The 574,619-nt window shown below is 45.0% G+C and overlaps 12 protein-coding genes, 2 non-coding genes and 1 pseudogene across 48 annotated transcripts; 7 read left to right on the plus strand and 8 right to left on the minus strand.

Moving 5' to 3' along the window:
* Nucleotides 1-63,293: 63,293 nt before the first annotated feature.
* Creb3l1 (cAMP responsive element binding protein 3 like 1) lies at nt 63,294-103,197 on the plus strand. Of its 2 annotated transcripts, none has more exons than XM_021639294.2 (12): nt 63,294-63,850; nt 85,336-85,564; nt 91,585-91,769; nt 93,542-93,620; nt 94,439-94,596; nt 95,203-95,352; nt 95,493-95,551; nt 95,689-95,757; nt 98,977-99,076; nt 99,799-99,925; nt 102,042-102,309; nt 102,513-103,197. In XM_021639294.2, the coding sequence occupies exons 1-12, from the start codon at nt 63,749-63,751 to the stop codon at nt 102,769-102,771; spliced, it is 1,785 nt and encodes a 594-aa protein (XP_021494969.1). In that variant the 5' UTR covers nt 63,294-63,748; the 3' UTR covers nt 102,772-103,197. The 2 variants fall into 2 exon arrangements, with proteins under 2 accessions (XP_021494969.1, XP_021494970.1); XM_021639295.2 differs by having other exon boundaries at nt 63,295-63,850; nt 102,476-102,655.
* Nucleotides 103,198-108,932: 5,735 nt separating this feature from the next.
* Dgkz (diacylglycerol kinase zeta) lies at nt 108,933-150,938 on the plus strand. Of its 11 annotated transcripts, none has more exons than XM_060371651.1 (32): nt 108,933-109,159; nt 139,729-139,837; nt 140,134-140,229; nt 140,486-140,563; nt 141,572-141,628; nt 141,955-142,023; nt 142,811-142,882; nt 142,972-143,088; nt 143,206-143,277; nt 143,552-143,647; nt 143,878-143,960; nt 144,057-144,117; nt 144,204-144,317; nt 144,404-144,544; nt 145,062-145,140; nt 145,291-145,346; nt 145,452-145,514; nt 145,672-145,745; nt 145,828-145,939; nt 146,239-146,438; nt 146,644-146,744; nt 146,845-146,924; nt 147,014-147,083; nt 147,225-147,265; nt 147,869-148,008; nt 148,477-148,587; nt 148,701-148,732; nt 148,995-149,038; nt 149,537-149,657; nt 149,727-149,760; nt 149,951-150,050; nt 150,246-150,938. In XM_060371651.1, exons 1-32 carry the CDS (start codon nt 108,948-108,950, stop codon nt 150,360-150,362), a joined length of 2,952 nt encoding a protein of 983 aa, XP_060227634.1. In that variant the 5' UTR covers nt 108,933-108,947; the 3' UTR covers nt 150,363-150,938. The 11 variants fall into 11 exon arrangements, with proteins under 11 accessions (XP_060227634.1, XP_021494994.1, XP_060227635.1 ...); XM_060371652.1 differs by lacking the exon at nt 108,933-109,159 and adding an exon at nt 118,410-118,600; XM_060371653.1 differs by lacking the exon at nt 108,933-109,159 and adding an exon at nt 120,261-120,671.
* A 134-nt stretch (nt 150,939-151,072) lies between these two features.
* Nucleotides 151,073-153,864, plus strand: Mdk (midkine). 2 transcript variants are annotated; one of them, XM_060371654.1, is made up of 5 exons: nt 151,073-151,790; nt 152,291-152,367; nt 152,521-152,688; nt 152,787-152,948; nt 153,556-153,864. In XM_060371654.1, the coding sequence occupies exons 2-5, from the start codon at nt 152,292-152,294 to the stop codon at nt 153,579-153,581; spliced, it is 432 nt and encodes a 143-aa protein (XP_060227637.1). In that variant the 5' UTR covers nt 151,073-151,790; nt 152,291; the 3' UTR covers nt 153,582-153,864. The 2 variants fall into 2 exon arrangements, with proteins under 2 accessions (XP_060227637.1, XP_021495013.1); XM_021639338.2 differs by lacking the exon at nt 151,073-151,790 and adding an exon at nt 151,929-152,032.
* A 295-nt stretch (nt 153,865-154,159) lies between these two features.
* Chrm4 (cholinergic receptor muscarinic 4) lies at nt 154,160-161,654 on the minus strand. The gene is made up of 2 exons (XM_021639350.2): nt 161,284-161,654; nt 154,160-156,707 (listed from the first exon to the last, which is right to left on the minus strand). Exon 2 carries the CDS (start codon nt 156,434-156,436, stop codon nt 155,000-155,002), a length of 1,437 nt encoding a protein of 478 aa, XP_021495025.1. The 5' UTR covers nt 156,437-156,707; nt 161,284-161,654; the 3' UTR covers nt 154,160-154,999.
* Nucleotides 161,655-164,376: 2,722 nt separating this feature from the next.
* On the minus strand, nt 164,377-359,779 carry Ambra1 (autophagy and beclin 1 regulator 1). Of its 3 annotated transcripts, XM_021639347.2 has the most exons (19): nt 359,647-359,779; nt 321,022-321,275; nt 320,600-320,658; nt 319,845-320,028; nt 318,409-318,581; nt 316,802-316,868; nt 315,095-315,241; nt 313,784-314,820; nt 281,331-281,417; nt 276,321-276,500; nt 262,916-262,996; nt 261,996-262,096; nt 208,362-208,472; nt 199,802-199,990; nt 199,011-199,165; nt 181,454-181,593; nt 172,944-173,036; nt 171,732-171,925; nt 164,377-165,883 (listed from the first exon to the last, which is right to left on the minus strand). In XM_021639347.2, exons 2-19 carry the CDS (start codon nt 321,154-321,156, stop codon nt 165,387-165,389), a joined length of 3,630 nt encoding a protein of 1,209 aa, XP_021495022.1. In that variant the 5' UTR covers nt 321,157-321,275; nt 359,647-359,779; the 3' UTR covers nt 164,377-165,386. The 3 variants fall into 3 exon arrangements, with proteins under 3 accessions (XP_021495022.1, XP_021495023.1, XP_021495024.1); XM_021639348.2 differs by lacking the exon at nt 281,331-281,417; XM_021639349.2 differs by lacking the exons at nt 276,321-276,500; nt 281,331-281,417.
* LOC110549868 (cytochrome c, somatic-like) lies at nt 193,785-195,205 on the plus strand. Its single transcript, XM_060372143.1, is given in 3 exon segments — nt 193,785-193,818; nt 194,882-195,079; nt 195,082-195,205. Coding segments are annotated over 3 exon segments (324 nt in total). The 3' UTR covers nt 195,174-195,205.
* LOC110549878 (mitochondrial intermembrane space import and assembly protein 40-like) lies at nt 224,704-226,088 on the minus strand (annotated as a pseudogene).
* Nucleotides 359,780-372,619: 12,840 nt separating the features above from the next.
* On the minus strand, nt 372,620-388,955 carry Harbi1 (harbinger transposase derived 1). 2 transcript variants are annotated; one of them, XM_021639336.2, is made up of 3 exons: nt 388,828-388,955; nt 386,969-387,760; nt 372,620-376,538 (listed from the first exon to the last, which is right to left on the minus strand). In XM_021639336.2, exons 2-3 carry the CDS (start codon nt 387,636-387,638, stop codon nt 376,159-376,161), a joined length of 1,050 nt encoding a protein of 349 aa, XP_021495011.1. In that variant the 5' UTR covers nt 387,639-387,760; nt 388,828-388,955; the 3' UTR covers nt 372,620-376,158. The 2 variants fall into 2 exon arrangements, with proteins under 2 accessions (XP_021495011.1, XP_060227783.1); XM_060371800.1 differs by having other exon boundaries at nt 388,776-388,895.
* Nucleotides 388,956-389,103: 148 nt separating this feature from the next.
* Atg13 (autophagy related 13) lies at nt 389,104-418,008 on the plus strand. 10 transcript variants are annotated; one of them, XM_060371793.1, is made up of 19 exons: nt 389,104-389,414; nt 389,953-390,059; nt 397,386-397,467; nt 399,247-399,327; nt 399,931-400,050; nt 401,614-401,660; nt 402,530-402,670; nt 406,004-406,044; nt 406,597-406,693; nt 407,037-407,135; nt 407,475-407,565; nt 409,636-409,734; nt 410,396-410,506; nt 410,828-410,964; nt 412,163-412,277; nt 412,646-412,723; nt 413,095-413,211; nt 413,683-413,811; nt 416,069-418,008. In XM_060371793.1, exons 3-19 carry the CDS (start codon nt 397,399-397,401, stop codon nt 416,144-416,146), a joined length of 1,650 nt encoding a protein of 549 aa, XP_060227776.1. In that variant the 5' UTR covers nt 389,104-389,414; nt 389,953-390,059; nt 397,386-397,398; the 3' UTR covers nt 416,147-418,008. The 10 variants fall into 10 exon arrangements, with proteins under 10 accessions (XP_060227776.1, XP_021495004.1, XP_060227777.1 ...); XM_021639329.2 differs by lacking the exon at nt 389,953-390,059; XM_060371794.1 differs by lacking the exon at nt 389,953-390,059 and having other exon boundaries at nt 410,423-410,506.
* Nucleotides 418,009-421,546: 3,538 nt separating this feature from the next.
* Nucleotides 421,547-440,640, minus strand: Arhgap1 (Rho GTPase activating protein 1). Of its 3 annotated transcripts, none has more exons than XM_021639300.2 (13): nt 440,492-440,640; nt 436,398-436,545; nt 436,082-436,177; nt 429,474-429,561; nt 425,449-425,580; nt 425,182-425,268; nt 424,944-425,042; nt 424,527-424,634; nt 424,365-424,441; nt 424,102-424,179; nt 423,566-423,694; nt 423,257-423,360; nt 421,547-423,120 (listed from the first exon to the last, which is right to left on the minus strand). In XM_021639300.2, the coding sequence occupies exons 2-13, from the start codon at nt 436,528-436,530 to the stop codon at nt 422,932-422,934; spliced, it is 1,320 nt and encodes a 439-aa protein (XP_021494975.1). In that variant the 5' UTR covers nt 436,531-436,545; nt 440,492-440,640; the 3' UTR covers nt 421,547-422,931. The 3 variants fall into 3 exon arrangements, with proteins under 3 accessions (XP_021494975.1, XP_021494974.1, XP_021494976.1); XM_021639299.2 differs by having other exon boundaries at nt 436,398-436,569; XM_021639301.2 differs by having other exon boundaries at nt 436,398-436,532; nt 440,492-440,624.
* Nucleotides 440,641-440,685: 45 nt separating this feature from the next.
* Znf408 (zinc finger protein 408) lies at nt 440,686-446,826 on the plus strand. 5 transcript variants are annotated; one of them, XM_060371789.1, is made up of 5 exons: nt 440,686-440,814; nt 441,674-441,948; nt 442,776-442,837; nt 443,104-443,239; nt 444,382-446,826. In XM_060371789.1, the coding sequence occupies exons 2-5, from the start codon at nt 441,705-441,707 to the stop codon at nt 445,878-445,880; spliced, it is 1,941 nt and encodes a 646-aa protein (XP_060227772.1). In that variant the 5' UTR covers nt 440,686-440,814; nt 441,674-441,704; the 3' UTR covers nt 445,881-446,826. The 5 variants fall into 5 exon arrangements, with proteins under 5 accessions (XP_060227772.1, XP_060227771.1, XP_021494971.1 ...); XM_060371788.1 differs by lacking the exon at nt 440,686-440,814 and adding an exon at nt 441,139-441,413; XM_021639296.2 differs by lacking the exon at nt 440,686-440,814 and adding an exon at nt 441,250-441,413 and having other exon boundaries at nt 442,980-443,239.
* A 4,813-nt stretch (nt 446,827-451,639) lies between these two features.
* LOC132649118 (U6 spliceosomal RNA) lies at nt 451,640-451,746 on the minus strand. Its single transcript, XR_009587552.1, has one exon. It is a non-coding gene; the product is annotated as a U6 spliceosomal RNA (small nuclear RNA).
* Nucleotides 451,747-456,262: 4,516 nt separating this feature from the next.
* Nucleotides 456,263-468,069, plus strand: F2 (coagulation factor II, thrombin). 2 transcript variants are annotated; one of them, XM_021639337.2, is made up of 14 exons: nt 456,263-456,403; nt 456,778-456,938; nt 457,532-457,556; nt 457,771-457,821; nt 459,296-459,401; nt 459,502-459,638; nt 461,787-462,104; nt 462,330-462,443; nt 462,523-462,649; nt 463,237-463,404; nt 463,828-464,001; nt 464,211-464,392; nt 467,642-467,712; nt 467,810-468,069. In XM_021639337.2, the coding sequence occupies exons 1-14, from the start codon at nt 456,325-456,327 to the stop codon at nt 467,948-467,950; spliced, it is 1,854 nt and encodes a 617-aa protein (XP_021495012.1). In that variant the 5' UTR covers nt 456,263-456,324; the 3' UTR covers nt 467,951-468,069. The 2 variants fall into 2 exon arrangements, with proteins under 2 accessions (XP_021495012.1, XP_060227775.1); XM_060371792.1 differs by lacking the exons at nt 456,263-456,403; nt 456,778-456,938 and adding an exon at nt 456,954-456,976.
* A 3,944-nt stretch (nt 468,070-472,013) lies between these two features.
* On the minus strand, nt 472,014-566,372 carry Ckap5 (cytoskeleton associated protein 5). 4 transcript variants are annotated; one of them, XM_060371784.1, is made up of 45 exons: nt 566,282-566,370; nt 543,219-543,312; nt 538,255-538,448; nt 536,615-536,821; nt 531,876-532,047; nt 530,961-531,093; nt 529,833-529,933; nt 527,379-527,492; nt 526,287-526,391; nt 522,514-522,603; nt 522,085-522,249; nt 520,941-521,069; nt 519,406-519,588; nt 516,809-516,922; nt 516,458-516,568; nt 514,599-514,691; nt 511,348-511,533; nt 510,845-510,939; nt 508,440-508,497; nt 508,225-508,350; nt 506,706-506,845; nt 506,009-506,183; nt 504,829-504,942; nt 503,323-503,451; nt 498,199-498,393; nt 497,684-497,819; nt 494,917-495,005; nt 491,821-491,946; nt 488,373-488,522; nt 487,722-487,925; nt 487,413-487,548; nt 486,710-486,903; nt 483,638-483,810; nt 483,384-483,407; nt 482,198-482,371; nt 481,848-481,968; nt 478,748-478,927; nt 477,507-477,694; nt 476,848-476,923; nt 476,383-476,571; nt 476,163-476,300; nt 475,651-475,734; nt 475,097-475,256; nt 472,897-473,048; nt 472,014-472,737 (listed from the first exon to the last, which is right to left on the minus strand). In XM_060371784.1, the coding sequence occupies exons 2-45, from the start codon at nt 543,273-543,275 to the stop codon at nt 472,495-472,497; spliced, it is 6,123 nt and encodes a 2,040-aa protein (XP_060227767.1). In that variant the 5' UTR covers nt 543,276-543,312; nt 566,282-566,370; the 3' UTR covers nt 472,014-472,494. The 4 variants fall into 4 exon arrangements, with proteins under 4 accessions (XP_060227767.1, XP_060227769.1, XP_060227768.1 ...); XM_060371786.1 differs by lacking the exon at nt 566,282-566,370 and adding an exon at nt 565,754-565,918; XM_060371785.1 differs by lacking the exon at nt 566,282-566,370 and adding an exon at nt 555,300-555,444.
* Nucleotides 487,075-487,185, minus strand: LOC132649099 (small nucleolar RNA SNORD67). The gene has a single exon (XR_009587533.1). It is a non-coding gene; the product is annotated as a small nucleolar RNA SNORD67 (small nucleolar RNA).
* Nucleotides 566,373-574,619: the final 8,247 nt, after the last annotated feature.

Here is a 574,619-nt window from a genome sequence, read left to right on the forward strand (position 1 = left end):
GTACAAGATTCAAGGGAAGCTTTCACAGATTTTTTTTTTTTTTTTTTTAAAGATTGGTTGTAAGCAAACCCTTAACAGACCCTGATTCAAGACAGGTGTTGCTAGAGACCTTGCCATTTGAGAATGTGAATACTGAATAGAAGAGTTGTTAGACTGTTCAAGGCACGAGCAGCATCGATGGATGAGTGGATAAGGGACGCGACTAATATTGGCTCTCACGAGCATCATGCAATATTGTAGAACAAGCTATAGCCAGAGATCTCAGATATCAAAATGCCTGGTGCTTTAACCGCAGTTGAATTCAGCCATTTACATAGAAATTGTGACCAGGCCACTAAAAGCCTCATCTCAAAATGTTTAGTGAGTTAACTGTGAGAAATACGGTACTTTCTTCTGGAGAAGCAAACAAGCCGTTTCTGGGTTTTTAGGAAAGAATTCCTAGGGTTCCTGGAGTCCCTAACTTTGCAGTAAGAAGTGTCATTATACAAATGCCTGCAGGTTCCGTGCAAGAGAGATCCAAAGCAGCTTCTTGCCAGTGAGGACCCCAGCAGCCTGAGGCCTGCAGCAAAAGCAGGAGCCTTTTTAGACAAGAGTGGTCGAGAGTCACCAGGTTATAGCCACTGATTTGAAAATGTCTCTGTTTATTATTTCTCACTAAACAATTAAAGGCTTAAAACAGGAAAGGGGAAATGAAGAGAGAATTTTTGGTTTCTTTAAAAACTCAGTTAGGGGGGCTGGAGAGATCGCTCAGTGGTTAAGAGCACTGGCTACTCTTCCAGAGGTGCTGAGTTCAATTCCCCGCAATGACATGGTGGCTACAACCATCTATAATGTGATCCGATGCCCTTTCCTGGCATGAAGGTGTACATGCATAGAGCACTCATATACATAAAAATAAATAAAATAAATATTTTGTAAAAAAAAAAAGAACAGTTATGTTATGGGAATATGTTTTTGTTTTAATCCTGGGTGTAAGATGTGGGGCTGCTTCAGAATGTCCACAGCCACTGTGATTTGTCTCATGCTCTGGGAGAGGCATGATTTTTGCCAGCTGCAGATAGTTTACGTTTGGAATTCTGAGGACTCTTGAGAGGACCTGTGGCGGCTGCTGGTTCCTGCTGCTGCTTTTGCTGTTTGTTTGTTGGATGCTGGATTGCTGTTTGGTAGACTGCTGGTCGCCAGTATTCTGACAGTGATGACTGGACTTTCCCCAAGGAACTTGATGCCCCTTATCAGCAGGAAGTAATCTAAAGAGAGCTATGCCCCCTTCCCCCTTCTAACCTTCTTTCTTGACTACCTAGTGATGGGGGGCTGGAAGAGATTGGGGTAGAGAGGGTGGTAGATATAAAAACCTGATAAAGTAGCCAAAAACTCAGGCAATAGGGACATTTGTTGTGTTCCACTCTTCTGGGGACCAAGAGCAGGCTGGAGATGGGCTTGTGAGCTCAGGATAACTTGGCTCCCAGCTGCCATACTCTAGCGGCATGACAGGTGCATGCAACTCCAAACTTCCTGGAGTCTCAATCTCTTCCTCAGAAAAATAGAGCCAGGACAGTATTTACCTCATAGCACTGTGATGGAGACTCAGTGACATGTTGTGTTTGGCATCCGAAGAAGGTTCTCCCTGAGGCTAAGGAAATTCTAAGAACCATTCCTCTCTCCTACTCTTCCCTGGGGAGAGGAGCAGCAGAGATACTGCCAGGTAAACTCTTTGCAAGGTTCTCCCAGGGTCTCTGATCACTTCCTCTTGCAAATCAGTTAATCAGTTAAGCCTACTGTCTTTTTGCAAAATGGTTTCTACTCAGTCACCCATTCCCTCCTGTCAAATGTCTCTGGAAAGGACAAAGGCCTTTCCTTCCCCATTCTATAATCTTAATATGCCTTCCCAAACTCTATAAGCTTCGGGCCTCATGAACCCCAGACTACTCTCGGTCCTGGTGTGAGACTGCAGCCATGTCATGCCTGGCAGTTCTGTCTGCCTCTGGCAGAGGGCAGGCACTCAGGGATTCTGTTATAAATGACAGAATGCTGGGCACACTAGCTTCAGAGGACAAGAGGCCTTGAAATGCCAAACACCCCTTTCAGATTATTTGACTGTTAACACAGAGACATTTCTGGAGTCTACCCTCATTAAGAAAAGAAGAGCAGCTGTCAGGAAGCCCAGGTCCACCCTTTGGCTTGCCATGTCACTGCTCACCATCTGAAGACACCCTTGATTTGTTTGAGTTAAGGACTTACTATGTATCCCTGGCTGGCTTAGAACTTACTACATAGACCAGGCTGGCCTTGCATTCAGAGATCTGCCTGCCTCTGCCTCCTGAATGCTAAGGTTAAAGGTGTATGTGACCATACCCAGATCAGAATCCAACTGACTGACTGACTGATGTGTGTGTTTTATGTATGTTTGGAGGGAGGAGTACACACCTGCATTTATGCATGTGTGTCCATCAAAGGTTAACTTTGGGTGTTGTTCCTCAGGTACCAGGGACCTTGTGTTTTGAGACAGGGTCTGCTCATTGGCCTAGAGCCTGCCAATGACACTAGGGTGGCTAGCTGGTGAGTCCTGGCGCTGCCTGTCCAACACTGGGATTACAAGCTGCCTGCACCAGGACTGCCCTTTCCACCTGGGTTCTGGAATCAAGCTCAGGTCCTTGCTCTCATGGCAAGCACTACTGACCGAGCTGTCTCCCCAGCTCCATCCTAGGGTCTTCCTGATGGTCCACTGTTGCCCAAGTGTGAAGAAAGAACCATGATGGATCAGGATGGCACACATCAGATAGAATTCCCCAACTCTAAAGCCTTATGCTCAGAAATGAGTGTCTTTCTGGGTCATCAGAAAAGCCAGCCTCAGAATCTGGTGATCACCACATTTAAACTGAAAATCTCTTAAAACCCATATCCAGCGTGGTTATGGGTCTCCTCCCTGTGAAAGAGACGATCTGCTCTTAGCTTCAGGGGAGAGCCTTCTCCCCACATGAAGGTAGTTAGGAAACCAGCCTCAACCTTTTATTTCGCAGTCCACTGATGTGGTTCAGAACACCTGAGAGAGGAGTGTGAGGCACTGATGTCCCCAGCTCTGACGGCTGGTGGCCACACATGCTCCAGTCCCTGAAGACTGCCCCACTTCTTTCCGACCCTTTTTCCAGAAAGCCACCCTTTCTTCTCCCTTATCCTCAGGAGAGTTTTAGAAGGATTTCTCAAGCCCGTCAGTCAATTGGCAAGGCCACGCCCAGTCATTTCACAGCTGACAGCTTGTTGAAGGGACACTCCCTCAGAGAGAATGGCCCCTGAGCCCTGGGTCCTTCACGGGTGGTGGTCTCAGACCTTCCTGCCCACCCCGCCATATGAGTCCGTCTTAGAGACACAGGAAAGCCACGTGGTTTTTCTAAGGAAGAATATTGTTGGTTGACTTTTAGATTAGTGTTGGTAGGCGGAGTTTCCAGCCTTAGAATGTTAGCCCACATAGCTCTCTGAAGAGTGACAGGGTCTTGGTATGGGGTTCTTTCTCTTCCAGAAATACCTTTTCCATAACTTTCGGCAACAGCCTCAGCGGTAGACCATGTTGTGCTGTCTTAATTGAGGCCGTTTGTCAAACGCATAATTAAATGTGATTAGAATATGTAGCTTTGTGTGTGTTTAAAAAAAAACAAAAAACAAACCCTTTGTCTGACCACGTGACCTGATTTGGGACTGAGGGGACAGATCCGCAAAGAGGAGAGCACTTTGTCTTCACGTCTGGCAGCCTTTGCTGACGGATTCAATAAACAGGCTAGCATGGAGGATAGCAAAATATTTTTTGTACTATACAGACGCAAGCATTTTTTTCCCCATCATCATTAGCAATGATAATTGAATTGGGGGGAGGGGAGCTTTCCAAATGTCAATTTAATCATGCCTTGCCTTGTGGCCAAGGATTTCCTCTGCTCTTACAGTCAAGGGCAGAGCCTGGCCATGTCCCCTCAGACTCTGCATGACCTAGTTCCTTTGCACCAGCTTCATCTGACCCGACACTGGCCTTCTCGAAGCTTTTCAGTTAAACATTGCCTTCTAGACTCAGGACGTTTGCACATGTCTTTGGTTGGCATGCTGGCTGGTTTTGTGTTAATTTGATCCAAACTAGAGTCATTCTGGAAGAAGGGACCTCAATTTAAGAAATGCCCCAACCCGACTGACCTGTGGGCAGGCCTGTGATGCATTTTCTAGATTGATGACTGATGTTGGAGGGTCTAGCTCACTGTTGGTGGTACCGCCCCTGGACCGGTGGTCTTGCACACTCTAAGAAGGAAGGCTGAGCAAGCTATGAAGAGCACACAAGCAGTAATCCTTGATGGCTTCTGAATCATCAGGTTTTGCCTCTAGCTTCCTGCCTTGACGTCCCTTGACGATAGGCTATGAGCTCTGAGATGAAATCAGTTCTGTCCTTTCCAAGTTGCTCTTGGCCATGGTGTCTGAATCACAGCAATAGAAGCCTAACTAGGGCAGCCTAGAAGCCTTGTCCTCCCACTCTACTCTCCACCTCTTGCTTGGGGAAGCTGCCCCCACAGAAGGCTATCCGTTCGTCAGTCCGTAGGTGCTGAGTTCCTACAATGTGCAGGCAGGACTCACAGTCCGGTATTGTAAGAAAACGAAAAAGAAAGCCCTGCCTCCAGAGAGCTTCCGTTCAGACACGAGAAAAGGACGTGAGCAAGGAGACACACGCCTGCCTGCACAGAATGTGGGCAGTGATAGGTGTCCCGTGCTGAGAAAATGGACGCCAACAAGTAGGAGACAGAAACCAACTTGCTATCTCTTGCCCTGTGCAAAAATCAGCTGAAAGCAGGTGAAAGACCTTCACGCTTGACCTGAAAGTTCGTTATGGATAGGTCTAGGAGAAAATACTTCAAGATCTCAGCATAGAAGGAGACAGTGAGATGGTGGAGAGGGTAAAGGTGCTTGCCACAAAGCCTGACAACCTGAGTTCAATCCCCAGGACCGATGTGGTAGAAACAGAGAACTTACTCTCAAAATGAAAGCTGTCATCTGACCAACCCCCACTGCCTTGGCACTTGTGTGTGTGCGTACATGTACACACACACACACACACACCTATAATAAAGCCTTTTTTTTTTTAATGATCTAGGTATAGGAGAGGATGTTCTTAGTAGGATTCAAATGGCACAGGAAAGGCTAGCAGGGATTGACAAATGGGATCACACCAAGTATAAAGGCGTTGACACTCGCAAAGATTTAAGAACTATATCCTCAGTGAGAAGCAGGAAGGAGAAGGGTGCAGGACAGAAAGAGCAGGGAAGGCACGGCTGAGTACACACGGTGCAGAGGAAAGCTTGGATCTGCTCGTCTGAGGACTCAAATGGAGACCGAGACTGTCTGGATGAGAGTGGGCATGACTGTCAGCCACATCCTATCTCCAGAGGAAAGTGGGAAGCCTGCTCTGTGGGGCTTCACCAGAGCTACCTTGTGGCAGGTGAGCAGAGTGGAGCAAAGCATCATGGGACAATCGTGATTGTAGGTGCATGGAAGCTGGGTTGGGTGAAGAAGAAAGCGAGGCTCTGGATCAGGAGTGATGAGCCAGGAAACTGTGGTGAAGAGCCACAGACGGAAGGCCCCAGCCATACATTGCTAGAGTGAGTAGGAAGATACACAGCCAAGGTGTGACCATGATGGCTGAAATGGACCTTTCAGGGGTACCACGGCTCTTGCTAAGGTGGAGTGAAAAGATGGATGGGCTCAGGAGGGGACCATTGCATTGAGGAGCCAGGTGACAGAGGGCACCTCCTGTGGACCTTAAAATTGTTCTGGAAATGGCAACAGTCAGGAAGGAAGGGAGTCAGGTGACCAAACTGTCAATAAACACCTTAGCAAGAGGAAGAAGGAAAGACACCTCAGTGACATGTTCACAGGATTGTTTCATCGGTTCCAAGTCCGTGCACTTTCTACACCTATAAGGTGGGCTATGTAACTGCAGCTGTCAGCCTTGGCATCTAGAGCAGTGCCTGGCACATAGAAAGTACCTAAAATCCTTGTTGAGTGAGTGAGTGAGTGAATGAATGAATGCTTTTGGAGGAAGAGAGTTGAGGGAGGCAGAAAGCCAATAACTTGCTGCTCCCTGCAGTCCTAAACTTCAGAAATGTTAGTCAATGGTCACTCAGCTAACCCTTGTTCAGCATTTCCGAAGCGCCGGACTCTGAGGCCGGTGCTTTGAGAAGGGGTGAGCCATGAACCGCAGCCTCGAGATTTCAGAAAACAGGAAACCCTGTCAAGAAACCAGAAAACCATGGAAGCAGAGCAGGGGTAGATAGAAATATGAGAAAAACACCCCTGGAGTAGGACTGCCTGGAGGAGAGGGGAAGGCCGTGCGCATGGACAAGGCCTGGAGGGTGACGGCGTCAGCCAGCAAGGCCAGAAGTCGGGCAAAGAGCAGCCTGCACAAGGGTGTGTCGGAGGGGCCAGCTGAGCGAGAGCACGAAGCTGCAATAAGATGTCAGGCTGGAGAGACGCTCAGGGTTTAGGAACGGTCGCCGCTCCCACAGAGGTTCAGAATTTCGTTTTCAGCACACACACAACATGGGAAGCCCACAGCCACGTGGCACGGGTGCAGGGGACCGGCATGCCCTTGTGCAAACATGCGTGCGGACACACATAAACTGAAAATGTAAAATGTCAGCTGGCCTTCCCGCACGCCAACCGGTTTGTGACTCGGGGCTTGCTGTCTGGTTTTGTGTGTCAGGCTGATACAGGCTGGAGTCATCAGAGAGGAAGGAGCCTCAGTTGAGGAACCGCCTCCATGAGATCCAGCTATGAGGCATTTTCTCAGCACTTAGTGCTCAGTGCAGGGAGGGGGTGGCCCTGATGGTGGATGGTTCCATCCCTAGGCTGGTGGTACCAGGTTCTATAGCAACGAAGGCTGAGCAAGCCGGGGGGAAGCAAGAAAGTAAGCAGCACCCCTCCATGGCGTTGGCAGCAGCTCCTGCCTCCAGGTTCCTGCCCTGCTTGAGTTCCTGTCTATGGTCAGGAAGTGTAAGCTGAATTAATCCCTTCCTCTCCAACTTGCTGTTTAGCCACGGAGTTTTGTTGCAACAATAGAAACCCTGACTAAGGGGAGAGGGGAAGGAATAACCTTCTTTACAGTGTTTGGTCCCTGGGGAAGAAGGAAGGTGGACCCTACCTGACACCAAACACAACAATTAATTCAGAATCATAGATCTCCCTGTAAATGCTAAAACTACAAAACTCTCAGGAGACAACATAGGTGCACACCCTCATGGCCCTGGATCAGGCAAATGCCTGTTAAAAATGACTAAGAGATCGGACTGAAAAATAAAAATGCATAAGCTGAACTTCATCAACTTTGAATGTCTGTGCTTCTAAGAGACTAAGAGAGTGATCCAGCGGCCACAGAGGTGTTTTTGGAGGACCCAGAGGTGCACACTTAGAGTCCCAGAACTTCAGAGACGGAGGTGGCAAGATCAGCAGTTCAAAACTAAGACTGGCTATATAGTGGGTTGGTAACCAGCCTGGGCTACACGAAATGCTGTCTTGAAAAAAAAAAAAAAAAAGAAAAGAACAAAAGAAGAAAGAAAGGATGGGCACTCAATTATGCAATTATTCATCTGGTAGCAGAGAGGCATCCAGGATATGTGAAAAACACAGCTCATCAAAACTGAACAAGTAACCTAATTTTAAAATGAGACAAGTTTGGGCCAAAGAGATAGCTCAGCAAGTACTCACTATGCAGGCCTGAGGGTCCAGGTTCAAAGCCTGAAACTTGTGTCATTATCCGGATGAGCAGGCATGCATCTCTAATCCCACCAAAATTACTATAGTGTGTTTTTTTTTTTTTTAAGGTAGATATTAGAAGGTATTGAGAAGGATATGGAGAAACTGGAATCTTTTTGCACCATGAGTAGGAATGTAAGCCAGTGTGGCTGCTTTGGAAAACAGCCTTCCAAAAAGCTGAGCATGGAGTTATCCCACTCTTCGGCAAGCCACTCCTTAAGATAATTGAAAATATATGTGCGTGCCAGGCATGCTAGCACACACCTATAATCCCAGCTTTTAGGAGACCAAGGCAGCAGGAGGCTCACTGTTCCAGGCCAGCCTGGGCTTTGTGGCAAAACCTCGTCTTAAAAAAGAAGGCGAGCCAAACAGTGGTGGCACATGTCTGTAATCCCAGCACTCAGGGAGACAGAGGCAGACAGATCTCCGTGAATTCGAGGCCAGCCTCAAAGCCAATCCAGGACAGCCAAGGCTACACAGGGTCACCCTGTCTTGAAACCAAAACAACAACAAAAAAGAAGGAGGAAGAGGAGGACAAGGAAGAGGAGGACCCAGGATTGGTTTTGCCACACACCTTTAATTCCAGCACTCAGGAGGCAGAGGCAGAGAGATCTCTGAGTTTGAGGTCAGCCTGGTCTACTGAGCATGTTCCAGGACAGCCAGGGCTACACAGAAAAACCCTATCTGGAGGGTGGAGGGAGGTGAGGGGGTGGTGGAGAGGAGGCAGCTATTGCCATGTAAACTGGCAACCTGAGTGAGACCCTAGAGTCCACATAAAAGAGGGAGAGACCCAGTTCTACAAAAGGTGTCCTCTGACCTGCACAGGCATACAATCAAAAAGAAAACACCAGCACATAAACATTTTCACAGAGATACTGGTAGCAGTGTGACTTACAATGGCCCAAAACTGCGGACAACTAGATGTTCCTTAAATGACTAGACCAGGTGTGGTGTGTTCAGCCAACAGAATGCTCGTTACTCAGCAGTAAGAACTGGTCCACGCCATCACAAGAACGAACCTGGAAGACAGACGTTCTGCTACATGAAAGAAGCCAGGCGGAAAGGAAGGACCACGCATCCCTTGATCCTTTGGAAATTCCAGAATAAGGAAATGCATCACAGACTAGAAGACTGGCGATTAACAGGCTGCGGACAGGAAAGTGATTACCAACTGGTAGCAAGTGCAACGCTGTAAATATATGAAACCCCACTAAGTCGTAGATGTGAAAGGGTGGATCTTACGGTATTTGAATTATAGCTCGATCTGTGTGTCGGGAATACGGGGTGTGGTGTGTGTGTGTGTGGTAGGTGAGTGTAGGGTGTGTGTGTGTGTGTGTGTGTGTGTGTGTGTGTGGTAGCTGGGTGTAGGTGTGTGTGTGTGTGTGTGTGTGTGTGTGTGTGTGTGTGATGTGTGTGATGCATTCATGTGCATGCTCGGGTGTAAAAGCCGGTGCTCACGCAAGCAGAGGCCAGGGCAGAATGTCAGGTGTCTTCCTCTGCTGCTCTCTGCAATGCTGCTTGGAAGCACAGTGTCTCACCCCGCATTTCAGCTAGGTTGGAGCGCAGCGAGCTTGCAGATCCCCTTACCACTGGCCCCTTCACTGGGGGTAGAGGGGCATGCAAACTCGGCAGGCTTTTCGTCACTTGGATGCTGTGGAATTGAACTCAGGTCCTCAAGTGCTCTCACCCACTGAGTCACCTCTCAACCTTTAAAATGTCATCTGGGGCCGCTGTGACATTCTGAGGCGTGTGAATCAAGCCCTGAAGACAACAGAGAGCTTCTTAGCAATCGGGAAATCAACACAGACGCCTGGGATGCCGTCACACAGAGCCTGATACGTTATTTCTTTCCGCTCTCGTTGGTGTTTGTGTAAAGACTGTATCTTATTTACAATTTGGTATACCGCTGGGTTGTTTTTATTTTTTTTCCTGTCTTTTACCACAAACTTATTCTAAACATCATTTAAAAATAACTTTCTCATCTAATTATAGTAGTGATTTATTGTAGAAAATTTGGGAAATATAGGAAATTACAAAGAAAGAAGAAAATTAAAATCATCCATAATCCCACTAGCTGGAAGTAATCACTGTGAATGCCTTTCCCGTTGATTTCGCCTTTCTTCTTGTGAGCGAGCACCCTTTTCAGTGGCTGTACAATAGGCACACGGCATCAAATTACTCCCATTGTAATGTAGTTAGGTGATTTCTAATTTTTCCTTATGTAAATAATGATGTAATAAATAAGTTTTTATAAAAGCATGAAGCGTTTTCATAGATGGGTTATTTCCTTAGCTTCTCAGGAATGAAACTGTTGGGCCAAAGACTGAATAGATTTAAGTTCTTAGTGTGCATTCCTGAACTGTATTCTAAAGAAATACAGTTGGAAAGCTCAAACTTCTGATGGTTAGTGTCTGCCTCACCGAAGTCTCTCCAGCACTGAGGATTATACTTCTGTGTTTTTGCTTGTTTGTTTGTTTTCTGAAACAGGGTTTCTCTGTGTACCAGGTGTACACAGAGACTCACTTTGTAGACCAGGCTGGCCTTGAACTCACAGTGAACTGCCTGCCTCTGCCTCCCAAGCATTGGGATTACAGGTGTGAACCACTGTGCCCAGCTTGAAAATTACACATTAAAAAACAAACAAACAAAAAAAAAAACCCTCCTTGTTATTTTTATTTTCTTTCTTTTGTAGTCATTTGTTTATTTTTGTCTTGATTTTGGAGACAAGGTCTTATGTAGCTGGACTACCACTTGTGGCAATGCTCCTGCCTTAATCTCCTGAGTGCTGGGATTGCTAAAGTGTGGCCTCCATGCCTGGCTTTTATTTTTATTCTAAAAGTTTCATAAGCAAAGGAGGGAGAGTGAGTTTTACAGGAGAAAGGGTGAAAGTGAAGTTGTGTTAGTCTGTGGGGAGCAGGCAAAGACAGTGGCTGTAGATTTATACAATTGAATTAAACAAATGCTTCTTTTTGTGGGGTGGAGGAGTTGAGGCATGGCCTTTCTCTACAGCCCTGGCTGTCCTGGAACTCACGAAGATCTGCCTGTCCCTGCCTGGGATTAAAGGTGAGCGCCACTGAGCCTGACTCAGACATTTCTAATGTAAGGTGGCTTTGACTGAAGCAAGTAGGGTAGGGAGGAAAAGAGAAGTGTCCGGGTTTCAGTCTGAAGGTACGCAGTGCAGAGGGTAAGGTCAGGCTTAGAGGAAGCAAGATGCTCTGTTTTCAGCCCGTCACTTTGGGCGCCTGAAGGTACTGGAGGAGACTGGAAATGCAGGTTAGAGTCCCAGGCTGAAGCGTGGAAGGAAAGCTGATCCTGGTGATGGAAGCTGAGGAATGGTCGTGAAGGAGGTCCCTGGGGGGGGGAGGTTGGGAAAGACTCTGGGAGAGGCCTGTACATGTCCTTAAGGCAGAAAGAAGACTGTGGTGACAGCGCAAACAGCCAGGGACCATCAAGGAACTAGAGCCAGGGGAGAAACTCTGGAAATGGGAGTGTGGAGCCCTGGAGACAGGACTCAGCAACTGCTATTGTAGAGGGCCAGGGTTCAACTCCCAGCACCCCCCACCCCCATTCTCACAACCATCCACAATTCCAGTTCCAGGGACTCCAGTGTACCTCTACCCTCTGAGAATATCCACGACATGTAGCATACATGAAAGCAAAACACTCACACACTAAATAAATACAAGTTAAAAAAAAAAAGTGGGGGGGCGGATTTAAGGGAAGAAAGAAAGGAATGGGATGTGAGCAGAGTCCAGAGCTTCCAGAAGCCAAGGAGGCAAAGGCCAAGTGGAGCAGGGCCTCAGGGAAGCCCCTGGGGCAGGAATTCCAGACCTTCCGCTGGGAAGACAGCTAAACCAGGGGTGTGCGGGGAAGAGGCCCCTAGTATGGACTCCAGGACACTCCTCTCTGGTTTTTTCCTTGCTTTCTCATGGCAAAAGCTGGTCCAAATTCTGTTCCCTACTTCCATGAGCACATTTCAGTGCAGAAGGAAAAGGTGAAGAAGCTGGGACTCGCCCTGGGATGAGAGCATCGAACAGAGGCGGGTGAGGGGGCATTTAAAGCCCGCTAGAGTTGGGCGTTGGTGATGCACGCCTGTAATCCCAGCACTCGGAGAAGCAGAGGCAGGAGGATGTCTGTGAGTTTGAGGCCAGCCCGGTCTACAGAGTGAGTCCAGAACAGCCAGGGCTACACAGAGAAACCCTTTCTCAAAGAACAAAACCAAACCAAACCATTAGTGCTTAGGTGTAAGTGTGCACCACCAGTCACCAGACTACAGTGAGTGACAGCAGAAAAGGCGGCTCAAGTGGCGGCTTTTCTTTTCTTCCTTTTCCATTCAAGAAAGAAGTTAAATGTGCACAGTTTAAAAAGCTTTTTTGTAGGGCTGTCAAGTTGGCTCACCAGTAAAAGCACTTGTTGTGCAAGCCTGACGGCCCGAGTTCGAGTCCCAGAGCTCACACAAAGGTGGAAGAAGAAACCCAAGAAGACTCTACAAGATGTCCTTTGACCTCCGCACGCACACTTTTTGATGACTCTCTGCATTTGAGGCTTTGCTTCCTGCCTTTGCCGTGTCTCTGTGTGTGTGACGTGATGGTAGGTGTGAGCCGAGGGTTCCCCCTGAAGTCTCTCGGCCATATCTTCACATGGAGAGTAAACAGCTTCTTGGGCTGTTGGCCCACAGAGTTGGTTTAGGAATGTTACTGACTGACGAATCTCGAAGGGAGGGAGGAATGGCCTAGGGACTTCGAAAGCTTATAGTCGCTACTCTTCCGTCACTGTGACCAAATTACCCTGAACAGTCAGATTCGGAAAAGACAGACAGAGTGTGACTCTCAGATTAGAATGGGTCGGTCCAGGGGGGCTTGACCCCATGTGCTTTGGTGTGAGGTGGTGAGGGGAAGCTACGCACAGCATCATCAACCAGCCAACCAGGAAGCAGAAAGGTACAGGCAAGAACGGGGATGGTGTTCCTGCAGAGGACCTGCTTCCAGGGCAAAGGTTCCACAGCCACAGAGGCCTGTGGGACACAGACCATTCAGTCTGCAGCAAGGCCCCCTCCTCCAAAACCCACACTCCAGTCCTCTGAAACTCGTCCTCAGAAGGCCCATCCGAGCTGGTGGAAGAGGCACCCGGGACTCCTCCCCCACCAGAACACAGGCCTTGAATTTGGGCCTTTGCCACATGCTGCCTCCCCCATCCCCCCTCCTCCATCTGCTCTGTCCATCTGGCCACTTGGAGCCCAGCACTAGGCCAGTCCAACATTTCTCCTGCTCGAAACCAGGCTCCTGCACACAGTAGGTGCTCAGTAAGCAGCTGCTGAATAACTGAATGAGCAACCACTTTAATGGCGATGGAACTAACTCACATCCCTCCTCAACCCTCCAGAAAGTATTCCTGGTGTCTAAGGGTAGCTCCGGAGGGGGGTGTCTGAAGACTTTAATATCTGTTATTGTTCAGGAGCCAGGTATGGGAGTGTACACTTCATGCTTGGGAGGTAGAGGCTGGGATGAGGAGTTCAAGGTCATGCTCGGCTACCCAGTGAGTCTGAGACCTAACACTGTCTCAGATTGGCTGGGGTGGAGAGATGGCTCAGTTGGTGAAGCATTTACCTGGTGAGGTTAAGGGCCTGAGTTCAGTGCCCTATAACCATGAAGAAAGAAAGAAAGAAAGAAAGAAAGAAAGAAAGAAAGAAAGAAAGAAAGAAAGAAAGAAAGAAAGAAAGAAAGAAAGAAAGAAAGAGAAAGAAGGAAGGAAGGAAGGAAGGAAGAAAGAAAGAAAGAAAGAAAGAAAGAAAGAAAGAAAGAAAGAAAGAAAGAAAGAAAGAAAGAAAGAAATCCAGGCCCAATGGCTCAGTGGCAACCCCAGTGTTGACTTGCTGGCCAGTCATAATAGCTGGCTTGGTGACCTTCAAGCTGATGGGAGAGCTTATCTCAAAAAACAAACAAAACAAAACAAAACAAAACAAAAAACCAAGGTGCACAGCACCCGAAGAACAACAGAAGGGTCTTTTGTCTGACTTCATAAGCACCTGCATATGTACAGTTGCCTGCACACACACACGCACACACTCACTCACACACACACACACACACACACACACACACACACTTACACATATACACATAGTCTCTGCCACATAGTGAGTTCCAGGCCAGCATGAGCTACATGAGGGCTTGTCAAAAAAACAACAAAAAGTCAGAGAACACTGAAGACGCACATCCTATTTTGCTTTTTCTTGGCCCCAGAGTGACCGAGATCATGCTGTTGAACATATTTTCTGGTATTTACCTTCTTATCTTGAACCCTGTTTCCTCTTGTCATGTACCAAGCAGCTTTTTAGAAGCACTATCTCAGCTGAGTGGTGGTGGTGCACCCCTTTGATCTCAGCACTTAGGAGGCAGAGACAGGTGGATCTCCTAGTTTAAAGCCAGCCTGGTCTACAGAGCAAGTTCCAGGACAGCCAGAGCTATTCGTAGTGCTATGGTGGGGGGAAAGACTTTGGAAGGGGGTATTGCCTGGCAAAGCCACACTTTTACACTGCTGGGTAGAGGCTGGCGGGAAGGCTCTTGGGAAGCTGAAGATGGCATAGTGTTTAGCTAAGACTAAACTAAACCAAAGTTAACAATTAGCACTTTTTTTGGGGGGTTAAGATTTATTTTCTTTGTAATTTTGCATATATGTGCGTGGGCTCATGTGCGTGTGGCTGCAAGTACCCACAGAGGCCTGGAGAGGGCCCTGGACTCCTGGTGTGGGGTTGCAGGTAGTTGTGAGCGACTTAATGGGGCCCTGAGCATCACACTCCAGTCCTCTGCAAAAACAGTCCTCTTACCGGCTTAGCTACCACAGCTCAGCGCCCTGGGCTGCTGCTGCTGCTGCTGCTTCAGTTTTGTTGTGGGTTTTTGCTTGATATTCTGGATGTCAAACAATCCTTGTCTTAGACTTTGCACTAGCCTCAATTTTCACTCACCAAGGTCATCCATCCATTAGATTTTTGCTCAGAGATCTCTCTCCACCCTCTGTCCTCTTCAGTCTGGACTGGCTCTTCTGCTTTTCCAACCATCCTAAGACTTTTCCTTTGCTTTTTACCTGGTTTGGGGTCCCCTCTCACCCTCTTTCTTGGCTTATTTCAAGAGAGCAGACAGCAAGTCTTTAGAGAAAATGCATGCCTAACCGCTGTTTGCTTGCAGTGTGTCACTGGTAACTGAGCAGTCGGGAGGTACTGACAGTTCAGGGTTGGCCTCGGCTACTCAGTGAGCTCTAGGCCTCCGTCATGGGTTTCTGGGGTTCAACACGACTTCCTTAGATGCTTTTGTGGAGCAGACCCAGGCCATTCTGATCACTGATGCTTTAGGGGGAAATGCCTCCTTTACTTTTGGGGAAGCTCTTAGGATTCTTGTCCTTGAGTTCTGAAACTTCACAATGGCCTACGTGTCCTCTCTTCTTCCTTGTGCTTGGGACTCAGTGGACCCTTTGGTTCTGGGGGAAGGTTTCCATATTCCTTGTTTCAATTTATTTTCATCTCTTTGCCTCTGTTCCCCCCTACTGAAATAAGCTAGAATTATGAGAGTTCTTATTTTACAGTGGGTGGCTGGGAGAAGGCTTTCCGATGAAGCGACATTTGAGCAGAAAGGCAAATATATGTCTTCTCTGAGGAAAAAAAAAAATATTTTTCTTTTGTTCCTTGAATGGTATCTTTTCTTTCTGTCTGTTTTTGTTTTAGTTAGAGTCCCATCTCATGTATTCCAGGCTGGCCTCAAACTCAGTATGTAGCCAAGGATGACCTTAAAGGTCTGATCCTCCTGCTTCCACCACACCTGGTGCTGGAAAGCAGATTTGGAACTTCGGGCATGCTGCCTGGGCACTCTACCCAAGGAGCCACAGCCCAGCCCTGCTCTGTCCATCCTTTTTAGACTCTTCCTCAACACAGAGCTTTGCTCACATGCCTGGTGAGTCCTAGCTGAGCAGTCTCATGGAGAGGGAGATGCCGAAGCTGGGATGCTGGTTGATCCGGGGGAAGCAGAGGGTTTGCCACCTGGTGACCTCACCGGGAGGTTACCTCCCCGGGAGGTGACCGTGTTAGAAGACATGTTGGCTTTTCCACTGAAGAACATCATCCTCAAGGTTTGCTGGGAACTGCCCCACAGAAGAGCTTCTAGTCTCCCTCCAGGGAGCAGAGGGGAGTCTGGTGGGAGGGGACACCACCATGTATGCATTCATTCATTCATTCATTCATTCATTCATTCATCCATTCATCCATTCATCCATTCATCCATTCATCCATTCAGACTTTGGCTTGGTGGCCCTCACTTTGCTGTCAATGGTTCCCTGAAGCCCTCAGGCCCTTCTAGGATTCAGTGAAGACACACTTGTTGCCTTCTAGCATGCAGATCCGCTTTACCCTCTGCAGTTTCTTTCTATCCACATGGCCCAGGCTGATTGTGGAAGGCAAGATGGCTCAGTGAGTAAAGGCAATTTCTACCAAGCCCACAACCTAAGTTGTATCTCCCAGACCCACGTGATGGGTCCAGGACATGACTGTGCCATTCTCTGACCTCTACAAGTGCTGTGCCACATGCTCGGAACCCCAGTTTATAGAAGAGGAAAAACATAATCAAGACAGGTTAAAGAACTCAGAGTGAATTTGCAAGAAAACCAGAAATACCCCCCACATACCACCACACACACAAAAAAAACCCACAATTGTAATATTTACCAGAAATACCTCACATACAAACACACAAATCAAATAATTAAATAATTTTACCAGAAACCACCACCCACACACAAACACACAACTGTAATGTTTTTTTTTAACTTTTATTTTATTTTATTTTTCTTTTCTTTTTTTTTTTTTTAAGTTTCTTGCCTGAGGCAGGAGCAGAACTTCTCTCTTGGGCTTCCAAGCAAACACTTGTTTGCCCTCTGGGGCAGTCTGACCCCATTGCTCTGATCTGGAAAGGAGCCATGACAAAGAACTAGCCATTGTTTCTCTGCAAGACTGGAGTGTACATAGCAAACTAGACAGAGACTGTTCTCTTAGGACAGAGTCAAAGCAACATATCTACCTTCAAATGAACCTCAAGCAAGATTACCAATTAGCACCCAAATGTATTTAAGCAGAAATAAGTTTAATTGTCTAATTAATTTTTCACCAATTAAGTCCATTTTTTTCATGTTGCATTTTTACATTGTGCTGGCAATGAAAGTAATTGGATCCCTTTATAACCGTTTTCCACTTTCTGGTTTCCTAAGTAGTTCAATGCCTCTGTCTGTAGGAGGCATAAATCGCCCCAAACTGGCCACATTGGAACTTACCAAGTTCATAAAGTAATCCTACTTGGAGGGTGAGGGAGTGAGAAGAGACAGACAAGATGCAAATGAGAAGATGTGGGATGATCCAGAAGAAAAGGCACCCGTGGGGACTACCCTAAAATGGTCCCCAAGGAGCTCTGCCACCTGGCATTCTCAGCCTTGTAAGGTCCCCTCTCACTGAGTGGAATCTGGACCTAATGCTCTTCTAATGAGCAGAACACAGAAAAACTGATGGAATGTCGCTTATAAGCATAGACCACATGCCGGGCATTGCCGCACACATTTAATCCCAGCCCTGGGAAGGGAAAGGCAGGCGGATCTAGGCGGAGTTCAAGGCCAGTCTACTGAGTTAGTTCCAGGACAGCCAGGACTATGAAGAGAAACCCTGGCTCAAAAAACCAAACAACAACAACCACAACCGATCACATAAAGATGATTGCATTTTTTAAAAATATTCTTTCTCCTCTCACTGTCCCTCACTCTCTTCATTCCACCCTCATCACACTGTGTGTGTATGTTTGCGTGTGAGTGTGTGTGTGTGTGTATAGGAGTGTGTGGCATCAGTATGGAGGTCAGAGGTCAGCCTAAGATGTAGCTCCTCCCTCGGTCACTGCACACCTTATTTTTTCAGGCAGGATCTCCCACTGGTACTCACTAACTAGGCTAGGCTGGCCGGCCAGTGAGCTCCCAAGATCTGCCCACCTCAACCTCTCCAGAGCTAGGATCACAAGTACCCGCCATCACACCCAGCTTTTGTTGTTTTGAGGCAGGGTCTCTCTACATAGCCCCGGCTGTCTTGGAACTTACTATGCAGACTGGATTGGCCACTCACTCACAGAGATCTTCCTGCCTCTGGCTCCCACATGTGCCACCACACCTGGCTCACACCCAGCTTTTGAATGTGGGTTCAGGAATCAACCCTCCGGCCCTCATGCTTGCGTAGCGAGCACTTTATCCCAAGCCCCAAGTTTCTGAGTTTCTTGCACGCTCACTGAGCCCCTTAGCCTCTTTGGATTATTAGTTTCCTGCTCTGTAGAATGGGTATCCTGAGCAAGCAAAAGAGTTGCTATGGAGATCAGGGGTGGGTTGGGAAGGAGGCCACCTTAGCAGGAGCCTGAGACCCTTGTTTAGGAGGCACCTTAGCAGAAGCCTCAGACCTTCATTTCAATTTTATTATATCTTAAATAAAATAAAAGACTGCTTTTCCATGAACTGATCCGCCACGCTGGGATACCATGCCAGTATTATTAAAGCCAACTTATTTTTCTGATTTATTAGAACATTGTTTAACTCAACATCACTCTTGGATCAACCTTAAATAAACCATATGTCCTTAAGAACTCATGGGTTTTAATTAGTTTCTTAATTAGCATGTGAGAAGTTTGCAAGCCTGTTCACTTCACCATCCAAATCTGAAGAAAAGCACTATATGATCGTCACATGGGAAGCCGGGGCTGAGCCCACAGGCCGCTGAGGTAATGACTCTCAGACAACTGCTCATTAGGAACACCCCCTCCCACCTGCTCCACTACCCTGATTCCCCTGTCCCCTGAATCCTCCCTTTTCAATCTTTCATTCACCCCCCCCACACACACACACACACTGCATTCTCTAACCAAGACCTTCCATTCTAACTCGGGTACCTTTCCTCCCTCGGCTTTCCTGCCACTATGTTAGGCCAAGTTTATCCTTCAAATTCACTCATTAATCAAGTGTCCGTTGACAGAGCCTCTAGAAGCTGAGCTCTGCACACAGATGCCAGGGTTAGTCAGGCCCACAGGCCTCTCACAGACTGCTTCCTTCAGCCTCAAAAAATTCAGCAAGAGCCGGATGAATGGTGAAAAGTGGGCAGTCTCCATCTAAACCTCGATTTTTTTTTCCAAGTACTGTATGTTCTTGGAGGAGTTAGCTCACCTCTCTTTGCTTCCCTTTCCTCACCTGAAAAAGCAGGTGAGTCTCTGCCTTGTAAAGATTATGACAGTTAATATGTTTTAAAATTTTTATTTATGTATATGAGAGTTTTGTCTACAATGAATGTTTGTACACCAGAAGACCGCATCAGATTTAATTATAGACAGTTGTGAGCCGTCCTGTGAATGCTGGGAAATAAACTCAGGACCTCTGTAAGAGCAGCCATCTCTCCAGGCCCAGTCATGGTTCTTAATGCTTAGAACAGCATCTGACACCCCAGATTTCAGTTGCTCTTATATTTAGTCTGTAACTTATCATCTCCAACACCCATCTTCCCCTGGTCTTTCCAACCTGTGCAGGCTAAGGAAGGCAGCCCAGCACAAACTTCTAAAGTATTATGAGGTTTTTGTGACATTTTTTTTTTTAATTTGGAACTCAGTCATTCAGTTCTCAATCACAAACAATGAAGTATCACAATGTTAAAGGTTGGCTATGCCTCACAAGCTGAGGCCATGCTCTAACCTCTCAGGATCTCCGTCTTTTCCCGAGGAACCATTTGACCGTATTATTCCCTGACAAACCCTGCTAGTCTATGCTTTTTACGACACATCCATCTCCTTCTCTCTTCATCTCCCCACATCCCCGTCTTCCCATCTCTGGCCCACTTCTTTGGCTGTCCACTCGACCGTGATCTCCATGGTTCTGATTTCCTGAGCATCTTACCATCCCCTAAACATGCTGCTCTGAGTCTGGCTCCATGTCCAGTAGAGGGGCCCAGGCTGCTTTAGCAGATCTTTGGCAGAGTGCAAGATGGTGGCAAATGTTCCCGCCTGCCTCTTTCAAGCTGTGAGCAGTGGCTATTGAAACGGACAAAAACAGTGCTGGGTGTTGAGCTTGTCCTGTTGGCTGTGGGAGCCCCAGCCATAAGGCAGCTGGTTATCACATGGTTATTGTCAAGAAAGATCTGAATACGGAAAAGATGTCTCAGTGGTCAAGAGCACTGGCTGCTCTTCCAGAGAACCTGGGTTCACTTCCCAGCATGCATGCGGAGGCTAACAAGCACCTGTGACTCCAGTGCCAGGGGATCTGACACCCTCCTCTGGCTTCACTGGGCACCAGCACACAGGCAGTGCACAGACACACATGTAGACAAGATATACATAGGCATTTGAGAAAGAAGATTCTTCTGGTGTGGTGACTCACATCTTTAGTCCCAGCAGAGGACTGTATATCTCCTTAAGTTCCAGAGCAGCCTGCTCTACAGAGCGAATTCAAAGACATCCAGGGCTTTGTAGAGAGACCCTGTCTCCAAAAGATGAAAAGGAAACAAGAATAGAAGGAGTTAGACTTGGTTTTCTCTTGAAGTATAGAACTGTAGAGAGTGTGGTCTTCAGAGGAGTCTTTGTGGAAATCTTTCTCCGTCTATAAATAGGCAATGTCATCTCAGTGTCTTTGGTTGGAAAGTGGGGCTAATACAGTTTCGAGACTTAGATGAGAACACGAATATAAAAATTTCCCACATCACAAGTTTTAGATAAAGATACTCAGATCTGAATCCTCAGAGTCTGGCATCATTCAGAAATAAACACCCATAGCCGAAACATGACTTAGCAGACAAAATGCTCGACAGCAGGCATGAGGACCCAAGCTCCGTCACCAGCTCCCACGGGAAAGTGAGGCACACACACCCATAATCCCAGCCCTGGGAGGTGTGGACACAGGAGGATCACTGGACCACTGGGCATGCAGTGCCGCCAATCAGTGAGCTCTAGGTTCAGTGAGGGAGTCTGTTTCAAAAAATAAGGTGGAAAGGGTTGAAGAAAGACACTGGGAATGAAGACTTCTGGCTTACATATACACACACATGCACACAAAATGAGCGAATGAATGAATACCTTTATAAAAACACATCCTCAATCTCCTAAAAACATGGAGAGTCAGAGACACTTTCATTCTGACATTATTTAAAATAAAAAAATATCTGGAAACTCTGGGCGATGGCAGCCCATACCTTTAATCCCAGCACTATGGAGGCAGAGACAGTAGGATCTCTGAGTTCAAGGCCAGCATGGTCTACATCCAGGGCTACACAGAAAAACAAAAACAAAAACAAAAAGAAATACCTGGAAGCAACATAAATGTCTAATATTAGGCATTAAGTAGATGATGATGTTTATCCTCAAAGCCTGGCACAGTGCTGCCATTAAAAATCATCTCCTAGAAATGCGCTGTTGACACTTTCTAATGTTCTTAATATACACTAGGAGGGAAAAAGCAGGTTTCAAAACAGTGCTATGCACAGAACGATCCTGTTTGTGATAAAAATATAAATGTTTATGTATGCAGAGAAAGATCTGGAAGGACCCAGTGCCTGTTTCTGGGTGGGCGGAATTTGCATGTTTCTTTTCGTTCTTCGTACTTTATATGTATTTTGTGATTTTTCTATAATGAGTATAAATTACTTTTGTAGTAAGGAAAAAAAATTTGTAACTACCAAAAATTGTTTTTCTGATTGTAATGCATTTTCGTTGTAGAAAATTCGCAAAGCCTCAAAAGTATGAAAAAAAAAAAGATAACTGTGCCTCCACTAGAGAGTCTGCTAACATTTCAGTAAAATTCTTTCTAGTGCCTTTTCTAATGCATGCACAAATTTTTAAACTACTCAAGATAAAACTGAACTATAATATTTTGCAAATTTTTTTATTACATTGTGAATATTTTCCAAAGTTATTTCAAACTCTAAATATTAAATCTCTCACAGTGGGCCAGGAAATCAGCTGTCATGGGACAGCAAAATGATGAAAGCACTGAAAAGTTAACAGCCTCCAACACAACACAAAATATTTTTAAAGACTTCCCGAAGCCAGAGAGAGGCCTTCTGTCTCATGGAACAATTTAAAATATTCCCCATTAACAATTTTAACTAAGAATTTGAAATGCCTTTTTCTTACTTGGCCATTGTATTTGACTAAACAAATTCCTTTAAACCACAACTGGCAAACAAGTCTCTTCATTTAGAATTGGTGATGCATTTCTCGGTAGGCATTGAGCATGCCTGGGCAATCTTGCAATCTTGCAAACGGAGAACAATCCAATCTGCAGGTTATTTCCAAATCTAGAGAAAACATTAAGAAACTAGGCATGGTAGCTCATGTCCTTAATCCCAGAACTCAGGAGGTAGAAGCAAGCAGATCTGTGAGTTCAAGGCCAGCATGGTCTACATAGTGAGTTCCGGGACAGCCAACTTTACATAGTGAAGCCCTGTCTCTAAATAAATAAACAAAACAAATAATTAATTAAACTTTAATTAAGGGCACATATCTGAAATTCCAGCTCTCCCAAGAAGGAAAAAGCGGGCAGGAGATTGCCACACATTCAAAGCTAGCCTGGAGCTCAGATTTCAAAAGTAACCAAACATTAAATTTAACAATTCCTGAAGTTAACACGTCAGGTTTTGTAAGCTTTTAGCCAGACATTTCTAATTTTAAATATTTTCCTTTCTATTTGGAATCAGTAACTTTTCCAGCCCTCACTGAGAAAGCGCAAAGCCCGGGGTTCTGTGTTTCTCTAGTTTCCTCCAGAAGGGAGGTGTCTTGCTTGAGGCCTTTGGTAAGCTTGGCAAAAAAAAAAAAAAAAAAAACACAAAAAAAAAACAGAAACTTCTAGGGAAGGGGAAAGCTGATGTATTCAGCACAGTGGGTTTTGGGTTTTTTGTTTGTTTGTTTGTTTTTGTTTTTGTTTTTGTTTTTCCTGAACCAAGTTCAAAACAGAACATACAAGAAGCAGGACAGGAGATTCCTGACCTGGAAAGGTCTTTGTTGTTGTGTTATTGTTTTGTTTTTGAGACAAGATTTCTCTGTGTAGCCCTGGCTGTTCTGGACTCCCTTTGTAGACCAGACTGGCCTCACACTCCCAGAGATCCACCTGCCCCTGCCCCTGCCCCTGCCAGGATTAAGTGTGTGCTACTGTGCTCAGCTTTGGAAAGTTCCTAAAAGTAAAGATGGGGAGACAGAGGGGTGTGAATGGAGAGACAGAAAAAGAAGAGGGAGAGAGGGAGAGAAGGAGAAAGGAAGAAAGGAAAGGAGGGAGGGAAGGAATGAAGGAGGGAGGAAGGGAGGAAGGGAAGGGGTTGAAGGAGGAGGGACAATTCATTGATGCTTTGTTTTATTCCTTGCACTAGGCTAAGGGTTTTCCACATCGCATCACCCAGCACTAAGGCCAGGTATGGTGGAGCACACCTTTAATTCTGGGAGCCAAGGCAGAGGCAGGCGGATCATAACCACCACCACACAGCAGGGCTGGGCCACAGCTGTTCTCTCAGCGGTACCCAGCACCGTGTTAGGTACACAGCGAGCCTCCAAAAACATAACTCACAGCGATAGGAGTCAGAGGGAGGTCACACTGCAAGGCACCTCAGGAAGCAGGCTGAGTTAAAAGCCTGCCAACGGTGGGTGTCTCGGTTGCTTTAATAGCAGAGGGCATGGTGAGCGTGGTCCTAGCAGGTAGGAAGCCATGTGCCTAGAAAAGGTCTGGAGACAGGCAGACAGGTCAAGTCTGGATGCCAGCTCCACCAGCCATCAGCTGTGTGGGCTCTAGTGAACAAACGGCTTTAACTATAAGTCTGGGCTTCCTCCTCGTCAAAGAACTTGAGGGAATTAAATCAGAAAAGGAAGTACAGGGCAGCGGAGTAAGTAGTGAACAATGAGTCACAGCTGACGTTGCTTAGAGACTAAAAGTAAAGCCTGTCTTACGTTGAAAGAAACCCCAATGCCACTTAAAAAAAAATCAAATACAGTTCAAGGCCAACCAGCTGTACATAGAGAGACTCAGTCTCAAAATAATAATAATAATAATAATAATAATCAACTACAGCCAAGGTGGTGCGCATCTTCAAGTCCGGAATTAGGTAGCAGAGGCAGCTCTCTGTAAGGCCAAGGCCAGCCTGGACAACAGAGCAAGACATATTCAGACTTTCCAGGAAAATTATATATATTGCAATGAAGAGGTTGAAAATATTACAGAAGAGGGGTTTTGGTGTTTTGTTTCTTTTTTCCATACTCAAAGGGGGAAAACATCAAATTCAGTAGACTGAATTGAGAATGCATCAGAAGCATTGCACTCTAGAAAAGTGGCGAAGCAGATGCTTTCATGGGCAGATTCTACCTGCGAAGAAAATGCGGAGAAACTCCCAGGCCCTTTTTATGAAGCCAGCATGACACTGCAGGAGACCAAACAGAACACAGTAAACTCTGAGAGATGCTGGAAGACGCCCTCTGCCAAGTCGAGATGCTGGGAGCATCTCTGAGAGACCCAAGCAAAAGGCAGGCAGCAGCTAATGTCATCACCATTTAACTCCTGTCTGGAAGCAGGGATCTCTACGGTGACACTGCAGAAACAGAAACGTGAAAGCAGCCAGGGGTAGTAGTTCATATCTGGGCTTCGTAGTGAGTTCCAGGTCAGCCTGGGCTGCCAACCGAGACCTTCTCTCAAAACAAACAAACGCATGCAAAGCATGTGAACAGAAAAGAGGGAAACTAAATTACCACAGGTGCTGTGACTTTAAACTAACTGAAGATGGTTAGCCGAGAAGTGATTGGTAAAACAATTCACTGTCAATTATCAATAAACTGAGATGATTAGTTGCATGATAGTTATGCCAAAAAAAAAAAAAAAGTACCTTTCTTCAACGCAGTTGGCTACTAGCTAGAAATCTGGTCTCTACGAGCAAGAACACAATAGACGAGCATTGCCTTGTGCTAAGTGTACAGGACAGATGCCACCAGACACTCACGCTGATAGAGCAGTCTAAGGTGCTGAGGTGAAGGTGTGGCCCGGTTTTTTAATAGGACGGCGCACCGCCGGAAACAGGTCAGGTTTCACCAAACATTATATTCATGGTGATTCCAATTCTAAAAATAAATTTAAAAAATAAGGTTCAGTTTTCATTTTTTCCTTCGCGCGTGTGTGTGTGTGTGTGTGTGTGTGTGCGCGCGCGCGCGTGTTTGCCTAGGCATGTGGCTGCTGGTGGTGGTGGAGCACAGCAGTAGAATACTGGTCTAGCAAGTTCAAGGTTGTGGGTTCAAGCCACCAAGGAAAAACTTTCTTAATTTAATGGAAGAAAGTAAAATGTGCTCAGTCTTCAGTGAAGTTTTGCTGTTTCGAGCTTATAAACACTGGCTGTCAGGTCCCTGCTATCCCTGACAGACTGGTGGGTGTCAAGGTTCAGTGGTCTATGACTGGGTGGTTCTCTCTCAGTCTGCCCAGTCTGCCTACCTTGCTGCCGCTTCCTACAATAGGGGCGGAGCCCACATGCTGATGCATGAGATGGTCCTGCACAGTCTCTGTGTCCTCTGGGTCCCTTTCCCAGAAGTCTGTGCGAGAAAAAGTTCAGCCTCCGCCGGGGTTTTTTTTCGGTCTAGTCCATCTTCTCCTGACGTATCTCCCAGGCCTTTCTGGAAAGTGCCTAGGCCAGGAGTCCCGTGGCTAGCTAACTGCTCACTCTGCTGGGCTCATATCACAGTGGGCTCAGTGTAGACGCCTGCTTTCCTCCTGCAGAGGCGAAACCCTGGAGATGGCAGGCCTCCTCGTAAGTCCATTCTCGCCAAAATGCTCGGAAACTGGTCATTCATACAAACTTCAGGCTGCAGGCACAGGGAACCAGCCAACGGCTTGAGTTCCCCTGGTCTGTGGGTGGCTTACAGCTGCCGGTGGTTTGTGGTAGGGAGCTAGCTCCACTCTCCTGGGCCTCGGGTTCTGGCAGAACGGTGAACATGCTTGTCTGTAGCACAGACAGATGTTACTGGGGATAGATGTTACTGCAAGGCCATTTACCTTTGGGAAGCTCTGTTTAAATAAACGCAAACTGCCTTTCATGTCAAGGATCTCAAAGACTTTTCAGTGAGTAATTAGCGAATTTCAAACCATAAAATCCTTGCTCCATAAAAAAGCAAGAGTTATTATCTTCATTTTATAAATAGATTAAATGTCATGCCGTCAATGCAGATGTGGAAACAGATGTAAGAACTCCACTTTTGTCCAGGCTGCAGCCACCTCAAACTGATGCTGGCATCGCTGACAGGCCTCCTTTCTGCTCTCTGACTTCTGGCCAAAGATGTATGATTAGCCTTTATGTTTCCTCTGAGAGGCTTGGATTCTATGTACAGTTCACACACTTTGATATATGTGGAATTTAGAAAAGAAAGGCAGAAAGGATAATATTTGATGCTTTTCAGAGTTCGCATCAGGACCAAGCCTTGTATTGTGGGTCAAAAGCCAATAAAAGGAAAAAAAAGGAAAAAAGAAAAAAAAAAAAACTCGGTCACCACATATTTGGGAGGATCACTTTTATTCTGTCTCTGAAAGAACTTTCTGTTAAAACTAAGGACCACATATCTTTAGTGACCAAAATGATTATTGTGTGGCGACTGAAAGTCACCATTTATTGATAGCTAAGTGCTATTTCATATAATTTCACAAATACGAGGGGGATTTTATTATGTATTTCTTTTGAAGAGTTGTAACTGGACTCAGAGATAGAGGATGACCTGAGAAGAATGGGGGGGGGGGATGCACAGAGAAACCACAAAGCAACTTAAAACCTATTGGCTGCATGCTTATGATTAAAGCACTGTGCTTCAGTAGGCACTGGGGACACAAAGAAATAAAATATCACCAGATCCCTACTCTCAAGAAATTGAGGGGGAAAGCTGGGGAGAGGAGAGATACACGCTAATAATAGTGATGATGATGTCAATTACCAGCACATTTCAGTCAAGTATTTATTGACTTCCTGGTATGATTAAATATTGCAGTTTTTGCAAGGGACAGTCCTCTTCTCGTGGACTTTTTGTCTAACAGGAGAATCAGACATTCATCAAATGATTACATCAATTTAAAAATCGCAATTGAGTGGAATAAAAGACACCAGATGGGCCACAGGATTAGTATCCAGAATATATAAAGAACTCCTACACATAAGACTTGACCAATTTGCACTGTCAAATAAACCAACGGCCAATTTTAAAAAAGAAAGGCAAATGGCCAATAAACAAAGAAAGTATGCTCCCATCTCTCGCACTTGTAAACAAGGAATTGCAAATTAAAACATTGAAATGCCATTTCACACCCATCGGCTCGGCAACAGTTTTAAAGTTTGACATTAACAAGTGTTGAGGATATGGAGCACGGGGGAACTCTCACATAACGGGCATGGAGCTGTGAATTAGTACAACCACTTAAAAAACCCATTGAGCCGTGCCCAGCAAGGCTGCCAGTTTCCATGTCCTGAGCCCAGCAATTTCACACCCAAGCATCTCCTGGAAGTCTGCTTTCATACCCAGGAATGGGATTTAAAAAAAAAAAAAAAAAAAAAAAAAAAGCTATTATAGCATTGTTTCTAACAAAAAAATAAATAAATAAAGTGAAAAATGAGCTAAATATCTTCCAGAAAGAGACTGGAAAATAAAGTGTGCTGAACTCATATAATGGGCCCAACGTCAGCACTGAAAAGTATGATCAAGAAATACATGCATTAACGTGGGTTCATGCTGCCTCTTTAAAAAAGAAAAAAAAAAAAAGCAAGTTACACAATTATATATTCAGCCTGATAGAGTCTCTTCAACGTTTAAAATCTTTTCAGATGGTTCCATAAAGGGTCTACAGGCACCAAGACACGGAGTAAAAACAAAACAAACAAACAAAACAAAACAAACAAAAAAGCATGCATGGGAATGCAGAAGCGCCAGAGCGCTAACGTGATTGCGGTGGGAAGGGACAGGAATCGGATCGGATGCCTCCATCCGGATCCGAACGGGTTGGCGTCCTTTTAAGAAACTCTGGCCTGAATAGGAGGAACCGTTAAGTTTTAACAAAGGAGAGAGAGCATGTGGCATAAACAAGTAGTCTCCGTACGCTTATTTCGGATGGAGTTCTCGCAAGCCTTAGATGTCTTAAATTGGCCTTTGATCTATCCGAGGAGCGTTTGATGGAGTGGAGGCTGCGCCGGGGCGAGGACCGCAGGGAAGGCTCGGCGTGAGCGGGGGGCGGGGCCTAGGCTTGGGGAGGGGACCGAGGACCGGAGGACCGGTGAAAGGCGTTCCGAGTGGAAGGGACCCTAGCTCCGGGGAGACGGGAGCGGGGTGGGGGCGGGGCACAGGCCTCCGGCCACCTAGGAAGGTCGCGTGGCTCCCCCGAGCGTGACAAAATCGGGGCCCAGCAACACCTCGCTCAGCCAGATTAGCAGACGGGGGTGGGGTGGGGAGTGGGGACATCCCGGAGGGGAGGCCGCGGTCCCGAGTGCAGGAGGCCATCGGAGGTGGAGGGCGACCCAGGCGGGGTCTCAACTGGGGACTGGCTCACGAGGTGTCAGAAAATGGCAGCCCCGCGTGCCCGGGGGCTCGGGGAGGGTCGGGGCGCCGGGCCCCTCCCGAGAGGCTGCGGGGGGCTGGCGGGGCAGGACGGAGCCCGTGGAGGGAAACGCGGCGGCAGCCACGGGGCGAGGGCGCGTCCCAGGGCGACAGACAACGGCGGCTCGGCCCGGGGTGGCGGCCGCGGGGAGCGGCACCCGGGACGCGAGCGAGCGGTCCGATCCGGTGTCACCTTCACCGCGCCGGAGAGAGCGGACGGGGCGGGGACGCGTGCGCGCCAGGCCGAGCGGCCCCGCGGGGCGTGCTGCGGGCGCCGCGGGCGAAGGGGCGGGGGGCGGCGGGCGCCAGCGGGAGCCCGAGCTCGGAGCCCCGCGGGGCGCCGCGGCCTGGGCTCCGGGAGGACGGGGAGCGGGGCCGGGGCGCGGCGAGCGCGGCGCCGGGGCGGGGCGGGGCCAGCCGGGCCGGGGCTCGGCTCCTCCCGTCTCCCCGCCGGGCTGCGGTCCAGCGCCGCGGGCGCCCCTCGCAGGGTCGCGAAGCCGCGCGTCTAGGGGACGATGGCTGCGGGTACCACCCGGACACCCCACCCCACCCCGGCGGGCGCAGGCCCTCAGGGCCCCGGCGACGTCACCGAGGCTCTGGCGCGCGCTAGCCCGGGCTGGCGCGGGGCTCCTCCCGGCAGGTCCCGGTCCTCGCAGCCCGCCGCCGCGTCCTTGGCCCTCCTCCCCCCTTCACCCCGGGGAGCCTCGATTTTGCTAATTCGGGAAGGCCGTTTGTCCTTCGGCTACTGACAGCGATGCAGGTTTATGTATAAAATAATAAAGATTAAAAAAAAAAAAAAGATGCCGGGAAAGAAATAGCGAGACTCGAGAAAGAGACTAATAATAACCAGCCCCGCTAGAGCTCCGCTCCCGTGCTCAGCGCTCTTAAGGACAATAATGACGACAACAGCCATAATAGCCACAGTTTATTGAGCCTTGAGCGCTGGCTTTGCCAGCGCAGTGTTAAGCGATTTGCAGGCAACAGCCCTCTGAGGTAAGTACCGTTATGATCCCTATTTTTTTTTTTCCCCCAGAAAACCAGGGCAGAGAGGTTAAGTAACCCGCCCCAGGGCACACAGCTAGCGGAGGTCGAGGCCGGCCTCCCATCCTCCGCTGGCTGTTCTCGCGGAATCCTCCAGCCGACCGGTTAAGGTCGGGAGCGTCCTCTCCGTCTCAGAGATGAGGGGAACCAGGCACGTGGAGATCTAAGTACCTTGCCCAAGGTCACCTCGTCGGACGAGGCAGAAAGCGAACCCAGGGCTCCTCTCTCTGTCCGAAGAACCCTCGATCTCGGCCAGAGGCGATGATGCCACTTCCCAACCGCCTCCGACAGCCCCCGGTGGCGTTTGGGTAGATCCCTGCAGTCTCCGCGCGTCGATGAACCGGGCGTCTCGGAGCAGCGTCCTCGACCCGCCTTCTCCCGGCCTCCAGCCCCAGCCGGGCAGCGCGATCCGCACGGAGCCGGGGCGGAGGCGGCGGAAGGGATCCCGAGTCCCGTTTGACCAGCGGCGGGGCCGGGCTCCGGGTTTGCCCCCCGCGGCCAGCAGAGGGCGCTGCCGCACGCGCATGGAGTTTCACCGCCTTCGGCTCTGCCCGCCGCCCCTTGCCTTCTCCAGGTGCCTTCTCCCCCGCTCCGACCCTCGTCACACACATTTTAGAGCTTCTTTAGACGGAGAGATTGCCGTCCATTCAAGGCTTTCCAGGCCCCAGTGGGCTTGATCTTGTTCTGCCAAGGGGCAAGAACAGAGCTTCCTTTCGGTTAAAAGGCCGAGTTGTTTGCAAATTAAGCTCGGCCTGGGCTGGCCTCCCCTTCTGGTGAGCCAGTGGGTGATGTAAAATGGAGGTAGATCCTCCCCTTGAAATATATAACGAATATGCTTTCCTTTTCCAAAACGGGAGACGGTGGCTAAAGAAGGAGTCGACAGATGAACCGGTCTATTTTCATAATAGCCACCGCCTGTTGGCTGCTCCTTCTCCACCAGGCCCTTTTTAGAGCTTTACTCACTATGGCCTGGACTTTGTGGATCATGATTCCTGTTTGATGGAAAGTCGGAAAACTAATAAATAATGAGACTGGGATTTGATCTAGGAACTCCCTTAAAGCCACATTCCCAATACCCAGAATGCACAAGTGGACACAATTGATCTGAAGATGTGGGCTATAACTCTAAATCTACGAGCGCTTAGCAATACCCTACCTTGGACCTGGGGTCTTGGCCAGCTTTCTGAGCTCCCTTTGGGACACAAATCTCTAAACCAGAAAAATAAAATCTAAAGGTGCCATGAGAGAGTGAGCTGGAGGTCTTTGCTCTAGTCTGGAAGGGCATCCAATGAGGCTCATTTGCTTTCTATGTCTGGGCTCTGAGGAAATAAAGGTGGATCTAGGAAAATCTGAAAAATGCAGAAGGGAAGGGGAAAAACCCTTTCTGTGGTTTTTACTTCAAACTAAGCCTCATCTTGCTATTTGTACTATATTTTTAAATTAACATGGCTCTCCCCACCCTTGAAATTGGCACACAAATAGCAAAAACAGAAGGAAGGCCAGCTAGCAGCTTTAAATGTGGTTCTCAGGAAGGAGGGACCTGACTTAAAAAGGAAATGGGAATTAAATGAGGTGTCTTGAGTGTCTCAGAGACAGACTTTCCACGAGGCATTTAGATCATGGCTCTTAGAACAGGAGTGTTGTCTGGGTCTGGGTTGTGTCTCCTGCCTACAGGGGAGGACGAAGATGAAGAAACTCAGTCTTCATGTTCGAATATACTCACATCTCTCAGCATCCAGGTGTAAGACTTTCAGGAAGACTTTTCCTGCCCCTGGACCTGTCACTCAGACTCCTTCTTTTTCCAGAAGTTTGTTTGAGGATTTCAGTCCAGGTGAGGCTACCAAAGATCACATCACTAGGCCTGGTTATGTAGAATGACTGCCTGGCTATAGCATTACCAGCTGGTGGCTTTTCCAGACGGAAACCCGTGAAAGGATCTCCTGAGACTTGTCACCTAATTGCTGTCTCCATTGCACTATGTCTTTAAGCCAGAAGAATTAGCACTCTCTACTCAACACAAGAGGACTCAGGCTGTCCTCAGCTGCCTCCTGCAAAATAGTGGGCTTCTTTGTCCTTCCGGGTACTGCCCTTCCTTCTGTCAGAGGCTCATTCCACTGATGCTAGGGGTAGAGCAAAGACCCCAGCATGAGCCCAAGGTTCATGGCTCCAACTTTCCTTCCTGGCTCCATGATATTAATAACTTGCTTCCCCAGCTGGCCTCTCGCTCCCATTCCTTTGGCTCATAAGAGCACTGGTACTCAGGCCGAAACAGATTTTTATGAAGCTGTATTTATGAAGCACCTATTACAATGAAAGTCCCAAACCGGCCCAGTGGTCCGCTGCTGACAGAAAAATGCAACTGTTGGCACACATTGGATAAAGCTTACCGGGCCTTCAGTCATTTTAAAAATTGCATCTTGGGATTGAGTCACAATAATCAGGGGAAGAACACGGGGCTTTTGTTAACTCAAGATTATTCAATCCAAATAGGCTTTCGCCATCCACTCCCTAAAAAAGACAGAATACTTAAGGTAAAAGGCCAGTGTTTTTGTTTGCTTGTTTGTTTTCTGGAAAATCCATTAACATTAAATGATCTTTGCCTTGACCTATTTTTAAAAATTAAAAAAAAAGAAAAAGAAAATGAAATGAAGATAAGATTCCATCTGTCCCTGAAAACGGGTTGGTTCCTAATCGGTACTCTAAATATGCTGGGATTGGAGGCAAGGGCTGTGTGCCTGGCAGGGGTCCTACTGAGCTACATCCCCCAGACCCTCGGTGTTCTGAACATTCCACTCCCAGACTGCCCCAACCCTTCTAGAAGCCGCATCATTTCCTTCCCTTTGAAGAAGGCAACAGGACTAGAATCTGGAAAAGTGAGGGAGAAGCAAGAGGAAAATTTTCTGCAGATCACACACACGCTTGAGCTATTTGAGGCAAGGAAGCTATAAAGGCGCCGCCTATGCGTGAGTGTGTGGTCCTGCATTTTCTGTCTGAGGCCCCAGATCTCCGTCACGCTGCGGTATGCCCGAAGGTAGCTGTCTCAGGGAAAGGGCTGTGCCTCCCTACAGACAAGTTTCAAATGGCCAGAGGGCCTCCTTCCTAGCTGAGGGTCGTCCGCACGTTCAGCTGCCCGGGATACAGAGCTGGGAACTCTCCCAGCGCATTCCTGCTGGGAGCTTGCCAAGCCGTTTGGGGAACCGTCTGCAGCGCTTAGTCTGGGGAAATGAGTTTTGCACTTTCACAGAGTGTGAAATTCCTCTGGGGCATTCTTGTACTCGGAAAGAGAAAATCAAACCCAGCTCTTTCCTTTAGGGTCCTTGCCGTTAAGAGAGTAAATCGAATACAGTTCAGCGAGTCCTGCCTGCGGCTGGCCGTGGGTTGGGGGCAGGAGCAAGAGTCCTCGGATATCACCCTCACCCGCAAGCTTGAGATTTCAGGAGCTTGTGTTGCCGGCGTGTGTACACAGGGAGGCACAGCCAACGAGCCTAGGCCACCGAGGAGGAACTCAGAACCTCGCTAGCTTCCTAGAAACATTGGCGGCAGAGGCCACCGCTTGCTGTCTGATGCAACAGTTTGCAACGCGGTTCTGGGAGTGGAGGCCTGCGGTGCGGCACCAGGGCCCGGCCAACGCGCATGCGCCGGGTGCGCCCTGCCCCTCCCCGGGGCGGGAAGCTTTTCTCCAGATGTGCGGAGCGGAGGTGGGAGGAGGAGCCAGAGGCGCGAAGACCTTTGGCAGCTTGCTCCGGCGATCTGAGCTGAATTAGACTTCTCCGGAGGCATTGGATGTCTGACCCAGTGATCCAAAAAATCAGAGCGGCCCGAATCGCCTGAAACGCTCCTGGATAAAGAAGAAGGAAAGAAGGGAAGTGGGTTGATGATACCTCCCTTTCCTAGCTTCCGGATCTCTGATGCTCCCCACCTATCTTGCCCTGAACGTTTTATTTGCGGGAGGGGACGTGCAACATCAATGCGCACACAAACTGCAGCCCTTCAGATATCACGATCGTCTCCCATATCCACATTCCTCCTGTATTATAGATTTTAATTGACTTTTATTTTATTAACTGTTTCTCTAAATTAACTTTAAATCGATTCCCTTTTTTTTTTTATGTATCCTTGCCCTAAGCGATAACATTACAGAAACCACAGCCTGAAAATAAGCTCAGAACTATTCAAATAAAAAATGTTTTTGTGTTAGCTAAAATTGTCTTACCTACCACATTGGGCCACATTGGGGGTGTCTGGAGGTAATAATACTCATTATGCTAAGGTTTCGTCAATGTTTCCAGAACTACTCTAAGCATTGGACACATTATACTGCCTCATTATGTCCTAGGAAGTGAATGTTTTCTACATCTTCACAGAAGAAAAAAAAAGGGGGGGGGGTGAGGCCCAGAGAAGTTAAGCAATTTTCCTGAGATCACAAAGCTAGAGGCAAACTCCACTAGCCTGATTCCAGAGCCTCCCTTCAGAAGCCCAATTCAGGCCTGGAGAGCTGTAGGCTCAGTGGTTAAGAGCACTTGTTGCAAAGGAACCGGTCTGGTTCCCAGCACCCACAGAGATTTACCATCTCCAGCCTGTGTGGTGCACAGACATGAAGGCAAAACACTCATACACATAAAACAACAAAAATAAATCCAAAAGCAAGAAGGACCCAAGGATTTCTCCAAATCCCACTCTTCTTTCTAAGACAAGCTCAAATGTCAGGGTCTGGATGAAGGCTTCCGAAAATCTATTGTCGTGGGGCATACTGGCATAGGAGGGGGAAAGGGAGGGAGGAAGGGAGGATTATCTCAACTAGGGTTCTGTGCTCATTCTGTCAATAGCCTTTGGTTACCTTAACTGAGGACTGGCCATAGCAGAAGATTGGTTATCCACTCCATCATCTCTCCATATAGTTTTATTTATATTATGTGTGTGGGGTGTGTGTGTGTGTGTGTGTGTATCTGTGTACCACTTCTGTGCCCTGAGACCAGAAGAGGGCACCTTATTCCCTGGAACTAGAGTTACAGATAATTGCAAACTCCTGTGTAGCTGCTGGGAATTGAACCCAGGTCTTCTGGAAGATTAGTCAATGTTCTTAATAGCCAGGTTATCTCTCAGGCCCCAGTAATGGTTTCTTCCCACCTTTGGGTGGGGTGGTGAGACAGGGTTTGTCTGTATAGCCTTGGCTGTGCTGGTTGCTTTGTAGACTAGGCTGGCCTTGAACTCACAGAGATCCACCTGCCTCTGCTGCAATTACAGGCTCATGCCTCACCTGGCTTCTTCCCACACTTTTTTTTATTTTTTATTTTATTTTTATTAATTACAGTTTATTCACTTTGTATCCCAGCTGTAGCCCCTTCCCTACCCGCTCCCAATCCCACCCTTCCTCCCTCTTCTCCTATGCCCCTCTGGCCAACCCAGTACTCATTCCCTAGCCTACCTTACCTACAGTGGGGCTTCCTTTCTTTGAGAAGGAGGTGTGCCTTTGGATTCTACCCCTAGCGGGTTCTGACTTTGACACCTGTGTGGATCACGGCAGTTAAAACCACTGCACTGTAATGACCTGCTTCCCCACTTGACCAAATTCTCCTTGAGCACACGGCCTGTACCTGGCTGTACCTCTGTGTTTCCAGTGCCTCTCTCAGAATCTGGGAACAAGGGAAAATGATAGCCATTAAAATCACATGGGCCAGTGAGCAGACGAACCCTGAATAGAGGCCTTCTGTTTCTGTCCAGGATGGAAACGCCTTCCAGAGAGCACAGGAGTACCCTCTGGCCTGTCTAAAGCTCTTTCCCCAGGTACTATGGCTCTCCAAAAAAACCAGTGGGCATCAGCCGCTCACTTGCAGGCCAAGTACTTATGTCTCCTCACCCCCTCAGCCATCAGCCACGGGAAGGGGAAGTCCCAGCCCTTAGAGAGTGGGGAGATGGAGGGCCAGAGACGCCTAGCTGCCACTGGGAGTCCACCTAGGCATTTAAACCGTCTGGAAGTAAACTCCAGAAATAAGCTTTTAACCAGTGCGTAGAACCATTCCCACCCTTTCCCCAGCCTTCTCCCCAGCCCTGCTCTTCTGGAAATCCCATAGGGGTCTCCAGTTAGTCCCCACCTCATCTCTACATACAAATTCCCCTCCATAGTAAAGACTGAGACAAAGTTTTCTATCTTTGCTTCTTGACTTTCCTCTCTGAACCAAAGTAACCCATAAATATATAATTCCTCCAAGAATCCTGTGGTGTGCATGTGTGTGTATGTGTGTGATGTGCAACAGATGTCTGCCTCAGTTGCCCAACTGCTCTCCACTTTCTCTCTCTCTCTTTCTCTCTCTCTTTTTCTTGAGACAGGATCTCTGAATGAATCTGAAGCTTGCCATTTTGACTAGAGTGGCTGCTCAGCAAGCCCCGAGGATCTGCCTGCTCCACCCCCGTACCTGAGGTCACAAATGCATGCTAACACATCCAGATTGTTATGTAGGTGCTGGAGATCCAAGCTCCCATCCTCACAGCTGCACAGCAAGCATTTTACCCTGTGAGCCACCCTCCAGCCCTCTCCTCTCTCCTCTGTTGGCTATGGAATCAGTCAGAATTTCCACTCACCAGCCTGGAAACTGACTGGGTCCCTGAAGGTGTCACACAGGGAAGGAAGTGAACGCCCCAAAGAGATAAGAATGAAAACCTGGTATAGACTGACTTCGTCAACCAGGATCACACTTGGAGAGTATAATGCCAAGCGGTTCATAGTCAGCATATTTAAAACACAGTACAACTCGGGGAAAAGTTTTCAAGAATCTATCAGTCCAATCAATTCCAGGTGCACAATAAAGCTTAAGGTGTGACTACACAGAAACTCTTTTGCAAAGTACATGTGACCAAGAGGGTGGGTTCTGCAGCTAAAAGACCTAGAATCTCGTCCAGTCTCTGACCAATAGCATAGAGGCCCTAGAATACATGTGACATCTCCCTAAGGAGAAGTCTAGGGGCAGGACAGGGGGATGGGAAGAGTCTGGGATAATCATTCTGGGTAATTTAGGTGAGGTCTGCCTCTGTAGCAAAGGTGGATGAGATCTGCCTTCACAGATAGCCACAAGGTCACCAGGTCATTAGCAAAATCCACTTTAAACTTTCTGGAATGGAATTCAAGTATTTGATTTTTATCCCCTCCATTGAGGAGACATCCGTTCGTGGTTAACCGTCCTGGTTCTCTTAGTGCTTCTCAGTTAGTACAAGGTCCTCTGTGCCCCCAACAGGAAACTACATATCCCAGAATGCCATTCTTTCCTGGACTGAGAACAAAAATCCTATGTCAGCCATGTGTCTCCTATTTTGGGGTTGGAAAATTTGGTCACTAGCTTGGATAAAGATTGGTATGCCCATAGACTTAATTCTTCTGGCTCCAGGCAGACATGGATTTCCCAGGCCTCAGAGATCAGGGGAGGGGAAGAGTTATTACAGCAAACAGAACCTTCAGTCCGAAGCATGGCATGAAGACTTGGCATGCATCTTTCGGAAGAGTGAGGACCCCTGTCCAGGAGGCCTAGTTTCTCTCTGCACAGCCCTTACCACGACCACCCCTTCCCTCTCTTCTCGTTCTTTATTCCAGATTCTTCTCTTAACTGTACTATGGCACTACTCCCCTGTCCTCATTCCCCACCCCCATCCCCACCCCCATGCTTTAACCATTTCGTATAAAACCCAGCCCACCAGACTGAGGTTTCCTTCCACCCAAATGTTATTTTCAGAAGGAGCCATTGAGGTTGGTGAGTAATTGCAGCGTTGGGCCTCTGCAAGCCAAGCTGAAAATAATCAGCGAGGCAGATGGGGTGGGAAGAAAGTGGTACCCTTCCACTAAAGAGTGGGAGAAATCCAAACGGGGTGAGTCAGAGTAAGGCAAGCGCCAGGCTGGGCCGGCTGGGCTGATGGCCTGAAGTTCAGTTAAGGGGAAACCGCCCAAGGTGTTGGGCACTTTGACTGAGGCCCAATCCAAGGTGGCTTCTGGCTGCACATCACGAGTGCATATTTCTTGTGACAGCTCCTATGCTTCTGCTCTTAGTTACCTGGGCCATCACAGCCACTAGGCCACGTTAGAATGTAACTGTGTCTGCTGACTTGCCTGTCATGCGATAATATTTTGAGGGGAGCTGGCCTGGCCTGGAGGGATAGTCAGGAGCTCATCTGGTCTCTCCTCTCCTGATGTCAGTAGCATGCACATCACTGTCGTGATGCTCAGTCACGATGATCAGAGATGTCCCCAGGTGGCCAGTGTGTAGACACTTCAAACCCACTCATCCGGTAGGTCAACTCCTATTTCCAAGGGCAGCCTGGATGTCCAAGCCTAGTCTGAGTGTCTACTGTGTTCAAGGCTCTGTCCTCAGTACTGATACTAGAGCAGGAAACAAGGGAGACCTGGCTCCTGCCCTCAGAGAAATGACAGGCTTTCCCGGGACAACAGTCACTCAACAACCTTCCGTGAGAGATGTGGAGAAGAAGGACAAGACTCTAGAAAAGGGTTATGACCTAGATTATGGGAATCAAATGAGACTCTTGGAGAAAATGAAGGCCTAGCCAGCTAGAGATTGTGTGTGTGTGTGTGTGTGTGCATGTGTGTGTTCTGCAGAACACAGGCAGAATATTCAAACTCCTCAAGATACTGCTATACTTTTAAGGAACCCAGAGGAGTCTGCCATGGACCAGGCTCGGGACAGTAGGAAGGCATCTTCTCCTCTCATCCCCCAAATTTGCATTTCCTGTCCTCTTTTTTTTTTCCCCCCTCTGTGTTCCTAGCACAAGCATGTAAACTTAGGATCATATTTAACCACCTTTCAACCACCACCCCCTCGTCCTCATTCAACCCCCTTCAGTCAACCAGTTACCAAGTTGTGTCATTCTACCTCGGGCTAGAATGCAAATGGCCTTGCAGCCTCATTCCCACCAACCCCCTGATGTCATGTGGGCTGTCTCCTTACTCCTTACTGTCTCCTTACTCCTTACTTGTAAAATAGCTTCCCATCAAGTCGTTCTCCTGTCCCTGCCTCAGAGAAAGACAGGCCCGGTCACATCTCTCGTGTCTTAACCCCCAGAGGGCTTTCAAAGGCCCGTTGCACAGCTTGCCTCCTTCCCAGGGCTTTCAGGTGCCCTTCCTTGACCAGTCCCAACAGACCTCTCGCTTGCTGCATTCTGGCTGCAGGGGACTGCTGGCCACACCCTGGGAACCCCCACCCTTCCACAGTTCTCTGCTCTCTGTCTAAATGCCCTTCCCAATCAACCACAAACCAATTAAGACCCAGATGAGGGCTGGAGAGATGGCTCAGAGGTTAAGAGCACTGACTGTTCCTCCAAAGGTCCTGAGTTCAATTCCCAGGAGCCACATGATGGCTCACAACCATCTATAGTGAGATCTGATGCCCTCTTCTGGTGTGTACACACACATGCATGCAGAACACTGTATAAATAATAAGTAGATACATAAATAAAGATCCATAAAAAAACAAGCTCTCCACATTTTTCTACCTCTCTGCAGATACCCTTTCTTAATATTTCTGTCTGTTTTCATTGGACTTTACATTGCTCTTATATGGTTGCTCTGTGACCATTTGTCACATTGGTCCATAGTCAGCTGTTTAAGTCTATCCCTCCCTTCAGAGTCTGTGGACCTCATAGGCTCCCAACTGTGTTGGGTGACTGACTATCCAATGAGCATCCCTCCTTTCAGCTTCCCAAGGGAGCCCAGGAAATGCAAAGCCCAGTGTATAATTGCAAACAGCAGTAAGCGGTTATAAAGATATCCTTGGGCCTCAATAGAAATGGCCCCTTATGCAACTCAAGTGTGGGCTCAGAACCCTTATGAAGAGGTGACAAGGGAACTCAGACCTAAATTAGTGAATGTGCAGCAAAGACCTCCTTGATTCACAAATATTCACTCCCCACCTCCCTTTCTTTAAGAATAAAACCGGAGGGCTAAAGAAATGGCTCAATGGTTAGAGTACTGACTGCTCCTCCAGAAGACCTGGGTTCATTTTCCAGCACCTTCATGGCAGCTTGCAATTGTCTGTGACTCCAGTTCTAGGGAATATGACACCCTCCTCTGGCCTTCTTTGATACAAGGCACACAAAAGGTGTGCGCATGCACACATACACACACACACACACACACACACGCACGCACGCACAAAAAACTCATGCAAATAAAATTAAATTAAAAAAGAATAAAACTGATTTTGACTGAGCAAAGGGCTTTGCTGACAACTACATTTCCCAGGCTCCCTTGCAGCTGAACAAGACCATGAGTCTAAGTTCTCATGAATGTACAGTAAACGTATAGTAAGTGGAAAGTATTGTTTCTAAGCTGTGCCCTCAAAGGGAATGTATGATTTCCTTAACCCTTCTCTTGCTCTTCTCTCAGGTGACAGAAATTGAAGGGGATCTCCTCAGGGCTAGAAAGAGAAACCTTGTGCGGACGCTCAGCCAAGCCTCCGTCAGCCTTGATTGTTTTTATACAAACTCTTACATGAGAAAGACATCTTTTTCTATTTTGTTTGCAGGTCTGTATTCAGAGGCCACTTTTCCAAAACTCTAGAAAACAGCTGCCCTTCCAGGTCTCAGGATTGAGCAGCTGAGCTAACTAGGCCCGTAGACAGAACGACAGTGAGTTGAGAGCTTCTAGGAAGAATGTTCTGGTATTTATGAGAGAGCTTTGAGGAACACCCAGGCCCCTTTCTCTCCCTCCAGACCCCGTTGGGCCTGGAAACAGCTCCCAGCCTGAGGACAGAGCTACACACAGAGGAAGGCAGGGACAAGAGAGCTGCAGTGGGCACAGTCCACGGATGGGCAGCTGTTCTTTTCCTAAGGGAAGTATGGTCATGGGCAGTGGGAGTCTACCCAACAGAAGCTCTGTGGCAGGTGGGAGTGGCCATGGGGACGGAAGGTAGCCACAGGGAGGTCTGGGTCCTAGTCACCTGCTTTGTTGGTCACTTTCATCCCCTGCCTTGTTCTTCTGCTCGACATCTTGGAGGCAAATTTCACACCTCAGAGATTCTTGCCCACTGGCTCCTGAAGAGAATTACCCCACGGAAGGTGCTGGAGGAAGTGGGGAGCAGGATGGCCAGCTGTCTGGTGTTTTCACCAGTCCCCAGCATGTGGGGGGGGTAGCTGACCTCTTTCACGCCAATCACTGAGCTGTGGGGCTAACTCCTCCTCCCTTCGCTTGTGCAGCCCAAGGTGTTAGAGGTGATTTTCACTCCGTTCACAGTCTGCCTGCCCATTCCCCTCATGCCTTACTTCCTTTTCACTTTCCAAACATTTCTTTCATTGAACCTGGACTCTGGCACCCCAGTTGGACCCTGCCTGGCCTAGACTGGAAGGAGAAAGTGGGGGCGGGGCGGGGGTTGCTTCCTACCCCCGCTGGATTTGGGCAGAAACTTACTGGACCAAGTGCCAGGAAAGCACCATACATGAGGGTGACTGGGCCCTCATCCTGCAACTAGGCCACCACAGCACCCCATGGATGCCAACTCAGGCGATCATGCTGGTGGCTGCGGGACTCCACTGTTCTACACATGAGTCTTGGCGATTGGTGACTCTGAAATGCCTTTTTGTCCATTGGGATTTACTGCTACTCATAGTCTCCCAGCCTGAGGGCTCTTTCACATCTGTGACTTCAGAAAATCACATGGCCTCTTGCACTTCAGTGTCTTCATCAAACTATGGAGAAAATTGCCATGCGGATGACTTAAGACAACACTAAGGACATTGTCTGGCATGAATGTGGGACCAGCCACATTTGATGATGATGATGATGATGATGATGAGAGAGATCAGTAGCCTTCCTATGAGGATATTCAGAAAGCATGGACAAGGGAGGAAAAGGAACCCAGTATGTGGTTATCAAGGCTAAAAGTGCCAAGGTTTGGGATCTGTGAGTCTAGATCCACATGGTGGTCTCCTCACTCCAAGGACTAGCACCATTTCTCTGGCACCTCAGACTCAGCTACGTCTTCCTCCACTCTACCATCCCCACTCTTGCTGTCATCATCAGCTGCCACATCCCCATCAGGAGGCTGCTCAGCATCCCAGGGAGGAGAGAGGCTTTGTGGCTCCCCTGCCACTTGAGGCCAAAGCCTGGATCTGAGGCAGGAGGAGACCAGAGGGGATACACCAGCCTCAGGTGCCCTCACCTCACCTCCTGGTGAGTGCAAAATGCACATCACCATATTTAACCCTCTGATCGCTGGATGAGATATGATCCTTTGCCGGCACTGTTTCTGGAAGCATCCAATTTTTAAAAGGCAGCAAGGCTTGGGGATGTTAAGGAATGTATCTAAGGTCACACAACCTGAAGGTGGCAGAAACAGAATTTGAACCAGTCTCATATGATCAAAGATACAGGCTACCCAGGCCTCCATGGGTAGTGTGATTCTCTGCCTGTGCCTCTCTCATGGAGGGTCCATGGGTGCTGGTATTTGAGGCCAGGAGGTGAGGCCCAGTGACGTGCTCTCTAAGCCAGTGCACCTCAGCGAGGCCTGGTCTGTCTTTTGGATGCATGCCAGATGTTAGAAGCAAGGGAGAGGCTTAAAAGGGATGATCCAAAAGGAGGCCGCTTCTGAGGAGGCTCCTTTTGTCACAGGTGCCCACAGGCAGACAGTGAAGGGCTGTGGAAGGTCAGACGGGCCCAGCATTGTGTCTGCTACTCTCAGCCCTTCTCGGTCCTGGGAAATATTTTCCTGGAGAGCAGGCTGTGGACTCTGAAACCCTTGTTCTCCACAAACTCAGGAAAAGACAGACACCCTCAACTGTCTCATCTCCAGACACCCACCTCCTGGAAAGCCTTCTCCAAATGTCCCCAGCCTTGCTGCGGGCTGAGTCTCTCATGACAGCACTGGATGCCATCATCTGGTGTGATATCAGGAGTGCCAGCCCTGGAGTCAGTATCTATCTCTGCCTGGATGACTAGAGCCAGGAGGCCATGGAGAAGTGCCTTCATTGTCCTGAGACTCTGAGACACCCATGGGGCAGTGTCTGATAAAGGTGGCAGAGTCCATCTCTCCCCTCACCCCACCCCCACCTTCCCTGATCATTTGACCACCTTTGGAGGTGGGGGTGCTTCTTCCCAGAATCCTCCCCACATTGTGGCCTTGGTGCTTGCAGGAGACAGTGGTTTCACCATCCTTTGCTTGTGGCCTGCCCAGGACGGACTCCCCTGAGAGCAAAGGGCTCAGAGCCGGAGGCACGGGCCCCACCCTGTGTGTAAACACTAGTTGGGCACCGCCTGACCTCAGGAGGGAAATGCTGGCTGCTCCCTGCCTCTCCCAGCCTGCCACTGAAGTTCCAAAGGACGTGCCAGGCTAAGCCAGTGCCCTGGCCCCAGGCTGCCTCCGTCCTGGAAATAGTCACTAAGAACCAAGCCTCCAGCTAAAGGTGGACGGAAGTTAAAAATTTCTAACCATGGCTGGCTGGGCCTGGTCAGGAGCACCCATGCTGGACTGGCCCCATGAGTTAGGTCTCTCTAATTGAAATAGTTTCAGTGGTCATCTATGCACTGTCATAAGTGGACACTACTTATTTCTTTAAAATACAAACTGTAATTGCATATAATAAAATAGTAATAGTTTCAACTTTGGAGGGTAAAGAATATATTTTATTATCATTTGTGAAGTGTTTTTCTGTACTGTTTAAGTTTCTTTAAGTAAAAATGTTTTTAAATAAATAAGAATAAAGAATAAATAAGGGGGAAGGATATGGATGATTTGTCTAGGACAAGTGGGTCCTTGAGCTCCTCCAACACAAACATAAAATAAGACCAGCATGGTTTGAGTGGGGGTTAGATTCACAAAAGTTGAAGCATATAATGGGAAATATAAAACATACAAGAATCTCTCTTCTAGAAACAGACCACTCATGTATTAATGGACTTTCTTTTGTGTATGTTTATGCCATGTTATTCTTATTGTGTAAGGAAAGAAACCATGAAGCTGGAGAGAGGCCGAGCAGTTACAAAGACTCAGAGCTCTTGCAAAGGCCATGAGTTTGGTCCCAGCACCCACAGCTGGTCCACAGCCACCTGTAACTCCAGTTCCAGGGGATCTAATGCCCTTCTCTGACCTCTTTGGTCTTCTGCATGATCTCAGTGCACATAAACTCTCACAGGCACCCATGAGCACAAATAAATGAATTTGTAAAAGGATTCATGATTGCAGAACCATTTCCCCTTAACAGTATATTTTGAACAGTTTCTGAGGCAATATTTCCTTAAGTGTGCATCTTCTTAGGGATTTTGCCTGTTGCAATCCTAAGGTTCTGATTCTATCATTTATGCATTTATGTGTTTATGTGTTTGTATGCATGCATGCATATATGTATGTACTGAAAATAGAGCCTCACTACAGAGTCCAGACTGACCTTATCTTTCCAAGGACTGGGATGACCAACATACAAGTTTGTGAGTTTTCAGTGTACTTTTGTAGAGAGGTAGGAGCACATGTATGAGCAGGAGTACACGTGGGTGAAAGCAGGAAATGGGGCTCTGGGGTCGTTCCTCAGATGTCTTCTGCAGTGTTTTTCTGATACAGTTTTCTCATTAGAATCTGCGGCTTGGCAATTAGGTTGAGGTGTCCGGGCAGTGAACCCCAGGGATCCAGTGGACACTGCCTTCCCAGTGTTGGGGTTGCGGGCATGCCACCAGGCCTGGCTGTTTATGGAGGAGATGGGGGCTGAGCTCAGGTGGCAGGCATTTTACCAATTGCGCCACCTTTCCAGTCCATCTGATAAGTTATTTTTATGGCTTAAATTCAGGTGGATCGTAGTAAAACCACAGCATATAATACGCATTGTTTTTGTTTTGTTTTCCACTTAGAAAGTAATACACCCTTTACATTTGTTATTAAAAACCAGGAAACAGATAAACAGAACCACCTCTGTAAGCCTTACCTCCAGGAAATACTGTCTGCTGACGTTTTTGGTTTTCAGCATTTCTATCCACTTTTTACATCCATTTTAAAACAGAATTGGGGTCAAGCAAGATGGTTCAACGGGCAAAGTGTCTACTGAGCAAGGCTGGCACCTCCAGTTCTCTTGCCGGGGCTCCCGTAGAGGTGAAAAGAGATAACTGATAGCCTTGACAAGGCCAGACAAGGCCACATTATGAGAATTTGTCTCAAAAATTAAGGCAATATGTACTGTTACTACTACTGTTATTAGAGGCAAATACTTCTGTGAGGGAGAACCCTCAAGAGATCCCAAGCTGTCCCCTGACTGGGCTCTCACCTAAGATCTTGATCTGGAAGTCAGGACAGTGTCTCTTTACTCTCCTTTTCTCCCCACCTGCATGCCTTCGTCTCTTTCTTTATTTCTTTTTTAATTTTGGCAGCATCTCACTATGCAGCCCAGACTGGCTTTGAACTCTCAGTCCTCCTTCTTCAGCCTCCAGAGTGCTGAGAACACGAGCAAATCTCTCCACACCCTGTTCGAACAGCTGCCCGGAAAGCCTGATTAAGGGCTGCATTTCTTCCTGCTGTCCAAATGCACTCCTTCGGCAGCGAGTGCCTGCTTTTCTCATGGAGGGAAAATTACTGGAGTAGACAGGGCCTCACAGGCAGGGCCACCGAAGTGAGACAGTGGAGGGATGTGGAGTGCGACAAACTTGAAGGTGTTTGAAAATCACTCTTCATTTGAATTCCACAAATGCTATCAAGCCCCTACCTTGGGCCACATCCTTTCTAGGCCCTGAGTGTGTCTTAAAGAAGACATGGTCCCCATCCTCAGTTAGCTGTACGACTGTTAGCCTACAGTCCTGAAGCCTGCACTCTAAATCAGAAACCAGATACCAGTGAACTAGCATCTCCTTGGTCAACTTGATGAAGGACACCGGAGGCCATTTTGGGGAAGAAATGCTACTCCAGACCCCTGGAGGACATTTAAGCCAGGCAACCCTGGAAGCTCTACCTGCTGGTTCCATAGTTTGGCCCTCAACTGAGCCTTCAGCAGCCACAAAACAGGGACACAGGTGGGACACGAGGCCTGAACCCGAAGTTCAGCTCCACTCTCGGGCAATCACTTCACCTCTGTTAATCCCAGTCTGCTCATCTGTAAAACACAAGTAATCGTACACGTTCTGCTTGATATTAAACATTAATGTGCTTGAGAGTGTACGGCAAGCCATGTCTGATACATATTGTTGCGACTAAATGAGCTGAAACTCACTCCCTCATTCAAATCGTCACTATGTAAGTAGTTACAGTGAGGCCCTGAAAGTAAGATGTACAGGATATTACATTACATCTGACTTCTGATAGGTCATTGTCACCATCAGGTTCTCTAAGTTATTTGAATTCCAGGCTTCAGGAGCCACGCAGTGTGGCCAACTTTAGAAATGACAACCATAGACTTTGGGGATCCAGAGTGTGGGCCTCATACCCACTCTTGGTGCCTGTCCCAGCATGAAAGATGAATTCCAGTGGTAGGCAGGTTGGACAAAGATGGGCAGTTTCAACTTTCTGCTATTTTTTTTTTTTTTTTTTTTTTGGTGGGGAGGGCTAGTCCAGGCCTGGGCCATATATCCAGCCTTCTACCTCCAGGGTAAGAAAGCTGTGGAGGCCTCAAGGCTGTTGCTGTGAGGTGAGAAGGGATATGCCAGGTCTCTGTTGATAATGACATTTTCAAGTGCTCAGGGATGACTCTGTTGCCATGGAGACACTGAAGGTACCGAACAAGCTGCAGCCTCTCGAGTCATGAGTCAGGTTCCACTTTATGTATTAAAAACAACACCAACGTCCTGACCTACAGAAGACAAAGCGAAGCTCCCAGGGGCAGGTCGAGATGTCCACTGCCAGGGGAGATGAATCAGCTGTGTTACGCACGGTCCTGGGGTCTTCTGACGTCAACTGGTCCCTAGAAACATCCACTGAAACGTGGATGGGTTGGCAGAGTGCAAATGGTAAGCTGGGAAACACAAACAGAAATCGCCCTGCTGAGTGGAACTCGTGTTGCAGGGAGCAGGCCCATTTTCTCAGCTCTGCCCCATGGGGACTCTGCCCTTCCCAGATATAAGAGACCTCAAGACCCCAAAGAAATCATCACAGGCCCCCCAGGTCTGAGCTGGCCCACCCACGTGTGTGACACGATAGGAGTGTCCTCCCCACTCAGGCTGGATCCAGTGATTCTTCTGAAGGGGCAGACTCTCAGAAAAACAGGGTAGGGCACAGAAAGCCTCTCCCAGGGCCTTACTGTTTGGGATGAGCCCTTTCCCCAGAGCTCCTGCAGAGGAAGAAGACAATGAGGACTTCAGCTTCCATGGGCACTTCTAATGACACCCACCTTGCTCATCACCTCCTGGGAAGGACCGTTATAACAGTAACAGCGACACAGGAAGCCTCTTCTTGACTTGGAACGGGTGGCAGAACCCTAGAACTATAGCAGAAAGGACAGAAAACCTGCTCATTTGTCTGGAGTCAGGGCTGGTCCAGAGACTGAGTGGGAGGATTTTATTTCTTCCTTTCCCTCTGATGTTGGGGTGAACTCACGTCCTAATCCAGCTCTGGACTCCACCCACTGCCTTAGACTGCAGACAGACACAGTGATTGAGCCCATGAGTGCTGAAGACAGGAGGGCTGGGTTAAAGCTCTCTTTCTGTCACTTGCATGTAACAAAGTAAAAAGCCATTGTCCCAGCAGGGAGGTTCATCTAAAATACTAATCACAAGCTGGACATAGGGACTCACTCCAGAGGCAGGAGGATTGTCACACGATCTTGTCCAGCCAGGGCTCTAGAGTAAGTCTCAAAAGGCAAGACAAAGCAAAAGCAATGTTCCTTGTGCTGTTGTCCTGAAATCATCACTGCTCAGTGCTCCCATTTGCCTTGGTTGGGGGAGGTACACAGGCTTCTGTTCTGGTTAGGGTTTCTATTGCTGTGATGAAACACCATGACTAAAAAGCAAGTTGTGACAAAAAGGGTTTATTTGGTTTACACTTGCGCATCACTGTCCATCATCAAAGACAGTCAGGACAGGAACTCAGACAGCAGGAACCTGAAGGCAGGAGCTGATGCAGAGACCGTGGAGGGTGCTACTCACTGGCTTGTTCCCTATGGCTTACTCAGCCTACTTCCTTATAGAACCCAGAACCACCAGTCCCCAAGGATGGCACCACCCACAACGGGCTGGGCCTTCTGCCATCACCAATCACTAATTAAGAAAAGGCCCTGTAGGCTTACCTTGATCTTAAGGAACATTTTCTGAATGTTTCCCTCCTCTAGTTTCACGCTGACTAAGAACTAGCCAGTGCAGTTCCCTTAGAGTGGCCCACAAGGTTCCACGAGACCTCTTGGTTGACCGCCCACTCCAGCTCTGTACCTCTGCACCCTCTGCACCTGAGTAAACTTTAGCCATACCTTCGGGGGTGGGGTGGGGTCTGTTTGGCTTTGGTGTGTGTGTGTGTGTGTGTGAGTGTGTGTGTGTGTGTGTGTTTCCTCTTGCTCAGATTACCTTTTCTCTTTTTACCAATTTAATGGGTACCTGCTTATCGTTTAAGACAGTATCAAGAACCTCAGCCCAGGGCTGGAGAAACTGATCAGCGGTTCAAGCACTCAATGTTCTTTAGAGGAAATGAGTTAGATCCCAGGCACTTGCAGGGTGACTCACACTGTCTGTAGCTACAGTCCCAGGGGATCTGATTCCTTCTTCTGGCCAACATGGGCACCAGGCACACACACAGTACATAGACATTCGTGCAAACAAAACACCCATCCACACAAACTAAACAAATAAAAATTTAAGTGTCTTTTTTCAAAGGACCTCAGCCCTCCGAAACTTCCCCTTGAGTGAAGAGCAAACTGAATCTTGCCCTGAACTAGCTGTCTCCCTCCCCAATAAAGATAATTACCTCCAACCATCCAAACAGCTGCAGTTCGTGTTGGAGACCCTTCTCAATTTGTTAGAGTTTTCCATTTCTTCTTTTTCACGCATGTGTGTGTGTGCTTACATGCATATGTATGTGCATGCGTATGACGGCCAGAGGACGACATCGGTACCATTCATCTTCTGTCTCTCATTGGCTTGAGGCTCAACCAATTAGGCTAGGCTGTCTGGCCAGAGAGGCCCAGGACTCTCCCTGCCTCTGCCTCTCCGGTGCTGGGACTCCACGTATGCATTACTACACCTGGCGATTTTACATGGATTTTGAGAATCAAGCTCTGTGTTAGCAAAACAAATGCTTTCCCAGCTAAGCCGTTTGCCTCTAGCTCCCTTCTCTGTTCTTAAGGCGACCGCTGAGTCTGAGTAATCTCTGTGACAGAAAAAAAAAAAAAAAAAAAAGAACAAAGACAAAAATTTCATTTACAGATGAGAAAGCTGAAGGCCAGATAGGAACAAGAGATGTAATTAGAGAAGAGTCCCAGAAGTCTCTCGTTCCACGCTACTTTGGATACAGGGACTGTGGACCATCGTCTACGCACAGATCAATCAATGTGCATAGTCAGATGCTAAGCACTGTGCCGTGTCCTGGGGCATAAAGGAATTCCAGCTCTCAGGAGTCCAGGATGGCAGGCGCAGAGACAATTTCCACGTCGTTCACCACTGTAGAAAGAGCTTGTGGATTCCAGGGCTCCTAAACCACCAAGCGTGGAAGAAGACAACTTGCTATGGTCTAAATGTTTGAGTCCCATCCAACCCCCCATTAAAATTCATAAGTCAAGCTGGTCATGGTACCAACATCCATACTCTCAGAACCAGAGGGATAGAGGCAAGAGGCTCAGGAGTACATTTTCTGGTGCATGGCAAGTTCTAGGTCAACCTCCAGTAATAAGACCCCATCTCAAAAAAGTGCACCCCTCTCCAGATATCACATACAGAATCTTCAAGGTAGAGTTAAGAGGTGGCCATTGGGAGGGGGGTGTGGTCATAATAGTGTTAAGATGAGCTGCTATGAATGAGGCTTGTGCCCCCAGGAGAGGTTTAAGGGAAATCCCTTGTCCCTCGCAGGCACAGTAAGAAGTTAGTGATCTATGAGTCAGAAAACAGACTTTCAAACCAATTGGGTTCTTATTCTTGGATGTGTTGGCTCCAAGAATAAACTTCTATGTTTAGAAGCTACACGGTCTCTGGTAATTTGTTATAGCATCCTAAATGGACTATCTCTATATCTCTGATCCCTCTCAGCAGTCTTCTGAAGTCAATTCCCAGGCCAAGGCAGCTTTGCTGTATGTGTTGTCAAAACAGAACACACACAAGACAGATGGTAGAACCGTACCTTGCTCCTCAGGTTAGGACAGGTGAACACAGGAAATGTCTGAGTCTCCAAGCAGCCAGGCCAACAGCCATGCATGGAATAGGGCCACAAAGTCAGAGCCACCCCTGACATGGCACAGGGCATGGCCTTTGCCCTAGGCCTCACCTGAACCTCACCAGGCCCTACAGCCATATTTGATATTGTTTCTTGTCTCTAACCTAATGTCACAGCAGTTTCTTTGTTTGCATCTCACATCTCGCAGATGAGCGCTGGGGCTGAACTTGCTGTGAAGCTCCGCCCCTTCTGTTTGGAGTGTGAGATCCCATACATCACAGCTGGATCAAGTCAAGCTCCCACTTAGACCGACCAAAGGCTACCACCAGCCCAGAGTCTAACCCATATCCTTAGGAGAGCCTCATCCAGCCCAGCGCTGGCTCCTGTATTCAGCCCATTTCTTCTCTCCATTCCTCCCCATCCCGTCCTCCATGCCCTGGCCTTCTGCTGTGCCTGGATGAAGCAAAGTCCTCAATCTGTCCTTACCCTTCCCTTCCATTTCCTGAATAATATCTAGAATAATATATGGCTTTCTCCCTCCTGCCACTCAGGTCGCCGGTGGCCCCCTCCCTCCTGACTTGCCCTTTGTATATATAATATAACAATCTGGGCATGCTAGCTCACACCTTCAATCCCAGCACTTGAGAGGCAGAAGCAGGTGCATCTCTGAGTCTGAGGCCAGCCTGGTCTGCAGAGTAAGTTCCAGGACAGCCAGGGCTACACAGAGAACCCCTGCCTCAGACATACATGTATACATCCATCTGAAATGATATTCTATGTACATTTTATAGTTTGTTTACACTGTGCCCCTCAACTAAAACATGAGAGCAGAAGCGTGCCCATTTTGCTTACTAAGCTATCCACGAGGCAGAGAAGAGTACGCAGCACATAACAGAAACTCAGCGTGTTCTCGTGACATGAGCGAGTGAGCGACCCTTTTAAGCACAATGGCATTTTAAAAGGCAAGGTAAACTGGGCCTTACCGTGCCTGCCTGTAAATGCACTTGCTTAGGAGTCTAAGGCAGAAGGATCCTGAGTTTGAAGCCAGCCTGGGCTACACAGAAAGACTCCATCTCAAAAAAATAAACAAATGTCAGTGAGATGGCCCAGTGGGTAAAAGCACGTGCCACGTAACACTAAAGACCTAGATTTTATCCCTAGAACACACAAGAAATCTGCGTTTTGTGTAAGAGAAGCAAGCACTCCTCCTGCTGCAGCAAGGTGAAAGGCTGAGACAGGAGAATCTCCCAGAAGCTTCCGGGCCGGCTAGCCTGAAGTACACAGCACAACAGAAACAAGACAAACCCTGCCTCAACCCGGGAAAAGCAGAGTTATCATCTGACCCAAGTGAGTGCCATGGCACGCTCAGGCATGCATGCACACACACACACACACACACACACACACACACACACACACTAATGATAATAATAATAGTAATAATAAAATACAGCTCAGCCTGGTGTTTAAAGCTTAGGTGCTGCGTGACACTGTGAGCTGCCACCACCGTTGCTATTGTTGCCTTGAGTTTGTGCTCACTGTGTCATGAAAAGATAAGTCTAAATGACTGGGCCAGGGCTACAGCATAGTGTTAGAGCACTTGCCTAATAAACACAAGGCCTGGGATCAGTCCTCAGCACTGTGGATGGACGGATGGATGGATGGATGGATGGATACACGACATCATAGGCTCTTCAAGCCCCTACTCTCTAGCCTTTTATTCCACTTTGGGGTTCAAGCAGCAACTCCTCCAACTCCGCCTGAGCTGAGCGACAAGCTTCTGTCCTATCTGACAAGGTCACCCTCAGAGGCTGTCTCTGATGGTCAGGAGACCTCCAGTCCGGGCCTGGGCAAGGGGCTGTGGGCAGATCCCGGACAAGGCTTCAGAAACCCAGTGATTACCCCCCTAGAGCAGGCCCCACATCAAAGCTGCTCTCTGAGGGGCGAGGCCTCTAGATAAATGAAAGATTAAAGAAGACTTGGTCTCCACAGGCCACAGGGAGAGGCAGCCCACAAGTGGCCACAGAGGGGAGGCTCAGACAGCCCCGGCTGGACCCATCTTGGAGGGTACAGTATCTTGGAGTGAGGTATCCAGACTCCTGACCCAGGGAAGAGGAATGAAGAAGAAGTGACTTGCATGGACACGGACTCCCAATATTTTATGTCAGCCTTTCCTTCCAGCCCATAGCTATTCCACAACCCTCTCCCAGTCAGGCAGCAGCCAGGCTCAGTAGCCAGACCCTGGGTCTTTCTTGCAGACATCTTGTTTCGTCACTGGGTTCGGGCATTGGGGGTTGTGCCCTCCAGCACGGGAGCCTGTAATGAGCCCCAGCCTTCCTCCCCAGGGAAGGTCTGTAATTAGCGCAGGAGGCCAGGCTGAGGAAGCTCAGACAATGTCATTTGAACCAGGATGAGACAGGGCTCAATTGCTAGTCTGCACTTTTTTCCCCTGGTGCCATTTCATATACAAAACTCGGGCAAGCTTAACCCTTTCCTGCTTGGGCCTTGGTGCCGATAGTTGAGCTTGACATAGCATCCATTCTCAGGTCTAATCTGCGCAACCCTTGATGTCCCTAGACTACAGTAGGAACTTCCCATACATCCACCAATCAATCTTGCAAGCCTTCACTGAGCTGAAGGTAAGTCTCCCCTCCTGCAAGGAGAGTCCAATCCTGAGAGGTCAAAGATGCATGCTAGAAATCATTGGCAGATGACCCAGTGCAAGAAAGGACAAATCAGATGGTGAGGACTAGTGCATGCAAAGGAGAGAGCTGCACGGAAGCCAACTGTCCAGGAAGGCCCCATAGAGGGTTGGCATGTGGCAAGCACTCTGTAAATTCATCCTGCAGGAGTCATCGTCATGAGACAGAGTCCACTGCAACCTGAGCAGGAGGCTGGAATCACAGGGGAAGAAAAGGTGAAAGAAGCCTGCCCTAGGTGGAGACAGATAGAACAGCCTTCGTGACTGGAAGGCAGAGTACTGCTTCCTCCGTCACGTCCCTGGGGCGTTTCCTCTGAATCCCATCACTCGAGTTCATCTCGCTACAGATTACAACCTGTCTGGTCCCCACTGGAATGCAAAGAGCTATGGTGTCCCCTCATTGCTGCTCTTGGGAGCATCAGTAGTAAGCTGGTCCACAAAAGACACTCAGTATGTGCCCTGAGGCTGTCCCTCCTTGGGCAGAGGGCTTACCTAGCACGTACAAAGCCCGGGGTTTAATCTCAGCCCCATAGAAATCAGCTGGCCCACAGATGCAGGACACAGGGAAAGGAGGTCATCTTTGGCTACACAGGGAGTCTGAGGACAGCCTAGGCTACATGAGACCTGACCTTAAAAAAAAAAAAGTGTTCATTAAATAAAGTCAGGCTTCAATAAAAGAATACACTTCCATAGCCTTTCTTAGAAGGGGTCCAGAGTGTGTCACCAGGACGTTGAAAAATCTGCCTGACAGATTCTAGAAATCGGGTAAGACAAGACCAAGCACCGAGTAAATGTGTGTGTGTGTGTGTGTGTGTGTGTGTGTGTGTGTGTGTGTGTGAACCGAGTCTGCAGAAAGAGAAGCAAAGTGTTCTAAGATATCTAAAAAGATGCTCAACTCAAGAGAAATGTAAGTTTAAAGTATGCTGGACAGGCTAGAGAGATGGGTCAGTGGGTAAAAGCTCTACTAGGAAGACCCAACAGCCCAACTTCAATCCCAAGATTCCACAGTGGATGAGGGACCCAACTCCAGAGGGTTGTCCTCTGACCCCCATGAATGCCATGGCACTGGTGCACCCACAAACACACACACTCACAGATGATAGCAAATTAAATTTAAATTATTATTATTTCATTTCTTATGTGTCTAGGTGTTTGCCTGCATATATGTTCGTGAAGCACGTGGCTTCCTGGTTCCCAAGGAGACCATGTGGTTGCTGGAAATTGAACCCGGGTCCTCTGGAAGAGCAGCCGGTACACTTAGGCACCAATCGGTTTCTCCAAGCCCAAAACAAAAACTTTTTTTAAAAACCACATTGGAGCCAGGTGTGATGGCAAATGCCTTTTAATCCTGGGTTCAAGGCAGGTGGGTCTCTGTGAGTTCAAGGCCAGTACATAGTGAAAACCTGTTTCAAAAACAAAATAAAAACCAAATAACAAAACCAAACAAAAACCATTGGAAAAACCATTCCTAATCTGGAAAAATATAAAAATATAAAATTGTGATGGCTTTCTGTTTGGCGTCTCCATTCTTTGCCACTGGGGGTGTAAACTGTGGTTCAGGGAACCTGAAGAACCTGCACTTACAGGTTGAAAAGTGTTCTAGGAACCTATCCTTTGAACAAGCAGGAGTCAAGCAGGTCTATCACGGCAGCATTGTTTCTTAAAGTGAACAACTGGAAACTTTCCAAATGTCCATCTGCCAGGGACAGGTAAGTATATTATGGTACAGTCACACAATGGAAGGCTGTGCAGCAAGGGAGAAGAATGAGGAAATTCTCTGTGTGCGAATACAGGATCATCTCCAGGACAGACTAAGGAAAAACAGCAAACATGCAGTGTGGATAATACTGCAGGAGAGAGCGAGAGGGGTTCAGAACCACCCGCACACTCACATGCACAGCAAAGAAAGAGGCCCAAAAAAGTAAAAAAACTGAGTATGTGTTAGTGGAAGGGTGAAATCTTTGCAGATAGCTGTAAGGTGCCGGATGGAGATGCGGCAGGCTCCCTTCTTAGTATATCCACTTTCTACCTCTGAGTTACCTAAATTCGTCCATCTGCTTGACAAAATGTAAAAGACAGCCAGGCATGGTGGCGCACACCTTTAATCCTGGCACTCAGGAGGCAAAGGCAGGCAGATCTCTGGGAGTTCGAGGCCAGCCTGGTCTATTTGTTGAGTTTCAGGTCAGCACGGCGTACATAAAGAAAGCCTGTTTCAAAACAAAACAAAACTCAACAGCATTTAAAAGACAACAGAACAAAATAAAATGCCCTAAAGAGGTTAGAGTTCTGCCTGCTCCACCTCACTTGGCTGCCTGTATGTGGTTTTTCCTGCTCTTGTTCCCATCAAGTTTTCTGGAGACTCTGGATTCCAAGAAACAATAATTTCCAGAGCATGGACTAGGAAATCAGACTAAAGATACCGTGTGACTTTAGACAAGATGATGTAGCTCTCTGAGCCTTGGGATAACAGCGTCACCTCAGCGTCTACCTCTATGAGTGCAGTAAAGCACACGTGAGAACACTTACCTGAACTGTTTAACCAGACCCTGGAACACAATGAATCCACCCTGTCTCAGTCCACCCAACTCCAGGTTCGAATTCCTTGCACTGTTGTAGTTAGATTGCTGATGTTTGCATTATTGATTACAGGAGCTCCCTACAGATTCAGGAGATTGAGGCACACAGCCTACACTGGGAGAGTGCTGGAAGACAACAGGGCCACAGTCAAGGGAGGTTTGTACAAATCCTTCTTAAAACAAAAGCCCAAACTCCGCGCTGTACATGCTGATGTCTGAAGGCAGCCCATACTGCAGACCTGGGGCTTATCTGGACAGCTCCCCCAGTGCTCACTGCCCACTGGGGCTGAGTCTCTGCATTGTCCATGGGCTATCAGAGATTGACATTCTGAGGGGTGTGTGAGGAGGCTTCACATAACTGCCCCTCCCATCTGCTCTGCACAGGCTCTCTCCTTGTCTGCTCCTGGAGTCCCCAGGCTGCAGGCTGCCTGCGTGGAGCCAGTCCCTATGAGAAAGGAATTGGCTGGGCATGGTGGTACATGCATAGGATCCTAGCGCTCAAGAGACTGAGGCAGGAGAATGGTGATTTTTGAGGCCAGCTTAAGCTATATACATATCTACCTCTATCTATACATATACATACACATAAACACACAGAGAGAGGGGGGAGGGAGAGAGAGAGAAATAAAGAGAGAGAGAGAAAAGGTCTCACTATGTAGCCCTGGCTGTCATGGAACTCATTATGTAGATCAGGCTGGTCTTGAACTCACAGAGTTCACAGGCCTGCCTCAGCCTCCTGGGTGCTGGAATTAAAGGTGTATGCCACCATGCCTCCTTCACAGCTTTACTTTTCAAATAGACAGAGGGAGTGGGTGGGAGGAGAGAAAGTTATTCCCGTCTCATAAGCACATGGAAGGACTCCCTTGCCAGCCGAGTCCTCTTCTGGCAAGAAAGAGGCTCCAGGTAGTAGGCCTAACAGGATGACTCAATTCTGAGTTGCAGGATGCCCACATGGATACCCCACCTTGATCTTTGTTGCTTTCTTGCAACATTGTCACAGACAAATACATCCATTCCATCCATTGTTTCCTAAAAAACTTGTTGCCTTCAATTCTGTGTTTCTCTAAACTCAGGATGTTTCTCAGAACATCTGGAAAAATAGATTTGACTCTTTATATGTTGTGGTTGGTTGGTTGGTTGGTTGGTTGGTTGGTTGGTTGGTTGGTTGGTTGGGAATTTTGAAGACAGGATCCCAACCTCACTAGATAGACAAGGCTGGCCTTGAACTCCTGATCCTCCTGCCTCTGCTTCCTGAGTGCGTGCATGTACCACCACACCTGACTTGGGAATATATTTCCTTTTATGGTGGGTCTCTGTTGGCTCTACTCAGCTGAAGAGGTTAGGTTTAATCCCTAAAGATGGAGTATGCCCAAGGTCCCTACGGTCTGATGCACAGGGTATCAGACCAAACCTTCACCTGGACCTGCTTATCCGAGGATTCAGTCTCGCAAACATGGCAGGGAGGTAAAAAGCTGCATCTGCCACGGCCCTGGGGCCCTCCCAGCCACTCCAGAAAGACCCCTGATTGCCTGTAACTTGTTCAATCCCAGAAGCTAACAATGCAGTTGGAAAATGACATTAAGATACAATTTCCAGCTCTCCTGTTTAATATCTGGGTGGCCTTGGATAGACATAACCTCCCTTAGCCTCACTTTCTTTATCTACGAAGTAAAAACATTCATGCCTCTGTCTCACTGCTAAGACGCTGGAGAAGTGCTGCAGACTGCAGACGATGGTGTCGGATGGGGGTTGTTGTTCTTTACAGGATTTATTTTTGTTTTCAATTGTTCCTATGTGGGGGTCAGGCATGCATCTGTGTGTGCAGGTTCCTCCGGAGGCCTGGAGAGGCAGTTGGAGCACCTGGAGATGGAGTTACAGGCAGATTTGAGGTGCCCACTGTGGGTCCTCTGCAAGAACGGTCCACGCTCTTAACCACTGAGCTGCCTCTCCAGCCTCAGAGGGAAAATGATACGGAAAAGAGGAGATAATAGTGTCAGAGGACAGCAGAGCATAGTCAGTGGGGTGAAACACACCTCCTTGAGATTCTGCACGGGGAACACCTCAGCAAACTCAGCTCCAGGCTTCCAAGCAGCCGAATCAAGGAAGAGACATCTGGGGCTTCAAACCCCATTTGATTAAACATAGACCCGGGGCTTGGCAGAAAGAAAAAAAAAATCTTGCCTGGGCCTTCCTGAGTTCAGGAAAATTGCAAGGCGGGGATGAATGTTAGAGGAGTGGGAGGAGATACCCCTGGGGGTGGTCATGGCATCTTCTGTGTTCTCTGGGAGTTTACAAAAAGTTAAAACGCTTGACGGTGACCATCAGAGTGTCTGGCATAGAACAAGAGCTTAAAATGTAGCTATTTATTTCTTCCTTCCTCCCTCCTCTGTCTCTCCTCCTCCCTCCTTTCTTCTGCAAACTCTATCTTCTCCCTAGGGCAATGGCTCTCAACCTTCCTCATGCCTTTAATACAGTTTCTTACATTGTGGTGACCCCAATCATAAACGGTTGGTTTTCTTGTTTGTTCGCTACTACTTCATAACTAATTTTGTTGCTGCTGTGTATCATGATGCAAATATCTGTGTTCTCCTATAGCTTTAGGAGACTTCTGTGAAAAGACCATTTGCCCTCCCCCCCACCAAGGGGTCACGACCCACAGCAGTTGAGAATAATAGCCCTTAAAGGCTCTGTGAGACTTTACAAGTAAATGAGGATTCTGATAGTCATTGTTCAGCAGAATAGCTCCTCTGGGCTGGTTCCATGTTATCACCTGCGATTCTATTGGGGGGGGATCCTTGAAGACTTAGCTGTCCCCTAATCTTAGGTCTCAAGAAGCCCACACCCACCCACCAGCCACCTGGGCTTCGCCTCCACCTCGGAGAGGACATAAATCCCCGGATCTCCGAAGCTGTGGCTTCCTCTCATTCCCTACATAGCTCCAGGCTGCTCCCGCCGACCACCACATTCATGGAGCCCAGCCACGTGCAAAAGCACAATTAATATTCCACTCAGTCTCCCCAGCCCTGCTGCATGTTGGGAGAAGATGGAAACCAGATCTGCAGCTGTACACGCTGGCAGGATCATGCGTACAGAGGTGAGAGAGAGAGCTGCCGCTTTCTCCTTCACGGGGTGAGCGAAAGCACACACAGAGGCACGCGTTCACGCACACACATACCTATGCACGCACACATGCACGAAGGCACGCAATTGGCAGAAGCCCCTTGCTTAGGGTTACACCTTCCGATCATGGCTGCTCCTCAGAGATGTGTACACGTGGCAGCACAGCATGAGCCACATGCCAGCTAATCAGAGCACATAGGGCCTCTTGCACACAGGGTCATAGCTGTACTTAGAAGAGAGGGAGATCAAGTTAGCATTGTCTCCATCTAGGAGGGAACCAGGGTCATCCTGTGTGATACATGGACTTTGCAGGGAGACCGTAGCAAGAGCTGGCTTCACCTCCCCTGCTCACAGTCCCTGCTGAGCTGAGTCTCAGCGGCCTAAGATTTTAGCAAAGCCTTTGACCTGAAAGCCTGAGACTGTCTCTCAGTTTCTCTGTAACAAGCCATTTCAGGCTCACCAGAGTTTGGGGAAACTGAGGCCTGACCAGTGTTAGAGCTCACAGACAGAGGCAGGCCTCCAACTTTCCATACTCTTGCCCTTCCTCTTAGACCCACAGTTACTGCTCTGCCAGCCGTAGGTGGGGCAGGATTTCAGGGGAGTGTCCCTTATGGGACAGGAGGAAATAAGCAGCTATGTTGATTTTTCTCTCCACAATTTAGACTTATGAGAGCAAGCAAGGTGGCTGGAAGAATCAGGAGGCCCCAGTGCGTGTCTTTGAGAGATGGAGCCGAGGGGTCCAGGCAATGCAAGTGTCTAGGAAGACAGTGTGTGCAGGTGATTCAGGCCGTGCAGAGGAGGGCCAACTCAGAGCTGGAGACCAAAGAGGAAGTGGGTGGAGCTGTTCCCCAGGCAGCAGGCAGACAGAGGGCCAAGGGGGCGGGCTTGCCTCCAGTCCAAGATGGGACAGTAGGAGCAGAAATCCAGAAGAAAAAAGAGTGAAACCAGTTACCAAGAAAGGGTACTAGACTGGAGGCAAATGTCTCGTTAGTCCCCAAAGAACTTCAGTCTTCAGAGAATTTAAAGAGGGAGACAAAAATCTATCTTATTAAGGCTATTCCCTAAGCAGAGTAATCTGTGACTCACTGGCTGCCCAAGATGCTAAGGCTCTCCCCTAAACGGCTGCCTTTGCCTAGTGAGCAAATGCAGTTCTTCTGGGATGAACGGAAAGGGCCAGGGCTTAACAGTCCCAGTTCTGCCTCTTGAGGCTGGAGCAAGCCAGTCGTGGCCTTAGGTCCTAGTTACTTACAAAAGAGGAAAATAAATTCCCTACAGCCTGTTTTTCTCATCTACAGAGTAGGCATGGTGACGATATCACGCGTCCCTGAATCTAAGGTGCCGTCAGTGGTACGCAAGACCACTGCCTTTAATACGTTAGCAGGGGAACCTACTGTCCCCCACACTGTGACATCATCAGTTACAAGACACACTTGACCTTAGAGGTGTTGGCCTGTGTGAAGAAGCAGGTAAGTCAGAGTCAGGAAACCCCAGAACCTGGCTCACAAGGTTGTCTCGAGAACTGAACCAAGTAACACAGCTGAAATACTTATTGCCTGGCACAAAGTAAATGTCTGGGAAATGTATATAGGCCGTGGTGGAGAGAGGACAGGACACAAGCAAAGGGAGTGGGGAAGGGATGAGTGACAGCCAGAGTTAAAAGTCACCCTCATTTCCTGGCAGGGTGCCACTCCAAAGCTCCAAGTTAAGCCCCCAAAAAGGGGGACAGAGGAAGAACAGCCAGGCAGCCATTCTAGAGAACCACAGAGAACAAAGGGCCCCCATCTGCACCCCGGAAGTCAGCTTGATCTCCAGGATGAATATGTTTTCGTTCCCCAGAAGTTCCTGCTCAAGGGTGCCAAAACCTTTTTCCTTTACGATACAGGCAAACAAGGCGTATTTACTTTGGGTGACCTTCTCACCACCACCCAGGGCTCTGCTAGCCATGAGTAACACCCACCTGCCACCCTCCAGGTAGCTCCTAGTAGGAGTCTAGAAAGCCTGAGTACCTGGTTGGCTGAGGACCAGGCTTGGCTTAGCTGTCTGGGTTCCCAACTCCCCGTTTGGAAGATACTTGTCAAAGAAAGACCCTAGGAGGGATCAGTGCTTCATCCCCCATCTTACACACGTAGAACCTGAGGCTCAGTGAAGGGTAGTGACAGTCCAGACTGTATGAACACACACACACAAATCCCACAATACAACCTGGAAAGAGCCTCACTCTCCGCCTGACCTTCAGTGACCGGGACAGACAGGAGGCTTATCTTTGCCCTTTTCCTCGTGTGCGTCACTGTCACCAACTGTGTAGAGATGCCTTTATGCAGGAGGCTTTGGCTTCACAGCTGGAGCCACAGCTACAGGACAGGCAGCTACACATGTCACCAGGCCCAGCTGAGCTCAGGAGTAGGGAGCTTCTCTGGCACTCACAAGGCCCTGGAGTCCACCCAGGATGAAAGAGATGTGTTTCTGGCCATGCCCCCACTGGACTGTGGCAGTGGGGATGGGGAGAGAGGGGTTGGGGAGGACTTTTGTCAGAACCTGCGTAACCCTTACCAGCGTTTTCATAGACTGGAGCCCCTACTTCTGTGTGACGATGAGAACAAGTTTGTGTCCACCACTGGTTCCACATTCATCATTCCTGTACCACATCCCACTGCCCCACCCCATCAAGCCTTTCTTTCTTTGCTGCTACTCCCATCCCTGGAACACTTTTCCCTCCATTTTGCCCCTGAATGACCTAATGCCATCATTCAGTCTTCAGCTTACGCTGCTCAAAGAGGCCTTCCTTACCCATACAGTCATGCAGAACTGTTTTATTTCTTCATAGTTCCTTGCAATGTCAAATACCTGGGCTAGGGATTTTAGTAGCAGGCCCTCAGTAACGCTTATAGGATATGAGCCTAAGTGGCCAGAAATCCTTATCTTGGCAGGATTCTGCCATCCTACTTATTCCAGGAAGTTATGATTATCCTTTGTACAGGCCCTGCTTGCCTGTTCCCCTTTTTTCTCTCCTCCCCACTTTGCCTCCAGGATTTCTCTTGGGAGGTTTTGCTCCTCAGATTCCACAGGAGGTACCGGAACTAGAAAGCCTCCCCAGGATTCTTTTCAATGGTTTCCTTGGGTGTTCACCTGGACAAGAATAAGGAGAGACAGAGCATTCTAATCCTACTTATCTAAAATATATAATCTTCCCCAATCACTTAAATGGTACCTATGTATCTAATTACAGAGCTGCTTTGCATGGGGTGGGAGGGGGACCCTGGCACAATTTCCAGCCAACTGCAGGCAGAGGGACACTTCTGCCCCTCCTGGGAGCCCACAGGGATTCTGGCTCAGGAGCCGGGACTGCAGACACCTGCTGCCACAGGCTCACGCATAAGAGCCAGTCTTATCCACCCAGATATGGACCATGGCCCTTTTCCTGAGAAGGCTCAGTCTCTATCCGTTAATAACCCTCGACTGGCCCATGACCCCATTTATTTCTATCCATCACTATGGGTAGAACTGAATTCTTTTGTGCTCAGCCTAACTTTTCAGGGCGCCATTGCTGTTGAGCAGGTCTCTAGAACATGGGCTCTGATGCCAGTTTCTCGGGAGCAAACTCCGTAGGAAACCTTGGAGCCAATGGTCATGTGATAAGCTAGAAGGTCCAGAGCTATGTCCTCTGTAAGAATAGGACATGGAAATACGGACAAGCCACTTGGCTACTCTACTCGGCTGGCAAACAGCTTTGGTCTCAGGTGATGATTTTCGGCAATCACTGCAGCTGAGCTGTGATGATATCTCCACTTCTTAAAGGCCATTTAGATCCTGAGCTAAACACTCAAGCAAGGAGGACACACTTAATCCCATGCATCATTCTGGGAAGGAACAGTGGACCCAGCCCTCAAGGGAGTGCCTTTCTGAGCCACTTTCCCTTGTTCTGGTGCGGAGAGATTGTTTATCGGCCCTTTTAAGAGATTAAGTTGTCACAGCAGCCGGGTACTTAAGTAATGAGTCCAAGGGGCCCATGCGTGTCAGGTGACTGGACAGCACTTTGGCTCACCAGTCTCTCATTCTCCAACGTCCAAGAGGCTTAATGGTTGATGAGAAGAAAGGCAGCTCTGCTTGTCTCTTACTGCCTAGGTGGACCCTCTACCTGGGGAAGAGCTGGCTTTGGTGTTTGCTCTGAGGGTTTTGGAGTCCAGTGTGATCACAGCCAAGTCAGCAAACAAGGGTTACAAGACTGGTCCGGCATGCCTGTGTCCTGCGTGTATTCAAGGATGGTTACTGCTCCCCTCTGGGACTTCAGGGAAGGTGTGAGGAAGACAACTTGTAAACGGAGAGCATGGTGATGAAAAATAAAGAAGCTGCAATGGGATGTGGCTCCCGGTAGAGAGGCAGAAGGCCCCAGACCTCAGCTCCAGCGCTCCATGAAGCTGGGTGTGTTGCCAGGCTGTGGGGACCCAGGCCTTTAGTCAGCACTCAGGAGGCAGAGGCAGGCAGATCTCTGTGAGTTCCAGGCCAGCCTGGTCTACAGAGTCTCAAAAAACAAACAAACCAAAAACCATAGTAACAACGAAACAAAATAAAAAACTGGATGTGGTGGTCCAGGGCTATAATCCCAGCCTAGCCTAGGAAATCCTGCCCTGCCCCCCCAAAAGAGAAAGGCGTGTGTGTGTGTGTGTGTGTGTGTGTGTGTGGTGTGTGTGTGTGAAAACCCGCATTGTGACAAGGTATTTTCTGAGTCCTCCTCTGGAAGATCTCTTAACCTTCTTGAGTCATCGCTCCAGACCCAGTGACTATAGCTTGAAACAGAGTTCCCTGGTTTGGTTCAGGGTTTACTATCAAACTAGGGGGGAAAAGAAAACCCGGCCTGGTGGAGCACACACAAGAGGATCTCTGTGAGTTCGAGGCCAACCTGGTCTACACACTGTGTTCCAGGCCAGCTGGGGCTACATAGAGAATCTATTTCAAAAAAGAAAAAGAAAAAGAATGGCAAGAACCTGGTCGTCCGTTTACAGAATCGGGGCTAGAAAAGGTTTCACGAAGCCTACATTTTCCAGATAGTGTTGCCTTCGTCCCTTATTATTTCAGCTTTCAGAGAGCTGAGCCTGCCAAGGAAGCCTAACCGAAACGTGTCCCTTTAAAAGAGAGGAGACGATGCCCCGGCCACGCCCTCTGCTCATTAATATTGAATTATCGTGAATATTGATGTGGAGGCGTGGCGGCCGGGCCAGCTGGGCTCAGCAGCCCGGGGTTCCCAGCTTCAGACCCGGGAAAGTGACAGAGGCCGCGCGGAGGAGGAGACCCGGAGAGTCCGCGGCGACTCGGCAACCGCCCAGCCTCGGGGGGAGCCCTGAGCTCCCCCACCCCCGGTTCTCGCCCGGCCCGGGGGGCTCCTCCAGCCTCGGCCCCACCCCCGGGCTCCCCATGGAAGCCAGCTGCGCCCCGGGAGGAGCAGGAGGAGGAGGAGTCGGCTGAATGCCCACGGTGCGCTCGGCGCCGCTGCCCTGAGGCCCCTCGGCGCCCCCGACCCGCGCCACCCCCGCCGCTCCTCCCCCGGGGCTCGCCGGGACCTGCCCCCCGGGCCGCCTGCCCGCGCCCAGCCGCAGCTCGGTGCGGGGATCGCCGCCGCCCTGGAGTGAGGCGAAGAGCAGCCCAGTGGGGTCCCCGGAACCCGGCGCGATGGACGCCGTCTTGGAGCCCTTCCCGGCCGACAGGCTGTTCCCGGGATCCAGCTTCCTGGACTTGGGAGACCTGAACGAGTCGGATTTCCTCAACAATGCGGTAAGGACCCCAGGGTCTCGGGTCCCCCATTGCCCACAACTCGCACCCGTCTCCGCGGGGCGCCCGGAACCCCGCCGAGACCCGCGGGAGTCAAGGAGGGGGCTCGGCTCGGGGTCTCCCGGATGGACACGTGCGTGGGGCTTAGACCAGGAGCCTGGAGCGTGGCTGCAGCTGTTCGCCCCACGCCACTCCTGGGCACTCACGCCGAGCACACGTTGGCCCTGGCTTCCAGGGGAAGGGGACATGGAGGCGTCGGGGGCCATCCGAACCTCGGACAGGAGCTCAAGGGCCACCAGTCCCCAGCCCACACCCACCCCGCGCGCCACTCTTCGCTGCGGTCTCCTATCCGCTGTCCACCCACCCCAGGGTTCTGGCACCACGTTGGGAGCAAAGTGAAGGGGCTCTTTCCCGTGCCCTCTTTAGGGCCTCGGTGGCTCTGAGGCCGTATCCCCGCTTGGGGGCGCACAGTGGAGCTTTCCCAGGCCACAGGCCCGAAGCTTTGAGGGGGTCAGAGCCAGACCCAGAACACTAAGGACCCTGGCCTCCCCATGGAGTCAGGCCCAGCACCTACCGGGAAGGGAGCTGAGGGTGGCGGGTCGGGGCAGCACCGGTGACATCTCAGGAGATCTGTCTCCTCTCGGTGTGTCTCTTGGACACTGTGCTTCCTGTCCCTTAGCTGTCGGTGGCTCTGCTGACTTTGTCTATCCCCCGTGGCTTCGGTGACTGCCCGCGGGCTATGAGGTGGCCTTCCTTCTCTCTCCTTTACCCTCCTTTTCTAAGGAAACGTGGCTGTCTCTTCTTTCCTTCCTCTCTCATTCACTAGGGCCATGGCAGTGAGAGAGATAGGGAGAGACAGAGACAGAAAGAGACGGACAGACAGAGACTGACTCATCCTGAAGAAATGTGAGCTGTTTGGAGAAGCTTATGGGAACCCACCACCGCCATGGAATGAACCATCCTTGTGCACCCTCTACCCACACTGGCCAGAAGGGCCAAGCACACGGGTCTCCACCTGTTCGCCTCTACCTCCTGTGCTAACAAGAACTTTAGCAGGCAAGGGCCGAGTCCTTGAAGGACGTAGGTGTCCCCTCACTTGAATGTCCCAAGCCGCTCGATTCGTGTCACCGTCAGTCAGGGAGTCATAGGGTGCCAAGGCCTTCTCAAGCAGCATGTCCGGTCTTGCTGTCTGAGGAAGACTTAAATCTTAGTCTTCTACATCAGATCAAGGGAACTAGGAGAGATGCTTTGTTTCAGGAGCAGAGGCCTGTGGCCTCATTCTGCCTCTGTTTCCCTTGTGAGCACGGGCTGTGCCTCTCTTTCCTTCCTGCAGGCCTCCGTTTCTTGATCCATAAGGTGGGGGTGGGGAGGAGCTGGACCACGAAGGTGGTTCTAGATGTTTCCCAGGAGGAAAACAACAGTTTGGCAGGGTCCACTCTGCCTTCTTGGAGCAGATAAAAGATTCTGGTCGGTGGGAAAGAAGTTTGAAGTCCAAAGGTACAGTGCAGGCCCCCTGCAGACCGAGCTGGGCTTTCTTCTCAATGAACTCCGCAGCCTGCCCCGCTCTGCAGCTGCTCCTCTGGGCCATGCTCCAGTGCAGGAAAGGAGCCCTGATAGGCAGTGGGACACCAGGAGGGAAAGCACAGCTGGGGCCCTGGGGCCCTCATCTGGACCAGGGTCAGCTATGGGAGGCGAAAGGGTTTGTAGGAAGAGAGGGCTCCTCTCCTGGCTAGGACCTGGAAATTCTGGGTCTGGCTCTGCTTCTGCCACTAGCTACAGGGGCTGTTCTAGTGACTTAAGTTCTTCAGGCCCTTGATTTGCTTATCAGAAATAGGAAAACGTCTTTCCCTGTAGCAATGTTGGAAGGATTTGGTGGGAAAGGTAACATAATAATGAATGCAGTTTAAGGCCTGGCAAGTAGGAGACCACAGCTGACCTCTGCCAAGCACTGAAAGCAGGGGGGCAGTGAGGAGCACTTATCAGGAATTGGTGTGTCCTTGAGCGAGTCCCGTTCCTTCTCTGGACCTTCCATTTCCATGCCTAACTTCCACAGCAACACCCAAGTCCCTCTTCATTCTGTGAGAGGGTGAGAGAGGGTTTCCAGGGATGAGGATGGGAGGGACATGTCTAACTGGAAGACGAAAAGTTGTGTCTTCACCGTCCTTAAAAGTCCCATTGTGGGCCTCCAAATGTCCCTATTGCACTAAAAGCAAACGAAGGAAGCCAGGTCCTCCTGACCACAGCTGAGAAGACTTGGTCTTGTTAGAGACCGGAACAGAACCCTCGGGGGCTAGCAGGCCAGCAGGCGGCTGGTGCTTGCATTGCCGCCGAGGCCTTCTTCCTGATATTGTGATGCTGTCTGTGCAGCTCTAGGGGCTCCCTTAGAAGAGAACAGCTGTCCTTCCTCCCAGAGGTGTGGGCTTCTCCTCCTCCAGCCTCCCTACCTTCCCACAGCTCCTAAGGGACTGTCCTTGCACTTTCTTGCGTTGTACCCTATGGTCCTGTGTGAGCAAGAGAGCCTGTGGACCCAGATAACTGGAAAGGAAGAACAGAAGGAGAGAGGGTCTGTTCTGTCTTATCTCTCTCCTCTGGCCAGGAGAAAGAGATATCTCTGGTGACTCTCCAGGGAACTGACTCAAGATTCCAGAGAAACCCCAGCTGGGAGATGTGGGGAAGAGGAAGAAGGGGAGCAGGGAGGGGGGTTCTGTTGTCTCAGAGGGGAGCAGCAGGAAGTTGCAAGGATGTTTGCTCAACACACCCATGTACCTCTCAGCAGCTGGGGAGGCCAGGTGTGGGGATGAGGGGACCCCAGGACCAGCCCAGAGGAGGGGCTTAGAGGGAGGTAAGGCTGATCAGCACTCCTGGATTTCCAGCCTGACTTCCCCACTAATGCTAACCAGGAAAGACAAGAGGCCCCCCACCCCCAGCGTTTGGAGGATCTGGGGAGATTAGAGAAGTATGTGTGTGTTTGGATGTGCCTGTGTGGGTGGGCTTTCTGCAGCCCTCTACAGTGTGTGTGTGTGTGTGTGTGTGTGTGTGTGTGTGTGTGTGTGTGTGTAATTCTGACCAAAAGAAGGGCCAAGGCACTGTGGCCTTAGAATGGAACCCACCGGAAAAGAATGAACAAAAAGTCAGTGTGAAAGTAAAATCTCAGCACTCTCATTCAGAAGGGAGGACTCCTCAAAGACGCCACCAAAAGACTGAGTTTGCTTAGTTTAGCTTTTCTCCTTCCCCTACTTTTGAGGAAACACGCTCCTGAAAGCTTCACAGGGGGCTTCATCTGTCTCCTTGATCCCAGTGCCCAACAAAACTCTGTACAAGGTGTAGGTCAGCCATTGACAGAGGCGTGAATGAAATGAAGGAATTCAGTCCAGGTCAGAGTATGTCTGTATGTTTTCTGTGGTGGGGTGTGCAGGTATTCGGGTGTGTGTGGGGAGCAAGAGGACAGTCGCCTCCGAAGCATCATCTTCCTTTTGAGACAGCATGCCTCACTCGCCAGGAGCTCACCAGTTAGGCTAGACTGGCCAGCCAGCCCCAGGCCGCCCCTGTCTCCACCTCTCCAGCACAATTGTGAACCTACCTTTTCACGTGTGTTCTGGGGATCGAACTCAGCTCCTCGGGTTTGGGTGGCCAAGACCTTACTGAATGAGCCGTCTCCCCAGCTCCCTTCCTCTGTATGTTCCAGGGAGAAAAGTGATGGTGCTAAGCTTACCCGCTCCCAGCCATCGGGTCCTGCAGTGGATCTTGTCTCTGGGCCTTACAGAGAGCATCACTATCGTTTCCAAAGAGTGGCTATTACTTTGACTTTGCCATAATCGCCCGAGGCCCCAGCAGGCCCCAAGCTAGGACAGTCTAGGGTTGGCTGACCTGTAGGGAATTTCAACCTGTGGCTCTTGAGCCAAACCTTGAGCCTGGGTCCTCCCCTGTTTCTTCTTTTTCAGGTAGTTCTGGGTCTCTTAGGCCTATATTCATCCACCTTAAACTGCAGTCCTACCTCAGGGCCTTTGCATATGCTAGTCCTACCATTTGAAATGATCTGCCTCAAGTCCTTCTTCTTTAGCTTCCTACTCTGAACTCAGATGCCTTTGGGGGTAGGGGGAGGCTGCTGTTTTCTGCTTCCTTCCTTTGGTTTCTTCATGGCCTGTATCCCAGTTTGCAGCTGTTTTATTGACTTTTTTATATATTTCCTCCATGAAAAAGTTCCATAAAAGCAGAGACCGTATCAATTTTACACGTTGCCATAAACCTAACACAATATTGTGACGCAAAATAGGCACTGGCTTAGTAAAAATTCTACAGTAGTGCAAAATCCAACCTACCGTTTCCAAACTAGGTGACACATGGGGTTAACTTTGTAGAGTCAGTGATACATTTCGGGTGGATGGACCTGTCGCTAACAGCAAGAGAGTGAAGGCTGCTCACCATCCTGAGAAAGGCCCACAGGTAGCTGCTGCCGACCCCCACAGACACAGAGATCTGCATACTATTTGAGATGCATCCTGAACATGAGGCAGAAACTCGGGTTTCTTCACACTGCAGAGGACTTTGCTCTAGTCAAGGATTTACTGTATTTGTGGAGAAAATTCTTTTAAGGTAAAGCAAAGCTGTAAAAAAAGAAAAAAAAAAGGTGATGAGAACAAACTATAGCTGAGTATCCAACAGGCATACAGGAAATTCCAGAGGGGCCCCTGGAGCCTCTGGGTCCTGACCTGGCCAGCCCCGAGTGTGCCGCGGAAGCCCATGGATGCTTCACCTGCCCCTAATCCTCTCGGCATCTGCCAGGCATTCTTTTTTTTTTCCTCACTCATATACATGTACATTCCTTGGATGGATTGGCATTAGAGAGACACATTGGCAGATCCCCGGCTGCAGGAGTGAAGGAGACCCACTCAGGTCTAAATCCCTACCCATGGCTAAATGAGAAATCAGGAAATGGATAGAATGGATACCATGCTCTGCATGGCGCCTCTTTCTAAGAAATTTAGAAGTGACAGACACCTAGACACTGAAGAGCTGGGACTGGATGGATTGGCTGTCTGATGGAGAAGCCACATTGAACTGGAACTTCAGCGTGCTTACTGTATATAGTTGACCAGGGAAGCTGAGTCATCGCGCACACATGAACAGTGAGGCAGACTCAGCTAACCTTGTGGGGGAGCAGTCTTCAGGCTGCAAACAGTTTCTGCACTCACTACCAACACTCCAACCCGAGGAAGGCTGTTCCATCCCTCTGAGAGTCACCTGGGGAAGGCTCCACCACTCCCATGGGGCTGAGGTATTTGAGTCTTTGGCACGGTCGTGCCCAGGTCAACAAAACACATTCACCCAGGATTTCACTTGCTTCCTACACTTGGACACTGGTGGACACCATGATGAAGCAGACCGTTGTAGGAGTCCGGGGACAAATTAGAGGTTCTGCAAGGTTGCTCCAAGGTGGCCTTGCACACACACACACACACACACACACACACACACACACACAATGTCTTCCACACCTGCTGGTGAAGGCTCCATTGAGAAGCATTTCAGGGGGCAGCACCACTGTTGTCTTCTCCCACCTGAGAATCCAATCAGCATCCCCTATCCCTTGTGCAGACAAGAAAAGGAGCTTTAGAGAGGGTGTGTCACTGTCTCGAAGGCAAGGGTGCTCCAGAGACTCTGAGGACAGAGAGAAATAGCTAGAGACTAGCTCCCTTGCACACATTCTTGTTCTGGTTCAGACTTTGCTGTGTATCCAAACATTCTCTCAGCTGCCATCCTTAGGGCACCATGGATACCTGGAGTTTTAGAGACACAGCTGAGCCCCTGGACCAGTCCCTCGATCCCTCTCCTTATGACTGTTTTGGGTGCTGCTCCATAATCCTTTGGGGAACTTGCACCTTTGTTCTCTGGAGGACCCATAGAGGAACCTCCAGACTATGTCCTCTCTGCCTCCACATACCTCCTGCAATCTCTATACCCAGAGCCTCCTGAAGCATCTCTCTCAGGGATCTGGCTTGCCCTTGACCCTCTCTCAAGAAACAATTTCCAGATGTTGGAGAACAGGCTGTTCTTCTGGAAATCTCAGCACTCCAAGGGGCCAGGATGGAGAAGAAAGATTTGGGTGGAGTTGAGTCAAGACTATGAGCATTGCTTTGGCTGGAAGTCTGTGTAACCCCTGTGAGCAGACCCAGGGAAGCCACAGTCAGTGGCAGGACCCTGAGCCAGAAGCAGGAAAAATGTGGAGATGGGAATGTCTGGTTCAAAGCTGGAAGGAGGAGAACATGGATGAGAACCTTGACCCGCATAGGAAGTATGTCATGGGTATTGGTTTCCTTGCAAAGTCAAAGGCCTTGATCTTTGAGATCTGGACATACCATATCATCAGTGAGCTTGACTTGACTCTGAGTTGTGAGCGGATTTCCCTTTGCCGGGCTCAGTCTGCTCCTCCCCCAGCTCTCCAGGGACAGGACACTCAATGATGCTTCCTTGGTCCTTGGCTGTTGGCCCAGAGGCCATTTCACCCTTCACAAAGAGGCTGACACATCCAAGCAGGGATGTGCGCTCCGACATAACAGCTGGACAGCAGCAGCCACTCCCTCCTGCCCCTTCCAAAAGAATAACAAAAATGAAAGCAGCAGAGGCATGAGGCAGGCTCTTAAGGCCCTCCTGGAGAGCCGGGACACAGTTCTCAGGCAGTGACCACAGGGATCTACCAGAAGAATGCCAGACTCAGCCTGCCCCTTGGGGGTTCTGCTCTGCCTGAACCATCCTCATCCCTTAATCACTTCATTTCTCAGCTTGCTGTGTGATCTCAGGAAAAGCCTTTCCCTTTCTCGATCTTAACATCCTCGCTGCAAAATTAGACTAAGGGTTCCCCGAAGCCAGAGGGTCCCTTCGTTAATTTTGACTATTCTCTAGTTATGGCTGTAATGCTTAGAAGATACTTATTTACACTATAGGCAGGCAGGCAGATGAGTGAGTGGTGTTTGCATGGGTGAAGGGAGAGGAGGATAGATGGATGGACGGGTGGGTGGATGGATGACTGAAAGCTTAGAAAACTGAAAACATGGATGGATGTATTAATAAGCTGATGAACTGACTAGAGGGACAGGCGAACTGCTGGATGGATAAGGAGAAGATGGAAAGAAGAAGAAAAAAAGATGACTGAGAGGAAAAAAGGAGAGGGAATGGGTAAGCGGGTGATGGGAGAAGAAATGAGTGCAGAGAAGGGTAGAGTGGAGCAGCAGTAAAAGGAGAAGTAGGTAGATGGATGATGAAAGAAAACACTTTAAAACGTCCAGCTTTGATGCTCCTTCTTTTTAACGTATTTTTTTATTCATCCCCTTATGCGTGCACACAATCATTCAAATATTGAATAATCTTATGTCTCACCTCAGCTTTCCACTTTATCATAATAGTCTGTGTGTGTGCGCGCGTGCATGTGTACACGCACGCTCGAGCACTAAATGCATGCATCTATGCATGTTTGAATTTGTGTGTGCGTACATGTATGAACATGCATGCACATGAGGGCATGTAGAGATCAAAGATTGGTGTGGAATGTCATGCTCGACCTCCCTTCTGCTTTAGTGGCTGAGTCAGGGTCTTCCCCAGATTTCACCAGGCCACCTAGCCAAGCTAGCCGGTTTGCCTCTGGAGTGCCCGGCTGGCCAGCATGCCTGCCTGGCCTTATGTGACTGTTGGGGACCTCACCTCCTGTGGAGTCCAGAGGATAATAAAAATAGCTATCTAGGAATTCACCAGACACCATTAGAAACAGACAGTACTCTGACTATCATGGTCTCCCAAACTGCATGGGTTTGGGTAGAGAGCAAGCGTAGCTCTCACACCCACTCACTGTGGACAGATTCAGACTCCAAAAGCTCTCAGGCAGAGGGCTGATGATGACGCCCAGTCTGTACAGACAGCAGTTCCGAAATCAAGGGCAGAGAGATGGGCAGGCTCTGAACAGCTGGTATATGCCTAAGGTGAGGGTGGGGTGACCATATATGCTGAGTGTCGTCACCAGTAGCCATAGGAACAAGCCCGGCTGTCCTCAGCTGCCAGGGTAGGGGCCTGACTTCTTCACACTTCTCCTCCTCTTCCTCCTTCTCCTTCCTCGTTGGATTTTTTGAGACTAAGTTTTCTCTGTGTAACAGCCCTTGCTGTCCTGGAACTCGATTTGTAGACCAGGCTGGCCTCAAACTCCCAGAGGCCCGCCTGCCTCTGCCTCCACACCCTCCCCGCACCACAGGGCTGGGATTAAGGGTATGCGTCACCACGTCCTGTTCAGACTTCTTTTCTTCATGCCCGAAGTGGGGAAAATGGTCAAAAGAAGGGTTCTCATGAGAACTAAACTAGAATGTCTCTTTCTCTTTTCTTTTCTCCCTCCCTCCCTCCCTCCTCTCTTTCGTGTGTGTGTGTGTGTGTGTGTGTGTGTGTGTGTGTGTGTGTCAGGGTACATGTGAAGGTGTGCAAAGACTCGGTGTCTGTTTCCTGTTTCCACCATGTTGGTTAGGTTACCAGGCTTGCCACCTTTACCGGCTCAGCCCTCTGGCCCTAGACTAGGAATTCTTACAGAGGGCCCTAGCACAGAGCCCGGCACACACTGTGCCTCTGTAGAACACAGTTGCTGTTGCTTTCACTCTGACTGTTGCTGTCACTGTCTGAAAAGTGACACTTTTGGCCACTGCCCTTCGGGAAACAAACCACCCTCTCCAGTTCTGTGTGGAAGCTTTTCTTATATAGTACTGAGAACTGCCCTCAGGCCTTGTTCATGCTAGGCAAGTGCTCTTTTCCTTTTTAACGTTTTAAGACAAAGTCTCTCTAAGGCTTGGCCTTGAACTCACTTTGTAGTCTGGGCAGGCCCTTGAACTTGTGATCCTCCTGCCTCAGCCTCCAGCGTAGTTAGGGTTACAGGCCTGCAACACCAGACCTGGATGGAAGGCCTTTTCTTTGGGTTAAACCCCAAACTTTCCAGCCCTGGGTGACAGGGCTCTGTGTTTCTAGGTATCAGGAGATGGAAAGCCAGGGAAGGAACAGGGCTGGGCCCTGGGTGTAGACTCCATTTTATACCCCGTCCTTTAGTACAGGGGCAGCCGGAACCCGCCTTCCATTCTGTCCATTCTGTCAGCAGCCAAGGACACTGAAGAACACAGGCTCTGGAGTCATGGCTGGGTTCAGCGTGCTTTGGCTAACTGCGAGCAGCACGGAGCTGGGCAGTGTGTCTCTCTTTGTGCTTGGTTTGTAAAGCAAAGGCTCTGATAGGATCTCCTTTGTTTTATGGAGCTTAAAGAGACCCTGAAGGCAAAGAAGCAGAGCAGGAGCCCAGCAAGTACACGTTCGCCATTATTATTACCGTCACCTGTACTGCCAGGAACTTCCCCTGCTCTCTCATGCTTAGGCGTTCCATTTAGAAGGAGACGTGGGTCCCATTGTGCATACAGTTCAAGGCCTGGCACTAACCAGCAGCCAGCAGCTTGCGTGCTGCTGTAGCACAAGAGAAAGAATTTTTGGAGCTGATTGATCCAGGATGGCTTCCTGGAGGAAGCAGCGTGTGAGCTTAGAGGATGAAAGGATCAGGGATGAGAAGATAAAAAGACATTCCAGGCTCAGGGTATAAGCAAAGGAAGTGACCATCTTACAAGCTGGAAAGCGAGGCAGAGCATTACATCTTCCGTGAGATCTGTTATCTCAGACCTTTGTTACCATGCTAGGGAGCTGCAAGGTTTCCCAGCAGCACACAGGGAGCTCTGGCCAGGACAGTGACATGGCCCCGGCAACTTTGACCTGTCTTGGTGCCAGGAGGTCTAGAGTCCGTTAGGGCATCTTAGCTGTCAGCCTATCTGAATGCTCGGGGGCTTTCCTCAGGAGCAGACCCAGCGGTGGGCTTTCCCGAAGCCCAGGGTGGCATGAGACAGCAGTGAACCAGGTCCCTCTCCTCCTCTCTTGAAATCACAGACCCCCACCCCACCCCCGTGACCTGATGTGACCCCTGCTGGGCCAAGAGCACTAGCTCCTAGTTCCTTTGGCTCTTTCATCACAACACGGGACCCGAGGCAACTCCACCCTTGCAGAAGGTTAAGCTGTCTCTTTTTAGAAATGGGGTATCCCCCAAGCCATGCCGTCTCTTGGCCCAGCCTCAGCACTCTAATAGGGTTCCTCTATCCCATCAGACCCCTTCAATGTTAGACAAAGCGAGCCCCTATGAAGCCCGGGGGGCTGGAAGGATCTGAATCCATTCTTGAGCCAAGCCCAGCCTGGCACACCCATCAACCCCTTGGCTCTCCCAGCCCTCAGCTGGGACAAGATGCCCAGAGCTCATCTCCCAGAGTGGACGCCCAGCCCTACCCTCTGCCTCTCCAAAGCCTTCACCCCTCTCTCTCCAGCCCTGCAAATCAGTTCCACATTTGGGGTCTGGCATGTTACATGCTCTCAGAACTCTCCCCTCCCAGACAGCCAGGGCTCCCACAAGGTCAGCCCAGCCCACAGGGGGTCTGTGGAGAAAAAGAACCCTTGCCTTTGACAATCCCTCCAGAAGACCAAGGAGCTGAAGTGTGGTGAGAGGATCAGAGGGATGCCAGGCTCTCCAGAGAAGGATGAGAAAGGGCAGGGGGTGGGGCTGAGGCCTAGCCCAGCAAGCAGATGTGGGGTGAGGGCTGGGGGTAGTGAGGGAAGCTGAGAGGTAGTTCCCAGCTCAGCACATTCCTGAGACATCTGGCTGACTTGGAAGAGCCCCAGCTGGCCTGAGAGTTGCTCTAGTTTCTCTACTCTGATGTCAGGCAGGACCCAGCACTCCCTACCCCTCACAGAGTCTGGAGTCCATGGGACTGAGTTCTGAGGCCCCTGCAACCCAAGTTTCAAGTGCTCAGAGAGCCAAAAAACAAGGTAGAACAGAGGAAAGAAGAGGTGGCCTGACCAGGGCGCTAGGCTGAGGCCATCATGGAAGGCTGAGGACTCATCTGACTGATTCAAGAAAGCCCTTCCTGGGACAAATCTCAGTCCCTCCCTTCTCTTTGATGGGAAAGAAGTGCATAATTTTGCAGAAGGCAGCTTGCCTTGAGTTCTAGGACCCTGGGCCAGTCCACTCCAGCGCTGGCCCTCTATCTCTTCACCCGCCATGGCCGACATCAGATGAGCCCCTTCTGTGTGCCCGACACTGTTGAGAGCGCTTTACAGATGTTGTTTTCATTCCCTTCTCCTAGCAGCCTGGTGCTGTAGATGGAGGCACTGCTTTGTAGCTGAGACTCGGGCTCAGAGAGGTTGAGCGCCCGGCACAGGCTGCACAGCAGACGGAGGTTAGAATCAGACCTGTCTGTCCCTGTTCATAACCCCTGAACTACATCGCCCCCACAATAATAGGAGGGGGCCCTTATGGTGCCTCAAATTATGATTTCTTTTGGCTAGAGCGGTGCTCTTCAAGGACAAGGGTAGGCATGAGTCACACACTGGGTGGGGAAAGGGGGTGGGGCACTGGCTTGGGTGCATCTTCTGGGTTAGGAGTCTCCCCTTGAAAGTCTGGAGGGATCTACCACCCAGGCACTGAGGCCAAAGCCCTATCCCCCGGCAGAACCCAAGGGTCCCACACCTTCCCAGAAGGAAGGGAAGATATAAGGAAAGAAAATGCCACTTGTTCCAAAAATAAAACTCGGGGACAACTCAGACAGGCTGGGCCTTGAGGAAGCCAGAAGCTGAAGAGTGACTGTGCCGAGGAGAGAGAAGAGGCCAGGAGAGCCTCAGCCAGAGCCAAGTGCTAGGCTCCAGCCTAGAGGATCTTCCAGCTGGTCAGGACCCAAAAAAAAAAAAAAAGAGCAGCTCGGGCTAGCTGACCAGCAGGCCCTGTGTGTGCCATAGACCTGGCCTGAGGACTGCTTCTCCATCCCTGAGTGGGGTCTGTGCACCCTACAGAGCTGGTCAGTCTTGGCTTAAACACAAAAAGGCTGTGGGCCAGAACAATGTGAGAAATGGGTATAGCACACCCTCCTCTCCCCAGGGAGGAACCCAGGGAGGGAGTCCAGGCCAGTGGAAACTCTGCCTGGAGCAGGAGCGAGCTGGCAGCGCAGCAGAATTCAGGACTCTCATTCCTGGATGCTCTGCTGCAGGGGAAGGGGCCTCAATCCATTAGCTCGTTGGCACATGCCTTCACCCACCCACTCAGCCAGCCTCCAAAAGCCTGAGTTCTACCTGAGCATAGGTCATTGCCTATACCGGAAAGAACTGAACCCAGCAGGCTGGCTACAGTACCCCATGCCTGGAATTCCCAACTCTGGGTAGACTAAGGCAGGAGGATTAAAGTTTGGAGTCATCTTGGGCTACAAAGCAAAGCTTGGTCTGAAAGGGGCAGGGGGTGGGGGCATGGGGGACAAAATTAGGCACAGCCAGAGGGCAGCACCAATGGAGCATTCCAGGCAACCTTAGGGAATGTAGATTTTACTCCAGCAGCACTTCGGAGTGATGGGTGAATATCGAGCAGGGGAATAACATAGTTGTTTTAGGGTTTTGGAGACCACAGCTCTAGAAGACGATCACACTTCCCAAATATGGACCTGCCTTCCTAAAAGGGGTAGTCACAAGCCAGGCAAGGTAGCACACACCTGTAATCACAGCACTTGGGGAGGCAGAGGCAGGCAGATCTCTGTGAGTTCGAGGCCAGCCTGGTCTACAAAACAAGTCCAGGACAGCCAGAGAGAGACCTTGTCTCAGAAAACAAACAAACAAAAAGGGAGGGTAGTTCCGCCATGTCAGAAAGTCTTTCTAAAGAACGGGAAGCAGGCCTGCTTGCTTGTCTCTCAGTCTGCAGAGCTGACCACAGTAAGCAGTCAGCAAAGGCTGGATGTATGTGTTCATGATGGATAATGGGGGTGACTGCTTGCCTTTATTCTCCAGAGGTACCCAGTGCCAGCTCTAGCTCCTGGTTCTCCGTGTCCTGAGCTGTCCTCAAGGGATCCTCTGGCTGCTGCATTATGGAGCAGCCTCCCCAGCAGCCAGGGCGTGAGCTGCCATCCCTCAGTGGTGCCAGTCACAGCTAATCTGAGCCCTGGGCAGTGTCACTCACTGCCATAGCCTCCTCCTGCCCAGACAGTGCCTGGCGCCTGCCTCAGAGTTGGGCCACAGCACAGGGGTTGCCTGGGAACCTGAGGAACCTGTGGCCTACCCAGGGGAAAGTAGATGGCTAGACCAGCAAGCTGGGGACAGCAGAGGCGGTAGGTGCCCTCTCAGGACCTTGCTTGGCATAGAAGTGGCCTGCAATGGATGCCAGCTCTCCCACTCTCTCTTTCCAGCATATGTCGGTCGACACACACACACAAAGTCTCCAGACAGCTACTCCTCCACTTCCAGCTATGATTGTTCCTAGGACCCTAGGGACCCCCAAATCTTCTCTCACTTGGGCTCACACGGCTCAGTCACCCCAGGACCATGGCTTGGCTCACTCATCTTTTAGGCCCTGACTGTACTTCTTGTGTTGTGTTTTGTTGTTTTGTTTTTGTTAAACATTTTTATTTATTTATTATGTGTACAGCGTTCTGCCTGCATGTACACCTGCACACCAGAAGAGGGCACCAGATCTCATTATAGATGGTTGTGAGCCACCATGTGGTTGCTGGGAATTGAACTCAGGACCTCTGGAAGAGCTGCTCTTAACCTCTGAGCCATCTCTAACCTTGGCTGGCCCCAAACTCACAGAGATCCACTTGCCTCTGCCTCCCAAGTGCTGGGTTTAAAGGCATTCACCACCATACCCTGTCCATGTCTTGGTGGCTTATTGGTCCTGGAGACTGAAGCCAGGGCCTCATGCACACTTGGCAAGTGCTCAGTTCTGAGCCACCTCCCCAGCCCTTTGGTGTCCATCTGGTCTCCTTTGATGAATGTCCTCTTTGGGCTTGTGTCACTGCCTGACAGGGTCTACCTGTGTCAACTGGGGCGCAGGAGGTGGCGGTGTACATATGATGGACGCTGTACAAGACAAATCTCAGCGTATCAGCTGTGGGGTTGCTCTCTGTCTCTCCTTGTGTCCTGTCAGAGAAGTGGGGATCCCCTGGGTGGAAGGTCCCTCGAACCCAGGTCTGTGCTGCAGTACACACGTGCACATGTACACACACACACTCACAGAGGTGATCCCAGCACTCACAGAGGCAGAGACAGGCAGATCTCTGTGAGTTCGAGGCCAGCCTGGTCTACAAAGCGAGTCCAGGACAGCCAAGGCTACACAGAGAAACAAAGCAAAACAAGTTTAATAATGGAAAAACAGGAGAACCCAGCACTACCCGTTCCTTGGTCTGTAGGGAGAAGGGTTGATATTGAGGGTGGTCAGAACAACAGACTCCCTGTAACCCCCACATTTGCCAGGAGGGTTCCAGGAAGCCTTTATCCCTGCTAGGCCCAGGAAGGCTCGACAAGGGAGCTGAGTCTTCCTGCCTGTGACACCTAGGTGCACCACCTGCCCCTGCCTGGGCCTCAGAGCAGAGCCAGGTAGGTCTCCATCTGGGGCCTCCTGAGTTTGTGTCTGTGTCTCTTCCCTTCTGCCAGGCAGCCTAGCTCTAGAAGACACGCTTTTAGTCTTTCAGGACCCCTAAATACCTGGACGGTAATTTAGAGACAAGGGGGTCTGCTGACAACTGGGGATCCAGGAGACCACTTCTCCCAGCACTCTTGATCATGTCCCCCTCACGCAACTCCCACCCACGCGCGACAGGGCAGTGACTCACAGTGGTAGCCTTCGGGCTTGAAGTGGAGGCAATTATCTAGTGGTCACTGGGCAAGTAACCGTCCCGGAATGTATGGGACGGAGTGTCAGGGGACAAGAGGAGTCGGCGGCCCTCCCCGGGAGGAGAAAGAGGGAAACGGGAGAGGATTCCCCTCCCACTTCTTCCCAGAGCTCACTCTCTCAGAAGGAATGTTCACTGGGGATTTCCCCTACCCCTGACCCCATAGCTCAGCCTGGCTGACTTGGGTCTACCCCACCCAGCAAAGGCTGAATCTGTCTGGACTAGAGCGTGGGCAGAAACCAGGGCAGGGATACAGGCGTCAGAGGACCAGGGGTCTGGGGAAAGGGGCGCACAGTGGCTGTACCGCTGTGCCCAGATATTTTCACTGTCTGAGGTGACCCCTGGGAGGTGGGGGGAGGACGTTTAAGGAAAGAGGGACGGAGAGGAACTAGAGTTTATTCTGTACAGCCCTGGGAATGTCCCCTCTCACACCAGGGTCTGGTGCCTTGTGGTCTATCCATGCCCCCCTCCCCCATGGTAAGATTGCTGGAAGAGGGGGAGGGCAGAGCTGGAAGTGAGTTTCTCTCTCTCTCTCTCTCTCTCTCTCTCTCTCTCTCTTCATTCGCCTCTCATCGCGGGTGGCCACGCGACTGATCAGGGTCTCCGGAAGCTGAGGAACTGCCGTCTCAGCTCTAGCTGAGACAGATGGACCACTAACTGTCTGTCCTCCTCCCCCGTCCGGCAAGTTTTTCCAGGTCTAGAACCCTGCTCTGCGCAGCCGCGTTCCAGGCCAGGCGGGCGGTGGCTCGCAGGCTTCTCTCATTGGCCAGGAGCGCCTTTGCTCTCGCCAATGAGCAGGCGGGATTCCTGCGAGGGGCGGGGCGCAGGAGGCCGGCTCGGCCACGTAACTGCTGCGCGGAGCGAGCAGGACCCCCCCACCCACCCCAAAAATCTGAAGGGCGGGCGGCCGAGCCGCGGCGCCAACGCGGGGCGCAGCGGCCGGGTAGGCGGGGTGCCGGCCTGACAGCCGCGGGGCTGGGGGACCCTCCTTCCAGAGAGTGGAACCGGCGCCGGCTGCGCGTGGCGGCCGAGAAGGAGCTGATGTTGGCACTAGCGTAGGAAAAAAATCTTCAAGGAGGAGGGAAATGTCTCTAATGCCTCCTTCTCTGGCTTCCCACCCCCAAAGGCACCCCTGAAGACTGCCCACCCTAACAGAACACGGCCCCCGCCAAACTCTGGCGTGAGACCCTCTGTGAACTTCTGGCCCCCGGCCTTCCTCTCCCCAGCTCCACCCCCAGTTTCCATCAGACAGCCTAAATCTGGTTCTTGTGTGTCTGTGCGAGCTGGAAGAGGGCTGCAGAGCGGGCCAGAGCGACCGGGGCCAGTGCTGGGGAGGTCTGAGGTCCCTAAAGTGAGCTTTGCGGGGATGGAGGGAGGTGAGTACAGAGAACACAGGAGGAACCCCTGGCCTCAGCTCCATCCCAGAGCTGCGGGGAACCCCGCCTGGAATACTGGCAACACGCTGTGTGACTGCGGGTCGACGGCTTGCTATCTCTGGACTTTCGGGTTGAGGGGCGTAGACCGTGAACTTCCTCGGGTTCCTGCTGTCTCAAAGCACAACTGAGCTGCTGCTAGGGGCCAGAAATCAGTCGGAAGTAGGCTGCGGTATTCAGGGAGCAGCTACTGGTGGCAGTGTTCCACGAGAGGCAGATGGATCTAGGTGCGATGTGACACGACCACCAGCCACCCAGCACTCCAGGAACCCTGGGCAAGGAGGACGGAGCGCTGGAGCGTCCTCCACCCCACCCTGCCTGCCCCTTGGCCGCCCTCCTTTTCCACTTGGCTCCCACCGCTCTGGAAGCTTCAGCCTGCTGAGCTTTGGCTGCTGTTTGTAGCAGGTGGGGTGGGGGCGCCTCACAACACACGGCCGACTGAGGCCCCGTAGCAAGATCATTTGGGCATCCCCAAAGGGGGTCCTTCTCGCTGATCTTCCTGCAGCTGCAAACTTCGAGGACCCCTATTCCAGACTGGCTCTCCTCTCCCAGGCCCCCGGGAAGGGGCTTGGCAAACCCTTATCGCCTGCAGAGCAGCTGCTGGAGAAATACCGTGGCCGCTGACTCACCTCTCTTCCAGCTCTGCGCAACCCCCTCCCCTGGGCCCCTCCGCAGCCTTGGAGAGCGCCCCCTACCCCATCCCCGAGTTTGGCTGGGAAGAAGCGCCCCCAGCTGGCCTGGCCTGGTTCTGCCGCGGATGTGGACTTCCCAGTCCTGGCTGGGGAAGTTGGTTGTTGGAAAGGAGGAGCATATGGCCCTAAAGGGTTTCTGTCTGGATTCACGGCTGTTCTAGAGACTAGTTCAGACCCTCAGTTCTTTGTACCGGACCACCTAGGCGCTGCTGAACAGCTAATACGCTTGCTCTGAGCTGCAAGGCCCTGCCCCTGCACCGCTACTGAATGAGTGTCTAGCAGGTGAACAAGGCCTCCAGGAGTGGACAGTCTGGCAGCCGCCAGGCTATTCCCAAACAGGGAGAGGTGTGTAGTGGCTGGCGAAGTCTGGGCAGTAAAAGACCATGGGCACTTTCTGGCTCTGGCTGGCTCTTGGAGCCCCAGATTGTCTACCAACCGAATGCAGAATAGTACCTTTGCTCCCTGAGGAACGGTGTCGCTTAAATGAGATGATGCAGGGGCTGGGGGCGCGGCTCGGCTGCTAAGGGTGGCCTCGGGTCCCAATCCCAGCACTCCGTGGAGGTTAAGAGAGTCAGAAATGCAAGGTCATCGTAGGGTACAGAGGAGGTGGAGAATATATGTAAAGCACTTTGGGAGATTTAAGTAAAACAAAAAAGATAAAATAATGATGATTCCTGGAAGAAAAGAAAGGGGACCCCAGAGTGTACCAATGGGGTCTCTGGACTCGTTTGTCCTGGAATCTCTCATCACACTCGGTCAGAGGGTAAACTCAAACCAACCCCCTCTATAGGTTCCAAGCTCATGCCCAGAGTTCAGGGGCTGCTGCTCTCGTAGTAGTAACTACTAAGTGTTTAGTACTTACTGCCCTCCAAGTGCTGTTCTGAGTGCTTCGAGTACAGCCACTCCTTCTCTCCTCATAAGCAGCACCTCTAACCAACACTTCATCCCCACTTGCTATGGGGTAGGAACTATATTTCCCACTTCTGGGTGAGGAAGCTGAGGTACAGAGACGTTTTTTTGTTTTGTTTTGTTTTGTTTTGTTTTGTTTTGTTTTTTAAAGTCAGCAAGCGGTGAAGCTAAGGGTCGAAGGCAGGTCTGTAGGGTTGCAGACCCCTGCTCGTTCCCTGTTCCTTGAAGACAGCTCATCTGGTGCTAAGCCCCATCCTGAAGCAGAAGGCACTGTGATCCTGCCTCATGGGAGAGGCTCCTAAGAGTTGAGGATGCAGAAAGCCAGTGCCTGTGCTCCTGGAGCCAATCCCAGAGAGCCAGGCCTTTGCATTCACCAGGTGGGAATACAGGGCCTGAAGCAACCCCCACTCAATCTTGTCCAGCTAACCCCCAGGTGCACTCATGAACAGTAGTGACACTGTGTTGCACATTTATGACTCTTCAAGGGGGGAAAAGCACCTACTGTGTGCTGACCCTGGAGTGTTTTTATTAACATATGACCTTTCTTGACTTTTGCCTGTGCGAGGGTCTATCCTAAACTTCCACTTGTTTGGACTAGCTTGATTGCCACAATAGTCTTAGCAAGTGGAAACTGCCCCACTCTTGACAGAGGAAGTTAAAACACGGGTTAACAAGCTTTCCCACAATCACTATCAAAGCTCTTGTCTGTTTATTTCTGAGAAAGGAGATTTGATATCTTTACCAAGTATAGAGATTAACATTTCACCAGGTCCCCCCCCCCTTCGGTGTGTGTGGTGCATTCTGATATTACCTACTTATCTTCTATTTTGCTCTTTGCTAACTTTTTCTTAAATTCTGGTCCTAAATGCCCACATGGACATAGGACCAGCTGATATAACTCAGAGCTCTAAAGCACTGGCTTAGCATACAGAAGGACCCAGATGGAAAGAAAAACCACTTACTCTATGTGGTGGAAGCAGAAAGCTGAATGGTGGCAGCCAGGAGCTGGGACTGGCAGGGAAAACAGGGGCTGGGGAGGGTGGATGGTGGGGACATGGGGACAGTGGCAAAGGACTCGGTTCTAACGTTCGGCAGCACAGTAGGGTGGCTGTGGTTGACAACGATTAATTATATATATCAAAATAGCTAGCAGTCAGCATTTCCAACGCTCCACAAAAGAAGGACACATGTTTAAGGTGATGGATATGCCCCATTAACCCAATCTGGGCATTGTGCATTGGCACATGTAATGAAATGTCAAAGTCTGCCCCATAGATATGTACAATTACTGTGTGTCAGGGGATTTTTTTTTCTAAGTATATTTTTTCAACTTCTGGTCATGACCCACTAAATCGATTTCATAACCCATTTGTGACTCACCAGTTACAGCTTACACAGACTGTGTCAAGAGCTGGCAGGTTTGAGGCCAGGACCCAAACCTCGGTGAGGTGGCTCCACAGCCTGATGTCTTGGGACAAGGAACAGCATGAGCGGGGCACGGAGGATGCCTGTATCTCCAGTACTCAGGAGGCTCAGACAGGAAGTTCATGAGTTCGAAGCCAGCCTGGACTATGTCACAAGACCCTGTCTCAAAAGAAAATCAGGCAGGTGGCCTGGAGAGACGGATTGGCACTTAAGAGCACTTATTTCTCTTGCAGAGGACCCAAGTTCGATTCTCAGTGTGGAGGCTAGCAACCATCTGTAACTCCAGTTCCAGGAGATCCAAAGCCCCTTCTGGTTCCCTCTTCAAAGGCACCAGGCATGCACAGAGTGCATACATAAAAAACAATGAGATAAATTAATTTACACAAAATAAAAACAAAAGCAGGAGGTAGTGGGTTATGGAATGGCTCAGTTACCTCAACCAGGAGGACTTGAGTCCCAAAACTCTAGCTGGGGGTGTTGAAAGAGTGAAAGAATGATAGACACACAGACACCCATACAGTGAAACCGGGAGGGATCCAGTGGGGTTGTGCTACCGCTACTGCCATAACCTGAAACTTCAGAGTATCTGAAACCTCAGAGCATTTATTAGGCACCCGTAGCGGGAGGGGCTAGCTGCTCTGGTCTCCGTGTCAGGTGAACAGTCTCAGCCTGTAAGTACTCAGGAGGAGGGAGCTGAAGTTGCTAGTCTTTGCACACGCTGATCAATAACTCATAAACTCTCATGCTTGGACTCCTGAGGAAAAAACTGTCATTTCTCTTGAGGCTTTGTCAGTTGTCACATGGGTCTGAGGTCTTGAAGTCCTTGATGTGGGCTCTGCCTGTGCAAAAATTCACATTCACTCGAGACTTCGCCCCCTTAGGGCTTTCTCCATTCCCTACTTTTACAGTCAGTAAAAGTTTGTGAGGAGCTGAGTTAGATCCCTTCGGCTCACTGAAAAGAGTCATGGTATCTTGTGCCTATAATCTCAGAATAGGGAGGCAGACACAGGAGCAGACCAGCAGAGTTAACTAGCCTGGCCTGCTCGGTGAGGTCCAGGCCTGTATCATAAGTCCAGGTGGTGGGAAAGGCCGGAGAGATGGCTCCGCAGTTAAGAGCACTGGCTGCTCTTGCAGAGGACCCTGGTTTGGTTCCCAGCACTTTTTCTGTGGGCTTGCAATCATCTGTAACTCAAGTTTCGATGAATCCAATGCCCTCTTCAGACTTCCATCAGGCATACTTAAAGTATACAGACATACATGTAGGCAAACAAACAAACAAAAAACAAGGTAGGTGGAACCATGGGGTTACAAGGTTCCCTGTCCCAGGCAGCAAGGCTTGGGCTCTTGTCATATTGCATTTTCTACCCTCCCCATGTCCTATAGGCATTATTTGTGACTTTTGTCAGTCTGCACCACTCCGTGGTGTATGTGCCTGTGTGTGTGTGTGTGTGTGTGTGTGTGTGTGTGTTTATGGACAACTCAACCTGGTTTCTCGGGTTCCATCCATCTTTATTTTAAAGTAAGATTTGTTTATTTTTATAGAATGTGTATGAGTGTTTTGCTTGCATGTTTGTATATGCTCTGTATGTAAGTCTGGTGCCTATAGAGGTAAGAAGAAGGCATAAGATTCCTGGAACTGGAGCTAAAGATAGTTGTGAGCCACCACGTGGGTGCTGGGAACCAAACCTGGGTCCTCTGCAAGAGCAGCCAGTGGTCTTAACTGCTCAGCCATCTCCCCAGATCCTAATTTTTTAAATGAATAAAAATGTTACAGGGGAGTAAGTTGGTGCAAGTGTTCGGTGAGTAAAGGCACTTGTCTCACATGTCTGGAAGCCTGGTTGGATCCTCCAACCCCACATAAAGATGGAAGGATAAAAACAACTCACAAAATTATCCTCTGACCTCTACACATAAGCTGTGCCAAGCATGTCTACACACACGCACACACGCGCACACACACACACACACACACACACACACACTACAATGATGATGACGATATATATATTGAGATAAGGTCTTTCTACAGACTCCTGGCTGTCCTGCAACTCACTATATAGACTGAGCTGGCTTCAAACTCATAGAGATCCACCTGCCTCTGCCTCCTGAGTGCTGGGGCTAAAGGTGTGCACCACTTGTCCAGCAACAAAAAATTAAAAAAAAAAAAGAAAAGAAACAATCATTGGAGCTGGTGCCGTTGGTCTCGGGAGGGTAGTGGTGTCATGACAGCGGTACTTGTACCCCCTCTCCATGCCACACTGAGGTTCCTCCTCCCTCCCTAGCACTTCCCGGAGCACCTGGACCACTTTGTGGAGAACATGGAGGACTTCTCCAATGACCTGTTCAGCAGTTTCTTTGATGACCCTGTGCTCGATGAGAAGAGCCCTCTGCTGGACATGGAACTGGAGTCCCCTGCTCCAGGCATCCAGGCTGAGCACAGCTATTCCCTGAGTGGGGATTCTGCACCCCAGAGTCCGCTTGTGCCTGTCAAGATGGAGGACACCACCCAAGGTAAGATGTGGAAGGGCCCAGGAGGAAGGAAGCTTCTGGGGACCAGAGGTGGGGGAGGGGAGGCAGGGGAGCATCTACAACCTGAGACTCCCAGATCAGCAGCCCACAATCTCCTTTCAGCAGGGTGCAGCTCCTGGCCTTTTGGGTGTCCCCCCAAATCAAACCCATTTGGCTATTTCTCAAAGGGTGTACCCCGACTTCAGCCAACAAGCAGGTCACAAAGAGTGGCCGTAGACAGCAGTGTCCCTGACAGCCTGTTACAGACGCAGTGTTTGGGAGCTGCTGGAGGTGGCTCAGAGGGGAATGTGCCTGCCACTGAGTGTGGCTCTCCAGCGACCACATAAAAGCTGGGTAGTGGTGGGTCGAAGAACCGTGGGGCAGGTGCATGCAGATGAAGAAACCGAAAGACAGGAGGACCCTAGAAGCTAGCAGGCCAGACAACTCCAGCCGAAACAGGGAACCTCAGGGTCAGTGAGAGACTCTGCCTCAAACAATAATTTGAAGAATGATGGAGCAAGAGTTGCATCATCCACCCACCTCTGCACTCCACAGGCACAAACACACACATATATACATGCCCCTATGTATTCTCCCAGACACATATACCCAGAGAAAATAAAAATAAAAAAAAGAGCCAGGCATGGTGTACACACCTTTCATCCCCAAACTCAGGAGGCAGAGACAGTCATATCTCTGAGTTCGAGGCCAGCCTGGGCTACATACTGAATGCCAAGACAGATAGAGCTACATAGAGAGATGCTGGCTGGGTGGATGGTAGGTCTGAGATCAACTGGGCTACACAGTGAGACCTTGTCTCCAAACACGCAAACTACAAAACAACGAATGGGGGCTGGAGAGATGGCTCCGTGGTTAAGACCACTCACTGCTCTTCCAGAGGACCTGAGTTCCATTCCCAAAACCACATGGTGCGTCACAACCATCTATAATGAGACCTAGTACCCTCCTCTGGTGAGCAGGTGAATATGCAGACAGAGCACTCATAGGTAAATAAATAAATATGTTTTAAAAAATGAAATTCAGTTACACAGACGACTAAGACAGGAAGCTAGAAAGGTCAAGGTCGCCATGTGTTGGTGATGCACGCCTTTAATCCCAGCATTTGGATGGCAGAGACAGGTGGGTCTCCTGGTCTACAGAGCAAGTTCCAGGACAAGCCAGGGCTGCAGAGAGAAACTACGTCTTGAATAACAAAAAAACTGAGGCAAGTAGGATCGTGAGTTCGAGGCCAGGACTGGCCACTAGCAAGTTCCGGGCAACTTTGGGTTACAACATAGACTGTACCCCACAATGACAACAACGAATAAACAAATCTATCATCATAACTATAGACAAACCATAAAGAACCTAAAACCTTGTCATCCTGACATCCTCCGGAAACACTACTCACGAGCCCTGTTTCAGCTTTCGCTCCTGAAGTGGGCCTCAGTGTCACAACCCTCTCTTCCATCTCTCATCATCTGCCTCCAAGCTGCTCCCAAGTGAGACCACACTGCCCACCTCAAAATACCGCCATTCCACCCTTTTCTCTAAGACAGGTAGTCCTTTTTGAGTTTTTGTGGTTGGTTTTCTGTTTGTTTGTTTGTTTGTTTGTTTGGCTGAGTGACCACAGACCTGTCTCTTTTAAAAATTTATTTGTTTCTATTGTCTGTCTGCGGTTGTTTTGCTGACATGTATGTATGTTAGTCACATACATGCAAAACAGGGTGGTAAGTTCCCTGGAACTGGAGTTACAGACTGTTATGAGCCGCTGTGTGGGTGCTAGGAATTGAACCTTGGGTCCTTTGAAAGAGCTGCCGACACTCTTAACCACTGAGTCATTGCTCCACCCCTCGCATCTGTCTCTTAGCCTTGAGAAGCCTCAGTGTCTTCATCTACCTGTGGGGACAGCAGTAAATGTGTGTAGAGCACTCTCTGTGTCCATGGTGCCTTCAGGTTCCCTGTTTCATTTGTACTGCACAATGTCCAGGCGAGGTAGGAATCCTTTTATAATCCCTGTTTCACCCATAAGGAAGACGATTTCAGGAAAACACAGCTGTCTAGTTCACGAAAGCGGATAGATGCAGAATAAAAAGCTACAGTCAGCCCTTTGGTTCTAATCTCCACCCCTGCTGTCTACCAGCCTCCAGGGACAGCAAAGGCTGCTGGCTGGAGAACTCAACAGGATTAGATGTACATCCTGGAATTCCCATCAGCTTATGGGGGGTGACCTTGTATAAAGTCTTTAACCTTTCAGGACTTGCAGTTCCTCAATTATAGGATGAGAATAGGAGCTGGAAAGATGACTCTGCAGTTAAGAGTACATGCTGCTCTTGCAGAAGAACTGAGTTCAGTTCCAGCACCTGACTAGGGCTGTGACTCCAGCTTCAGTTCAGGGAGACCCAGTACCTCTGAGGGTACCTGTACTCACACACACAATACTCACCCACAGACACGTACATAGACATAATTTTTTAATCTAAGGAAAAAGTCCTTTAAAATATATATATATATATAGGCTCTGGGCCTAACAAGATATATATCAACAACCAGTCACTGATTTTTTTGAGTGTACATTAAAGCCTTATTAATTCTATGAGTGGCTAGAACAATAAATGGAATTTGTTCACCTTGCCTTCCAGAGGGCAGTGGCCTTGGGTATAAGTTCTTGATTGTCCTATCTGTTACATGGGAGAGCACAGTACCTTCCTGGAGTCTTTGGTAGCTCATGAGCATTGTGGTCTTAGAGTGTACTGTGCTGCAGAATCTCTCCAAGAATGGAAACTGCTCTTTGTCCTCCCTGCCAAGAAGGAAGAAACACCTTCTGGCATTTTAGGATGCCCCATGGCTTCTGACTGCTGGGCTCCCAGCTGCTCACCAAACTTCAGCAGCTGCTGGGGTCTTGGACCCCAGCCTGGGAAGGGCAGGGCTATGACACGGGCCCTCAAATCCCATGATGGCTAATGATGACAGGTGGATGACAGGATCTCCCCCACCCTGCTGGCTGGCTCAGCAACTCCTCAGCCACCCCAGGTCTATTTTTAAAGCAATTTGTCTGTGGCCCTTTGTGGGGGCAGCTTCCCGGACGCCCACAGCTTGGCCCTGTAATTTGGGAAGACTGTGGGTGTTCCTGGGCCTTAGGGGCTGCCTGTGGCTTAGGGCTGAGTTCTCAGGCTCCAGCAGGGAGGAGCTTGGCCAATAAGGTGAAACCAGGCAGCCACTGACCTCCCTCCACTCCCATAACGGACCTCGGAGTCCCCTCCACACCAGTCCCTGCAAGCTGACCTCCTGGCTCGTGCCTACTACTGCAGCCATGGCCAATAATGCCCGGTGGGGTGGGGCACCCAGTGCCTACCAGTAGAGGACTGAGGCAGGTCAGCCCTGAAGCCTGGGTGAGGCCAAAAGACCCACTACATGACTACACGCTCAGAGGTGGACTCTGCCATGGGGAAACCTAAACATCCCCCCACCTCCATGAGTTCCCATCACTGACTCTTGCAGACTGACCCTTTGAACTTTGTTTCTTATGTCACGTGTGGTGGTCCAGTATGGATAAAGCCTTGGGTTACACACACACACACACACACACACACACCAGCACCAGCATAAACTGGGCACAGTGGCACACACTTGTAATCCTGGTAGTTGGGAGGTGGAGGCAGGAGGATCAAGGTCATCAAGGTCAACCTCAGCTACACAGCAAGTTCAGAGCCAGCCTGGACTACTTGAGACCTCGTCTAAAAACAAAGGAAAAAAAAAAAACCAAAAAAAAAAAAAACCTTTTCCTTCCAAGTTCTTTCTTCTCTGTCCCCACTGCTTGCCTTTGTTCAATCCTCTGCCTCTCTCCCCTGCACCGTTTACAACTCCCTCCAGTACCTCCTGCCGCATCTTCTCAGCCCTCATTCACAGCGGTTCCTTTTATTCCTTTTATATACTTGGGTTTCACAGCTCACATTCACATCTAAACGTGACAAAGCAGCAAGCAACTGAGCGTCTCTTAAGGAGGCTTCGATCTGTGAAACTACTAATCTGAGGCTGGGCACAGATGTCCCTGCCCTTCATACAGTTCTGGGAAATAGGACAACATAAGAGAGGTGTCTTCAACACAGCAGCCTCAGCCATCCACTCCCATGGCCACATTCCAAATCTTAACCACCAGAAGAACTCCAGCTATCAAAACTTTTTTTTTCCAATTTATTATCATTATTATTATCATCATCATTATCATTATTATTAGTGAGGTCAAGATTTGTCCAAACCCCACAAATCTTGTCCTGAGACCAGTGGGGGTAGGAAAGCTCCCTCCCTGCTCTGGGCCTGGGGCTAGGCTTCAGGTTAAACTCTCCTTCCAGCAACACCTGGAATTCCTCTTCATGCAAATGAAGCATTCCCAGCACCTCAGCCCCAGCCAGTGATGTACACTCGCACCCAGAATCCCTATCTACTCCCCAAGGTTTATATAGCCTTTTTCCCACCCCCAAACAGAGCTGACATTTTCAGGGTTTGGACATGTCTTGACTCCCCTCTTGCTCTGGACTGGCTCGCCCCCGATCACATAGCCTTCCTGGCTGCACATCATCATCATCATCATCATGTGTGTAGGATGAAGGTGTATGTGTACACAGATCACCTGTGGAGGTCAGAGGACAACCTTGTGTGGTTTCCAAGGCTCAAACTCTGTCAGGTCACAGCCCTCTCACTGGCAATGGTTTTTTTTTTTCAAGCATGTTTTCAATCACAACGGTAACTGTAAGCTCTCTGCTAGGATACCTCCGCTTTCAGAACTCTCTGGATCTCATTCATCAGAACAGGAGCTCCTGCTTAGCCCTCAGGCCATCTTGGCAGGGGGCTCACAGGTTGGGAAGGGGCTGAAAGGGCCAGGGTTGTCCTTTTTAAGTTAGGAATCCAAGGGCTGCAGAGGTGGCTGGGTGGTTAAGAGCCTGGCTGTTTTGCATTTCCCAGCACCCATCTCAGTGGCCCACGAACACCAGTAGCTCTGGCTTCAGGAGACCCAGTGCCCTCTTCTGCCCTCCTAGACACCTGCACTCACAGGCACACACACCCTCTTAATTGTAACATAATGAAAAGTAAATCTACAGTTATGAATCCTGGTATGGTCAAGCCCTTCTGTGGCTCCTCATCACTCTTGGACAGAGGTGTAGCTCCAGGACAGCTGCCAAGGCTGTGCTACCTGCTAGCCTTTCTGACTCCAGCATCCTTGGTCCTGAGTGCTCTCATGATGCTGAACAGGGTATAACAATAATTGTGTTAACACTAGTTACTAATTGACTTCTTGCCAGGATCTGTGCTAAGTGTTCACAAGCATTATACTTGTCATTCTTAAAATTTCCCTATTAGGTCTGTCCTGTTCATTTCCTTATTCTTTCTTTCCATGTGTGCTTGTCTGTATTCTTGTGTGTGCATATATGTGTTCACATGCATGGGGAGACCAAAGATGGGTATCAGGTGTCTTCCTCAATCATTCCAGCATTATTTTTGAGGCAGGGTCTCTCACTGAACCTGAAGCCCACTGATTGGCTAGTCTGGCTAGCGAGCAAGCCCTGAAGGACTCCTGTGTCCTCCCCTGCATCACTGAACTGATAGACATATGCTGTGGTGCAATCCAAACTAAGGTCCTCGTTCTTGCTCAGCAAGCCGTTCCAGACAGAACCACCCTCTCAACCCCATTTCCTCACTGTAAAGATGAGGAAGCAGAGACTCGGAGAGAATACACGGCTTGCCCTCGGCTTGCCTAAGGTCACATGGGGGGTCAGGAGGGGTCGAGGCGCAGAAGGCGAGCCTGCTCAGCCAGTGTCTGGATACAGCGATGCTCTTGCCTCTTCTGGTTCCAGTCCACCCATCTCACTTCACAGGAGTGCCCCGGCTTTCCTGCCTGCTTCCAGATGGGCACTCTGACATCACTCCCCAGGCCAGGGCATCACCAAGCAGGCAGGAGGAGGTCAGAGCTCTCCGCTCTGGGAGCCCCCTGAACCTGAACCCTTCCCACTTCACCCTCCCCCCAGATGTGGAACACGGAGCCTGGGCACTGGGACACAAACTGTGCTCCATTATGGTGAAGCAGGAGCAGAGCCCGGAGCTGCCTGTCGACCCCCTGGCCGCCTCCTCTGCTATGGCTGCTGCTGCCGCCATGGCCACCCCACCACTGCTGGGCCTCAGCCCCATCTCCAGGCTGCCCATCCCTCACCAGGTGAGCCTAGGGACTATGGACAGGGGTTGAGGGAGGGAGGAAGTGACCCACAGTGTCCCAGACTGTGAACCTCAGGGCTCCATGAACTGGAAATGTTGGGGTCTGCCTCTACACTGACCACTCCTTCACCATCCTCCAGTAGGCACAAGCAGCAGTGTCCTCCAAGCATGCTGGGCCCTCCCTGCAGCAGAGAAAGCTCACAGGGTAACAGGGAGAGATAAGGGTTAGTTTCAAAGTGAAGGCTGTCTGAAAAAGAGATTACCCCAGTGTACTTCCTCTCCTTTTAAGTTTCAGGATTTGGAGAAATGTAAATGCAAAAAAAAAAAAAAAAGGAAAGAAAGAAAAGATGTTGTATTTTAGTTAGACTGTATTTAGATTGATAACCCACACTCATGAAAATCCCTACATCCACTTCTAGAGTGTATAGGTAACAGCTGTAAACCCAAGACCTGCCTGGAGTGAGGCTCAGACCACTGGCTTCTGGGAGAGGCTCTGCTGGGTCAGGTTTGGTTCCTTACTGTGTTCCAGGCTTCTCTTTTTTTTCTCTTCACTTCCTTTGTAAAATAGGTGCAAGCCACGAGGCCTAAAACTCTACAGTTTAAAAAAAAACAAGCAGTAATCCCTAGGCTGGGGGGGGGTGTTGCTGGCCCCCCAGGTCACCTGTTCAAAGTGGATGGACATAAGCAAGAAAGGTGGCCCTTCCCTGCCGGCAGGGCTGACCCTGCCCAGCCAAAGGAAGAAGGGACCGAAGCAGAGAAGGAAATGAAAGATTGTGGGCTTAGTTGAGCCTCAGATCATGCAGATGAGCTTGGCCTGTCAGACGCTAGGATGGAGGATTCCCACTCTAGCCAGAGCAGGGCACAGGAGCCAGTCTGTAACCGTCGGAACCACCACCGGAAGCTGCCGCCACCCACACCCCCTTCCTGTCCCTCATCCGTAGCGCTGATAGGTGAACTGTAGTGCTGACTCTGAACTGGGGTAGCCCAGGGAATGGCCAAGCTCCCAGCCATCCTGCGCTCTCTCCCTGGCTCTCCCTCACCATCCTCTGTTTAGAGCCTCCACATCTCTGCTGTCAGGTAGCAGACCCCGGGGGGGGGGAGGGGGAGACAGTCCCAGGGGTCATGCCCTCCTCACAGAGACCACCACCTACACGTATGTTGGAGTTCACATGTACAAAACCACACATGTTCCTGAAGTCCTATCCAGAACAATCCCTTGGAGGTTTAGTAAATAGGAACACATACTTGTTACGAATGTGACACGCACGGTGTCACCCAGGCCTCACTGAAGCCCTTCGGGTCTTCTCCCTGCTGCAAGCCTCCTGGTGTGAGCCTGACTCCCTGACTCTTGTATCCTAGGATCCACGTCACATTTCAGCTTCTGCAGCTTTCTCTGGGCCTTGGCCAATTAATTCCTCCTGAACTATTGTTCTCATTCATCCAGCAGCTACAGTGGGACTAACATGACATCCCGTGCTCATGGCAACCACATACAAAGCCTTGCTTGGCTTCCATAGTTAGTGGAAGGTCGCGTGGCCCTCTGTTCCTGCAGCTCTGACCCGCACTGTGGAGCCACCATTCTGCTCTTTGGTGTAGCGTGGCCTTTCCGAGTGTGAGAACTCCCCTCTCTGACCTGTCTGGGCTGACCCTAGAACTCCTGAGGCCAGCCATTGTCCAGCTACGCAGGGCAGCTCTCCAGTGTGAGGGAGGGAGGAGGGTGAGTGCACGATGAGGAGAGGGGACAGGAGACGGAGCTGAGTCTCTCTTCCTCAGGCCCCGGGAGAAATGACTCAGCTGCCAGTAATCAAAGCGGAGCCTCCAGAAGTGAGCCAGTTTCTCAAGGTGACACCAGGTGAGTGTGTGCAAGAGAGAGACCTTCCGATCACGGACAGATGGTCGACTTCGTCCAGACCCCCGCTGTCGCTCAGAGCTCCCACTCCTGCCCCAAATGGTCTCACCTTCCCAGTCCTCGCTCCTGATCTATTCCCTCTTCCATCCCTTCCTTATTCACTCTTCAACTGCCATCATTCGATCAACCCTCTCACTGCGCTTGCTGATTCTCCTTTCATCCGCTCACTGACCGAAAGCTACTTTGCATTCCCTGGTCATCTTTTCCTCCATCCATCCATCGCCTACGCCACTATCATCCATTTACCATCTTCCCGCTTAGGCATCCACGCCTCTGTCTTTCCGTCTAGCACCTATCCATTCATCTAGGAGTCCAGCCGTCATTCCACCCAGCCATCCACTCATCCTGTTCCCGCCCATCCTATTACCCTGAAATTGGATCCGTATTTTAGAGTCAGAGAAAGGATATGAGAGGACGCTGGTCAGCCTAAGCTTCGTTGCTCTGGTTTGAGACCTTAGTCCCCTCTGGGCTGACACAGCTTAGAGAACCCGAATCCTGTGACGCCACAAGTGGGGAAGCAGGCGGCCTCGTCAAGACTGCAGCAGCTGAGACAGGCAGTGCTCAGCAGTTGACTTTTTGGGTGCCAGGTGTGTTCTGGCACTGCCGAGGAGCTTCCGAGACTCCAGCTGAGGTCCAGAGCCCATCAGCACATCTCCTGCAGCGACAGGATGCTGGCGCAGCCTGTGTTCAGCTGTTCTGATGTCAGAGCGGAGACGGGGTGCTAACCTAGTTTGACTAACCTAGCCCTCGACTCTTTGCAGAGGACCTCGCACAGATGCCTCCAACACCCCCCAGCAGCCACGGCAGTGACAGTGACGGCTCCCAGAGTCCCCGTTCTCTGCCCCCCTCCAGCCCTGTCCGGCCCATGGCCCGCTCCTCCACGGCCATTTCCACCTCTCCGCTCCTCACTGCCCCTCACGTAAGCAACGAGGGGGGGTGGGCTGACCCCGAAGGTGAGATGATGAATAGGTTCACCCAGTGCCTTGACCAGTGAAGAGGGTCAGGGAGCCCCAAGTCTGACACTTAGCCCATCAGATTCAGGGAGGCGCCTGTTTGCCGGGCAAGAGGGGGAGTTTTTCAGTTCTGCCTCAAGATGAATAGAAATCAAAGGCAGAAAGAAAAGGTTCAAGAAGGCCTAGAAGACACACTGTTAGGAAACTAAGATGAGAGAGAACCTGGCACTTCTGTGCCCTGGTGAGTGACCCGGGCTATCTCCAAGGAGCGCTGTTTGGAGGCAACATGGAAGAGACCCTGAACCCTGGGGAGGGCAGGGAGCCTCCTAATTGAGATTGCGGGGAGGGACGTGAAGGAGCATGCTGTTTAGGGGATGCTGGCCAAATGAGCTCAGAGACTGTGGATTCTAGTGAAGGGGCCTCCTGAAGCCATTCCAAGACATGATACATGTTACTGGACTTAGATCCCACCTCTTCTCCAAGGAGGAGAACCAAAGGGTTCAGAGAATTGAATACACAGATAGTCCCCAGTAATGCTGGATTTTGAACCCAGGGTTGTCTGGTTTCTTCAGAAACTACAGGGGACGTCAGGGCCACTGCTCCTGACAGAAGAGGAGAAGCGGACCTTGATCGCCGAGGGTTACCCCATCCCCACCAAACTCCCCCTCACCAAGGCTGAGGAGAAGGCCTTGAAGCGGGTGCGCAGGAAAATTAAGAACAAGGTAAGGCTGGAGCCACCCCAGGACTATGGGAGCTTTCCACTGAAAGCCGTCTCTGCCCCCTGGTGATGTCCCCTGAGACTGGGACCACCTACCTAGGAAGTGGAAACAGGTAACCCCTGTTTTGGAACTTCCTCCTCTAGATCTCGGCCCAGGAGAGCCGCCGCAAGAAGAAGGAGTATGTGGAATGTCTAGAAAAGAAGTAAGTGTCTCAGAAGGCCAGGACCCCGCTCGCTGCGCTGGCCTCTGCTGGAGCAGCGTGGTGGTGGTAGGCCCTGACTGTGGGGGCCGGTGAGTCGGTGAGGATGTCCTGAGCCTGTGCCTACTTGACTCTTCCAGGGTGGAGACATATACATCAGAGAACAATGAGCTGTGGAAGAAGGTAGAAACCCTGGAGAATGCCAACAGGTGAGTGGTACCCCTGTGTCCCATCTACCCCACTAAAGGCCTCGGCTGGCTCTGGGAGACAGGAGAGCTGAGAGATAACAGATCAGAATGATGCCCCCAAATGTACCCCAGTGTCTGGGAGCCCTCATGTCCTGCCAGTTCCTGGCTTCCTGGCTGTCCTTACCTGCACATAACTCTAGACATTTGACAGGCTGGTAAGATGCCCAAGTAAGACAGCGCAGGGCAGAAACCTCCCAGCTGCGCTGCTCAGCATCAGCATCAGCATCAGCTCTCAACGTGCTGGAAAAGCTCTCTTGCTGGGCATGGTGGCACATGCCTTTAAGCACAGTACTTGGGAGGCAGAGACAAGCAAATCTCTGTGAATTCAAGGCCAGCCTGACCTAGGACCTAGGGAGCTCCAGGACAGCCAGAATTTTGGAGAGAGACCCTGTCTCAAAACAAAACAAAACAAAACAAAACAAAAACAGAAAGAAATAAATGCTTGTTTTCAGACCCAGAGCTACATCTTCTGAATCATTTACTGCAGGGGCAGGGACCCGCTGTCTGTGTAGATTTTATTTTGTGTTGAGAAGGTCCCACACAACCCAGGCTGGCCTCAGACTCGCTACGTAGCCAAGGGGAGCCTTGAACTCCTGATTCCTCTGTCTCTACCTCCTCAGTTGTAGGATTTCTGTTCCTGGCTGCAATCAGTGTTGCTGCGGTTTGTTGTTTTATGTGTGTTGAATGTTTTGCCTGCATGCATGTAAAGCCCACGGAGGCCAGAAGAGGGCGTTGGATTTCCTGAAACTAGAGTTCTAGATGGTGATGAGCTGGCATGTGGATGCTGGGGACGGAGCCCAGATCCTCTGGAAGAGCAGCCAGTGCTCTTAGCCACTGAGCCACCTCTCCAAACCCTTCAGTCAGTGTTTCAGTATGTTCTTCCCGTGGCTGCTAAACTGGCTGGTTTAGACCTCTGCTGCTCACAGCACTTCCCCATCGTGGCCTGAGAACTTGTGAGAAATCAGGAATTTCTGGACTTTCCCAAGATTGCTGGCCCAGAGTCTACGTAGTGTGTGGCACGAGAGCACATGCGCGCACGAAGAGGCCAGAGGTCAACATCCAGGGTCTTCCTTGACTGTTCTCCACCTTACCGTCTGAAAACGGGGTCTGACACTGAGTCTGACACTCACGGGTTGACTGATGAGGCTAGCTCTGTGCCCTTTGTTCCTTGCCCCACCCCCAGCACATCAGGGTTACAGCAGCCATGCCCCAGCCTTTGTTCCTTTTTTTTTTTTTTTTTAAGACAGGGTCTCTCTATTATATAGTTCTGGCTGTTCTGGAACTCACTAAGTAGACCAGGCTGACCACGAACTCATCCACCTGCCTCTGCCTCCTGAGTGCTGGGATTAAAGGTGTGCACCACCATGCCTGGCCTTTTCACACGGGTGCTGGAAATCCAGATTCATTGGGGGGGTAGCCCTGAACCCTCTAAATCATCTTTTCAGATCCCAAACTGCGTTTTAACAAGTATCCTGGATGACTCCATTGCACCGAGTTTGAGAAATGTTAGTGTCAGGAAACCGGTATGCTACCTGGCATGTAGCCCAAAGCCGCAGCTCTGGGCTCTAGGCTCACGCTCCGTTCTGCTGCTGTTTGGGACTCTGCTGTTTCTTGGGAACCTCGCTGGTTTCTCAGTAACCTTGGAGACAGAACTACGATGGCAGCATTTGTCTAACAGAACCGATGTGAGCTTCTGTAAGACACAACAGCCAAAACCAACACGGCATGTGGCATTAGAGAGTGTTCATTGGTTGATTTTGTCTCTTTCACGATACTGTTCTGAATTCTGGATAGTGCCCCGAGCCATGAACCCACAGGTGCTTAATGTTATTTTCCAGGAGTAATTACAATAACCCAAACAGCAGTGTCTGGTAGGATCCTAACACAAGACACGGTCTGTCAGCAATCCTGAGGATTGAACCTAGGACTTTGTACACACCAGGCAAATGCTTTACCCATTATGCTAAGCTCCCCTGTTTTGTTTTTATTTTTTTGTCTGTTTACACTTTTTTTTAAAAGTTTTAAGTTACATTTACTTATTTATTGTGTGTGTGTGTGTGTGTGCAAACTGTGGTGCCCTGTGCAGGTCAGAGGGTTCTCTTCAGCCACGCTGTAGGTACCAGGGACAGACTCAAGCCATGAGGCTTGCTGGCAAGTGCTTTTCCCTGCTGATCACCGTTTTTGAAACGTGTTCTCAGGTAGCTAGGCTGACTGCAAACTCATATCTCTGAGGCTAGCCTTGAACTCCTGACCCTCCTTCCTCCGCCCTCTGAGTGCCTGGTCCAATCCAAGGCTTCTTCCAGGCGTTCACCACCTAGCCCTGCCGAGTGTTCAAATTTTGGAAACAGGACCAGCCCTGAACTTGTACCCAGACAGGCTCCTGTCCCACCTCAGGTCCTTCCTGTGTATTTTTTTCCTTTCCTTCCTCTGACCCAGCTTCCTCTGACCCAGCCAATCACTACCCTGATTGGCTTAAAGAACCCGCGACTCCACCCAATCAGAGTACGAACGGAGCCTTCAAACTTCACCTCGCTACCTCTAGCCCTAAGTATCTCAGAGCTGAAGGGTTATTTCGCCATCTGCTGTCCACTTCAGGAACTGCATGAGCACAGCTGAGTGGAGGAATGCAGCAGCTTTAACTTAACTGTTGACAAGTGTGTGTTAACAAGGATTCCACGCTGGGTAGTACCTACTTCTTGCCCTCAGTTAGCAATGAAGATTGACATGGATGTCCGCAAATAAAGCTAACGTGTTACAGGTGTTGCAATAATTGCAAAAACACCGGTAAAATTAACATAAACAGTAGCTTCTACCCTTTAGTGACTGCACTGTGCCAAATGTCTTTCTTGTGGGTTCAGGGTGCTGTGGGGTGCAAAGGAGGAATGTTGATGTGACTGGTGTTGGGTAAGAAAAAGAAATGCAGCCTTCCCTGAGAAGAGTCGGGAGCCAGTTATGCACCCCCTAAGCTTCTGCAGGGTGACCCAGCTTCCCACCATGCGGCAGGTCCCCAAGCCAGGCTGCAGAGGTGCCAAGCAGGAGGTGACCTTTTATATCCTGTCCTCAATGGCTGCCTAAGCATGGGGGCCCAGCCAGGAGCCGGCCAAGGCTTCTTAGGAAAAGCTGGGATGCAGACATGGCCGCTGTGCCTGAGCCACATGTTGACTCCCGTGCCCTCCTCAGGACCCTGCTCCAGCAGCTGCAGAAACTCCAGACCCTGGTCACCAGCAAGATCTCCAGACCTTACAAGATGGCAGCCACTCAGACTGGCACTTGCCTCATGGTAGGTGCTGCTCTCTAGCACATAGGCCACAGGGGACTGCTCTTCTTGAGGCTCGCTCTCTAGGACAGTGAGCAGAGCCTGAAGGGGCCAGTGACCTGTCCAGGCCGGTTCTAACAGATGTGGGATTGACACCACTGAATGTAGTGAAGCAGGTCCTTGGGAAAGTGGCTTCTCCGTACTGGGGAGTGTGGTTCTTTTTGGCATGGGTGATAAGGAGGCTCCCAGACCCCCAGAGGACACCTAGGATAGGTTCAGCCTCTGTTTGCCTCTTCCGTTAGTCTGTTGCCTCCCATATGAGCACTTGTTGCCTCTGACACTCTGAGGGCGGGGCCTCACTGGAGCTCCCCAGGGACTCTCGACTGAGACCGTGATGTGGTAATATGTCCCTCCGCCTGGTCACAGTCACACCCCTCCCTTCCCCTTTCTTCCCTTCCTGACTTCTCTCCCCAGTGGGTGAGAACCACACAGAAACTCCCCTCTGCTCTCTGATGCTGTCCTCTAGATTGGGCTGAGGGTGGCCTGAGCAGCCTTTGTCTGCTTCCAGGAGAGCAAGAGTCTCCACTTCTAGAAAGCAGCCGGCTGGCGGGGTGGGGAGTGGGGGCTTTGGGGGGAAGGACTGAGCCTCTTGCATTCAGCGGTTTGGGGCGAGGAGAGTTGTGGGTGGCCAATCTTGTAGGCCTGCCCTGCCCCAGATCTGACGGTTGCTCTCTGCCCACTACTAGGTGGCAGCCTTGTGCTTCGTTCTGGTCCTGGGCTCCCTTGTGCCCTGCCTTCCTGCATTCTCTTCCAGCTCAAAGACTGTGAAGGAAGACCCTATCGCAGCTGACAGCGTTTACGCAGCCAGTCAGAGTGAGTGCCTCTTAAACTCTGGCTAGAAGCCAGATTCAAGGGAGGAGCCATATCAGTTGCACTGGCCTTTAACCCCTGCACTCTGGAGGCAGAGGCAGGTGGATCTCTGAGTTGGAGACCAGCCCAGTCTACCCTGGGAGTTCCAGGTCAGCCAGGGCTACATAGTGAGACCCTGTCTCAATAAAGTTTGGAGGGCTGGAGAGATGACTTGGGGGTTAAGTGTACTGGCTGCTCTTCCAGAGGACCCAGGTTTGATTTCTAACCACCCACGTGGTGGCTCACAGCCACCTGTAAGTAACTTCAGCTCCAGGGGGTCAAATGTCATCTTCTCGTCTCCAAAGGCACCAAGCACACAAGTGGTGCATAGATGCACACGCAGGCAAAACATCCATACACATTAAAAATAGAAGTTTGGGGTCAACATCTCATCCCACACTCTCATTTTGCAGATAGAATAACTGAGCCCCAGTGAGGGTCAATGCCCTTTATCTCAGTGTTACTGGTAGACTTGGGACCAGACTGTTAAGTCTGCCTCTCTGAGACCCTTTGGCGTGACGTGGAGAAGGAGGCAGCCTTAGAGGACAGTTGTGTTCTTGCTCTAATTCCCATGTTTGAGGGTGGCGGTGGTTCTAATGCATTAGCCGAGCATGGTGTGTATTTTAGTCCCGGGACAGCAGATGAGTGTCAGTCTTCAGTCACTTCTGATGTGGTAGAGCCTGCCCAGGGCATGTATCTTGGGCTCTCTAGATGTTGGTTTCTGGAACCCACAAGTTGCTCCCCGTGTACAGTGCAGTGGTTCTGGCGCACAGTAGGTGAGCATTCTCCCTGCCTTCTGGAATAGCTCCTGACCAGGGAGAGACAGGGCTAGGGGAGAGCCAGTACAGGGAACAGCTAAGAACAGTGTGGCTTTCAGAGGCAGAGGCCACTTCAGGTAGACTCATGGAAGAACTTCCAAGCAGCCCTTCCTATGCCAGAAGCATGAATCTGGCATGGCCACAGAGAAAGAGGAAACAGTTGAGAGGTCAGAGAGAGGGTAGAGAAGGGAGGAGTATGTGAAGAGGAGGGAGGATGAGCAAGGCACGGAGGGCCTGGAAGGGAGGAAAGGAGCTGGGAGGGGGGCTGAGGGAGGTGGGGATTGGAAGCTACCCTGGGAGTGCTGTTGGGGGGACAGGGAGGGGCGCCAAGTCTATCAAGGCCAGAGGAGAGGAAGCAGACACAGAAGAGGAGGGGTGGTGCTGAGGAAGAGGAGCCAGGGAGGGGGAGGGAGGGCATGAAGGAGAGAGCAGCCCAGGGCAGGGCAGAGTCACGCAGGAGGAAGGAGGTGGCTCATGAGCAGACTGGTTTCCGGACTGCAGTTCCACACAATGCCAGGGCCGCCTTTTCCATAGATTCCCATAGATTAGACCCTGCAGGGGAAGCCGTGGGGCAGGCGCAGACTCCAGAGTCAGGAAGGAGACCCTTGATGATGAACTCTGGGAAGCGGGGGCCCAAAACACATCATTTCCACGGCTTTGGTGAGCTTCAATTTGTTGTAAGCCGAGGGCCTTGCTTGTCTGGCACAGGTGTTCAAGAAACCTCCAGTTTCCTGCCCTTGCTAGTTCTCCGAAGGGTGAACTAGCCTAGAAGAGAAAAAAAAAATTTTTTTTTCCCCTTAAGTGTCCCAGGAAGTAAGAGGCACGGGAGAATTAGAACCCAGCTCTCAGCAGGTCCTCATGGTGTAGGCCTGTGATTCCAGCTCCTTAGGTCGAAACAGAAGGGTATAAGTTTATGGCTTACCCAGGCTACAAAATGAATTAATGGCCAGATTGAGCAACTCGGTGAGAGCTGGGGCGGGGGGGTTTGGGGGAGAACAAAGTGGCTCTATATTCTGGTTATAGTGTATTGGCCTAATATGCAAGAAGCTCTGGGTTCAGTCTTTAGTTCCATAAGGGGGGGGGAAGAAATCCCAGTGTTCACCAAGCAAACCAGTACTGTCTTGTTCACAAGTTCCGTATGAATTAATGGCCTGCGGGAGCTCAGGCCCTGTGCTCGTCAGGCCTAGCGCGCGGATAAGGTTATTGGGGCAGAAGGGGACAACCGAGGAGCAGCCGTGGCTAGTCCTGTTTTTATTTCCCAGTGCCCTCCCGAAGCCTACTGTTCTACGATGACGGAGCAGGCTCGTGGGAGGATGGCCCAGGTGCGCTGCTGCCCTCGGAGCCCCCGGAAGGCTGGGAGCTCAAGCCTGGGGATCCAGCGGAGCCGAGACCCCAGGACCACCTCCGACATGACTATGCAGACAGCACCCACGAGACTAAAAAGTACTTGAGTGACACCTGGCCAGAGGAGACCGATGACAATGGCACCAGCCCCAGCTTCTCCCATCCCGAGGAGTGGTTTCATGACAGGTGAGCAGAGGCCCAGCCCTTTCCTTTCCAGGGTTTCCGACTAGACCACCCTCGGCCACATCTCTCCGGGGGGAGGGTCCCTGGTCTAGACCAGTTCACAGCTGCTGACAGCTGAGCACTGGGTCCCCGAGGGCACACTCACCCCTGGATCCTCTTCTCTCCCCAGGGATGTGGGCCCCAACACCACCATCAAACTCTCCTAGGCCACTCCAAGACCCAGGACACAGGACGGACACCCTGGCACCCGGAAGAGGCGTTCTCTTGTTCACTGACCCAGATCCAGCTCACACCCCTGCCCCGGGGCCCTCTGCCCCAGAAGAAAGGGTCTTCACCCTCCCCAGCACTCCCAGTCCCCGTTGCGGCTGGGTTCCCTCCACGTCCCCAGACATTTGGACTGCTCCCCTGGGCCAACCACTCTGTCCTCACTTCTTCCTCCCACAGCCATCCGTCCTCCTCCGATAACCACTCACTGGACCATCCCATGACCAATGCGACCACTGTCCCTGGCCCCTCATACACAAGCACACAAGCACACATGCACACATGCACACACATACACACACACCCCCACCTCCTACTGTACAGAGACCAAGAACTGAAATTGTTTGTAAATAATGAACCTTATTTTTTATTATTGCCAACCCCCTAAGATATTGTATTTTACAAATCTTCCTCCCGTCACTTCTCCCTTATTTTGTATTTTATGAAGTTAGTGCAGGCTTTGCTACCCCTTGGCCTGGGACAGAGGGACACCCCACCCTCACCTGGCCTCCCTGTGCCGCTGCCCAAGCTGCTGGGCCTTTTTAATTGCCAAACTGCTTTCTCCCCCAGCTCAGCTCACGCTTTAAGAAAGCAAAATTAAAAAAAAAAAAAAAGATTCAGCATCAATCCTGACTCTGTGTCTTCTCTGAGGGGTCTAGGCGTGAGAGGGGGAAGTTTATTTTATATTTTTGTGGGGGGTAAAAAGGGGTGCCTGGTGAGAAGACTTTTGTCTTGCCAGTCACCAAATTTGGACTGGATAACTCAAATACAAAGCCCAGGAGCACATTAAAAAAAATTTTTTTGAAGCAGTGATATACTACTGTAGTCTATGCCAAGATGGGAGACAGAGGGGCTAGAGAGATGACTCAGTGGTTAAGAACACTGTCTATTCTTCCAAAGGACCCGGGTTCAAGTCCCAGCACCCACATGGGAGCTTACAACTGTCTGTAATGCCAATTCCAAGGGATCTGACACCTTCATGCCGATACACATAAAATAAGATGGGCGACAGAGACAGGAGAACCTCCTGGAAGCTCAGCTCACAGGCCAGCAGCCCAAAACAGAGACAAAGAGAGATCCTACCTCAAAAGATGTGAGGCACAAGTCATTGTGGTGCAGCACTGTGGAGGCAGAGGCAGTCAGACCTCTGAGTTCCAGGCCAACCAAAGCCACACAGTGAGACTCTGTCTTGAAAGGAAAAGAAAAACCAGAAGGCTGAAAGGTGTCCTATGATTTCTGCAAGCAGAATGTGAGGGCACACACACCAGGACATGCACAAGAAGACATAGAGGAGGAAGCGGAGGAAGAGGGCAGCCTAAAACCGAAAAATCTAGGGCTACAGAGAAGCTAGGGAAGAGAGGGAAGAGCTGAACATCATGGGGAGACCACGGTGAGGAGGAAGCAGAGTGAAAAAGAGAGAGAGACTGGGATAGAATGAGGAAAAGGTAGAGGAGATGGGAAATGAATGTCTAGAAACAGGTGGTGGTGGCGACGGTGGTGGCGGCAGCCTCAGTGGTGGAGGTGCAAGCCTTTAATAGCAACACTTGGGAGGCGGAGGCAGAGGCAGCTGGATCTCTGAGTTCAAGGCCAGAATGAGCTACAGAGTGAGCTCCAGGACAGTTACAGAGTGAGCTCCAGGACAGTTAGAGGTCATAGAGAAACTCTATCTGGAAAACCAAAGAGAGGGAGAGAGAGATAGAGAGGGAGAGAGAGAAGGAGAGAGAGGAGAGAGAGAGCAGTTTTAAGGCAGAGTGGCCAGAGTGTCAAATGCCGTGGAGATGAGAAGGCAGAGTGAGAAGGTCACAGTGCCCTTGGAAGAAGCTCTGCTGAAAACAGATATGGCAGAAGCTAGATGGAAGTGAGAATGGGAGGGATGGAAGTGAAGGCTGGGGAAGATGGGGGGGTGGACAAGGTTGGGAGCAGTTCAGCTTGTTTGTCACATAATAGGATATTGACTGTAGAAGACAGACAAAAGAAAGAAAACTGGTGGGCGGGAGCCAGAGAACCAGGGGAAGGGTTCACTTGGACCAAAAAGGCCGGGGAGAGAAGGGGCTGGTATTCTATGAATATAAAATGAGGGGTGAAGGAAATTGAGGGAATCCCCAATAAGTGTGAGGCTTGGGCCAGGGCAACAGGGAGTGTTGAAGAGAAGGACATTTTCAGACAGTCCCACAGAATAAGAGGAGTCCCTTCCCTTATAATCTTCGCTCTGTGCTGATGCAGGAACTCAGAGAAGGCATTTCCTGAGAGTGAAGGGCTTGTAATATAGCATTCTCCTATTTGCCACTAGCACTGAGGGCTGTGCATATCCCAGTAGGAGCGGAAATAATCCAAAGAGATCCAATCTGTTCTCTGCAGGGCTGAACCCCAGGGCCATGCACCTGTGCTCAGCTGCTGACCCCTAGAGAAGGGTTCTGGTTTTCTGTTTCTTTGTTTTGAGATGATCTTACTATGTAGCCCTGGCTGACCTAGAACTTATCACCAGGCCAGGTCACTGATAGCTGCCTGTCTCTGCCTCCTGAATGCTGGGATTAGAGCGTACGCCACCTCCCTTGACCAAGAAGGGTATTCTACAGATGAATAAAAATCTCTTTAGGGCTGAAGAGATGGCTCAGCAGTTGAGAAGAGTGTGTACTGCTCTTGCAGAGGGCCCAAGTTTAGTTCCCACCTCTCCTGATTTCCACAGGCTCAGGGGCGCGAGCGTGCGAACCCCCCACCCCACCCCAAACACACACACGGGGGGCGGGGCTGGGCAGTGTTCAAAGAGATAGAGTCACCTGACTGCCCTTCAGCTGAACACCAAAGCTGCGATCTGAACACAGGCCTACTGGCTTTACCCCAGTTTCTATTCCTTCTTCTTCCTCTTTCGATGACCATATGAGAGACTTGACTCTCAGGGTTTCCTGAAGCTTGCTAGTAGTCACCTGGGGTCAGCTGCTTATGCAGGGTCATCCTAGCCTGCGTTAGGATGTAGCGTTAATCCCCTCCCACAAGTCACCTATAGACAGTGCTTCTGTGGGGCCCTGTGTCCCTGCCCCTAAGGGGATGTATCTCCAGCAATGGAGCAACAGTTTCACATTCTGTTGTCAGTCCTGGCAGCTTGCTTTGCCACAGCCCATGTGACAGCTTTTACAATGCCAGTCATCCTGCTCCCACAGCCACAACAAACCCTTTGTTACGGCTCAAAACCAAAGCTCTGAAAACGGTGAATCGCTGAGGGTGAAGCTCTGAGCAGAGATGAGCCAGGCAAGGCTCTAGATCCAGGAGGGCTGGACCTGACCAGAAGGAACACCTGTCTGTCGTAGGCAGCAAGCACCCTGTGTGTCTTTCTGGGATGGAGGCGATAGTCCAGGAAACGGGGCTCCAAATAAGGCGGAGCTGCTTGGTCATCAGAGTGGCTATGTACATGATCTTCTTAATCTACTTAATGTCTCCAAGCCCCAGCGAGCTCCTTTGTAAAGTGGTACCCACCCTCCTGTTTGAGAAGTCGGTGAAAGCTTGCCAGGAAAATGCTTAGCACTGATCCATTATGCAACAGACATCAGTAACTGTTCTCTGAGTACAGGGGTAATGGGTGGGTGGGGACCTGATGAGGGAGAGGCAACCGAAAAGGCTGCAGAAGGTGGTGAGGCTGGTGGGGGAGAGGGCTTCATTTTCCTCTTCTTGGAAAGGAAGCCACGCCATAGTTTAGAGATAATGCAGCCGGCAGCTGGCCCCTAAGTAGGGAGATGCGAGGCTGGTGGAATGAAGCCCAGTTTAAAAAGCCCTAAGTGCGGGAGAGCTCTGCAGGAGAGAGAGCTCAACAAAAAACCCAACCTGGGAATCCAGCAGCCAGGCAGCTGGTGAGTGAATGTCAGACCCACCCAGGACTACCATAATTCATGGTGTAGGAGGCTACTCTGGGCCCAGTTGTTTGGAAATCAAAGCCCTGAAAGGGCAAACTCAAGGACAGCTGGGGTTCAGGGTATGGGCTCCCCATCCCCAGAAGCAGAACCTCTTTAGAACTTGGCTTTGGAGGGAAAGCTCCTATGTGGCCGAGGAAGTTTCTTCCAATTCTTTTCTCCAAAAGAGGCGTGCTGAGGCTCTGAGATGTGGAAAGCAAAATGACAGCAGACCTTTGGAAAGTTACAGAGGAGAGAGAGGAGGGCTGCCACAGCAGTGCACAGGAGGGAAAAGGACATGGGTGCGGGTACCAGAAGGCCTGGATTTAAATCCGAGTGCCCTGCCACTCACCATGAGCTATTTTGAGCAACTAAATCACTGAATGCCATTTCTGAGTCCTCTGCAGCATGGAGGAAGTGATAATATCCACCACTCAGAGATGTGGTTAGGGACAAATGAGATGGACGCCAATGTTAGAGTGTGCAGGGTATGACGGAAGAGACGCCCAAGAAATCTGCTTGGGCCAGCAGGAATGCCTGGCAGCGCCGGCTCTGGAAACGGACTTTGAAGGCCGGCTGTGCAGGCAAAGGGTAACAAAGGCAAAGGCAGAGAGCAGGAGGACTCCAGGCAGAGGGGAGAACCCGGAAGCAGTCCCTTCTCTACCTATGTGAGTCTGGCCCTCCCACTTTCCCACATTCACAGGCATCGGGGAAAGAAAGACAGAGACTACACTGGACACAACTGCCAGAGGACAGGGAAGGCTAGGAGGAAGCCTTTATGGATAGAAAGTTCTTTTGATTGTTTGTTTTGTTGTTGTTGTTTTGGTTTTTTTTTTTTTTTTTCAAGACAGGCTTTCTCTGTGTAGCCCTGGCTGTCCTGGAACTCACTCTGTAGACCAGGCTAGCCTCAAACTCAGAGATCCAGCTGCCTCTGCCTCCCACGTGCTGGGATTAAAGGCACACCAACACCAGGCTGGAAAAGAAAGCTTTGGAAGGAGCCTCCAAATTTAAAATCTGTGATCAGGAGGAAAGTTCAGACGGAGGAGACAACCCGCATGATGCTGTGAAGAAGTGATGCCAATTCCGGAATAAGACACATATGAGGAAGTGGATGGATGGGCTGGATAGTGGGATATGGACCTTGAATACCAGGCTACAGTATAGGCAAAGGAAAGCCACTAAATATTGCACAGCGGTGTGTGTGTGTGTGTGTGTGTGTGTGTGTGTGTGTGTGGTCATGGTCGACTTCACAAAGATAAAGACTGGGCCACAGAAAGACAAATATCTAATATCTGAGGTTCTAATATCTGGTACCCAGGTTCCAAATGAAATGTTCAGTTGGTGAACACCCCCAAGCCCAAGAAGAGATGACGGTACAAAGAGAGGCGCGGATCTAAAAAGACAGGGAAACCCAAGAATGACCCTGTGGAAGCCTCTAGTTCTTCCGTTTGACCCTGGCTCCTCCCTCTCTTAACAGCTTCTTCTGCCCTAGAAGATACTGATGTAGCATTCAGCGTACCCGGAATCCAGCAACCTGGAGGACTCCCAGGGTTGGGAGCTATGGCTTTACACACAACTCAGTTTAGTCCGGCTTGAGGCCTGGTCCTGAGGGCTCTCTAGGCCTGGAGAGATGGTGTTCCCACAATCCCGAGAAGTCCCTGGGGATTGATGTAAACTGTTAGGTTTCCTGAGCTCCTTCCCCAAATCCAGTTTGATCACTAGGTTCCCGCAGTGCCGACAGGGTTAAAGCTGCCTCGTGTCACCGCCCTGTCCCCCCCACCCCTACCCCCACCCCCACCCCGCCCCCTACCTGCCTACCGCGGCAGCGAATGCCTAAGCCGGAAAACGCGGGACAGAAAGGGGCGGGGGGGGGGGGGGGTTAGCATCACTGCGGCTGAGTGACAGGTGGAGCGATGATTGGCAGGTGCCGCGCAGCGGGAACCAGCGTCGGGGCAGAAGCGCAAAGGTGGGCTGACGCGGGGTCCTGCACCCTGGCCTAGAGCCCCCAGCGAGGTTGGTGGCCGCGGCTCGCTGCTCCAGGCTCTCTCTCTCTCCGGGGGCCCCGGGCGGGTCAGGCAGGGCGAGGCGGGGCCCTCCCCTGGTACCCCAAGGCTTGGCCAGCTTTTCCAAGGGGGACCCAGCGCCGGCGGCGGCAGCTACAAGGCTTGGGCTTGACCGGTCCTCGGGCTCTGGCCGTCCGGGGTTCGCCCCGGCAGCGCCCCACGCAGCGTGCGGACCCTTCCAAGGACATAGTCTCCCCAGGGCTCCGGAGCATCCCCGCCGGCCTCTCCCAGGCGCTGCCGCCCCTCACTTCCCGGGCCCCTGTCGTCTGGGCATCGCGACGGACGTGCGGGACACAGCGCCTCTTTGCCCCACTCCCCGCCCGGCGCCGCCGCCCCCGACCCCCCCCCCTTCGGCTCGGACGCGCTCGAGACTCTGAACTTTGGTGGGACCCCCCGCCTGGCCTCGCGGACCGACTCGTAGTTTCGCAGAAGGATGGCCGAGGGGCCGAGGGGAGAAGGACCGCGCGGGGACAGGGCCGCCAGCGGCCGACCGGCGGAGGAGGAGGTGGTGAGGAGGCGCTGCCGGCGCGGCGAGGAGGCCGAGGTCTTCCAGCCCTGGCCCGAGGGCCCCCGGAGTGTGGCTGCTGGAGCCCTGGTGGAAGAGGGATTCCGCCAGATGCATCTCCGAAAGCAGGTGTCCTACAGGTAAGGAGGGACGGAGGGAGCCCGTTCACGACCACCTGCCGCTCTCCCGGCCCTGCTGCAGGGGCTGGGGATTGAGAAGGGGTGCGGGATAGCTCCCCTTCTCGAACTGTGAATACTCCAGTTCACTTAGCGTCTACCTATTGAGTGCCAACTGTGTGCCCTGTTCTAGGAGAATGCCCACCAAGATGTGGTCCCTACCAATCTCTGTGTGATTGGGAGAGCAATGAGAATTCCTCTGGCCTTTCTTCCAGGAGAAGCAGGGGCCCCCTGCACATTCAGCCTCTCTCCTCTGTGCCTTTCTTTGGGCACAGAGGTGCCTTCTGCCACAACAGCTGGAAACCTGCTGCCCAGAAACGAGGAAGGGCGTTCCCACCAAGCCCTGAGTATCACAGCAGGCCCACGCTAGCATCCAGAGCAGCACACCCCCGGCTCCTTTGTTCACCCAACATCTCAATTAATCCATCAACTGCCCACGTAAGACCCCACTTCCCTGCCACCCTGGCTCAAAGGCTCTCCTGGCAGAAACAGCTGAAGCGGGCCCCAGGGGCCACGGTAATGACCTGGAGTGAGAGAGGGTACTGTTTCTCACAAAGATGGTGCCTAGGTGGGAAAGAGGAAGGAGGTGGACAGTCCTTACTTCCCTGTCACATCACAGATGGCAGCCTCGATAGGACCTGCCTCCCCCATCCAGCCCTTGGCACAGAGTGACATTCTTTGGAGGGTCCAGCAGGGACATCCCAGTGTGCATCAGTATCCCTGAAAGCCACTAACCTGATGGGAGGGAACAAGTCTCCTGTCTACGAGCAACCACCTGGGGCTTGGGGGTGTCTGATGCTGCCCCAGTTCTCCTCAGACCTTCTGGGAAGAAGGATCATAAAATTGGCCCAGCCCTGAGAGCTGAAAGGGTCTTAATGGCTACGAAGCCATTAGGCCTCCATCAGCTGACGGAGGATAGAGAGGGAACTTACCCACCATCCTGAAGTGAGATGCTTAGAGGAAATGGGAATAGGTTAGGCTCCCCAAGGGCCCTACCTGCACTCTGGGAATCATGAGTGTGCAAGGCTCCAGTACCAAGGGCTTCCAGAGCCCTGCTAAGAAAAAAAGCATGCTCTGCCCAGGATCTCTAGCTAAGACAGAGGAGCTCCTGAAAGTGACCCTGAGGGAAGAGCGGAACATGCAGAATCCGGGAAGGAATATTATTGATTTGAGAGACAGGGGACCAGGTCAAAGACATTTATGCGGTTTGTTTCTTTGCTGGCTGGGCTCATGATAAAAGCACCCCACCAAGATTTTCCCTAGATGCAAGCCAGGGCAACAGAGCAGCTGCTGCTGGAAAGGAGGCCAGGGTTGGGAGAGGCTTGGAGAACAGGACACAGAGCGTGGTTAGAGGACTGACATAGAAGATACCATGTGTGTGTGAACACGCATAGGCGTTGGAGCGGCAGCTGGAAGGGCGTGGAACTCGCCCATGTAGAGGTTCCTCTACATGCCACATGCCAGGGAGGCCCTGGCCATCAAGGATGCATAGTAACCAAGCTGGGTCTCCTCTTCTAAGAGCAGGGCAGATTATACAGGATATCTCTTCACCTGCTGAGGCCAGCCAAGGGTCTGGTCCTTTCACCAAATGTGGGAAAGGCATAAGGCAAGGAGAGCCCCTGGGTAGAGGCCTGGAAGAGAGGAAACAGCCCTAGGCCCTTTGAGCCTTCTGTGGAGAAGGCAGAGGCAGCAGTGAAACAACCACGTGGGCAATCTTGAGAGGCCTATTGACCTATGTTGCTGCTCCTCAATTCCAGGCTGTCCCAGGGCTCAGGCCCACTGTGGCACTTTTCACATCCTCTGCCTGCCACAGTTCCATAAAGCTCTGGCTCACAGCTAAGCCTCCAGTCCTGCTGTGAGGCGTTGCTAAGAAAAGAAGTTGAAAGCCCTTTGCTGAGAGAAAGGGCTTTCAGGCAAAAGTGCGGGGGCATAGAAATATGAGGGTGGGGAGGGGGGGGTGCAAGCGGAAACAGGACAGAGGCCTGGCTGCTTCTGACGCAAGTGAGGACCACAGGGGCTTTCAGCATGAGTGTAGAAGCTTCTAGGGAGGGGGGGGGGGCGCGCTGCTGAGAAGTAGCTCTGGTCTCCTCCCAGAGCCATCACAGGCTGAGAAACAGAACCACTTAGTTTTTGAGTGGGGTAGGGCCTTGCTTGGGTTAAAAGGGACCTGGTTTCCAATAAATCCCCATCAAGAGCCCTCACGTCTGCGTTTGGATTGGGGAGAAGGTATCCCAAGGGCCAGAAGGAGTCCCAACCAGTTAGGGTTGGGTTCAAGGGACTTTTGGAGTGATGATGCCAGCCAGGAAGACAGAAGGGTATGAGAGGTGCTGGGTTTGTTGCCTGTGGGCCCCCTCCAGTGTTATGCCAGTAGTTGCCAAACCTCGTCACCTGAGTACGTCTTTTAAAATGAGTTTTTAAAAAAGATTTTAAAGTGTGTGTGTGTGTGTGTGTGTGTGTGTGTGTGTAGGATCCTAAAGAGGCCAGAGGAGATCAGATGCTCTGAAATTGGAGTTACAGGTGGTTATGAGCTGCCATATGTGTTCTGGGAACCGAACCTGGGTCCCGTACAAGACCAGGACATGGTCTTAACTGCCGAGCCCTCTCTTCAGCCTCCTAAAATGTATTCTTACAGCTGAAGCTGCAGCTCAGCGACAGAGTGCTTGCCTAGCATGGGTGGGGTCCTAGTTTTCTGGTAAGACACCAAGAAGAAAAAAAAAATAAAAATAAAATGGTTTCTTAAACCCTACCCTTGGGCATCCTGCTGTAGGCTGACCAGAGTTAGAGTCCAAATCAGCAAAACTATCCTGTAATTCTGGTAGTTCAGTCAGTTTGCAAAGCCACTTGTTTCACCTGTGGAGAAGCGAAAGACTGGATAAAAGAGGGTAAAACAGAGATGGTTTGCTGGGTGCGGATGACAGACATGAGTTGTTCCTAAACAGATTCTGCCTTGGCCCCGGAGTTCTGGCCCTGCCTGACATGGACTTACGTGGCTCAGGCTTTTTCCTGGACAGAAGGAGGATCCTGCACAAGGCCAGGCAGTAGATAGTTTAGGCTTTGCAAGTCATTTGCTCCCTTCCCGTCATGGCTACTCAGCCCTGCTAGTGGTACAAAGGCGGCCATAGACCGTGTGCTCCCTCTAAGCTTTACTTATGAACCCTGAACTTTACACTTCATATCGTCTCACTGTCACAAAATATTGTTCTTTTGCTACTTCCTGTTTGGAGAAAATTAAAAACCATTCTTAGCCCACAGGACCCTGCACAACCAGCCAGTGAGCCGGATGAAGCTCAGGAGCCATGACCTGGTAGCCCTGACCCAGTAAACGGGACAGCATAAATGTACGGGAAGCACGCTGAAGCGTGCATCAACCCGGGCTGGCGCGCACAGTGTGGCTCCCGCGCTCCACCGCATGCGCGTGCGCGTGGGCTTGAAGTCTGGCTGTCTCAGCTGGACACCAGCTCTGACCTTTCTGGGCCCGTGAGGTGTTCACCTCTAACCCTGTTTCCTTGTATGGAAAACGGGAACGTTAGTACCCGCTCGGCAGTGTGACCTGAAGAATAACGCAGACCAGGGGCACACAGGTCCTAACTGGAGGGGGCGTAGTGAGCCGCCAGCTAGATCTGCCCCTAGAGTGGACCGACTTAGGGAGGTCCAGGGAGGATGGCGGAAGCTGCCTCTGAGCAAGGTATGGAGGACAGCAAAGCCAACGAACGGAGACTACGAACAGGAACTGAGCATGTCCCAGGCCCCACTGCCCCCCGTATCTCTCCACCCTCCCAGGATGGCTAGTGGCGCCAGTTGTCAGGGAGGGTGCCCCCCGTGGCGGGCACACAGCCGGCGGGGACACAGCTCCTCGAGGGAGGGGCACCTGATCCTACTCTCCCTGCTGCTATTTACCAGAAGCTAAAAATAGCCCTGGAGTGACAGGGAGATGGGGCCGATTTGTAATTTAAATAGCAACAGGATAAAGCAAGAAGCTTGAGAGAGATCACATTCTGTCCCGAATTAAAAATGCAAAAACCGGGGGCAGAGAGCTGAGCTGGAGCAGGGGGAGGGAGGGACCGCTGCCAGAGGGAGCCGGAAGCCGGGGGTCCGTCCATTTTCCTTCCTTGGCAAGAGCTGAGCCTCTAGTCGCAGGTTCACGCAGAAAAGGGAATAAAAGGCCAGAACCCGCGGAGTCCAGAAACGAGAATAGACTCATTCTAGGACATCCTAGAAGCAGCTGGCCGCCCAGACGAGGGTTTCAGCAGACTTCATTTTGGCATAAGGAGTTTGGGATTTGTCCCCAGCAGCTCAAATGCGGGATGGCATAAGCCTTTTGGGTATGTCCAAGGTTGTTAGAATGTGACTGGTTTTTGGGGAGGCCCCCAGGGGTGCTTCTGAAAGTGAGGGCGTCAGAAAGTGTCTCGGTTCTGTCTCAGCCAGTACATTTTCACAACAGGGCCATTCAGAAGAGTCCCTAAGGGCCAGGGCCCAAAGACAAGGGCCAGTGCAGGCTGGGAAACCTTTAGTGGAGAGGAATGGGAAAGAGACTAGGACTCCATTTCAGGCTCCTGAGCTCCACAGATGATTAGGGAAGGCGGTGTGTGCAGAGCAGGGTTGGGGGTCCCTAAAATCCACTGACACATTTATTATGCTTCAGAGAAGTCAAGCAATTTCCTAAAACTCACACAGCAGAAACTTATCTGATCTGTTTTGTTCCAAAGCCCTTCCCCCAACCTTGTGGGCTTCCACGGGCCTAGCCTTTCATTCTGGAGGATCTTTTCTTTGGGCTCCATACTAACTGCTGGTAGCTGGGAGGGGTAATGGGACAGGGCCTGAGGGACTGAAAGGTTTCTCTGAAATCTGGGAGGATTATCGGGTACCAGCCCTTCCTGCCCTAGAGGTTTTGTATAATGAAAACTGGGGGCAAAAGGGAGTCTCTAGAGCAGGTCCCGCTGAACCTTAGAGAGAGCCATCCAAGCTCTCCTCTTCCTTCAGTGTGGGGATTCACATGAAGCCAAAGAGTAGCTTCCAAATGATGGTAGTCTGAAGATCTGCCTTTGACTGCTAAGCTGTATTCCCTGCCCCAGTGGAGAAAAGTCCTGCCTTTTCTGTGTCCGGACCCCTCTCTGTTTATAGCTTTCGTGAAGCCACCTAGGAGGGGTTTCATTTCCCACCTGTCCCCTGCAGCACCTACCTCCTAACACAGGTACACCTGTCCTCTCGGTGAGGCTAGAACCTCCCGAGGGTGTGGCAGGTGTTTGGATCACAGGCTTCACAGATGGCGAGGGACTTAGACTCCTAGCCCTCTAGGTCTCTAGCTGTGGTGATGTGTCGTAGACCCAGCTGCTCTGGAAGCAGAGGCAGGAGGCTCAGTGAATGTGGGTGTTTGGGACAGCGCTGTTCTACGTGGATCAGTTGTATGAAGTAGGTTTGGTGTTGCTAAGGTGGCCTCTAGGGCGTGGGGGGCCACCAGGTGGCATAAGGAAAGGTGAACCCACCCAAAGCAGAAATGGAAATGTGACAGATCACAGCTCTTGTGTCAATCAGAAGACTCCCAGGTCCCAGGACAGAGCGATGGCTCCATCAATAAAATGACTGTCATAGGCAAGCATGAAGAACAGAGCGTGCTGTGAGCCCTCACAGCACTGGGGAGGAGGAGAAAGGGAGAGACCTTAGTTGAATAGCAGGCAACTAAGCTAAGGCCCCAGCCCCAAGAAGCCTGCTTCCCTCTCTCTACTCACTAAACGCTCAGCCCATTTGAGCATCTCTAGGAAACCACTGAGCTCATACTTTGGTACCCAGCACCAAGGCCACAATGAACGACCCAGGGTTCAACCCTCTCGTAGATAAATATGTACAAATCTGATGATACAGGACCATTGGGAACGAAGTGTCCAGTTCTGGATGGGTTGCAGACAGGAGTAGTGTTGATGCTTGTCAGGTGCTTATAAAATACTTGTCCTATGCATGAGTGAAAACCTGAAGATTGGGGAAGGAGATTCCAATGAAACTGCCAAATCTAGAGATCTTGGGTATCATCTGCTTCAAGCTGAGCATGATAGCTCACCCTTTATCCTAGTGCTTGGGAAGCTAATGCTTCAAGCTAATGCTTGAAGGAGGGTTGCTTGAAGTTCTGGGCCAGCCTGGAATACGGAGGAAGTTTGAGGTTACATCGGGCTGAAAAGTGAGACCCCGCCACTCAGTACAGGGTACTGAAGGTACAACTATGTGTGGTAGAACACTGGCATGTAAGAAGACCTAGGTTCAATCCCAGTAACTGCAAAAATACAGACATAAACACCACAAAATAAAACCAAAATAGAACTCATAGAGTCCAGCTTAAGGTTAATAAACAGTGCAGAGTCCCACAGCAAGGACGGAGTATGAGCTAAAGGACTCTTTCCCAGTTCCATTGTTTGGTTTGGGATCTGAAGGATGAAGACTCCAGTTGACCAAATGGAAAGGACCAGCATGCCAGCAAGAGAGTGCATCCAGAAGCACAGACAGAATGATAAATTCAGGGGTCAGGTTCACAACTGAGAACATGAGAAACTAGGGATGATTTGTTGATTGAGCATCTACTACAAAAGCATACACTTTTTGAGGTAATCTGAAAGAATGCCTCCACAGGGAAAGCCTGGACAAAGAGACAAGAAGTTGCGAGAAGTTGGGACACAGGGAACCTGAAGGTCAGACCAAGGAGGCAGGCTTGGCAGGTTTTGAGGGCAGAGGATGTCCAGGTCGTGGGTTGAGTATTTGGTGGCCTGGTACATTTCTCTTCCCCAGCTCCCACTTGCTCATCCAGGCCACAGAAAGTAGAACACTTCATCCTCAAGGGCTTCAACAAAGCCCAGAATAATTTTCTTACCCAGATTCCTCTTCCTGTGTGTACCTGGGTGGATTCTGAGGGGTCCCCAGCTCCCCAATGCTGGCACATGTCCCAGGAACTGCCAAGGGCATCCTTCCCAGTCCTGTACACCTGTCCCTCCCAGTCTCGTCCTCCCGCTGCACCAACCTGGATAGCAGAGCTGGCACAGACAACCTTGTACAGTATGAGCCCAAAGTGGCCGTGCCGGCCCGGGAAGCCTGCCCTGGCTTCCCCTCCAGAAGCACCATTTCCTGCTCTCTGCCTGTCCAGATGGAAAACAAGCCCAGCCCCATTTCCTCTGTTTAACTGCAGAGCTACTTGGAGAATGCCTGGGAGAGGAAGGCTGGGCCTTGCCACAGCCTCCTTTTAGATGGACCTTGGCCTGGTGGGTAAAGTCTCTGATAGGTCACACTGCACAGAGCCCATCTTGAAGGACTCAGAGGTCATGTTCAAGGGACAGCAATTGGAAAAAACGGGGGCGAGCATGACTATGCCCTCAAATCTTAGAAGGGCAACAAGGTATCTTTTTTTTTTTTTTTGCAACAAGGTATCTTAATCCTGGGGTTAGGTGTGTGTGTGCGTGTTTAAACATTTTTCAGGGGTTTAGATTCTTAACCTCAAAAGAAGATCTTAGACAAGTAAGATTAACAGCTCTGTGCCTCTGTTTCCCCACATGAAAGGAGAAAAACAGGACTGGCAAGATGGCTTAGAGAGTAAAGGTACTTGCTGTGTAAGCTTAATGACATGAGTTTTATTTTCAGGACCCACATGCTAGGAGAACCAATTCTCACAAGTAACCCTCTGACTTCCACATGTGTAACATAAGTAAACATACACACACACATACATACCCCAATACACAGGACTAAACATAATTGTGTGTGTATGTGCTGTTTTGTTTTTAAGGCCAGATCTCACTATGTAGCTCTGGCTGGCCTGAAACTTGCTATGGCTGACCTTGAAGAGATCCACCTGCCTCGGCCTCCCAAGTGACCGAACGAAAGGCATGTACCATCATGCCCTGGCTTCAATTTTTCAAAAATTTAAAAAGAGGGAAACAACAAGCTATACCTCATAGGGTCACCGAAGGATTCAATGAGGTAGTTATATATTCGGGATGGTTTCTAGCACAGAAGAAGTGCTTATTAGGCTGAGTGTTGATTATTCAAGGTAATGCTTCAGGTAAGTTATTGAGAGCTACTGCGTTCTAATCACGAGGACAAAAGGGTGAGGCCCAGCACTGCACGGAGTTTTGATGGCAGTGTCTGTAGATTCTGGAGTGCTCATGCTTTGTGGTGAACTGAACTGACACTGTTTCTGTCCTCAAGAAATTCACAGTCTCGCTCGCTGGAGTAACAAACACACACACAACTAAGGAGCTAATTATAAAGCATCATGATTAAAAAGTGCTTGAGAGAGGTTCAGTTTTCTCCTCCCTAAACAGCCTGAAGACGGAGAAGTAAGCATGGCCCTTACTATTGTTTGCTAAACTTTCCTGGCAGCCTTGACCTCCAGGGTGGTCTGGCCTCAGGGGATTTTCCCAGACCCTTCCAGCACCCTCCTGCCTCCCAGTTCTTAAGCTACACTGCCTCTCTCTTGCTTGAAACCTATGCCTTACTGTTCCCTCCATCTACAACGCTGTTCTCTAGATGGTCATAATTCGTTTGGGTCTGTTCGCAAATGTCACCTTCTTGCCCAATTTCCCTGATTGCCACTCTCTTCCCCCTTCATTTTGGCTTCCTCTCTCTCTCTCTCTCTCTCTCTCTCTCTCTCTCTCTGTCAGCACATCTTATTGCTGGACATGCACAGATTGTCTGTTTTTGACTGGCTTCTACTGGGCTGTAGGTTCTGTGAAGGTAGAACTTGCTTGCTTGGGAGAAAATGAACATGAGCTGGTCTCTTCCAGCTCTATCCATTGCCCTTTTCAAAACACCACCACCACGCGTGCCTACGAGATACTGAGAGAGAGAGAGCTAGATACAGATAGGCTTCATACCCTGGAGCCAGTGTGCCTGTAGGAATATCATGAAGGGAGAGACATAAACAGGACCAAGAGGTGAAATTCAGAGAAGTTATTCGGAAAGGAAAGGCATCCTGGAACTGGGGTGCAAATTCCAGCCCAGGCAGGTCTAGTGGCTGCCTGGCAGCTTTCGACTCTTGGGGTTGTCTCTTGACTGCGCGAGGCTGGGCTTGTCCCCACCTGCCCCCTGCACTCCCATGCAGCTCTGTGCCCTTGCCAGCAGTGTTCTGCCCCAGTCAGCGGAAGGCGCCGACAAGCCCTGTGGTCCTAGGCTTGAGCCTCCAGCCGGCCTCTAGCGGCCCCCCCACAAACCCCGGTCAGGAAGTGCGGAAAGAGGAAGAGAGTCGCTGGGCAGGATGAGCGCACTGGGGGCTGGCCACAAAGCAGGGGGAGGCTGCGATGTGGCTGCAGCTCTGGGCCCCGCGAAGGTGCTGGGGACGAAAGAAGCCGAGCTGCCCGGGGCACTGAGGCAGATGTGGCGCTCTCGCTCCTGGGACGTGCCACAGATCCCAGCTGAGGTTCCCCAGACACAGTAGGTACAAGGGTGGCCTGGGGTGGGCAAAGAGACCTCTATTCCTCTATGAACTTTCTGTCTGGTGTGGAAGAATGGAAGAAATGGGTTCACCCATCCATTTTCCATTAGTTCCATGGAGGCATAAGCTAGAGGGGTTTGGGAGTAGCTCTGATGTTTCCAGGCTTGGGGTAATTTGGGAGAAGGCTTTTCTCCAGGATACGAGCTGAGAGAGAACATCCGGGGTTGTTGGGAGGGGAGCCCTCCCAGGACCGTGGTACACTGATGTGATGTGGTGCTGGAGTTTTCTGAACCCAGGTCAAAGCCTGTGGGAACTCAGTGGGATCTTCAGCTGCCCCTCCCCCAGCTTTTCCCGTCGAGCTTGATGATAAGCACCCGAAGACTTCCTCAAAGAAAACATGTGTACCCCAGGAAGCCAAGGTCAGGCCCTCTTCCTATCCAGCCTGCTTTCCATTGCTGGCTGGAGCCCTGGAGCCCAGCTTCTCTGAGGTCTATTAGAACCTCAGCATATGAAAGGGGTGCTTGCTGGGCCTCTGGTTGCTGGCTGTTGCTCAGAATCACAAGCTAGTTCCTGGGTCACAACCCCCTAGCTTTGGCTATTGGTGGCAGGCTCAGCCTGGAAAACAGGCTGCCAGAGCCCCAGAGGAGAGGGTGAAAATGAAGGCCACACAGGATGTGGCTTTCGAGAACGGAGGCATCAGGGTGGCACGCTCTACAGAAGAGATGGCCTCCCTGTCATAGTCCTAAGCGTCAAGAGACCACCTGAGCTGTGGGTCCCCAGACATATGTGACGATGACTTCCGGTTCCAACTGGTCTCCCTTCTAGAGGAGAGCATGTGTCAAACATGAGTATTTCTGAGTGTGTCTGTGAAAGATGAGGTCCTGTTACCCTTGTCCTCGGGGATATCTGTGTGTAGGAGATGGTTTGTTCTATATGGGTGTATATGTGAACGAATGTGGAGGTTGCAACTGTTGTCCCTATGTCTTCTTGAATGTGTAGGAAGTGCATCGCTCATCCTTATGGTATAAGAGCTCAAGAGGACATTGGGCATTGCGCTGGGAAAAATTCCTGGCGTTAGGAGTGGGTGAAGCCATTGCGAAGAGCTGCAGAAGGATGGCATTGTCCGAGAACATCGAAGTTCTTTGTGAGTGTGTGAAGGTCACTGAATGACTTTGGTGTGAGTGTGAGTTTCAGTAAGGATTGAGAGAATTACACGGTGAGGGGCGTGTCTGCTGTGCGCAGGGAGAGCGCTGTGTGATTTTTGTGTGTGGGTGTGCTTATGGATAGCCAAGGGGGTAAGGGGTGGAGAGCACATGAGTGGCTGAGTGGGTGCGAGAGAGCAACACATAACTTGTGGATGCTGGGAGAGAGGTGGTGACGGCCGCCCTCGCGTGTGCATACTTTGATCATGTAGGTTGTTTGGTGGAGGAGGACATGGCGGGGCGGGCCAGGGGAGTCCGGAGAGAATCCTACAACTGCGAATAGCTGGAGTGGCTCAGGCCAGGAAGTCAGCCCCATCCAGGCAGGCTGGCCTCGGAGCTGGGGGCGGTACCCTCGTAAGTCCCGCCCCCAGGCCGCCCCGACGGGCTTGCGAGCCTGAGGCCGGCAGAGGGCGCCGTGGGGGCGAGTGCGGCTGTGCGGCCGAGGGGGCGTGCTCGGCGGCGGGCGGGCAGGCAGAGGCCCGGCCAGCTATGCGGGGTCCTGCGGCCGCGGCTGTCGGCACTTCCTGGAGCGGAGGCCGCTTCCCCGGCACCTGGGAGTGGGGCGCGGGGACGCGCAGCACGGGGCGGGCGGAGCGCGCGCTCGCCATGAGCTCGGCGGGCGGCGCGGAGCGGGCGTGCTGAGCCCCGGCCGCCGGCCCGGCATGGGCGTCTCCCGCGGGCCCGCAGCCGGCCGGGGCTAGGGCCGGATGGAGCCGCGGGACCCCAGCCCCGAGGTCCGGAGCAGCGACTCGGAGTCGGCCTCCGCCTCGTCCAGCGGCTCCGAGCGCGACGCGGGTCCTGAGCCGGACAAGGCGCCGCGGCGCCTGACCAAGCGGCGCTTCCCGGGGCTGCGGCTCTTTGGGCACAGGTGAGCAGGGCGACGGCGGGACAGGGCTGCGGGCATCAGAGCGCTCGGCGCAGGCGGTCCGGGTGGTGCGCGCGCTGGCACGGGCTTGTTGTGCGCTTCGTCCTTAGTGCAGCGACCGGGTCAGGGAGCTCTAACCCTCCCGCCGGGAGACAGTCACCCCAACTCCTTGGCACCAGCAGTCAAGGACCCTGCGACCGGCCACCACTCTTTTTGACAGTCTCCCTCAGCCTCCTGTTACCATCTTGGTGGGGGCGGTCACACCGCCCTTCGTGCTTCTCTGGAGCCTATTTGTCAACTACCTACCAAAGCTTGGCATCTGCTGATTGTGGTCACCGTGATTTGCCATAGCACATGGCTGTTCCCAGGTCACTGATTAAATTACTCAGTGTTTTAAACTTCCTGCGACTGTGGGTGCCTAGCGTTTTGCTCTTAAAGAGCATGAAGATAACCCCTTCTTTCTCCCTCTGCTAGAATCATCACCTCTTCCCCCCCTCGACGGACCTTCTTTCGGCCCTTGCTTTGGAAAGGGACGAAGTGCCCTATAGTTCAGAGCTGGCTGTTCAAGCTTCATCTTGCCCCCTCCACAGGCACTCCGTATTTCACCATATTGTATCTGTGACTGTGGTGAGAAACTGGAGGGAGGGTATGGAAAGACTGAGTGTAGGCACGTGTGCTCATCTGCCTGCCGGAAGAGCTGTGGTGTAAGGTGCCACCTAGGGTCATCCTACCTAGCTCTCTGGTCGGGTCGGTTTCCCATCCGACCTCTGAATTTCTTGGGTGTCTCAAGAGCTTGCAGCCAGTCATCTAAGAACCCTAGAGCTCTGATTGGACTCTGACCTCGGACTCTACCCCAGGGCCTCCCTCTTACTTTTTGTGGCTGTAAAGGCTTGGTTATATTTGGCCCCTTCTGAGCTTTGCCTGTGCCCTTTCCAGGGTAGACTTACGTACTAATAACCTGTGTGGTTTTCCTCTGTTGTGTGGGTGGTGTGCCTGTGGTGCTGATCTATGCCCTCTGCCCTAGCCAGGGCCCTGCTCTTTGCACCTTCATTGTGTTGCTGAGCATACACCACACACAGAGATCTGGCTCCTTGCGCTGGCAGATGGAGCTTTGTGGGCCTATGTGAAGCCACACAGGCTTCAATATCACATAAGACAGGGCATGCAGGAAAGCTCCCGATACTTCTGTTTTGTCACCCACAACCCTGCAAGATAGAGCAGTTTACACCCAGCTCTGCAGGATGTAGCCTCCAGTGTTCACAGGCTCCTGAGGGGGGAGGGAGGGGCGCCCCTGAAGGCTTCCTGTTGCTGCCCATAGGGTAGCAAGTGTTGAGCCTTTCTGACCTGTGGCTAGGCCAGTCTTGAAGAGCGGGTTTGTGGATGCAGGGATGAGCCTTGGACATATTCAACAAGAAGAGCAAGCAGAAGTGATCGGTACTTTTATATAATTCTCTAAAGTAAGAAGGATAGGTTCTATTTTCTCACTTTCGTAAATGAAATAGGCACAGTGTCGGGGAGAGGAACCATTTGCTCAGAGTCACACAACACCTGAGAGGTAGAGACATCATTTGAACTCAGGTTGGTCTGACTCCAAAGTTCACCCTTACTTTCTTTATACCAGGATCCCAAATACAACATCACAGAGGCCCACGGGAGCTTTGAGAAGGCCAGATTCTTAGATCGTACCGTCAGCATGCCTGGCTTTTCAACTCTAGAAGTGAGCCTGGGCCCTTCTCTAGCGCTTCCTAGCTAATTCTGCTTTACAGCAGTTGGAGGGGCACAGGATCACACCACCCTGGGATGGGAGGTGATCTCACAGGACGCTTAGTGAGAAGAAATCAAAGACTGCCTCTAGCAGCATGGATGGCGGTTCGAGGTGCTTTAGACAGTGAAGACCCTGGGAGACCGTGGTGGGGACAGGCTCCTCTGGAAGATTTGGGCAGTCAGGGTTTGTGCCCATCGGCTCCTTTCGCTCCATGTGAAGGCCGGGTGACAGGAGGCGTAGACATTTGAATTCGGCCCCTGCTCTAGGTCCTGTCCTTTTAACTAATGCTGTTCATGTGGTCCTGCCACCCATGCTGGCCACTGGTAACTCTTCAGTGCCCCCACTGAAACCATCCTCCATCTTTTCCCCAGGTCCCATGCTCATTTATCCCAGCTCTTGCTTCTCCATCAGTGTGCACTTTACCACATTGCTTCTTCCACCCCACTCACACCTTAAACCTTGGGGCCAGAAGACAGGGTCACGCATGACAGCCAGCTGAGTACTGACTGCGGGAGCTGTCTTGAACTCTGTATTTGGACCTTGGCTCACTTGCACAGTACATGAATTTAGCAGTGTCTTCGGTGGGCTTGGCAGGAGGCGCTACATGTGTGCCACTCGTGGTCAGGTTACGAAGAACAGTGTCCCTGGTGTCTTCCTTCAGACCTACCTTTGCACCATACAACTGACATCACTGGGTGGGGGCCTGGGGAGCAGTTTGCCATCTCCCTCTTTTTAGTCCAGTGAGACACAGAGCTGAGCTGTGACTTCCTCAGCTTCTAACTCTAACCCACCCTACTTCTTCATGGTGGGATCTATCAGCCTTTCTTAGAGGAAGATGGGGGAGAAGGGATCTGCTATAACCCCAGGTCATCCAGTTCTCCCCAACCCTGGGTGGAGCAGGCTTTCTCTGAACCTAGCTTTAATCAGTCTCCAATGGGAGAACAGTTGTTCAGAACCAGCTCAGGGTCCATGGAGAGGGGACAGACTCACCCTCTGGCCTTTGGCCAGCATCTTGGTCCTGGCAAATCTTGTGGATTAGCTAGTTTTGCACCCCAGGGGCGTCAGAAATTACCTGGCACCACACACATCTCAACAGAAGGTGCTTTGGCTATCCAAGCCCCTGCGAGTCAGAGCGTCTGTTCTGCCATATCTGCCCTTCATTAGTCTCAAAGTCATAAGCTCCCAGAGGGCAGGAGACACACCTGTGGAGCAAGTTTGACACAATGGGTCCCATTTAGAGGCCATGCCACATGGGGCTTCTGAGCATATTCCTGAAGACAAGGCTGGCAGAGGTGCCTGATGAGCAGCATGAGCAGAAACAGCCCCTGTTTGGGGTAGTTTTGCAGTGAATGGGGAGGGACACGTTGAAGGCTGTCTCTCTCTCAGAGGTGAAAACCCCTGCCTGTGGCGCCAGGATGTCTGGGGGCAAAAGGAATCTCTCTGAGTGAATCAATTGTCTTGCCTAGGCTAATGCTGGGAACAGCCCAGGTGGCTGTAGAAGCCCTTGGGTTTCTGCCAGTTTGGGGAAGAAGGGACCTCAGTGCCTGAGCTGGGTACATCTTGCTGTTCGCGCCCTCCACAGCCATGTGCCCAGGTATGGAGCTGGCTCTGGTTGGCCAATGAAGGAAGAATTCTAGTCCCTGTCACATGGACCAGTTTCTGGCTTGCAGGGTAGAGGAGGGAATGTCAGTTCCTGTCATTTTGTCACAGTGGCAAAGCTCAAACCCCAGCATGTGGGTTTGCACTGACCAGGATTTGCACTTAATGCAAGACAGTATGAGAAAGGGTGTCCTTTTAGTCAAGGACAGGGGAAGGACTCCTGCCTCCTGAGCAGAGAAAGCTTAGGCTTTGGGATACCTGGGGCTGAGAATGAGAGCAACAAGCCTGTTTACATCTCCCTGAAAGCCCTTCCAGAATTTTCCATGTTCCCCCAGCAGGGGAGAGGAGACTGATGGTCTGGTCGGCTATCTTTGAAGCTCGGGCTGAGTTGGTCCCTAAAAGAGGGGGTCTCTTCGTCTGCCACAGAAGGCAGGAGGGCTTCAATAGCCTTGAACTTCCCAGGAACCTGCCCTGCAGTATCACTGTGACAGCAGCAGGGGGCCGAGGCTACCGCAGGGAAGGACTGCAGGACAGGAAACTTTCCTTCTGCTCGGACCTGCTGTGGGCGGAGCCACACACCTTTTCTTAGTGAGTTAGCTGAAGACTCTAGCTGCCAGAGTGAAGCCAGTAATAAGGGGTGTGTGTTTCCATATCACTTGGCTCCACCCTTCCCTGTCCCAGTGAGGTAGCCTTGATTCAGCCATGGTCTCACAGCCGGCCAGGGCCATGTTCATTTGTGCCACATCACAGCACCCCAAAGCCTTACCTGCACTCTGAGATCCTCACCCGGCTCTCCCAAACTATCTCCCACTTCCTTCCTACCCTCTGTTAGCTCAGGGAGGGGACACTGTGTACAGGAAGGTGAACACGTGCCTTTAGGCCAGCAGTTCTCAACCTGTGGGTTGAAACCCCATTGGGGCAAACACACCCTTTCACAGGGGTCACCTAAGACCATTGAAAAACATAGATGTTTACATTACGGTTTGTGACAGTAGCAAAATTATGAAGTAGCAGTGAAAATCATTTTATCATTGGGGGTCACCACAACATGAGAGGTCACAGCACTGGGAGGGTGAGAGCCGTTCCTCTAGGTTCATGGCTCCCCTCTTTCTGGAGCTGTTCCTGGTGCTGTTGTCGTCTGCCACTACCTATTTCCTGTGAGGGCCCTAGATGCCCTGAGAGTGTAAGCATCTCATCGGGCCGTAGTGTGGTCCCCCACCCACCCCGCTCCTAGCCCAGAGCCTGGCTGGCACTTATATCCAGAGGCAAAGGCTGGTCCAGAGCATAGATCCTCACCCTTGCCCCTGCCTCAGCGAAGGGTGTGCTGAGAGAGCAGGGCCCAGTGAGAGCAAGAGCTGTGGTCTACAGGAGGGGAGGGTGGATGAGAGAATTGAAAAACACACTCGGCCCGGTGTGGTGGCGCACACCGTAATCTCAGTACTCGTGGGCAGAGGCAGGCTGGTCGCTGTGGGTTTGAGGCCAGCCTGGTCTACAAAGCAAGTCCAGGATAGCTAAGGCTACACAGAGAAACCTTGTTTTGAAAAAAAGAAAAGAATACTCACCCTTGTCTCTCTCCACGCCCCTGTGTCCAGGAGAATGGTACCCAGATCATTCTCTTTCTGGCCGTCAACAGGTACTACAAGCTCATAAGCCAGCCAATTTCATAGACTCATGACAGCAGTGACCTCGGTAGCTTTACTTCCATTTTACAGGCAAAAAAAAAAAAGACCAAGGTTCAGTAAGGTGAAGTTCACTGTAGAACTCAGCCCCCAGATCTTTCCACAGCACCTGGTCATCAACACTTCCCGTGGTATTGTGCCACTCTAACCTGCAGAGCCTCAGGAGCCCGTGGATACTGTCTGGGTTTAGTGAGAGTTCGTACTTCACAAGGAAGCTGCTAGAAGCACAGGAGATGCTCTGCCTCTAGAAAGTGACCCCCAGCGTCCTTCAGCAGGAGCAGGCTGGCTGCAGAGATGCGGGGTGGGCAGCCTGAGGCTGGAAGGCAGCCATCATGGTGCTCAACAGCTGGGTCTGGAGAAGAGGGGTCCGTGTGTGACCTTTTATTAGGTGTCAGGGAAGAATACTCAAAAGGTGGGTTCGGAGGATTCTGTGACAGCCTGGGGTCAGTGTCCTGAGGAAGAAAGTAGGCCCCGCTTGTACCCAGCATCCTCTCCCTCTACTTGCAGAGACCTGCTCCCCCTCCCTTCTGGCGGAGTGCCAATACAGCGCTCCCACAGAGAGGCCTCTCCCCTGCCAGGGCTGAGCACCATCATAGCACATGCCAAAATAGCTGTCTGGGAGCCTGGGCCTGCACCACCCACGCCCCAGCATCTTGCGGGTTAACAGCTTGCCTGTCTCTCCGCCTCCCTTCCCTAGCTTGCTGACATTTTACAGAGAGAGCCGGGGGTGGCTGTGAAAGGGGGCAAGTTGGTTCCTGCTCCTTAGCCCACGCAGACAACCCACTGATACAGCCTGCTGCTGCCCACCCACCTCTGGAAGGCATCCCGTAGGAGAGTCGTGCCGTTTGACCCGGGAGAACAAACTGAGATCTGCTCGCTGTGCCCCAGTGTGGCTCCACGCTGCTGAAACCAGACAGGGGAGACCCAAGACGACACTGGCCAGCTATCCGCCCTCTCACAGCTTTTTTTAGTTTTTTGGGGGTGGGAAAGATGAGGATTGAGACATCTATAGCCCAGACCTGCCTTGAATTCATGGCAATCCTCCTGCCCTGGCCCGATGAGTGTTAAGATTATAGTGAGCTACCCCACCCAGTCCCTCTGGGACTGAGACTCTTGTCCGCTGGTGCTAGGGTCTGTATACAGATCCTCCTGCTTGCACACTGGGCACTTTACCAACTGAGTAAACCCCAGACCCAGACGCTTTTTACTTTGTTTCGAGTGGTACGCCTTACTTGGGTAGAGAGGTATATGTGTGTAATCTTAGCACTTTGCAGGCTGGGGCAGGAGGATACTGAGTTTGAGGTCAGCCCAGAATACATGAATCCTAGACCAGGTTGGACTGTATAGCCAGACCAATTCTCAGGAAAAATAATGATAATATTGGGGTGGGATGTTGGTTTGTTTTGTTTTGATGATCTGGTTTAGTTTGGTTTGGTTTTTGAGGTAGAATCTTAAACTAGAAATGACCCTCCCCCTTAGCCTCCCAAGTGTCCAGATTACAGGCATGACCAGAACCTTTTCAGTTTTCCACAGCAATTGGCTCGTATGCCCAGCTCCCTGAGAGATCCTCTCTACCAGTGCTCTGGCCCGGGCCCGTGTGTCTTGGCTTAGATAGATGTTGCTGTATTGTCTTGCCAAGCAGTAACCCTAATTTTTAGGCCTCTGGAGGTATTTCCTTTCTTGAAACTCATTAAACAGAGGAAATGTTTGCCATGAACACTTTCTCTTTCTAGCCTACAGCAATCCCTGGAGCCCCTGGAGCCCCAGTTATCAGGTGAGGAGGCTGAGGCATCTTAGCCTGAGACTGTCGAGCGGGTCAGAGGCAGAACTCTAAACCTTTCCAAGTTCTGGTAGCCTGGTAGCTGTCTTTGTGCTGGCAGCATTCTGGCTTTAGCAGTAGGAAAAGCCCTGGGTGGCATGCACGGATGCCTGGGGACCAGGTGGGAATCTGGGGGCCGAGAGCTGATTCTGAGTCTTTGATGTACGAGTGGAGGCTTCTTTCTGGGCTGGGAGCCATTGCCCACTCCATGTTCTCTATGGCTTTCTTTACAGAACCTGTTAGAGCGAGCTGGAACCACAAAGTCACAAGGGGAAGGTGGTCAGAGGGTTAGGGGGCTATGGTAGATATTTTCGTACAGGGCCGGAAGGTTCAGAGGATGTGAGAGGTTAAATTCTGCATGGAAGGAGGGAGTCCACCTCCCAGCGGTGGGGAATTGGAACTGGCTGCAGATGAGAAGGTAGGAGCTGAGGTGGCTGAGGTTGGGGGCCTCAGGTGTAACAAAAGGAGCCCCATTTGAGAGCATATTCCTGTAAGGGGTCAGTCTCAGGGCTGCTTGTAAAACACAGGCTTGTCTACCCAGTGCTAGCAGGAGGGTCTCAGGAGCTGGCCAGCCAGCCCGATGCCATCTGCTCTCAGCCTGACCAAGGCTGACGAGGGACCATTCGCTAGCCCTCTCTTCACTCTTCAGGCCATGCTCAACAACTGGAGATGCAATTCCAGTGATACAAGGTCCCAGGTTCTGTGGTCTTGTGGGGGGTGCAGCCCAGCAGGGCAGTGCTGCTGGGCCAGAATAACCGCAAGAGGGCCTGGGAGTGTGGGAGCTACCATCCCCTGTCCCCTGGCCAGGAGAGGATGGGGGGGGCGTGGACGGGGGGATGACACTTTGTAGCAGAGCCAGTGCCTGAGCAAACTCTAACAAGATGGGAGGAGAAAGGAGAGGTTGAGTTCGCTAAGCAGAAGGAGCCCTGGTTTCCATTATAGAGACTGCAGGCACCAAGTGCAGAAGTGCAGAAGCGTTAGCCTGTGCCAGAAACAGCCACAAGTGGCAAACACACACTTGCAAGTGTGGAACTACTGGGTTTTCATTGAAACCCTGCGACTCGCCAGCTGTAGGCCTTGGGCTAGCCACTGAACTGCACTGTGCCTCCCTCGCTCTCATCCGTGCTGTGAGGACAGATAATGGGGATGGGTAGTACCAGCTACTAATTCAATCAAAATTGATAGATAATACTTGCCTGACCTGATAAGCTAGTACTCTCCTGTAATCCCCAGCACTTGGAAAGTAGAGGCAGTAGGATCAGAAGTTCAAGGTCCTCCTGTGCTACATGAGACACTGCCTCAAATAAATAGATAAATAACCATCAATGGCCAAGTGAGGTATGCATTTGTTAGCATAGAAAAACAGAAAAGTGCATGCTGGGCATGGTGGCGCACACCTTTAATTTCAACACTCTGGAGGCAGAGGCAGGAGGATCTCTGAGTTTGAGACCATCCTGGTCTACAAAAAAAGATCCAGGTCAGCCAAGGCTGTTAAGAGAAACCCTGTCTTGAACCACCCCCAGAAGGAAAATGGGCCAGAGAGTTGTCTCAGAGGCTAAAGGTGCTATCTGCCATGCTGATGACCTGAGTTTGACCCCCAGAACCCACATGGTAGGAGAGAGCCAACTCCTGAAATTGTCCTCTGACCTTTACATGTGCGTTATGGCCTAATGATGTATGTGTACCCACACATTTATGTGAGGGTTCATGTGTGTGTGTGTATGTACAAAATAAGTGTTAATAATTCAGAAGAAAAAAAAAATAGGGAAAGCTGTTGGCTGTCAGGCCCGGGTCCTTGCTAGTTGTCGATGGGGAGCAGTCCTGTGGAAGTGAAGGGTCTCAAATGACTCTGGGTCAGCACGGAACTGAAGGAGAAGCTCTAAAGGATTCAGTTGCCATTCATTACTGCTTCTTGGGAGCCTAGCAGGACTGTGAGGTGGATCCAGAACATAAAGGACACTTCTGCAAGGAGTTCAGTTAGGGTCCTGGCCGAGCCCCTAGCTTCCGCAGCCCCTCCTCCTTTACTGTCTTGGTTTTATAAGGAAAGCCACAGAGAATGTAGAGTATGCATGTAATGGCTTCCCAACCCAGAAAGGGGCCTCCAGGTGTCACTCAGCAGATCTCCCAAAGAGGAGAGGAAAGTGGCCACCAAAACAAAAGCTGTTGCCATTCTCATGTGCCCAAACAAAGAGAAGTGGCCTGGGCCTGTGGCCAACCCTTGGTGGGGGACCCAGGAGGAAGCATTTCCCATCCCTGAAGGCCCTGACCCCTCCCCCATGGAATTCCCTGTTCCTTCCTCTTGATCTGATCCACAGTAAACATAGCTCCCTGCCAGCCCTGTTCTTGGACACACTACATCCAGATACACGTGCTAGGACCCAGCCCCCAGGAGCTGGTTGCCTGGTGGAAGAGTAAAGCCTGGAGACCCGAGAGAAAAAGGCATACAGGGTTTCTGTGGCCAGAGAACCAGATGGGTGGTCAACTGGAGTGGGTGGTCAGCTGGCAGCTGTGGGCAGGTAGACTCTAGGTAATAAGTGAGGAGGGTGGAGGTCAGCGTTCCGGGCTGCAGGGACACAGCACTGAAGGTTGTCACCTATATAGTTAGGGTTACAGCTAGGCAGTTAGTACCAGGCTGTGCAAAGTCACTTGGAATCAGTGGGTCTCTGAGTGTGGCACTGCAGATGCTGTGGACAAAGCCATTTTCATAGGAATCATTCAGAGCTGCCATCATGTGTGCCTCTGCTATCAGCAGAGATAGGAAACGTTCATAGCCCGCAAGGCCCCTACTACGTACTAATGTTTCTTTAGGAAAAACAAGTTGAGAGAATTGGGCTGAGGAGATGGCTGAGTTACTAAAATGATAACTTAACATGTCTACAGCCCCAGACTTGATCCACAGCACTGCATAAACCAGGTGTGGTGACATAGCTCTTCTAATCACAGATTCAGAACGTGGCTACATAGGGGCTTTGAGGACAGTCTGCGCTATGTGAAGCTGCCTAAAAGAGAGAAAGAAGAAAGGATTGAGATTTACTAATTCTAAATGCTGGATTCTGTAATCACAGCATTGAAGAGGCTAAGACAGGAGAATAACAGCAGTAAGATACAGACCCTTTTTAGTATTTGTGTGATGAAATGGAGCTTACCTAAGATATTTTTACTGCCAGCCCAACTGTCATGTGCTAAAACTCTCAGCTGAATCTAAGCTGTGTGCTCTGATGCTCTCTCTTTCTCCTTTCTCTCGATCTTTCCTTCCTTTCTTTGCTTTTTCTTCCTTCCTTCCCTTTTTTCTTCCTTTTTATTCTTTTTCTTTCTTTCTTTCTTTCTTTGACAGGGTCTTTATATAGCTTATATAGTTCCTGGCTGACCTGGAACTCACTATGTAGACCAGGCTGGCCTCAAACTCCCAGAGCTCCACCTGCCTCTTCCTCCTGAGTGCTGGGATTAAAGGCACGTGCTACCACCTCCAGCCTGCCCGTGGTTCCTTTTATACTGAGCAGGCGACAGACAAGCTAGTCAGACTTCAGGTGTCTGAGATACATTTTCCAAACATGAATGAGGTGCTCCTTTCACTAGAACACAGTATCAACATTTGTTGCCAACAAGAAACTCTTGACTTTTGAGCAAAACTCGGAATTTTGGAAACTTTGTATCTATCTTCTGGTGGTGGGAGGTGCTTCCCCAGACAGGAAACTGTTGAGTGCTATAGAGACAGCAAAGGTGATGATCTTTTGATGTTCTGTGAGGAAATATGTCAGCCTTTAGAAGATCAGCATAGCTCAGTACCACAGTATTCTCCACTGATCTACACTTGCTGTTACAAAATGTAAGGTGGCCCCATAGCAGTGCAAGCCTGTGTCCCTAGCTGTTCAAGAGGCCGAGGCAATTGTTCACTTGAACTCAGGAGTTCTAGACCAGCCTGAGCTACTTAATGAGACCCTCATCTCAAAAAACAACCAACCCATCAGCCCCCAAAAAGAAAGTTAAAATCTTGCAAGCAGGTTCATTGGTAGGGTTTGTTACCTTGCACTGGCCTTTAAGAAATACCATTTGCCAGACAGACCTGGTGGCACACTCCTTTAATCCCAAACACTCAGGAGGCAGAGGCAGGCAGATCTCTGAATTTGAAGCTGGCTTGCTCTACAGAGTCTAAGATAGTCAGGGCCACACAGAGAAACCCTGTCTCTAAAAAAGAAAAATTCTCTGAATTTGAAGCTAGCTTGCTCTACAGAGTCTAAGATAAAGATAGCCAGGGCCACACAGAGAAACCCTGTCTCCAAAAAAAGAAAAAGAAAGAGTACTTTTGGTATTTTCATGTAATGGCATAGAAGATGAGCCATAATTAATTACCTGGAAACCTGGTGTTCCATTCCTCCCATTTGTTTTGTTGTTGTTGTTTTTTAATTCTTTATTAATTACACTTTATTCACTTTGTATCCCCCCTGTGGTTCCCTCCCTCCTCCCGTCCCAATCCCTCCCTTCCTTCACCCTCTGCAGGCATGCCTCACCCCAAGTCCACTGATAGGGGAGGTCTTCTTTTACTTCCCTCTGATCCTAGTCAATTAGGTCTCATCAAGAGTGGCTGCATTGTCTTCTTCTGTGGCCTGGTAATGCTGCTTCCCCATCAGGGGGAGGTAATTAAAGAGCAGGCCAATCAGTTCATGTCAGAGACAGTCCCTGTTCCTATTACAATGGAACCCACTTGGATATTGAATTGCCATGGGCTACATCTGTGCAAGGGTCTTAGGTTATCTCCATGCATGGTCCTTGGTTGGAGTATGAGTCTCTGGAAAGACCCTTGTACTCAGATTTTTTGGTTCTGTTGCTCTCCTTGTGGAGTGCCTGTCCTCTCCAGATCTTACTGTTTCCCACTTCTTTCATAAGATTCCCTGCACTCTGCCCAAAGGTTGGCCATAAGTCTCAGCATTTGCATTGATAGGCTGTAGGGCAGAGCCTTTCAGAGGTCCTCTGTGTCAGGCTCCTGAGTTCATTCCTCCCATTTGTAACTCCACACAATTTTTCTTCATGTTCCTCCACCAGAGCAGCCATGGTAACTTATGCAGGCACAGAATCTTCAAAGGAACCAGCTGCTGCTAGAAAACCACATTAAGTTTGCAGAAACATAAAGTGGGCCTGCAAGATGGCTTTGCAGGTAAGGGAGCTTGTCTCCAGGTTGGACTATTGCATTTGATACCAGGACCTGCATGGAGGAAAGCAACAGCAGCCCTCATGAATGATGTCCTCTGGCTTCCAGTACACTCTGTAGCGTTTGTACATACACACAAAACAAATAGAATCTCTCTTTTTTTAAGTTAAACAATGCCTTTTTACTGATTTTGCTGTGTTTTATGCAATATCATTCTCTCATCCTTTCTCTTCCTTCCTCTTTCCTTCCTTCCTTCCTTTCCACTAGACAGAGTTTCTGTGTGTAGCCCTGGCTGTCCTGGAACTCACTATGTAGACCAGATTGGTCTTGAACTCAGAGATCCACCTTCCTCTGCTTCCTAAATGATTAATGCTCTCAGATTTAAGTTAGGTTCTATTTGGTTAGATGTTAGGAGCTCTCACTTGCTCCTCAGACAAAATACTTTTAGGAGTTTCAGAAACTATTGCTTTAAGAGTGGACAGTAGAGCCAGGCATGATGGCACCTGCCTGTGATCCCAGCACTCGGAGAGGCAGAGGCAGGCAGATTGCTGTGAGTTGAAAGCCAGCCTAGTCTCCAATGGCTGCACAGAGAAACCTTGTCTCAAAAAGCAAAACAACAACAACAACAAAACCCAAAACAAACAAACAAACAAGTGGACGGTGGTTCTGGGATCAGGAAGTTTGACAGCTGCCATTCCCTCTCAAGCCATGGCAGGCACATGAGCGGGGGAGGGGGGGTTTGTAGGTTGTCACACCAGCTGGTCTGTCCGGCATGAACCCAGGCAGCTCAGGAAGGTCCTGGCCCCCTTAACAGGGCCAGAAGAGGCAGGCTTTGGAGTCTCAGCTCAGCTACTCCTGAGACAGGCGTCCCATGCTCCCAGGAGCCTCGGGTGTGCCATCTGCTCAGTAGGGACAGTGAGCCTCCTGCACAGGGGAATTACCAGCCTCCTGGCTAATAGTGCTGGTGAGAAAAGGCTGTCTAAGTTGTGAAATACTCCATAGATAATTATTTTTTGTGCTTGTTTTCTCTGGAACCAATGCCCAAGCAGCCACCCAAGACCCCATAAAACCTGTCCCATGGACATAGGAGGACAGTAAGTGATTGTCCCCTTTTCAAGGCCACTCCTACCTTTCTGTATATCTTGTTTCCCTTGTCCAGACACAGTAAAGGCTGCCCTGTTCCTGGAGGAGAGTGTATTGGTGATGGCTGTCACTCAGCCTGGCTTGGGATTTGAGAAAGAAGTGCCAGCAGGCCAGGTTCCTATGCCTGTTCGTGTGCACCGCCCACCCTCCCACCCATTGCCTGCCGCCTGCCTGCTGTAGGCCAGGAGCCACCACTGGGAGAGGAAGTGCAGTCGGTTACCAATTGGGCTATTTTCATAACGGCTGTCTCCGGCTTGGGGGAGGAGGGTGGTGAGGGGGAGGGGGCAGAGGCACAGCCACTGCAGCTAGCTCTCCAAACTAGGACCTGCTCAGCAGAGTCCAGCAGCCCGAGCAGACTGGAGCAAGAGCCGAGGCGCCTGGGACCCCAGCCCCCACCTGCTTGTCCACCTCTTGCCTGCTGCCTTGCCTTCCAGATCAGGTCAAAGGGGGGTTCCCCTCTCTTCTTTACCTCCTTCCCCCTCCTGCAGCTGTCTGGGTAGATTTGGGGAGGGTAGATCAGAATAGGCCCAGGCACCACCATCCCGAGATGAGGGCTTTTCCTGCCTGTCCTGCCCCTATCTGAAGGAAAAGGAACAGGGCTTGGTGGGTCCACCAAGCCTAGGCAGACCGTGAAACACTTGGCTGTCGGATCGTTCCCTTGCCCTTCTGCCCTGGCTCACCTGTTGACATGTGTGTCGCCCTTTTTTGTTTGGAGCCGAATCTCTTTAGCGAGGAGGAGACCTGGTGAAGTCCGCACCTTGCCCTACCAGCTCAGGCCGCCTAGATGAGCTGGCTGCCCTCCCAGCTTTTCTCTCTTCCCCCTGACCCTGGGGCTGTGGGAGCCAAGCAACCAGGGCTGGCTTCTGGCAAGCAGTCCCTTCGGCCCGGCAGGCCCTTATTCTGCGACTGCTACAGACTGGTACCCTACCCCAGGCCAGCCTTCAGGAGCAGAGGCCTGGAGGACCCTTCCCTAGCATGAACTAGTCACTGGCAGGATCAAGCTGGTGTTTATGTGAGTTCTTCTGGAGGCAGAGGATTCCCTGAGAACCGGCCTATCACCAGGTGCAGAGGGAGGAACAGACACCCAGGTGGCATGGCTACAGGGCTTTGTTCCTCCTGTGGTGAGTGGTGGCCACCCTGGGCACTCCTGCTTCCTTTTCTGGGTTCCCACCCCCGCTGTGGGCAGAGACAAACCTCAGGAGCTGGCACGACCACAGGCCCTGTGGTTCTACCATGTCCTGGGTCTGCTGAGTATCATCAAGTGCTGTGTGTGCATTGCTGGAACAGAATGTCCTTATGGCAGTCTTTGGAGTTGGTTGGTGTGACCCGTCTTGACCATGGGAAAATAGATTTGGAATGGCTAGTTGATCTGCTGAGGGGTGTGGCCATAGACGCTGGGTCCCAAAGTGCTTGCTTATTTATTTACACATCTGTCTCAGTGGCCCAGGCTGACATTGGCCTGCTGTGTGCTCCAGGCTGATCTTGCCTTCTGCCTCTGCCTCCCAAATGCTGGGGATTACAGGGCTGTGCCACTATACCAGGCTTTCCATAGTGCTTGTTTTTTCCATGTATAGCCAGCAACAAGTGTGAGACTGGCTAAGAGACCCCGAAACACTTCCTAGCTGGTAGACAACTGTCTGAACTCTGCTGTGCCGCTCTGTAGCCTGAGCACATGGCCTGTCTTGCTCATGGCATCCCCACTCTGCCGTAGGCCCTGTCCTTGTCAGCTCCTGGGGCCAGCTGGAGGTTAATGTGGTCCTCTGAGCCATTTTTATGTTGTGTTTGAGTGTGGCTGGCCGCCCCAGACAAGACCAGAAAGCCCAGGGGCAGCAGTTTTGCTGTGCTGTTGGTGTGAGAGCCTTCTGGGCTGTCCCTCATGACTTTTACATGTACTGGGTGGTGTGTGGATGTTTGACAAGGAATGAGGTGAGAAAGGTGCCCATTTAGAGCTGAACCATGGGAAAACTTGAGGCCCAAACAGGGCTTTATTTTTATTTATTTATTTATTTTGCTTGCTTTTTGGTTGTTTGTTTGTTTGTTTGTTTGTTTAAGGTGGGGTCTCACTGTGTAGCCCTGGCTGTCTTGGAACTTGCTTGTAGACTAGGCTGGCCTGACACTCACAGAGATCCCTACCTCTGCTTTTTTTTGTACTTGAATTAAAGGTGTGTACACCATGTGAGCTTTTTATCTTCTTTTGTATTTCTTTTTAAGAAATACACGGTAGCCCATGCTGATCTGGAATTCACTTTGTAGCCTAGGTTGGCTTCAGACTAAAGCAGTCTTCCTGACTGAGCCTCCCAAGTGCTGGGGTAATAGGCCTGAGCTGCCTGGAGAAGAAGCCTCCGCACACATAGGAAGTGAGGAGTCAGGCAGTCTCTGGCCAACAGACCAGTGTTTCTATGGAGATGAGATGAACAGGAAACATGATAGAGTGAGGGGGCAGTGGGAACCCGGTGGTGTTTGGGGGTGGCAATGTCCAGCAGGGGAGCTTGTCATAACATGTCAATCAATCTTAACATTCTTCCTAGACGAACAGGGAAACTGAGGTTCACTGTCCATGGTTATATGCGCTGGCTTGGCCTTGGGCTCCACTGGGAGGCTGCACCCAGGGCAGCTGAGGAAACTTTTACAGGTGTGTCTTGGAGCACCCAGCAGCGGCAGGTTCTATAGTTGGGCACATAGGCCGCCATATGCCCCGACAAAGAAAGGGAAAGGTTGCTTCCTTCTTGTCTCGGCATGCAGCTCTGGGACAGCAGGGAGGTCCCAGCCTTAACCACTGCCCAGAGAGTATAGCAGCACCTCCCCCACACCGACTGTGGCCTTTTGTTTTCTGGGTGACACTAGCATCAGGCGGTGTATGTGTGTCCGGGTGACTAATCTCCTCTAGGCTGGGCAGCTGTCACATTGTGGCCTGAGCGGACTGGTGGGGAAAGCTGACACCACAGGGGAGAGCTAGCAACCTAGTGCCCTGGCGGCAGGCAGCGAGGGCTGCAGGCTCCTCTTCCTGGGACAGAAGGTGGATCCTAATTCAAGTAGCCCTGGGCTGCCTTTGCCGGCCGCTGGCTGTGTGACCCTGGGCATGCTCTTGCCACTTACCTGTGTAATGAAGCTGTTGGTCAGAGGGTTCTGGTAGGATCACGGAGGTGGAGGAGGGCTCACCCAAGGCCTGTCACAGAACAGTGCTCAGTGACTAGGATGGTGTTAATACTATATGGGCCCTTTCTCTAACCTGTCTCACCTCTGTCCCAGGGTCCAAGAGGACCAGGCACTCCATCCATCTCTGGGGACAGAACCAGGGTCCAAAATCTACTCCACACGATATATCTGCCAGTGGGCGTTGTGTATGCCACCATTTGGGCCTCAGTTTCCTCATCAGGCACTCACTTGCCTGCCCTCCCTCTATCTCCCCCTCCCTCCTCTGAGTGTGTGTGTGTGTGTACATAGTGGACCCAGTAAATGTTGGCTGGATGGCACTGGCTTTGGGAGGAACCAGCCCTGTTCTATCAGTGTCTGCTCTGGAACTCCCCTCCTGTCCAGTGTCACTGCTGATGTCCTAGCACAGGTTGCCTCCCTGATTGCAGGAGCTCTGTCCCCTGGGCCCACTTCCTTCTCCACCACGCCCGAGGCGGGCCCTGAAGCTACCTGCCCAACACCCAGGCAAGGACAGATGGAAGATTGAGATCAGGTGCTACAAATGTCAGGTGGAACTACCTGCCAGGCTGTCCTCTCACTGTCCTTCATCCTGCCCACTGCTGGCTGATGGAACCTCACCCCTGCTCTGGGCTTCAGCCAGGCCCTCGGCAGGCAGACATTGTATGTCATCCCGCGGCACTCCACGGCTGCTCTTTGGGCCATCATCCTCAGCTGACTAGGGCTTCCTTCCATTGCTCAGGTGTAGAAGAGGAGTGAGCATAGAAAGCTGATCCCATGCCCCAGGAAGGAGGAAAGATAGAGCAGGCAAGTAGGTAAAAGGAACGGGCCTCTGGGTGCTTGCATGGCCTGGTGCACACCAAGGGTAGAGACCAAGGCCCCTGTGTCTCTCCAGGAGGCGGCATGCGTCATCTCAAGCTTAGACTTGTGAGTCTGAGGACCATGTGATGCACTGGGTCCCTTTGCAGGAGGACTTAAAGGGACTTAAAGGACTTAAAGGGAGGACTTAAAGCACACCTTGGGATAGCCATACTAAGGTGAGGCAGCCACTCGGAACCAGGAAGTTCTTAAAGATGTGTACACATGGCTTCCAGTAGTCAAAAGACTTCTCTTAGCCTAAGCCTCTTACTGCATCCCCCAAGTTAAGACATGAACACTCTGTCCTGGGGGTAGGCATGCCTTTCCAAGTTTTCCAAAGCCTGGTTTCCCAAACCCAAGGTTGGGGTTGAGTGTAAGGATTTTATCAGCACTGAGATCTTTACAAACTACCTAAGTTTATTATTTTTGCTCAGCTGCACTGTATCCCAGGAAAGGACCCCAACTGTTGCATGTTGGGGCAAGAGGAAGGCATATGAGAGAGAAAGGCCTTAAGGCCCTGTAGTCTACCCAGGTAGGGTCTGACTCCCAGATTGTCTTGTTTTCATTTCTGGCAAGGCAGATGAAGCCCTTTAGGGCAGGTCTGTGTTGGTTCTGGTGCTTGGGCATGTGAATCCTTACCTCCTGAAAACTCCTGGGGTAGAATTTAGGGAGTCCTAGCTGAGAACAGTATCTGCCTTCAGTAGCTCTAAGCCTGGGCTCCCCTGCTCTTCCTGGTACCTGCAAGCTCTGACCTCCTCATCCCCAGCACCTAGAGTGTCCCTTCTTTGCTCACAGGATACAGCTGTACTTCATCTTGGCTCAGGTCCTGACATCCCCAGTCTCTATGCCCAACAGCCCCTGGCATGGAGACCTTCTTTAGGAAGCATTTCCAGCGAAAGGCACCCAGTCCTGGAGAGAGGCAGCGGCGGTCCAGTGGCGTGGGGCTGCCCACAGGCAAGGCTCGCCGCCGCTCCCCTGCAGGGCAGGCCTCCTCTTCACTGGCCCAGAGACGCCGCTCCAGTGCACAGCTCCAGGGCTGTCTTCCCAGCTGCGGGTTGAGCACCAGAGGTGCCAGCCGCAGGCGCTCCAGCACTGCGCCCCCTGCCTGCAACCCCCGCTTCGTGGTAGATATGGTGCCCACCCCACAGCCTGCCACTATTGGAGCCCAGCTTCTGGGTGCACCCCTGCTGTTGTCTGGGCTCCTGAGCATGAAGGAGGAGGAGGAAGAAGGGGCCCAGGAGGGAGATGAGGCAGCTGGGGCATCAAGTGATGCCAAGACAGGTACCAGGACAAGGCCCTCCTCACACCAGGGTACCTGGCCATTGCTTCCCGTGGCCCGCTGCCTGCGCCGAGCCTCCTGCCATCTTCTCCCTGCTGATGGTCACACTCTTTGGGGCCTTCATGGGCACTATCGCCGCCTCAGCCAACGGTGGCCATCAGGCCAGAACCCTGGTCTTGGGGGCCGAAGTCAGAGAGCCTTGGGCACTGCAGCAGGCCCCTTGGTACCGGCCTGTGTGCGCCCGCTGTCTCGCAGGCGCCAGGTAGCTCTAAGGCGGAAGTCAGCTGGACCACAGCCCTGGAACACCCTGCTTATGTAGGTATAGCAGCGGTCAGCAGGATGAGGGATGCAGCCTCTATGGGATCTGTCTCAGAATAAGGGCTTTGAAGCTCTGCCTAGCCTAGGGGTAGCCACTTGGAAGCAGTTCTGGACAGTAATGGAAGAAAGGACTAACAGGAGGAACATCTCCTGTGAGAGCTTCAAGGCACTGAGCTTCTGTGGGCTTTTCTATCTTGTACTTTGTGGAAGTCATGGGAGGCAGTTTTTCTGGGTGGTGGGGAAGGAAGTTGAGTCAGCACGCACCCAGCTGGCCCTGGGGCTTCAGCCGTCCTCCTTTCTGTAGGAAAGCCATCACCAAGTCGGGCCTCCAGCACCTGGCACCCCCTCCTCCCACGCCTGGGACCCTGTGTGGTGAATCTGAGCGGCAGATCCGGAGCACTGTGGACTGGAGTGTGAGTATCCGTGTGCTAGGCAGGGCAGGAAGCTAGGACACTCACTACCTAGTGCCAGTCCCTGCTGGGTTCTGATCCTCCTGAGCAATCAGGACCCAGGGCTGTTAGAGAGAAGCCCCCATGTCTGTACAGACTCCTAAAGGGGAAGCAGCAGCCTTTCAGCCAGGTTTAAGGCGTTTGGAGAACAGGAAAGGGAAGCAGATTGTGGTGGGTGTAGCAGGCTTGTCTTGAGAGGTGGGTGATGGTTAGGGTAGGGGCAGCTGGTGAGCGCTGAGCCTTCTTGTCCTATGGTTTAGGAGTCAGCAGCGTATGGGGAGCACCTCTGGTTTGAGACCCACGTGTCCGGTGACTTCTGCTATGTGGGGGAGCAGTACTGTGTAGCGAAGATGCTGGTGAGTTCACTTGGTGGGACGTGCTGCCCCCTGGCGGTGGAGCGAGGTCTAGACCTGCCCGGCAACAGCTGCCTCTGTGGGCACGGCTCTACCCGGGAGCGCTTGCTGGGGGCTGCTCCTGGGTGAGGGGAGAGGGTCTGTCTAATGACAGGTGCTGGACTAGAATCTCCATGCCTAGAAAACGTGTTCTTTGCTCTCCCTGAGATGGCATTTGGGTGGTTGGTGTCTCAGGGCCTCCCCTCCTTCTGTCCTGCAGCAGAAGTCAGTGCCCAGAAGAAAGTGTGCAGCCTGCAAGATCGTGGTGCATACCCCATGCATCGAACAGCTGGAGAAGGTGCGTGTGGCCGCTTGGCTTTTTGTGCCCTCTGCTCGGGACGCTAAATTTCTGATAAACACTCGCGTGTCTCCATGCACACACATGGCACATCGGCTCAGCTCTCCAGGCATGACCTAGCAAGCACAGGTACAAGCATCTGAGTCAAGTGCCTGCACTGAAACCCCTCTTCCCATTGTTAGCTTTCGCACCTTGTTCTTTAGAATGAGCATGGCCTAAAAGTGAGGCTCACTGAATATGCCCTGACGGCACGAATTAACAGGTAACAGGCAGCATGCCATTTTATCGCCTCCAACATTCAGAAGAGGCCGTGTGGACCGGGGACATAGCAATAGCCTTATCCAGTGCCTAGTTCAATCCCCAGATCTAGAAAATGAAAAAATAAAAAAAACTGTCAAACTTCCTGGCACCACAATGCTCAGCTGTGACTGTGCCCATCTGTGTTCCACACTCTCCACCTCTGTAAAGATCTTTCCAAAAGACCATCTTCCAAGCATGTCTGTGGAAGGAAAGGACAGTGCCAGAACAGAGAGGCAGTCAAGACAGAGAAGAGGCCTGGTATGGGAAATGGGAGCTCCTTTGCCTGCAGAAGTCCAGGCCATCATGTGGCAATGTCTTAAAGAGTAGAAATGCCCTGAGCAAGACTGGTTTGGGCCGATTTCTCCAGCCGCTGAATTTACAGTGAGGCTTTCCTGTGACCCTTCTGAGACTGAAGCAAAGAAATGTAGAAATGTATCTCACACTGGGCATAGTGGGGCATGCCTGTAATCCCTGCGCTTAGAAGGCTAGGTGATCTCAAGTTTAAAGCCAGTCTGAGTTATGTACAGAATTCCAGGACAGCCAGAGTGTTTGTTCTCTCTGTCTCTCTCTCTCTGTGTATGTGTGTGTCTCTCTGTGTTTCTCATTTGTGTGTATGTATGTATGAGAGCGAGCGAGCGAGAGAGACTCTAGGTGATCCTGTCCAAAAGAAGGCTCTGACATTTTGGTGGTCACCGCAATGTTTCACAGATCAATTTCCGCTGTAAGCCATCCTTCCGTGAATCAGGCTCCAGGAATGTTCGTGAGGTAAGTGTGCAGGGCAGCAGTGAGGAGCAGGGAGGCCCAGGCTCCTAAGGCATCCCCTGCAGTGCCCAGGGGTGCCACCTGGGGGCTCAGCTTCTAGGCTGGGGTTCTGGGGTCACCCAAAGGGAAAGTCAGCCATCCTGTCTGCAGATAGGTAGGGTTCCACGTTTACATTAAGGGGTTCAACCTTCCCTCCAGGCCATGGAGAAAAGACTACAGTCCCTCTTATCTCACTACAAGGACTACAGGCAGCTTCCTATGGCCTCAGTTCAGGGCTGCAACCTGTCCAGCTCCTCACCCATTCCCATGACCTTTCTCTCCTCCCCCAGCCAACCTTCGTAAGACACCACTGGGTCCACAGGCGACGCCAGGATGGCAAGTGTCGGCACTGTGGGAAGGTAAGGGCCCTGCGTGACGACACTAACTACACGCTGCTTGCCGGTCCTGTGAGCAGTGTGGACGCTGACAACAGCTCCGGAGTGGAGTCTCAGTTTTGCTGTCATTCAGTCAGCCCCCAAGCTGTCCTTGGTCTTTGAGTTAAGGAGGAGGGGGAAGATTATTATCTTCTGATTTGGGGTATCTGGCCTTTGAACTTCCAAGGAACTTTTTGAGAATTCTATTGACTTTTCATTCATTAATTGAGTAGTTACTTAGGGAGTGTTGTGCATGATGTCCTGGGCTAGACAGCAGGCTCCCTGCCTCCTGAGGACAGTGGCTGTGCGCTCTCAGGACATCTTCCCCGCAGAGTAGTGGTGCTGAGAAGTTGTTGCCTGCTTTCTTTGCCTGTCGCCTTTCTCCCTCAGTAGGACAGGGTCTCAAGAATGCAGGGGCTCATTCCTCCATTTTTTTTTCTGTGCCCTACACTCAGTAGCCCCCGATAATGATCTGTGGACAGGACACAGCTGTGATGGTACAGTAAGAAGGCAACACAGAACTTTCATGGGCCCTATCGAGATCTGGGGGCAGGAAGGAAACCCGGGCTAGGCGGATCTCCAGAACACACGCTCAGCACTTTGTAGTCAGCTACAGCGTTCATGGGCTCCTAGCTAAGCCTTCCTGCCCTCGGGGCTTGGTTTATAGCATTTTAGAAATGCGTTTAGTCTTCCTGGGTAAGGAGAGGTGGGCAGCAGCATGGTGGGGCTCTGCCAGGCCACCCTGTGTGCTAGCCACCCTGTCCTCCTTCAGGGCTTCCAGCAGAAGTTCACCTTCCACAGCAAGGAGATCGTGGCCATCAGCTGCTCCTGGTGCAAGCAGGCGGTAAGCGGCCCTGTGAGCCTGTGCTGGGTATCGCTGGGCCCCCAGGCTTCCGCTGGCCCAGCTCAGCTTTGCCCATGGCTGTCTTCTAGTACCACAGCAAGGTGTCCTGCTTCATGCTGCAGCAGATCGAGGAGCCCTGCTCCCTGGGCGTGCATGCAGCTGTGGTCATCCCGCCCACCTGGATCCTGAGGGCCCGGAGGCCCCAGGTGAGCCCTTCCTCCACCCTCAGCCCTCCCTCCATCCTCAGCCCTCCCTCCACCCTCAGCACCTCCTCACGGGGCCGCCAGCCACGCCTTGTCACCACACCCTGCATGCCTTTGCAGAACACCCTCAAGGCCAGCAAGAAGAAGAAGAGAGCATCCTTTAAGAGGAGATCCAGCAAGAAAGGACCTGAGGTTAGAACTGGGAGGAGAGGGCTAGGACCAGGAACTGGGGAGGTGAATCTTCTCTATTCAGGACCTTGGGACCATACAGCCAATTTGAACTGTACTAACTCAGGTTGGGCTGTGGGACTCTGAGGTGGTGGGAGATCAGCCTTCCTGATCCTTGTGAACAGGGTATGAAAGGTCAGATACATGAGGGTGTGCTCTTGTGGCAGGGGATGCTGGGAAGGGTGTAAGCTAGGGTGTCCAGGGCAGGAAAGCACAGTCAAGGCTCTCTGTCTCCCAGGAAGGCCGCTGGAGACCCTTCATCATCAGGCCTACCCCATCCCCCCTCATGAAGCCCCTGCTGGTGTTTGTGAACCCCAAGAGTGGGGGCAACCAGGTAACTTCGAGCTTACCCACGGAGAGCCACAAGCAGGGGGCCGGCTGGCACTAAACCCTCCTCCCCGAGCTTGCTCTCAGCCAGCATTTTGGGCTTCAGCCCCTACCTTGCTTCCCCAGGGACCCTGAGAAGACCCTGTCCCATCTCACCTTTTATTGTAGCTGGCTCCCACAACTGTGACCCCTCTGTGTGCCCCGATACCTGTCCCTATCCTCTCACTGTCCCTGCAGGGCGCTAAGATCATCCAGTCTTTCCTGTGGTATCTGAATCCTCGACAAGTCTTTGACCTGAGCCAGGGAGGACCCAGGGAAGCGTGAGTGCTCTACAGGGTCTTTGGGGGCCCCTAGGAGCTCGCTGGGCTCTGGCTCTGGCACATGTCTCTAACTATTCACATCCTCCCTTGGCCCAGACTGGAAATGTACCGAAAAGTACATAATTTGAGGATTCTGGCTTGCGGGGGTGATGGCACGGTGAGTTCCTGGAGGGGGGCTCATGCCTGCTGCACTGCTCCTCCATCTCAGGCCTGGCTGACCCACTTTGCTCCGCACTCCTCCAGGTTGGCTGGATTCTCTCCACCCTGGACCAGCTGCGCTTAAAACCACCGCCCCCTGTGGCCATCCTGCCCCTGGGCACTGGCAATGACCTGGCCCGAACCCTCAACTGGGGTGGGGTAAGTGCACTTTAGAACAGGGTTGCCAGGCAGGAGAGGTATCCTTTGACCACAGGGAAAGCTCAGTCTCAGCCTCCTTCCACCAGGGTTACACAGATGAGCCTGTGTCAAAGATCCTTTCCCATGTAGAGGAGGGGAATGTGGTACAGCTGGACCGCTGGGACCTCCGAGCTGAGCCCAACCCTGAGGCAGGACCTGAGGAACGAGATGATGGAGCCACCGACCGGGTAGGTCAGCCAGAACTGCTGGGCGTTGGGGGGAGGGGTGTTCATGAGCCTGGAATTCTCAAGCACGTGGCCTGACTCGACATACCTATTTCCTGGTCCTGGAGTTGTGTTGAGTTTCTAGTCCTTCACATTTCAGCTTCTTTCTGTCTCAGGAGAATAACGGTACCCACTAAAAGCTGGTTTCTTAGTCAGCCTCCTGGCACATGCTTGGTGAGGCTCTCCAGGGTGCCAGGCTATGTTCTAAGCAGTGGCAATGCTTGAGTTCCTATTCCTGGACATGGTGCAGTCTATGGCATGTGGGGACACAGTGCTGTAAGGACTCAGCAGGTCCTCCAAGAAGCTGCCCTCCCTTCCCCAGCTGGAAGAGCAGGGCCTCCCAAGCCGTGCTGCAGGGGTAGCTGGTGGAAGCTTTGGCACACTGTTTACTTGACACAAAGGCCTCAAAAAGGAGATGAACTGAAAAGGCGTAGTGGCTGCTAATCACCTCCCTCATGTCTACCCCTTGCCATTTTTCTAGCTGCCCCTGGATGTCTTCAACAACTACTTCAGTCTGGGCTTTGATGCCCACGTCACCCTGGAGTTTCATGAGTCTCGAGGTTAGCATCCTCCTGCTGAGGGAGCCCTGGGATGCCAGGGCAGGCATGGAAGGTTCAGGAGTATCCTAAGGAGGGCCAGACCTAGCTCCTAAGCCCAACCTGGGAAGCAGCAGCAGGTTGACTGATGTCACCACCCTTGTCTCTACCCAGAAGCCAACCCAGAGAAGTTCAACAGCCGCTTTCGGAACAAGATGTTCTATGCTGGGGTAAGTCTGGGGCCAGCCAGCCTCCTGTGTACAGGTCACAGGAGTCATGTGACAGTGGTGGGGGAAGGCCTGTGTCACGAGATGATGACAGCCTCTCTCCCACAGACGGCCTTCTCTGACTTCCTGATGGGCAGCTCCAAGGACTTAGCCAAACACATCCGAGTGGTGGTGAGGAGGGCTGACACTCCCTGAGGGCCCAGAGGGAAGGGCTCACCCAGTACATGGTGGGGGAGGCCCAGTAGAAGGCGTGCCCCTGGTGCAGTGGGGGAGGGGCAGCGGGAGGGGTGCACCTGGTACATGTGTTCCCAACATTCCCTGTGTCCAGTGTGATGGAACGGACCTAACCCCCAAGATTCAGGACCTGAAACCCCAGTGCATCGTTTTTCTGAACATCCCCAGGTGAGAAAGGGAGGCTCCTGTGGGCCCTGCTGGGCCACCCCGCTGAGCGCATGCCGCAGCCCATCTGCTGTCCTCCCCTTAGGTACTGTGCAGGCACCATGCCCTGGGGCCACCCTGGAGAGCACCATGACTTTGAGCCTCAGCGGCATGATGATGGCTACCTCGAGGTCATTGGCTTCACCATGACATCCTTGGTGAGCGAGGGGGCCTCGTCCTGAGCTGTCTCTATCCTTCCCTTCACTGGCCAGCGTAGCCTGGTCACCTCAGCTCCTCTCTCTGGCCTTAGGCTCCGTGTCCTCTGTTCTTCAGCTGGACAGTGACTCTCAACCTCCTTCCCCTTGATGGAGGGAGGGCACTCTGCTTCCCATCTGCGAAGGGAGTCTTCAGGGCCTCTGTCCCTCCATCCCGCCTTCTGTCTGGGGTGCCCTCCCGTGTGTCTCTCTCATCACAGAGTTCGCCCCGCCCGTCTGACCTGAGCACCCTGTGCCCACAGGCAGCGCTGCAGGTGGGTGGGCATGGCGAGCGCCTGACCCAGTGCCGAGAGGTTCTGCTCACCACTGCCAAGGCCATCCCCGTGCAGGTGGACGGCGAGCCCTGCAAGCTCGCAGCGTCACGCATCCGGATCGCCCTGCGCAACCAGGCCACTATGGTGCAGAAGGCCAAGCGCCGGAGTGCCGCCCCACTGCACAGCGAGTAGGTCCCGTGCTAGCCACGACGTCCGGTGGCCTGGAGCCAGGGGCCGCTCTGCCTGAGCTTTGGTTTCCTGACCTGCAGAGGGGGACTCGTAGTCTGGCTGAATGGCTCAGGGAGGGGAGGCACCTGGCCAGGTGCCGACCTGCGGGTTGGTATTCTAGGCGGGACTCGTGCTGAGTTCCCTGTCGTCGTCCCCTCTCTACAGTCAGCAGCCAGTTCCTGAGCAGCTAAGGATCCAGGTGAGCAGGGTCAGTATGCACGACTATGAGGCCCTGCACTACGACAAGGAGCAGCTCAAGGAAGCCTGTGAGTGGCGGCAGGGCGGGGAGGGGACCAGCTGCTGGGCTGCCTGCAGGCATGCAGCACGCCGTGGAGCTAGCAGCTGAAGGACCTCTCTGTCCTCCAGCTGTGCCTCTGGGCACTGTGGTGGTCCCTGGAGACAGCGACCTAGAGCTCTGCCGCGCCCACATCGAGAGACTCCAGCAGGTAACTGGGAGCAGGAAGAGGTGGGGGCGCCCAAGCTTCCTTCCCAGCCCAGCTGTGGCTCATCCTGACCTTTGCTTCTCTCTCAACAGGAGCCTGATGGCGCTGGGGCCAAGTCCCTGACATGCCACCAACTATCCTCCAAGTGGTGTTTCCTGGATGGTGAGTGTGCCTTCAAGAGTCAGTTCTAGGCAGTCCTGGGCTGTCCTGCCAGGCCTCCTTTGGGGAACCTGGGTTGAGCAACAGAAGACTTGGGCTGGGGTAAGGACGGTCCGCATCCTTAGCCAGCCATCTCTTTCATAGCCACCACTGCCAGCCGCTTCTACAGGATCGACAGGGCCCAGGTAAGCCTTGTGGGCCTTCTGCATCCACAAGTTTCTGCACCCCACACACTCAGCTCTGTTGGCAAGCCTCGGGATTAGCCGCACATGCCAAGCATGCTCACCACAGCCTTATGGCCATAATATACTCACATGCCTGTGGCTGTGGCTCACATGCCCCCACCCTCCTGGAACGCACAGGGATGGCGCCAACAGAAAAAGCTGGCATACCCAGAAAAGGCTTTCTAGGTGGGTGGAAGGATGCCTGGAAGCACTGTGCTATCCAGGGAAGCAGAGGAAAATAGCCAGGGGTAGGTCACCTGGCGTGGCAGTGAGGAGTGGTTGTTGGGCTGGTGAAAGCCACACACAGGGACCAGGGACCAGGAGAAGCACATGGAAACAAAGGTGGTTTCCAGTATTCAAAAAGATCATGGAAAATAAGGGGTAGGGAGAAGCGTTACCCTCCTTCCTCGCCATCCCCTTGCTCCCTGATGGTTGTGCTCTGAGTGGGACTTCTCTAGATCTGCTGCCTCTCCTGCTTCCTGCCCCTAAGCCCCACCCCCATCACTGGGAACTAAGGGCCTTGTCTCTGGCACTGACCCTCAGTTCTAACCCCTCCTCCCACAGGAGCACCTCAACTATGTGACGGAGATTGCCCAGGACGAGATTTATATCCTAGACCCTGAGCTGCTGGGGGCATCAGCCCGGCCTGACCTTCCCACCCCTACCTCCCCACTCCCTGCTTCCCCCTGCTCCTTGACACCCGGGTGAGTCGAAGACCCCCCCGCCACTCCCCTGGCTTTAAATCCTGTCTGCTGGCAGGCTTGGAATTTCCACCCTTAGCCACATCATGAGGGCTCAGGAGCACCAGGCTCTGTCCCTCCACTGTGATGCTCCACCATCTGAGCACTCCTCCCCTCCGCATTCTGCTGCTCCAGGCCTGAAAGTGCAGGTCCAAACAGGCCTCTTTCTCAGAAACCCCTCCATTCTGAGCCTCCTGTCCGCTAAGAGCTCTGCTGCCTTCCCTGTTCCTCTCCACAGTGCTTCAGCCCAGGTTCCCTGAGGTCCCGGCCATCCTCTGGACTCCTGCCCTTGCTACCTCACACTTGTCCCTCCTCAGACACCTGTTTTAGCTCGGCGTTTCCCCCTCAGAGGGATCTTTCCCAGGCATGCCGCCTGAAGGCTGGGAAGTGCCCACAGCTGCTTGCTCACACTGCCCCTTTGTGTTTTAACAGCGCTTCCAAGATTTCTCATTCATTGTTTGGCTGGTGTCTGAGCTTGGATGTGAGCCCGACAAGGCCAAAGTCTCATCTATCTAGCTCCCTGCTTGTACCCCACAGTGTGCGGTGCGCAGTAGGCACTCAATAAACTTGAAAAAATGAAGGCCACCATGGTTGGGAGCAGGGAAGGAGGCCAGCTGGGCTGAGCTGGGTCACATCTCACCTTGTTCTGTTTGTAGGTCACTGCAGGGGGATGCCGCACCGCCTCAAGGTGAGCTCTCTTCCCCATGGCCCCAACACATCCTTTACCTGGCCGTATGTGTGAGGCTCAGCGGGGGTCAGGGTTCACATAGCTGGCAAGCATAGCCATCGAGTCCCGCGTGATCACTTTCCTGTACAAGTCCAGCCACTGACAGATGTGCCCCAGCAGGCATCTGCTGTGGCCAGTAGGACATCACCACACACATTGCTCACACACCAACCCATCCCCAGGCCGCTGACCTCAGGGTCTGATGGACAGATATTCTGTGCAGGTGAAGAGCTGATTGAAGCTGCCAAGAGGAATGACTTCTGCAAGGTACTAGTCAGAGCTCTCGGCCCGGCCCGTAGCCTCACCTGGGGAGGTCTTAGATGCTTGTCCTCGTCAGCTGGTCCTCCACCGGGTTGCCCTGGCCAGATGGCTCCTTACTAGGGGCTACTTCACCCATTCTGCCTGTCCCCTGCCCTGGGAAGGCGGCCAGGCTGAAAGGAACTACAAGGCTTGGTTGGCTGTGCATTTGGGGGGAGTCCCTCACCCACAGGATGATGAAAGATTTGTGTCTAATGACACTCCAAAGAGACCCTCAGAAGCCAGGTATGGGGGCACACGTCTTTAATCCCAGCACTCAGGAGGCAGAGGCCAGCCTGCTCTACATAGCGAGTTCTACGACAACCAAGACTTCATAGCCAAACCACAAAAAAAAAAAAAAACCAAAACCAAAAAACCCTCAGCGGTGCCTGGGAGTAACTGTGCCTGGGTCCCAGCTTGCAGAGGGAGGGAAATCCAGCCCTGCTCTGTCCTGCCCATTGTCCTCAGCTCCAGGAGCTACACCGGGCAGGAGGTGACCTCATGCACAGGGACCAGCAGAGCCGAACACTCTTGCATCACGCAGTCAGCACTGGTAGTAAGGAGGTGGTCCGCTATCTGCTGGACAATGGTAAGCTGTGCTCCCGGGCTGGGTGGGAGGAAGGGGGCCTGCCAGGCTTAGTGCCCTTCCCTTCTACAGCGCCACCAGAGATCCTTGATGCTGTGGAGGAGAAGTGAGTATCTGGGACAGAGGCTAGTTCCCCCGAAAACCACCTTCCTTTGATCCTAAGCATTTGGTCACTCAGAGCCCAAGAACCCTTTCTGGCCAGCATGGGGCACCCTCCCCTTCTCCCCAAACCCCTGCCCATTGTAATGGCTGTCGGGAGGACTGGCAGTGTCTAACCGCCCCTCCTCCCTCCCCAGCGGGGAGACCTGTCTGCACCAGGCCGCCTCCCTGGGCCAGCGCACCATCTGCCACTACATTGTGGAAGCTGGGGCCTCCCTCATGAAGACAGACCCCCAGGTGAGTTGCCTGGCAGGGCAAAATCCACCCAGTCCCAAACTCGGGAGCAGGACCAGGAATCTGAAGCTCTTCCAAGCCCGCAGTGCGGCCCTGAGAAACCTGAGCCTCCGGGAACCTTGTGACCTCTGAGGGTACCCTGGCCCCTCAGGCGCCTGCCCTCCCCTAAGGCCTTGGGGCCCTTCCACCGTTCTCCAGGGCGACACTCCCCGGCAGCGAGCTGAGAAGGCTCAAGACACAGAGCTAGCTGCCTACCTGGAAAACAGACAGCATTACCAGATGATCCAGCGAGAGGACCAGGAGACGGCTGTGTAGTTAAGGGGACCATGGATCAACGAGGGACACTACCAGAGGACGAGAGCTCTCCTTGGCCACCTCACTGCCACATTCCTGTCAGGCGGCTATGGGGGGACCCTGCCCAGGGAAGGAGCCCCGTGCCACCCCCTGAGAAGACGCTCAGTAGGGCTGGACTCTCAAGGAGCTGGACTCTGACCTGTCCCTGGTTTCATGGGGCACAGGAAACAGGCTAGGCTGGCAGGGTCCCTTCAGGGGCAGCCTCCCCTTCCCCACAGCAGATGGAAGGGCTGGACGGAGCTCAGCGTCAAGGACTGCTCTCAGCAGGATGTTCGCAAGCCACCTGGTCCTGCGGGCTGGAGGCTTCTGGGTGCCTGCCCCTTCTCTCTTGACCCACCCACCCTGGGCCTCTCAGAATCTCAAGAGCCTGCTGTATTCACTTGCCCGATGCCCTGCTTGGCACCTTCCCCGATGACCCTCCGGAGTCATGTACCCAGTCATTTCATTTCGGACTGTATGGCCTGGGGTGGGGGTGGGCCCCCACGGTGGCTTGTTTACAGCTGGGTGTGACTCAGTAAAGTGAAGTTTTTTTCCTTTCTTGTTTTCTATTTTCTTGTGGTGGTGGCGGTCTCTGATTAGCAACAGTGTATCCTTGGAGTCAGGAATGGCCACGACCGTCTCCGACCTTTAGGGGTCCCTAACTGGGAAGGGTCTGCCCGGTTCCTGACCTCTGCCTAGGGGTTCAGGCTCAGAGGGCTAGGGGCGGAGCTGATTTCCTCCGCTTCCCGCTCCTGCTGGGATGGTAACAATGAAAGTTTAGAGGTAGGGCGGGGGCCGGGCAGGGGTTCTTAGGCCATTGGCCCTGTGCCCCGAGCAGTCCCCGCCCCTTGGCTTGTACTGGGTTCTGGTTGAGGTGAGCGTGAGACCCCAGGGTCAGGGGTGGGCGGTTATCACCTCCAGGGAAGCCAGGTCTGGAACTTCTCAGGCCTGTCAGCTACGAGATTTACCAAACTCAGGCCTGCCCGCTCCCCCTCCCCCCAGCGCCCTTCCCTCCCTCAAACCTGCACTAGAAAAGGGTTCACTCGAGCCTTGCTCACCCTGAGCCAGTTGGGGTCCTGGGTACCCTCCTCCCCGACACATCAGAGTTCCTCTGAGTGAACTGATCAAAACCAAGACGGCGGTGAGCCAGGCCTCGAAGGGAAGGGAGGTGGGTGCAGAGGCCGCCCGGCCTGTGGCACCACGGCGGACTGCAGAGCCCGCGGTGCACCAGCGATGCGGTGACCTGAGAGCTGTCTGGGCTGCGCGAGGGGACAGGAGCCGGGCCCAGACCTGGGAAGGGCCAGGCGGGAGGGGGTAGAGCGCCGAGACTCCAGAACCCGCAAGGGGACCCGAGCCCGGAGTGCGCAGGCAGGACGGAGCCCCAGGGCCCCGGAGCCCCAGAGATCAGAGGTGAGGGGCACCGGCGCGGGAGTCCTGGCTCCGCAAGGGGAGGGAGCGGAGGCGGGGACTAGGGGGTCTGGGGAGGGTGCGGGTTTAAGGGGAGGGGGTGGGGCGGGTCCTCCTATGGGGGAGGGGCGGGGGCCCATGTGACCGGCTCAGACCGGTTCTGGAGACAAAAGGGGCCGCTTGCAGCCTTAGCGGGACAGGCCGTGGCGGGAGGGAGCGAAGCGTCGCGCGCGGGCAGTGAGCGAGTGAGCGCACGCAGCGGTGGTGGCCTCGGTCCCTTCGGGCTGTCGCCCACCGAGGGGGCTGGGGCGGGGGCGGGGGGTGTGCGCGGAGCCCCGGGAGAGCGGCTCTAAGTCCTCCCCCCACCCCCGTCGCCCCCTCGTCGTCGGTCGGACCCTTTGGGGCCTGGGAAGTGGGTCGAGCCCGTCGGGGTGGGAGGTCGCCCCGCGGTCCCCGGCGGGGAGGAGCAGAGGCGGGAACCCTAACCCGGGCTTCTCCCCCAGGATGCAGCACCGAGGCTTCCTTCTCCTCGCCCTCCTCGCCCTCCTGGCGCTCGCGTCCGCGGTGGCCAAGAAGAAAGGTGATGGGCTGGGGCGGGCTCAGAGTGAAAGGCCAGGTGGGGGCGGCCAGGTGGGGGCGGCCAGGTGCGGCCGGCCCACCCGGGGCGCAGGTCCCGCCGGGGGTCCGATGACGGCCAGGCTGCGGCCCTAACTCTGCCCCTTGCGCCCCGCAGACAAGGTGAAGAAAGGCGGCGCGGGGGGCGAGTGCGCGGAGTGGACCTGGGGGCCGTGCACGCCCAGCAGCAAGGACTGCGGCGTGGGTTTCCGCGAGGGCAGCTGCGGGGCCCAGACCCAGCGCGTCCACTGCAGGGTGCCTTGCAACTGGAAGAAGGAGTTTGGAGGTGCGGCGGGGCGCGGGAGGGCTGGAAAGCCGAGGGGGTGGCCTCGGGGAAGCCTGGGCGCCGGACGGTGGCCGCAGCCCTGCCATCTCTCCCCTCAGCCGACTGCAAATACAAGTTCGAGAGCTGGGGGGCGTGTGACGGGAGCACGGGCACCAAGGCCCGCCAGGGCACCCTCAAGAAGGCGCGCTACAATGCCCAGTGCCAGGAGACCATCCGCGTGACCAAGCCCTGCGCCTCCAAGACCAAGTCGAAGACCAAAGGTCAGTGCCTGTGGCTGGGTTGGGGACCGGACCGGAGACTGTGGCATCGCCGCGCCGCGGCCTCGGAGCTGGCAGGGGGCCGGTCCGGGGGGGGGGGCGGCCCTCAGGAGGCGCTGAGCCCTCCCCCTGCCCCAGCAGAAACCAGTCTGGTTGTTGGCTCATCCCATCCCAGCGCCTGGAAAACGGTCTTTGTTACCTGGGGAGGGTGGGGCGGGGTCAGAGTTCACGGTGCCCACAGCGGCTAGGCAGGCCTCTCGGGCAGGGGTCGGTGTGGCCCCTTCCCAGGTGAGGGACTTAGACGTGCTCTGGCCCCAGATGAGACCCAGCTGAAAGCCGGTGGCTCCTGCTTGTCAGAGCAGTGCTTCCGGCCTGAGGCAGTAGGACCGCCGTGAGTTCGCGGCCGCGCATCGGGACTCTGCCTCTTAAAAAGGGGGTGAGGGGGCGAAGAGTTGGGGCAATGAGAAAGGCTTGGCATCACAATGGCTGCCCTTTCCCACCGCGCTCAGGTTGACTGACCAGACACCGCTAGGGGGCAGGATTTCCTCTCCCTCATGGACCTGAGTATGAGTCCCCTAAAGTACTAATGCGTTTCTTTCTTGTTCTGCAGCCAAGAAAGGGAAAGGAAAGGACTGATGTCCGGAGGCCGGTGAACCTTCGGCCCTGCCTGGGGCCTGAAAGGAGCCCTCCTCTCCCACGGGGCCCAAGATAACCACGCACCAGTGCCTTTTCTCTTCCTGTCAATCACTCCCTGCCCCTGCCCCCTCACACCCACACCAAGTGCCCTAAGTGGGGAGGGACAAGGGATTCTGGGACGCTTGAGCCTCCCCACAGAGGGATCTGATTCCCAGCCCCCCTCTGTTCCCCCCCACCCTCATACCTGTTACTAAGAAATGAATAAAATGAACTCACTTTTTTTTTCCAATAAAAGCTTCTCTTTTTTTAATATATAAAAGCCCCTTCCCAGGGAGTTCACCATGGAGCTTTGTTGGGGGGGGGAAGGGGTTGGGGAACTGACGGGAGTTGAGGGTTCTGTAGGAAGTGCTCCCAACAGCTCATGGGAAGAGCAGAACATTTACAAAAATGTCTTCCAGGGCCACCTGGGTGCCATCTCTCCCAGGGACCACAGGGCTGGGGGTAGGGAAGAGAACCTCGGTGACTCAACTCGAACTCTGCCTCACCCCACCAAGAGCCTTTCTTGGTCCGGGCTGCTGCCAGTCTGGAAGGTTCTGGCCGGGGAGAGATGAGGAAGCCTGCACGGATGACCAAGTTCCTCACCATGGCCCTCCTTCCCTCGGGCCCAGAACCTCCCTTCGCCCAGAGAAAGAGGAGAGCGCTGTCCACCTAAATCGTGTGGCCTGGGGTGGGGCGTGGAGGCTCTTGACAATAAGATCACGATTTGACTCAGTCCCCTGGAGTCGGCTCTCGGCCTAGCATGACCCCCCAGTTGCCCCATCCAGTTATGACTTGGCCAGGGAAGGGAGGGAAGCGCCGAGGGCCCTGGGCCCTGCTTCCCACCCAGAGCTGAACAACGAGGACAGGGAAATGCCTCGGCCTGGAGTGGGGCTGGGGGGGCGGGGGAAGGGCCGAGCCTACATGCGGGGTCGGGGTGCAGGGAGGCGGAAAGCACCGATTGCAGGACAGCCGGCACGACGGGGCCCCACCCTTCCAGGCCTGGCTCCTCTGGCTCCTCTCAAGACGCTCCCGGGCTCTCTGCTCCATTCATGCGTCCGCCGGCCTGTGGTCGGCCTCGAGGGGGCAGCTGCCCCCTCCAGCCATTGTCCCCCATCTCTCCGAGGCGAGGTGACCGACGGGGGCCAGGCGGTGCCAGTCCAGACCATGCCCAGGCCGCGCCTCCTGGGCGTCGGCAGAGATCTCTCCCCGCACAGCGATGAGCCCCGTCGTGCCTCGCTAGGAGACCTGTTCCCTTCGTGGCGGATGCGAACTCAGAGCGAGGGGGGGGGGCCGCCTACTCTCTCTTCCGCAGCGGGCGAGCCCTGCGGTCCCCCGGGGCACACTCCTGACACCAGCACCTCCCAGGGCACGCGCGAGGCCTACCTGGCCGTGCCGATGTTCCGGTACTGGCACAGCAGGAGGTGCCGGAAGGTCTTTTTGAAAGTGGCGTTGCAGAGCGCGTAGCAGGCGGGGTTGATGGTGCTGTTGACGTAACAGAGCCAGTAGCCGATGGACCACACCCGGTCCGGGATGCAGCTCTGGCAGAAGGTGTTCACCAGGACCATGACGTTGTAGGGCGTCCAGGTGAGGATGAAGGCCAGCAGGATGGCAAAGATGGTCCGGGTCACCTTGCGCTCCCGGGCCGCCATCTGCCTCTTCTTGCGCACCTGGTTGCGGGCGATGCTGGCGAACTTCCGGGCCACGTTGGCGGCTGGGCGCATGCCGGCTGGCGTGGCGGGGACAATCTCGATGGCCGTCACGCACTCGTTGCCCGTCTGCTTGGTTACGATTTGAATCTTAGACCATTTGGAGGCAGGGTTGAGGGTTCGCGGCTGCAGGGCGGGGGCGGCCAGCGCGGGTGTGGTGGCCTCGGTGGTGGACAGCTCCGTGGGCGGCCGTTCCTTGGTGTTCTGGGTAGCACTGCCCGAGCTGGACTCGTTGGAGGTGTCCTTGTCGGCCACGGGGCGTGGGGGCGGGGGCAGGGCGGGCGGAGGGGCCTCCTCCAGCTTCCCGTTGCGCAGCTCCTCCCGAGAGGCGCCCCCTGGTGGAGGCTTCTTGATGCTGGGCTTCATCAGGGGGCTCTTGAGGAAAGCCAGGGTCTTGGCCTTCTTCTCCTTGGGGCCCTCGGGTCGATGCTTGTGCACTCGGCTGCGGCTGGCCAGCGAGATGTGAATGTACAGCACCGTCATGATGACCACGGGCAGGTAGAAGGCAGCAATGGCTGTGCCGAAGGTCACGGCCGGGTTGGACAAGAACTGGATGAAGCACTGGTTATCCGGCACCGTCCTCTTGCCCACCACAAACTGCCAGAACAGGATGGCAGGGGCCCAGAGCACAAAGGACAGGACCCAGGCGGCTGCGATCATGAGGCCCGCCATCTTGGTGGTGCGGCGGGCGGGGTAGGTGAGGGGTTTGGTGACGCAGAAGTAGCGGTCGAAGCTGATGATGAGGAGGTTCATGACGGACGCGTTGCTCACGACGTAGTCCAGGGCCAGCCACAGGTCACAGACCACCGCACCCAGGGGCCAGTAGCCCTTGATGATGTACAAGGTGTAGAGGTTCATGGAGAAGGCCCCGATGATGAGATCCGCGCAGGCCAGGCTGAACAGGAAGTAGTTGTTGACCGTCTGCAGCTGCCTGTTGACCTTGATGGACAACATCACCAGGATATTACCCACGACCGTCACCAGGCTCAGCGAGCCAGTCACTGTGGCGATGAACACCATCTCCACCGTCTCCAGGTGGTTGTGGGTGGCCGTGACCAGGCGCACAGACTGATTGCCCGCGCTGCCATTGACAGGGGTGAAGTTGGCCATGCTGGGTCCCGGTGGGCGGGGGCTGGGGGAGGAAGGAGACAGGGGAGGAGTGAGTTGTCGAAGAGGACGGGGCTTCAGGCGGAGGGCGACGGCGGCCACTGCGGCGGGAGGGCTTTCATCCAGGAAAACGTCAGGGCGCTCTGCGCCACCGTTCCTCGGTTTGCGCTCACTGAACAGGCACCACCGAGGGCCTCCACCTCTGGCGTTAGCTCGGGGCTGAGCTCACGGAAGTGAATGACACACACGTGGTCCTCATCTCAGAATGGAGAATCTAGTTTGGGGGAGAGAGAAAGATGTGAGTGGGGGAACCGCTGGGCAGAAATCAGGGCGGCAGGAGGGTAAAGGCAGTGAGTCCGAAGATAGAAGGGCTCTCGCTTGCTGGGTGATGACGGGGAGGCCACCACCTTCTGAAGAGCTGTGGCAAATGGCTGACATAGGGCAAAGGCCCAGAGACAGGGATAGAAGCCAGTGTAGATGGAGCCGAGGGAAGCAAGGGGTGGCGTGAGGAGAGGTCCCTGAAGGCGGGCAGCAGAGAAAGTGTTCGTTCATTCGCCCAGTCAGGCATGTCACTCTTCAACCCCTCCTTCTTGGGTGCCCAAGGCTATGCCCATGGTCCGTCGATATGTCCTACCCACATCGTCAGTCCCACGCGCTCATTTCTTTGCTGTCTTCCTTCCTTTCTTTTTCTTTTTTTCACTTTTCCCTCTTTCTTTTCTGAGAGAAGGTCATATAGACCAGGCTGGCCTCAAACTGCCCTCCTCTGGAAGTAAAGGCACGCGCCACCATAGCCAGCCGCTTGGGCATTTCTTAACCAAATATCACCAAGGGAGATGGAGACTTGTTCTCCTGTCCCTACGCTGAAGGAATGATGATGATGACGCGTTAGCAACTAGCACTGACTGTCCACTAAATCCCTGCATTCTGTGTCTGTAGTGTTAGCTTGCTGTAACCTCACAGCAAACCCGAGGCAGATGCTGAGGACACAGGCACAGAGGTGTTACTAAACAGATAATGTTCCATGTTTCCTTGTGGCTGGTGGAGTGCATTGGGGCAGCAGGGAAAGAGGTCCTAGAGCTAAGACATGGGACCTGATGGGTCTAAGGGCTAGGGAGGTCATTCAAGGGAGCAGAGGAGCTGAGGTGGGATTGGGGACACCTGAAGGAGGAAGAGAAAGAGGAAAAGGAATAGTGAGGGGACTCAAGAAGCTCAGTGGACAACACAGGGGCAGCTACGGGCTGTCAGCTCCCAGCAAAGAAACCAAAAGCCTAAAAGACTGAGCAGCTGAGGAAGGGTCTGATTTCCCAAGAACCAAGGCTGGTTCGAGTTCCCGTGTGGAGCCAAAAGACGAGGGATTTACCTCAGAGGGAACCTACAGCCAGCCCCTGAGAGGACGACCCAGCTGAGGCCCAACAAGGCCCCTCCCCTGAGTATGCCTTCCTCCCCACCAGGCTCCCTTCAGCTCTCCTCCTCCCCTTCCTCTCCCATACATGTGAGGGGGGCCCACGCCCAGCATGCTGTGCCAGGGCAGCCGCTCAGCCCAGCCTCCTTCACACCCGCCAACACACAAGCATTCCACATACGCACACAGGCCCCATCTCAGCCACACGCAGGTCGTATACGCAGTTCTGTGCATCTGCGTGCGCTGTGTGTGTGTGTGTGTGTGTGTGTGTGTGTGTGTGTAAGAGGAAGAGACGGTACAGCAGCCTGCTGTGGAAAAAGAGGCACCAAGCCTGTGTTCAAGAGGAGGCCAGCGAGGTCCTGCCGGCTGCGCAGCCCGAGGAGAGCCATCTGCCCTCTGGGAACTAGTTCCCAGTTTACAAAACAGAGGCTCTGGCCCTGCCGAAGCCTTTGACCAGCTAGGGGATCCGGTTAGCGCCCCAGCTCGCCCTCCAAGTGGAAAGGGCACTGGGGGCTGCAGACACACGCCAAACTTGGCTTCAGCGCCCCCAGCCCGGCCTCAGCAGACACAAAACCCTGCCTTCTGGCGTCAAAGCCAAGTTCTCTTGCTCTAAATCCCCGGGTCAAAGGAGGCCAGGAGGAAGGGGGGGCTAAGGATATCTCCAAGGTCACCCAAGGAGTCACACGCAAGAGACAGGCCAGTCCTTCCGAGAGCCTCCGCAGCGACAGTTCAGCTCCAGAACGGAGCCTCGAGCCCAGCCTCTGAGCTGGCGGGGTGGTAGCACCCAGCAGCCAGCCTACCTCTTCCCGGACCCCCGCCGGCAGGGACAGGGGGAAACCAGCAGGGGAGCCGCTAGCACGAACCGAGGAAAGCCTCACTGGAGTCCCTCAGGGCCAGAACACGGGCAGCAAGGAGCAGGATAGGAAGGTGGGGAGGGGGAAGAAGGGGTAACCAAGATGTGAGCGAGAGGAAAACACAGCCTCTCTTCTTTCTTGAGTGTCGGGAGCTTTTCCTCCAGCAGGTTTAACGCCCATGGCAGCCGGAAGCGGCGAGGGCTCCGGGTGGCCTCGTTTTACAGGGCCAAGGGTCCTCATCCAGCAAACCGCGCAGTGCTAACGGACTGGATGAAAGCCATCCAGTCTGGAAGAAAGGGTGGGTCAGGATGAGCACCCATGCCCCCCTCCCTCCCCGCATCTTAGGTGTGGAACCCTCACGGTCCGTTCAGCTCCCTCAACTTGGCTTTGACCTTCTGTCCTCCTGGGACCGAGAAACAGCCTTAGACCCGCGAGCGACCAGCGAATGGTGGGTGGGCTGGGGTCCCCGGGGTCCTGGCCAGATGCGCACTGGGCAACACTCGCTTTTTCTCAACTCGGTCCCAGCTTTCTTTCCGGGCCTCGGCGATCTGGCCTTCAGATGTTCAGACCGCAGGAGCCGCGGGGCTCGGCTTCCCCCTGAACCCGGCCCAGCCGGGATCCGGCCAGGCGGACCGCCGCGGGCCTGGCGTGCACGCTCCGCGCCGCTAGATGGCACTGTCGGCCCCCGGGTGCCGGCTCCGACCCCGAGCCGGAGGCCGCCGCTCACTCACGGGCCCGAGTCCCGGCGCCAACCGCGAAGACAGGGGAGAGTCAGGGGCAGGGAGCCAGGGGAGGGGCGCGACGCCGGCCCCGCGGCCCCCGGGGGCCACAGAGCTTCCTTGGGTTCGGGCAGGGCGTCGAGGACCAAAAACTTTGGGGCGCTGGGATTCCAGCTGCGCCCGTCAAGGAACGCGTAGGCCGGGAGGGCGGGTGCGGGGTGCGTGTATGTGTGTGCATGTGTGTGTGCGTGTGTGCACGCGCGGCTACCGGGGAGCACCACCGGGCCTGGCCACCGGCGCGCCTCCGAGCGCCTGAGCATGCCAGCGCCGTGCGGACACGTGCGTGCGCATGTGTGTGCCTGCCCGAGATTGCCACGGCCCGGCCCTGGCATCTGGCCGGGGGGGCTGCAGCGGCGAACTTCTGTGCCGGGGGCTCAGGCTAGCCCGTCGGCGAACGGCCGGTCCCAGCCGGCGCCCGCGGCGGGAATGACCCGGGGCGGGGTGGGGGTGGGGCTCCCGGCCTGCGGCTGGGGCTAAGGGCTGGGGAAAGGTGGAAATCCGAGCCGCGAGGAAACCCTGGTTTGGGACCGTTTTTTCGGAGCGGCCGGACCACCCGGCCCTCCTGTCTGCGTTCCCTCGAGACCCGGGAGCGCAGGCTCCCGGCCCTGGACTGACTTGTGCGACAGTCGCCCAGACGGGGCGTGAGGGTCACCGGGCTGGGCTCGGGGCACCTCGGGGAGGGCAGAAGCGCCGGGCGGGGAGCCGGGTCGAGGCTTGGGTCCGGAGCGCGTGCTTGTTTCTCCTTCACTTTCCACCCCGCGCCCGCCGGAGAGGCCCTGCCCAGCCCCGCCAGCCCCAGCAGGCGCCGAGAGCGGGCGGTGGGCTCGGGCACCCCTCCGGGACCGCCCCGGGGCTCACCCTGGGGTCGCTCTCCCCGGCGTCTGGGTCCCGGGCGAATGGGCCAAGGCTCTCGGATGCCCCGCCCTCCCGTCAACCCCCAGGGACGCAGCTCCCGTAGCCTGCCTGGGCGTGGGCACCGCGCTTCCCCGGGTCCTCCGGCCCCTTCCTCTGCCGGGGGGCGAGCCGGGGAAGGGGTGCTCTGGGCGCCCGTGGGGTGGCCCGTGGGCCGGGGGTTCGATCATTAGTCGATCACTTAGGGGAGCCGCGGCCCCCGGATCTTCCGTCCCCGAGGCGGCCAGAAGCCTCGGTCGTTCGGGAGAGGGGAGAGGGGTGCAGGATGGCAGGCCAAGTCGCGGCGCCCCACACTCCCTCGGCCAGCCGGGAGGAGGGGGCCCGGGGCCCGGGCTTCCTCGGGTGGCTAAAGGCGAGGGCTAGTCCCGGAGGAGGGGAAGGGTGGCGGGAGAGGACAGGGGTGCCTTCCGTCGGGGCTCAAGGTCGCGGACAGAGGACTCCACCGGCGAGGGCGTGCGGGCGCTCCGGGGGGCCGAGGAGGGCAGGGAGGGCAGGGAGCTGAGCGGGAAAAGGGGCGCTTCGGGGCCGCCGCCCCCGGCGCCCAGCAGGGCAGGCGGCCGAGGGAGTGAGGGTGTGCGGGTCCTGACCCGACGGCAGCCTGCCTCGGGGTGGGGGCCGCGGGCGCGTGCTCTCCCGCCCCCCGGCCTCTGAGCGCCCCCCGATCTCCAGGGGTTCCACCTGGAGGAGCCTTGCAGGGACGCGGGACCCCGCTTCCAGGGGGGGGGTCCCTCCCGCCCCGGCTCGCTCTCCGCCTCTTCCGCCCCGCGCTTGCGCCCTCGAGGGGGTTTGGAAGCCCGTTCCAGCCGGACCCAGCTCCGGGGACCCTCGGAGCGTCCCGGGGAGCCCCGCGTCCCCGTCCTGCCCGGGAGCCCCCCGCCCCCGCGCGGCCGCGGAGTTACTCACCCGCCGCTTCGGTCCCGCTTCCGCTGGCGCCGGACAGACGGCGGGCCAGGCCGGGAGGCCCCGGGGGTCCGCGGGGTGGCCGCCGGGCGGCGGGCCGGGGGCGGGGACGGGGTGCCGAGGGGCGGCCCCTGCTTCGCCTGCGGCTCCCGGCGCTGTGGCTCCGACTCGCGCTCACGCTCGCACTTTTCCCCGAGCCGCGTGATGTCACAGGGAAGCAGCCAATCGTGGTGGGGACGCACCGCCCGCCCGGGGCCGGTCACCCAGCGGCGACGCGCTCGGGGGGTCACCACCTGGAGCCCCGGACACCCTGGCCGCGCGCACCCTTCCCGGGGGACGGCCGGCGCCTCCGAACTCCGGCGCCGCGGGCACGGCCCACCGTCTCTGGCGGGGATTAGCCGCGGGCGCAGTCCTCCGGGGGGTGGGGTAGGGGCTGTCCGCGTTGTCATGGGGACAAGGCGCCCCCTCGCGGGCTGGGGAGGAACCAGGCGGCCAAGTCTGGCGACGCGCCCCACCTCCGCCCTAAACCACGCACTCCGGACCCCGAAGTGTGTTCGCGCTTCTCGGTGGCTGTAGCCCTTTTGTTGTCCCGCTCACGGTTTAAGCAAACGGCGGTTTTGAGGGTTTGGCCCCAACAGGAGAGGGTGCGCGGCCGGGCGGATTCGGCCGACGTGGTTCTGTCGGGGCAGAGAGCTGCCTGTCGTAGGCCGGGCAGCCGAAGGGCTGTTGCCGTCGGGGCCTGGCAAGAGAGGACGTGCACTATCCCCGAGGCCGAAGAAAACGAGAGCCTCCCACAGCCGCAGCACAGAGATGTTCACCGCTGCCTGCGAGGGGAGGCCAGGTGCCCAAGGTCACCTGGGACAGAGCAGACCCCGAGCGCGGGCCGGCTCTCCCAGACCTCCGGCGGCAGTACCAGGCTAGGCCTGAAGTAGGCGGGTTCAGCACCTCGGACAGAGCCACCGGGGCCTTGGCCGGCCGAGCTTGCTCTCCTTGATCTGGGCCAGCCAGGGTTGGACTCTGAGCACAAAGCTTCTCGAGTGTCAACAGCTGATTAAGCTGAAGCCTGCCGACTCCTTTTCTTGGAAAAACTGCCTGAGTCCCGCCTCTCCTTTACCTACGAGGAGTCCCTAGGGGGTGTGGTGGCTGTGGCGGTACAAACAGAGCACCGAGGGACCTTTCAATAGAGAATGGGTGGGGAGCTGAGCCCGTGAGAGAGGGCTCCTAGAGCAGGCTTCTCCACGCCCAGGAGGAACCCGAGGTCAGCTCTGGTCAGACTCTGGCTAGAATTGGATAGGTGGACTAGTTCAAGAAGCCATCTTTCCTTCCATGGGTGCTTTGCTCTCCCATGAGCCTCATAAGCTGAAAAAACTGTTCTCCCCCCATTTCACAGATGAAAGGCTCAGTTGACTCATGACATAGATCTTCCATTTTAATATATCTTCTCCCTGGGGTCAGGAGCGGGATGCTCCCAGGACACTGTTGTGTGTATGGGAGAGGCCAGAATGTTAGTCACATAAGGGCACAGGGCATCCAGGCTTGCTAAGGACAGGAGGTTCCAGAATATAGAAATGCCTTCAACCACAGGCAAAACTAATCCAGTCTGCGAGACTGGGGCCTGCACCTCACCCACCTCAGAGCGCACAGATGAACGCTGGAAAGCTGAACTGCAACTAGTCTAGTCTCTCTGCTCTCTCTGGTCTAACTGGATCTCCGAAACTTTCCGCTTATTTCTTAATGGATGGCCAGTCTTGGCCCTGCTGATAGCACATAGCTGTGACCACTGAGGAGGCTTTCTCTAGGTATGGGCTTCCTAAGGAAAGGGACTGCTGTGGAGACAAGGTGTGGCTGGTTTACCCTGGGCCAACCAGTAGAGGTGGGTGAGGCATGCCCACATCTGGACCTCTATGCTCACATCCTTGTTCCCAACCAACCAGGGAGCATGTCCAGATCCCATCCAGTTTCCCGTCCGCCTTGACTTCTGTGTTGAGACGGTGCCTGCTGTGCGTGCCTTGGCTGTTAATTATGTGATCTGAGGCAACTGAAGTCATCACTCCAGGGTTTGTGGAGGGGTAGATGGAGCACCCTCATCGTGTTGTTTACACTCAAGAAATTCAGTCTCTACCGTCACGCCACGGTATTCTTTTTCCTGTTTGTAGTAGCAGTAGGGAGGAAAGAGTAGGCTTTGCAGTGGGTGTCCTTCCACCCTTTCATAGTTAACTCAATTTTCCCTTCAAGAAAGGCCAGTCTCAAGATGTTTGTGCTCTGTGGGTTGCAACGGTTTGAAACTATGGGACTCAAAGTAAACTGAGGCAGTCTCATAGTGCACTCCTGCAAAGATTAGGCCACTGCAAGGGAAAGCGAAGCTCAGAAAGGCAGACGCCTTGTCCAAAGTCACACAGCTGCTGGATGTCCGCTGACAAAGTTCACTGGCAGGGCACTCTGCAGTGGGCTGCAGATACAGTTCACTGCACCTCAGTTTTGTCACTGCTTGCCCACTTTTGGTCTCGTCTCTGTTGTGACAGAACCTTAATTCTCACTGTCCTACCTCCACCTCCTTCCAGACGACTGCCAGTGCCCTACCCGTGGTAGTCCAGGTTGCTGACAAGTATCCCAGTGTTACTCAGGTTGTCTATTACTCCTCTTTAAGGCCTCTCTTACCCTCTACACTGGCTTGGCACATGAAGAAGCAAAGACCCATGGCTGGGGCAGGTCTGCCACCCAACAATGGCTCCTTCAAGGGTACTTACAGAACAAGCCCACAGTCCCCTCCCAGCCACCCAGAACTTGCTACAGTGGCCTCCATGACTGGAGAGAGTCTAGCTTTTGGTTACCCAATTGTCACTCCAATTGTCCTGGGTAGGAAGCCATCAGGATGACCCCCTCCATCTTTCTGAACTAGCCAGCTGCCCCAATCTGCATCAGGTCCTAGGAAGCAGACCTCAACCAGCTGACTTAGGCTAATGGGCCAGAGAGCACTCCTTTACTAGGTCCACTGAAATGCCCAGGAAAGCCAGGCCACCCAGTTTGATGCCCTCCACACCCAACTCCGAAACCCTTCTCCCTCCTCCCCTTTCCACAGAAACAAGCAGGAGCCTGTTGAGGGGCATGTCATCATTTTAATGATGTAGATCTTTGGTGTCTCCCTCATTAGCAGTAGACTATCCCCTCTCCTCCCACCAAAATGTTTCTATGATGAGTGACAAACAGAAAGGAAATCACATTTTCATACTAAAAACAAAATGATTAGAGCCTTGATTTCTCCACTAAAAACTACACATACAGTTCAGGGTTCCACATGCAACACCTCAAATCACAGACCAAGACCTCACATTCTGACCTGGAATCTCCTCCCTCCAACCTTGGACTGGCTTTGGCCTAGGCTTAGGTAATACTGACACCCATAGGTGCTGCATGGAGGGCCTTGGGGAGGGGGAGCTCGGTGGACACGCTGGGGGCGGGCCAGCCTACACCCCCCTCCTGAGGACCTGTCCACCATGTGTACTGACTCCATCCTGTGGCAGGCAAGCAGGCTGCTTCCTTCACTCCAGGTCTCCTCACTTGTGAGTGTAGGAAGTCCCCACATGGAAGCTGGGTCTGACTTTTATGTCTCTGTGGGCCGAGAGGATAAAGAGAGGCTGGGACTCTGGAAGGTTCAGAGACAGAGCAATTGGGGGAGGGGGTAGGCTGCTCCTCTGCTCCTGGTGGTTCTGTCCCGAGTGGTGGACAGGGAAGAACTGTCCCACTGTTGTGTCCAGGATGGTGTGGTAGATCTGGAAGACTGGGGACCCTGCCCGGGGCTGAGCCCCCTAGGCCAGTGATCCTAGGAGAAAGGGGGGAGCCATGGCAGAGACTACCACTTGCTTCTTCATTCACACCAACCCAACAATGTGGCTCTTCTGGGCTCCAGATCCTGGAGGGGTCTTGTACCCTAGGCCAGCCTTGCCCCTTGGACTGCCCCTTACCCAGTGGCTCCATGCCCCACCCTCTCATTATTCCTGTTCCTCGATGCAGGCATCAGCTCTTCTGTGTATACAGTTCCCAGCCAGCTGTGAGGTCCAGCTTCTGCTCAGCAGCTTGAGGGGAGGTACCAGTGTCTGGTTTTGTCTCTACCGGTTCCGTGGCTCCCCACTAGGGCCTGCAGCTTCCCCCTGGCTGCTGCTATCACCCTCAGGAAGGTGACTGCTATTGGTCACATTGCAGTGCATGGTTGGTCCCTCATTGCTGGCAAGGGCGACTGGAATGGGGACAGGAGAGGAAGAGGGCAAGGCTGTCTGGGGTGGTTCCCTCCCAGAGGTACTAGGCTGGTCCCAGGAGGCTGTCTGGGGACTTAGACCTCTCTCTGGCAGTTGCCCAGGTTCTGAGAGCAGTCCCCTCGAGGTGGAGGGCTGGGGCGAGGAGGTACGAGCAGCCCCTGACTCTGTGCCTGTCTGGGAGCTGCGGTGAATACGGTGGCTAACGATGATGTTGTTGCCAAAGCCACCCATGGAGGCCATGGTGGTGCTCTGTTCTCGCTGTACCACAGCTGTCATTCCACCCTCAGCCATTAGCCTCTGGATCCGACTGAGGGCATCTTCCCCACTGCCACCATATTCTGAGCCCTCGCCTGGAAGGAACAAAGCAGAGGAAGGTAGTTAGTGGCTGGTCTGCGCCTGAGCCAAGCAGCAGGAGCTAGTAGATGTTGGGAGATTCTAGGCAAAAAACAGGAGTAAGATTCCACCATTGTGAAAAGTGAAGTCCTACAAGAAGAACAAGTTGAGCCCCAAGGACTACTGTTCATACCTCTCACTGGGGAGGGTATGGCCAGGCAATGCAACTGTTTAGAGGCAGAGCTGGCTTTAGTTAACCCTTTGAGCCCCTTTCAGAGTGCAGGTTGCTTTGAAGAGAGGCAGAGGGAGAGGACCAAACCACTTGTTTTGTCTATTCTCTCCCTCCCCGGGGTGACTTCCACGCCTGGTCCTGAAATGCAACATGCCACCTAGTCTTTGGGGTGAAACAAGCACCCTGCAGGGTGTGGTTTCAAGGCAGTCTGCCATGCTTTTTCGCAACATTGTCTTCCTTCAGTTTGCCCTGTTTTTGTTATCTTCTAAAAGCCTGGGAGGGAGTTGAGTTTAACCGCTCCCTAGAAGTTCTGTCTCCTCTCCTCTCCCTTTACCCATAGTTCTGCATGCATTATCCCCTAGTTACTGCTCTCCCTGGGCTGCATGCCTGATAACATATTTCCCCAGAGAAAACCAACTGCCAACCTAGGCTTGTGACTCCAACCTGAAGCTCTAGGTAGGGAGAGCATGGGTCTATTCCCCCATGAGACCTGGACATTCCCTGAAAGAACAAACATGATTTTGGGTCAAATCATAGCTCTGTTGTTCATTTGGTGGCTGGCTAGACTTGGCCAAGACCCTTAGCATTTGCATAGTGTTGGAGAGGAAAACACTAGTCCAGACAGCTGGCACCTAGGGCAGCAGAGGCAATTATACCCCACGCCTTCCCTACTCCTCACCAAACTGAGCAGCTACAGTCAAGGATCCCACCTGCCAAGCCAGGCATAGCTCCACCAATGTGCTGGTTTGTTTCCTTTGGCTGTGCTGCCCAGTTTGGGATTCTTCGGTTTTGGGGTACTCATCGATGAGTTATTTATGTCAAGCTTACTTGTCAATATCTATTTACAAGGTTTTCTTTGTCCTCTTCCCTGAGTCTTTTCTGTGCTTGCTTATTTGAGGCAGACTTCCAGGCCAGCCACCTTCATAATGTCATGACTTAGCTCTAAGGCCCCACCTCTCTTGCACGGAAGCTGGCAGGTACCTGCTCGTATCTTCCTCTATGTCTTGATCAATTCCCTCAGTACTAAGCACTGAGGACTATGCCTGGGCTTTGGCTTTTATCCAGCTCGCTTTTCCTGAGGTCCCCAAGAAACTGCTCTTTAACTCCCAGGACAGCTGCCCACCCCTACTTTGCCCCGAACAGGTAAGCTTCAGCTCTGCACTGGGAAGACAAAAAACCTGAAGGGCTCTGAGTCCCAAGAGCTAAGCCTTCACACAGCAGGACAGGGCAAAAGGGAAGGCCTCAGTGATACCTCTATCTGTGAACTGCCCTTGGGGACCTTCCTATGCTCCAGACAATTTCCACTGCTTCCCAAACGCTCTCCGAGAAACTCTCTTGCTCCTTGGGGATCTGCAGTTGGCTGGCCTGGGGCTTATGGGCATTGAACCCATCATGTCAACCGTGTCTGTTCAACTCCCAGAACTTCACAGTGGTTATTTCCAGGGAGGAAAAGCTACCTTAGATCCCAAAGTTGCTACACAGCTCAGTCCCAGAGCGCCCTGTGGCCAGCACTCAAGTATGAGCCTCAGTCTTCTTCTGCTGTCTGTCCACAGCTCGCCCCCACCCATAACAGATTCCCTTTTCTCTTTCCAGCCTATCTCCATGCTGTTGTCATTACGGTTCTGTTTTTCTGTTTTCTTTTTTGTTTTTTTTCCAGACAGGATTTCTTGGTGTAGCCCTGCTGTCCTGGAACTCACTCCACAGACCATGCTAGCCTCTAACTCGGAGATCTTCCTGCCTCTGCCTCGACAGTGCTGGGATTAAAGGCGTGTGCCACCACCGCCAGGCTACTATTAACTCTTAGTTAACTGAGCTCTGGTTAAGTCTACATCTTGCTCAATGCTCAGCAGCTTCAGGGCTCTCAAAAGTCTCTTTGACAGCTGAGGACCTTCTGACTAGTCCTTTGTCATTTTCTTGACCATGCCTCTTGACCTATCCAGTGCACACAACAGTCTCTACTAAAGCTGACCCAGCTCTGCTCTCTGCTTGTGCATACTGAGACACTCTACAAGCTCTCACTCATCAAGTCAACTCAGGTTCAAGGATCAGTATAAATTCCACATCTTTCACCCAAGAGTAGAGGCTATAACAGTTGGCATTCTGACTCAGTTACTAGTGACTACAATACCTCTTGCTGCTGGACCTTCCGGAGGCCTCACCATCTCTGGGCAGCGTAACACATGGTCTGGGATGAAATGTTGATTTGCCAAATACATGTAAGGATGACTAAAAACGGGTCCCTATGCTGCATACAGGGCTCCCTACCAAGGAGACTCTGAAAACTGGCTCTTACTCTCCTTATGGAGGAATCTTTCTATGTCCATTTCCCTTATGGACTTGTCCTTTGAGGGATGAGACATAATGGTTTCATTATGTGATCCATGTGATTCTGTTTCTAAAATCTTTGGGTTAACAGTATCTCACACAATGTAAGACAAAGTGCACGCTAAAAAATACTGGGTGGGAGATGGAGAGATGTACAGAGGACTGGCTTCTGGGGCTGAGTGTGAACATAAGCTAAGGCTAAGAGCCACTAGAGGCAGCTGCCAGTCTCAAGAGAAAAGAAATACTAAAACCCAATGGATATGAATTCAAGAGCAATGGTGACCACAGCGGGTAACTCTCTGCCTCCTCCCCTGTAGCTAAAGTATTTCTTTTTGAGCTTAAGAAACAGAAGATGGGTTTAGTGCTGTTGGCAGACTGTTTCCTTGGCAAGTTCTAAGGTACGTTTTGAACACAGAAGACAGGTGGGATCAGCAACTTTCCATAATGCTTTTCAACTGTATTTAATTCTGGGGGTTTTATTCCCTAGTAAAGAAAAAGGAACTAGAAACTGTGTACCCCCAACCAGTCCCCATTTGTGTGTCTCTGTGTGTATGTGTGTATACACATATGTGCACACATGTGCTGTGTTCTAGCTCTTCCATAATGGTCCCTGTTTTTCCCTGGCTTGGGGTCTGAACTGTGGCTGCTGTTCTAACTACTGTTTTCACCATATCAGAAAGAGGCCCAAGGATGAGAGGCAGAGCCATGGAGTTCTCCACGAAGTAGGGAGACGAGGCCTCCCTTGGTTCTACTCCTTTGTTCTACACACTTCCTGCATGCCAGGCATGTACTGTACCAGTGTGGGGAGCAACAGTGAGCTCCTGTCATTTCTAAGCTGCCCCCTAGATAGGACAGCTTGTGGCAAGGTCACACTCAAGTCCTACAGCAGCTCATAGGTCTCAATTAGAGCCTGACAAGCACAAGCACAAATGAACAAACGTCCCTGTGGAGAGCTTCTCAAAGTCTTAGATGCGTTGAATGGATTTTAGTTGTTTATAGGGGTGGGAGTGCAGGCGACTAAACCAGACCTTACACATGTGCTCTGCCACTGAGCTACACTCCTAAACCCTCAGATTTTTAGAAAAAGAAAATGGAAGCATATTCGTTAAACTGGGAAACAAGAGTCTTTGCTTTTGTTGGGCTTAAAAGGCTGGCTACACAATTACCACAACCAGACCTGGTTAACTAACAAATATAGGCCCTAGTAGGGGGTGTGTAAAGCCAAGCCCAGAAGGGCTAACCTCAAAGAGCCTTCTCCAATGCATGTTCCTGGAGACCTGGCTACCAGTTCGGTCAACTCCAGGAGGGAGGAGCTGCTGTGCCTGACTCTGGATGACGGAAGTGTAGGCAAGAAGAACACTGACAACTGGCTCCCCAGCAAGCATCAGAGCCATGGGATAAGCTCCATGGGTACAAGGTTCCAGAAGAGACACTTAGTGACCAATTTCTCACCACAGCCCCCTGCAACCCATACTTCCCTTTCCTGTTTATTTTTGAAAGGGGCTACTATTCATGGAAAAGATGGATGGGAGGTCCAGAGCTCTGAGAGAAGTTTGCAGGGCCAAAAACAGAAGCATGGGGTTTTCCCTCCCCACGCTGCCAGGACTCCTGCTGCTCCTGCCTGGCAGGCTTCTCGGCCAGCATCTCCACCATTACCTGCTCTGCTTTAAGGAAGCCAGGGATGGGGAGGGGCCAAGAAATGAGGGTCTAGTCCCCAAGGCTTGAAAAAGATAGCTTCTACCCTTCTACCTACCCTAGGCCCCCAACTCCCAAACAAGAAGAAATAAAGTTTAGTCCAGAAACAGCAAGGCAAAGACAAAAGATTCCTTGGGAGGTGAGACACCAGAGGGTACACATCTCAGCAGCAAATCCTACTCACAGAGCCACTGCTGCACTTCACCTCTGGGACAGAGACACCCCTCCACCTGGGAATCCTATCAGCACTCCTACTCATACAGGCAGCCTCAGTTCTCGGCATGTGCCAGGATTTCCTCAAATGAACACCTGCCTCTGTCTGCATGTCATAGTTTCTAACTCGGTGCTTTTGCACATGCTGAAATGCCCCTGCCAGCCCATTCTAACTGAAGCTCATCCCAAGGACTCAGCTTAGGTCCACTTCCTCTGGAATGTTTCCCAGACCCCACAGGTAAGTCCTGACTCTTACTCGACCCTCCCAAGATCCCTGTCACACTGAAGTTGTCAGCTGCTTAGGTGTTAGCTGTTTAATGTCACTGAACTCCAAGCTCTAAGGGGAAAGATGGAGGCTCACTCTTAAGAATCTCTTCCTTGTAGGTAAACCTCCGTAACATTTGCCTCATCCGGTCCTCTTAGAGGCTACTGCCCCTGCTGAGAGAACTTTCTGGCTCTGCTGAAGTAGTGGTTTCCTAAGCACTTAGGACCCAGGCCTCTAAGACTCACAGACTCCAGGGTGGCTCAGAGTCTTGCAAAAATGGGCTTGGAGATGGCTGAATGAGACTTCATCTGTCTCCCCCTAACTGAGCCTCAAAGCTGCAGCTGGCTGGTTCAGCTAATACTGCCAGCTGCTCATATCCCCAGCAAGGGGTTTCTACTCCACAAAGAGCCTTGGGCCTCAGATGTGGAAGATGGGCTAGGCTGCAGACCAAAAAGGGATTTAACTTTGAACATTTCAGTTCATGGCAGGGAAAAGGAAAGTGCCCCGTGGAGAGCTGCAGTGTAGAAAGCCATTCCCTGGAGGCAACATAAGCAAATTTGTTACTCTTGGCCTGATGCACATCAGGGCTTCTCCTTCCATGGTCTTTCAAGCAAATGGCTCGACAAGACCTAGAAAAAGTCTGTTTAGATACTGCCTTGTTTGGAGGTAGGAGCAGCAAGGGGGCTGGAGGTAGGAGGTAAGGAGAGTGAGAACAGCCTGCTTAACACAGCTGCTGATGGGTTCCAAAGTGGCTTGAGCCCTACCACTGGGAAGTGCTAATTGGTTCTTAAATGTGTGAGGCCAGCAGAGAGCCATGGCTGGGGCTGGCAGGGTCATACCTGAAGTAGGTGAAAGGAAGGACTGCTGGTATGCCAGCCATATAAAGAGCATCAAAACACTGTCTCAAAAGGAGCACTAAGAACCTCACTTGCAGCAGTACCAATATGCCATGCTAGCTGGGGGGAGATAAGCTAGGGGACAGCTACCTGACTTGGCTCTGGAAAGAGCACTCCCCCTCTTTCCGTGCACACTCTGGTAAACAGCCTGGATCCTCCAGGAGCACATGTCTAACTCTCCCTGAGAACGCAGATGATTTCCTGTCAAATGTCCCCTGCTAGCTGTTCAAGGCTCTTACCTTCACCAGGACCTGAGGATGCTGTACCTGCTTCCTCTTCCTCCCTCTCAGTCTGTGTTTCGGCATTCTGCAACTGGAGGGCCAGAGTCTGCGTGCCCTGAGACGTCACAGAGGTGGTAGGGTTCCGAGGCTGTAACCCAATTGCATTCATCAAGCCCATGTCTCTGTCTGTCCTCCACGTGGCTCTGCTGGTTCTAAAGTGAAAAAGAGACTGAAGTCAGGAAGAACTTGGGATGCGGTCCCTTACAGAACTCTTGGATTCCATACGAGTTCCAGGCCTGCAGCCTAAGAAGGGAAAGCCATGATACTACAAATACATCCTTATGGCAGCTATGAAAAAAGCCTTTTAGGTTGGGAGCACAGCTACCTATAAGTAAGGCCAGGGTCCAAGGCTAGTGCTCGCCTTTCTTTGGCTATTTCTTAGACAAAGATTTTGAGTCTAGGACAGGTAGCAAAGCTGAGTCCCAGACTTCTGAGACTCACCAAATACTCACTTTTAGCTTCTTCTGTGATTATTGCTGTAGCTGGCCCTGCAATCCCTACAGGAAGCAGGACCTGCCTTAAGTCTCCCACTGAACCAGCATTTTGTTTTTACAATGTCCCAGGTTTCACCAGTGGATTAAGTGAAAATGATAATCAGTGTCAGATTCCTATTCTCAGTGGACCCCAGGCTACAGCCATTAGCAGCTTGGTCCCTGTGGCCTAGTCATCTGATAGCGATACCTCACTCCCCAATTCCCTGTGGGCAAATGAGCAGATTTCATGGAGCAGCATTTTCTCCTGGGCCCTTTATTCCCATTCCAAGTGTTCCCAGACACCATGGCCAGAATGAGAGAAGGCCTGTGCTCTATAATGAGATGATAAGGGCAAGGATTTTGTCTTCTTTTGTAATTACTGGATATATGTATCTATGTATGGGTGTGGGCATGTGAGTGCAGATGGGAGTGCCCACAGAGACCAGAGGCATCAGGTCTCCCTGAACCTGCAACTATAGGTGTTTTGTGAGCTGCCTGATAGAGGTGCTGGAAACCAAACTCAGGTCCTCTGTAAAAGCAGCATGCACTCCCAACTACTGAGCAATCTCTTTAGCCACAGTTTTCTTGCGACTGTATGCAAAAGCCTAAGACAGTAACAGATCAATGAAAGCTGCTTTGGTTGAGCAAAGACCCAGAGACCCTCAAACACAGGACAACTCCTTTGACTTTAGCTTACCCAGGCCGCTCGCTGCTCCTGCTGTTTGAGTGGACAGTGAAGACCGTCTCATTTAGCTGGTCCCAGTAGTACTCAATACCAGAGTTTAAGGCCCTGAAGATCCATTGGGAAAGGTGAGAAATAAAAGGTGAGGGGTATTAGAGAGGTGGTTAAGAATTCTTGACAAGTCCTGGGCTTGGGGACTTTGGTGGGGTGGTCCATCCAGAAAGGAGACCACGTCCAGAAAGCTCCCCCATTAAAGTGCTCAAGATCGGAGCACCTCAGATATCCTGAATATCCCAAATGCCTTCAATAGGTTTCTCCTTGGAGCAAAGAGGCAATAAATAACACCAATACCAGATATGAGGCAGGTTCCAAGTATCCTTCAGAAACACAATGGTACAGAGAGTGAATAAGAGACTTACTGGAGAGCATGTGCCATAGCCAGCTGCCAGAAGAGATCACTCAGTTCTCAAAAGCAGACGTGTGTGCCTGAGTCTTTTCCTATTGCCAAGGGGCCAATGAGGAAGAATGGAGGTACCTCCACAATCTTATCTGCCTGGAGTGGAATGGCCATGCCACTTTCTTTTCTAGACCTAGAGCCTACTTGACCAGAGTCAGCAAGACAGGCAAGCTGTCTTGCTTGCTGCTGAGTTCTCTGGGCTGCCAAGTCTTATCAGGCAGTTTCTCCCCATGCCAGAGGGAAGCAGTGACCACTCATCTCTCTACACTGACTTGTCACCAAAAGCTACAATCCTACATGAAAATATAGGACTAAAGAGAACTGCTGCTGGGGATTCAGTACTGACAAAGTGCCTCTCTAGCATGGATAAGGCCCCAGGACACATCACCACAAACAGACTGCCTTGCATAGCAAGATCCCTCCCTAGCCAGGCAGAATGGTAAATACCTATATTGCTAGCAACTTGGTAAATAGAGGTAAAAGGATCAAGAATTCAAGGCTAGCCTAGACTACATGGGTTTCCAGTGCTAAGAGAAGAATGTGGACATGAGTTACCACTTCTAACCAAGAAGCCATCTACAATGATACCTGCTTGCAAAGAAAAAATTGATTTTCTCCAATGAAGTTTCACTGGGTATTACTGACCACACTTCAGGGTCGTGCCTCATGCCAGGAGTAGTGGGCCAACACTAAACAAACTCAATTGCATTCTTGTAGACGTTTTTCTCACCTTGCTTTGTTTGGGCATAATTTTATCTTATTGGTCTTTTGCTTGTATATTCTGGTTTCCATTTATGTGGTTTTATGTGTATGTGTTTACTGTTTTTTCTTTCTTTTTTTTAGGAGAGAAAAAGAAAAGGCATGACGTTGATGGAGTTAGATGAGTTGAGAGGATCTGGGAAGAGTTGGCAGAAAGGAAAAGTGTGATCAGAATATATTGTATAAATCTTCATTCCCGTCAGGCAGTGGTGGCATATGCTTTTAATCCTAGCACTCAGGAGGCAGAGGCAGGTGGATCTCTTAAGTTTTAGGACAGCCTGCTTTACAGAGTGAGTTCCAGGACAGCCAGGATCACACAGAGAAACCCTGTGTCAAAAGAACAAAACAGATAATAATAATAACAACAAACAAAACAAAATAATTTTCAATTAAAAAGGGAAATAAAAAGAACAGCAACTGAGCCATCTCTCCAAGCCCTCCTAAGACAAAACAAGCACTTCATATTTATTAAATACTTATTTAGTACAGTGTGTGTGTTTCACATGGTACGGTAGGCATGTTAAGGTCTGAGGATAATGTGTGGGGAGTTGGTTCTCTCCTTCTATCATATGACTCCTATGGCATGGAGTCAGGTATCTTCACCCACTGATCCATATAACCAACTAAACAACAGTTTTTGCATTTACTAATTAGATCTAGTAACAGCTTAAGTGATATCTAAAACATCTCACAGTGCTCCAGAACAAGTAAGAAAATCAAGTTCTTGAAGAGCTTGGGCTTAAAGAGCTCTGTTCTTTCAACTTTATATTTTTAGCTCCAACACCACTGTTTAGGAGGTAGACATGGGTAAGGGAGGCTTCAGGATGGGTTCTAACCTGATAGAACTATGGTCTTATAAGAAGAGAGAGACAGAGACACAGAGACAGGGAGAGAGAGAGAGAGAGAGAGAGAGAGAGAGAGAGAGAGAGAGACACTCAGAAACACAGTGATGGCATGGTGAGATGGTAGGCATCTATACTCAAGGAAGTTAATCTTCTCAGAAAACCTCTACTTTGCTCTTGACATTCCAGGCTCCAAAACTGTAAGAAAATGAACACGTGTTGTTTAAGCCACCAGGTCTGTGTGTTTTGCTAAGGCAGACTAAGTAGAATATGACATACTCAAGTATGTCAGTTTGCAACCTGGGGCCTGCACCATCACCCTCCTTTGACAACAGAACATCCCCAGGGAACAAATGATGAAAGAAGCCAGAAGAAGGAGGGTTTGGGCAAGGTTATGAGGGGCTTCTTTTCTAATCCTGATGAGTCAACAGAGGCCTAGATGAGAGAGAACTGCAATGGGAGGTTGGGCTGCCTGTGTAGAAGGCAGCACAGATCTAGTTGTACAGAGCCTATCATTCCGGGTAGAGGTTTCTCTTTCTCTTTATTCAGACCCCTCTTCACAGAGTTTATTTCTGTGGGATCTAAAGGCTACTGGAGGGCAAAGGTGAGAGGTACCCTTGTATTAGGGAAAGGCAAATGGCCAGACGTAAACTGCAGAGCCTAAAACAGCACTTTTTGGTGAGCAAATCCTGGCTGCATTATGTCTATGTGAAGCCAACTGCCAAGAAGCCTTTGATTTACAAACTTGTCAAGATTTATTGACAGGCTGCAATACCATGTGGGGCCTTGCCAAATCCCTCCTCTGTAATTCCTGTTACTCAGGGCTAGTTAGTGACAACAAACTGTTCACATCAACCTACAACAAACCACATGCCGTGTGACCAAGAACCTTCTTCCTAGCTCAGAAAGGAACCTTTAGAAGAACCAGTCTGTTCTGGGACCATCAACATGACACCAGATGCCAAGGACTCCCACAAAATATTCCAATTAGGCAGCACGTGTTGTTCCTTTAAAGCCCGGGACTGGGCTACTTATAACAGGAATCACAGCTGGGTGTGTGATTACAGGTACAAACCTATAATCCTAGAATTTGGGAGGCCAACACTTGAGTTTGAGATCTGCCTATACTGCTCTGTTTCTGTGGCTAGTGAGCCTGACAATGACAAAGCAAGTTTTGGACTTGTTTCCAAATCTGGGTCCTGTACTAACGGATCAGAGTTGAAGACACCCTTCTCTGGTGACTAAATGTCACTGATTCTGCCTTTAAGTTAAAAGAATGGTTTTCAGCCAGCTCTTTCTTTCTAGGGACTGGGTAAGGATAACTGAGTCACTGTTTGTTCTAGGTTCTTCCTTGGAGCTGGACAAACATACAGAGGGATAAAGACTGAGAAGGTCAACAAGGCCAGTGTTTGAAATGGACTTCTCCACAGCACCCGACTCTCTTTAGCAGCCTCTCTAAGCTGTGCTTCTGGGTGTGGCTCAATCAGTCTCGCTGCTGGGGCCCTCCTGGGCATCTTGAGTAGAGGGAAGAGCCAGCTTTCCCTTCCCAGTGGTCCATGTTCTGCCCACACAATCTGTGGCTCTTAATTTCCCAACTTCTTGAAAATACTCTGAATCTGTTAGTCTCAGGGCTGTCTCTCAGGACTATTTCCAGGAAGACTGGCATTTATCTGTACCATCTCTATGGTGAGGGAAAGAGCTGGCACCTGGCCCTCCTGGCTAGCATGAAGGATAGAGTCTCTGTGGCAGTTCTGGCTCCATTTTTCATTCCAAATTTGCCTTTGCCCTCTTTAGCTAATAATACTTGATTATAATTACCATTTACACTGGTAGCTCCTTCTGAGGGACAGAGCTGAGGCTTTGTAAAGAGTGCCATCCTTGGCCAAGGTTCCAGGTGCTCCACACTCAGGCTCCTTCTCTTCTGCCAAGCTCTATCCTGCCTGAGCTACTCTGGAAGCGGTGGTCTAGTAACACCGCCCCCCACCCTCATTCACAAGGAGAATTCATGAAACCAGTGGTCCTTTACACCCACCCTTAGCTGTGCTGGAATGCACTTTGTAGACCAGGCTGACCTCGAATTCACAAAAATCTGTCTGCCTCTGCTGAGTGCTGGGATTAAGTGTGCATTACCATACCCAGCTTCAATTTTAGTTCATAAGTTACTTGGAAAGTGGGGGTGTATCAGTTGAAGAGTGGGAGTCATCAGTGGTGTTGGCTGGGCCAGAAATCAGCAGAAGCACAACAGCACCAGCTTGGAAGTAGTGAGGTACACCACCTTACCAGGAAGGAAGAAGGGGATTACTGAGTTATCAGCCACCATGCTGTGACAGCTTCATACAGGTCCTCAAGAAACAATCTTTTCACTTGTCCTAAGAGCTCTTTCCCAGGGCAGGATAGGGTATTCTTTAAAGCTTTTGTCTACTGTCAAGCAGAACTTTACAACCACTAAGAGATACCCAAGGAACTTGTTCCCAGTCTTTGTGCTTGGCAAGAGTGCTGAGACTGAGACAATGGAAAAGAATCAAGAGCAGCATTGACAGCAGAAAATGCAACACAGCTGCCTGTGCCTGGACAAAGGCAGACAACCACCTGTTTTGGAGAGGGCTGCAATCTTGGCCCAGCTGGTGGGCTGGATTCTGTGCCCTTGGGAATGGGTGTGCCAAGGAACTGCGTCACACAGGGACAGACAGCAAGCCTTACCCAGCTGCCTATGAAACAGACCGGCACTCTGAGCTCCTACTTCTCTATTTATTTGATTTTAGTCTAGGCAAGAGGCCTATCATGGATGTCAACACTGTCTTATTCTCCTATTTTCTAATGCACCAGTCACCTGACTCACCAAATAGGACCGAGAGTCTTAAGGAGTCATAAAAAGCATAGGTGTGTCCCTATGGTATATTTTTAAGCAGGAGAGTATACGTTGCTTTCTTAAATTTTTTTTTTTTTTATGTGTGCACGTGAAATTCATTTGAAGTCAAAAGGACAACTTCAGGGAACTGATTCTCTCCTTCTACCATACGAGTCCTGAGACTAAACTCAGGCCATCAGCCTTGGGAAGCTTCAAGGTAGCTTCAAACTTAAGACAAGATAGCATCAAACTGAAAACAATCCTCTTGCTTCATCCACCTGGGTGCTAGGACTATAGACATGCACTACTATACCTAGTTTTGGAGGGATTTTTGATGGGAAAAGGGTTAAATATTATTTATAGGGAAGAGATCTGGAGTGGAAAATTCAGAGACCCAATTCTAACAGTGATCTGTAGAGAGGCTGTAGAAAAGTGATAACCTTCTTACTTTGCCTGAAGTAAAAATAAAAGATATGAAGGTGGCTGAGCTTAGTAAGCCCAGCATAGCAGAAAGAGCCTGTGATGGGGAATTTGAGGGAGTCTAGACTACAGTATGTGTCAAGGTCAACAGGCCTTGACTGTATAATGAGATCTAGGGGAAACTTTGAAAAACTTAAGTCCAAGTCTCATCCATGCCAAATTTATACGAGACCCTAAATTTCCTGTCTTAAGGCCACAAGATTCCAAGAAATCAGAATAAATAGCAGAATCAAAATTGGTGGTCTAAGCTACCTCCACTTAGCCTGGGAGAGGGCTGTCCAATGGTCCAATGTCCATTTTATTTAGGGAAGAGGCTTGAGCGCCTAGGAGCCCAAGATGGTTTAGGCTCACTGAGACTCTGGGATGCTGAAGACAACATATGGGGAGGAGAGAGAAAATAGAGGCCAAAGCCACCTTCATGTTTGGCTGAGGAGTCTGTGACTCACATCAAATACGTGGGCTAGGGTTTGAGACATGACATCTGGGAGGTGGGGTGACAACAAACTGGGTTAGAGTGCCTCTGGGAGGGTAGATCACTTTGAAAGGAAGAGGGCTAAGGACAAAGGTAAGTGGTGGGAGCCATAGATAAAACCAGACTATGGAAGACAGAGGTCTCTGGAAAATAGGGAAAGAAAGGCCTATAAACTATAGTGTTGGTATAAATAAAATTATAGTCTGGAATCTTATACCAATTTTGGAAAAAATGTCTACTAGGGTTTTCTTAGGAGTTTCTAAGGAAGAGAAATAAGATAACCAGCTTCATATGGTTTGGGGAAAAAGAAGTATTTGAGAACTCACACAGATCCTAGATCAGAGAGAGCACAAAGTAAGAGCAAAAGGTCTGGACTAAAAATGGCTCAAAAGAGTTAGGCTATGCTTTTAGAAAGACACAAGGAAGTTGTGAGAGAGGCTTCCTGTACACAGAAACTTAGGACCAAGTAGCTGCCGGAACAAGGTTCTCGCCCTGCTCCAAGAGCAGCTTCACTGGGTCAGACTTAAACAGCAGCAGTTTTTGGGGAGGGTGGAACAAAGGTACTGCTGGTTCTAATGAAGCAAGTTTTCTCTCCCTGGTGCCACTGTCCTAACTCAGCTGAGGGCTGACAGGCTCAATCACCAGTCAGTCACCCACCAGACTACAAAAACTGATCCAAACACCACAGCCCTATCAAAGCACAAAGGCAGTGTGGAAAGTGGGGTGTGTCAGTTGCAGAGTGCTTGCCTAGCAAATTTATGTACAAAGCCCTGGATTTAATCCCTAGTACAACACACACTAGGTGTGATGGTACATGACTATAATCCCAGCACCTGAAAGATGGAGGCAGGAGAATCAGAAGTTCAAGATCCTCCTTGGTGACACAGAAATTCTGAGGCTATCCTGGAATACCTAAGATCTTGTCTCCAAAGAATAAAATAAAGAGAAATACAGGTAACACGGGTATTCCCAAAGGCCAGCAACTTTGCACTCTGGTTTGTGCGGCACTCTAGAAGACTGCACCAGGTGAAGAACAGCATCAGGGCAGCCTGGAGACAGAAGTGGCATTTAGTCAGCTGGAACCCCACAGTGTCCCCTGCAGCAATCAGCCTGCTCTGCAGTGAAGCAGGGCTTCACACTCCCCATCTGGCTGGGCCTAGAAACCGACAATAAATGAGGCTGATTCCAGGGTCTTGAGTAGGTGCCTGGAGAGACTTCTATCCTCTAAAAAGCCAGAGCAAGAAAAAAGGGTGTCATTAGGTCAGCCATGCTCCTGCTTCCCTTTCCTCCATGCTTCAGAGCCAGGTAATTAGCACTGTGACTTTACATGGAGCTTTTCAATCTGCTTTCACTCAAATGAGCTTGAGCTTCTAGTAAAAAGGAGCAAAGCAGGAACAGAAACAGTCCGTTGGAGATCAGTAGCCTGACCAATTGGTTTTATTTATTTATCTTATGCGTATGTTTTAAAATTTTATTTCATTACATATAATTGTATCAAAATACCATTACATTTTATAATTTTATAAGAAAACAAAATAATAAAGTATATTATTTTATTTGTATGTTTGTCTGAAAATGTATGTATATACATGTGTATCCTTGTATCCATGAGGTTTAGAAGAGGGAATAAAATCCTCTGGAACTAGAGTTACAAATGGTTGTGAACCTCCATGCAAGTACTGAGAACCTAACCTACTGAACCATCTCTCCATTCCCAATTTTATTTATTTGCTTGCTTGCTTGTTTTTGTTTTTTCTTTGTTTTTTTTTTTAGGTTTTCAAGATAAGCTTTCTCTGTGTAACAGCCTTAGCCATGCTGGAATGCACTTTGTAGACCAGGTTGGCCTTGAATTCACAAAAATCGGTCTGCCTCTGCTGAGTGCTGGGATTAAGTGTGCATTACCATGCCCAGCTTCAATTTTAGTTCATAAGTTACTGTCTGTTGCATTTATATAAACATAAGACCACTTGTTGATTTAAAAAAAAAAAAAGTTTTTAAAAAAGACCTTTGATATCCATTCTTTTGCATGAGGGGACTTTACTTTATTAGGAAACCAGATAATAAGAAACAACAAAGGAAAATACAACACTGTCTAGATTCAAGAAAGCAATCACTGAAGTGTCTGTTTTTCTTGTTTTTGGCAGTGCCAGAGAGTGAACATAAGACCTTACATATCCTAGCCTCGACCACTGACCCACATTCTCAGCTCTCTGCTACTTTGAAATTGGATCTCACTATGTAACCCATGCTAGACTTGAACTCATGATCCTCCTGCTTCATCTTCCAAAGTAGCTGGGATTATACAGGTCCCATACCACACCTAGTTAAGAAATTAGTCTTTGGACAGCATTTGGAATGAAGAGCTAACTCTACCTTGAGAGAAGAAGGTCCTTTAAGCAGCTTGGGAAGTTGTGGTGCAGGGAGCAACATGAAAATACAGAGGATGCTCCCCCTTTTTTGAAACAGGGTCTCCTTATGTAGTCCAGGCTTGTTTTGAACTTCATCCTTCTGCTCATCTCCTTCATGTACTACCTCCAATACTTCTCTAGCAGGATGTGGATTGTCTGTTTAAAAGGCCCTACCTGGCTGGCCATGCCTACAAGTGAGTAATACTTCGTCTAGGCCTCTGTTCAGATAGTGTCCATACCCGCTCCTTGAGCAACTCACTCTGGTCGGCAGATCACCAGGTCTCCTTTGTTGGTGCCATAGGCCAAACCAAGCCCTGGCTCAGGTAGCCAACGGGCAGAGTTGATGCTGACATGTCTCCGCTGGTCAGCAGGCATGGGGTAAAGGACGTTGAAAACTCTCTGTGTGAGGCAGAGAAGAGAATAGGAAAAGAAACAACTTGTTACCAAAAATAACAAAATCCAAGGAGGATCAAGTTAACCACAAGGAAGGAAGGAGACTTTAGGCTAGGAATAGGCTGACTTTCAACTCAGATCTGAGACCCTGGGGAAAGAGGAGTGGAGCCCTGTTACTTCCCAGAGCGCTGGGTGTCTTTTAGGAGCACACTTCCATTCTCAGCCTCTTAGCACTCCTCACCTCTTTGCTCTGACCAGAAAAAGTCTACCCACAGCCCACCACACTGGAAAAGAATGGCCACAACTTTCCTCTGACCAGCATAACCAGCGAAAGGCAACCTGGGCTGGTAGTATTGTTACTATGGAAACCCCGGATCTCTCACAGCAATAGGGAATTGGAGGTGATAGGGGGGCGGGAGGGGGTGATAACATCAGAGAACATTCTTAATTCATCTAATTAAAAGCACTGTTAAACTGCTATTGTTAAGGAAATCCAAAAGGTATATTCAGATGTGGGGAGCAAGGCAGAGGGGAACTTTCAAACTTGCCTTCTGGCTTATATAAACCACCATTAGATGGATCTCCTTTTTCAAAAGCAAAACTTTCCCTTTCAGTGACATTAGTTGTCTTCCCAAGCTACTCTGTCCTGAGGGCGACCTGGCTGCATCTAGAGTTTGGGTTGAATCAAGGAAATCCAGCCACAAGGTCTCTGACATTGACCTGAGAATCATTTCAAAAGCACCTTTGGTCAGAGATTGGGGCAGGGAGGAAAGAAATGAAAGAGAGGAACATTTGCTTGGACTTAACTTTGAACCCTGATGTGACTACATAACAACATGTCTAGAGCTCTGCTTAAAAATCTCCCTTTTCTGAGGAGAAGGAGAAGTGGAAAAGAAGAAGGTGAGAGGGTGGGAATAGGAGAGGAGAGAGAGGGCTAGAATAGGGATGTAAAGTGAAGAAAGAAAGCAAGAGAGAAGAAAAAGAAAGAAGTAGAAAGAAAGCAAAAGAAGAAAGAAAGAAAGAAAGAAAGAAAGAAAGAAAGAAAGAAAGAAAGAAAGGAAGGAAGGAAGGAAGGAAGGAAGGAAGGAAGGAAGGAAGGAAGGAAGAAAGAAAGGAAGAAAGAAAGGAAGAAAGAGAGAGAGAGAAAGAAAGAAAGAAACCTCCAACATTCAAGTCTGGGGACACAGCAATTGGTAGAGTGCTTGCCTAAGCATGCATGAAGAAACCCTGAGTCTGAGCTTCAGCACCACAGCAACTTGGCCTGGTGATACACATCTGAAATCCCAGCACTTAGGAGGTGGACACAGGATAACCAGTCATCTTTGGCTACAGAAAATTAAAAACCAGCCTGGGCTATGTGACATTACCTTAAAAAACAAAAACAAACAAGCAAAAAAAGCTGAGATATAATGTACTCAATAGCTGAGCACTCCTCTAGCATGCCAAAGCCCTAGGTTTCATACTGAGTACTGCAAATGGCAGGGGAGTGGGGGACACAGGATCAGCCAACCAGCCCCAACACCAAAGTATGTGCATTCAAATAACTAGGGAAATTTAAGAAATAAGGGACATAAAAATTGTCTGGCATGTATAAGCTTATAAATGGTAGCTGCTGATACTGTTGCCAGGAACCTACATCTAGGATCTTTAAAAGAACAGGAGTTCAGACTCATGTCTTTGGTTTCTTCTCATTTCTTCCTGCTTCTGTTCTAGCCTCCCTGGTTTTTAAACTGTAAAATAGGGATGAACTTTCTCTCCCTTTACATTTTAGGGATGACAGAGGCAGGACAGCTGAGAGTATGGTTCAGAAAGAATGCACATATATGAAATTTAGGATAGTTTGATAATTTAAAACATCATCATCACCACCACCACCATCATCATCATCATCATTGAGACAGGGTTTTGTCTTTGAATTTTTTGCATTCAATGATCATTTCACACGAGCCATATCTAATTGGTTAATTCTCTCTCTCTCTCTCTCTCTCTCTCTCTGTTCAAGACAGGGCTTCTCTGTGCAGCCTTGGTTGTTCTAGAGGCACTCTGTAGTCCAGGCTGGCCTCGAACTCATAGAGATCCATCTGCCTTTGCTTCCCAGAGTGCTGGGAATATAGGCATGTGCCACCGTGCCTGGCTCTTCTTTTCCTTTTAGTTTTTCAAGACTGGATTTCTCTGGGTAGCTCTGGCTCTCCTGGAACTCAATCTGTAGACCAGGCTAGCCTTGAACTCAGAGATTCACCTGCTACTGCCTCCAGGGTGTTGGGATTAAAGGTGTATGGTATCACACCTGGCTGATAATTATTTTTTTGATTATTCTAATAAGAGACTAAAAGGGGAAAGAGAATTAATATGGTTGAAATATTGTATGAACACTTAAAAATAAAAAATTAAATTAATTTATTTTTATTTTATATACATTGATGTTTGAATGCATGTATGTTTATGTTTATGTGAGGATGTCAGATTGCCCTGGAACAGGAGTTACAGACAGTTGGGAGCTGCCATGTGGGTGCTGGGAATTGAACTCGGGTCTTCTGGAAGTGCAGTCAGTGCTCTTAACCACTGAGCCATCTCTCCATCCCCAAAAATAAAGTTTAAGAGACTAAAGAAAAAAAGTAACTTTGTTACGTTTTTGGTTTTTTTTTTTTTACTCATTGGAGTGGGTATAGTGGTGCATGCTTGTAAGCCTAGCTCTTGAGGCTGGGCAAGAGGACCCCAGGTCTGAGGTCATCTTAGGCTACATGATGTGTGACCTGCCCCAATGTTCCACTCCAATGAAGTTAAAAAAAAAAAAATCATATGAAGGGTCTCCTCTATAATCTGCTCAAACTAAGAAGTCTTGGATTTGAGAATACGGGACTAGAAAGGCCTTCACCAAGACATATTTCATATTACTGTCATAGAGAGGATCCTGATATCAGTAACTTTTTAGGTGTGACACTGAGAAATGTGTCCAGCAGCTACTGGCACTCTTCCAGGACAGTTTTGCCATGGTCCTGTAGTTGAATGTGCCTTTACCAGCACAGAACTGGCTTTGCCTTGAGTCCTAACTGTGCTTGTTCTATTAAGAAACTCCTGGCCTGGCATGACTAGGCATATCTGGGATCCTAGCACTTGGAAGTTGAGGTAGGAGGATCAGAAATTCAAGGCCATCCTAGACAAATTGAAGCTCTATTTCAAAAACAAAACAAACAAACAAAATCAAGGTCCACTGAGATGGCTTAGCCGGCAGAGGTGCTTACACACAGGCCTGACACCAGGATTTGAGCTCATATCCCAGAAGGTGTCAGGAGACAAGTGACTCCTGAGCTGTCCTCTGACCTGGATGTGTGCAGTGGAATAAGTAGACATGTACACACACACACATACACACACACGCCAAATAGCCAAATCAAAACAACAATAAAAAACCTCCCTATTCTGGGCTGTTGAGATGGCTCGGTGGTTAAGATCATTGGCTGCTTTCCTAGAGGACCTGGGTTCAATTCCTAGCATCCACATGGTGGCTCACAACCATATGTAACTCCAGTCCCAGTGGCTCCAACCTCTCCTGGTCTCTTTGGGCACAAACATGCATGTGGTATACAGTCATATATGCAGACACATTATATACCCATACACATTAAGTAAATTATCTATCTATCTATCTAAATATTAAAATATTTTAAGCCTTCCCCTGAGACACAACTCAAAGAATTAGCCAGGGCTCACAAAATTTTCTACCTAAAAAAACAGCTCAATGACATCAAGCACAGTGGCATATACTGTAATCCCAGTGCTTAAAAGACAGAAGTAGGATGACTGCTCTAAGTCAGAGGCTAACCTGGAATATACATAAGATCCTATCTCAAAAAAAGAAAGAAAAAAAAAAAAAGAAAGAAAGAAAGAAAAGGAGGAGGAAAAAGGTCCAGTGGAATTTATGAACTTCAGTTCTAATCATCGAGAACATGGCTGCCTAGCCTGGCTTAACCTCATACAGACATAGGAGCCTTGAGCACATTCCGAGCTGCTGATGAACACTCACACACCTTGCTGATGACTAGCACAGGCGGCACTATCATTTCTTTGTTCCTAACCAAGAGTTTTGCTTTAAATAAAGAAATATGGGGGGCTGGAGAGATGGCTCAGTGGTTAAGAGCTCTGACTGCTCTTCCAGAGTTCAATTCCCAGCAACCACATGGTGGCTCACAGCCATCTATACCTTCTACTGCTCTCTTCTGGCATTAAGGTATACATAAAGATAGAACATTCGAAATAAATAAATAAAATCTTAAAAAAAAAAAAAGAAATATGGGGAGTGGGGACATGGCTTGGTGGTCAAGAGTGCCTACTATTCTTGGAGAGGACCTAAGTTTAGTTCCTAACACCCATATCAGATGGCTCACAATTGCCTGTAACACCAGCTCCGGGGGATTGACATCTCTAGCCTCACAAGTCCATGTACTCCTATGTGGACAGCTGCACACAGGCATACACACTTACACATAATCAAAAATAAAAGCATAATTTCTCTTTTTAAATTATTTAATTTAATGTGCACTGGTGTGAGGGTGCCAGATCCCCTAGAACTGGAGTTACAGAGATTTTTGAGCTGCCATGTGGGTGCTGGGAATTGAATCCAGGTCCTCAGGAAGAGCAGCCAGTGCTCTTAACCACTGAGCCACTTCTCCAGCCCCAAGCAAAATCTTAAAACACACAAAAATCCCCAAGATAATGTTGTCCTTTCTAATTTACAGGCTCCATGGTAGATGCAATGCAGCAGACACACTAACAGGACAGCTTGGTTGTGATTACACAACTATGGCTAAGACCTTTTAATCTGTTTAAGGAGGGATGAGTGTTAGTCTCAATGAGTTGAATGCGTGAGGAAGCATTGGGAGTCAGGCTTGTGTAGCTCTGTAGAGGCTTCATGACAGAATTTCCCTAAAAGCACAATGACTTATAATTTTAGGGAATGGAGAAGGGCCAACAAAGGCCTTGGAAGAAGTTGAAAATGCTAAGGCTTTTGAAAACCAGACAATTAAGGATTACCTGAAATTTTTTAATAGGAACCGCAAAGAATTAAAACAAGACAAACCTCTCCTAGAAAATTTCCAGACCAGAAAAAGCATCAGGTAAACCTACTGTATGTTGCAAGTTTACCTTTTATTGTCTGTCACTGCAGCGGGGGGTTAAACAAATACTGTCAATTTCCTTCATACAATAGCAACTTGCTTTGGGGACAAAATTGGCCAAAAGGCAAATATGACAGGTGAACCTGGCTTAGGACAGACAGAACTTTGGATAGAGGGACTGCAATGGAACTAGAAATTAAAGGTTGAGACTCTCAGGCCTTGCTAAACAGTTCGGAACTAGCATGGCTCTAAGAGTCATGGGAACATAGATTTGTCCTCTGAATCTGGCCTATCTCCCCCAAGTCTAAGTCCTTAAGCAGAGGTGAAGGGGAGCTCTAGGGTCCTGCCACCTGCAACATTTAGAGATTAGGCTAACTCCTAATTTGTGGCAGGAGGCCAGAAGAACGTCCCATGAGCACAGCAGTCTACAGTGTTCTGATAAACTCTTGCTTTTTCACTGTACTGCAGCATGAGTGTGAGTAGAAGGGAGATGAGTACAAGACTGCCAGAGGGAAACAGATGCCTGGAACATGGAGGATTCTTGGGTCCTATCAGACATTTGTGCAACCAAAAGGCCCTTCAAGCAATGAAAATCCAACAAAATCTGAAAAATTTGAGAGTTTTCCTCCCCTTTCCCTGGCCAAAGCTAAAGTTCTCTCAGTACACCTCATGAGAAGAAATAAGTCTCATAAGTAGTAAGCCCTGGAGATGAGAACATTATCTGGGCAACAATTTCCCCAGTATTGACATATATTAGGCAGCTCCAGCTACTCTCAAACCATGTGTGAGCTCAGCCATAGTCTGCTAAACCACAGACCAGGTTGGCTATGGGACTCTTCCAAGACTGTAGTGGAGAGTGGATCTGTGAACCAAGTCCATCTGCACAGATGGGCATCTGATTTGGTGTACATAAGGGACAGCTTTGCCTCAGTTAAGGTTCAAAGAAAGGTCTCCTTAACACTGTTCAAGTGTTCTGAAATTCTTCAGAGGATGTGAAAGGTCAAGCTAGTAGTCTGTCAACCTCCATGACCACATGGCAAAAGTGACTTTCCAGGAGGTACACAACATAATTTGTGGGCACTGGAAGAGAACTACAAAAAACTGGAAATGCTGTGCAAGGCTGCACACAAAACTGAACTGATTCATGTCTGAAAAGTCCTGGTTTCACCTGCTTTAGCTGTAGCTAATGCCCTGGAACAAGAGAGATGCTTAACAGCACACCTCTACTCCTGAAGTACAGCATTCTGATTTTGTCTATTATCTATAAAGGAAATGAGACTCAATATGCTGGAAGGAACAGATTTTAGCACCCATACAGTCTCAGCGCATCAACTGGGAATGGGTCAGGTCACCAAATCTTTATAGTTCTAAGGGAGTAGAAGATGATTATGATTCCTCCACTTCTAGGGTCCAACACAAGTCCTGTATCACCTGCTTATCCATTCCTCAAACTTCCGTAGAGTTCAGTAAAGTTCAGGGAGAATATAGAAAAGAATGAAAGGTCAGTGGAAAACCTTTAAAATTCTGAGAAAGCTGGGCATGGTGGTACATAACTACAATCCTAGCATTACAGAGGTAGAAGCTGGAGGATTCCAAGTTTGAGGCTTGCTGGAGCTACATTCCAGAGAAACCTAGGCTCTATAAAAGCCTGTCCCCAAACACAAGAAAAACATGCTAGCCTTTAACAAGGGCCCTTCCTTTCTACTACATGTCAACAAACAAACAAACAAACAAACACAACAACAAAAACCCTCAAACCGTTAAGCTCAGCAACAAACTGCATTGCTCAGAGCCAGCCAGGTAAGAAGCTGAAAAAACCCTGTAGTTCTTTTAAGTACACCATCTGCTGAACTGGGACCATGTAGTGATGGCTGGAGGTCTAGAGCAGCTGGTGGGTGTGCCTCACCTTAGCACAACTGAAGCGGTTCAAGAAAGGAGAAATGGAGGAGAGAAGGGCCCTTGGCGGAGGTGAAAGGCACACCATGGTGCTGAGAGGAAGAAAGGGCTATAAAGATGGAAAACCTGCTAGAAAGCATAGGAAGTTTTAAGTTTTTATGAGAAGGTGATTAGAAGAAAATCAATTCTCTAGGAAGATGAGAAAGATTAGTGAAAAGCAGATGACAAAAAACAAGAAACAGCTGTCCTTTCCATTGAATAGATGGGGCGCCTTTATCAAAGGCCAAGAAACACATATCCTAGGGCAGGCAGGGGAAAGCATATTATATTTTATTTTTTGAGACAAGCCTGACCGAGGCCTGAATCCCCCCTGCTTCAACTTCTGAGATGCTAGATCACAGGCATGTATCACCAGGCCTAACTTTAGTTTTCTTTCTTTTTGTGGTGCTAGGACCTAATGTATAACTCTACAGATGCTAGGCAAGTGTTCAACCACTAAGATTACATGGCCAGAATCCAATCTAAGAAGTTTGAATCACATTTGTTATCCTCAAGGCCTGCATGTTTACTTTTGTGTGCTAAAGATAAAACCCAGGGTCTTGTGAATACTAGGCAAACACTCTACCACTTAGCTACACCCAACACTCTTAGTGTGAATTAAAATTGTTTTAAACGTGTGTGTGTGTGTGCGCGCATCCATGTATGCCATGGCACACAAATATATGTCAGAGGCCAGCTTTTGGGAGTCAGATCTCCTTTTTCATGTGTATTCTAGAGATTGAACTCAGGTCATTAGGTTTGGTGCCAAACCTACTCAATAAACTATTTTGCTGGCTCAAGTCTTTTTTTTTTTTAAACACATGCACACACTATATATATATATATATATATATATATATATATATATATATATTTATATAGTGTGTGTGTGTGTGTGTACCCTCAGAGGAGAGGGTGTTGGATCTCTCAGAACTGAATTTATAGGTAGTTGTGAACCAACTGACATGGGTACTAGGAATTAAACTCAGGTCTTCCTGAAGAGCAGCAAGTGCTCTTCTTAACTGTTGAGCCATCTCTCTAGTGCCCCCCTTTAAAATTTATCTTGTTACTTATTTGTGTGTGTGTGTGTGTGTGTGTCTGTATCTTTGTGCTCTAGAAGGCTAGAAGACATCAGATCCCCCTGGAACTAGAGCCACACGTGGTTGTGAGCAATATGGTGATCCCAGTACTTGGGAAGCTGAAACAGAAGGTTTGAGAGTTCAAGGCCAGCCTAGGCTGCATTGTAAGATGGTCTCAACAACAACCCCTGCCACTAAACAAAAACTGGAGCAGCAGCAGTAAAGCATTAAACTGGGAAGCACCAGAGGCTATATTCCTAGACCCAACAAGTAAGTGGACCTTGACAGAAGAAAATAAATAAATAAATAAATAAATAGATATTTTAAATTTAATTCAGAGAGTGGAGGGTGAAGGAGGAAAGTGATGGAGACACACCAAAAGACCCCCTCTCATATTCCTGAATGTATACTGAAACCTTGACTCAGTTCTTCTCACATGGAACACCAAGGCTACCTATCCCACCTATTTCTTTAAAAACACCCCTGGCCACTGATCCTTCCTCAGATGCAAGAGCCACTCTGCAGTCTCACAGAATAATTTCTGCCCCTCTTATTTATAATGTAGGTCCAATGTGAACTTATATTTTTTCCTTTATTTTTTGTTAGAAAACACTTCTTAAAGAATTATTTATTTTTGTATACATTTGGTGTTTGGCATACACATATATGTTTGGGAGGATGTTGGATCCACTGGAATTTGAGTTACAAACCAAACATGTGGGTGCTGGGAATTGAACTAGGGTCCTCTGGAAGAACAGCCAATGTTCTTAAACACTGAGCTATCTCTCCAGCTCCTACAAAACACTCTTCGATCTTGGTTTCAGGGACAGTTTCCAAACTGCTATCTAGTCTCACTGCAGGTGGTAGTGAGAACATATCCAGCCTTCCCTTTCAGTACTGTTGATTGAGCCCCAGGGCTGCTGGCATGCTAGGTAAGTACTCTGCTACTGAACCACACCCCCAACCTAATACACTCTTAATTCAGAGCTCCCTGGGTCCCAAGGGTTTCAGTTTAATACTTCTAGGAGGTGCATAAAACAATTTTCTTTCATGCAAAGACTAGAATGTCGTACAGACTCCATTCTCCTAAAAGACACTGTGGGGGGTGTGTGGGGAATCTTCAGAGCTGTGACTGTCATGGAAAAATTCTCCTGAACAGCTTTGACGGCAGTTCTAATGTTATTTTTAATTTTGTATCTTGTTCCCCCCCCTCCTCTGACAAATCACATCAGAGACAATCTCTGACTTTTAACTTGCCCCTCCCCCTTTCTGCAATGTTCTGAAGAGAGGGACTTTTTGAGGACAGGCGCTTTGTGCTACATCGCAGAAGTCAACTTTAAGATAATTGCAGCGGAAGTGGCTTTTAATCAACTGACAGGCAGCTTTAAGGAAATTAATGAGGACAGAATCTTGGGAAGGAGTAAATCATTTTTGACAACAAAACTGTCTCGCTTCTGTCCCAATCTTCCCTTGAAGAAGTGGTACCCTTCCAAGATACAAAAATAAAGTGTCTGTAATTTTGGTATTTGCTCCCCACACAAGGCCAGATCTGCTTCCCCAAGATTAAGAAATAGTTCAGAGGCCAGCATACAGCACTCGAGAGGCAGGCAGATCTTCATGAGTTCAAGGCCAGCCTGGTCTACAAAGTGAGTTTGGGACAGCCAGAGCTACACAGAGAAAGCCTGTCTCAAAAACCAAAATAAATATATAAATAAAAGTAGGATGGTTCAGAGGAGCCCATATATGAGCAGGTATATAAATTCTGGCCAGAACTAATGGCATTAGACACCTACCCAGATCCAGGATCTAAGCTACAATGGAAATTACAAAAAACAAACAAACAAACAAAAAAACTGAGCACTCTGCCCAACATGTCTTTCCAATTGTTCGTCTTTTTGTTGATAATTGTTTTGCTTTTTGAGTAAGGATTTGTATCTACAGCTTAGGTTTGTCTTACATTCATTTAAAAATGTTTTTTTACAGGTGTGTGTGTGTGTGTGTGTGTGTGAGAGAGAGAGAGAGAGAGAGAGAGAGAGAGAGAGAGAGAGAGAGAGTATATATGTGGAGGTCTGAGGGCACCTTTTGGGAGTCAGTTCTGTCCTTCTCCTATGTGGATTCCCAGGGATTGAATTAAGGGAAAGGCTTAGTGGCAGGTGCCTTTGCCTGTTGAGCTATCTCACAGCCCTGACCTTGAACCACTGATCTTCCTAACTCTGCTTCTCAAGTATTGGGTTCAGGTGTGTACCATTCCTGGCTCAGTTATAGTCCTTAAGCTTTTCATCTGACTTTTCAAGTCACTAACATTAGGATAATGGTTAGCATGACACAGAAAGTTTAGGATACGGAATACCCATCAATTTCTCAGTTATTTGGAAATATCTGAAAGATAGTTAATAAGAGGTTAATAGAAGTAAACCAGATGAGAGTTCACTTCTTAACAGCAGAACTCATAAAACCAAAAAGGGAAAGAGCCTTGAGGTGCAGCTCAGCATTGATTGCTTACTTTGTATGTGCAGGCTCTTGAGCCCTAGTATCACAGACAAATAAAAAACACAACACTTTCTAGTCTAGAGCTGGGGACATAGGCCAGTGGTAATGTATTTGCCTAATAGAAGGCCTTGGGTGTAATAACACAAACAAACAAACATTCTAGTATATCTTCTACATTGCTCGCCTGTCTGAGCAACACTCAATTCTTAAATACAGCTTTACTACATAAAAAAATAATAATAATCAATAGATGAACTGATATTCCAACCAAGTCAAATGATGGTATTCTTTTAAACATTTTAAAATTTTATTTTTATGTACATATTCACGTTACATCCCAATCGTCGCCCATCCACCCTCTCTCCTCCTGGTCCCAACCTCTCGCCCTCTCTCCCTATCCCCGCTTCCCTTCTCCTCAGAAAAGGTGAGGCTCCCCACCAACCTAGTCCAGCATGTCAAGTCAAATCAGGACTGAGTTCATCCTCCTCCACTGAGGCCAGGCCAGACAGCCCCATTAGGGGAAAGTGATCAAAAAGCTGCCAACACAGTCCATGTCATAGACAGCACCAGCTCAGCTTACTAGGGGACACACATGAAGATAGACCTGCCTATTGGTTATATATGTGTAGGGGGCCTAAAATGATCGTATTGTTGTCATCTCCTCGAGAGAGAGAGAGAGAGAGAGAGAGAGAGAGAGAGAGAGAGAGAGAGAGAAAGGGGGGTGGTATGTGAGCTTCAAGCTCCTAGAGCCTCTACTGTGCTGAGGATCATTTTCCAGTTCTTTTCCTCGTGGTGCTGAGGATGGAATGTGTTCTTGCACATGCTACAAAAGCACTCTACTACTGAGCTCCAACCCTAAACCATTTGTTTGCCTATAATCTCCATCTGTTGTGGAGGGATGGTCCATGCCTTGGGGAAAAGAGCATGACATGTTAGCTCCCATTTAGAAGACACTAATCCTTAATTCTTAGTTTCTAGTTGCAAATGCCCAGCACACCCCTTATCCTTGAGCGTTCTGCCCCAGCCCTAACTTCATCCTCTTTCCCTAAGTAACATAGGGCTTACATGACACAAACTGGAACAATTTGGTATATGACTATTTCTGGCTTCATTAGTAATTTTGTTATTATGCTTTCACTTGGTTACAACCAAAGTTATTATAATGTGCAAGTTGCCACTATTTTAGAAAATTAATTGCAGTTTTCTGTTACAATATTGTGCCTTGTTCCAATTAGAAAATGAAAGCTGAGAGAGAACACAGGCAGTTTAGTGTTTTGGGAATTCAGCAAAACTTCAGCACAGCAGTCTCTAAAAGCCTAACTTAAAACAAAACAGAAATTAACAAAAAGCCCTCACTGGTTCTAGTGAAAGGGAATCAAACATCAAAGATGTGTGAGTCATAGGGAGCAGCAACTCCTGCTTCGGGGTTCTCTCTAGTGGACAGAGAAGGGGACAGAGAAAACAGAGCCTGGGACCATTCTTCCTGCTCTGTCAATTATCAGAATATATGGAGCCTCAGAAAGCAGAGAGGGGGAAGACTAGAAGGATCCTACCTCCTAGAAATAAGGACAAAACTGAAATGACTCAACATGAAGCAGCAAAGACTTCAAGAGGTACAGACAATTAAGAGAGAGACCTGGAAAGCCCCAACTCAAAAAAGATGGTTAAGCACAAGCACCCAAAAGGCTGAGTGTGGGCCATGATGTGAACTGCTCTGCTCTATCATGCCCTCCTACCATGATGAACCAACTGATGACAGCTCCAAGACCAGGCTGTACTGGGTGGTGATATAGTTAAGAACAGTACTGGTCTTTAGCAGCTCTATCCTAAAAGATGTGCGTGCGTGCATGCATGCATGCATATATATATATATACACACACACACACACACACACATATATATATATCTCACAAATGTTTTTATATATTTACACATGTATGTAGTATATAAACATCTCAAGATATAATGAAAATAAAATTATTGTCTTCTAAAATCTCAAGGAAAAGGGCAGAGAGACTTTAATCCCAGCACTTGGGAAATAAAGACAGGCAGACCACTGTAAACTCAAGGTCAGCTTGGCTTTCATAGTGAGATCCTGGAGAGATCTGGTGAGTTTTGGTGGAAACAAAATACAAACAGAACTAAAATTAGCAAAGGATCAAAGCAAGACACATCTCAAAATCATGACGGTATCAGTAAATCTGATATTGAGTCTCTGCCTTGATTAATACTAAAGGCAAAATCCTAAAGTGAGAGTGATAGACATTAAACCAGCAGTTCACAAATCCAAAGGCAAAACAATGGTTGTATTGGGGCTTATTTTAAATTCTAAAATTCTCTATTTTTTTTAATATGTATGAGTATTCTGCCTGCAGGTAGGTACAGGTATCACCTACATGCATGCCAGGTGCCCTCAGAGGTCAGGAGAAGGCACCAGATTCCCTAGAACTGGAGTTACTGATGGTTGTGAGCCTCCATATGGGTGTTTGGGAACCAAACCTGGTCCTCTGCAAAAGCAGTCAGTGCTCTTAAACACTGAGCTATCTCTCCAGCATGGGAAACTTGTTTTAAAAATACAGATACTGAGCTAGATATTGAGATGTTGTTCTTCAGGATGTAATATTTGTGGTGTAGATCAGCCTGGAGCAAACTTAAAAATGGGTGATGTTGAGAAGGCAAGAAGATTTTTGTTCAGAAGTGTGCCCAGTGCCACACTGTGGAAAAGGCAGGCAAGCATAAGACTGGGCCCGATCTCCATGGTCTTTCTGGGCAGAAGACAGGTCAGGCCGCTGGATTCTCCTACACAGATGCCAACAAGAATAAAGGTATTACTTGGGGAGAGAATACCCTGGAGTATTTGTAGAATCCCAAAAGTGCATCCCTGGAACTAAAATGATCTTCAATGGAATTAAGAAAGGAGAAAGGGCAGACCTAATAGCTTATCTTAAGAAGGTTACCAATGAGTAATTCCACTGCCTTATTTATTACAAAACAAATGTCTCGTGGCTTTTAATGTATACCATAATTTAATTCATACATCAAAACTCAGATCATGAATGGCTAACAATGTTTTTGTTGGACAGTCCCGATTTGAGTAAAACTGGCTTGTAGCAAAGTGGATATTATCTTTCTTAAAATAACAACAAAAAAATACAGATACTCTACCATTGTTCTACCTTTTAAATACTTATTCTGTGGAGACAAGGCTCCTAACAGACCAGGGTGGCCTCAACCTCAGTCCTGTTTCAGCCTCTAAGTAGCTGGGATTACTAAAACCCATTCCTGTAACTGTAAGACTAAAGTGAATCTGTGTTTAAGAGGAGCCCCTGTTCCACAGCAACTGCAAGTCCAGTGTTGAGAGTCACTGATCCAGAGGTCTGAAGAACTCTTAGAATCAGCATACCAGCTAACAGCAATTAGCAATTCATTTACAGAAGAGATTTCATATGGAATCCTGTAAGAGATCATCTCCTGGGAGAGACTTAGTGGGAGTTAAAATAAATCAATAACCCAGAGGACTTTCCCCTGGGAATGTCTGTTGGCACAACAAGTTTATCTTTGAATATTATCATAGTGAATCCAAGAAGTAATTTCAAAGATGGGGGATACAGGGTAGAGAAACTCTAAGCTCCTTCTCCACACAAGCATGTTTCAAGGGCAGATAGAGAAGCACCTATGCTAATCAATGCACACACACACACACACACACACAGAGAGAGACAGACAGACAGACAGACAGACAGACAGACAGACAAGAAACACAGGCAGAGATTCTTCAGTCCCACTCAGCAAAATTCCAGTACTTTAAAACTAAAAGAGGGAATGCCAGGTTGCAAAGCATGTATGAAGTTCAATGCCTAGCAACACACATGAACATGCATGCATGCCTGCACATAAGGTGTGGCCTCCCAGGGACATCTCCTACATGCTTTGGTTCTTTGAATTTAGGATCAAGATAGACTGAGCAAAACCTTGTTGAGACACCTTAATTCTCTTGGTAAAAGGAATACTTCCTAAATGAGATTTTTCCAGTTTTCTCACCTAATGACAGATGGCACTTACTGAGAATCAAAAACCCTCATTATGGGTAGGGGAGCATGCTCAGAAACAGCTGCTTGTATGAGGCACACAGCTGGCTAGTTGCCATGAGCCTCTCAGCAAGACAGCAGTGGACCAACTACATCATAATGTCTTCCCAGCAGAATCCTCCAACCAAATCCCTGAAGCTTTGGCCTCACATGACAAAGGACACCTTAGCTTTTGCTTGTAGCTATCAGATTTTGGCCAGGCATTTTTGGTTCCTTATGAGAAGGATGGAGAGCTGGCAAGCTTTATCTAGGAACCAGACAAGAGGCCTGGCTTTCGAAAAGTAGCTGGAGATGTCTATCAGCATTTACTGCAATAAAATCCATATATATATATTACAATTAGTTACAAGAGCTGTTAGGACCAGGATGTAGGTGGTGAGAGGCAGACACCAGGTGCTTTTACCGTCTGCTTAAGATCAGCCAGAGAAGAACAGTACACCAAAACTCTCCTTCCACCCTCAGATATCTAGTTAAGAAAACAGGCTTCCTGAACTATCGTGGTCTTCTCATTCTCACCCAAAAGAACTCAAGTATGAGGACTCTCCTGTCCTGATAGCAAAAGCAGAGTGCTTTGCTGCTACACTTTTCAGAGGTTTTCAAGGATGTCACTGGTTCTGATAATTACCTCCTAAAAATGATAAGAGATATTCTCTTGAGAGTCTCTGTAATTCACTTAAGTTTCTACTGTGTATCGGGTTTTCTACTAGGTACTTGGACTTTATAATGAGAAAACAGACATGTCTCTCGTCTCTGAAGGACCTAAAGTCCAGAATACAAAAACAACTGCAGGTTTGTGAGACAAGTATTAGCCTAATGGCATGTACTAAGTAAAGTAGCCAGTCTATAAAGGAAGTTGCCAAAAAAAGAGGGCAAACTTGAGGACAGCTGGAGATGTGGAGGAAAACATCCCAGGTGTTAAGATGTCCTGGCAAGAAAGAGACTTAGCAGGTTCAGGGAGTTTGAAACAGTTCAGTACAATCAGCTGAAAGACATTATATTTAAGATATCAGAGGAAGAGGAGGCCAGCAAAGGAAAGACTATCCCAGGCACACCTTTCCATCACTTGGCATGTTGTGGTCTCATCTCTAATTTTTTTCTTGACAACAAATGCTTCCTACTCAAAGCATTCAACAAGCCCCTATAAGCACAGTACTAAATGAAGGGTCTGGGAGACTATGTTTTGTTTGTTTTTCTTTCTTTGAATTAATCTATTTTTTATTAATTATAATTTATTCACTTTGTATCCCAGTTGTAGCCCCTCCCTCTTCTCCTCCCATGCCCGTCCCCAGTCCACTGATATGGGAGGTCCTCCTCCCTTTCTATTTGACCCTAGTCTATCAGGTCTCATCAGGAGTGGCTGCATTGTCTTCCTCTATGGCTTGGTGAGGCTGCTCCCCCCTTAAGGGTAGGTGATCAAATAGCCAGACACTGAGCTCATGTCAGAGACAAACCCCTGTTCCCCTTGCTAGGAACCCACTTGGACACTGAGCTGCCATGGGCTACATCTGTGCAGGGGTTCTAGGTTATCTCCATGCATGGTCCTTGTTTTTTTTGTTTTGTTTTATTTTGGTTTGGTTTGGTTTTTCAAGGCAGGGTTTCTCTGTGTAGCTGTGGCTGTCCTAGACTCACTGTGTAGACCAGGTTGGCTTCAAACTCACAGAGATCCACCTGCTTCTGCATTCCTAAGTGCTGAGATTACAGGCATGTGCCATGGTACCCAGCTAGGACTATAGTCTTATGGAACTTATACTGAACCCAGCTGGGCTAGATTAACCATATACAGTACACAGCTAAAGAGAACAAAACAAACAACCACAGAATGCACCAAACTATAAATGGCACACACTACACAAAGTACTAAGGAATTAATTCACCAGTTCTTAGATAGGAACAGAGCTTAAACACTAATTAGAGAAGTGTTCAAATGCTTGATTCCCCATGACAAAACCCTAGCCAAATAAGCCCCTATAGGATGAGGAAGCTCAGTCAGTCACACTAGTCTGGCTGAGTCCAGAAGGCAATTAACTACACTCTACCCAAAAGGCTTTCACAGCCATATAACAGAGGCATGCTTTAGACAAGAGTGGGTCCTAAATGGAATTTAGGTTCTGTTACTAAAATGGATGCGACAATTCAGAGCAAAGAAGCTGCCTAAAGTCCTCTTGTTCCATCATGACTATGATTTAATAGCATACAATCACGTTTTTAGCTTGCTTCCTCAATACTAAACCAAAACAAGAACTTTATTTAAAAACATAAAACATTTACTGAAAGCCAGGCATGATGGTGCATGCCTTTAATCCCGGCACTTGGGAAGCAGAGGTAGGTGGATCTCTGAGTTCCAGGACAACCAGGAATAGTACACAAGAAACCCTGTCTCAAAAAATCTAGATAGATAGATAGATAGATAGATAGATAGATAGATAGATAGATAGATAGATAGAATTTTACTGAGTCCTTTGCATAGCTCTGCATTAGAGGCTCACACTGAAGTTAGGAATTATTAAGCCTCTGGGTAACCCAGTTCATCATCCTGGGTATGAGAAAGTTCCTGACTTCCAATAGTTCTGATCTTCTAAAAGTGAGGTATCCTGGTCATGGGTCACCTGGACTAGAGCACTTCTGTAGGATCATGACAGTACTGGTCCTGACTAGAAGATCATAACATATTCCCTCATCACTCTGTCAAGTTCAGGAGAGACATAATGGCACTTACCCTCATGGAGGTCTCGCCACCGTGGGCCTGTTGTAGTCTGAAGACCTGGGCTACCATGTGCTCTGTGGAGGGGTGCAGCAGGATCCTTCGTGAAGCTAAGCCCACCATTACGTATCGGCCCATTGGGGACAGGCTTACAGAAATGGCATTAGGACCTGAGGGCCAACAGAAAAAAGTCACATTTCCCAGAATCCTTGCCGTTCCATGGAAACAACTTCCATGCAGTCCCTTCTGCTTTTCTCCAACTTTCCTAGTTTTGACTCTGTTCAGATCCTCTAGGGTTGCAGTGGGCAGTAGAAAGAGAAGACGGAATACCAGCTGTAGTTCTCAGAACTTTACAAGACTGCAAGGATACTCTAAGCACTGTTCTGATATATTTTTTCATTTAGGCATTACACATGTTTTTCATTATTAAATAATCTTGCATAAGAACAGTTTTAAAGCTACTTGTATTTCATGCTATCATTGTACAGCCATTTATTTAAGCTACATGTTACAAAAACCTTGAGGTAAAAATGTGATGTTTTCCTATATTAAAAAACAAAACAAAACCACAGTGTAAAACTCTTGTATGTAAATCTTTGTAGTTTTCTGATTATTTCTTTAGATTCGTCTGTACTGCTAAAGCCAGGACTCCTCTACAGCACTTTTTCCCTGGCCTATGCCTCAGTGAAGGCAGAGATAGCTCATGACCATTACTCTCACCCACATACTCCATGCCTCACCTAGGAATGCCTATGCCAAGGCATCAGCATCAACTCTGTCATTAGGTTGGGCTTCCTATCCCTTACCAAATCGCTTAGTGTAGAGCATTTCCCCCAAGTTATGGGGGGCCAGGGAATACACTGCCAGGATGCCTTCATCAGGAAAGCCCCTCTGGCTGCTCGGGATGAAAGCTGCCAGGAGCTGGCCATCTGCAGAAATGTCACAGCTGGCATCATTGTAGATCTTGCAGTTCTGTACCAGAACATTCACGGAGGCTGCATTGGACAAAGAAAAGAAGGGAAGAAAGTTTAAACACCATGCTGTTAGAAATTCTAAGACCAAAATGTTTTGGGGCCTAAAGGTGTGAAAACTGCCTCATTTAAATTAAAATGTTGGGAAGCAGGAAACAGGAGAGGCAGGAAGGATCTGCGCACTTAGTAGGAACTATAGGACAGTCCATTACCACCGCAGCCACCATATGAGTCTTAGTTCATACTTGATTAGATAAAGAAAAAGTCACTAACAAATGCCCTGGAGAGCCACTCACTGCTGTTACGGTTCAAAGTATGAAACCAAGATAGATGAAAATGTAAACCCACTGACTCTAAAATAAAGGAGACACAGGTAGAGTGTGTCTCCTCAGAACCTGCTATGTGATCTCAAGAAGAAAGTCATTGGAGAAACTTGTGTCTATCTCTCCAGAAACACTAATACTGACTCCACACAGAGGAGAAAGAGAAACAAAGCCCAGCCTGGACCAGACAGTAGGAATTCTGTGCACTTCTCAGCACACTCTGTGCCTCTTCTATACCATGAAGCAAAGGCCCCAGGTAGTCCTGATCTACATCTAACAGTTACCATGAATAAAGCACTGGGCTGGCTAGGCAGTAGACTGGACCTACTGAGGAAACAAAGTTGAAGGCTGAGGCTAGAGATGGTTGGAGATCATGCTCTGCCTGAAGGGACTAATGAGAGGCTGGCAAGCACAGGAGTGGGCCTCTACATCTAGTTTTGGTTTGCATTTGAACCCTCTGTGTTTGCGCTGTGGGATTCCCTGCCAAGGGAAAGTGATTTATCCTTGATGTGAGGCTGGAACAAAAGGGCCCACCTGCCACCCACACAGGCAGAACAGTAGGACACATGCAAACGGGTCAAGTTCCTGAGCTTTGTTTCACTTAGTTCCACTCCATATAAACTTGTTCACTTATTTGAAAGAGATGTCCACTGTCAGAGGCATTAAAGTTAAAAAATAAAAGCAAAACCAAGCCAAGCTTAGCTGCTGGCATCAGATTCTAGGTAATATATTCCAGTAAGCCAAAATACAGGGCTGAAATGGTAAGGGCAAGTTTCCCTAGAAAACCAGCCAAGGAAAACAAAACAAAAAGGTGGTTTTAAAGTCTTATGGGCCTGGAGATTGAAGAGTGATTTGTAAAATTGTATTTGTTCCCCTTTTGCTATATGTTGTTAACAAAGCTACAGAGAGGTAACAGAGTAGATAAAGAATGACATCACAATACCATTGATTAGGCTGTTGTGCCAATCCCTGGGGGCTGACACCTACAGCACCATTACACATAAAACTGAGGACAGTTCTGTTTGCTAACTAATAAAATAATGATATCCAAATACTACTGCTATCACCATTAGGCCTCTGCTGCTCAACTCCCAACCCACCATCTGTTCCAGCCTGCATGGTTAGATCCAGCTTGTTAGCATGGGACCGTCTGCTCCTGATACTATGGACTGCTTTCAACAACTACCCTTTTACCTGTACTAAATGTCCCCAACTTGCATGATAGCTCAACTGTCTTGTTGGGACAGAGATCTAGCCTGTATATATCAGTATTATTTTGGTTAAAAACAGAAGTCTATAATGAACTGAACCTGCAAACACTGGCCTGTAATCCCAGCTACTCAAAAGGCTGAGACAGATGGATGGCAAATTCAAGGTCTACAGAGTTCATGGCCAGCCTGGACAACTAGTGAGACCTAAATATAGAAAGTAACAAAGGGGGCTGTATAATAATTTCCTGTATAGAAACAGAAATAGTCAGTTATAATGGTCAGTGGTCACTAATTCATGTGCAGATTCCCCTCAAAAAAGCTGAAATTTCAATGAGTTAATAAACACAAGGACAGTTCTTGGACCTCTGCTACTTTTCTTGGTCAGAGAAAAGTACTATTCTAAAGGTAAAGACCAACTCATCCCTTTCTGGATTCAACAACAAGGTAAGTAGATAGGAAGAAAGATGTGAGTGGAATCCAGGCTGTCACTGGCAGCTCACAGCACTGGAGAACGGTGTTGATGCTCCATATCTCACTCTGCCATGCAACTCAGATCAGCAACACCTGAAGAATGCTGGGCAGAGTCTGAGAGTGTGCGTTTCCAGCCCCAGGTGTCTCAAATGCGGCAAGTCTGAGAACTCAGCAGCTGGCTGCTCCTTAATGATGAAACATATGGAAAAGGATGATAGGACAGCTAGCTTAAGAACTAAGGATATAACACAATGGGAGAATGCTTGCATGTATTAGGCTCTGAATTCAATACTGGTATGGAAAGAAAATAAGCCAAACTAAAACTGCTTAAGAGGTTCAGGGGAAGCTGAACACAGCAGTGTACATCTGTAATGACTGCACTGAGGTCAGGGGGTACATAGAAGGATTGCAGCAAGTTTGAGGCTATCCTAATCTACACAGCATGTTCCATGCCAGCCAGGGTTACAAAGGGGCTCACAAAAGTAACCAACCAATCAACCAACCAGCCAAACAAACAGCTAATCAAAAAGCAAACACAAGCAAACACCCAAGAAGTTCAAGGGCACCTTCAAGTAGGGGAAAAAAAAAAAGCAAAAAAAAACAAAACCATGCAGGAGATAGCAGGAAGACTCTGTTTTTAGACTCTGCCATATAATATTGTTGCAATTAGAAATTATTTCCAAGTGAAAATGCGTTAGAAGAGAACAGGAAGGGCTAGAAATACTGGTGCCTAGAGAAGCAGATGGCTCTGCTTTCCTATCAAATCCGTAAATTATAAACAAACACCTTGTACAAAGATCCATGGGTAGCCCGTTGCTGTCCAGATGAGGCCATGGGAATGATTCGGAGCTGCAGTACTTTACAAATATATCACACCCAGATTTGGAAAACTGAGGAGTGCTGAAATCAGAAGCAAAATTCCCTTGTCTTTTCTCTGAGTCGCTCTGATTATTGCAGAAGATCAGAGCTCCAGATGATAAAAACATGTCTTACAGGTATCAGTCAGCCATGTCCCCTCTAGTATCTGCCCTATACTACTCATCCACTGGCTCTTAGGCCTCTCCTGCCAGGATGCCTTGGTGATCAAAGCCATTCACCAAGAGTTTCCTATCAAAGGTCAGAGGGAGCCAGGTGTAGTAGTGTACGCCTTTAAACCCAGTACTTGAGAGGCTGAGGTCAGATCTGAACTCAGAGTTCAAACCTAGCCTGGTCTACAGTGATACAGTGAGTTCCAGGACAGTCAGATCATAGAGACTTTGTCTCAAAAAAGAAGTAGAAGAAAGAAAAAAAAAAAAAAGGCACAAAAAAAATCCCCAGAATGTAGTTAGCCTTTTTTCTCCCTCTTCTTCCTTGTTGTTCATGAAAACCATAAAAATTCTAGCGCTGATGGCTAAGTGGCAAAGAACACTTGCTGTTCTTCTAGAGGGCACGGATTCAGTTCTCAGCACCCCAAATATCAGACAGCTCACAACCTCTTGGAACTCTAGCTCCAGGAGATCAAACATCTTTTGGCCTCTTTAGGCATCTGAACACATAGAACATACACATATATAGACACTCACACATAAATAAGTATCTATATGAGGTGAAACTTTATTCACAAAGTTCTAAGCATCTAAAACAGGTAAGAATTCATTAACTCTCTTAATCTCAAGTGAGAAAAACAAGTAGCAAGAATCATTAACCTAGCTAGGCAGTGGTGCCACACGCCTTTGATCCCAGTACTCAGGAGGCAGTGGCAGGTGGATTTTTGAGTTTGAGGACCACCTGGTCTACAGAGTGAGTTCCAGGACAGCCAGGGCTACACAGAGAAACCCTGTCTCAAACAAAAGAAAACCCACCAAACAAACAAAAAGATAAATAAAAACAAAGGTCATTGGTGTCCAGGCAGGGGCACAGCTTCTAAAACCTGAAGCTAGCCTCTAATAGGAGGCAAATGATTTTGAAAAAATTAATCTACAGCATCACAGAGTTCCAATTCACTGAGTAAATCCATCAAGAGTAAAGGCCACGATTACAACTATACATGAATATAGTTAAAAGAGTTACAAATAATAAATAGGAACATGCTGAGTGTTATGGCTTACTCCTTTAATCCCAGGACTTGGGAGGAAGAGGTAGGCAGACCTCTCTGAGTTCGAGGCCAGCATGATGTACACAGAGAGTTCCAGGACATCCAGGGTACATATTAATGACCCCCTCCCTGGCCCACCAAAAAAAAAAAAAAAAAAAAAAAAGGTTGACTTTAATGTCCATATTGAAAGCATAGTAGCTGGTCATCTGGACCTAAGTTTCCTAGTGAATCAAAGATTTAAATGTGTAAAAGTAAAATATAAAAGTAGAAAACGATCTTAATGATGACACAAAGCCTAGGAACCATAAAAGGAAAGGTGTATAATTCTGACTTAAAATAAGTTCTATGACAAAAATAACCTTCAACAAAGTCAAAAGACAAATGACAAGAAACTCCTATTACAGGTTAATTTTCCAATTTATAAGGAACTTCTGCAGAATTACTAAGGGAAAAAACAGTAAGATGCAGAGAAAGAGGTAAAGCACATGGCCTCAAAGACAAGGGGGCACCATTAAGGATGTAGAAAAACATAGGCGCTCATGCAGTAGTCTTTACCCTCTCAAAGTCACAAATGCTGAACATTTGGTAACACATTCCTTTAGCAAGTGTCTGTAAGATCAAGCACTCTAAAAGATTATGGAGGGGAGGGGTGCAGCAAGCATGGTGGCTCACACCTGTAATCCCAAGCATTCAAAGAGGCAAAGGCAAGAAGACTGCTCTGAATTCAAAGTCAGTTTTGGTACAATAAGAACTTGTTTGAAAAAACGAAAAGGAACAAACCAACCCTATATATGAGATTATTAGCTGGCACAATTATATAGAGGGTGATAAGGCAAAGTTACATATGCACTGCACTTTTCTTCCCTGCAGCTGTACTTCAAAGTAGCCATTTTATTGATATGCCTGTGCAAAAGACAATCTAGCAGTTTGCAGAGCAAGACTGTGGACTCCAAAATCCTTCAACAGGACACTGGTTACAATGAATTGCTAGGTAGCTATTTCTTCAGAGGAGAAAGGGTGCAGGGCAGGGAAGGAGGAGGAGTGGCAGCTGTGGGGGCTGCCTGCACCAGCAGCAAGAGCAGCTGCAGCTGCCAAAGGGAGTGATAGCTCATGCCTATAATCTCAGCACTCCAGGAAGCAGAGGCAAGAAGACTGCTGCAAGCTCCCAGCTAACCTGAGATACAGAGGAAGACCCTATCTCTAAACAAGCCAAGAGGAAGTAGAGACTGGTCAGTGGACAAGGACGCTTGCCCTGAAAGCATGAGAACCTGAGTTTAAATCCCCAGCACCCAAGCAGTAAGTTGGTAACAAAAAGGAGAAAAGGGAGAAAAGCATACTGTAACCACAGCACAGAGGACAGGCAGATCCTGAGAGCCTTCTGACTAGGCAGAAATAGTGACCTGTCTCAAGGGAGTAAGAGGAAAAGCAATAGAGGAAGACTAGTGACAACTTGCTCAGGCCTCTGCATGTGCACACATGGGTGTATATAATACACACACACACACACACTTTTTGCAACAATATGGAAGATACTGAGATACACTGTATAGAAAGAGAAGGGAAGAGTATTATAGATAGCATGTTGTCACTTAGCTCACATAAAAGGTGGAAAGCAGTATTTTTTAATTTGTTTACAACTACACACAGTATCTTTTAAGACATGTAGGAACTGAAACTGATGCTGGTTACCTACTGTAAGGAGTCACAGGCAGAAGGTGTGGTGTTACAAAACTTCTTACTGTTTACTCTTTACGTAAGCTTTGAGTAGTGACTATATTATCTAATTTAAATAACAGTAAAATAAGCAAAGTAAAAAAATCAAAATAGCTGTAAATAAACTATGGTCAATAAGTTGTAAGTCAGAAATCTACAGATGAACTTGAGTTTTCAATAAGGGAAGGGCAAACTGCCAAGGACTCTTAGAATTGAAGAACAGATTAGTGTACCAGCCAACAAGATGGCTCAGTGGGTAAAAGCATTTTGCCTCAAAAGCATGATAACCTGAATTATAACCTGAACCCTCAGAATTCACCATGGGAAAAGAGAATTGATTCCCGAAAGATGTCTTCTGACTTCTGGGTTGTGCTGTGGCATGTACATACCTGTAATGTGTGCATGTGCGCATACATACACACAGAGTAATAAATAAAACAAAAATAAAAAAAAAGATTTTTAGATATGTGACTTATCGGCACTTAGAATAAAATGTATGGTTGCTACTTAAGATTCACTAAGAACAAAACATGAAAAGTTAACCTCATTTATCTTGTCTGGAAGGAATACTAAGACTGGCATATCATGAAATGATATCTTTAAATAATTAAAATATTTTTTCTGTATCTACAAGCTCTTACAACACTTTACATGACACAGAAAACATAAGGGCTTCCAAAGGCATAGTGTGAATGCCTGTAGCCCAAACATTTGAGGCAAGGGCAGGGGAATGACCACCGCAAGGATAGCCTGTACTACACAGAGCTACTCTCTTTAATGCTTATTTAAAAGATTTGTTTTTACTTTTTATTTTTTTTTATATGTGTGTATTTCCTTTCTTTTGGCGTGTGTGTGTGTGTGTGTGTGTGTGTGTGTGTGTTTCTCAAGACAGGGTTTCTATAGCCATGGCTTTCCTGGAACTTGTTCTGTAGATCAGGCTGGCCTTGAACTCATGCCTGCTTCTGCTGAGATTGAGGCGTGTTCACGCCTCAATGTACATTTTGTATGACTGTAGGTGTGAATGCCCTCAGAGGCCAGAAGAGGGCATCAGATCCCACGGAGCGGGAGCTGTGAATTTTCCATGGTACAAGAAACTGAACTCAAGTCCTCTGGAAAATTACCAAGTGCTTTTAACTGCTGAGCCATCTCCCCAGACCCTGTCATTAACAGGGAAGAACTTTAGATGTGAAGCCCAAAGTACTAATAATTAATGTCCCAAAACTGATACAAGCAAAGTCCAAAAACAGAAGGCTTAATGCAATTTCCTGATTAAGTCACTATTTTTGCTAGAAATCTGAAGGAAGACTGAAAAAGAATGTTTTTCAGATTAGCAGATGATCCCTAAGACTGGAAAAGAAGGACAAATCAAAGTTGATGAAGATAACCCAGGCGCAGTAGGGTAGCCTATGATCCCAGCACTTTGGGAGACAGAGGCAGGTGGATCTCTGTAAGTTCAAGGCCAGCCTGGTCTACAATGTGAGTCCAAGACAGACAAAGCTACGCAAAGAAACCCTGTCTCAAGCTCTCCCACCCCCCCCCCAAAAAAAAGTTCATAAAGGCAGGAACCAGAATTACAATGATAGGAAGATAATACAAGCTAGCCTTAATTTTCAAAAGAGCCAAGCCACACACATACAAAATGGCTGAATACAAAATACAAAATGGCTGAATTCTGGCTTACCAACAATTATCAAGGAATTTTAAGTTACTGTAAATGCAACAGTAACTTCAGAAAAAGCTGTTGGAATCTGTACCAAACATCACTGTATTCTATATTAGCTCAGATCATGAATTTTCTAAGTTGTTGTACATCATCCCACTCCCAAAGTTAAAGGGGAAGAAAAACAGATTAGAATCACATTAGAAAAAGAATTTATGGACATCTGATCTGAAAGGCAAGATGCAGTGGTACTTGCAGATTACCAGAAGACTATTTAAAAGGCAGTGACAGATTATATGGAGATGGAGATGCGGCAGCAGCAGCAAAGGACCAACAGGATGAAGTGACATTAAAAGAAGAAATGGTGGCGGCCTGGTATGAGAAAGAACTTTCTGGGAGAATTTAACTCTGATGTTGAGCCTATCACCAGAGGCAAACATGCAGGGGCTGATGACCACTTCTCAGGAATGAGTGACTGTCCTTCCTTAGGCAAAGTAAATGTTTACAATGCTCAACAATGGGTTCATGGATTTCTTTAAAAGAAAATTTATCTACCAGTCACACATTTTGTAAAACAGGTATTAACCATAGCACTCATCTGGTTAGTTGAGACCAGAATTTACCATCAAGATTTACTACAATCTTTTCGCAAGGATAAGAGATGTAGCTCATAAATTCAATATTACATTCCTCCCCCCGCCCCCGTTCTTTTACTCTCTATGAACTTCTCCACAAATTCCTCAGGAGAGATTCTGGACATTTCCCCTGGACTATTTTCTGAACTGCTTAACTGGAAGCTGAGGATAAGCTGTAGAAAGAGTTTGTGGCTATCAACAACTCAATGAGAGATGGACAATCCATGTTTTGGTGTTTTTGATTTTTTAAAGTTCTCTCTCACTAGAAATATGGTACCCATCACCACTCCAGCTTTACACTGACTCACCATTACTGATTTCTGGAAGATCAAACTTGGTGAAGTCCCACCACTGGAGTCGGTAGGTAGTATTGGCAATGTTACTGGCCACTGCAGACTGTCCATCTCCAATCACCGCCCCTGGTGACAGAGACGACAAGAAGAGCACATTAGATCACATGCATCCTTTCTCTGTTTGTTTCCACTGCAGAATGAACAGAACACAGAAATTAGTGGAGGAAGGGGGAAACCACAACTAAAGCTCAAGGAAGCTGGAGAAATCTGCAGAGCAACGAAAAACTAGACACAGCCTTTCACAAGAGACACTCTATGTGGACATGGAGCCCCATTCATAAGTCCTTCCCATTATTACTCATATGTGTTGGGTCCTGAATATACATTGTTTAAGGCTGTGTGCATCATCTGCAGAGACAGATGACTCTTCATACAAATGTGGGCAAAGAAATTTGAAAACAAAGAGAAGACTCCATGAACACATAAAGACGAGATGGATTTCAGTTCTGGGTGTCTCTGTAGCAAGCAGTGCTCTTTAGGAGACAAGGTTCCTGTTTTGTTAATGACCTTTTTCCTAATAAGACATCTCAAATAGAGGCTTCCTCCAGAGAAGAGGCAGTCAGCACACGGTGAATGGAGAGAGGCAGTAAAGAAAAAATGAGGTAATATTTGTTAATCTCTTTTGAAACACTTGCATATAACACAGCAAAAATTTATGAGCCTACCTTTGTATCATGATAATATTTTTATTAAGGCAATTTTTTTTTATAATTCTCCCCTCCAAGAACTTCCCTGAATTCCAGATTCACTTGTAATATTTCAGTTTAATTTTCCCTGAGATATACACTTCAGTATGACATTTTTTCCTTGGTAACTAATTAAATAAAAAATTGATTTTTTTTAAAACAGGATGACACTTTAATTTGCAGTTGTATTTCATTTACATGAACATGTCATTTTCTCCTCCTCCTTTAGAGGTACATTTCATACACAACCACCCTTTTGATCAGACAGAACCAAACCTTCTTAGGAGAATAGAAGATCCCTGTGCGTAAGACTGGTGAGGTGGTATTCTCGGCTGTAGATCTTCTCAGTAATGACCAGCCCTGGGACAATGCAGTTTTATGCCAGGATTTACCAGCATCACCTAGCCTTTGCCCTCTAAATATCACTGCAAAAACATCTCTATTTGTTTTAGGGAGCTATATTTATTACTCTGCCTCTAGATTTCTCTTCTCTTTCCTCAAATGATCAAGAGAGAAACTACCCTCTATATAACCATGAAGTAAAGGAAACATTTTCCCCCCTTTAGTCAGGGGCTGCAGGCCACTGTACCACAAAGATAATAAATAGAAGTTGAAAAATACTATTGTAAATAGCCTTAAAATATTTTTTTAAAGTCTCAAATCAAACAGTTCCAAACAGTTGTGGTCTACCCCAAAACATGATAAACACAGCATTTGCAGGTGTTATCAATGTGGCCGCTGACTTCAAGCCCCTACTGATGATTCCACGATACATATACTATTTATATGGGGTGAATATTTACCTCTCCTTTAACAAAGAAAATAACCCTTCAATAATTGTATCTGGGAGCTGGTGAAACGGTTCACCAGCTAAGCTACTTGCTGCCAGGGCCAAAAACTTGAGTATCTGAATGTGGGGGTAAGAGGGAAAATACAGAGAGAAACAGGTAAAACTAAGGGGCATTTGAGGGCTCATATGGAAACCTCGTACAGAAGAAGCTTATTAAAACAAATGACATTGAATCACCAAATAATAGGAAGACAAAGACCCAACTAGACATCTCCAGCCACCAAATGAAACCTTTAGTGCTGGGAATGAATTACATCTAATCGAGTTGTTGGCCAAAGTGGCCCAATGGAAACCCTAAACAACCCAGGCTCTTGCTAAAGCTATTTTTTGCTCTCCACAAACTGAAGATAAGGTCCTATTGCTGAAGACAACACCTATGTAACTCAAAGAATATGGAGAAGTTAAGCTGGTGCCTACCTAGAGCCTTCACCCCTACTGAACAGTGTTCATAGCACTGGAAGGTACTCTGCATACTACCAGTAGAAAGGTAAACACAAGTTGATCTACAATTGTGACCTGTCTATGAGATACACTGTTGCAATAGTAGCACAGAAGTTGTGGGACTAACCAACCACTATCTGATTGGATTGAAGGCCCATTCCATGAGATGGAACCAAACACTGCTCATTTGGCCAAGAACCTGAGACTAGACGAGCCATAGACCTAGAAGAAAACCAAACACTACTGCTCTGTAAAAAGGAACATAGCAATAAAATGACTCCCAGTGACTTTCTGCTATTCTTACACATCAGTATCTTGCTCAGCCATTATCAGAGAAGGTTCCTTCTGCAGTAAACGGGAACAACAGAGACCACAGATGGACAATGTGCAAAGAGTGAGAAACTTTGGAATACCCAGTCCTAAATAGGACTTTTCTATCAAAGCCCTCCCCTCAGGGTTGAGGTAACCCTGAGGAAGAACATGTAGAAAATATTGTTAAGAGCCAGTGGGGATAAAAGGCACACACACAAAAGGCCTTCTAGACATATCAGGACTAATGCACACATCAACTTAGAGATACTGTGACATCATGTCTAGGCCCCAAAGATCTAAGCCAGATGGGGTACCAGCACTAAAAAGAGCAGTGTTCATGAGTCCCCATCCTGAACCCAGAAGCTATCAACTTCCAATTGATAACTTCTTGCAAGGAACAAAATAATTTTCTCCAAAGGGAGTCTCACTGGGTATATAAACTATAGTAAAGGGTAGACCAAATGTCTTGCAGTTAATGGTCAACATAAAACAAACTCAATGGTATTTTGGTTTCGTAGGTGTTTTTTTGTTTGTTTGTTTTATAATGCTTTGTGTGGGCATTTTTCTGCCTTACAGGTATCTGCTTGTATATTATGGTTTCCAATTTTGTGTTTTCAAGGGATTTCTGTTTATATGAATGTGAATCTTGACATTTCTGTATTTCTTGTGCTTATTCTTTGGTTTTCCCCCACCCCATTTGTTTGTTTTGTCTTATTTTGGGTTGTTTTTATTTTATTTTGGATACCTGTTTGTTTTCTACTAAGAGAGAGAAAGAAAGGCATGGATTAGGGAGATGAAGAGGAGTTGGGAGAAGGGAACCATGATCAGAATCTATTATATATATATATATATATATATATATATATATATATATATATATAACTAATTTCAGTAAAAACATCTAAATGTGGGAATTTTGCTGATTATTAGGTCAAGAAGAGGCTCAGATGGCAATAGAATTTCCTTCTTTTCTTTTCCTTTCTGAAAGATTTTTGAGAGTTTTATTTCCTGACTCTAGAATCCCATGAAATAGAAGTCTGCAGTATTTTCGTATTTGGTTATGAGCCTACCCTTTAACAGTTGAGCCATCTAGTCTCTAGCACAAGATTTTTTTAAAAGAATCAGGCTCAGATTTTCTTGGACTCATTAATGATGTAAGTCATTTAAACCATTTCAGTTAGAAGGTCTACCACTTCCCTGGAAGGAATCACTCTTCAATTTGATGTAGGCTCCATTCCACTGAGCTTCCAAATTATTCCCCAGGCTTGTACATCTATTATCTAGATCACTGACTTCTCCTTTAACAGCTAGTCTCAAACTGCTTTAGTTCCTTACCATTTCTTCTAACTTATTAGAAAAAAAAAAAAAATAGCTAACCCCAAACAGAAGGATGTAAATTAGTTTTCTTCATGTTTGATGAATTAAATCCTAACTGCAAAGAGAGAGTGAAAAAAACAAAGTATATTCTGGGGGGAAGGATTAGAGCTACAACCAGGAAAAGAGTTCAGAAATCCACATGCTGGCTTTGTAACTGGGAACACAATGATTTCAGTTGTGGCCCCAACGCCAGAGGCATCCTGTACAGCCTATGCTTCTGAAACAGCTGTGTAATAAATACACATGTAGGGTGGTTCTGTGAAGAGACTAGGGAGGGGTTCTCTGCCAATGGTACCAGAGCACTGCATAGAAACAGAGCTTGGCATCAGAGAGTCAATTTTCAGTACCATGTAAACACAGATTAGGGAGTGAAAGATGCCAGCAACAGATTAGAATATAGTCACCAGGTTCTCTTTGCAAGGACTGCTGGCCAACTGAGCCCGTCTCTTGGAAACATCAGGAAGAAAAAGTACTGTCCTGTTTTACAAAAAAACAAAAAACCCACCCACCATTTAGCAGCTCTGGCTGAAGGTGCAGGAAATGTGCCAGGGCTAGTTAGCTAATGGACTGAGCCCTAGAATATTTACAGAGATGGCATTCAGCCTTAGAAGCCAAATCCTAAAGACAGCTAAGGGATTTCTAAAGCTTAAAGGTTTTCACATACAGTAAACTAGACTCAGTATTCCCTTCCTAAAATATTAATAGTCATTCATTCATTCATTCATTCATTTTTGGAGACATTGTCTCACTATGTAGCTCTGGCTGTCTTGGAACTTACTATATAAACCAGGCTGGCCTCCAATTCACAGAAATCTGCCTGCCTCTGCCTCCCAAGTGCTAGGATTAAAGGTGTGCACCTCCATTCCTGGCTTTATTTTTTTACTTTTTAAAAAAATTAGTTAATTTTTGCCAGGAGTGATGCCGCATGCCTTTAATCCTAGGACTTGGGAGGCTGAGGCAGGCAGATCTCTGTGAGTTGGTCTGAATAGTAAATTCTAGGACAGCCAAAATTACATAGAAAGGCCCTGTCTCAAAATACACACACACATCCATGCACCAGGGTATGAGTCTTAGCAGATGCTAAGACTCATAACCAAACTTTGGTCAGAGTGCAGGGAATCTTATGGAAGAAAGGGGAGATAAAAAGACCTGGAGGGGACAGGAGCTCCACAAAGAGTCCAACAGAACCAAAACATCTGGGCCCAGAGGGACCTGGAGAGACTGATGCTCCAACCAAGGACCATGCATACAGAGGACCTAAAACCCCTGCTCAGATATAGCCCATAAGCAGCACAGTCTCTATGTGGGTCTCTTAGTAAGAGGAACAGGGGCTGTCTCTAACATGGACTCAGTGACTGGCCCTTTGATCACCTCTGGTGGGTGGGGTGCAGCCTTGCCAAGGCAAAGAGGAAGATGATACAGCCAGTTCTGATGAGTCCTGATAGGCTAGGGTCAGATAGTAGGGGAGGAGGACCTTTCCTATCAATGGATTAGGGGAGGGGCATATCCGAAGAAGAGTGAAACTGGGAGGAGATAAGGGAGGGGGCTATAGCTGGGAATGTGACTAAATTGTACAAAGTGAAAAAATTGTAATCAATAATAATTTAAATATAACAATAATAATTTTAAATATAACAAAATCCCGTAAAACACCTTTTAAAGTCCACACACACACACACACACACATACACACAAAGCCGTCTATTTTTACTTCGTGTGTATGCCTATTTGTCTTGGTGTATATATGTGTACCATGTGTGCCTGGTGCCTGAGAGGTCAGAAAAGGGTGTCAGGCACTTTGGAAATGGAATTCTAAGTTGCCATGGGGTGCTGGGAACTGAATCTGGGTTCTCTGGAAGAGCAGCCAGTATTTATCACTGTTGAGTCATGTCTACAGACCTAGACCAGTATTCCTTAACATCCATACTTAGTTTATTCAAAGAACAGCAAAGAGACTTGTGTAGTGAAGAATATTTGGAAGCATGTCTGGCTTCCATCCATGAATACTGTGACCTCTCCACAGCTATGAAAACCAAAGAAAACTTCTCCAGACATCACCAAATATTTCCTACTGATAAAAGCCATCTCTAGCTGGGAAACTCTATGTCAACTATATTGTAATTCCAAGACAAGTAACCTTAAATCTATTTGAGCTGGTCATGATCACATATACCTATTATAGCAGTTGGGAGACTAGTATATATAACAATAACTCATGTTGCAGGCCAGTCTGGCTATATAGCAAGACCTCATCTCAACCAACCAACCCCCCCCCCCAGAAAGAAAAAAGGTATTAGAATATTTGCTGCTCCCAGGTGCAGTGGCGCAGGCCTGTAATCCCAGCACTCTTGAAAGCAGAGGCAGGCAGATCTCTGTGAGTTTGAAGCTAGCTTGGTCTATAAAGCAAGCCCAGGACAGCCAAGGCTACACAGAGAAACCCTGTTTTGGGCGGGGGGGGGAGGGGGGAGGAAGAAAAGGAAGGAAGGAAGGAAGGAAGGAAGGAAGGAAGGAAGGAAGGAAGGAAGGAAGGAAGGAAGGAAGGGGAAAGGGAAAAGGAAGGAAAGGGAAGGGGAAGAAGGGGAAGGGGAAGAAAGGAAAGGAAAGGAAAATGTGCTGCTAAAGGCACTCAACCTGACTGTGGCATTGATCATGTAAGGTATCAGGTCCAAAGGAAATTCCAATTCAACTTACAAAAGGCAGTCAAAACATCCAGAAATGAGATCAATCTGTCCTACAGGAAGATTTCTGGGTGTTAGATAAAAGTCAGTATTCCTCAGGAATTTATGAAGTCAGTTTTCTACCTAAAGGAGTTATTTCCCTTACCTCTGGCAGAAAGAACATATGGCTCCCCGTGGCACTATCACCATATCAAAGGGCATGCTGGCCTCCAGCCTCCTTCAGTATCACAAGGACTTGTTACACATTTCAAAGTCCATGTCCTTCTCACCTCCTCCCCTATGCTGAACTCCCTCTAGCTTCCTTTGCCCTAGCTACTCTTTCTCTGCTCTGGATTCTTCCAGATGCCTCTGGATGTTCTTTCTCTCATATCTGCAATAAAAACCTTCCCTTTAACTATGGATTGACTTCCCCAATACCATGTCACTTTATATAAAAGGAAATTAATAAAAGGTACAAAATGATTTAGATACTTCTTAGCAAACCTCGGTTTTCTATTTCTACCTTAGATTGGAGCTGGCTTGAAGTAGGATCTTACAGTTTGTTGTTGTTTTTAATCATGGTTTCAAAAAACACAGGTGAGTCAAATGGACCTGATTGTGACATCTCCTGCTAGTGTGTACTTGTATGACTTTTTGTAAATTAATCATTTGAATCTGGGTTTCCTTATCTGTAAAAACAAAACAAACAAACAAAAAAAAAGGATGTACTAGCTTAGCACGGTGATGCATGCCTGTTTGCCTGTAATTCCAGCACTCATGTTATAGAAGTAATATGCCTTCTCATTGAGAAATAACTCCACACACTCACAAATGAAAAGCTCTTTACTAAGCACCTGGCTAGATGTGGCTAACAGTGCAAAAACAGTTCCCAATACAAGATTTTACTAATTTATGTACATCTTCAGCTTACGTATTATACACAAACACTGTCATCTTTAAATCTCCTTCAGGTCCTGGCCATAGCTTACACTTCAAACAATTTTTAAAAAGAGCCCGGAAACTGAAAGTTTGGCCTCTTGGACAGATTGGTAAGAGCACAGGGACTTTAATGGAAGACCAGGACATCATGATGGTTGTGACCATATGCCACCCCCATGAGCTGCCCGGGAGAGCTGTCTTTTGCTGTGGGAAGGGAATGGGGTTTAATGTTTGGTCAGCCCTAGTGAATAATATACTTAGTCTAAACTCCACGCGCCTGTTAGAGCACCCCTAGCTTGGGTACTTTGCTGATGGCGCTCCCTTGACTAGACCCTGCTTGTGCAACTGAATACCCCTGCGCCAATCCATTAACAAACCCTCTGAAACATCAAGTCTCTTACGTCCAGTTTCTTCCATATCAATTCAGAAGGCACAAGCAGGAGGCTCAAAAATTTGAGGCCAGCCTGGTTAAATTGTGAGAACCTATCTCAAAATAAAAATTAAGAAAACAAACAACAAACCCTCTTAAAGTTAAACAATAAGAAAATCAAGCTAAGGTAGTGGTGGCACTTGGAAGCAGAAAAAAAAAACAAAGGGGGGGGGAAGCCAACAACCTGGTTTTTAAAATGAGCAAAAGACCTGAAATAAATGAACATGAAAAAAGCTCCAGCCCAGCCATTACAGTAGCAAATTTAAATAACAAGGAAAAACCATCTCCCAGGTATCATCTCTGCATATTTCTAAAGCAGTGATAACTCCAAATGCTGGCAAGACCTGAGTAACATTCCCTGCTGGTGGTAATGCAAATGGCATATCTACTTTAGAAGACAGTTTGACAGTCTCCTGGAAAACTGAACATATTCTTATCATATAAATTGTGACAAAGCAAGACAGTGCAGTAGCTCCTCCATCTTTTAATAGGGTTTCTCTGTGTAGCCTTGGTTGCCCTGGACTCACTTTTGTAGAGCAGGCTGGCTTTAAATTCAGAGATCTGTCTGCCTCTGCCTCCCCGAGTGCTGGGATTACAGGCATGCACCATTGTGCCTAGCTTCCATCTTGTATTCTTGCTGAGGCCATTTCAGGCTTGGCTAGAATTTGATCTCCTTGCTGGAGAATCCCATGGAAAATTACCCAACTCTATACTAGGTATTAGAGGTCAAGATGTAAACTGCCTGCTTGTACAAACCTCCCCCTGCAGCTGCCAAGTGAAATAGTAAGATGTACTTTTTGCTTTTAGAAGCCAGTTATTCTAAATGCTTAGGTTCTAATGCTAAACTTGTTCCACTCTCCCCAGTACCTGGGTGTGGTCTTGTTTGTTTTTTATTTTCAGAGACAAAAGCCTGTAACAGCCCTGCCAGTCCTGGACTCACTTTGTAGACCAGGCTGGCCTTGAACTCACAGAGATCCACCTGCTTCTTCCTCCCAAGTGCTGTGCCTAGAAACTAAATCTGATGAGCATCCCATAATAGATCCAGCACTCCTGCTCTTTTGTATCTATTCAAATAAGTGGAAAACTTATTTCCACACAAAAACTTACACACTGACATGTATAACATTTTATTCACAACTTGGGCTAGCCAACATGTCCTTCAATAAAGGTGTGGACCATCTGTGGGAAACAATAACAAGAAACCATTTAATAGCATTTTTAATAGCAAATGCTATTAAAAAATGTACTGCCATGCCACCCTAGATCTCTTTGAGTTCAAGGTCATACTTGGTGTGCTTCAGGCCCAGGACAAACAGCTCCAGATTCTCCCAGCATTCCTTAGTCCCTATCTGCTGCTGGGGATTGCTGGCAAACCCCACACTCTTCCCTGAACTTTTCAGGGCAGGGGCTTCCCTTCCTCCTCACTATGTAAATCCAGACATTTTGGAGCTCTTACTTTTTCCATTCTCTCTCTCTCATCCCTTTGCATGGTGACCGAAAGCTGCTTCCAATGAACCTACATTTATATACTCTAACTTGCTTTACATGAGCAGTCCAATGTTTTGTTGTTTTTTTTTTTTTTAATTATAGAAAAAGGGAGGAATGTTAGTGTATTGGAAGCCTGCTTTTGGGTTGCCTAGTAACCTATGTCATCATGTGTCGCCCACCAGGTGTGTGGCAGACGCAGTTCAGCTGCGCCTGCACAAGCTATAAAAGGACCAACTTGCTACTTGCTCTCTCTGCCTCACTTTGTTTGGGGGGGGGGGTGTACCATGTCTCTCTCTTTCCTTTTCCTCTCTATCTCTCTACCTCCATCCAATAAATCTCTTTCATATAATATCTGTTGTGTTTGTGGCATCATTTAAAAATAAATAATAACATACTTATCTACAATGTTAGTTCCATATCAGTTTAACTACATATCTAGAGCCTGCCTGGGTGATGAGGGTGGGAGGGCGGAATCATTAACATACTGTGAAAGGACAGAATAAATATGTGTGTTGTTAGTGAAATAAGTCCAAAGGCTGAAGAAAGAGCACATGACTCCAAGTAAAAATAGAATATTCCTAATCTGAAATGCAAAAACTAGAGTGGTAAAATTACATGTATGCAACTATGCTCAGCTTCAAAAATCTGAAAAATTTCTTTTCTTTTCAATTTCCTAAGTCAATCTGTACCTTGCACAGCACAGGTGCTGAAGAGATGGCTAAGCAGTTAAATTTGCAGGCTGCTCTTTCAGAAGACAGGAGTTCAATTCCTAAGCTTATAATCTCCAGTAACTCCAGCTCAGAGAATTCAATGGCCCTGCTATGGCTTCCACAGACACTTAAATAAATCTTTTTTAAAAAATGACAATATACAGTGTCGGATAGTAGAACATTCTAAATTCTTAATATTTAGATTAGGGATGCTCACTCAACAAAGTCTAGGGGTTCAGACATCATAGTCACAACAGTCACTGTATAAGCCTATAGATCTGAAAGCCCAGATGCACCTCTGGCTTGTTTGTCTCAAGACTCAGCTATTCTTGCTTAGAAAAAAAAGAATTTGGACCCTTTTGCCAAAACAGCTTCTTAGTCTATCTCCAAAATCTGTTCTAGGGTAACAGGGAAATGAAGAGTATGATTCAACAGTTCAGTAAGACTACGGAACAATGGGAATCATTAGCAAATCTATCAGAAAAGCTAATTTGGGGAGGGTATAAAAGGGCAAGCTGCAAAGAAGGAAACGTTTAAATTACATTTCAGTCCTACAAAATCTGTTTCATTGAAGATTGCATAATTTAGGATGGCCATGTGTTGCTGTTGGGAAAATAGAATAAGAATGGGGCTGGGGTGCAGCTAAGAAGCATAACTTAGAGGCAGAATACTTGTCTACCAAGCACAAGGCCCTAGGTTCCATCCCCAACAGTAAGGAAAGAAAAAAGAAGAAAAAAAATGGGGCTGGTGATGCAAGCACAGCACAGAATTACAGAGTTTAGACTCAACATGCTAAGAGATTAGTAAAGCTGAGCCTAGAAAGCCCAGAGAAGATCCAAGTGAACAAACAGAACAAAGTTTCATGATTCTTCTTAGAAAGCCATGTATTGTAGAATCCCATTTACATGAAATTCCTGGAACAAGCAAAGCTATAAAAATGAAATGCACATTAATGGTTGCTGAGCTACAAGGAAGTAAAGAAGGGGAAAGAAAGGGGAAGTGCCTAAGGGTTGTTTTGATGATAAAAATGTCTGGAACTATAAAGATAGTAGAAATGGTTGTTTTACTCTATTAAGAACCATTGACTTACATACTTAAAATAGGTGAATTTTATTGCAGCAAGGCTATTTTTAAGAACTAGATGAACCCAGGGAGTTAGTGTTATGCCTTTAATCCCAGCATTTGAGAAGCAGAGGCAGGTGGATCTCAGTCAATTTTAGCTGGCCTGGTCTATGAGTTCCAGGTCAGCCAGACTACAAAAACAAAACAAGCTGAGGTAAGAGAACCATGAGTTCAAGGTCATCCTGGGCTATATGTAAAGATCCAGACTAGACTGTGCATTCAACATATATTTCAGCCTTTTAAATGTATTATTATTATTATTATTATTATTATTATTATTATTGGGGGGGAACAGGGTTTCTCTGTATAGTTCTGGCATCCTGGAACTAACTCTGTTGACCAGGCTGACCTCGAACTCAAGAGACCTGCCCGCCTCTGCTTTTGCACAACCAATTTTTTTAAAGGTAGCCTATTTTCCATACCTATTTGAATACTTAATAGCATAGAACATTGGTAATATCTTTTTCCTTTCATTTGTATACTGCCTTGTTGTATTTTTCTCTTTCTTATTTTGAAATTTAAAAAATATATATAATTAAATTTATTTTATTTTTTTATTTTGTGGGTGTCCTGTGTGTGCATGTACACTTTAGTGCTAGAGACAGGGGGGCCAAAGACATCAGACACCTGAATCTGGTATTACAGCAGTTTGAGGTACCCCAACACAGGTATTGAGAAATCCAACTTGGGTCCTCTAGGCTTTCAAGATCTTAAGTACTGAGTCCAGTCCCTGAGATTATTTATTTTACTTTTGGGGGAAGGGTTCTGTTATGTAGTCTAGGCTGGTTTTGAACTTACACTCCTTGCTCAACCCCAGGAGGGTTGGATTTATAGGCATGTCATCACCAGATCCATGTGGATCATTTCTCATTATTATTTTTTATTTTTTATTTTTTGAAAGAGCCGAGGCAGGCCTCAAACTTGCTATGTAGCTAAGGCCTTTAAGTCCTGATATTCCTCTGTCTGCTTCTCTTGATATTTCTTTTACTGGATATAGCTTACCTGGTGTTAAGTACATTTTTATATATTGTGCTATTTTGTGCTTTATAGTAAACAAACAAACTGCTATAATAAGTAAGTAAATAAACAAATAAATGTCTGCTTATGAAAAGAAAACTGGCGATAAAAACCTTCCTTCCTCTCTAATAAACACTGAATGGCATCAGAGGAAGAGCTCTTATGGCTTGGATATGAAAGTCCCCTGCAAGCTATATGCTGAAGGCTGAACTCCCAGCTGGTAGATCCAATCATCAAAGATTGATTGGATCATGAGCACTCTGCCCTAACTAATGGATTAATCCACTGAAGGCTTCATATTTTGATGGCATATTGGTAGGTGGTAAAAACTAGGAGAGGGGTCATCCCTGGGAGCCTGCTTTGGACAGGCATAGTTTGTGCCTGTGTCTTCTGCTGCTTTCTACATTCTGTCAGCCACAATGTAGGGAGCCTTTTCTGTAACACACCTACCCCCATGATATTCTGCCTTGCCACAGTCCAAAGCAACACAGCTAACTGACCTTGGGCTGGAACAATGATCCAAAACAAACTTTTTCTCAAAGCTATGGAAAAATCTGACTAACACATGTCTTTACTTAAGCTTTATTTAAATACAGTCTTTAAATCTGTCCAAACAAAAGAACGCCACTATGCACTCAGGCACACTCTGTCACCATTTAACAAAGATCAATACCTGAATTAATAATTTCATATGTACCATAAAAAATGTTCTGGGGATTTGTTTCACAGCCCTGTGAATATACTTTAACATACAACTGTTTTACATTATGTACTTTTAATTGTTTTTTATATATTTTTTATGTTATAAACCTGAAAGAGTTCCTAATAACAAACAAAACTTCCTCCATGGTAAATGCCACAAGTTCCCCTAGTTCCCTAGTTCTCACTCATGGTTGTGACAATAAAGAAAACAGCCAAACATGTATATACACATTTGTTTAGAATTATAGTTTTACGAAGATATGATTCATAGAAACACATACTATTTAAATAATACAAGTCAATGGTTGATAATATATTCACAGCATCAAATCAATTTTGCAATCATCATTGCCATCTCTGATCTCAACACATTTTCATCTTCCCCAAGTTGCACTCATTAGTAGGCAGACCTCTCCATTCTTCCCTTTTTTATTTTAGAGAAAATACATGGCATGGAAACCTAGCAGTCATAAAAGTGTTTGAGATAAAACAGAATAATTTCCTTTGGAAGAAAAAAGTCAACTTTCAAAAACCAATTCTGCAAATATTACCTATAGTTATAACTAAGCCTGAGGCCAACACAAAAACAAGAGAAATGCTAGGGGATATCGTTTTCAGTAAAACCTCAAAAAGGCAACACGAGTCTTTACAACTCTAGCATGGACAATGTTCTAAGTTAGGTTTTTAGCCTATATATTGGGTGTAGGCTGCTTAACAACGAACTATTCAACTGGTTGCTTATCTGATGTTGAGATCAATCATTACACAATATACATGGAAAGGGTAAATATTCTGTTAAGTACATACTTTAATAACCTACATGTACTTCTCTGCCCCAAAGTGGCTGAACACTTAATGTGACTACTCTAAACCAAAGCTCCAGCTCTGAAGAACAGGGCCACACTAGTCCACACCTACACTGTGGACCTGAGGAAGAGAATGAAGAAAGGTATCAAATGTGGCCAATAAAACAAACAATAGTATAAGGGCTCAATGTGGAAATGAGTGAGGCCTAGAATGCTGATAGTTGCAAGAAAAAGAAAAGAAAAAGCTACTGAATATTTCTACATACCACAGTTTCACTCTCAAGACAATGAAGTGTGGTTTAAAAGAGGATCAACAGAAGAAAGAAAAATGAACCCGTTGTTCATAGCAGCAGACATTTCCAGTGTCAGCATGTGATAGTTAATCTCATTGTCAAGAGACTCCAAGCACACCTTGGAAAAATTATCTCCTTTAGTTTAGTCTCTGAAAATGCCTGTGAGAAGATTATCAAGATTAGGTTAGGTGAGGTGGGACCATCAACCTTAACTGTGGGTGGCGGCATCATCCCATCTTTAGGGTCCTGGACTAAACAAACAAACAAACAAATAACAACAACCCTCCCCCCAAATTCCAGCACAAGCACTCATCATTCCAGTTCCTGACTGTGGATGCAATGCCTCAAACTCCTGCTGCCTTGACTTTCTAGCCATGAACTATCTTCTTAAATGATCATTTGAATTAGGTTAAGTTGCTTTTGTCAGAGTATTTCATCCCAGCAATAAGAAATATACTGAATTCAGAGTGCAATCAGTACCAAGAATCTGGTATGGGCTTAAAAAAATCATAGTAAAATAGAACACAATGTATAACATTTTCATGTTACAATGCTGTAAAACAATCTCCAGAACATTTTTATTTTGTACATATAAAATTCTGCACCAACCTTTACAACCATTACTTGACTTTCTGTTTCTGTTTAGCTAACTTACTGATGTAGAATCATAGAGTACCTGCATTGGCTTTTTAGTGTACACCTTGAAAGAGATACGTAAGTAGAGAACATGCATAAAAAACTATTTGCAGACATGGCATAAAATTGTCTGCTAAAAATAAAAAGATAGACCCAGAGATGGTAGCGCAGATCTTTGACCCCAGCACACAGGAGGCAGAGGCAGGTGGATCTCTGTGGAGGCTAACCTGGTCTACAGAGTGAGTTCCAGGACAACTAAGGCTACATGGGAAACCCTGCCTGGGGGGTGTTTGGGGTGGGGGACATAAAAACAAAACAAAACAAAAAAACCTGCAAGGTACTTAGGTCTGACTGAAAATCCAAACTCTAGAAGCTTTCTTTGCATGAGCACTCTTTCCCACCCCAGCTCATGCTATCCTAACTTGTGATCTACTGAAAGCCTGAGGGCAATGACTATGATTCTTAACTGTGAGATTCAATCACATTGCTCTGAAAGCACCAGTGTCACCTGGAGTTCAACAATGTGCTTCCACCCTAAAGAAAGAGAATGAGCACTTCTTTTTGGGTCTTGACTCCTCATCTCTTTGAAACACAGGCCTAATTTTGGCTATTGGCAGGGCAACTAGCAGTTCCCAGGTCTCTGAGGTCTGAGGTCAAACTAAGGCCCATTTTCATCACCACTTAGTAGCCCTACTTTCTTTGTTATACATGTCCTAAAGGAAACAATTACTTGCACTTGTACTAATGATGTAATTGGGGCAAGTAATTATGAAAGTAGAATATCCATTTTGAAAGAAATGAAGATCATTACCTTTCTTCCACCCACAAACATTATTTAAGACAAAAACAAATAAGCTCATAAGAACACATGCTACTGAAAGATTATTAGGAACAGCATCCTGAAAACCCACAGCATTTAAGGAAAATGGGGGAGGGGAGCCTCAAAAATCTCCAAATAAAAACACTTAGCAATCACTCCTACCAAGCAGTCTTCCTCAAAGACTACCTCTGATAGAAGATATGAAGGTGAATAAATGATTAAGAATTATCCTACTACCTTCCTCTCTTTACTTATACAGCATTTCCAGCCTGGCATCCCTTATATTTAGGTCCCAGGAAGGATACTGGCTTGGGGGCTGATAGAGCAAAACCGAAAAAGCCACCAACCTCTCATCATGCCTCAGCAGCACAAGGATGGACAAAGAGACAGGAGGCTTAAGAAAGAGAGCGAGAAAGGTGAAAGAAAGATAATGAATGTCTCACTGACTCACTGAATAGCTCTCACCAATCATTTGTCTTCAACTCTGGAGACTCCTGCAGCTTTTATTATTTGGGGCAAGCACAAGTGAGTGGAATAGGACCAGAGGGTCTTGGGCTTGTCAGCAGCGGGAGGCAAACAACCTTTATTGTTGCAAAGAGGATGCAGATTTCAAAAGCCTAAAATTTGCAATGAGGGGAAATGGAAATGTGCTGAACGTGGGTTTGACTGGCAGCTTTCCTCATCTGTCGATCACAGGGTAATAAACACAGGGAGATGGCAGAAATGAAGATAAATGCTTTCAGTAGCACCAGTCCCCACCCTCCCCTCCTCTTCCACCCCCACTCAGCACATGACAAGAGAATTAAAGCACGGAAAAGAAAAAAAAAAAAAGGCAGTTTCTTAACCAACTCTTTTGTTAAAACTTTCCTTACAGGCCACCTACACATGAATTACTGCTCTATGAGCCTACATTCTCATTAGGGGCCCAGCTTCTAGAGGTGAAAGCTCTTGTCAAGTGAGCACCTGTACATGTCAGGGTACAGCATACACAGCCAAGTCAGCCAGGGCCAGCATGTAAGAAACCAGTCAGAGAGGACAGACCCCAAACATCTAAGCTTTTCTAACCTGAGTCTCCAAGGATAACATGGTGTCACTTTATATTGTCCCATTACCCAGGGGCCGAAAAAGCTCAGCAACAGGCCCAACAAAGAGGTCTTGGAGCCTGGAAGTCAAAGATGCTGTCAGGTCAGAATGATGGATTCAGATACTACTCACCCTCGCTTAGCAGCTTCATATGGGGATGAACAAAACCTTTTTGTTTGTCCCTGCCCCCCAAATTGTTTATTTTTAATTGATTATTTCATTCAGACATTCCTCTGTTGGCTTCTGCTCTGGAAGTGGCTAGGTCCCCACCTCAATATCAGATCTGAGTGAACATGGGCCCCAAACCAGGACTTTTGGAACAGCAAAACAATAAATGACAAACTCAGCCTCTCCTTTCTCTTAGAAGAGACTGGGAGTCACAGGGTACAACCCCTGGAACCTGGACTGCAAACACAGACACTTGGCTGTCAGGAGCGAGGCAGCAGCTCCCTGCACTCCAGCCCTAGTACCTGACCATCAGCCTCTTGCCATAGGAATGGACCCACTCTTGAAGGACTTCTGGTATCTACTTACTTAATTTCCCGAAGAGGTGTAAAGTCTATCAAAAGGGATACAATGGATCCGAATAAATCAGATTTCTCACAATAAGCTTTCCTGAGTAACAGCTTTTGGTTGCCAAGAAGTCTCAGCACATTATTTTAAAGTGGCATAATCCAGGGCAGTCACAGAGTCCATCCAGCAGTAGCCTAACGTTCAAGGACAGGTTTATGGAGGACACAGGTGCACACAGCCCCTTTTCTTCAGTGTATATGGCAAGCACCCAGAAACCCTGAAAATTATAATGCTCAAAGGGAAAGAACTTCCACAGAGGTGACCGAAAGGCATTGTGCAGAAAGTCCCATGGCAAGCTGCAGCCAGGGCCTGTGGCCTTCTGGAACTTGACCCCTGCTCTTAGGCTGCAAGAGGCCTTAAAGTTGCCTGCTTCTTCCACTTTGTCCACTGGCTTTGGCTTTGCCACCATCTCCTCCTCGACATCAAAATAGAGGTCCCAGTATTTCTGCATGCACTCCTGCATGGCTCAAAACTGGTCTATAAAGTCTGATCCCTTCATTTCCTCTGCTGTAGTGGAAGCAGGAAAAGGCAGACTTGAACTGCTCGCCACAGGGGCTGCTGGCCATTCCCCCAAGACATGGGCAATTCCAGTTATTATCTCCATTGGGCAGAATCAACCTTTGCTCCTCATAGGGATCATTGGGGTCATCAGCCACCAGCTCTGCACCGCTAGGAGTTTCGTGGTCTTCTTTGGTCACAAATATGATCCGATCCTTCCTTTCCTGCCGTCAGTACGACATGGTGCTTCCCAATGCTCAAAGCTCTCAGAGGTAGGTGGTGTGGCCATAGCCAATACACCTTCATGCTGTAAACTCCCTCTTCCTCTCCCCTGGCCTGACAGGCAGCAATGAGGCCCACATGGACCAGGCCCTCCAGGCCAGCCTGCCATGGGCCTGCCTCCGCATCTCCAAGGCACCAGTGCATTGAGAATAGCCCTGGCTATCCTGAAACTGGCTTTGTAGACCAAGCTAGTCTCAAATTCACAGAGAACCGCCTGCCTGTGCCTCCCAGGTACTGGGATTCAAGGTGTATGACATGTCCAGCTAGGAAAACTTTTAATAGGCCATGAACTCACAAGTGTTCCACAGCTTGGTCCAAAAGGAATATCATTCTGGGCCATGTGATACTGAGACCAATGTGACCCCACTGGCATGGTGGTTTGAAAGAATGGCCCCATAGGATTGTATATTTAAATTCTTAGTCATTAGGAAATGTAATTCTGACAAAATTAGAAGGATTAGGTGGCATGGCCTTGTTGAAAGGGGTACCACCTTGTTGGAATTAGAGGAAAAGCATCACTTTCAGATTTTAAAGGCCCAGGCCAGGCCCAGTCTCTGTCCCCCCCTGCCTGTTGCCTGTAGATCAGGATGTAGCTCTCAGCTACTGCTCCAGCAACATTCATTCCACCATGCCCACCATGTTCCCCACCAGGATGATAATGGTCTAAGACTTTAAAACTATACACAAGCCTTCAATTACATGCTTTCTTTTATAAGAGTTGCCTTGGTCATGATGTCTCTTCACAGCAATAGAACACTGACTAAGACAAAATGGCGCTTTTTGTTTGTTTGTTTGTTTATTTCTTTTAATATAAAACCAAAAGGCTGGCAACTTCTAATGCAAGAGAGGTAGCATGTGCTAAGATGATAGCCAGGATCAGAAATGCATGCTTGGGATTCCAGCACTATGGAAATGGAGGCAGGATGAGCAGGAAGGAGTTTAAGGTTAATCTCAGGCACATATTAAATTCTATGAGTGCATATTAAATTCTTCTTAAAACAAACAAACAAACAAACAAAAAACCTCAAAAAAACAAAGATTACTTCAAATTCTGCAAAAAACTACATATTAATTCTGCTGAGTAGGCCTGACAGAAATACTCGTGGTCAGAAACTTTATAGACATCCAAGACACTCTGCCTACTGCATCAGCCAGTATTTTCCTTCAGATCCCAGAGCAGAAAATTACATGCCACACTATTATTCTAAAGTGTAGGGATCCATGAGAAAATCTGGAGCATAAATGAGAACAAGGTGAGTGGATCAGTTTTGCCACAGGCTGCTCACACTTGAACCAGAACCACATATATATTTTGGATTTTGAGAGAACAGTACTTCATTTGAAATAGTTTCTAATTACAACCCACTGTTCAGTAGTCCTCAATACCAGGCACAATGGAAAAGCTTAGCAAGCCATTTCGTGATACAGCCAAAAAAAGGCCCCCTCAAAATCAACAGGCTCCATCAGCCTCTCTCTCCAGTCTTAAAACCCAAATAATGCTGAGCATAGACCTGTAAACCCAACATTTGGGTGGTAGGGCAGGGGGATTATTATCAGTCTGAGGCCAGGCTGGCATACATATTGAGTACCAGGCCAGCCAGGGATATACAAGAACTGTTCTCAGTAAACCCAAAAGGGGTCTAAGAAGATGGTTTGGTGAATAAAGTGCCTGCTGCACTCATGTAAAAGCTACTGCTGTAGTAGGTAAAAAGTGTTGGACTACAGAAGATTTATTATCAGCCTCAGCATTATCAAGGTGGTATTATCTAATCCGCTATCACAAATAAGACACAAACACCCTTTAGATTTATAACTGCCTTATTTACCTTGGGCCGGGCGGATATTTTACTTACCTGCCTCACCTACAATATCCTCACCATCCATCTCCCAGCCTCCATCTAATGCCATACACCTTAATCCTCCTCAACTGGACTACCTTTCATCCAAAATCCCCATGGTACTTGGTTGTAGTCTTCATCTGGGCCTTTTCACGACATTATTGGAGTCCTTTCTCTTGGCCCACGTGATTTTTTTTCTCCACACTACGCCATCATGGCTCCTCCTTCCTCCTCTGTTCCCTTCCATCTGTCTCCTGTGATTCTGTCCTCTCCAAACCTGGGAACCTTAGCCACGCCTACCCCATTCTGCCCTGCCCAGGTATAGGACATTTAATTAGCCAATCATGTACGTCTACACAACACAGATAGCTGTACCCAGATCTTGAGGGCTAGTAACATGCATCAGACCAACCTCCAACAAGCTACACATGTCAGCACATGCCTATCACCACAGTGCAGACAGGCAGATCCCAGGTGATCAAAGGCCCGCCTGCCAGTCTAGAGGAAATGATAACCTCCATGCTCAGTGAAAGGTCCTGGAATCGTCGTTAACAGTTCTTGAAAAATAAAATTTGTGGCTGACTTCTAGTTACACACACACAAAACAAATCCCCAAAAGCTAAGACTCAAGAAAAAAAAACCAAAAGCAAACTAAGACAAAAGAATATAAAATAAAACAAAAACAAAGTAACTCAACAAAAACAAGAAACAAACAAAATAACAACAACAAACCCCCACGTCTTTCCAGAAGTGTCCTGAATCCTATCGGTTATTTTCACTTCTGTTGGGTTTCCTGACTATCACCAATCATATAGCTGGAGATCAAGTGATTCTTTGTTCAGTCAGTCATCAATTTTTCAGTTGTCATTGTATCACTGCTTCTTATTGAAATGGAGAACTACTTGAGAAAAGGGGTCAATTTCTCCTCTAGTTTTAAATATCACATAGCTGCGTGTGGTGGTGTACTTTTAGCCTCAAATGACTAACGCATATTCCACTGATATAATGAGTTGAAGGACTAGAGAAAAATGCTTTACTCCTAGGATCAGAAAGAAACTCAATCTCTGTAAGGAAAATCAGAATGTTACCCTGGGATGCCCTCATGTGTTTAAGAAATTAAAGGGCTCGTGTTATCTAGGGTGAAGGATGACCTTGAACTACTAATGATCCAGCCACCATCTGCCAAGTGCTAGGATGATAGGCATTATAGGCTGTGCTATTATGCTTAGCTTTACATAAATATAATAAATAATAACTTTATTTTTGAGACAGGGTTTCTCTGTGTAGCCTTGGCTGTCCTGGACTCAATTTGTAGACCAGGATGACCTCAATCTCACAGTGATCTGCCTGCCTCTGACTCCCTTAGTGCTGAGATTAAAGGCATGTGCCACCACTCCCAGCTTTACATAAATATATCTTAAAGAAAACAGCAGTTGTAATGTGTCCTTCAGATTTTTGTCTCCTTGCCAGTGCTGACAGGATGGCCTCACAAAACTATGAGCAAGTACTGCCTGCAAAGAAACTGAGTGCAGCAGTGGTGGCCAGGGACAAAAGGCTATTCAACAGGAGCTGTTGGCCTTCATGATGTCTGGTGACAAAGACTTTTCTGCTTTCCCTGAGTCAGACAATCTTTTCAAATAGGTAAAGACCATCAGTGGAACAGCTGTATGACATCATTATAAGTTAATGAGGTGGAGAGGCATATATCTTTGATCCCAGAACTTGGGAGGCAGAGACACAAGGATATCTGTAAGTTGGAGACCAGACTGTTCTACATATCAAGTTCCAGGCCAGCTACAGCTACATCATGAGACTCGGTCTCAAAACAAAATAAAAAACTGGAGCTTGAGAGATGGATCAGTGAATAAGAGTAATGTTGGCCCTTCCAGGTTTGGTTCCCAGTAAAACATGGTGGCTGTAACTCCAACCATCCTAAACTCCAATTCTAAGGGATATGACATACTTTTCTGGCTTCTTGGGGCACCAGGAAGCATGTAGGACACATACATACATGCAGAAAAAAAATGTCCACACATAAATCTGCCTGGGCATCTTCAAAAACAAGTGATCCACCTATATGACTTTCTGTTCTCCATCCTGTTAGAAGAACCCAACATTGACAACTGTTTGAACACAAGCTGCCAAGCTCTGGAAAAGTCCCACAGCTTTCAGAAAGTACTTGCTGGGGCAGAAGAGATGGCTCAAAAGTTAAGAGCACTGTCTGCTCTTCCAGCGGTCCTGAGTTCAATTCCCAGCCAACCACATGGTGGCTCACAACCATCTATATGTGATGCCCTCTTCTGGAATGCAGTTATACATGCAGATAGAGCATTCATTAAATAAATAAATAAATAAATAGATAGATAGATAGATAGATAGATAGATAGATAAACAAACAAACAAACAAACAAACAAATAAATAAATATTTAAGGAAAGGTTAAAAAGTACTTGCAGAAAGCCTGCTAAAAAAAGGTAGGGAAGGGAGCACTAGATAGCTCAGTGAGATTTGTGGCCAAGCCTGATAACCCTGAGTTCAATCCCCGGGACACATTTGGTGGAGATAATCAGTTCCCACGAGTTGTCCTCTGACCTCCACACATTCTTTATGGCCTGTGTATGTATCTTCCCTCCACACTAAAAAGAAACAAATGTAGTTAGAACCAGAGGAAGAGGAGGGGAAGTAGCAGCAGCTGCCCTTGCTGAGCTCTAGGCAAACCCACCAGGCTGTCCAGCTCCTCCTTAGGCCACTTTTACAGCATTTCCTTAAATTCGTCCTTTCCTTGCTGTCTGTAAGGGACCCTGTTCCTTGAGCAGTAGTATTTGTGTTTTGTTTCTATTTTTTAAATTAAATCCATGTACTGCATAGTACATTAATATACTTGGGTAGTCTTTTGCAGTTAAAAAAAAAATCTATCCAAAAAACAAACAAAACCCACAGAAAATGCTACCTTATTAACATTTTAAGTTATAAATGATGAATTGCAACCATTCAAATAAATGATAGGAGTTGCCTTTTTGTGAAGTGAGAAAACTAATTAAGGGAGTCCAATGAACTTCAAGTTTATCTGAAATTTATTTAGTTATTTACTTATTTAACTTGTCAAATAGAAAAAGTATGGTGGTACAACGTATAATCTTAGAGAGAGCAGATCAATTCTAGGCTAGCCTAGGCTACACAGCAGGAGCCTGAAAGGGGGAGGAGAACATTAAGGTTAAAAAAACATATATGTATTTTCTATTTGGGGTTTTGTTTGTTTGTTTGATAGATTTTTTTCAAACTACAAAAGACAACCCAAATTTATTAATTTAATATATAGTACATGGATTTAATTTAAAAGAACAGAAATGAAACAAAAATACTACAGCTCAAGGAACAGGGTCCTTTACAGACATCAAAGAAAGAACAAATTTAAGGAAATGCTATAAAGAAAGTCTCAACTTGTTGAGGTAAGTAGGACAAATTGCTAATAAGTGGTGCTCAAATGTTTGTTCAGTAAGTTTGCACAGGTACTTTTTTTTGTTTGTTTGTTGTTTGGCAGCAGTGGAAATTAAACCCTGAGCCTTTGAGCAAATTTCTTACATTTTAAGAATTTCTCACAAAAGAAAGAAGCAATAAGCAACTGGGAACAAAGTGAAGAACCTTTACAGTCTGTGGGGGTGGTAGTAATCAGCTAGAGTGAAGTATTTTGGGATATGGAGTCTCACTAAATTCCCAAGCAGGCAGAAAGGCTACATTCTATTTACTTTGAATTCCTCACAAAAAGATTGCATGCACTGAAACACATCTTTAGTCTCGAGGTATCACGATTATGCCACGTGAAGCTTGAACTACTGTCTTGGTACGCTGTGAATGGCACGCTGTCACACGAGCTTTGTATGACACAAAACCGGGGGATATATGGCCATGGGATTCACATTTTAAACTAGAAACTGTCTGATCGACCAGATCATGCAATAGACATGCCAGGTCAGATGTTCTCCTGACATCTTACCTTGAAGACAAGAAAGGCTTATTTTAAATGTCACATTAGATAAATGTTGAAGAAAGGCTGGTGGCAAGTTTCTAGCTTTCAAAAGAGACATTTCACAAAAGAAGGCAAAAGGAAAAGATGTATTTTTGGTGCCTTTTTTCCTACTAGGGCTGTTTATGAGTGACACTCAGAAAACATGACTGGCTATAAAGTCAGGGATCCCTGTAGATCATGGTGGGATGGCATTTGCCTTTCCAAGGCCACATATGTTAGTAGTCACACACATACACACAAAAGCTGGAAATATGCAGACTTCTCTTAAAGTAAATGGAACACCATAAAGAAATCTTATAATTAATTCTAAATTACAGGCCCCTCCTCCAAAAAACTACCTTTTTCTTGGTACTACCTATTTCTATCTATTTCTTTGTACTCTCCTTACTCTTTCAACGTCAAATGGGTTATTAATATTTATTTATTATACTATGTCATTTAAAGACAGGGTCTTCACTATGTAGCCCTGGATGGTCTGGAAGTTGCTACACAGACCAAGTCAGCCACTTGGAATAATCCTCCTGCCTAAGCCTCCCCCGGCCTTATGTGCTGGGTTTATAGGTGTGCCACTGTATCCAACTGCAAGATTGATCTATTTTGTTATTTTTTAGATGTATTTACTTAATTTTATGTGTATGACTGTTTCACCTGTGTATCCGTATGCACACCACATGAGGCCTAGTATCCACAGATGTCAAAAAAGGGTTTTGGATTCCCTAGTTGTGCACTACAATGTAGGCGTAGGGAACTTAATCTGGGTTCTCTGAATGAGGAACAAGAACTGCTGAGCCATCTCTACAGCCCAAAGATTTTTGTTGTTGTTTTGTTTTGTTTTTGTTTTTTGAGACAGGGTTTCTCTGTGTCCAGGCTGACCTGGACTCACTTTGTAGACCAGGCAGGCCCCAAACTCGCCATGATCCACCTGCCTTTACTTCCCTGAGTGCTGAAATTAAAGTTGTGTGCCACCACACCCAGCTAAGATTGGTTATTTTTAAAAGGAGAATTTTGACAGTATCAACTCATTTACTCAAAAAACTTTAAATGGCTCTGTATTGCCTAAGATGAGGCAGACTCCTTGTCTGCTATTCAGAGTCCTCAACAATCTCCCTGTAACCTGCCTTCCTGTCACTCACATTTAGTAAATATGGCTTAAGCATATCTCTACATTATATTTTGTTCACACTAATCCTACCATGGATTCTACCCTCTATCCCCTAGTAAATGCCTAGTAAAATTCCTTGTCCCTTAGCTCCTGTTTAAGGACTCTTTAGCTGCCTTTTCTAAGAAATCTTTTCTAGTATCACTACTCTGTCACTATCTTCTCTTTGGAAGCCTTACTTTATACTTTCAATACAGAATGGATTGTTTTTATTGATTCTTTACACAAGGAAGGAGGGAAGGAAGGAAGGAGGGAGGGAGGGAGGGAGGGAGGGAGGGAGAAAGGAGAAGGAAGGGAGGGAGGGAGGGAGGAAAGGAGGGAGGGAGGGAGGAGGGAAGGAGGGAGGGAGGGAGGGAGGAGGGAAGGAAGGAAGGAAGGAGGGAGGGAGGGAGGAGGGAAGGAGGGAGGGAGGGAGGGAGGAGGGAAGGAAGGAAGGAAGGAGGGAGGGAGGGAGGAGGGAAGGAGGGAGGGAGGGAGGAGGGAAGGAGGGAGAAAGGAGAAAAGGAAAGAAATAAAAATAAAGAAAGAAGGAAAAAAGAAGGAAAGAGAAGTTAAGCGTGATGATATATGCTTGTAATCCCACCTGAGGCAGGGATTGTCATAAATTCAAGGGTAGCCTAGACTGCCTTCCAACAAGTAAGACCTTATTGGAAAGGAGGGTGGGAGGGAAGAGAGAGAAAAGGGAAAAAATTGATAGTTTCATACAGGGGAAACATTTCAAGAATTAACTGCAGCCAAAACAAAGCTGGGGTGGGCAATTCCTGCTGCAAGTTGGTAAAATGTGAACGTTTCCTCCTATGGTCTGTGGAGGATCCATGCTGAGAGCAGGCCTTCTCTTTTGTTAGTCTTGGCAGTGGCTTTTTGCCTCAAGGCCAACAGGATTAGCACTGCCATTTCATGCTCTGAAAAGTCAGAAAGGGAAAGATGGGGAGCTTTTCATTCTAGGAAATGCCTAGTAGTCAGATAGTTCTGTTCCTGATAAGCAGGGATGCTGAGGTTAAAAAGCAAAATTTCCAACAATGGTTAATGAAAGGTTTGGAAACAATGTACAGAATTAGGCAATGGGATCAACTCCAAGAAGAGAAGAGCAGGTGCCAGAGCAAAATCGCAGCAGAGAATCAGTACTAGACGTTTTCATGCATTCAAAATTTTCTATGTATTTAAACGTTCTCAAGAGGCCCTATGAGCTCAGACTGGATGCACAATTAGGAATGCAGGGTTAGCCTCTTAGCACAAAATACTCACAAACAGGATCCTCTATGAAAGTAACAAGGAATTGGAAAGAAAAGCTTTACCATGAAGTTGAGCAGTTGCTATACTCTCTTCATTTCAACAATTAACTGTAAACGTTTTTTTTTTAAGAGATAAACTTAATTGTAATTTAACATCTAAGACATGAAGTTCCCAGATTTCAAGTGAGGTTTTGAGCTGTGGGTCTATAAACAAACTCCAGAAGGTCAAAATAAATCATTGCAGAAGCAAATATACTATTCACCTGTGTTTGTGATGATAGTTAACGAGGCAGTGATATCTTCGGGTCTTATAGACAAAGAACTATTTCTCCCGGGGCTAGTGTCCAGAGACATGTCTTTAATATACAAAGCAACCAATAGAGAACCCTCACCCCAGAGCAAGGTATGGATAACTAGCAACCACTCCTATACATACTTCAGAGTCCAAAATTATTGAAATTAATCTAATCCTAAACTTTACTTAGCCTACTGACTCTACCTCAGTCATTCCTTCCTTTGATAATCTATGTTTTCCTTTTATCTCCTTTTGGCCTCCTGGTATTTTTCCAGGTGTCTCTGTGTTTTGTCCTATGTGGCACCCTTCTTTTTTTCCCTTGGAACTCCCTCTTTTGGTAAACAAACTGTTTTTGTTTTTTTAGTGGGAAGAATCTCCTTACTTGTTGTCCTTACCATACTTGAATAAAAATAAAAATAAAAATATGGTGACTCACATACATATCCATATTCCCTCTAGCCCTTGTCATTAATGCCCAAGGTCCAAATTATGTCAACTAGGGCTCCCACTCAGGAGACAAACATACATCACAAATGTCTTCTCTACAAAGCCAAGTGGTTATTCAGAGAGTGCAAGGGGAAACAGTGGAAGACTATGGAGGTCATAGGGTGGATTGCTTGCTGACACCTCATTCTCCTGGCGGGATAAACGAAGAACACCCCTAGTTCTCTATAGTAGTGATGGTATAGTAGTATTTCTCTGAAATAATAAATATTTCTGAAACGCATACTTCTAATTTTATTTAAATATCCACTTTGCAAGACTTTGCACATGTTATGTTATGCACTTTGCACATGTTATGTTCTATAAAAACAACTGGTACACTGAGCCAACCACTAAAGTATTATCAGCAAAGAGATGAAGCCTTGGCCTTCAACCTTACTATGGCTGACAAAGATAGAGATTTGGAATCTAAACCAAAGGACAAAGTCTTGAAACATGCCCAGAATAAAGAATTAGTGATCACAAAACAAAGCTTTTTTTTTTTTGACAGCTGAGTGAGAACTGAATATTAAACAGATATTCATCAAACACAGATCTGTGGAAGATGTCTATAAAATGGTAATAAGATGTGTTCCTTGCTTGTTGGAGATGAAAACCCAGTTAGGGAGATAAGACTTCCATTAAAAACATTATACACAAGAAAGGAAACATGAGTGTTTAAATGAAGAGACAGACAACCAGAGCCACAGATGTTTTGAATGGAGTCTTATGAGCACAGAGGGCTTATAAGAAAGACAAAGAAAATGTAGTGAGAAAGAAAGAGCACTGGGGCTTAGAAAGAAAGGGATGGCTTAGTAAAGAAAGTGGCTAGGATGTAGCTCAATGGTCCCTGTAACTGCACTAACTAGAGACACCCCCTTGTTTTCTAGTGGTAATATGAGCCATGGATGTTAACACTAACTCTTGCTGCTACATAGCCACAGACTCAAAACAGTGATGCCCTCAGTGGCAGCTTGGGCTGGGACCTCAGCATGGCCTGAGGGGATGTCTCTGGTTAGTGCAGTTACAGGAACCACGTGGATATCCGGGGGCTGTGCATAACTGGCTTCGCAGCTCACTGTATGCATCACTCTGGAGCGCTGGCCCCATCTCTCTCACTGCTGGGCCCAGTGCCTCACCCAGGCAGCACAGTGGAGCTGGTCCTGGCGGCAGCAGTGGCAGTAGTGGTGGCAGCAGCGTGCGCCTGTGGGTATGTATGTGCATGTGCCGGCCCCAAGGGCATGAGTGTGGGAGAGCTGATCCTGTCACTTGTCTGCCATGGGTGACACAGGTGTAGAGGTGATGTCTCTCCTGCCCTTTGCCACCACTGGCAGTCAGGAAATTCAGGAGAGCTAGGCCTACCCCTCACCAGCTGCAGCCCTTAGGAGAGCAGCCCTGCACCTTGCCTGGACAGCATAACAGAGCTGACCCTAGTGGTGGGAATTAAGGATCACAGGTGAGCTAGCCAGGAAGGCAAGAGCACCAGGGAGCTGACTCCGCCACTTGTCTGCTGTGAGATGGCATCAACATGGGGGAGATGCCCTTTGCCCCCTTGTCCCTCACCATCTGAGGTAGTCAGGAGAGCTGACCCTGGGTTCATGAGAATGGCTGAGCTGGCCCTGCCCCTCACTGTCTGCAGCACTTAAGAGAGCAGGCCTTGAATGTCACCTGAGCAGCACAGTAGAGCTGGCCCTAGTAGAGAGGGTGCTGGTGAACCAGCCCTGAAAGAGAGTACTGGAGAGTGCTGGCCTCACAACTTCTATGACATGATGTGGCATGGGTATGTGGGTAATGCCCCTTGCTCCTCACCATCTGTGGCATTCAGGAGAACTGGCCCTGAGGTCATGGGAGCGGTAGCTGGCCCTGTCCCTCACCCAATGCAAAACTCGGGAGAGTGTGCTCTGCACTTCACCTGGGCAGCACAGTAGAGCTGGCTCTGGTGGAGGGCACACTGTTAAACCAGACTCGAAGATGAGAGCCACCATTTGTCTGGCATGAGTTGGCATGAGTGCAGAAGTGATGCCCTTCTCCCCCCCCAACATACCCCCATAGCTGGAAGAGCTAACCCTGAAGTCATGGGAACAGGAGAGCTAGCCCTGCCCCCTCACTGGCTGTAGCAGCTGGGAGAGCATGCCCTGCACTTTGCCTGGGCAAAATAGTGGAGCTGGCCTTGATGGTGAAGGTATGGGTAAGCCAGCCCCACCCAGGCTGTACCACTTGGGAGAGTGGGGCCCCCGAACCCTCACTGGACAGCACAAAGGAACTGGCCCTAGAGGTGCAGGTGTGGGCGAGCTGGTCCTGAGGCCATGAGAGAAGGAGAACTACTGACCCTACCTTCTGCCCATGGGGGAACTGGGTAGACTAGCCAGGGCAGTACTGGAAAGCTTGCTCTGGTGGTGCAGATAACGGAGAGCCAGTGGACTAACCAGCTCAGCTACCACCCAGGCCCAGATCCGGGGCTTTGAACTGGCTCATCCCAAAATCTGTATCATCTAAGAATGGTTGGAATTCGTGAAAGGGCCACTCCTGCTATGACTCACTGCAATGAACATTTGCAACTGAAGATGTATGGACAGAGGGATATAGTGTGGGACACACTGTGACATACTACAGTTTTCTAAGATACGATGTTTTCTATACTTTGTTTTTGTTGTAGTTTGTCTGAATGTTTTATTTTGGGAGGGCAGATTATAAGGGCCAAAGGCAGACATGAGGGGATAGGGAGATACGGGAGACTGAGGGGCATAAATCAATAAAGTTTTTTAAAAAACCTAACAGTTTTAGTAATCTGGTTTCTCTAGGGTTGTTCATACCTTTTACTTTCTTGCCTATGATATTAACATGGCTGTACAGTGTTGAGTCTTTGGGGAAGAATTTTCCTTCCCTAATAAATTGATTAATTCAACCGAAAAAAGAGGTGGAGTACAGCCAAGGAACACCTGACATCAACATCTGGTTTCCGCATGTACTTGTATGAATGTATACACACACACACACACACACACACACACACACACACACCCTCCACCCCCACCCACTCACACAGAGAACACAAATGGGCCTGGGTAATCAGGTCTATAATCTTTCAGAAGGTTGAGGCAGGAGGATCACAAGTTCAAGGGCCTGCCAAGGTTAGAGAATAAGTTCAGACCAGCCTGGGAAACTTGGTGAGTTCTTGTCTCCAAAAAACAAACAAAAAACAAAACCTTTTAAAAGGGTTGCAGTTTTTGTTGTTGTTTTTTTCATCTTGACAAAAAGACTGGCCTGCAGGCAAACCTGGGGACATTTAAAAACAGTATTTTTGTCTTATCTGTACGGGTATTTTGCCCACATGTGTATTTCTAAACCATGTGCCTGAAGAGACCAGAAGAGGGCGTTGGATCCTCTGGAACTGGAGTTCCAACAGTTGCTAGGCGCCACGTGGGTGCTGGGAATGTAGCATAGGTCCTCGGGAAGAGCTTGCAATGCTCTTCACCAATGAGCCATCTTTCCAGCGCTGACACCCCCACACTTTTATTTTCCTGTGGGTCATTTTCTTGAATGACTATTGATGTGGGAGGCCCAACTCACTTGTGGGCCCTGCTATCTCTGGGCAAGTGGTCCTGCTTGGTTGTAGAAGAAAGCAGGCTAAACAAGTCAAGAGGAGCAAGCCTGTAAGCAACATTCCTCCACGGCCTCGGCTTTAGTCCCTGCCTCCAGGTTCTTACCTTGAGTTCCTGGCCTGACTGCCTTCAATGATGGTGTGTGATAGAGAAGCATAGGCTGCTTTTGGTCATGGTGTTTTAGCACAGCGATAGAAACTCTTAAAGCAGTGGGAATATAGCTCAGTGGTGAAGTAACTGCTGCGTATGTGAGAGGCCCTGTGTAGTGGAAATTTTAAGATATGTAATATGTTTTTGTGATAATCCCAAGTGTGGGATGCCAGAATCCACAGCTGATAACAGCCTCTTGACAAGATGATCTTTTTCAGCTGGTAACAGCCTCGTGAGAGTGCAAGTGATCCTTGTCAGCTGGAAAGTGCCTCGTGCAGAGACGGTGATTTATGCCAGCTGAAAAGCATCCTGGTTTGGACTCTGAGAAGGTATAAATAGGAGCCCAGGGAAAGAGTGCACTCCCAGATGCTCCTAGAGAGAAACGCTTTGAAGAACACTTCAAGGAGGTTGCTGCTGCCCCTGCTGCTGCTGCCACTGCCTGTCCTTGTTGCTGCTTTTGCTATTGCTGTATTGCTGTTTGCTGGACTGTTGGAATCCTGACAACGAAGAGTGGAAATTGCCTCCAAGGAACTACGTCTAAAGAGGTCTACATCTCCTGTCCCTTCTTTCTCTCCTACCTAGCTAGGGGTGGTAGGGTTAGAAGGGAGCATTCAGAGAGGCTTAAGGTACCACAAATAAAGTAGGTTTTAAAAATCAAAGCCTATAGTCCTACAGCCTATAGCTCAATGTTCAAGATCACCCCAACCCAAACAGTATTACAAAAACAATCCAGGGGCCAGAAGTATTGAATCCTAGCACTCTGGAGGCTAAGGCAGGAGGTTCAAGAGCTACAGGTTAGCCTGGGATACAAAGTGAGATCTTGTCTCAAAAAGAAAAAAACAAAACAAACAAACAAACATAAAGAAAACAAGGCTAAAAAGACCTAAACTGATCATATGTGTAACAGGAAATGGAAATCCTTTGAGGTTTTATTAAGTAAAAGAATTACACAGTGGACAATGTTTAGTTTTTGTTATTTAGAAACATGACTTCCCTATAGACTGGGCTGGCCTGGATCTCTCAGAGACCCCCTTCAGATTACAGGCATGCACTACCATACCTGGCTTAACTTTCTTTTTTTTTCTTCCAGAGCCCAACCAACCTTGCCCTAAGTCAAAACACCACAAACACATAACTTTAAAAAGTATTCTAAGATCAGTAAAATCAAATACTAGCTTAAAAGCCCCATGGTCCACTGATCCTCAATTTCTAATCCCTATACACAATTTATTTTCAAATCCTTTCAATTTTTAGGTTTTTAAGATAAGATCTTATATAGAGCAGCTTGATCTTGAGCCCCTGATCTGTCTACCTCCACTTCCCAGGTATGCTGAGATTACAGCTGTACTGCTACCACACCTTACTCTGTAGCCCAGGCTGGCACCAAACCTGTGTCAATACTTCCGGCTCTCCTCAAAGTTATTCATGCCCCAAGGGAGTCTAACACTGTTCAGATGCTCCTCAACAACTCCTTTATTAAACTCACCTGAAGCTGTCTCTTAATATCAAGAAGTCCCTGTCACTTGGCACTCCAGCTTGCTTGTCTCAGTAGCTCAGGCACCACAAACAACCTGAATTAGAGTATGTAGGTAGTAGCTACTTTGATTCCTTCTGGCTTCAGAAAAATAGTTTTTCAAAGGAAGGCAGAGAACTTTTGCAGTTGTTCTTAATCTGGAAGGAATATGGAAGTAAGAATATACTCTCACCTGTCAAGTAGACAGAGATTAAATGACTCCCTTAGAGCCAGAATGAGGACAAACTGGCTGTCAACTTCTAGTTCATTTACCAAACACAAGAGCAGCAGTTCTAAATCCTTTTTTTTTTCTGTGCTCATGACATATAATTGGATACTATATTTCTTGGCAATTGATCAAACGAGAGGAAAATATATAAAACAATAATAAAGTCAGAAATAATAAAACCACAACCATCATTATGGTGAGACAAGGCCCCACAGTTGCTGTGTGGTGTCATCTGGCAGTGTGTTACTGAGCAGAACTGTTTTTCCTGTTCTGGCACTCACAGGCAAGCTTCTCTTATGCTCTAGTAAACACAAGCTTGCTCTGTGGGGCCTCTTATCATTTAAGCCTTCCAATTTTATATTCTACTCTAGGATATACTCTATGAATCCTTCAACTTCAAAGTCAATCTAATACTATATGTCTTAGTCAATGCTCCACTGCTGTGAAGAGACATCATGACCAAGGCAACTCTTACAAAAGAAACATTTAATTGGGGGCTTGCTTACAGTTTCAAAAATTTAGTCCATTATAATCATGGCGGGGAAACAAAGCAGGAGTATGGCAAGCACTCATGGTATTGTAGCAGCAGTTCAGAGCTATATCCTCATCCACAGGCAACAGGCAGAAAGAGACAGAGACTTGGCCTGGTATGGGCTTTTGAAACATCAGAGCCCACCACAGTGACATACTTCCTCCAACAAGGCCACACCTATTCCAAACAAGGCCACATCTCAAAATCCTCAAATATTACCAATCCCTTAGTGATGACTAAGCATTCAAATATATGAGCCTATGAGGATCATTCTTTTTCAAATCACCACACTGCAGTAAATTTTATAAAATTGCAGAGATCAAGTCTGGTGGCAGGCTGTGTGAAAATTTAATGATAAAACCCCCTTTTTGGCAGTACTGAAAGCAAGGCAAGCACTCTATCACTAAGCTTCAGTCACAGCCCTAGAAACTTATTATTGTGTACACTGACAAGATTAAGTGATATTAAAGGATATTAGATCCCTTAAAACTGGAGTTACAGAGAGTTGTGAGCAGCCCGTAGGTGCTATAGGAATTGAACCCAGTGTTCTGCCTGCATTTGTGCCTGTAGGCAAGAAGAGGACACCAGATGTCATTATATATGGTTGTATGGTTGCTGGGAATTGAACTTAGGACCTTTAGAAGAACAGCCAGTGCTCTAAACTTCTGAGCCATCTCTCCAGCCCCTCTTAACTTTTTTTTTTTTATGTGATGAGTAACATTGTGATAGGTTATACAAGATGTCACCTTGCCCTTAAGAAAGAAAAGCCCCCTCGACTCTGAGGATAACTTGTATTTAGTAGTTAATACTTCTTAATGCAACATCACGAGAGAATAAGCAATTGGTAGGCATACCAAGGGCACTCATTAAAGACCACGGCCTCCTGTCTCATGTCAGAATGACAGCCTCTGTGATAGCCAGGAAGGCACTGACCTCATCTCAGGAAACCAAAGCTGGAGTCTGTTTAAATCTGGTCTGGATGGTAGGAATTTCAAGTGTGATTAAGAGACAAGAGGAGCCAGGAGTGATGGTTTATGCATATAATTCCAGCACTTAAGAGGTCAGGCAAGAGGACTGTTGTGGTTCAAGGGCAAAATGGGCTACAGAATAAGGGCTTGTCTCAGGAAAAAAAAAAAAAAAAAGATCAGAAATTAAGAAGAGAGGAAAAAGGGAGAGAGAATGTGGCAAAAGGCAGGCAAGAATAAGAATAAAAAACAAACCAAACTAGAAAAGTAGTATGTTGAATTTCTCTGAAGGGATGAGTATACCATTGATATCTTTGAGTAAACCCTGTCATAAAAACAAAGTTGGGGACATTATGAGAGTGATATAAAGATCAGGGATAAGGTATCAGACAGATCCTGGACTTCTGAGTACAGAATAACAATAATAATTAAGCTCCTAAAAAGACAGAAAAACTAATTCCACCTGAAAATTTTCTTAAAATATACATAAAGGGCTGGAGAGATGACTGAGGACCTTCATTCAGTTCCCAGCACCCACATGAGACAGCTCACAACTGCTTTGTATTCTGGCACCCAAGAATCCAATGCCCACCTCTGGCCTATGTGGGTATTTTCATACTTAAGCATTCACACACACACACATTTAAACAAATATACACATCTGGATGTGATGCTTCATGCCTGCAGTCTCAGAAGGAACTGAGGAGGTACTGCCTGTAGCTATTCAGGAGGTCAAGGCAGGAAGATTATTTGAACAACAACTTGAATGTGACCCTAACTCATTTTTATTTGCATTACTTTTTTAAAAAGACTTATTTATTTATTTATTTATTTATTTATTTATTTATTTATGTGTGTAATGTTCTGCCTGCACATACACTTGCACGCCAGAAGAGGGTGCTAGATCTCACTATAGATGGTTGTTAGCCACCATGTGGTTGCTGGGAATTGAACTCAGAATCTCTGGAAGAGAAGCCAGGGCTCTTAACCTGTGAGCTCTCTCTCCAGCCCTATTTATATTACTTTTGTTGTTTGTTATTTTAGTTTTTCTGAAACAAAGTCTCATGAAGTCCAGGCTGGCTTTCTGTCTCTACCCTCCAAGTGCTGGTATGTGATACCAAATCTGGTTTTATTTTTAGATTTTGAGACAGGGTGACTCAAACTCTCATCATCTCATCATCTCAGCCTCCAAAGTGCTAGTATCACTTGGCAATGGTGGTATATATGAATTACTACATGTAGCTGGTTTTTGTTTTTATAAGGGGAGGAAACTGTAGATATGGCTCAGTAGCTAAGTGTACTTTCTGTCTTACAGAAGGCCTGGGTTTGGTTCCTACTAGCCAAAATGGCAGCTCACAACCATCTACAATTCCTGTTCCAATGGATCTGGCATCCTTTTCTGGCCTCCTGGGCACTGCATGCACTCAAAACATAGGAAGACAAAACACTTATACACATAAAAATATATAAATAAAAATTATTTTAAAAGTACCTATAGTAATTCAATTATGTTCTAATGTACTTATCACATGAACACTTTGCCACATGGTGGTGACACACACCTTTAATCCCAGGGGTCAGGAGGCAGAGGCAGGCGGATCTATGAGTTTGAGACCTGCCTGGTCTACAAAGCAAAGCAAGTTCCAGAACAGCCAGATCCACAGAGAGAAACACTGTTTTGATAAACCAAAACTAAAAGAAATAAAATTTCTTTTTTGTTTTCTTTAGTTCTCTTTGAGGTAGGCTTTCGTGTGGCCCAAGCTGACTTAAAACTTTCTATGTAGTTAAAGACAACCTTAAACTGTGGATCCTTCTGCCTCTATCTCTCAAGGAAGGCCTGGGATTATAGGTATATAACATCAATACAACTAGTACATGAGAAAAATATTTCCCAATGGCTTCAGAAGGAAGCAAACAAAGAATTGCTTGAAGGTACATATTGCTATGCACATCTGAAATAAAAATAGAGACCATGCTGTCTAATGCACAACAAGGATCCAGACTAGAAGTATTCACTGGTACTCACTCTAGAGAGTTATCTCAATTGCTGATCAGGCCCAAGGAGAGAACTACTGTACTCCTAGCCCGTATCGGCAAAAGCCCTAGGTTCAATTACAAGAAAGGGAGGAGCAAAGTGTCATGTAGAGAAATGAAAAGTTTAAAAATCAGCTTAAGAAACTCTGGAGAGATAGCTCAGCAGTTAAGAGCATTAACAGCTCTTCCAGAGGACATAGGCTCAAATCCTAGCACCCACATGGCAGCTCACAACTGTCTGGAACTCCAGTTCTAGGGGATCTGACACCCTCACACAGACATACATGCAGATACAAGCAGGCAAAACAAAACAAAAACCAAAAACCAAAAATCAAGCCGGGCCATGAAACTCTTTCTTAAATAAAAAAAAAAAAAAAAGAAGAAGAAGAAGAAGAAAAAGAAGAAGCTCCATAGATGTCTGTAAGAGGATGACAATAACTCTATTATATTTCCTTAGGACCAAACTGAGCTCTTGTAGAATAGATAAAGGAGAAAATTGATATGGCAGATTGAATACTTTCATTTATTCTGAGACAAGATCTCACTATATAGCACTGGTTGGCCAGGCTGGCCTACAACTCACAGAAATCTCTGTCTCTGCCTCCTGAGTGCTAGATTAAATTATTTTAAGTGGAGAGGAAAAAAGAAAGGAAAGATGGGTGGTAGAGATGGAGAAAGATAAGGAGGATGGATTGATTTCTGGTCCTTTTTAATAAACAAGTAACTTCAAACCCTATCCAGGTTATCTGTGAATCTGCTTTCAGAGCTCAGTGTTATATAATTTTGACTACAAAGCATTGATCATGATTAACAAAAAAATTTTGTACTGAGTTTCTTACAAAAAAATTTTGTACTGAGTTTCTTACAAAAAAATAGAGTATTTTCTTGATATTTCCTGATGCTCACCATTTAAAAACATCAAAGCCAGGGGGCTGGGGAAATGGTTCATTCAGCAAATTACTTGATATGTATGCATGAGGACACACTGACCTGGATTACAGATTATAGAGGGCAGACAGAACTCTGGCTAGCTAGCCTAGCCAAATTAGTGAGTTCCAAGTTTACCACTGAAGTCTGTTTGAACAGACTGAGACTGAGACTCATCTATGGGAGTGTGAGGAAAGGTTGGTCTACACAGTGAGTTCCAAGGCAACTAGGGCTACACGGTAAGACCCTGTCTTCAAAAAATAAAATAAAAGTAGAGAGCCATTTTCAACTCCTGGCCTCCACACATGCCGTGCACCCCCATACACATCATCTCCCACAAAAGAACATCAAAACACAAGTGAAATATTCAATAGTTTAATGTCCAGGTCTTCCTTTGAAAAGGGAGCAGACTTTATATGCCTTTGAGGAGTTAAACAGCCCTCAATCTTACCTATATTAGCTGGTAATATCCTTTGATGGAGTCTATTTCTCTATATACAAATTCTCCTCCTATGACAGATTGCCCAATGAAGGAACCAAAAAAAGGGAAAAATCTAATAGAAGCCATGAAGATAACTGAATTTAGAAAGCTTAACCTCAAATTCTAGCCTTTTCTTAGCAGCAGGCTCCCAAGGCCACTGCTGGCTTAAATGTGTTTTAGTTACACACACATTGTGACTCTCACAAAATTTTAAACTGCCACAAAGTCACTTAAAGCCAATACTACTTAGCTCTTGATACAAGAATTTTGTGATTTTTGCTTTATGATTTTCCTTTCACTCTAAGGTCTCAGGGTTTGAGAAAGGAGGAATAAGGAACTGTGCCATTCAAAATAAGGAAAGCAAGTCAGGTCTAGTGATACAGGCCTCTAATCTCATCTACTACGAAGGCAAACTGATAGAGGAGGATCACAAATCAAGACTGGCCTGGAAAACTTTTTAAGACCCAGAGTCTCAAACATAAAAAGTAGAAATGGGGCCAGGAATATAGCTTACCTCCCATGCACAGGGCCCCAGGTTCAATCCCCAGTACCTGCCCTAAGTAGTACTAGCACCTGCAATTAAAAGCCAGAGGTTCCAAGGCCAGTCTTGTTATTTATATTGTGAGGCCAATTTGAGCTTTTTGAGACCCTGCCTTAAAATATCAGACAGGGTAAAGAAAGCAGACAACTTTAAATAAAGTCTAGGGGGCTGGGGGTATGGCTCAGCGGTTAAGAGCACTGGCTGCTCTTCCAGACATCCTGAGTTCAATTCCCAGCAACCACATGGTGGCTCCCAACCATCTATAATGAAATCTGGTGCCCTCTTCTGGCATGCACGCACATATGCAGGCAGAACATTGTAAACATAATAAATAAATCTTTAAATCAATTAATCAATCAATGGATAAAATAAAGTCTAAACTCAGGATTAGTTGTTGGAGTTTTTTGCTGTTTTGTTCATTAGGAATTTTAAACTCTACAACTTTCTTCCAGGCCCAGAAAAGAGCCCTATCCATCTCTATATTGACATTAGTCATTTTTCATCATACTAAGAACAAAAAGGAAAGGGTAGGCGCTCCATTTAAACCTGAAAAACATATTAGTAACGCTAACCAAACCTACAACATGTAGTACCTAGAAATGATGATGGAGAGCAAATAAAGAACACGAGTTGAGGCAGGAAAAAAAGAGCAAGTCAGTCTTTCCATCTGAGCTATCACCCACATGCTATGGCCAATTGTGGTTACTTCAACAACCCAGTGGCAGCTCAGGAAATGTATCAATGAGTCTTGCTTGGCAGCTGCATGGGTGAGGCAGAGATGTTAGGAGATTTGCTGTGAAGCTGCCAACAGAGCAAGTACACCATTTTTCACTCAGATTGACTATCCCTGGGGGGTGGTGTGGTATTGGATCATAGCACTGGGGAGATATCTGCAGAGCCCCACAGCAATCCTTGGGCTTGGGACTGCTCCTAACACACAAAGCCTTAAAATTCTTTCTAGGTAAAGAATAAGATAAAGACAAGAATAGCTTAAAACTTCTTCACAGTAGATGCTTCTAAACTGTTCCTATAGCCCCTTCACATGAAAGTAAAGAAACTAATTATTTGAGATTATTTCAGATTTATAATCATATTTTTAGTTTTAATTAATTTACCTAATAAACAATATAACATTTGCCACTTCTATCCCAGTTATTTCAGAGGAGTCAATGAAAATACTTAAACCAGAAACTATTTTGTGCCTTTTTTTTTATTAGCTCTCAGTGAGCTCCACTGGCAGCTGTATGTATGTATGAGTTCTGCCTTAAGAAAGATCCAGTTTAAATTGTTTAAATACTGAGACCTGTGAGAAAAAGAAGACTCACAGGGCACTGAGAGAAGAAAGGCAGGACACTAGTCATCTCCTCACTGTTGACTCTCCTGTTATCAGGCAAAGAGATAAGGTCTAAGTTTCTTAGAGGGAGACTCTGCTTTTTTAGATTACAGTGCATATGTTTCCGTTTTTGGCACTACTCATCTCTCTGGAGAATGGAATCTACATTTCCGCCATTCCAGGCTAAGCTGAACATGCTGCTTCTTTCACTTTCTAAGAGTACACTTCAAGCTGTAGCAGTGGCCCCGTTCTGCCTCACCATCCTATCCTAAGTCTTGGCTAAGTTCTGAGGCAAGGCAAAGAGATGTTTATCAAGCACACTAGTCCATGTAGTGTCATGAAGCTCACGTGAAAGCCAGTTTAAAATCTGTATCCTGGCTACACTATTTAGAATGCAACTGCAAGTGCACACTCCAGGGCTTATTACCAAAAGCAATGGCTGCCTCTCATCAGCCTAGGAGATGGCGCCACATGAACACAAGCGATGTTCTAAATAAATGACTTGGTAAGCTCTGCTTTGTCTCTCTGTGACTTGAGGCTCAAACCACACATTCAATTTTGGAGCCCATAAAGCAGCTTTTAACTACCACCATCAAAAAAGCCAAGTAGACTATTAAGTCCTACACAGGTGAAGACATGAATTCTAGCTTCTCCAACCACTGCTAAAAAAGCAGCATATAAATCAGGAATGCTGGCACACACTTATAAACCCAGCATTTGAGAGGCTGAGGCAAAAGGAGTTTGAGTGTGACCCAGGCTGTAAATACTGTGACCTAATCTGAGAAAACACCTTCTCCAAAAAGAAAGCATCACAAACTATACAAAGGTTCCTTGCCATATTTTCCAGGAACTTTTCTTCTAATTTGCTTCTGCTAAAGGAGCTGTGGATTATAAATGAGACCGTGAATACAGGTTCACTTACAGACAATTTAGTAAGTGCTCCCAGTTAATTCTGTCAGTCTTCCTCCTACACAGAAATACATGTGGCCCCAAGGGGCCCAACCACCCACAGAGCTCTTTTGCATATCTTTTTACCCTCCAGCACACAGAAGTAGAGGGCTATAACCTAGCAAATACTAAGGGGAAAAGAAAAGATAGTTTTTCTGATATTCTATGTCTGGAAAACCAGAGCTACTTTCTTATTGGAATGTCATTTCTAAATTAAATTTTTTTTCTGAATTAAAAAAATCTTTCATGCATATTTCAAATCTACACAGCTATATTTCCCCATATGCAGAGCTTTCCCTCAGTATGTGTAAGGAAACATACAAAATTAATTGTTCATCATGAACTACCAGGCTGCTTTACATTCCTAAACCTACTTGGGTTAGCATATTACAAGCCCTCACAACACAAGCTTTTTCTAGTCTCTATGGCTTTAGACAGTGGCCATTCCAGTACACCTGGAAACACAAGGAACTAGGTGTATTGGTAAATGTCTCCCATTGGCACATAATCCCAACACACAGAAGATTGAAGCAACAGGATTTTCACAAGCTCACGGCTATTCTAGGCTACCTAGTGAGTACTATGATAGCCAGGACTATGCCAAGATCCTGTCTTAACAAAACAAAACATGAAAAACACACTATAGCACAAGACAAAAGGAGAGGCACACTGTATACTGGGGCGTGACCTAGCTTGCCTTTAGAATGTGCTTAGAATGACAAGACCCTGTACAGGATCAATCAAGAGGCTCGTTCACTGATGGACAGAAAAGGCCAGCCCTCCTGCCAAATCCCAGACATGCACGTGAAGGCAACTTCACTGTGTGTAAGTTTTCTACAGCTGCCATAACAATTACCAAGACCTTCCCTGCTTAAACAGCACAAATTTATTATCTTTCTGTAGGTCCAAAGTTCAATGAGGGCCCCAAGGCGTTGGCAGGTCTGTCTGTCTTTCTAGGTGCCATATGAATAATTCTGTTCCTTATACATGTAAGAAACCGAGGTTTCTGATTCTTTTCTATCATATCTTTCAGCTACTGTACAGCTGAAAGCTAGAGTTCTTTGACTAACGATTCTGCATTCTACTTCCAATAGTTCACAAGAATGAGACTACTCAGATAATCCAGGACAACTCCTGTGATTGGCACCCAGATGGTGACTCCCAACCATATATAACTCCAATTCTAGGGAATCTGATGCTTTCTCCTGACCTTCTTAGGCACTGCACATACATAATGCACATGCATATATGCAAGCAAAGCACACACATTTTAAAAATATATTTTTAAAAAGATTAAAAGGAAGAAGTATCTTTTGACAGAGCACAAGCTGCTGATGGGAGAGGAAAAAAAAAATCACTGCTACCCATCATCTCTCCCCTGTGCACAATGACCAGTGGAGGTATGACTAAAACAGGGGTCTCTGATCTTCCATTAGTCAAACACATGTTTTTAAGCAGGCACTCTCTCAAAATTGCTGCTACTTAGAGGTATGGAAAACTTTAGTGCAGGAAAACACCAATAGCAAGCTAATGTCCTCTTGGCTCTTTTGGCTGACTTCCCTGCGCCTGGGTCTTGACTATTAATTGAATGCTATTCAGATTCCATCTCAAAAACAAATGAGGATGGAGACCAGAGGCCTGACTTCCCCAGACTGATAAGAGCAGCACAGTGCAATTATACCCGAATAGCTTTGTTTTGGAATGTAATCACCGCCTCAGCCTTCTTCCCAATGGGATGGCAACAGTGTAATTACCTCTTCAGGATTCATTGTTTGGGAATGTAATTCTCATACAGGCCTTCTTTCTAGGGTAAAGAATCTACAAGAACAATCTGTAGCTACAAGGATGTAAGAATTTGTAGCCCTCTCTTCACAGCAGAGGAGTCCAGCAAATTATTTTTGTTTTCTTAAAGCCTGAGTATATATTTAAGCCTGTTTTCCTACACATAAAAAAAGCCACTCACACAAACAGCACATCTGTTAGCAAAGTGCCAATCTAGAGCTGACTCCTTGAGTTCCAGTTCTAGCTCTCTCAAGTTTCTCTCCAGTTTTCTCTATAAAAACACCAGTAATAATAGTACATCATAGAAATGTGAAGATCACTATGCTCAGGAATGCTCAAAATAGTATTTGACAGAGTAAATGGTCTTAGAATGTATATGTATGTCTGAAACAGGATCTCATGTAGTCCAGGCAGTCTCAAATGCAGTATGTATACTGACTGTGGTCTTGAATTTCCGGCCCTCCTGACCTACCACCCAAGTCCTGGAGTTACCACTGTGTGCCACCACGCCCAGGTTTATGTGGTGCTGGGGATCAAAACAAAGATTTGATATTTGCTAAGCCAAGTACTCTACCAACTGACCCACATCGCCAACTCCTGTTTGTTTAAAAAGCATATTTGAAGCTAGATGTGTTAGTATACTTATATTCCCAAAACCTGAGAAACAGGCAGGAAGACAAGTTTGAGGCCAGCCTAGGCTACAACACAGCCTTCTTAAACAAACAAACAAATTTGAGATATAATATACCATAACTAACAAATTTGGAAATATGATTTTATACTAGTCATAAACAAATCTATGTCTGAGTCACTAACTTTCCTATATTCATAACCCCTGTCAGCTCGTCATAATGGGCAATGTTTTTAGTTAATTTCAATGCTACTACAAAACTGTCAGACTCAGTCAGAGTGAACTGCCACTCTAACAAGCAGGAGTGACTATGCATATTCCCATTTTTCTTTTCATGTTATTAGTCCAAGAGAAACTACTAATACAGGGTTGTAAAATCTTGCTGTGGAGAAGCCAGCAAATATCATAAAGCAACCGTTTGATTATAATACGGCAGATTGTAGAGACAGTGCACCTTTTTAGCCATTTTTGTTTATGAAAAATAAATGTTATATTTTCCTCAAAGATCTATTTTGCAACCCATTTCTACCTGAAGATTTGAATTTTCTAACTATAGTCTAGCTTTCTCTCTGTCCCTTTGTAGCCAAAACCAGTTAAATCCTCTACTATGGGAAACTGTTTTGATTTGTTACTGCGGGGGGGGGGGGGGGAGGGGGGAGAATAACAGTGGAGGGGTAAAGATCTATTGTAACAGCCCTGACCCACAAAAGTAAAAATCCTGAGTTTGTTTCCAGGTAGCTCTGAAGAATTCAGTCCCACAGCTCAAGACAAAGAAGTGGAGGCAGAGGCAGACAGACCTCTAGGAGTTCAAGGCTGGCCTTGGAGTCCAGGAGAGCCAAGGCTATACAAAGAAACCCTGTCTGTTGGGGGTGGGGGTGGGGAAGGAGAAAAGGAAGTGAGGCTGGGCCCCTCCTGCATGGCATGCAGCTGTAGTGGCTTGGATTTATGGTAAAATGGAGACTTACTTCCACCACCCTTTAAAAAGAAACTATTGGAGGGGCAGGCATATTGGTATTATTCCAGTAAATGGTCATGCTGTCAAAGTACCTTCTGAACATGTAGTTTATACCTATAGACTGGTATTGCTCCCAACCTCCATCAGATAAATCCTCCCTTCCTCCATGGGTAGTAGTAACTGCAGGGACTCATAACTGGTCAAAGTGCTAAGAATAAGAGACAATGAGGGCCCAGCTATGGATGGGTCATCCATATTGACTTCTCCCCATCCTAAGCTAAGAAAATATTGTGGAAGAATAGATGAAAAGAACGTAAGAACGTAAGAACTAGTGGGGCACAGTGCTTCGAACCTGTAATCCCAGCACACTGGGAGGTAGGGGCAGGTAGATCTCTGAGTCTTGAAAAACAAAAACAAAACCAAAACAAACCAACAAAGAACTGGAGGACGACGATGATAACTGTAAAATGCTTTCTGGATGTGACACAGCTCACAGTGGCTGTGGATGCCTGGACAAGATCAAGCCAGCAAAAATTCCAGCAATGATAAAGTATAAGCTCTTAAGGCCCCACCCCTAGATGAGGGAAAAAGAGTCACCTTTCTTTGGGAATATGGCCAATGCCCCAGTGGACAGCTCCACAACCTTACCCATATGATATGCACTAACTGGAGTCAGTGGGATGATCATAATAATAAAACAGGATGCCAGGAGGGAAACAGGTTGGTAAAAGATGGTAGATAAGATCAAAATACATTATATAAAATTTTTTTTTAAATCTAAACAAAATATACTGTATACATGTGTGAAATTCTTAAAGAATAAAAATACTATTTTTTTTCTTTTGATTTTTAGAGACAGGGTTTCTCTATGTAGCCCTGGATGTCCTGGACTTACTATGTAGACTAGGCTGGCCTCAAACTCACAGAGATCCTCCTCCCTCTGCTCCCTGATTAGTCGGATTAAAAGGCTATGCCACCACTGCGTGGCAAAAAATAAAATAAAAATACTATTCTAAAGAGAGTGTCTTTACAGGATGAAAGATATGGTTATACGTTATAATGAAGCAGCTCTGGAGTGACAATAGGGAACCAAAAGAAATATCCCCCAAAGTCAAAAAGTCCTTGATCAGTCACCTATAGTTTTCTCTTTCCACATTAAGGCTTTTGCCAAAATATCCATTCTGGCTGTTACAGGTGAGGTCAGAAGGATGAAGGGATGATCCTTGTGGATCAGCAGGTGTTAATAACACTTACAGATTGTCTTTACTTCGGTATAGAGAATAAGAGATGCTGCCTGCCAGCTCCCGTGGCATTTCCAGCCAGCATGAAATAAAATGATTTTCATGTTCTAGAAAACATGAAAAGGTAAATAAAAACATAATGTGAGCCTGAGGTTAAAAAAAAAAAAAAAAAAAAAAGAGCCGGTAGGGGGCTGGTGATAGCTCAGCAGGTAAAGGCACTTGATATTCAAGCCAGATGACCTGAGTTTGATCCCCAGAACCAAAGTAAAGGCTGAAGAAGAATCAACTCTATAACATTTCTCTTTATCCTCCACAGGTGTGCTATGGTATATGCACCACCCCATCACAAACACAATAATAGCAACAGATTTTCATTTTTAAAGAAGTGCTGAAGGGGGTGGTCTACATGGATTGTTACCTTCCAGCATGTACACTCATCACTTAGATAAAAATGGATAGAGAAATAAGACAGCAAAGAGGGCTGTTCCAAGCCCTTCCTGGATTCAGAATGGATTTCTGCTCACAAAGAAAGTTTAAAGATTAAAAAAGAAAACAAAGAAATGAAGACTACACCTGCCTCCATCAGAAATATGGCTTTGACCTCATACTTGGCTTTATTCTCCTAATATCCTCTGAGCATATTTCTAGATAATTGGATTATTTAGGGGATGCAAACATGTCAAAGCATATACAAATCATATCATAAACAAAGAAGTAAAAGACTCTGGAATTAGAGTGGAACATTTCAGGTTATAGGACATCCTCAGCAAACACAATTTAAATGAACAGTAGTTCTAAGAAGTAAAGGTCTGAGTTAGGATTTCTACTGCGGCGATAAAGCACCAAGATCGTAAGTAACTCAGGGTGGAAAGGGTTTATTCTGCTTACACTTCCACATCATCAAAGGAAGTTAGGGCAGAAATCTGAAGGCAGGAACTGTTTCAGAGGCGATGGAGGAACCCTGCTTACTGACTTGCTTTCCATGGCTTGTTCAGAACTTTCTTAGAGCACCCAGGATCATCAGCTAAGGGGTGGTGGCACCATCCACAAAGATCTGGTTCCTCCCCCAGCAATCACTCATTAGGAAAATGCCCTGCAGGACGGTCTCAAACCCACTAAATAGCTAAGGATTATCTTGAATTTATAATCATCCTGCCTCAACCTGGAACTACAGGTGTTTGGCTGCACCCAGCTCTCTCAAAGCTTCTGCCTTCCTCAGCTATGGTAGTCTTCCAAAGTCTTGCCAAGGGCTTTCTCTCTTTTGTTACTATCAGAGAGTACAAACTCAACTTGGAGCTGTAGCTCAGCTAACCTACCTGGATTGAGAGGGCCCAAAACAAACAAACAAAACCCTCAAAAACCAACACAGAAAACCAAAATCAAGGTCATTCCCTGAGGGCATTTAATTTAAATCAAGGTCATCTCCCTGAGGGCATTTAATTCTTTTATAATGCCCAAGTGCCTTGAAAACAGCTAAGCAATAAGCATTTATAAGGAGCTGTGTATCTCAAAATGACAGTACAAAAGGACTCAAGGATAAAGCAGTAGTGGGGAAAGATTAAAAACTCAAAAAATAAAAAAGTCTCAAATATATTAAAAGGACAGCAAGTTAATATTTTCCCCTAGAAAAGCCTGAAGGAGTACAGGGACACAGCATAAACGGAAGACATGTTCTCAATAAGCACACCTCTCACTGGTGTTCTAAGAAGACTTAAGGAAGGAGAGCTGCTAAAAAGAGTACTTGACTGTGTAAAAAGTTCTGCCTGGTGCCGGCCAGGAGCTGGGACTGCTCAGGGAGTGATACATTTACTATTTCCCAGGCAACCAAGCCAGCCTTTTATCGCTCTCACTTTCATCAATGGAGCAGAAGGAAAGGTAATTGGGTTAATTATTAAAGTAGCACTAGTTAGTACCACCACCACTAATTGTCCATTTATCTGGGTTTATAAACAGCCATCCTAATTGATGTTGAGTTGGAATGTGTTACTCACTTTACTTGCCTGGCTACAGTGTCTCAAAGGTTCACAGAGCAGAGAGAGAAAGAATGAAAAATCAGTACTTACTTTTATTTGTACCTACTACCAAGATGGCCCATCTATTATTTATTTATAAATAATATATATTATATAGTATATAGTATATAGTATATATTTATTATCACTTACCTTTCCCAGATTTGACAATTCAAGTACAGAGCTGGTACACAATGAATGATAAAGCAATTTGTTGTACTTGACAAGGACTGCTCTCGGGTTGTCAAATTAGGATAATCCCTAAAAATCAGAAAGCTTGAGGCCCCAAATATCTACTGATGTTGATGGAACTAGGCTAGAAAGACACTGACAGAAACTCCCTATGTACCAGACAAAGGGAAGACATGTAAGAGAGAACACTGGTGCTTTATAGGACACAGGAAGAATACCAGTGTTGGGAATATAATTTCCACAAGTCCAGCACTTGAGCACGCTGAGGCAGGGCTACAAGCATAAGGCCAGGCTGAGCTCCACAGTGAGACCCTGTCTCAATGAACAAAAATAATCAAATGAGATTGGTGTTTGGAATGGAGCTAGAAAAAAATTAACAAGGAAAGGCAAATTATTGTAAAGAGAAAGCTCTGTCTTATCCAAACTAGTCAACAAACAGAAGGATGCTTGGAAAATAATATTACATAAAGCAATTAAGTTGTGTTTATATCATCTCTGGATTTAACATATATGCCAATAACAACACAACAGAGGGAAAAGGAACAACAAACAAAGCTATGGAGGGCCATGTTTACCTATCCTACCAGAATCAAGTCTATATAAATATTAAGTAAATTCTAAAAAAATAGTCTTTGAAAATCAGTAAATCCCTGAAAATGGCATGGTAGATGATAACATGCAATATGAAGTCATAGAAGTCAGAGCAAAAAACAAAACAAAAAAACCACACACACTGAAGACAAGAAAACCAACACCCAAATGGCTGACAAAAATCCATAATAACTCTAAATTTGAGTTAATTAAATAATCCAAAGACAGAGACTGTCTGACTCAAAGAAAAACAAGATATGGACCAGTGAGAAGGCTTAGCAAGTAAAAGCACTCACTATGAGACTCTGACAGTCCTAGTGCGGTTCCCAGAACCCACGGTGAAGGCAAAGAAGCAGATCACAAAGCTGCCCCCTTACACAGGGAGTACACTAGCTGCACTAGACCGTGCCATGCACATCCACACTCGCATCTACATATCCTGTATATACTCACAAATAAGTACATTTTAAACTAAGATGCAACTCTATGACTTCTTTTGGTTAAAAAGAAATCTAAGTAAAAGCCAGCCCTCGTGGGCATGGGAGGCTGAGGCAGGAGGTGCACTGCGGGTTCAAGGCTAACCTAGGTTAGAGAGGGAGTTCTAGGACAGCCTGAACTACAAAGTGAAACTATGTCAAACAAACATACAAAAACAACTAAGTTGAAAATGAAGGATGAAAAAATATATCATGCAATCAGAACCACACAAGAGTTGGACTAGCTATACAAATATAAAAAGTCTCTAGAACAAAAATATTAGTAAAGAAATTTTAATGACAATATGAAAAACACTATATATAATTAAAAAGCAACAAAACTGAAGGGAGAAATACACAATTCAGCAATAATAATTTGTTTTACTATCATCTTGACAATGGATAGAACAAGGATACACAAAACATCAACACTATTAATCAAGCATTCATACAACTTCAACACCAACAGAATACACATTCTGCTGAAGCACATTTTCTGGATTAGCCCATAAGCTAAGCAAAACAAAAACAAAACAGGATACAAAAAATTTAAAATAACTGAAGTCATACATAGAATGTTCTTAAGCCACACCAAAATGAAATAATAATTTTTTAAAAAAGGGAAAGAAAACAGTCATAAGTATGAGGAAAAGAAACAATGCATCCCTCAATGACCAAAGCAGTGGTCCTCAATCTTCCTAATGCTGCAGCCCTTTAACGCAGTTCCTCATTTTGTGGTGACTCCAACCATAAAATTATTTCGCTAATTAATCACTGTAATTTTGCTACTGTTATGAGTCAGAATGTAAATATCTGTGTAAATTTCTGATGGTCTTAGTGACCCCTGTGAAAAGGTTGTTCAATCCTCCGCCCAAGGGGTCATGACTCACAAGTTGAGAACCACTGGACTAGAGTGCCAAGAAAGAAGCAATGATCACTAGGCACAAGGCCATCTCTAATCTGGGACACTTGATCAGATCCCAATGACCCGTGGAGTAAGAACAAGAAAAACCTGACACTTCCCATTGATTTTAATCAAAATAGTGAATTAAGTATATCAGGCTCACATCTGCCAGGAACAGATGCTCATTAGGATGAAAGTCAAGAAGATTATGCAGGGCAGATAACATACCCTACATTACTCAGGCCCTATCTTTGGAAGATTTTTGCTCTTCAAGTAATTAACAGGAAGCTGTCCCATGCCAGGATTTCTCATTTCACTTCTCTGAGGCCTCAAACACATCGAAACCTATTATAAGCTTAAGAACATTTGGGGAGATACTCCCTATCTGAACTCAAGTAAAATGGCTCAGAAGAGAGAAGAGTTAAGCAGATCAGCTTTAAACTCCCAAATATATTTCTCATGGTGCTATGCTGGGCAAAACCTCTCTGCTGGGGAGAAATGCTAACACCAACACTGACTTCACAGTGTGGAACCATCATTTACAGAGACAGTGTACGGGAGCGCACTAAGGACTGCACACAGTGTGCAGCTTCATTCAGTCCTGTCTGCTGAAAAGACTTTCTAGACTGCTACATGCCCCACCCCATGTACATGTTAGAGAAGCCACAGCACTCAAGTGTATGCATCCTTCTTTAAATACGGGTCCAAAATCTGTACTGCCATGAGCTGACAGATGGCTGGAGACCAGCAGAAACCTACAGAATTGTGGAGACTGCAAACAAAAAGATAAAAGAGAAGAGATGAAGATTAACAAACTGATGCTTGCAATTGATACTTGGTTGCAAGAACTTCATTTTTCTATGAATACTCCCAGGCTCTGGTGTGAGAACATAAATTGAAAGGATCTTAATTTTCCATCAATCTCCTTTTATTGACGTTTCAGAATAGCTCTGCTGCTAGCCCACTGGAGACTCATTTGCCACTACAGTAATGACCACAACGTCTAAAACTGCAATTGTGTGCTTGCTTTGTCCCTCTATATCTGCCAAATTTGCATACTTCCCCTTTGCAAAAACCCACTTATATCATACAGAGATTCTACAGTTATGTTTGGAACCAAGAACTGAGTAGCACTTTAAGGTATGATCTACCATCAAGACTCCAAGACAGAGGAGGGCAGGGATTCTGTCTTTTTGTTTGAGGCTAGCCTGTTGAAGGGTATTTGGTAACACTGTGATCCCTGAGATTGTGTACTTGAAAAACCTGTTTCTAGTTGTGATGTGGGTCAACCCTAGCACATACCTTTAATCCAAGAACATTCTGTTTATTGTAAACAGGTGCTTGTGGTTAGGCTCAGCCCTAGCACACACCTTTAACCCAAAAGCTTTCTGTAAGCAAGAATTAAATAAAGCCAATGATAGGTCAAGAGACAGAGCAAGCAACCAGTTGATAGGAAGTGAACATAAGCAAACACAGGAAGAAGGGACAGTGAGTTGAAGGGTATTTATGACAGCCATGGAGAAGGTGAAGGGTTTTTTCCTTCTGGTGCTTTCTCTGCCTTTCTGAGCTTTCACTCCTGCATCTGGCTGCTGAGTCTTTATTGGTAAAATCATGCAACTGGGACTTTGTTTTTAAAAACAACACTAGCCCAGAACACTGACTAGACAGTAACAACTACAGAACAAGTATTTGCAAAATGTAACTGTTCTGGGATCCGTAACAAGATTGTGCCAATCTTGTTCCAATCATATAAAGGAAAGTAGCTTTACACAAAAATTGGGAATGTTTACTGTTAAAAAGACCAATTTCTCTTGGACTCTGATAGTCATTAGTCATATTAGAACACCTCAATTTACACTATCACAAGTAAACTTAATAAAAAGCAAAACATCTATATCCAGGAGAATAAGAAGGTTCAGAGAAAAAGCTACTCTTACATAGTAAGATTTCCCTCAGCAAGCACCACTCAATATAAAGCTTTGGTCATGCCTAAGAACCATTTAAAACAGAAAAAGTGATTAAAAAAAATTCTTTAGGTTAGGAAAAGCTTCCTGAAATCCCTTTCTGTCTTCTACTTTAACATCTTAGAAAAGGAAATCTATGTTGATGCCTTTTAAATTGAGGTCTTTTTAAATAACTGTGGGGCAGTAGACTAGGAAATGGTATGGAGGGTTAAGTCTTAAGTTCACTGCCTGGGTTCAGACCCTGGCTCCTCTACTCTCTAGCTATATAGCTAAGGCCTGTCCAGAGGCACCAATATTTTCTCCACTGTTCATTATACAATTCCAGTTGTCTCAGAACAAGTTAAGGACTGAAACATCTTTACTAACGTATTTAAAATGCTTCCTAGCACTTAGTAAATAAGAACACTTGGGGTTTTGCTGCTGTTACTATTAATGCTACAATTTTCTCAAGAAAAACTGACGTAACTGTTAACAGAATATGGAGGGACATCCAAATATCTACACACAATAACTGCTTCACAGGAAATCCCAACAGGCATGCCAACATTGATATTGAGAAAATGAATATTAATGATGAATAGAAAAAATTACTAACTCAGGCATGAGGTTCTAGAAGTCTAAGTTTTCTTCTCTTGGTAGAATTTACCATCATTTGATTGATACATTTTCTCAGTAGATGTCATACTACAAAATGTTAGAACATACTCCGTATAGTCAAAGGCATCTGTAAGGACAATCATGCCTGTAGGTGTCAGGTCACTGGTCAGAAAGTAGAAATGAAAAGTAAAGAAACAGAATCATTGGAGCAAAGGAAGAAAAGAAATAAACAACATAAGTGTTATTAAAATAAAAAAAAAGCTTGATGTCAAGGAAACAGATTTTGCTGGCAGCAGAAGAGCAAGATGTGGAGTGGTGGAGACAGATGTCTGGAACAAAGAAGGGGGCAGAGGAGCTCTTTGGTTTCACTACCTGGCAGCAAGTGGTTACCTTTCACAAGCCTTCAGGCAAGCCACATGCAAGGAGAGGCACAGATCCACTGTTTAACAACTAAGGCCAGAGCCCTCTTCTAACAGCTATCTGGAGATTGGAATAATCAGCTCACCTGCCAGGTCAGGGCCAATCAAGTCCAAGTGTCTGGCAGAGAAACTCCTGAGGACTGTCAAATTCTAGGTCAAGGGGAAAACCAGATTCCATGGCCTGCTAGCTGTCACAACAGCACTGTAAAAATACTAAAAAAAGCTGGGCATGGTGGTTTGGGCCTTTATTCCCAGCCTTGGAAGGCAGAAGTAGGCAGATCTTTGAGTTCAAGGCAAACCTGGTCTCTACTCTAAGCCAGTCGAAGATAAATAGTGAGGCTTTGTCTCAAAACAAAACAAAATATATGGATTTGGGGTACACACCTTTTTTTTTTTTTTTTAAAGATTTTACTTTTGCTGCATGTGTGCCTGCACACCAGAAGACAACACCAGATCTCATTGCAAATGGTTGGGAGCCACCATATGGTTGCTGGGACTTGAACTCAGGACCTCTGGAAGAACAGCCAGTGCTCTTAACCTCTGAGCCATCTCTCCAGCTCCCCATACCTTTTATAACTTTCATCTCAGCACATGGGAGTCTGAGGCCAGCCTGGTCTACACAGCAAATTCCAGACCTGAGGTACATAGTGAGACTATGTTGCATTACAAAAAAAAAAAAAAAAAAAAAAAAAAAGGAATGAGAGAGAGGGTGAGAGAGAATGACAGAGAGAGAAAGAGAGAGATATATAGAGAGAGACAGAGAGTTCCTGAAACAAAGCTAATAGCATGAAACATTTGTCACAGCTTGCCATCTTTGTACCTGTTGCCTTTCTGCTTTTAACCATCACATAGCCCAGGTTTTCCAAAACAGAATGTCATTTAAAATTTTCTAATAAAGACCCTTAAAAGCAGTGGTAGTGAATGCCTTTAATCCTAGCACTTGGGAGGCAGAGGCAGGCAGATCTGAGTTCGAGGCCAGCCTGGTCTACAGAGTGAGCTTCAGGACAGCCAAAGCTACATACAGAAACCCTGTCTTGAAAAACAAACAATCAAACAAAGACCCTTTTATATCATTTTGTATCTTTTCAGACATAATTTTGTAAGTTGGCAGTAAAAGTGATGGAAAGGGGGCAGAGAATGTAATGAGGAAACAATCTTCATCACAAAAAAATGGGTTTTTGCTTTGCTCCCTTTTCTAGAGACTGTCCAGAAGGAGCTGTATAGAACATGTCCTAGAACTTGGTCACATCACGCTTCAAAGCCCTAAAACACGGGTCACGTAAGCAAGTCACTTATCATAAACCACCTCAGCAGTGTTTGCCCAGCCTATTTTCTACCATGTGGAGTTCTGAGCTGCCTCCACAAGATTCTTCCCTCCTCCTTCCTCATACTGCCTGGAATCTCCGTGCACTGGCAGAAGCAAAGGGGTAGAGAGGTGTGCATCAAGCTATTAATTAAAATCACAGGACCTAGCTCATGAACATCTTACCAACCGAACCATGAACAAGATACCTTTATCATCCAATTAAAGCATAGCCAAGATTTAATTACCTATATTAAGAAACAAATGGTTTTAATTTTTTTCCTTCCTTCCCTCCTTTCTCCTCCCCCCCTCAAACAAAAAGGCCTGAAGGAACTAGAACTAGGCAAAAGAAACAGTTTCTCAACCCTACTGACTCTTGCCTAGAAATAAGAAACTGCATACAGGACCCAAAAGACTTTCAGCCAATGCTAAAAGACTATCATATCAATACAGGGGAAAGTTTTAGCTTCCTGCCTTTCATAATTTCAAAATCCAAAGAAATGTTTCCTTACCTGCCAGAACCCTGTTAACAGAAGAATGAGTAGCCAATCCAGGCTGTCCACGTTCATGAAAAATCCCAGCATAAGGTAAATACTCAGGCAGCAAAAAACGCCTGTAAGAAGGAATCACATGTGAAAAGCCAACTAAAGACTACCAACAACAAAGATAAAGTCTCACAATCGCTGGCGAAGTAAGGCTGGGCACAAGGGTGTACAGCTATGATCCTAACACATGGGAGGCTAAGGCCAGAGTGGGGCCTAAAACATAAATTATAACAAAATATAGCATAAGTGACACACTAACCTAAAAATCCATGGAAGCTCAGAGAGGAAACTCAAAAAGAAAGCTCAAAAAATTCACAAGATTTGTCCTTTTATAAATTTGTAACGTCTTATTGCCCATCTTCTAAAGTAAAGCTAGTCAGGCCTGGTGCATGCCTTTATCCCTAGCATTCAGCACATGGAGGCAGCACTTGGGAGGCAGGGGCAGGCAGATCTATGAATTCCAGGCCAGCCTGGTTTACATAATAAATTTCATAATAAATTATTTACATAATTATTTACATAATAAATCAGAGCTACATAGTGAGTCTCTGCCACAAGACTTCTACCTTTGAACAGTATGCTCTTAGTGCTATTTTTCTATTTCTATGTACTATGGCTAATTATCTCCCATCAAATGTTTAGATGGCAGGACTAGAATATAGGCTTGCTAGAAAACAATTCCATATATGGCTAATCCAAAAGGCCAGAGGTTAAACTCTAAAGGGTCTGGGTAATGTGGCTCAGCAGCAAAGTGCTTCTCTAACATGTGCCAAGGCCCTGGATTTTATCTAGTTCCAGCACTAGAAAGCCAAGTACAAGCAACCAAACAAAAATACAATGCGAGGCTTTCGTCAAAGATCCTTCAATACTTACAACACAGCTCTTACCTTGGGACAAAGCGTCCAAGTGACGGTGCAGACATTCGAGCATTGCGGGGAGCTCGGTGCCTAGATCTGTCACCATTGTCCCTGGAGAAAGCAGAGAGACTACGCATAAGACAGTTACTAAAGCAGAATCACTCACCTGCTACCCAAAATAAGCATCTTTAAACTAAAATCCTACACTCTGGAGAGGCGCCCAAGGTAAGTAGTCATCTGTTGGCTAACTAATCCAGCAACCGAAAACCAGCTCTGAAAGAAGATTCTCTTGAGTCAATGTGGTCTTTGACCCCTGTAGAATCTAAAAGTAGAGCCAAATCTAAATCGCAGGGCCTGGAAAGGCTATGTTAAGAATGTTATTTTCTGCCAGACGTGGTGGCGCATGCCTGTAAACACAGCACTCGATATGCAGAGGCAGGTGGATTTCTGTGAGTTCGAGACCAGCCTAGTCTACAAACCAAGTACAGGACATCTAAGGCTTCACAGAGAAACCCTGTCTCAAAAAACAAACAACAAAAAAAGTGTCTTTTTTTTTTTTTCTTTCATTTTTGAGACAGAGTCTCTCTAGGTAGTCTTGGCTGTCCTGGAACTCACTATGTAGACCAGGGTGGCCTTGAACTCACAGAGATCTACCTGCCTCCGCATCCCGAGCACTGGAACTAAAAAGCATGCACAACCACACCCAGCCCAAAAATGTCTTTTTCTTCATTAGCTGCCCTTGGCAGAAAGAGAGACTGACAGGGAGAGATGGAGGTTGGGGAGCTAGAGATGTAGCTCACAGGCACAGCCCTGGCCCGCCTGACATATGCAAGGCCTCGGGTTCATTCCTTAGTATCACCAAAAAGACAAGTAGGCAGAAGACTGAAATAAGAAAAAATCCTCAGTTCCTTCTTTGAAAAGCTGAAAATTGGACAGTGATGAAAAATATTAGAAAATGCACTCCTAAACCAAGTCATCTGAGTAAAAAAAAAAAAAAAAAACAAACCAAAGTATTATGGATTATTAACCACCATTTATTAAGTGCCTGTTCAGTTCAATGTTGTTAATGTCATCTTACTTAATCTCTCTATCTATCCCATGAGGTACTATTAGTCTGATTTTACTTAAGGAAACTAAGAATCAGACAGGCAAGTCCAAGGTCACAGGCTAGAATGTAGTTGAGGATTCAAGGAAGAACTGACTTAAGCTTTGCATCTTTCCATTGCGTTTCACTGCTTCCTACAAGAAAAGAGGAAAGGAACTTCACGTGGCTGAAGTTTCCAACACATCAAAGAAACAATAAGCCAAAGGGCACTGGCTGGACGGAGCAGTTAATTAGCTGCTTAAACAACTCCAGGAAATAAATGAACCTCTGAGAGCCTGATTTGGGACATCTGAATTCTCTCTTTGGATTACCTTCAAATCAGTGAGATAATCTTCAAACTAGCCCTGGAACCAAAGTTAAATACTCTGGCTTTTAAGTGGCCCACTGGGAGCTGTATCAGTCAGAAATAAAAGCCTTTAAAGGTTTTGTATTATGTAGAACAGGCTGCTGAGCATTAAGAGCAATCAATGCCAAGGCTATTGGAAGCTGATCCATCAGAAATCAGTATTTGGGTCATGCCCAACCTGCCCAACCCCAAAATATACTATTTTTTTTCCTAAGATATTGTATTTTGTTGACTTGAAACTCTGGGGATAAAAGGAAGGATAAGGAAAAGGACATAAGATTATATAGGTAGTAAAAAGGGAAGTAGGGATAAAAATAATTTAGAAGAGGGTTGGGGGTCTGGAAAGATGGTTCCCTAGATAAAATGTCTGTCATGTAAGCATGAAGACTGGAGTTCAGATCCCTAGAACTCATATAAAAGCTGAGCTGGCATGGAGCAGCTAGGACTATGGAGGCAGACAAGGCAAGCTGGCTGGCTAGCTAAGTTATCCTGAATTGAGGAGCTCTGAGTTCATCAAGAGACCTTGCCTTAACAATAAAGTGAAAGAGCAAGCGAGGAAAATACTCAACATCAACTTCAAGCCAAGTATACAAACACTTACTGTCCAATGCATGTCCACATCCACATAGATACATAATACATATGTACACACAGATACATACAATACACACAAATATGCACGTATGCATCCACATGCATCAGAAGCTGCTAACCTATAAAATGAAATTATTGCAGATGTTCTCACATGCACACAAAGAAGTTGAATATTAAATAAGATAGTTCTCAAACTTATATATATGTTTATGTTTCAAATATATAATTTTGGTTGTGATGAGTTAAAGTACCAATAATTTAAAAGTACTACTAAAGTCATGATAGCATGTGCATTTATCAACAAAGATAACCAATTATCATGAAAGGAGTTAGAAAATATTAAAGCCAGGTGTAATGGTGCATGTCTTTAATCCCAGCATTCAGGAGGCAGAGACCTGTGAATTCAAGACCACCTGGTCTACAAAGGAATACAGGAGAGCCAGGGCTGTTACTTAGAGGAACTCTGTCTCGAAAAACCAAAAGAAAACATTTTGAGGTTAAAAAGTGTCCTATGGAAAAAACACAGAGAGGGCCCCAAGCCTTAGAAAGAATGAAAACAAAGAGAGAAAGCAACATGACAGGGCAGGTTCAGTCCCAGGGCTCTGGCCTGAGATGCTCTGCCTAGAAAGCCCCTGTGGAACTGACCCACGTTCCTCCAAGTCCATAGATCCATTCCTTTCTGGTAACATGGGATACTACCTGATATTAGCAGATATGAAGGGTAGGGCACTAGACACTACTGGTGAGGTGCCAATGCTTTTCAAGACAACATAATGAGAAGACAAGGATGATAAGTGACAACAGTGAGCGGAGAATTGACTCCTATGTTACATATCACAAACCTTTTTGCTATTTTAAAACTCTTCCAGAGGAAGGTTCAATTCAAAAGGTTCCAGGGTTCAATTCCCAGCACCCACATGGCAGCTTACAACTGTCTATAATTCCAGTTCCAGGAGATCCTACACTCCCCACAGACATGCAGGCAGGCAAAACACCAATAAGTGCTCAAAAAAGAAAAATAAGTTATTTTTGAAAAGGGGGCTAAAATAGTAATTTCATGTTGTATATGTAAGTTCTATCACACACACACACACACACACACACACACACACACACACATACACCAATTAAATAAAAAGAGAAGATAGGCTGAAATGCAGCCACAGGTAATAAGCTTTAAAATATTTAGAGAGTCCTAAAACATGATATATAAAGGAAAATAAAAATAAGATCGAGTCAGGTATGGTGCCACAGATACAGTGATCTTAGCACTTAGGAGGCTGAAGTAGGAGGACTGGAAAGTTTGAAACCAGCCTGGGCTGCACAGTGAGCCCAATCACTAAAGAGAGACAGAGAGACAAAGACAGACAGTAGGCATAGCGAGCTCAGATACAAACAAATTCTCAAATGGATGGCACCATAAAACAACAAGTGACTGGAGAGGTCCATGCAAATTTTCATCTTAGCATCTTGGCTACGGATGGGTAAGCAGGAGCTGAATAGCATCTCAACATCATGCAGATAAGCCTCTGAACTCAAACTGTTAGGACTCCAGAAAAAAAAAAAAAAAAAAAAAGGACAGGAACCAGAACAATTAGGGATATATAAAACGTGGGAAACACACAAATGAGATGTTGTTTAAGGAAAAAAACCCAACAAAATCCTCTAGGAGGAAACAGTACAACAGACAAAGCAGTTCAAATGTTTACCAAGGAAAAACCTTGAAAATGAGAATGTGTCAAGTTAAATTGATCAGAATGTCCAAAAGCCAAATTAGGTGACAAGAGGGGAAAATAATTTTAATACAGCACACAAAAATCACAGACAAAGGCACAGCTCCAAATTAACTCAAGGTAAGAAGAATAACTGATTTTACCACCTAGAAAGAAGGTTTGGCGATAACTGGACATAGGAAAACAAATTTCACTGCACGAGAGTTTGGGGGGAAAAGATAATGATAACAGTTCCAGAAAAAGACCAAAGAAATTAGAAGCACTTAAAATAATAACATATTCAGAAGACTAGGAGCCTGCCTTTCACTTCACCACTAACATAGGTCGACAGAAAGCAAGCTGCATGAGTTAGAAGGCAGTAAAATAAGTAAAAAAGAGACTGAATTACGATGTCAGATGAGCAGATACACAGTTGGTTGACCTTAGTAACAGTGACAAGTGCTAAATACTGGGTTCTAACATAATATAGCCAACAACCTTTTAAGGGAAAGAAGTGAAGAAAAGGGTATGCAAATATGCTAGTACTGACTCTCTACCAAGGAGTACTTTTTAAGGGAACACCAGAGAAATCTTCATCAGTTTTAACAGCCAGAGGCTGCCTTTAAGCCAGCAGGACAGAAACTGGCTGTGCTATTAATGGCTTTCCAGTTGCTGAACTCTGTGCATCTTTGATTAACTCTCAGAGGGGTATTTGTGGGGTGGGAGGGAACTAAAATTTTGTTTCAAATAACTTTATAAAGAAAAAAACATCCTTCAAAAAAGCTTTTAAGACAAGTGTTGAATGAGAGACAAAACATCTCCAGGACAATGAAGAGATACAGCAGCAATTCTGCTAAATGTCCAAGATTAATAGCCTCAGAGAAAGACCATAAATTAAAAGAATAAAAATTACACCAACAGACTATTGTCTGAGCCCTGACCAGACAGTCAGGTTGTCATTGTTCCTCAGTGACAAACAGCTCTGACATGAGCTTTGAGGAATGACTCTTTTGCATCAAAACGCTCAAAAGGCCATTGTTTTCCCGACAGTACAGTTGATTTTGCTAAAGATTAAAAAACAAAAACAAAAAACAAAAAACACCTGTCTGAAAACAAATAACATGTTTACCTTTACTTCTGTTTCTATTCCTCTCCAAACAACAAAGGGCCTAGTTTGCATGCCTGTCTGTGAATGCACAGTGATCTTGGTCAAGTCCTTTCCTTATTAGCTATTAAAAACTGAGGCTCAGCCTCTATTTCCAGAGACTACACTTATATCAGTTTTAAATTTTTGTCCCAGCTGACATCCTTTGTAAGAAACCTAACAACGTAGGTCTTCCGGAACAGCAAAGCCTTAATTTTTCTCCAAGGAATAGTAAAATGAGATAATTATCATTTACAAATTCTTGCCCTCTCTTATTCTACCTCCTAATCTCATTTGCCTATATTATGCAAATTTATATTCATATTGTGCACTTTCTGATAAAACAAACATATAAATCTAAGTGGTAATGTCTTCCTCCCTGTACCTCCTAGCTGTTTAAATCTTTTCCTTCTATATTTCCCCATTTTCAGCCCAGGTACAATCTAGATATATTCTACTTTCCTTTTCTTCATTTCTTTTTCTCTATTACCCAAAATAAACATTCATATGTACTTTATTTGCTCAAGAAGAGCAGGATTTCTAAAGCTTCCAAGCAATGTTACACATTTCTAAGCAACAGGTCATAATCCTTGGTAAAGAAGTAGTATTTATATAGGTAGATATTTTATAAGCATATCAAGGCTTGACAAGTACCAGATAACTTCTCCTCTTCCTCTTCAGGAAGTCCCCTTGCTTTCTGAGAATTTCATTTTTCTCTCTTTTCTGAGTATAAAAGAAAATCTTCTAAGGCAGTTAGCAGCAAGAGAGATCCAAGGTCCTTAGAGCTAAAAGAAGTGCCAGTGTTATCCAATTTCCTTTGCCATCAGACACCAGACCAGAGGAACAGGACTTGTTCTCAAACTGGTTCTTCTGCATCAGTACATTTGCCAAAGAGTTGGCTGTCTAAAGTAAACACTGAATAATGGCTGGCTCCAATACACACAAAGTCCAAAGTTCCCAGTTGGATGTTCCAAGGTTTCCACAGCACAGGCTTAATCAAGAACAGAGCCCAGACAAGAGAGCTAGCAGGCAATGATAAAAAGATTCCAATTCTAAGCAATGCTGTTGTAAGGATCACTTGTTAACTTAAAAAAAAAAAACTTCAAAATCGTCTCCAGTAATGGTAATCAAAGACTGAGGAAACATTTTATAAGGAGAAGTAGGTGAGATGGCTATCTTCTCAAAGACATCCATAAATAGGCCTAAATCTTGGAAAACATCAAGGAAGCTTGTATAGTGACCTACACTTGTAATGCCCCTACTCAGGAGGTTGAGGAAGGTGGATCATCTGAACCCAGAAGTTCAGGTCCAGCCTCTGAAACACACACACACAAAAACCCCTCCTCAAAAAACAACAACAAAATTTGACACCTAGCTAGGCATGGTGGTGAACACCTTTAATCCCAGCACTCCAGAGGCAGAAGCAGGTCTATTTCTGTCAGTTCAAGACCAGCCTGACTGCATAATTAGTTCCGTCATTTAAGGCTATATAATAAGCCTTTGGTTTTTTGTTTGTTTGTTGTTTTTAAAAAAGCATCTATGAAGAAAACACTAAGAACTTTAAAAACAAATACTTAAAATCCAATGTTCAAAATATCATCACTTACACTATAGCCATCACTGCCGAACTGGTTATTTTACATCAGTTGACTTGTCACATTAAATTAACTTAACCAGGGTTGTCTGAGTTAGCTTCTTAAAGCACATGCTTAATAATGGGTGCCTTTCATAAACATAAAGTCAAAACTTTCTGGCAGACATCACAAGCTCATTACAGTTCTCAGTTTTCTTATTTTTCTCATATCACCAACACCCTACAGCTCTAGTGAGGGATCTATTCAGGCTCTGAATAAACCCTATAAATCTGTCTCTGAGCTTTTGCTTGTTATTCTCTTTATCTAGCATATCCTTCCCTACATCCATCCTTCTCACAGATTCATCTTTCCAAGCCCAGGGGCTGGGGAGATGGATACTGGGTAAGAACTGCTATGAAAGACTGAGTTTGAATACCCAGAACCCACGTAAAAACTAGATATAGTAGGAGCCTGTCTATAATTCCAGCATACCTCTCTAGGGAGATAAGCAGAGACAAGAGAATACTCAGAAGCTCAAGACTCACCTAAGCTAGTCAAACAACAGTGAAGAAAACAGACCTATTGTCAGGTAAGGTAGAAAATGAAATCTAATATATCCATGCAGCGGGATACAGCTCTTCCCCACCCAGACACCAACCCCAGTCAATTTAAAAATAAGCACAACAAAAGTAGCCCTGCTCAGTCTTCAAACCATGGAATTTCCCATTTCTCCAAAATCTGTTCTTCCTTTCTGCAAAGCTGGCCTAACACTTTCATGGTAAGTTTCACAGCCTCTTTTACAGACATATTTCTATTTGTTGTATTGTATGTGTGGGAGGGGTATTTTACCTGCACACATGCATGTGCACTATGTGCATGCAGAGCCCAAGGAGGCCAGAGAGGGCACTGGATCACCTGGTACTGGAGTTATAGACAGCTGTGAGCTGCCATGTGGGTTCTGAGAACTATGCCAGGGTCCTCTGGAAGATCAGCTAGTGCTCTTAACTGCTGAGCCATCTCTCCAAACCCTTTTCACATACTTATATAAAAATCTGACCATTTTATTCTATAACTAAAGTGTTTTAATGTCACCCTCTTAACAGAATGAAGCTCATCTTCTTACATGGCATAATACTCTAAGATCTGCACTTCTGACTCGCAAAGCTCATCTTTTTACATAGATTTGAATTTTACAATGACTAATCTAGTTACACCTATCAAGAAAAGTCAACTGTCAAAACAACTATGCATCTACTTTTTTTTTTTTCTCCTAAGTGCAACTACAGAAAGACCCTATTTTTAAGACTGATGTCTGTCTACAGATGTAGCTTAGTGGCAGAACACCTGCCTAGCAGTCTACAAAGAGAACAAAATCTGGGTGGTTTGTTTTGTTTTGTTTTTTGAGACAGGATTTCTTTGTGTAGCCCTGGCTGTCCTGGAACGCATTCTGCCCTGGAACCAGGCTGGCCTCAAACTCATACAGATCTGACTGCTTCTGCCTCCCAAGTGCTGGAATTAAAAGTATGTACTATCACCTCCCAGCCTGAACAACATTTTTATAGTGTTGTTTCTCTTATACTTCTAAAGTTTGTGAAAGAAACAAAGACAACTCCATTTCAAAATGATACAGCCATCTCTCTCTGAAGATTACAGATGACAAAAGCTGTCCCTCCCCTTCTTAGTTATGTATTTGTTATGAACTTGTTAACAGAGATAAGCCAAGAACTCCTACAGAAATCCTGGAACTTCCCGGCTCAAAAGAAATGAGCTAGTACTGCTGAGGACATGTGGCTTCCATTGATGGAATTCCTACCCAGGAATTGAAGTAAATGTAGGAGTCACCTGAAATGAGAAGCATTACATACCTGGTTTTTAGCATACTTCGTTTGCCATAAGGCAAACTAAATCTCAATTATGTCAGAAGGGCAGAGGAAGAATAGTAAATTGTACACTAATGGTCAACAACGTTTCCTATGCCATGTCCAGTCAGATGTCAGAGCTGATAGCCTTTGGAACTCTTCTTAGCTTTACCAAACACAAGATCTGTTAAGAACATCCCCATCACACGATGCCTAGCAAGGGGACCAGAGAAAAGAGCTTGGACAGGTGTTGGAGTGCCCCAGATACTTGAGAAGCTTGGGTGGGGACATGACATAAGCACAAGAGTTCGAGGCCAACTCTGGAAATATATCAAGACCCTGTCTCCAAAACAAAATACAGCTGGAGAGTTGGCTCAAAGGTTAAGAGTACTTGTCTTCTCTTGCAGAAGACCTGCGTTTGATTCCCAATACTCACAATGGCACAATGGTTACACTCACAATGGTTACACTTTCTGTAACTCCAATCCAATCCCCTCTTCTGACCAGGAACGCACGTGGCACACATGCAGGCTAAACACTCATATGTATAAAACAATAAAATAAATAAATCTCTTAAAAGTATCTCTTAAAAAATAGCTCGGCATGGTAGTGCACACACCTATAACGTCAGCACTCAAAAGGCTACAGTAGGAGAATCAAGAATTACAAGCGAACTTGGGGTACATAGTGAGACTATCTAAAAATAATAATAAAAGAGCCATTCAAAATCAGATGGCAAGCAAGAGGCCCTAGGTTTAATTCCTACTACTGCTTCTGCTCACCCCTCTAAAAAAAAAGTAAGGAAGGAAGGGAGAGAGGGATAAAACAAAGATGAAAGGAAGGAGAGAGAAATGGAGAGACAGAAGAATGATTCCTGGATTCCACAGTGGAATAAAGAAGAGAACTACTTCTGTCTCTCCCTTCCATCCTTCTTTTTGTTGTTGCTGTTGTTTTGTAGCCCTGGCTATCTTGGAAGTTTCTCTGTGGACCAGGCTAGCCCTGCCTCTGCATCCTGAGCACTGGGATTAAAGTTATGTGCCACCACTGTCCACCTCCTCTTTCTTTCTAATAATATTTTTTAATTAAAAAAATAAAGAGTGGCTAGAACACACACTTATTTCTTTTGGAGGCCTTAGCAACTGCTAGAACAAAGCACTTTTTTGGACTTTTTATAAGAGCCATCTGCCCTTTATCTAAAGGGACAGTAAAAATTAAAATAGGTGTTGTGCTATACTTATATAACATCTACATTTAAGTAGTCTGAGCTCTAACACAGGCAGACAGTAATGTCCATGTGCAGGCACAGCTTTACCCTGCTTGTGAACATGTTATGCAGACAGCTGGCTGGGGTCTTCAGAAGAAACCTGCTGACTGCAGGCTTCTGGATGTCCTGCTTGTACATTTCGATAAATAATTCAATCCTTACAACAGACAGAAATGAATGGCAGGAGAAGTTGCTTGTTTAGGATTGGTCACCAATCCAGACTACATAAGAATAGAAAGCTTTAACCTTATCAACTTCCAGGGTGTCTTCCTGGAAGATATATCTGAAAGGTCTTATTCCACAACAAGCACATGAAAGGACCCAAATACGATTGTATATCACTGTTATAGAATTTCAGATCTGAAGATAATAAATATACTTATTCCTGTTCTCTAATCTGAGACATCTCTGATATGGTAATATCCTCAGTCAGGGAATATCAGATAAGACGATTTATTAACCCTCTTGTTTAGTCATTATAAAGAGTAAATAAGAATTTAAACTATTATTTATTTATAAAAGATATGTCAATATTCTACATGTGTATGCAAAGTACAGATACTTCAGCAATTGCCACATATATACAGATAAAAGTGGACACTTTGGCATACACAGTATAAATACAGTTTGTTAACAACTAACTATACCTGTGAAAAATACATGATAGCAGCTAATATTTTTATTCAGTTGATGAGAGAGAAACAAAACAGACATGATCTGATTTTCTGGGGCCTTTTTATTTCCACAAGAAAACTGCTCAAGAACAGTACAAGGAATCTCTGACTTAGAAAAAGGGAGAGTGGAGAGGCTGAGGTGAGGCCTCATAGACAGGATTGTGATGTGCTGAGACGATTGGAAACCCAGTAGAACAGTGTTTCTTAATGGTGTCCTGTCAGGCAGATTCCAAACCACATAAACCTTACCTGCTTCTCTATACTAAAAGAATTATAAGTTATGACTATAACCACCCACCCCCCAATACACATACATCTTTTCTGAGGGCTGAAGAGATGGCTCAGCAGTTAAGAGCACTCGTTGCTCTTCTAGGGAACCCAGGTTAAGTCCTAAGCACCCATGTGGCAGCTCACAATTGTCTGTAATTCCAGTACTAGGAGACCTGACACCTTTATCTGGTCTCTGAGTGCACAAGGCACCACAGTGGGTACATAAACATACAAGCAAAACTCTCATACACATAAGTTAACCACCCTGTGCCTGGCAGTGGTGGTATATGCCTTTAATCCCAGCACTCAAGAGGCATAGACAAGTAGCTAGATCTCCGAGTTTGAGGACAGCAGGGTCTATAGAAGAAGTTCCAGAACAGCAGGACTACACAGAGAAACCCTATCTTATAAAGCCAAAAACAAACAAACAACATCCTTTCTAGTCATCAAAGCTAAGGAAAACGATTATGGAAGATAGATCAGACCATGCTGCTACATTCCCTAAGGAGAGGGGAGAAAGCTCCCCTTTCTCTCACTTCTCTTCTGAGCACTAGAGATTAAAAGGAGCAACTACAACCAGTACTCAGCTTATAGGACCATAAGGAGGACAGAGGAGATAGAAAAAGAAGAAACAGATGGCAAGCTAATATCAACTTCTTTCTCTAGAAGACTTGGACTACTCATGTTAAGGTAACTGATTTATAGCTGCTATCAAGAGCAAGATTATGGTTTAACCCATCTTCCTCCAAAAGGCAAACATCTGGGGAGGGACTTAGAGGTGAAGCATTAGAAAAATGAGCCAATGGCTAATAAAGACACCAAGGAAAACACACTGGTAGGCTGATGAAGGAAAAGTAACAAAGACAATGTAAAACGAGGTCATGCTGAAGCCCAGGGAGATGATGAGAGCGCAGGTGGGCTGGGGGAGCAAACACCGAAGGCAGTCTGACAGAGGAAAATCGAGGGGGAAGGAAGGGGAGAGCGAGGAGGTGGCAGCAGAAGAAAGGGAAGGTAAAATGAGAACAGAACATTTTAAACTAACCCAGAACTCCATTGTGAAGGACAAGTCACGAGGCAGAGTACAGCTGAAAGGCATGATCCCCACATCACACCACTGGTAAGAGATAATTTCAACTTCTAAGCAAGCATGGAAAGAGGCTAGGCAAGCCAGAGTCCTGACTCCCAAAGCACTAAAGAAGAACTGAACTAAACTCACCCAGGTTTTTCAGCAGTATTGCAATGCCAGCAACCTCAGTATATGTGTTTCTCTCTTCTCTATGCCTCCTCGACTCCTCACTGTGTATGTGTTTGTGTGTGTATGTCCACGCACACATGCGAGTGCATGTATGCTTGTGTTTGTTTGTATGTTTGCAGTGCTGGGGAAACCAACACAGGACCTCACATGCTAAGCTGGTGAATTACAAGCCAAGCCCATCTTAAACTGCTTCCCTGAATAAACCCTAGAGCTAGAAAAATTATTACATCTCCAGTAAACAACATGTCATTATAGGCATCTGTCTGGCTCCTTTTAGTACTGATGCAACCATCTAGCCTAGGAGGACAGACAGAGAAAAGAGCAGACTGAGGATCAGAGAGGTGCTGGGCTCTTCTTCAGTGATTACTCACAGGAGCACCACACTCCTGTTCCATCTGCCACAGACCATGCTAACCCTGTATTCTCTGAACATTTAACTCTTCAGACCAATATATGTTCTTCCTTTTGCATCCCTGGATTCAAATGTTCATGTATTCACCATAAGCATCAGAAAGGCAAGCCAGCACAAAGGTTGTTCCACTTCATCTTCATCCTTTCTGGCAAAGAGATCAAACATACCCTATAGCTCTGTTACAGGATAGCTTGTTGGAAACTATCCATGAAGTCAACGAGAGGGAGAGGGTCGGGGGATAAGAAAGAACTCTTAAGATCCCAGATCTATTAAGGCGTGGGAAGAAGGGCAGAGCAGACTGCCATACTCCAGTAATGCTATCAAAAAAAGAAGAGGAAAATGCTTCTTTTTCTTTCGCATGTTAAAGAATGGCAAAATGCAAAAATCAAAACAAAAGCCAAATGCCTAATTTAATATAAGCCAAGGAAACTCAGTTTCAGGCTGGGAGCACAACAAACGGTTAGAAGGTCAGGAAGAGAATGTCTGAGAGGCAAAACTCAGCAGTAGGGTTGTAAAGCATGGAGCTAGAGCTTGAGGCTGATCCTGCTCTTTGGCCTCATCCCTACTCTACTCAACAACAACAGTAACAACAAAACAAAAGAAAGAAAAAAGAGAAGAGGAGGAAGAAGAGGCAGTGGCATCATCTGCAGCTGTAAAGTGGTAGTAGCATCATGGAGTCATTCCTCAACCCACTACATTAATCTGACAGGCGGGGCCAGGAATAGGAAGACTAAGTTGAGGCAAGAGAGTTAGACCTCAAGGAATCAGTTTATTCAGATTACTGAGATAGAAGAGTCACTTTAAGGGAATCTACTCTCTAAAACGAAACCCAAATCATCACATCTACTCTGGTTAAAAGGATAAGCACCAAGCCTCCTGCTTCCTCTGTCCTGTGAAGACAGCCCAAGAAAAGCATTTCCACTATACATGCCACAAGGAGATACAAATGTGTCTAGGAGAGCAGCAGCCAACCTCTTCCTTGGGTCTGGCCTGAGACCCAAAGGGCTGTCTCTTCCCAACGGCTCTGACAAATCAACATACAAGTTCCAGAATTGGGAGTATTCTGGATACTTGAGCTCTCTGCTCCTCATCCCAGCTTGCTACTCATAAATAACAACTTCAGGGTTGGAGGCAAGAATGCTCACCACTACAAAAAGCAGTGGCCAACTTGGAAGCACTCTCAGTCTGGGAGAAAGAAGGTGGAAGCAAACTGAGAATATACTTACTCAAAGTCCTCAAATTCCAAGTCGGTTCCCTCTACTGATGGACCCTGGTTGTCTGAGGAAGAAGAGGAGGTGGAAGAACGAAGTCGATTCTGTTGATAGCGCATGGAGCGCTGGCGAATACTGTCTCTCCGTGAGAGATACTGGATCATCCTCTGGGCGTAGTATGCAGCAGGAGATAATCTGAGAGAGACAGAGATGGACAAACACAAACTAGCACTAATGTGGGGAATACTGTGAGAAGACAGCAAAGACAGCTTTCCCATGGCATCTCCCTGTTGAGACAAACTCCGGATACTAGAAAAATACAGGCCGTTTAACTCACCCGGAGGTTTGTGCTGAGGAATATGTGTACCAAACAACCCTTGAGCTTCTGATCTGAGAAAAGGCAAATAGGCCGTGTAATCAGAAGAGTGGCCCCTTCCCAAGAAGATTAGCACCAGGCCTTTCTTCTTTCGTAGGCTCTTATGGAGCCTGGCTGTTTCTCAGGGGCTTCTTAAATAGCTCTTCCTTGCTCTCCATCCATACACAAACTTTAAGAAATCAAAGAGAACTTAGGAATCAAGTCTGGTCATTTTACAGATGAGAAAACAGGCCAGAAAATAGTAACACTTAGATGATCAACAAAGATACCCACAGGTATCCTCTTTACAAGGACTTCTTTCTTCAACAAACACACACAGCTACAGCTTTTACCTAGCTCCTTATAATCATCTCTTTGAAACTTGTTTCTCCCTCCCTCACAGATTAATCATAGATATTTGTGCATGGAAAAGAATTCAGGATAGGGCCCGAGAGTCACTGTGTACTTGGGAGAACAAATAAACCTAATATAAAAAAGAATTTTCAATTCATAGAATTACAGCAACGGAGGATACATCTTCCAGGCTAGGGTTCCAATGAGCCATCTGTCTAGCCTCCTGCTGCAACCAAAGACCTGTCTTGAAGCTTTCTGACAATTTCTAATATATAACACAACTCTACAGAGTCCTTCCCCTTCTTAGTTTTTCTCCGTCTTTACAACACTGTTCCATAATAAGGCCATAAACTGAGAACATGTGAGAACAACAGAAAAATGTCATATATGATAATGTCAAGTGATCACTAAGCCAACTGAAAGACTTAAAGTTTGAAGAATACACAATGATCCGAGTTCACTAGGAAATTATATCACACAGAAATGCAGAAGAATACAAATGTATACATGAGAAAGTTTATTTGCAACACCACTGTCACTAGGAAAAACCTGAGAAACAACCCAGAAGCCCAGCAACAAATTTAGTAAATTATTTCCACATAGAGAAACACTATGAGGCCATTAAAAAGAAAAAATTGGATGGGCACAGGACACATGTCTATAATCTAAGCACTAGGGGGCTAGAGGCAGGTAGATCAGGAGTTCAAGGTCAGTTTCAACTACATGAGTTTGAAGCTAGTGTGAGAGATGCAAGAGCCTGCCTTAAAATTTTAAGTGTGTGTGTGGGGGGTGTATCTCCATCTATTCATAAGGAAACTCTTCTAAAAGAAAATTTTAAAGCAGAGAAAGGGTTACAGAGTGATAGATATATATTCTATTATGTACATAAAAATATTTCTGTATTTAAGAAAAAAGCTGAATTCATAAACCTGGTGTTACAAACCTGGAGTCACAAACCTGGGGGATTTTATATTTTTATAATGTTTGGATATTAAAAAGGGGAAAGTGTGTTCTGTTTTCCTTTTATTGAGAATATTAAACGGATTGAGAATGACAAGAAAGTATTTATTGCTCTGCATACTGGTATGACTGTAATCACAGCTACTCAAGAGGCTAAAGGACTATGGCTGGAAAACTTGTAAATTTAAGGCTAATTGGGCAATTTATATTAGTAAGACAGTCACCACCACCCCAAAATTGCAAACATCTTGCAGTATGACTTCTAGCACCTTTGAAATTTTATTCTCAGCAATTCTACCTTCCTAGGCTAAAAGAGGTCTTGTAGTCAACTGCAATGGGTTCCAAGGCTGTCATCAAAGTTTTCTTTTGGACCAGTCATCAATATTCCCAAGGAGCTGGTTGGTAATCATGGGAACTCAGAAGTTTCTGGGTTAAAAATAATATGCTACACCGAGCATGCCAAATCCAAATGACCTTTGTACAGTAGGTGGCACAGAACATACAGAAGCAGAAGCTTAGACCAAAGTTAAAACAAACAACAGATCAACTCTTTCCCAAAGCCTCAGTTCATGGTATTTTCATTATTCCTTTGGGCACCTGTTCAATCATTCAATCACTGAATACCAAAATATGGACAGAGGCAGTGCTTTTGTGTTGTCCTTATTGTTACCCAATATACCAAAAAAATTCCAGCAGAAATCAAACATGGATTAAATTCAAAGAAATCAGACCAGAGAAGAAAATACAAAGCAGGAGAGAAATTTTAAGAAAACTGATCTGGATGAGAACATAAGTGACAGTAAGTGCACCTATTTCTCAGGTTATGGGAAGTCAGAAATAACAGAAAAATGTATTGTTATTGATAATGGTGGTAGAAACAATGTTGTTGCTGTAATAATGAACAAAGACTACTTTGTATAGAGATGTTAGTATTGTATAACCGCTAGTTGTTTATTTTCATTATAGGAATTTCCTAAACCATGAAACTACATTACCAGTAGTAACAAATAAGTAAAGGAGGAGAGATTTCTGACATCATAGTTTAACCCTCTTATGTATGCAGGGGGAAGCTAAGTTTCTGCATGCTTTAGAAAATGTCTCACAAAAGCCTTGACCTATCCATATAATACAGGACACAACTAAGAGGTCAAAGAAATGAAGCAACACCTGACGAGATGCTAACAAATACCCCCCTAATGAGGAGCTGGCGTGCCATCCACCAGCCATCAAGTATTCCAGGTCAACACCTTAAGTGTTTAAGAAGCCTTGTTTCTTAACCTTTTCAGTAGTGAAGAAGTCAGAGCAGGGATAAAGACATGGCATGAAAGAACAACATCCGTAATCTCTGCACTCTGAGGCAGAGGCAGGCAGAGCACAAGTTTGAGACCAGCCTCTACTGACTGCACAGTGAGCTGTGCACCTCTGTCAGGCCAGTGTGTTCATTCGGCCCTGTCTCAAAAATCAATCACTGAAGTTTCACAGTCTAAAATTTCTGAGGATGAGAAGCCTACTGGTGTCTGAAAAGAAATGTTTTCTTTTCTTTCTTCTTTTCTCTGCTCTCCTCTCCTTTCCCTCTCCTCCTTCTCCCTCTCCTCTCTCCCCTCCCATTCCCTCCCTCTCTCCCCTCCTCTCCCCTCTCCTCCCCTCTCCCTCTCCTCTCCTCTCTTCTCTTTTCCTCTTCTCTTTTCTTTTCTTTTGACGCACACAGTCTCTCTATGTAGCCCTAGCACCTCAAACTCATAGAGATATGCCTGCCTCTGCTTCCCAATTGCTTCAGGCTGATATGGCTAGCCTGAAAAGAAACTGTTTTGTGTCAAGAAGTTGTGTTGAGTGTTTTAAGGCTCTTGGAAATGTGAACTTTTCCCTTTTGTTAAGGGCTTATACTTTTCCAACATAATTAGAGACTAATGTAAATGCCCTTGCTTCAATCACCATCTGCACTGCCTACCTATTTTTAAAGTCCTCATCTCTACTGTCTGGATCCTTAGATTTGCTACTTCTAGGACATGGGAAAGAAAATAAGAGGGCCATGGAAATTTTTTTTCATGACTATCCTGGGGAGAATGAGCATTATAGCAACAACAAAACCACTTAATATCCCTAGAGTAAGAGTAAGTTGGTCTAAAGGTGTTTCCAGGTGGACAGGAAAGCCTTAGAGCTCATTTAGTTTTATCTGACCTATAGTGCTGGCTTGCCAAGCCCACCACTGTAAATTATCCTTTTCCTTGCAACATTGTCTGACACTACAAATAACAGTCTAGTTATCCCTTTTCAAATCTCTAACGAGTCACCAAATCTAGCCATGACACTGACCTGGGGCTATTCTCTACAGATAAATGTAATGCAACAACTCAACACCAAACCAGCCTTGATTTTGTTATCAGTACCATCATCAGCACTACAAAATTCAGCCCTTCTTCTTATGTCCCTTAAGCACATAAGAAAAAAATGTTTTTTCTTCCCCCCCCCAACTTTTAAGAATTTCAGGGCTCTGGAAATAAGTATTTGGCTGGGTGAATAAGGGAGCTTGCTGTAAAAGCGAAAGGACCTGAGTTCGATTCTCCAGCACTCATGTAAAAGCTGGACACAGTCTGGGTATCTATGACCCCCAGCACTGCAAGGTGAAGACAGATCCCAGGTATATCTAGATACAATCGCAAACTTTTAGTTCAGTAAGAAATGCTGTCTCAAAATATTAATGATGATGATAATCACAACAACATGAACAACAGAGGAAGACTCCAAAATCTTCATCTGGCCTCTGCATATGCCCACACCACACACATATGCATAGTACACACACACACACACACACACACACACACACACACACACGCATGCATGCAGGTCTTCAATTACCTTTCAATGTCTTCTAAAACAGTATAAAGCAAGCACTTCAGTAAAACGACAACTTATTTCATTCAAATACTCTTCCTTCATCTCTTCTTTTGGACACTATCCAAAAACTAGCTTGATTTTTACTCTTTTGATATTCTTTTTTTTTTTTTATTTTTAAGTATTTTCCCTACAAGTAAAGTGTTCAAAACTTTGGCTCTCCTTTTGGTTGATAAGCAACAGCCTCTTGAGCAGCAGGAAAGAACACCTATGCCCTCCACAGGTAACCAACCCCTCTAGTGCTCCACTGACAGACCGTGAATTCCAAAGGACAAGAGCTCAGAGATGCCATTCACTTACCTGCAACAACTCCCAATCATCTGAAACACCTGCCTCAACACTGAAACTGAAGAGTAAAAGAGCACCAGGACCAGAGAGGCACAGGTGGGGATTCCCACAACTCGGCAACTCCAAGGGCCGCCCCTCCCCCCTCCTAGTGCCATTTCTCACTTTGGCCTTACCTCGCTGGGTCTGGGTAAATTGGGTGCTCTCTGGATCCTGCTCCATCATAACGGGATAATGAAATGAGGGAAGACTCCAGCAGCCTCCTAGCAGAGATTAAAAAGATGGCAATAATCCCTGTCAATTACCAACTCAGAGGTCAATCATAAGGGAAATGGGGGAGAGGTAATAACATCCCCCTTTGCAGCCAGCTAGCACCTATTATCTGGGGTCTTACCCTTTCAAAGCTCTAACTATTTAGAAACACTAATAAACGAAGAGCTACAGAGCTCCCTCCCATACTGGCTGTGACCATTGTATTATGCTGAATACTGTTCTTCTGTGAGACACAAGCAATTGCATCAGAAACATGATCTTATCCTTCTTTACAGCACTTCAGCAAATAGGCTAGAAGCAACATGAGAGGAAAATGAGGAATACAGAGAGATCACACATTTATCGTGGCGATCAGCTCCTGTACACCATCACAGTCCACAGATCCTCATCTACTCCTGCTCTAGCCACACCCTTTTTCTGAGAAAGATAATACTAGAGTTTCTTAATAACTGGCAAAAACCTTTCCTTTTATCATCCAGCCCCATCATAAATTCAACTAATGATAGTAGTACACATTTTATTAGGCAGGTTTTTTGGGTATCAGGCCTCAGCACACCCATGAGATGTTAAGAATTACTACAGACACAAGAACACAGGGACTAGAGATTTAAGTACATAGGCCCACGATACACAACTATAAGGATTCCCATGAAGGCCTACCTAAACTCCCAAATGCTTCCAATCTCTGGGTTGTCCTATACAGCCTTCTAGAGGCTAGGTAGGAAACAAGTGCCTACTACATGTAGCCATGGTGAGCAATACTAAACAGGAAGATTAGGATTCTAGCACTCAGCTACAGCCTATTAACACCAAGCTACACAAGCTGGGCTCAGTATTGCTGCCTTGTCTGAGTTTGTAAAGTCAGAAAGCTAGACTTCTGCATGAAATTTCATGGTTACGTTTTAGGAAACTTAAATACAGCAAAGGTTATTTAAGTAAAACACATCCGATAAACACGTGTGCTTCAGGGGCTTCCTGGTCGACCATGTTACTTCCCAGTTCCTGTGTACCTGGCAGCCAGTCAAACTACAGAGAACACATCTCAAAGGAAGTGGTCTCAGAAAAAAAAAAGTGCATACTGTTCCTCTCCAGAAGCATCTTGCCTGGCTCTTCCAGGAGCAGGTCTCCGGCTCCCTGCCAGATTCTTCCTTAAACAGATCTGCAGGATAAGAACAGCAGCTACCCTTCTTTTCCAATTGAGTTAAGAAAATTCAGTGTTATTAAAACCAGCTGGCTTTAAGTATAATCATGGGCAGTCACTATCCCAGCTACCGGCTCATCTCCAGTCACAGCCAAAGCAGAAACAACTGACACCCGTCACCTTTGCTTTACCTTTCCTGCCTGTGACAACCAACCATTAAAATATGTTTTCTACTGAGACAGAGCCCACACGGCCAAACTTCAAACAAGCCTAGCACTCAACAGAAAGAATACAATATACCCAATGGAGAAGAAAAGAAGGTAGCAATGATATACCTTCTGTCTAGTATATCATTGTTTGCAATAGAAGAAACATTATATTTCATTATTCTAAAACAAACTTTTTTTCACATTCCAATGTATCACAGATTAATTGGCATGTTTCTTTCTTCCCTAACAACATAACAAAAATACTGGCATGTCTTTCAAATACAAAATGTTTGTGATAGATAGGGAAAGTCCGAAGTATTAATACATAAAATAAACCAAAAAAAAAAAAGCCAGTTTTTGAGAAGACTGTTGTACAGGCCATTTACGTTCTCTTTTTAAAACCTTAAAACCTTATTTCTTAACTGACACATACAGACACAAAATGGTACAGACTAGCAGAGTACTATGTGGCGTTACAGTGCATAGATTCACTGAATCATGTTTAAGTCAGGTGAAACATGCCTATGTCCTCAAATATTTTATCATTTATATTAAAAATGTCAAAAACCTTTTCCGTTTTCTTAAAATATACAGCATATCATTTGTTATTATAATCACACACACCCCTGCAACAGTACATGTTTTGTTGTTGTCGTTGTTGTTGAAGACAGGGCCTGTAGTCCATGCTAGTCCAGAATGAGAAAATTTCCTGCCTCTGCCCACAAAATACTGGTATTATTGACATGAGTCACAAAGCCCACCAAAAATGTTCTGTTCTGAGCTGTAGCTTAAAACCCATTGGCTAACCTATATCATCTATATGGTGTTAATAAAATCATTCTCTGAGACCAAGATAAGAGTTAAAGAATGAAAGCAGGAGCAGCTGCCCGCTTTCAAAACCCTGGAAGATAGGCTGGTGGTAGCGGCAGCGCACACATTTGATCCTACCACTTGGGAGGCAGAGGCAGGCGGATCTCTGTAAGTTCGAGGCCAGACTGGTCTACAGAGTAAGTGCCAGGACAGCCAAGGCTACCTTGGTTGAGAAACCCTGTCTTGAAAAACAAAACAAAACAAAACAAACAACAACAACAACAACAAAAAAAAAAAAACTAAACTAAACCCTGGAAGCTTATTCAATCCAATTCTAAAGTGCTCTGCAGGTGGTATTGAGTGTCCCTGAGCTCTGGCTGTTACTCTAACCCTAACACAGAAGGCTTTCAGAGAGAACCTGCTTCAGGGCTTCTGTGCAGAAAACGAGCCTGATAAGTTAGGAAACAAATATTGCCCATCACAAACTATGTCAAGGCAGTGACAGATTTCAGAAAGACAAGGCTTATCAGGGAGGGATGCTAAAAGAAGATTCCTGAACTGAAATAGTCTGGATTAGACAACCTCAATTTTAGTGACTCCATTTGATATGTTGCATGCTCCAGTTCCCATCCTAACTTTCTATTTTAATCAGGAAGACTTCTTGAAATCAGAATAGCATCAAAATGTTAAGCTTTGTCTCTGGGGAGTCCTTGATTGGGCGTCTCTTGGAACATGCATCCCTTATGCCTACTCACTCCAGAATCCTTGTGTACCAACAGACAATGCAATGGAACTGGCAAGTCAATATCGTGTGTGTGTGTGTGTGTGTGTGTGTGTGTGTGTGCGCGCCCGCGCATGTGCACACACATGTACATATACAAGACAGACATATATGAGAGAAAGAGATTTTTAACTGCTAATAAATGAAATCAAGAGTACCAATCCAGACAAGCAATGTTTCTCCACATACACAATCATTGATGAGACAAATTCTCTTCAAGGAATAAAAATAGGCCTCTCCAGTTGATGTGGTTTCAAGAATGAACTGGAGTTATGAGATTAAGTACACATTATCACTACCATGCCTAGGATCCTCAAAGCATGTTCCTTCCTAGTACCAACTGTTTGCAGGGAGAAGGAATGGAGAATGTCATGAGTAAACGGACTAGCGTGGTACACATAAATATGACTTGATTTAATGCTCTATCATGCAATTTGATAATATGAAATCAGGAGGAGCTGAAAGAAGAGTCAAATTTGTTCATGCTTGAAGTTTTCGTTTCTTTCTGACCTAGAATCTCAATTTAGAAATATTTTAGAGAGTCACCAAAACTCAGACAAACAAGCTCAGACAAGCAAGCAAGCAAGCAAACAAACAAACAAACAAAACACACTTTTCTCTAACAGCTTACTTAATTCCCTACACCAGTCCTGTCTCAATAAAGTACAAGGGCTATGCTACTTTAAATTGATAGAGACCAGAAAGAAAATACTGTAACTTGTGCTTTATGTGTAGCCATGTGTATAAGATACACAAGGACTACTTAAAAGCCTTTCACCAATAACAGCATATTTTTTAAAAGCCTAAAGGCACCTACTCTATAAACTAATTTGAGACTATTACATATTTTTAAAAATAACCACAAATATAAAAATAAGCAACCATAAAAGAATAATCTTATTCAAAATGTATGCAAAAGATAGAACAAAAGAGAATGATACAGCAGATGTGGCAAAATGCAGACATTTAAGGAATGTGGGTAAAGAGCATTTGAGAATTCTTTGTATTGTTTTTGCAACTTTTCTGCAAACTGAAATTATTTTAAAATTAGAAAAAGCCAGGCATGGTGCCTGGCACCTGGGATTCCCTGCCACTGTAAGGCAGGAGCAAGATGATTTCTATGAACAGCCTGGGCTTCAGTGTGTGAAACCCTGTCAAATAAATAAATTAAATTAAAACCTACACATAGTTGTTCATACTTGTAGTCTCAGCAGTTAAGAGGCCAAGGCAGGAGGACTGCTGCTGAATTCAATGACAGCAGATTGAGACCCTTTCTCAAAAAAACAGAAAACAGACAAGCAAGGTGGTATATGCCTTTAATCCCAGCACTCAGGAGGTAAAGGTATGAGGAGGATCTTTGTGCATTTAAAGCCATCCTGATCTACATAGCTCCATGACGGCCAAAACTACATAGAAAGACCCTGTCTCGAAAAAACAACAACAAAACAAAGAATCCAAACCCCCCAAAACAAACAGAAAATCCTAAGATATGAGCATGGTGGTACATACTTAACAATTCCAGCATCCAGAAGATGAAATTAAAAGGATCAGGAGTTCAAGACCCATCATAGCTACAGAATGAGTCCAAGACCAGCCTGGCATATATGAGACTCTGTCTCAGAGACTCTGTCTCAAACTAAAACAACAAATTAACATATTCAATATTCAAGGGTGTTAGCATGTAACTCAGACAAGATGGCTAGAAGTAAAAGCACTTACCATCAAGCCTGGAAACCTGAGTTCAATCCCCAAGACCCCCAAGACATGGGTGGATGAACAAAACTGACAAATTGTCCTCTAACCTCCACATATGTGAAGTGACGTATCTGTGTGCATGTACATAACACACATAACTATAATAAAAATTAAATCCAATATAGAAACGTCTTTTGGATTTTTAGAAATTTTAGAAAAATGTAAAAGGAAAAGACTAAAAGAGGTAGCATTTTCAAAATGTAACTCTATGCAAAGCATCCTTACACACAAAAAAGTAAAATACATGTGCTGCATGCAGAAGCCAGAAGACAACATCAGATCCCCTGGAACTAGAGTTTCAGACAGTTGTTAGGCAACATGTAGGTGCTGGTATATGAACCAGCGACTCTGAAAAAGCAGCTAATGCTCTTAATTGCTAAGCCACCTCTCCAGCCCCTATGTCTATGTTTTTATGTATGCATGTATGTATGTATGTATGTATATGGGATATAGAAATGAGTGCAAGTGCCCATAAAAGCCAAAAGAGGACATCGAATCCCCTGAAGCTGAGGTTTAGGCCCTTATGAGCTATACAACAAGGGTGCTGGGAATAGAATTTAGGTCCTCTATCAGTGCAGTATATGTTCTTAATCACTGAGGCATCTCTGCAGCCCCTAAAAAAATTTGTTGTTGTTGTTTTGTTTTTTGAGAGTGAAAAAATGTAACCTCTCTCTATGTAACCCTGGCTGTCCTCCAACTCACGGAGATCTACTTGTCTCTGCAGCATGCATCACCATGTCTAACTTAAAAAAAGATTTCTTTAAAACAGCAAATTGTTATAGTGTTCTAAAACATTTCTGATAAACTCCAGACCCTGAGTTGGGCTTTTTAAATAAAAGTTTTATCCTAAATATATATATTTATGCTTTACCATATTATACATGTAGTATATATAAAAATCTGTGAAAAAAAAATTCTGTGGCTGTTTTGGAGGTAGGTACCAAGGCAGAGTTGAATGGTGCTAAGATAAACAAAGCCTAAAATATTTTCTACCTTTAAAGAAACCCTTTGAAGAAAAGGCATTTCTGTTTCTGTTCCAAACTATTTGGTTACATAAAATTCCTTAAAAGACAGCCTAGCAAGGTAAGTCTAGCTACTCCTTTGGTTACTATAGGACAATCAAAAGCAAGAGAGCAGCCTGGGCGATACAGCAAGATCTTGGGGGTAGGGTGGGCACATGGCTGAATGATATGACTCACTGTGTTGAGGGGAAGGGAGGGCGTGATGTTGACTATGTGGATAAGCTGACTTTGGTTGATTTCTAGTACAACACCGAAATAATAGAAGATTATTAAGCTACCCACAGAAAACAAGTCAACAGGTGCACAATTCAAGTTGTAAAATTCCTAACATTTTATATGAATGTTCTCTCTGATTAATATTAAGAATATTTTTAAGAGGTACTCTATTTCATGTGTATGTTTTGATAACAAGAAAGAAAACAGTAGAAGAAGCTGGGTAGAAAAACAAAACAACAACACAGACTTAAAAAATAAATAACCAAAAAGCTATTTACTAGTCATAGGCAAACTTTGTTAAACAAATATACTATGCACATTTTGCTGGGCAATGGTGGCACATGCCTTTAATCCCAGCACTCAGAAGGCAGAGGCAGGTGGATCTCTGTGACTTCAATGCCAGCATGGCCTACATAAAAAATTCTAGGACAGTCAAGGCTACATGCCGAAACCCTGTCAAAAATAAAAACAAAACAGTGAAAGAAAACTCTGGGAGGCAGGGGGAAAGAATGTGGTCAAGGAACATGAGACAGATTATCCAAAAGAAAAAAAGAACCTTCAGGTGGATCTGGTAGCACATTCCTAAAATCCCAGCAATTGGAAGGTAGAAACAGGAAGATCACCTTCCACTTAGTATGAGTTAGAGGCCAGCCTGGGCTACAAGAGACCCCATCTCAAAAATAAAAGAATAAATCAAAACAATAAGCTTTCACTTTAAATTTAATAGATACTGGGATTTGGGCAGAAGAAAGTCTGGGTAGTACTCTAGTAAAAATACCCAAGCCAGTGACAACATCTCTTTACTAAACAATTATACCCTAAAGACCCTAGTTGTCAGAAAACCAATATGCTAAAGCAACAAACACGCTGAGACTTTCTCCAACCAGTGCATACATCAAGTGTCATAGCTATGGAGCTCCTGCTGACAGAAGAGCTCATATCAGGAGCTGAGAGTCCACTGGTGCCCCATGCCTTAAGAGATAACTCCCTTGACTTCTCCGTGTGACATCTATGGTTTAAATTGAGGAGCCAGGCTGGAGGATGGCTCAGTAGTTAGGACCACTGAGTTCTTCCAGAGGTCCTCAGTTCAATTCCCAGCAACCACATAGTGGCTCACAATCACCTACAATGTGATATAATGCCCTCTTCTGGCGTGCAGGTATATATGCAGATAGAGCACTCATATACATAAAAATAAATAAATATTTAAAATCAGGAGCCAAATGCAAGCCTCTTAGGCCCAGTAAATCAAATGTAAACACTGTAGCTTGCAATGAAATTCTCTTTCCTTTTGGATATTCCGAAGTTTTCAAACTTGTGATATCAGAACTCCTTCAAAACCATTGGGCCACTATACAACTTTCATTTATAAGGGACCTAACAATATTTACTTAACCTAATTTCAAATTACAAATGGCAAGAGCACATACACATGATTAGTGATCAGTTATATAATCTTATTACATGCCAGGTGGTCTAGGAAACCCCACTGTACCTCTGTGAAAAAATGAAGTAAAAAGGCAAAGGACATCTCACAATTGAGAAAAACCTTTAGACTTCTGGAGGTCCAGATCATACTTTGAAAGAACCCCTGTTCTAGATAAACTATACAATGCTGCCCATAAAAATCCTTCAAAACTCACATACCTAGCTCCTCCAGCTAGAAGTTCACCCTCTCTCTTTTTTTTTTCCATAATTTTATTTTTCTCATTAGTTACATTTTGTTAATTCTGTATCCCAGCTGTATCCGTCATTCCCTCCCCAATCCCACCCTCCCTCCCTCATCTCCTCCCTGCCCCTTTCCAAGTCCACTAATAGGGGAGGACCTCCTCCCCTTTCATATGACTCCCTTTTGTCAGGTATTTTCAAGACTGGCTGCAAAGTCCTCCTGAAGTTCACCCTCTTAATACTCCACAGTATTTGGTTCCTCTCTTAAGAGACAGAGATCTCCTGAGGCTGGACATGGTGATTGCACACTTTTCATCCCACTTGAGAGACTGAAGTGGAGACAGGTAAATTTCTGTGACATAATAGCCTGGTCTACATGGTAAGCAAGCTCCAGGCCAGCCAAGACTACATAAACAGACCATCTTTTAAAAAAAGAAAAAGACCTTCTCCCTGAGGTTATTTATAAACATGTCTGTGTCTGCTTTTAGACTTACAAGCTACATAAAAGCTGGTATTGGTTCCAAGTCATCTTTTTATCTCCATCAAAATTCACATCCTAATTAACATGTAATAGGAGACAAATAAATATCCAAGCCCATGAATCAGCAGGTAGTCTAACTAGACTGGGAAGAATAAGAAAGGAAGCATATCTGATTGTTATTTACTGAGCCCATGAGTCTCAGGCAAGGACTGAGATGTCGAAAAATGCACATTAAAACAAAATAGTCCTAAAGGAAGGAGGTTTTCAGAAACTGCTTACATCACCCTTTATCCTTTTGGTCACTTAAGCCACTCAGGTTAAAGTGCTGACATAGCTGTCCTAATAAATATAGTAAGTCTGGACCATTGGAGGCTCATTAAATCATAAAGTCAGAGGCTGGCTTCTTGCCTAGGAAATGACCATTGATGCTCCTAGTCTACATGTTCCCAAGAGACCTCATAAGGAAAGAGGGCAATGTTTGGAGGGAATAAAGGGGCAGTAGGTCAAAGAAACTCAGATCTAATGTTGCTTGCTAGATTTCTTACTCTTTCCCTGCAAGCTCCAGATCTCTGTCTCAGCGCATGCCCAGGATGGGAGATGACAAGTCCTTATTCTTTGTAAAAAATAATTGTGTGTTCTGAAATGACACCTCTATTATGATTTCCAAGTTGACATCTCTGATTTAAAACAGAGGCATCAAAGCCTCCCTACTTCACACACTAGCAATTATCATTTATGTTCCCTGACGATAGGTACCATCTGATCACTGTAGGGCCTCATAGTTCTAATGGTGCACTCAGAGCACATGGTGAAGTTGCCAACAGAACCTGACTGACAAATCCTGTGTCTGCTGGTAGGTGGACCAAAACAGGTCCACAGCTAAAAAAGGTACCAGAGGTAGGGGTGGTATGGGTGGGTGGGGGGCAACCAGACATAATACAGAGGGAGCTCATAATGTCTGTGATAGAAATTAGCTTGATTTTACTATGACGGAGCATAAACAATCCAGGTGACCCAAAACAATGCCTTTTACACGAAAAGGACAAAAACATCTTTACCAAACAGTAATGTATTCTGCAATACCTCTGGGCAGGGAGCAACAGATGGTGAAACATCATAGCAAAGGTAATCTAGCAACAAAAGTGAAAAGAATGGAAACCAAAATTGTACCTAATATGCAATCATGATCTAGATAAAGTCTTGTCTAAAAAGTCAGCCAGACCCCTTTGGGAACATCTGACCCTCAACTCTTGATAGCAGGCTATTTTTCATAACTTTGTTAAAAATCCTCCACATATTATAATATAGTTATGAAGCTTCAATGTATAATTAAAAAGTCACTTTTATCTGCATGTAACTCAAAAACCTAAAAAACCAGCATAGAAGATATTTACATGCCTCTTGGTATTGGCTCTATCAATATGTTCTTTGTGGAATTAATAGGCATTAAGGTACATTTTTAGGATTTATCTGAAAAAAGTTAATAAAGTGGTCTGGGTTAACTTTACTCAGATAAAGTTTATTATATCACATATAATAAACATATGATAGAATGTTTCTGGGAAACTGGGAAAGTCTGTTCACAGACGCCAGACCTGTTTTGAAATCAGAAATTTAGAAGAGACTTTTTCAGTAGATGCTACCTAACAGGAGACCTGTGGAAAAAAAACAAAACAAAACAAAACCTATACACAGCTAATTCTATAGACTCACATGCATATCCCACAAGCTGCATTTGGAATGTACCTCAATATCGAGGCAACAAATACACAGAGAGAGGAAGCAGTGCATCCTAACACATTCCCCTAAAATCAAGAAGTAATTTACAGAATTCCACAATTCTGACTACTGGGTTAACTTTATTCAGATAAATCCCAAAAATCTACCTCAAAACCAACTAATCTACACAGACCATGTTGACAGAACTAACACCAGAAACATGTAACTATCTTCTAAGCTGGTTTTTCACACCTTTACTCCTAAAATGAAGATTTTTAAAATGCCTGACTAAGGGGCTGGAGAAATGGCTCACTGATTGCTCACTGAAAAGCACTAATTGCTTTTCCAGGGGTCCTGAGTTCAATTCCCAATATCCACGTGGTAGTTAACAACCATCTATAATGGGATCCAATATCCTCTTCTGGCCTCCATTAGTACCAGGTATGCACACAGTACACAGTACACACACGTACTTGAAGGCAAAACACCATCTACATTAAATAAATTATACAACTTTTTTTTCCAAGTAACACGCTTTGACCTTCACATACTAAAAGCACTATATATTAAGAAGTAAAATCTTATGGCCCAAACCAGAAAGGCAGAGAGGAAGTAAATGGAGCTTTTATAAGAAAATGTAGAAAAAGGAAAGCAGAGGAAGCTGGGCTTTATCAACCATCAAGAGGCAGTTTTTCAGTTCTTCATGTCTGAAGTCTATAGAAATGGACAAGAGGGCAAAGGCTTGCAGCTGGGTCTCAAGAGTCCACGGTTAAGTCCTTGAGCTAACACAGAGCTGGGAGCACAATTTCTCTATTGAGGTTAGTTCTGACTGCATCTCTTGGTAACACTTGACTTTTCTGGGGATGTGCCACTGCCCCTTCTACTCCGTTCTTGATTAGCAACTACCCTGAGTCTTTCTGGACTCAGCATCTGAGAATCCACTGGAATAATTTCTCTTTCATTCCCCTCTGTCTAGACAACATGAGACTGTCATAAGCGACAGCCAAAGTACAATTAGTAGAGACACTGCAATTTCCACTCTCCTCCTCCACTCCCCAAAAGAACTGCACATTAACGTCCTCCAGCATGTCAATCATACTACCCTGATGAAGGTTAACTCTGTGGAATCTGGAAGCCATCTCAATTCCAGTTTGCTAAAAAGTTTGTAGCAGCCCCCCCCCCCCCATAATTAGAACATGTAAATTGCTTTCTTTTTACTAGCACTAATGGCTATAATTGGAGTGATCTGAATGTCTACTAAATGGATACCTGTGTTAAAAAAAAAAAAAACCTCATAAATACCACTTTATCCAGCTGCATTTTATTTAAGAAACCACAAACAAAAGGGAAAAGACAAGGAAGGGAGTGGCAAAGACAGACCATCAGAACCTGTAACTATGTAAGAGGATACTTTGAAGGCATGGCCAGTTCCTTTCACAACGCCTCGTTAAGACAGCAGACAGATCAAAAGGACCCCCAGTCATGAAATACTTTATCAGTGTTTTCTGGAGGAGGGTTCCCCAGGGGACACTTGATGATTTCTGGAGACATTTTTGGTAGTTGCAACTGGTTTGGGGGAGTGTTACTTATGCAACAGCAGAAATACTACTAAACACCCTTCAAAGCATGAGACAGCCTCCCACAATGAAGGATTATCTAACCCAAATGGCAAGAGTGCTGTTGTTGCTAAACCTCCTTGACATACTTCAATGGTCTGAATCTAAGCAACAGAAACTCCAAAACAAAATGAACAAAAATGAAAAGCAGTCTGGGACATGATTTTCAGAATCAGGCAGGTAGCAGATTAAGCTCCACCCTGAATCATCATCTCTTAGGCTATTCAACCTTGAATTTATTCTCAGTTCCCACATTTGATGAGAAATCCCCATCTCATAAATTTTTATGATGAACACATGTAAGGCTGGGAATGTAGCTCAGAGATAGAGTGTGGTTGAGTCTAGCATGATCGGGGCCCTGGGTTTGATATCCAGCATAAAATAAACAAACAATATTAAGTAAGCAGTCACTATGTAGTCCAAAAATCAGCCAATTTTTTTTCTTCCCTAGAATATAACTACTATTTACCAGGAATATAAAACACACTGTCCATTCAAATCATATCTAAAAGGTGTCAGAAAGGTATTTTGAAGATTAATACTATAAAAGTTAAAAGATAGGTACATAAAACCTGAGAGTCACATGTACCATATCCAAAAATACCTTATAAAAGCAGTCCATCCAACCATTAATAAACGCTCTCAGTACCAAGTTCTTGCCACTGGTTACATATCAATATGGTCCAGAGTATCCTAAAATGCTCAGGACCACAAATGGTTCTAATTTTGAAGGTTTTCAGATTTAGGAATGTCTGCATAGACTTAATGAGTTGAAGAATCTCACATCTAAGCCAGGCATTGTAGCACATTCCCTTAATCGCAGAATTTGGGAGGCAGAGGCAGGCAGGTCTCTGAATTCAAGCCCAGGCTACAGGGGGATTTCCAGTACAGCCAGGGCTACAGAGAGAAATCCCCCACCTCACCCCCCTAAACCCTCAAATGTAAATTATGAAACTTTTGTTTTCATTGTTTTTTTTTTTCTGAGACACAAATTCCCTAGGTAGTTCAGGCTGACCTATGACCCACAATCCTCCAGAGACACATTAAGCAAGCAAGTGTGGGGCCACATGCGTACCTCTAACCACAGAAAAACTACAAAGAAGACTGCTGACCAGAGCCACCGGCCCAGAGAAGGCACTTCAGAGCATCTGAAAGTGGCCCAAAACTCAGGATAAAATGTACACTGCTAGGAGATTTGAGGTGCTAGTGAGATGTGAGATGCATAAAGTAGTATACAGAGCTACATATAAGAAAGCATGTGTGAGAAAGGCCCCCATGTGTGAGAAAGGCTCCCTGATCTTTTATAAAGCCTGGTTATTTGAACTATAAACTTTCCTCCTGCTCCAGTGGTAAGTATGCTGTTTTCTAATAAACTGTCTTTCCTTTTGCTACTATTCACCTGTCTCTATTCAAATCCTGTTCTAAGACAGCTAGGAACCTATTCAAAGGTGCTTGTCAAACCACTAAAGCTGCTGATAAATAATATCCTAAATAATCAGGGTTCAATGCAATCCTATCAAAATCGCAACTCCATGTTCTTTCTTTTAGAAACAAACAAAAAGGTCTTAAAATTCTATAGACTTTAAAGTACCCTAAATCGTCAAAATAAGAAGAACAAAGCTGGTCTCACATTTCTTGATTTCAAAACATACTGCAAAGCTACTATAATCAAGGCAGTACAGAAGAAATTTATGTAAAAACACATTTAGACCAACAGAATAGGATAGAGAAAACAAAAGTAAGTATGGAATAAGTGTAAAAAGGTAAAATGACCCCTAACAAGAGTGCCATGACTACATAATAGTGCTAGAAAAACTGCACATCCAAATGCAAATGAGCAAAGATGAGCCCTGACCTTACATCATCTAGAAAAATAACTTAAAATGGGTTCGACTAAATTTAACAACTAAAACTATGAAATTCCTAAAAGAAAAACTTCACAACACTGGAAGACCTGATAATTTGTTATATATGACATCAAAAGCACAAACAACAAAGCAAAAATATACAAAAGGTATTGTTAAGAGAACAGACAGGTTCAGATATCCATCCTCAATAAATAATTAACAGTGTAAAGCAGGGAAAAGAGATTTATTCAGCATCCCCACAATGAAAGAAAAAACAAAAAGGCCAGTGACCCTCACCCTAGTCTAGTAGTTCTCAACTTGTGGGTTGTAACTCATTTGGGGGTCCAAGGACCCTTTCACAGGTCATGTAAGGCTTTTGGAAAACACAAATAGTTATGATTCAGAACAGAAAGAAAATTGCAGTTATGAAGTAGCAACAAAAATAATTTTATGGTCGGGGGTCACCACAACATGAGGAACTGTATTAAAGGGTTGCAGTATTAGGAAGGTTGAGAACCACCGCCCTGGTCTATATTTGTGATCCTGACAATGCTACACAAAGTGCTATTAGCAACTAAGGAAACCTAGAAGCAGAAGTGGTCTTCCTAAGGAAGAGCACACCAACTAGTTTTCCAGCGCCAAATAGCCCTGATAACATACATACATAAAAGTAACATTACGTGGACTGAGTTATATTTAGAATACACACACACACACACACACACATACACACACACTCATGCAATAATAATTAGTGGAAAAAAGAGGCCATGAATTTAAAGGAAAGTAGGGAAGGTTATATGGGAGGATTTGGGGTAAGGAGAGGGAGAAATGTAATTATATTATGATCTCAAAAATATATGGCAGGTTCATATAACAGATTTTAAAAATAAAAAAAGTTTTAAAAAGAAGTGGTAAGGGAGACAGTTCAAGGGATAAAGTACTTGCCATATAAACATGGACCTGAATTTGATTTACCAGAGGCCATTTTGTTTTAGTTTTTGTTTTTTTTTTAAGCTGTACATGATAGTGTGCGCATTTAATCCCTGAGTTGGCGTGGTCAGGACAAAAAGATCACTGAGGCTTGTCTAGCTGACTCTAGGTCTAGGTTCAGTGAGACATTCCATCTCAGAAGTTAAGAACATTCTCAATACATCGTACAAAACAGACAAACCTTGAAGATATGTTAACTGAAATAAGCCAAGCCCAAAAGCCAATTACTACACTTATAAGAACTATATTAGCTACTAGGCATGGTGATACAGGCCTACAATCCCAGGTAAAGATGCTAAAGTAAGAGGATTAGTTCAAGGCCAGCTTTGGCTACAAAGACCATGATCTCAAAAAGGGACATCTTGGAGCTGCAGTGTAGCACACTGGTAGAGTACTTGTCTAGCATGTACGATTCCCTCCATAGGTTCAACCTTCACCACTGAAAAACAATGTATGTTTGTGTATAACCTAATCAGACTCACAAAACCCAAGAAGAATAGTTGTTGCCAGGAACGCCTTGAGTATAGAATTTCAATCATGCAAGATGAAACACTTCTCAAGATTACTGAACAAGCCAGGCCTGATGGTTCAGGAATCTGATACCAGCTACTCAGAAAGGGCTAAAAAAAAAAAAAAAAAGATTACAAGTTCAAGGACAGCTTAGAAAACTTCAAGAGACACTGCTTCAAAAATAAAGAGCTGGGGCTAGTGAGGTGACTTAGCAGGTAAAGGAGATGAGCCCAACAACCTGAGTTAGATCCCTGTGATGGAAGGAGGAACTAATTCCCAAAGTTGTCTTCTGACTTCCAGATATGCCCCAAAATGGCACTCTTGACCCACTCAAATTAAATAAATGTAATTAAAAAATGTTAATAATCAGGAGGTAGTAATGAACACCTTTACTCCCAGCACTGGGAGGCAGAGAGGTAGGTGGGTCTCTGAATTTGAGGCCAGCCTGGTGCTGATATTCAAAGTGAGCTCCAGGACAGCTAGGCTGCACAGTAAAACCCTGATCCCAAAAAACGGAAAGAAAGAAAAAGAAAAAAAAAGAAAGGAAGGAAGGGGGAGGGAGGGAGAGGGAAAAAGAGAAAGAGAGAAAGAAAGAAAGAAAGAAAGAAAGAAAGAAAGAAAGAAAGAAAGAAAAAAGAAAGAAAAAGTTGGTTTAAAAAAAATGCAGCTTAGGTGTGGTGGTGAACATTTTTAATCCTAGCACTTCCAGAGGAAAGCAGATCTGAGTTCTAGGCCAGCCTGCTCTACAAAATGGTTCCAAGACAACTAACCAGAGCTATACAGAGAAACCCTGTCTCAAAAACAAACAAACAAACACATAAAAGAATAAAAAGAGCTGGAGAGATAGCTAAGTGGTTAGTTAAAGGCACTGGCTTTTCATCCAGATTACCCAGACTCAATTCTTAGCACCCACATGGTGGCTAACAACTACTTATAGCTCCAGTTTCAGGGGATTCTAGCGAAACATACATATATGTACAAACATATACTCAAGCAAAAAAAAAAAAAATAAAACAAAAAAACATACATATAAAATAAAAATAAATTAAAAAAATAAAACAAGGGTCAGGGATACAGCTTAGTGTTAGAGTGCAGAGTATATGTAAGGCTTTGGCTTCAATCCCCAGCACCGTCTTAACCAATCAAAGATACACTATATAGCAAAGTGCATGTGGTTAATATTGTACTATTTATTTGAAAATTTGTTGAGGTTAATCTATGTCACATATAGGCGGGGGGGGGGGGTTCTATCTGCGACCAGAATAAAGAAAAAATGATGACAAGACACCTTACCAGGAAAAGTGAATAAAAAGGACAGCAGAGAAGGCAACTGCAGAAGCTGGGGTACCTATGTGAACATGTATAAGAGAAAAAGAAGAGAGGAGAAAGATTCATGCTCACACCTTTTGATGCAGCAAAGGGAAAGGGCATGGTGTCAACAAGCTCAACTATCAAAGACAAGGTCATAATTTCAGTCTTAGAGTCCTTTATTAATACAATTTTCTACTTTTGATCTCACTTGATTTTAATTTCCTGGAAGGTAACAACCAAATAATATGCCCAATCCCTCTGTCAAGGGTGATCTACTCATACAGAGAGAAAGGTTTTATGTAGTCCACTCACATAGTTAAAAAGAAGGTAGCTCTCATTCTGCACAACTTCACAAAATGGAGAACTGCTCACTCAAGTGAGCCCCAGCCAGCAAATCAGCTTGGAACCCCCCTTCCTTTTCCTCTGGAAACAGAGGAGGAGTTTGTTAATTGTTGCTATTAAAAAATCAGGCAGCTTCTTAGGTGAGAGGGCTGTCAGCATGTCAGCCTACAGCCAGCAGGGAAGCCTCTACGGCTCAATTAGGGAGGACAGATCTGGTAGGAGCAAGGGTACTAATGGCCAATGCCTCCTTCTGGAAGAACTACATGGCAAAGCACATAGAAAATGCTACACTACCCTAACCATCAACACAATGCAATGATGCATAAAACTGAGTTTATGTGGGAACTGTGAAGTCAGCCTAGTATGGATTAAGGCAAGAAAGTTCATGGCAAACCAGGAAGAGTAGTGCCCATTTGTAAATCCAGCATTGGAAGGTATAAGCAAGAAAATGAAGGTTATCCTCAGCTATGCCGGAGCTTGAAGCTACATGGAAGTGTCAGAGAGAGAGAGACAGAGAGAGAGAGAGAGAGAGAGAGAGAGAGAGAGAGAGAGAGAGAGAGAAAGGCAGGCAGGCTACACTTTTCCCCAGTACCCCTGTACTCCCAGATTTAGGGGGAGGAGGTAGGAAAGAAGGCCAGGGCAGGCATGCCTGCAGTACTAGCACTGAGGAGACAGAGGTTTGAGGACCCTGTATTCTACACAGGGAGTTCAAAGCAAGCCTTGACTCTACACAAGAATCTGACTCAAAAAAAAGAAGAATCTATGTCTTGACTTGAGGAAAAACTATTAAACTCCTGCTGATTATTAGGTGGGAATGCATATTACTATTTCCATATTTTACAGGTTTTTTTTCTTCCAACAAATTCCAGAAATCTAGATTTATGTGGGAAAATGAAAAAGAGCCAAATCCACCTTAAAGACTATTTGTCATCTCCAGATTAATTTAACAGGCTCATTCCATGAAGCAGTATCTGTTCAAACAAACATCATCAGGAAAAAGCAAAAGGGCTAGAGAGATTGCTCAAGAGTTAGGACATTACTGCTCTTACAAAGAACCATAGTTAAGTTCCCACTACCTACCTCAGGCCGTTCATAACCATGTGTCTCCTGTTTCAGGGAACTTGGCACCTCTGGATTCCACAGGCGCATGTGCGCAACCACACCAACAAAATATTTTTTTAAGGAAGTGAAACTCAGCCAAGATGATGGTGGCATATGCCTTTAATCTCAGCACTGAGGAGGTAAAGGTAGGCATATCTCTGTAAGTTTGAGGCCATATGGTCTACAGAGTGAGTTCTAGGACAGCCAGGGCTACAGAGAAAAACCCTATCTCAAAAAAAAAAAAAAAATCAAAAACAAAAAACAAAAAAAGAAGTGAAACTAGAAAAACCTGGAGAGGACAGGAGCTCCACAAGGAGACCAACAAAACCAAAAAACCTGAGCCCAGGAAGGCCTGCAGAGACAGATACTCCAACCAAGGACCATGCATGGAGAGGACCTAGACCCTCTGCTCAGATGAAGCCCATAGGTTGCTCAGTTTCCAAGTGGGTTCCCTAGTAAGGGGAGCAGGGGCTGTCTCTGACATGAACTCAGTGGCTGGATCTTTGATCACCTCCCTCTGGGGGGGGGGGGAAGGCAGCTTTTCCAGGCCACAGAGGAAGATGATGCAGCCAGCCCTGATGAGACTTGATAGGCTAGGGTCAGATAGAAGGTGAGAAGATCCTCCCCTATCAGGGGACTTCAGGGAGGGACATCTGGGGAAAGAGGGAGGGTGGGTAGAACTGAGGAGACAAGGGGGGCCTACAGCCAGGATACAAAGTCAATAAATTGTAATACATAATCAAAAATAATTAATTAATTAATTAAAAATAAAGAGGAAGTAAAACTAAGATGTCCTGGAAAACACACACACACACACACACACACACACACACACACACACACACACGTGCACGGGGGCAAGGAAAATCCAGAAGGGGAAACTATTGCATATCTCTACTGGGCTGAGACCCACACAATAAGCAAAATATATTATGCAAACAGAATCCCCTATACCTGGTGTTATTGTCTTGAAACACACTCCAATGTATCCTTTAGAAAATTTCTCTGAATAGATAGTAAGTAGAGAGGAGGACCAAAGGGGATAAGGATGAATACATGGGCAGTTTCTCTCAGTGTATTTACAGCACACATACAGATTTCACCATAGTCTCCTTGGAGCTCCAATTTCTTGAGCTGACAGACCGATTACATCTTTTCACCGTTTGGTGTGTACACAAAACACATGGCTTGCTCTACCCCATTCAGCCTCAGAGAAGCAAGAGGGATAATTTAGCTCAACCAGACCAGGTGCTAATTTGACCTTCATCTCGGGAAGGGTTGCCTGTCAGGCACACTGCCTGGAAGACCTAGGGGCTCATCCCTTTCCAAGCTGCCTCATGGACGCAAAATCCCCAAAACAGACTAAGTGAGGCTGGATAATGTAAGAAACAAGAAATTGTCAATCACTTATACCTGCTTTTCTTTCTTTTTTGTTTGTTTGTTTGTTTATTGAGACAGGGTTTCTCTGTGTAGCACTAGTTGTCCTGGAACTCACTCTGTAGACCAAGCTGGCCTTGATATCCACCTGCCTCTGCCTCCCGTGCTGGGACTAAAGGTGTGAATGGGCCACCAAGCCTGGCCCTTAAGCCTGCTCCTAACCACTAGAAGAGGAGGTGCTGAGGATGTACCCAGGGGGTAGAAGTACTAGGAAGCCTAAAGTAGGATCTTTTAGCCTAGAAGACACAGAGACCCTGTTACAACTCTCTCTCTCTCTCTCTCTCTCTCTCTCTCCCTCACACACACACACACACACACATACACACACACACACACAAAACAGACACAAACAGACCCTGTCATACCACACAAACATACAACAAAACAAAACAAAACAAAACAGAAAATAAAATTCTTAAAACCTACAAAGCCAGAATATTTACCTTGTCAATGTTTATCTTGTCCTGTACAGAAAGTCTGCCAGCCTCAATGTAAAAGAAAAGATCAGGCCTAGAATTCAGACTGATTGGAAGATAGAGATATAGTTTGATGGCAGAGCATCTGCTTAGCAAATAGGATCCTGGTCTCAACTGCCAGCATTAATCTACCATTAAGCTGTTCATACTGGCATGTACCTATAAGCCTAAAATTCAGGAGAGTAAGTTAGAAGGAGGACAACCTGGCTATTTTTTTTCTCAAAATGCTAAACAAACAAACAAACAAACAAACCTCAAAGTAGGTGAAGAGAAACAGTTAAGAAAGATAACATCAAACTGTAGCTCTTTTCTACCTGTTCTTACATTCATATTACCAAAGAGCAATGGGTTGCTAAACTAATCTGGCTGACACCTCAAATATCTAAGTCCACTGTCATAGAATTAGCTAACAGCTGCCTGAATGTTCCTAGTCATTTCATAAGACACAAAGAACATGAGATCTGAATGTCAGAGATGCTAGGCTTTTCTTGTATGAGCATGTGAATAAAGAAAATACATAACACCTGTATTTAGGATCAATAATAGTCTCTCTCAACCTAAGAGGTTCCTGAAAATCCAATGATGGGAGAATTTACTACTGTGAAACTTCAGACTGTGGGGCAAAAGCAGAATTAGGTATACTGATTTTTAAAACCGATATTCAATAAAATAAAACAGGAAATAGGGAATATTTTATGCCATCTTAAATTAGTAATAATAAACACTCTACAATTAATTTTCATTTACCATTAACAGTTCTACTTATTGTCCCTGACAATTCTGATTCCACAAATTCATTTTCTGGAAATATATGCATGAACATACAAAAATACCCCAAGAAAGAAACAGAAACCATCCACATAACATCAACATGGGACAATACACTATGGCTAGAATACTGTGCTACTATTAAACATATCAAACATGGAAACACGCCCAATACAGTATGAGAAGTAAAAAAATTGAAAAACAGACCATGCATGATCTCATTTTCACAAATCAAAGGAAAAACTATGTTTTTCTGAATAGAGGATAATTAGTATTACACACAAATTGTTCACAGTGGTTATCTTTCAGCACTGGCTTCTCAGAGAACTTCACTTTCTACAACATAACACACTTCTGAAATGTTTCAATTTTTACCAACTAAATCTACATTAGTTCTGCAAGCAACAGAACCCAGGCATTTCCATTTATGAAGCTTTGTTCTGTATAAATTTTCCAGGCCCTCCCTTCTGCATATTTATAATAATACATCTTCTGATTTGGGGATTGTGGGGGAGCACTGTTGAAGATGATTGATTCTCTCATTCATCCATTCAGCTGCCCTTCCTACACACATCCAAAACCTTTTTCTTTTTCTTTTCCCTCTCCTCACTCCAGTATTGGGGATTAAACTCAAGGCTTTGGCTTTGCACATGCTTGGCAAGTACCCTACAACAATTCTATTCTGACAGTTGGTGGCTCTTGCCTACTGACTTTCACCAGCCTTAAGACACAAAATAATCTCTAAGTATGTGAGCAGCATAATTTAAATTACCGCACTCTTGGGTCTTTTTAAACAAGATCTTTAGGGCTATGATAAAATGTTTGTTTAACATGTGGAGGTGGGGTAGCTTCAATCCTCAGCACCACCCAACAGTAACAATGATGATGTCAGATCTTTTGATACATACAATCATTCCAATCTGATGACTTATCACAAGCAGGTAAAAGTCTTAGAGCCTATACAACATCCCTGTCACCTCTCCAACATTATGTCCTGTTGAATAAGGGGAGACCTCAGGTATGCTGAACTTGTGCATTTCCTTATAATGCCCCTACTCCCAATGTTGACTTCCCTGAGGACACTGCTCAAATGTTACCCTACCATACTTCTAATTGCCCTATTTTAAATTTCAACCACCCCCACATATCCTACATCTTTTTATGTGGATCCCTTTTCTCCATAGAACTTGTCACCATCTAGCATTCTAAATACTTTTGTTTATTTCTCCCATTAGAATAAGAACTCTATACTGATACTTTTTTGTTTGTTTGGTTGGTTGGTTGTTTGGTTTCTCTTTGCAGCCTTGGCTGTCCTTGACTCACTTTGTAGACCAGGTTGGTCTCAAACTCACAGAGATCTATCTGCTTCTGTTTCCCCAAGCACTGGGATTACAGGCATGCAACACGGGGCCTGGTTTCTATGCTGATACTTAAAGAGTACTAAACATTATATTTAATTAAGTATATATTAACCAAATAAAATGGCCTTAACACTTTGAACACACCTGATCTCATTAGTTAGCTGAATGCATGGGTAAGTGAATACACCAATCACAGAGTACCTTGCAAAGTTACATAGGAGAGGCAGCCCTTGTTGGGACTTCCTCAGTTCCTTCCTCCAAGGCCAGGGTTTAGATTTCTTTGGCTTCCCTTTGTGTCTCATAAACTATACTGCTTAACTGTACCATAGATTTTGTTTCTTTTCTATTTTCTAAAGCCTGGTTCTCATTTATTTCTCCAGAAAAACAAACAAACAAACAAACAAACAAAACAAGTCATCATTTGTCCACTGCAAATGAAATTTTCTTGGTTGACCATTCTTCTCTATTCTTTGTCCCAATATGCCAAGCTTCTGAATAATAATTCAAAAGTTTATTGTATTTTAAGTAGCAAAGACCAAAATTTCACCAGTTGTTTTAGAAGTAACCAGCCAACCATGTGCATTCTTAGAGATTAAGCAAAATTTTTATATTAAGACTCTGAATACTCGTAAGAAAATAATAATAGAATCATCTCAAAATTTAAAAGATAATCAGGTGAACTGGCACGATGACTCAGCCAGTAAAGACACCTGCTATCAGGGCTGACAACTTGAGCTCAATCCCTGGGACTCACATAGTAGACAGAGGATAGACATGACTCCCACAAGTTGTCCTCTTACCTCCGAGCACCCCACGGCATGTGCATGTCTCACCCAAATAAACAAATAAATTTGTTTTGTTTTAAAGATGGGTCATGGGTACACAGTGTATACTAAACGCAGGAAGAGATCACAGGTTCTATCTCCAACACTACAAAAAGAAAAATTATATAATGATGCTCAGAACCTCTTCCTGTCAAAAAATATGTACTTTCTCAAAACCTGAATAACCTATGTCTGATCAAATTCAGAATTTTTCTGAAAACTAAAAGAAAAAGAAAATAGGAAACAATTATTCACACTTGAACTTTATCAACTATGTCTTTAATGAGACCACAAATACAACTCCCACAATGAGCTGCTCCAAGCAAAGTTGGACTCTAGCCATTTTTAGCAACATCTGTCTGTTTTGAGACAGAGTTTCACCTAGTCCAAGATGACCATCAAAGGATGACATTGATCTTCCTGTTTCTATCTTGCAAGCGCTGGGATCACAAGCATGTGCGGCCACATCTGGTTTATTCAATGGTGGGAATACAACCCAGGGCTTTATGTATGCTAAGCAAGTAGTCTACCAATTGAGTTATATCTCTAGCTGTTCACAGAGATTTCTTTAAGCAGAAAAAAATTCCAACAGCACTATCCAGCGCAGATAATAGTATCACTGAGATGCTAAATGCCATGATCAAAGAATGCCCTCAGTCATCAGTGGGCAATCAATGTGACCAGCATCTGGCCAGATGCCAGACACTTTTTACAGACTTCAGTACAACCAGTTCATAACTAGGAACTTAGCACCACAGTGAAACAGAGAGACAAGTTCAGGTCATCTGGGAGCAATACAGAAAGTGTATCTTTAAGTAATGCCAATTCATTTATTCAACATACATTTAACTGAACCAAGGATTCACTGTTAGATGAAAAGATATGAACTGAACATGCTGGCATACATCAATAATCTCAGCACTTAAGAGATAGTGGAAGCAGGATCCTGAATTCAAGGACAGCCGTAAGCTATTTTGAGGCCAAAGTGGGGCACCTAAGACTCTGTCTCAAAAAATAAGGTGTATGATATAATGGATCTTTTTATCTTTTCTATTAAAAAGGACAAGCAAGATTAATACTTGACACTAAATTATAACAAATGCAAGTTGAGTACACATAATCTGACACAACTCTTACGGAGGCTATGGCTACAACAGTGAGTTTAAGGATAGCTTAAGCAAAATATCAAGAACATCTCAAAACTTAACCCTCTTTCTAAACATGCCTAATGATCCAAGTTCAAAGCTTGAAACTCACATAAGTACAGAAGGAAAAAGACTCTAACAAATTTGTTCTCTGACCTCCAAAAACTCATTATGGCATGTGCCCCTGCATGAATGCATGTACACATAATAACATAAAAATAATTTTAATTATAATTAATTTACAAAAAGGCTAGAGATGAAGCTCAGTAGTTGAGTGCCTGCCTAGTACACTCAAGCTCCTGGGTTCAAACACTAGTATCACACACACACACACACACACACACACACAGTAACACAATTTTAATTCTCTTACTCAATTCAACTAATATTTACAAAGTAGCCAGGTGGTGGTGGCACACACCTTTAGCCCCAGGACTCAGGAGGCAGATGCAGGCGGATCTCTATGAATTCGAAGATAGCCTGGTCTATAAAGCAAGTTCCAGGACAACAAGGATCCTATCTTGGAAAAGGAAAAAAGGGAAGGAAGGAATGAAGGCAGGAATGAAAGAAGGGAGAGAGAGAGGGAGGGAAATAAGAAAAGGAAGGAAGGAAAGAGACAAAGAAAGGAAGGAGAGAGAGAGAGAGAGAGAGAGAGAGAGAAAGGAAGAGAGAAAAAATTTTTACCAAGTGACTACTGAGTAGTATACAAGGCATTCACACATAATTACTATTTTTAGTGGGCGTGTGACAGAGAGGTAATCATATAAACCCATATCTTCATCATGTGCCTCTAATTCTAGCACTGGATGGATCTCAGGAACTTGGCCAGCCAGCCAGTCTAGCCAATTGGTGAGTTCTGCTTTAGTCAGACCTTGTGTGAAAAAGTAAGGCAAAAGCTGGATGTTGACAGCATAGGCCTTTCATCTTAGCATTCCTGAGACAGAGGAAGGTGGATCTCTAGGAGTTTGAGTAAGCCTGATCGACAGTAAGTTCTAGGCCAGGCAAGACGGTTTAGAAAGACCTAGCTAAAAAAACGTAAATGAATAAGGTAGAAAGTGACAGAAAAACTAACCCAATGTTGACTTCTAAAACACACACACACACACACACACACACACACACACACACACACACGAAAACAAAAGGTAAAAAATCATTTCCTGTCATCAGTGAAATAAGTAAGTACTATTTCCTAAATAGCAAAAAGAGGATTATCTGGGGGCAGTTAGGGAAGATTTCTCAAAGGAAAGACGCGCGCGCGCGCGCGCGCGTGTGTGTGTGTGTGTGTGTGTGTGTGTGATGTATGTGCGTGGCAGAGCCTGTGTACTATGGTGAACATGTGGTGGGGGTCAGAGGATAGCTTTCGAAAGCCAATTCTTTTTCTTCCTCTGTGCATTCTGAGGACTGAACTCAGGTCATTAGGTTTACACAGCTTTTACCTGCTGTATCTCACCAGCTTTGTACTAGGTTTTGAATAACCAGTGGAGTATATTTTCCATCCAATGAAGCTGTCTGTCTGTTAAGAGTCTGAAAGTAACTGTAATTAATATAAAAAAAAAGTTAATTTAAAAAAAGTCTGAAAGTGAAATGCCTTCAACGGACCCTTGTATGTGAATAGTTGGTCCCTAGCTAGTGACACTATTTGGAACCTTCTAGACATGGATTCAATCTGGCTGACCTAGGACCTTATGAGTTAAGACACTGCTCCAGCTCTGGTCCAAGTTCTCTGCTTCCTGATGGATACCATATAATAACCAGCTGCTGCAAACTTTATAACACCATAGGATGTGGCCTGCTGCTATTTCTTCCCCACCATGAGGAACTGATTCCCCAAACCATGAAACCAAAACAAAGTTTTCCTCCTTTAAGCTGTTTCTGTCAGTCATTTGGGAACAGTGACAAGACCAGTGAGGTCAATGACACGAGGGGGGGGGGGGAGACACACAATGTGTACTCACCTAATTCACCTAATTTCAAGGATACTTTCACCCTCTTGTAGACTTATAACTAGCTCAAATATCCACTTACTTCCCTTCATATATAGTGTTTGGGGTTAAGGTTCTATGGAAAAATCCATGTGACTAACTGAAGCTGAGTGGCTCACAGAACATCAAGGGGCTTCAGCCTGCAAACTCCAAAGCTACCTCTTACAAGTCTAAGAACCCTGAAACTCCGATGAGGGCACCTAACTCTAGCCTTTGATGTTTTGGACTAAATCTCAATGCTAAGGCCACCACTACACTTCCTGGGCTTTATGCATCATCAGAGAAAAGTAAAGATCAAAAGCATCAGTTCTCACAACACAACCATTTATTTTTAAGACAGGGTCTTAAATAAAGTGAAGAAGCTAGGGATGCAGCTCAGTGGTAGAGTGTTTACCCACCAGTCCCTAAGCCCTGGATTTGATCCCAGCACCATATAAACTGGGACTGATGGCACACACCTATAATATAAGCACTTGGAGAGGTACAGGAAGATCAGAAATTCAAGATCCTCCTGATATATCAAGAGTTTAAGGCCAGCCTGAGCTATGTGAGATCCTATTTATAAACAAATAAGTTGGGGAAAGAATGTCCTTTTCAGGATCTTAAAGTCAAACCTCACCTCTGCTCTTAGTATCTCTTTGCTTAGTATGCACGAGACCCCAGGATAAATCCCTAGTGTTGAAAGGAAAGAAACAAGGGAGGTTGAATTAAAAATTCTGTGTTTCTTCTAATTTCAAAAATACCATTTCAGAGAGTCATGATGACACATGCTTTTAATTCCAGTATTCAAGAGGCAGAGACATATGAATCTCTGTAAGTTCCAGGCCAGCCTGGCCAGCTTAGCAAGTTCCAGGTCCAGCCAGAGCTAAATAGTGAGACTCTGTCTCAAAAACAAAATATAAAATAAACGGCATTTCAAAAGTCAAAAGTCCTCACAATGCCCTGATCTTCTGGATGAAAAGATGCTTCTGACAGTGAGACAAAAGACTCGCCACACGAGGTGTAAAAGTAGAACCAGGCTACAAAAACAGCCTGCCCTCCTCTGCCCACAAGAGAAAGGAGGATCCCTATGAGTTGACTACTCCACTCAGTAGCACAGAGCTCTACTGGAATACAGATGTGCTTAGTAATACATCTGCACACATAGCAATTATCACTGTAGCACCAAGAGAGCAAAACGTATCTCCATAGCCCATCCCTTACTAGGAGGTCAAAGAACAAAACCTCTACCTTCAAATACAATCATCTTTTATGAACTCCATGCACTTAGTAACAATAGCCACCTATAAAAATGGGCTTTGTTGTAAGATTCTACCTCCTACACAAAACATAAGAATACCATTTTCTTCCCTGCCAGCCAAGCCCAGCAGCAGCAGCAGCCCAACAGTGACATCTGCTGGAAAATACAAGCATGAACTGGCTCACCAGGTAGACCTTTAGAAGGTAGTTTAAATGAAGAGTTTAGTTAGCATGGATTATATTTTTAATTTACACCAGAATACAGCCATTCAGTTTGTAAGTAATGGCCCACTATGATAGTGCACACTTAAAATATCTCACAATATGCCTCATTTCTGAGCCAGCTGTCAGTCCTCATAGTATACTATATTCTGACTCATTTAAAAATGATTCCATAAGTAGTATCAATACCAACGAAAATTAGTATTATCAATAAGTAGTATCAATCAAAATGAGAATTATGCATTATTTGTTTATATCTTAAAAGAAAAAAGCAATCTGTCACAAGATGACAAGACTATCCACTGTGTGTGCGCAGTGCTGGGGTAGAGCCTCACGCATACTATGCAGGTTCCTGTCTACTGCTCAACGGCACTCTCAGACATACAGTGCACATTTTCAAAGCTTCAACATCATGGAAGTCAAAACACAAGTTACTTCTTAATCACTAGAAGAAAAGAAAATATTAAAACAAATGATCCTGATCAAACCCTTAAGAGTTTCTAGGGTTGTAAAAGCCTACTCAAAAAATGAGTAGCCAATGACCAGGAAGATGACTCAGTGGGTAAAAGTGCTTGCTACCAATCCTGAGAACCTGAGTCATTCCCAGGACCAACATGGCAGAAGGAGAGAACCAACTCCCAAACATTGTACTCTGACTTCCACACATGTAGCACATGTGCACCCACACACACAACAATAAATAAATATAATAAAGATTATTAAGCCAGGCATTTTAGCACATGCCTATAATCCCAGCACTCAAGAGGCTGAGGCAGAAGAAATTTTCTCAAGTTCCAGACCCGCCTGGTCTTCAAAGAAAGCCCATGTCTCAAAAACATTTTTTTTCAAAAGAGGGCTACCAATGTTAATGTCAAGATGGCTCAATGGGAGCCAGTCGCAGTGGCACACGCGTGTAATCCCTGCACTCAGAGTGGCAAAGCCAAGTGGATCTTTGTGAATTCAAGGCCAGGCTGGTCTACAAAGTGCATGACAGCCAAGGCTACACAGAAAAACCCTGTCTTGAAAAACCAAAACTCAGGCTAGAGAGATGGCTTAGAGGTTAAGAACAATAGCTTTTCTTCCAAAGGTCCTGAGTTCATTTCCCAGCAGCCATATGGTGGCTCATAACCATCTATAGTGACATCTGGTGTCTTCTTCCGGTGTTCAGGCAGAATGCTTATAAAGAATAAATAAATCTTTAAAAATTAAAAATAAAATAAAAAAGGATGGCTCAACGGGTAACAGTACTTTCTGTAGCCTGAGTTCGATCCCTGGCACCGATATGAAGGTGGAAAGAAAATGGACTCCATAGAGTTGTCCCCTGACTTCCACACGTGCACTCCAGTATTCACACGCTATGTTTAAATTTTAAGAAATTATAGTATTTTATGCGTTGCAATATGGTAGTAACTAGTCACATCTTTCTACATATAGTGTAAGTAATAAAAATTAAAATTAGTTCCTCAGATACCAACAGCCACATTTCAGTTACTCAGTAGTCATATGTACTCATTTTGCAAGCACAGATACAGAACATTTTCATCAACACAGAAAGTTTCACTGTGTAGCTTTGTTCTAGAAATAATGAAGTAATTACAGACAAAAATACAGACTATCTCGTCTGGGGTAGTGAACACAGATATAGATAAAAGAAGGGAAAACAAAAACAAAACAGAAAAGCAACTAGCTGACCACTTATTTTTTTCAAAAAATAATTTATTTATTTTTATTTCATGTGCATTGGTATATTGATGTTTTGCCTATATGTATGTATGTCTGTCTATGTGAGGGCGTCAGATCCTCTTGAAACTGGGTTACAGACAGTTGTGAGTTGCCATGTAAGTGCTGGAGATTGAACCTGGATCCTCTGGAAGAGAAGCTAGAGCTCTTAACCGCTGAGCATCTCTCCAGCCCCCCATTGATGGTTTTTTAATATGAAGTGATATACACACACATCGATTTATTATTCTTATTATTTTTACATTAAAAAATTATGAGAAAAATTAATAAATAGAAGTATTTCATTGAAAACTAAGGTTATCAGAACAGTAAGATTCTGTCTCAAGAAAAAAAAACCAAAAATATTTAAATTTAAAAATGAAATAAATGAGTCAATTAAAAAACAAAAACAAAAAAAAAAACTATGGTTCATCAGGATGGAGAGATGGCTCACTGACTAAAAGGCACTTGACACTGAGCCTGATGACCTACCTGAGTTTGATGCCCTAGGCCCCACAGGTAGAAAGTATCCTTTGCCTCTGACCTCCCTATGATAACATACATATGAACACACCATATACACATAAGTGAATGAAATAAAAACTTAAAAATGAGAGGAGCTGGAGAGACGGCTTAGCAATTAAGAGCATCTGTTCTCGCCCAGGACCCAGGTTAGATTCCTAGTACCCATATAGCAGCTCACAATCATCTCCAGGTCCAGGTGATCTCATATTCTCTTCTAGTGTCCATGAGAACCAGGCACACACAGAGTGCACATACACACATGCAGGCAAAACTCACACACCTATATAATTAAGTAAATAATCTAAAAGAAGAATGATACAACTGAGCAATTATCATATTAAGAACTGTGCCATGCACTGACAGCTGGACAAAGCTTTAGTAATGCAGAACAGAGTTTAAGTCTTCACTGTGGCCTACTAAGTGATACTTTTTTCGTTTCTGTTGTTTTTGAGTGTGTGCTATATGCATATGTACATGCATGTGTCCATATCTAGAAGCCAGAAGAAAGCACATTGAAAGTCCTGCTCTACTACTTTCTACCTTATTCCTTTGAAACAGGTTTCTTACTGGACCAGGAACTCATCATTTCGGCTATGCTGGTCAGCAAGGTTCCTAAAATTACAGTGAGGTTAGAAGCACAGGTGCCACTTGTAGCTATTTATGTGAGTACTTGGAATTTGAATGTAAGTCCTTCCTTATAGTCTCATATGTGTTCTGAGCCACAATGCCATCTCTCAAGCTCCCATCCTCAAGCACATTTAACAAGAAATTCTGACTGTTCTAAGGGACTCATTTTTAACTGCAAAATAAGAAATTTAATGCCTGTCTTACACGCTGTTGCAGAAATCAAAAATTATGTCACCCAGCATGTCCTACCCCCTGCTTCCAATTACCTCAAATGAAGAGTATGGGACCTTACATAGTAGGCCCTTATTAAGTGGTATCTCTAATGCTCTGCATTAGAGTAGGGGTTTATTTTAAGCCATCTGGGAATTACTCGGTAAAACAGCACATGACGAAGTACTGTTAAAGATGGACAACCACTGACCAAAGTTTGCTCAGTTATTTTGAAGGCTGGAAATGATCAGCTTCTAACATCAGCAAATTGAAGACAGCCCTCTCCTAACTGCCTTTTATAAGTTCTGAGTACCAACAGCATGCCAGGCATTGTGCTAGCTGCCTTCTTGCCTCTCAGGACGAACAGAATCCCAGACTCCTGATGTGGGACCCTTAAGCAAAGGTAGGAATTCCAAGCTAGAAATCCAGAGCTGTTCTCCAAGAAATGGCCTCATTCACTCAGGCACAGAAACATTATTACTTTGTCTATCTCTAATATCCAGCCAGACTCCCTGTCCCCACTGTTCTGCATGTATCATATAATTTATTTTTCTCCTTCAGAATGTTTTATTACCCTAAAAAAAGGAAGGGGGGCCTTTTCTTCCCCAAGCATTACCAATCTTCTATTACTAGACATTATAGATTCTTTTTTGGTAATAGTTCCCTTTCATTAAAATTATAATAATTTTTTCATTTTGTTTTGTTTTTGCTTAGATTCCACTTAGCATCAGTAGCACACAAAGAAGCACCAGATTGAAGATGGTGTGAAGTCTAAGCAGGTTAAAGGTATTTGCCACCATGCCTGATGTTGATGACCTGATGACTCCAGGATCTACGTGGAGTAAGAAGATAGCCAATTCCTGAGCTGCCCTATGACCTCATACATGTGTCATGGCACCCTAATGTATACACAGCACCTTAATGTACACAATAAATTTAGATGTAATTTTTTAAAGTAGTACCAGATCATCTACACTTGTGATAGATTTTATGTAAATATGTCTTGCCTCCACAGTAATACTGCATACTCCAGTGGGCACAGTGCCTAGCACAGTGCTGGAAAAACCATAACCATTCCACTAGTGTTTATTGACTACATGACTGACTAAAGCATCCTCCAAAAATAACAAGTACATGATGTGCACAATCCATATTCCCACCCTTCTTAGCTTATGTCAGAAAAAATTCACTTGCTTCAGCACAGGATATAATGTTGAACAATATGTCTGGTTCTAATATTCTGGGATTGGTGATTACACTAAATTTGACCTTTACATAATCACAGAAAGAAGTCCTTTTTTAAATCAGGATAGATGTGCACATAGCCATTCATGGAACATGTGGTGGGTAATTTATTACTCCTACTCGATTTCTTTCATGAGAGCTGTCTGGGATGCCAATCCATGTATGGAGAGGCCTTCCTTCTATGAATTCTTTTTCCCTACCCCAAGGTAAATGGCCATCTGGAATGTTCATTCAAAGAATTTTGGATGTGGAAGTATATTTGTAAGGCTTTGAGTTCAATCTCCATAAACATCAAAATCAAAACAAAACAAAAACAAAAACAAAAACAAAACAAAACGAAAAAACCTAAATGAGCCAATAAAGTGCTATCCAAAACCATAAATCTGGTAAATTTATGCACGCCTTTAATCTCCAGAAGCAGAGACAGACTGATCTGTATGAATTTAGGCCAGCTTAGTCTACAAAGTGAGCTCCAGGACAGCCAGGGATACACAGAGAACCCCTGTCTCTAAGAACCAAAAAAACAGTTTCCTTGACGTACACATATTCAAACATGAATTCTTCAGCTCCTTATCGAACTGAAGTTGTTCAAAACAATACAGTCAAAGAACAGGTAGAACAAAATGCTAAACAAAATATCCCTCACACTCTGGGTCTTTTTTAAATCATCCACTATAAATAGTCCTCTGGGACATACTTTTCTCTCAACAACTACCCTATACCTATAATATTTCAAGGCAAAAATAATAATAATGATAATTCTATCTCCTCATGCCTGTCTACCCAATCTCCCATTTCCCTTTCAAGGCTAAAGCCAGACAGAGCCTTGGGCTTAGACTAAAATAAACTAGTACAACAGTTGACTCATACCACTAGGCCTGATCTTATCTCTGCCTCCAAAGCAAGATTTCCCAAGATGATGGAAGGAGATCAGAGCCAGATGCATGGGTCTCAGACACACATGTCAGATAAAGCACACCATCACTAGGACTGCAGGGCAATGGATATAAGGAGAGGCAGGAAGCTAGAACAGAGGACAGCAGCTGCTTACCTTCTGAGGGAGTCTTCCTCAGAGCTTTCTTCAGGCATATCTTGATGTAAGGCCTCCTGTGATACAGTTCCAGATCTGCTGGACTGGGTATAAATTCGTTCCCAGTGGCCTGTCTCCTGGTTAAAGGCCACCCCCACAGTCCTCTCCTCTTGTGAACTAGCAGAGCTGCTCAACTCCAGCCTGCTGGAGCTAGGCGTTTGGCTGTCAGTCCTCTCAAGGGGTGGCAACTGGTTGCTACTCGGTGGCATGCCCTCAAAGGTAGTGGAGACGTGCCAGGAAGAGCTAGCCTCACCGGATGAGTAGTTAGGTGTGGTTCTTTCCCAACGCAGGGTATCATTGTTGAAGGTCAGAAGATTGTGGCAAGCACGGCAGCGATTAAGGTGGCCCCGAGACAGGTTGGAGTTGTTCTCACTGCTGTGAGGGGTGGGCTGATGGGAAGGACCTGGCCTCTCAGATTCAATGTTATTGTTGAGTATTTCCTGGGCCTGTTGGGTCTGGGGAGCTTCCCCACTCAGGCTCTGATCCAGCTCCTGCAGCCTGTCATACTCCAAAAAGAAGCGTCTCAGGTCACATTGAAGCTCATGGCGAATACTGCCCGAGTTGTTTTGGCTGGAACCAGTCCCTCCATCTGATTCAGTTGCCAACCCTGATGATGGAAAACCCCTCCCTTCTGTGGCTGACGTGTACACAGATGCCTGAGAGCCGCCTTCCTGCTGTCTCAGCACAGACAGCAAACTCACTGAGGAGGCACTGGTCCTGGGCGGGGGCATAGATTCTACCTCAGAGCGTGAGTTCAGAGTGAGTACTGTCCGGGTCCACTCAGAACCTGTAAGTCCAGGCGCAAGTTCTCTGTGATACCTAGAAGGATGGCTAGACAAAGGGCCCCCCAAAGAGCGACGGGTAGGACCCAGACTGAGGTTGCGGAGCGTGTTGCCCGCAGTGCTGCTCTGGACTGTACTGAAGGCCGACGGCCGATTCAGGAGGCCCTGGTCCTGCTGCGTTGACGAAGCCTGCTCCGGGGGATGGAAGGGCTCGGTCTGTACAAAAGAAAAGGAAGGGGTAGTAGCTCTGGCAGAAGCAGGGGGGACACTGTCCTGGTGTGGCAAGAGGGAAGGAACTCGAGTGCCAGCACAGCGGCTGCAAAGGCACAGGATCCCAGGGTGCTGGCAGCACTCAACTGTGGTGGGGTAACTGACCCGCTGTCGGAGCCTGATGTAAGCGGAAGTCCGGGGACGCTCCGTGGAGGGCTGAGGGGGAGGCGGTGGGGGTGAGGGGGGTAGCAGAATCTTGTACTGTGCTTTGCTCTCCCACCTGGATGCCAGAGGAGCGGGAGGACAGCATGTGCAGGAAATTGTGGAGGAGAGGTGTCCGGCGAACTGGCTGTGATTGCAGGAGGGCACGCTGGCGGTAGTGAGATAATTCTGTCCCATCTATTGGGATTTCTGGCTCGTCATCACCCTGCAACATGGACCAGAAGGAGGAGAGGATAGAGAATGACAGTTAAGTAGAACCTCCAAACAAATCAAGAGAAACAAAACTGACTGATAATTATCCAAGGAGAACCACCTCCACAGATAAGCAAAAACTCTCTTTCCATAAGGTACTGAAAACTAACTGGCTTCAGATTCAAAACCATCATATGGTATTAAATTATTCATTTCCAATTGGCAACATATCTGAATGAGTACAGCTGGCAAAACAACTATTTTATAAAAAGCATCTCTGTGACATAGACGGCAATAAGGGGAAACAAAATGTCAACCATCCAGAAGCATATGAGTGACAAGCTAGATGAACCCAAAAGTTATTTCCTTTTATATTTTTTAAGATTTTTTTTTTTTTAATATCTGAATGTTTTTGCCTGCATGTACTTACGTGCACCAAATACATGTCTGGTGCCCGTGGAGGTCAGAAGAAAGTATCAGATACCATAGAACTGGAGTTACAGATGGTTGTGAACTACTACAAGAGTGCGGGTACTCAAACCAGGGTCCTCTGCAAAATCAGCACTGTGTTCTTAACTGCTGAGGCATTTCTCTAGCCTCTGGCTACTTCTACTACTACTACTACTTCTTCTTCTTCTTCTTCTTCTTCTTCTTCTTCTTCTTCTTCTTCTTCTTCTTCTTACTACTACTACTACTTCTTCTTCTTCTTCTTCTTCTTCTTCTTCTTCTTCTTCTTACTACTACTACTACTACTTCTTCTTCTTCTTCTTCTTCTTCTTCTTCCTCCTCCTCCTCCTCCTCCTCCTCCTCCTCCTCCTCCTCCTCTTCTTCTTCTTTTTTTTTTTTATAAGATTTATTGGTAGGAGCCAGAGAGATGGCTCAGAGGTTAAAACACTTGTTGCGTTTGCAGAAGACCTACATTTGGTTCCCAGCATCCACATGGTGGTTCACAATTGGCTGTAACTCCAGTTCCAAAAGCTCGAATGTCCTCTTTTGGCTCCTATGGTCACTGCGTACAAACGTTACACAGACACACATTTGGGCAAAATAACCACACATATTTAAACAAATTATGGCTTGTTTGTGTATACACATGGGTCTCTGTGTAGGTGTATGCCACACCACACTGATCCAGATGCTGGGAACAGGACAGAAAAGGGCATTGGATCACTTGAAACTAGAGTTATGGGCAGTTGCAAGCAACCCAACATGGGGACTAAAAACAGAACTCTTCAATAGCAGTACACTGCTTTTAACAGCTGAGTCCTTTCTCCAGCTCTGACAATGTTTGTTTCTCATGACATAGTCAAAAGGGTTAGAAAACTGACTCGCCTGTCAAAATTATGTCTGTAACTTTTTACGATATCATCAGAAATTGATTAAAATCTTGATCGAAAAGAACTCCTGGAGTATTAAGAATTAAAACATATCAGAATTCTATTTTAATAGTAATGCATTGCTATAATGCATAACATATATATAATAATAATAAAGAATAGTATGATCAGAATTAGAGCACTAGTTTAGAATATAACTCACAGTTCAGATGGAGTTGGAACTGCTGGCCCCTTACCTGCTGATTAGAAGGGTTAACAATGGCTGTAAGTAAGTAGTGCCCAAGTGGATCAAATCTCACCAGACTGAAATCAAAAAAGAGTAAGGCAGAGACAACAAAAGCCATGTTAGCTGAGTATGGAAACTGTCAGACTACCCACTTCATGCTTTCAAAACTCTTTCTTTACTCCCCTACCCCTGCCCTTCTGGAGATAGTCTACCTATGTAGCCTAAGTCATATTCAAACTCACAGATGTTCCTGCCTTAGAGTCCTGAATGCTGGGGTATCTAAGTGAACCACCACACCTATCCCGCCTTAAAATAAGGCTTCACTGTTGTTTCCTAATGTAAAGAAATACATATCAAGAAAAATATTTCACTTTCTTTTTTTGAGACAGGGTCTTATATAATCCAAGCTAGTTTGTGAGTCAACACATAGTTATAGACGGCCTTGAACTTTTGATCTTCCTTCCTCTACCAACCCAGTCTGGGATCACAGGTGTGTACTAACACACTCACTTTATGTGGTGCTGGGGAGCAAACTCTAAGGTTCATTCATGCAAGACAAGCCACCAACTTGAGGTACATCCTCAGGCCATGATTTAAATTTTGAAAGACACCCAGGCTTGCATCCCAGTAAGCAGCTACATTAAGTATGTATCATCTGTTCAACATGTAAGACTTTAAGTGGTAAATCAGAATGCTGCCACACAGATTCAGGTCTCTCTTCACACAGCTGCTACACTGGCAACAAAGTATGCACTCAGTCAGTGACAACAAAGTTAAGTATTAAGCTACATGGCTAGAAGCAATAATACCTCCAGCCTAATTTAGGCAGTGTATGTCTTGTTTTTGTAGTCCTGAGAACTTAATCCAAGGTCATATATGTAATAGGCAAGAACTGCACAATCTCCCTACATCCCCAGCTCAATTGTGATTTCTGGTATTTTGGAGTTTTTGTGTTGTTTTGTTTTTAAGACAGGGTCTCACTATGTAATTCTGCCTGTCCTGGAACTCGATATAAAGACCAGGCTGGCCTCAAACTCAGAGAGATCTACCTGCCTCTGCCTCCCAAGTGCTGGGATTAAAGATATGTGCTACTACACCTATCCTGGTATTTTGTTTTTTGAGACAGGGACTTGCTAACTATTTCAGGAAGGTCTCAGACTCATGTAGCCCAGGCTGGCCATGAACTCATGATCTGCCTACCTTAAATACCAGAATCTTGACGTGCATTTTGATCTCAGCCACCAAGTATATTTTTATCTCAAAGGCTAAATAAATATAATTAGCAGATCTGATATAGGTTTATATCTCTATTTGCAATTTGCACCAATCTATCTAAAAAATAACCATTTACTTTTGAGAAGCTTCCCAAAGTATAAACCCAAGCACAGACTAAGATTCTACCTACTGACCCTGATCCGCAGAGACCACAAGACAAGTTCCATACACAAAATGAACTGCTTCTGAGCTAATCAGCCACAGTAGTAACAAATGACTGTGAAGAAGACCAATGACTGCCTTAAGTAGGGCTAACAACCTGTCTCCTGAAATGACAGCAGCTGTAAATACTCTATCATGTCAGTCTGATGCCTGACATAGTTGATGGAGCACAGCACTCACCGGACACGCTCCATCTCACTAGCTGTCTTCACCACAGCAAAGGGCTCCCGTCGACTCCAATCCCAGAAGTGGATCTCATTTGCAGTGGCAATCAGCAGGAGCTGAGCCGTAGGGTGGAATGCCAAGGAGGCTATGGCATTGTTGCTATCTGTGAACCAGCTTTCACTGCCACCCTGTAAATGAACCAACCCCAAATATTCTCAGATTACAAACTGCCAATGGACTGGAGAGTCCATGTCAAGAAAATTACACTAAAGAGCTAAGTATAATTATTCATACCTATAATCCCAACACTTGGAAAATGAAGAGAAGATTGCCAGGAATTTGAGGCCAGCCTGTTCTACACAGTGACACCCTGTCTCCAAAGAAAGAAAGAGAGAAAAGAAAGAAAGGAAGGAAGGAAAGAAGGAAGGAAGGAGGAATAAAGAGAAAGAAAAGGAGAGAAAAAAGAAAAAAGTTCTATGTGGAATTACATAGCTCAGTAGTAGAGCACATGTTTTACATATATGAAGCTCTGGGTTTTATCCTTAGTATCTCCACTTACAGTTGCTTTCTTTATCACAGCATCGTGGTACGTGTCTTTTATCACAGCACTCAGGAGGCAGAGGCATGTGGATCTGGTAGCCTGGTACCAGAGGGCAGCCTGGTCTACAAAGTAAGTTCCAGGCCAGTCAGGGTTGCATAGCAAGACTCTGTCTCTAAATAAATTTCCATTTAAGATAAAATGAGTTCTTGCAGGGCTTACCTTAAACATGTCCTCTATAAAATAATGTATAAGAACAGTAATCTAGCAGGGTCAATAATTTAGAAGACAAACATTACTGTCTCCAAATCAATTACAAAGCCTCCACTCAGTTCCTGTTTCTGATACCTGTGAAAATTCCAGCCGGGTGCAAACATAGTACAAAGCAACCCCCTAGTCAGTCATCAAGACAAGCAGCATCTTGCTTTGATGATCATGAGCAGAGTACTCTAAGATAACGGAAGTCCATACTGAACTCATTTTAAAGCTTCCGCCTGAGCAGGTGGAAGAAAGTTTAATATGTTTACTTTATGATGAATAAGTATGAACTAGAGTGTCCATCCTTCAAGTGAGCAATGACTACCAGATACTAAGATTAAGTCCTAAGAAAGTAGGTTGTTTCTAAACCAGAATTAAGAATCCAGTGGCAGGGCTAAAGAGATGGCTTAGCTGTTAAGAGTACTGACTGCCCTTCAGAGGACCCAGGTTCCCAGCACCCACAAGGCAGCTCACAACTGTCTATAACTCCAAGATCTGACAGCCTCACACAGACACACATGCAGGCTAAACACCAATGTGCATAAAATAAAATAAATACATTATTCAAAAGAGAGAGGTAGAGAGAATCCAGTGGCAAATAAGTATCTCTGTTTGGAAAAGCAAAGGGAAAAGAGCAGCGTAAGAAAATACTTACATGTAAATCCCAAATCCTAACTTCCCCGTCCAGACAGCCGGAAGCAATGAGGCCTGAGATAGTGGGGTGAAAGGTGACACACCATGGGGTACGGCGGTGTCCAATCAGAGAGTGGACACACTTGCCAGTCTTCACCTCTGTGATATAGATGTTATGGTTCACATGCGTGGATGCCAACAGAGTCCTGGGAAAGCAAAATTTAGGGATAATTAAAAAACACGTAGAAGCAAAACAAATTTTACCAGCATTAGCCAACAAAAACTGAGACTATTCCTTATCTACGACTGAAAGAAATTAAGGTATGTCTGACAGGAAGTTTATCTACACACAACAAAATTTTCTGATTTTTAAAGCCTTTTAGTTTCTCCACACTGTCCTCAAATGACACATACTGCCTTCAGAAAGTAATCTGTTCATATCAAAAACCCACCATGCCACTTCTGGCCTTTATCAATCAAGCAAAGAAATGTTATTGAAAACCTAGACGAGTTTTGAACCTTGACTTTCACCATTTTCTTTACAATTCTTATTATTCTTCTGGTTGGCATTATCTGCTTACTTTCTTTCCCTTTCTAATATTTTATATACATACACACACACAGATACACACACACCCCATATAGACCTTCATATATTCATTCAGTGCTTCAGAGAATCTCTAGGGATTAGCCTGAACGATCAAGCTAAGCCAAGAGTACAGGAAAGCCATGTCATCACAAATCACAAATCTTAAGCTACAGCTAAGTATTAGGTACCTGTCTGGGCTGAAGGCCAGTAAGAAGGTCGAGCGTGGACTATCGGGAAGTTCTACTCTCTGAGAGAGAATAAATAAACAAATAAACAGACAAATAAATATGCACACATATACATACTTAAGCAAGACTTATAAAGTAGGGCTTACTCTGACTCTAAAGCACAGAAGCCATTCTAGATTAGTATCACAATACACACTTAAAAATCTGAAGACAATGATCAAGTTATAAATTAAGAAAAATCTAAATTCAGAAAAAAAAATTTAAAGTCTTATCTTTCATATTATAAGCCAATTTACCAAACTAGTTCTATAAAGTCTCACAGAGAAGATAAATTACATCCCCACTCTCCACCATTAATCTGCTCTAAGGTGACACTTCACTGGCATCCCCACAAATCCTACATCAAAACCCTGTTTTCTTACCTTGCCCTCCCACTTCATCCATCGAGTCTTATCTTCCACCAGCTCCTGCAGAAGCCGCTGAGCACCCATGGCACGAGTGCCCCGCTCTCGGCCCCAGAGGATCCGTACAGCATTCTTTTCTGGGACAACCTTCATGGTGCTCAGGAGCCACTTTCGCACCAGGGACCAGAACTGAAGGAGCAAGTAATAGCTCCACACAAAGAAGTGGCTAAAATGAGGCCATGCAGGTCCTTGACAGCTGTCCTCATGGAAATCTAAGGAATGAAGAATAATGCCAAATAATGCCTATTCTGCACCCAAGAGGTTTCCATTGTAAATACAATTCTAGCTCAAAAGAGAAAGTGTTCTTTTCTTGTTTTACTATAGTTTCCCAAAAAAGGTATTTCTTCCAAAATTTTTCTTTCAAAAATCTTTTATCTTGTCATATTCCTTCTATAACTCTACTCATGAAAAACTGGACTTCTGGACAATTATTCAGTTTTCATTCTTTCATAAGGCAGAAAAAAAACTTTGCTCTTAATAAAAATGCCTTTAAAATTTTTCCTTGAAAACAAAATGTGAAGCTATAGGTATAGCCTACTGGTACAGACCCTGGGCTCAATCCCTAGCATACACACACAAAATAAACAGCTAAGGAGATGGCTCAGTGGGTAAAGAGCTTCCCGCCCAAGCTTGAGTTCAGACCCCTAGAGCCCATATAAAAAGCCCATGTAAAAGGTACTGTAGTATACTATCTGTATCCTATCACTGGGAAGTGGAGACAAGTAGATTACTGGAATTCACTGGCTGCCTAGCCTAGTAAAACCAGTATGCTTCAGATTCAGTGAGAATCTCTGTCTCAAAAAATGAGGTGAAGAACAATTGAAGAAGATACCTAGCAACCACCTCTGGCTTCCACACTTATACACTGAGGTGGTTTGAATGAGAATAGGCCCCACAAGCTCATGTATTTGAATGCATGGTCCCTAGACAGTGGAACTATTTTGGGAAGGATTAGAAGCTGTGGGCTTGTTGAGGAAGATGTGAAGTCAAAAGTCAATCGAAGACCCAAGTGTGTGCATGCGCACTCGCTCTTGCTCCCCCCCCCTCTCTCTGCTTCATGCTTGTCAATTACATGTAAATTTTAGCTACTGCTTCAACACCATGCCTGACTGTCTGGTGCTATGCTCTCCACCATGATGGTCATGGACTCACCCTCTAAAACTGAAAAAGCCCTTAGCTTTTATAAGTTGCCTTGATCATGGTGTCTCTTCACCGCAATAGAAAAGCAACTAGACAAGCATGAACATGTACAGATACATATACCACCACACACAAAAAAATAATCCTAACTAGACTGGGATGTAGCTCAGAGTTAGATCTTCTGTTTAGCATGCTTAAGACCCTGCATCCAATTTCTAGCACTCCAAAAAGTATCAGTAGTATTTTTAAATACTTTGAAAAGTCAGGACACAGTGGCTTAGACAAAAATTACACAGAAGGGTTGTAAATGGGATGGGGGGGTTGGTGTATGGCTCAAGAGTAGGACACTTGCCTAGTATTTCTAAGGCTTTTGGTTTTGTCCTTAGCAGTGAAAAGAAAGAGTGAAAGCACGGAGGAAAGGAAGGCTATAGATTAAAAAATACAATGGTTGTTTTCAAATGGTAGCTTAAGGTAACTTTTTTTTTAAGACAAAATTCATATAGCACAGGCTGCCCTCAAACTGTAGCTTGAATTTCTGACCCTCCTACCTCCACCTTCCTAGGGCTGAGATTACAAATCTGTCTGCACACCCAGTTTGTGTGGTGCTGGGGACTGAATCCAGGGCTTCATCTATGCTAGGCAAGCATTCTACCAAACCGAGTTAGAGGCCCAGCTCTGTGACTTGATAATTTTAACAGGTGGTTTTCGACTTCAGTGTTAAGGACAGGGTTTATATAGCCCACACTGGCTTCAAACTCTTGTTCCTAGTGTCTCTGCCTCCAAATATTGGGGTTTTGGATATAAGGCACTATGCATGGCTTCTTCCAGCTTTTTAAATTCAAAAGTAGAAAGTAACTGTCAGAGTGGGCCATGGTTATACAAATCTATAACCATAGCACTTGTGAGGCTAAGACAAGAAGACTGAGGCTTTCAAGCCATCCCAGGCTACCGGACAAGTTCTAAGACATCCTAAGCTGCAGAACAAAAAATGAAAGGAGAGGAAGCTGGCAAGATGGCTAAGTGGATAAAGGTACTTGCCACAGAGACCTGAGTTTGATCCCCATAACTATAAAGACAGAAGGAAAGAATCAACACCACAAAGTTATTCTTTGACTTCCATACATATACATGTACAAAATAAAATATTTTTTTCGTTTTTTGTTTGTTTTTTTTTAAATAAAATCTTTTAATTAAAATAAAACAAGGGGACAGTAACTGAGAGTCAAACAAAAACTGTCTCCTTCCCTTTCTCAAAAGGCTGCAATCTACAAAGCACATAACCAGACGCAGCCAAATACAGACATAGGGAAAAATATTTATAGCTTGTGCTAAAGGAGTTCTCTTCCTGGAGCATTAAAATGGATAAGGTCAGAAAGATTTCACAGTAATGCAAGCCCCAAGTTCCCAGGCCCACACTGTAGGTTCCCTACAAAGTGCTTAAACACAAGCGTTGCTTCGTTTGGACATTGGGGCTTTAACTCAGGACTGAGTTTGCTTGGCAAGTACTGTACCACCATGACACACACACAGCTTCTGATCACCAACTCTTAAACCACAGAAATATGTACACAGGAAGAATGTCAAGCAGGAAAACCTCCAGAGTAGGCTGCAGCTTAATAACAGAAGGAAATAATCTTTGTGGTGATTTGTACAACTCAGAAACAAAATTTTAGGTGTGAACCTGCTCCAGGATTCCCTTCATTCAAACTAACAAATAGCTCAAGTATTTCCTACCTTTTACTACTAATTCAGAAGGAACGAGAGAAACAGTTACTGTGAGCTCACCTTGTACTAAACTAGTTCACTCTGTACTAAAACTGTAATTCTTTTATCTAATAGAGAGACCTTCAAAAAAAAAAAAACTGTGAAAATCCTTTGACCTAACAAGACACCATAAAGTACATTTAAAACATTACAATCTCACAATAAATGGTAGAAACCACAGCAGCAGTCCTGGTGGGGGGTGCACCAAGCCACAGGACAACCTGCAGGAGTCAGTTCTCTCTTCCCACCATGTGGGTTCCAGGATTGAACTTAAAGTCATTAGGCAGCAAGCACCTTTACCCCTTGAGCAACTTCACTGGTCTAGCCCCATTCTTTAAAAAAAATAAAATAAAAATAAAACTTCATTTCTGGCCTCCTGTAACTCAAAAGGAAAAACAAAGTACAGTTTACAAATGTTATATCATTCAAGGAACTGTGATACAACCTTTAGTTCCTACAAGAAAAATAAAAATAAAAAAAAGAAAGTTTCTACAAATACGATCATCAAGACAACTACAAAAACTAAACATCAAGATTATCAAAAAGGCCAGGCAGCAGTGGTGCATACCTTCAAACCCAGCACTCAGGAGGCAGAAACAGGTGGATCTCTGAATTCCAGGACAGCTTGGTTTATAGGACAGCCAGGGCTACAAAGAAAAACCCTATCTCAAAAACAAAACAAAACAAAAAACAAATTACCAAAAAGCATGTCTGTCAATTTCCAGGGACCTAAAACTCAGGAGTTCAAGCCAGTAAAAATCTGACTGACTGGTGGGCAAACTTAGAGGCACCAAAACAACTGCATCTCTCTCTCTCTCTTTTTTTTTTCCCCCTGGGGAAATATATTTACTATTGCTTAAAAGAAAATGGATCTTCCGTTGGTTTGTGTTGGGCTTCAGACCCAGGAGGGACAAGCAGTTGAGGTGTCTTTTGAACCAAAGCAGACCTGACCACCAGGTTCTCCCAGCATCCCCCAGTCCCTACCTTGATCTCTACCTGCACATACTCCACCCTCTACCCTGAACTCTCCAGCCCAGAAGCACGGGGCTGGGTGTGGGGGAAGCCTTCCCCTCCCCAGAGGCTCTTCACTATATAATCCAGACATTTTGGTTTCTTCCTCTCTCCTCTCTCTCTGCTGCATACTTTCTCTTCCCTAGATTTTCTGTCTCCCCCTGCATGGCGGCTACCCTGGCCCTTGAGACAGGTAAATCCACCACAGCTGCTCCCAATAAACATGCATTTCAATTCTTGAATTAGCTTGCCTTGAATTAGCTCATTTCATCAGCAGAGATAACTTATCACTAATATGTAATTACATTTAACTACTCTATACAGAAATCATCTAAAGTATGCCAAAACGCACTAAGAACTAAGAGTTATGGTTCTTCTTGCACTCTGATCATCGATGCTAACAATTTTGTTCCACTCCCTAGAGTTAAGGTTTTGGGTGGCTGGGGGGCAGGAGGTACTAGCTCTCAAGAGGCAGAGGCAGGTGGATCTCTGTGAATTTGAGGCCAGCCTGGTCTATAGAGAGGGTTCCAAGAAAGCCAGGGATAAAAGAAAGAAACCCTGTCTCAAACAAACAAACAAGAGATCAACCTAGCTGACATATCTAATTTTAAACCAGCCAGAGTTACACAATGAGATCCTGTTTCAAACCAACCAACACAGAGAAGAAAGAAGAAGGAGGAGGAGGAGGAGGAGACGAAGGACGACAAGGAGGAGGAGGGTAAGTCCCTCACTCCTTTGAAACTCAGGGTCCTCCTTTTCTACTTTTATACGATTATTGTAAGGCTCCAATGAGTAAAGAGCTGTGGGCAGTGTTAGAATTCACTGGTGTTACTGTTTTCATTATTAGTGACTTCTCCTGAGTTCACTATGATTCCCCTTCCCAAACAATAAGGCCAATTAAACCCACAGGTGCCACAATTCCTCAAAGTAGCAGATTTCTAAGAAACATTTCCAAGGCAGTTACCAGACAACAAAGTAAAACATACTCAGGGAACAAATAAAATGCCTGGTGTGGTCAAAATAATAAAATGCAATTGGGGTTATCTCCACATCCGTAAGATAAGGCAAACAGAATTGAAGAGTGTAACATGACAGTAAAGAATATGTACACAGCATGCTCAAAGAACCAGGTTCAAGCCACAGCATCAAAACAAATCACAAAAAGCAATGACCTAACAACTGTATCTACACCCTAACTAATAATTTAGACAACACACACCTTTCTTTAAAAACAAGAAAGAAAGAGAGAGAGAGAGAGAGGGAGGGAGGGAGGGAGGGAGGGAGGGAGGGAGGGAGGGAGGAAGGAAAGATTTAGTAGCCAGGTGTGGCGGTTGCATCCCTTTAATACCAGAACTTGGGAGGCAGAGGTGGACAGTTCCAAGACAGCCAAGGCTACAGCATCTCAAAAAAGACCTTGTCTTGAATATATATATATATATATAAAATTTGATTTTAAAGTATGTCTTTGTATGCGTGCAGAGTGTGCACACAAGTGTAGTTGCCAGCAGACTCCTGAAAAGGACATCAAATCCTCTGGAGGTAGAGTTTGTTTAAAGATGGAGCAGGAGGTGTTGGGTCATCCTACACAGGTGCCCTAAACTGAGACCAGGCCATGCAAAAGTATTATTTTCCCTTAACTGCTGAGCCATCTGACCAGTTGGCCTTCTCTTACAGCATTTGGACAATATGATTCAAAAAAATAAGTCCTCTTTAGTTGTTTGCAAACACCACCCTCTCCAACTCCCTATGTAGCCAAGAATGACCCTGAACTTCTGATCCTCCTGCCTCCACTTTCCCAATGCACCAGCACACCCAGTTTTCAATGCAATGAGTCAAACCTAGGGCAGGATTCATTTATGTTAGGCAGCCACTTTAACAACTGAACTGCATGCACACCCAGCCCCTACTTAGCTGTTAAGAGAGTTGAATTTCCTCATTTATTTAACTGTTATGTGCCTGCCACCAGAATGTGTCCACAAAGACAAAAAGGTAAAAATAAAATCAGCCATGAAGTACTGGCATATATTCAGTAGTATACAGGTTTTAACCCAAAGATTTACCTCTTTGGGAAAAAATAATAATCATTATCCTGGGGCTAGTGAGATGGCTCAGCAGATAGTGGCACGACTGCCAAGTCTGACAATCTGAGTTCAACCCCTAGGACACACAACAGGAGAGAACCAACTCACAAAAGCTGTCCTCTAACCTCTACAAGTGTGCTGTGGCATTCACCTGTGCATGCATACAACCCACAAAATAAATTTAAAAATAAGTGTAATAAAAATTATAAATCTAGGCTAGAGAGATAATGGTTCAGTGCTTAAGAATATCAGCTGCTCTTCCAGAGGACCTAGGTTCAATTACTAGCACCACATGGCAGCTCACAACTGTCTACAACTCCAGTTCCAGGTGAATCCAATGTCCTTTTCCTGTCCTCCTCAGGCACAATACACAAAAGATTCACAGACATACACAAAGGCAAAATATGTACACACATATAATTTAATTTTTATAAATAAGTAATTAAAACCCTAGACCAGGCATGATGATTCACAATTTGCTGAACTTCAGTCCTTGAGATGGAGGAAGGAAGGGAGGAAGGGAGGAAGGGAGAAAGTGAGGAAGGAAGGAAGGAAGGAAGGAAGGAAGGAAGGAAGGGAGGGAGGGAGGGAGGGAGGGAGGGAGGGAGGGAGGGAGGGAGGCAGGCAGGCAGGCAGGCAGGCAGGCAGGCAGGCAGGCAGGCAGGCAGGCAGGCAGGCAGGCCAAGCAGTGGTGGTGCACACCTTTAATCCCAGCACTCTGGGAGGCTGAAGCCTCTGAATTTGAGGCCAGCCTGCTGTGCAAAACAAGTTCCAGGAAGGCCAGGACCACACAGAGAAACCCTGTCTCCAAACATAATAAATGAGAAAGCGAGAGAAAGAGAGAGACTGAAAGAAAAGAAAAAGGGTGCACAGATGACTCCACTGTTAAGAGCATCTGCTGTTTCCATAGAATCCATGTTCAATTCCCAGCACCCACAGGGGCTTTTCACAATTGCCTATAATTCGAGCTCTAGGGCAGTAGTTTTCAACCTTCCTAATGCTGCAACCCTTTAATACCTACCGTTCATCATGTTGTGGTGACCTCCAACCATAAAATTATTGTGTTGCTACTTCATAATTGTAATTTTGCTACTGTTATAAATCATAATGTAAATATATGTGTTTTCTGATGGTCTTAGGCGACTCCTGTGAAAGGGTCATTCCATGCCCTCACAAAGGAATCTCAACCCACAGCTTGAAAACCACTGCTCCAGGACACTGTCTGGCGTGTATGCATGCATGCACACACACACACACACACACACACACACACTCACTCTCTCTCTCTCTCTCTCTCACACACACACAGATACATACAAATACATATACACACATATTCTCTCACATAGATACATACAAATAATAATAAAATAATAATAAATCTTTTTTTTAAATCTTAGGCTGGTTATATAGATCAGTGGTACAGTAAATGTGTAGATTGATGTCCAGCACCATCAAAAGAAAAAGAAAGATAAATTTAAATTTTTCTTTAAATAAACCTAAGATCACTTGCATAACTAGAGTTTTCCCAAACAACTGGAAAATTAACTACAAAATGTCAAGCCTTTAATTAGAGTCCAAAAAGTGGCCTAGTACTTTACAGAAATGTCACATGGGTGCAGTTTCTACACATGAGTTTTTCTATAATTGGAAGCTTTGTTTTCAACAACATGACCTTACTCTAGGGCACACTACAGGACAATTCAAATGACACCAAAATCTAAAAAGCAAGCACCAAATGACTGGTAACTACACACGCCTCCACACAGCTCTTACCAGTCTTTCACACTAGACTGAACTTAGGGGAAGACAGAATTTTGGGCAACACACCACAAATCAGAACAACAAACAAGTAACAAATTGTGAAAGCAAGTTCATCCAGAAACAGAAAAACTGTTATCATGAACTGCATTTCCACTCCGTGAGACTACTAAAAGATATTTTAGGGCATGACAAAGCGCTATCTGTGACTGAATCTAGATGTAGAAGTTGTAAGTAGTGTTTACTTTTTTAGTCATAACTTCTAAGCTGGAGACAGAATAATAGAGTCATGTAGATAGTGGTTGATTAAGTCCCAGTTCCAGCACTGAGGGTGTGGGCAGCTCAATGAATTAAATTTTCCTGTTCTGCATAAAGCCAAGAAGTTCTGTGTTCCTTACTCAGCACTGAAAAAGAGGGTGGGGGATGGGATGTGGCACAATCATGTAATTCTATGGTACTTGGGAGTAGAATCCGAAGAATCAGGAGTTCAAAGCCATCCTCAGCTACAACAATGAGGTTGAGATGAGCCTGTGTTACAACACCCTGTCTCAGTAAACTAGCCCAACTCCATTTCTCCATCATTTATTTCCTCCTCACCATGCAGCCCAGACTAGTCTCTGACTTGCAATCCTCAACCTCAGTTTCACCAGTGTGCAAGTGTGAATGCATACCACCACACCCTATTCCATCATTTTCTTAGCATACGAAAGTTTCTTGATTTCTCAGAATAATTACTTAAGAATTACTTCCCTATACCTCAGTTTCCTCATCCATAAAAGTATAAGTATTAGCAGTAGTCTACATTATAGTTATCATCAGGGTTATCATCAGGGTTGAAAGAGTTACCATGTAAAGACTATTCATCATTATATACTTCTGATGTTTGCAGTAGCGCAATAGCCCCTTAATGTAATGAAGAATATAACAAAATAATTTTAGACCACAAGGCTCCATAAAGAAAATTAATTTTAAAACAAATTCTAGACTAGGTATGGTATCCCATAGCTGCCATCCTAGCACTCTGGGGAAAGAGGCCACAAGCTAGATGGGCTGGGCTACACAGTGAGTTCCTGGCCAGCCTGGGCTATAGAATGAAACTCTATTTCAAAACAAATCAAACAAACAAACAAAACCATAACAGCCAGGTGTAGTGGCATTTGCCTTTGATTCAGCATTTGGGGGGCCAGAGGAAGGGGACCTCTGTGACTTCCAGGACAGACAGACCAACAGAGGCAAATAAATAAAAAATAAAACAGGCTTCTCTGAGTTCTTACACACACATTAAAAAAGAATGTTAACTCCTCCTACCTTTAAGATTATTTATTTGTTTGTTTGTTTGTTTGAGGGGTAGGCATGCACCCACATATGTAAATATAAAGCTGTTAGCAGGCTTGCCCTGAAACTCATTCTCACCCTTTCTCTAAAGAGCCTTCCCCAAACACAGCTCCTTACAGACCTCTACTGCCCAGCTTCCCTGGACCCTAACTCACAAAGCATGACTTTCTCTTCTCCGCTTCCCTCTTGAAAGCTGCAGATATAGACAGCTGGTCTCCCCTGTTAATAACATGTCTCCCACATGGTCTAGTGATTAGGTTCCTGGATTCACCCAGTTGGGCTAGGTTCAATTGCCAACATCAAAACAAAACTTTTGCTGGGTGTGTTTGCACACATCTAATCTCAGCACTCACTCAAGAGGCAGAGGTGAGGAGAATTTGAGACCAACCTGGTCTACACATCAAGTTTCTGGCTAGAGGGATCAAACTAATAAAACAGCCCTTGAGGGGTTGAAAGATGGTTGAAAGTCATTAAAAGCCCTAGCTCCCTGCTCCCACATGGCAGCTCACAATTATCTCTAACTCCAACTCCAGGAGATCCAATGGTTTCTTCTGACTTTCACAGGCACCAGACATGATTGTAGTGCCCACAGACAGACAGGCAAAAACCTTCATACACATAAAATAACTTTTAAGTTGTCCTCAAACACCAAATAAATGAATAAACAAAATTCTAAAAAAAAACTTTTTTTAAAAGTGCCCACAGTAGTACTCTCAAGACCATTTCAGTGGGCTGGAGAGATGGCTCAGAAGTTAAGAGCACTGACTGTTGTTCTTCTTCCAAAGGTCCTGAGTTCAATTCCCAGCAACCACATGATGGCTCATAACCATCCATAATGAGATCTGGTGCCCTCTACTGGTCTGCTGGCACACATGCAGGCAGAGTACCGTATACATAATAAATAAATAAATCTTTTTCAGATTTAAACATTTTACCACTGTCATGGTTTTTTTTTATTTTTGACAAATTAAAACTATGAGGTAATAGTTAAAATAATAGCTGACATTTTTATAGTGCCAGGCTCTGATCTTAGCACTTTGTATAACATTTTTTGGAAGTAAGACCTCCCTGTGTAGCTCAGGTTAGCCATCAGGTTATAGTCCTCCTGGCTCAGTGTCTCACAAAGAAACTCCTTAATAATCTTCATAGTCCCACCCAAACATAAAATGCAAAGAGTCATTCCTAGAGCGGAAGATTCAGAATTTGAACCCAAAAAAGCTGATGAGTAACTGTCTTTAAAAAAAAAATTTTTTTTTAACCCAGGCAGACTTACACCAGAGTCTACATCCCTAACTACCACAGGCAAAGTCACCTATAACTGTTCCTGAATTTGTGTGCTAGCCTCACATATATTAGACTAATCATGTTCCACCTACTTTATGCTTTATCAACTGCAAATCTATAGACTTTATATTGTTAGTGTTCATTTATTTCCTCAGAGGTCATGAAAAAATAAGGCTCAGCTTGGCAAAGCGCCTGCCATGCAGTTTGAGGACCTGAGTTAGCCACTTTTAAAAGTGCATGGCAGTATAAACTGGTATTCCCAGCACTGGTGGGGGAGGCAGGGGGAAAGGGGCAGAGACTAGCTCATCTACTCCACTTGGTGACTTCCAGGTTTAATGGGTAACCCTACCTCAGGAAAGTGATGGAGGAAGACAGCCAACATTTTACCCTGGTCTCCATACAAACAAGTGCATGCTCTACACACACACACACACACACACACACACACACACACACCGAAAACAGCAATACGAAAAAGAGCAGACAAAAGTACATAGTTTTTCAGAGAAAAGAGAAGTAAAAACATTTCACCATGCTGGGCAGGGCAGTGGTGCATACCTTTGATCCCAGCACTTGGGAGGCAGAGTCAGGCAGACCTCTAAGTTCCAAGCCAGCCTGGTCTAAAAAGTGAGTTCCAGGACAGCAAAGGTTACACAGAGAAACCTTGTCTCAGAAAAAAAAAAAATTTTTTTTCACCAAAAATTAATCTGCCTTTAACTCTGAAAGCTCTTAGGTTCAACAGGGAATATTGAATTTATCATACGATCCTACTACCAACCCCATAAAAATGAGAGTAACTGCCTATCAGGAAGTAGAAATAAATACCACAGTGAATTAACTTTCCCCTGACAAAGGATAGAGAACATAAACCTCGTATATGCATGTGTATGTATATACATATATGCTATTAAGCAAACTGTCAAATCAATACCGCTTTTTGCCAACCACAAATGGCATATATACACCTGAGAAAAAGAAAATTATAAAAGCTTTATATATACTCTTATCCTCATCCCCATATGACAGACACTGGTGGACCACCTGGATTCAAAGATTCTCTACAACTATCTTCATTTGCCTGTGAAAAGGTCTCTTCAGCACAGTACTCTGGAGGCAGAGGTAGGTGGCTCTCTATGAGTTTGAGGCCACCCTGGTCTACAGTGATTCCAGGACTGCCAGGGCTACATAGAGAAGCCCTGTCTCAAAAAAAAAAAAAAAAAAAAAAAAGCATTAACAATTCCTCACCATTCCCCATCTCTTCCCATGGCAATTAAAAAAAAAAAATCCAGTGTTCTATACTTAATCATGGGTCTATAAAATCTCAGCGTGCACACGCACACACACACACACACACACAAATACAAATAAGGGATACTCTATGAAAAGGAAGAAAATGACTACCAAAGTGTCAAAAAAAAAATGCATGCAATCCTCTTGGATGTTCTGGCCTCGGCCAGCCACCAGCCAGGTATTAAATTGAATGACTCTCAAAAGATACCAAAAGGACAAAGATCTGTCTAGGCCAGATCAGCACTGCCCACTCTTCAACCCATGTATCTTGAGAAGTAATAACTCACTATAAGCCATATATTTTGAGGTTCTCTACAGAGTAAAAGGTAACTAAACACTACCTATCCCACATCCAATGCTAACAAATAACAAGGGTTTTCTACAGAAAGTCTATTGTCTGTTCAAACTCTAAAAAGAAATTTCCTAAAAATAGGAAAATGCATTAAAGTAACCAGGGTTAATGCAAATTTAATTTTTCTTTCTATCAGGTAATAATCCCTTGTTAAGATTCATTCTGAGTTTTTCTTTGGGAAGGGGATTGTTTTGTTTTTTCCGAGATTGCACACACCTGCAATCCTATCTCAGGAGATTGAGGAATATTATTAGTTACCCAGTTTGACTATATAATGAGACCTTGACATTACACAAGAAAGAGGGCTAGATGACCCAGCAGTAAAGAGTACTGCTCTCGCAGAGAACCCAAACTGGTTCCCAGCACCCACAGAGGGGGAGCTTTCAACCATCTCTAATCCCAGCTCCTGGTAACTAGATTCCTCTGGCCTCCGTGGGCACCTGTACTTATATGCAGGGAACACACACAAACACACACACACAATTCAGGAGGGAAAAAATCTTTAAAGAAAACTGAGGGATAACAAGATGGGTGAGCAAACGAAGGTGCTTGCTGCCAAGATAAATGTTCGAAGAAGAGAAAGAATTCCTTAAAGTTATCCTCTGACTTCACATGTGTTCCACAGCACATGACCATACCCCCATAAATGAGCATAATAAAAACATTATCAAACTATTTTTTTGAGACCAGCTCTCACTGTGAAGTTCTGTCTCTGGAACTCACCATGCAGAACTCCAACTCACAGAGATCCTCCTGCCTCTGCCTTCCTCCCAAGTGCTGGGATTAAAGGCACCAGCAAACCCAGTCTAATAATAAAACAAACAAAAAAGCCAAAAGCACAGCAACATTTATACTGAATTATACCAATCTAATTCACTAATGCAGCTAAACAAAGTAGGAGGTAATACTGAATCAAGAACCTGGCACTAGCTGGGTGGCACATGCCTTTAATCCCAGCACTTAGAAAACAGTGGCAGGTGTATCTTTGAGTTCCAAACCAGCCTGGTCTACAGAGAGAGTTCCAGGACAACCAGGGCTACAAAGAAAAGTCCTGGCTTACAAAACAAAAAGCAAAAGCAAAACAAAACAAAAAGAACCTGGCACTAGACTGAGTGTTGTGGAGCACATTTTTAATTCCAGCACTTGAAAGGCAGTCAGGTGGGTGATCTCTGTGAATTCAAGGATCTTCTGGTCAACACAGGGAACTCTAGAACTATAAAATGAGACCATGTCTCCTAACAAAAAAACCTGGCGGTTGGGATAGAGTACAGCGCGAAGCAGGTGGGTGGCTGGCATGTGCACAATCCAGAGTTCCATCCCAGAAAACTCACAAGGATGGAATTGGCACAAACCAAGTATGGTGGCCCACACCTATAATCCCAGCACTCATGAGTCTGAGGCAGGAGAATTTTAAATTAAAGACTAGCTTGAGCTACAAAGCTACAATTGTCTCAAAAAAGGGTGGTATGGATAAAAAGCTGGTGATACAGCTCAGGGTGCTTGCCTCCGCAGCAGTGCAAGGAAGGAAGCAATGGAAAGGTAGAAGGAGAGAGGAGGGAAAGAAAACAGTATAGGGGAGGGGGAGTGTACACGGTGGGGAAGGAAAGAGAAAAGGGAAAAGAGAAGCACCTAGTACAAAGGTGGCTAGCCAAAGCCAAAAGCCAAAAAAAAATGTAGCAATCTCTTTTTTTGTTCTAATCCAACCCTCACCCACCGTGTTTTACATATAAACTCAGTCCAGGTTATATTCCAAGTGATCTAACCACTCCCGGAAGGCACTGACTACACTGTAGTCTGCCTCAGGTTGTGCTTACTAGAGCCTCTCCTTAAAGTCTACTCACAATGATAGCTCCTAATTATGAAACACAGGAAAGCTTGGGCTCAAAACTGGAAATAGAAAGCCATAAGATCCAAATTTGAGACTGACGATTTTCCTTACTCCCACTTACCTCAGAAAAATGAAGAAAAAAAATTAACTGGAACTTTTATCTGAAAGTATTCTGGGGAAATTGTACTGAGAACAGAAGAACTTCTGAAAACTAGCAGGAGAGTAAGGAAGGGTAAAGCCACTAAACTGAGAAACTAAAGCTTGATTTTTTGGAAGCTGGAAGCTGTCAAAAAGTAAAAGAAAATAAACCTATCCTTAAGTAAACAAAAATGGGAAGGGGTTTTTCTATTTGCAAGCAAAGAGAAAAAAAAGCGGCCCCTGATGGAGGAATATCAGAGACAAAGAGCTTATCCTCAGTCACAGGGCCTGAAAACAGCTACCTCAGACACACCTAATGTCTTCAGCAACAACACACCTTTCATCCATTGACAGGCAGCAGGATGAAGTACGGCCCACTGCAAATCATGAAAGATTATGTCTTTCCATCTTCTGCTAACCATAGGTAAGCAGAGTTCTTAGGCTGGCCCACAGTCCAACTCTCCTTGGAGTACCATACAACCTCCAATTCTTAGAAACCCCTGAAGCTAAAGCAACAGCATTGTAAAAAGCTTTGACAACTTGAACCCAGGAATTTTTACCAGCCATAGAACACAGGTGGTTACTAAACAGACAAATAAGAAAACAAAGCCTGGAAGAAGTTAAGAAATTCATCTAGGTTCACCACATGAGTCAGCAGCCAGAGCAAGATTTGAATTCAGGCTTAGCCTTCAGACAGTATCAGAGGCAGACATCCAAGCCTTGGCCCAACAGATACTGAGTTCAGTGTTCTTCAATCTTAGAGTCACCCCAGGTCAGGTTCTTGGCTGTACAGAATAGGGAAAGAAAAAATTTCCCTTAAGGCTTCAGGAAAGAAGTCAAAATGCAGAGCTCTTAGGCTAAAAGAACCAAATGCCTTGCCAATCATTTCTTAGCCAGGCAAAACAAGGCACTGCATTTAAGAACCTAGTCATTTTAGCTCTGACAAGAAGCAGAATTCTTCTTGCCCAGCATTTCAAGTTAAGAATACTTGGGACAGACACTATGGTTCATCTGGTAAATGCACTTGCTGTCAAGCCTGAATTGAACCACCAGAAGCACATGGTAGAAGAGAACTGCTCCTGCAAGTTGTCTTCTGACCTCTACCCACACATGTACACACATGAACCCAAATCAATAAATAAATGTAACAAAACAATGTTCAAGGAAAAGGGAGACTGCAAAAGCCAGTAGCCAATGGATATTTACTGAACATAGACTATGTACTCAGCACTATTCTAGGCACTGAAGACACGACAAGAAAAACATTGCTATCTTTAAGAAGCTTGTGTGACAACTGGTAATACTAAGTATTAACAGCTTCAAGCACAATCTAGGAAGAACTATATGGGGAAATGGGGGAGGGATCACTCACAGTCTTTCAATATAGGGTAGCTGAAGGAGACCTCTGAGATGACAGGTAAATTTAAATGGGCAACTTGAAATAAAAGCATAAAAATTTACTGTAATAACTAGGCATGGTGTGAGGAGGCAGAGGCAGGCAGACTGCTGTGCAAGGCAGCCTGGTCTACAAAGTGAGTCTAGGACAGCCAAGGCTACAGTATCTTTAAAAAAAACCCTGTCTTTAAAAAAAAAAAAAGGAATACTATAAGAAAGAAGAAAAAAATACCAACTGTCCTTGACAGTATGTTTGAGGGGACAGTAAAAAACACAATTGATGACAAAAAGAGACAAATGGGCACTAGAATATCATTCCAAGACTTGAATTTTTGGGTTGGGGAGGTTTTTCTGAAGAGAAGAGGAGGGGCAAGGGAGAAGACAGTATGAGGGTGTGACCAGGAGGAGAGAAGGGAAGGACTGTGATTGGGGTGTAAAGTGAATAAACAAATTTAATTTAAAAAAGATTTGGGGTGCTGGAGAGATGGCTCAGAGGTTAAGAACCTTTGATTATTCTTCTGAAAGTCCTGAGTTCAATTTCCAGCAACCACATGGTGGCTCACAACCATCAATAGTGAGATCTGGTGCCCTCTTCCAGTGTGCTATATAAATAAACCTTAAAAAAAAAAAACAATGTGGATTTTATTAGCGTAATAAGTTACTATTAAAGGATTTTAGCCAAAGAAATAACAATATAATATAAACTGGGACAAGGACACTTTCAAGACTTCTGCAAGTCTTGAAGAGGATCCCTCTATGCCTCTTTAATGAAATTAGCCTGTTGACACAAAATGGGAACATAAAATACGTATTATTTTAGGAGAAAATTGCAAGACAGGCCTGGTGTTGTGGTATATGCCTACAATCTTAGAACTTGGGACACAAACGCAAAAGGATTGCTGCAAAAGATCAAGACCAACCTGAAATACACGGAGTTCCAGATCAGCCTGAACTATAGTGTGACCCTGTCTCAAAAAAACAAACGATGTACTGGAGAGCTGGCTCAGTGGTTGCTGTTCTAAAGAACCCAGGTTTAATTCCCAGCACCCACACGGCAGCTCACAAAAGTTTCTAACTCTTAGTTCCAGGAGTCTAATGCCCTCTTTTAGCCTGTCTAGTGCAATACATGCAGGAAAAATGTCCATCCACGTAAAAAAATAAAAGACTAAAAATACCACCACACTGGGCATGGTCTCTCACATCTTTAATCCCAACCCTCAGAAGACAGAGGTAGGTGAATGTCTATGAATTTAAGGCCTGCCTGGTCTACATTGGGAATTCCAGGCCAGACAAAGCTACATAGTAAAACCCTGCATCAACAAATAATAAACAAACAAATAAATAAAATGTGGTTGGCATGATGATGCATACCTTTAATTCTCAGCACTTGTGAGACAAAAGCAGGGGGATCTCTTTTGAGTTCCCGGCCAGGCTGGTTTATACAATGAAGCCCTGTCCTACAATCAATCAAAAAAAAAAAAAAAAAAAAAAAAAAAAAAAAAAAAACAAAGTTTATCTCCATCTCTGTAAATTTCCTCCCTAGCCATTCCTAAATTACAGACAAACTTGGCTCAATGTGAAGTCACATTGAGTGCCTATGATCAAACAGCCAATAAATGTTCAAGCTGAAGATCAAAGCTGCAGTATCAGTTTTCTTCCTTTCTCTGGTCTTTCTTTCCATTGATCACATGTCAACAGAAGGGGTTTTAATAGTTTGACACAAGCCTATATTACATAGGCTTAGAAAGAGAGACAGATACATGCTGACTGCAACTGAACTTACTTTCACTTATCCTAGTTTTAGAGGACCGCATCACTATGTAGGAAACACTACTGCAGAAGACAGGAAACAGAGAGCTTCAAACAAAGGCTTTTCAGTCTAGAGAAGAGACCACAACTATGTTACACCGAAACTTTTAACTGCCTACTGAACAATAGCAACTTCCCTTAAGGAAGTACTAAGTACTGTGGTTTGAAGCTTCCTGCTACTCTCCCAGAGCAAAAGGACAGTCTCTGGCGTTAGCTTCCTTCTAGCTGTGCTGGTTTCAGTTCTATAGCAGTTTCAGTTTTGTAAGACTACACCTTCCCCTTCTTCATCCCTGACGCCCCGTATGAAGCACTGCACTTGACATCCTCAGTCAGATGGACAAGAAGGCAGGCTCATGCCTTCAGGAAGCTCCACTCCAAAACAATGCTGACATTTTGGGACTTCTGGCAAAGGAAATTCTTGAGCACAAATGGTTAAATCATGGGTGTGTAAGAGTTGTATGTGACTTGCGCACACACACAAAATCACCCATTGTAACATGTGTTCAGCTGTGAAACACAAACCAAGCTCTTTTAATTCTTTGTATGGGTTCCTTTACACTACTGCTTCTTTAAGTCCAATAATAACAAGCAGAATGAAGTTCAAATTCGCTCGTTTCATCAATAGTAAGTGTTCTCTTGAATAAATAATCAGCACCCTTGGGCTTCTTTTTTCTTTCTTTTTTGTTTTGTCCTGGTTGTTTTTGTAATGCTGGGAATTAAAACCACATGTGTGTTTAGACAAGCATTTACCACTGAGCTACCTCCACAGAGCACACAGCAGTTTAAACACTAACTTCATCAGCAGGGCAAGGTGGTGGATGGCTGGAATCCCAGCACTCAGGGAGGCAGAGGCAGGCAGATCTCAAGGCCAGCCTGATCTACAAAGTGAGTCCAGGACAGCCAAGGTTACACAGAGAAACCCTGTCTTGAAACAAAACAAAACAAAAAAGACTAACTCATCAAAAACAAACATGCTAGCACCTAATAAGGGTTATACATGAAAGATAAAACACTATATTTGTTTGTTTGTTTGTTTGTTTGAGGCAGGATTTTCTTTATTCTTTAGGACAGGATGGGCTGGGTTAGAACTTGTATTACTATTACTTCAGCTTCTAAGTGCTGGGATTTCAGGTATATGACACTGCCCAACTAAGACTGCCTATTCTAGATATGGTGGAAGCTCGAAGCAGCTTTTAAGTATTTATGAGGAAAATATTAAAAATCTTTTAAAATTGTCATTAAGTCCCAGGTACGGTGGCACACACCTTTTAATCCCAGCACTCAGAAGCAGGTGGATCTTTGTGAGTTTAAGGTCAATCAATCTACATAGCAAGCTACATAGTAAGACTGGCCAATGCTACATAGTAAGACCCTGTACTCACACTCACATGCGCATGCGCGCACATACATACATACACACACATACACATACACACACACACACATACACATACACACACATACACACACACACACACACACGGCATTAATGACTGGTGAGATAACTCAAAAGTGTTCCTATGGAGACATGACAACCTGAACTTGATCCCAAGAACCAGAACCCACAGTAAGAGGAGAGAAACCACTCCAGAAAGCTGTTCTCTGATCTCCACACATGGACAGACCTTGACTGCCCCCACAAATACACTAAATAAATATATGTAAAGTGCACCAGGATGCAAAAGAAAATAATCTCTGCACTTTCCATCAGTCCACACTGAATTGAGGAGTACATAAGAACAAATAACAGCTGGTGAGATAGCTCAGCTGGTGAAGGTACTCTGCCACCAAGCCTGAGGACCTCCTCTCTTTTATCCTTGAAACTGACATGGTGGAAGGAGAGACATGACCCCAGAAAGCTGTCCTCCAACCTCAATTTTAATGTTATGGTTTGTGAGCCCTGACCCACATTCATACACATATAAATAAATATAATTAATGTTTAAAATAAACAGTAAAATAGAATGAAGTAAGTAAGTAAAAGCTGTCATTAGAACATCGCAAACATTTTTCTAATAGCCGTGATCTTGGGGTGAGGGGTGTACTGGAATGTAGGAGCTTTCTATATTACCTTAGACTTCTACAGCCACAGGAAGGTAGGCACTATCATCTCTCTGTGACCTCTACGTTTAGAAAAGTATTCCCAGGAGCTAGACTAGAATTTAAAATTAGTGTCTATGCTCTTCCTACAATAGTTTATTCCCTGAGGACAGACCTGTGATTCAATTCACTTGAAACTTGAACATAATCCAAACATCTTTTCAATCTTTAGGGTAAAATTTAGCCTGGTAATTGTGTTATTTCACAATCTTTTCAATATTTAGGTTGGTCTAAGCAGTCTTCCTTTATAACTCCTCACATCAGAAGTCTTCCATACCATCTTTAAAAAGTAGCAAAATCAGCTGGGCTGTGGTGATGTGCGCCTTTAATCCCAGTCTGGTCTACAAGGTGAGTCCAGGACAGCAGAGAAACCCTGGGGGGTGGGGGGGAAGGAGAAGAAAACATCCTTTTCCAAATAAAGTTTTATACAGAACAGGTTAAACAGCCTGAAAGAATAAAGGTCCTCCTAATTCTTAGATGTCCCAGAAATGCTCTGAAAAGCGCTGATTTAAACAGAAGCAGAAGCTTTACTTCTCCATTGCAACTCTACCACTATGGTCTGAGGTTTATTTTGGTTTTTTTGTTTTGTTTTGTTTTTTGTTTTTTTATTAAGATTTATTTCTTTATTTTACATATCAGTGCTCTATTTGCATGTACATCTGCACGACAGAAGAGGGCACCAGATCTTCTTAAAGATGGTTGTGAGCCACCATGTGGTTGCTGGGAATTGAACTCAGGACCTCTGGAAAGCAGACAGTGCTCTTAACCTCTGAGCCATCTCTCCAGCCCATTTGTTTTGTTTTAAAGACAAGGTCCCACTATGTGACCTTGGCTGTCCTTGAACTTGCTACACGACAGGCTGGCTTCAAACTCAGAAATCCACCTGCCTCTGCCTCCTAAGTGCTAGGATTAAAGGTGTACATCACCATAACCACCCTGTGCTCTAATTTTTGACAAGAAAGCATGTTTTTTATCATATTCTTTTTTTTTAAAGATTTACATATTTTATGTATGAGTGCTCTATCTGCATGTGCACCTGCATGCCAGAAGAGGGCATCAGATCCCAATATAGATGATTGTGAGCCCCCATGTAGTTGTCAGGACCTCTGGAAGAGCAGATAGTGCTCTTAACCTCTGAGCCATCTCTCCAGCCCCACTTTATCATATTCTTTACAATGGAGATAATACTATTTTATATATTTGTGACCAGCACTACATGGAAGAAAAAAATATATAAGGTCTGGGCAACATACTGATAATCCCAAAACTCAGCTGATTTAGAAAGATTATAAGCTAGAGGCAATCCTGAGCTCCATCTCAGATCCTTTCTCAAAATAGTAACAACTTTGGTCTATTACTAATAGACCAAATACTAATACTAATAATGTATTTCCATCTGTATACATATAGGCCTAAATAATTTAGGCCTGTATACATAGGCTTAAATAATTTTGGTTTGGTTTTGTTTTCAAGACCCTGGCTGTCCTAGAACTCAGTCTGTAGACTACCTGCCTCTGCCTCCCAAGTGCTATTTTTTTTTCCAATTCATATAGTTCAGATTGGCCTTGAATTCTGATCGTCCTACCTCCATCTCCAGAGTACTGGGATTATAGGCAAGTATCACCTGCCTGGTTTGTACAATGCTTGGGAATCAAAATCAGGACTTCATGCAAACTAGAGAAACACTCCATTAACTGAGCTACACTGTCAGGCTCTCAACTAATTTGTGTGCATTAGGGGAGTGAGAAGGGGGCTTGTTCACATGTATACCAGAGGTAAACTCTGGGTATCTTTTTCCTCTCTACCTTATTTTTTGAGGTAGTGTCTCAAGGAAGATAAAACTCTTTGATTCTGCTGACTGGCTGGCCAATAAGCTTCAAGGATCCATATGTCTCTGCCCCTCCAGAACTGCGTTACTGATACACACAGCTGCACCTGGCTTTTACATGGGTGCAAGAGACCCAAATTCAGGTCCTTGTGCTTACACACAGCAGGCACTTTACCAACTGAGCCATGTGACCAACCTCTCTAGCAATTTTTTCAAGAAAGAGTCTATCTATCCCTAGTAAGGCTGTGGAACAAGATTATCCCAACACTTGATAGAAAAAAGTTTCAAATCACATTTTATAGAAGCTGCAGATGGCTTTGATCTCTGTTGTTTAGGAGGGTGACAACAATTCATATATAGCAGAAAGTCTCCTTTGATAAAGAACATAGCAGCTAGCAAGGTGGCTCAATGACTAAAGGCACCTGCCACCAACCCTGACAACCTGAGTTTCAACCCCAAAATCCATATCAAAGAACTGACTTCTGAAAGTTGTCCTCTCACCCCTACAAGTTGGCCATGGCATGCATGCAAATCCCATTTAATAAATATAAAAAGAAAAAAAATTTAAGATAAGGATGAGTGTTCATGGCTCATAAAAGATATGGGAGAAAAGATTCAGAATACCAATACTATATTTCACAGGCTTGACCAACTAACTATGTATTCTTTTCCTTTCTTTTTCTTAAGACAGGGTCTCATAGCCCAGGCTAGCCTCCAACATACCATGTAGGTAAGACTGGCCTTTAATTCCTGATCCTCCTGCCTCCATCTCCTGTTGGTATCACAGACACGCCCAACCACCCCTGGTTCAATTCACCTACTCTTTTTTTGTGTGTGATTGGGGGCTGAGGGGTTCATGTCCATGTGGAGGCCAATGTCACATGTCTTTCTAACAGCTCTTCATTTTGACTTTTTAAAAATTTGTTTATGTATATGAATGTTTTACCTATATGTATGTGCATGACATGTATGCATGGTGTCCAAGGAGGTCCAAAGAGGGCACCAGATTCCCTGGAACTGGAGTTCTAGTACAGATGGCTGTGAGCTAAATACAGGTGTTGGGAACCAAACTCAGATCCTCTGCAAGAGCAACAAGTGGCCTTAAGCACTGAGCCATTGCTCTAGCACCCTCTTCATTTTAGCTTTTGAGACAAGGTCTTTCACAAAACCTAGAGTATCACAATGTGGTTTCACTGGCTGGCCAGCAAGCTCCAGGAATGCTCCCGTCTCCCCACTCCCCAACCTACCCCAGAACTGAGGTTAAAGGCACAGGCCCTCACCTAGCTTTACATTAGCACTGAGAAGCTCAACTTGGGTTCTCATGCATGTACAGCAGTTTCTTCACCAATGGAGCAATCTCCATAGGCCCCAATTAATACACACACTATTATTTCTTCAGAACAATGAAAATATATTCATTAAAATGGTAAAGATATTGTTTTGGTTAATTATCAAGTAATTCTGTCTTGAGTTTACTAGGGATCTGTGAATCCTATCTTCCCAGGCTCCTCATTTCTAAACAAGTCTGTACCTACAGCATCCCAAAAAGGTGGCTATTAAATGTTTAGGGAAGATATTTTTGCAATCACCCTTCCTTGGTAATTGTCCAGTATCTTGCTGTCAGGAAGTTCTAACAAGTAATCCATATCCCTTCTGTTGCCAATTAAAACATATTCCCTCTTGTCCTGTTCTCCCTGGAAAGAGAACATCTGCTTAATATCTAAATGATATCCCTTCAAGAGATTATGAAATATAGGAAGTCCATTTCATACAGCTTCATGCAAATGCAATATGACTTTATATGGGTCACCATAGACAAAGAATATGATTAAATGAGTCTTAAATTCTTAATTCTATGACTGCCTGACACTAAGGATGATTGGAAGTTAAAACCACACAGATGCTGTGTTCCAATTATCCCATCAGTAAAATGCAAATAGTTAAAACCAGAATGCTAGAAGAACCATTCCTCAAAAAGCACTATATACAAGAGATTCCGGTTGTGATGGAAGCGGTAGAAGGAAGATCAGAGTCATCCTTTATATAGAGAATCCAAGGACAGCTGCTGAGGTTACCTGAGACTCTGTCTAATATTTTTAAAAATTTTATGAACATTGATTTGATTTGAAGTCTCAATTTAGTCCCATCCAACAACTCTGAAACCACACACTCTACAGAAGGTATAGATATTGGTTTTGATCTCTGATTTAAGAAAAGAATCATTCTGAGACTAGAAAGATGGCTTAGCAGTTAAGAGTACTGTCTACTCTTCCAAAGCACCTGGGTTCAATTCCCAGCACCCACATGACAACTCACAACCTGTCCAACACCTTCTGGGATCTGTGAGCACCAGGTACACAAGTGGTACACAGACATATATACAGGCTATAGGGACAATAGGATAAAAGGGGAGATTACTGAATCTACTATTGGAATAAAAAGCAACTACAAGTCATATTTTACACTGGTATGAAATTTAGTATAGTGATAGAAACTTAAAATTATTTCTGCAACAAACGTAGTGTATATGTCTCAACTCAGGTTTAAGGTATTGTACTTATGTAACTCATTTAAAAACGTAAAGTTCTTTTCCTAAGAATATCTTTTCCTCCTGTAGACGTTAAACAGATGACATAGACAATAGTTAAGCAGATAGTAGACAACTAGAAACAAACGTGTGTCTATTCAGATATACTTAAGTAGGTGGATGTCAAAAACCTCAGAGGTCTACAGAATATGGCAGGGAAAAAAAAAGTTAAAAAGAAATGAGAAAAAATAGTAGTAGGTGCAGTGGTGGTGGTGGGTAGTGGTGCACACCTTTAATCCCAGTACCTGGGAGACACAGATAGGCAGAGCTCTGTAAATTTAAGGCCAGCCTGGTCTTACACTGTAAGATCCAGGACAGCCAAGGCTACAGAGAAACCCTGTCTTAAAAACAAAACAGAACAAAAAAAAAAAAGTATTAATAATATAAGGCTTTTTCTTTTTTTGTTGTTTTTTGTTTTTGTTTGTTTGTTTCAAGATAGTATTTCTGTGTAGCCTTGGCTGTCCTGGACTCACTTTGTAGACCAGGCTGGCTTCAAATTCAGAGATCTACCTACCTTTATCTTCCTAAGTGCTGGGATTACAGGTGTGCAACACGGAGCCTGGCAATATAAGGTTTTTCTAACAGAGACCTATTTTCCTCTGAAGATGATGGGAACTGAAGAACCTTCACCTGGAGTTTGCTTTAAATGTAGCAAAGCTAGCCACTAGGCAAAAGACTTCTCCTTGCTTCTACTGCTGACAGCACGCTGTCCAAACTACAAACAGGACACTGCAAAGTCAGCTGTCCAACCGTGCTGAGACAAGGTAGGATGGTCCTTCAAAATTCCAGCTTCACAGATAAGTCTGTCAGATATCTGGGCCTTTTGGCTGAAGACTGGATACCCCAACAATACAGACAAATCTTGGGTAACTGTGCAGAGAGCCAGCAGACTATGTCATTTCTTTTAGAATCTGCTTGCTCTCAACTTCCTATTTACTCAGGTTATATTTATTCTTCTTAGGTTTCTGATATGGTTGAAGATAGAGTGTTATAGTATTACAGTTTTCCTTATTAAAGATTAGAAATGCAGAGCCGGGCACGGTGGTGCATGCCTGTAATCCCAGAATTCAGGGAGGCAGAGACAGGGGATCTCTGTGAATTCGAGGCCAGCCTGATCTACAGGACAGCACAGCCAAGACTACACAGAGAAACCCTGTCTCAAAAGACTAAAAGAAAAAAAAAAAGATTAGAAATGCAAATTGTACAAGTTAGAAGATGTGAAAGCTTGAGTAGAGGATAGAGAAGTACTTTCTCCAAAATTACCAAACACAACATTGTGAATGTAATTCTTACGTGACAGTTTAAAAACTGTTCAGTGTATATAGCTTATTGCTGTTAAAGAAAAAGCCACTTACTGGACTAAAAGAGGGTGTTGGAGTGCACCGTGTGAAGGTGTGTCTCCGCCCTCACACGCCTAAGGCACTTGGACTGGATTTAATAAAAATCTGATGGCCGACAGCTGAGCAGGAAGTGGAAGACAGGACTTTCTGGTAGAAAGGAGTAACGAGAAAGAGATGACAAGAGAGAATAATTAGAGATTTGAAGAGAAGATTCAGTGAGGTTGTGGTGGTGAACACAAGCCGAGAAACAGACCAGGTCATGGCAGGATGTAAATTAGTCTGATTAGAGGAGCTGAGAGGTAGCAGTAAAGGCCTAAGCTTTTAAAATATACAAGAGTCTTCCTTTCCTTACTTATATAGCTGGCAGCCCCTGTAAAGCCCAGCTACAACAGGCTATAAAGGAATTTTAATCCAGCACACCTTTATTCCCTCTGGCAGACAAGCCCTTCGTACATACCTTTAATCCCAAACAATGCTATCTAATTAAGGGAGCAGACAAAGTGACTAATCACAAAGTTTTGACAGAAGGAGTCAGGATAGGATATGCCCAACTCTCCTGAGAACAGACAGGAAAAAGAAGATACTTAAGAAAGCAGTACAGGGCTGCAGAATTGGCTCAGAGGTTAAGAACAGTCGCTGTTCTTCCAAAGGTCCTGAGTTCAATCCCCAGCAACCACATGGTAGATCAAAAGCATCTAGAGTAAGAGCTAGTGTGCAGGCAAAATGGTGTATAAATAATAAATAAATCTTAAGAAAAAAAAGAAAGCAGTGCAGGGAAAGAAGATGGGTATGGGTGTGTATGGGTATGTGTGGGTGTATATGTGTCCAGTTTACTGAGACAGCTGTATAGAAACAGGGTGAAAAGAGAACAAGCTAGACACAGGTGAAAACAGAAGGAGCCAGAGAATGAGAAGAAGCCAAAAGATTAGAACATACTGCCAAAGTTAGCATGAGGCCAAGCAGAGCAAACTCAGTGAGAAGCTGAGAGAAGCCAATTTGAATCAGTCAGCTTGGAGAGGAGTTTGAGCCAGAACAGCTGAATTGAACCAGCCAGCCAGAGTTCAGAAGGGAGCTAGAAAGGGTGAGCTTACTCAGCAATAAGTCCCAAGAGGCTGAAAACATTCTAGGCCTAGATTAGGTTGTATGAAGGCTAGAAGCTTTCAGGACTAGGCCTAGGCTTACCAGACGGAGGTAGTAATCGTCTGAAACAACATTGCACGGGGAATAAAAGTTATATTTACAGAGGCAAAAAACCTACACACATAATTTTTTTTTTTTTTAATTTAAAGACTTATTTTGCTTTTTAAGACAAGATTTCTCTTTGTTGTCTGGTTTGGCCTCCAACTTACAGAGATCCTACTGACTCCATTTTCCAAGTCCTGGATTGCAGGCATGAGCAACCACACCTGACTTTATGAAAATCAAAAAGTGTTTTGTTTTAGTTCTGAAGCAGGGCTTGCTATGTAGCCCTAGCATGTCTAGTATTTGCTATATAGCACAGGCCAGCTTTAAATCCATGGTAAGCCTACTGCCTTAGTCTCCCAAGTACTGAAATTGATAGGCATGCACAATTACAGTCAGCAAGAAATTTTAACAGTAAAACAAATGCCATAAGACTCTTAGGCATATACCTAAATAACTGAGATTATATCATGAACATCCATATTCACAGCAGCACTAATTACACAAAGATGAAAAGAGTTCAACTGCTCATAAAGGGATAGACTGATCATGATAAGCATATAATGGAATGTTATTCAGCTATTAAAAGGAATAAAATACTAACATGGTACTCCTATAGCTAAATAAACTAAAAACAATATACTAAGTCAAAGAAACCAAACACAAATGTTGCATATTACATGATACCGTTTATATGAAATAAACAGAATAAGCCAGAATGATAGAGCACACTTGTAATCTCAGCACTTGAGAGATAGAAGCAAGAGGATCAGAAATTCCAGGTCATCCTCTGCTATGTATTGAGTTTGAAACCCACCTAGACTATTTAATACTCTATCTCAAAAAGAATTAAAAATAATACAGGTGGTTGTAGCCCACATCTTTAATCTCAGCACCTGGGAGGCAAAGGCAGGCAGATGGCTCTCTATAAAGTCAAGGCCAGCCTGGTCTGTAGAGTGAGTTCTAGGATAGCCAAGGCTACACAGAGAATCCTTGTCTCAAAAAAAAAAAAAAAAGTTAAAAAGAAATGAGAAAAAGTAGTAGTAGGTGCAGTGGTGGTGGTGGGTAGTGGTGCACACCTTTAATCCCAGTACCTGGGAGACACAGATAGGCAGAGCTCTGTAAATTTAAGGCCAGCCTGGTCTTACACTGTAAGATCCAGGACAGCCAAGGCTACAGAGAAACCCTGTCTTAAAAACAAAACAGAACAAAAAAAAAAAAAAAAGAAGAAGAAGAAGAAAAGACTAGTAATGTGTACCTATAATCTCAGAATTTAGAGGCTGAGCCGAAAGATTTGAGGGCAGCCTTGACTACATACCAAGATCCTGTCTCAAAAAAAAAAAAAAAAAAAAAAAAAAAAAAAAACAGGCATGGTGGTGCACAACTATAATCCCAACACTCAGGGAGGCAGAGGCAGGTGGATCTCTGTGAGTTCAAGACCAGCCTGTTCTACAAAGCAAGTCCAGGACAACCAGGCTACCCAGAGAAACCCTGCCTCAAAAAACCTGGGGAGAGGAAACTAAATTAAGTCAGTAAGTAAAAAGGAATGTTAGGAGAACTAGATGCCAGGTACAATGGCAACACCTGTGGTCTTAGCACTCAGGAGGAAAGGTGATCCCAGGCTGGAGAAAAAGTGAAATGAGAGAGACAGACAGACACAGAGAATGACAGAGAGAAGAGAAACAAAACAGTAAGGAAAAAAAATAAAGTTAAAGAATAAAATTAAGGGGCTGGAGGGATGGCTCAGAGGTTAAGAGCACTGGCTGTTCTTCTAAAGGTCCTGAGTTCAATTTTGAGCATCCACATGGTGGCTCACAAACACCTATAATGAGATCTGGTGCCCTCTTCTGGCATGCAGGCAGAACACTGTATACTAAATAAATAAATAAATCTTAAAAATAAGAATAATAATAATGAACTTAAAGGTTCAGGACATACTGGGCAGCAAGATGAAAAAGCCAAAGATAGCAAAGGTTCAAAGAACACAGAATAGAAAAACCTTAATCATCCAAGGCCAGTGTTTAAAGATCATGAGAATCATTTCTCTAACCATCTGACAGAAATTCTCCTACCCCAGCCACCTCCTCCTTTATAACCTTCTAGGAAGCCACCAAAGACAGTCAAGAAGAGAAAAGTGAAATCAGCATTGCTTTTTATGTGAAGACTGAGTACAATCAAAACATGAAGACCATCTCCATTTCCTCCCTTCCCCTTCCTTTAACCCACTTCCATCTGGCTCCTGACCCTGCAATCCTCCACCATTGTTGTTGCTATAGCCATTAAAGATCTGTGTTGCTTAATCCAACAAAATACAACTAATCCTGTCTTTTTTGAAATGGGCTGCTCTCTGCTTTCATAATAACAGCCTCTTAGGTTTTCTTAGTTTCCTCGGGACTCAGTCCTGCACTCCCCTCACCGTGCTCTATTCTTTTTCTAGGTAATCTCATTCATTTCCTGAGTGAAATCTAAATACCATTCCATTCAGACTAACTTCCAGTACCACTTTCTGCCTCAGCCTGAAGACTTCTTACTCAAAGTCTCCACGTGTGCTTCACCAGCATCTCATATTTAGTGTGCCCCTCAATTCATTAAACACAGCTCTTCTTTCTGTTGCCATCTGAAAAGTGGCACCTTCATCTACGCAGATGCCAGAGGAGAAACCTGAGCTTATACCTGACACCTCCCTCCTCCCACACGTCCAGTCCATCATCAAGTTTTGTGTCCTGACTCTCAAAAGCGTACTGACTCTACTTCCCTCCATCTCTACTGCCTACAGCCTAATCTAAACTAGCATTAGCTTTTGCCTGGGCTACTAAATTGCTTCCCAACTATGCTTCCCCTATTTCTTTCTTTCTAAACCACACCTCATATGGAACAGGCATAATGTTTTAAAAGCATATATTAGGTCATGACATTCATTCAAAATCAGGTTATGACAGTATATACCTGTGGCCTGAAACCAAAGCCAAAAAAAACAAAACAAACAAAAAAAAAAAAACACTTGAGTGAGTCTAGGCATTTGGGAAAGCCTAGACAACATGCTAACACACTGCAAACAAACAAAGCCAGTCATGGTAGCACATGCTTTTAATCCCAGCGCTCTAAGGGCAGAGGCAGGCAGATCTCTGAGTTTGAGACCAGCCTGATCTACAGAGTGAGTTCCAGGACAGCCAGATCTACACAAAGAAACCCTGTTTCAAAAAAAAAAAAAAGAGAAAAAGAAAAAGAAAAAGGAAAAGAAAGAAAGAAAGAAAGAAAGAAAGAAAGAAAGAAAGAAAGAAAGAAAGAAAGAAAACCAAAAGGAGGGAATTTGGGGGCTCTGTCAGAGAGAGCCTGAATTCAATCCCAGCATCCACATGACAGCTCACAACCATCTATACTGTAGTCCCATGTGATGCCAGGCCATGCTATGGTATGCAGACATACATGCAGATAAAATGTCCATTTATATATAATACATAAATAAAAAATTAAGAAAAAAAGCCAGGCGTGGTAGCACATCCCTTTAATCCCAATGCTCTGAAGGCAGAGGCAGGAGGATCTCTGTGAGTTGGAGGCCAATCTGGTCTACAAGAAGAGTTCTAGGACATTCAGGCAACACAGAGAAACATTGTCTCAAAGGAGGAAAATAAAAATAAAAATAAAACATTTCATACCTAAGAAACGTTTATGAATTCAATATTATGGTATCCTTACCACTTACACAGGTGGACATTCAACATGTCAATGGTTAAAAAATACTGTCATAGAGGTCAGCCCTATCTACAAAGCAAGTTCCAGGACAGCCAGGGCTACACAGAGAGACCCTGTCTTGAAAAACAAAACAGAACATTTACATAAACTGAGAAGTGGTGACACAACTTAATCCCAGCAGAGGAAAAAAAAAAATCTCTGAGTTCCAGGCTATCCTGGTTACAGAATGAGTTCTGGACAGCCAGGACTACACAGAGAAACCCTGTCTCAAAACAAACAAACAAACTTGTTACTGAATATTGGATCCCATTGTGAAGCCTGAGATTATGAATTGTAAAAACCTGTTTCTTGTTTGGTGTGACTCGGCCCTCCCACTCACCTTTAATCCAAGAGCTTTCTGAAAAGATTAAAGTTAACCCTAGGTCAAGAAGCGGAGCAAACAACCATCTGACAGGGATTAAACAGAAAGGAGGGACACTGAGTTGAACAGTATTTAAGACAGGGTGGAGAGAAGGAAAGGGAGCAGAAGCTTTTTCCTTTTGGGATGAAAGCTGGGTAAGAAGGGATTTTTCCTTCTGGGATGTCAGCTGAGTGCTTTCTCTGCCTCTCTGAGCTAGTAGGCTTCCACCCCTTCATCTGCTTCTGAATCTTCCTTGGTAAAATCAAATGTTTGGGATTGTGTTTTTAAAAATAACAGAAACGCTCATAATCATTAAAGTTTTGTTGTTGTTGTTTGGTTCTTTAATGACAGAGTAGATTATCAAACAGACTTAGAAAAACATAAAGCTCAAAATGACTGAAATAACCAACAATTTATAACAGCATAAAGGAATAAAATAGAAAACTAACTCTATTAATAGGATTCTTATTTGGTAGCAATGTGTAACAAATACATTCATTATTAGAGTTTATCTGAGTTGATTCGGTAGCTCTGATTCTCCCCTAAATATTTTTTCATTCATTTAATCACCGTCTAAATTCTTCAACTTGAATTAGTTCAAATAGCAAAATTCAAATGCTTGCTTAGATGTTTTCTACCTGAATCTTCTATTCTAAAATAGCTCTGGCCTATTTTGCTACAATGTTCACAAAAATTTGTCATCCCTCTTATATTTGGAACTGTGTTTCTAATACTGTTGCTTTCTAGGCTTCCCTCAACCAGTAAAGACTCATCCTTTGATTAACTGAAGGGTACTGGGAGAAGGAGGCAGCAGATCCACAGTTGTACTTCCCTGTTAAAGTTTTCTCAAAAGCTCCAACACTTCAAACCAAGCATCACTACTATTTCCTGCTGCTGCTGCTATTCTTGCTCCTCTTCTGACAGACTCTCACTATGTAACCCTGGCTGGCCTGGAACTCACAGAGATCTGCTTGCCTTTGCCTTCCAGGTACTGGGATTAAATGCATGTGCCACCATGCCTGGCCTATCTGTTCTTCTGAAGAACACATATAATCTTTAATTGATGTACTAATGATGGTACCCACTGGCACATATCAAGCTATTGGAAGTATTCTAAACAATAATTCTCACAACTGTGTGTACGTATGTGTATGTATATGTGTGCGTGGTACATTTATAATAAGCTTTAAAAGCACTATAGCTGAGCAGATATTCATCTACTCTAACTCATCTATGCTAGTCTGGAGTACTTCCCAACCATGTGCCCTTCACATGTCCTCTAGGCTCTGGCTGCCTCTGCTCCATCTTTGTACTCATGTCAATTCCCTCATGGCCCAGTGACCCACAACTGTGTATTTTAACAGGTGAAGAAACTGGGAGGTTAAGTAACTTGCCTTAAAAGCTAGTTAGTAGTGGTTCTGGAATTTATAACTAGGCAACCTAGTTACAGAAGTGGTAACAGCATGATACTAAGAGTTTGGCTTGAATGTGCTGGCACACATAAGCACTTGTGAGGCTAAGGCTGGAAAATCACAAGTTCAAAGTTTGTTTGGGCTACACGAGACACCATGACTCAGAAGTGGGGAAAAAAGGTTTGGAAGAAGTATTTGATTTCTTTTAATAGAACAGAACCTCATGTAGCCTAGGCTAGCCTGAAACTTGCATATGTATCTAAAGACAACCTTGAACTCCTGATCCTCCTGCTGCTAGCATCTAAGTGCTAAGCTCACAATCATGTACCACTATACTTGGTACTGGCAAGAGATTTTCCCTGGTCAGCTAAGACTGAAATTCTCCAGTTTGCTTCTCAAATCAAACACCCATATGCCCTACAGCCATGGAGAACCCACACTTTATGCAGCAGAGCAAAACAAACAAAAGCACCAAAATTTCCTCAGTATGTTTTAAAAAGAGAAACACAATTTCAATAACCAACAGTAAAAACAATCTTTGAAAAATGATTGTAATTGTTTGGCAGAAAGAGCCCAAACAAGACAGTGGTATTATTTTATACACATGCAACAATGGCCTAAATTCTCCTTCTCAATGTTGGAAGTCTACTAAATCTATTCCGTAACCTAAGACTACATTTTTCAACTTATCCTCTGGTATGAAAGCACCTACAGGCAAGTATTCTCCACTTGTGTTCACTGAATTCAACCTCTAGAGAATATGTAACTGGAAAAAAACTAATAAATGAAGCAAATTAAATTTAAGTCATAGCAGAAGTAAAAAGCGAAAGTTACAGTCAAGAATGCCAACATCAAACCCAGTGTATCACACAAACAGTACAAGTGTCTTAACTGAAATTTTCTATTGTAGCCAGGCATGGTGGGGCAGCCTGTAATCCTAGCACTTGGGATGCTGAGGTGGCTTAGACCACACAGTTAAGACCTATCTCAGAAAAAGGGGGTGGAGCATTTGTTCATTGTGAGGCAGGAAAAGAACTTACGGAATTATGATGTGGTGACTGCAGACATATTATGGATGCCATAAAAGGAACACCTAGTGCCTACCTCACTCCTTCATCTCCTTATCAGTCTATTTTCCTCAGAGCACTGTTTCAGCCTAAATTCCCACCCTTACCAGATTCCTAGTCAATAATACTCTTCACTGGCATAAACTTCACAAGGGTAGGCACACTCCTATCAACTTCTGTATGACTGATCCAATACATCCAATGAACTTTGAAAAATATTTCCAAAACACAGCAAAGTCTGAAAGGTAAAAAATAGCTTGATGAGGGGCCAGGGATACAGCTCTTGCCTAGCAAGCACAAAGCCCTGATTTGATCTCCAGCACGACATAAGCCAGGTGTGTGTGTGTTCTTGTTTATAATCCCAGTACTCAGAAGGTAGAAATAAGTGAATCAGGAATTCAAGGACTTCATGGGCTACAAAATACCAGTCTCAAAATGCAAAAACAAAAGAAGTTTATCTAGAGAAGTAGCTTATCAATTCTAAGAACAAAAGAGACAAAGAAGTCAGAAAGTAGGTAACCTTTATTTACCAACAACACAGACCAAGACTAACCCAAGGAGAAACAGGAGGTGCCCAAGCAAGTCTGCAATGTCCAAATCTTTCACTAGCAGTTCCAAAGACATCTGCTGCCTTCCTGGGAAGGCAAGAATTACAGCACTGAATCACCAATGTTCTCTCTACACACACAATGAGGAGGTCATCCTGGGCTGGCCTGTGTGTGCCACAAGGCTACTTCAGTCTACTAAATGGCATCTAAGATTGCTGCTCTAGGATAGCATAAAAGTAACGTTTTAAAAATTATTTATTTCTTTGAGGTTTGTTTTTTGGTTGTTTGGTTGGTTTTTCTTGGGGGGGGGGGTTCTTTTTGAGATAGAGTTTCTCCATGTAACAGCCCTGGCTGTCCTGAAACTTATGTTGTAGAATAGGCTGGCCTCGAACTCAGAGAGATCTGCCTGCCTTTGCCTCCCAAGGGCTGAGATTAAAGGTATGTGCCACCAGCCCAGCTTTTTTTTTTTTTAAGCACTTTCACACACATACACTTTTACTAAACAAAAATATTACAATAGAGTCAACTGTTGCACTCTGGTACAGCCTAAAGCCTTGATCCACACAAGATGTTTCAAAGCTTTACTCAAACTATCTGGATCCAGAGCTGGCGAGATCTGGCCCAACAATTAAGATCACTTGCTACTCTTGCAAAGGACACAAGTCCAATTCCCAGCATAACACATGGTGACTCATACCCATCCTTAATCCCAGTTTCAGAGGATCCCAACATCCTTTTCCGCACTCGCAGGGCTCCAGACTATGATGTAGTATACATACATTCAGACAGGCGAAACACTCACACACACACAATAAATAAATCTGAAAAAAAAAAAAAAAAAAGACAGCCTGAAACCATACTTTAGTCAGACGGGCCAGAGATTTTGGGTAAAAGAAGAGTTAGCAGCACACATGACCAGGTCTGGATTTTTACATATGAGTGCCAAGGACTCAAACTCTCAGACCCTCTGTGCTGGAGCAACAAGTACTCTTACACACTGAACCACCTCCCAGCCACTAATTTTAACTTCTTGAAAGAAAAGACAGTTCTGGTCTACACTGGGTAGTCTTTTGTCAGCTTGACACGCTACAGTTATCTGGGAAAAGGAACTTCCACTGAGAAAAAGTCTCCATCAGACTGTCCTGTAAGGAAGCCTGTGGATTATTTCCTTAATGAATGGTAACTGAAGTGGGAAGGCCCTGCCCACTGTGGGCAGCAGCATACTGAGAAGTAGCATAAAGCAGGCTGAGAAAGCCATGAGAAGGAAGCCAGTAAGCAGCACTCCTTCAAGGCCTCAGCTTCCAGACCTGCCTCCAGGTTCCTGCCCTGAGTTCCTGCCCTAACTTATTTCAATCATAGACTATTATATGGAAGCATAAGCTAAAATAAACCCTTTCCTCCCCAAATTGCTTTTGGTCATTGTGTTTCATCCCAGCAAAAGAAATCCTAACTAAGACATGGTCTCTCTGGTCTCATCAGCAGAAGGAACATCCCTGTTTGGACATCATAAGAAGAAGAAATGCACACTGTGCCACTGTGGCTCTAAGACCTTCAGCCTTCAGAAGTCAACTTGTTGCAAATGTAGCCAAGCCCAAGTGTAACTGAATGCTGACATGATACACTCAGGACTAGGTGAATATGGCACCAAAAAAGTGTCTATTGCAGATTGAGACAGGGACTTCATGAAGGAATAATACCTGAACCCAAGAGGGAGGCGGCATCCAGTTCCAAACATGTACGTCTTCCCACATGCACACTGGGAAAGCAACACTCCCTCCCCTGAACCACCACTGCTCTACGTACAGTGGGAAGCTCATCCTGGGCTAGCTCAGTCACAAAAAAGGAAATCATTTCAAAAGCTCAAAGCAAGAGGCTAAAGAGAAAATATAAATTAAGATCCCCAAAATAAACAAAAAAAAAAAGAAAACTAAGTTACCCAAAGCATAGGGGCAGGCTGTTCTAGGGCACATTAGGGCTAGCAGAGACCATGACAAGAAACTGAAAGCACTGAGCTTATGAAGAACTAGAGAAAGAAACAAGGATGATGATGACTAAAAACACTTCAGTTTGTTGTACTATGGGGTTGGTTTGGTTTTAGTTTTGGTATGCTAAACCATGGTACAAAATATTTATATCCTATTCCAAAGCAAGAAGACTATCAAGGCTGAGACCTATCTTTTTTTAAAGTCCTTGATATGTTGATAAGTTAACACTTTTTTCCTAATTTCTTTAAAAGAAAGATGAGAAGAAATAAATTATTGCATTAAACTGTCATCATTGATGATGATACTGAATGAAGTCCATAAAAGTTTAGATTTAGCAGTAATACAGCAGGATAAAAAAAAATCACCAAAAGTTCCTGTAATTTCCCTCACACTCACTGAAAATATATTACAAATTATACAGTATAAAAACATAAACTTTTGCTCTTTTAGTAAAAAAAAAATAAGCAGTTTATTTCAGTAACTCTGGTCCAGTCCACAATAAAAAAACCAATCAGAGGCTTTCATCATTTTTGTTTGTTGTTACTTGAGACAGTATCAGGATATAACTCAGGCTGCCCTACAACAGTATTGTAGACTAGACCACTCTAGAATTCACAATCCTCCTGCCTCGGTCTCTGAGTATTAGAATTTAAGATATGTACAGCCACACCTGTTTGAAGCTTATATTTCTTAATTATCCTCAAGAACCATTTTACCAAAATACAGAATAATGCAGTCATAATGTGAACATTTCTGAGACGTCAGGAGACAGCTCAATTAGATGTTGGAAGATCCCAAGATTTAGCATCAAGTAGTGGTTCACCCTGGTAATCCCGGCACTTGACAGTAGAGGCAGCTACACAGTAAATTTGAGGCTAGTCTGGGATAGAAGGGACCCTGCCTCGGAAAAATGGAACAAGTGAGTGGTGGCAGCCTACTCCTTTAGTCCCGTTAGCACTTGGAGGCGGAGGCAGGCAGGTCTCTATGAATTCAAAGCCAGTTTGGTCTATAGAGTCCCAGGACAGCAAGGGCTGTTACAGAGAGAAACCCTGTCTCAAAAAAGACCTAAAAATAAATAAAATAAAACAACAATAAACAAACAAAAAAGCAGGCAAGAATTAATCAAGTAAAACTTGTATAAACGTCTCTAGAAGAGGAGAGAAGCTTAAAAGTCAATTCTGTGACCTCACCCACTCCCCTATCTGCCTCAATTCAACTTAAATCTCTGCCAGTTATTTCTTACAGAAACACTGCAAATTGTTTCTAAACACTTTTCTTTATGACATACATAGCAATCTCCATTTCCTATTTGTCATTCCTTAGTAGTCATTATAAGACACCACTTACAACTATAAATTCCATGCAGGATCTATCAAGTATCAGTGGACAATGTTACTTCTGTCTCTACATGCTTTGCTTTGGTATGTATTTTTCCATAAGGTTGTTTCAAAAAATATATAATTTTAGCTTAATTACCCAATCTAGCATCTACACTCTTACAAAAAGTACTAAGGTTCTGGAAACTAAGAAACTGCTCTCAATCAAAGGACTTGATTTTCATGGACCAAGGAAATGGCTCAGAAGCTAAAAGGGGATTACTGGCAAGCCAGACAACCTAAACTCACTTGGGAATTATGTGGTTGAAGAAGAGAACTGACTTGTGAAAACTGTTCTCTGATATCCACATGCATGGCATGGCCTATGTGCAGACAGGCACACAATAAATAAATAAACAAGTAAATAACCTTCATTTAAATCTTGCCACTCTCAAGGCTAGGGGTGTAGCTCCGTGGCAGAGCACAGGCAGGAGGCCTTGGGTTGAAAATTCCCAAAAACAAAAGGAAAGGAAAGAATAACAAATCTCACTAACCTTACACACACTTTAAAAAAAAAAAAAAATCAGAGAAACAATGTAAAATTATATCAGCTTTCCAAAATTCATAAAAAGTATCCTAAAACCGTGTAGAAAGAGAATTTCATAACCTGTACTCCCTTAAAGTCATTCTCTTACTAATTCTACATACTGTGGAAGCTTAACCCACCTACAATGACCTCCAAGACATTTTTTTTTCTACAAAGAATGGCAGATTAGGATCATGACACTTGATTCAATGAAAATGAAATGAACAAAAACTCTTAGGCCTTAATGTCTCCAAGACAGGAAAGAAAAGAGAAACAGTGAAATTCACAAGATTCATCTTCAATTTAATTGTTTGAATAATTTATACAGACTTTTTTAAACTCTTGAATAAAATGACTAAATCACTAACCAAATTAAAAAAAAAAACTGTTTCAAAAGAGACTCCTTGCTCCTTGGATTCCCTTTGGATACCTCAAAAAAAAAAAAAAAAAAAAAAAAAAAAGACATTCACAAGACTAGAACCTGAATTCAAAATCTTAACCATTCCACCCAGCACTAGGCTCTTAACACCACAGGGTAAAGAGTTTCAGAGAAGGCTGAAGAGCAGAATCAGTATCAATCAAAAAGAAAGTGGAAGTGAGCAAAATTATTTATGAGAAAGCAAAAACAGACTGTCATTGCTTTTGCTAAAATGGTACAAACTTCGAAAAAAAAAATACAGTCAAAAACATCACTTGTTCCCTCAACTTCTGAAGCTACCAATGACACATTCTATGTTTCTAAGAGAGGTTCCAAGAGACCAAATGAGAAATCACTACGTAAAAAGTGACCAGTAAAATGAGAGAAAGAGAAGAGTAAACCGTTAAGGACAGAAACAACACATTTATCTGTCGGGGTCGAAGGGAAAGTCATGTCCCACAACTCAGCCTCAGTTTCCTACCCCAAAAAGGCTAGAACGTGACATTTCGTTCAAACGAGCTGGAGGGCCTTGTTTCACAAGCGTCCAACGACCCCAAGGGCCCCCTCGGGGGCGACTCAGTAGGGGTCCCCGGTGCAACTGAGGCGTGACACACGGGGCCCTGAATTGGGGGGAAAGGAGGGAGGGAGTAATGTCCACGGGAGTCAAGCTCCCACACTCCAGGCGCGACGACACCTATCCAGGACCTAACATCCCCTCTCTAGAGAACCCCGCCAGCAGCTTCAGCATCTCTCCCTCCTTCCGGCTTCTCGCTCAGTTCCGGGCCGCCCTCCGGCCGCGCCCCCGGGCGCAACCCCCTTCGCGACGCGCGTCCTGGCGGTCCGCGCGCTCGTCCACCGACCGACGCCAAGGTCTCCTCCCGGCCCCGGCGGAAGGATGCCGGACCGGGCCTCCCAGGCTCCTCCTGGGCCTACCTGGGAGGCGAGTGAGGGCTCGGCCGGAAGGCCAGCGGGCGCACCGAGCCACGGACGGAATAGAGAGAGGCCGAAGAATGAGCGAGGGGTCTGCTCGACCGACCAGCGGGAGAAAGCGGCCAGAGCCCGGGGCCTCCGGGCTAACTCAGTCCAGGACCTGGCACCGCCGCCGCCGCCGCTCAGGAGACATCAACCAAGAAGACGCCGCAAAAGATCATCGAACACACGAACGCCCAGACATCAAAGGAAGAGCGCCCCAGCAGTCGTTCAAGGCACTGCAGTTGAGTGCCGAAACACTGCTCAGCTCCTGCTACAAGTCTGGCTGCCGTCCTAGGCATAAATAAACAAATCCAGATAATAAATTATGGCGTACAGTAGGCTGTGTTTCTGCCATTTTCTGTTGGTGACCGAGTGTTCATTTAGAGAACTAAAGTTTTGAGACGGGCGCGCGTTTGTAACCCCAGCATTTTAGGAAAAGGAGGCATGAGGATTCGGAGTTCAAAGTTATCCTCAGAGTGAGCGCGAGGCCAACCTGGGCTATATGAGACCTTGTCTTAAGCGAAATAAAAATTAGTCTTTTGTAAGCACATTGATTGAAGATCAAATCATAGCAAAATAAAGCTCGCCTTAATAGTTCAACGACAGCCTTACACTTACGGACTTATCACACTGCTACATCTCCCAGCTGAACAAATGACTTCACCTCTTTTGATTCTTGGTTTCCTTTCAGAACTGTAAGGTGCATGAGATATGAGGGAGGCGAAATGAAGAAAACAGTGAACAATCTCTTTGAAAGCTCCAGTTCAGCCTGACAAGCAAATCCAAGAGAGGATGAAAAGCTTTAAGGTGGGACGGAAAAGTTCCTGTACCTTGTTGTTAAATCTTTATTCTTTTGTTTTGTTTATCGAGACACAGTTTCTCTGTATAGCTTTGGCTGTCTTAGAACTCGCTCTGTAGATAAGGCTGGCCTCAAACTGACAAGAGTTCTACCACCTGCCTGCCGCTGACTCCGGAGTGCTGGGATTAAGGACACCCGGCGCCACCACCGCCTGATTTATTCTATTCCTTCTTAAAGAACACTTACTTCTCTTTTATTTTCTTCCAAAGATCTAAAACCACAGACCACAAATGTATTTTTAGTTAACTAACTGGCTAGTTAGTTAACTAATTAATTGTTAAGAGACAGGATTCATGTAGCCTACACTAATCTTCGTGTAACCAAGAATGACTTCGAAATTCTGATGTCCCAAGTTTGGGATGTGCATGAGGGATTGATAACAGGGTTCTTCTCATTCTGTAGCCTGGCTAGCTTGGAACTCATTGTATAGCCCAAGCTGGCCTCAAACTCAAGGCAATCTTCAGCTTTCTGAATGCTGCGATTATAAGCAACCATGCCCAGCTTGCTTGGTTTTTGGTTTGGTTTGGTTTGGTTTTTGATAGACTCTCACTATGTAGTCCATATTGCTTCAAACTCTGTCTTCCCCCACTCTGTGTTCCACTTGTTGGAATTACAGGTATTTGCCACCATATTTGATTAGTAGCTGGTTCTAACAATTGTAATTGCCAAACTCCACACCGTAGAATCTATAGGTTGTTTCTAAGTATTTTTCATGTGATAGGTATTTGCTACTCTTTTTTTTTTTTAATAATTTGTTTTTTATGTTCGTTGGTTGTTTTGATTGTGGGTATGTCTGTGTAAGGGTATTGGAGCCCCTGGAACATGAATTATAAACAGTTGTGAGCTACCATGTGGGTGCTGGGAATTGAACCCTGATTCCCTGGAAGAACAGACAGTGCTCTTAACCACTGAGCATTCTCTCCAGCCCAGTATTTCCAGTATTTGCTACCCTTGAGAAACCACTATTATATAATATCATTATTGTTTACGATTAGGTCTTGTTGGAATAAGTAATAATAATAATAATAATAATAATATGTTAATATTATTATTAATATATAATATATTGTATATTATATAATTATTTATATTTATAAATTATAAATTATATTTATATTATAAATATATTATATAATGATTAATATAAAATATTATTATTATTATTATTATTATTGACCAGGCATCATGATGCACACTTTTTTGGAGTTGTTTTTTTTTTTGTTTTTTGTTTTTGTTTTTTAAAACAGGGTTTCTCTGTGTAACCTTGGCTGTCCTGGACTCACTTTGTATACCAGGCTGGCCTTAAACTCACAGAGATCTACCCACCTCTGCCTCCCTGAGTGCTAGGATCACAGGCATGCACCGCTGTACCAGATGTGATGCACACCTTGAATCCCAACTTTCAGGAGGCTGAGGCAGAGAGATTGAAACGTCAGTATTTGAGGCAAAAAGAAAAAAGAAAAAAACATGCTAGCTGACACCTTTAATCCCAGCACTCAGGAGGCAGAGGCAGGTGGATCTCTGTGAGTTTGAGGCCAGCCTGGTCTACAAAGTGAGTCCAGGACAGCCAAAGCTAAGCAGAGAAACCCTGTCTCAGAAGAAAAAAAAAAGTTCTTATCTATTTCTGCTGTTAAAGACCAGACTTTGTATCCATATTCTCCTCTCCAGCCCAATATCCATATTCCAGCCACCAAAGCTGAAAAAAGCAAAAGTAAGTTTCCTTATCACATCACAGGACTTGCCCAGTAATATTCTACTGGCCAGAGTTTAGTTACATAACCACGTAGAACTCTGTCCTCCAAACATGACATGCAGTTGCCATTTTGAAATCAGAGCAGCTCTGTTTATCTTCACAAGACCCTCACAAGACAGGGCCCACTGGTGGAAGTATCCTCTAATGGGAATGGGGACTCTGGAGTCTGTGTACAATGGCCCTCCCTTACTCAAGGATGTAGAAGTAATTAATTACTGGAGGAGGGCAGAAACTCTTGGGTGATATAGCTCCCACACATTGCCCACACTCTCATAAGTAACCCCTCAGTCATTCTCCTGTAAGCAACCTTCATTGGCTTAAGCTAGACTTGGGTGAAATCATTTCTTTAGTATGCCATTGATGCTTTATTTAGGATGAATAGGTGTTTTTTGTTTTGTTTTGTTTGTTTTGTCTTTTTTTTTTTTTTTTCACATCTCCTCAGGAAAAGTTAGGCAACACTTGGTACCTGAACAGTTGAGAAACAGACTCAAAGATGAGACTGGGAGGAAACAGAGTTTGGGAGGAGTAAGTTGCACAGGCCTTGCTTTGGGCGAGAAGACCTGCAACTGAAGCTGAGCTATGGTGGTTTCTTTAAAACTCAGAACTATTTTAAGAATGTGATTTTGTTTTAATCGCAGGTGTGGGGATCTGAGGTGGCTTCAGACTGTGCATAGCAGCTCACTGTGATTCGCCTCGTGCTCTAGCAGATGGGTCATTTTGCCAGCTGCAGATAGTTTCTGCAATTGTTGACATTTGGAATTCTGGGGACTTTTAAGAGGCTGACTTCATGAAAGGCTTTAGTTTTAACTTTATCTGACTAGGCTTGAGTTTCAGTTTTGGTTTCTAGGAATATGGGATGGGCAGGCAATCAGAATATGCCCCATCTCCTGGCTTGGGTCAGAGATAGTTACTTAATAATTGCTTTGGAAAGTCCCTGAGCTCCTGACCAATCCTGATTGGCCCCATACCTCTAGGCTAGCTGCCCACCAATCAAACCAGAGGTCACCTAATCATTCCTGATTCCCCTAACTGCTTATAAATAGGGCCTTCCAGCCCACTTCTGAGTTGCCACCATTTTGTGAAGGAGGTGACCCCAGCATGCTGGAATTCTCTGCAGAATAAACACTCTGGTTTTGCACACCATCTGAGTCTGGTGTCTTCAGCAATTCACAAACCCTAACATTTGGGGGCTCATCAGAATCACTGAGAACCCCTACCAAGACTAGTTGAGTGATCAAGGGGACCTATTTTCTCCCAAGCTGATTGGTAAGTGTTTTGGGCGCCCTGTGTATGTTTTCTGTTGTCTCTGCTCTGGTCACCACTTGAGCACAGTTTGGAGGCTGAAGGGGACTTGGCAGTCATGCACAGAGTCCAATGGCCAGGGATGGTGGAGGGTGCTCCCAACACCTGGAGAGGGCTCTCGGGTCCTTACCTGGTTCTGGGAGAATTTGAAAATGCTCATCTGGTTTCTGAGCTGGCATCAGGTCTCTTTGTATCTTGTGCACAAAAATGAGACCAAGAGATGCTGCTTTCTGGTTTTTGGTTTTGCTTTTTTCATTTTCCCAGGAAAGTCTGTCTGTGTCTATTCATGAGTGTCTTCTTCCTTGTCATTGTCTTGCTGTGGGTTTTTCTGGACTAATCGGTTTCAATCATGGGTCAGGCTTCATCTACCCGTTTGAATCTAGTGCTGGATCACTTCAAGAACCAGGTCACGGAGGATTCAGTTTTGGTTGTTCACCCAGGTAAATTAACTAACTTTTGTAGGAAAGAACAGCCCACATTCAAGGTGAGCTGGCCAGTAAAGGGGACATTCCACTTGCCTACCGTTTTTTACAGGGTAAAAGTTTTGGTTTATTAGACTCCAGGACACCTGGACCAGATTCCCTATATCACCAGGCAATACCTGGTGGAGTGACCCCCACCCCATCTTGGCTCAAACCTTTTCTGAACCCCAAGTTTTCCCTAATCCTGGCCTGAAAGGCACTGCCACAATGACCCCCTATACTTCTCCCTTCAGCCCCAGAGAAGAATGACCTTTATCACCCACCATATGTCCCTGCTCTTGCTGGCCCCAGCTTCTCCAGGAAGGCCGCCACTGTGGGGGAGGGGGAAGGGCTCCCCCCCAAGCAGACTCTCTGGTGAGCCTGCCTAACCCCAGAGCTTGAATGGCTCATCAGGCAGAGGCAGAATCTATCGTGCTTCTCCCCCTCAGGTCCACAGGACCTCCCCAACGCTAATGGGAGACAGTACATGACCCATTTGCCCTTTGCTAGTGATTATTTATATAACGGGAAACACCAGAACCCTAGCTCTCCCACAACCCTCAGTACTCGTTGACCTCTTAGATTCCGTGAATTTGACCCACCAGCCCACTTGGGATTGTCAGCAGCTGCTCCAGGTCCTCTTCACTATGGAGGAAAGGGACCACCTTCTCAGGGTGGCTCAGAAACTGGCTCTGGCACCAATGGGTTACCCACTCGGGTTCAGGCTGATACTGATGCAGCCTTTCCGCTTGCTCAACCTGACTGGGACTACAGCTCTGCTGCAGGTAAGGTGAGGCTCTAGGCCTATTGTCAGATTCTCATTGGGGGTGGGGGGGGGCCCTGAGAGGCCTCTAGGTAGCCCACAAATTTATCTAAGAGACTCAGATAGTTCAGGGTGAGGATGAGAGCCCAGGTGCCTTCCTGTAGAGGCTGATGGATGCCTACCGGACCTACATTCCTTTCTACCCAGAAGCAAGGGAGAGCCAATCAGCCATCAACATGGCTTTTGTCAATCAGGCCGCCCCAGACATCCAATGTAAGCTCCAATGGCTAGATAGATTTGCAGGTAAACAGATAAAACGGGAAACTAGCGAAGATCCTGCTTACAGGGCATCTTGACTGACGTGACACTAAAGAGCTAAAGCATTTGGCCTATATGAGAGAAGGAAGTAAGTGGTCTCTTCCCCAGGGGGAAGCTAGACCCCCCCCTCAGGGTGGTGGACACTAGGCCCTGGCCACCCATCGAAAAAGATCAGTGCTATTATTGCAAGGAAAGGGGACAGTGGAAAAATGAATGTCCCAAGAGAGCCCAGACCAACAAATCAAAGGTCCTGGAGCTAGGAGAACTCAGTGATTGAGGATGTCAGAGCTTGCACACACACCTCTATGAGTCCTGGATAATCCTAAAGGTGGAGGAGAAGCTGGTATATTTCTAGGTGGACACCAGAGCTCAACATTTAGTTCTAAGACAACCAATGGGACCCTGTTCAGACAAAAAGACTTGGGTTCAGAGCACCACAGGCACCAAGCCTTATCCATGGACACTCAAATTGGGTGGACTTGGGAATGGGATGGGTAACCCATTCATTTATGGTCATATCAGGATGCCCTTATCCTTTCCTGGGCCATGACTTCCTGACCAAAATGGGAGCCCAAATCCATTTTTGGACCCAAGGGAGTGCAGGTCCTAGATGGGAAGGGCCCAATACATATTTTAACCTTGGTCCTGGAAGATGAGCATAAACTTTAGGCTTCACCACTCGGGCCCCTAACCCTGATGCTTTCCTGCGAGAGTTGATAAGGACCATTTCCGAAGTATAGGCTGAGATCAACTTAGGACTGGCCAAACACCAGTCCCCATTATAGTGCAACTGAGGGCTAACACTGTCCCTGCGAGGATCAGGCAATAACCCCATCCCTCGAGAGGCTTGGGCTGGTATCATGCCCCTACATCAACCGCCTCTGGGAATGGAATCCTGGTTCCTTGCCAGCTGGGGTGAGACACCCCCCTTGCCACTGGTGAAGAAGCCACACTCCAATGATTATTGTCCAGTGCAGGACTTGAAAGAAGTCAGCAACAGGGCATATTCACCCAGAGAATATTCACCCAACACTGTCAAACCCAAACACCCTGTTGAGCAGCCTGCCACCCAAACGGACTATCTACACAGTGCTGGATCTCAAGGACCCCTTCTTCAGTTTGCCATTGGCCCCAGCCAGTCAGCCCCTGTTTGCCTTCAAATGGCATGATCCAAAGCGGGGCTTCATTGGACAGGTGCCTGGACCAGGCTGCCACAGGAATTCAAGAACTCTCCTACCATCTTTGAGGAGGTACTGCACAGGGACCTGAGTTCACCCAAGTGTCAGTCTTTTGCGGTACATGGATGATTTCCTTGTAGCTGCCCCAGATGCAGAGACCTGCTGCCGAGTGACCACCGACCTGCTACAGCAACTGTCCAGGATGGGCCACTGAGTGTTGCCCAAGAAGGCCCAGCTGTGTCAGCGGGAGGTAACATACCTGGGGTACATAGTCAAGAGGGGGCAATGGATGCTGTCCTAAGCCTGGAAAGAGACCAACCATCCTGTAGATAACTAGCCCTTCTTTTTTTTTTTTGCATACCATCTGAGTCTGGGGTCTTTTTTGGCGATTCACAAACCCTAACAGTATATAAATTCTAGAGCCCCGATTAGGTGGTGTGGGTAGCTGCTGGTCATTCGGCGGGGGGTTGTTGCAGTTTATTAGTAGTCAAGCTCAACGGAGAAAAAGAAAGAAATTAGATTCAAGGATCTCTCTCTCTCTCTCTCTCTCTTTCTCCCCTATCCTTTCTCTCCTACCTAGTGATAGGGGGTGAAACTGGGTGGATAAAGGGTGGGAAAAAGAACCCACAGCATAGCAAAGATAAGCTACAGGAGCCAGCCTGGGGGCAATTCTGTTATGGCTGTCCTTCTCCATGGCATAGGGAATGTCTTCCTGCTCTGGTTGCCATTGCTTTGTCCCCATGGGTGATAAGGCATATAACTGAGATGCTGCTCCCTTCGAAGGTGGAGATTTGTGGGAGAATCCATGAGTGACCGTTCTTTTCTCTATGATATGGAACACACATCTCCTTGATTAAAAGGGAGGGGAGCTACCACCTGAGTGCATGAGCACCGCCCTCAAACAGCTAATACAACAGAGAATATACTATAACCTCTCCAACTAGAATGTGTGGAATGGGATCGTAAGCAGACTATGGCATCATGTGAACTTTGCCCTAAGACATGAAACTGAAGTTGAACTACCTCAGAGAGAAGGTTCTCACATAAGGGAGACATTACACTGGCTTCTGAATTAGCAGGAAAATGAAGAAGAGTCAGCGTGACCGTGCACACCTTGGATCCCAGCACCAGGGAGGAAGAAGCAAGCAGATTTTGGTGAGTTTCAGCGCACATGTTGATCCAGACCAGACAGGGCTGCACAATACCATAGCCACAGGGTGCCACATAGTACAGGGTACCAGCATTTTGTTTGTTTGTTTGTTTACAATTTCATTTATGTGTATGAGTGCTCTATCTGCATGTACACCTGTGTGCCAGAAGAGGGCATCCGACCACATTATAGGTGGTTGTGAGCCACCATGTGTTTGCTGGGAATTGAACTCAGGACCTCTGAAAGAGCGGACAGTGCTCTTAACCACTGAGCCATCTCTCTACCCTGTGGGGTTTTTTGTTTGTTTGTTTGTTTGTTTGTTTGTTTTTTCCTTTTTAGTGATCTGCAATAAGGTGGGTGAAAATAATGAGATAGAGTTATAAGTTTATTATTTCTTTTCTTTCTTCTTTTTTAACTTCAGTTTTTCAAGACAGGGTTTCTCTATGTAGCCCTGGCTGTCCTGGAACTCATTCTGTAGACCAGGCTGGCTTTGAAGTCAGAGATCCATCTGCCTCTGCCTTCCAAGTGCTGGGATTAAAAGGTGAGTTCCATCACTGTGGGCTCTGTGTGTATGTTGTTTCTTGCATAAGAGAAAGAGTAGAAATTAGATTGTGCTAAGGACTCTTTTCTGGGATTCCAGAAATTTAGAACCCATAGGAAGTATTGGACAGTGAGGAGAAAGAGGAAAAGGAAGACATGACAGAAAACCTCTGTGCGGCCCAACATCTAATACAGAGGAAAAGAAAGTGTGTAATTCAGCACGCAGGCAACAGCCCAGTGTAATCAGGAACTACTCTGAACTGCCTGAATTGGAGAAGACTTATTTTAATGATGTGTTTGTATGTGTATACACCACATGCTTGCAGGTCCCCAAGGAGGCCAGAAAAAGAGCTTGATATCCCCTGGGGCTGTAGTTACAAATGACTCTGAGCCTCCTGATGTGAATGCTGGGACTAGAACTCTGGGCCTCTCATTTGTTTTTTCATGATTGGCCGTATTTCTTAATTATGTGTATGCATGTGCTGAGTGTGGGCATGTACACATGAGTGCAGGTACAGGCGGAGGTGTTGAAACCTCTGGAGCTGGAATTATATCTGAGTGAGCCAGAGGAGGAAGCCAGTAAAGTTTCTGTTTCAAGTCCTGCCTTGACTTCTGCCTTGGCTTCCACTGATAGACTGTAACCTATAAGATGAAATAAATCCTTTCCCAAATTGTTTTTGGTCAAAGTGTTTATCACAGCTCTAGAGAAACAAACTGCAACAGCCAGAAAGAAAGACAGAGGGGAGGGAGAAAGAGAGGCTAATTTAGCAGGAAATAGGGATTCAGTGGGCTTTCTGTGCCTCATGGGTAGGACATGATCTCTTGGGGAGGGGTCCTCCCTTCCTTCTTTTTTTCCTTTCTTTTCTTTTCTTTTCCTTATTTTATTTTATTTTATTTTATTTTATTTTATTTTATTTTTACCAAGTCAGTCTCTCTGTGCAATCTTGGCTGTCCTGGACTTACTTTGTAGACCATGCTGGCCTCAAACTCACAGATCCCTCCACCTCTGCCTCTCAGAGTGGCGCTGGGATTACAGGGGTACACCACCGCACCTGGCTGGGGTTGGTTTTTCAAGACAGGCTTTCTCTGTGCAGCCCTGGCTGTTCTAGAACTCATTCTGTGGGCCAACCTGGCCTCCCGCTCACAGAAATCTGGCTGCTTCTACCTCCCAAGTGCTGGCATTAAAGGCATAGGCATGTACCACTACTACCAGACCAGACATGATTTTTATAGAGTGGGAAATGTTCTGTGGCTCTAAATGATTTAGACTGGAATGTAAATTGTGTTTAAAAAATGCTAAACTAGTCAGATGCTGAAAAAAGAAAAAGCTGATAGTATCCTGCTTAGTTTTTGTTTCGTTTTGTTTTTGTTTTTTGTTTTTTTGTTTGTTTGTTTGTTTTGTCAAATTGACACAAGCTAGAATTATCTGGAAAGAGGAACTTCAGTTAAAAAAATGCCTCCATTAACTGTACTGTAGACAAGTCTGTAAGGCAGCTGATTAATGACTGATATAGGAGGTCCAGCCCAATGGGGGCAGTGCTATCCCTGTGCAGGTGGCCCTGACTGGTATAAGAAAATCCTAGAACTGGGGAGGCAAAGGCAGGTGGATCTTTGTGAGTTTGAGGACAGCCTGGTCTACAAAGCAAGTTCCAGGGCAACCAAGGCTACACAGTGAAAGTGAGCAAGCCAAGCCCTGTAAGAGTAAACGACAGACATTCCTTTGTGGCCTCCTTTTCAGCTCCGGGCTCCTGCCCATATTTACTTAGATGGACTGTGTTTGGAAGTGTAGGCTGAAATAAACTGTTTCATTCCCACATTATTTTTGCTCTTGGTGTTTTTTTTTTTTTTTGCTCTTGGTGTTTTATCATAGCACTAGAGACATAAGTAGGATGAGTGGACGCCCCAAAACAGGTGTGGCGAGATTTGTGTAGAGCCAGAGTTTGTAGGGGAAAAACTGACAGCCAAACTCGGTGCTTATGAGTCTCTGGAAGGCTTCAAAACCCAAACAACATGGGTGAAATATGTAGTGAAAGGCAGGGCAATAAAGGTGAAAAAAATAAGGGGCTGAAGTGATGGCTTAGCAGTTAAGAGCAGTCTCCCAGAGAACCCGGTTTCAATTCCCAGCACCCACATGGCAGCTCACAACTGTCTGCAACTCCTGTTCTAGGGGATCTGATACCCTCACACTGACATACATGCAGTCAAAACACCAATGAACATAAAATAAAAATAAAATTTAAACAGTAAAGGTAAAAATAAGCTTGTCCCAGAGATGGGAAATTATTCCCTCAAAGCATCCCATGTGTATTTTCCTCTTAAAGAGAGAGATTGCTTTTTCTAACCCTTTCAACAGCCAGGGCAAAGACAGCAAACTACCTAGAGCATGTCGCTGGAGATAAATTAGCAGTTAATGATTGTTAAGTGAAGGGGAAAAACTCGTTTGGTGCCATAACTGCCCATAGCTTGCCCGTGTTCTTGTAAAAGACTTCAAACTTGTTGGTTCACCAATGTAGGCTTGGATAGAATAATTTATATGTTCTGTTGTTGGTGATTCTCTAACAACATATTGGGTCAAATAGGCATTTGTTCATATCTCCTAGGAAAGGCATACCACACCTAAGAAAACTTGGAACTCAGTCTTTATCCTCGGTAGCTCTGTGACCTCTGTAAGTCAGGGACAAATGGATAAATGCTAGGTGACAATTTAATAAGCAAGCTGTCATATTCTAGAGCCAAGCGACAAGAGGGTTGTCTCCTCAAGGCTTAAGGGAAGCTTTCTTTCAGGGAGGCTTTTGGAGTATGGGGTTTAGATACAGAATCTTTATTCAAATTTGACCCAAACAACTACTGTATTTTGAAACCTTGACACAGTGAAAGAGAACTAAAGACATTAATTTCAAGAATGTCAAGCTCTGAAGCTGGAGAAATGGCTCAGTGGTTAAGAGCACTGCTTGCTCTTCCAGAGGACCAGAGTTCAATTCACTGCAACACATAGTGGCTCACAACCATATATAGTGAGATCTGGTGCCCTCTTCTGGTGTGAAGGTGCACATACAGGCAGAACACTGTATATATAATAAATAAATAAATCTTAAAAAAATAAAAAAAAAGTCAAGCTCTGTCACTGGTGGCCACAGGGAGAGAAGCCACGTCTACACAACTGCAATGGATGGCTGTTTGAAATTGTTCTGGTTTCCTTATCAAGAGGAATAAGAAAATACATAGCACTGAGCCCAATAATCTAAATTGCCACAACTCCTTTGACTATTTCAACACAAGATTGTGGGATTGAAGCCTGCGGCCAATGGCAAAAAGATTGTGGTGGTCATGAAATGCTGATCCAGTCAGCAAAAAGCAGCCAATTCTTACCTGAGGACCACCATCAGTAAGAATGCTCGGGGCCATCTGCATCAGGCACTTAATCTGAAAGAGCAAGAACTGCCCTGATATGTTCAGGGAGGCCATCGGCAGAGCCAGTGCTGTCCTATGAAGCCAGAAGCTTGTGGTGATGAACAGGAAATGGACCTGCTCCAACAAGAACTCCTAAACTCCACAACTCAGAAGCAATAAAGTCCACTGACTTAAAATAATAATGATGATGATAATAATAATAATAATAATAATAATAAGAAGAAGAAGAAGAAGAAGAAGAAGAAGAATGGGGTTTCAAGAACACAAGAAGTTTTTAAGGTCTGGAAACTTTCTTAACAGGGTCTCATGAATTCCAGACTGGCCAAGTAGGCAAGGCTGACCTTGAACTCCTGATACTCCTGCCTTTACCTCTCAAGTACTACATGACCATGTCCAATTCCTGTGCACTGCTAGGAACTGAGCCCAGAGCTTTGTGCAGCTTAGGCAAGCACTGTACCAAGACTTATACCCCCCAGAACCCTGCAGAAACTTGGAGGGGAAAAAAATGTAATTTTACACATAGATGTAAAATTATCATCTACAAATGGAGATAACTGAAAAACTGAGGCTGGACTCCTTTATGAGACTATGGGAAAGATGACCTGCAGTGGTGTTTAGGGGCAAAGTGCTTGCTTAGTATGCATAAGCCCCTTCCTTCTGTGCTCAGAGCAAGAAAAGAAATGGCTTCAGCTACCAGTGGTGATCTTCTAAAGGAGTCCTGTGGAAAAGCTCTTCTGAACATGGAATTAAGCTTCAACTTGATAGTAAACGTCTGCTTGTTCTTAAGATGATCTGGATCAGACTGAACAACAGAGATGCAGAGTTGAAATACTCAGAAATACTAGGATTCTTCTCACACCAGAGAACTCGTAACTAGAAACCAGGTGGGCAGAAGTTGCAATCAGCCTGTGTTGATGTCCTTCTACACTCTGGCATGGACACTCCATAGCTCACTGCTGTGCTGGTTGTTGATGGCTGTGTTCTAGTAGGTTTTTCTTGTGGAGCTATACCCTTGAATTTCAGGCGACAATCCTCCCTGAGTCTCTGTTATAACGATCAGTTGGACAGAGGCCTTTCAGTGCTAAAATTGTGACAACCCTGAGCAGACCAGGATAGTCCATCGCCCTAAGAATAGATCTTATCACTGTCAATCACATGGAAAGAATTTAGAAAGACTAAATAAAGAAAAGCGGACTGGGGAATGTTAAATTTTTAGTCTATCATCTTTTATACATACAGTTTTATAAAATCTTGGTAAAATCTAGACAATAAAACAGACCCAAAGATGAGGACACACACAGGGGTAGAAGCTTTCAGTTTTGGTTTTGTTTTGTTTTCTTCTTTTTCTCAGCATTTGGAAGCTAAACGAGGAGGGTGGCAAGTCTGAGGAGGCTGCATATCTTATGAGGGAGACAAAACAAGCTATTGTTAAGTTTTGCACACTATGAAGTTGTAGCCCCAAGTAGAATGCTTAAGTATGTGTGCTGGGTTCTGGATTTGATTCCCCAGCAATAAATAAATAACAAACTAAATACATACATATATACAATGCCAGGAATGGTGGCACATGTCTTTAATCCCAGCCCTTATGAGCAGAAGCAAGTGGATCTCTGAGTTTGAAGCCAACCTGATCTATAGAGCGAGTTCCAAGACAGCCAGGGCTACACAAAGAAACCCTGTCTCGATAGGAAGGAAGGAAGGAAGGAAGGAAGGAAGGAAGGAAGGAAGGAAGGAAGGAAGGAAGGAAGGAAAGAAAAGCAAGTGGCTGAGACAGTCGTGGTGGCACACACCTTCAATTCAAGCACTCAGGGAGGGAGAGGTAAGGGGATCCCTATGAGTTCAAGGCTAGCCTGATCTACAAAGCAAGTCTGGGACAGCCAACGCTATACAAAGAAAGCCTGTCTGGAAAAAGAAAAACAAAACAAAAAACAGGTGGCTGATTAAGGCCTTTAATCCCAGCACTCCATAAACAGATGGACTTCTATGACTCCAAAGCCAGCCTGGTCTATTCATTGAGTTTTAGGTAAAATAAAGCTACATGGTAAAACTGTCTTAATAAAATAAAAACCAACCAACAAAAACAGAGCTAAGTACTGTGGTGTATCTGTCATTCTAGTACCTAGGAAACAAAGACAGGAAGACTGCTGAATATGAGGACACCCTGAGCTAAATAATCAGTACCAGGCTAGCCATGGCTGCCTAGTGAGATAATATCTCAAAATAAATAGAAAAAAAAAGTGTACAAAGAACAAAATGTAACAAAGTCTTCATTGTATAATGCTCAGAACTAGTTTCTATCAACCATCTACTGTCCATCCCCCCTCTAGGACCTCCTTGTACTCATTAAATTCACTCTCCTGCCAAGCGACCCACTCTTCACAGAGGAAAATGATAAGAAACAGAATTTGGAATGGAAATAAACAGCAGATAATAATCCATAATTGTTTTTAATCTTGAGGATGAGTCACCCTCAATTTATTTCCACATTTCTCTGTCATCAGCTGTTCACTTCTTTACTTTGAAAATCACCAGATTAACACTGCCAAAGGCAGGTAGAAAATGATCCAAGGGGCCAATTCAGAGGTGTTACATGATAAGTGACTGAGAAACTGGGAACAAGACAATCCTCAGGAAAATCTCTTTTTAGTCCCAGCAAAGACACCGATGTGTGAACCTAATTCACACTTCTATTATCCCTATCAGGTTGTTTTTACAGCAGTGAAATTTTAGAACAAGACTTGTTAGGGGGTTATTTATTTCCTGGGAAGTTCTGTCTATCACTCTGCATATAATATTTTCTAAGGTCTAACTCCACAGTTTATTTCAAGCCATGCTTTGTACTTCTGCTTTTCAAAGACAAGGCTCCCACAGTAGCCCAGACTGGCCTGAGACTGTGGTACAAGTTGTCTTTGAAATCAGAACATAACTGCTTCAGCCTCCTGAGTGCTAGGATTACAGGCATGAGCCACTATGCCTGGCTCTAAGATCCTTTTTTTTTTTACCCCAGAATTGTCCTCTGTATAAAGAATTCCAAAATATACTATATAAATATTCTTACCACAGCCATAACAACCACAACACGGCACAGGTCTGTAATCCCAACTGCTAAGGAGGGTGACTCAGGACGATTACAAGTTTAAGGCCTGAGTTAGTGAGTTCCAGGCCAGCTTGGACAACAGAGTAATAAAATGCAAACAAAAACAGCAAGCTAAGGATATAGCTTAGAGGTAGAACACTTGCCGAGCATACAGAAATTAGGCCTTTTGTTTTTATTTATTTATTTTTTGAGACAGGGTTTCTCTGTGTAGCCTTGGCTGTCCTGTACTCACTTTGTAGACCAAGCTGACCTTGAACTCACAGCAATCTACCTGCCTATGCCTCCCTGAGTGCTGGGATCACAGGCGTGCACCACCAAGCCCTGCTAGAAAGCAGACTCTTAAATTCAATCTCATTGCCACATTAAAAAGGAAAAAGGAAAGAAGAAAGAAATATCAGGCCAGCAAGATATCTCAGCAGGTAAAGATGCTTGCTGCCAAGCCTGGTACGAATTTAATCTCTGAGACCCACAAGTTGTATTCTGACCTCTACACCACCCACACACAAAATAAATCAATGTTATTTTTTTAATGTAGTTTAGTTAGATAGGAATTTTATAAACTTGTAGGACTCTTTTGTTCATTGAACTGCCAGGGTCTTAGAGCATCTGTAAGGTATAAACTTAATATTTTATTTATATTTGAGTTACCTTCTTCAAGCTTAGGCTCTGACCGACTCAAGGGTAGACTAAGGTCTGGAATTCAGATGTTCCCTCTAAGAACTAGATCCAAATCATAGTCCAGTTAGAGCTGGCATGCCAAGGATGGTGCTTCCCACTGTCCCTAATGCCCTCTTCCAAACAACCCTGCAAATGCACACTGCTAGTTCCTTTCTCTTATTACTATTTAGTCTGTCTTCAGTTCTAGGGATCGAGCCGTCACACATGCTGGACGAATGCTCACCTACTCTTATTAGAAGACCATTTCTGGAAGGGTGTAGCAACGCACACAGTAATCCCAGCACTCGAGGAGCAGAGGCAGGGGGATTCTCTGTACGTTCAAGGACAGCCTGGTCTACAAAGCAAGTCCAGGACAGCCAAGGCTACACAGAGAAACCAAAAACAAACAAACAAAAAAGAGGACCATTTCTCAACTAAATTCATTCTTTCTTCCTATTTGTCTCTGTAGACAGCAAAGGATAAAAACAAAGAATCAGGACATTTGGGAAGCTGAAGCAGGAGGGCTGCTACAAGTTCCAGGCCAACCTGGGCTACAAAGTGAGCACCAGGCAAGTCCATGCTACATAGAAAAAAATGTCTCAAACAAAATAGCAATAAATAAGGACAAACATTTTCACTTGAGATCTCCAGATAAATGAAACAACAAAATGCTTTGGTTATGTGCTGTTTTCTCCTTTACTATGTGATGTGACTTTGCCATTGTAATCAGTGAACCTTCAAAAAAGGGGTGCATAGCCTGGGATTCACCTTACACTAGGGAAACACTGTCTTGGTTTTGATCTAGTTGACACATTTGCAAGGGCTGGCATGTGTCCCCCCACCCCCTGCCCTTCTAAAATGTTAATTTATGACAAGTGTGCACATTCAGTCATGCTGGACCACAGAATTTTGTGATGGGCTGGTAACTTTGTGGAAGGTTGTTATAGTTCATTCTAGAAAGTGTCCCTCCTCCTGAGTTCCACACTAACTAAAATGAGTGAGCATCAGCTCCTGCCGGATTCGGTCAGCCTCTAAGTCCAGAGACTCCATTTGCTCAAACTCGCCCCCAGGGGGCTGTTCAATGGGTCCAGTCATTGGAGAGGACCAAACATCCATTCCATGTTCCAAGGAAATGTTGTGCAGGACACAGCAAGCCAAGATGATGTGGCTGGATTTCTCTGGTGAATACTGCAACGCCCCCTTCGATCCATCCAGGCATCGGAACCTAGAACAGAGGGTCCGCAAAGTCTTCTCGATCACACTGTGTGTTGCCGAATGGGCCCTATTATAGCGATACTCCGCTGGAGTTTCAGGAACATGAAGTGGAGTCATGAGCCAGGTATGGAGAAAGAAGGAGCTGTCGCCTGCATGAAAGGCCAAAGAGAAGATGACTGTGAATGGATGACAAACAAGAACTGAGACTCAGGCTAGACTATAATCTCAGTGCTCAAGATGCTGAGACAGAAGGAATACCTCAGCTTCCATGCCAGTTGGAGCTACTTAGTGAGACCTTGTATCATGGAACAAAAACAGTGACATTTGGAAACACAGTGAGGAAGGACAGGAAAATACAACAGCCTTTGGAGCCAAAGCATACCATCGCATAATAACCAAGATAAAAATGTCATGAGAAAGTGGTGGTCGGGGGAGCTGGAGAGATGACTCAGCAATTAAGAGCCCTGTTTGCTCTTCCAGAGTGGTGGCTCATGACCATCTATAAGTGAGATCTGGTGTCCTCTTCTGGTGTGTAGGCATACATGCAGGCAGAATACTATATAATTAATAAATAAATTTTAAAAAAAGAAAGTAAAGTGAGGGTAGAGAGATGGCTCAGGTGTTAAAATAAGTGCTGCTCTTATAGAGGACTTGCATTCAATTCCCAGCATGTAACCCACATGTGGCGTACAACAGTCCTTAACTCCAGTTCCAGGGAAATCAACACTTTTTTGGCCTCCAAGTATAGTATACTGGTCACACATACATAATATATATATATATATATATATACACACACACACACACACACATATATGCAGGCAAACTCTCATACACATGAAATAAAAATTAACAATTTTAAATAGAGCATGAACTACTACTGATTGAACCCTTTCCCCTCTTCCCGAAACTTGTTCTCTGCCTACAGTTCTTTAGTCCTCCCTCCCTTTTCTCCATGGTGGTGGTGACGGTAGGTGATGAAAGTCAAGGCCACAGGCCAACCCCAGTATAGATGGCACAAGCCAAGAATGTCTGCACTTGGGAGGCTGAGGCAGGAAGGCGACCGGCGAGGCCAGCCTGGTCTTTACAGTGAAAGACCACCAAAAGCCAACAAAGTGTGTCACTGTTAGAAGCATAAGCAGTGGTGGCTAGCAATATCCTTGACTAAAACCGATGGAGAAAAGGCTGAGGAGTGACAAATCCAAATCGAGAGCATCTGAAAGGAGGAAGTAGAAACACAGGAATCACATTTTTGGCTTTTTCTTTTTAGGTGTTTTATTTATTTAACCATGCTGAGGGAGAACTTGGGGCCTTGCACATGCTAGAGAAGCATTCTGCCTCTGCTATAGCAATAGCCCTAAGAATTCCCTGTCTTTTTGTTGTTGTTGTTGTTGTTTGTTTTGTTTTTGTTTTGAGACAGGGTTTCTCTGCGTAGCCTTGGATGTCCTGGACTCACTTTGTAGACTGGCTGGCCTCAAACTGAGAGATCCACCTGCCTCTGCCTCTCCAAGTGCTGGGATTACAAGCGTGTGCCACAGCAACTGGCTTCCCTGTCTTTTTTATATACTTTTCTTTTTCCTTCTTCCTTTTTTAAAAAACTTTATTTTACATGCATTGGTGTGAGGGCATTAGATCCCATGGAACTGGGGTTACACACAGCTGTGGGCTGCCATGTGGGTGCTGTGAACTGAACCCTGGTCCTCTGGAAGAGCCATCAGTGTTCTTAACCACTGAGCTATCTCTCTTTTCATTTTCTTGAGACAGTTTCATGTATCCCAGCTGCTCTTGCTAGGCAGCTGAGAATAATCTTGAATTCCTGATCCCCCTTCCTTTACTTTTCAAGTGCTGGACTTATAGATGTGTGTGACACCATTCCCTGTAAGTTTTCACATTCAGAGATACTGTTCTTTTTAAAGGCTTAATAAAATGATAAAGGGTCAGATGTGGTAGCATATATCTTCAATCTCAGCACTCGGGAGAGAGAGTCAGGTAGATCTCTGTGAGTATGAAGCCAGCCTGGTCTACATGGTGAGACCCTATCTCAAACAAACCAACCAACCCTCACCCCAAAACCAAACAGGACACCAACCTTACACAATCTCTAAATAGTAAGAATTCAACAGAAAAAGAGAATTCTAATAAAAGATCTAAAAATACCCATGAGGAAATTTTCTAATTTTACTATTAACTTTAATGCCTGAAAGCATGACCTAGGGATTTCATACCATTTCACAATTTATCCTCCCAGTGCTGAAAAGAATAAGACCTGTGTCTGCAGTAGCCATCAGTTTTCAGTGGGACTGCATTCTTGGATACTGCAATCACATAAACATAATAACACTTTTGTAACAGGAGTTGGAGGAACACGAATATGATGATAAAAAACAGTAATTATGAGAAGAAATCAGAAACTGATTCAAATAATACACAAAGGCATTTCCTTTAAGTGAGTTCCTTATCAAAGGATCCTGGGAAGTGCTAAGAGAAGCAAACACAAGTTAGGAGCAAAGTCCTAGTCCAAGAGCACGATGTTTCTATAATGTTTAATATCCTGTTAAACAAAGCACTCACACAGAGGCCTGACTTCTTACCCACCCCAATCTGCCAGTGGGTCCTGAGTAGCGAGGTAAGCACTGTACTCATGACCCACCAGCAAGTTCAGCAAGTAGTCGACTCTTATGACAGAAATGGCCACTGTTCCAAAAATAATAAAAGCCTTCTTTCATTTAGGAGATTATGTTTCTAAGACTAGATTAGCTGAAAATAACTGAGATGTCTCACAAAAATTTAAAGTTTATATTTAGCTGGTTTTCTTTTTTGAGACAGTCTCATGCTGTAGACCTAACACTCCCTATGTAGCTCAAGCTGACCTTAAATTGACAGCAGTCCTCCAGCCGCCGCCTCCTAAGTGCTGGCACTATAGGCATGAGCTGCCACATCTGGCTCTTTCCTCCACCACTTTTGTTTGGTGTGAAGCCAGGGTCTCAAGTAGTTCAAGCCCCTGAACTCTAATACTCTTGTCTCCACCTCTCAAATGCTGGGATTATAGGTGTGTACCAATTCCCACTCTCCCTTTAACTCAACTCACTCTTTCCAAATATTAAATTAAAAAAAAATGAGTGTAGAGGAGGCTATGATAACATACACATGTAACAGCGCTTGTGAGGCAAGTTTAAGGACAGCTAGGGCAAAAAAGACAGGAGGAAGAGAGAAAGGGAAAAATGATACTGGATCCTAGATGGCTCCGTGTAAAGGTGCTTAATACAAATACAAAGCCTGATTGATCCATGACTGATCCCTAGAAACCATGTGTGGAAGGAGAGAACTAATTCCTGCAAATTGTCCTCTGAACTCAACATAAATATAAAAGTGTTTTAAGTGTGATGGTGCAGGCCTTTATTCCAAGCACTTGGAAGGCAGAGGAAGGCAGATCTCTGAGTTTGAGGGCAGCCTGGGCTACATGGAGAAACCCTATCTCAAAAACAAAACAAAATGTTTTAAAAGGATATTATAAATAATGAAAGAACACATGTGACAGATTGAACATTGACACTTGTGACACACTGAACACAGGGGCTGTATATAAGAGGTGATAAGCACTTGGGCTCAGAGTAAGACCCTTTCTCAAAATCAAAAAACAAAAATGAAAACCAGGAGCTGGGCAAGATGGCTCAGTGGGTAAAGTACTTGCCACATGAGCCTGACATGAACTCAATCCCTGGAACTCACAGAAAGGTGGAGAGAGAAAACTAATCCCACTAAATTTTCTGACCTTCACACAAAGGCTGGAACACATGCACCCAACACTTAAACACACACACACACACACACACACACACACACACACACACCAGTAAAATAAATAAAACATGCTCCATAGTCACTAGCTGCTTATAACTCACGCATCAATGGAAAACAGATACTCATGTAGGGATTAGGATTAGATGGGGAATGGATTATAAATGTTCATGGGATCACTCAGGCATCCTTAAGACATTTTGGGAGATCTTACCCAAAGGCTGCTAAATAGCACTAGCCTAAGAGCTAAAGAAATAATAACTCAAGCTGACTGTGTGCCGTATTCAGAGCCTGGGAGTTTAGGTAATACACTGTTAGAGACAACTAAGAATGATAACAGGAAGGGATGGTTTAAAAGGAACTTATAGTGGAATGTGATGGTGTGTACCTGAGATCCCAAGACAAGCCAAGAGAATCAGGCTCTTAAAACCAGTCTGGGAAACAGTGAGAGGCCTATTTAATTAAAAAAAAAAAAAAATTAAATATTCTGTGACTCTCGTGTGTGTGTGTGTGTGTGTGTGTGTGTGTGTGTGTGTATGTATCTGTGTATATATATGTGGCTCAGAGGTTAAGAGCACCAGATGCTCTTCCAGAGACCCTGAGTTCAATTCCCAGCAACCACATGGTGGCTCACAACTAGCTATAATGAGATCTGGTGCCCTCTTCTGGCGCACAGGTGTACATGCAGGCAGAACATTTAATACATAATAAACATATCTTTAAAAAATTAATAATACTATTTGACTTAAAAAAAAAAAAAAAAAAAAGCCAGGGGCCCCTGGCTGGCCTTGAATTTCCATGTAACACTAGCACTCAGGAGGCTAAGGCTGGTGGATTATGAGTTTAAGCTTAAGGCCATCTTGGGAGTCAGTTTGAGGCCAGATTGGAGGACAAACTAAAGGCCTGTCAACATGTTGCATGGAAATGGTATAACTGAGGACAATCAGATGCTGTAAACCCATCAATGCAGCAGTAGGCTGCACTTGAGCCTGGGTAGGTTTCTCTCTAAAGAAGCATTTAAACATTACGAACAGGTATTTCCTGAGAATTTACTGCATGTTAAGTGCCTCACTTTGATCACACGCGGTATAAATATGATTAGTGATTTTCTGCTAATACAGAGGTATCCCAACACTTTTGATAAATTTTTCTTTTTTTTATAAAAGTTTTCACTATGAAGTTCATATTGTCCTGAAACTCAAAACCTTGCCCCAATGTCTTAATCCTTCACTTTTCTTTTTCTCCTCTTCCTCCTTCCCTTCTTTTCTTTCTTGAGACAGGAGCTCACGTAACCTAGTGTAATATACATTGTATTCGCAAACTGTCATGTGCTGTTTGAGTTCACTGACTCTAGACTCAACGGTTCCTCCCCCAGGTTCAGGCCCAAGCACATCTCAATGTCTTCCAAGGCTCCCTGTCTAAAGATGGGCTATCTGCTACAAATTTTGTGATGAAAAGAGAATAGCAAATCAGTCCAGGAGTAAAAACATCTTGTTTTTTGGAACAGCTAGAAGGCGAACCATGTCAACAGATCTTATTATTACTTGATAATTACTTTTATATGCATGATATAAAAGTACCTACAGTGAGAAAGACAAGCTGGGGAAGTTGATCATGAGAAGCTCATCCACTGAGAGAAAACTCAATTAGGAGCTCCAGCTGACTGCTTCAAATTTCCCAGTCACTTTCTATTAGCTGTCTGTAAGCCCCAATTTGATGGTTAACTGTCTGTTTTAACCTGCTTAAACTCTATAGCCCCTCTGTTGAGACCCACTTAGTTCTTAGCATAACTATGGCTCCTCTGTTAACACCTGTTGTCACCTTTAGCATATTAGAAGCTTTAGCATATCAGAAGCCATTTTACCTCCCCAGTTCTCATCTTGAGTATGAGGTAAAATTAAGCTCAAGTTCTTAGTTCAATAGTTCAATGCTTGCTGCTTAGAATAAAATAATAGATGACAAATTCATGTTCTGCTTGAATTAAAGATAAATGTATGTTCTATTAGAGGTAAGATCGCTACATCCTGCTATGTTCCTTACTCCCAGAAAGCTGGAAAGCCCCTAAGAGGTCTCCTACTATAAATCCCAGCCAATCAGCTTAAAGCGCTTTGTCTAGCTTCATAGATAAAACACAATATACTCGGAACAAAGTCGATTCTGTTTAGCTCGTCAAGATGATGTAATGCTGCCCCCCAACCTTGCTTCCTATACCTGCTTACTTGATTGTTACCTAGTTACGGTTTTTCATATTAAAAAAAAAAACAAAAAACCTGCCTTAGAAACAGTCATAGTCTGGCTCCCCAGTCCAGATTATGGCCCTAACTGGTCAGTTTTTGTTCAGCATTCATTAAACTTCCATCAGTCTGAGTCTGGTGTCCGAGTGGTCAGTATGCAGCTAGCTATTCCTGAACCCATAACAAATCTATCACTTGTTACTTATTCTTTTACTTTATATATATTTAGTTAAATTCACTCATTCAAAACTGAAAACATGGCTATTATAGATGATTCTCTGAACCCTACAGAATACCCAGATTGGCCATGACCTTAATAAGTAGCAGAAACTGGTCTTGAACTCTTCATGTTTCTGCCTACTCTTCCAGTGCCTTGTTACAGGTATGTGCCATCATGTCCCACTCTTTCCTTTGTCTAGATCAGAACTCCTCTGCTCAAGTGATCCCTTTTGCCTCAGTCTCTGCTGTATCTGACACTACAGCCAGGAGCCACCATGCTCACTTCTAATAAATCATTCCACCCTTAAACAAATGTTGTGTCGGGTTAATCACAGCACTCAGGAGGCAGAGCAGGCTCTGTGAGTTAAAAGCTGGCCTGGTCTACAGAGTGAGTTCCAGCACAGCCATGGTGAGAAACCCTGCCCCCCCAAAAAAAAAAAAAAAAACACAACAGGTTGTGTATAACATAGCTCTTGCCCTGTTAGCTTAGCTTAAAGCTTAAAGCGTAAGGTGGTTTAATAGGAAGGCTTGGCCCACAGGAAGTGGCACTATTAGGAAGTGTGACCTTGTTGAAGGATGTGTGTCATAGGGGTCAGACTTTGAGCATTTTTGGTTTTTTGTTTGTTTGTTTTTTGGTCTTTCAAGACAATGTTTCTCTGTATAGCTATGGCTGTCCTGAGTCTCACTCTGTAGACCAGGCAGGCCTTGAACTCAGAGATCTGCCTGTCTCTGCCTCAAGTGCTGGGACAAAAGTTGTGCACTACCACTGCCCCCTTTGAGATTTTATAAATTCAAGTCTGGCCAGTGTTTCAGTTTCTTTCTGAAAATCTGAAAATCAAGATGTAGAACTCTGAGTTCCTTATCAGTACCATGTCTGCATGGCAATAATGGAAAAAAACCCTCTGAACCTGTAACCAGCCCCAATTAAATATTTTCCTTTATAAGAGTAGCTGTGGTCTTCCTGTCTCTTCATAGCAATAGGAACCCTAACTAAGACAAGGGACTAGGAAGAGAGTTCAGCAGTTAAGAGCACTGGTTGCTCTTCCAGAGGACAGCAGAGTTGCTCACAGGCATCTGTAACTCCAGTTCCAGGATATCTAACACCTTCTTCTGGTCTCTGCAGGCACCAGGCACACCCAAGGTACACGGATATACAAAACACCCATACAGATAAAATTCAAAATATAGATAAAAGAGGTAAAGCTCAAACAAAGCTTCCAGGCTCAACAGTTTCATTGTTACTAACAATACTTGTCAGAGCTGAACAGTCACTTTGGTTTATACTGCTTAATCGTGAACAGATTCTTGTCTGGCTCAAATCACTGAATCAGCCTTTTAATGAGACTCAGCTGATAGGAGCAGACTGGAGAAGCAGGCTCTTTTGTTTTTGTTTTTACAGAGTTTCTCTGTGTAGCCCTGGCTGTCTTAGAACTCATTCTATAGACTGGCCTCCAACTCAAGAGATCTGCCTGCTTCTGCCTCCCAAGTGCTGGAATTAAAGGTGTGTGCCACCACCACCCAGCTATAGCTTGCTTGCTTGCTTTTTTCTTCTTTCTCTCTCAGATTTGTTTATTTATTATGTACAGTGTTCTGCCTGCATGTACACATGCACGCCAGAAGAGGGCACCAGATCTTATTACAGATGGTTGTCAGCCACCATGTGGTTGTGGGAATTCAATTCAGAACCCTTTGGAAGAGCAGCCAGTGCTCTTAACCTCTGAACCATCTCTCCAGCCACCCCCCACGGGTTTTCCTCCTTCCCTCCCTCCCTCCCTCCGTCCCCACTCCCTTTCACTTTTTCAAGACAGAGTTTCTCTGTTAGCCATGGCTATAATGGAACTCACTTTGTAGACCAAACTGGCCTTGAACTCAGACATCCCCATCTCTGCCTCCCAAGTGCTAGGATTAAAGCATGCACCATCACACCCAGTTTCAGCTGGTTTTATAGTCATAATTTTACAGATGATAACAATTATTGGCCCTACTGAATGTACTACAACTACTAAACTCTGTACTGGTAAGTACTTTGGCTGATTTTTTTTTTGGGGGGGTGGGTGGTTACAGGATTTGTGTGTGTGTGTTTCCATGTTTTGAGGCCAGAAATTAACCTAAGTTGTCTTGGGTATTGTCTACTGTGTTGTTTGAGATGGGGTTTCTTCATGGCTGGAGCTTATTCCAGAGATCTGCCAATCTCTGCCTCCCTAGTAGTAAAATTGTAAGTGTATGCTACCATGCATGGCTTTTTATTATATGGGTTCAATTCCTGAGACCCCATACTTGAACAGTATCATACTCAGGTCCCCAGACCTCAAAGAAAGCACTGTACCACTGAGTCTCTACAGCAGCAGTTCTCAACTTGTGGGTTTGGGGGGGGTTTGAACGACCCTTACACAGAAGTTGCCTAAAACCATTGGAAAATGCAGATATTTACATTCCGATTCATAACAGTGGCAAAATTATAGTTATGAAGTAGCACTGAAAGTAATTTCACAATGAGGATCACCACAAAGTGGGAAACTGTCTTAACGGGCTGAAGCATTAGGAAGGTTGAGAACCACTGCTCTACACAGTTGTTTCTGTAGCTATAGTTGGCAATGCAAATTTTTGTAATCTTGGTTCTCTGTTTTTGAGTTTTGTCTTTTGATGCACGGTTTCACACAGCCTGCGCTGGCCTTAAACTTAGTATGTAAACCAAGGATGACCTTGAATCCCTGATCCTCCTCACCCTCCCCAAATTCGGGAATTGCAAGCTTCTGTCACCAGGGGTCTTTGTTTTGTTGTTTTGTTTTGGAGACAGGGTTTCTCTGTGTACCCTTGGCTGTCCTCTGCTTCCAGAGAGCTGGGATTTTAGACATGCGCCACCAGGAGCCCCCAAGATAAATTCTTAGAAGTAGAAGAACGAGGTGAAATAATGTTTGTAAGTTCCCATGAATGAGCTTTATTTTACTGTAATTATTACTCTTAGCTCAATAAAATAGTATGTGTGTGGTGAGTATGCCATGGAGGTTTAAGTATCTTTATGGGCCAGAAGAGGGCATGACCTCCCCTAGAGCTGGAGCTATAGGCGGTTGTGAACTGTGGGTGTTGAGAACTGCATTTGGAAGAGCAGGATGAGCTCTTAATCTCTAAGCCATCTCTTAAGCCCTCTTGTTTAGTTTCTGAGATAGGGGGCCATGTATCACAGGCTGGTTTCAAACTCCCTATGTAGCTGAGGATCATCCTGAACTTCTGATCTTCCTGCCTCTGCCATTTGTGTACTGGGAATACAGTTTGCACCAGCGCAGTTATGTAGTGCTGAGGACTGAACTCAGGACCTCCTACTCTACATCCCTAGTACTTTATTTTTGAGACAGGGTCTCCCACTATTCAAGTTGGCCTGAATGCTTTATATAGCCCAGCTATGCCTGGAACTTGGAAGCTTTTTGTCTCAGTCTCCCAAGTCCTGGGATTACAAACATATAAAACAATACCCAGCTTAAATATTGTTTTTGTTTAAAAATTTTTTAGATTTATTTTATGCGTATGGGTGTTATGCCTGCATGTGTATCTGTGTACCAGGTGCATGCTTTATGCTGTTGAGCTTAGAAGAAAGCATTAGATTCCTTGGAACTGAAGTTATGGGTAGTGAGCCTCCATGTGGGTGCTCACAATTAGCAAACCTAGGCCCCACATATTCTTTATAACATATTCTTTATAAGCCACTTCTCTATCCCTTAAATGCTGATTAAATAATAATAATAATAATAATAATAATAAAAACAAGGTGAAAAGGTTGAAGGTAGAATCCTTGCCCAGCATTCCCAAGCCTTGGGTTTGATCCCTAGTACAAGAATAATAAAAACAATTATGAACCAAGTGTGGTAGTGCATGCCTTTAGTCCTAGCACTCAGGGAGGCAGAGGCAGGCAGATCTCTGTGAGTTCAAGACCAGCCTGGTCTACAAAGTGAGTCCAGGACAGTCAGAGCTCTGTTACACAGAGAAACCCTATCTCGAAAAAACCAATAGTAATAATAATAACAACAACAATAATAATAAGAGTGTGGTGGTGAACACCTTTAATTTTCAGCACTTGGGCGGCAAAGGCAAGTGAATCTCTAAGTTCAAGGCTAGCCTGGTCTACATCAAAGTTTCCAGGCTAGTCAGGGCAATATAACAAGTCACCTGTCTCAAAAGTATCTAAAAAGTAATAAAAATTAAAGAAAAAAAAATTAAGGCTCAACAATTTCTCACCAGAGTGAAGAGTACAACTCTAGCATCTCAGATTTCACCCACTCTACCGCGTAACTTTTCTCCGGGTATAAATTGAAGATGTATACTTGCGAACTTACCAAGAAGCCAGCTATTTTTGGGCATCCCAGTTTCAAACTGACTGCTTAGAGAAGACTGCTGTAACACAGCACAGTCCTGGAGGCTACCTGGCCAGTTTGTCTCCACGGTCATTAGTGTCCCTCTGATGTCACACACCACCAGGCAGTTCAAAGAATGCAGACCCTTGCGGTTCACATAAGAGAGGTCTTCAGCATTTGGTGCCTTGATTGCCACGTGGATACAGTCAACCACCCCTATCACCCCAGGCATCCCTGCCAATCCATAGAATTCATCCTTTAGAGACTGTATAGCAGCTTCATCAGCTGGAAAGTGAATGAACTGTGAGGCCCTTTCCACAAGGGCTTCAGTGACATTGGCAACACAGCGACTCATAGAGGCTTGACTAATTCCAATTGCGTCTCCCATCCGAGTCTGGAAGGAACCTGAGGTATAGAAGCCTAAAGCCGCCAGGATCTGTGTCTCTGGGCTAATAGCCCTAGATCGCTGAGTAGGTCGAGAAAGACTTGCCCCCAAGAGTTCCACTAAATAGTAAATGAACTGTCGGGGAAATCCATACATGGACATCAAGTAGTCATCAGTCACATCATCCAGCTTAAAACGGTCCAAGGTCCGGTGGCCTCGGCCATACAGCAAGAGATCACAGTCAAGCACTGTTATTGGTATAGCCATTGCCAATGTGGACAGAGTCTTCTATCTTTTCCTAAGTTTTTCCCAATGAAGAGGTTGGCACAAAAAGTGTCAGGACTTAACAGCTAACCATTGGTGACATTTATGATCTTCTTTCTGTAAACCTTAATTAAAATAAAATAATCAGAAATCTACCAGAACCATACCAAATGACTCAAAACCTACACCTTTTCAGCAATTCACTTTAACTCTGGATTTTTCTCCACTGACTCACCACTGTATGACAAATTTAATCTGATTTGCAGACAATGGGAGTTCAATCTCAGTGGCTCATTTAATGACTGGAATTTCAACTGAGAACAACAAAAGATTAATGGAGATAAAAGAGGTCTACGGCAGCCATTAAATAGGTCACAAGCCATAAACACCTTAAGTATTACTAAGAGAGGCTTGTTTTCAAAAGCCCTATGGCTCTACCTTATAAGTACAAGACAGATGTGGGAGTGTACAAACCAGTCTAACTAGGGAGCTAGGAGAGAAAGAGAAAGAGAGAGGGAGGGAGAGACAGAGAGAACAAGCGCGAACGCGAGTCAGTCCATTACCCTAATGCCTGGGAATCTACAGTCTGCTGTAACAGGCTTTCCTTTAGGCCAGAAAGGAAGACTAGCCAGTATGAAAGGAAGGAAAGGAGGAAGAGACTGAGAGAACCAGGTTTGGCAAGACGGGGCAACTTTTACAGCCCTCCTTAAAATATTATGAAGGGACCAAGAGATGGTTCCTGGTGAAATGAGCTGGATTCCTGAGGAATCGTCTGACGAAACTCGTCCTCCGACCTCCACATCCTCGCCATAGCACGCTCTTCACCCAATACATAAGATGGATTTTAAAAAAAAGTTTATTCCTTCAAAAGTTGTGTAAATAAAAGGATACCCAAGACAGGAATGGTGCCTCATTGTAATTCCAGTACTTGGGAGGGGGAAGCAAGAGAATCATGAGTTCAAGGCAAGCGTGAAGTACAGGAGCGCTAGTTTAAAAAAAAAAAAAAAAAGCCTGGAAGGCTAGCATTCTGGAAGCTGGGACTCTAGCAACGCCGCGGGTTCCAGGCTAGCTTGAGCTCCAGCACGTTCTAGGCTAACGTGAATCACACCAGGGAGACCCTGCCTCAAAATAGCAAGATACCAAAGTCTGACTGCTCGGCCACCCAGAGTCATCAGCGAAGGCTGGTAAGCACCTCTCCGCAGCTACCGCGTCAACCGGGCCACACTCCACCCTCCTGGCCGGAGAAGGCCCTCCTCCGGAACCCGCTGCCGCACACAGCCCGCCACGGTGCGCAGCTCGGCGCCGCCTCTTCCGGCCAGGGCCCGCCCCACGCCGCGTCATCAGCACGGCGGACGCCGCGGCCCGCGCTTCGCCGCCGAACATTCCACACGGAGTCCAACCAGTCTCTCGCTCCCAAAGTTCCTTCCCGTGCACTTTTCATTTCTCCCGAGAGGCAAGCGACTTATCTCTGGAAAGAAGCAAGCCAACTTTGACAGAGACTCCGTGGAGCAGCGCTACCTAACGGGGCATCTGTGGCGTGGCGAAAGTGCGGCTGAGACTGGGCAGCTGCATTTCCCCCAGAGCGCTCTAGCGCCCCGCAGCCTGCACCGAAGCGGATGAAAACAAACACGAACGATGGCGGCGCCGGGGAGCGACTGCTTGCGGGCTTAGGGCAGCACTGGTCGCTTGACGCGTGAAGGGGAAGCGCCGAGGGAAACCGGTCGACACCAGTCCGACAACTTGCTCGGTTTCGGGAGCCAGGAGCCTCGTGAACGTGAGGTATCTCTCTGCGACCTGTGCTGTCACTACTGCCGGGGAGCGCGGAGCCCTCAGTTGGGAGGCGCGGTTAGCCGCCCAGGCCCCGGCCTCCGGAATGAGAGCCCGGAGCCCCTCTCTGTGCCGTAGTTTCGCAGGTACTCCCTTTTGGGGGGTTAATACCCCCCGGGTCTTCCAGCGCCCCCGAGTGGAAGGTCACTAATCTGCTTCCCCTTGGCCACCTTCTTGGGGACGCACAAGCCGGCCAGCCGAGGCTCCACTCCCTAACCCCTTCGTTAGGTTTTCTGCGGGAAGTTGGGTTGCTGGCGACCCTGTGGGCTCTTGAGCGGTCCCACCGTTACAGATGCCTCCCGAAATGTCCTCGCTATTTTCTTAGGTATTTGTATTAATTTGTTAAAAAAAGGTCTATTAGAGATAATTTTAGGGCCATAACTCTGGGGTTGGGTACTAAGATGAGTAAGGTAGGTTTTCATTAAACAAAACAAAACAAAACAAAAAAGAAACAACAAAATTGAGTGCCAAATATGTGCTCCGCATGTAGGTGTTGACTAGTGAAAAAAAGGGACCCAGGGTTCACGGCTATCTTCTTACTGGCAGTGGAACGACCTGTGGAAACCTGCGACTCATTCTCATTAAATAAATCTCTGGGTAAGCGGCTAAGCACCTTCCTGCACTCATCACTAACATATCTCTGTTTTAAATTTCCCACCTAATCTGCTCAGTCCAACCTCAAGTTAACATTGCTTTTTGCCCCCCCTCCGTCTCCCGCAGTGGACAGTCTATCACGTTGCCCAGGTTAGCCTTAAACTGTGCTTCAGTTATCCTCTTGCCAAAGCCTCTTGAGTAGCTGGGAGTGCAGACCCAGGTTTTCACCAGGCCTAGGTTGGGAGAGATGAAACAGAGTCCAGCCATGTAGCCTAGGTTGGCCTTGAATTACTAGTTCTCTTTCCTTAGCATTATAAGTGCTGAGATTATCAAGCAAATGCCACCATGTCTGGCTTTTGAAATCCTTTTAGCTATGTGTATGTTTATTTATGTGTATACACTACATGTATGTATTTATACACACACGTAGTATGTGTTCTTACTTGAGCATTAACTAGCACTTTGCTCAGTCTCTACAGAGCTATATCCACAACCAATAATACCTCTGTGTCTGTACATTTTGAGACAAGGTTTCCTTGTGTATTATATCTCGCTGACCTGGAATTCACTGTAGACTAGGCTAGCATTGAACTTGTGAGCAGCCCTCTTGCCTCTGCCACCCCTGGGCTAGGCTGTAGGCATGCTCACCATGCTCAGACAAACCTCATTATCTATCAATTATCTAATCTGTATCTGCTGTTGCTTTTGAGATAGGGTGTTTGAGATAGGCCCATGCTGGCTTTCCCTCTACGTAGCCGGGGTGACCTTGAACTCTTGTACCTCTCATTCCCGAATACTGGAATTGTAAGTGTGCACCACCATACCCAACACTAAAGCCTGAGTTTAAATCTTTTAAAGGCTTGTAAGTCATTAAAATGATTTCAAGTTCATTTTAAATACCAACCTGTAGAGTACATGTAAACTGATTTATTAGAAAAGTCTTCTGGAGGCCAGTATAAGCTACACAGGCAATTTCTTCTAATAGTGTCCCTTATGTCCTCAGTCACAAGGGAAGAACTGAGAGTGTTAATCACGACTACTTAGAAAAACAGCTCAATGCCATGAACAGTTGATTGTTAATAAAAGTAAATGCCTAATACTTAATAGAAGTCATAACAGAATTACAGTTTTGGAAAATGGTGCTTCCACTTTTGGTTCACATATATGAATAAAATGCCGAGTTCAAAGATATTTTACAGTCTTTCTAATTTTTAGTATTGCCAGTAGCTCTAAAGTCATTAAAAATTAACCTAAGATGGTATTAAGATCAGATATTCTCTTGGATTCCCCCCCCCATCCTCTCTTGGTCTTGTTTATGTTTTGGATTTTGTTTGTTTTCTTTGTGCTCTTGGCTGGCCTGGGAGTTGAGGTTATCCTCCTGCCTCATCATGCCTCATCATTGTTCTTGGCTCCTAAGTATTCACTACCACACCATGCAGCATTAAAAAAAAATAGTACATTTGTGCATGAGTATGTGTGTTTATTTGTGACTGGGCACATGTGTGCCAGGGGGTCAGAGAACTTGGGGGAGTAGAGTCTCTCTCTTTTTTTTTTTTTTTCCTTTTTCTTTTTTCAAAACGGCGTTTCTCTGTGTAGCATTGGCTGTCCTGGACAGCTTTGAAGGCCAAGCTGGCCTTGAACTCAACAGAGATTCGCCTGCCTTTGCCTCCCCAAGTGCTGGGATTGCAGCCTTGCCCAGGTGCAACATTTTATATTTTGAGACAAGGTGTCTCACCAAACCTGAAGCTTGCTGCTTTGACTAGACTGGCTGGTCAGCAAGCTTCCCGAATTTCACCTGTGTGTGCCTCCACCAGTGAAGGGCTGGGGACGCTTTCTGTGTTGCCTGGCTTTTACATGGATGCTAGCAATGTGAAGTTGGGTCCTCATACTTTTGTAGTAAACATTTCATCCATTGAGCCATTTCTCACCCAGAATTTATTATAGTATCATGTTTTCACTCTTTTCCATTGTTGCCTTCTTGTCTTTCTTTTAAAAATTAGTTGTTGGGGGTAGATTTGTGTCATAGTGAGTATGTGGAGGTCAGAAGACACCTTTGTGGAATCAGTCCTGTCTTCCCTAAGGTCTCTAGATTTGCACAGCAAGTGTCCATTACTCACTGAGCTGTTTTGCCATTCCCTCCGTTTTGACCTTAGCGCTTCCATTGGTGTTGAATAACTTGGAAAGTTACCAAATCTGATTTAAGAGTTTTCATGGCTGGCTGGCACTTACTGCCAAGCCTGATGATCTGAATTTGATCCTGGGGGACCCACATGGTAGAACGAAAGAACTGAATCCCATAAGTTATCCACTGACACACCCCACACAAGTATCTCAGGCCAAAGAGATGAACAAATAAATGTAATTAAAATTTTTTTACTGTGTTTATGGAACTTATTCTTTTAACTACCATCTCTCTTTCAAGGGTGTGGTTGAGCTTTCCAGCGGTTAAATACTTGGTCTTTGGTGACCAGCCCTAGCCTGAGGCCGTGTAGGGCCCCATACTAAGTGCCTCATTAGTATAAACCTAGTGTTATTTGAAAAACAAGACTTTTCACTAGGGGGGTGGAGCACATATCTTAGCACTCCAGAGGCAGAGGCAGGAGAATCTCTTGAGTTCAAGGCCAGCCTGGTCTACAGAGTGAGTTCCAGCCAGGTCTTTAGGGCTACACAGAAATACTGTCTCAAAATAACCAGAAAAAGAAAAGAAAAAAAATGTTTTTCACTCAAAATTTCTAAGATGCTTCAAGCTCAGTGACAGATTCTGGAGACAAACACTGCATATTCCTTATTCTATAATAGCTTAAGTGTTCAAACAAACAAACAAAACTGTAATCCTAGCACTTGGAAGGCTGGTAGCTAAAGTTTTGGCCAGCTTGAACAATAATAGTGAGACAGTTCCTCAACAAACAAATCTGGTTGGAGAAAAATGTATGGTCGCTGAAGATGGTTCAGTAGTTTAAAAGCACTGGCTGCTCTTCTGGGAAGCCCAGGTTTGATTCCACAAGGCAGCTGTATGTAATTCCAGTTTCGGGGGGCTCCAATACCCTCTTTATAGGCGCCAAATGCACAGGCTTGGTGCACAGGCGAAACACCCATACACGTAGAATAGAAACAAATATTGCACAAAACAAAACAAATGTGGGTGAAACCCATCTCTTTGTAAAATACGATTTTGATACAAATCTGGAGTTGAAGGCCATCCTCAGCTGTTTACCCTCAATCCCTGGCCACCGTGGAATAAACCAAGACAGAAGGGGTAAACAACAACAAACAAAGAAAAAGCCACATGATGAAAAGAGTTGAAAAGGGATCCTATGAACAGTTAGTGGGAGTGAGCAATCAGACAGTTCCTTAAATGAAATTTAAAGCCAGGTAGTGGTAGTGCATAAAGCTCTGTGTTCAAGACCAGCCTGGACTACAGAGTGAGTTCAGGACAGCCAGAGGTACACAGAGAAACCCTGTCTCAAAACACCAGAAGAAAGAGAGAGAAATGAAATGTAGACTTATATGGTCTAGCAACTTTACTCCTGAGTTTATACTTACGAAATTTGACGCCTGTGTTTGTAGCAGTCAGCATTGCTAATCAGAGCTAAAACATAGAAGTAACTCAAGCAAGTACATTAGTGGGTAAATGGATTTTAAGAAATTCATATGCAGTGTTATTTCATCTTCCAAAAGAAGAAAATTCTGAACTATGCTGACCTGTTTAGCATTAATTGTTAACTTGCCTTGGCCTAGAGTCACCTGGAAGAGGAAGCTCAGTTGAGTGGTCATCAGCTGGAGCCTCCATCAGATTGGTTTGTGGGGGGGTTGTTTTGCAATTGCATAGGAAGGCTGTGGACTGCACTATCTCTAGTCAGATATTTCTAGGCTGTATAAGAAAGCTAAGCCTGAACTTGTGTGTGTGAATTAGCTAGCAAGCAGCATCTCCCCTGGTTCCTATTGTATTCCTTTGCCTGTGAGTTCCCTGGTCAGAGGCAATTACTGCACAGAATAGCAAGCAATCAGAACTTCAGGCTACAGCTTCAAGTTTCTTCTTTAACTTCCTTCAGTGTTGAACTGAAGTACAACATGAAATATTGCCCCTCCCCTCCTTTTTGAGACATCATCTTTACCTGTAGTTTACATGTAGCTCTGGCTTTCCTGAAACCCTCTGTTTAGACCAGGGTGGCTTCTAACTCACAGAGATCGATTGCTGGGATCTGAAATTGTTCACCATGATGCCCACTCCTAATGTCACCCAGCCTAGTGTCAAACGTACTATTTAGCCAAGATTACTTTCAAACTGTGGTCCTCCTAACATGCTGTGATCACAGACCAGTTCACCACATCAGACTAAAGGCATGTGCTATCATACCAGTCTATTTATTTTTTTCCAACTGAGACAAACTGACCATATAGAAGATATAGCTCAGTGGTAGTATACTTTCTTGTCCTGGGTCACCATAATGAGTTTAAGGCCACCAGCTACAGAAAAGCCTGACTCTGGGCCAGTAAGATGGCAACTAAAGGTACTTGCTAACAAGCCTGAGGACTTGAGTTTGTTCACCAGAACACATGGTAGAAGAAAACATCAAGTTGTTCTCTGGCTGCCACACATGCACTGTAGCACACACACACCCACAATTATAGCAATTAAGTTATTTTTTAAAAAACACAAATGCTTCCCTTCACCCCAATCCCCTGAGAGAGGGCTTCTCTGAGTAGCCCTGGCTGTCCTGAATCTTGCTCTATACACCAGGCTGGCCTCGAACTCTGAGATCTGCCTCTCAAATATTGGGATTAAAGGTGTGTGCCGCCGCCACCCACAACTTCTAGAACTTTTATGGTTGCCTCTTTGCCTGTTCTTGTCCATGTGTGTTTCTGTTTTTAACCCTCCTCACTGTTTTGGAGGTGCCCATTACCTTTTTCAGAATCATCCCACCAATTTTCTCTTCTGACTTTGCATAGGGATAACTGAAGTCACCCTGAAGAGTTCCCCAAAACTTCTGGGTCATGAGAATAGTCTGATGACAATGCTTTACTCTGAGTAGTTCCCCAGTGCTGTGCCTGAGCTTTACAGCCTAAGCTTGCAGAGGTGAAGTAACTAGCCAAATGATTGTCTTTCAGACAAGGAATACAGGCTGCATTGCTATGACGGCTGTGTAGAAGCCCCAGCTAATAGATTCTCCACAACATCATTTAATAACTGACCATAATGGTACAGACTGGGAAAATTCAGTTGTAGATCTTATTTTTTGTTCTGTGGGCAAGAGTGTGGGTTTGCACGTGTGGGAAGATCAGAAAACAACCTTGTGTTGACCCTTCAACTTCCACCTTTTTTGAGACAGGGCCTCTTGACGCTACTGCATTCTTCAGACTGGTTAGCCCCTTGATTTCCAGGGACTCTTCTGTTTGCCCCCCATCTTGCTGTAGGAGCAGTGGGATTACAGATAGACACTACTACCCCTAGATTTCCAAGAGCTCGTGGCATTTAAACTCAAGTCCTCACACTTGGCCTTTGAACCACTTCCCCGGCCCTGTAGATCTCTTTCTAATGTTCACACACATTTCCCTTTGTATTCTTAGGTTACCAAAAAGAGCAAGACAAAAAGCAAAGCTGCTGTTTGTTCACATTGCAAAGGCAAACTGAGTGTTAGGGTGAGCCAGGTGTAAGGGACCAGCAGACAGTGCTTCTGAGAGATAGCTTTTTCCCCATAGGGGATCAGCACCTTTTCGCCTTCCATAATTGTAGCTACCAAATTCTTTCAGGGCAGCTAGTTGTACAGAAATTCCCAAAGCACATAATAATGCATGTACTGGTAGTCATTACAATAAGAATAACCCTCTCTTTGGGTGTGAAAATAGGGTCAGTGTGAGTCTGCAGCACATTTTTTTTTATCTCCCATTCATTTCTGTACTGCTTCAGGACCTTGGGATAGTGAACCTTGTTAAAGGACATTACAGTCATTTACAGTTCCTGATTGGTTTTATTTTAGCTCCTAGAATTGGACAGCAGTTCATGCTAGGAAATAAATGTTCTGATGAGCTGAGCAAAAGAGTGTTTATAGACAGAAAAGGGCTCAAGAAAGCAGGCAGACACAAACAAAAGATCCGTAGTTTCATTTCCAGCTCCATGTGTTTGAAGTCATATCCAGAAATATCATTGCCCAGACCAATGTCATGGAGTTGTTCTTTCTGTTTCTTTTAGCACTTTTCATAGTTTCAGATCTTAAGCATTAAGTCTTTAACCTATTCTGAATTAATTTTTTTTAAATTAGTGAGACATAAGGTTCCAGCTTAATTCTATATAGGAACATCCAATTTTCCCAACACTGTATATTGAAGAGACCATGTTTTTCTTTTATATACTTTTTGCACCTTTGTCAAAAGTCATTTGACAGAAAATGTATGGGTGTCTTTCTCAGCTTTCTATTCTGTCCTTTTGGTCTGTGTCTGTATTTAGGCCAGTACCCTGCTGTTTTGGTTACTCTTTCTTTGTGTATTTTGAAGTCAGGTGGTATGACAGTCTCTGGCTTTATTCTTTTTGTTCAGGATTGCTGTGGCTCCTTGGGGAGTTTTTCTGATTCCATACATGTTTTAGGGTTTGTTTGTTTTTCCTGTGGTGAATGTCACTGGTATTTTGAAAGGAATTGGGCTGGCCCTGTAGATCACTTTGAGTAAGGCATGTTTAATATTACTGATTCTACTCCATAAACACGAATATCTGTTTACTTACGTCTTTTTTATTATTTTATAGTTTTCAGTGCCAAGATCTTTCACTGCTTTGATTAAATTAATTCATAAATAGTCTTTGTAGTTTAATGAGAGATTTTTTTTAAAATTTACTTTTTATTTATTACAATTTATTCACTTTGTATCCCAGATGTAGCCTCCTCCATAGGCTACAATCTTGCCCTCCCTCCTTCTTTTCCCATGTCCCTCCCCAGTCCACTGATAGGGGAGGTCCTCCTCCAGGGAAAGGTGATCAAAGAGCCAGCCAGAGTTCATTTCAGCTCCTGTTTCCTCCTTTACTAGGGAACCCACTTGGAGACTGAGCTGCCCTGGGCTACATCTGTGCAGGGGTTCTAGGTTATCTCCATGAATAGTCCTTGATTGAAGTATCAGTCTCAGAAAAGACCCCTTTGCCCAGAGTTCTTGATTCTGGCTGTTTGTGTGGGGTTACTTTCCACAAGAGGTAGTATTTTAATGTTTTCTAATTTGGTATCTTTAACTGAAAGAAATTTCTTCTCTCACAGCTAGTAGGCTCCCGTCTGTGTTCTGACGTAGTTATCTGTTTTTAAACGAATTAGTCACATTTGTCATCATTTCTCTTGTGTTCTATTGCAGGTTCCGATAGGCAATGGAAACTGATCTCAATTCCCAGGACAGAAAGGACCTGGACAAGTTTATTAAGTTTTTTGCCCTCAAGGTAATATGTCCATTCTCTTGAGCTGGGAACAGCTAGAGATATTTTCTATACTTCTCCCTTAGAGAGCTACTCTTGGAAACGTAGCATAACAGCTTGCAGCTTGCCCATTTTTCAGGGATACTTCTGTCTGTTGTAAACTAAACTGTGAAGTGTGGGGGTGGAATGGGGAGGTATAACTAAAAAGTAGCTTCCAATTTTTCACAGCTACTTCTTCAAAAAAATTTTATAAGACTGCAGAAATGTCAAAGTGTTATGCGAGGTTATTGGCACAGCATGTTGGATGGGAACGAAGGCCGTGAACTGCAGTGGCAGCGCAGCCTTTGGGAATCCTTTTCACTTTGAGTGACACTAAAAGGTCCATTGCACTAGTTATTTTTCTCGTTGCTGTGACCAAATTCTTAAAGCAACTTGAGGGAAGAAGGATTCGTTTTGTTTCATAGTTCAGAGGATATAGTCCATCATGGAGGCTGCTTGCTCACATGTTGGATCAGGAGGCAAAGAAAAGAAAATTCTAGTTCTCTTCTAGCTGAGGCTTGTTTTTGAGATGAGGTTTCACTTTGTAATCCAGGCAGGCCTCAAACCCGTGGCAGTCCTCCTACCTCAGCCTTCCAAGTGCTGGGATTACATGTATGAGTACTGCTCCATACTCCTTTTTCCATTTTTATTACATTTTGTGTGTGTGTCTGTGTGTGTATACATTTGCACTTTTGCTCAGATGGAGGTGAAGAGCACGTCGAATCCCTCGGAGCTGGACTTACAGGCATTAGCAGTGAGTCTGGCTCCTTCTGAGGGTGCAGGCTCTTCCCCCAGTCCTCGAGAGTGTGCGTCAGCACTCTCCACCTGCCTCTCTGCAGCTTCCCTCCCTTCTTATGCATTCCAGTACTCCAGCCCATACAGCAGGGCGCTTTCTGCCCGCATTCCCCTCGCAGACACACTCAATGATGTGTTTTTTGTTGTTGTTTTGTTTTTTTGAGACAGAGTTTCTTTGGCTGTCTCTGTGTAGACCAGGGTGGCCTTGAACTCACATCAATCCACCTTCCTCTGCCTTTCTAAGTTCTGGGATTAAAGGCATGTACCACCACACCCAGTTTACTATATAAATTTTTAATGCAATCAGAATTAATTATCCCGCCAATTATTTCTTTTTCTCTTCATAGTAAGTGGAAAATTCCAGTTATAATTTAAATATTGTGGGTTTTTTTTAATCTAAAAGTTATTTCTAGATTTATGACCTGTATGACTCCTTACTTGCAATAATTACTATATAAGTCATATTATCAGTTCTGATGGCAAAGTTATCTAAGAGACATAACGCTACATGAGCAAAGCTATATGGATAATTGTGCAATTCTTGTTTAAATCTTCTGTGATGACCCAAATGTCTGTCAGTTAATGTTTATGACAGTCATGCCTACCACATGCAGCTTTCCTTCTGCAATGTGAGATCACTCTGGAGCACAAGCCTCAAACTTTTCTTTTTACTGGCCGACGCCACCCTCAGGAATGCTTAGAATATTATTTTGTGTACACTGTCTTTCTGTCTACTCTTATGCTTCTATATTTTCCTGGAAAAAGTTATGATTTGATAGAATTAGCTAGCCTCATTTTAACCCTGCTTTGGCAGAATCTTAAACCCATAAGATGCTAAAGTTAAATCATTTTCTTTTCCTCTTTGTTTTTCTTTTCCAAATCCTGTTTGGTTGTGGTTTTTGTTTTTTGTATTTGGCAGTGCTTAGTCTCTAACCTCAAGCCATTTTTTATTTTGTGTTTTGTTTTCAGACTGTCCAAGTGATTGTTCAGGCTCGACTTGGTGAAAAGATTTGCACCCGTTCATCTTCTTCCCCAACGGGTTCAGATTGGGTAAATTCCTATTCTTTGCTAATGGGTGTATATACTATGGTGTTTACCAAAAGGATAAATATAAAATGCCCTACTGCCATGTAAAGCATACAGCTTTAGTTGCTAAATAGTTTGACCCATTTGTATAGAAAATATGTACGTTCTTTATGAAAGTTAGTCTTTTTGACAGATAGTAAAATTTAGTACTTAGAGCTGGGCATGGTAACAAGGATGCCTGTAATGCCAGCACTCAGGGAGACAGGCAGGAGGATCTCTGTGAGTTCAAGGCCAGCCTGGTCTACAAAGCGAGTCCAGGGGAGCCAAAGCTACACAGAAAAACCCTGTCTTGAAAAACAAAACAACAACAACAACAAAAAAAAAAAAAAAACAAAGAAAGAAAGAATAAAGTAAAGTACTTAGGAGATAGAATAATATCTTAGTAGCTAATCTTTGTAATAGGTTAGTAACCTTTTAAGCCTGAGACATGGGGCTTTGGTAGGAACTGCTTCCCATAGGGAGGTAAGAAGTGGCTTAAGGTTCTTGATAGTAAAGCGTGCGTGCGCTACCCTGTTTCCCACAGTACTTGAGAGGGCTTCACACGGAAATCTCTCTTGGTTTTTGTAGTTCAATTTAGCAATCAAAGACATCCCAGAAGTCACCCATGAAGCAAAGAAGGCCCTGTCGGGACAGCTGCCTGCTGTGGGGCGATCTATGTGCGTGGAGATCTCACTCAAGACTTCTGAGGTATGGCCATGGCTGGGCTTGGTAGTCCTGCTTGGCATGCAAGGATCTTCTTCCTCTTTTTCCAAGTCATTTTTCGCTTTATTTGTGTTCCTTTTCTCTGACTTTCTAATCATTTTTTAATTGGGGATTTTTATTTATATTTTTGGTTATGCTGAGGATTAAACCTAAGTGTTGCCCATGCTTATATAATATAGGAATGTTGCTGAGGAATTCTGCATTTAGTCTTTTCTTGCTCACTTGTTCAGAGTAATATACAGAGGGATAGTTTGGCTAATGAAATCAGCTAAAAGACGTTTAAGTTAAGGTAATAATCTTTCCTAAACAGGTGATGTTACTTAAAAAATAGTGCCTGAAGAACTGAAGTGAAAGGCTCTCCATCATGTGAAAATGTCACCCTTTTTTAAAGGGCAGTTTGGAAAAGAGATGGAGATTAGAACTGCAACTTAGCATGTACAAAACCGAATGTTTTAAGGCCATCTATTCTTGTCAGGTGTGGTGGCACCCCTTTTCCCCAATAGCAGCACTTGGGAAATTGAGGCAGGAGCAGTCTGTCTTGCATAATGAAGACTCTCTTGTTCCAATTTTAAGTGAACATGAGACTGTCTCAAAAATCAGAGCCTAGGGTTGGTGGTTGGTTGAGCGGGTGAGGTGCTTGTCACTAAGCCTGATGACCTGAGTTTGCTCTCTGAATCCTGTATAAAGAAGAGAACCAACACCAGGAACCATGTAGTACACTGCTCTCCACATGTGTGCTGTGGCCCCATCCCCACAATAAACAAATAGACAAATACAATTAAATTCGGATGAGCCAAAGCCCAGATATTTTCCAATCCAGCTGCTTTCATTCTAGAAATTTGCGTAAAAGGGATTGAGGATAAATACAAAATCAATGGTTGTGTTTTGTTTTGTTTTCTCAAGCCCTGTTTGTTTGTTTCTGATAGAGTCTCAGGTATTCCAGACTTGCCTCAATCTTGCTTCACAGCCAACGGTAATCTTGAACTCCTGATCCTCCTGCCTCTACCTCATAAGTGCTGGTATTGCAGATGTGGGCCTTACCTCAATATTACTTATTACAATTTTTCTTGAAGTGGTAAAAAATTAGAAATATCTAAAAAAAATCTCAAAAAATATGGGACTCGGTTGGATAAAATGAAGTCATAGCATACAGCCATACAACCATAAATAGAGGCATATAATGTGGAGATTTCACAGGTATACCTGAGGAGTAGACTCATGGTGAACATGAAGCCTAGAGTTGATCCCCAGTACCACAAAAGAAAATTAAAGTCAGTCTCTAAGTCTTTCTTTCAATGTCTCCCTGTCTTCTGTAATTTTTATTTAGAAGGAAAATTTCATGATGTTTATTGAAAAATAAGATAAAAACAGTACATATAGCATGACCCAAATTTTTAGAAAGTTGCTATTTTTTTTAAATAAGTTGAGTTTTTTTTCTCTTTTGTTTATTTGTAGTCTCTAATATTTCTTGTGATTGTATGATGCTTTACAGGGACAATTCAAGTAATTTGTAATAATTAAAATGTATTTCTTTGGTCCCATCTGTAGGGAGATTCCATGGAGTTGGAAATTTGGTGTCTTGAAATGAACGAAAAGTAAGTGTCAGACTCCTTTCTGGTAGCTGAGGATAAGTGATGACATCATGTGAAAGCAGGCTTTGTTGTCAGCCACAGAGAGGCATTCTGACCGTTCAGCAGAGCCAGCAGGCTTTGCTGGGATTTGCTTCATGCTTGGCTTCCCGCCTAGCACAGCCATGACCTTCAGAGGGAGTCTGGGTTCAGAGCAACTCACTCACCATGGGGAAAGGACGCTGCAAAGGATTTGTTGTTTTCTCAGAGTACAGCTTGGTCTCTGATTAAGTCCCCTGTGAGCACCTGCAATATGGCCATTCTGTGTTGTCTGTGTTCTTTAAGGGGCCATCCAGCAAGGGCTCCTGCACTGCTTTTTACACATTGATGGGTTGGAACATGTTGCCTCTTTTTTATCTTTTTTATTTTGCCTCGTTTTTATCTTTCAAGATGGATTAGCACTCCACCTGACTGAAGCTTGAGTTTTCAAAAAGAGCATGTGTGAAGTACGGACATTTGTTTTTCTTGAGTAGAAAGCAGTTGACAGGTTATTATCTAAAATTTTTGTACCACATAGATTTTTTTTTTTTTTTTACAGATTTTCTGTATAGAATTAAATAGCTCTTACGACAGGACTTTGAACATAAGCAGCAGGTTGAGTATAATTTACAGTATTGTTAGGTTGTTTTTAAGCGTACTGCCTTTTTTAAATAGATAAGAACATAGTGGATTCTTTCCTGGTGCTTGCCTACGTCTAATGCAAAAGGGCACATGTACAGGCTTGCTTACTTCAGTAGGGTATTGGTAGAGCTCTTCTTACATATTTAGTTCAGAATCTGTTTTGCAGAGTTGTAGCATTTCATAGCATAGACTGGCAGTGTCTTTGTGCTCCTCAGGTGTGACAAAGAAATCAAAGTTTCCTACACTGTATACAACAGACTGTCACTGCTGCTGAAATCTCTTCTCGCTATCACGAGGGTGACGCCAGCCTACAGACTCTCCAGGAAACAAGGGCATGAGTATGTAATATTGTACAGGTCAGTATCAAGGACTTTGGTTTGCTCACCAGCCTCCGTGCAATGTGCATTGTCTGTGTGGCACTTGAGTGTTCTAGGATTATGTTTTTGTACAGACAGTTGAGTGTAGTATTAGTTCTGTAGTTTTGCTCACGCCCTCATGAACCTCAGCTTTTCAGAACCACCAGGCCCCCTGTCCTTTTGTCTCTGTGCAGTTACAGCTCCTGTAGAATGGATGTGGAATTCCTGCACACACATATTTCAAAGCTGGAAAGGGGGCTTAAGAATTTTACAAACAAGCTTTGGCGGTGGGAGATGACTTAGTGTAAAAGTGCTCGGCATGAAAGCATTGAGGATCAGAGTTCAGATCCTCAGAACCCCCATAAATGCCAAGTGGACAGAGGCCCCCACTGTAAGGTAAGGCCAGCACTGGGAAGGTAGAAATGTGATTCTGATGTAAGCTGGCTAGCCAAACTGGTCCTATCAGTGAGCTGTGGGTTCATTTGAAAGACGCTTGCTTCCTCGATTAATAAGGTGGAACACAAAGGAGGATGATCCCTGACATTAACCTTAGGTCTCTGCATTTGTGAGACCATACACACATGTGCCTACACACTTGGGAACACATACTCTTAAAAGAAAAATAAACAACACCAGAAATAATTTTCCAGGTCTGGGGATGTAGCTCAGTGGTAAAACACTTGTGTAGCATGCAAAAGGCCCTGAGTGTGCTCCTCAGCAACATAGAAAAGGGAAGAAAAATAGATTTTCCAGGCATGGTGGCACACAGCTTTAATCACAGCACTCGTGAAGCAAAGGGAGACAGATCTCTGAGTTCAGGACCAGCAGGATACACAGTGAGACCTCTCTGAAAGTAATTAATTAGCTGGTCAGTGGTGCCATGTGCCTTTAATCCCAGCATTCAGAAGGATGAGGCAGACTTATCTCTGAGTTTGAGGCCATCCTTCTTGCAGAGTAAGTTCCAAGATATCCAGGGCTACCCAAAGATAAACTGTGCTAAGGAGCTGAGTCCAGCAGTGGCCTTCCATTGTACCTGGAGATTCTGTGCCCCTCCCCCATCAGATAATTAAAGCCTGTATTTTCTGTCTTGTGATAGGATCATTAAGTATCCCTGACCCTAGTGAATCAAACACATTCACCATCAATCCCTCCCTCTGCCCAGGGTTTATATTGCCCTTGATTTCACATGATTAGGGAGGGTATGCAGGTTCACTTTTTCTCACTTCAAGACTGCCTGAGATTCCTCATTTATCCTCATCCTGGGTCTGGACTCCACTGGGCCATGGCTTCACTGGGCCTGTGTCTTGGGTGCATGCCAACCAAGCATGGGCCTTGTCCTGCACCTCTGCCATGCTCAGCACAACAGCTTGACTAAGAGCTGCAACACTCTGGTATCACTAGAGGCTTTGGACTGCCTGAGCTTCCATTGCCACAGGCGATCTCATGCTAAAGAGCCAAAATGTAACACTCTGTGGAAAACCTTTTCCACACCTAGGCATAGAGCCCTTGGGCCTTACTCACCCTAAGGCACTCTAGCTGCCCCTGAGAGAAACACCCCCTCCCCCGTTCTCTGTCTGGAAGCTGAGTTCCAGGACAACAGCTGAGATACAGGCTCCCACCGAACAGAGAACAACATCTTGTTAGGGTCCAAAAGGCACTGAAAGAACGACCCCAGATTCAAGTAGCATGCAGTCAACAAAAGGCGTTTATTCTGCAGAAGACCAGCATCCTGGGACCACCATCCAGGAAAAATGGCAATCCTAGGCAGAGATGCACAGGTCTTTTTAAAGGAAACTGGGGGAATTTCAGGGACAGGTAGGACATCTTTGTTGTGAGGGGCACAAGTCCAAATCAAGGGTACGAGTGCATTTATGATTGGCCAGGGCTAGCTAGAGCTTGATAAGGGGTTGGGAGGCTCTCTAACTGGTCCAAACCTGACCAAACTAGTGGGTGGCAGGTTGTCCCAAGGGCTAATTCCTGACTGGCTTGCATCCAGGTGGTCAGTGGGCTGCATTCTTGTGTTGAGAATGTTCTACTACAAGATAAGATAAGGTTGCCCAGAACAGATTTTCCTTCCCATTTTTGTGGTTATCTCTAGGCTCTTTCTTGGGCGGGAATTTTATGATCCTGTTCCTGGAATTGGAGCCCTAAGTCCTAGTTCCTGGGACTGATTTGGGAAGGTCAGACCTGATCCTCTGAATATTAATATGGAAGGACCAAAGAAAGACTTGCCAGTTATACTGAAACAAACCTATTGAGAATATTTACCAAGGCATTGTTAATAGTTTTTGACAATACCTTAAGGACCTATGTATATTTCTTTCTCAGATAGCAAGTTTGAGTATTTGTTGAAACTTACTAGACTTTTACTTGGCTATAATAGATTTCTCTTTCTTTCTTTCTTTCTTTCTTTCTTTCTTTCTTTCTTTCTTTTCTTCTTTAATGTGGTTTTTTGAGACAGGGTTTCTCTGTGTAACCTTGGCTATCCTGGACTCATTTTATAGATCCGGCTGACCTTGAACTCAGTGATCCATCTGCTTCTGCCTCCCAGAGTCTTGGGATTATAGGCTTGTGCCACCATGTCCTGCTAATAGATTTCTTTTCAATCTTTACTCATTTCTTACTTTGCTTGTTGCTGTGGCAAAATCCTTACAAGAAGCAACTTAAGGGCAGATGAGATGGCTCAGCAGTTACGACTTTCCCCACAAGCTTGGGTATTTATGGAGATGTTGGTGATTTCTGCATGTCAGACTCTTCCCTTCCACCCACCCTCCTTCTCTCTCTCTCTCTCTCTCTCTCTTTCTCTTTCTCTTTCTCTTTCTCTTTCTCTTTCTCTTTCTCTCCCTCTCTCATTCTAGACAGGATTTCTCTGTATAGCCCTGGTTTTTGTAGAACTCACTCTTTAGACCAGGCCATCCTTGACCTCAGAGATTTGCTGCCTCTGCCTCTCTAGTGCAGGGATTAAAGTAAAGGCATGTGGGGCTGGTGAGATGGCTCAGTGGTTAAGAGCACTGACTGCTCTTCTGGAGGTCCTGAGTTCAACTCCCAGCAACCACATATAAGGAATCTGATTCCCTCTTCTGGTATGCATGAAAAGAGACCATTCATATACATAAAGAAATAAATAAATCTTAAAAAAAAAAAAGTAAAGGCATGTGACTCCTCATCTCCTATGCAGGCATCACCATATGGGTGTGTTTGCCCAAGGCTTAATTAAGGTATCCATGCAGATGAAGAAAGCAGGGTTTGTTTAGGCTGCTTCTGAGCGTTAGCCATAGATGTCCTTTGAGAATGTAGAATAGGCTCTTACTTCTTTTCCTTCCTTCCCTACAGGATTTACTTTGGGGAAGTTCAGCTGAATGGCTTAGGAGAAGGTATGTATGCATGCAGGCCAGAAGCAGTTGTGGTGTTAAGAGCTGTACACTAACTTCAGAGATGGGCTCAGTTGCTGTTTTGATATGAGAGGAACTTTGTATAACACAGACCCTAACTTTAAACTGTATATCACAGTAAGGAAACAGTAAGGAGGTGGGTCAGTTTTCTGAGGAGCTACCAGGTTGATAAAATAATTTTTCAGAAGCTTCAGCAGGAACTCAGTGTTTGGGGTTTCTCCCTCTCCTCTTCCTCCTCCTCCTCTCTCCTTCCCCTCATGCATGCTCATTAAGCACTGTGCCATTGACACAGTGATTTTCATTATGGTTTGTCTTTTGTTTGTTTTGTTTTGTTTTATATATATATATATAGTTATTGAAGACGGCGTCTTTCCTTTGCTAATACTGGGGCAATAGAGAATACATGGCAAGTAGGAAACACAAGAAACCGAGATGGCCTTGCTCATATGCTCAGTAAATAGTGGCTGTACAGCAGGCTGCCTAGGAGTTGTGTCAGCATTCTCTGTAAAAAAGTTGATTTTTTTTTTCTTCTAGGCTTCCAGACAGTTCGAGTTGGAACAGTGGGCACCCCTGTTGGCACCATCACTCTTTCCTGTGCTTATAGAATTAATTTGGCATTCATGTCTACCAGGTTAGGAAATAGCTTGGAGTCCATAAGAGCTCTCCCAATGATGTTAAAGCTCCTGCTTCCCCAAAGCTTCAAGGCTAAAACTACGTTCATGCTGATGAAAGCTGAAAGCCACTCTTTCCAGAAGAATGCAGTTGAGAGAGGGAGAGAGGATCACTGTCACATTGGAGATTTTAAGTGTCCCTGAGCCAGCCTGTCCAGAAGTAGAGTCTGTGGTTTATATTTAGAGATTGCAGTATTAGGACTGATAGGTCTAAAGTAGCTATGAAGTGAGGGGCCCCTGTGAACTTGAAGGTGACTGAGAAGAAATTCTAACAAATACTGCAATGTGCTTATTGCATTACAGGCAATTTGAGAGGACCCCACCTATCATGGGGATTATCATTGATCACTTTGTTGACCGTCCCTATCCTAGCTCCTCTCCTATGCACCCGTGCAATTACAGGTAAGGATGGAGAGACGCTTCCCAAAGGGGCAGCTAAGCAAAAGCATCCACTGACTATGTAGGTAGAAATGAAAAGGCTAGGTCTAGTCTTGCTGCTGCCTGTTAGGTTCACCAAGGCTTGAGCCACAGAGTCTAGGTAGTGACTGGGTATTTAGGATCACGCAGTGATGTCATTTTCTTCAAGTTATTTGGGGACTGCAAGAATGACAGTAATTTGTGGACTATGAGAGATGGTTTTCTGAGTCAGGTGCAGTGGCACATGCCTGTAATCCCAGCAGAGGCAGGTAGATCTCTGATTAAGGGGCATAAAATTGATCCTTTCTTTCTCTCCCACTCTAGAACTGGTGAGGACGCTGGGGTCACATACCCATCAGTGGAAGACTCTCAGGAAGTGTGCACTACGTCTTTCTCTACATCCCCTCCCTCCCAGGTAGGAAAGGCTGCGGGCTGTGTGTGTTCCTGCGGGCCTTAGGGGGTGTTGTCCAAGCTTAGCTGTGTCCCCTTTGGTTATTGCGGTTATTTTAGGGAACTTCTCTTGAGGTGACCCTCTCTAGCAGTAACAGTGCTTGTCTGCAGTCTAACCACTCTGCCGTCGTCCTCGGGTCCCTAAAATCAGTCACAGAATTTTCATCCGAGAAAAGCATTCTAACTTACATTTATTTGTTGACTTAATTGTTTCTTTCTTTCTTTCTTTTTTTTTTTTTTTTTGTTTGGTTTTTCAAAATAAGAGTCTCTCTGTGTAGCCTTTGCTGTCCTGGAACACACACTATAGATCAGGCTGGCCTCAAACTCAAAAATCCACCTGCCTCTGCCACCTGGGATTAAAGGTGTGCACTACCATGCCTGGCTTACTTTCTTAATAAGTAATAAATTTGGTTTTATAATTGTGGATTATGTCTCAAAGAGCCAGTAATTATTTAATATAAAATTAAAACAACAATCAGAAGTGCTGCTTTTCTTACTAGCTGACACAGTTATCTATCCTCCTGTCCAGATTTTCAATCTAAGTATTTCAGCCACTAATTTTTCCACTGTGTGAGTCTTGAGTGGCAAACCCAGTTTGAATAGAACACTGGTTCTGAATTCGGACGCGGGCATCCGCAGAGGAGGCATTGCCACAGTCTTGTGTGATGGGTGTGGATTGAGACTATGACAGGCAGTCATCTTCTGGTTGACTGAATTAAGCACTTAATTATTCTCCCAAATTCCTCAGATTCTTGCACCTTCCACCTCATTGTTTCATCCTCCTCTGTTTTGACTTTTTTAGACTTTTGTTTTTGAAATAGTGTTTGTTATATATTCTTGGCTGGCCTAAAACATACTATGTAGACCACACTGGCCTTGGACTTGTGACCATTCTTTTTCCCTCTGCCTCCTTAGTACTGGGATTACAAGCTTGGGTACTATGACTTTTTATGTCTGTTGGAAACAAGGTGCAGCCAAGACCCATTTTGAAAGCCTAATATTCCTTTCTTCTAAGGTGCTAGGATGGAGATGTGTCACCATGCTTACCTATCAGTTTGGGTTTTTTTGTTTTGTTTTTGTTTTTTCTGTTTTTCCCGAAGAGACAGGGTTTTTCTGTGTAGCCTTGGCTGTCCTGGACTCTAGACTCACTCCATAGACCAGGCTGGCCTTGGACTCACAGTGATCTGCGTGCCTCTGCCTCCTTGAGTGCTAGGATCAGAAAGTGTGTGTCACCATACCTGGTTTACATTAAACTTTTTTTACTACACTTATTTATTTTGTGAGGCTAGGGGAATGTCATACGTGCCATGCTATACATGTGGCAGTCAGATTTCAAGCTGAAACAGCAGAGCCCCAAATAGTCGGCATGTGTGTATGTAGCTTTGGAATCCTAAAGTGTTGGGAGTGCCCAAGCTTTTATTCTCAAGCTCTCCCAACCAACTGCAGGACTGTATAAATACAATCACAGACACACACACACACATACTCACTCATTCACTCACATACTGCACTCCCAGGATGACAGGGGGAAGTGAACCTAAGGTTGCTAACAATATGGCCAACAAATGTCAGCTCTTTACCACTGTCCCTGCAGACTGAGGGCTTCCTGATCAAGACCAGCATCCTCAGTTCTGAGGCCTGCCTTCATCTGCCCTCCTGAGTGAGCTGTTCCCTCACTTCTACCCACACCTTTTCAGCTACTGACAGACTAATACTTGGTTCAGGTTTCTGTTTCGCTATGTCATTCCCTCTTGAGTCAGCTCGTTTTCCAGCTGCCTGTCAAGGAGACAGGCTTACAGGGCATGCCTGAGACAAATGTCACTTCTCGGCGCCCTCCTGATTGCTGCTTTGGAAAGCCAGCATGCACTGTCCTCCTGCCTCCCACCACTCTGTCCAGCTTCTCAGTGCTGCCCCGCCTGGAGGGTTTTTGTTTTTGTTTTCTTTCTTTCTTTCTTTTTTTTTTTTTTTCCACTTCTTTCTCAAGTCCCTTTTCTTTTTTCTTGTTTCTCCTGTCTCTCTGTGTGTCTGTGCACAGTGTGTGTTTACTATCACAAAGGCACATTTTCAGACCCCTACTCCTGTGGTGAAGGACACTCTGAGGGTCCCCATGGCAGGACTGGCCTTTTCCCATCAAGTGAGTTCATAATGGGAAGAAGGGGATATGATCAGTTGGCTTCTTTCTACTTAAAAAAAAAGAAAAAGAAAACAGAGTACAGGGTATAGTTATTTAGTATTTTGTGGGATTATTTTAAGGCTTGGTAATTGATTTTAACAGGACACAGAGACAGCCCAGCAATCTAAAATAGTGGCTTTTATTTGTCCCTCCTTCTATTGATGTGAAAAGTACATGGAGTTATTTGTATCAGACTTCCAAGTAAACGGTCCATGACTGGTAATCTTTTATTTTCAATATAAATAGGAGCTATCTATACCCAGGGGTGATGGAGGTGTGATTAGAGAAGATGGTTTGAGTTTCAAATGATCTCAAGGACAAGGGAGAAAATAGGATGATTTGGGAAATTCATCTTAGGATTGTGCCCAGGGGATCTGCTGGGCTGGAAACACAGGGAACTGGGGAGCTAGGAGCTCACTAGAGGCCTTTCAGGGGCTCTAGAGCTGGAAATCCTAATTCCAGATCAAACAAGTCTGGTTCCTTATTGAGAAAGGCCTGGCCTGCCCTTTCCCTCATTCCACTGGGATGTGCTCCTGTCTTTTTGCTGAGCTCCAGCATGGGTCACATGCTAGGGTTGCCTTTTCTCCTGCCTTTCCTCTGCCCCTGTTTTTCTCTTGCTCAGCTCTCAAGCTCTCGCCTTTCCTATCAGCCTGCTGTCCTGGGCCTTGGATCAGCTGACCTGGCTTATCCAGTAGTGTTTACTGCTGGCTTACACACTACACACACTCACCAGGTACCTATCAAGATGGGGAAGAGCATGGGCTTCCCAGGGCTGCCTCCCCTTCTGAGGAGCAGCACCATAACTTGGAAGACTTGAATGATTTCTGAGAGGGTGGCTCCTCAGATTTCAGAAGGGATTTCAGGGTTTCACTCTCTCTTCCCTTCTCCCTTTGTAGTCATCACCATGCATGTCTTCCAAAAGCCACATCCCAAGAAAATGAAGGTCCAAGATGGCTGCCTACCTGGTGGAGGCATTGGTGATGGGAAAGCTTATGAGGTTCACCTGCTGCTTGGTACTGCCATCGTTCACTTTGTTTTTCCATTCCCTCCAAAGCTGATGGTTCCTGGGAAGGAAGGTGGGGTACCTCTTGCTCCCAACCAGCCTGCTCACGGTACCCAGGCTGATCAGGAGAGACTGGTGACCCACGTGCCTTCTGACGGGGCCCGCTGCGCTGCCACACCCTCCAGCAGGTGAGTTCCCGTCATGGCTCCCCACTGCTGAGGCCATCTAGGGGCCCGGGTACCTGCATACAGCCTTACGCTTGACCTTTTTTTGCTCTCAAAGAGAAAGCCTTAAAGTCTTTGATGAGAGTCTAATATTATAGCTAGTATGTAAGGAAGCTGTGTGGGGTTTAGCTGCTAGGAGGAATAGCAAGGCTTTCCTTTTTCCTTTTTAAAATTTTAAATTACACATATAGGTGTGATTTGCACCCTGACTGCAAAGTGCCTGTTCTTTTCTACTACCTAAGCACTATCTCTGGAAAGCAGCACTGTAAGCTGTCCTTTACTGCCCCTCTCTTGATTTTGTGCAGTCCCAAGATAATGAAAATGACATGTACCTCCCCCTGGAACTTTCTCATTGGAGAAATGCCAGGTGTACTTTTTTATTGGCACAGTGGGGTAATGGGAGGGGAAATCTTGGGGAAAATTGTGTGTGCCATTCAGCAAAAATAGTTTATTCTATTCCTGTCTTTTCAAATGTTGATCATATTTCACTGCAACACCAATCACATGATCAAAGGAAGATCCATTAGTCATTTGGCACCCCAGTTTTCTGATCCTGGGCTCCTGGTGATGTTGAGAAGTAGCTAAAGATACTGGACCCTGGGTGGTGAGGGTTCTGATCATTGGGTCGTAACTCAGAAGCCATCCATGTGGTGGTGGCCGATGCCTTTAATTCTGTCACTCAGGATGCAGAGGCAGGTGGATCTTTGTGAGTTCAAGGCCAGCCTGGTCTACAAAGTGAGGTCCAGGACAGCCTTGGCTACACAGAGAAACAAACAAACAAAAGAACTCAGTTGTTTTTACCAAGCCCAGCTTTAAACTAGAGGGCCTTATGGTATTTTTAGAAAACATGCTAAAACATGGTTATAGTATTGGTGAATGCTAACCTGCAGCTGTGTGAGAGTTGCTGCTATGTCTGGTTGGGGCTGGTATTTCTGATAGGATTGTATGTGAGCCTCACATTATTATGGCATGAAGTCTCACTCACATATGTGAATGTTTTAGTTGTTCCAGCAGGAACAAGCCAACACGCAGGACAGTGGTAGCAACCAGACCTCAGCCCCCTCTGTGGCTTCACACAAAGGGGGTGGGGGGGCTCTGGCAGTGACTACTACAGGTGTTCTGTGCTTTAACAGTGAGCATCCACTCTCCCTTTCTTCTTTAGTGAGGACACTGAGACTGTGTCTAACAGCAGTGAAGGACGGGCGTCACCCCATGACGTATTGGAGACTATTTTTGTCCGAAAAGTGGGAGCATTTGTCAACAAACCCGTTAACCAGGTGATTGTTCTGCCATTGCCTAAGTGGATGTCTGTGTTCTCAGAGTAAGGTCCCCAGCACAATGTCCTATACAACTGCAGAAACTGTCCTATACTGCTGCAAAATTTGTATGTGTATAAGTTTGTCTTTTAAGAGGCCCAGTGGGCCTGAACTGTGACACATTGTTTCTCAGTAACTCAGTGACTAAGTATTCCCATTCATAGTCCCATAATCCTCTACTGTGAACATATTTGATTGGGAACAGGGAGGCAAAGAGGCCAGGGCAGCATGATTGGCCTAGCTGTGGGAAACTAGGCTTCAGGCTGGCATCCTGTAGGAACATGTTATGCTAGGGGAAGGACAGGAACACTTTTCTCCTCTGTCTCCAGGTGACCCTAACGAGTTTGGACATACCCTTTGCCATGTTTGCTCCCAAGAATTTGGAGCTGGAGGATGCTGATCCTATGGTGAGCCCACATGTGATTACAAGCTTCCAGTAGGTGGTACAGTGGTCACCCTTCCTGGGCAGTCACAGGACTTAAGCCAGGCTTCTTGGCTAATGGTTTTGAATTCAGCATTGTCTGCCCCTCCCTTTTGATCTCTCTTGTTTTAAGATAGAGGCTTGTTACAAAGCCAAAGCCGGCCTAGAACTCTGTGTAGCCCAGAAAAAAAGTCCAACTTGAAATTCTCCTGCCTCAGCCTCCTGAGTGCTGGGATTATAGGCATGCATCTCCATGCCCACTTCAGCAGTGTATTTCTCTCATAACTATCAGACAGCTTATGGTGATCCATAACCTACTTGTGGAGTCTGTACTGACTCAGCCTTATTCTGAATTAGGTGAATCCCCCAGACTCCCCAGAGACCACATCTCCCCTCCATGGAAGCCTGCACTCAGATGGCTCCAGCGGGGCCAGCAGTGGCCACACACATGACGACTTTGTTATGATTGACTTTGTAAGTTGCCATCATCACCCTTGGTCTTTGCAGTTCTCCGGAGAATAAACCTAGAAGCATCTGTTGCCTGTGAACAAGATTTTCATCTCAGGGAATGGGCTGGTGTGCGGGCAGCAAGGACGCTTGCTGGGGAAACACTTAGGCCTGTGAACAGCAAGGCTTTTAATGACATGTCTTTGCTTGAAATTCAGCGTTTATTGGGTATTCCAAAAGCCCCTTACTTAGGAGCTTGAAGGCTCTAGGGGTCTAGGTCCTAAAGCTAACCAGGGGAGAAATGGCATCGTGAGGATTAGGGTGTAGTCCAGACAGCAAGGTACAAAGACTCAGCCTCTCCCTAGCTGAGCCTAGAAGACACTTTGCTTGGCTAATCCCTGGAAAGGAGTCCTACACATAGATTACCTCTTTTTTTTTTTTTTTTTTTTCCTTTATGGTTCAAAGATGAGCTAAGCTGTGTTTGTGTTGTTTTTAAAGAAACCGGCATTTTCTAAAGACGACGTTCTTCCAATGGACTTGGGAACCTTTTACCGTGAGTTTCAGAATCCTCCTCAGCTAAGCAGCCTCTCCATAGATATCGGAGCCCAGTCTATGGCGGAAGACTTGGTATGGAAACCCCTTTCCCTCCCAGGCCTTCTCCTTTAGCCTATCCTCATCTAATGGCCACTCATATGCCATAGGCCAAGAACTTTCTTCCCCTTGCTTTATCCTGCCCCTTTGCCTGCCATCTTTGCTGAAAAAGGAAAGAAGTAGCTTTAGCCGGTTATCACCGTTTAGTCACACTTGACATGTGCACAGTGCTGGCACTTGTCCTGAATTGCCTTGAGCTCAGTATTCTTTCTCACAGTACTTTAAAAATATTTACTTACTGTGTGTGCATATGATGTAGCAGGAAGGGGTTGTGTACATGTCACAGCATATGTGTGGAGCTCAGATCAGAGGACTACCATGTAGAGCTGCTCCCACTTTGCCTTTACCTGGTTTCCAAGGACCAAACTCCTGTTATTAGGATCACACAATAAGTACTTTTACTCATTGAATCCATCTCACTAGCCTTTTCTGCACTCTCTTGCTGTTGCTCACCCCCTGCTGTTCACTGCCAGGCTAAACCCATGGACTGGACAGAAGGGTCACTGTCGTCTTCCTTGGAGGGCTTCCTTCTGCATTCAGCCCTTCTGTATGCTAGGCCAGATGTCCTGAGATGACTATGATCGCACCTCTGCGTGAGGTGTTTCCTACTTACTGCATCTGAAAGCAGAACAGTGCCCTGACCAACTGCAGGCTTGGGGCACTGACTCTGTAAAACGGCAACATCTCCCCGTCTGAGAAAGCACTGTGACCTGCAGAAATTTGAGGCCTCAGGTGGAAAGAGCACTGAGTATTAGTGGGGTTTTATTGTTTTTGTCACAGATTTTCTCTATGTAGCTCTGGCTGTGTATGTCTATAAACTTGCAGTGTAAACCTGCCTCTGCTGGGATTCAAGGCGTGTTCCCACCTGGCCCTAAGTAGCCTTACATTGGACTGTCTAACCATCAAACTACCACATATCCTGTCTGTCTGTCTGTCTGTCTGTCTGTCTAACTGGGAGCAAACCCTGGGCCTTGCCTACGTAAGGCAACTGCTCTGTCACTGAACTGCACACAAATCTCCAAACCCCATCCTGCAAAACAGCGAAAGCTATGTGCTTTAGCATGAGTCTTATAAAATAGGTGCTCATACCCATTTTACAGAAGGGAGCACCTTTGATTGAGCGGCTCGCCTGTAGCAACAGTCAGAAAGTTTGGTCCTGAAGTAGGAAGCTGTGGCCCTTAGCTCTCTGATAACTGCCTGTAGTCAGAAAAAACAAGCTCCGTGGGCTCCAGTTGTGATCCCTTAGCCAGTCACGTCTGGCCAGTGGCCCCCAGACTTCTCCCAATTGTTAGGCTTGTCCAAGACATTTTAGTGTCTTAAAGCCACCAACTCTTCCCAGGCCCTTATGCTTCAGCCCGTTGTGGGAGGTTACCCTGCAGTTTAAAGTCTGATGCTGTAGTGGTTTGGTTTGGTTTGGTTTGGGTTTTGGTTTTAGTGTTTTGTTGTTGTTGTTTTGTTTTGTTTTTGTTTTTGTTTTTTTTAAGCCCTGATAGAGGAGCCTCTAGGGAGGACTAGGTCTTCATTAATAGCTGGCTCTGCATGACAGGCTGATAGCATGTGGTTGTCTTTTTTTTTTTAATTCAGCAACCCCACACCCCCAGCCAGTCTAAAGATATAGGTGTCCAGACCGCCTACAGACCTGTGTCAGTCTTAAAAGTTCAGTGGCTGCCTTGTCACTGTTTTCCCAGGGCCATTCGACACTATAAAGTGCAGGAGGTGGAAATCCCCATTTAAAATTTCTGGGTTCACGGAGTGTTAAAATGCAGTTCTGAGGTTGGGGTAGGGTAAGGCTTCTGGATCTCTGAGTTTGAGGCCAGCCTGTTTTAAAGAATGAGTTCCAAGACAGCCAGGGCTGCACAGAGAAACCCTATCTCAAAAACCAACAACAAAAACATGCAGTTTGATTCTAGTGTCTACTATATATACATAAAACATGCAAAGGATATTTCATGTTTATTTTCTCATTATCATATTTTTGGCTTTGTTTACCTATCTCATGAGTTGTGGTTCACTTAGATTCATCTGGCTACCGTGCAACCCTGTGACACCTGCCTTCTCTCCCCCCCCACCCCCCACCCCCTCACCCCCCGCTCTCATCCCAATGTCCGCTCAGCTGCCCTTCCTTTCAGGCAGCCTGGCATGGCCCAGTACTTTGTCTTACTTTGTCCGCTCTGGCGGCTGGCTGCCTCTCTGCGGCCCCCTGGAATAAGCCCCTCTCCTCTGCTTGCCACAGGACTCCTTGCCAGAGAAGCTGGCTGTGCATGAGAAGAACGTCCGAGAATTTGATGCCTTTGTTGAAACCTTGCAGTGAAAGTGTTCCGAGTGTCTGCAGCACCCCCTTTCTGTGGACCCAGCAAAGAACCTCCTACTCAGCCGCTCCCAGCCTTCAGACTGTTTTCTGGCCATGTGAAAAGCAGAGTGTTTCCCCTGTGGAACCTGAAAGTCCCTGCTCTTGGACCTGGAGACTCATGGCAGCAGTCAGGCCCAGACTTGGGGTGGACTCTGCCTATGGAGATGGACGCTGGCTGTAATGGAGCCTTAATGGGGACTGGCCTTAGCTGCTTCACAAAGGGTGTCATTGTTACTTCTGCTGCCAGCCTCCTGCCTGGGTCCATCCTGCATCTGGTCCCTGCCTGTGTGTCCTTACCATCAAGCACCTGACATTCCAGCTGGTGGCTGGGACACTGAACATGGCACAAAGAGGAAGGAGACCAAGCAGGGCGAAGGAGGGCTCTGTGTCACCAGTACTTCCTGGACTACCCCACTCTCCCTCCTTTCTCCTCTTCCCTCTATCTTTACTCACTCCCTCACTCCCTTCTCCCGTCTTTTCTTTCCTCTCCATCCTCTACCCTCCATCCCATGTCCTCCTGGGCCTGTACTTTTGACAGTATGACAAGCCCACCCACCTAAAATGACAGGTATTCCGAAGCCATCCACCATCTCCATCAGCCATCCAAAGGCTATGCCAGCCTGTTTTTAGGGTTTATTATTGAGTCATAGACAGGTTCTTTTCCTCCTCATCTTTCCCTCAGTTGCTGCTGCTTGGATATAGGACTTGGTAAATATTTATTACTTTCAGAAAAATCAGATATTTTATAGAAGAAATATGTTTGGGGTTAGCAGTTCCACTGGGGAAGGAAGAGGGTCTCTCTGGGATGGAAGCCTCCTGTGAAGATTCCTGCAAACCTGTGCTGCTGCTCTGAGGATCTCCCCCTTGCATCTAAGGAGATAGTAGGAAAGGGGCTGGCAAGGGCTAAGTAGCCCCCTCTAGCTGCGCGTGTGGAACTGCACTGATGTCAGGCTTCCCCCGTGCACTCCGTGCTCCTGCTGAGCATGCTTTCTTGACAGTGTCTGCAGAGTGACTAGTTGTTCTAGTGGCCTGGGAAGTTTCCGGTATGTTCAGTATGATGACTCCTCAGTTGTGTTGCACTGTGTGTTCTGCTGCTCCAGTCCCTGAGCCTGGAGCAGGACTGGGGAGCTGTTCCTCCCACCCCCTAATTCCAGAGTCTATACATGGCCCTGGGTTACAAGCTGGATTGGTTCCCTTTTAAGAAGCCAAAGCTGGGCTTATGGTTGACTTTAACCTTCAGGTATTGTTGCTTGAGTAGTCAAGTGCCTCTGGCAGCCTGCCCTGTTCCTCTGGTCCCTGAATCCTCACTGGCAGCAGCTGTTACTCATTGGAGCAGGTGGCTCTCAACTGCTTGTTAGTAACTTGCATGTAACACTGGAGCCTTTCCCCTGTGCATGCTTTTGCTGCCACAGAGAAACGTGCCCAGCAGTGGTGGCCAAATGGCACTGCAGCCTTTGGATCAGGGGCATATTCACGGCGCATTCATGAACCAGATTTGCCTCGCAGAATCAACACTGTCGGGGTGAGGGCACAGATTTTTTTTTGGCAGGGCTTAGCCAGTGGCCCCTGCAGGCAGCAGCTTTGTGTCCCTGACCCTATTAGGGAAGAGGCCAGGGACGGTGAGCAGAGCATCCTTCAAAATAGCCTGTGCCGTCAGCCCTGCACAATGGAAGAAGAGATGGGGCTCTAGAGCAACTTCTGCAGCCAGGCTCAGGCTGGGACCAGATGACTGTGAGGTCCCTCCTCCAGTGCTTTGTTGGGAAATGAGAGCTACACTTGGAAATATAATCAAGAAATTTCCAATAAAAGTTTTCTGTACTTTACAGCTTCCTCTTCCAGCTATTGTCTGGACTAGTCCACCATCCCCATTCTGCAGCAGCACCAGGCCACCATCAGGCTTCATAAGGGGGGATGGGTGGAGCTTGAATTTCAGAAAGTCCAAGCTTCTCAGGGTCGCTTGAATCTTGGGACTTGACCAAATACCTAACAGCCTTGGCTCCCTGGAGCTTTCCTTGTATTGTTTCCCAAGGCAGGACCATCTGCCGGAACAGTGATGCAATGTACATGAACCCTTGTAAAATCTCCCTTACGGGTGGGCTGTGCTGTGCTGCCAGCTTTCCCCTCACATCGCATGTACTCACCACTCTACCTGCAGGACATAGAGTACCAAGACAAGACAAGCTGCAACAAGTAATGGCTAATACAGTGAAAAGGGTTGGGGCTGAGCAAATGAGGGAAGTGGGGGAGGTCAATGGCCTTGCAAGTTCTACTGACAGATTCTAGTGGAGGCTCAGAGGAGTGGCAGAGAACAGAGTCCAGCAATGATTAGGCCTGACATACACATGTGCCCCAGCTATGGCTACAGTCTTCAAGTCTCTAATAAACCAGTCACTACCTGGTGCACATTGCAGAGCCAGTGTATAGCTAGATGTCCATATAAAAGCAAACTAAGGTAACTGCTGTATAGATTTGTTGCCCTGCACCCCAGAGTCAGGTCAGCCCCAAGGACAAGAATGGGACCACCAGGAAATTCTAAGACAGCCTAGGAGTAGGGCTGAAGAGAATGGAGTCAGCTTTTACTAGTAAAAGCCTGGGTTCCCTTGTAAATTACATCAGACCATAACACGTGAGAACACAGCCAACCAACACAGCTGTCCAGCCCTGGGTCAGAAGTGCTAGCACCCTTGCTGAGCCACCTTTGGCTGGAGTCTCCAAGAACAGTGCTCACTGTTCCATGTACACCAATGTGTTTCATTTTTAAAACATCCTGTACCTGAGAGACCTGCTGTTGCTATGGTTTTGTTTAGCTAGCACCTAAGTAACTGCAGAGGCCCTGCCAGAAGCCCTACCCAAGTAAACAGCTCTCTGGCTCGGTTTCCCTGGATCACTGACTCAAGGTTCCAGCCTACAGCTGAGCAGAGCTAGCAAGAATTTAAATCATCACAGACTTAGTGTGTCAAGTACCTGAATCAAGGCCACACCTGTGCAGTGGAACTGCTTCTTTGAAGTTCAGAGCCAGTGTTTGTAACCACTATCTTAACACTGCTCGAACCAGTGACTGGTTGGGCTATCCCTGCCCAAAACAGGAAAATCAGGCCTGCCTTGGGTCACCATAACCCGGCAATAGGCAGACATCTAGAATCTGCCTTGACAATTGTGCAAGCCATTAAGGTGTCATAAAAAACACGTACAAGTCAAGTATGATGGTTCAGGCTTATAATCACTACAGTCAAAAGAATAACAGCAGAAAACCAACCTGGGCTACAGGGTCAGACCATGCCTCAAAACAAAATCCACATGAGTTATCATCTTGGGTGTGGTGGCACATGCCTTTGATCCCAGCATGGGTGGGGGTCACAGAGGCAGGCAGATATGTTAAGTTCCAGGTTCAACAAAACAACTCCAGTTTGGGGGATGAGACCTACATTTTTGCACTTGTATTCTGCCAGGGCTACATGCTCAGCCTTCAAGTAACTATTTCAACCTTTAAAACCAAGCAAGGGCATGGTGACAAAGAAGGTGGATCTCTGTGGTTCAAGGCCTGATCTACAAAAAGTTCCAGGACAGCCAAGGCTATTACACAGAGAAAACCTGTCTAAAAATCTAGCCTCCCAGGCAGAGTGAGGGCTGTAGAAGAAAGGAATGGAAAATAGAACCCCAGCGGGCTGCCACATGAGGTTACTGTGATTTCTGGTCACTTTTACCACAGACATTTCTGGTGTTTTTTGTTGTTTTTTTAAATTTGTTTTATTATGTATATAATGCCCCCATGTACACCTGAACGCCAGAAGAGGGCACCAGATCTCATTACAGATAGTTGTGAGCCACCATGTGGTTGCTGGGAATTGAACTCTTAACCTCTGAGTCATCTCTACAGCCCTATTTCTGGTCTTAAAAATAACTTTTTTTTTTTTTTTTTTCCCTCTGAGACAGTTGTTTCTCTTTATAGCCCTGGCTGTCTTGGAACCCACTCTGTAGTCCAGGCTGGCCACAAACTCATAGAGATCTGCCTACCTCTGCCTCACAAGTACTGGGATTAAGGTGTGCCCCATTGCCACCCAGCCTAGAGGAACCATTTTTTTATAAATAGTTGGGAACCAATCCTGAATCTCACCAGTAAGAGGTAAGAGAATCAAGATTCAAACCCAGGGCTGAGCTTGGTGGCATATGCCTTTAATCACAGCATTCAGGAGGTAGGCAGATCTCTGTTGAACAGCATGGTCTACATAGTTCCAGGATAGCCAGGGCCAAAAATCCAAGAACCCTTCTCAAAAACACCAAACAAAAAAAAACATGAAAGATTCAAACCCTAATGATGGCAAAACCCATCCTAGTCTGCCACAGCCCACTCTAGCTCTGTCCCTTCTAAGTGCCTTTCTCATAATCAGCTGGGGGAGGAGGCCAAGGCCCTATGATACAGCACAGGTAAGAAGTTGGAATGCACAAAAATACGGTGAGGCGGTACTTCCCTGCCTAGAGGATAAAGCCAGCCTTGAACCCGCTTTCCTCGGAAAGGAGACAGTATCATGGAGCACTATCTTCCAGGCATAACAGGGCTCTTATCTATCTATCTATCTGGTTGTCTGTGTAGAGTGTGTGTGTGTGTGTGTGTTGCCCACAGAGGCCAGAAAAGGACATGGATTCCCTAGAACTGGAGTTTAGAAGGCTGTAAGCTGCTGTGTGGGTGCTGGAAACTGAACCAGAGAAACAAGTGTTAACTGCTGAGCCATCATCTCTCTAGCTCTTTGTCTCCACTCTTTAATCAGCATGTTTAGTATTTAAACTGTTGCTGCATGCATGAGACCTTCAAGATAAAGCCTTAGGGCTGGAGAGAGAACTGCATAGGTAAAGTGCTGTATGAGTCTGATAACCTGAGCTTGTTCCTTGGGCTACAGAAAAGGGGGAAAGAAAACAATCCACACGCACACATATGAAGATGGGGGGGGGGTCTTTTGAAATAGTGTGACAGAAAGAGGGAGTAGGCAGGGTGATTAGACCTTCACTGGAGAATCTACACCTGCTCGCTGTCCACTGTATATAATTCTGCCCCAATTGCATGTGATTTGGGAGGGCACTAGACTAGGAGGTGGAAGACAGACTAAAGGAGGGACCCATCTATGCAGCTCCCACACAGACTTGTGAGTCCTCTGTGATATGGCTGCTTGGGATCACCATGCTCATGTAAGAAAACCAGTGGACTTGGACTGAAATCATTTTTCTTTTTTTCTTTCTCTCATTGGTGCTCTATCTGGAGTACAGGTTGAAGACAGAGCAGATGGGCTGGGGAGGCAACTTCCTGAGGCCTCTTTCTCAACCACGCTTGTCACATGGTTCTAAACTTCCTAAACAGCCAAGCATGCCTTTTTCATTTACATTTTTATTGAAATACAAAATGTGCAAACAGTGAAATACATGATTGGTGCCAAAGAAATCACGGTGAACACTGGATTCACAGTAAGAGGAGAGCGTTCCCAGCTACAGACCGACAGGGCAGGAGAAAGATGAGAGAGGTCCAAAGGCTCCTCGGTACATGGAGTAAAGCAACACTTGATAGAAAAAGCAGAGTGACCCATGCGGATCAGGTGTGAGGCCAGGACTGGCAGCAGCGCTTGAAGCACAGAGCAGTGGCGCAGGGAAGAGGCAGCACTCAGGCCCAGCCTCATCTGCAAGATGGTCAATGCAGATGCCACAGTCCCATCTCTGGAGCTGGCATGCCTGGCCACACCTGCAGGGCAGGGTCACTAGGGCACAGACTTTGGGAGGAGGGTCACAACACTTCCTTAGGTAACAACGAAAGCTACCAATCATCACCGGGCTCAGGTTTTCTGAAAGACAGCGGGGCCTGTGGCCACCATACTCACCTAAGGGAGTTGCTAGAACATACCCAGTAAGGTGATCTATTAGTAAAACCTCTGCCCCTCTTAGGGGTTCTGAGATTCTGCCCTCCAAGAGTCCTCAGGCAGGTGAGAGCTGCCATGGGTCCTGAGGCACTGGCATCTCTGGCCAGAAAAGGGAGCAGAGTGACTCTCCATCAGAAAGGCCCACCATAGCCTCTGGCTGAGGATTTGTGCACGTGAGAAGAAAGGGAAGGCATATGGAAGGCTGATCCGCTGGACACTGGGGAGCTCTCCCTGGGAGGGGACAGGTCTACTTCAGCAGATTCTCAGATTCTGAGTCTTATTATCCAAGATGCCAAAGGTGGCAGAAATGGGGAACTAGCACACTCTTAGGGCAGTACCACTTGGGAAGGAAGAGACCCCATGGGCAGAAGTGACAAGCCAACTCTGGTCTTGTCATCCCTATTAGTAGGGAGGGCAGGACAGAGAACTCGTACCCAGGCCAACACTTACTTTCTGGCAATTTGGAAAGAGAGGACCAGCCCCAGCTACCAGCACAGCTGGCAGTGATTTAGTCTAAGGTTGCCAGGGAAACAGGCAGGAGAAAGGAAAAGGGTTGCTGGAGCTCAGTCCTAGAAGAGCCAAGCCCAGTTCTGGAAAGCCCAGCAACCAGAGGCAGTGAGAGGTATAAGGCAGAGAAAATGTTTTCTGGTAACAGAGGCCTCCAGGGCCGTGATGTGGGCTGGACAGAGGGAGAGGAGGGACTGCCCAGTTAGGGGTTCCAACTTCCATCTCCTGGGGCTTCAGGGCCCCTTCCTAGGCAGGATCCCTGGACTCCAGTAAGGTTAATACCTGGAGGACAAGTCCAACTGGCGCTGCCGGAGGAGGGGCTGGAGGTTCAGACCGAGCTCAGACCCCCTGGGTATCTGTGCTGGGGAACAACTCCCCTTGGTGATCCAGGAGGAACTTCGTGAAGGTGTTGATGGGGTTGATGGCCTTGAGGGTGATGGCAGCATCCTTGGCCCACAGCAGGTTGGGACCGAAGACCACAGCCAGGTTAGTATTGGTCATCTTGTTCTGGTCACAGTGGGCAGATACCTGTGGAAAGAAATGGGGCAACAGCTATGGCCCCTGCCTCCTACTCCCAGTGACCACATCCAGAGCATGCAAGCAGTGAGAGTGCTCGCTTCCTTCCCCTCACCAGCTGAGCAGCGGAAGCCAAGGGCAGTCTTACCTGCACCAGGAAGGCAGTCAGGAAACGAAGCACCTGGTAGTTCTCCTCTGGCAGAGTTTGGAGAACCTGCTGTGTCATCTCCACTCTCTGGCTTTCATCAATATCTGTGAGGAGTGGAGGCCTAGTTCATATAGGGCTAACTCTGGAAACCATGACAGGAAACTTGTGGGGAACACCAAATGAGCTTCCTGGGAGCTGCTTTGGCCCACACACTTGCAGGGCAGGGTGGGTAGATGCATGGCCACACAAACACACACACACACAAGTTCCAGAGGATTTACATAGCTGGAGAGAAAACAAAGAACTCACTGAGGAAGCCCACAACGTGGGGGTAGAGGTCAAAGGTTAGCAAGGGTTCAGGAAGCTCCCGAAGGAAGGTCTTGAGGATGACTGCTGGCAGGTGCAGCTCATTGTACTGGTCAAAGTCCACCGGCAGCCCTTTAAGGGGGAAGGGGGAGAAAGAAATGGAGACAGCACTAGGCCAAGGCAGAGGCCAGCTGGCCCTGTGGCCTTACTTCATCCTGGTCCACTGCACAAGCTGCTTTTCCCCAGGGTCCCCCAATCACATCTGTCTCTTCTCTTCCATAGCAAGAGCTATAGGCTGAGACCACCTGGAGAGCATGAGGGCACTGAAAACATGGAAATTACCCCTTGCTTCTAAATGAACCTGAACCCAAGGCTGAGCTCCTGCAAGAGAGGCAGCAAGCCCGGGAGAGCCAGGCAGAAGGAAGGTCTCTATGGTCACACCAAAAGACACGGGAACTTGTGGCAAGGAGAGGCCTGGCTGACAGCTCCTCGCAGCCACATTCCCATCCTGTTAAACACACGCGCAGAGACCCACTCACCCATATTGTACTTCTGCTGCACTTCCCGGACAACCTGGGTGTTGGCAGATCTCCGGAAGATGCCCTCGGTGGAGAGAGCTGGGAAACAGGGGCCTGGTGAGTCTCTGAACTCTGGGTGATGAAGCCCGTCCCTGCGCTATTGGTCTCGGAGTTCCATTAAGGGTCACCGGGGGCACACCTTCCTCTCTCCCGCCCAGAGTTTCTCAGGCTGGGGGACGGGGTAGCTTAGACGGTCAGTAGGCCTTGCGCTGCATGGCACTCACCGTGAGCCTTCAAGTAGGCAACTGTCTCCCTGAGCACAATGGGAATGGGCTCCTGGTCTGGGTTTTTCTCCTGGAGGCTGTGGGGGCAAAGGCGTGAGCTGGGACTCTGCACGCGGCTCCAGCCCCCAGCAGCCCCGACCCGCCTGGCGTTAGAATACTCACTGCTGCAACGAGACCCCAAACTGCTGATTAGGCAGTGGGGGACGCGGCGGCATGGGCTTGGGGGCTGTTGCAGGGCTCTTCTGTGTAGATTTGAGGAAATCATCATACCTAGGGGAGCAGACGGGACAGGCTCAGGTTCTCTATCCAGCTTTACTGTGGGATTATACATGGATCACTTCATATGTCCTCAAAACAGCCCCACTTGATGTGACACAGTGGAAAACGAACACTTAAAGGAGATTCAGCCAATAGCTTGTGACAGTCTCTGCATCCTGACAGCGCCTTTTCCGGGGGCTCTCCAGACTGCTGACCCTGGCCCAGGCCACTCTGCCTCCCGGACGGCATCCCCACATAATGGAGCCGGTGGATCCGTGCGCACACCCCCATGCCCAGTTTACGGGTGCCCAGCTGTCTCACTTGAGCACTTGGCGAGGGATGCCGAGCTGCTCCAGCTTGACGTGCTCGCTCAGCTCGCTCAGGTAGTTCACATAGAAGATCTTCCGACCAAACTTGAAACTGGAGGCGAAGGGAAGCATCTGGGTCAGGCTGGGCCCCATGGGAGGCCTGGCTCTCCCTGCACACAGGCTTTGCCCCGAGCTGGCCGCCCTGTGTGCACAGAGCACCAACGAGCCCAGGCCCACCACGGCCTGCTCACCTGATGAGGGGCTTGAAGAGGATAAGCAGGGTTTTGATGAACATGGTCGGGTGCACGATGTACAGGGCCTTGATGTTCTTCTTGTACCTACGGGCCAAGTGGGACACTTGCAAATGGTGGAGTGAGGGCCAGGCCTGTTGGGGGCCCTGTCTCTAGTGACATGGGATAAGCTCCTGACCAAGAGGAAAACAAGCCAGAGCCCAGAGAGCTGCTGGCCCAGAGCCGGCCACCACAGGCTCGGGAGGCCACCCCCTTGCCCCAACCCACTTGCGGTCAAACTCCCGGTAGGCATCCCGTAGCCAGCTGAGGGAGGGCTTGTTGTCACTGGTCAAGCCATGGTGCAGGTAGAGCAGCGTGTAGTCACTCTCCACGTACTGGTCCAGGGTGTGCTTCAAGTACCTTCAAGAGAAATGCCCAGGGCTGGGGGCGCGGCTCCACGGGGAGTAATTAATTACCCAGCACGCAAGAGCCACAGGCTCAACACCCAACACCATGAACACATAGAAAGCCCCGTTCAGACCTGTCCTCTGCAAACAGGTGTGGCCCTGTTAAGATAGAAACCAGCGCTTTTGCCATGGCTCCCTTCTCCATAGGCCCTCCCTGCTATCATTTGACTATGTAAAACACAGCTGCTTCCCTGGAAGGAGGCAGAGAGTAGAGGCTTGGCCCAACGGACAAGTATGCTAACAGTTCTCATTTTGAGCAGCAGCAATCAGGAGGCCCAAGCTCCAAGCTAGGCTGTATATCCAAAGTTAAAAGGGTTTGGCATGTTCTTCTCAGGATCTCCCTGAGTCAGTAACAAGGACAGTTACTGCTATTGGTAAAAGCTTTTAGTGTCTGCCAAGGACCTCCAATACATTACCTCATCCTTCCCTCAGAACAACTGAGACTAAAGTGAACTCCATCTAATGCGGGCAATCAGCAGAGGTCAAGTGCCGAGCCAAGGTTTCAGTTTACGGTGGAGCCTAGTAGCGAAGTGTCCAACTCCAAGACTGCATTTGGCCCTTTTTATGTGACCTGAGGTATGGTTTGTAAAACACTGTGCCCATGAAAAGACATTAGGGTGGCCAGAAGGTCAACTGTTTCCATCCCTAGGCTCTTCACGGACCACAAAGCCATACTCCTCAGGTTCCCAATGGTTGCAACAGGGGATCTACCACCGCAACACACACACACACACACACACACACACACACACACACTGAGCACACTGGAAAGTTTGAAAGTAATGAATAATAGGAAAAGGGAGGAGAGCCCAGGGTAAGATCTCTTAGAAGATTGTCAATCAGTTCCTTGGCTCTAGCAAGGACACCGCTCCTGGTTGGGCAAGCTGAATGCTAAGCACATCCAAGAGGAGGGAGTGTCTGGGGGAGTGCCCAGTGACTTGACTAAGAACCCAGATGAATGACATTACCTAGAGACAGCGGCCTAATGACTAGTCCCCAGGATGCAGAGCTGCGCCTGCACAGGGAGGCAGGGCCTAAGTGTTAGTGCTCAGCTACCATAGAGGCTGATCATTAGTAAATGGAGAATAACTGAGCCCTCATCCACACGTCTACACTGAGCGCTTTCTAGTTTACAAAGGGCTGTCACATAGAAAAGATGACATTTTGCAATTAGGAAAGTAACCAAGATGACAGCAAAGTAGACACACACACACACACACACACACACACACATCCCGAATCCAGGATGCATGCCACAACTTTGGACTGCAATAAAGTGATGTCTATTAGAAGCTGGGCAGCACTCACGCACTCTGGCCATGTAAAAGTGTGTTCAGGAATATTTCCTAAGGAAACAGAGAGGAACAGCAACATTCTTGTAGGAGACTGTTCATTCCAGAGTTTTATTACGGAAAAAACAACAACTGAGCAGCCAGCAAACTGTCCAGTATCAGGAGACTGACTAAAGAAATCATGGGACATCTATAAATAGACTATCTCACAGGATGTGTCTACAGACAGGATTAATCTGTGAAGTCAGGCCTCAGAACAGTGGTCCTCCCTGAGGCAGGCGCTGGCAGAGCAAACTGGAGATGGGAAAGGGAGCACTGATTACTATGGAGTTTCTGTTCTGTTTTGTATTCAGGTTTTTTGTTTTGGTTTGTTTTTTTGGTTTTTGTTGTTTTGTTGTTTTTTTCGAGACAGGGTTTCTCTGTGTAGCCTTGGCTCTCCTGGACTCGCTTTGTAGACCAGGCTGGCATTGAGCTCACAGAGATCCTCCTGCCTCTGTCTCCCTGAGTGCTGGGATTACAGGAGGGTGTCACTGTGCCCCTCTGTATTTATTGGGTTTTGAAACAAGGTCCACTCTGTGCCTCAGGGCAGCCCGTAACTCACAACCTTCCTTCACAAGCTTGCCAAGTCCTGCACTGAAGACAGGCACCATCAGATTCACCGGACACTGGGTGGGTGGATGGAGTGGCCTATGCATGTAGTCTGCATGCTTAAGAGGCTGAGGCCAAAAGGTCACTTAAGCCCAGCTATTTAAGGTTAGCTTGGGCAACAAAATGACAGCTGTCTTTTAAAAAAAGTAGTACACAATTTGTTTACCTTTCTATATGCATATTACATGTAAATTACATGTTTTGTGTGGATTTGGGGGGGTGCAAGGGAGGAAAGAGGATTTCACTGTATAACACAGTCTGGCAGGTGACTTCCTCTATAGATCTGGCCTGAAACTCACAGAGATCCACCTGCTTCTGCTTCCCAAGCGCTGGGATTAAAGGTGTGCACTACCACGCCTGGCTAAATAACATGATTTTAAGGATGTCTTTGAGCAATGTTTTATACCCACAAGATGAAAGAATTTTACAATACATAAAACTAAACAAAGAAAAAATACAAAGTGAATATAGCAGAATACAGTGGGTTTCTTTCTGCATGACAGGTCTGTGAGACTTTATAATTTTACAGTTGTTGTTTTTCCTGAATAACTACTTACATACTTTTAACTTCTCAAAATTGTAATACTCTAAAAATATAGATGATGGAATTTCACTATTACCACAACAGCTCTGAGGAAGACACAATTCTCGTTTATACAGAACTCAGAAAGACTTGCCTCCAAGCACATAGCTTGTTGAAAGACAGAGCCCAACTGGTCTTCGGATTCCAAGCTTCAAGCATTTTTCCATTTCAACCCCCTTGATCTGGGTGGGGTGTGTGGAAAAGACAAGTCTGATGCAGTCTGACTGGAAACAGGGCAGACAGAGGCCATGGAAGCAGAGACTGCTCTCAGCAGGGACTGTGTCAGGTGTGTGTGTGTGTATCATGTGTATCTGTGTATGGTGTATGTGTGTCTTTATGTGTGGTATGTGTCTGTGTGTATGTGTCTATGTGTGTGGTGTGTGTATTTGATGTGGGGGTGTGTGTATGTGTGTGTCTGTATGTGTAACGCGTGTGCTGTACGTATTTGGTGTGTGTTTATGAGTGTATGAATGTGCATGTCTGTATGTGTGGTTTGTGTATGGTGTGTATGTGTGAGTGTGTGATGTGTATGTGTATGATGTGTGTGTGTGTACTGCCTGCAGGCTGGGATGTATTCTGTTATTTCTCTAGCACAGCACCAATTCGAGTATGTGTCTGTCTGTCCGTCTGCTGCCTGAAGATGAGGATGTAGCTCTGAGCTACTTCTCCAGCACCATGGCCACATGCTCCCCATGCTCTCCACCCGAATGAATGTGGCCATGCTCCCCACCATGACGACCAGCTAACCCTCTGAAAACAAAGCAAGCCCTAATTAAATGTTTTCTTTTAAAAGAGCTGCCTCTTGGTGCCTCTTCACAGCAATAGAACAGTGACTAAGATAAGCAGCCTTTGGACTGTGCTTTAGAGATTTCTAACATTCACACTTGGTAAGCAGAAGCCCCATAGGTACAGAAACCATTGACAGCACACTTGACATAAAGTAAGATAATGTTAACTATGATTATAAATAGAAATATTAAGAAGCATGACTGCATCAGAAACACCATAGTTATACACGTTTGGATAGGATTTACTTTTCAAGATTACTTTCTGGTGCCTGTCAGGAAGAGGCCACAGCCTTCATTATCTTCTTTGAATGATGAGAAGATAAGGCCTGCCAAGGTCATCGTGCCCAGGACTTGAAGTCAGGTCTGACTCCAGTGTAGTGCTCTTCCCCAGAAACAGAACTGCTGCCTCATGGGATGAGAGGTGACAGGAAGGAAGGTGACCAGGTGCCCCAGGGGGAAGAGGAGAAAAAGGAAAGTGGTTCCAGGCTACCAAGGGTCTAGAGAGGTCCCATTCTGCTGACACACAGGTACTCACCCCAAGAGCTTGCTGTGGTCCAGCTGGTGGCTAGGGGGCATTCGACAAGCACTAAACACAATGATCTTCCGCCCATACTTATCATCACCTAAGTGTGGAGAAAAATGGAGTACAGTAGGTGAAAGATGAGTCAGAGTGGTGGCGGGGCTTAAAAAGTAGCAATGGGGGCCTGTGCCACTGAGTGTGGGGCTTGAGTGACCCAAGTCCATTACCAAGGGCAGGGTGGGCACTTTCAGAGGCACTGAAGTGGGACACCACCATCCCAAAATTTTAACCTTGCTTTTTTTATAATATTTTTATCGACTGTTTGAGAATTGTATATCATGAACCCAGAGCACACTCATTTCCCAGTCCTCCTAGGTTCCCCCCACACACACTCGGAACTTCCTCCCATTCCACAAAAAAGGAGGAGGAGGTCCAAAATTTGCATTGCCCATATAATCACGGGGTCATTGACCAACTCGGGGTGGCCAGCCCCTTAAAAAAAGAACTGAGCTCAGCCTGGCATAGTGGTGCACACCCTTGCTTCCAGCACTCTGGGATACAGAGGCAGGTGGACTGCTGTGAGTTCAAGGCCAGCCTGGTCTACAAAGCAAGCCCCTGACACCCAAGGCTACACAGAGAAACCCTGTCTCAAAAGCCAAAAAACAAACAAACAAACAAAAAAGGATATTCATGCAGCAGAAATCTGACCATAAAAAGAAACAAAGTACTGATATATGGCACAAAATATGTGAACTTTGAAAATATGCCATGAGAGCAGCCTGGCACAACAGGGCAGCTACTGCCTGATTCTTATGAGCGTTGAAGACAGTGGTTCTGATATCCTGCATATCAGACATTTACATCATTATTCATTACCGTGGCAAAACTACAGTTACCAAGTATCAACAAAAATCATTTTATGGTTGGGGTCATCACAGCAGTAAAGGGTCACAGTGCGAGGAGGGTGGAGAACCACTGCTCTCAGACCACAAGTCCATCAGGTCGGGAAGCAACTGAGTAGGCCTCCAGGTGCTGGGCGGAGGGAGGCAGGGAGCACTTCCAGACAGCTACCGGGGTTGATTTGTGCATGAACACTAACACTGCTCTAACAGGCTGGCACGTCGGCTCAACGGCACTTGCTCTGAAGCCTGACAACCTGAGTTTGTAAGTTTGATCCCCAGGGCCCACACAGCAGGAGAAAAACGATTCCTTGAAGTTACCTTTGACCTCCCTGTGTGTGTGCCGTGGATCACACACACATGTGCATGCACACACAAAATAAATATGATTCTGCTCAATATTTTTTAACTGTTCTAGTGGTGCACACCTCCAGTCTCATCGTGGGAGGCTGAGGCAGGAAAGTGGCAAAGTCCAGACCAACCTGGGCTACAGTAGCAAGATCTTGTCTCCAAAACAAAGGCCCTCATTCACCAAAAACATAACCATCAAGGTCTACGCTAGCTTTCCAGCCAGACACCCTACAGCTGGTTTACCCTGAGCATGGAGCGGCGGGGACCCGGAAACCTCTACAGGCTGCTTCTCAGCCAGTCCGAGGCTGCGGGGGAAAGTGGGCTGGTTGCTGGACAGTGGGTCAGCCACCCTGGTAAGCACACCTCCGCCCACAGAAACTTTCTGATTTTGCTACTAGGGCGGCTGGGCACACTAGCCTCTGACTGAGCTCTGGACACTTCTAAAAATCTTGCCTTTTCCATTAAAAAGTATTTTGAAGAACATAGAATTCAGGGGCATTTGTGAAGCTGTGGGAAAATGTCAGCAGGTGTTTTCTCTCAGAGGTATTTGTCCCAAACACTCAATGTAATGGTCTGGCCTCTGGCTGTCCCAAAGCCAGAAAGTTCTTGAGACACATGCTGTTGCCCCAAATGATATGTTCCTGCAGGGTCAGCTTGGAGCAGGGCTCCTCAGCAAAGCTCAAGGGGTAGGTAATAAAGGTGGCAGATTTCCAGGGTAGCCGGCTTCTCCTCACCCTCCTGTCTTGGGATAAAAGCCTGGCAGCTTAAAAGTGAAAGCAAGGCTTTAAGGCTGAAGAGATGGCTCAGCACTGCTTGCTCTTCTAGAGGTCTGAGTTCCATTCCTGGCACCCACATGGTGGCTCACAACCATCTATGCAGGGATCTGATGCCCTCTTCTGGCATATACATGTAGATAGAGCACTCATAAATAAATCTTTTAAACAGACAATCTGAAGGCCTTGTAGGCCTTCCTCTCCCATCAGCAAGAGGCCTGTTGATGGACTGGCTCAACAAGTTCAAGGCCCGATCAGGACGTTACACAGCCACTGTGGGCCAGTCAACCACCCAATTTGCTCCAAAATGACCAAGCCCACATTAAGGGAGGAAAACTCTTCAGAGACTTAAAACACTGCAGGTCTCCAGAGGAGACCTCTCTGCTCCAGAGGTCTTCTTCCTGGTGGATCTGCTGTATCTGTGTCTCCTCAGCCCACAAACACTGTTCAACTGCTGGTTCTGCCTGCTGCTGTCTGCAGTGGTCCAGGTTTCTCCACAGCCACCTGTTGTGCTCCATATTTTTTCTGCCCTTTAATTCTTGAACTGGCAGAGAAAACAAATCTGATCCAGGCCCAGAAATTGTGTCTCCAAGCACTGGGAGGTGGAAGCAAGAGAATTGGGCTTTCAAAGCAAGTATCAGCTACACAGTAAGGTCAAGGCCCAGCGAGACACCCTATCTCAAGAAAGAAAAAAATCCTTACAATGGCTCACAGGACTCTCAGGCTGCACCAAGCACATCTTTCACAGACACTCTGGAAGCCTGGCATGCCAGGCTGTTTGTTGTTTATATTAACCAGATCTTTCTCCACACAGTTCTGTTCCCAAGAGGCCATTACAGACCTTGGAGACTCAACACACACACACACCTGCCTCCACCTTCCCCGAAACAGGTGAGCTGGCTCTTCCCAAGTCTCCCAGCAGTGATGGCCACCCATCTCTGCCGCAGTTTCTACTCTCCTGTGTAACTCATGCTCTATTTCCCATTGGCTCATGAGGAGCCTGAAGGCAGGGGCTGTGCTTCCTGGCTCTGACTTGCTCCTGTCAGCCCATTCTTGCCAAGCACTCAGGAAGTGCTGGTATATGCGTGATCTGTGGTGGTACACACCTGTGACCCCAGCTACTTAGAAGGCTGAGGTGGGGGAGTCTCTGGTGCCTACCAGTTCAAGACCAGCCTGGGTAACACAGTAAGATGCCGTCTCAAGTAGTAAGAGTTGTGGGTCACAAAGATGTGGGCCACAAACATGTGGCCCAGCAAGACACCCTATCTCATGTGGGTAGGCAGTTTCATTTCTGAACTTGTATTTGATGGTTAAGGGTGTTAGGCAGTGAGTTTCCTGAGAAACTGGCTGTCAGGCCAGGCAGTGATGGCACATGTCTTTAATCCCAGCACTCGGAAGGCAGAAGCAGGTGGATCTCTGTGAGTTTGATGCCAGCCGGGTCTACAGAGCAAGTTCCAGGACAGCCAGGGCTACACAGAGAAATCCTGTCTTAAAATAAAAACAAAAGGGGTAGGGAGGGGCTGTTGCTATGGGGCTCAGGCTGGCCTAAAACTGTAGCTCCTCTGCCTCAGCCTACTGAGTGACAGGACCCAATATGTCCTGTAGGTATGTGCCCACCACACCTGGAAGGAGGCGGGCCTGCCTTGAAGCCTGGGTGCTAGCAGCTCTCCGGACTTTGACGTGCTAGGTTTTTCTGAGCCAGCTGCTGGTGGCTTGGAGCTAAGTTCCTGCCCTGCCCTCATTCACTTCCCACCGACTTTGTCAGGAAAAGGAAAGGCAGCATAGCAGGGGTAGAAACACAGACTCAGGCTGGCAGCCTGGCCACAGAACCTCAAGGTCAGAAATCCTGGGACCCCTGCAAAGAAAGGGAAGTGGGGTGCTTCTTTCTGCCTAAGCAGGAGGACGCCTGGATACAGGTGCGAGGCTGAAGTGGGAGGGCCTGGGGACTGTGTGGCCATCATTGGCAGCTCCTGCCCCAGGAAAAAGCTCTTCCTCACTGGCTGGAAGAGCTGAGGACTGCGCCAAGGTAGAGGGGCTGAGAGCACCGCACCGGAATGTGAAGTGTCAGTGAGAGGTTAAGGCGGCGGGCCAGGAGCACGGTGTTCTCTGGGAGCATGAGGCCTCTCAGCCAGCCACAGAAGTGGAGGTAGAAACCCTCCACCCCCCACCCCACACTGTTGTGAATAACCCTAATAACTCACTGGCTCATCAAAAATGAAAAAGGAAACTATGTGCGGGAAAAAAACTATGACATGTGCACTTTCCCTAGAGAAAAGAAAATGTACACCCTGGTGGCCCTGGCGGGGTCAGAGGCCGGTGACTAGTTTTAAGACCTATTTAACTTTTTTTGTTGTTTTAGTCTTCTCACACTGAAGCTGGAACCCAGAGTCTTGCATATAGTAGGCGAAGGCTCGCCCACTGAGACCAAGCATTAGGCGAGGTATGGGGGTTCCTCCCAGAGTCCTCCCTGCTACCTGTGAGGTGGCTCTAGTAAAAAGCCAGGACAGCAAGGGACAGAAGGGTAACAGTGAGGAGTTGGGAGGCACGCATGAGAGGCGGGTCAATAGCACTGGGGTCTGGGGCCTGATCTATGATGCCTTGGACGTGGGAGTCCCATCTGCAAGTTCGCAAGCATGGAGGGTGGCTGCCGTACCCTCCTACCTGCCCTCAGAAGGGATCACAACTGTTTCTGCCCTGGAACCTTAAGAGAGAAGTAGAGCTGGGAACTGTGCTATCTCTAGGGGAGCTGGAGAGATGGCCTAATGAGGAGGGGTGTAGTGAGGAAAGCCCGAGAGCCAGGCTGCTGCATTCCCCAGATACCAATCAGGGGCTCTCAGGAAGGCATGGATGTAGCCAGCCAGGACAGCTCCTCTAGGAGGCTTTCTGGGCACTGCTGACCAACCTGCAGTACAGACCAGGGATATCTAAGGTGGAGGCTAGGACTGAGAGAGCCCATGGCATGCCAAGGCAGCCCAGACATTTGTTAAATTTTGTTTTCTTTTGAGACAGGGTAACTTTTTTAATTGTTAGGAATTTTGCAAGCCAGGTGACATTATGTTAGAACCAGCTGTTGTAGAAACTGAAAATGTTATAAATAATGGTCTCTTGGCCTCCTTTCTGGAGAGTCTACGGCTACCACAACAGCACTGAAAAGACTCGACTAGGACCACGTCAGATCTGACTGAGGTCCAGGATGGCAACCTACCCTCTCATCCACATGGGCTCTTTCTCTGAATTCTACAGCCAGGGACCTCACCACTGGCTCTTCACACAGGCCTCACAGCACGGCAGGCACACAAGGACACCATCACCGGCCCCCAAGTAGCGTGCTGGCCAGGCTCGTCTATAACAGGAGCTTCCTGAGGCTGCTGTCCCCTAGGCCCTGAGCGTGTCACCACTCTGCCTCCACCTCATCAAGTGTCTCATTAACTCTGCTTTTCCCCGCTTCCCAAGCCACCACCAGCTCCCAGCTCCCTAGAATGGGACTGCAATTTAGCTGGTCCCACTGGCCTCCACCAAGAGCCCTCTCTGATTGGTAGACCCAGAGGTCACAGCCAGGAGCGGCCAAGCACAGCTAGAACACACACCTACCTGGATGGGCCCCTTCAGGCTCACCACATTCTGGAGAAACAAAAAAATACTGCAAGGTGGTGGCTTGCTGCAGGACAAAGAACACCCGAAGAAGTGGGAGACTGGCCTCCACCTGCTGTCTGTGACTGGCCAGGGAGTCAGGAGGCTGTCTACTGGGGTAGACACTAGACACCCCGACACCTCACTCAGGTTCCCGGGGTCAGACCTAGGCCAGGAAGAAACTCTTGCCTTCCTTCTGCAGGGCTGAAGAGACCATTCACAGAGTCCACTCAGACCAAGGTCAGCATCAGAAACACCAGCACCATGAAAATGCCCCAGACATTATGGTCTCTTCCAGCCCTGGCAGCAAGAGACAGTTCTCTGAGGCTGACTTCCTCCTCCGCGCCATGTCTCTTCTGGGGCTGGCCTTGTGAGTAAGAGGGAGCTCCCTGAGGCAGTACCCATTCTCAACAGAGAGCAGAGGAGCTCGTCCACTACAAACTTGAGGTTCCAGGAAGCCATGTGGCAGTGTGCATCTTGAAGAAGGCTCTCAAACCCCCAGGAAGAGCTGACATTATCCCCGTCTCCAGGGACTGATGAGGGGAAAGTAAACACTGGGGCAAGCCAAGGGAAGAGAGGGCATGAAGGAAAGGGCAAGGCCACGTACTCGGGGCCAGCTCTGCTCTGGCTCCCGGCGTGTTCTGACATACAGGCAGCACTGCACTCCTCTCAACAACAGTGTGAGGAAGGAGCTCACAGAGCAGAGCTGGAGGGCAAACTCAGCTTTCTACCTTCAGAGCTCTTAGGCCCCAGTGCCTCCCACGTTATACCTGCAGTAGGACTGTAAGTCAGGAAGCAGTGGCAGGTGCCATTACAACCAACCCATGCTCCTAAGGGAAGGTGCATATGCTCAAGAGCAGACCAGAGGCTAGGCACAAAAATGTGCTCTTTCTTGGTGGCATAAAAGGCTGGCTCCGCTAAGACAGGAGCACAGACCATGAGGGAAGAGGTATAACACCGGGCCGCTTACCTGCTACTTCCACAATCTGGTGCCGGGCAATGTCGTAGTAAGGGTCATCCCACTTCAGGTGTGTGACAGGTTCCGGAGAACTGCTTTTGGAGTCATCTGAGGAGCGCGGCAAAGGCAGAGTTACCCTGGGGGCTGGCCCAGCACTTTCTGAATGACTCACCCTCCTTGGCCTGCTGCGAGGGAGGCCTGTGACCCTGGCCAGACCCTAGGGCTGGTCTCCTTGCCCCAACCTTACCCCCTAGAGTCCCCTCCAGCAGGAAGGAAGGGGTCTCTCCTCTGTGGTGTCTACAGCTGCCTGAGACATTGTGTTACCTACCTGACTTGGGAAAATCTGGCATTTCATCAGAAGGCCAGTTCTTCTCATCAATGGAGGCCAGCTTCAACTGGTTCAGAGCTTGGCTGGTATCATCTAGGGTCAGGTCATCTTGCAGTTCTGAGAGAGGGTCCATGGCTAAGGCTGTTCCCTATAGAAGAACCGGAAATGAAACCTAGGTGGGCAGGGGAGGGAAGGTGGTGGGTCAGAAAGCCTTCCTTCTCACCTGTGCAGTTCTTACAGTGAGCCCTGCTGTCCCCTTCTTTCCTCTTCTGGCACCCTCGTCCCTATTCCTCAACAGTCCTCATCTTGCCAAGAGCTCCACAAGCATGTTGCCAGGAAAGGCAGCTGGACAGTGGACAGCACAGCTCAGCACCTCCCTTCAGGTCCTCAGCTGGGCAGGAAGGGCTGTGCCAGGTCCTTCAGTGCCTATGACCCAGCTGACCAAGTAACGCAGTCCCAGCCACCAGGGCATCTCCTCAGAGGTTCTACAGTACAGACGCCTCATGCCCCAACAGTTAACAGGGTAGGGTTAGATGTTACAAGATCTGAGGAATCTAAGGGGCTTGAAATACCATGTCTGAAAAAGGCCAGCTGGGGCCCTGGCTATTCCACTCCTCTCTCCAGGCCAGAGATGACAGGGTTCCAGAAAAAAAAAGGGCCATGCCTGAGGTGCTCAGCTGGGTTTACCTGGGACAAGGAGCAGCAGCCAGGCAAACGGAATCTACCTGTCAATCCCAGCAGGTCCCTTGCAGGTCTCTAAGGCTCTCAGGCCCCCTCTAAACCCGTAGGGGCTCCAGACAGTAGTTCTGCTATGGCGGGTCAACAGATTACCTTAAAGATTAGAGGGCAGGGGGAAAGAGTCTGCTCCTAACACCTACAGCACAGAGGCAAAGCTCTGAAGGACAGAGGAACTGGCAGGAATGGAAGAGTCACTACCAACACCAGGTCTAAGGACCTGGCCAAAAGAGGTAGCACTCTCTGCTCTGGGCCCCATAAAAAGCACCGCCCCAGAGCTTACCAGACAATGAAGGTTTCAATCCTACCCATTTGCTCAACCCCAAAGAAGAGACTGCATTCCTGCCTCCAGAAAAAATGACATATATGGTCAGAGAATCAGCAAGGCAGATAAGAAGAATGGAAAGGGCCTGGGGGTAGGAAGAAGAGAAGAGCTGCCACATCAGAGACCCACATTGTGGGCTAGGAGGATCACGACAGCCTCCCCTCCCCGAACACATTACAGCCTAGGGCTCTAAATGGTGAATTAGCCCTTGCGGCCTTGTTTCCACGGCAACATACTGAGTCAGTAGGAAAACTGTTTCAAGCTTTCAAAGCCAACGACCAAAGCCCCTTTTCTTTCTTGCTCTTTCTCTTTTCTGTCCCTTGGCCTTACCCACTACCTCTGCTGGCCACCAAAATACAGGTTTCTCCCTAAGAACACAAAAGGCAACCCTGTCTCATTTGGGAATACATTTCTCTTGGTGAGTAATGTTTTGCCTTTGCCCAAAGCACAGATCCTTACTCCCCACCCCCACCTTTAAAAAAAAAAAGATTTATTTATTATTTATACAACATTCTGCCTGCACACCAGATCTTAATATAGATAGTTATGAGCCACCATGTGGTTGCTCGGAATTGAACTCAGGACCTTTGGAAGAACAGTGAGTGTTCTCAACCTCTGAGCCATCTCTCCAGCCCTTTTTTTCCTTTTCTTTTCTTTTTTTTTTTTTTTGGTATTTGGTTTTTCAAGACAGGGTTTCTCTGTTATAGCTGTGGCTGTCCTGGACAGGCTGTGTAGACCAGGCTGCCCTGGAACCCAAAGACTCAGGACTCTCCCTCCCTGAGTGCTGGGATTCCAGGAGTGGACCTCTCCCCCTCCAGTCACTCTTCAATCCTGAGGAATTTACCTGACCCACCTGCTTACTCCTTCCCATTCAATTATAAGGCCGCTTCTCAAGGACCCTCTGCTTAAGAGGTTCTCAACCTGTGGGTTGCAACCCCTTTGGGGGTCAATGACCTTTCAAAGGGGTCACCTAAGACCATTGGAAAACATAGATGTTTACATTACAATTCCTAAGAGTAGCAGAATTACAGTTATGAAGTAGCAACGAAAATAATTTTATGGTTCGGGGGACACCACAACATGAGGAACCGTATTAAAGGTCACAGCATTAGGACGGTTGAGAACCACTGGTTCATTAAAGGACAGATTCCAGCCACCATCTCCTGCCTACACCTTTTCTCCATCTCTACCACTACACAGGTTACAGGAGTTCCTTGACCTCCCCTCACAGCTATCCAAGAGAAATCTTTTTTACACAGTGAGTACCTGATATGATAGAAAAAGCATGAAAAGGCAGGGAAACTGGGTTAGAGTCCTGTCTAAGCCAAGGACTGCACAGATCCCGGGCAAGAGCCTTACATTTCCTTATCTACAGAAGCAAAGGCTCCTCCCAGAAATATAACTCTCCAGTGTGCAGAGGCACTTGTGTGGAAGCAAACAGGATTAAAAGTAGCAGCTAGAGCTGAGCTATGTGTGAGGGAGGAGGAAGGAGACTATGAGAAGAAAGCTGAACTTGACCCCCACCTCTTTCCCAGGGAACTTCTTGCCTGTCAGTTCTTTTAGACCTGAGTGCCTTCAACTCCCACAGAATCTCCTTGACTAGCAAAATTAATCACAGTGGTGCCTTGCTCGTTGGCCTCTCTCACCTGCTTCTATTTCCTTCTCTGATGTTTATCTGTTGTTCAGTGCATGGAGGAAGGAAACCTGTGAAGGGGAATTCTAACATAAAATGGTAGAAATGAAATATACCAGCCACCCGTGAGCCCTACTCCACTCTGCAAAACACACTCTCTCTCAGATTAGTGTTCCATTCTCAGTAGGTAAACTGTTTCTCTTAGAAGGTGTTTGAAAATCATTTCAGGCAAAGGCTTTGACTTTTGCAAAATAGTGATCCTCTCTGAAATTCTGATATTTGTGGACTTTTTTCACTAAGAAAAATGAACAAGTCTGTGAGATCTTGAATGCATTTTCAAAAACTTCACAAACCCTCTGAGAATTATTGCTTAAGAACCTATTTCAAGGGCCAAATCCATAGGGCTGTAGTAGAGCACTTTGCCTGCAAACACAGGGCCCCTGATTCCCTCTCCAGCAGAGAAAACAAAGCAACTTATTTAGAATAATGCCCGGCACATAGTGGACACCCTGTCATTAGTTGAATGAATGAATGAATGAATGAATGAATGAATGAATGATTTTACTAATCGAAGGAAACCCAACATCTGTGGAGGGCCTATATCGTACCATGAGCTGGGCACAAAGTCTCCTCGCAACTGCAATACTAGTTCAGCATATGCTATCAAAAGCATTTTACAATTTCAGCAGAATGAGGGGGGAGTGTAAATGAGCAAATTGCTAAAGGCCATGGAACCCAGAGGCAGGATTTTAATCCGTGAGCACCACTCTGAGGTGGTCTCTTGGTGAAAGTTAACCCTCAACAATATTCTATCAGTCACAAAGTTCACAGGGTTCAAGAGGCAATACAAGAGGCAGCCAGATCTAATCTCAGGATAGAACAGATAGCAAGTATTTGTCATAGTATTTGTTGTTGTTACAATCAGAGTGTTTTGTGACTCGGGAAAACACAAATCCTACGTGACAGCAAGCTCTCTAAACTATAATCATGTTTGCATTGGGTCAAAACAAACAAACAACAGATTGAGTTATTTCATTTCACATGAAAGTGAGACAAAAGCGTGGCCTATCGAGTGGCAAGGTGGAGCACTTCCCCCTAATTTCTCGGTCTCAGTATTTTGCCAGATCCGATCGGGGAGACTTCTCCTTCCCACGGGTTCGCTCTGGCTTGGCCTGTGCCTTGCAGCGGGCACGAAGAAGTCTCTTTTCATTGCGGGCACCGAAGTAGGACAAAATCCCAGCAGCGGAGAGGTCAAGGCCCCCAGGCCCAATTCCACCCCCGCGCCACTGCCTGGGATTCACCCCTTTCCAACCCAATCCTCTCAGATGGCCACAGCAGCTCTTTCCCTCCCGGCCCCCAGCCCCCACCACGCCCAGCAAGACCCCGCGCTCCGCAGCTCACCGCGCTCAGGCAAGGCTCCCTTTGCCACGCCTGTCAAAGCTCGGCAAACATCCGGCTCGGAGCTGGAACGGGAACCGCCCCCTCGGGCGGCCCCCAGCTCCCCAACCACTTCCGCCATATCTTCTACGACTTCCGACTTGCTGCCCGGTCCAAACATGGCTTTCCTGGAGCCCCAACCACTTCCGGCAACCACTTGCCAAAATGACCGCTCGTGAAACTAGACAGCAGAACTGTCCGACTCGTTGGTATCCAAAGTGGGTGGGCAGGACATATTGGTTCCGCTTTTCCAGATACTGGAAACTACCGGGCTTCTGACATCCGAGGTTCGTAACGTTCTCGGACAGTTTTGCCTGACAAGTACTTCCAAACTCTCAGTCCGGTGCTCCAGTGATGCCGAACTATCTGGATTCTTTTTTTATTTAATGTTATTTATATATTTATTACAATCTATTCACTTTGTATCTCCGCTGCAGCTCCCTCCCTCATCTCCTCCCAGTCCCACACACCCTCCCTCTTCTCCCCCAATGCCCTTTCCCTAGTCCCCTGATAGGGGAGGTCCTCCTCTCCTTCCCTCTGACCCTAGCCTATCGGGTCTCATCAGGACTGGCTGCATCATCTTCCTCTGTGGCCTGGTAAGGCTGCTTCCCCCTCAGGGGGAGGTGATCAAAGAGCCAGTCACTGAGTTCCTGTCAGAGACAGTCCCTGTTCCCTTACTAGGGAACCCACTTGGACACTGAGCAGCCAATGGGCTTCTTATGAACTGGGGGGTAGCTACCTGGATTCGTAAGCGTAATTTGGAAATCAAGGACGGTTTCCGGGAGGACCGGGACAAAAACGCTCACTTCCGGTGGAGGGGAGTGGCGGGGCAACCTCTGGTCCGGGATGGAGGAGGTGGAGGAGGTGCTCGTGGGGAAGACACTCCGTGAGTGAACTGCGGTGTCTGCGACCCTCAGCCCTGGACTAGCTGTCCCCAGCGTTTTCTAGTCTACGCCTTACCCCGCATCCCTTTTTCTCTCTGGCATGACATTCTGCTCCGGTGTCCTAAGAGCCTAAACTCCCTTCAAGCCTCACAAAGGCCTCGATAGAGCCTTGTTTCTCCCTCGGATTCCTGAGACATAGCTGGCCCTGCATCTTTCCGCACCCCCACGGCCGCTCCTTCATTGCCTTCCCGTCTCCCTGCAGCCTCCGAGCCACGCCTGGGCCAGGACTCAGGATGGAGCCCTTCCGGAGAAGGCCTTGCTCAGGGCCTCAAAGACTTCCCGCCTGGTACGAGCCCTGCCATCCTTGCTTTAAGGAGCCTCCCCCAGGGCTTGGCCGTGGGACCCTCGCGCGCCAGGAAACAGCACTTGGGGGTCTGGTGTGTCGGAGCGCCCCTGCAGCCCGGACTGCATTGGGGACCTCTGGAAGAGGACTCTGTCTTGGAGAAGGGCGAGGGATTGAAGCCACGGCTCGAGGAGGTATTAAAGAGTAGGACATCTCCTGTCTGAAAATTTGGGGGAGGTTCAGACATTTCCAGACAGCGCTTCAAGTTTGTTAGCAGCAGTGTATTTCGCTGGGAAGTCGGTTTTTGCCCCTTCACCAAGAGACTGCCTTACTCTACCTAAGCTGCAGTAACTACGGAATGCAGATGCAAAAAAATTGTGAAAAACTGAATTCCTAGGGTGTCGGTAGTGGCAAAGGTCAGAAGGTAAGGTTACCAGGATCAGATTTGAGTCTTGTCAACACCTCATGTTACTCACCTGTAAAAGAAAGGAGTGGCTGTTACCAAGACTATTTGGAAGACCGGAGGAAATGATGCAAGGAAAGGTTTCCGGTGCATAGTAAGGATTGTTTTAAAAGATTGGTGCTGTTCCTGCAGCATTTTCTGTTCAGTACTCGCTGGAGGGCTGTCCTGGTTAGAGTTTAGCGGTTTTCCACACCTTTTTGAGAGGGAGGCGAGTGGACTCTTTGATCTTCACTGACTGAAGATTAAAACAGCACCATAATGTAGAGGCAACACCAGAGGCTGCTGCTAACCTAAGAGTTTCATCTTAGGAAGCACAAACAAAAGCTGGTTGGTGGAGCTCACCTTTAATCCAGCACTAGGGAGCCAGAGGATTTCTGAGTTCAAGACCAGCCTGGTCTACAGAGTAAGTTCCAGGACAGCCAGGGCAACAAGAGAAACCTGGGGGTGGGGGGTGGGGGCATCTTGAATTTGCCCCAGAAAGGTTTCACACAAATTTGATTTTATTTTCTATTACTTCCTGCCCCTCCCTACGAAAAGGACTTTTATTGTTTCTTTCAGGACTTGTCACTAGGCCCATGGGGAGCCTTATGCACCTGGAGACACAGTTCAGCTTGGGTCAGGTAAGTTACACAAGTATGCATTCACTGTACTTAACTTGGGGTGGACTCTGAAGCCAGCTCTGATTGCCTACCCAGGGGTCTCTTCCAGCCTGTGCTTCGGAGGGGTCAGATCTGCTGGGCCAACTCTTGCCATGTTTTGCAGTTTGGTGCAGCCAGGCAGGCTGCAGAGCGATGGGAATGTGTCCTTGGTTCGGATCAGTGGGGAGCTTCACCTGCAGGTGTGCCAGCTCGTGTTGCCTGGCTTTGAGCTGCTGCTGTGCCCACAGTCTCTCTCCAAGGGCCTAAGCATCCAGCGCCCCAGGCTAGAAGCAGCAGCAGCTGTCATGGTGGTGGCAGAAGAGGACTCCGCTATACAGGAAGAAGTGGCCTCCCCCGGAGAGCATGCGGTAGAGTCTCACACAGGTGTGTGGCGTTTGTTTAAGGTCATGTGGCCCACAGAGAAGATGGTGGCCTCCTGGGGAAGTGGCTCCATTGGTCAAGTGTTCACTGCGCAGGCATGAGGACCAGGCTCCGCATCCCCAGCATCTGTGTGAAAGCTGAATGTGGTGGTAGGTACTGAAGCACACACGTCTGTGAGTCCAGCTTTTAGGCAGAAACGGGCCAAACCATCGAGTTAGTGACAAACCCTGTCTCGGTTAGGACATTAACTTGTGGCTTCCCACATGTACAAACCCCGTAATATAAAGATGTAAATGCCCAGTCCCGGATTGTTACAAAACAATGTGTGATAAGAACAGCAGTTTTGCTGGGCAGCGACTGTGTACGGCTTAATCCCAACACTCCAAAAAAAATTTTTTTATTTCATTAGGGTGTTTTTGTTTGGTTTGTTTTGTTGGTTTTTCAAGACAGGGTTTCTCTGCATATCCCTGGCTGTCCTGGAACTCGCTCTGTAGACCAGGCTGGCCATAATGCAGAGATCCGCCTGCCTCTTCCTCCAAATGCTGAGACATTTTTATTTTGTGTACATGAATGTTTTGCTTACGTTTGTCTGTGTACCTCCTTGTGCATTGCCTGAGAAGTCCAGAAAAGGGCACTGGGTTCATTGGGAACAAAGTTACACCCATCTGGGTGATGGGAATTGAACTTCAGTTCCCTGGAAGAGCAGTCAGTGTTCTTAACTGCTGAGCCATCCCTCCAGCCCCACCTTGCCCTCTCTTATTCCCCAGTCCTAGTCCCCTTTGTCTTCCCAAACAGCACCCCTTCTCCTTTTGTGTATTATCTCTGGAGTTGGAGCAGGGATTTTCATTTTACAGATGAGCCCAAGCTGGGAGATGTGGGGGTCCCATCCCATTATGTCTCCAGCAGAGAGCAAGAGTGCCATTACTCTAGACTGGCCTTCCTCTAGGGATTAAACAGTCAGCTATCTTGATGTGCTTCCCCAGAGGTATTTAAGAATAACAGGAAAGAGAAAGTGCAGCTTGCACACCAAGGAACATACATGTGTTAGTTTTCATGCTGAAGAACGGGGCCCAGCAAGTATGATCCCCCAGTAATACCATCTGCCACCAGGCATGGCTGACCCTGGTACCCATCTCTGTCCTCAGATCCTGGTCGCAAGTCGCCCCATACCATCCAAGGAGACAGTAGGCAAGGCTCTGAACCTGTGGCCCAAACCCAGGATCAGCCTTTCGAGGATAGCCAGCCGCGGGGCCTGCTGCACCAGGATGACAGCATGGATAAGGAGTCCCTGCCACAGTCACCAGCTGAACCTCAGAGCAACTCGACTGCCCGGAAGAGCCCAAAGAGCAATGCAGCCAGTTTGTCACCTCCCAGGGGCACCCAGGTGCAAACCTGCCCAGCCAAGAAGTCAGATGTCCCCAGCAGTCAACGACTGCCTACAGCAAAGGTCTCAGAGCCCGGAACCCAGCGCCCTGACCTCCCTGGGGTGCTCTGCAGCCCTCCTGACCCAGCAGGAAGCTCCTCGAAGCAGAGCCGGCGCTACCAGTGCGGGGAGTGCGGCAAGGCATTCCTACAACTATGTCACCTCAAGAAGCATGCTTTCGTGCACACAGGTCACAAGCCCTTCCTGTGCACCGAGTGTGGCAAAAGCTACAGCTCCGAGGAAAGCTTCAAAGCCCACATGCTGGGCCATCGCGGGGTGCGGCCCTTCCCCTGTTCACAGTGTGACAAGGCTTACGGTACCCGCAGAGACCTGAGGGAGCATCAGGTGGTCCATTCAGGCGCCCGGCCCTTCGTGTGTGAGCAGTGTGGCAAAGCCTTTGCCCGCCGACCTTCCCTGCGGCTACACCGAAAGACCCACCAGATGCCAGATGCCCCTTCAGCCTGCCCGTGCCCAGTGTGTGGGCGGTGCCTGGCCACCCAGGGCTCCCTGCGGAACCACATGAGGCTCCACACCGGGGAAAAACCCTACCTCTGCCCCCACTGTGGCCGAGCATTCCGCCAGCGGGGCAACCTCCGAGGACACTTGCGGCTGCACACCGGGGAGCGCCCCTACCGGTGCCCACACTGCGCCAGTACTTTCCCCCAGCTGCCCGAGCTGCGGCGCCACCTCATCTCCCACACCGGGGAAGCCTACCTGTGCCCCGTGTGTGGGAAGGCCCTCCGAGACCCGCATACGCTCCGTGCTCATGAGCGCCTACACTCCGGGGAGAGGCCCTTTCGCTGCGCCCAGTGTGGCCGAGCTTACACACTGGCCACCAAGTTGCGCCGCCACCTCAAGTCTCACATGACGGACAAGCCCTACCGATGTCCCCTCTGTGGCATGGGCTACGCGCTCCCTCAGAGCCTCAAGCGACACCAGCTCAGTCACCAGCGTGGGCTCTCCTCCAGCTCTTCTCTGCCTCCCGCTGCCCCTGAGCCCACTTTGGTACTCCTACGGAGTGAGCCAGAGCTGCTGGACACTTGCAGCCAACAGGAAGCGGCCCCGGGTGGGGGTATTGTAGAGGTCACCATCTCTGAGAGCCAAGAAGAATGTTTTGTGGTACCGGAGGAGCCAGCCCCAAGCCCCAGCCTGGTGCTGATCCATAAGGAGGTGGGCTTTAGTGGCTGGGCTGAGGTGGTAGAGGTAGAGACAGGCACCTGACACCCTAATCATGTCCACCCACCTTTCCCCTATAAGAGCTCCTCCTGAAGACTGTTCTAGCAGAGTCTGTGTGTCTGCCGTTCTCTTGTGATACCTGCAGGAATCAGGCTGACAGGCGTTTTAGGGTTGGAAAGGCCCAGCGGTCAATCCACACGTAGCATGTCGTCTGTGGGTCAGGTTTTAGTTCATTTTGGTTGCTTTTCACATCTGAAGGCTGTGAAGACTAAAGGACAGCAAGATGGGGAGGGCGGGGCTTGTGAACTTCCATAAGCTTGGCCCACAAGGAACGTGTATGGAGTCAGCATGACTTGCCCCTGCTGTAAGCCTAGACATTCGGGGTGCTGGGATGAGCCAGACAGGTAGCTGACCACGGTGATAAACCTGTAGTCCTAGCCCTCAAGCAGAGGCAGAAGCATTGAGTCTGAGGCCAGCATGGACTGCATAAGGGGATCTGTCTCAGGGAGAGGGGGAGAAAGGAATGGCCTTTACAAAGCTGGTGACTCACTGAGCTGTGGGTGTGGGTCAGAAATTACTGAGTAGGCTGGATATGGTAGCTCATACCTGGAATTCATGCCCTTGCAAGCAAAAGTTTGAGGCCCGCCTGGCTGTAACTTAGAAGGAAAATCATTGGATACCAGTTCAGAGGGGGCATGTTAATTGTGTGATTGTGTAATGTGGTCTGGGGGCCATCGAGGGTCTCACCAGGGATGACAGGAGCATACCTTGATGGTGGGCCGGGCTTCGTGTGAACTTACCCTGTGAGACCGTGAGACCATTCTGACTCCATGACCGGCCTCAGTTCACAGTCAAAAGGAGCAGTCCTACATTTCCATTTCCCCAATAAAAACCCTCCTCCCCCCTGAACTCAGGGCTCTACACTGGGTCAGTGACAGTGTGAGCCTGAGCTTGAGCTTGTAATAAAGACCCTACTGCTTTTGCATCAGAATTGGCTCCTTGGTGGTCTTTGTGGTCCCTGAGACTTGGGCATAACATCTTAGGGGCTCATCCGGGATTCACTGAACCCCCCACCCAACCCTCGCCAAAAACACACCGAAGGGTAGCGTCTTATCTTCATCTGTCTAGTTTCTGTTTCAGGCCTCGAGGCGAAATCTGTAATCTGTGTGGTTGGAAACAGGGCAGATGAGCTGGACAGCCGTGACCACTGGGGCCTGGGAGATGGTCCAGACCCTGGCTGAGGGGATGGAGTGCCCCTAGCTTCTAAAATCTCTGGAGAAGGATGAGACAGGTTGCTCCAAAGATACAGCAATTCGCATCTGTCCTACTTTTGGTTTTCCTGCCCCAGAAGCGGTGGGATCTGTTATCTGTGTCTTTCTAGTTGACTGTCTTGTCTATTGCTGCCTATTTTTTTGTGACTAAGACTGACAGCATGGGACAGACTCCTTCTAACCCCCTAGACTTAATTCTTGCCCATTTCAGGGAGGCTCGAGCCATGCTCCACAGGTCAGGCTCTGCCAATGGCAGTGGCAAGGAGGCGCAAAAGGGTGGCTGCAGTATTCAGAGCCCCAGGCTTGGCACCTCCTGTTCTGGCCTCTGGTCTGGCAAAGGTTGACAGAGCCCGGCTGCTGCCCCAGTCTGGCCAAACTTCAGGCCACCATTCCAAACTCTGGTGTAGTTGGGTGGAGCCTGTTTTGGGGGCTGCCCCCCCCCTAGTGGAACAGGACAGAGAGCCCATCAAGGGACAGGCTACCACAAGGAGTTTCGGTTTTTTCATCTTTTCTCTTTGTGCGTGCTCTGTACCGGCACGTTCTTGTCTTGTGTTGCCTTTTTGTTTGCTTGTGATGGTCTTAGTAGGCCAGTGACCAAACAGCTGTGCGCCTTGGTGACTGCCTGCCCCACGCCCCCAGCACTACAAGTGCCTACCAGGGGTGCCTCTGGTCACCGGTGGGAGGGCAGCAGGTGGAAAACAGCCAAGTGTGGGGCAGCCAACGCCACCACAGCTCACCTCGCACTGCAAACTCTAGCCCCTGGCTTCTCGCCATGGGTAGGAAAGAGCCTGCCAGGAAGGCAGGTGGAAGGCAATAATGGCCGAAGGGTGGGCAGGAGAGAGCCAAGCCTCTGCTGCCACCGCTGCCGCTGCTGCTTCCCCTGAACACTCCGGCTGTGGCCGTGGGGTGGTCAGGGTCATGCAGTCAGGGCCGGTGTGAGTTCGCTGGGGGACCACCCCACCCTGGCCTGCGCCCAGCCCCACTGCCAGGGATGCACTTCCGCCTGGATGGCTGGAAAGGCCTTGTTGGGGAAGATGCTGGGGGAGGGGTGGTGTTAGAGTCACCCATGGAATGGAGTCATTCCCACCCCAAGTGCAGCACCCAGGGGCAGCAGCACTAGCTGAAATCCTGAGGCAGAGGACGCTTGTGCCTAAGTTTGCATTTCCCCAAAGCAAGTCACTGTGTATGGAAAAACCACAAACTTCCCTAGGCAGAAACCACCCCGAAGTAGAGCCAATCAGGAAACAGCTGGAAAATACCCAGCATCCCTGAGGTCTGTGGCTAGCTCTGTCAATGTTAGTTAGTGATGTTAGCCAGTCACGTTGTAACAAGCTTGCTCTTGCTGAATGTCACCCAATCGTGTAACTGCTAAGCTGGAAATTCCTGATCCTTGCTCAAACCCCAATAAAAACCCTCCTCCCCCTGGGCTCAGGGCTCTACATTCTAGAACCGCTGAATCGCTGCATCGGGTGACAGTGTGGGCCTGAGCTCGAGCTTGTAATAAAGACCCTACTGCATTTGCATCAGAATCGGCTCCTTGGTAGACTTTGGGGTCTATGAGACTTGGGCATAACAACCATGTTGTAAGTACTGTCTTTTTAAAAAACAAGGCATAAAGTGCTTTAAATATTCTTCCCATAGCTACAAAGCTACCTGTGGGCTGACTTTAAAGTCTGCCTGTTTTACTTCATGCTGTAGGTAGGCTTCCAGTATTGGCACTGTACTGTCTTGGTTCACCCGGACTTGGTAGATGAGTGGTCTTTCAAGAGGGATCACAGGAGTGGAGCTGTAATCCCAGGAGACACCTCTGGTAATGTGAGACTTTACTGACTAACATCGTGGGCAGTGGGAGCCTGATGAAAGAGCTAGGAGCTAGGTAGGGGAAAGGGGACAAAACCCATGTGGCCACCTAAGAGCAAGGAGTGGAGGGACCATGGTGGACCAGGATGGTGAGGACAGGGAGAGGTTGTGTCAGCTGAACTAGGAGTTTTGCATAGATATATTCTCTGGGAGGCACAAGTGATGGAATTCAGAGCCAGTGACTGAAAGAGCCGTCATGAGTTAGGTCTCACGGAACTCAATCTGTGACATTTCAGATGTGCGCTGGCGTAGCTCTGAGAGCTTTGAGAAGCAGGCAGGTGGGAAAAGGAGCCAGGTCACTTAGTAGATAGGTGGCCTTGGCAGCTGTGAGAGCAACACGGAGGCCCTCAGCCAAGGCCACGAAGCACTACTCGGTCAGTGAGAGGGAAGAAGGAGCATCAGAGGAGTGAGGATCAGGATCCAATGGAGACACAGACCTGAGAGGTACCGCAGAAGAGGCGGTCAGCACTGACACGGACTTTAGGGTTGAAACTCTAAAGTCGGGGGCTGGAGAGATGGCTCAGAGGTTAAGAGCACTGGTTGCTCTTCCAGAGGTCCTGAGTTCAATTCCCGGCAACCACATGGTGGCTCACAACCATCTACAATGAGATTTGGTGCCCTCTTCTGGCTCACACGCATACATTCAGGCAGAATACTATATACATAATAAATAAAGCTTTAAAAAAAAAAAAAGAAACTCTAAAGTCACTGGTGAATGGGGAAGGGTCAGAAGCCTCATTGGATTCTCCACGGAAGAGAGGAGGGGAGATAGGAAACACTGATGTTATCCATTGTCCTTGTGCGCATGTGTGCCATGGAATAGTTGGAAGTAGGGACCGTTTGGATGGATTGGTTCGCTCCTTCTACCACGCATGTCCTAAAGAGGCTGGGCTTAGCAGCAGGCACCTTTACCTACTGAGCCATCTTGCAGGACCCAAGGAAGCCAACATTCTTGTTTCATGCTCCTGTCCTGCAACATATGCTATAATCCCTGACTCATCAGTGAGGAAAACTCAGAGAGGGTGACTGGCTGGCCAAAACCACACAGAAAAACTGAACTGTTTTGCAATCTCTGCACTTGATCATAATGGCAGAGGCAACCGGTATCCTGGCTTGCCTGTCTCTCTGCTGCCTGCCCAGTCTGAATAAAACTTAGTAGCAAAGCATGTCTGAAGTTGTCTAATGGGAGGAAAGACAGAAAGTGGCCTCTGGAGAAAAGCCACTTCACAGCCTGGAAAATAACTGCTAAGATTAGCTTTAGTCAACCCTGGTTCTTGAGCTCACCTGAGTCCCTTTCTAGTTCCTTCCCACAATGCCTCTCAACTCAGGCACCATCCGGCAGTGTCTGCTAGCTCTCTTAGGCATCTTGGAGACACTCAGCTCCATCCTGGAGCGTGCAGGCAGGGCGTGGTTGGGCAGGCCACCCGCAGACCAGCAAGTGACGTCAACACCCTTTGTACGGCCTCCACACTCCGATGGAGGGAGACCTTTCTCTATTAAGGCTGACAGCGTGAGGTCAGAACAGAGCCAATCCCTTTGACAGCTTGGGATTGTAGAATCTGTTCTGCCACTTAATCACAGCCAGAGTTGAGACTGGCATTAAAGAGTGTTGTCCATGCTTGGAGATAAGGAAACGAGGCCTAGAAACAGCCAGGGTCAGGAGGTCAGTGCCCGGACTGAACACAGGCTTCTGTTGCCTGGCTTAGTGCTCTGGCAGGTCACATGAACAGCAATGTCCATTCTTGGGAAGACTAATATTTGATTTATTTGAGACAGGGTGTCAGCGTGCAGCTGTTGCCTGGAACTCACTGTGTAGTCCCGGCTAGCCTTGAGTTTATAGGGTTTCTTGCCTCAGCACCCACACCAGGTGCTGAGCAATAAGTCACACAGCTTATTGCTTTGGCATATACTGTATGTACTGAAATGGAATGATTCTTGCCATAGGACAGATTCTGAGAAAGCATTGCTGGACACCTATTTATGTATCTGAGCTAAGCTATATGGTAGCCCCATAGAACTACCTATGGAAGCCCAAATCAGAAACTGCAGGGTGGAGCTAGATATTGTGGCTTGCACCTACAGCCCCAGCACTTGGAAGGCTGAGGCAGGAGAGTCAAGAGTTTAAGCCCTGCCAGGTAGTGGCGGCACACACCTCTAATCCCAGCACTCGGGAGGCAGAGGCAGGCAGATCTCTGTGAGTTCCAGGCCAGCCTGGGCTACAGAGTGAGTTCCAGGACAGCCCAGGGCTAAAACTGAGAGACCCTGTCTCGAAAAAAGAAAAGAAAAACAAAACCAAAAAGAGTTTAAGCCCCGATTGAACTACATAACAAAATGCTCAAGAAAGAGGAGGGTGTTTGGGGACCCTACAACACAATAAACGTGAACCCTGTTTAGAGACCTTTGATGTTGTAGAGCCTCCGGGTCAGAAAACAACTCCATCATGAAACCAACCTATGGCTGGATGGCTCTGTTCTCTTTTCTTCATTTTTTTAAAATTTTTATTTATTGTTTGGGGGTAATGGATATGCAGAGGCAGGCAATCTTTTTAAGTCTGAGGCCAGCCTGGTCTATAGCGTGAGTATCAGGACAGCCACGGCTACAGAGAACACCCTGTCCCAAAACAAATCAAAACAAAATTTTGCTTAGATTTTTTTTTTAATTTTATGTGTGTGAACTTTTTCTGAACGCTTCAAGAATTTGTGTGTCATCCTTTCACACGGGCCATGCTATACTTCTCTGTATCGTTCCAATCTTAGTATGTGTACTGCCGAAGTAAGCACATGTAAGTGTAAGTGTTTTACCTGCAAATATGTATATGTATTATGTGTGTGTAGTCAGACAAATGTTAGAGCCCCTGAGACTGGAGTTAGTGGATGTTTGTGAGAGGAATGCTGGGAATTGAACCAAGGTCCTCTGCAAGGGTAACACGTGCTCTTAACTGCAGAGCCTAGCCCTTTATTTTTTTATTTTTTGGTTTGAGACAGGGTTTATCTGTGTAGCCCTGGCTGTCTGGACTTACTTTGTAGACCAGGCTGACCTAATATTCACATCAGTCTGCCTGCCTCTGCCTCCTGAGTGCTGGGATTAAAGAAAGGAAAGCACTATCATGCCCAGCATTTCACATATATGTATGTATGTATGTATGTATGTGTGTGTATATGTGTATGTATCTTAAATTTTTTAAATGAATTATTATTGTGTGTATATGTGATGTGTGTCAACACGTGTGCCAGGACACAGGAGAGTTCAGAGGACAATATTGTGAAGCCAGTTCTCACATTACACCTTTACGGTGGGTTCTCGGGATGAGGGTTAGGGTGCCAGGCTTGTGCTGTTTGATGCTCAGTTTTAGTTGTCAGCCTGACATAATCTGTAGTCACCTGGACAGTCCTCCATGGGGGATTGTCTAGAGAAGTTTGCTTGTGAGCATTTCTGCGGGGAAGGTTATCTTGAATGTGCTAAGGTTGAAAACCCTGCCCACTGTGGGTGGCACCATTCCCTAGATGAAATCCCGAACTATCTAAGAGTAGACAGAGTGAAGTAAAGACAAGTGTGCATTAACACACTGCTCCTGACTGTGGATGCAACATGACTATGGATCTAATGTGTCTGTACCTTAGTGATGGACTGTAACCTGGAATGATGAGCTAAATAAACCCCAAGTTTCTCTCCTAAGTTGCTTTTGTTAGGGTGTTTTATCAGCGCAGTAATAAGCAAAGTGAGGCCTGTGGTAAGTGCCTTTGCCCGATGAGCCACCTAACTGGTTTTTTATTTTTATTTATTTATTTTTGTTCTTTTTCAGCAGGGTTGTTCTATGTAACTCAGGCTGAAACACCTACTTCTGCCTCCTAATACAGCTATGCCCTCCATATCCAACTTATGTTGTCTTTTTTTTTTCTTTCCCAGAGCTGAGGACTGAACCCAGGGCCTTGCGCTTGCTAGGCAAGCACTCTACCACTGAGCTAAATCCCCAACCCCATATCCAACTTATAAGGTGACATCTTTTTACTTGTTCACTAACCAATACCCACCAAGGGAAAAGAATAGGCACAATGTCATCAGTTAGCAGGGAATATTAGTTAAAACCACATTAAGTTAAGATACACATCCATCCATTAAGATGCTCAGAAAACAAACAGCTGGAACCTTCAAGCCTCACTGGGTGGAGTATAAACCAGAACAACCACTGGGAACGGATGTCTGTTGTCGTAACTTTAACAATACTTTTGCCTACTTTATGCCCAAGAAGTCCCATCCCCTGGGCATTTATCCAACAGAAGTAAGTGCCGAGTTACACAAAAACATGTACTCGAGAATATTCATAGGGGCCAGTCAGCTAGCACAGAGAGCGGGAGCACTCGCCATGCAAGCTTGAAGACCTGACTTTGGTCCCTGGAACCACAGTAGGAGAGAGGACTGAGTCTCAGCAGCTATCCTCTGATTTTTACATGCACACTATGGCATGTGCCCATCTGTTTTCACACATTACACACACAAACATAAAAATCAATAAAATTACAATAAAAATCACTTCACAGTGTCTCAAAAACCCTAAGTTAATTTGTTGGAACCTGCTTAACCCGCTTAAACTCTCTAGCCCCTCTGTTGAGACCTATTTTAGTTCTTGGCCTAACTGTGTCTCTGTTAACACCTGCAGTCAGTCACCTTTAGCATGTCAGAAGGAAGCCATTTGCCTCCAAGTCTCCATTTTGATCATAAGGTGAGATTAAGTTCAAGCTTCCAGGCCCTCTGTGCCTGACAGGATACAATTAGATAGTTCAATACTTGCTGCCTCAAATAAAACAATAGATGATAAATGTATGTTCTGCTTGAGTTAAAGATGAATATTCTGTTAGAATGAACACCTCACCATCCTGCTATGTTCCTTACTTCCAGAAACCTGGAAAGCCCCTAAGAGGTCTCAGCTTCAAGTGCTTTGTCTGGCTATCTAGACACACCACAATACATGCCGAACAAAATCATTTATGTTTAGTTTGTCAAAATGATGTAATGCTGCCCCCTGCCTGGCTTCCTAAACCTAGTTAGCTGGATACAGTTTTTCATATAAAAAGCTGCCTTAGCAACAGACTGGCGTCACAGTCTGGTTTCTGAATTCAGGCTGTGGCCCTGACCAGTCAGTTTTTGTTCAGCAGTCAAGAAACTTCCATCACCCCGAGCCTGGTGTTCGAGTGGTCAGTGCAGCCATTCCTGACCCATAACAAATTCAAATGCTCACTGACAAGTAAGTTGGAAAAATAAAACTAGGTGTGGTGGCACACAGCATTGCCTTGGGCCCAAGGTCAGCTCCAGGTACACAGCGGGACTCTGTCTCCAAAAATCCACCACAACACCCACAGAAAGGACAGAGAGGTGAAATGCGCACTATCCATGCAAAGCTGTCCTGCCCACCATTACAGGAATGCGGCTCTGATAAACACACCACGAGTGGATCCATGAAACCCTATGAGCTGGAAGGGACAGACACAAAGTAGATGCCATTAAGGGACACCTCTACGGAGTTTAAAGGTGGACAGAGCCGGTCTGTGTTGGTCGTGATCTTTAGAGGAGGCGGCTGTAAGCCGAGGAAAGGAGCCTTTGGGGGCTGGTTGGGTAGGGGTATACATGAAATATGGAATTAAGTGACTATGCCCTGTAAACATTATGCAGGTTAAGCCTCATTTTAAGAGGCATATATGATATAAAATTCTTATGTAAGTTATTTATTGATGGAGAAAGGGCCGGTCGTCAAACCTGACTTCCTGAGTTCAGTGTCTGAGACTCACAGGGTCGAAGGAGGGAACGGACCTCCACGTGTGTACAGTATGAATGCGCGCACACACACTATTTATTTTTTTAAAAAGGCCTATGTTTGTTTTATTTTTGTTTCTTTGTTTGACACAGAGTCTCTCTCTGTAGACCAGGTTGGCCTCAAAATTATAGAGAGCCTCCTGCCTCCGCCTCCCAAATGCTGGGATTGAAAGTGCAGCCACCACACCTAGCTGCATGTGGTTTTTGAAGGTTATTTTTCAGTCAGGTAGTGGTGCATGCCTTTAATCCCAGCTCTCACAGAGATCTGAGTTCGAGGCTAATCTGGTCTAGAGAATTAGTTCCAGGACAGCCAGGGGGCAACACAGGGAAACGCTATCTCAAAAAAAAAAGGTATTTTTAAAAATGTGGCTCAGTGGTTAAGCACACTTGTTAGTGCTCTCTCAAAGGACCCGAGTTTGATGCCCAGAACCCACACTGGGTGGCTCCTAACTGCCTATAGCTCCAGCTCCAGGAGATCTGGCCTCCAGCTTCCTCAGGTACCAGTGCATATATCCAAACACAGACATATACACATATACAAAGTTAAATATATTAACAATTTTAAAGTAAAGCTATAATAAATATAATATATTATACGTATATGTATATATATGAAAATATATAGGAAGTAGGCCACTCAGGAATGAAGCTGACTGTGGGAGTCACAGTCCCCAGTTCTCTGCCAACCCTTTCTCTGCCCAGACTGTACGTGACCCCAAACAGCTAACCCTGATGAAGTCAAGGCAGAGCAAGGGTCCCTTGCTTCCCAGGTGTACCTGCTCTTTGTCCCTCTGTTCTATTTAGACCCAGGACTAATATTTACCTTGTAAACAGGAAATGGGGGAGGGTGAGGAGCAAGCCCAGAGCTGCTGTGTAGAGCTCCAGGAGGCTGTCCCAGTGCCGACAGTGTGGGAGGGAAGGGGCCGTGTGTGTCAGGGAGACCCAGAGATGTGGGCCAGCGCCTGTTCTCGGGAAGATGGGAGAAGATAGCTAGAGGCCACAAGGCCCTGGACTTGACTCCTCCTAGGCAGCCTCTATTTACAGCCCCCTTAGAGAAAAAGAAAGGGGAGCCAGCCGCTGGCTGAGAGTTGCCCTAGTTCGGGGACGGAGTTTTCACTTGGCCACACCCATCTTTAGGTGCTGTGTTTCTTGTGCTCCCTTAGTTCTCAGTACAAAGTGTTACGCCCATTGCACAGATGAGGAAACTGCGGTGCGTGGACATGCAGAGCTTCTGCTCCATCCCTGCTGGCTGGGCTTAGAAGGAGTCTCTGGAAGGACTCAGTGATCCACAGTCACCCATGTAACAACTGGTGGAAGGGGTTGGACGAGGGTCTTTTCTAGATGATTTTTCCCCTCACGAACATCCATCCCTGGTTCCAGGAGATCCTGTCCTCTTAGATGGTGGGGGGTGGACCCTGGGACTGTCTACCCATTTGTCCCCAAGGCCCTGACCCGCTGACATCTCCCTCTCCACTGATTTCTTCACGTTGGTTCAACATTAACCAAGAGAGAGTCACGACAACCCCTCAGATCCCAGAGCCCGACACACCATGCCGCACGTCCGAGGCCCGGGCCTACCTGGCTGCTTGGCTCTGGCGGCCCTGGTTAGCCTGGTGCACAGCCAGCATGGTAAGGGGCACCTGGAGGCCTGGGCAGGATGGAGGATGTGGGAAAGGTTGAGGGATGGGGTTTCCTGCCTAAGAGCAGAGAACTCAGGGACAGTCCCCAGGTGGACCTCCGACCAGAGTGTCCAGCTTGAGGAGTCAGGTGTGTGGGGCACTAAGGAGGGTGCCACCTCGCTCTTCCAGGACGGGGAGTGGACTGGGGTAACCAATGAAAGGTGGGCAACTCACACATTGTTCAGTGGCCTTCAAGGCACTTCGTCATCCCCCGTGTCCCCTGTTGGACACCACTAGCAGGGCAGGCCATCTTCCGACCCCTAATGGCTGAGATAGCCAGGTTCCCAGAGGTGATTTCCCCTCCCCTCCTCTGCCCTCCCGCAGTGTTCCTGGCCCCTCAGCAAGCACTGTCGCTGCTCCGTGCCCGGAGAGCCAACACTGGCTTCCTGGAGGAGGTACGAAAAGGCAACCTAGAACGAGAGTGCGTGGAAGAGCAGTGTAACTATGAGGAGGCCAAAGAAGCCCTGAAGTCTCCCAGCGCCACGGTGAGCCCCGCAACACTGGCTGCTAGCAGGAAGGGCAGGTAGGCAAGGAACAGGCCTGGGCTCCCTAGGCAGAGGTGTGCTGGGACCACAGGTGACAGGAGCGGCAAACATTCTGGATCTTTCCCTGTTCAGATTTTCACTTCTCCCAACCCCCATCTCCCTGGGCAAGATAGGCGCCCGAAATCTGCCTTGGGGACCATAGGCCTGGCCTGGCACAGTGAGGCTCGTGACATCAGGGGACCTCTTCAGCTTCAGCAGCCAGCTACACTGGGGCTGTCTGGATTGCCTGGCATTTGCTTAAGCCTTCCTGCCATTTCTGTGTTCCTCTGTGGTGGAACCACGGGCTCTGGGGCTCTGTTGCAGCCTGTTTCCTCCCTTGGGGACCCTCTCTTCCTTTCCCTGTCAACTCCAGCCTGGAGGAGACCCCACTGAGCCCTGTGTGCTGAGTGTCCCTCTCTCTCCTCACACACTCTCTCCTTTTAGAAGACAAACTGGGAGGCTAAAGCTGGGCTGAGGTGGTGAGGGAAGGACATAGTGCCTAGTGGAGTGGAACTCCACCCTGCTGGAGCTCACTCCGGGCCCTTGCTTTGCAGGACGTGTTCTGGGGCAAGTACACAGGTGAGCAGCAATAAGGTCTGCCCCAGGGAGGGAGGCCGGGGGACTCCCGTTGGAGATGTCCTCTCTTACAGAACTTTCTGTTTCCTAAAACACACCCCCTCTCTGTCCTTGCTCCGTCCACCTGCTGGTCACCCACTTCCCTGATCTCCCCACGTGCTCCGTCCTGTCCCATCACAATGCCAAAGGTGTTTCTGCTTTTTTGTTTTGTTTTCAGTCTGTTTGTCGGTGAGGAAACTTCGAGAGGCTTTCATGGACTGTATGGAAGGTAGGGAGCTGACTCCACATGGGGCAGGGTGGGGAATCTGGGAGAAAAGAAGAATTACTAAGTGGTCAGGAGCCAGAGCTCAGGTGGGCATGTCCGGTGCCTGACATTGCTTTTGTTCCCGGTCAAGGATGTCTTTGCATGTGGCCTTGTGTCTGGCAGTCAGCTGGACTATTGGAGGAATGGAGGAATGAATGGATAGTTAATCTTTGGGGCCTGGTTTTTAATGCCTGACTGGACTGCTGCCCACTCTGCCAGAGCTCTGTCTTGTTAATTCATTCCCCAAAGCTTTCAGCTTTGTTTTTTGAGACAGGGACTTCTGTAGCCCAGGGTGGCTTTGAACTTGCTAGGTGCTGAGGATGACCCTGAACTCCGGATCCTCTTCTTTTTCTGTCTCTCCTCCTTCTCTCCCCCACCCTGCTGGGCTGGGTTCACAGGCATGTGCCACCATGGCTGCTTTCATTCTACAAAACTACCAGGATTTCCCCACACAGGCTCTTAGCTGGGAAAACTTTGCACGTCTGTCCTTGACTTCCTCATGTAGAGCCCCAACAAGCCAGTCAGGGTCAGGAAACATGTCAAGATGTCTCAGTCCTTAACTACTTTGTGTTGGGCACCGTGTCTTTCAGTCTCAGCTGCATAGTGAGACATGCTGAAATATGAACTATTAAAAACCGCAAAAAAAAAAAAAAAAAAAAAAAAAACCGCAGCGAGGTGGCTCAGCAGGCAAAAGCACTTAACCACATTCCTCACTTTGCTTTCCATTCCCATGTGGGAACCAAGGTCCTCTGCAAGAGCAGCCAGTGTTCCTAACTGCTGAGCCATCTCTCCGGCCCTCATACTTCCATTACTTACTCAAAAGATATGGTACTAAGCCTTTGGCGTGTTCAAGGCACCGTGTTGGTGTCTGGAGCTGGGGATATCTTTTTGTAGACAGGTTCTAAATGCAGAAATGGCTTTGAATTCTCCATCTTGTACTTCTGCTTGCTGAGGTTTTAGGGAGGTGCCACCAAACAGGTGCTGGGGGAGTGGTTAAGAGCGCGGAATAGTTCTGGGTTTTTAAAAACTCGCAATCTCAGGATAACAGAAATACCACATGTTAGGTGGTTCCTGGAAAAGCTAGGAGAGAGCAGAAAGGGCAGTTGGCTTGTCAGCAGAATCGGAGATGGCTTCCCAGAAGTGCTGTTTACCTGGCTTTGTGGGATGAGCTGGTGAGCAAATCTGAGAGAATTCCAAGTGTGGAAACTGTGTGCAAAGGCCCTAAGATAACAAGGGCAGGAGATTAGAATTGTGCCCATCATCTGGTGGTCACGTGGCTATTGTGGAGTGGACAGACTGCTGCAAAGGAGTGAAAGGTGTCCAGCTTATGGATGGTGGGCCAGAGAGAGACTGGGCTGGGTAGGCAGACAAAAATGTTCAGAGAAGATTGGAGGAAGTCCTCAGGGTCCGATGTTGACTTGGGTGTGTGTCTCTGCAGGTCGCTGTGCTATGGATCTGGGTCAGAACTACCGAGGGACCGTGAATGTCACCTACACCGGGATCGAGTGCCAGCTGTGGCAGAGCCGCTACCCACACAAGCCTAAGTGAGTGCTGGGCAGGCCTGTCTATAGCAGGCCAGGAGAGGAAGCAAGGATGCGCAGGAAGCAAGGACGCACAGGTTCCCTGAGCATCCTTCTCTTCCAGCGTCAACTCCACCAGCCACCCTGGGGCCAACCTGCGGGAGAACTTCTGTCGCAATCCAGACAACAGCACCAAGGGACCCTGGTGCTACACTACGGACCCCACTGTGCGCAGAGAAGAATGCAGCGTCCCTGTCTGTGGTGAGCTGGGGTCGAGAAGCAGTCCATGGCCGAGGCCCAGGGCTCTTCATAAGGCCTGGCAATCTTAAATGGGCATCACAATGCTGGCTACCTTCAGAGAAAGGGGGAGAAGTTACAAAGTGAATGGGCCTGCTAGCCAGGGTATTTGGGAGACCTGGGCAGGCTTCCTGTTGCCTCCTTTTCTCCCTCCCAGTCTTGGTTCCCTCATGCTCCTGGCTGTGGCTCATTTCAAACAACTTCTTGTGTCCTGCCAAGGTACTTTCCTCCAGGAAGTTCTCCTAGATCACTTTAGTCACATGCCTTTTCCAAACGCAACAGAGGAAGCTCTGTCCTGGGTGATGGTTGTATTTAGTTCCCATGGTTACCTAGCTGTAGCTACAATGATGCTGCAGAACAAACCCTCATACCTGAGGGGCATGCCACAGCAAGTGTTTATTTCTTACACTGTTGAGGCGTGGCTAGGATGCTGTCAGCAGCAAACTCACTGATGTTTGAGGCTGGGGTGGGGAGACAGTGTCCCGTCCATGCCTGCCGGGCCTGCCTGGGTGGTTGTGCAATGAAGGATGGGTCCAGCTGAACCGGATGCCTTGCTCCGTTTGTACTCTTGCTGGGGCTGAGAAGTTCCTTAAAGAAGTTCCTCCCATCCGCAATGATGGCAGAGGTGCAGAACAGTGAGCAGAAGTGCTGTTTAAACTACGCTCCGAGCTGGCGCTTGGTCCTGCTTGTGTTCCAGGGGCAGAACACGCTGCATGACCAGGGCCAGGGTCAGCCAAGAAGTGAAATACAGTCTGATACAAAAAGCACAGAGTAAAGGATGAATTCAGAGCAATGAATTCAGACCATAGTTTGGGATATGGTTTAGTGGTAGAGAGGTTGGCCAGGATGCACAGGGTCCTAGGTTCAACCTCCCCCTGGCCCCACCAAAAGACCTGTTTGACAGTGTAGACCTATGATCACAACTACTGGAGATGCTGAGGAAGGACAGAAGCATCAAAAGTTCAAGCCCTGGGTCGGAGACATGGCTCAGTAGTTGAGAGTATTTGCTTCTCTTGCAGAAGACCAGAACTCAGTTCCCAGCACCCAGCCATGTTGGGTGGCTCCCAACTACTTGTAACTCCGGCTCCAGGGGAATCCAACACTCTCTTTTGGCAAGCACCTGAACATGTGCCAACATGCAAATACACACAGACACACACACACACACAGAGCAACAGACATGAATAAAAATGGAAACCAAAATAAATCTTTGTTTTAAAGTTCAAGGCCTGATTAGACAACATTGAGTTCAAGAGCAGCCTAGAAAACTTAGCAAGACCCTGTCTCAAAATTAAAGAGAGAGCGAGGAAGAGAGGGCTAGAGGCTGTTACTCAATGGTAGAGTGCCCCTTCCCTACCTACAGGCTCCGTGCCTCTTCTTTATCAGCCCTGTTCCACCTGAGGCAGGCCTGAAAGCAAATCACCAATGATCTTAACCAAAATAGCTACCTAGACTGCAGTGTCTACCCCCAGTTAGGGGAACTATACTGCAGACAGGCCGAAATTGACCTATTCACACAGACATCCCTAGCAGGTCCAACAGTCTTTCTGCTGTGACCAGTTAGAACCTGAAACCCAAGCCGGATGTGGTGGCACACACCTCTAATCCCAGCACTGGGGAAGCAGAGGCAGGAAGATCTCTGTGGGTTCAAGGCCAGCCTGGTCTACAAAGAGAGTCCAGGACAGTCATCCCTACACAGAGAACTCCTGTCTCAACAAACAAACAAAAACCAACCAACCAAACAACACCTCCCAACAAAATCCTTAAAAACAACAACAGCAAGAAACAACAGAGCAGAAAAAACAAGACAAAGCAAAACCCCTCAAACAACAAAGTCTTACACTATCGACTCCAGGCAGTCCTGGGTAGCCTGGGAGTCCACGAGGCTCTGGCCGCTTACTGTATGTGACTTTCCATGCAAGGTCGTGCTATGTGTCTTCCGTTCTCCTCTCAACTCTCGGGGAAGACAGGCATGTGCGGTCTGTTCGAGGGGAGGTTGCTGCTGCTGGGGCGTTTAAGCTGCCGCCGGAAGTCGCAGAGGACAGAGGATTCGAGTTTCGCTCGGGGCTGCGTGGGGACCCAACTTTGCCCTTCTGTATCCCTCCCCGCCAGGCCAGGAGGGCCGTTCCACGGTGGAGATGACTCCTCGAACTGGAGGTTCCAAGGGGAATCTGTCACCTCCGCCGGAGCAGTGCGTCAGCGAACGTGGCCGGCTGTACCAGGGGAACCTGGCTGTGACAACATTTGGGTCCCCCTGTCTGGCTTGGGACAGCTCGTCCGCCAAGGCCCTGAGCGAGCACCAGGATTTCCGCCCGGAGGTGAAACTCGTGGAAAACTTCTGCCGCAACCCAGACGGGGATGAGGAGGGCGTGTGGTGCTACGTTGCCGGGCGGCCGGGCGACTTTGAGTACTGCAGCCTCCACTACTGCGGTGAGCAGCGCTTATAGGACCGGGCAGGGCCCAAGGACCAGTGGGTGTGTTACAGTCTTACAGAAACCCGGCTAGGGGTAGGTCCTATTCTCAATGGAGGCACTGAGAGGTTGTTGGCTGGTCACCGAGCTATGCTTAGGCTCTTAACCTCCGAGCCAAATGCCTTCCAAGGCCCGCGGGGTCTTGAGAAGGTCTCAGGTCCCAGCCACTGCCGGGTCTCTACAGAGGAGCCTGTGGGAGAGGAGAGCCAGGACGGGGAGGAGCAGATCGCAGGGCGCACCACAGACGGGGAGTTCCACACCTTCTTCAATGAGAAGACCTTTGGCCTCGGGGAGGCAGGTGAGGCACCCGAGTGTCCGGGGGGCGCGGGGCTGGAGACCAGGATGGGCCCCCCTCACCGTCTTGCCTTGCTCTGCAGACTGCGGCCTGCGGCCTTTGTTCGAGAAGAAGTCGCTGACAGACGAAACGGAGAAGGAGCTGTTTCTCTCTTACATCCAAGGGCGTATCGTGGACGGCTGGGACGCTGAGAAGGGTCTGGCCCCGTGGTGCGTCCTGGACTGATCTGCAGGCCTACAGAAGGCCTGCCCCACCCACAGCCATTGCAGGACCTGGCGTTCACAAGCTCTGGCCCCACAGATGACACTGTCACCCTCTAATTCTCCCCGGAGACCTCAGCCTTGGCTTTGCTACCCAAGTAGATGGTAGAGCTGAGGCCCAGGCGACTTAGGCAGGCGACTCAGCCCCAGGCATGCTGCACAGTCAGGATTTGTAGTCAATTCCTCTGACGTCAGACCTCTGCTCAACTATGTGACGTCTACACTGGAAGAGCTTTGGTCCCCCAGGGTACCCAAGTCAATCTGAGATTTGATCCCTGGAGGCAGCCTTGGCCTTCTGTCTGTCTGTCTATCTATCTATCTACCTACCTACCTATCTTTCTTTGCGGGGGTCAGGGGTCTCATGTAACAGAGGCTGACCTTGAACTTCTGATCCTCCTTACTTCCTCCTCCCAAGTGCCGGGATTACAGGCTTGTGCCACCATCCTAGCCCAGTACTCTTAATCTACTCTGTTCCTGCTTCAGGGTTGCTGAAGGGCCAGGCCCCGGTTCCTAATGCACTCTACTTCCTCCATTAGGCAGGTGATGCTTTTCCGGAAGAGTCCCCAAGAGCTGGTGTGTGGGGCCAGCCTTATCAGTGACCGGTGGGTCCTCACTGCCGCCCACTGCATTCTGTACCCGCCCTGGGACAAGAACCTCACTGAGAATGACCTCCTGGTGCGCATTGGCAAGCATTCCCGGACCAGGTGTGAAGCTAGCAACCGACAGTGACTGGCTGGGACTCTGGTGGCTTGGGGCCCATGGGATACGGCAATGTCTCTCCTACAGTGAGCCTTCTTGCCATCCCCACTGGGAAAGCCCATTTGGCCATGTCCTGACCCACTCCAGACACCAGAACATGGTCTAGGTGGGAGTCCCTTTAAATTGTGACTATTTGAACAGTACAAGTGGCTTGTGCCCACCTGTGTCAGCTGGTCCCCGCGACTCCAAAGCCCTAGGTGGCTATCAGACTGGGAGGAAGCCGCCAGAGGGCTGCTGAGGGAGGTGTGATGGTTCAGCGGCCATCCTGCCTCCCAGACTCAGAGGGCAGACTGTGACCTTGCCCCGTGAGCCTCGTGTTCTCATTGGTGGGGCCATTGCTCTCCGTTTCTCTGTTGGGGTTTGCACAGGTACGAGCGGAACATTGAAAAGATCTCCATGCTGGAAAAGATCTACATCCATCCCAGATACAACTGGCGGGAGAACCTAGACCGTGACATTGCTCTGCTGAAGCTCAAGAAGCCCGTGTCCTTCAGCGATTATATTCGTCCCGTGTGCCTGCCGGACAAGCAGACAGTAGCCAGGTAGCACCGGGGCCGCAGCTGTGGTTTGGCCTGTGCTCTGGACCCTGGGGCCTGGCACACGTCTGCAGGTCTTGGTACTGTGGTGTGAATGCAAAGGTCCTTTTCCGTGCTACTTTGTTAGATGTTGGGCTCCGGGAACTGGAGTTGGTTCCAGGAGGCTCCCAGATGCTGTCAGGGGCAATTCTCACCAGGTCTCTCTCTCCCGAAAGCTTGTTCCAGGCTGGGTATAAAGGACGAGTGACGGGCTGGGGCAACCTTCGGGAGACGTGGAAAACAAGTGTCAGCGAGGTGCTGCCCAGCGTCCTGCAGGTGGTGAACCTGCCCATCGTGGCGCAGCCAGTGTGCAGGGCCTCCACCCGGATACGCATTACTGACAACATGTTCTGTGCTGGTAAGGCTTCATCTCTGGGGCAGGGAAACAGCTGGGACAGGGGTTGGCAGGCTTGGGATGTGATGTGGGCACACACCTGTGTACTTACAAATCAGATGACTCCAGGCAAGCGGCTGAAGCTGCTGGAGGTAAGAGGAAGATCAAAGTTCCCACGTTGTGAGGTCTGAGGTTAGTGTGTGCGTGCATGTGTGTGTGTGTGTGTGTGTGTGTGTGTGTGTGTGTTTGGCCTGTGGCCATTAATTCCTGCTCAGCAAATCTAGCTCAGAAGTCTTGGGTAGAAAAAGGGCATTGATTTAGCACACATTTCTTGAATGCCTACTGTGTTCAGGACAGCATTTGAGGGTACACAGCAGGGACCCAACCAGATTGTCCTGACGAAGCCGCCTTCCTGGAAGGGGCCATGCCAATAAACATGGAGAGCACCAATTCTTTTTTTTTTTTTTTTTTTATTTATTTTATGTGCATTAGTGTGAAGGTGTCAGACCCCTTAGGATTACAGACAGTTGTGAGCTGCCATGTGGGTGCTGGGAATTGAACCCGGGTCCTTTGGAAGAGCAGGCAGCACTCTTAACCACTGAGCCATCTCTCCAGCCCCGAGCACCAATTCTTGATAACACCTCCGAAGTGAGCAGAGTGAGGGAGAGTGGAAGGGACAAATCAACAGTGGTCCCAGGAGGCTGGAGAAGGCCTTTCTCACGCAGGCAAAGGTTAAGCAGAGGCTGGAAGAAGTGATTGAGAGAATCACAGACAGGGGGAGGCTATGAGCCTGGTTTGGGGGACAGATGCAGGTGGGTGAATGCTTGGTATGTCTGAGGAGCAACAGGGAGGCCTGTGGAGCTGGGGTGCAGTAAACCCAGGCATCCCACAGGGGACAAGGGGAGAGAAGCGAGCCAGGTAGACTGGTATACATCTGTAAACTTAGCACTCAGGAAGTGGAGGCAGGAGGATCATAGTGAGCTTGAGGCTCATTTGGGCTACAGCAGAGCTTGTTTGGAACACAAGCAAACAGGTGGGCAGTGGTTCACACCCTTAATCCCAGCATTCTGGAAGCAGAGTCAAGGAAGATCTCTCAAGTTACATACAGGACAGGCAGAACTACGCAGACCCGGTCTCAAGCAAAGCAAAACAAAATTCAAGCAAACACATAAGACCTTACTGGTATTTTACTGGGTTGTATTATGTTCATAAACATTTGATGTTGACTATAATTCCATTCAAAACTGAGAACCAAAATATTCACTTTAGAGCTGTGAGAAGTTTGTCCATTTCTCGGGTCTGCTTTGGCATCTCCCTGGAATGCTGGGATACGGTCTATGATCTTTTGTTCTGTGGCCCTTTGTATATTTGTGCTCCCTCTCATACTTTTTGAGTTAGAAAGTAGTTTTTTCATTGCACAAAAAAAGAATTTGACTTGTGAAATAATTAGATATTGTTTTTCTGTCCTGTAACATTAACTCCCACTCTGTATGAGTGAGAGACACAGAGAGAGAAAACCAGAGAGACAGACATACAGAGAGACAGAGTATGGAATATGTATGTTCACGTGGGTTACACATATGTGAATGTGCGTGGCGTGCAGAGATTGAAGTTGGACATCTTCCTTAGCTACTCATCACATTTATTCTTTTAGTCTTGGCTAACCTGGCACCTGCTATGTACTTTAGGCTGGCACTGAATTCAGAGAGTTGCCTGTGCTTCTATTTAGGCCATGCATGGTTCTGAGTTTAGTAGATATTTTAAAACTTTTTTTTTCTGAGATAGGGTTTTTCGAGGCAGCTTAGGCTGATGCACTATTTACAATACCCCTGCCTCAGCCTTCTAAATGCATCACCATACTTGGCTTACTTTGAAAAAGCAAAACCAAAACACTTCCTTATTACTGTGGTGCTGCAGATTGAATCCAGGGCTTTGACCTAGACAACTACTCGACAATTAAATTACATGTCCATCCAAGCTAAGTCTTAAGATTTTGGATTTAAGGGTCCCTCTTATTTTGGTATGTTAATGATTGTGAGTTTTGTCACATGGTGATGAAGATTGTGATAGTCCCACTTTATGGAGTTGGTTTTTATTAACTCATTATTTTGTAACTACTGTTTCATTTACTATGTTATTAGTCTCCTTGTGTTATCATGGCTTTAAAACAGTTTTACTTATTTAGCAGAGTTCGCATTATCTTACCTTTGGCTTATACTTCTTCGAGATGCCAATTCGCTCCTTCTTTCCCCTTTCCCTCTCCTCTGTGGCCTTTTCCCCCTTGAGGCAGGGTCACATGTAATCCAGGCTAGCCTGGAATTCACTATGTCGTTAATAACCTTGAACTGATGTTTCTGCCTCTTCCAACCCTAATCCTGGCCACCCAGGGCTAGGATTACAGACATGTGCCATCGTGTCCAGTTTATTCTGTTTATGGCGTATCGGGGAGCTGAATGGCTTCAGGCATGCTAGGCAAGCACTTTACTATCCTGTGTGGCATAAACTGGCCTTGACTTGGTGATACTTCCTTTCGCCTCAGCCTGATTGCAGGTGGGCACAACCATACTCAACCATTTTAACCTCCTTATATTTTTCACTTTCCTCCACTGTTTTGTTAATTTACTTTTGGTCTTTTGAGACAGTCTCATGCACCACAGGCCAGCCCAGCTTCACCATGTAACTGAGGATAATCTTAAATCCTCCTGCCTTCAAGTTTCTAATTGTTGACTTTTACAAGCACATACCAATACATCTGATTTTTTAAAATATCTTTTAGGTTTGGAAGTCAAGCTTTTCCCCATATGCACAGGTTTGCTTGAGGATATTTCACTCAGATAGTTTTGTAGTTGATAGAGGGTGTCTTGCTAAGGTCTTTTGTTTTCCTGAAGTTTCTTCCCATGCGTCTGGTTAGTTTCCTTGTGTTTCTGGTTAGGAGTGATTCCACTGATTCTCCTTGCTTCTATCGAGAGACACGTTTTCATGTTCAACCTACATGTTTTAGATTACATATACAATTTAGTATGCTAAATTGTGGTTTGGGGTGTTTCTGTAGTCTTATTTGAAGGTGTAGTTTGGGGTACAGGAGAGGACTCTGACTTGGCGAGAGTGGAAATGGTGAGAAGTGGCTGGAGTTGGAGCGGCTTGACAGCAGAAGGCAACAAGTTTGCTAAAGGATTACATACATGAGGTGAAGAAGTGAGGTCAAGATGACTAGATAGAGTCGTGGGTGTGCCCTAAGGAGCTGAGTCCTGAGCTCTGCTGTTTTCTCTCAAGGTTTCAGTGTGAATGACACTAAGCGAGGAGATGCTTGTGAAGGTGACAGTGGGGGTCCTTTTGTCATGAAGGTAAGAGTTTGTAGGGGGCCAGGGCATGGTGGGGACTCTGGCAGGGAAGGTTGGCTGTTTGGACCTGACTATTGAAAACCCCACTTTTCTTTCTCAGAACCCCTCGAATAACCGCTGGTATCAAATGGGCATTGTCTCATGGGGTGAAGGCTGTGACCGGAATGGGAAATATGGCTTCTACACGCACGTGTTCCGCCTGAAAAGGTGGATACAGAAAGTCATTGATCGATATGGATAGACGTGTTTGTGTGGGCAGCACCCACAGTATGGGATCCTCATTGCAAAATCACAGAAACCAGTCAAAATATTTTTTTGTTTTTTTTTTTTTCTGTTCACAATAAAAGTGACTGTCAGTAAGTCTGCATGTGCCCAGTACTGCTGAAGGACAGCTCTCTGGACTGGGCTCCAGAAGAGGCAATTCTGCTGCTGGACAGACAGGACTGCAAATAATCCAGTCTCCAGCACAGGCCAGCTGAGAGGGGAGGCAGCAGTTGAATTGTGGGCATTTACAATGTTTCATATCCCAACCTTGATGCATTATCTCATTTAATTCTCACAAAAGGTAGGTGTGGATCCTCACAGGAGGTAGGTAGGTAAACGGATTTGGAGAAGTTACTTGCCCAAAGTTACATACCTGGAATTCAAAGCAGTGGGGCTGAGGTGGCTCAGTGGATCAAGTGCTTACAGTTTCCATGTTCACCCTACATGTTTTAGATTATATATACAATTTAGAACACTAAGTAGAGGTTTGGGTATTCCTGTAGTCTTATTTGAAAGTGTGGTTTGGAAACGATGACTTGAGTTTGGATATCTAGAGCTCACCATTTAAAAGCTAGATGTGAAGCACCAGGTGGTAGCGGTGCGCGCCTTTAATCCGGCGACTCGGGAGGCAGAGGCAGGTAGATCTCTGGGTTCACAGCCAGCCTGGTCCACAGTGAGTTCTAGGATGGCCAGGGCTATATGAAGAAACACCATCTTGAAAAACAAACAAACAAACCCTGGATATGATGGTATATAGTTCTATAATCCTAGCATCTGTGTGTATAATACTATTTTATGTATATTTTACATATTTATATAAATATATTTATATATTATTTATACTATATATTTATATATTATATATTTATATACTATTATATATATATACATATGATTTATTAGAGTGGTGTACAGGCTATGGTCTGGCTAGCACAACAGATAAGGCCAAGGATCTGGTAGTTGTTTAGTCCATAGGGCTGCATGTCTCTGCTGGTCTTCATTCTGTGCTGGAATTTGAAGATGCAGGTTCTGATGCAGGTTCTTGCCAGAGTTCACTGACAGCAAGCAGGCAAAAGCTTCCTTTTTTTCAGGTCCTTTTATGCAGGCTGGGCCAGGTGTGGCTCAGATTTATGGTAGACTGAGCCATCTCAAACTGAGCCACTTAAGAATAAGTTCTCACAGGCATGCCTGTCAGTTTTAATGGATTCCAGGTGATAATCAAGATTTTAATCATCATAGCCTACATCCTTCATCTGCCATAAAAATGGTACACTTATGCCCCCAAAAGGCTTACTGTTTAAAGCTCCTCTGAGATTACAATGTGATGGTGGATGGGCATAGGCTTCTCACATGACACCTGAGTGGATGCTCTCTTTCTGATCTTGTGTGTTTGAGACAGGGTTTTATTATGTAGCTCTGGCTATCCTGGAACTAACTATATAGACCAGACTGGTCTTCAACTCAGAGATCTGCTTACCTTTACTTCCCTGGGCTTGGAGTAAAGACATGTGCTATGCTACTCTGACCTGCTTGTGTTCAATCTTTAAAGGGCTAATTATGGTCAAGTCATTTGACCTGTCCAAGCCTGTTCATATTTTAAGACACACAGAATGCGGGTTTACGGGGACTAAGTGTTTTTGTTGTGTACTGAGCATAATGCTTACTGTCTGACAACTGCACAGACATCCAGGCTGGCACATTTAAAGTTCCTTTTCTGGACCCTTCCTCTCTCCTTTGGCCCCCACAAACCACACAATGATATGTATGTTGTGTTGGGGAGAGGGAGTTTTTTCACAGATTTTGCCTAACATAGCACTTAGCAGATTAGCACAATTTTTAGGAAACAGGATAAGTAAATTTGTAAATTTTGGACAAATCTAAAAATCATGAGTTTAAAAATCATGAATGTGACAGTATATTCTTCAAGGTTACTGTTAACAGGTCACTGGTATGAGTTGGTGAGTTCCTATCTATATAGTATTAAAGCACTATTCCTATCTGGGGCATTTATGGGTAAGTGGGCACCATAGCCCCTAACATGTGATAGTGAATTTCAGCAGATGTGAAACGTTGACACGACAGAACTGTTGAGAAGATGCATCCCTGAGCTGATAGGCAGGAGTGAAGACTATCTGCTTTAGGTGTTAAGACAGGAGAAGGGCACGAGCTCATGCCTTTACCATTTACAGCTTTGGAGCTTCAACCAATATATATGGTTAAACATGGGAAGGCCAAGGACGGTGACAGGCAGACGGATCTCTGTAAGTTTCTGGGCGGCTTGGTTTACACTGGACTGTGTTTCAGCCAGCGAGGGCTACATTGTGAGATCCTGTCCTGACAAACAACAAACTGAAGGTGGAAGGACCTGTATTTTTACCTCTGCTCCCAGCTCTTCTCCCTTCTCTGTCTGCTGAGTCTTCCTGTATAGCTTAGGCAAGCCTCCAATTTGAGATCTTCCTGTCTGCTAAGTGCTAGGATTAGGGTTATAGGCATTTGCCATCAGTGTATTGGCTTTTAATATTTAGTACATAAGGGAGCAGCTATTAGGATGGGACTTTTTGCTTATTCTGTGGTTCTGGTTGATTGAGAAAACGGGAGAAAAATAGGGCATGCTTTCAGTGACATTACACTTTAGGGGAAGGTAGGCCACAGCAGGCTGTAACAAACTCTCCTCTAGCTGTACTCAATACCCAGTTTTCCTTAAATATTAGGTGACAGAAAACAGTTGCCCAGCACTCCTAGACATGGAGTATCTTGGGAAATGCATATAGTTAATATAAACTTTATTTAAGGGTTTTAGAGGGAAGAGATTAAGAATGCATTTTAGTTTGGGTTGGTGGTGGTACATTCTGTTAGTACCAGCACTGAAGAGGCAAAGAGAGGGATCTCTACAGTTTCAGGGCAGCCTGATCTACATATTGAGTTCTAGGCCAGTGAGGCAACATAGGGAGACCCTGTCTCAAAAACAAATCCAGAGCGAGGATGTGGTGGTGCAAGCCTTTAATCCCAGCAGAGGAGGCAGAGGCAGGCAGATCTCTGAGTTCCAAAGGCCAGCCTGGTCTAGGACAGCCAGGGCTACACACAGAGACACCCTGTCTTGAAAAACAAAACAAAATCAAAACAAAACAACAACAACAAAGAATGCGTTCTAATACTCAGAACACTCTCAACATCACTGTCAGGGTTATAAGTATGAGCACTTAGGGTTTCAGATGAATGGTATCCATTTTAGACCCCACTTTCCAAATATGCTCTCCCATAGTAGTGAACACTACCTTTCCTGCTGTGAACACTTAACACTTCATGTTCCCCCTATAAGAAACAAGGTTACGATCGGGCAGCCTTGGGGTCCCTGGAAAATGGTGACTAGAACCAATAGTGTTCACTCGATGGAAAAATCAAGATTCGTTTTCCTTCCATCTTTCATTGCTTGGAATGGCAGCTGAGAAGGTGAACTAGAAGAGGAAGTTCTTTTGAGATGTCCTGGAGCTTGCCTGAAGTCTCCCCTAGAACTCAAAGCTATGGAGGGAGATCCTGTGGCATTTTTCTGGAAGTGAATCTTCACATTTCCGTCCTCATTCAAGGCAAGTATGAAGCAATTTCGTCTGGACCAAAAGGGACTCAGGCAGGACAACAGCAAGCTCTCCCAGATCCACCAGTGAACCCAGTGCACTTGTGGTGTGGAAACTGTTGGCCAAGACAACACTTGAAAACAATCTCATGCCATCTGTGCAGCAAAGCAGTAGCACATGTAAATGTTCCTCCAAACAACTGGAGATGACCAAAGGGAGGTCATGAACCAAGACCTCAAGACAAAGAGGGATGAGCTTTCTCTGCTCCGTGGGTCAGCATGTGGACAACGGGCCAGCAAGTCTCTTCTGGGCCAATGGAACTAAAACCCCAGTCCACGAGTTAAGGACCTCAGCAGGCCGTAATAAACCCCCCTCTACCAGGGATACCCATCTTTCCTTATTTAGGTGACAGAAAACAGTTGCCCAGCACTCCCAGACATGGAACATCAGAGCATCTTTGGAAATAAGTATAGTTAATGCAAACTTTATTTATAAAAGACTCTTTAAATTAGTTGTCTCATGCCATGCATTCATACAGAATACAGTGTCCCTTCAGGGCTAGAGGAGAAGAGCTCACAACTCAAAAGGAACTATTAAAAGTGTTTCTAATGGCTGAAAGCTAGGAAAAATTAGGACAATTTTACAAATGAGCCATTAAAACAAAACAAAACAAAACAACAAACAAACAAAGAAAAGATATGGAACCTACTCTGAGTGAGGGAGCAGCTGTTTAGAAGTCTGTACACTAACCTAACCCAGTCAGTCTTCTAGAGGCAGCGCTGATGGGGAAAAGCAGAGCGTGCGCAGGACTTGCCAGCATTGCTCTTCCTTCCCCATCTGCAGTCTGATCCAGTCAGTTTGTGTACATGAGGCCTGCCATGGCCATTTCACACTATAGGATGCCTAGGTTAGTAAACTAGAGCTGGAGAGTGCTGAGGGATGGGCAGCTTCATTTGCGACTACTCTTTATTCTCTCCAGTCTCTTTTTTAAGTCATCAATGTTAGCTGTGGAGGAGGAGGAGGTCATGGTTCCTGCAGAGTGGGTCTGGTTGGAATCCAGGTCTGAGTGCTGGTGCTGCTCCCGGGACTCCCGTAGCTGTGAGAGCTTGCTGTGGAGCATGTCTGTGGAAGAGGCAACTGGAGGAATTGCTGGTTTGGAGAGCAAAGAGGTCAGTGGAGGTCGGTCTTCTTGCTATTGAGAAGAGAGAGACACTGTCTGAGTTCAAGGGAAGCAGCCAAGATGCAACTCTGCAGCAGCGTATACCAAGGTCAGGCCACTCTGCTGTAGGCCAGCCTCTCCCCAACTCTTGGCACTGCTCGCCATCCCCATACACAAAGAGAGGAGCAATACCTTTGTGTTGTCAAGACCACACCGCTGTCGGAGAATTTTTAGCCTTTCCAGGTAGACAGATGGCCCCACTTCTTCTCCATTTGTGTTACCTAGAGAGGACACTGTGCTTGTCGGGGTGGGCACACATGTGACCTCCATCTGAGGGGAGATGCCTAGGGAGAAAAATGAAGGAAGCACATGCAGATATCCACATACCCCAACTTCCAGACTACTATGGTCAATCATTTCTAGGGCTCAGTGGCACAGCATAGGTTTCATAACTAAATCCCCAGCAACAACATTTTTGTTTTTTGAGACAGGGTTTCTCTGTGTAACAGCCTTGGCTGTCCTGGAACTCACTCTGTAGACAAGGCTGACCTCGATCTCATAGGGATTTGCCTGTGGGCACCACCATGGCCCGATAACAATCAAAAATTTTGAGCATCTGAGTGTCTCCACTGTACCTGGAAACTAAAAAAACCCACAGGATCTACCTGGACTTGGTGATACAGGTTGGTCTCAAATATATAACCCAAACTTTTGTTAGAACATCAAGACACAAAAGGGCTGTCTGTCTAAACCTTGGTTATGTGAAGGATTGTATACCAAAAATCATAGGGCTGACACGGGCAATCTGAAATCCCTAAGCTACTTCTAAGTATATGATGAATGCCCAACTGAAAAATGAGTGTATACGGGGGAATCAGTTATGCTTGGGCTGAATGATGCAAAACAGACAGGTTTTTCAAATCTACAGAGAACAAGAAGCTCAAGGGATAGTACTATCCATCAATATTCTTGGAGGACAACATCAATTCATATCGGTTCCTAAATTTCCAACAAGGAGCAGTCATAAAATGCAACATGTAAAGATCTAACTTACAGGGCTGGGGAGGTGGTTCAGTGGATAAAGTGCTTGCCATGCAAATGTGAAGACTGGAGTTTGAATCACTCAAGAACTCAAATAAATGCTGCGTAGGCACAGCAGTCCACCTGAAATCTCAGCACACAGGAGGCAGAGCTAAGAGATTCCCAGAGCAAGCTGGCTTGATAGAATAGATGAATCAGTGAACTCTAGGCTCAAGCAAGAGACCCTGCCTCAATTTATAAAGTGGAGAACAGTGAGCAGTAAATAGAAGCAGGATTCAACATCATTCCTGGGCTTCCACAAACTCCTGCAGCTGCACACATGCCCATACACATATAGACATTACTGCACACACACACAAACTCCAGAAAAAAAACACACAAACGTAACTTGGGGCTGGGACATGGCTACGCAGTTAGGAATACTGGTTCCACTTCTAAGGGACCCACGTTTGAATCCTAGCACCCACATGTAAACTCACAATTATAACTCCAATCCAGAGGATCTGATGCCTGGCCTCTTCTGGCCTCCAAGATATGTGGTGCACAGATATACAGCAGACAAAACAAAATACCCACACACAGAATTAAAAAACAAAAGAAGTGCTTGTCTTATATTTTATAAGGTCCTGGTGTTTAATCCCCAGCACCATAAAAGAAAGGCAAGATGGCAAAAGCTTACAGAAAGGGGGCTGGAGAAATGGCTCAGAGGGTAAGAGTGCTTCTACTATCTGCTCTACCAAAGGACCTGGGTTCAATTCCAGCACCCACATGGCAGCTTACAAGCAAGGGATCTGACAACTTCAAACTAATGCATATAAAATAAAATAAATTACTAAAAAAACAAAACAAAACAAAAAAACAACAGAATGACAAAGCCAGTGCAAAGGCCCAAAGGCATGTGTCAGAAACGTTTCAGAAACAGTGAGGGGGTTGGTGGGGCTGGAGAGCAATAGATGAGGACCCAGAAGTAGCAGGGATCAGACAACCCAGGACTTTGAAAGGTATTTGCCGTCTGGAAAAAAGCTGGCAACTCCTTCTGATGCTATATGTGGAAATGTGCACAGAAAAGTGACGATGGAAGGAGAACAAACAGGAAAGCATTGTGATGCAGTTTAATAAGAGAGAACACTGTTTTCCACTAAGGTGTCACAGTGGCGGTAAGGAAGAGGTGGGAGTGGACCCTGCATATGGTTTTCAGGTAGAGCCAAAGGGTTTCCTGACAGAGAGGAAGAGACCAAAAGCTTTAGTTCTCACCAAACTAAGGTAAAGCTGGTATCAACAAGAATGCCAACGGGGTAGGTGGCCTGCAAGTACTTTAGCCTATTTTTGGAACTGTAACAGGAAACCACACCTGTTGAAGTGGGAATGCGGCCTTTGCCTTCCCTTTCCATCTCAATCACGCGAAGGCCTCTCTCAACATAACTCTGAAAGAATTGTGAGGAATTTTTCAGAAATGGTTCAATGTCAGCATCTGAATATTTCTTCTTGTATTCATATAACTCTGCTAGGCCCTGGTAAAAAAGAAAAAGAAAAGGTGGGGATGGGTGTAAGTTAGTGTTCCTTATCCACAAGATAAACCACCACCTATTTGGCTTAACCCCTTCCCTTCTCCCTTACTCCCTACACCCCTCCTTCAGGATTTTTGTAGACAAGGTCTTGTTATGTAACTCTGACTGGCCCAGAACTTCCTATACGGACCAAACTGGCCTTAAACTTAGAGCAATCCTATTGTCGCAGCCTACTGAGTGCTGAGATTACAACTGTGTACCAAAACACCTGCCTTTTTGCTTTTCTGAGACAGTCTCACTATGTATATCATCAGTCTAGTCTCAAACTTGCAATCTTTTACCTCAGCCTTCTAAGTGTCACGTGCTACCATACCCAGCCTTACGCTTCCATTCTCACCTCCTTAGTGTTCTCTTTAGAGCCAATCTTCTTAAAGATCTCAGCTAAGAAATCATTTACTTTGGCCTTTGATGATTTTTCATCCTAATAAATTGGAAAACACAAAAGGACTGATTAGAGTTGAATTATTAGTTAGAAACAGATGAGAGGATAGATACTAACAGAAAATATTTCAAAATATGAGCCTTACTGGTTTGGTTCTGCTGGTGCAGAAAACCCAGAGCTGAAAAGCTTAGAGCAGTAACATTAGTATTCTGGTTGTGAGTACCTCCAGCTTGAGGATTTCACCTCCACTCTGAGGACAAGCTGATTCATTTCTCCCAGTTAAGCAGAGCTCACAGTAGACTTACCCAGTGAACAACTGAAGTTTTGGGCACAAACACAGAACTCTTTCTTGGGGATCAAAAAGCATGTGTTCACTAAAATTCTTAGGCAGAAATGGTTATAGCAGCAAACCAAGAAAGTGATCACTCCAATCCCAAAGCCTTTCGCCTAGAACTCAGAGCACTCACTATCCGAGACGCTCCCTTTTCTGTTTCCTTCTCACACTTGCTTCCAGTCTGCTCCATACTGTGCTTCATCATCCGACAGAGGTGTGCTTCCAGCTCAGACTCATTCTTATTGTCAATCATTGTGAGGTGGTCTAGGATCTGAAGGAGACAAGCCCATGTAAATGTTAGCAATGACCCTTCCATGAAATTCACTCAGAGATCAATTGCTGTTCTTACTCACCTTAGGTCCTTTTAATTTGCATAAGGTATGCAGAAGGGTCTTTAGAGTCCTTATAGGAAATTCACTTTTGCATTGCTTCAGCTTCTCTTTGGGAAAGACCTTCATGAAAATGTGGATGTCTAGAAGAATTCTGTCTAGGTTAATGCTGTTGATGGTGTCAGGTAATAGTCGAACCATTCTCCATAGACACTAATAAAATAAGAAACAAGAAGGTGGAGAGATGGCTCAGTAGTTAAGACCACCACTGGCTGCAGCTGGGTGGTGGTTGAGGCAGAGGCGCATGCTTTTAATCACAGTGACTGGGAGGCAGAGGAGGTGGATCTGTGAGTTCAAGGCCAGCCTGGTCTACAGCGCGAATTCCAGGACAGCTAGGGCTATACAGAGAAACTCTTGAAAACAACCCCTCTCCCCAAAAAGTGATTAAACCTTTGAAAAAAAAAAGAGATGAACTCATTTCAACTTTACCTTCATAACAAGCTCTGAGAATTTGGGAGAACTAGCTGTTGCTAGCAGGCTGTCCTGAAGTAATACAAGCAGGGCACTGGAAAAACAAATGGCATTAATAAATTTTAAATCTTCATTTTTAAAGCTACTAACTGAAGTGTGAATATTCTTTATCCATCTAATAAGCAATTCATTAATTATGATAATTATTAAAAATAAGATAAATCTTTAAGGTTTTATTATTTAAAAATTGGTAAAGCTTGTCACTCTTATTCTTTTTATTGCCATTAGCAGCTGAGAGACAAATGTAATGCTAGAGATATAACTGGTATATTTAACTGTCCTATTCTACAATATTCATGATAATATTACTAGCTTTGGCCTGAAATACATCTGATTCATTTAGAAGAGAGTAATAAATCATCTTATTAGGCAAACTTGAAATTTACAGCTGACCTGGTGATTCTGATCCTCTTTTCTCTACTGAGAGGAATGCTTCTCAGTGCTAGGATTATAGGATTGTGCCTGTTCCCACAAGTGTTGGGGGGAAACCCAGGACTCTGTGCATGCTCGGCAAGCACTCACTAACTGAAGCATACCCTCAACCTTGACTACCTTATTTCTATGTGTAGACAAATGAGAGGTTATCCCAAGCTTTACTGATAAGGGTATAAATATACCTGAGGATATTAGTCTGGTCTGATTTCTCCAAAACCTTCACCACCAAGAGGTTCACAGAACGAATCACCTGTTGTCCTTCCTCTAGATCTTCAATCCGAGAATCCAGCATTAAAGTGATCAGGCCATGCATCAGGTCTTTCAGTACTCCAGTGGAAGCCTCCCGGGCAAGGCTTTCTATCTGAAATAGCTATCCAGTTTTAACTGTGTTAGGGAGGTTAAAACTCAATATATGGGACAAAGAGAAAAAACATAGTTGGTATATTCTAGTCAATATCCAGCTATATATATTGACACAGGCCTTACTGTGTACTAGGTGACCGATACTTTAAAGTGCTGCTATTGCAGCCTTGTACTAACATACCTGAAACAATTATATCGAATTTAAAAAAACCTGTCAAAAAAATAAATAAATAAAACCATCACATTTCAGTAATAGCCAGAATTCATTGGTATGCTTCTTTTCTGCTGTATTTTTGATACATGGTTATCTGTAAAAAGCCAAACAGGACCTGCCTTGCCTGTAGAAAGAACTGGCAGGAAGAACACTGGAAGAAATAAGCATTCTACTTTATATCCTAACTGCAGGAGTCGAAAAGCCCTGAAGGAAGGAATTCTTGAGTAAATGTGTGCTACTGACATGGTTCATATCAAGGACTCTAGCCTCAGCCCTATGGGAGTGGCAAAGCCTTCTCTGCATAAGGTACAGAGAAAAACAGCAAAGCCTTCTTCAGGGTCCAAGACTAGGTGTTGACAGTGTGTCTAGAAAATTCCTCAACAGCCCCCACTCAACCACGGTTATGGCCTGAAGAGTACTCCCCTATAGAGACTGATCCTACTGAGATTAGCTAAACCCATTGCCTTTATCCAGCCATATAACATAACCCCCATCTCCTTGTTTATCTGTATGCAATAACCCTGCCTCTCTGTTCAATTCTATGTAATAAATATGCTGAGCTTCTGAGATGCTGAGGTTTCCCCATCTGAAAGCCCCACACCACCCAATCCCAGCTTTTCTGTGGTTTTGTTTGTCTTTTCTTCACTTTCCACTCCAGCTGTGCTGGATGAGTCACCTGACAATTAGGTAATATTTAATGCAAGAAGCCAACAACTGGCCACGAGATTCATGGATAATTTTTCCAAGTGACACAGGCCTCATTTGAGCATCAGTACTGACTCTGGCTTTAGAAGCTAGCGGGTTGACAGATCTAAGAGAAACTCCATGTCTACAGAAATGTCTTACCGAAATCATGTTGCCAATGATACAGCTATATAACTTGATGATTTCATCCTTGTCCAACTTCTCATCTGCCATGTGTGTACTGTAGATGAGTCTTAGCTGCATGAACGTTGCTATCAGAAACTGATCAATGTGGCCAGACATAGCTTCAGCTTTGTCTTCCTGCCTCAGGACCTCATCAATCTGATAATAAAAATTCCAAGCTGTAGTTTCCAAGCTTTATGAGCAGCAGAAAAATACTATAAGACATGTTTCTATAGGAGAATTCATTAGTAAAGCACTTATTTTATCTAAAAAGAAATTCAGTAACATTAAAAGTAACTATCCTTAGGAAAGCAATCATTCTACATATATTCTAACAAGCAAAACAGTATTAAGTGAATTAATCAGAGATGGTATTCTAAGAGACTTACTGCTTAGTTCAGGGAATAATCTCTATGCCTAAATGTTCAATTTATTAAAAAGAATACTTTTTTTGTACTTTTTAGACAGTGTAACTATTAAACCTTCCATTAAAAAAAAGAGAGAGAGAGACATGGCACACATCTATGAGCTTAACACTTTGAAGGCTGAAAAGCAGGAAGGATTTTATATTTGAATTTAGCCAAGGCTACATAGCCAAGTTCCAGGATATCCTGGGCTAGAGTGAGAATCTCCCCTTAAACAAATAAACAAATAAAAACAGCAGCAACAACAAAAACCTAAAACAAGTAACAAACATGCACACACATGAAGAGCTCAGTGGTAGAGCATTTCCTAAGTTTAAGACCTTGAGGTTTGATCCACAGTACTATTAAACAAAATTTAGAAAGACAGAACAATCCCAACAACAAAAAGGAAAAAAAGTAACAAGCAAAAGAACCCCATTTACCAAATGAGGCTCAGAGAACTCAGATTTTACTCAGTCTGAACCAAAAGCTAGATTTTTATGTCCAGTGTTTTCCCTACTTTAGTACCTTAGTTGTCATGATGATAAAATGTTCTGTAAAAAAATAAGCTCTTATACACTAATATAAAGGTGTTATACCCAGGGCCCTGTATATACTAGGCCTATAAAGTAGATCTCTATAATTGTATGAGTAGTGCTGAGATTAGCTATGCTGCATGTCGGTCTTCAGTGAGCTCCACGTCAGCAGGGCCACCACGCTACACAGCCACACTGGCCACCATTTATACACACTACAAGGTGAACAGCGCTCTTGCTATTGGCCTCACTGTCACTTCTCTCTTCATGTGTGCCTGCTTTGTAAACACGATCTTCAGCAGAGTAGCTTAATGTTTCCATATGCACACCATAAAAAATACTGCATTTCTAGGGAGGATTATTTTTCCTAAATTAACTAATATATGCAGACAGATATTCTTTCATATTTACAGTATTATAATCTTATATTTTTATATAATTGTTATATGAATAATTATAGTATAGTATCTACACAAGGCTTTGGGAGCACATTTATTATACAAGGATTATATGTCTTTTTCTGCATCTAGCACCCCCTCCCCTTTTGAGTCAGGGCTTCACTATGTAGCCCTGGCTATCCTGGACCTCACTAGGTAGATCAGGCTGGCCTTGAACTCACACAGATCTGCTTGTCTATACTTCCAAGTGTTAAGATTAAAGGTATGTGCTACCATGTCCTGCCTTGCATCTAGCTTTTTTTCTTAAATGACTTTTCATTGATGTACACTAGTGTTACTAGTGTTACGTCAGCATCTCTGTGAGGGTGTTGGATCCCTGAGAACTGGAGCTACAGACAGTTGTGAGCTGCTATGTAGGTGCTGGAAGTTGATCCTGTGTCCTCTGGAAGAGCAGCCACTGTTCTTAACCGCTGAGGCAGCTTTCCAGCCCTTCATCTGCTTTCTAATTCCATGGAAAATTATGAAAATCTCTGAAGTCACAACTCTCTGAAGGAACAACTTTATTTTTCCAAGTAGCATTAAGGAGCTGGAAAGGTATTGGCTTAGCAATTAAGACAGAACTTGATGTTCTTGCATAGGACTGGAGCTTCGTTTCCCAGCATTCTCATGGAACTGTCTCTTATAGCTCTCTCAGTAGCAAGGAGTCTAATGCCCTCTTCTGTATTCTGAAGGTACCAACCTATATATGTTTGTGCATACATGCAGGCAAAACACTCATAAAAACAAAACAAAAATTTAAAATAGTGGTTCTTAACCTTTCCAATGCTACGAGCCTTTATTACAGTTCTTCATGTTGTGGTGACCCAACCATAAAATCATTTTATTTCTACTTCATAACTGTAATTTTGCTACTGTTATTTATATTATCATAATGTATTCTGGGTTGTGAGTTTAGCCTTTAACGGCTGAGCCATCTCTCCAGCCCCATTATTGTAATGTAAATATTTGATATGCAGATATGCACATATCTGACATGTGACCCTTGTGGGGGTCGAGAGTCATAGATTGGGAACCATTGCCTTAAGGGGGGGTAGGCAGCATAACAGCTTACGCATTTACCAAAATTTTCAATCATTCTTTTACTGATGACTCCACTGTTTGTAGTTTAGTCATTTATCTGCTGTATGTTATACTAAATTAAAGTCTTTGAGTATACATCTTAGGCGCTTTCATTCTTAGAGAAAGCACACTGTTTGTTGTCTTTTAGTGGAGCTGACTCAGGGCCTTGCAAATGCTAAGCATGCACTATACAGCTGAGCCACACTTCCAGTCCTTATAGCAAAATGCATCAATGAGACTGGCATGGTGGCACATGCCTAATTCTAGTACTCAGGACACAGAGGTGTTTGGATTGTTGAGTTCAGGGCCAGCCTGATTCACACGGTGTTCCAGAATAGTCAGAGACCCTGTCTCAAACAAACAAACAAACAAACAAACAAACAAACCCAGCACCCACCTGGCAGCTCACAGTTGTCTGTAACTCCTGTTCCAGAGGATCTGATGCAAATGATGACTGAGTGGTCCCTGTTATCTATTTTTTTTCTTTTTTTTTTAAATCAGGGCAATACTCAACACTGTCTGCACGTTTCAGTACTGTTACCACACTAGTGTGCAACCCATTATCCTTACAAGGCTCTACATAGATCAATGGAATCACTATTATGGGAAGTATCCCCATTACCTGTGTCAGAGCTTGGATACTTGTGTTGATGTCACCACTGGCTACTTGAGAGATAATGAAATTGATTGTGGAAGCTGTATTACTGTGCATGTCATCAAAATGTGGAGAAACAGCCCGGATCCTAGACAGTAGATCAAAAGGAAAAATTCAATTTGTATTCCAAGACATTTTAGTGAGTGAGAATTACACAATTCTCTACTAGATCCAGGTTTTAATAAAGATGTTACTATCAATCAGGCAGTAATCAATTCTAGGAAGTTTTAACTGCACACTTCCACAGTGGGCTCTTTTCAGGTATGCATTCTAATAATCATGAACTGTTTTCATTTAGTTGAAAATGCTGAACTTACTTAGGTTCAGGAATAAGGACAGGTTCAAAAATGTCATCCAGTTTGTGCTGAACAAGTTCTGGCATTTCACAGCGGACTGTACCATTGTCATTCTCAATCTCATCTAAATCCAGCTGAAATTCTCGTCGAACCATCTGGGCTGCTTCAGGATGCCCACTCATGCTTCGAGCTTGACTAAAGGAAGCAAAAAGAGGCTCCTGAACTAAGAGGGATTTCTTAACATAAGGATAATGTCAGCATTGCTAGCTGCCTCAAAGCTTCAAGACAGATGTTCAACTTCTGGTTTCAGCCCCTCTGAAGGATGTTAGTTTTTGAGTGTAAGAAGGTGCTCGAAGTAACAACACTGATTCAGGATTATCCTAAGAGAGCAGGAAGCTTTAATCTGTGCTTAGATTACTGTATGATGTCTCATTTAAAAAAGCTGACAATCTTGTACTTCTATTCCATTTGGAGCAGAAAATACTTATACAGACTGAAAATCTATTACTATGAGACAAAATATTAATAATAATATAGACTGGATGTCCCCTACCCTCTCTGTGAAATTAGCCAGTGTTCAAGTTCTAATCATAGGCATCTTATGTACATTTTATAGTTTCAAAAGATAGTCATTATTTTTTAAAGAAGTCACTCTTGATAGGACAGGGCCAGTATTATATAGTTATGCAAAATTTCCACATTGGTTAAAATTATACTTATGGCACACACAGCCCCAAAATAGTGCTGTCTTATTTAGAAGGCACTATTTTGAATCCCTTAAGCCAATTCTGGGATGCATGTATCTTATTTTAGCCTTATCTCAAGAACACCTAACTGGGTCTCGTGTGTGTGGTGGTGCACACCTTTAATCCCAGCACTCTGAGAAGCAGAGTCAGGTGGATTTCTGTGAATGCAAAGCCAGTCTGATCTACATGGTGAGCTCCAAGACATCCATTGACTACATAAAGAGATCCTGTCTCAAAAACAAAACAAAACAAAACAGTAAGAATAAAAACAACAAAAACAAAAACCAGGAACCTGAGCACAACAAAAATAAAGAAGACTTTTCCTGGGAAGCCTGACATTTATGGCCACCCTCTGCTGGCCGGTTTTAAGAGCTAGTCACTCTCCAGAGGGGATGAATCCATGTCAGAAGTTAGAAAGATATAAGGGCCCTGCTAACGAGAAATTAGCAGGCAGTACTTACATCCTATAAGTGCGATACATAATTCTGTCCACGGAAAAGCAGTGAAAGAAGGCACAAGACCATTTAGAAGTGGTTTTGAGACAAAGACAAAGACAATGAAGAATGAAAGATTAAACATTTGGTTATAAGACATTAACCCAGACAATCTGTCATGCATGATAATGACACAAACTCTTATGTTACAGGACAAGCTCTGAGCACACAAAGCTAAATTCCATAGAAATGCTAGCAGACAACTGTCTATCTTCACATACTTAAGTTTGGAGGACATGTCCTCAGCTGGTCCCTTGCGTAGCATGTTGGCATTGGAATTTATATTCTGTGTGCGCTGAGGTTTCTCTTCAGCTTGCTTCACTGGTGCAGTAGAGGGTCTCTTTGCCGATCGTCTTATCCTTTCCTCAAGCATGCTCATGTCCTTTTCAGAAAGCTATAAATATTCAAAAATTAGCACACCCATTCACTAAAATACAAATCCTAATTGGATGACTCCAGAATTATCCACTGCAAGCCTGGTGTGGTGGCTCACACTTTTAATCCCAGTACTGGCAGGCAGAGGCAGGCAGGTCTCTGAGTTGAAGGACAGCTGGTCTGCAAAGCAGTCTGGTCTACAAATGAAGTTCTCTGAGTTCAAGGACAGCCTGACATACAGAATGGGTTCCAGGATAGCCAGGGGCACAAAGAAAAACCCTGTCTTTATTTATTTTTTAGTCTTATAAAATTTTTTTATTTAATTTTATTTTATGTGTATTGGTGTGAGGGTGTCTGAGTCACTGGAACTAGAGCTACAGACAGTTGTGAGCTGCCATGTGGGTGCTGAGAACTGAACCCAGGTTGTCTGGAAAAACAGCTCTCTTAACCAATGAGTAATTTCTCCAGCCCCAAAACTGTCTTAAAAAAATAAAAAATTACCCATTGCTGGGTATTATATATGTTATTCCACCTGAGGAGACTAAGGTAGGAGGATGGTAAGTTCAAGGACAGCTTGGGCAACTCAGCAAGACTTAGAAACAGTTTTTAAAAAAAAAACTAAGAAAATAACTGATAGAGTATACTTAAATGTGTAAGACCTTGAGTTCAGGCCTCTGTAAAACACACACACACAGGCACACTCACACATCCCTAATTTTCACACAGGAAAAAAATAGAAGCTGTTAAGTAAGAACAGATTTACTTTCAATTATCTCCATTAGGGGACTAGAGAGATGGCTCTGAATTAAAAAGCACTTGTTACTCTTGTAAAGGACGTGGGTTCAGTTCCCAGCACCCACATGGTTTCTCTGTGTAGCCACAGCTGTCCTGGAAGTCACTCTGTAGACCAGGCTGGCCTCAAATGCACAGATCCATTTGCCTTTGTCTCCTGACTGCTGGGATTAAAGACATGTACCACCACTATAGAGATTTTATTTTTTTTTTTAAAGACAGGGTTTTTCTGTGTTAACAACCCTGGCTATCCTAGAATTTGCAGAGAACCTTCTGCCTTTGCCTCTTGAGTGCACCATGAGGCCCAGCTATAACTCCAGTTCTAGAGGTTCCATGCTCAATTCTGGTCTCTGTAGATACAAGGCACACATATGTACACAAAGGCAAAATACTCATTCATTAAAAACAAAACAAAACTAACCAACCAAACAAAAACACAAAAACCCTTAAAAACAAGCAAAACCAACCTACTACATTATTTCTAAAAAGTGCTTTGCACTTATTTACTTATTTGTGTTTGTGTGTATGTGTATGCTCACACAAGCACTGCAGCACTCATATAGAAGTTACACAACTTGTGGGAGATGAGTGTTTCTTTTACCATGTGGGTTTCAGGCTTGGTTGCAAAACAACTTTACACAATGAATTATCTTGCTGGCCTTCACTATAGTATTAGGTCAACTACTATTAATATCTGCACAGTTATTAAAAAAAAACCCATGAAAGAAAAGGATACAAAAGTAAATGTTAATAATAACAATCAAAAAGCTAAAAAATTTAGGGCTGTAATGTTTGTTCAGTTGGTAGTATGCTTGTTTAGCATGTTCAAAACCTTGGTTTGACACACAACATTATATAAAACTGAACAGTTACAAGTACTAGTAATTTGAAGATTCAGGACACAGGGGTAGAACCAGCAGTTTAGGGTCTTAGACCAGGCATGGTAGCTCAAGCCTTTAATCCCAGCCCTGAGGGGTGGGGGAAGAGAAAGATCTCTATGAGTTCTGAGCCAGCCAGGTCAAAAAGCCAACTCAAGGACTATTGCATAGAAAGACCATGCCTCAAAACAAACAATCAATCAAGTAAAAAAAAGTCCAAGGTATTTAATGGCTACAATAGTGAGGTTGAACCTGGCATGAACTATATCAAGCTGGGGCCGGGGGGAGGAAGTTTCTTTGTTTTGTTGCTACTAACAAATCTGTCTATGGGCAAGATTTTTCACTTTTGGTCATTTGTAAAACTTCTACTTGTTTTATGTCATTCACTGGTGATAAAGGAAACACACGTTTAAGTGTGATTTAAGTATAGTGTACTAAAATGGTGCTACTATAGTAGCCCATGGCTGAAACGTGGTCCCTATATCTAACAATGTTCCTAAGAGGGCACTGTTAACTAAAAATCAAATGCATTAAAAACCACAGAGCAGGGGCCTGGAGAGATTGCTCAGAGGTTAAGAGCACCGGCTGCTGTTCCAAAGGTCCTGAGTTCAATTCCCAGCAACCACATGGTAGATCATTATTATATATAGTCAGATCTGGTGCCCTCTTCTGGCATGCAGGCACACGTGCAGGCAGAACACTGTATACCTAATAAATAAATAAAAGACAAAAACAAAAATACCACAGAGTAGACTGCCATGCAGAATTTAAAATCTAGACTAGTTCAGACTTCTTGATTCAAAGACAGCTCATAAATAAATAAATAAATAAATAAACAAACAAATAAATTTATTTATTTATTCTTAATTTTTTTAAAACAGGGTTTCTCTGTGTAGCCCTAGCTGTCCTGGAACTTACTCAAGACCAGACTGGCCTTGAGCTCACAGAGATCGACCTGCCTCTGTCTCCCCAGTGCTGGGACTGACAGCGTGTGCCACCACTACCACTACCCAGCTTAGTCCTCATATTTTAAGTAAACAGCTGTGAATTTAAAAAAAAAAATAAATAAATAAAAGGTAAACACAGAAAACGTGTCCAAAACATATATTGGACCTAGGAAATCTTGACAGGTTACGTTTAGAAACTGATGAAACTCCTGTATAGCTGAGATGGCAGGAAACCCAACACCTAAGAAACCTTGGAATTCTTTTCACAACATACTGACAAGTACACAGAAATGTCACTCACATTTCCAATCAGTTTGAACACCTGATCTCCATGCACGTTGTACACTGTTACAATGGTGTTGAGGGCAGCATTCCGTACAGCGTTGTCTCGGTCTCCTATGTGAATAGCTATCTCCTTTAAGGCTTTTCCTGGGGTTGGCTGACACACATTCATACCATAGGACTCAACTAGGCAACCTAGCTCTTCCAGGCACTCTATTAGGGAAGAAAGACCAGATTAATGAAACCAAAAAACATGTGGTAGAGAGGCTTCTACAACTTTCCTTTGGCACACATACATACTAAAATTTTATTTTGGCTCATTCTAGATTTTTTTTTTCTTTTACAATACAAATGGTTTTAGAAGTGTTCATGACAGGGTATGCCTGTGAGTCAGATGGCCCCTGTGCACTTGATTTTGTCACCAGGGTGGTACTGAGTGGTGCCTGTATCACCTGATACTCTGGCTCCACCAGTGTGCAACTCATCACTCTCACAGTTTGAATAAGAAACTTGGAATCCACTATACAGACACTGAATAAATTTCATTTCTCATTTATAAATGACTTGTTGAAAATCATTTGTGTAAAGACTCACACTTTAATTTTTGGAGGCTACAGATATATAGCTTGGTGTAAGGCACTTGCCCAGCACATTTGAGGCTCTGAGTCAGCACTCAGAAACTCCAGACAGAGAGATGGACAGATATAGATGCTTCGCTTTACCTGCTCTCTGCTTAGAGTTCTTGGACTTGGTCCCTTCCATGATGAAGGGGAACATCTTGCTAGCTGGATGGACAAGGCACATCCGATTCAGGATGGCACGGACATCTTTACGGATGACATCCTTTGGTTCTCCAACCTAGTTAACAAGAAATTATACAGACCTTTTCTGAGTACAGTGGTTATTTCATGCATTACTGTATCTTCAAAGGATTTTGAGGGTGAAAGGAGGTACCATCATACCATAATTTAGAGAATAAAAAAGTTTAAGAACCAAGGTTAGCTTAGAATTCAAGGATGAGAATATATTACCTTGAGGATGAGATAGGGGATAAAGGAAGATGCTTCATTCTCAGTAAGATGGTACTCTTCCTCACTCAGCAGGGTGAAGAGCAATTTTAAATATTCCAGTGCTTTCATTAAGACGCTTGTATTGGTGTCAAAAAACCGGAGGGTGAGCCATTTTAGGATAAGATCCAGGCAACCGATAACACCTTCTTTTTCACTCTCCAAGTGCTTAAAATAAAAAAACCACAGGTAAGAATGTATATAAATTTAAATTCTATAAAATGATTTATTTTTATGTGTACTGATTGGTGTTTTGCCTGCATGTATGTCCTTGTGAGGGTGTTGGATCCCTTGGAACTGGATTTACAGTTGTGAGCTGCCAGGAATTGAACCTGGGTCCTCTGGGTTAAGAGCCAGTGCTCTTAACTAACTGCTGAGCCATCTCTCCAGCATCTGATTTCTTAAATTGTACTGGTGCCCCAAAGAAAATATAAGACTTTTAAATCTTCAATAGGATCCCCAAAATACACTATCATTTATTACACCATCAAATGAGATAACTCTACAGAGAACATGGTGTATTCTACTTCTTCAAGACATTCCAACTTGTGACCACTTCACAGCACCCCATATTTTTATATTCCTGAAACAGGTATTTATCGTTTGAAGACTTACATCAACCATGACTGCCAGGGCTTTATTGTGATGCTGAAAGTCTGAGTGAAACATTTCATCTTGTAACCATTTAGCCACACAGCTAGACATCTGAGTCTTCAGCTGTTCAATGTATTCATCACGTGGGGTAGTAAAATTCCACTTTAGCACCTGAGAGAAAAAAATAGAAAAGCACTGAGTACAAAGAGTTCAACTGAAACAAAGTTGAGAGTCACCTGTTGCATGAAGGACCTAACATAACCTTTTATAGCCTTTTTTTTTTTTTTGAGACAGCGTCCTGCCATTTATTATTGACTGGCTGTGAATTCACAGTAATCTTCCTGTCTAGTCTTTTTAAGTTTTCTGTCTGTGCAGTACATTCTTTCTTGCTTCGTGGATTCCTTGGAGCTGGAGTTACGGCCATAGTTGTGAACTATATGGGTGCTGCAAATCAAATCATAGTCCTCTATGTGAATAGCCTTCAGTTCAAGCTTGACTTGAGTTCAATTTCTGGCATCCATATGGTGAAAAGAAAGAACTGACCCCTACAAGTTATGAGGTGGTGCATGCCTTTGATCTCAGCACTCAAGAGGCAAAGGCTGATAGACCTCTGAGACCAAGGTCAGCTTGGTTACACAGTGAGTTCAAGGACAGGCAGATCTATGTGGAGAAACCTTGTCTCAAACAAAAGAAAAACCAACAAAAGAAAGTGATTTTTAAAATTTCTGCCATGCTGGCTAGTAGAAGGCATTTAGATAGATCTAGCCTGATGTACATAGCTAGTCCCAAGTCACCCAGGGGTACATAGGAAGAATATGTCCCCAAATAGAAAACAAGATGTCTACCAGGGTATGGATTTAATACTAGGCAAGAGTTTACTACTGTACTGTATTTCTAGATCCCCAAAACAGCTGAATTAGTTACATATATGGTTGTTATAAAACTTGCATTTTAGATATTACAAGAATTGAAACAGCAGCCCACTAGTATGTCCAGCTGATTATAATCAACGAACACTACTTTTTTTTGTTTAAAAATATTAAAAAATTAAAAATGTTGAAAATACTAAATCATCTATTTAGAAAGAAATGGGCAATTAGGTACATTTTTAAATTCTCTTTATAAGAATTACTTTTCCTTGCCCAGCATGGTAGCACTATAAACCCCTCCCCCACTACCACATACACACTTGTTTTGTTTTGTTGAGACAGGTTCTTCTGTGTAGCCTTGGCTGTCCTAGACTCACTTTGTAGACTAGACTGGTCTTGAACTCACAGAGATCCTCGGGTGTCTGCCTCCCGAGGATTAAAGGTGTGCACACCATACCCATCGGTAGTTCATTCCTTTAATACCAGCACTCATGAGGCAGAGGCAGGAGAATCTCCGTAAGTTTGAGGCCAGCCTAGTCTACAAAGTGAGTTCCAGACAGCCAGGGCTACAGAAACTCTGGGAAGAAAAGAAGGAAACAAACAAACTAAATAAATATCTTCTCTTTTGAAATAGGGCCTTGCTAAGTAACTTTAAGACCTATGGAAAAGCAGACAGTGCTCTTAACTTCTAAGCCATCTCTCCAGCCCTTAAGATGGTCTTAAAACTTAGAATTTTGCGGCCTCAGATTCTTCAGTATTGGGATTATAGGTATGTGCTATCAAGCCCATATTGGAAAAACAAACAACTTTTTATTTCTTTTTCAAGACAGCATCTCAGTATATGTTGCTGCAGATATTCAATCCCGTTGTGAACCCTGAGCTTGTGAACTGTAAAAACCTGCTTTTAGTTGCGGAGTGGCTCAGCCCCAGCACACAACCTTTAATCCAAGTACTTTCTGTAAACAGGTTTAAATAAAGTTAACAAGTACAACCACTCTGGAAATCAATCTGGCGCTTTCTCAGACAACTAGGAATAGCGCTTCCCCAAGATCCAGCCATACCACTCCTGGGCATATATCCAAAAGAGGCTCAAGTACGCAAAAAGGACATTTGCTCAACCATGTTTGTAGCAGCTTTATTTGTAATAGCCAGAAGCTGGAAACAGCCCAGATGCCCCTCAACTGAAGAATGGATGCAGAAACTGTGGTATATCTATACAATGGAGTATTACTCAGCAATGAAAAATAAGGAAATCATGAAATTTGCAGGTAAATGGTGGGACCTGGAAAGGATCATTCTGAGTGAGTTGTCCCAGAAGCAAAAAGACACACACGGTATATACTCACTCATATAGACACACAACATAGGACAAACCCACTAAAATCTGTGCATCTAAAGAAACTAAGCAAGGGAGAGGACCCTAACTAAAACGGTCAATCCCCATCCTGAAAGGCAAAGAGGATGGACATCAGAAGAAGAAGAAAACAGGAAACAACCTAGGAACCTTCTACAGAGGGCTTCTGAAAGCCAGAAGAAGAAAACAGGAAGCAAACTAGGAACCTACCACAGAGGGCCTCTGAAAGCCTCTGCCCTACAGACTATCAAAGCAGATGCTGAGCCTGATGATCAGCTGTTGGGCAGAGTGAACAGAATTTTATGTAAGAAGTGGGAAATAGTAAGAGCTGGAGAGGACAGGGTCTCCACAAGGAGAGCAACAGAACAAGAAAATCTGAACACAGGGAACTTCCCAGAGACTCATACTCCAACCAAGGACTATTCATGGAGATAACCTAGAACCCCTGCACAGATGTAGCCCATGACAGTTCAGTGTCCAAGTGGGTTACATAGTAATGGGAAGAGGGACTGCCTCTGACATAATCTGATTGGCCTACTCTTTGATCACCTCCCCCTGAGGGGGGAGCAGCCTTACCAGGCCACAGTAGAGGACAATGCAGCCACTTTTGATGTGAACCGATAGACTAAGATCAGAAAGGAGAGGAGAACCTCCCCTATCAGTGGACTTGGGGAGTGGCATGCATGCAGAAAGGGGAGGGAGGGTGGGATTGGGAGGGGAGGAAGGAGGAGCTTATGGGGCGATACAAAACGAATAAAGTGTAATTAATAAAATAAAATAAAAAGAGTAAAAAAAAAATAAAGTTAACAAGAGGCGGAGCAAGAAACCAGCTGACAGGGAATATACAGAAAGGAGGGACATTGAGAGAATTTAAGACTAAGACATTGTAAAGACATTTGGTTTTTTCCTTCTGGGATGTGAGCTGAGTAGAAAGATCAGCTGGGTGCTTTCTCTGCCTCTCTGCACTAGCAGGTTTTCACCCTAATATCTGACTCCAGAGTCTTTGTTGGTAAAAATTAAATGATTGGGATTTTCATTCTTTAAAACAACAACATATCCCTGGCTGGCCTGCTATGTAAACAAGGCTGGTCTCAAACTCAGAGGCCTGCCTTCAAATTCAGAGATCAGCCTGCCTCTGCTGGGATTAAAGGTATATGCCATCACTCCCAGCCTGAAAAACTTTTTTGATTAACAAAATAAAAAACAAACAAGCAAATCTCCCCACAGATTCTTATCATTCCCTTACCTTTAACCCTTTCTCATCTTTCATCCTTTGCTCCTTTCCATTTGGAACAACAATGAAAACAGGCCCAGATTTGTCTTCATCTTCCTTTAAGGTGGTTTTGCTTGGCACTTTCTTCCCTTGTGCACTCTACAACCAGAGTTAAGAGAACACTGATTAGGTAGGCCACTTCTGACGAATATATGCTACTGCCTAGCAAGAGAGCATTAGCCAGAGAAGTCACTATACGTGAAAGAAAATGATTAGCACATGACTCTTACATGTAACATGCTTCTGAATGAGACAGAGTCCTGCTATGTAGATCAGATGCAACTTGCAATCCTCCCACCTCAACCTCTTCGGTTCTTGACTATACATATGTACTATAAATGTTTTAAGTTATATTATGTGACTCTCCATTAGCTATTGAGCTAGAAAGGTACATTAACTCCAATTAATTTAGGCCACAGACAATATTTACTAGGTAGTTTTCTTCCTTGAAATCTTCAATACTAGCAGGGCACATGATTTTAACCCCAGCACTTAGGGAGGCAGGGGTAGGTAAACTGATGTGAGTATAAGGCCAGCCTGGTCTATACAGCCAAGGCTACAAAAAGAAAGCATGTCTCAAGAAACCAAAATTAAAAAAATCTTTATTATTTTTTTCCCTTAAGCTATCGATACTTTGTGTAGCCCTGGCTGTCCTAGAACTCACTCAGTAGACCAGGATGGACTCAAACTCAGAGATCCACCTGCTTCTGTCTCCCTGAGTTCTGGGATTAAAGGCATGGGCCACCACTGCCCAGGTTCGTTAATACTATTTATATATTTCATGTTAATGCTATCTGAATGAATGGCACTTATACAACTTACAACACTTAGTTGGGAAAGCTCTATTTTTCTCTATGTATCTTTCTTTAAAGTATCCCTACCAAGGTGTAACTAAGGTACTATAAATCTGTTCCTAAAGAACTTTGCTGTAAACATATTAAATATTTAGTTTTCAAAATTATATGACTAAAATATTTGTATCAGATAGATGATGAATAATACATATGCTTAAGGTAAAATCTGAATCTTATTGAAATAATTATAAATGTAACAAAAGTTAATGTTTCTAGTTGCCCAGAATTTCTTTCAGTCAAAATAAATATGAGGTTATGTGAAAGTACTTTGAAAGTTTTAGGAAAAAAATTGTCCAATTAATAATAGAGTAAAAAAATACTTCAAAGCACTTTTAGTCAAAATACTGAAACATTTGCTCACTTTGGGTTCAGGATGAGAAGAGGATAGGAAAAGAACAATCTTACTAGATAGTTTAGATGATAATTAAACTAAGTAACTCATAGACTTAAAGGACCTACTCATAAGGAAGAAAAAGTTGGCTGGAAACTCACTGGGTAGCGTAAGAAGACTTTGAACAATTGACAGTCCTCAGGCATACTTGGAGTACTGAGATTACAGGCGTGAGCCACTATGTCCAGTTAATATTTATAGTGTTTAGAAGAACACCTAGAAAACATCCACTCTATGATGGCGGTACAATAATAAATATGCTGAACAATAAAATTCCTTGTCTTACATTTTTTGGTCACTTGTACTTGGCTACTAACACGTTTCTTCATTTAAATTTACTATGAAGATTTGTTTATTTACCAGAGTTCTTTAATTTTCCCTTTATTAAACAATAAGCAGTCTAAATGGAAGAAAAATGATGAATTCAACATATGTTTATTACTGAAATAATTATAAATGTAGGAAAAGTTATTTTTTGTAGTTGCCCAGAATTTCTTTCTAAATACTGTTATCATTCAGTCAAAATAAATATGAGATTATTTATATGAAAGTGCTTTGAAAGCTTTAGAGACCAGCTCTGTGCATTGATAGAGAACTAATACTTTTGCTTTGATTCCAACACAATTAAATGAAAACATTGCCCAGGGAATATTAAAATGGGACGTGATTGTATTTAAGTCATGGAACTCCACATGGACACTGAAATGGTTGGTGGTTCAAGCACAAAAGGTATGGCTATATAGACTAATCAGAGTGGGGCTGGAGAATGGCTCGGAAGTTAAGAGTATTGACTCATCTTCCAGAGGACTCTGGTTGAATTCCCAACACCTACATAGTGGCTCACAGGCATCTGTTGTGTGGGTTCCAGGGGACATCTCTTCTGGCCTACACGAGCAATGCATCCATGTGGTGCACAGACATACACACAAGCAAAAAAATCCATACATATAAAATAAATCAATTTAAAAAATAATTTTTTATTATTTTTATTTTTTAAAGATTTACATTATCAGTATAAGTGTTTTGCTTGCATGTATTTACATATACGCACACCACGTGCATCTGGTGCCAGTGGAGGTCAGTAGAGGGCACTGGATCCCTGGGATAGGGGTTGTGAGCCAACATGTGAGTGCTGGGAATTGAAGTCAGGTCCAGTGCAAGAGCAACAAGTGCTCTTAATTGCTGACCCAATTCTTGAGCCCCCAGTAAATGTACAAACAAACAAAAAAGCCCACAACTTGGAGTATCTTTAAGTCTGATGACCTAATTGAGGCACACGAAGGAAGGTGATTATCTTCAAATACAGACCATCCAAAAGTGTTGATTTTCCTAGGGCTCACAGAGCATATGCTGTCTTTCCTACATTTTGGAAAGCTTTTTTTGAAACAGGATCTCACCATGTATGTAGACTAGGCTAGCCTCAAACTTGCAGAAATCTGTCTACCTCTGCCTCCCTAGTGCTAGGATTAAAGGTATATGGCACCATGTCAGACTCTTTCTTTTCACTAGTGCAAAGAGTTGGAGATCTCCATGACAGCACCTTGTGGAAACAAATGACTGTTTTGGAATCTGATTAATATATAAGCCATGGTCTCAGTACACAGAGCTCCCCTAACACACGTATGTCCTAAGTTTTAATCTCAATGTAGCAAAAAATGAAATCAATCAAACAAAAGAAAGTTCCATAAATACTTATTTTAATATTATCAAGAGCAGTGATAGTCTTTCATACATATGTGGCCTTTTCTAACTGAGTGACTCAGTGCAAAAAAAAAAAAAAAAATTAAGATAAAAGAACTATGTAAATATGTAGAGTTAACAGACCTTTGCTTTGGAAGAAACTCCTGGAGCTTTAGTCTTTTTCAGGTCAGGCTTAGCTTCTATGTTGCTGGAAACAGAATCTTCAACAGGTACTTTGAGGAGGAAAAAAAGCAGATACTTTGTTAAATTAAAATCATTTATCCTAGATACATTAAAAACATAATAATTTTTTAAAAAAACCTTTGTAGTCTTAAATGTATCAATATATGGGCAAGTAAAGATTTTTTCCTAGTCTTAGTTTCTCTTTAAAGGTTGGGTAGAGTGGGACATGCCTATTGTTTTAACACTTGGGAGGCAGAACCAGGGAGTTTGCTACAAGTTTGATGCCATGATCTTCCTTGTGAGAGGAAAGAGTGAGGGGACCAAAATGAAGGATATATGGGAAACATATGCTGCTTTGTAAACTAATTAAGAAATTAAAACCAAAAGCAAACAAAGCAAAAGTTTGAGGTACTCTACCCTAAAGGTTATTAACCTAAAATAAAACAAACAGGTACTACATTGTTCTTAGTTACCCACAAGAGCTAGATGGCTGAAAACACCATGTTACAGGTAGAAGAAAGGTGGAGTGTTCTGGAGTTCTGTGTTCTGGGCCTGACTGGCCACTGTGCTTGTGAACATCTTAGCTGTGATAACCTGCACCAAGATTTTATAAGGCATTTCTGAGTTCCAAGGCCAGCCTGGTCTACATAATGAGACTTTTTCTTCAATAAAATAAAACAACAAAAAGACCCATCAACATTTTATCATGGGTGAGAAATGAGCTCATGAGACACCATTTTCCCCCTGAGGCTATATACAGATAGTTGATAGTTGCTACTGGGAGAGGGGCTCACAAGGCCTCACCCCTTTATGAGGGTCCATTGGCAGTTCATGGTTGGTTGTGGAGTATGGGCTGACTGACTGAATGGCCACTGGTGAGCTGTCCATGCTTCTGTATACAACCTTAATTAACCTCATTTTGGTAAGAAAAGAAAAAAACCAAGAAAATGTGAAAGTAGGAGGAAGACTAGTTGGGAAGGGAAAGATGATGATTGGGAACTGGAGGGAAACGAGAAAACAATAAAGGATAGTGAACTCACTGTGTATAATTAATATGCTAATAAAAATAAAAGGACATCATATACTAAAAAAGACTGAAATTCAAAGCCAGTAACATCTCAAATATTCAATAAACATGTCCTATTGTGTATCTTTCACATGACAACCTTGTTCCAGCAGTTTCCTCTGCCCTTCCAATTTCTAATGTGCATGTCATAGTTTCAATTTACATTTTTTCCATAAAAAATACCACGATTAGTCATAATGGCACAAATAAAATACAGAATTAAATAATAGTGGCCATTTACTTTTCACATAAGAAAAATAAATTTTGCTGGGTGTGGTGGCACACACCTTTAGTCCCAGCACTGAGGAGGTAGAAGTAGGCAGTTCTCTGAGTTTTAGGTCAGCCTGATCTAAGTTTCAAGACAGTGAAGGGCTATATAGAGAACCTTTCTCAAAAACAAAACAAAACAAAACAAAACAAAAAAAAAAACACAAAACAAACTAAAAGCCAGGCAGTGGTGGTACATGCCTATAATCCCAGCATTCAGGAAGCAGAGGCAAGTAAATCTCTGAAACAAATTAAAAAAGAAAAAAAGAGAAAAAAATTTTCAAATAATTTTTGGAAAAGAAATTCTTTTAAAGCATGCTACAGAATTAGTTCAAAGTGTCTCCCTCTAATGTAATGATACTTAAACTGCACTTTAAAATTTTCTTTAAATAATAGTCAAGAGTACTTTTTGCTACATTGATATTTCTTTAAAGGTAGGAGCTGCCATCACTGAAATTATCTTCTAAACAATATTCCAATAAATATTAAACTTGAATATACACTTGGATAAAATTTTTGATTAATGTACAATTTCTAGCTTTATAATATCAGCAAGTTCTAGCTCACTAAACAGAAAAAAATTGTTTTTCTAAATCATTAAGTCTAGAAATCAAGTGGCTACAGGTTAAATACTATCAACTTTTTTTTTTTTTTTTTGTCAGGATCTCTCTGTACAGCTGTCCTGGAACTGACTCAGCAGACCAGGCTGGCCTTAAACTCACAGAGATCCAAGTGTCTCTGCCTCCCAAGTGCTGGGTGCGCCACCACTGCCTGGCTATTACTGACTTTTAGTATCAGGATCATCAGACAATTTTTTAAAATTAAAATATAGGGGTTCAGATAGACTTCAGTGGTAGGCTGAGAGCTAGATATGGTCAGTATTATGCAGTCACGTGTGATTAAGCAGAATTTCAGGGTGGTTCAAGTACTATTTGACCTTGTGAAAATCACTAACCTCCCTGCTTTCATGTTGTTAAAGTAGATTAAGCTAGATGTTCCCAACTCTTCTTCTAACTAGAATGTCCAATGATAGAAAATAGCTGTAGAAACCTTAAAAACAGGATGGAATAATTCTTCTTTTTCTTCTTGGTCTGTTCTTTTCAAAACAGGGTTTCTCTGTGTACCAGCCCTGGCTGTCCTGAAACTCACCTCTGCCTCCCAAGTGCTGGGATTAAAGGCATGTGCCACCACCAACCGGCTGGAAGAATTCTTGAAAGTAGTATTTGAACTACTATATCTTTATGACACAGAAAACAAATAATCATCACACCTTTAGTACAGATTCTGACGTAAATACTTGATAAATGTTTAGAAAAAGAGGCGAGGAAATGAAATAAAAAGATTATCAGACTGGCTATGTTCTGAGTTCCTTCAGGTCATTTTCAAAGTTATTACCTGGTGTAGGCTGATATTTGGCTGGAACTGACCCTCCCATTGGTTTGGACATTGCTTTAGCAGGTGCAGCGGGCTTTGATGGCATGTTAGCTTTGGCCTTTTCTAGCATGGCCAGTACTTGATCTTTAGAAGTTGGCTAGAAAGACAAAGCAAATTAAAGTTGACATTAGAAATACATTCATGCTGAGATTATTAAAAGATTTGCCACTAAACAAATGTTTGAGCTCCTACTTTTGATTCACCAATGAAGAAAAGGAGGCAGCACAAAACATAAAAGAAGTGACATACATTATGAAGTCACATTTGATTAACTACCATTCTAGAAGGTAATTTGTACTCCTGTAGGTCACCAGATTCTTCGAAGATCTACACTGTTAAAAAATTTTTTGTTCTCATTAGAATGTCAGATTGAGTGCCATTATACGTGATATCTTTTGCATATATAAATATATATGTGTGTGTATCTTAGTATTTTCCTAATCGCTTTTAACATTGGTAGTCACAAGAACTAGTACCTTTAGTTTCCCAGTAGCCTTCGCCATTTTTTCATATCCTAAATGCATCATAAAGAATGGCAAAGCATCTTGGGCCTTCTTTCGTACATCTCCATTTCTATCTTCTAGACAGGAATACAGATGAGGCACACAAAGGATAAGGTCTGTGGGAGTGGAACGAAGGGTAGGTAGTTTCTCTGCCAGCCAGCCTAGAAGCTGCCAATAAAAACAAATAAACAAACAAAAAAAACTAGTCAAACATTTTAAGTGGCTGATTACTATGATTAATGTCAGACTTAATAATATTACCTTTATATGTTTATTTTTTTATATATGAGGGCATGCCAGAAGAGGGCATCAGATCACATTACAGATGGTTGTGAGCTACCACGCAGTTGCTGGGAATTGAACTCAGGACCTAGTGGAATCAGGACATGTACACAGTTTGCACACATTCAATCACTGAGCTACACCCTGACCCTTGAATTAGATTTTTATATTTATTTATTGGAGGTAGTAGGTATGTCTATGTGGTTAGAAGATGATATGTGGAGTCCATTTTTTCTTTCCACATTGTAGACACCAGGGTTCAAATTCCAGTGATCACATTTTGAGGGTGAGCACTTTTATTCACTGAGCCATCTTTCTGGCTCTTAATTTTAGTTTTGTTTCTATGAGATGGAGGCTCAAATACCCCAGAATGGCTTTACTGCTAAGTAGCCAAAGATATATTTCATTTAAAATTCATCATTATCATTTTAATTTTGAGACAGATCTTCTACATAGTCTTGCCTGTCCCAAAACTCTCTATGTAGGTTGCCTCTGCCTCTTGAGTACTGGTATGGTATGGTGTGCCACCATACCTTGATTTTTAAAAAAAATTTTTTTAAAGATATAGTTTCTCTGTGTGGCTGTGGCTGTCCTGAAACTCCCTCTGTACACCAGGCTCATCACAAACTCAGAGATCTGCCTATGGCCCTCTTCAAAGTGCTGGGATTAAAAGTGTGCAACCATCAAGTATCACTATTTCTTACTTTAACAATTTTGATTGTTGTTTAATGATAACTGTAATTGAAGTTTTGGTTTCTTTATAAACTCAGTTATGTTATGTAAATATGTTTCTGTTTTAATCCCAAGTGCTGGATTTTAGTTGGGCTACAGTTTATCCACACCTGTTAATTTTCTTGTGTGGAGTATGGCTTTTGCCAGCTGGTAACAGCCTTCTACATGCACCATGGAGAGGGCCATGGTCTAGGGCTCAGAATACATAAATTGAGAGCCCAGAAAGAGAAAGTGTGGCATTTGGTATTGGCATGTGGTGTGTAGCAGTTTGGAGACAGGAGAGATGGTGTGGCAGTTTGGAGCAGATAGATGGAGAGAAATGGTTCTGGGTACAGTGGCTTGAAGAAGATTGCTGGCTGCATCTGCTGTTGGTATAAAGCCCTAAAAGAACCCAATGACCCTAAACAGACTGGAGAAGTAAAAAGTTCCTCTCTTCCCACTAACCTTCTTTTTCCTATGTGGGGTTGGAAGGGGAGGCTGAGAACTAAACACGCCAAATAAAGTAGAGTTTAAAATCAAGCACTACAGATACCCTACTATGTAGTTTTCCTGAATTTGTTTTATAGCCCAGGCTGCCTAAAGCTCATGGCAATCCTCCTAACATCAGTCATTTGAATCCTGGGATTATGTGTATAGCATCATGCCTAGCCTTAGGTCAATTTTCACTTAAGATTTCTACGATAAATAATAATGTTATCCTCAAGAGCTTATTTGCTTTTCTCTTGTTGTTGTTTTTTATTTTCAGGATAGGGTTTCTCTGTGTAGCCTTGGCTGTCCTGGACTCACTTTGTAGACCAGGCTAGTCTTGAACTCACAAAAAATCTGCCTGCCTCTGGCCTTGGCTATCCTGGACTCACTTTGTAGACCAGGTTGGCCTTGAACTCAGATCTGCCTGCCTCTCCCTCCCCAATTGTTGAGGTCACAGGAGTGTGCCACCACACCTGGTGCTTATTTGCTTCTAAAGAAAACTGTTCATTCATGTGCTTTGTCATTTTCAAATTAGGTTTTCTTTTTTTTTTACTGTTCAGTATCTGTTGCTATTATTTGGAGTTGGAGTTAGTTATATGTAACCTAGGCTGACCTCTAACTCAAGATCTTTCTGCCTCAGCCTCCTGAATTTTGGGATTACACGAATGTATTACCATATCCAATTTACTATACAGTTTTGAATTATTTATATAATCTAGATATTAACTTTATTGGAAAAAGTTTGCAAATATTTTTCCTAATCCTAGTATCATTTATTTATTTATTAAGATTTATTTATTATGTAGATGACTATTCCTAGCTACATGACTGCTCTAGCTGCATGCCAGAAGAGGGCATCAGATCCCAGTATAGATAGTTGTGAGACACCATGTGGTTTCTGGGAATTGAACTCAGGACCTTTGGACGGGCAGACAGTGCTCTTAACCACTGAGCCATCTCTCCAGCCCCACGAGGATTATATTTTAACAAATGACTTTTTATAATAAATTGATATGATCACATGGGTTTTATTTTATACATTCTATGGAACAGTGGATTGCACTGATTTTTGAATGCTGAACTCTATTTTTATAATCTGATTAAATCTGATTTTTGCCATTCAAGAGCTCAACAGAAAAGTATATACTATACAAACACAAAAAAGGAGTCCTTTAAGAAGTTTTTTGTTTTCTGTTTTTTTAAAAGGAAAATTATCTTGTCTCACAGTATAAGGGAATAGTCAAGCATAGTGAAGACGTTCTGACAGGAGCTTGAGACAACTGATCACATTTTATCCAAAGCAAGAAAGCAGAGAGCCATAAATGAGTGTTTAGCTCCCTTTCTATCTAACTTTTTTTCAGTCCAGGTTCCCAGCCTCTGGAATGCTACTGGCTACAGAGTTAAATGTATCTTGCCCATCATTAAAGTAATGCAGATAATGCCCCGTAGATGTGTCCAGAGGCTTGACTCCTAGGGGGACTCTGAATCCTCTGAAGATGCCAATTTTGTTTTAACCTGGTAGTCAGGGGTCAGAAGAAAAATTGTTGCTATTAGTTCAAAACCATTGTTTTGAGGATGAGGGAAGAAAGACTAGCTTGTAGAAAACAGCTGAGAACCTACTCACAGAAAAATACAAAAACATATCAAATGGGAGTAAAGTAAAATTTTATTTAAGCAAGTCCTTACCTCAAGAACATTTAATTTCATAATTAAAAATTTAAAATAATGCCAGGCAGTGGTGGTACACACCTTTAATCCCAGCCTGGGGAGGGAGAGGCAGGTGGACCTCTGTGTTTAAGGCCAGCCTGGTTTACAGAGTAAGTTTCTGGACAGCCAGGGCTATACAGAGAAACCCTGTCTTGAAAAAAAATCAGATAGATGGATAGATAAATTTAAATGCATAAAATTTAAGTAGCATTTAATCTTTTCTGACCATATCTTTCTTAAGTTAGGCACTCTCTTAATCCCAGCACTTGGAAGGCAGAGACAGGCAAGTTTGAGGCCAGCCTGGTCTACAGAATGAGTTCCAGGACATGTAGGATTACACAGAGAAATCCTGTCTCAGAGGGGGAAAGGAAGACTCTTACTTATGACTTCTGTGCCAAAATTATTTCAAGATCAGATTACATATTAATAATTATGAATGTCATATAATTAATCTTCATTCACTTTCCTAAACAAAGCAGGTATTAAAGATTATCCACACTGTTACTCAAAATTCAGTGTCTCTTGTGTAGCCTCTACTTAAGAATTTTTAAGTTATTTCTTTTGTGAGATTATAATTAAATTATTTTTCCTTTGTCTTTCCTCTCCCCAAACCCTCCCATATACCTCCTTGTTCTCTTTTCTGGCCTCTTTTTTCATTAATTGTTATATATATATATATATATGTGTGCATGTTTGCACATATATTCCTAAAGGATCCTATTTTATATACATATAAAATGATCCTATTTTAAAAACCAGGCAAACACATATTGCTAGCCTTCAATTTCCTGTGAAGCCAAGAATGCCCTCAGACTCCTGATCCTTCTGCTTCTCTTTCCCAAATGCTGAGATCAGAAGAATGAGCCACCACACTCAGTTTTACAAAGTGCAGGGATTCACCTTAGGCTTTCTGCATGTTAGACAAACACTAACAACTAAGTTTCATTCCCAGCCAAAAGTGTTACTGTTAATGAAACACAAAGCTGGGTGGAAATTGAGAGGTGAAGGTAGGTGATCATGAGTTCAAGGCCAGCTTCAGCCATATTTGACTTAGAAGCCACACTGGACTATATGAGACCCTATCTCAACTGTCCCACCACACCCCATTCCTTCACCCCCCACTCCCAAAAGAAAAAGCAGCATGGTGGGAAGATGGCTCAGTCAGTAAAGAGTTTACTACATAAGCATTAAGACCAGAGTTCTGATCCCTAGCAGTCATCTAAAAGCAACACACTGTGGTTCATATTTGTAATACAGTGCTGGGGGGCAGACAAGAGGATCTATGGAGCAGCTAATCTTGTTGAATTTGTGAGCTACTGGTTCATTAAGAGAACCTGTCTTGAAAAATAAGATGGAAGGCCAGGTGTGGTGGTGTACTTTAATCCTAACACTCAGCAGCAGAGGCAAAAAATAAATCACAAAAAGAGAAAGCTCTAAGAATTTGGTATCATCTTTATTTACTTTTATAATAAGTTTGTTTCAGTCTTTCTTCTTTCTCTCTCTTTCTTTCTTTTTTGTGTATGTGACAGTTTTTCATACAGTATGTAGCCCATGCTAGTGTGGAATTCATTATGAAGAACAAGCTGGCCTTAAACCTCTGTTGATCCTCCTTGCCTTAACTTTCTAAGTAACTGGATTATAGGAGTAATCGACCATTCCGGTCTTTAAAATAAAGTTTGTTAAACTGGGCATGGTGGAAGATATATTTAATCCCAGCAGGGCTGAGGCAGGCAGAACTCTCAAATTCAAGGCCAGCTTATAAGTTTCAGGATAGCTAGGGCTACACTGAAAGGCACTGTGTCTCAACCACTCCCAATGATTTGTTTTAACCATGAAAACATAATTATAGAGGTCACCTAAGGAGGTAAAAGGTATGAGTAAAATATATGATTTACTTATGGTACTAACCTCTTGCCTCAAGAAGGGATTTTCTTTTTTGAGTTCTTCAGAAAGATCTTCTCCCTCCAGCCACTCCTTCATGCCAGTCTGTTCTGCCCAAGCATTCACAGTTGCTAGGGCAGCAGCTCGAACATTGTTCTGAATTGAGAATAGAATTGGCAAAAATATCAAGTACAGTTTGGAGGGAGGGCGAGTGTGAGCAATGGAGGTTTCATCTTCAAAGGTCCTGTGTACATGGCCTGATCTATCTTCTATGAGACAGAAACTAGTGCTGTGACTATACTAAAGACTTCAAAAGAAGGTGAAAATATAAAACACAAAACTGGGAGAAAAATCCTACACTTGATTAGGCAAACAATAATTTGGATAAATATAATGCAAGAATAATAAACAGATTTTGCTTTCTGAATCTCCAGGAACTTTTATTACCTTATCTGCTAAAGAACAGATTTCTATGTTAAAGACTCAAATTGTTAAGAATTAAACTAACAATTTAAATATGTTTTAATACGAACTTGCATTCATAGAAAATAAAGATTTACAAACTGAAAAAAAATCTCATTTTTCAAATTAAGTGAATACAAAAGTAAAGAGACACCAAAATAGTTAGCCTAGGGCTAATATTTAAATAAAAACTTTCAGCCTTCAAGGAAACTTTAATGACTTCTGACAAATTATAAATACCTTACTGAAAAGCATGCTGCAGTGGTTCAGGGGTTAGAAGGATATAGAAAATCATTTCAAGATCTAAAATTCATACACTTATATCAAAACTTTAAGTCAGGTTTGGTGGCACAGACCAAACTTAGCACTTAGCAGAAAGAAGCAGGAGAATCTCTGAGTTCCAGGACAACCAAGGTTACATAAAGAGACCCTGTCTCATAAAACAAAACACAACAAAACAAAACAAAACAAAAAAAAAACGAAACAAAACAAAAACCCAAACCAGCACTTTCTCCTATCTGCTTCTGTATCTCTACTCCCTTCTCTCTACTCTTTGCATACATATTTTTTTTTCTCTTTCTCTTTCCCTCCCTCTGCATGGTGACTGAGAGGTGCTTCCAATAAACCTGCTATATACATTATATATATAAACACAACCACAATAAAACCTTAATGTTATTAAAGCACAACTATTTACTGACTGATTACTATATGAAACAGGTTACTATATGAAAATTAATTAAGTTAAATTGTAACTTAATTAATAAAAATGTCTAAACTAATTAAATATCGCGATTAAAAATTTATTTCAATTCTGTAAGAAAGAAACATCATAAAGATACTAAATCTAGAGAACATAACTATTTTAAGGATCATGAACTGAATAATGATACACCTAGTCATCATATCAATTCTGCCTAGATGGTAAACATGTTTACTACTTGTTTTCCAGTTTTTTCATCTTTACAAAATTTTAAGTAATTACATGTACTCTAAAGCAGAATTACTTGCAACCTCAGAAAGTGGCTGTTTTTTACAGAATGGAGCTACATTGGAAAGAGATTTATTTACCTTGCTATCTCCAAGAACAGTAATGATAGGGATGCCTAAGTTCTTTACATGTTGCTTGATGTTTGGACCCATGGCTACTGCCAGCTGCTGAAGGATATTCAATGTTTGCTGTACCTGAGAAAAAAGATTCAACACAGGTTCAAACAGTAATCAAACTTGCTCAAAGTTTTACAATTGCTATTACGTGGTCATAATATTATAGGCTTCTGGACTCCTTAAAAGATAGCAGTATTGGAGTGTTGTAACACAAGTCTAATTGGACTATGAATAATTTTAAGCCTCTTATCAGGCACTGAACTTGTGTGCACATACTCACACTCAAAACACATATACACATACAAATGAAATTGTTTTTCTTTTTGAGATAGGGTCTTTACTATGTAACCCTGGTTGGCCAGGATGGCCTGGAACTCAGTGATCCACCTGCCTCTGTCTCCTGAATACTGGGACTAAAGGCATTTTCTACCATGCCTGGCAAAAAAATAAAAATATTTCAAAAGGCTATTACTAGAATTTTATTGTATAGTTTAAAAGATATTGATATAAAAATAAAAAAGTAAAATGTAGAAATTAGTGCGAGTAAGACGCCATGGTGGGTCAAGGTACCTGCCATCAAGGCTGACAATCTGAGTTTAACCCCAGAACCTTGGTGCGATGGAAGGAGAGACCTGACACCTACAAGCTGTTCTCTGACCTCCACATGCACCCTCTTCCTCTCAGATACACAAATGATACACTTAAGTCTTTTTCTTATTAGAAATTAAACAGACATGGTGATACATGTGTGTAACTCCAGTACTAGGGAGAGTGACACAGGATTACTTGGAGTCTGAGCCTAGATTGAATAGTGAGTTCAAGGCCTGCCTGGACTACATTGTGGATCTCTATCTTAAAAAATATAAACAAAAAAATTGAAATTAGGCATATTTACATATGTTAAAATAGAAATAGTTCCACACAAAGATATTTAGTATTGGACTCCTATAAAAAATAAATTCTGACATTTAAGAGAATTACTAAATCTGTGTATGTTGAGACACATTTAAGAAATAAGAGAATCTTTGTGTAGTTCAAAACAAATAACATCATTCATTTTTGCTAGTGAAAGCTATAATGAAAAATGAACCTTCTACAGCAGCAGGGAAAGGGAAAAAAGAGAAAAGGCACATGGTCCACGTACCAAGATTTTATTTGAATCATTGAGCCGACCCTTCAAGGCAGTTGGAAGTTCACCTATATTTGGTTGGATAAATTTTGCTTCATTGATAATACCTGCCACTTCATCTAGGCCTTCTTTCCTGATCTTCCAATTCTTGTCACCAATCTTAGACACCAACTCTGAAGTAATTTTGTCACTGAAAAACAGAAGGCATAATTTTAATTCTATATTCCTAAAAGGTAATGTCACCAAAATTCTCTTTACTGAATTAAAAAAAAAAAAAGTTAAGATTTTAAGTATAATGAGTCTGGATATACTAGTGCACAATTAAAATCTTGGCAATCAGGAAGCTAAAGCAGGAGGACAGTGGGTTCAAGGCCAGCCTGTATTATAATATAGTGAAACCCCGTCTCAAAAAAGGGCAAGAAGACAAATAGGTGGGCACGATAGCGCATGCCTCTTAATCCCAGCACTCAGGAAGGCAGAAGCAGCCTGTCTTAACAAACAAACAAGCAAACACACAAATCCAAACATTTATTTTTGGTTTTCTGAGACAGGATTTCTTTGTGTAATAGAGCTGGCTGTCCTGGAACTTACTTGGTAGACTAGGCTGCCCTCGAACTCTCAACGATTCACCAGTGTCTGCCTTCCAAGTGCTGGGATCAAAGGAGTGTGTGTCCACATAAAGAATGAAATAAATTTCTTAGGTAAAACCTACCTGATCTCAATCCTTGGCAAAAGATCAACAACATCATTGTTCCCATCATCTGGTTCATCTCCTTCTTCTCCTTCATCCGTACCAATTGTGCTGTGCTTAGAAATTCCTCTGGTTGGAGCAGGTGGGCTTTGTCCCTGCATCTACACACACATGAATGAAACTAATGAACTTGAAGAATGACAGCAAACAGACTAGAGAAGGTGCCTATGTAAAGTGTTCTCTTTCTTTAGTAATACTTGTTTTTCTGTTTTGTTTTTTGCTATGCTGGGGATAGAACCCAGGGCTTTATGCATTCTAGGAAGTGTTCAACCACTGAATTTCATTCCTAACTTATAAAGTATTTATACAATGTTGTAATACCTACTTTAGTCACTAGCTAGATTCTAATTTTGAGACAAAATAGCAAGTTATTTTTATGGAAAACTATTAGAACTTGACTTCTCAATCACTAAGTTGTCTTTTGAGTTACATCTCTACAACAAAAGCAAGCATGTTCAGTCAGAAAGCTATTCAAGACTTAATGTTTTTAAAATTTTTTTTTAACAAAAACAAACAAACAAAAAGCAGTACAGCTACATTTCAGTCAAGTGTGATAGTGAATGCTTCTAATCCAGCATTCAAGAGGCAGGAGGACTGCTACAAATTTGAGGTCTGCTAGTCTATATAGCAATTTCCAGACCAACTAGGGCTGCCCTATTTTTAAAAATTGGTTTTAAATTTAATGTATTTTTTGAATAGGTAGTAGATCCACAATGTATGATATTATAAATGTATAACTAGAAAAAATAGATCTCTCGCCAGGCGTGGTGGTGCATGCCTTTGATCCCAGCACTTGAGAGGCAGAGGCAGGTAGATCTCTGAGTTTGAGGCCAGCCTGGTCTACAGAGACAGTCTAGGACAGCCAGGGCTTTGTGTAACAGAGAAAGCGTGTCTCAAAAAGGCAAAACCAAAACCAAAACACACACACAAAACAATTCTAACCATAATCACTCAGTTTTCTTCATAAAGTTAATTTCAAATTTCTTATGAATTCTTCTGGGAATACTTCATATACATAAAACCAAACACATATGTTCTTTATCCCAAAGGTTTAAAAATTTGATCATTTTGCCTATTTTTTTTTAAAAGATTTATCTTTAAGTATGTGTGTGCCTGTGTACTAGCAGAAGCCAGAGAAAAGTACCGGATTTCCTAAAGGTAGAATTACAGGTAGTGTAGACCATTCTACATGAGTGATGGTAAGAAATGAAGTTGGGTCCTCTGGAATAGCTCTTTAGTAGTTATCTCTTTAGGTTCTGCTTTTGTTCTTAGTCTTTTAGACATAATCTTACTTTGCAACTCAAGCTGACCTTGAACTCTATTGCAGCTTAAGCTGACTCTGAAATAATTCATGGTCTTCCAGGTTCAGAGTGCTAGAATTACACATTCACATGCCATTAAAGTTGGTTAAAAACTTAGTCTAAACTAATGTAAAATTCTTAAAACTACGCATAGGTTAGATCATTTTTAGAACCTTTACCTTTTCAAATTCAGCATCTATTTGGGAAAGGAGGGCAGGCTTCTCGTCCTCAAAGAACATTCTCAAAGAAGGACCAACATACAAATACATCACACCAAGCAGGGTGATGGCGGAAGTTCTCACAGCCTGCCAGAGAAAACAGCAAGAACTTTCCAAACTAGAACAGAAACATGAAAGTGGCTAAAATGCTTCTATACATGCTGAAGGTTACTCACTGGGTTTGTTGCAGCAAGAGCAGTCTTCACATTGCTAATGAAAGCTTTGACATTCAACCTAGAAAAAAAAAAGCATTTAGAATTTCTTGATAACAAACAAATGAAATCTTCAAAATATTCGCTAGTTTATAAAATCAGACTTTAGGATTGACTCTCACTGGAGGAGGGCTCAGGTATCCTCTTTCATAACCTTTAAGTGAGCTTTAGGTACTATCTGTACACTGATTAATCCTATTATGCTTAATTAAGACTCCAAAAGCTACTCTTAAATGTGTTTTTTTTTTAATATTTATTATTAGTGTATATGCATGCATTTGTGACACAGGCCACTTATAGAGAGGTCAGATGACAACCTTTGTTGGATCCCTTGGAATTAGAGTTACAGATAGTTGTGAGCTACCCAACATGGGTGCTGGGAAATGAATTCAGCTGAGGTCCTCTGGAAAAACTTTGAGTGTTCTCTAACTGCTGAGTCATCTGTCTAGGCCAGACAATAACTGCAGTTTTTCCTTCTTCCTTTATGTGGGTGTGAAGGACTGACTCAGCCACCAAATTTTACCTGCTAACCTATCTCATACTGGCACCATATACAAATCTGCCTTTGTCACATTTCTATTTCTATGTCTAGCAGACATCCTACATACACATCAGCTCCCAAACTTGTGCCTTCCAGTCTTCTATAACTCATTTCAGATCCATATTTATTCTCTCAGTTCTTGAGGCCATCCTTGCTAAGTATATGTTAAGGATAACACTTTCACATCTAGAATCGATATACACACAATTATTTCTTTTTTTTATTTTATTGGTTTTTCAAGATGGTTTTTCCATATAGCCTTGGTTGTCTGAACTTGTTTTCTAGACCAGGCTGGCCTTGAACTCAGAGCAATCCATCTGCCTCTGCCTCCTGAGTGCTAGGATCACAGGCCTGTGCCATTGCACCTGGCAACTATTTCTTGTCTTCCTTTCTTTTTAAATTGTTTTTTTTTGTTTGTTTGTTTGTTTTCTGAAACAGGGTTTCTCTGTGTAGCCTTGGCTGTCCTGGAGTTGCTCCGGTCTTGAACTCACAGAGATCCTTCTGCCTCTGCCTCCTGACCACTGGATTAAAGATTTGCACAACCACGCCCAGTTGCAATGGTACTTTTCTAGCTAGGGTGTTAAGCTTTTTTTGTGCTTTATTTTCTTCATTTATAAAAGGAGAGACAGCACATTATTATATGAAAACTACTCTAAAAAGTGCATGGACAAATAGCATATACTGATAGTTCCAGCACAAAAAGTTGTGGCAAAAGGCTTAAATATTTCCAGGAATCTGCAATAACATGAACAGCCCAGTGAGGTGGTTCAGAGGGTAAAGGTGTTTGTCATCATGGTTGGTGACATGATTCAATACATAGCAGCTACATGGTGAAGGGAAAGAATTTCTGCAAGGTGTTTTATGACCTTATGTGTGTCCTGTGGCATGTACACATGAAGGGGCACTGTACCCATCTCCCCAGACAAGAAGGTTAAGTGGTAGGTCTAAATGTAATTTAAAAATAATGAACTATGTTCATACAAAAATGAACTTGCCAAAGAATGCTTAAACAATTAAAAAATCTTCTAAATTTTTTTATTATTACTTTATTTACAGATATATATTCCATGTATACCTGTGTGAGAGGGTTAGATCCCCTGGAGCTGGAAATACAAACAGTTGTGAACTACTATGTGGGTGCTGGGATTTGAACCTGGGTCCTTTGGAAGAGCAGCCAGTGCTCCTAACAGCTGAGCCATCCCACTAACCCCTACAATAACAAAATTTTATTGTAGGAATTCTGTTAGCGTTGAACCCCAAAAAGAGCCCTTTCAAGCCTTAAAAAACTGCATAGTAATTTTGAAATGTATCTGAACAAAAATACTTTTGTTCAGGAACTAGCTTTTCTGTGGGACAGCTATTAACTCTTGAGGAAAAAATAATCACGAGAAAAAAAAATAACTAAGAGGTCTGTCTATGAGGGGACTGGACATAGGCCTCTGTGATAAAGCACTGGTCTAGCATGTACAAGCCCTTGGTGCAATCCTTAGAACTTCCAAAAAACCATAGGGGAGAGTAGACAGGGAAGAGCAAACTGGTGTAGCAGGCACCTGCCTGCCATACCTCCCACAAGACAGACACACACACACCATGCTAACTTTAAATGTGTGTGTGTATAAAATAAAAACAACAAAAAAACTTCTTTTACTGCATATCAAAATGTAGAATATAAGTCAATACAGAACTTTTAGAACAAACGTGTTTTCCTTTTACATAAGTTAGACAACCCAACCTCAGTGCTTCAGAAGCGAGCAGAGATAGTGAAAACAAATTAACACCAGAGATGACAAAATATTTAATTATATTTCACTTTCTTTTTCTGACTTACCCAGAAAAACCAAATTCTTTTATTGCATTTGATAGCCAATTTAGAGTTTCTGACTGGTTCTTGGGATTCTTTTGTGAGAAGGCCATGGACATCACCTGAAACAATGGAAAATGTAGCACCAGATCTCCATCTTCTCCATATTTCTTATAGAAATAAATTATGACTTTAAGATGTACATTATTAAATATGATTTTTTTTTCTGGTGTTAACTATAAGAATCTATGAATAAAGGATTTTATTTATCCTTAAAAAAATGAGGTGACAGAGTTTTAAAGGCATCCCTGTTTGAAACATTTTATTTACTCATCATTTTGAATTACAGTGTCTTAAGAGAGAATTAATGACACTTTCTATTGTCAAGCCAGCCAGTGTACATGAGACCCATCTTTAAACTCCCACAGCATAAAAAACTTTACCCAAGAATTAATTGTAGTTAGTACGCCTAAATTAAAATTTGGTAAAAATCGGGACAACAGAGAAAAAGAAAGTTCTGTGGAACTAACCTGTTCAGCTGTCCATGGCAACATACATGCTTCAGCTATTGCTGTCATAGCTTCTTTTGCATTGTTCCCACATTTCACATCTCCAATCTTGTCTACAAGGCCATCTAATACAATCTGAGCAGAAGTTTTAGAAAAATTTCCCTTCTGGGCAATTAAAGCAACTATGTGAAGCTTCATCTGCATCACCTGAGCAAGAATAAAATCAGAACATTATATGAGGAACCAATGACATTCAGTTACTCACACAGAAAGATGTACTTTCTGTAAGAATAACCAGACAAAAATCAAAATTTAATAGCAGAGAAACACTTAAAGAGATGCTCAACATCCTCAGTCATCAGGGAAATGCAAATTAAAATGACCCTGAGATTTCACCTTACACCCATCAGAATGGCTAAGATCAAAAACTCAAGTGACAATACATGCTGGAGAGGATGTGGAGAAAGGGAAACCCTCCACCACTGCTGATAGGAATGTAAACTTGTACAACCACTTTGGAACTCAATCTGGCGCCTTCTCAGACAATTAGGAATAGCACTTCCTCAAGATCCAGCTATACCACTCCTAGGCATATATCCAAAAGATGCTCAAGTATACAACAAGGACATTTGCCCAACCATGTTCATAGCAGCTTTATTGGTTAATAGCCAGAATCTGGACACAACCCAGATGTCCCTCAATTGAGGAATGGACAGAGAAATTGTGGTACTTTTACACAATGGAATACTACTCAGCTATTAAAAACAAGGAAATCATGAAATTTGCAGGCAAATGATAGGGACTAGAAAAGATCATCCTGAGTGAGGTAGCCCAGAAGCAGAAAGACACACATACTTATAAGTGGATATTAGACATATAGGATAAACATCTAAAATCTGTACACCTAAAGAAGCTAAGCAAGAAGGAGGACTGTAAAATGATCAATCCTCTCTCAGAAAGGCAAACGGGATGGACATCAGAAGAGTTCAAATAACCTAAATATCTACTGAAAACAAAATATGGTTTATTTGTTGTGGGTTATTAATATTTATTATAGATACCTTTTAGTTAAGCAGCAGTTATTCCTAATCCAGCTGTATACCCAAATCACCACAGAGACTAGGATTTATTTAATTAACCTAGAGCACAATATTGGGCAACAGTTACTCCATCCTAAACCTCCAATAGACAGCATAGTTTCCTACCATTCAGATTTCACCCATTATACTTGTTTTTAGTCATACCTTAGGTACAGTTCACCTCCCTCATGATTTGAAGTCCCTCCTCATGGTTCTATGTCCTGGCTTGCTGATCTCTGTTTTCTACCACTCCCCCTGGCTTCCTTCTTCTCCCCTCTGGACCAGGATGTCCCACCCTATTTTCTCCAATGCACAGCACTGGCTGTATGTTTAATTGACACTAAAGAGAACAAATGGTGGCATGTTTTCAAAAACTTGAGACAGGTGATGCTTACAATAAGCATCACAATGCAATGTCTGGACTGAAAACAGATAGTGGGGTAGAGATCAGCATTTGAAGGAACAAGGGTACATTCCACAAGAATATTATACCAACATTTATACAATGTAATATTATATGGCAATAATATGTATAGGTAAACCTCAAAAACTTATGCAATGTCAAAGTCAGCACAAAAGAAATAATCCCACTGATATAAAGTACTCAGAAGAAGTGAATCCAGGGAGACAGAGAATTGAGCTGGATAAAGAATGCTTGCTACTTAAAGAACAGAATTCTCTTGAGAATGATGAAAACACTGTCAGTGGTTTTCAATCTTCCTAATGCTGTGACCCCTAATACAGTTTTCACACTGTAAAATTTCCAACCATAAAATTATTTTGTTGGTACTTCATAACTATAATTCTGCTACGGTTATGAATCCTAGTGTAAATATGTGATATGCAGTGTACCTTACATGTGACCCTATGAAAGGGTCATTTTGACCCCCCCAAAGGGGTTGTGACCCATAGCTTGTGGACTACTGATCTTAAATCTAGTATTGTAGACTATAGTCATTTTTTAATTTAAAAATGAGTTTTATAGTCTCAAAGTTGTTATTTTCAAAGCTAGCATGAGACACATTAAAACCTATCTCAAAAAACTAAGGCTGCAGAAATATCTCAGTTGGTAAAGTGCTAACTGCACAAGAAAAGAACCTGAGTTCAATTCCAAGAACCTGGGCAAATAACCAGGTACAGCAGTGAATGTTTATGATCTCAGTAATGAGGAGGCAAAGACATGGCCTAGCAGGCGTGTGCTGGCCACATAGCCAGGCCTGTTCAGTGAGCACCTGGTCTCAGTGAGAGGCCCTATCTCAAAGAACAAAGTGCAGCTCCTAATAAACGACACTTAGGGTTGGTCTCTAGCCTCCATACGTATATGAACACACATGAATGCACACACATACACAATGGGTAAAAATTCTTGCTTATGTAGCTACTATAAAAGAATACTGCCTAAAATCAAGTGTTCTTTTACCTATCTAGAGGCTATATGAAAAGATGTTTTAAACCAATGATAGGCAATAAAAAGTAGTATGAGTTGAGGAATGAAGAACCAAGATCCTTCAGAATATTCAACTTTTGTGAAGAATTTACTAAAGTGATAAAAGAAAAGGAAGGAACAATGGTAGAAAGAAAGGAGGGGGTAAAGTAGCAAACATGGGACTAACAATTTGCCAAAAATAAAACAAATACATTGTAAGATTACTTAGCATGAGTATTCTATGTAGACCTATTGATAAATTCTGCATCACTTTAAAAATTTTTATTATTATTACTGTATATGTATGATGTATGTAAGTGCAGGTGTATGCATGTCACTCATAGTGCACACATGGCACCTAGAAGACAACTTTTAGGAATCAGTTCTTTTCTGCCATAGATTCCAAGGATCAAATTCAGGTCCTCAGGCTTGCATGGAAAGTTCTTTGATCCACTGGACAATCTTGCTGGTCTTTCTGGGTTTTTTTATTTGATTTTTTTCGAGACAGGGTCTCCCTATATAGCTTTGCCTACCCTGGAACTCACTATGTAGACCAGGCTCCAACTCAAGTGATCCACCTGCCTCTACCTCCAAGTGCTAGAATTAAGGGGTGCGCCACTATGCCTAGCCTGTATCATTTTTCTAAGCGTCTTTCTACTCTTATTTTTTAGAATAATAATAGTGTCAAATAGTTATATAGGTTGTCTCAGACATTGTTATAATAGAAATTATTTAAATAAAAACATTAAATTTGTAACTTAAAATACCTGAAAATTAGTTTCTTTCCATCCAGGTTTTTTGGCTAGCATCCTAACTAATGCTTGGCATGGCATTTCAGTTCGCTCCATTAGTTCAACAGCCTATAAATAAAGCAAGACAAGAAAGTTAAAGGGTAGATCCTAAGGTCAAATCTGTAGTCATTTCTCAAGAGGAAGGGAATCAGAGTTGGGATGGTTATGGTGAGAGCTCAGAGCTTCCACTGTGATTCAGTTCTTAAGCGAGGCACTTGGAGTATGGCTACTCTAGCACCATTAACTGTTTTTAAAATTCACCTTTTAGGAATTCACAACTTTTTTTCATTTGCCTTGTGTGTACTATTAACTACTCATACATAATTTGTCTCATCCAGTTTTTCTAAAATCAGTGAAGGCAGACATTTAATATTAAATTTCAAAGATGTACAAATTCAGGTTTAAACTACAGGAATGGAAATTGCAGGGCTAAAAGGTTCCTGTCTTAAATTTCACATTTCCCTTTCTATATCCCTTTTAGAATCATAATCATAGTATATGCTAAAATGAGCTATAATGCATCATTCCTGGGATGGCCATTCTCGGTTGTCAACTTGACAACATCTGGAATTAACTAAAACCCAATCAGCTATGTACATCTGTGAGGATGTCTTTTTTTCCTTCTTCTCTTTTTGAGATAGTTTATCTATATACCCCTGGCTATCCTGAAACATACAACGTAGACCAGGTTGGCCTCAAACTCAAATAAAGAGTTCCATCTGCCCTCCTCACTCCCCATCCCAGTGTAGGGATTAAAGGCTTTTGCAGCCACTATACCTAGCTTAAAAAAAATTGGAGGGGGTTTAGGTTTTTTTGAGACAGGGCCTCTCTGTGTACCCTTGGCTGTCCTGTACTTGTTTTGCAGAATGGGATGGTCTCTAACTCATATTGATCCCTTTGCTTCTACCTCCCAAAGTGTTGAGATTATAGGTATTCACCAACACGACAGGCTGAAAAGTTTTTTCTTAATTAAATCATTTGAAGTGGGAAGATCCCTTTTAATCTGCATCTTTTGAGGTGGGTAGACTCACCTTCTGCTGACTGCCTATATAAAGGGAATAAAATGAAGCTTTTGTTCTTGGCTTGCTTTCCCTCACTCTCATTGGCAAGTTCATTCCTTGATAGCAGTAGAGCCTACTTCTTCGGGGTTCTAGCATATATTGAAGACCATCTGAGACATCCAGCCTTGTGGACTGAACAACTAGTACTAGATTCCTGGACTTTCCATTGTTGGACTACCTAGACCAAACCAGTAAGCTACTCTCATAAATCCTGTGTGTTTGTGTGCTTGCCTGTGCACACATACACATGAACAAATTCTATCAGTTCTGTCTCAAAAGTTTGTTGGACAGTTTCTCATACCAATATAGAATGTGTTTTCCATCAATACATCACAAAAAGAAGTACAGCAATAGAAAGATTGTCTACTTTAAGTCGCAAGCTGTTTGCTTATTATATTTATTAATAACAAACTTAAAATTCATATATGCCTAATAATTCACAGTAAGAGCTTCATTTTAAGTGTATACTATGAAACATTTACTGATTATTAAACTCAGCAATTGGGCTGGAGAGATGGCTCGGAAGTTAAGAGCACCGGCTGCTTTTACAGAGGTCCTGAGTTCAAGCCCCAGCAACCACATGGTGGCTCACAAACATCTATAATGAGATCTGGTACCCTCTTCTGGCGTGCAGGTGTTTATGTAGACAGAACATTATATTCATAATCAATCAATCATAAAAAAGTCCCAGCAATTAAGCCAATGCTTAAATTGTCACTTTCACTGCTTTCACATAATTTAATTTTACACTTTATTTCATCGTTGTACATGTACCTTTTGAAATTCTTCCATACAGGCTAGTCTTTCCTTCCAGTTGCTACTGTCTAGAAGCTGAATACATGTTGGGGGAAGAACAGCTGAAGCTTTTTCTTCACATACTTCAATCTGTAAGATACAGCAACATCATAATTAGATGCTTAAGGAACCAATATGAAAGAAACCCAACTGAAATACTCCTCTACGTACACTATAGCATTTGAGTCTTCTGCCATAAAAGGAATTCTGTTCAAGAAGTATTTATTTGTAGCTAAGATATGTCAATTTACTGGGAAAGTGAGTTAAGGAACTCAGCAGAAAACCTCCTATCCCCTCTAGAGCCTTACCTTTCTCGTGCGTAATACTCACCGAGAGTTCTGGCTCCACTATTTCTTTGGTCTCCAATCCTTTCTTATTCTTTGTTCCAGCACTTGCTGAACCTCCTGGTGCAGTTGTTTTGCCTTTTTTAGGTGGTCCACCAGACTAAAAGAAAAATTTAAAACTATAAACCACTTAAAATTTAATATTAAGTAGTTTTTGTTGTTTCACCGTTTTTTTTTTTTCCCCCATGACAGGGTTTCTCTGTGTAATAGATCCCTGGCTGCCCTGGACTCTTTATAGACAGGCTGGCCTTGATCTTGTATAGATCCACTGCTTCTGTCTCTGGATTGCTAGTTTTATAAGCCCAGCTTGTTTTACATATTTTGACTCTTGAAATTTTTATTAAAATGAGATCAACTTAAAAGTAAACATACTTTTATTGTCCACAGAATTTACCACAATGTCAATCATAGAGACCTAAGACCATCCATGGAGTACCTGACTAACCTGCAGGTTGCATAATAAAAACCTCTAATTCAAAATGAGTTAATAAAACAAACAAACAAAAAAACCCACAGCTGGGTGTGGTGATATACTCCTTTATCCCAGTACTCAGGAAGCAGAGGCAGATGGATCTCTGTGAGATCTTTACAGAGTGTCTTCCAAGACAGCAAGTACTACACAGAGAAATCTGGATTCAAAAAAATCAAAATAAAACAAAAACCTTTAGGATGGCTCAGAAATTAAGAGCACTGGCTGCTCTCCTACAGGCCCTGACTTCATCCCAGCAATCACATGGTGCCTCACAACAACATATAATAGTATCTGATGTCCTCTTCTGGCATGCAGGTAAACATGTAGATAGAATATATAAAATACATAAATAACAACTTTTTAAAAAATGAAATAAAAATTATCAACTGGGTCATAGCTGAAGAGATGACTCAGTGGTTAAAAACATTTGTTCCTCTTAGAGAGGACTGAAACTCAATTCCAAGCACCCTATCAGATGATTAACTGCCGAAAGCTTGAACTGCAAGGGTTCTGACACCTACTTCTGGCCTCCATAGACAGCCAACACCATACATACATACATACATACATAAAGTCTTAAAAAATAAACTAGAGAGGCTGGAGCGATGGCTCAGAGGTTAAGAGGTTAAGCTGTTCTTCCAAAGGTCCTGAGTTTAATTCCCAGCAACCACTTGGTGGCTCATAACAATCTATAATGAGATCTGGTGCCCTCTTCTGGTATGCAGGTGTACATGCAGGCAGAACACTATATACATAATACATAAGTAAAATGTAAACAAACTGGAGCCAGGTGGTGGTAGCACATGCCCTTTATCTCAGCAGAGGCGGGTGGATCTCTGTGAGTTCAAAGCCAGCTTACTTTATACAGTGAGTTCCAGGACACCCAGGACTATATAAAGAGACCTTGTCTCAAACAGCAACAACAAAGAACTGGAAATATAGTATAGTTACACATTAATTTGAGATTGACAATCTGATCTTCAATGTCTGTGATTCTGTTTTTAAATCTTTCGTCTACTGCTACTGCTGGTACGAGTGTATGTGCACTCCATAAAACACACATGGAAATCAGAGACAACCTTCAGGACTTGGTTCATCCCTTTCACCACTCATACCAGCAGTAGCAGTAGATGTTGGTGGCACACATCTTCAACATGATGAACCATTTGGTCATCCCTATTTATTTTGGGGGTTTGAAGGATCATGGGATGGAACAGATGGACGCACTATTTGAAGATCAGATAAAAACCTACAGTCAGTTCTCTCCTTCCATCCAATGGGTCCTAATGATTAGGTCATCAGACTTGGTATTTATTTAATGAGGTACTGTTATAGCCTAAACTGTAAGCTTAAAAAATATTAAAATATTTACCATAATAAATAAGAAAAATAACAGCATGTCATTACTACTTTTACTCCTAGTCAGATGTTTGTTTTTGGCTCATTTTTCATTTTTTTGAGACAGCGTTTCTCTATGTAGCCTTGGCTGTCTTGGAACTCTCCCTGACAGGCTGACTTCAAATTCAGAGATTCGCCTGCCTTGGGCTCTGAAGTACTAAGATTAAAGGTATGTACCACCATCGTTCTGCTCCTAATCACATTTTTAAAGAAAAGCATTTTTATATTTATTTAGAGTGTGTGTGTTCATGCATTTAAAGTTGAAAGGACAACTTGAGTTGTTTTTTTTTTTTTTTTTTTCTCTTCTTCCACCATGTGAATACCAAAGATTAAATTCTGGTTAATTCTGGTTACTGAGCAAGCTTCTTTATCCACGGAGTCACCTGTCAGCTTCCAGGCAGGATATAAAGAGAAATGTAGTTAGAATACTATGTCTTTATTGAGAGTTGGTCTATTTGCAATGTGGTCAAGGAATCCATTTCTCAAATTAAATCATATTAGAAGAACAACCATGAATATGAAACCCAGGCTCTATCTTACTAAGTTCTAATTTTTAAGCCATTTGTTTAACAAAGTATGGTAGTACACATTTGTAATGCCAGCACTTGTGAAACTGAAGTACAAGAATGACTGATTTCAAGGCATGCCTGGGCTACAAAGTAAGCTTCAGACTAGCATGGATTACAAAGAACTTATCACAAAAATCTAGTAACCTTAGTAGTAGGTGCTTTTTTTAATGGTCCAGGTTTCGGTGCTGAAACATCCTTTGTGTCTTTGTCCCCTGCAGCCCCCAATGCAGCAGCCCTTCCAGGTACAGGCTTGGATTCCTTCTTTTCAGCTGCAAGTCCAGCTTTCTTACCATGAACCAGCTCTACTTTTTCTGAACATTCTTTGATCTAGAGAAAGCAATATGAACATAATTATGTTCAAACAACTTTAAAATACAGCCATTACATTATTACTTAGAAGTCATTACAAGAACTAAAAAAACGTTGTGTGTTTTGGTATTGTTTTAAAAATTCTAATCTTTGATAAGGATTTTTCTTGGCAATGCATATGACTTGTTTTATTTCCTCACAAATTAAAATTATAAAAACATCTACAATAGTGATTCTTTTGCTAGAAAGAAAGCACATTTCTTTTCTTTTTCTTTTTTTTCCTGAAGCCAGGGTTTCTCTGTGTAGCCTTAGTTATCCTGAACTCACTTTGTAGACCAGACTAGTCTCAAACTCAGAGATCCATCTGCCTCTGCCTCCCTGAGTGCTCAGATTACAGGTGTACACCATTATGCCCAATTAAGAAAGTACATTTCTATACTATATCTTCTATAGATTGGTTACTCAGTTTTGATTAGGTTATAATTTGAAAGGTATTTCTTTCTACTATTATACTTTATCATTATAGTTCAGATTACAATTTCAATAAACAGAAGTTATTTTCAAACTTGTTCTGAACTATTATTAGAGAATGAAATATCTAACACTGATTTGATTATCAGTGTTTTCTTTCTTTATTTTTTGCTAATACAGAAAAAAAAATTGGTAACAAAAAACTGTTCAGACAGTGCCCTCTAAGACTGATTTTAAATGCATACACGTTTGCAACATAATTTTTTTTTCCTATAGAAACTGGCAATAAGAACCAGGCATTATAGCACATGCCTTTAATTCTAGAGCTAGAGAGGCAAAGGCAGCCAGATTTCTGAGTTCAAGGCCAGCCTGGTCTACAGAGTAAGTTCTAAGATAGCCAGGGCTACACAGAGAAACCCTGTCTTGAAAATCCAAATCAAACAAAACCAACATCCAGCAACAACAAAAAGAAACTGGCAATAAAACCAAAACAACAACAACAAATCCACAATCATAAAAGCACTCTGAAATTTTATTCATCTTTTAAGTTTAATTTTTTGATAATTCATACATATATAGACAGTGTATTTTAATTACTGGCACACTAATCTACCCATACTCCCTCTCACCCCTATTACTCACACCCTCCTCCATACAATTCCCTTTCCAACGTTCATACCTTTCTGCACTCTTCTGTGACACACTGAATTTAGCCATAGCCATCTGTGTGACCATGGGTATGGACTATTATCCATTAGAGCATGGTGGGGTCATCAGTGAATATACAACTGAAGACAATGTGCACCCCTTTTTCAGAATCTATCAGTACACAATTGTTCAACAGAGTGGGACAGGTTTGCAAACTGCAATGCAAAGTGACAAGAACATTACTAACCTACCTTATCAAGTTTGAGTTTGTCAACATCAGCTAAGAATGGGTTTACTGCTTTCTCACCAACTACCTTCAAAGCAGTACCCAGTGCTTCAAATGCAGCATCTCTGACTTCAGGAGCAGAATCATTGATGTGCTAGACAGAAGTAAATGATATTTAGTACAAAGAACTCTAGTTACTACTAATTTTATTCTGAACAATAGTTGCTGGATAAAAATTTTCCCTTTACAATTTACTGAAATTAACTGATGTTTTTCTTTTGCCAATTAACAGTTAATCGTTCACAATTCTTTCTAGGTTGAAGAAATCTTTAGTTGATTCATCTAATTAACTAATTCAACTAATAATTTATTCACCAAGTAAGAGTATTTTGCCTGCATATATGCATGTGTACCATGTGCATGCCTGACGCTCAGAGTCAGAAGGGGGAGTTGGAGCTCCTAGAACTAGAGTCACAGATGGTTGTGAACCATCATGGGGGTGCCAGGAACAAGACCTGGATCCTCTACAATAAACCAATGAGCCATTTCTCCTGCCCCTGTAAATGCTTTAAAATTTTTTTAACCTACACACACACACACACACACACACACACACGTGCACACAGCATACATATGCTCTAGGTGTACATATGCATGTTCTCTCCCTTCATGTTTAAAATGAATCAGTGGGTTTAACTCAGGTTGCTTGTGGGAGAAGTTTTTACCCTCTGAGCCATCTTGCTAACCGACAATGTTTTTGTTTTGTTTTTATCTTCCATCTAAAATGCCCTATTCCCTGCTGGGCATGGTGGCCCAGGCCTTTAACAAATTATCTTTGTAAGGCAGAGTCAGGTGGGTCTCTGAATTTGAGACCAGCCTTGTCTACAGTGAGTTTCAGGACAGCCAGGGATATACAGAGAACCCCTGTCTCAAAACAAACAAACAAACAAACAAACAAACGATGCCTATTCCTAATAGCCCTCAAACAGTTCAGTTTGATGCTTAGTATTGACTAACATGTCATCCTTCAAAAGTAGAATATGACAGATTGAATCACTTGGGTTCAGAGTGTCTGCTCCTTAAAAGATCACAATCTACAGTATTGAAGTCATGTGGTTATAATATAATGTAACTAGAAGGAAAAAATATATAAACTCTCCCCCAATTACCTTAAGTAGAGCAGCACAAAAGGGCTTTAGTAGACTCTTCGGCAATGTAGAGGCAGTGCAGTGACGGAAGCTTCTTGCAATAAAAAGTGATGTCTGCTGCTTGATGGTTGGATTTTTATTATCCATTACTGCTAAAACATCCTCACTGATGTTCTGTAGTGTGGTCTTTAGAAGAAAATGCCAATGAGCTTTTTTCAACTATAGTCAAATTATTATTGTGCAAAATTTTAAAATTAATTTTTATTAATATTTATTTATTATGTATTCAGTATCCCCCAGGCCAGAAGAGGGCACCAGATCACATTATAGATCATTATGTTCCACCATGTGGTTGCTGGAATTGAACTCAGGACCTCTGGAAGAACATCTCTTTAGCCCTGTGGCAACATTTTTTAAAACAAAACTTTAAGTTCCATGGCATCAACTTACAGTGAGGAAGATTGCATCAATTGCCTCCTGCAGAGCTTGCACCACTTGAGGCTTCTTTTCTTTAAATTTTTCCAAAATTGTTGGCACAACCTGTAAACGTGAACGGCTGGAGTAACTCTAACAGATATGAATGGTCTACTGCAGGAGCTGGGGAGGCAGCTCAGTTAGGAACACGTGACGCTCATACACAGGGCCCAGTTTTGGTTCCCAATACCCATACTGTGGCTCATAACCATAATTCCAGTTCCAGGAGGTTTTTTTTTTTTTAATTTATTTATTATGTATACAATGTTCTACCTGTATGCCTGAAGAAGGCACCAGACCTCATTATAGACGGTTGTGAGCCACCATGTGGTTGCTGGGAATTGAACTCAGGACCTTTGGAAGAGCAGCCAGTGCTCTTAACCTCTGAGCCATCTCTCCAGCCCCAGTTCCAAGAGTTCTAATGCCCTATTTTGACCCCCACAGGCATCAGGTACACGTGGTATACAGACATATATGCAGGCAAAACACTCATACATATAAATAGATTTTAAAAAGCAAGAATGAAGCCCTGACATGCACTACAGTATGGCTGATCCAAAATTATCAAAATTAAGCTGAGTGAAAGGAATTGGACATGAATGACCACATATTCTATTATTTTATTTATATGGAATATTCCCCACAGGATTAATAAATATTCTTAACTGCCCTGCCATCTGTCTAACAGCATATTATATAATTTTAAGGAAGAAAAAAAAATTTATATCCAGCACAATGGAAACCTGGAAACATCTTTAAGCTAAACAGTAACTTAAATAGAATCAGTAACAACTCAAATTAGAGGATAAGATAATCAATCACTGAATCATTGTTTAACAAATTAATGTCAATTTAAAAAGTAGTTTTCTGCTAGGACAGTCAGGGAATGTCCTCCCTGCCCCAAAGTAGTTTACTACCTACCTCAAAACTTTTTGTTGTTGTTGTTGTTGTTTGGTTTTTTGAGACAGGGTTTCTCTGTGTAGCCCCCGGGCAGGCCTCAAACTCATAGAAATCCACCTGCCTCTACCTCTTGAATGCTGGGATTAAAGACTTACATCACCACCATGCAATGAAACTACTTTTAAAATACAAAAGTATAAAATATTCTAATAACACAAATCTTATCAAAAACATATCCATATCTCAACTGAGTGTGGTGGTATATGCCTTTAATCACTCAGAGGAAGCAGTGGCAGATAGATATTTGAGTTCAAAGCTGACCTGTGGGCTTTATGACAAGTTTCAAGGCAGCCAGGGTTACATGTGAGATCCTTTCTCAAAAAACAAACAAACAAACAACAACAACAACAAAAACATATATATACCTACACAGACAAACACTGTCTTAGGCTTTCTACTGCTGCAACAAAACACCATGATCAAAAAGCAAGTTGGGGAGAAAAGGGTTTATTTGGCTTATACTTCCAGATCATACTCCATCAACTGGAGGAAGTCAGGACAAGAACTAAGGCAGGGCTGAAACCTGGAAGCAGGAGCTGATGCAGAGGCCATGGGGGGTGCTGCTTACTGGCTTGCTTCCCATGGCTTACTCAGGCTGCTTTCTTATAGGACTCCAGGGCCACCAGCCCAGGGATGGATGGCACCATCTACAATGGGCTAAGCCCTTCCCCAATGATCAGTAATTGAGAAAATGGCTTACAGCTGGATCAGATGGAGGCATTTCCTCAACTGAGGTTCCTTCCTCTCTGATGATTCTAGCTTGTGTCAAGTTGACACACAAAACCAGCCAGCACACACACACACACATATAAATATTTATTGCTTTAAAAATAGTTCTGAGCCAATTATTCACATTATTGTACCCATGTGTGCATATATACAGGCTAAAGATCAACACTACCATATTTTATTGGACATGGTCTTTCTTGACCTTGGAGTTCACTGTTTCAGGTAGACTGGCTGGTCATGGAGCAACTGGGGTCCACTTGTCTCTTGCCCTTCCTCACTGCTGAAGTTATAATCACATGTCAGCATGCCTGGCCTTCTTTTGTGGGTTCTGGGGGGAGGGGTGTCTGAACTCAGGTTCTCATTCATATGCAGCAAGCACTTTAATCTGATGAGTCATTTCCCTACACAACTTTAAAAAATTATTCATTTATTCATTCATTCATTTATTCACTATGTACCTCAGGCTGGCTTACTTGGAACAACTAACTATATGGTCTGGGCTAACACCGAATTCTTAAATCCTCCCACATCAGCCTCCCCAGTAATGGAATTATAGTTGTGTACCACTATGCCTAGTTAATTATTTTAGACAATATCTCAGTGTATTGTCCAAGCTGGCTTTTAAACTACTGGATTCCAGAGATCCCACATCATCCTTTCTAAATAGCACACCTGATCTACATTTAGAGCTTGCTTTATTTGTTTGTTTGCTTGTTTTCTTGAAACAGAGTTTCTCTGTGTATCCTTGGCTGTCCTGGAACTTGCTCTGTAGATCAGGTTAGCGTGAAACACAGAGATCTGCCTCAGGGTTCCAAATTTAAATAGTACTGGGATTAAAGGTGTGCACCACCACATCCAGCTATGGCTCTATTTTTTATTTCCATGATAATAGGTCAGCATGATTTATTTTTGTTAGTATCTAGTTTAGTTCTCAGAAATTATCTTTAATGTATGAGTAACCAGTCTCCAAATACACAGCTCAAGTGGGGCTACATATTAGCATAACAATAAAGCTGACAAACACCAATACTTCAGAATGATAACTCATTCTAAGTAATTCAGAATGAAATTTAGATGATGCAATACCTGCTACAATTAAAAAAAATCTCAATTTATGAACTCTATTACTAAACTTGATTGCTTTCTAACTTATACAAAGAAATTATAACAAAATGTTTTCAGATTTCCTTAAAATAACTTAAACTGAAAGACCACCTAGTATATCCTTCATAAAATGTTTCAAATAAATCATGTTGTTTTAAATAGGAAAACACTATGAAACTCATTTCATGTATTACCTTCACTTACAGTTTTACTTTGTTATTCCTACTCTCATTTCATTCTCATATGGATTACTAAAAACATTTCCCCCAGTCCAGTACAGTTCCAGGATAGCCAAGGCTGTTAACACAGAGAAACCCTGTCTCAAAAAATACAAAAAAAAAAAAAAAACAAAACAAAACAAAAAAAAACTGACCTGGTGGTACATGCCTTTAATCCCAGCATTCAGGAGACAGAGGCAGGCAAATCTCTGTGAGTTTGAGGCCAGCCTGGTCTACAGAGTGATTCCAAGTAGCTGTCTTGGAATCTATACAGTATGTATAGAGAGACTCTGTCTTGAAAACCCAAACAAACAAAACAGAAAACAAACAAACAAATACATTTTCCCCCTAAGGTCAAAGTGGTTGGAAAGACAACTCAGCACTTGATACATGCTAAAGAAATGTTCTATTAGTGAGTTATAATGCATAATCCTACAGTACTTACAATTTTATTTAAACTTGATGTATTTCACAGTTATAAAAACAAAGAAAGAAGATATATTAAGTAAATAATAAACAAACAAATCAAATAAGTACTTTAGGCAAAGTGTGTTATTTCTACATGTGCCTTATAAAATTTGGGAAGAGCTAGACTGAATACATGAAACTCAGTGAAATGTTTACTTTGTCCAATATAGAAAAGATCTATTGCCAAAAGGTGTTTTAAAATATAAAACAAACTAGCCCTACCGTTTCTGATAATTTTGCAGATTTACATCTAAATAGAATATTACTTACATGTCCTGCATATTGTCCAAATTTCTTCCTTAGCCCAACAGCTAGGCCAGTAAGACATTTTGCTGCCAAAGCTACCAACATGACATTGGTGTCCTTTCCAACAACCTGTAAAGGTTTAAAAGAAAAAAAAAAAGTCATAACCCTGTAGCTATGGGTACTGGAACTTATCCTTAAAAAAACTGAAAGATATTATGGCAACAGACAACCAGTTTTATTACTTACAAAAGAGAATAATCTTGATAATAATGAATTTATAAGCTTCCACTATGTGGTAATCATTTTTTTTTTTTAAGGGAAGGAAAGGAAGAGAAGGAGAAGAAAAGAAAAAGAGAGACAGACATACTGACTGGGATGTAGCTCAGTGGTAGAACACTTGCCTAATTTATGCTGAGGCCCAGCACCACCAAACAAACAAACAAACAAACAAAACACCAGCATCACAAAACAAGCAAAAAGTAGACACCATAATTTCAAATCCCTGACACCCTGTGCTGCCTGTACTATACAAGCATAGCAGAGAAGCTGAAGATCTACTGTCATTACTTTGGAACAGGAAAACCAAATAAACATTTTCAAAAGACATGGGGCAATATTTACACCCAAGGAAACACTAACAGAAACCTAAAAGTCCAGGAGTACTTTAAGTTGCAAATCCCATTGTAACCATTCTTGTAAAAGAACCATTCTGGCCTTGCAGCAACCATTTAGTCACAGAGGAGACTGAGTTTTTCATTTTGTTTCTCCTAGAAGACTCTCCTTCAGCAGTTTTACTACTCCCTCCCTACAATCCCAAAGTCCAACACTTATCTAAATTCACAGGCATGCAACAATTCATCATCAAAAACAACAACAAAGAAAGAATTATAAAACTATAAATCTTGGTTCTAGATCAGCAGGACCTAAGCTATCACTGACATATTATATTCAAAATATTAAGATAAAACCAATCCCTAACATAGGATACTAAGTTTTTTAAATTCTAAATTTAAAAAAATATAGAAGCCTCTGCTGATTGAAATACTATTATTAGTGTGTTCCTTGAAGACCATTTCAGTGGCCTGTCATGACACCAACGCTGAAGCTCCCATTTACCTTCTTCAATGCTTTTACTAAATCTGCATAATCGCCTGCTTCCAGTTTGGGGTTTTTCACTAGCATTTCTACAGCCTCCAGGGCTTCTTTTCTCTCTTGCCATTTTTTTGCCTCCTGCAAAGAGAATATAAATCATTAGTAGAACATAAAATAGAGTAGAATAAATTCCATTTCATATACTCAACCAATTTAAAGACATGGGTTTTTGTTGTTTGTTTCAGAAAAACTTTCTAAAGTTAGCTAAAAAACAACATGGCAAAAAACATAGTTAATGAGGACTACTTTATTCATAGAAGGTTTTTGTTTTGTTTTGAGACAGTTTCTCTGTATGGTTGTGTCTATGCTGGAACATGCTCTGTAGACCAGGTTGGCCTTGAACTCACAGAGATCCACCTGCTTCTGCCTCCCAAGTGCTGGGATAAAGGATGTATGCCATTGCTGCCACCACTGCCTGGCTTGTTCATATAATTTTTATTCATATATAGCTGTAAGGTAAACAGAATGATATGGTCTTCCATTTTGTTTTATTCATATATAGCTATAAGGTAAACAGAATGACATGGTCTTCCATTTTGTTTTCTGTTACATAGATATCAATTCTAGCCCATGTCACGGCAGCTCAGTTATAGGAAAGGAGTCTCTATACTCACAAAATTTAAAAGGAAAGAACAATCACAGAACCAGCAGTCTACGCTGTCCTGACCTGGTATACTAGTTTTCTGCTTTTCAGTATAATGTTGTGCCTATCTGTTTTATGGCTATAAAGAAGAGTATGCTTCATCAGAGACCAAATATCTAAAAGAACACGGGACACACAGAAGATTACAGGTTTACTATAATACAATCCAAATCAGATAATTTCTTAAAATTACTAGAAGCCAGATGTAGTAAGGCATACCAAATCCCAGCATTTGGGAGGAAAAGGTAGAAGGATCAGGAACCAGCCTAAGCCACACAGAGGGATCTTATCTCCTAAATCCAATGTTATAGAGTCAGTATTTCTTTTCTCTACTTGAGAGAAGAGTCTGATTGGCTTGAACCTGCAGTCCTACTTGAGTATCTTGAGTACTGGCATTACACAGCACATCAGAGGATTTAATGAAGTTTAAATAGGAAGATGTGATTCCTAAAATGATGACAGTTAAGGTGAGAACTAAAAGTTGAAAACATATTATTAGGTACATATTGAGACAATAACATTATAGAAAGAAAGAACAGCACAGGTTAAGGTTCAAAGTTAAAAATAATAATAAAACAGTGGCCTATTTGCTACCAAGAGAAATACAGCATGTCTGTGTGAACAGGAAGTGACAACTATTATATATGTAGCTGAAAGGTAAACTGAGGTTTCAAGGTAATAAACAGGAGAAAAATGGCTATAAGATGATTTCAGACCTCATCTTTCTTTCTTTTTCCCAAGATAGTGTTTCTCTGTGTAGCCTTGGCTGTCCTGGACTCACTTTGTAGACCAGGCTGGCCTAAAACTCACAGTTTTAGGTTCTGCTTGTTTCTGCCTCACCAGTGCTGGGATTACAGTCGTGCGCCACCACACCCGGTTTCAGACATCACCTTAAGACTCACGGAAACTACTGAAGAATTTAGATTATGCCGAGCATGGTGGGGCATGTCTGTGATCCCAGCACTCTGGGATGTAGATATAGGTTGATTGCTGTGAGGCCAGGCTGGTCTACAAAGTCCAGGACAGCCAAGAATACACAAGGAAACTCTGTGTCAAAAAACAAAAACAACAACAAAAAGACAAAAAAGAATTTGGATTATGTTTCAACATGGGAATTTTTTTCCCTTTTCAAAATTTATAATTGCATTATAAAATTCGATGGAGAAGAGGCAAGAAGACATGGTAGTGACTAGGGTTGGACTATTTCTCAAATGGGAATACCTCTTTCTCTACTAAGACATATTGCAATGCTTGGAAACATTGCCTGCCATGAATTTAAAGGATGGTATTACTGACTAATGATGTCTAATGGGTAAAAGCCATATATGCTCTGAACATCCTATCATGCATGATCCAGGCCCACCAAGACAGGTATCTGAAACAAACCAAAAGTCAAGAAATCTTAGTCAAAGGTAAGCTTGTAGGAATCACTTCTCTCTTTCCATAAAGTTAACAAGCTTGAAAGCAAAGTACCTTTATGTGCTCAGCCATCTTGCGCACCCAAAAATAGAGATATTTAAAGATAAAAACAGAATAAATGAGGAAAAAGTTGAAAACACTGTTTTGATTTTTGGCAAGACATGTTTTATTTTGTTTTTAATGCTGGGATATGGTTATATACAGAAAATAGTAAGGGCAGAATGAGAAAGAAACAACTCACTCTACCAGGAAGATATGGGAGAGTGGGAAGAATGAACAAGGGCTCAGCAGAACATTCTCTAATATCACCTAAATCATTAATTAAAATAAATTAAAGAAGCTTAACCATTACTTACAATTTTGTCATAAAAGTCTTTGGGAAGTTTGGAAAGGATCTCTACTGCTTCCAAAAGCTCATAAGCATCTATCTGTGGTACCTCATCACCATCATCACCACCTTTGAAGAAAACAAAAAACAAAACAAAACAAATTAGACCTTAAAACCTTTTTTTTTGAAGCTGGGGAAATGGCTTAGTGGGTAAAAGCATTTGAATAAGCCTAATGACCTGAGTTTGGATCCCTAAAACCCAAGTTAAAAGCTAGATCTAGTAGTACAGTCATCTGCAATCTTAGCCCTATAGGGAGATGGGAGGCTAACACAAGAGCAGCTCCTGGGCCAGTTAACCTGGCTGAAGAAAGTGAGCCCCAAAACCAAGTGGAGTGCTGAACACATGGCTCAGCAGTTAAGAGTGCTTGATGCTATTGCAGAGGACTCAAGCTCAGTTCTGCAAATCTCGAGTGGATAGATCATAACTGACTTGAAGTCCAGTTTTACAGGATCTAATTTTCCTTTTTGGTACCAGCACACATCTGACATCCACTTTCACAGACTGACACACACAAAGCTTAAATTAAAAAAATTTAAGGAAGAAATTAAAAAAGTAATAAAATGTTGTGAAAAGTGGAAAAGTGAGGACCAATGCCTGGAGGTTGTCCTCTAGCCTCTATATATGTACTGTGACATATGTGGATCTAATTCCCCCCATACCACAAACACAAGTCTTATTTATCAATCATCTACCTTTTCACATCCCTTGTAAGTTTCTAAAAGTTAATTTTATGTGTATGGGTGTTTTGCCTGAATGTATGTTTATGCACTATGTACATTTGGTGCTCAAAGAGGACAAAACTGAGGGTTACATTCCCGGGACCTGGAATGACAGATGGTTGTAAGCTCCCACAGGAGTGGTGGGAATCAAACTTGGGTCCTCTAGAAGAGCAGTAAATGCTCTTGGCCACTGGCTGAGCCATCTCTCCAGCTCCTAGGATGAACTTTTGATAGGAAAGAGACCAGAGTAATTTAGTACACATATGACTCAGATTTTATTAAAAGCAGTTCTTCAAAATATGCCCAGTGAATAGGATTTGTTGTGGCCGTGGTAATTCTCCCTAGTTTTTAAACTAGTGTTTAAAAATTGGCTTACCCCCCTCTGCATCTCCACCAGCAGACTGCTGCTGTTCCAACTTCGCTTCTAGCTCCTGCTGGGAACGCAGAAACCGACTTGGTTTAGGAGCACCTGTTGGCAACTTGACCCATTCTTCTTCTAATTCTTTTAACTGTAGGTATTAACAAAATATTTTAAAACTTTATATTCCACTATTACAGAACATAATATTTGTACTAATTGACATATTGGGACTTACTTTCTGTTTATATGGCACTAATAGGAAAACCAACTAAAGACAAATTTAAACTGTATTTTGTAGCATAAGTCAAATCAACTTTACCAAATTGAAGGGCTAAGCACTAAAAATAAAATTATTTCTTTAAAGATTTATTTTCTCTTATATGTATGAGCGTTTTGTCTTCATGCATGCAAGTGTCCTTCATGTGTATTTCATGTATGCAGAGGCCATGTGAAGGCTAGCTCTGCAAGAGCTACATATGTCCTTAACCTCTGAGACATCCCTCTAGTTCCCCAAATCTATTATTTTAAGATGCTATCACTAGTTTTTAATTCAAACATGCTATACTATTAAAAAAGCTCCAAAAATAAGTCTCATCCAAGAAAGTAAGTCCTGCTCCTCAACAGAATCTTTTAATCTGCTAGATTTAATACTACCAGGGCCAGGGATACAGGGGATGGAGTTGTTCCATGGACAACTGAACTAAACAAAACCTAGTTTTGTCTAACATGTGCAAGACCCATGATTTGCTCCCTAACAGGGCTGGGGGGGAGGGGGGGAGAGAACAGCAGAAAGTCGATGCTCAGGAATTCAACTCACTTAAATCTTAAAAAGAAATAGATATGCGTAAGAATAGAACATTAACAATTATAAGTAAGAAATACATCTATATTAACCTTATGCAAACACAACCAAAGAAATCTGTGCCTTACCTGGACAGAATTTATATTTTGCAACGGGTGTCTCAGGGCATCTCGAATCCACCGATAAATCTCTATAGCAATTAGTTTGGCTTCATCTCGAACAGCCTTGTCTCGAGATTCAAACAGTTTTGGCAGCACTTTAATAATTGGCTTAAGTAAGATGATTTTGGAACCAAATTCACTGTTAGGTGAAAAATTGGGAGAAACTATCAACATGCCATGTCTCATTGAGCATGGAGAGCTCCAAGTCATGTATTGCATTGGTGTGGTGGTGCACCCCTTTAGTCCCAGCACTTCAGAGGCACATGGAGGAGGGTCTCTGTGAGTGCAAGAGCAGCTTGGGTACATAGTGAGTTCTAAGACAGGCAGGACAATGTAAAAAGATCCTGTCTCCAAACAAACCAACCTACCAACCAACCAACCCACCCATCATATATTAATAGATTAAATTTTTCCTAAGGTAACAAATGGAATTCACAACCACTTATTTATCCACATTCACATCATAGATACATATACTATTTAGTTCTCAATCTACCTCTGTGGTGGTTTAATGAGAATGGCCCCATAGAAGGCATGTCAATAGGGATGGGCTCTGAAGTTTCAAAAGCCCACACAGGCCCCTCCCCGCAATCTCTCCAGGCTGGCCTTTTGCCTTGCTCCCCACCATGATGACCATGGACTCACAATCTAAAACTACAAGCAAGCCCCCATTTAATGCTTTCTAAGTTAAACTGGTCATGGAGTCTCTTTACAACGATAGCAAAGTAACTAAGACAACCCCTTATCAATTTAGCTATTTTTGATTCAGTGTTTTCTTCCCAATGGGAAAAACCTCTGCATTCTGACTTCATTCATTCATTCATTCATTCATTCACTCATTCATTATTTATACAGCGTTCTGCCTGCATATATGCTGTACTCCAGAAGAGGGCACCAGATCTCACTATAGATGGTTATGAGCCACCAAGTGGTTGCTGGGAATTGAATGAGGGACCTTTGGAAAAGGAGCCAGTGCTCTTAACTTGGGCCGTCTCTCCAGCCTAACTTTATTTTATAAGGCAGGATATTTAACCGTATAAACTATCAGCTCCTAATTGACCAATCTTAGTGTTGAGACACAGTTTTGCTATGTAGCCCAGGCAAATCTCAAATTCATGATCTTCCCATTTTAGCTTCCCAATTGCTATGATCATAGCCATGTACCAACATGCTAGTTCTAGCATTGGCTTTCTGATCTTATTTTTATCATTTCTGAATAGCAAATTCTGGAACAGCAAGAATTCAGTCATAACTGAATTTCAGAATGAATAGTAGGGCTCAAATATATTTGGGGCCTTTAGTTCTTTTAGCTTTAAAAAAGGGTCTAATTCTGAAGCTGAGGGCACTTTTGGTGATTCTCCTGTTACAGTATCCCAAGTACTAGGACTTCAGATGATATGATCAATTAAAATCTACGACACTGTTAACACATGTGTGTAATTTTATCTTACTTGCTCAAATGTAACAAAATTGTTCAACAACAGCTATTATAGCACACTAAGATTAAATTGTGAAATTCCTTTCCCAGAAAGTGATTTTCAACAAGATATCTAAGTACATTATACAGATATAACATGAAAATAAACTAGATCTCTAAGATTTCCTCTAAAATGGATTTCTATAAGCCAAGTGTGGTGGCTCACACTTTAATACCATAAAGCAGAAAGATCAAAAATTTGTGTCCTGTTTGGACTAAGCAATGAGACCTTGTTTCAAAATGGAGGGAAATTTTTTTTAAACCTCTTATATTTATTTCATTTTTATGAGTATGAATGTTTTACCTGTGTATGTGTGTACATACCATGTATGTGCCTAATGCCTAAGGATGTAGGAGAAGAGGGTTCAGATGCCCTAGAACTGGAATTATGGATGGTTTTAACACATCATGTGGCTGCTGGGAACTGAACCTACATTTTCTGCAAGAAGACCAAGTTCTTTTAACCACTAAGCTATTTTTCCAGCGCCCAAACCACAAACAAACACAACCACTTTATATTGTTAGAAAAGAACATTTTTATCTTGGTTCAGCTGACCTCCAAGACTAATGAACACATGAGAAATTACAGTGCTCTTAAATGATTTGAGAATTATTCAACTTGGTGTCTAAAGAACCTAATACTCAGGGTATCTTATGTATTCCTATACAAACAATGGGCGGTAGAGTCTTCCTTACATTACTACTTTTGGATGGAAATGGATCTCAGTGATAAATTACTTGTCTAATATATAAAGTCATGATACAATTCCCAGTACCACACATGCACACATACATACACAGACACACACACATACAGAAAGAAATATATTACAATTTTTTTTGTTGTTGTTGTTTCTCTATCATGACCTATTTTTAAAAGAGAATAAAAGAAATGAAGTAAGTCCACATGGAAAACAGATACATAAACAAAACAAAATCTATGTTAGTAAACATGAGAGCAAAAAAAAGTTAGGTATCTTATCTCACACCTGTAATTTTAGAACTTGAGAGGTAGGAGGAGGAGGCTCAGGAGTTCCTGGTCATCCTCAGCTACATAGTTTCAGGCCAGCAGAAGCTACCTTGATCAAAACACTAAAAATGAATGAATGAATAAATAAAAAGTTTAAAAAGTAAAAAATGTCTCTATAGAAGCCTGTTTTAGGGATGACAAAATGTATTCTGCTTCCTAAAGTTGTCACCAATGATAACTTTGGAAGGCTATAGCACCTAGAATTGAGTAGTTTAGCTTATAAATCTTAGAACTTAGAGCTACTTTACATTCTGGAATGCTCTAGGAAAAAAAAAATCACAAAGGTAGACTACAGATCATCGTCAATAAGGACAAGGCTGCAGATGGAGATATTTCATGGTAAAGTGCTTTCCTAGCATACTGGAGGCCATGGATTGCACAGTCCCCAGGGACTGACAATAATAATGACTAGACAGACACTGCAGATTCTCCTAGTCAGTTTAAAGGTAAAATTACTATAGAATATAATAGTCTAAAGTAGAAATCCTTAATTTAAAAGCAGAATGATATAATTTTTATTTTATTATAAGAACAGAATAGGAGGACTAGAGATATGGCTCAGCAATTAAGAGCACTTGCTGATCTTGTAGAGGACATGGATGGTCAGGTTAGGGTCTCAGTAGCCATACAGTGGTTCATAACCACCAGTAACCCAGTTCTGGAGGAATATGACTCCTTCTTCTGCTTTTTCAGGCACTAGACATACAGAGTACACATACATACATGCAGGCAAAACTCATTAGAACAAAATACTGTTCAAGAATCTACTGATATAAGCAGAGCCTGTAAATTCATTACAATTCTTTTTCTTTTCTTTTTTAAAGAACATTTTATTGAGCACACTGTTGAGGGCAGGCTGGCAATTTCTAGAGTAGTAGTGCTTGTGCCCTAACTTGGTAAATTTCTAAAATGGCAAAAATGAGACAGTTATTTACTATCCATAAAGACACATGCTGTCAGGTATGGTGGCTCATGCCTGTTATCTTAGAAAGAATGCCATGAATCTGAGACCAGCTTGAGCTACAGAGAAAGATCCTGTCTCAAAAACAAAACAAAGCTAAAAGAAAAAACTCCACATGCATATTATACCATAAAAGATTAGAAATAAAGAAACTTTTATTGAGACAGCAAGATGCTCAGTGGGTTTAAAGCACTTGCTTGACCTGAGAATTGACGCCTTAAAGTTGTCTGCTGACCTCTACATATGTGCCCTGGCATGCTAGTACCACACTTCCACTCATGCTTTATATACACAAGAGAGAATAAATAAAATTTCATTTACAAAAGGAAATTTTTATCACACAAAAATCTAGATAAATGTCAAATTTTATAAAAAAAATCAGAAATCAGGCAAAAAGAATATAAATGAAGGATAGCATAACAAAATTCAAGAATGCTGATACTTTCACATAAAATAAATATGTTGATACAACATTTTCTCCAAGAAGTGAGTCATAAACCAAATTGCAAGAGTTGTAAGATTTCACTAGTGCTACTTTCTGAAGTAGTTAACATTGAACAGTAACTGGAGATAGGATATGAGATTTAAAAATTAGATTTGGAATGTTGCTAAGTGGTAGAATTCTTGCCCTCCCACTGGCAGGGGAGGAGGATCTAGAGTCTGCTTAATCAGAACTACTGATTTCCAAGGTCAAAGCTGTCTATTAAGTGTAGCCACTTGTCCCTGAAGGACAGTGCATGTTAAAGAACTTTTGTTCCGTAAGCATTCCAGGACTGAACACATAACATAGCAAGTTACTACCCTTTTCAACACCAAACCAAGTTTAGAACAAGTTATTTTTGATGTTTACCAAAATGGTCCCAAACCAAGGTTAGCTCCAGGCCAAAAAACAAAAAACAAAAACCTAGTCTATTCTTGAAGCTAGCAAGAGAAAACTTGTATATATTAGGAATACTTTTTACCAAAAAAGAAGGAAGAAGAAGGAAGAAGAAGAAGAAGGAAGAAGGAAGAAGGAAGAAGAAGAAGAAGAAAAGAAAAGAAGGAGGAAGAGGAGGAGGAAGGCCAATTCTCAAACAGAACAGAAATGTTCCTTGCTCACCTTCAATAGGAAGGAATTTAGAGAAAATAACCAAACAAGCTTGAAGGATGAAAGTTTCAACAGTCTCCCTTTCTGTTTAAACCTAGAACCCAAATTCAGTCAGCATACTTTAAGAGAACTAAAACACAGAAAGTCTTACCTTAAGGCTTTTCTCAGTGTTTCTACACAGGCCACTATGATCTTGGGGTTCTTATTATCCAGGCCTTTCAGGAGCTCTTCTTGTACAGCCTCTCCTTTTTCAATCTCTATGTACATGAGGCAAATCTCTATGCCTAGCTCCTTGGCTTTGGCTTTAGGTTGGTTGAAGACTTTACTTACAACACCTGATACAACTTCTCCAGTTGTTCTGTAAACACCACACACACAAAGGGACGTTTAAGTAAAAAGAGATAAACTCTAAACAATCTACAAAAGACATGCTTCACTATAAATTCAGACTGTAAGTGTAGAAAATTCAAATAGGCAATCTTTCTTGCAGACCTTCTTATGTGTGCCTGTCTTACATGCGATACGCAAACACACACTTTACAAAGAATTATAGAATGTTTGTTCTTTTAAATCCTAAGTTATTTTAGACATTCTTAGGACAAGAGAATTTATTCATACAATGGGGAGGTAACAAATTTTAATAAGTAAAGACTCCTCAGTTTCTTAGCAGAACCTTGTAGTAACTTTATTATATTGAGTACCTTGTAAATTAAATAAAACCTATAATTCTGGGAGGTAGAGGAACCAAATAGGTTAGGGCTACAGGCAGTATTTGTCAAAAAAAGCTTCTAATATGAGAAGAATTTGTCAAAATTCTTTTTTGTCAAAATTTGTCAAAAGTTTCTGATATATGATGAAAAATGAAATAAAAAAAGGAATTATTTAATTAACATTGGTTATAGTTAACCAAACTGTCAAAATGATGATATTCACTGTCATGGTCTTTGAAGTAAATACATCTTACTGTATAATTAACAGTCTCAACCTTTTGTGTGTGGAAGTTCTTTCTCATCAATGACATAAAAACTAGAGTTAGAAAAGTCAAGTTAATAAATAATGTAAGAAAGAGAGTGAATGGATACTTCTATCATCCAGTTGGAGTCAAACAGGAAACACAAGTTAGAATTCGCTACCCCAAGAGGCAAAAGGCCTCAGAAGAAGATAAATGGTGATTCTAAGTTTTAGAAGTTTCTCATGCCCAGTTGTCTTTAGTGAGGCTCTTAAACTTCCTTTACAGTAACTACTTCTAGATGTTACTAAGGTTACTTTCTATTTTGAATAAGTCCCAGAAAGAAGGGCCAGCTGAAAGGCTCAGCATGTAAAGATACCTGTTACCAAACCTGAGAACATGTTCAATCTATGGGACTTTCAGAATGGAAAGACAGAACTATTTCCCACAAGTTGTCCTCATGTACCCAAGAACATGGAAATAAATCAATATTTATTCCACTTTAGAGATTTCATGTACCATTCAGACTAATTAAAAACAATAAAGAACTGGGCATGGTGGCACACAACTTTAATCTCAGCATTTGGGGGGCAGAGGCAAATGGATCTCTGTGAAGACAGCTTAGTCTACAAAGAGCGTCCAGGACAGCCAGGGCTCTGTTACACAGAGAAACCTGTATCAAAAAAACAAAACAAAAAAAACCTGAAACAAATAAAAAAGAACAATGAAAGACTACTAGTCTACTCTAAAACTATAAGAAAAAAGCTCTATTAATACACATAAATTTATCTGTTATCACCAAACAGAGACGTGTACAGAGCTCTAGGAGAGAAGCTACTCACTTTCCTGCAACATGGGCATTTTCAACATAGACAAGCGCAGCTTCTAGTCCTTTCAGCTGAACCACTGCATTGGAATCAGTGACAAATTTTTTGATTAATCCTAAGTATTTGGACCATTCTGGGCTCTTTTCATCCTTTATTTTCTGGAAGATCTTCAGGGCCTCTTCATACCCACTTAATCTTGCTTTCCACAGCTAAAAGAAAATTAGCATTTTGAAACAAGGTTAATGATATTATTCAGTAATAATCTGAAGAAGCAAAAAAATATTCCATACCAGAAAATCCAAACAAAATACAGCCTTAATAGGAAAAAAGAAAGGATTTAAGGAATTCAGACAATTTTCAAAAAAAGAGTAGTTAATGAACAATTTGTTTTGTTTTGAAACAGAGCTCTATCTCTTTCCTGGAACTCAGTATGCTGACCAGGCTGTCTTTGAACTCAAATGCTTCTACCTTCCTAGTGCTAGGCTCAAAGGCCTGTTTATTGTCCAGCTTCAATAAGCTTAAGAATGTTTTGCCAAGGCTATCTAGAAATCCAAAGCAGGGCCAGAGAGGCAGCTGAGTGGGTAAGGACTATAACTGTGTAAACCTAATAAGTTTAGTCTGATTCTTGCATTCATCTCAAAATAAACTGAAAGAACCTTCTTAAAGTTGTCTCCTGATTTCCATATATATGGTACGGACACATATTTTTTAATTTAAAAATAAAATACAACTCTCAAGTCATTACAAATATTTCTCAGTTTACATTCAAGTATTATTACTAATATAAACATGTTATAACTGAACTATCAGAAATCACCTTAATGGAACTGTCTACTCTCCAACACATGAGGTCTTTGTGTAATCAAAAAATTCAGCTTTATACTATTTAATTTAATCAATAGCTTGCTATTTAGTTGCTGGATTTTAGACACCTCTCCTGAGGATTTATATTATTATTATTACTTAATAGGTATGGAATACAGAAAAGCCAATACAGCCTCAACCCTTGTGTGGTTTACATTCCAGCAGTGAAGAAAGAAACAGCAATCTGTTATAATTTGACTATGAAATGTCTCTCACAGGCTTGTGTGTTGAATACTGGGGATCCAGATAGCACAGCTATTTTGGAACACTGTAGCAAGTAGGGCTGGCTGGAGAAAATGTCAGTGGAGGTTTGTTCTGGGGGTATTACACCTTGCCCTGGTCCCTTCCTGTGTTCTCATTTTCTGCTCTCTAACTTCTACGAGGTGGGAAGCTTTTCTTCTATATGTTCCTACTGCTAAGATGTTCTAACCAAGTTAACGGGGCTAGGAACCATGATTGATTCCTTTGAAAATAAATTCTCCTTTAGGTTGCTCTCTCAAATGTTGGAGTCCCTTACAAGGTAACACAGAATCTTAAAAATAAGCTTAAAGTTAACAGTGTTAAGTTTTCCAACAGAGAAGGGACATGGCAATATAGAAGTGTGTAGAATAAAAGCTTCATTTCATCTTGGCATTAAAAAGTTTTCCTAAGAGGCCTGGTATGGTGGCCCACACCTTGAATTCTAGTACTCAGGAGGCAGAGACAGGTGGATCTTTGTGAATTTGAGGCTAGGCCTAGTTACAGAGTAAGTTCCAGGATAGCCAGGACCACAGAGAGACCCTGTCTCAAAATAAACAAGAAAACAACCTCCCCCACAAAACAAAAAACAACAAGAAAAAACACACAGAAAGCATTTCCTAAGAAATTGGTAATTGACCAAAACTCGAAATGATAAAATTAGCAAAGGGGAAAAAATATCATGGAAACAACACACACACCCCTATAATTTGAGGGTTGGTAATCTCTTATAGCTACAAAGTTGCTAATGTAGCTGAATTTGGCCTCAAACTCCCTAATCCTCCTGCCTCTATCTTCCCAAATTCTAGAATTGTGAGATTCTCTACAAAAGGAAAGTGTATTCTATTTTATTATTAAGACTTTATGGCAAGAGGTAATGGTACCTCCATATTCTTTCTCATTCATTCTCTTTTAAAACTTTAGACAAGGTCTCCCTACACAGCCAAGGCTAGCCTTAAACTCACTACCTTCTTGCCACCACCTCCCTCTCTTTCTTTCTTTTTTCCTTTTTTTTTTTTTTGGTTTTTCGAGACAAGGTTTCTCTGTGTAGCCTTGGCTTACCTGGGCTCACTTTGTAGTCCAGGCTGGCTTCGAACTCATAGAGATCCAACTGCCTCTGCCTTCCTGAGTACTGGGATTACAGGCATATGCCACCTTGCCTAACTCTTTTTTTCTTCTTGAGATAGGGTCTTACCATTTAACTTTGGCTGGCCTGGATTTCACTATATAGACCAAGCTGGCCTGGAACTCACAGAGATTCATTTGCCTCCACTAAGATTAAAGGTGTGAGCTACCATGCCTGGCTCTTGCCACTACTTTTCAAATGCTGGGATTTTATATGCACCCTTAATCTTTAATTACACCTTAAAAAATATATATATATATATGTATGTATATATTAGCTCACACCTTTAATCTTTAATCACACCTTTAATATATATAATAAAATTATACACACACACACACACACACACATACTTTAAAGAAAAAGAGAGGGCTACAAATGTAGCTAAGTTGGTAGAATGCTTTGTCTGGCATGCACAAAGCCCTGCATTCAATAACCAGTATCAGAAAAACCAGGAGTAGTGGAGCATGCCTCTAATAGCAACATTCAGAAGGTATAGGCAGGAGGAGCAAAAATTCAAGGTCATTCTCAACTACATGGAGAGTATGAGACAAGCCTGGTCTACATAAGGGCCTGTCTTAGAAAGAAGAAAAGAAAGAAAAAAGGAATATAATATAAAATGAGCTGGTAAGGATCTGAAAGGGCTAGATCATGCAAGACTATGAAGATCAAAGATTCTGCTTCTTATGAAATGATTTGGGAGTATAAATGACAAGTTAAATTGTGGGACAACAAAATTTGCATTCTAGACACTAAAACAATTAGGTGTCTCTCCCCAACACTACAATTATCTCAGAGGTATGGTATAATACGACTGGAAAATAGAAGACAAAACATATTTGCTTAAATTTATTTTGCAGCAGGTGATATGCTCATAGAAAAGAACTTTTCTAAGGACAGAAAACTGCTTACCCTATTACAAGATACTTTTAAGTCTTTATGTTTAAAGATTTTTACTTTGTGCATGTGTTTGTGTGTGTGTGAGAGAGAGAGACCGAGCACACGTGTATGCATGAGTCATGGAGGCCAAAAGGGGTATCAGATTGCTTGGAGCCAGAATTACACCTGATATGGGTACAGGGAATCAAACTTGGGACTTAATCAGGAGCAGCAAGCCCTCTTAACCAAGCCATCTTTCCAACTCTGTTTTTAAACAGCTAAAAACAAAACAAAAATCCTAAACTTTTTATTAAAAGAACTATTAATTATGTAAAACAGACAGCATAGTGGCACACATCTTTAGTCCCAGCACTCAGGAGACAGAGGCAGGCAGATGTCTGAGAGTTCAAGGCTAGCCTGGTCTACATAGTGAATTCCAGGACAGACAGGGTTATATAGAGAAACTGTCTCAAAGAAAAAAAAAAAAAAAGAAAAAGAAAGAAAGATAGCTAGCCTGTGCATTTTAGGCAGAAATTTCTAAGAAAGGAAATGGAATATTCTCAACTCTGCTAACTGATAGACATTTGTTTTAAAAATGGACAAGCATGGTGAGTCATACCTACAATTCCAGCACTCAGGAAACTGAGGCAGCAAAGTTGTCTCAGCTTTATAGCCAGACCCTTTCTCTAAATTAAATAAATAAATTTAAATAAAAGTAAAAGAAACTACACATATAATTAGGGAAAAGGAAACAACTGAAAAAGACAACTGCTAAATAATGATATGAATCACAAGTTATATATTAGCTTAAAATTATCCATAATTAAGAGATGGCCAGCCTAAGGGAATAGATACTGGAATATGCATCATATAAACCAGAGAATCTTAAAAAAAAAAAAAAAAAGCTAGACATCACAGAGCAAAACAGAATATAACTGCAAAGAGTGGTTTCCATAAATTAAAATGCTAATGAAAATCTCGTTACTTTTTAAAGATAGATTTCTTTTCCTTCTTCACTACTGCACTTTTCTTTCTTTGAATTTTTTCCAGAATTTTTTTGGGGGGGAGGATGGGAGACTTGAGACAGAATTTCTCTGTATAGCTCTGGCTTTCCTAGAACTCACTCTGTCTTCCATGCTTGCCTCAAATTCAGAGATCCTGCCTGACCCCTCTCCCTCCTGAGTGCTGGCATTAAAGGAAAGAAATTTTAATGAATCTAGAGACACCTATGCTGTGTCTGTGGGGTATGTGTGCGTGTGGGTATGTGGAGTGTCTGTGTGACTAAGGGTGCACATGTGCCAGGCTGTAACTGTGGAGGTCACATGACAACTTTTGGGAGTCTTGTCTCTTTTTCTACCTGGTTTTTGAAGCAGGCTCTCTCTCATTTTTGCATTGCATATTCCAGGCTAGCTGGCATGAGAACTTCTAGGAGGTTTTCTTGTCTCCATCTCCCATCTGAGTATCGGGTGCTGGGCTCACAAATGCAACCAAGCCACTGAACCCACCCTTTCATAGATCTGGTTTACAACTTAGGTCATTAGGCTGGAACAACAAGGGTTTTTATTCACTGAATTGTCTTCCTGTTTTGTTGAGACAAGATCATGTAGCCCAGGCTAGACTAGAATTTGTTATGTAACCAAGACTGGCCTTGAATTTCTGATTCTCTTCTTCCATCTCCCCAGTACTGGGATTACAGAAGTGCACCATCACAATTAGGTAGGAAACACCCATTACTAATGACATAAAAATAACGTTTTTAACAAGATATCAGTATGTTTAAACTCCCAATGCTTTTACATTCTAAGTAAGGTAATAGTATAACTGCTGATCAAACAAGCTAACGACAATAAAATGTAAGTTCTAGAAGTCTTACCTTGTGTTCACATTTCTGATCAACTGGTAGTTTCAACCACTCACTGTCATCTCCCATTGTGCTTCTAGTTTTTTCTTGTAGTTAAAAGTAGTTCCTAGTCAGATAGAGAGTAAAGACTAGTCAGTAAAGAGAAGAAACTCATTAACTACAGTAAGCAAGTAGTCTCTTATGACAAAAAAAAAAAAACAAAAAAAAAAAAACGGGACTTTTCTCAGGCTATTATTTGATCATACATGTATAAATAAGAGTTAAGAAGTCCATCCTTTGATCAAATGCTTGCTTATTACTTAATTCCATTAATAGAACATTTTTCTTCCTTTTGATTTTTTGAGACAGGGTCTTATTATGGTTCTGGCTGTCCTCAAATTCACGAAGATTCATCTACCTCTGCCTCAGTGTTAGAATTAAAGGTTTGTGCTACACCTGGCTAATAGAACATTTTCTTAATCAGAAAAAAAACAGGACATGGAGTTCTAGTAGAAGGATCAATAATTCAAGATCAGTCTCATGTACATTTAGTGAGTTTGAAGGCAGCCTTGGTTACATGAGACACTGTCTCAAAAAACCTTTTTTTCCTTTTTTAAATTTATGTATTTTTTTATGTATGAAAGTTCCTGTCTGCATGCCAGAAGAGAGCATCAAATCCCATTATAGTTGGTTGTGAGCTACCATGTGGTTGTTGGGAATTGAACTCAGGACCTATGGAAGAGTAACTAGTATTCTCTAAGTCATCTCTCCAGCACCCAAGGAAGCCGACATTAGCAAACAGAGGAATCTGTTTGCCTTCAGAGGTTCCCATCTCTGTCCCAAACCAGGACACTGGATAGTCTCATATATGAGACTAGATCTCCATACTTGGACCACACAGAGAATGTTACAGATGTCATTTTTTCTTTAGAAGACAATTTATCTGACTTTATCTGTGTAACCAAACATGCTTTTATTTACTAAGCATCCCTCCTTTCTTCCCTAAAAATGTCGTCTCTATTCTTTTCTGTAACTTAGAATGCTATAAAAACTTCACTCATTTCTATTATATATATGTAAAGAAATACAGTCTGTCCTGCTAATCTGTCTACTATTGATTTCATATGCTTACTTATCCAGCCTTCAGAGGATATAAAGACTTTTTTTTCTTTTCATAGAGAAGAAAAAAAGTTCGGATAGCCATTTCAATTGTTCACCTAACTTTCCTTATAGAAAATAATTTATATGAGCCAAGTACGATGATACAAGCTTGCAAACCTAGCCCTCAAGAGGCTGAGGCATGAGACCTTGTCTCAGAATAATACAAAACAACAGAAACAACAGAATAGAATAGAACAGAACAGAACAGAACAGAACAGAACAGAACAGAAGAACAGAACAGAAGCTGTATATGGTGGTTCAAGCCTGTAATCCTAGCACTCATGATGCTGAGACAGGAGAATCATTCAAAGAGGGAGGCCAGCCTGGGCTATAGAGTGAGTCTGAAGCCAGACTATTAGAAGAGTGAGTCTTCTGGGAGAGAGGGAGGAAGAAAGAAGGGAGATAGGGAGGGAGAGAGGGAGGGAAGAAGAATATTATTACAGATAAATAAATACTACCATGCTTATATAAACTAGTAAAAAAGTTAAACCCATGAATGATTTGTTCCTTTATAAATATTCTGTGTATTTAAACCTTTTTGTTGTTGTTTTTTAAGACAGAGTCTCACTACGTAGCCTTAGCTGGCACGGAGCTTGTTACATAGACAGTCTGGCTTAGAACTCACAGAGATTCACTTGCCTTCTAACACCCAAGTGCTGAGATTAAAAGTGTGAGCTACTATGTCTAGCTTAAATCATTTTTAAAATACGTACTTTTATTATCTGTGTGTGTTGGGGGTCCCCTGTGGAGATCAGAAGAAAGTGTCAGTTTCCCCAGAGCTAGCACTACAGGCAGTTCACCTGACACGTGTGCTGGGAGTTGAAATAGGTCCTCTGGAAGAGCAGTATCACCAAACATCTCTCCTGCCTCATTTTAAGAAATTTTTGGGTGAGGTTTATAGTAAATACATCTTTAATAACTTTATGCTTTTCATTAGGAAAGATCTAATCTTATGTTTTTTTTCCTTAGGAGAAACAATCTTTCTGATTATGAAAATAATGTTACTGAAGAAACTTTACCATTAACTATAGGATATAAAGTATTAAAATAAAAATGTACTGGTAGTTGGTAATTAAAATGAGCATAGTATATAAATCACATAAAAAAGGCAAGGATTCTCCTTTTCTAACTGTCTGTGCTTTGTTTCTGGCCTAGGTTGGCTTTGAACTCACTATGCAGTTGAGGATAATCTTATAATCTTTATCCTTCTGCCTCACCTCTAAAGTACTGGCATTATAGGTTCATGCCACTATGCCCAGATAAAGCCTTTTCCCCCCACAATTGTAATATTTTCATGTTTTTGAGAATATAACACAACACCCACATAGTATTCCACTCTATGAAAATACCACAATTAGCAAGCAATCTTACTGTGCTTTTACTGAACCACTCTACAGCCTCTCAAAGTCCTTAAAGTATAGTAATCCACCTGTGTTTACATCAACTATGTGAGGAAAAAAAAACAAAACTTCTTTTCCCTTTATGTACTAGGTTCACAAAGATTAATTTGTGAAAACAACAAAACTGGTATCCAGTGAGACTAAACTCATTCTTTTTCTTTGCACTTTATTTCTTCCCATCAAACAGAAGGAAACATCCCGGGGGAGGGGGAATGCTTAAAAACAAAGATTAAATAAATCATAATAGTTTACTACAGTAAGTAGAGCTATACTTAAGACTTCTCTCCCAAATCTCTATGCTTGAGAAATAACAGCAGTATTTTAGAGCAAAAGTCAAACCTTAATAGAGAATTTGCAGACATTCTAATTCAGCAATAGCAAACTAGGATAATAGTTTGGGAAACCACATGACTTTACCTTTCTTGAAGATGCACACACTCTATGCACATAGTGAGTTCAAAGCCAACCACCCATCAATTCCATCTCTCTCTCTCCCTCCTCCCCTCTAGACAGATAGACAGATCTCCTAAAATTATGCTAACTGAAAAAGATCTACATAAGAATGTTCACAGGAATGTCAAAGTTGTTTATCAAAAGGACAGTGAATAAATAGTAGTATATTTAAATACAAAACAAAACACTAATGCCTTTAATCCCCATGCTCCGAGGCAGAGGCAGGTGAATGTCTATGAGTTTGAGGCCAGCCTGGTCCACAAAGTGAGCTCTAGGACAGCCAAGGCTACACAGTGAAACTCTGTCTCAAAAAAAGAATATATACATAATTAAATAAACTGAATAACAATTGAAAATGAACTAGTAGTCCTTTTTAAAAATTATATAGGGAAGAATCTCCCTTTCTCTCCCCACTAATTACATACTAACATGTTTATAAAATATTAGATCTATAAAGTCAAGTTTCCTAGGTGAGTGCAAGATCACCTAACTGCTACGGATCTTGGTCTCACTTTGGTGAATCATAAAAATGCTAAGCACAGAATAATTATTTGACCCTGTAATTCAATTAAGTTCATATTCAAAAGAATAGAAAACAAGTAGTCAAGTAAATACTTACACCTGCATGTTCACAGAATTATTATTCACAGGTGTGTGTGGATGTGGATGAACCCATGTCTATCAATGGATGAAAAAAATGCAAACATATACATTACTGCTGCAAGAGGAAAAATAACACTGATATAAAATATAACACGAACCTCTGGAACATTATGCAAGTGAAAGAATTCAAAACCAAGACTGATACTGTGGCTCATGTTTATTAATTCTAGCTCTCCAGGAGGCTAATGCAGAAAGCTGAGGCAGAAGGATTACTAAGAATATAAAACCAACCTTGGTACATAGTGAACTCTAGACCAACCTAGGTTACACTGTGAGACTTCATGTCACAAAGTAAAAAATGTTCCTTTGTTATAAGCTTCTTCTTATACAAGCTGTCTAGTTCCAGATAGTATCTGCCAGGGATTAGATGGATGGGAAAATGGAGTGTAAATGCTGAGTGAAGTAATGGGTACCTTGGAGTAATGGAAATGCTTTGAAACCAGACAGAAGTAACAGTTGTACCACTGAACTGTATTAAATGTCACTGAACTGTTCATTTAAAAATCGTTAATTTTGGGCTAGTGAGATGGCTCAGCAGGTAAAAGCATACACCTGATGACCTAAATTTGGTACCTAGAACCCATTTTGCAAGGACACATCTGACTTCTAAAATTAGCCTTAAATGTTCAAAAGCATGCACATGCATATACATATACAGTAATCAAAAACAAAAATTTAAGTGATTAATTTTATTACGTGAATAATAATAATTTTTTAAGTTTCCCAGTTGATTTGAATGTGAAGCCTGGATTTAGGTAGGTTTCATGGCACACACCTTTGAGCTAAGCAATTAGGAGATAGAGGCCAGCCTGGTCTACATAGTGAGTTCCAGGACAGCCAGTGCTACACAATGAGACCTTGTCTTGAAAACAAAGAGAGAGAGAACCTCTCAATTAGTCAAAGTCTTGAGTTGCAAACAAAACAGAAAGCTAGTTCCCAAATAATCAACACAGAGATCTTTTAAAATTACAAAAGCTTTAAGGCACCATAACTGGGCAGTTACATTTTCTGATTCACAAATGCACATAGGTAAAACAGTATCTAAAAACAACAACAACAAAAACCTGGTATGTTAGCTAGGATGGTGGTATACTTTTGTAACTCTAGCATTTGGGAATCTGAGACAAGACATGCCAGTCTGAGGCCAATGTTGGCTAGCTACATACATAGCAAGATACTCAAAAACAAAACAAAAACTCTGATATGTTAAATCTACCATCCAATCAACAAACTGGAATACTATTAGCATTACTGCATCTGAATGTTTTTTGTGTCCACCCTCTCCTTTTGCCCACAAGAGCACTTCCTTAAAGAATGTTCAAATCTGTCCTTTTATGTGTTAGTCTCTACATAGGTCTCTACAGGGTCTCTACATAGCTGTGGCTGTCCTGGAATTCACCATGTAGAGTGCTTAGATTAAAGGAATGAACCAACATGCCCAGCTTAAATCTATGTCTTAATGAAATTTTTCTTCTTCTGGGAGATGGTCTCATAAATCATGTAGCTCTGACTGGCCTAACAGGCTAGTCTCAAACTCAGAGATGGAGATCCTCCTGCCTCTGTTTCCCAGGTGCTGGTATTAAAATGCATGCATCATTGTGCCCTGGCTCAATCACTTTCTATGTAACAAAACCTGACTGTGATCATATAGATAATGATTGTCACATCAAGTGTAGTTTTCTATGGTTGCTATTTCACTCACCATTTTGCTTATAAAATTTATATGTGCTAGTTAAACTGTGATTCAAAGGCTAGGGTGTAGCTCACTACTGGAGTGCTTATCTAGCCTGTGTAAGCCCCGTGTTCTTTTCTAAGCTCAGAAAACAAGGTAGAGCTCAGAGTCATATGCTTGTCTACAAATTGTACTTTCAGAGATAAACAGATTTGGAAATACGCATTTAGAAACTTGTATAGCATAAAATCTAACTTCTTCTACTGTAGTGGGTCTATTTACTAAGGCTTAAGTATAAACTCAGCAAGGAAAGTAAAATACAGATTGAAGCTGTGAAGTAATCAAGGTCAGACCTTGAATAGCCTTCTAAGTAAATGTTAAAACAATTTAGACATCAGTTCAACTGTAAAAGGAGACTTTGAAGGACTGTCAGTAAAATTACATTTGCTATCAAATTTATATGGTTCTTTTCTCAGCAAATGGCTTCTTTTCTCAATTTATTGATTAACTGACTGATGACTAATTAACACAGGATTAAACACAGGGCCTCATGCATTCTAGGTCAGTGCTCCACTGAGCTCCAGCTCCAGTCAAACTTGTATTTTTCAAAGAGGGGTTGGGGATGTGACTTGGCTGGTAGAAAGCTTGCACTGTACATACAAAGGCTTGGGATCAGTCTGAGCACTGCACAAACCAGGTGGTACACTGCAATTCAGGAGGTAGAGGCAGGAAGATCAGGGTATCAAGGTCTTCCTCAACTACATAGGCAGTTGCAGGACAGCCTAGGATACATGAACCCCTATCTCAAAAACAAAAATAATCAAAGATCATATAATATAAACGTATATCAATGCACAGAATGACTTGAAAACCAGTAAAAAAGAGAAGAAAAGCAGTCAGAAGTCCAAGAAGAGTTTAAATGAAAGATGATGGTATCCTGGACCTAAGGGAAAAGTCATATTCTATTTCATATTCCTCTACCAAGTTCATGTTAAAGAATGAAAGAAGGATTTTAGACAAGGTGAGTTAAGCTGTATGACAAATCAACAAGTATGACAAAATTAAGACAAATGTTGATGCAGGCAGTAGTCGGAGACTCAAGCCTGGAGCATCAGTAGACATGTTACTAAAAACCAAGAGAGTGGATGATAGCACTGAGGGAGAGTACATAGTGAGAAGATCAAGGACGGAGTTTAGATTAAATTAGCATTTACTAGAACAGGCAGAGCTTGGGTGGTACTGTATGCCTATACTCCCAGGACTCAGGAGGTAGAAGTAGGAGAATTGCAAGTTGAAGCTACAAGACCCTATTTTAACAAACAAAAAGAGCAACCCTCCAGTTCCAACAACAAAAATCAGAAAACACTAGCTAAAACAAAAACAAAAAACAAAACCAAAAAACCTCACCCCAAAAGAACTAAATTATCAAATTTCAGTTTTTGTTTTTGAAAAATTTTTTTTATGATCTTCTATTTTATCTTGGGATCTAAATTGTTTAAACAATTCTGTTATTTTCAAACCCACTACAGACTTGGAGAAAGGCCAGGGATAACACATTGAGTTAACAACATATGTAAAAAAGTAGGAATAATAATACTCAATCATTTATTGTGTGTAGTACATGAGTTACTTTACATAAAACACTTCAAGATTAGATACTCAGAATATACCAAGGGCTCAAGTGCTCAAAAATACAACTAGTTATCATCACTTGAAAGCATTTATTTCACTCTTAATTTTACTTGATTACAATTTTATAGAATTCAAACACTCAAAATGAATTTGTTTTTTTTTAAAATTTTTTTGTGATATTTAAAAATGGCATATTTAATAAATCAAATGGAACATCTAAAAAAATAAAATATGATACACACAACACACAGATCCCTTAATAGTTTTATACTTGTTTTATTTTCTTTACTTTTGTTGGTACACTGGCCAAGTAAAGAAGTGAAAACCGGCCAGGCAGTAGCTCAAGTCTTTAATCCCAGCACTCAGGAGGCAAAGGCAGGCGGATCTCTGTACATTCAAGGCCAGCCTGGTCTACAAAACAAGTTCAGGACAGCCAGTGCTACACAGAGACTATCTCAAAAATCAAAACAAACAAAACATAAAAAACAAAAAAGTGAAACCAGTTCTGTCTCCCCTTTTTGGATAGTCTCACTAGGCAGCTCAGGTGAGCCTCCAAATTCACAATTTTCCTGACTCAGCTTTCCATTTACTGAGATTACAGGTGTGTGCTGTCACACCTAGCTCTGTTATTTGTCATTAAAGTGACTACTGCAAAGCCATACTTTGTCTTTCTATGCAAATATTAACTAATGATTATCATAAAGAAAGACCATATTCTGATGTCTCCAGAATTTATTCTGGAAGTAATGAAGAAACACTATCTGTGTAATATGGAACACAGGTAGAACAAAACCTCCCAGTTTCACAAAAGGTCACAGGTTAAAGGTCTGAATGTCTCCTTAGAGAAATACTTTCCAAATTAAAACCAAATAAGCATTAATAACTAGAAAGAAGAAAAAAAACCCAAATGTGTATCAACTGATATATGGATAACTAAAATGTGGTGAACTAATACAGTGAAATATTAAGAGTACAAAGAAATAAAATATGGATAAAACTTACAGCATGGATGAATCCTGACAACATTATATTAAGTCAAAGGACTCTATATGGTAAGATTCTATTTTTTAAAAATGTCTAAAAGAGTTTTTTTTGTTTTGTTTTTAAGTAAAATTAGTAAATACCTCGGACTTGAATGTTTGAAAGTATTGGGGGAAAGGATATAAGAGTATTTTTTGTTTGTTTTGTTTTGAAGACAGGATTTCTGTGTAGCTCTGGCAGTCCTAGACTCGCTTTGTAGATCAGGCTTGCCTCTGCCTCCCAGAGTGCTGGAATGATAGTTGTGCTCCACAACATTTTTGGTTTTCTTGGTGGTACTGGGGGACTAATCCTTGCTCAGGCCTTGAGCATATTAGGCAAGCACTCTACTACTGATTTATATCCCTTGGACTCTTTTGGAAGTAATGAAAATGTTCTTAAAATTGTGGTGAGAGTTACACAAAAACTAACCCAGTTTATTACTAAAGTCCTAAGGAGATGAACCACAATGTTCTCAACAAGTTTAGAACAGTACAAGTAAGATAGATAAACAGAGAGCTATAATATAAAATAAAATGCCATATGTGGAAAGTACCATAAACAAGGGGCAAATAGTTCAGAGTGGGAGAGACTGTCAGGGACAGCCTCATGGCATTTGAACTCAGTGATGAATGATAAACTCTGGAGAAATAGCTCAGAGGTTAAGAGCACTTGCTGCTCTTGCACAGGATCCAGGTTCAATTCCCAGTACCCACATGGTAGTTCACAACTACCCATAATTCCAGTTCTAGAGTATCCAACACCCTCTTCTGACTTCCTGGGCACCAGGCACATAAGTGGTGCACATATACATGCAGGCAAAACACTCAAACACATAAAATAAAATAAATCTTAAAAAAGAAAAAGAGTATTAAAAAGGAATAGTAGTAAACACCTGTGATTTCAACACTTGGGAAACTGAGGCAGGAAGAGGATTGTGAGTTTGAGACCAGCATGGAGTACACAATAAGATTCTATTTCCAAAGAGGGGAGGGACAGGTGGAAAAGAAGTAATTTCATATTTAGGAAACATGAAAGGTAAAGTCTTGGAGAAAAGAAAGTGGCATCATGTTTACAGAAACCGCTGAATGTAAAATCAGAGATTAAGGTCAGAGCATGGCGGTAATGATTCAGATAAATGACTAATCAACATCTACTCTAAAAGATACTTCATAGAACAAGTTGGAAAGTAGAAGGTTTTGTTTGGGGGTAGTTGTTTTCCATTTGAAACAAGTCAGATTTTCAATTTCTGATCTTCCTGCCTCTATACCTCCAAAGTGGTGAGAGTACAGGCTGTATCAACGTACATGAGGAAAAGCAGTATTTTGATAGGAAATTCACAGTATTCCTCCAGGAGCTACAACTGGAAGTCTGACCAATAGGAATGGATACTGATGAGAATTATATTACAGACAAAGAATCAGCAAGGAGGTAAAAGCTGAGGGGAAACGTTTAATGTGGAAAGGGAGGCTCCAGTCTAAGAGGTAGGGTGAAAATGGTACCACTCACAAAATGTGTTGAGTTGTTTTTGAAGAATAAAGGAGAAAACTACAAGTATGATTCTGATTTTAGTCTGATTTTAGATAATTTAGATACAAATTATCATAAAGGGGGGACAGGTGGGAGGCACTATATTCAAGTGGCTAGAAAAGTAACACCAGGGTGAACAGAGGGCTCTGGATTTTATATACAAAGGGGGGAGGGTGTCTGGAGAGATGGCTCAGAGGTTAGGAGCACTGGCTGCTCTTCCAGAGGTCCTGAGTTCAATTCCCAGCAACCACATGAGATCTGGTGCCCTGTTCTGATGTGCAGACAGAACACTGTATATATAACAAATCTTTTTTAGAAAAACCCTGTTTTTATATTAAGTAACAGTTTGATTTTTGTTTTAAATGCTAACAAAACAAACAAAACAAAACAAAACAAAAACTTCTGAAAGACCCATGATACTTGTTGTGATTCATATGGTCTGGTCCCTGTTAAAATATTCAGAAATTTCAAGTTGTTCAATGTTCCTAGGAGATTTTACCTAGCCTGCAACTGAGGCAAAGGCAAAGAGGTCATTGAAAAAAGAATTTAGTTCTACCAAAGAATTATCCATTTTAATACTGATATAGCTAATGTTTCCAAAGACCTCAAATATGACATAGTTTGTACTTTTGCTAGTAAACGTTTAGATGTAATTGTTTATTTTTAGACATGAGGTTAAGAAATGTTTAAGATTATACATAATGGCAGAACTTAGAATAAATTTCAAACTGTCCCATTTTGCAGTGTTTAAATAACAATTTTTCCATTAAATATATAAACGTAAGTATAAAATCTTATCATAAAATGCAGACCCAAGCAATCTGGTATTCTTATTCTTCACCCACCTAAAAAACAAGGCACAGAGAGATTATACGTACTTTACAGTACCTCCACCACTATTCTTCCCCAACTACCCAAATGCTAAAATGTGGTATCCTTTTATTTTAAATTCCTATGTGCTAGTCGACAATAACAGGAGGGCTAGTAAACAGTTTGGTTTTGCCTTTTACTTGGAAAGAAGTATTGGCAGTTCAACTTTTCTATGGCAAATTCCCAAGCTCTTGGCCTACAAAGCTCTTCACTATCACAATTCAAGAGCTCTGAATTTTATTACTATTCCTGACCTCTCACTTTGGCTAAGAAAATGCTACTGCAGAATCACAGTATGAGTCTGAGAAGCTTGAGGAAAGATTTGCCCAACCCCCAACCTTTTTGCCAGTAGTTCCAGGTATTTGGAAGGTCAAGACAAGAGGATGACTTGATTCCAAATGTTTGGGAGCCAGCCTGGGTATCATACCAATATCACAATCTTAGAAAACAAAACAAAAACAAACAAACAAAACCATAATAAACCAGACCGGCAGGATGGATCTGTGTGTAAAAGCTCTTGCTATTAAGCCTGCCGACCTGAGTTCAGTCCCTGGGGTCCACATGATGCAAGGAGAGAGCCAACGCCTGTAAGCTGTCCTCTGGCATCACATACAGGCTGTGACATGCTTATGCCTACAACCCCCCCAAAAATAAACGTTCTAAAAAATTAAACCTTATAAATGATCACTAACATGCAATGACACTAATTTGAAAAAAAAAAAAAAAAAGACAACTATAAAAATAACGAGCATACATGTTTACAGATCTTTACTCAAAACACATCTAGGAAGGGCACAAGGACTAAAAAAATGAATAAAAATTATATAACTGTCATAGAATATTTAAATTCTTGTCCAAGGCCAAAAAGAATAGCATCTCTATGCAGAACAAGCAAAAATGGTAACACTTTCCTTCTAACAAATATCTCCACTGCCTCCAGATATCTCCATTAACAAGAACATGAGTTAATCATCTTGCTTGTGTATTCTGAATTATGGAGCTAGAAATTTGAACTTCTTTTCTAGCAAGTTATCTCCAACTTCAGCCATGGTTGTTTTCCTTGTTCTGGAATCATAACCTCCCACAGATTTCCTCAGAAACTGAAAAAGGTGAAGAGCTATATTATTTACATTGTGCTATTTTATCACCAGGAAAGAAGGTTAGCTGAACTCTCCCTAATAGATGATCACTGTCACTGTCTCCAAAAGGGGTATTGGATACCAACACAGGCCTCTGGGGAGATGGAAAGCTAAACCCGCTGTGAATTAGGTCAACTTCGGGAGTTACTGTTCAACATTGCCAAGGTGATTGAAAACCTACAGCCTACTCATTCGGGAAGCTAGCCAGGTCTCTAAATCCCAAGCTAAGAACCCAAGGCCCAGAGCCCTAGATTCAGCTGCACTCCCATCCTGCCCCACCAGGTGAAACTCCGATAAAAATCAAGCCTCTCTTCGCTCCAAGCAGGACCTACCCAGGCTGGGGAAAGCCAGATCATAGGCACCACTCAAACACAACATATCCAAACAAACACCCTAGAGCTGCTGTCACCACCCAGAGTTAGAGCTGATGTCCCAGCTTTAGCACACTGCAGAGGGCATTGTTTTCACTCCTTCCCGGACTTATACTCTGAAAGGCCGGTTAAATGCCGTGTACTTCCGGATCAGCACGGGATGCTTGCCCCCTTTCCGTAGTCTGACACTTAAGTCTGACACTTACGTTTTCCCTAGCAGGTAGAGGTCGGCCCTTAAGTCCGTGCAGATTCAGCAGGAATACCCGGTAGCAGGCGGGAGGCAGCGGCATTGGCAAGTCAGCTGCTGGGAACCGCCCTCTCCGAGGGCGGGGACAGGAGCACCACTGTCAGAGTGCCCGCCCCACCCTCCATGCCCCCTGCACGCACACAGAACGCTTAAAGGGGCCGCAGCGGCCTTCACCCAGAGGTCTGCAGGCCCAAGGTGCTACCTCAGGCTCAAGGGTTTTCCAAAGCAGGAGGTAAACGATGGAACAACTTGGGAAGTGGATCTCTGGTTTGGTAGCATTACAGGTAATGTCACATAAAAAAAAGGAGATGACTAGTTTCCAATACTACAATCTTTGAAGGGTGAAAAACAATTACTACAGACAATAGTTAAACTATCAGAGTAAATATCCAGATGCCATCATGGAAGCTGCTTTTTCCATTAACCTCAGAATTAGCAATTCTTTAAACTCCAACACAAAGACAAAGCAGCTTTCGATGCTTCTCTTTGCCCTTTCACAGCAAAGGGAAGGCTCCTAGTAAGATCGAAGGTAGGAAGGTACTTGGAGGCAAAAAAGCAAGAGCACTTTCTTCTTGTGAATAAAAGATGACTTTTCAAAAATCTGACAAGAATTCACAAGTCTATATAAGCAAAAGAATATTGCATGCAAATACAATTGAGGTATACAATTATCTGATTTAAAAGAAAGTTCTTGATCAATTTGTAGGGAAACTGCACTACCATCTCAGGGAGTGCGCGGCAATGGCTTATCAGGTAAGGGTAGTCATTGAATAAGCCTGGCAGTAAGAGTTCAACCTCTGGAATCCAGAGACGGAAGGAGAGAACTCCACATGGCAAATGCACCCCACTCTCAACACACACAATTAAAAATATCTCAAAGTAAATACATGGTCTTTGAGATCTTAAAAGTTTATCACTATTCATCAATTTCCACTGAATATCTCTCCAACATACAAAATGAGAAAAAGACATTCCTCCATTGACTTATTTAATTTGCAGCATTATGGATTGAACAAAGAGCCTTGTACATGGTTAGGCAAGACCTCTGTTGGAGCTCTGTCCCTTGCCTTTTTTAAAACTTAAGTTATATTTTGAAACAATATCTCACTAAACTCAGGTTCCCTGTGGAATTATTTGTGTAGTCTAGGCAGGTCTTGAACTTGTAACCCTGCTTCAGACTCCTGAAGAGACCAGATTACAGACCTGCACATCAGGCCCAGCCCCACAACAGAATTTAAATGAAACAAAACAAAACAAAATTAAACAAAAAACAAACAACAACAACAAAAAACCCCCACACCTTACTAAAGCCACCACGAAATCAGTATGAAAATAAACTTAAAGACTTTATAAATTAACACCTCTAATGGGAACAGGGGCTCAAGCAAAAATTTAGATTTTGGGGACAAACCGAAAGACTTGAGAGTAGGCTCAGATTAGCCTTAATCTGAAGGTTTTGGAGAACTGAAGAGAAACTGACTAAAGACTCAAGATATTTCCACAGTACATTTATTGACATTCCTGAATTTAAGTAATAAAGACCCTCTTTCATTATATACCCATGAAGTTAATTAACATTGTTCTAAGGATTTGTAGATTAGTCCTCTTCAACAGCTTTTTAAAAAAAGGTTTATCTAGCAGGGGCCTGGTAGCACACACCTGTAATCCCAGCACTCTGGGAGGCAGAGGCAGGTGGATCTGAGTTCGAGGCCAGCCTTGTCTATAAAGCAGATCTCTGTGTTTTTCAGAATTATACTATACAGAATGAATTTTACTGTATATAAATTATATTTCAGTATGCCTGACTTCAAATGAAAGGTCTTATCTTAGGGAGTTGTCTCTCCTGGCCTTTCTGAGCACTCATCGCAAATCAACTCACATAAACACACACATATACATAAATAGTAAAAGTAAATAAATCTTTTTTTTTTTTCCTGGTTTTTCAAGACAGGGTTTCTCTGTGTAGCCTTGGCTGTCCTGTAACTCACTATGTAGACCAGGCTGGTCTCAAATTCAGAGATCCATCTGTCTGTGCCTCCTAAGTACTAGGCTTAAAGACATGCACCACTACCACCCGAATATAACATGCTCCTTTTCTTTTCTTTTTTTTTTAAATCAACCAGTCACTGATCATTTAGTATAAATCATAAATGTCTTTTTGTTGTTGTTGTTTTTCGAGTCAGGGTTTCTCTGTGTAGCCATAGCTGCCTGGAACTCTATCTGTAGACCAGGCTGGCCTCAAACTAAGAGATCCACCTGCCCCTGCCTCCTGGGTGCTGGGATTAGAAGTGTGTGATTCCACCGCAGTAGCCAGGCCACTTTTTCCAATTGCATCTGCCAAAAAAATCAAATTTTTTTTTCTCACCAAAAACTCAAATGGATCAAGAAAAAGTACTGCTAGTCAGAAAAAAAAACACACAAAAATGTATCATTTAAATCCATTAGTCAGACTTTTATTTTCTTGAAAAAGATGTTTTATTATGTGCAGGTATTTGTGACTTGCTGGACGTGAATGTGCATGCAGGTATCCAGGGAGGCCATTAGAAAATGTTAGATCCCCTGATGCTGAGTTACAGACAGCTATGAGCCACTTGATGTGGGTGACTAGAACTGAACCATTGTGTAGCAATTTCATCTCCCAGGAAACCTCCATAACACAAAAGTAAACCCCCAAGACTACACAAGAAAAGTTTATTGGGAGACACTCTCAGACAAGCTAAGGTCCCTTGAAGAGGTTTAGACCAACTGAGTATTTGGAGAGGATACTCTCCAATCAAGTACTTGAGTTTCCCAGCTTCTGAGAGCTGTCACCTGTGGTGGGGTGGGCTTTGAGTTGCTTCTGTTCCTGTAAGTAAGCTACCTCAACCATATTCCTGTAAGTAATCCCAATAAAACCCACTGGTTCACCAAGTTGAACTTTTGGTGTTATCCATACTTTGATCTACGGTGGACTCATTATCTGAGGTGTACGAGTCTTGCCAGGGAAAGTCTTGTCACACAACATGAACTCAGGTCCTCTCCAGGAGTAAGAAGTGCTCTTGCAACCTCAAGGCCAAGCCTCCAATCTGACTGTTTTTTCAATACTCAGATGGGCTTTTCTATGGCTTAACTAAAATTCTAAAATAATAATGTCTTCATCTAGCAAGTCATATTGAACATCTTTATTGTTAAAAGTGTAATCCTCTAGAAGACAAAAGAAACTATTAATAATTTTAAAACATAAAAATATGCTTCATGTTACAAACAAGTACCAAGGCTATAATAAGAGAAAAAGGGCCTGTAGGCCGGTGAGATAGCTCAATGAGTAAAAGTGCTTGCTGCTTAATCTGACAACCTGAATTCAACCTCCAGTGCCCACAAGGTAGAAGGAAAGAACTAATTCCTACAAGTTGTTCTCTGACCTACACTCACAATAATAAATGTATTAAAAACCTTTTAGGGGGACTGGAGAGATGGCTTTGCAGTTAAGAGCACTGTCTGCTTTTCCGGAGGTCCTGAATTCAAGTCCCAGCAAACACGTGGTGGCTCACAACTATTTATATTGGGATCTGATGCAGGTGTACATGCAAATAGAGCACTTGTATAAAGAAACAAACAAACACATACATAAATCTATCTTAAAATAAAAATAAAAAATAATTAAAAAAATAAAATAAAAACCTTTTAGCACTGGCCATGGTAGCGCACACCTTTAATCCCAGACTTGGGAGGCAGAGGCAGGTATATCTCTATGAAGCCAGCCTGAACTACAAAGTGAGTCCAGGACAGCCAGGGCTATTATACAGACCCTGTCTCGCAAAACCAAAAAACAATGAAGATCAATAACCAATTTCCAAGAGAATTGAAAACATAACATAAAATGATACATACAATGCTGATAGCAGGATTTATAATAGCCTCAAAACGGATACTCATCAACTTATAAGGCAAACAAATGTTTATCCATATAATAGAATATCATACAGTCATAAAAAGGAATGGCATAGTGATGCATGCTACAACATGGATGAACCTCAAACATTATTCAAAGTAAAAGATGTCAGATACAAAAGGACACGTGTCGTACAATTCCACTATTATGAAGTCTTGAGAGACAGAAAGTTGTTGCTAGGGAATGAAGGGGAATGGGAAGTGATTGCTAATAGGTATAAAATTTCTTCTGGTGAAATAATACAAATGTTTTGGAATTAGACAATGATGTTAACATGTTCATAGAACATGTTAAAAGCCCCCAAATAAGTTTTATGGTACAGAAATTATACTTTAAGAGTTTAATGACAGGAGACATTTAAAAAAAAAAAAAAGCTATGGCATACCCACAGAATAGATAATCTACAGGCAGAAAAATAGTTATTAGTAGCAGCATATACAAATCTAACAATCCATAATTGGGGGGGGCATTAATTGCTTAATATATAGTGCAGCAATATAAGCCCAAACATTGTATCTAGAAGCACATACATCCTTGGCTAAATAAAATACTGGAAGATATTTTGAAAGCTCAGCATAGAAGAGACAGGAAAAGGACTGGAGAAATAGCTCAGCTGTTAAAAAGCACTTGTTCTTACACAGGTTCAGTTCCCAGCACCCACATGGCAGCCCATTACCTTCTATAACTCTAGTTGCAGGGGATCTGACACTCTACTCTGTATTTCACAGCTATCATAAACTCACATGGTACACAGACATACATTCAGGCAAAACACCCATACAAATAATAATTTTGTTTTGAAACTGGGTCTTTACATATCCCTAGCCATCCTGGAACTCATTATGTAGACCAGGCTGGCATCAAACTCAGAGATCCACCTGCCTCTGCTTCCCAAGAGCTGAAATTAAAGCAATGCAATTATTATTATTATTTTTAAGAGCACTGGATGCCCTTCCAGAGGGCCCAGGTTTGATTCCTAGCACCTAGATGGTGGCTAAAAACTGCTTGTAACTCCAGTTCCAGAAATTTTCTGGCCTCTTCAGGGACTGCATGCATGTGGTACATATACACACGCGCAAGCACTCATATACATAAAATAAAAATTAAAAAAGAGGCAGGGAATATAATCAGGAATGCAAGAATAGAGGGTTGCCTGGACAATGGTAATAATTTAGTTCTTAAGTTGAGGATAATAAATAAGTGCTTTTAAAAATTGATAGCATAATTACTTTTAATATATAAGAGTTTAGGAGAGGGACTTTGCCTCCAACTAAAAGGATCTTATAATGTAAAAACATATTCTGTAGTGTTAAAGCACAGTGTAAAGCAAACTTTTTTTTTAACTTAAGAAACACAGTTGGAGACGGAGGGAGGAAAGAAGGGAGAAAAATATTCCACAACTTCTTCCCTGACATTAATTATCTATAACATTTCAGAGAAGTCATCTCATCTTTGAGCCTTTAGTATTCTCATGTACAGAACCTCTAAAATATTATGAAATGGTACTTGACAACAGCTATCCAATAAACAAGGTGTTTTCTTTTCTTCTTCTTTCAAGACAGAATTTCCCTATATAGCCTTGGTTGTCCTGGACTCACTTTGTAATACAGGCTGGCCTCAAACTCACAGAGATCTGCCTGCCTCTTCTTCTTTGAGTGCTCGGATAACAGGAATGCACAACCTTGCCTGGTGTGTGTTTAGAGAACTCTACATAAAAAGCCAGGGAGGGCAGAGTGGGTCCTGGGGCCAGTCTAGCCAAAATGGCAAGTCAGGTTTAGCAAGACAGCCTGTCTCAAAAAATTAAGATAGAGGGCATGGAGAGAGACGGCTCAGAGGTTGAAAGCACTGGCTGCTTTTCCAGAGGTCCAGAGTTCAATTCCCAGCAACTACATGATAGCTCATAACCATCTATAATATGATCTGGTGCCCTCTTCTGGCGCAGACAGAACGTTAAATACATAATAGATAAATAAAAAAAAAATTTTTTTTAATGAAAATAGAGCCAGATTCAGTGGCACACACCTTTAATTCCAGTGCTCAGGAGGCAGAAGCAGGCAGATCTCTGATTTCGAGGCCAGCCTGGTCTACAGAGTGATTTCCAGGACAACTAAGACTACATATAGAAACCCTGTCTCAAACCAGCCAGCCAGCCAGCCAAACAACAGCTTAGTGTGGTAGCATGCACCTGTAATCTCAGTACTCCTACAATGAAATGGGAGGTGGAGAAGCTCATTGGCTGGACCATCTAACCTGGAGTACCATGTTGATGTGGTGTAAACAGAGACCCTGCCTCAAAAACACAGGGTGGAAGATGAAGACTACCAAAACTTTTCCTCTGACTTCCATGAATGTGACACAGACACAGACATAGACACAGACACACACACACACACACACACACACACACACACGACACAGACCAAAATTAATAAAATAAGTAAATGGCAATTTAGAGACTGATGGCACAGGCTTATAAACCCAGCTCCTTGTGAAACACAGGCAGGAGAATCACAAGTTCAAGACTACATAAAAATGAAAATGAAAAAAATCTTTTTTAAAGAAAGCTGTGGAATATAGTCAATGGCATATAGCGCTTGTCTAAAATGTGTTAGGTCTAGGCTTAATTCCTAGTGCCTCAGGAAGAAAATGTAAAATGAAGTAAGAAAAATAAGTCTTCCGTACAGAATTCCAAATAAAATATGTAGGGAGTTATTCCTCCAGAAACTGGAACTAAATCCACACCTATTTTCAGGATGGTTTAGACTGAAGACATGTCTAACCTATAGCTTGTAGGCCTCATGCAGCTGAGACTAGCTGTGAAGAAAGCCCAATATAAAAATCATAAACTTACTAAAACACCATGAAAAATTTTTTGGAAAAGAAAAGTTTATCCATGTGAGTGTGACTTGATTTTATGAAGCTTCACCCTACACTTTGTAGATAACACCACCAGTCTCAAAAGGTTGGACACATTTGGCAGTTAGCAACTCTTCCAAAGAATAGGTATAGAAAAGAAGAAATAGTAATTTGTTGTGGATATAAACATGTTTTTGTTTTAACCCAGGTGTGGGATGTGGGACCGATTTCAGAAAGTCCAAGCAGTAAACTATTTGCCTCATGTAGGCTATGAGCTCTTTGCCAGTTGCAGGTAGTTTAAATCTGAGAACTCTAGACAGAGAATAAATGCCAGAGCCCAAAGAGTGTGGGCTGCTCCTGCTTCCCCCCTTGCTGCTCCTGATTGCTGTTGTGAGACAAGAAGTTGGACATCTTCTGAAACAAGGATGGGATTGGCTCCAAGGAACCCAACGACCCTAGCCAGCAGGAAGCACCTAAGAAAACTGCACCCCCTCTCCGACTAACCTTTTCTCTCTCCTACCTGGTATTGGGATGTTGGAGGGGACTGGGGTGGGGTAGAGAGAAAAAGATTTAAAAAAAAATGAAAATAAAAGTTTTAAAACTTACACAACATAAAACAAAAAGTAAGAGAGATGGCTCAGGACGAGAAGACACCTGACAAACTTGATGACCCAAGTTCAATTCCAGTTACCACCCTGATAGAAAAATGAGAACTAGCTCTGAAGGCTGTCCTCTGACCTCCACTTGCACACTATAGTATATGCACCCAAATGCATAGACAAGTGGCTCTTAACTTTCCTAATGCTGTGACCCCTTTTTATTTTATTTTAAATTATAGTTATACTACATTACAAATATTTATATTACATACTACATGTTATTAGTATATATAATATTTATTATACATATAATAAAATTATCACTCTCACCATCTGACCTCATGGGCACTAGACATGCAGATGGTACACACATACATGCAGGCAAAACACTCACATGTATAAAATAAATGAATGACTAATAAATAAAAATTTTAAAACCCTAAGTAATAACTTTGAACTCAAGATGTAAGAATATGAGAATCATTTAAAACTTCACACCTCTCTAACAATGACCAACAAGAAACATGCACAATTAGATTAACATCTCAACTTTAAAGCTGGCACGGTGGTACAGATTTATAAATCCAAGCATGGAGGTAGCAAAGGCATGAGGTTTACCACAAATTCAAGGCCATCCTAATCTACATAGTAGGTTTCAGGCCAGCTATAGCTACATATCAAGACTCTACCTCTCTATCAAAACAACACACACTTTAAGCTCCCTCTTATCCTGCCACACTCACAGCCGTTCCTAAAGTAAACACTATTTTCAACCAACTCCCTAAAATATTACCATGCCTGTTATCTATATTTCATGTCTCTAGTAGATATATCAAAGAGGAGAAGGGCTCTACTCTAAATCTGTTCTTGAATTTTTTTTTAAAAAGCCATTACTTTATATACAATAATGGTAAGAGCAAAGACCCTTTCCACCTAACCTGGATTTAAATTTGGGTTCTATTAAGTCATATGACTTCGAGCAAGTTGCATAATCTTTCTCAGTCCCTCATAGGTAAAATTCTGACAGTTAAAGATAGAATGTCACACACAGAGATCATGCACTAAATGTATTAGCCACTGCCAGCAAACATACTTGAGAACTTACTTTGTTTAGGGCTAAGGGCTGAGCTAGCGGGATTACAGAACTTTAACTTGCTGCAGTAAACTGTTTGAAAGAGGAGTCTGTGAAACTCCCTTAGGTGCTTTTGTCCTGGTTCACAAGTATGCTCTTCAGATCTAGAATAATGTTTAACATCCAACAGACATCAGCTTCAGGAGAGCACAGACAGCCTGGCTTCACTACAATATAAAGTTTTCATTTGTTCTTGTTGGGGTTTTGCTGCTATTTTTTGAGACAGAGTCTCACTCTGTAATCCATTTTAGCCAGAAACTCATTATGTAGTCCCAATCTGGTCTCATGCTCATAGCAATCCTCCTGCTTTAGCCTCCCACATTCTGAAACCAGGCGTGAATCACTATGCCTGGCAAGTTTTCATACCATCAAGACTGTTACCACTGGGAGCTGGAGAAACAGTTCAGAGTTAAGTGCACTTGTTGCTCTTGCAGAGGACCCGAGTCTGGTTAACCAGCACCCACATGTCTGCCTATAAGCACCTGGCTCCAGTTCCAGGAGATCCAGTGCCTCCTTCTGCAGTCTGTGGAACAGGCACATTCATGCTGCACGTACATGCATAGAGATAGAACAACCATAAAAAAAATAACAAATCTCTAAAAAAAGATTTTAACACTATCCAAAGGTATTGTTAAAGAAGTTGTTCTTAACTTCTTTCTCTGTATTCATCTTCAGAACTACTAAAATAGAATTACCACACACCATGCCTCATAGTTCAAAGTTGATGATCCAAACTTTCAAAGTAATGAAGAGAAAGGTATATGGCATATTGTTATGAAATACCTTTACTTGCCACCTCCTTAAGTGAACAGCATTAAAAATTTGTGTAAAATTTTGGGACCAGGAGAGGCTTAAAGGGTAAGGGTGTTTTCTGCCACGCATGACAACTAAGGTTTGATCCTCAGAACCCATATGATGGAAGAAGAGAACAGACGTTGTCTGACATTAGGCATGTGCACTGATCCAACCACAAAAATAAATGTAAAAAAAAAAAATCTTTTAATCTAGGTATATGGATAGATGTTTTGCCTGTGTGTATGTACAATGTACATGCATTGCCCATGGACTCCAGAAGAGGGCATCCGACCTCTGAAACTGGGAACTGGAGTTACAGATGATTGTGAGCCAATAAGTGGGTGCTAGGAGTCCTCTGAAAGAGCAACCAGTGTCCCTAAGCTCTGAGCCATCCCTCCAGGACCATGGAGTAAAATTTAAACAAAACGTGGTGTACAATTTTTTCATTACAGGTTTACTACCTTGATTTAACTTACGTTGGAAACTAAGTTGATTTTGATTTTTTTCTTCATTAAACCTTATAGTTTGTCCAGTCACTTTAGAAAAGTGTCAAATGACTGTTAGCTTGATTTATGTTCTTGCTCTTTAGGTCACAGAAGGACTTTTCAGGGTGATGAAAATGGAGAAAAAAGGATTTACCTTTCTAAAAATGAGTTTTCACTTCTATAATTATACATAATGTATGACAAGCATCCTATCTGGGCCAAGATTCAATGCCTTGGTTCCTAGGAGAATTAGAGCCGTGCATAAATTTGGGACAAGTTCTGCAAAACCTCTATTGACGCTGAAATCAGAAACTCATTGTCAAGACTCATCGACACCAATATATTCTCTAACACACAGCAGCCACTCTGGCAACATCTCTTTCATCATTTCCTACACAAGGAACAAGATGGGATGCATTCAATCCTGCCTGGCAATTACCACGACTCTGGGCAGCTCTCAACGACAACGATTTTGCTAAGAGCTAAAAAGTGAGAATCTCATTCACCTGGCCTTGAAGAGGCAAGGCCTGACTAACCTTCCCAGCTGGCTATTGTACTCTCCGAAACCTTCAGAGCTTTGCAAAAAACAAAAACAAACAAAAAAAAAAAACCCACCTCAACTCCGCTGACACTTTCCGAGGGCGAAAACCAAGGGCGGGGCGGTGGACAAACAGAAGCGTTAAAAAATAAAAAAATCCGCCGCAGGTAGGGGGCCGCAGGTACGGTGTGCAGGCCCGCCCGGGCAGCCCGCTGTGGCCCCGCTCGGCGGCGGCTAGGCCCATCACACCCACCGCGGCCCTCCGGGGCTCTTGTCCATTCATTTGACAATTCCGCGAGGCGCGCTCCACCAGGGGCCCGCCCGCCGGGCCCCCGCCCCAGCTCGGCCGCCTCGGCCTCCCGCCGCGAGCTCCGCTCACCTCCAGCCCCGGCCTCCGGCCCGAGCGAGCGCCCACGCCCCCCGCCCCGCCGGCCGCGGGCTCCCCCGGCCTCCGCCCCGCTCCGCCGCCTCAGGGCCGCCGGGTGCGCGAGAGCGCGGAGGCCGGCGTCCGCCGAGGGCCCCGCCCGCGGTCGCGAGGGCCCCGGCGCGCGCCACGGCGGCCCCTCGGGCTCCGGGTCAGCAGGGGAGGCCCGCCGTGCACTCACCTCCTCCGGGTCAGAACCGAGGGGCCCTTGCTCTAAGCCGTTTAAAACCGCTTGGGCCGCCGCACACCCCGCAGTGTCCTCGTTGTTGATTGGTCCTGCGGGGACCGCCTCTCGCCCTCTCATTGGTCAGTTTGAAAGGGCTGCGGGCACGCGCCGCCTGCGGCCTTAAAGGGACCGCGCGCAGCTGCTTTCCGAGGGCTGCTGGTCAGGCGGGCAAGCCAGCGGCTGCAGGAATGGCTACCGATGGCTTCGGGTTGAAGAGCGGAAGATATGTGGTAAACTGTGCATTCCCAGCTATCATCCTGTTGTCTTTACCTAACTGCAGATGTTTTAAACTGCTGTCAACGTCTCTGCCTTTTTTTTTTTTTTTAATGAGACCGTGCATTCGCAAATATTGATTGTGCAATTCTGTGCTAAGAGGGATGCAGGAGGCAAGGAAGGAGCCTCGAATGGAGGCCGGATGCTAAATTGTAATACTGGACTTCTTTTGAAGAAAGCACTTTTCTCGGTTAATCTGGACCTCTGTTTCCTCGAGTAGGAAATAGAATAAGTATATTTCCTTACAAATTTAATCTGAAGCCGGCAGTGGTGACATACTTAATCCCAGCTCTGGAGGCAGGCGGGATCTCTGTGAGTTAGAGGCCAGCCTGGTCTAACAAGCGAGTTCAGGACCGCCAGAAGCGAGTTCTGTTACAAAGAGAAACCTCGTCTCAAAAAATAAAAAAATAAAAAAAAATTAAAAAAAAAAAAAACAACAACAAAAAATTAATGTAAGGATTTAATACTACAAGCTGAGTATCTAGGAATGGCCTTTATGAACAGCAACACCTTTGCAAATTTTTCTGAAAATGAGAAGTATCGTTTGATGAAATATGATTGTCAAATTCTATTTTATGCACTCAGGGAGGCAGAGGCAGACAGATCATTATGAGTTTGAGGCCAGCCTGGTCTATAAAGCAAGTCCAGGACAGCCAACGCTACCCAGAAAAACCCTGTCTTGAAAAAAAAAAAGTGTTTTATTTATTTGCCTTATGGAGGGGTAGTGGTACATAGAAGTCAGAGGACAACTTGCTAGGTGTTGGTTCTCTCCACTCACAATATAGTTTCTGGAGCTCAAATTCAGGTCACCAGACTTGACAGCAAACACCTCTAAACATTAAGCTATCTCACCTGCACTATTTTATTCCTTGAGACAGGGTCCTACTCTGTAGTCTGGGCTAGCCTGGACCCGGCACTATGGACCTGGGTGCCTCAAATTTGTGACATCATTCCACCTCTGCCTTCCAAGTACTAGGATTTCAGGCATGTGCAATACCCAGCTAAAATTCTCTCTTGACTCAATATCCAACATTTCTATGAATATTGTGTTATAATATAATAATGATGTTTCCTTACAAATCTAATGTGAGGATTTACCATAACAAAGCAGAGACAGGCAGATCTCTGAGTTGAAAGCTGCACAAAGAAACCCTGTCTCAAAAAAAAAAAAAAAAACCAAAACCAACCGACAAATTTCGGAATATCAATAGAACCCTATGCAGTTGTCCAGAAAGATTGTCATTGATGGATTGGGGAGCATGGCTCAGTATGTGAAAGTACAATCATGAGCTCCTGAGTTGCTAACCCCATCACCTATGTCAAAGCCAGCTGTGGTAGTGAGTAGCTGTAACCTCAGTACTGGGGACAATGTCAGGTAGATCCCGGGGACTTATTGACCAGACTGTCTAGACTAAACAGGGAGCACTAAGAAACGCTGCCTCAAAATAGGGCATAGGCTGGAGGGGTGGCTCATCAGTAAGAGCACTGGCTGCTCTTGCAGAGGACCCAGGTTGGAGTCCCAGCATCTGCATGGTGGCTCACAACCATCTGTAACTCCAGTTCCAGTAGATCAGTGCCCTCTTCTGAGTAGCAGGCACACATCAGGTAAAACACTCGAATATATAAAAAAATAAAGTCTTTTTTTTTTTAAATGGGGGAGGAGATAAGGAAGTCAGGAAGGAGAATATCAATTAGCAGTCAAAGACAGGGCATAGAGACAAAAAAAAGTGCACTTTATATGTGGTACTGAGTTTAGGGATTTAAGGCCTTTTTTTTTTTTTTAAATTTAGATTTATTTCTTTTATGTGTATGAATGTTTTGCCTGCATTTATATGTATGTGGATATGTGTGTGTGTGTGTGTCTGTGTGTCTGTGTGTGTATGGTGACTGAGGAAATCAAGAAGAGGGCTTCAGATCCTCTGAAGCTGGAGTTTTGGATGGTTGTGAATCACCATATGAGTGCTAGGGATAGACCTCTGGTCCTCTGCAAGAGCAGCAGGTCCTCTTAAGCTCTGAGACATCTCCAGGCCAGGGATTTGATTTTAAGAAAAGATTGTTGTTGGGAAATAATAGAACAAAAGACTGACTAAGAATGTTAGGAATGTTAAATTCATGGAGGGGTTTGAAAATCAGGCTAAAGAGTATGTTATTAAGTAGGTGATAGGGAACCATTGAAAGTTTCTGAATGCGAGAATGACAAAAGTCATGTGGGTATTTTGGGAAAGTTAGTTTCCGAGTGAGGTTTGGAATCTAATATAATAGCAGTGAAAATGATAAGAATAGATTCAAGAAGAGTGAAGGATTTGGCAACCAATTAGATTAGGTACAAAGGCAAGGGTGAATCCTATTTAGAAAAATGAGCCAAAGAAAGTGGCAGAATTAGAGCCTAGAGCCTGAGAGGACTGTTATTAGCCGCATGGAAGTGGAGAGTGAGGAGAGGACTGTCTCGAGGAAAAGGAGGAGAGTTCAGTTTTGTGCTTGTTTACTCTCAGGTACCATTGAGACATTCAGATGGACTCATCTAAATAGCTTAGGAAATACCAAGTGGAAGCTGGGAGACTAGATTAAGTCTTTAGTGGTGTCGGTTTGGGAATTGCTTTCTGGAGAGTGAATGAGACTTCAGGGGCAAGAGGGGAAGGAGTGAAAGATAGGTGGTAAGAGCCGAAAACATGGAAGAAAGGAGAGGATCTAGCAAAGTAAACAGTGACCCTTGGAAAATGGGTAAGAAATATACAGAAACAGTCTTCTCCAGGTCCTGGTCATTGGTATCTACAGTTTATTTAAATATTATCAGACATAAGCTGAAGAATACACTGAAAGGAGACACTGACGATTACCTCACATTTGCTCAGAAAAGGATGTGTGTAATCTGGGTTCTGAGGAGCTTAGAAGAAGAAGGTATGCATTAGATGTCTAAATCCATTCACTTAATTCATTTGACAAGTATTTATTGAATACCTAACCTAGTATGTGGAGGCATTTTTAGGCATTTGGGATAATCAGTGAACAAAATACACACACACACACACACACACACACACACACAAATCCCCTTCATTCAAGCAGCTCATGTTAAAGTGAGAAGAGATAATCAACACATTAATTACATTCTTAGACTGTAATAGTATACACATGTGTTTGTGCATGCATGTAGAGGCCAGAAGCAGAATCAACTGCCTTCCTAAATCGCTCTCTACCTTTTTTTTTTTTTTTTTTTTCTTAAACACAGGTTCTCTTACTGAACCTGGAGACCACCAATTTGGCTAGACTGGCTGGCTAGCAAGCTCCAGGGCTCCTCCTGTCTCCACAATTCCAGTCCGGGGATTGCAAGCATATATTACCACACCCAGTTTTTTGCGAGTGTGGGGATTAGTGATTGAACTCAGGGTCCTCCTGCTTGCACAGCAAGCACTTTACTGACCGAGGTCTCTCCCCAGATGCCCTAAAATGCTGTGCAGCCCTCAATAGCCTGGGTCAGGCTGGCCTTGGACTCACAGATTCTGCCACTGCCCACGGGGTGCTGGGATTAAAGGTGCGAACCACCACAGCCTGCCTAGGACTGTAATTTTTAAAGGAGTAGTCGGTGTAGGTTTTGTTGAGATGATATTAGAGCTACTTGAAGGTGGAGGAGTTAGTCACCATTGTATATGGCAGTGCCAGGTAGAAGGAATAGCTATACAAAAGCCCTCTGTTTGGAGCATACCTGGATGATGATACAGGGAGGCTAGTATAGCTGGAGTCGCTAAACAGGAAGTAGGAGAGAGATGAATCTGATAATGGAGGAAAGGGAGTGTCAAGACTTAAGGTTTTGCAGAAGTCTATATAGTATCTTGCCCATAGCAGGTGCTTAGCAGTGTCCATAGCAGTGTTTGGCCAGAATTACTTCTTCAAGCCCAGTAAACAGCACTTATGTGTGTACTTATTAGGGTTGTTTGTGCCTCCATCCCACAGGCCTCCCAATGGTCCTATACAAGTGTAGCATAGTACAGCACATAGCAGGGATCAAAGAGAACACTGTATTCTTGGAACCAGAAACAGGAAACTCATGTCAAGTACTGTGGCTGCTGAGTAACTGTTAGGCATCTCTAAAAGTCCATTAGGGTTGGAGCAGGTGCTCATTTCGTTCATAATCACAAACTGCATTCAGGTCAAAGCATCTCAACCCTGGGATGTAGATCTTTATTTCCAGCCTAAGAGGAACAGCTTCAAATGATTAGACTCCTTTTGCCTTCAGCTGAAGTGCTCCCAAACTCTCCTCTGGAGATAATGGTGACACTAATACACATCTCAAGTGGCTGTGGAATTTGTGCTTTAACTGGTCTCCAAGATCACAAAGCCTTTCCTAGCTTCCACTTGGTTGCAGTAAATAGGTACTGGGTAAAGGAAGGAATAAATAACCTTTGGGGTGTGTGTGTGTGTGTGTGTATGTGTGTGTGTGTGTGTGTGTGTGTGGTTTTTTGGTTGGTTGGTTGGTTTGGCTTTTAACAACTTCTTTTCTTATAGTCTATTTTTCCAGCCTCAATAATGTAGACTATTGCAGGGAACTTTGACCACAGAAAGAAACATCAGCCTCATAAAAGAGGAGGGAGGCAGAGGGTAAGACAGAAGCCATATTAGCCATCAACAAGCTCTTAAGGCACAGAGGAGAAAAACCACTGTCAAGGACAGGCTATGAGTTCTTGGCTCTTTTTATGTCCAACAAAGTGAAACAAGCAGATTGTGTAGCTTTGTAACAAACTTAACCTTGGGTTTAGACTCAGAATCTCAAGCTGTCTGAGTCAGTTTTCACACTATGCTGAAGAGTTCAGAGTGTGGAGCTGGAGTCTTAACTGGAAATGAAACTGTTCTCTATGTGGAACAGGAGAATGACCCAGAAGACAAATGCCTAGGCAAGCAAGGACTGCTTGGAAACAGAGACTGGCTGAACACGGCTTATCTTTCTGTGAGCAAAAACAGAAAAAGGACTAAGTTGTTTTCACCCTGTTTGGTGGCAGTGCTGAGGAAGCAGTCAAGGCCTTTGTGACATGCTAGGCAAGAGGTCTATCAGTAAGCTACACCCTCAGCTCCTTGACCACGTTTCCTTTATAATCATGTCCATAAATAGAAGTCCCAGAACTCTTCAAGGGTTAGTACCCTTTTAGCCCTTAGTTCTTGGGAACATTTCTAAAGCTGCTAATCATCTTGGCCTTTCGGTTTTCTTTAGGCCTACCGTTCGGAAAAGTGTCAATTCACATCTCAGGGTCTGAGAGCTGGCTCAATGAGTAAAGCTGCTCGCTGCCAGGACTGATGATGGTCTTACTTCACAGGTCACAGAACTGATTCTCATGGTTGTCCTCTGCCATGTGCACAGTGTCATATCTACACACACACACACACACACACATGCACACACGTGCATATGCACAAAATAAATCAATATAAAAATTCTCTTCATAAGACCTTCCTATGGTCTACAGACGTTAGGTTCCACTGTTTGTGCTTGTGATACTGAAAGGCAGTGACCTCATTTTGAATGTAATTTGAGAAAATATAAAGGTTTGTTTTCTTGATTTTTAAAAAATTTGTCTATATGTGCACTCCCTGCTTTCAATGCCCAAAGAGGCCAGAAAGTGTTAGAATCCTTGGAACCGGAGTGACAGGTGGTTGTGAGCTGCCATGTGGGTGCTGGGAACTGAACCTGGGTCTTCTGCAAGAGCAGTAAACACTCTTAACTGCTAGGCTATTTCATTTTGGTGTTTTGGGTTTTTGTTTTGTTTTGTTTTTGTTTTTTTAAGATAGGGTTTCTCTGTGTAGCCTTGGCTGCCCTGGAATCACTTTGTAGACCAGCCTGGCCTTGGACTCACAGAGATCTACCTGCCTCTGCCTCCCTGAGTGCTGGGATGACAGGCGTGTGCTACTGCACCCACCTCTCATTTTGGTGCACACACACACACACACACGCACACACTGTGCTACTGCACCCACCTCTCATTTTGGTACACACACACACACACACACACACATTTACTTTTATTTTATATGTATGGGGGTTTCACCTGTCGACACCACGAATGTGGCTGTCACCCATGGAGACCAGAAGAGGGTGTCAGATTTCCCTGCAACTTGAGTTACAGATGGTTGTGAGCAACAGTGTGGGTATTGGGAACTGAACCTGGGTCCTCTGCAAGAGCAGCAAGTGTTCCTAATGGCAGAGCCATCTCTCCAGCCTGTTATAGGATATTTGATGATTAGACATAGAAAACCTACTTGTTAAATATGACGCAGTTTAGGTGTGCCTCTAAAAGCCTTCATAGAGGAGAATGCTACAGAATGGAAAGTTCCTGCCTATTTTTAGGCTAGTTGCTTGGGAGAGGTCTTGGGGTCTTTGCTCTATGACCTGAGGCAAAGTCAGCTGGGAGGCCTCAAGCTACCCACCTTAAAGGTGACATGGGGCAGCCTGCCAAGGCTGTAGAGGAGGAGGAACTAGAGACTTCTTTGAGGCAATTGGGTTTTTAGTAGCAGCTCCCTTCTGGAGGCTGGGAAGAGGCCTCATGGAAGGAGCTCCCGGGAAGAGGCAGGGATTTTCCTCTCTGGGCTTGCGGGAACAACAGAGAAGCTGCCGGCAGGACACAGGGAAAACAGAATTCTAGGAAAGCTGAGGAGCCCTCATGGGTTTGGAGGAGCTCAAGAGAAAGGAAGACTGGCTATGGAAAAAGACACAGAAAGATTTCTAAAAAGCTAGCAGTTTAGTTGTAGAATGAGGCTTGTAAATAGATATTTTGTATTCAGTTCAGAAAATAAAGTAATCTGCTAGGCTGGCAGGTTTTTTTTTAACCTCAGTTTACCCTTCCTGTCTTTATTGGATAAATTTAAATAGTAACATACCAGCCTGTTTTGTTCATTTTTGAAGACAGTCTCAGTAGCCCAGGCTGGACTCAGACTCAAGGTTCATGTCTCCGAGCCCCTAAACTGTTGGGATTATAGGCATGTGCCACCACTGGTTTAGTCTATTAGAATTCTGTGCTGTGCTGTGTGTGTATACCACCTGGAGGCCAAAGACAACCTTGGACGTCACCCCTCAGGAGCCATCCAGACAACAGCCCCTCACACAAACACACTGTCTTGTAACTCACCAACCAGGCTAGGCTGGGCCTAGGCTAGTTAGCCAATAAGCCTCAGGGATCATGTGTCACCATCTCTCCTGTGCAGGGATTTCAAGTATATGCCATCCTTCTTGGCTTTTCTTTCTTTCTTTCCTTCCTTTTTAGACAGGGTTTCATTATGTAGCCCTGGCTACCCGTGAACTCACGAGAACAGGCTGGTTTACCACACTCGCCACCATGCCTACCATGCATGCCCCACAGCACTTTTGAAAACATGGATTCTGGGGCTCAAACCCAGGACCTTGTATTTGTAAAACAAGGCCTTGACTGGCTGGACTATCTCCCTGGTCCCAGTTTGTTAGACCCTGATGCATCCTCTCCAGTATGGGGTTTTGGCTATGTATCTGCAGAGCTGGACAAGGACAACCCTCCCCTCAGCCTTAAGAGTCTTCTTTTCTTGTTATGGGATTTTGCTTTTTTTTTAAAGAATGTTGGGAGGGAAAGGGTTTAGTTGTTCTTGAAATATTCTATAGAGTTTTGTTTGTAGCACACCAGGTTTCTTGTCAATCAAACCCAGACCTTTCTTGCTTTCCTCATTTTTCTTCACCTTGACCTTTTGGGAGCATGCTGCTTCTGGGCTCCAGACTCTTGTGAGACCATTCATTGTTTAGGTATGGCTGATACCTCAAGTGGGAACATTATTCTAGCAACAGTTTAGGCTTTAGAAAATCAAACACGGAAAATTGAAATGAAACTCTGTAAGCAGCATAGCATTAGGACTAGAATGTTCTCTACTTTTCACTGAAAGAACACACCCATAGAACCTGAGGGCTCCTTGGCGCCTTGAGACTCAGTGGGCAAGTTAGGAGAATATAGGGTTTTGCTTGGATTTTTTTTTTTTTTTTTTTTTTTTGGGGTGTATTGAGACTCATTTTCTC

The sequence above is a fragment of the Meriones unguiculatus genome, chromosome 18, assembly GCF_030254825.1.
Source record: "Meriones unguiculatus strain TT.TT164.6M chromosome 18, Bangor_MerUng_6.1, whole genome shotgun sequence".
NCBI classification, from domain to species: domain Eukaryota; kingdom Metazoa; phylum Chordata; class Mammalia; order Rodentia; family Muridae; genus Meriones; species Meriones unguiculatus.

Bases quoted from the DNA above. Each gene is read 5' to 3' on its own strand.
- Creb3l1 (XM_021639294.2), top strand. From the start codon at position 63,749: ATGGACGCCGTCTTGGAGCCCTTCCCGGCCGACAGGCTGTTCCCGGGA. The intron at 95,552-95,688 runs GTAAGTGTCTCA...TGACTCTTCCAG, and splicing joins GTGGAATGTCTAGAAAAGAA to GGTGGAGACATATACATCAG. The intron at 99,077-99,798 runs GTAGGTGCTGCT...GCCCACTACTAG, and splicing joins AGACTGGCACTTGCCTCATG to GTGGCAGCCTTGTGCTTCGT.
- Dgkz (XM_060371649.1), top strand. From the start codon at position 138,691: ATGGAGACCTTCTTTAGGAAGCATTTCCAGCGAAAGGCACCCAGTCCT. The intron at 145,940-146,238 runs GTGAGCGAGGGG...CTGTGCCCACAG, and splicing joins GCTTCACCATGACATCCTTG to GCAGCGCTGCAGGTGGGTGG. The intron at 148,588-148,700 runs GTGCGCAGTAGG...TTCTGTTTGTAG, and splicing joins CTTGTACCCCACAGTGTGCG to GTCACTGCAGGGGGATGCCG.
- Mdk (XM_060371654.1), top strand. From the start codon at position 152,292: ATGCAGCACCGAGGCTTCCTTCTCCTCGCCCTCCTCGCCCTCCTGGCG. The intron at 152,689-152,786 runs GTGCGGCGGGGC...CTCTCCCCTCAG, and splicing joins CTGGAAGAAGGAGTTTGGAG to CCGACTGCAAATACAAGTTC. The intron at 152,949-153,555 runs GTCAGTGCCTGT...CTTGTTCTGCAG, and splicing joins GACCAAGTCGAAGACCAAAG to CCAAGAAAGGGAAAGGAAAG.
- Chrm4 (XM_021639350.2), bottom strand. From the start codon at position 156,436: ATGGCCAACTTCACCCCTGTCAATGGCAGCGCGGGCAATCAGTCTGTG.
- Ambra1 (XM_021639347.2), bottom strand. From the start codon at position 321,156: ATGAAGGTTGTCCCAGAAAAGAATGCTGTACGGATCCTCTGGGGCCGA. The intron at 281,418-313,783 runs GTAAGCAGCTGC...AATCTCTGCTAG, and splicing joins GAGGAAGACTCCCTCAGAAG to GAGGCTGCTGGAGTCTTCCC. The intron at 276,501-281,330 runs GTAAGGCCAAAG...TGTCTCTCTCAG, and splicing joins ATTTACCCAGACCCAGCGAG to ATTATCTCCTGCTGCATACT.
- Harbi1 (XM_021639336.2), bottom strand. From the start codon at position 387,638: ATGGCTATACCAATAACAGTGCTTGACTGTGATCTCTTGCTGTATGGC. The intron at 376,539-386,968 runs GTAAGTTCGCAA...CCTTTCATGCAG, and splicing joins CAAAAATAGCTGGCTTCTTG to GCGACAGCTCCTTCTTTCTC.
- Atg13 (XM_060371793.1), top strand. From the start codon at position 397,399: ATGGAAACTGATCTCAATTCCCAGGACAGAAAGGACCTGGACAAGTTT. The intron at 410,507-410,827 runs GTACCTATCAAG...TTCCCTCCAAAG, and splicing joins ACACTACACACACTCACCAG to CTGATGGTTCCTGGGAAGGA. The intron at 413,212-413,682 runs GTAAGTTGCCAT...TTGTTTTTAAAG, and splicing joins ACTTTGTTATGATTGACTTT to AAACCGGCATTTTCTAAAGA.
- Arhgap1 (XM_021639301.2), bottom strand. From the start codon at position 440,609: ATGGCGGAAGTGGTTGGGGAGCTGGGGGCCGCCCGAGGGGGCGGTTCC. The intron at 429,562-436,081 runs GTAAGCGGCCCG...CTCCACACTTAG, and splicing joins CCAGATTGTGGAAGTAGCAG to GTGATGATAAGTATGGGCGG. The intron at 424,442-424,526 runs GTGAGTATTCTA...TTGCCCCCACAG, and splicing joins TTTGGGGTCTCGTTGCAGCA to CCTCCAGGAGAAAAACCCAG.
- Znf408 (XM_060371788.1), top strand. From the start codon at position 441,247: ATGAACTGGGGGGTAGCTACCTGGATTCGTAAGCGTAATTTGGAAATC. The intron at 441,949-442,775 runs GTATTAAAGAGT...TGTTTCTTTCAG, and splicing joins TGAAGCCACGGCTCGAGGAG to GACTTGTCACTAGGCCCATG. The intron at 442,838-443,103 runs GTAAGTTACACA...CTGTGCCCACAG, and splicing joins CACAGTTCAGCTTGGGTCAG to TCTCTCTCCAAGGGCCTAAG.
- F2 (XM_021639337.2), top strand. From the start codon at position 456,325: ATGCCGCACGTCCGAGGCCCGGGCCTACCTGGCTGCTTGGCTCTGGCG. The intron at 459,402-459,501 runs GTGAGTGCTGGG...CTTCTCTTCCAG, and splicing joins CGCTACCCACACAAGCCTAA to CGTCAACTCCACCAGCCACC. The intron at 459,639-461,786 runs GTGAGCTGGGGT...CCTCCCCGCCAG, and splicing joins ATGCAGCGTCCCTGTCTGTG to GCCAGGAGGGCCGTTCCACG.
- Ckap5 (XM_060371784.1), bottom strand. From the start codon at position 543,275: ATGGGAGATGACAGTGAGTGGTTGAAACTACCAGTTGATCAGAAATGT. The intron at 508,498-510,844 runs GTAAGTCAGAAA...TTTTTTTTCTAG, and splicing joins AAAGAATTTGGTTTTTCTGG to GTTGAATGTCAAAGCTTTCA. The intron at 483,811-486,709 runs GTGAGTGACATT...GAATATTTATAG, and splicing joins TGTTCAAACTGATTGGAAAT to CTTTCTGAAAAGGACATGAG.